Source organism: Panthera pardus, unplaced genomic scaffold, assembly GCF_024362965.1.
Source record: "Panthera pardus isolate Hobbes unplaced genomic scaffold, ASM2436296v1 HiC_scaffold_16, whole genome shotgun sequence".
In the NCBI taxonomy this organism is placed as follows: Eukaryota; Metazoa; Chordata; class Mammalia; order Carnivora; family Felidae; genus Panthera; species Panthera pardus.
The window spans coordinates 18,344,575-18,921,290 of NW_026526721.1; the positions used below are offsets into that span (position 1 = coordinate 18,344,575).

Sequence of the window (576,716 nt, forward strand, 5' to 3'; positions counted from 1 at the left end):
AAAAAGGAATCAGCTTGAAGTTTCAGAAGGGAAGACAAGTTAACAGGCATGTGAAACTCTCAAATACGTCACAGTGCCATCACAGAAGAAACCAACCCTGCCGACAGCTTGATCGTGGCCTATTAGATTCCAGAATCATGAGAGACCAAATTTCTGTTGCTAAGCCACCCACGCTGGGCTACTTTATCATGGCAGCCCTATGAAACGAACACAGCACCCAACTTCCAGCTTCTATGGAGCTTGCTTTCGGTGATATTTGCAGGGTGCAGATAACACCTTAAACGCACAACGGCAACACTATTCACGAAATACATTTGGGAGGTTTGGTAGTGAACGTGACCAGTGTGAATCCACAAAGTCAAAGGCCACGCTAGCCTGCAGACTGAGGCGGCAGTCGACTACTCCACGCTGCAGTGATCACCTCACTCCCGGAGCACTAGGAAAAGACAGGGACAACCAGCACATGCTCAGAGGACAATGGCCAGAGGATGGGAGGCACCAGAACCCATGCAATTTGCACAACTGTTCAGAGAAGCACTTCGGTTACTCTGTGAAGAGAGGACACTGGAGGCAGAACCGGTGTGAAACAGTTGGCAAATACGTGAAGCTCTGTGGTGTGGAAAAGACTAGTTTGGCCCGGATATGGGGGTACAGAAAGGACAGCTAAGTGGAGGTTAAAGGAGATGAATGTGAGAGATGCCTGGGTGGCTCAGTCGGTTAAGCGTCTGACTTCGGCTCAGGTCGTGATCTCTCAGTCGGTGAGTTCGAGCCCCGTGTCGGGCTCTGTGCTGACAGCTCAGAGCCCGGAGCTTGCTTCGGATTCTGGGTGTCCCTCTCTCTCTGCCCCTCCCCCACTCGTGCTCTGTCTCCCTCTCTCTCTCTCTCTGCCCCTCCCCCAACCCCCTCACATTCTGTCTCTGTCTCTCAAAAATGAATAAATGTTAAAAAAATTTTTTAAGGAAAGCAATATGGCCCCTCCCCCACCCCCACTCATACTGTCTATGTCTCTCAAAAGTGAATAAATGTTAAAAAAAATGTTAAGGAAAGGAATGTGGGCTTTATTTTTAACTTTTTTTTTTAAGTTTATTTACTATGAGAGAGAGAGGAGAGAGAACAAGCTGGGGAGGAGGCAGAGAGAGTGAGGCAGAGAGAGAATCTCAAGTAGGCTCCACAATGTCAGCATGGTGCATGGAACTCAATGTGGGGCTCAAACTCACGGAACCGTGAGATCATGACCATAGCCAAGGCCTAGAATCAGATGCTTAAACCACTGAGCCACCCAGGTGCCCCAAGGAATATGTGCTTCAAATGCGGCAAGAACTTTCTAGTAACTAGAACAGCCCAAAGACAGAATGCATGCCTGAAGAGCGAGTGAACCTCTCCCAAGCCGAGGCATTTAAGCCTCAGAATGGTGTTGCAGACCTCCCTGCCAATGGGTGGTCAGTCCCTTCCACAGCTTTCCCGTGTTCTTGTGGCTAGGGATGTTCTTGTATTTCCTGCTCAGGGGATCCAGAAGGCACGTCAGGGCAGGAAATGACATTAAATGCAGAACAGAGAGAGTCGCTGGAAAGTAAAAGCCATCAGGATCTCTGAGTAGTGATAGAACAGGGGAAAATGTAAAGAAAGTCCATCATTCTGACACAGTCAGGACCTCACCCTCTTTCCCTGGGGAACATCTTGTCCAAGGGATGTGTGAGTGGGGTGAATTTCAACAGGGGAAAGAGCAAATACTAAACCTGAGAACTTTTTATTTTTACAGATTATAACCCCACCTCTGTATTTTTGAATCTGTGCTTAATAACATCCCGTATTCTTAAAAAATTGCTTCCTTCTCTCTAGGACTGGCTTCATGGGCACGCGATCTGCATGACCGGGGCCTGGTGATTGGTTTAATGTTCTGCTGTTGCCGCCTTAAAATACTTCGTTTTGGAACAAAGGGTCCCACCTTTTCATTTTGCAGTGCACTCTGCACAATTTCTAACTGGCCCTGTTCCCTCTCCATCTCGGAGTGATGCTCCTTTTTGCATTCAGAGGCTTTCACTTGTTCATACCAACCTAGGGAGAACAGGGAATTGGGGTGGTGGGTAAACGCCTGTTATTTGCTCTCAGGATTTGCTTAGGCAGCTCCCTAACTTATCACTGGGAATAACAGCAAGGGCCTCGCTGGCTTTTGTAGGTAGCATAGAATATAGAGCATGTAAACGAATATTGCACTATAACAAGTATTTGCTACTATTTGCTGGAGACCTTCCAAGAACAGGGGGCAAAGGAATCCAGGGGTCAGACTGGAGGCCTGGAAGGGGGAGCGGACAGCTGAATGCTGACTTCTCAGGAAGGAAGCCAGCATCCTCCAGGCTGAGCCTTGATTCCAGTGGCCAGAGTCTGTGGCTTGCTTCCCTCCCACTCAGCACCACAGTGGACCGTGGCTTAGCGACTTCCGCTCCTTCAGGTCAAGAGCAGGGAATAGGGCTGGGCAGTTCTAGACCATTCTAGCCCAGCTAAACACTAACTGGGGATTGGACAGCTTGTGTCTAATCTAGGAGACCGTGGCTTCCCAGCAGGTTCATTTCTGTCATCTAGGGCAGACACAATGGAGAACAAGGACAGAGTTTGAGGTCAGGAGTTCTCAGTCATGGGGGTCTAATAGGAATCCTCTCTCGAAATCCTTTCCCGCTGACCTTTCACTTCACCCTCGTCTCAGATGGATGTTACATCCCTGCCTGACAACCCCGCCCCCAAAAACAGCAACAACAAACCCTGCTGATTGTTCCCTTCCCCAAACAAAAACCAAAAACACCCAACAAATAAGCAAAACTTTTTTCTTAAACCCTTCCTTCAAGGAGAAGTAAATAGGTCGCCCCCTCGTTCACCAGGTCCAGGGCCTTTCTCCTTTGGTTTGTTCTAAACACAGATATGCCAGGTTGCTCCCGGCTGCTTTTGACGGGAAAAATATATATATATATACATATGTATATTAAGCTTTTACTCTCTCAACAAGCAAAGAAATTCCTGTTTCCTTTCAGCTTGTCCGGTTCCTGGTCTCTTCCAGAAACCCCTCCCCCCCCACCCCCCTTCCCCCCCCTCCCCCGCAAACCAAGACAAAAAAAAAAAAAAAAACCGAAATGCGGATAAAAACACACCCCAGCAGCAGCCCTTTATACGACATCCCTGAGAGGCCTGCGGGGTCGGATGAGTCAAGCTCACGGGGACGAGCGGCGAGCGCTCCCGACTTTTCTGGAGCCCGAACGTCCTACGACTCACCTTTCCCTGATCCTGCACCGGTCCTCTCCCGGCCCCAGACTCTCGCTCCGGCTCGCGGAGGCCCCGGGGGCCGGCGGCCGGCGGCCGGGGCGGGGCGCGCAGGAGCGGAGGCCGCCGCACCTGTGGGCGCCGGGGGCGCGGGCCCCTCCCGGCCCGCGCGCGCGCAGCTCCCCGGCGGCTCCGCTAGGGGTCCCTCTCGGGTGCCGAACGGGGTGGGCTGGATCAGCTGACTCGCCGGGCTCCGAGCCCAGCCGCCGCGCTCCAGCTCCGTCAGTTTCCTCGGCAGCGGCTGGAGAGAGCAGCCGGAGCGGCGCGAGCGCGGGGGCCATCGGAGACGGCGGCGGCGACGGCACCGGCGGAGCCAGGGCGCGGCGGATCCCACTCGCACAGCAGCGCGCTCGGTGCCCCGCGCAGGGTCGCGATGCTGCCTGCTTTGGCACTGGTCCTACTGGCCGCCTGGACGGCTCGGGCGTTGGAGGTGGGTGCCGCGCCTCGGAATTGGGGGTGGGGGCTGCGGTGGGAATCCCACGCCCCTAAATCTTTAATCCGAAGAAGCCGGGGGCAGTCCAGGGAACCCCTCTTCCCTCCACGTCCCACGCCCCCGCTTGCGGGTGCCCTGCGCATCCGCGCCTCCGGCCCAGCCCTGGCCCGGGAACGCGCGCTCCGGCCGGCGGAGAGGGAGCTCGCGAGGCGTCGGGCTCCCGGGGTCCGCGCCGGTTGTGGGAGAGGAGGGGTGGAGGCGATCCTGAGCTCTGACCCTGACTCAGTCCCTGCCTCGCGGGCGGGGGCTGGGGGAGAGGCGAGAGACTTCCAGATGGGGGGTGGGGGGGAAGGGGGACGGAGCACGTGGGGAAAACCGAAAACGCAGCGTCCCTGGATCCCGTCCTCGGCTCTATCGGTGCCCTTCCTTCTTTCCGGCCCTGGGGAGGAGGAGCCGGGACAGCTCGGGAAGCAGCCCCCCTTTCCCTTTGCCTTTTCTGCCCCGTTTCACCTTCTCTTCTTATCCCCAGCACCTCTTCCCTGCCCGACCTCTCGCTCCTTCCCTTTGGCGGCCGCTCGCTGCGGCCGCCTCAGTGCGACCCCAGAGGGTCGCGCACCACCTTCCTTAGGCAAACTTTGTACATTCTGCGTCTCCCTTTTGTGTAAGTTGAGAGAGATGGGAGGGGTCGAAGACCCACGGCCACCTCGCACCTTCCCCAAAGCCTGGACGGCCCTGGCGTTCGCTCCGCACCTTCAGCTCCTTCCGGAGAGGGAGAAGGTTCCCGGGAACAAAAGCCGCGACACCCCGCCCTCGCCAGCCCGGGGCGCGGTGGCTGAGCCAGCCGCCTGGGTCTGTGCGCCACCGAGGCTCCCGCCCGACTCCCTTCCCGGAGCTGCGCGTCTGTCCCAGAGGGGGCTGGGGCGCTGCTGGGGCCGCTTTGGCGGAGCCTCGGGGGGGGCCCTCCGCGGCCACTCCTCGTCACCTCCGGGGCTTGCTAATTCTGTGTTGGGCTGGAAAGTCCTTGGGGAGAAATTCGCGGACAGTGGGGTGTGCGTCTGATTAGGGCAGTGGCGGGCGGAGGGGAGGCGCGAGCTCTTCTCCCCTCCTGTGCATCAAAGGAGGCGTTTGTCTGATTAAGGCGCGGTCTCTTCCCTGGCAGCGCTGGGCAGTCTGGTTTAGTCCCCCTGGGGGCGCGGGCTGCCGGGGAGGGTCCTCAGGGTCTTTTTTTTAGGGTGCAGATAAAAGGATTGAATTGAGTGAAGATTAAGACGGAGAAGATGGCGCCTCTGCAGTGCAGCAAAGAAAAGCTGTGTGGAGGCTGCAGCCTGGTGAAATCCACCCACCACTAGGTGTATAACAAGTCTTCCCCATTCATCCAACTCTCGAACATTCAGCTAACGCCTGTGCAAAATGACTATTTTTCTTTTTACCTAAGGATGCTAAGAAGTTGTTTGTGTGACAGGAGGGGCAGACGAGCTTGCATGTCTCATCGTTTGGGTTCCCTTTTGGTATCTTAGCACTTGCAGTCTCTCCCAATTTTTCCATTTTTTTTTTCCTCCTTTTCCCCTACCTCATGGTAATTTTCCAAAAAAAGCAATTCCCAGACCAGTGTTTTTCTGTAATTACCCTGAGGCTATGCAGATTACCACACCACTATGGTTTTTGAGTCCCTAATTTACAAGGTCATTGAACTTTTCCCCCTTCTTTTTACCTGTAAGTGGCTCAGAAATCATCTTAGGGCTGGTTAAGACTGATTTAAGAAGTGAAGAATTTGGTTTTCCATATTTTTTAAAAAATGCATTTAATGAAGGGGATTCTTTTTTCCTCCAATTACTTACATTTACTCCTACAAGTGTTGCTGTTATTTTCCTGACTGTCTTTCTACATGCTAAAAAACAGAAATTAAGTAATTAAAAGCATATCATAACCTTTACATTTGGAGTTTTTGCCCAAATGTGAATATTTAACTTTTTTGAGCACTGTTGTTTTTTTTTTTTTTTTTTTTTTTTTTTTTTCCTGTATAAAAAGAGGCAGCATTTAGGCAAATATGAGTCAGGTTTATTTTATTTTTTTGGCCTGTTTGCATTTCTTTGCTCTTTCTGCCATTCTTTTGGACATTTTTACTTGTTACTGCCACTTCTTTCAAATAGTGGAGGTGAAATTCACAGTCCATTTTGCAAAGCATTGGTGGAAGGGTAGGCAATTCACTCTAATGAGGTTTGAGGAGGATTAATTCAGCTATATCTATGTCCACTGAAAGATGTAATTATGAGTTGAGTGTTTTTTGTAGGCCTTAGAAAATAGGTCTACTGCAGCTGGCTCTAAAAAAAGAAGTGAATAAGGGCAATGTTAATGGGGCCTCGACTTTTGGGGTTATTACCTGAGTCGATGAATTTGCCTGGTGTATTGACAGAGTATAAAATTAAAAGGCTCTAACATTTATTTGTTTAAATAATAGTGCTTCTTACATTTTAGTTTACCCTATTGAGGGGTTTAACCTAAACAGGGGAGGTGAACCTAAAAACAATTACTTGTTTTGATAATGGTGGTAATTCACAGATTATGGATACCTAGTCATACTGACTAGTCCTGCCTTAGGAGTAGACATCTATACACAGAATCGTGAAGCCCAGATTTGATCGTGATCTTTAAGGAGTCACCGTTTCTTGCTAATCAATGGGAAATCATGATAACTGGCAGGGCACAAAAGCTTCTCTCTTGTCACCCTAACCAGAAGAGGTGCCTGATGGCATTTGGGAAGCTATTAGTACTGCGGAGAAGTATTCCAGATAGAATAATGATCCCTGGTCCTGATGGGGGAAGTGAAAAGGAACATGCAACTGAACAGATCTCAAGGTTAAGTTAGGAATGACTGATGGAAAAAAAATACAAAAGAAATAATGTGGCCCATTGAATAATGGTTTAAAGGAAAACAGATTATGTTTGTGGATGAGGCTTTCTCCTTGTTGCTAGAGGATCCCTATTGTTATGCTACTGTTAATGGCATACTGGAGACTTCTATAGAGATATTTATAAGAAGATGAAGGGTGTCAGTCATTCCAGAAATAAGCATAGCTATTATATGCCTTTCATGTAGCCACTAAACTGTCGCCAAAGAAATGCAATAAAATTCAGTAGAAATGTGCATTTTGTTTCTGCAAATTTGATCTAGGTGGGGACATGTATTACCTTAAGAGACTTACAAAGCATCTTTAATATATATTCCTTCTTTATTCCCAGCTTCATTATGTCAATTACAAATGCAAAGGTAAACCTTATACATGTATTTTAGATGTAAAGCCCTGGGTGGGAAGGTTTAATTTGACTGTATTTGCCTCATTACCACCCACCCGCATTCCCCTGCTCACCCAAAGTTTGCAGACTAAATAAGACAGGCACAGGATTGTTAAAGGAAATAGAAAGTGTTGAATACCAGGAGGAAAGGACAGATTAAGTGGTTTACTGAATAAAAGCCTTACAGTGTAAACATCTATATTTGAGGAATAAAGAACAATGAGATGAGATAATCCTAGAGAATTTCCTGGTAGGAAAATTCCAGCCAGTATTGTACCCCAGGTCTGGGGAAGGGAGTTTAAGTCTTAGCATTTACAGCATTTGTTTACATGCCTCTCCCAACCTTCTCCCTCCCAGAGACAGAGGGACACACACACACACACACACACACACACACACACACACTACACCTGAGGTGAGGGTGGAGCCAATGTGGGGTTTGATTTTCCTAAACACTGCATCTTTTCATTTGGGACAGTTGTACTGATTCTCTTCTTGGGCCAAACACAGTCCACAGCTCTGAAAACGTTGTGAGCAACACAGTCTTTTCCTTCATGAAGCTTCCAGTCTAGTGGGGAGGACAGACCATAAATCACTATAAATGAACGTTCATGAACTGAGACAGATGCCAAGACAGAAAGGAGGGGGCAGGGTACAATCTGGCGAAGAGTAGGGGCTTCGGAATAAGGGGTTGAGGGGCGTGAGGGAAGGGGCTGCAAGTAAGATCTCAGCGCTCAGCTGCAGTACCTTCAGTAGGACCTTCACTAAGGAAGTGAGTACATGACGAAAAAAGTGATTCGCTGGGCCACTGGGAGGAGGGCGGGAAAATACAATGTTAAATGTCTGTTTTGGGTTTTGCTGGTGGTTTCTACTTCTCCGCGTTCTACATCGTTGTGAAATGGTTTCCTTTTCGTAGTGGGATCCCAGATACAAGTGTACGGGGTGGGGGGTGATGCCACATACGACCTCCTGCAAATCTCTGGAAATTCTGTCACCCTGTGTCTCAGAGCCAGTATACAGATACACCCTCATAAGGGGCTGGAAGGAGCGGGAGGGGTGGCAGGCAGAGGAAGTTAAGGAATGAGCATCCCCCCTGATTGAGTAGCAAGTTTAATCAAAATGTCTATTTCTTAATTTGTTGTTGTTAATAAAAAAATACGGTCGGGGCGCCTGGGTGGCTCAGTCGGTTGAGCGTCCGACTTCGGCTCAGGTCATGATCTCATGGTCTGTGAGTTCGAGCCCCGCATTGCGCTCTGTGCTGACAGCTCAGAGCCTGGAGCCTGCTTCGGATTCTGTGTCTCCCTCTCTCTCTTCCCCTCCCCTGCTCATGCTCTGTCTCTCTCTGTCTCAAAAATAAATAAAAACATTAAAAAAGAAAATACGGTCAACAGTACCTAAACCCTGAAACTGAATTTGCAGATGAAAACCATGGTGAAGAGGAAAATGTTACGTAACCATTTCTTCAGTGTCCTAGGGATAGCTTAAGAAATAACCGTGTCTGTGAGGGCACGAGTGTTTTTTCTTTGAAAAAAGTGTTTTGTGAGTTTTCCCTCTTGAGAGTAAATCCTGATTAATAGATAGGCATCCCTCTTTAGAAGTCCACCAGAAACTGGGTTAGAATGGTCAAGAAATAAAGCACAGTACAAATAGCCTACTCTTGTAGCCTTACCAATAGCATAGTTCGTTAGCGCGTAGTTTGTATATGTATTATGTATGGATTCGTAACAAAAGAGGAAGCTAGAGAAAAGAAGATGTCAGTAGGCAAATCCTAAGGAAGAGAAAGGACATTAATAGGACTGTATTGTATTTAATAGAAAAGGTCTGCGTGTAAGTGGACCCTTGTTCAAACCCTTGTTCAAGAATCAACTTATTCGTTACAAAAAAAAAAAACAGTCCAACATGTTCATCAGTTAATAGTTTTATGAAAATGTGATGCTTAATAGATTAGTTTGCCGACTCTTCAAAGTAGGATAGATACAGAGGGCTCCCGTTCATATGTATGAAATTTTAGCTGCAGTAAGGAGCTTAGATTTAGTTGGGCCACATTTCTGAAGAAACCTACAATACAGATTTAGCTTGAACTATGTTAGGATTATAGTATTTTATGAAAGAAGGTAGTGCTGCTTCAAATGGGGAAGACGAGAGGTATTTAAAAGCCTGCCTCTGTGGTAAGGAGTGGAATTGTCCCCACATTTGTAATGGTAATTTCGGTACCCATGTGATGTTAGGCAACACCTGATTATTGAGATTGTCACGTGTTCAGGGAAGGTAACATCTCACACTGATGCAGAGCCCGGACTAGAGCAGGATCGCCTGGGCTTAAATCCTGGCTCTGTCCCTTGTCAGCTATTGACTGTGGGCTAGCTCCGGACCTCATTTTTTCCTTTGTGAAATGGGGACGTATATAGAAAAACATATATGTGTAAAATGCTTGCTTGGAACAGGATATGAGTTAATATATACAGTATGATGTGGCACTTTATAAGAGCTGTGTGTTAGTTACTACTGTATGTGATGATGATATAAAATGGATATATTTAAATCACACAGAGTTGAAAGGTACAAAGGCAAGACAAAACACCTATATGATGTTTTACTTATATATTGAGTAATGCACTTAACTGACCAGCTAAGATTATTGCAGGAAATGGGCAGTTCTCTAAAAAACAAATGAATTTTATTTAAAGGATGACATACCACAGATAACATTTGCAGAATACATGTTTTAAAATTTTATTTACTAAACATGCATATTTTGTATTTCAGTTGGCTTTTTAAGAAAACATTAAAATATATTGTGTTCATTGAAACATTTTAAACAGTACAGAAATGTGTAAAGCAGCATAAGCAGTTTTTGCACAAATGGACAGACCGATTTTAAATGTATGCATATGGGCAGCCTGCCACATTTGTCTAATATTGAGCGAATTTGTATACTGGCTTGATTATTAACTCCGCTATTAGTTGACTATCAGCTGTATGCAAGGAGCTGTGAAAAAGCTTGGTTTAGTTTTTAGCAAAATCTCTTCTAAAAAAAAAAAATGACTAAACAGGTTTTGCCAATCAAGGCCAAAATGGAAGGTTTCAAATGCCAGCAAAAGATTTTTGGTCTTAAAATGAAAGTGTGAAACGAGCTTCACCAGCATGTACATGGAAACCGAAAAGCAGACTGCTTGAGGGTGCAGCATTTCTATAAGAACTAGGTTTTAAAATAAAACGAATTAGTTATGGGGTGCCTCGGTGGCTCAGTCGGTTGAGCGACCGACTTCGGCTCAGGTCATGATCTTGCAGTTTGTGAGTTCGAGCCCTGCGTCGGGCTCTGTGCTGGTGGCTCAGAGCCTGGAGCCTGCTTCGGATTCTGTGTCTCCTCCTCTCTGCCCTGTCTCCGCTCATTATCTGTCTCTCTCTGTCTCTCAAAATTGAATAAACATTGAAAAAAAAAATAACGAATTAGTTATCAGATGATGAGTATAATGGTCTGCTTAATTAAAAGCAGACTCTTTAAGAATCAGCGTATTTTGTTTATTATATAATACGAGGTTTCAGTCTCAATTTCAAAATTAGGCTAAGGATATTTGAGAGTACACAGAACTGGTGTTACTGAAGTTCAGGAGCAATTAACACATTGGAGAATGAATAAGCAAAGTCCCAAGGAATCTGCGGGTTTTTGTTAAACCACTTTTGTATTTATCCTTGTCCTACTCAATCAGAAAAAAAGTGGGTTCAAGTAAGAGAATGTAGCCATGTTTGAAATAAACCTGCTGAGAGTAGATCCAGTGAGCAGCGAATGAGATGGGTCCACAGCCACATGTAAAGGTCAGTGAGGAGGGACAAGGAATACGCAAGACAAGCGTTTCAGAAAAGGGAAAATAACAATCAGCGTATTTTGTACATGAATGGATTCTAGAATTCTTAAGGTCTTATCGGTGATGGACCCCAAATGGTGTTTGTATCTTTCAATTTCCAGATAGTCCTTGTCTTTCTATTTTTTCTTCCCAAGTGCAGATGATTTTTAGCTGAGAAATTTGATTGAGCGAGAAAAGTCCATGTTGTGGCCAAGGAGGGGTTTATTTTGTTGATGTGAAATTGTTTTTGGCCTAATTCTTTCTTTGAGAATCTAACAGTTTGTCCTATGCTCTCAGTTTGCTTCCACACAAACCACATCCTGTCTTCACTGAAGGATGTAAGGAAGTCTCCTAGATGATAGAGACTGATAAATTACTCTTCGGCCTTAAAGGATACTTCGTGAGAATAAGAGATCTGGTATATCAAGAAAAGTCATTTGTATTAAGTGAAGAAATGCGTGATTACTCTTGTGGCTTGGTTAAACTTCAAACCTTTAATGACTAATATATTTTGGCCATAGATGGGGAAATTTTGCAGGAAGAAACACAAGAGATTTAATCCCACCTTTGAGGTATATATGTGTACCTTAGACCCCTTACCCCCACCTACCACAAACTCATTTGTTCAGTTTTCCATGTCTGCATGTGCTTAATTACAATCAAATTAATGAGGCAACATAAGTTTAAGTTTTAATCAAAAATAAAATAGTATTGTCTCTCAAGGCTTGATTAGTCCAAAGAGGAACTTAAAAAAAATTTTTTTTAATGTTTATTTATTTTTGAGGGGGGGTGGGGAGAGGGAGAGAATGAGAGTGAGAAGAGAAGACAAAGAGGAAGACACAGAATCCGAAGCAGTTTCCAGGCTCTAGTACAGAGCCCGACATGGGGCTTCAACTCACAAACCGCGAAATCATGACCCGAGCTGAAGTCGGACCCTTAACCGACTGAGCCACCCAGGCGCCCCAGAAAGGAACTTTTTATATCTGCCCTTACTGTTGGGGGAATTTTCATAAGCATAGTTATTGTTTTTATCAATAACACTACTCACTTATTTTATAATGGAATTAATAGGCACACATGATAAAGATAGACATAATGCTGTCTTCACCATACTTAGTGGAAGTATCCTCATTTTTTTAAAAGTTTATTTATTTTATTTTATTTTGAGAGAGATAGAGACAGTGTGAGTGGGGAAGGGCAGAGAGAAGGAGAGAGAATCCCAAGCAAGCTCTGCGATTTCAGTTTGGAGCCTGATGTGGGGCTTGACCTCGTGAAACAGATCACGACCTGAGCTGAAACCAACAGTTGGACATTCAACCAGCTGAGCCACCCAGGTGCCCCAAAAGTGTCCTCATTTACTTTGAAGGTTGAACCTTTAAAACTGATGCAGATTTTTGAAATCATGGCTTAACTTTCAGACACTCAAATTAGAACATATGCAAATTGATATTGGAGAGCAAATCTTTCCCTTACTGATGCTCTTATAATTGCTTATTATGGTTTGTTTAAAATAAATAACAGTTTTGTCAATGCAGCATATTAGTTTGAAAATGTAAGTGATGAGTCTTAAGAAACTCCCATAGAAACTTGCAAAATATGGGGTGCCTGGGTGGCTCAGTGGGTTGAGTATCTGACTCTTGATTTCAGCTCGAGTCATGATCCCAGGGTCATGGGATCAAGCCCAGCATGTGGCTGATCGAAGAACCTGGTTGAGATTCTCTCGCTCTCTCTGCCCCTCTTGCCCACTCACCTGCATATGCATGGGTGCTCGCTCGCTCTCTCTCAAATATAGATAAATAAATGAATAAATAAATAAATAAATAGAAATTTGCAAACATGCAGACTAATCATCCTAAGAATAATATAGTCACAGACACTTACCTATTAAATCTATTAGCAATTCAAAATTAAAATTAGATTTTTATAAGAAAGTTAATAGCTTTTTTTACATAGAGGAACAGATTTTTAAGGGCACACCATGCAAAAGAAAATTCACTTTTTCATATAACAAATATTTCTGAGTCCCCTGCCCTCAAGGGAGCTTACAATATAGTGAGGGGCAGACAAAATAAACAGGATGTAGTAGACTTGGAAAAATTAAGTTGGGTAAGGGATATAAGGGAATGCTATGTGGAAGTCTCTTGTGGATGTAATCTTTTATGGGGTATTATCGGGAAAGGTCTCTGATCTTGTCACTATCCAAATGGAAAGTTAGCTATCTGGAGGAGAGAATTACATACTCACCATAACATAAGAGAATAACTGGGGACAGGGATCTACTTTGGAGTGGTTAAATAATTAAAAACAACAATGGTGGGGTAGAAAATTAATATGGATTGGGATCACAGTTTACCACACCTGTTTCATCACTTACCACCACCATTGCATTTAGCATTTACTAAATATTTGATAAATATTTTTAATGAGTGCTCTAGAAATTTTATATTGTGACGGTAAAGAATCATGTTTGATTCTTGACAGTTGAATTAACGTACGTTTAAAAAATTGTGAATGACCCTTAACTATAGTGTAGGGAGAATATTAAAGTCTTTTAAAGAAGATTTATTTTTTTAGCCTTTTCTGAAACATTTTATTGTGAAAAGATTTCACATAAATGTTGTCAATAACTTAATGTTCAGTCATTTGCAACTCTTTATTTCAGAAATTCAGTTGACCTAGCAAAAAAGGTCTCATTCTTGAAATGTTTTGTGAATCCTCAGATTGAGTGGGACAGTTTCAGTTGAGGGTGCCTAGAAATGATTTTGAGTCAAATTTGTGTGCAGGAATGAAATCGAAATGGAAATTTCATTATCATTGTCTTTTTTTCAGTTTGTTGCGCTTTTTTTTGCCGTTATACAGCTATTATTTACTTTTTACTTTAGTGTGAGCCAGGATCAAAAGTTTGCCTTTAAGGCAAAAACTGAGGGCTGTTACTTCTATTCTCTAAAAGAATTGTGCTGTTCCAGTTCAAGGGCTTGAAGCCAATGACACTATATGCTATTAACTTGACAGGCATTGAAAATCTAATTGAGGTCACTATGATGAGTCTTGTATCTTGCTAGTGTTTTCTCAGGCTTGTTTTTAATGTTTGATGTCAAGTGTTAAATCCTCTTACAACCCTGAATCCAGAAAATTTAAATCCAATAAAAGTAAACTAAATTTTAAAATCCTACGGTTGTTTTGTGTGGGCAGCGTTCTTGGCTGATAGGATATTTGAATGTGAGGGCAGCTTGCATATTGCTGTTAGTTTGAGGAATGAGAAGGGCCCCACTTTCAAGAGTACAGTTGTGACAAAATTGCAGTTTGGAAGTTACTGCATACTTGTTCAGTGAAGTATGAGAGGAGGGACTGCTCCCAGGGTGGCCATGTGACTGGGTGGCCCAAGCAGTAGGAGCGAGGTGCTGGACTGAGAGGTCCTTAAAACAGTGCGAGTCCTGGGAACTGGGGACTGCGTAATTTATCAGCATGGCCATTGGAGATAGCCAGGACGAAGGTAATGAACATTTGGTGGCAGGGAGGACATACTTCAATGAGCAAGATAGGAAGTACTTTGTTTCCAGGCAATTCCTTTCCTTGTCTGTGTTTGCAATTTGAATATTTCACATCACTTTCGCGAGCTGGACTCAGATTAAATTTTTTATCATTGTGAATTTTATTATGGTGAAATTTGTGTCATGTTGTAAGGGCACGGATGGGAAGTATTCAGTTTGTTGGGAGTATTTCTTAATGTGTGTATGTTTTTAGTTGTATTTATTGATTTTGTAAAGAACCAATAAAGAGATCAGAAAGAAATTTTAGCATAATCGCCACCCCCCCAGGGGGAAAAGAAAAAACATTGGTTAAAATAGAATTCTAAAGGTTTATTGCCATTGTTAAATTATTTATGCTTTTTAAAAATTCTGACATGTAACCTCATTGCTTGCTTGCTCATTCATCTCAGAAGTAGAACACCGAACACAAACCCAAGCCTATTATTGATCGATTCTTCTAGCAGATGAGGGGAAGCTTAAATGCAGCAGATTTAATTGGCTATTTGAATTCTGCCTTCATCTGCTTTTTCTCTATTCCAAATCTTCTCAGAGCATTTGTGATTGACTTCTGTGATATTGACCCTGATTTGGAGTTACATATTTTTTATTATTACTAATTTATTGTCATTACTATTAGTAATTTATTGTCATATTGCATTTTTCTCCCCTTTTTCTTGAAATTTTAAAAACATCATTCATTTGATGGGCGGGTACTGGATGCCTTCTGTGTTTCAGGGGTGACAGGAGCACTAGTATCTTTGTGGGGCTGCAAGGAAACAAAGAACTCACATTGTGTCTTGAAGGATTTTTGCACCCTGATGGGGGAAGAAAAAAGATGTAGAAATAATTAGGCCCGGTATGCCACGGGCTACAGTGGAAGAATATACAGAGTCCTGATAGCAAAGGCAGCCAGTATTTAAACTGGGTTTCCAGGGGCGCCTGGGTGGCTCGGTCGGTTAAGCGTCCGACTTCGGCTCAGGTCATGATCTCACGGTCTGTGAGTTCGAGCCCCGAGTCAGGCTCTGTGCTGACAGCTCAGAGCCCGGAGCCTGTTTCAGATTCTGTGTCTCCCTCTCTCTCTCTCTGCCCCTCCCCTGTTCATGCTCTGTCTCTCTCTGTCTCAAAAATAAATAAACGTTAAAAAAAAAAATTTTTTTTTAATAAATAAATAAATAAATAAATAAATAAATAAATAAACAAACAAACTGGGTTTCCAGACTGAGTGGAGGTTAACTCTGGGGCGTGGCAAGGATTTCCAGACTGAAGGAATAGTGAAGGTGTAGACAGGTTCAAAAGAGGAAGCCAGAGGAATGTGGGTGGGGGAGATGATGTGGGGATGCTAGGAGGTTAACAGTTGGGGATGCCTTGAGGAGTTTGAACTTCATTTTCTCAGCAGTGGGGGTATTTTTAGATGTTCCTAAAATGGAGGTAGCCATTGATAACTATGGTTCAGCTACATTTAGTAGCCTTTGCCAAAGTCCTTGTCAATGTCTGCTTAATCCCATTAGCTAGACCTTAGCCCGCAATTCCAAGAGAGGCTGGTACCTGTAGCGTATTAGCTGGGAATATTACCACCAGGAATACATTCTAGATTCTTATGGGATACGGAGAGGGGAGGATATTGAGTGACAAAGAGCTGGCATTCGGGAATGTGCAGGACATGCGGTACAAAGGGATGTAGAGGAGAGTGGGTAGATTCAGAAACATTCTGATTCAAACCAAAGGAAAGATTCTATCTACGTGAGCAATTAGGGTAGGTTTTTGTGATTTGCTCACTTCTTATCTGTTGGCTAGCCACATAGGAAGCACATCTTTAAGAATGGAGGAGGAGGTGGGGAGTGCTTTTTTGTTTTTATGGCAGGAACACCCAAGAGCTGAGCCTTCACTCTGGCCATTTGTACCCACTATGGTTTAGACTTGTGTTCCTGGGAACCCCTTCCAATCACAGTGATGGAAAAAGGGATAATTCCAGTGGCCCTGTGGAAAGTAATGGCAAGGTCAGTTTACTCTCCCTATACTCTCCCTGTGCCGGCTTTCATTTGATCTAGAGCCTTCCCTAAAGCAACCTTGTGCTCGTGCTTTGCAAGGACTAGCAGGTAAAACAAGCTTTGACATTTTTAGAAAGTATCACAATACTGAGAACCTCTTTTGAGCTAGAATTGCCTACCATGCTCAACTTGTTTTTCATAGCTACACAGACTTTGAGATATGTTTATGTGCACTTGTGTCATTAAAAGTTTCCTCTATGAAAAAGAGGAAAATAAATCTTAATACATTTACATGAGTAACAATGGGACCGCCATTTAAATTCATCTTAATTACTTATCTATTTTCTTTTTATTCATTTCAATTATTCTAGAAGTGGCCGAATGAAGATACTTACCAGGAAGTGTGTGATGATATAAAGATGTGGGAACAACTTAGAATCCTGAGCAGACAGGGTATACTTCTTAACATAAGGGAGTGTTTGAGGTTTTATAGTACATATTTTATTAGCACCTAAAGATGTATTTAACATATGTCCTAATAGTTTGATATATTGTACGTGGTTCCGTCGTAAGGAAATGTCTAAACTATCAAGGTTCCTCCTGGTTTTATTTCTTGCGTTACTTCTTTATGAACCCTTGATTCTCTTTAAGAGGAATCAAAGTGTAATTCAAGACCGATCATCTTAAATCTGGCATTTATTTTCTTTTTGTTTTGATTTTGAAGTATCTATCAAGGAAGTATTTTATCAGTTCTAGAGACTGCGTTCAGAAAAACAGATGATGTGGCACCTGTGTGACTTGGTTAAGTGTCCGACTTCCACTCAGGTCATGATCTCACAGTTTGTGAGTTCGAGCCCCATGTCAGGCTCTGTGCTGAGAGTGCGGAGCCTGGAGCCTGCTTCGGATTCTGTGTCTCCTCCTCTCTCTGCCCCTCCCCTGCTCATGCTCTGTCTCTCTCTGCCTCTCAAAAATAAATAAACATTAAAAAAATTAAAAAAAAAAAAAAAAGAAAAAACAGATGATAATTTGTATGTGTCTAGAATAGTTGTCGATTGATTGATAATGAGAATCAGAGAGAACGGCCATTGTGTATTTGAATATATATTTCTCTCATGTTACCCCTGGCCATGTTTTGAAATTATACTTTTTCTCCTCCCCCCCCCAAAAAAGAGTAGGTGGTCATTATATAAGTTTGAAAAAAATTTTTACATTTTGGTAGATAGAATTTGAAAGTGTAAGAAAATCGTGTTCTTTAATTCCAGTATAACTTTATAATGGTCATATAGTGTGTGTATAATTTGAGAAACTAATTTCACCAAAGGACATATATTTTATGCTGAATTCTGTTCTATTTTTATATATTTGAAAACACTTGACCTGATAACTGGTTGTGACTTAAGGCCGGTCTGAAATGGGTTTGCCTTTAGTTGGCTCTGGATGGTAGAGTTCAGGACTATTGCTGCTGGCTTTGTTGACTTTAAACAGTTGGTGGTTTATTTTGTGGGCAGTTAGATGTATGCCTTTGTTTAAGATCACCTCATTGAAAAAGTTGGCAGTCCAAGAATATGTTCTGAGAAGAATACTTGAGTATTCATTCTCAATTTACCTGAATCGTATAAATATTTTATTAGGTTTGTTCATAATCTATTGTATTTCTAAGTAAACAATCTCTCTAGAAATGATTTCTACTTCTTTGATCATTTAAAATGCATCAGGGGCGCCTGGGTGCCTCAGTCTGTTGGGCAGTTGGGCGTCTGAGTCTTGATTTCGGCTCAGGGCATGATCTCACAGTCATGTGATCATGAGCCCAGCCCCAGGGGCTCTGCACTGGGTATAGAGCCTGCTTAAGATGTTCTCTCTCTCCTTCTCCCTCTGCCCCTCCCCCCTTCCAAAAATAATAAATGAAAATTAAAAAATACATTAAATAAATTGATACAGATCACAAAGATTAGTGGGAAAGTTTCTAGCTAGATACCAGTGAAATGTCTCTGTGCAAGTTCATTTTAGTTGTTCCTGTTAAATTCAAGTGTAAGTTTTAAAAAAAGATTGTGGTCTTGTTTATGAACTAAATGATTATTTTGCATATTTAATTCAAAGGGAACTGAAAAAAACAGGCTATAAGTGCCTATGGAAAGGCACATGCATTTATGATTATGCTTAAAGCTTGCAGTTGAAAATTAAGATTTAGCCTTAGAGTCAATGAATTGATACTAATTTTAGGCCAATTATTTGCTGTTTGTTATTTGCCACTGATTCATTGTTGGTGAGCAAAATGGCTTTAAAACAGCCGTCTATACAGTTTGTATGGAAAACAGTTAAACTCCAAGTCCTAATGGTGAAGAAGCAGGGAATGACTGCTTCCATTCTGATGCTCTCCTGGTGTCATTTCATCTCATAATTCCCCTCGCCTTTACTTAATCCTCAAGGCTAACTCTAAAGCAAAACTCTTCAATGAAAGTATAATGGGATCACAGATGCAATTCAAACTCTTCTAGAAGCCACATAAAAGAGTGAAACAAAACAGGTATTATTAGTTTTAATATGTTGTACCGAACCCAATAAATCAAATTATTATTGCAACATGTACTCAGTATGAAAACTATCAATCAAACCTATTATATTCTTTTCTTTACTTTATATCTTGAGACTTTTATCTGTAGAGCATATTTTAATTTGGACCAGCCACATTTGAAGTACTCAATAGCTACGTGTGGCTAGTGGCTACCATATTGGACAGCATAGCTGTAGAAAAGCCAACTCAACATACTGGTGTCCAGGAAAGAAATCAGGTTTGGGAGCAGGTAGTATCCGTAGCGCTTTCTCAGTTTCCTCATTTTACAGATGAAAAAAACTGGAATCAAGAAAAGTTGGATTGCCCGGTATCAAAGCCCAGACCCTTTCCTCTGACTTCTGGTCTCTTTCGTCATCACCCTGACTCTTCCTTTTCCTGTTCCACATTCTGTGACTGCTTCAGTGTGTCCCAAATGTCAGGTGGTTGCCATCAGTTATTTAAGCGAGGAGCCTTAAGATCTTCCCCACTAAAGAACATATAGTCCGATCTGGACAACTCTGTTTTGGGGCAGAGTAAATAAAATTGCCAGGTATATCTAGAACCTTTTTTTGGTATGCGCACTGTTGGAGTAGGAAATGGGGAGATCCTTTGGGACCCAGGGTGTGTGACCCAACACTAGTTGGACTGTCAGCTGCCCACTGAAAGGAAAGATCTACAGGGCACTACTAACAAACATTTTGTTGTGTATATGCAGTCTGTTTCTGGAAACAATGGGGTTAAGTTTTCCTTTTTCTTCTTTTATTTTCTGGAAGGCTGCGCCTGTGTGTGCCCATAGTTCTTACCCAATTATACATAAAGTGTGATGTTTTTTGACAACTTAAGCCCAGTGCACTCCTGGCATGTTATTTTCAGAATGTAAGCAAATGTGGAAAGCTTTCTGCATGGCATGGTGGGTTGGCAAAGACGGGATCAGCGTGCTCCTGGGATCGTTGCTGTAAAGTATTTGTTTTACAATACGAAAATGCATGTTGGGTGAACTTTGAGAGTTGGAGGTTATTTTTCTAAAATATTCATCAGCCTGGATGTTGTAGATTGTGTAAGAGTGCTTTGAAAAGAATTTTAAGTTTACTCATGTGACTTAGGTTCAGTGATTTTAGGTTTCGTGTTAAATTTAACCATTTTTCTATATGAACCTTAGGACTTCTCATCTGGGCTAGCCTTTACCCACAAAAGCACTCCTGATCATTAATTTAAGCATGAATTATATTTTCTTCATATTCTGTGAATAAAATAATTGTATCCTGCAAATCCTGATATATGGGATAATAACTGAGAAGGTGCACGTCTTCCAGGAATGACTTAAAAGCACAGAGATATCTGTATTTCCTTTAGCAGTTGTCTATTAAAAAATTATCTTTAAACTTAAAAAATTCACCGTTCTTTTTAGCAATTTTGCCAATATTTTGCATAGTAAATATAACCAAGAGGAATAGAAGTTTAGAGATTTTAATGTTTGAGGGAGTCTTTTTTATTATGATTCTGTTTAAGTTAGAATTTTTTAAATGGAAAAGTATTACAAGTACATTGTAGGTAACTTAGAGAAAATATAAAAGCACATATAATCCTACCACCCACAAATATGTGTTTATGTCATGTTTTTAAAAAGTTTGTTTGTTTGTTTGTTTATTTATAAATAATACACACACACATGAATGAATGAGTTGGGGAGGGGCAGAAAGAGAGAGGGAGAGAGAGAGACTCCCAAGCAGGCTCTGCATTTTCAGCGCAGAGCCTGATGTGGGACTCAAAGTGTGAGATCATGACCTGAGCTCAAATCAAGAGTCAGGCACTTAACTGACTGAGCCACCCAGGCTCATTTTTTGAAATGTCATTTTTAAAAAGCAATTTATTTATTTATTTATTTATTTATTTATTTATTTATTTATAATTTACATCTAAGTTAGTTAGCATATAGTGCAATAATGATTTCAGGAGTAGATTCCAGTGATTCATCCCCTATGTGTAATACCCAGTGCTCATCCCAAGAAGTGTCTCCCTTAATGCCCCTTATCCAGTTAGCCCATGCCCCCCTGGGTGGCTCTGTAAGTTGACTCTTTATTTCATCTCAGGTCGTGATCTCACGGTGCATGGGATTGAGCCCCGCATCAGGCTCTGTGTGGAGCCTACTTGGGGTTCTCTCTCTTCCCCCCACCCCGCCCCTTCCCTGCTTGTGCTTGCTCTCTCTCTCTCTCTCTCTCTCTCTCAAAATAAATAAACTTAAAAAAAAATACAGCATTTTTGAGATCATGCTGTAAATTCTATCATATATCCTGCACTTTATTCCTTAACATGAAATCTTAGGCTGTGATAAGCTCTTTGTGAATATAATGTTGAATGGATATATGAATCTGTTTAGGGCAACAGGAGCTATATAATTATGGGTGTGTGCTTTTTAATTTGGCATTTCCAACCCAAACTGAGGTTGGAAGTAGTGATGTCAGAAAGGATCGTGTGCCAAATACCTGTTAATATTTTTTAAGTGTTTATTGAGTGACCTATATTGCTGCCCTCAAGTAGTGTTCAACATGGTGGTCCTTCACCTATAATGTAGTACTTAAAGAAAATGAGATGGACAGAAACCATAGGATTAACCACCACAAAGAAAGAAGGACAACCTGAGGTCCCAATTCAGTCACGCAATCCTCTTATTTAATAATTCCATGATCACTTGTATAGGAAGAAGTTTGACCATAAGAAGTTGTTAAACTTGACAGGCAGACATAGCCAGGGCTCGAGTGTAGACATCAGTGAAACTGTGATTTCAGCCATCCAGTGGAAGCATTAATTTTGTTACATGATTACACGGATGTAAATAAAGCTCTGTCCTTTCCATTTCCCTGCTTTTCAAAAGTCTCTCCTGACAGGTCACCTGGGTGGCTCAGTCGGTTAAGCATCAGACTTCTCAGGTCATGATCTCGAGGTTTGTGAGTTCAAGCCCCGCACGCATCGGGCTCTCCACTGTCAGTGCTGAGCCCGCTTCTGATCCTCTGTTTCCCCCTCTCTCTGCCTCTCCCCTGCTCGTTCTGCCTGTCTCCCTCTCTCTCAAAAATAAATAAACATTTAAAAAAGCAAAGTCTCTCCTGACTTAATGTGGCTAAAAAATGTCAGAAACATTTAGTCTCAGAAGTTCCCAAAGGTAGGAATATTTAGCCACAAAAAAGAACTAGATTTGCCTTTATTTTTTTTAATTTTTTAACATTTATTTATTTTTGAGACAGAGAGAGACAGAGCATGAACGGTGGAGGGGCAGAGAGAGAGGGAGACACAGAATCGGAAGCAGGCTCCAGGCTCTGAGCCATCAGCCCAGAGCCCGACGCGGGGCTCGAACTCACAGACCGCGAGATTGTGACCTGAGCTGAAGTCGGATGCTTAACCGACTGAGCCACCCAGGCGCCCCCTAGATTTGTCTTTAAATTTAACAGTGTGTGATGAGATTCCTCCTCCGTAGAACCTTTCGTAAGGTTGTGGATCTCATTTAGGCAAACCCATATAATCTGTGATTATTAACTGCTGTTTACATGGCCAGTAAACCAGTTTTATAGTCTGTTTCACATTCTAGGTTTTTGGAGCAGGGACTATGTTGTTTACTTATTCTTTACTTATTATAAGTAAATATAGTGCTGTAAATTTATAGTGAATAAATGCCACCCCAGTAGCCTAAACCTTTTTCTTTTTCTTCTCATGTCTCCACAACCTACTGCTCTTTGTTGAAATGGAATGTAACCTTTCACAACTAACCGTATCTTTGAGCTTCCACTTTTTTTGTTTTTTAACTTTCTTTACCCTCTCATTCCCCCCATCCCATATCCAATAAAATTTATAGGCCTTTTCTCCTGTTGATCTGCCTTTTGTCAGTTTAAGTTGCATGGCCTCGGTATGCTGAACCAAGAGGGTAGAGGAAAACCTTTTTCCCTTTCCTTTAAGTATATGCAAAGACTGTGAGGTGGGACCATGCTGGGGCATGCTGTCTGAGGAGGTATGTGAGCCGTTACAAATGTCCCACCAATCGTGTATACGTAATTTATCAATAACAGTTCACGTTGATGAATCGTTTGTAAAAATCGGCAGTAAGTGTCTTCCATACTGGATTTACTCAGTCTTGGAGAAGAATGTATATTTCAATCCAAAGGAATTTATGGAAGACCTTCTGTATTCTAAACACTTAAGATAGCTCTTTCAGTACATAATAATTTCTCTTGGCCTCTGCATTTAATGATTTTTTTAAGATGGGGAAAAGTACTGTCTTACATTTATTTTAGTTTGGTGTGTGTGTGTGTGTGTCCCAACTGAAAGAACTTGGCGTTAGAAACTTGGCAGTTAATCATGTCATACTGTTGTGATTTATTAGTTCTGAGATAAACACCTCTATTTTTAGCATATGTAAAAATAGATGCTTCCTTGGCTTTTGCTAGAATAATAAGAATAAGAAGAAACTTACATACCTCTTTCTATGACCCAGGCACTGTGGGAAGTGCTTTTCATGTAATCCTCAACAGCATCCTGTGAGGTAGCTACTGGTATCTCCATTTCTTTTTTGTTTGTTTTAAGTTTATTTGTTTTTGAGAGAGAGAGAGAGAGAGAGAGGAGGGGGGGTGGCAGAGAGAGAAGGAGAGAGAGAATCCCAAGCAGGCTCTGCACTGTCAGCACAGAGCCTGATGTAGGGCTCGAACTCACAAACTGTGAGATTGTGACCTGAGCTGAAACCAAGAGTCAGATGCTTAACCGACTGAGCCACCCAGGTGCTCCTGGTATCCCCATTTCTTATATCAACTGTCAGCTGGCGGGGGCAGGGGACAGCTTAAAAAGCTGTCTTCTTTTTAATGTTTATTTATTTAGAGAGTTGGGGAGGGGAGGACGGAGGAGGGGCCGAGAGAGAGAATCCCAAGCAGGTTCCACACTATCAGTGCAGAGTCGGACACAGGGCTCGATCTCATGTGAGATCATGACCTGAGCCGAAATCAAGAGTCTGACATTCAACCGACTGAGTCACCCAGGTGCCCCTTCGCTGTCTGTCTGCTTAACCACTTGTGTCCCCTGCCTCCAGCAAAGTGGAATGATGGGTGGAGTTCAGCCAGTCTTTCCTCTTGGACCGGGCAGTTAGCTCCTTGAGGAAGCAAGCTTTGACAGCCACTGTTTGGTAAGAAGAAGGTCTGACCAGTTCCACCCTCAGTTCTGCTGCTCCCCTCCCTCCGGCCTCACTTGTATGAACTTCTGAGCACCCATGTCTCCACAAGAAGTCTTTCCCTTCCTCTGCAGCCACGCCCATTCCTCCCCTTTCTCTCACCCCAGATAGAATGATCCAGACCGTAGGCGTTGGAGTCATTTAGACTTTGCATCTGAGTTCACAGCTTCTTTAGTTACTAACTAGAGCTATGACCGCAGGAAAATGGCTTCACTTCCCTTAACCTAAATGTCCGTGTCTGTGAAATATCTGTAAATAGGCTGGTCAGCAGAGAAATTTGGACTAAGAATAAGGTAGAAAGTCCAGAGCCTGGCCCGTAGTGGGCTCTGAAAGAACAATGGCTCTGATTTTCCACTTCAAGCCTCTTTGTAACATCTCCTCTTGGACCCTTCAGAACTGTCCTTGGTGTTCAAGTCAGCTACACTTTACCCCGTGAAGATGCCACGGCTGGGGGAGAGGTCCCGTTGCCTATGGCACTGCACCCCTTTTTCAGCTCTATCAAACAGCTGCAAGGTGGTAGCATCTCCACATTTCATTGGTAACATTTTTGACATCTGAAAATAGGAATGACATTTAAAATTCTGCCTAGGGACGCCTGGTGGCTCAGTCACTTGAGCGTCCGACTTTTGATTTCGGCTCAGGTCATGATCTCACCGTTCATGGGTTCGAGCCCCGCATCAGGCTCCATGCTGGTAGCACAGAACCTGCTTGAGATTCTCTGTCTGCCCCTCTCCCTCTTGTTCTCTCCCTCCCCCCACTTCAAAAAAAAATAAGCATTTAAAATAAATACATAAAATGCTACGTAAACTTTGTGGTCGAGTTACTAGAGTTTGAAACGTCTGTGAACCCAGTAGAAAAAAACCACTTGGGAAGGAATCTAAAGAATGCTTGTCCAGGATGCAGCTCTGTTGCCTGTCCCCTTTCCTGCCCCTCCTCCTTCTGCCCCTCCTTGGCATTTTCAGCAGTGACCCTGCACAAGTGACAGCTTTGGCTACTTAAGACCAGCTGGAGACAGCCACCAAATTCCTGACTGCTATCTCTCAACGATCTCTGCTAACCCCTTTGAAAACAAAGAGATTGTTTACCGCACATCACAGGGGACTGGAAAGGAGGTAATTGAGAGATCTTTCTGGAGGGACCTGTGGCTTCTGAGCCCCGGCAGAAGATTCCTGAAATGGTAGTAGGCAGGACTTATGGATCTGTTCACGTGTAGCATTGACCGTGTATTAGAAATGTGCATTTCTTTTTTTTTTTTTTTTCAACGGCAGGGAACTTGTGTTTATTTTTTTAAGTTTATTTATTTATTTTGAGAGAGTGAGCATGAGTGGGGGAGGGGCAGAGAGAGAGAGAGAATCCCAAGTAGGTTTTGTATCATCAGTGCAGAGCCCGAACCGTGAGACTGTGACCTGAGCTGAGATCAAGAGTAGGACGCCCGGGGCGCCTGGTGGCTCAGTCCAAGCATCCGACTTCAGCTCAGGTCATGATCTTGCCGTTTGTGAGTTCAGGCCCCATGTCGGGCTCTGTGCTGACAGCTCAGAGCCTGGAGCCTGCTTTGGATTCTGTGTCTCCCCTTCTCTGTGCCCCTCCCATGCTCATGCTCTGTCCCTGTTTCTTGATAATAAATAAACGTTAAAAAAAAGAAAAAAAGAGTAGGACACTTAACCTATTGAGCCACCCAGGTGCCCCTAGAAATGTGCATTTCCCATCACGTTTAATCCCTGTATTTCTGGACTCAGGTCATGAGGACATTAGATTCAGGAGAAAATCACCATGTACCTTTGGTGGTTTCAGGCGACTTTTAAATTCTGTGAATTCACAAAAGGTGATTTCCATGTAGCAGTCTGTGTTTTGTTTTGTGTAGGTTTAATTTTAGGGTGGGGTCTTATTCTGGAGTGGGGGAGGGACTGGAGTTTTCAAGACAAACCCAGGGTACTAGTGGGGTTTTGATGTTTTGATTCTAGAAGGATATACTCCACCCCCTCCCCCCACTTCTTCCTTCTGTCCTGGCATGTGTAAGGCCCTATCAGGTGTTAGTCTGTGTGATCCTATTACACCCACATCCTGTAGCTGCATCCAAGTGCTTTGAGGCCGACTTAATATGGATTAATTTAACAGTTGCTCTGTGAAAGCAGTTGCTCTCGGCTTCTGATCTCTAATGAATTAATCAAGCCATATAAAAGGTGTTTTTCCCCTTTAAGAAGTCACATCTTCCTACAAATCTATAGATCGATAAAGTGAAACTAAAATGCTTCCCTCTAAAATTAGTGTATTATATTTAAAACCTTTTGCCTGAGACTGGTTATGACATGCTCCTTTATTAAATTCCTAGTCAGGTGCTTCTTCATGAAAAGAAAGCTTATATAAATGGTAGTCCTCAAAGGTTACACTATTCTGTTTTGGCAGTTTGACCTTTCACAGTAGCCAAATAAATATTTTTTACACTGAGAAGAGAATTATTTAACATTTGTGCTACAGCAGTATGCCAAGTGAATTCAGAGCCTGAATGCAATAGATGAGACTCTAGGTGGAAAATACACTGGTGGAAGAGAGAAGACCAGTCTATACTGTGTTAAGGAGGTAGCTGTATAGGGAGGGATGTTTGTAATAGACACTCAGGAAAATTGACACAATGAAGTCATATCGGAAAACCATTAGGGTAAGAATAGCCAGAAAAGTCTAAAGAAAACCGTAAAACTGTAGAAATCACAACTGCATAGCGAGTGCAAAGACAAATCAGTGGGGCAAAATGGAAGTGTAGAATTAAGCTTGTGTGAATATTACTTTCATATGTAATTAGTACAGGATATGAAATTAGCACCGGAGAAGGGTGCTGTTCCACATCAGGAAGGGTAAAGGATAGATTATTCAGTAAGTGGTATTGGGATATCTGCCCACAGAGAGAAGCTAGGTGATTATAATATTTACAGTCTGTAACAAAGGGCACATTTCTTGATTCCACAAAGTGCTCTTACAAATCAATTAGAAATACTAAATATGAATATCCTGAGGGAAAATGAGTGAGATGTTTTAAAAACTTTTATGAAAAAAATGAAAACATTTATAAAAGAGAGTAGTATGATGAATCCCCCAATACCTGTCATCCAGCCTCCGAAATTATAAACTTATCACCAACCTTATTATCTCTTATTATCTTTAGCTAAATGCCTCCCTCACTTTTCCTCACTGGGTTCTTTTGAAGTAAATTCATTCATGTCATTTTACCCATCATATTTCATTGTGGTATCCTATCATAATCAATTCCGAAAGAATTAAAAGGAAATACCCAAGGGAAAAATATTTAATAGAGAGTAGTCAGGAAAAATATACATAGCCAATAAACCTATGAAGTTATGCTCAATCTCATTAGTAATTTGGGAAATGCAAATTAAAAGTGGGCTAACAGTATTTAGCCATCTGATTGGCAGAGACTGAAAGTCTTGTCAGAGTTGGCAAGAATGTGAAGAAACACATTTTCTACTGTCAATGGTACAGAAGTCTTTAAGAGCAGTTATTCAAAACTTTACGTGCATACCCCTCGATTTAGCAATTCTAGGAATTAGGAGCAATGTATATTGTATGAGTGCCCACGGAAGAGGACATTATTGGAGCATTGATTGTATCACTTGAACAAATGTATCTTTTCTACTGCACCAAACTTGGAATAGAATTCCATCATACCTCTAAAATAGTGTTGAGTGAAAAAAGGAATTTGCAGAAAGCAAGCATAATGAATGCTGAGGAAAATTATATACATATATATATATATAATATGTCTATATCATATATGTAATACATAAATACATATAATATAATAATATATAATATGTATATACACACATATATATACAAAAAACAAAATTTATGTGCATTGGACATAGCTGGACAAGTGGGAATATTCACCTCTATACTAATGAGGACAGTGGCTGCATAGAATGTCTCTGAAAGAGTCAAGTAAATCTAAGAAAATTTGCCTCTGGATAATGAGACATTGGAATGGAGGAGAGGGTAGGGCATATTACTTTTTATGCTGTCACCTTCTATATGTTTTAGTCTTTGTCACTGTAAGCAGACACTTTATTTTTTTAATGTTTATTTTGAGAGAGAGAGCAAGAGAGAGCATGAGCAGGGGAGGGGCAGAGAGAAAGAGGGGACAGGATCTGAAGCAGGCTGTGTCCTGACAGCAGAGAGCCTGATGCGGGAAGACCTGTATTTTGATGTGATACGTAGAATCTTTCCTATATATCACTAGCTATAGATTTCTTTTTTTTTTAATTTTTTTTTTAACGTTTATTTATTTTTGAGACAGAGAGAGACAGAGCATGAACGGGGAGGGGCAGAGAGAGAGGGAGACACAGAATCTGAAACAGGCTCCAGGCTCTGAGCTGTCAGCACAGAGCCCGATGCGGGGCTCGAACTCACAGACTGTGAGATCATGACCTGAGCCGAAGTCGGATGCTTAACCAACCAAGCCACCCAGGCGCCCCTAGATTTCTTATCAATTGAATGGCAATGTTCTCTCTCCCACTGAATGCCATACTGGAATTTGTTATATTTCCTGAATTTTAATCCAGAAAGTTACTGAAAAGAATGGACCATGAGAAAATACTTGTTTTTGATCTTACTGATAGTTTCCTAATAGATGGAAATTATAACTGCCTTTTTAATTAAAGGTTGAATGTAGACCCTCCTAAGTTAACAAATGTTTTAATGACTCTTTGGGTATGGGAGATTCTAATGAAACATACATCACTTAAGATTAAAATAATCTGTGCAATATCATGCCTAATTAAAACAGTAAATTGAGAGTGTATCAGGCGATAATGTAAACTAAATACGATATATGAAGAACATTCTTTCCTTCATAACAAAGGCAGGGCAAAGACTATCTCAAAATGAAAGATGAACAAAATTAGGTTTAGTGAGTCTGCATAATTTGCCCCCAAATCACAGGAACAACAGGGCTGAGGTTGGAACTCGGGCTCCTGATATTTCATGTCAAAGTGACTTGACCACAGCCCCTCTCTGCAGTATGAAGTAAAAAAGGACAGTAACCCCAAAAGGCTTGATTTTCAAAACTTCATTATTTTTGAAGGCATCTTTGTTACTTACCTTTTAACATGGGGTTTTTTTTTTTTTTTTTTTTTTTTTGGCTTAAATGTGAAATACTTAACATTTAAGCTTTTTTTTTTTCCTGTCTTAAAATTGATTTTCCGTGTTCACTTGATGGATCAAAACTATATCAGAATCTCTTCCCTTTCCACATTGGCTATAAAAGTTGGAGGTTATGGCAAGTAAAGTAATATTGGATTTTTCTAAAGCTGTCTTTGACCTTGAATAAATTAAATTTCTGATCAACTTCAGTGATTTTTTTTTTTTTATATCGACCTCTTTTTATATAAATACAGTATTGATGCTTCCACCATAAGTTTTGCTGATAACTGAAATACAGGTAGGGTGTATTTTTACTCCTTTTCTTAAGTGACACTGAGTGACAGTGTCTTAATTTTGAGTCTGGGAACCTCTAACAGGATTGAAATGGGTCTGCAGAAAAGTGAGTGAAACGGGCTCCAGGCTCTGAGCTGTCAGCACAGAGCCCGACGCGGGGCTCGAACTCACGGACAGTGAGATCGTGACCTGAGCTGAAGTCGGACGCTTGACCGACCAAGCCACCCAGGCGCCCCGGGTACCCTGTTATCTAGACCTGACATCTGTGTATGGCTCTCCTTCCCCGTGCAGTGCTGTCCATGGGTTACATAGCGTGACTGGTAACACACATGTGCTCCTTCACAGTTGGTTATTTATCTACGAGCTGTTCGCCTTCTGTGCAAATCAGAGGCCTTCTTCAGGTCCAGCAAAAACAGCTCATTATCTTTCTGAATTCTGGAACGCTTTATTTGTGAAACTCTTTACGTAGTAACTGTTTATATTATAGTTTCTTTTTGAAAGCTCATCTTACTCTTACGAAGATTAGAAGAGATAATACAGCCGGGAGGACAATAGTGTCAGCACAATAAATATTTATTATTATTACTACTGCCGTCAGCCAGCGTTGGTGATTGGCTCAGAACATTTGCCAGACGGTTTTAGTGGCCCTGTCCCTGGACACACCCATGTTGATGAGTGACAGCATGTAACCTTAGCCCTCTGCCTTGTCCCCAAAGTGAAAGAACTCAGTCATCCACAGCCCTGCCTATACGTATTATCAGTGGAAAATTACAAGCAGTCTGTCGTCTTCCCTTTGGTTTTGTTGCTTGCTTTCCTCTTGTAATGTGGCTGTGCCCAAAATGTAGGCAAAATTAGGAAACTGTAAAATACATACTGTCAGGCTATTCATGAAACGTTAAGTAACATTCAGGTTGATTTGTGGTTTTAGCAAACTTCTGAGGCTTATAGGGGACAAATGGCGTGTAGTTTTCCGAGAGTTTTAATGAGACTCTTTGTGTTGGTATTTGCAACTTCAGATTTACATGTCCTTGTTGGCATTCCTGTTGTTGCTTCTTAAGCAATTTTCATCTCATTCTTACAGTGTTCTCTGGGGTAGGTACAATTTTATTCCCTAATTTACAGACGAGGAGCCCCAATCACGGTCTTTTGTCCATGGTCACAGTTAGGGGGTCGAATTTAAGCCTGTATGCTGTCTGATTCCAAATTTCTTCTCTTTTCTACCCTAGAATGTCTACATAAATGAATTGTTTTCCTAGACTTCTAGTGTCAAAGCTAGAAAGGAACTTGAGAACCTTAACCCAGGCACTCACCATGATGGTTGTAATACGTGTTGCCATTCTTTCAATAGTTAATTGCTTTAATTTGGCAGTTGAAAGTATCTATTGACCCCAGCACCGCTCCCACCCCTGCTGCCTTAGCTACTAGTGTTTATCACCAGATTTTTAAAGGTGTTAATTCAGCCATTTTCTAATAAGTTTCCTATATCGGTTAAACTTAAGTTACTCCCCTTCTGGTTGAGATGCAGTAGACTTTGAATTTGCTGAAATCCAAACTGTCCTCTTGATTCCAGCTGTGTTTTTAGAGGTCTGATTTGGACGAAGCAGTTAGTGACAATGAACTCACTGGTAAACCTCTGACAGAATTTCAGGCCATCCCTGTTTAGCATTCTGCTCCTCCTGCCCTACGCTGCCACTATGCTTTGTGTTGAGAAATTTACAAAAGGAAATTGTTTTACTGTATCCGGGCTGTGGTTGTCCATTGTTGGCTCTACATCACCTCTTAACTTGGCCCCAGTGCCTGTGATCCACGCCTAAATCTCATGGCCTTGCTGTGCTCAGTGGGAATTGGGTTAGTTCTGATGCCCTGGTGATTCACCCTGCCTGGGACAGAAAGGTCTGACGAGTGCAGGTCAGTTGTGGTCACTGTAGCAACAGTTTGTTGATCTTAGGGAGCATTCCACAGCTGCTGATGTAATTGGAAATGATTGGAGCAAGGACCCCCCCAGATTCAAATGGACCTATGAGAGGGCCTGGCACCCAGCTTATTAACTGTTTAAGCGAGTTCTGTGAAGGATGCATTTTTTGTTTTAAGTCTGTGTTGGGGTAAGGTGAAACTCTGTTCTCAGACATTAGTATCTTTCCGTAAGTTGCAACATTATAAAAATTTAGAACTATCAGTAGGGACGACGTTTACAAATTATTCAGTACCTATGTAATTTGTGAGTCCCTGAAATGCAATTCTCTAACCAGGGTGATAAGTCTTTGTAAAACACTCTTGCTCTGCCTGAAAATTCTGTTTAGTGAGATGCTTCTCATAGAGGGTGTATTGGGCTTTTAAAAATTATAGCTCCTTTTTTAAAAAAAAAATCCGGTAATTTGCAGGAATGGATCATGGAATAACCCCTAGTGTGGTCTGGGGGAAGGCCAGTGATTTAAATTTTTTTTTAATGTTTCTACTTATTTTTGAGACAGAGAGAGACAGAGCATGAGCAGGGGAGGGGCAGACACAGAATCTGAAGCAGGCTCCAGGCTCTGAGCTGTCAGCACAGAGCCCAACGCAGGGCTTGAACTCACAGAGTGTGAGATCATGACCTGAGCGAAAGTCGGAGGCTCAACCGACTGAGCCACCCAAGTGCCCCAAGGCCAGTGATTTAATGATCACTCTAGTGGATGCTGATGGAAGCTAACATCACTAAAGTATATTTACCTGTAGAGTTACAAAACGTTGACCAGACTGTGAGCTTTTAGAAGCAACCCTTTGGACCCTTCACAAGGGAAAAGGATAGTTTTATACACAATTATTTGATAATGAGTTACCTTTGATTTTAAAGTTTTTTCTCATGATAAAATGCATTCTTCTCAAGGGCAAGGGGATGGACTGTTAGCTCTTCTGTGTATTAACATACCTTCTTCCCTTTCTTTACTTATTTCAGATCTTTTACTTACATTGGCTCATGGTGTTTCTTGTAGCCCCTGCAGTTCAAGATATTGATCAACGTTTTCTACCATATTAAAACGTACAGACTCGATCTGAAATCATGGTTCAGAGTAATATGACATCTTACAAAAGTACAGTTGACTTAAATTTTTTTTTTTTTAATTTAAATCGCATGTTAGTGAACATAGTATAATAATGGTTTCAGGAGTAGAATTCTGTGATTCATCACTTACATATAACACCCAGTGCTCATTCCAACAAGTGCCCCCCTACAGTTGACTTTTGAACAAAGCAAGGGTAGGGTCACTGACCAGCCAGCCCCCTGCTTGGGTCGTTGAAAATCCACATATGATTTTTGACTCCCCCAAAACTCAACTACCAATAGTCTACTGTTGACTGGAAGTCTTATCAATAACATAAACCAATTAACACGTATTTTAAATATCATAATATATACTGTATTATAAGGTAAGCTAGAGAAACTATTACTAAGAAAATCATAAAGAAGAGAAAATACATTTACAGTTTTGTAACGTATTGATCAAAAAAATTTTGTATAAATGGACCCACGCAGTTCAGACCTGTGTTGTTCACTGGTCACCTGTATGAGAGTGTCATGATGTTTCCCCACAGTCTGCATACGTTTGCGAACACCTCATTGCTCGCCAAGAAGGTAAGCAATAGTGTTGAAGGAAGTCTTCCTTTACCTTTCCTTAGATCAAATAGTAAGTAACCAAACCACAGTTTGCTTTTTGAGTCAGTTAGATTTCCATTTTGTGTTTGCAGTTGATAAATAAAGAGTAAGAGTTACCATGATGTTGTATCCATTGGAAACTCTCTACTGACAAATTATTTATGAAATTGGGGGAATGATGTTTTATAAATTCTTTTAATCCTTTGGTTTAATCCTGCATTTTAATCTTATAACATGCATACCGTTTGTGTGTAGTTTACATAATCTGACAAATTTCCAAAGGGATTCAAAAGACTTTGTAATGTTTATTTTTGACAGAGAGAGAGAGAGAGAGAGAGAGAGAGAGGGTCAGAGCACAAGTAGGGGAAGGGCAGAGAGAGAGGGAGACAGAGTCCAAAGCAGGTTCAGGCTTCAAGCTGTCAGCACAGAGCCCCTCGTGGGGGCTCGAACTCACAAGCTATGAGATCAGGACCGGAGTTTAACCGACTGAGCTACCCAAGCACCCCAAAACATTTTTATTATGAAAAATTTCAAGCATACATCTCATTCACCTTCAACAATTGACTACATTTTGCTGTTCTTGTTTAAGTGCACACACACACATATATTTTTGTTAGTTGTTTGTACTATAAGCTCTAGGCATCATATCATTTTACCTGTAAATACTTTTGGTCGTAGGTTTCTAAACGGATCTGATGCAAGATTTTACATTTAGAGCGGTATCGACTAGAAAAAAAGCCACCAGATATTAGTACATGTTTTGTTATTAACTTAGAGAATCTTGGTGCATCTGGGCAGCTCAGTCCTCTGCCCCTCTCCCACTCATGCTCTGTGTCTCTCTCCCTCTCAAAAATAAACATTAAAAAAAATTCGGAGAATCTTTATAAAATATATTAAAGTGCTTATAAATTTTCTAAATATTCATTAGAGCCACAAAAAATACCAACAATTCCCGTTTAAGAGGCAAATGAGTTCCCTAGGAAGCTCTTTGTTTACAGAACAAATACGTATTTTGTTTCATCAGTAAAATCCTAGGGACGGCCATGACTCATATCCACTAAATGAAGGAACAGAAATAAGATCTCTCCTGTCTTTTTATTTATCCCTGGGATGGAAGACCAGAATACTTTTATATTATTGCTAAGTGATTTTTGAAGAACTCTGACATATTATTTAAATTTTAGGGTTATATATATATACACACACAGATTTAACCGAATTCTACATATACATTTTTGTCTAGTGTTTCCAGATGAGAGATTATAGCTCCTAAAATTTGTCTGGTTTTGGTGTCTTGTTTTCTTCTCTCACGCTCTACAGGGAAGGGGTCTTGTTGGGAGTGTTTCCTCGTTAGGATGACAAAGCCTCCTCCCCCCAGCCCACCTCCCACCTACTTGTTTTGTGACAGGTGAAAATTATAGCAACTTGAAACCTTTTGGAGTGTGATCACTACTACACATTTGGGATACTGTAATTGGCATAGAACATTAGTCTCAGGTGTACAACATGATGCAATATTCGTATGTATTGCAAAGTGATCCCCAGAGTAAGTCTAGTTAACATCCATCATCCTACACAGTTTCAAAATTCTGCTTCTAATTATAATGTTCTAGAGTGTGTAGGGCATGGGTTTTCACTGGGGTTCAAGAGTAAGGCAGCATAACCAGTTTTCCTTTTCAAACATTTTGTTTGATTAGGTAGGACCTCAGTCTATAAAAGTGGTTGTGGAAACCCGTTTGCTTTCATCGAAGCCTTAACAACCCGTACCCTTACTTAGCGTCCTCTCAACTACCGAAGCACCTCTAAGGAACCCCAGGGTTCCAGAGAGTACAGTTTGAAAACCAGTGACCTAAGAGGGCCGGTTTCTGGTTTATCAGGGGGAGGGTCATTGTAGCCTCTTCACAGATCTAGCAGCAGGAGACAGATGTGCCTTGCAGTCAAGGCCAAGACTTCATTCTGCGTTAGAAACAAGCTTTAGTTTTTCAGAAAATAATCAACCTGTGTTCTGGGTTTAGCGTCTACCTTCTAGGTTGCTCATAGCTTAGATACAAGGAAGTAATCACAAATTTTTACAATAGCATTTCTGAAAATGGATTAGGTACACGGAGGTAAATTACCTGCTCATTAAAAATCCATATTCTGACGGGTGCCTGGGTGGCTCAGGTCATGATCCCTTGGTTTGTGAGACTGAGCCCCGCATCAGGCTCGCTGATGTCAGCACAGAGCCCTCTTTGGATCCTCTGTCTCCCCCCTCTCTGCCCCTCCTCTGCTTGCGCTCTCTTTTTCTCAAAAAGAAACATTTAAAAAAATCCACATTTCGAAGTTATTTATGACTCAAATTGCTATAGAAGCCAAAGATGAATTCTAGAGTTCAGACTTGTGTCTAATAAAATTCAAATGTCAGTTTTTCTTAGGGGGGCAAACATTGTAGAAACCTTACTGAGAGCCTGAAAGATTTTGTGCACGTTAAAAAATAACATTCCTTACAGCCTGATGGCACCGAGATGGAGTAGAATCATCAGATTATCTATTTTTTTAAAGCTTTATTGTGATGGGTGATTGCATATCACGTGTGGGGTGGTGGGTGTGAATGGTGGGGGGGGGGGTTGTGTGGGGTGTGGAAGTGGTAAGTTTGGTGCATACGAGTGTGTTGGTTGGGTAAGTCGGGGTGTGTGTGTGTGTGTGCACGAGTCTATTCTCACTCAGAGAGGCAGTGGGGTACAGGACGAGAGGAGCACATATGTGCACGTGACAAAACTACTTCTGAAAGACAGTTCCGAATACTCCTGCCTCTTGTTTTCTCTGTTGCTTCCTCAGTGTATACAAAACACTCCTGGTTTAGTGAAGTTGAGAACATGGAAGCCTAGGACAAGAAAGAGGGAAAGTCAGGTAAGGCTCTTAGACTTCCAGAATCTTCAGGAAAGGCTTGCATTTAACATTTGGCAAAGGCAGATATTTCGGAATGAGTTTGAGAAAATAGTAAGTATGTCGACTTCCCTAAGTAGCTTGCATTTTTCCTGAGATAGGACAGTGGAAATCGAAAATGAAAATTTGGGGTGGTAAACATGAACAAAGGTCTGTATGAAGTGATTGGATTGAATTGACATTGAATTAAGAAACCTTCTGGATTTGGAATGTGTTTTTCGTGGTTCTGTGGTTACAAGCTAGCAAGTGGTAGAAAATTAAATAATTTCCATTGATGTGTACTTGAATGTCCTTCAGTTACGGAAGTCTTTGCATCTCAGGGGGCTGCTTTCAGTCCCTATAAGCTTTCTGACAGATTGGAGAGGTCTTGAATCCGGGGTGAGAAAGTCTGGTGCTGCTGCTATAGAGGTAGTAATATGCACCTGCTTTATCTTCTTGATAAGCTAAGAATTTAAGAAGGTAATTCTAATCCTGGCTTTATCTTTGGCTTGCTGTCTGATTATGCTCAGAGCATAATTATAAGGGATAGTGTCTCTTGCTTCCTATTCACTAGAAACAGGGTAAGTGCATGGCTGTCTTAAAATACTAGGGAGGGCTTCTGGGTGGCTCAGTCGGTTAAGCATCTGACTCTTGATATTGGCTCAGGTTATGATCTCCTGGTTAGTAGATCGAGCCCTGAGTCGGGCTCCGAACTGAGTGGAGCCTGCTTGGGATTCTCTCTCTCCCTCTCTCTATCTCTCTCTCCCCCGCTCCTCCACTCACGTGTGTGTGTGTGTGTGTGTGTGTGTGTGTGCGCAAGTGCTCTCTATCTCAGAATAAATAAACTTAAAAAAATACTAGAGGATGGGCACTGTTGTATATGCAGAGGGATGTGATGAAATGTTAACAATGCTGAATGATTTTGACTGAGAATCTTGTTGCACGTGGAATGATGAAAATTTTATTTTTAGATACTTGGAAATATTTGGGTTATAAGAATTACCAAGTAGGGGTGCCTGGGTGGCTCAGTCGGTTGGGCATCCAACTCCAGCTCAGGTCATGGTCTCACAGCTCATGAGTTCGAGCCCCCCGTCAAGCTCTGTGCTGACAGCTCAGAGCCTGGAGCCTGCTTCAGATTCTATGTCTCCCTCTCTCTCTGCCCCTCCCCCACTCACACTCGGTCTCTCTCTCTCTCTCTCTCTCTCTCTCTCTCTCTCTCTGTCAAAAATAAACAAACATTAAAAAATAAATTAAAAAAAAAAAAAGAATTACCAAGTATCTTCACTTCAAGAAAATGTTCAGTTGTGGTCTTTTGGGAAATCATTCTAAATCATGTATTAAAAACATACAGTCTCATTCTGAAGTTTGACATATTCACAATAGATTCTACAAAGTAATTATGGAAGATTATTATTATCACTGTTCGGGGGCAGAGGGGTGGGAACTGAAGAGAACAAATGGAGGGTTCTGCATTTTCTCCTAGAATCACACTTAGAAAATTGCTGTGCTGTGAGAAGCAAATTGTTTTAAAAGAAAAACATTCACACTTTGTGTTAACTAACAAAGGGTGAATATTCCTATTGGAAGGATTTCAAGAGTGGATATATATTTTTACAAAAAAAAATTTTTTTTTTTAACGTTTATTTATTTTTGAGACAGAGAGAGACAGAGCATGAACGGGGGAGGGGCAGAGAGAGAGGGAGACACAGAATGGGAAGCAGGCTCCAGGCTCTGAGCCATCAGCCCAGAGCCCGACGCGGGGCTCGAACTCACGGACCGTGAGATCATGACCTGAGCTGAAGTCGGACGCTTAACCGACTGAGCCACCCAGGCGCCCCAAGAGTGAATATATATTTTTTTTAATTCTGCTTCACAAAATGGCCTTGATTTTGTTCTCCATTGATTACCTTTTTGAGTTAATTCTCTGCTCTGTTAAGCTGACTTTTTTTTTTAATTTATTTTTTTTAAACGTTTGTTTATTTTTGAGACAGAGAGAGACAGAGCATGAATGGGGGAGGGTCAGAGAGAGAGAGGGAGACACAGAATCTGAAACAGGCTCCGGGCTCTGAGCTGTCAGCACAGAGCCTGACGCGGGGCTCGAACTCACAGACTGTGAGATCATGACCTGAGCCGAAGTCGGACGCTCAACTGACTGAGCCACCCAGGCGCCCCTAAGCTGACTTTTAATTGATTTGTAGTTGAGGTTGTCTTATTTGCACTATTAATAATACTAATGATTTCATATTTATTATTGTTAGTACTTTTATTATTATTATTATTATTATTATTATTATTATTATTTGAGAGAGAGAGAGAGTGCACGAGCGGGAGAAGGGCAGAGGGAGAGAGAGATTGAGAATCTCAAGCAGGCTCCACACCCAGCACTCCATCCCACGACCCCGGGATCTTGACCCAGGCCGAAATCAAGTCAACTGACTGAGCCACCAAGGCACCTCTGTCGGTACTTTTGAAAAGAGTGTATTTTAGGGTATTGCTTCTTAGATATGCAAAATATGGGCTGGGAATGGAAACAAGTCTGTAGATAATCATAGACCAGCAAACATTGCTTTTCCTTTAAATGGTGTATTTTTAAAAAAAAATTTTTTTTAACGTTTATTTATTTTTGAGACAGAGAGAGACAGAGCATGAACGGGGGAGGGGCAGAGAGAGAGAGGGAGACACAGAATCTGAAACAGGCTCCAGGCTCTGAGCTGTCAGCACAGATCCCAACGTGGGGCTCAAACTCACGGACCGTGAGATCATGACCTGAGCTGAAGTCGGACGCTTAACCGACCAAGCCACCCAGGCGCCCCTAAATGGTGTATTTTAACAGCTTGGGAATTCCTGGAAAGGAGTAAGTCAGTATAAAAGGTTGAATGTCATTTTGTATTTGTCTGAGCGCAAGGTCATTAACCAATTTACGTTCTAGGTTAGAGCCAGGCAGAGAGATTTATATCTAGGCAGCTGTAACATCTCCATTTTGATGCAGGAAATTTTTCTTGTATTGGTTCTGATTGGTTTTATATTGAAAAGGGAACATTTTCCTTTATTCTAATTGTTAATCAACTAATAGCCAAAAAGATATGGAACAAGATTGTACACCTAATCCATGGTCTAATGATTCATCTCCTCAGTAATTGTAATGAGTAATTAAGACATTCAGACTTAATCTGGATCTAGTATCACACAAACATTAGGTGAGTCCTAAAGTCAAAATGTTGTGGCAAGTGTGTTAATAAAAATTGCATATGCAGTATTAATAGTTTCCTTCTGATAACTCAGGAGCTATCAGATCTTTTTTTAATCTTTTTGACATTGAGCTTCAGCAATGAAGTATTTGTAATAAACTTCTAGTGTAGAATACATGAATCAGAAATCACACATTCCTTTACTTTCTTGTATCAAATAAAGCCAGTTTTTTTTTATTTTTAGTGTTTATTTATTTTTGAAGGGCGAAGAGCGAGGGAGACACAGAATGTGAAGCAGACTCCAGGCTCTGAGCTGTCAGCACAGAGCCCGATGCACGGCTTGAACCCTTGAACTGGTGAGATCATGACCTGAGCCGAAGTCAGATGCTTAACCGACTGAGCCACCCAGGTGCCCCCAAATAAGGCCCGTTCTTAATGCATTTTTACTTTTGGCATCTTTGCACTTAGATTTTAATAGAGGCCCTCAAGAAGGGTTCTTTTTGGAGTCAATACAGATTATTTTCTAAGGAAAATTTAGAATTATTTTCCTTAGAAAATAATCTGTCTGGCTGGCTCAGCCAGAAAAGCATATGACTCTTGATCTCAGGGTCGTGAGTTCGAGCCCCACTTTGGGTGTAGAGATTACTTATAAATAAACTTTTAAAAAAAAAGAATGGCTTTAAAACTCAAACTACTGTATTTGGTAACATAATTTCCTGGGTTTTTAAAACTAAGTTGAAGTAACCAAATATTTTGTTCTTTGGGCAAACACTATGCCAGTGGATTCAGGACTTACGGAGATAAATATATGCTGTGGATGCTAAACCAATATCCAGGTAATAAGGCAGATATCATATGCTGCGTAACGGAAAATTTAAAGTTCCGTCGTAGGTAAGGAGTAAGAAAGATTTTTATTTTAATGTGGGGGACAACTAAAATTAATTACTTAAAGAGGCGTGACTTTTATATCCTGGAGTCTAGAAGTCTTAATTCAGTGCGCTGGGACCTTGTTCTTTTTGTAGATTTTAGTTTAATGACTTTTAGTTTACTGAAACATGTAATGGGTGCAAGGTGCAGATTTAATTAGAAGGCTGAGCTGAAATCAGAATTAAGGCATATGGCATTTATAATATTAATTTAAAACTTTTTCCCACCGGACTGAGTCCTATCTGGTGAGCTTCAGATGGCATATATGAGGCGTAACTTCTTACTATGGCCAGGCAACTTTTTCTTGAATTTGTTTGTCTTAACTGTCCCTGTTTACAGGATTAATCCTTTATCTAGTGGCAGAGCTCAACTGATCAGTTGTCATTGAGAGCCTAGATGGGCAGTTTGTTTATTTGTAGCTGTTAAATATGGTGAGGAGTTTGTTTTAGAAAACAAGGTCTGGGTGAAAAAACCTAATTAATTCACACTAACCTGTGTAATGTAGAGACTCCTCTGTGATAAATTGAGTGTCAAATTCAAGTTTCACGATTAATTATTCTGAAGGTTTGAGATGCCAGACTATGCTGTCTTTTAACCGTATCTTGTTATATATAACATTTATATTATATCAAGTTTCTCACTGATGAAATCAGTTAGGTTGATCTCTTAGATAGATTGAATTAGGTATTCAAGTTAATTGTCAATAAATTAGGCCTTGCAATTTAGAGGAGCTTGTTATATGATTGGGTGTTTTTCTCAGTTGTTACTGAGTAGCTTGTTTTGGCTATAAGAATTCTCCATCAATACTTAAATTTTACTTAGTACAGTAGACATTTTCTTATTTCCTTAAAAAAATTTTTGTAATGTTTATTTATTTTTGAGAGACAGAGCATGAGCAGGGGAGGGGCAGAGAGAGAGGGAGACACAGAATCAGAAGCAGGCTCCAGGCTCTGAGGTGTCAGCACAGAGCCCAGCGCGGGGCTGTGAGATCATGACCTGAGCCGAAGTTGGCCGCTTAACTGACTGAGCCATCCAGGTGCCCCTTCTTGTTCCCTTTACTATTTAAAAAAAAAATTTTTTTAATGTTTATTTTTAAGAGAGAGACAGACAGATAGACAGACGGAGTATGAGCTGGGGAGGGGCAGAGAGAGAGGGAGACACAGAATGTGAGTCAGGCTCCAGGCTCTGAGCTGTCAGCACAGAGCCCGATGCATGGCTTGAACCCTTGAACTGGTGAGATCATGACCTGAGCCGAAGTCAGACACCCAGCCGACTGAGCCACCCAGGCGCCCCTAGACTCGATGTCTTTAAGGGAAAAAAAAAAAAAAAAGCTTATAGAACCACCGTGAACTATAAAATGGTTAACATTTTGCTAGAAAACTGTGGTGCTCCTTGGGTAAATAATGAAGTGTTTTACTTTATGGGCCTTTTCAGTACTTTATTGATAACATAAATTTATATTACCCAGGAATAGGCATGCTCAAAGGAAAAGAATAGAATTTATTCTTAGTAGTGAACTCCCATCTAAAAGATGGTTTGGGCTGTTTTAAGTAGATTTTTTTTTTTTCCCCTGCTTTTCTGTGGCGGTGAGGGATGGAAAGAAGGGAAGGCTTACCTACTAAAAATATGGATTGTTAAGTAGAAAGTAGAGTCTTTTTGTTTGGGCGTTTAAAGCTCACATATTTGTGCTGTCCAGACCTGACACATTTAGAAACAGGAATTTTGCCTGTAGCATAATCTTAACATAACATAAAACTGTTTAGTCATTCCCGGAGATTTTAGTGTTATAGAATATCCTGTGGAATGTTCTGAATACCTAAAACCGCTTTCCTTGAAGATTTTGAGTGTTGTAAAATATGGAGACATAGGGGGATTCGCAGAGCAGGTACCGAAAATTCAATGACGATTGGTAGCTGGTGTGCTTTTCAGCTCTAAGCCACTATTTTCATGGGCAAGCATGTCTCCTTATGAAGAAAGTCTTTGTTCTTTTCTGCAGAAGCGTCGTCTTGCCTTGAAAAATCCGTGCAGTGCTACTGTGTCCAGAGAAACCACTCTGTCAGTCTTCAAACAGAAACTCAGAGCAAGAGACTTTTCCTTCATGGATGTTTTAAACTTTACCGCTGAATCTATTCTGTGAACAGCCAGAGGACCTAATTTATGGCAATTAAAACACACACACACACACACACACACACACACACACACACACACCCAGATTCTGCTGTGTCTTAAACATAACAGAATAATGCTCTGTGTCTAGTTTGGATTCTGAATGTAGCCTTCATAGAAATTACAGTCTGCTCATTTCTCGCGGGAAGTATGACCAGTCTGGCTTTCACGTGACATTGAACCCTTTATAGCTTCTTTATAGTGAAAATTAACCCACCAGTTCAATATAATATTTAATTAAAGGAAAACATTATTTAAGAAATAGTGAAGTTCTGGGTATTATGTTAAATTGTCCTTTACTTATCTGGTGTTTTTTACTTATCACCATCGTTGAGCTCCCCAGTGTCACAAGACAGGTATAAAGATCTGTAAAGTTTCTTCTAAAGGACTTTCCTTTGTAGAAAGGAAAGTTTAAGAGTTGGGCTGATTTCACTCTCACTTGTGCGAAAATGGGAAAATCAGAAGTAATTTGTATTCTCTATTGTGAAATCAGTAATAGCTCATGCTCATGTAGAAAGAAAAGCATTAATTGTTTCTACGCTTAGCTATGTGCTTTTAGTTCAGAGTTAACTATATCAAGGTCTTCTGCCTTTTCTTAGTTCTTATCCATTTGTTATTTTTACTAGTATCACATTATTGAATTTTACAACTGTGATATTGGAATCCAGGGATGTGATGTAGGTGTTTGCACCTGTCATCAACCATCCCACATTTATTTCACTAAATGAAACTCTCACTTTACTTTTGTAATAAACCACATTGATTCAGTTTACCTGTATAGTTTAAGAGACAAAAGACGTTGAACTTTGCACTGTATTGAAACCTTATGAAGGGGGTGCCTGGGTGGCGCAGTCGGTTAAGCGTCCGACTTCAGCCAGGTCACGATCTCGCGGTCCGTGAGTTCGAGCCCCGCGTCGGGCTCTGGGCTGATGGCTCGGAGCCTGGAGCCTGTTTCCGAGTCTGTGTCTCCCTCTCTCTCTGCCCCTCCCCCGTTCATGCTCTGTCTCTTTCTGTCCCAAAAATAAATAAAAAATGTTGAAAAAAAAAAAATTAAAAAAAAAAAAAAAAGAAACCTTATGAAGTTCTCGATTTTTACTTTTTTTGCGTGTTTCTAAATGCCCATGATTTATTTTTGAAATATTCTGGTGGTGAACACCTATTTATTCTTATCCTCTGTTTTTTTGCTCTGCGTGCTACATGTCGTAAAATTACTTTGTCTAGAGCCAGATCTGACGCCTTATTATCATACATTCTGTGGGCACTTGGTGACATTGACTGCCCTTGTTCCCTTAAAGACTTCTTTTGGTTTTATTTATTCTGATATACTCAAAAAGGTCTGATTAAATTTTGCTTGGCCATTCATTTCAAATATCTTAGCATGTTTTTCGAATTCTGTTCCAAGTATGTTAAATGTGCTATATTAGAAGACTCCCGTGGCCAAATATGTTTGGGAAACTTAGTGTAAAAATAGTTAAGCTGGCTTCATTATTACAGGATTTTCACAAAGCCTCCATCTTGAAGGGTCCATTTCCCGTATGTGTTTGACAAGAGTATCACCCCATCCTCCTTGCCTCAGGAATAACTGTTAACATCTCTTGGAAACTGTTTTTGAGGACACTGATTTAGGAATTACATGAGGGATTTATTAATAATTTGAAAAATCTATCTTACACTTCACTTAGTCCCCTTTGAATATATGTTTCTTAGTGATTAATGACTTGCCACAAAAAGTTTGTGAGCTTGCCACAGAAAGTTTCTTATGTAAGAGAAGCTCTCTGTAAAGAAATGCATTGAATACATTGTGGCTAAACAAACCAAAAATTCTTACCATCTTGAAATTTGTTACAGCCCCTTGACCCAGGTTAGAGTCCTTGCCACTCACCGAGAGTAAACTGTATCGGAGTGGACTTCGTGAACCTTACAATAGACATTTGAAACCTGCACGAATTAAAATATCTTCAGTGCTTCAAAAATACTATGTCAACGTGGTGACTCAGATCTGCCACACTGAGCATGCAGGTTGTGGCTGGGAATGATGACGCTGTGTCGTTACTAGTTTGTTTCTCTTAGAAACAACTTGGCAGGCAGACATCTTGCAGATAAATGAGGAAAGATGGTCTATTTCAAGTGGCATAAGACATTCTTTAAACCAGTGTGTCATATCTGGTTATATAGTCAGCATTTTCTTCGGAGCGGAAAATCCTCTCTCGGGATTCCTAAATAAGGAGCAGACACATCTTTGTGGGGATAGCACTCAGGAGAGTTCAAGTGCTGCATTTCCTTTTGCTCAGTCTCTCTGGGTGTCCCAGAAGGGTCTCATATTGGAATAATTCCTTTGTTCCTGCCAAATCCAAGTAGAGTCAATATGATTAGCTCTTTTAAAAACAAATGACCTGCTCTCCATCTTATGTGTATTATTGGATTTTAACCTCATAGGAACACGTGAGGTAGGGTGTTGTTACATCCATTTTAGAGATGAAAAGAATCAAGAGGTAAAGAGTTTCCCTCCAGGGGCACCTGGGTTCCTCAGTCAGTTAAGCCACTTTGGCTCAGGTCAGGTCTCACGGTTCATGAGTTCAGGCTCCGCATCGGGCTCCACTTCTGATCCTCTGTCCCCCTCTCTCTCTGCCTCTTCCCTGCCTGCACTATCTCTCTCTGTCTCTCTCAAAAGTAAACATTAAAAAAAAAAGGTTTCCCCCCCAAATTTCCCTCCCAACAGGTGGTAAATACCAGACATAATTTGACCAATTTTCTCTTTTGATTCCAAGATTCATATTGGTACCTTCAGGTGTGGGTTCCCTCCACCAGATGCTCCTACCAGGATCCTGAACCATCTGTAAGCTCCCTGAGGTCTCTCGAAGTAGAGACAGTGTTGGATTAGACCAAGTTTATAGGTGTGCAGTTACAGGGCGTGAAGAAGTTTCTGGAAACAGTAGTTTTTAGTCATGTCTGTTTATAGGGCTTTTGATTTATGTAACCTGTTAGCATACACATGTAATTCTTATAGAGTTAATAAGTCGTGCAGAGGGATTCCAATGGTTTAGCCCTCTCTCGCTTTGTCTGAGTCCTTCATTATGAAAAGAGTGGCTAGAATGAGGCCAGAATTACCCATGGACAGAAGGGCTGGTTGGATTCCTTGGTCTTCGAGTCCTTGTAATGAGTGCATGGTCCTGTTTTGTCAGCTTTGCTTAGAAGCAGTTACCTCGCCTTTTGTGTATGTTTGTAGATTGGACAGTTAGCCCTCAAGGCTTCTTAATTGTTGTTAGAGTATTGCTATAGATTGACCCCACAAGGGAGTTAATACAGTAAAGTTATTTTTTTGGTATGGTCTACAAAATAATCCCGGGCCAATCTTGACTGGGATGCTTTATCATGCTTCATGTTAATAACTTTTGATAGTCCAGGTATCTTTTAAAAATTAACATATGTATCTGTTTTTGTATCTGCGGGAGGCAAAGTATATTTTGTAGAACTTACATAATTGTACTTTTTACATTACTTCAGTCGGATTAGTTATTTCAATATGTTCTGGGAGAAATTCTATTCGGTTCAACCAGTATTTGGGTGCCAATATTGTGCTAAGTATTATCCTAGAAATAGACGAGTAAGACGTGACTCTTTCACGCTGTGGAAAAGGCTAGATCAGGGTTTTCTTCAACCTAGGGGCACTACTGACGTTTCGAGCCAGGTGATTCTTAGTTGGAGAAGGCTGGCGGAGGCTGCTTGGCGAGTGTTTAGTAACAAAGGCCACACCAAAGTCGTGACAGTTAACTTTCCCTAGAACCTCGAGCCTCTACCCAGAAACAGTTCATGGAGCTCAAAAAGCAAGATGGCTCATGATCCGTGTGGGCTGAAAAGCCCTCCCTGCTAGAGCCGCACCGCACAGCTGAACAGCATCGGAAGGCGAGTGCCAAGTTAAAGCAGCTGTTTATGAAGGTTGGCTTTGCGTGTGGATATTTGAGAGTTTTGCCTTCCTCAGGCCAGAGTAGCTTCGTGTGAGGTACACACTCCCATCAGTCGTTCCCTCTTTAGGAAGAAAGCCAGGCCCTGTGAAACACCTTCTAGCAAATCTGAAAAAGGTACCTCCATTCCAATTACTTAAAATTCTTATTACTTAGAATGATACACCGTGAGCAACTACGGTAATGTGCGAAGCCTGAATCTATATGCCGTCGAGTGTGTGTGTATGTGTGTGTGGTCACAGTTGTGTACTTCTCTTGCTTTCTTTGGACAAATTTGTTTTCTTGAAAAAAATTTTTTTTAATGTTTATTTTTATTTTTGAGAGAGAGCACGAGCAGGAGAGGGACAGAGAGAGAGAGAGAGAGACAGAATCTGAAGCAGGCTGCAGGCCCTGAGCCATCAGCACAGAGCTCGACGCAGGGCTCGAACCCATGAGCTGTGAGATCGCGACCTGAGCTGAAGTCGGAAGCTTAACTGACTGAGCCACCCAGACGCCCCTGGACAAATTTGTTTTAAAAGTTTAGCTTACATAAACACTCCATGGTTCGATTTCTTGGTAGAACTTAAATCTTTGCAACACTGTATAAAGGGGCAGGGGCAGGGTGTAGCCTTTGGGGCACGTTCTTTCTCTGTTTGAGGGCTGTTCCTCCGTGCACATGCGGGCAAGACTTCCCTGTGGCTCAGGAATTAGTGATGCAAGACTGCGGACCATCCTTTCCCCAGGTTACATAGACACACCACTCCATGAAGTGTGTGCTAGTTTTGAAACTTAAAATAACTTCCCATCACTCAAGGCAACGACCTGCAGATGGGTTGATCAACCATACTGAGTATGAGAACTCCTGCTGGGATGTGGGGCACACGGAGGTGGTGGCCGAATAGGCTGTTTGCTGATGAACCAGGGAAGCGGTGACTAGAGCGTTTCTTTCCTTCCTCCATTCCATTGGGATGAACTCGAGTTCTCCAGCATGATGTATTCTTTTTTTTTTTTTTTTATTTTTGGGACAGAGAGAGACAGAGCATGAACGGGGGAGGGGCAGAGAGAGAGGGAGACACAGAATTGGAAACAGGCTCCAGGCTCCGAGCCATCAGCCCAGAGCCTGACGTGGGGCTCGAACTCACGGACCGCGAGATCGTGACCTGGCTGAAGCCGGACGCTTAACCGACTGCGCCACCCAGGCGCCCCTCCAGCATGATGTATTCTGACACCCGTTGAGGTTGGCTGGGAAGGTACTGCAAACTCACCCCCCACCACCAGCACCCCATGCGTTGCCATCCTTGACGTTCACAAGCCTCAGAGTTCTGTCCACCCCTGCTTCCGTTTTCTGCCTTCGCTGCCTGTTTTCCTCATGCGTGCTGTGCTTCTTGGCTTCTCCCCTGTCCCTCACCCCAGGCCCGGGTTCTCCACTATTGCATGGTAGGCACGGTGCTTTGGGCCCATGAAAATATTTCAATTTTTTTTAGATGTTTATTTATTTTTTGAGAGGGAGAGACAGAGTGTGAGCGGGGGAGAGGCAAGAGAGAGAGGGAGACACAGAATCTGAAGCAGGCTCCAGGCTCTGAGCTGTCAGCACAGAGCCTGACACGGGGCTCGAACTCACCAGCCATGAGATCATGACCTGAGCCTAAGTCAGATGCTTAACTGACTGAGCCACCCAGGCACCCCGACAATATTTCAATTTTAATTTCTTTTAAAATGAGAAGGGAAAGGGGGCACCTGGGTGACTCCATCTGTTAAGCATCTGCCTTGACTTTGGCTCAGGTCATGATCTCGCAGTTCGTGAGTTTGAGCTCTGCATCCAGCTCTGAGCAGACAGCATGGAACCCGCTTGAGACTCTCTCTCTCTCTGTCTCTCTCTCCTCCCTCACTTTGTGCTCTCGCCCTCTCTGTCTCTCTTGCTCTGTTTCTCGGAATAAACTTTAAAATCAGAAGGAAAAAAATGACCATAGTCAGGAATAATATGGTAATGAATCTAGCCTGAATTACAATCACCTTTATGCAAACACAGCCTTAAAACATAAGTTTTAAATTTTTTTAGACACAGATGGGCTGTTGCTCTCTGTGAAATGTGGCGATTGTTCTCCTTTGCTTTGGATATTATTTCAAAGTCAAGGTCATGTATACCTAGCCCTGTCTTACCTTTCACACGTGCTCTCCCTATATTCCTCCCATGTCCATTTTCTGCTCCGGTCTTTGGTCTGCCTACTCCTTGCCAACTCTGTCCATCTCTTCCTTCTCCAAGCCAACCTAGTCACTGCTATGTCACTTTAACACCTTTTTCACTAGTGCACGGGGCCTCCTCGTTTTTGTCTTCTTCGTTCACTTTGTCCACTGAAGTCAGGGATGTTTGGCTCCCCCCAGCCCCCAGGCTTGCGTGTGATCGGTACCTGGGAAATGTTTATCTTCATATAAGGCATCAAGCCAGAACTTTCCTGAAACTTAACCCAGGAATCAAATTCTGAAACCTTCTCTGTTAGAAGTGAGAAGGACAAGTATTTGATAGCAATCAGCAAGTGCTGTTGAGCTTAGCTGTCCAACAAATAGTTTCTGTCTCCTCCTTGTAATATTTTCAGGTGTATTTTTTTACACTAGCCTTCACTTTAGGTGTCAGGTTACGTCGCAATCTCTGAGAATCCGTTTCATGCTGCTGAGGGCCTTCCGCTGCAGGAATGTTTTAAATAGTTGACTGGATGCTTTATGAAAGGAGTCTGGCCGCCCACACCGTTTGTGCAAATCTTGGAGTCTAGTGCGATAATCTGATTTTTTTTTTTTTTAAATGTTGCCTGAATTGTAGAATGATACTCCTCTCAGGAATGGGTTACCGAAGAGTCAGGAAATTAACATTGAAGGTTACTGAGCCATAAGGATCACAAGCCACCCTGCTTTTTGCACCCTGTTGTTTTTTTTCTTAGAGGAACTGGAGGTCCTCAAACAAGTCAGGCTGTGGCTGGTACCTGGGAGTTGGTAAAGACAGGCATGTGGGTGCTGTATTTTCTTTTTTCCGCATTAGGAAATGACTCTCCTGGTGCCACAGTAAAAAGAATCTCATGGGTATCCAAGTTGGAATGTATTTTGTATTGTTCTATGCCTTTGTCAATGATGATGGATTCTACACGCTGGTTATTACTGTTCGTGTTTTTCATGCCAGGCATTCCCTAATGCTTTCCATACTTGTTTATTCAGTGCTTGTATGTGGGGAGAGAGAGAGGCAAGGGGGTCTCAGGTGGACAGTGAGGTACCGATGATTCAACGTGAGACTTTGTAGTTTCAGGATAATGTGAAACAAAAGCAATACGCTTTCAGTATAAACTGTACTTTTGAATTTGGATCTTTTCCCGGGTTGGCAGTCTGTGGTACAATCCTCTCTCGTGATCCTGGGTGGCAGCAGCCAGCCACAGCTCCCAGGGTAAACGGGGCAATCGCGAGAGTAAACAGCCGATACAATGACAACCATTCTGGTTTTCGCTTTCGGTACCGTGTTTAAGAAATTGCATATGAGGTATTCCACACTTTAGTATGAAATAGGCCTGTGTTAGGCACTTTTGCCCAACTGTGGGCCAGTGTAAGTGTCAGCATGTTTAAGGGAGAATAGACTAAGTTATGATGTTTAGTAGGTTAGGTGTATTAAATGCATTTTCAACATGAGATGTTTTGAATTTACAATGGGTTTATGGGGATGTAACCCCACTGTAAGTCAGGGAAGATCTGTAACTCATCTTGTTTGCATTTACATTGAAAAAAAAAAAGACTTGGGAATCCTTGTGCACACGCTCGAAGCATGTACACATTCTCTTCTGCTCTGACAGATAAAACTTAGGTGAATACTTACAGGGGGTACCATCAACTGCATCCTCGTAGTAATAGCACCATTTAGATGTTTTGTCACTGAAATTGACATTGTAAGTAAGTGGAAAAGTAAGGCTCCAAATACATATATATGTATATACATATGTGTATATATACATATATATGTATATCTATCTCTATATATGTAGATAGATATATACACGTATATCTACACACACACACACATATATACATATATGTATACATATATATATACACATACATATACATATACATATACATATACATATACATATACATATACATATACATATTCTTTTGCTCCTGGCCTTCTATTGTTTCTGCAACATGTTTTTTAACATAGCCAAGAAAATAGAAACAGAGTCTTCACTTGGCCTCCCTTCAGAATGATTTTCTCCTGGTATTGTAGTTCATAATGTTCTTTATTCTGATAGGAAAGGCAATTTGAACAATTCTCATTGTGAGTCTTGAGCTCCAGAAAGGGAAAGCTTCTTTGAGAATTGCCTTGGTGCCTTATTTAAGAAGGATAATCTGCCTCTGCTTATCAAGCAAATAGCCTGAAACTTAAACGTTGAGTACTCTTCAGTGTTACAACCCTGGAGGAAAAGAAACAATCTTGGCTTACACTAAAAGTGGTAAGTTAACAGACTACAGTTTGAACAATGAGTAGGAATGCTGTTTGAACGTTATCGTAGCGTCTTCACATCAACTTAATACTCTCTCCGACCTTCTATTACATTTTGCAAAGCGGTTTTCTCCTATACCGAAAGTCCTAGTAATAAAAACACAATAAATAGCACGAGGCTTTTAAGTGGACCGGGAAGGTAGACGATAAGTAAATATTATGCAACTTTGAAAGGAAATAAACCAAAGGGCGTAATGTAAATATCTTCTCTGCATGTTAAAAATAAGGTACTTCATGTTCTCATTCTGAAACAGTTCGATAAATATTCTAAAAATAGCATTAAGTTTAAAGATCATGAATTCCCTGATGCCACTTGACATATAGGTATTCAAATTCTTACCCCGTATAACATGCTTATTTATAATTTTTCTTGGTCCAGCAGACTGTAGGTGGCTTCTTATCTATGGATAAACATGAAAGTATGTGTGAATGTGTATATGTATGAAGAGGTATGAACAGACGTAAATGATAAATATCTGAATTCCTTGGTCTCAGCTTTCACAGAGCAAATTCTTTTATTCCCTCTTCTTTCTCTTCCCGTGTGCCTGATCTCCTCTGAACATGACTTGCTTTAAAGCTGTTTCAAAACACTTTGCATGTAATTTGTTATTTATCATTCTCCCACTTAAGAGCTTCCTTGTTAATTGAAAGCAGTCTACTGATGGTGATGGCCAGTAGGTACCGTTTTCTAGGACACGAGCTCACGGACCCCTGCTAACACATACAAGTCCCTTAAATTTGGCACTTATATGACAGCAGGCCAATGGACTCGAGAGTGTTCTGAACACTCCACCTCAGGCTAGTCGGAAATCAGGTGGAAATGACTTCCTGGAGAGGTTAGCGAGGCTCTGGGGTTGATGTGTGCACCCCTTATCCCCCTGAGCGCTGTTCTGAGAGTGTAATGTAATTTGAAGGACAGTATTATATCTTTTAACTTACCTACGAAGTGAGCATTTTTGTAAGGAGGAGCTGCAACCTTGTAAGTAGTTTTGTACCATTTTAGTGCTAGAAATTATAGAACTATTAAAGGAGGTGGATAGTCTGGAATGTACCAGGACAAGATGCGTGTATACTGGCTCCTTCCCTAAGAACAGCCCAAGACCAAAGATCCCATTCACCACCTCTACCTGTTTTAGCTCCGTTGGTCTCTCTGCCTACATGGGGTTCACAGTCGCCTGAAGCCTGACACGTGATAGAGACTGTGAAGGAAAATAGGGATGTATTTCTGGGCTGACAAAGGCTAAAGGAATATGCCCATTCCCTCCCCACCCCCCCTGCTTCCCCCCCTCCGCGGTCGGTCGAATGGATAACTCTAAGATGCAGCCCTGTGGGCATGGCCCTCCTGTACATGTTCTAATTAATTGATAAACTGGCTCCGTTTATAAATCCACAACCTGTTCTGGAAGCTCGTTTTCCATTTTTTCCCGCCAGCTACAGTTTGTTCAGAAACTTCCTGTTCTTTTCTCCCCATCTAATGATGCCTTGGGACTGTTTCTTCTATGCCAAACACGACGAGTGGGGTCAATAATGCAGTGGGAAAAGGAAAAAGAGAAAATAAAAGAAGTAAACGGTTTTTACATTTGCACTCACTTGTACCTTAAGCAAGTTAGCCTGAGCCCTGTGCCTCAGAATATCCATTGCAGCGCTACAGATACAGTGCTATCAATAAAGTCCACTTTAGAGCTGTATCATTAGACAGTGATGAATAGGGTATTGGATAAAAGATACACATAAGTGCTTCTGCCGGATGATGAGTGAGGTATCACAAATATCACGTCAACATCCAGAGTCCCGTATCAAAGAGAGAAATGACCCCCAGGAATAGTCCTGACTATTTAGCTTGCAGTTATATGGGGATAGTATATTCCCAGGTAACGTGATAAATTATATCTAGAACTCATAAGCATTCTACTTTACTTGTCTATGTGCACTAAACCCAGGCGATACGGAGGCTTTAACTTCAGGACTTGTTTGGTGCCATGTGGGAGAAATCTGGTATGATCTCAGTGTGAGGTATCGAGCGACGTAAGTGCTTGTTTCCATGTTCCCAAACTCCATGGCGTCCTCGTTTTTCTTACACACCTCTACCTTCTTGAGGGGGCTGCTCCAGGCTCTGCGTGGCAAGTATCCACAACTGCTTGTGTTCATACTGCCTGGTGGGGTGTGATCTTCGTGTTTAGTGATGAAATTTGCATGTTCTTTGCTGGGAGAAGTGTAATTAGAACACGATTTTGCATTCACACAGCCACATGTGAAATGTGAGCCAGAAGCCTTGTCTATTCAATAGCCTTAGACTGTTTTCATTAAAATACTTCCCTTTAAAAACCTATTGAGTGAAAACCAAATACATTTAATTAAAAAAAAAAAAAAATCTGTCCTTAAACAAAGTGTCATTTACAGAGATACAAAGAAAAAGAAAGAAAAGATTTAGAAGCCCACAGAATCAGATTTAAAGATAGCAGCAATCGATTGCTATCTTCTTAAAAGCTTCGCTGCGTGTATGTAGAGCATCTTATTTACGCCTTAGTTTTTAGCTCTAGGAGATAAAGCAAAGAGAATATGGCTCGTATGCCACAGCTAAGCCATTGTTTCATCTCATCCCTATCTCATATCAAATATTCATCAGGTTCCTGGATATAAATGTGCTGGTCTGGGCCAACGGAACTAATTGAAGTCCTCGCTTTCCAAGACTTGATAAAAAAGACTGAGAGGAAGCGATAGGAGTGCAGTAAGATTAATTAAAGAAAATGGGTAACATGTTGACATGAATATTTCATTACAGTTTTGTTTTGTTTTTTTTCAATTCTGCATTGGCTTGTGCCTGACATGGTTAGGGTGGCACTGTCCAATAGAAATGTAACTGTGGGGCGCCTGGGTGGCTCGGTTGGTTAAGCGTCGGACTCTTGATTTCGGCTCAGGTCCTGATTTCATGATTGTGAGATCTAGCTCTGTATTGGCCTCTGTGCTGGGCACGGAGCCTGCTTGGGATGCTCTCTGTCCCTTTCTCTCCGCCCCTCCACTGCTTGCACTCTCTTTTTCAAAAATATAACGTGATCACATATGTAATTAATTCTAGGAGCCACATTTTAAGAAAGTAAAGAAACTATTGGAATTAAAAAAAAAATTTTTTTAATGTTTATTTTTTTATTTTTGAGAGAGAGAGAGAGGAGCCAGTGTGAGCAGGGCAGGGGCAGAGAGAGGGAGTCACAGAATCTGAAGCAGACTCCAGGCCCTGAGCTGTCAGCACAGAGCCAGACGCGGGGCTCGAACCCACAAACTGTGAGATCATGACCTGAGCTGAAGTCGGACGCTCAACCGACTGAGCCACCCAGGCGCCCTGGAATTAATTTTAATAATATTCTTTTATTTGACCCAATGATTATCATCTGGCATGTAAAAATTATTAATGAAGCAGTTTACAACATAATCTTTCATACTAAGTCACCACAATCTCCACTGGAACACTAAATTTACCTCGAAAAGTTTTGAGAAGAGTTGATAAAATTTACACTCAAAAAGTGGATTTGCTTATTCAAGTTGTAAACATCCTTAGAAGTTTCTCAATAGTAGGACTCATTGGGCTTGAAAATTTTTTAATTTACATTAATTACAGTGAAATCAAATGAAAAATCGAGTATCTTCCATTCAAACAGCTGGGGTTCACCCTTAACCGGTTCAGGGTACTCAACAGTATAATCATTTTCTTGAGAACTGTGTTAAGTATGTGGTACCAGAAGGGAGCAAAGGTGTTCGAAGGTACAGGGTAGTAAGGCCCATAGGCTAACAACAGGAAAGACAGCAGAAAAGCAAATCTGGGGAGAGACCAGTGTTCCACAAGCTGTGTGAAGCTGAAATCCAGATTTAGAGGGGGAGGTGCCCAGCTACGAGGGGTTCACAAAGAATTTTGTTTGAGCACAAGATCCTACTGCTTTAACCTTCTGAAAACTTCTAACCTCTTCCACCTTCCCACCCCATGGAGCAGCCTCCTCTGAAACTCTGACAGATGGTTTTCCGTCCACCTGAGTGTCTCCTTGATGAGGTGCTCGCCGTCTGCTTGATGTCCCTTCTCAGCCACTCTCCATCGCTGTTGTCATATTGATAGACTTGTCCTTGTGATGTTCCTTCAGATGTTGGCTTCCAGGTTTATTTTTTCTTCTTTTCTCTAAAGTTGCCTGATGGGGGGGCGCCTGGATGGCTCGGTCGGTTGAGCAGCCAGCTTCGTCTCAGGTCATGATCTCACAGGTCATGAGTTCGAGCCCCATGTCGGGCTCTGTGCTGACAGCTCAGAGCTTAGAGCCTGCTTCAGATTCTGTCTCTCTCTCTCTGCCCCTTCCCTGCTCACGTGTTCTCTCTCCCTCTCCCCTCTCTCTCAAATATAAATACACGTTAAAAAAAAATAAATTAAAAAAAAAGTTGTCCGATTGGGGCACCTGGGTGGCTCAGTGGGTTAAGCATCTGACCCTTGGTTTCGGCTCAGGTCATGATCTCGTGGTTTGTGAGTTCAAGCTCCTGTAAGGTTCTGCACTGACAGCTCAGAGGCTGTTTGGGATTCTCTCTCCCTTGCTCTCTGCTCCTCTCCTGCGCTCTCTCTCTCTCTCTCTCTGTCTCTCAGAAAAATATTTTAAAAATATAAAAGAAAATAAAGTTCCCGAATAAAATTTTGTTTCCCGTGTCAACCTTAAAACTAAACCAGCAAAATGGGTTCATTTGGGAATAGCAGAGGCATTGCATCTTGGGACACACCAGCTGTGGCAAACCAAAGGAGATCAAAGGACGGAAACTGTTACTTCATATAGAGAAAAGGGGGCAGTTGGGAGGGGCTGCTTTGAGTAAAGGTCCTTCGAAGGAAAGCAAGAGTTCACAGTGGTGGTTTCTCAGTGGCTGAGCTGGGGAATTTTCTTATTGGCTGCGCTTGTTGCTAGGCAAGGAGAAATTCCTCCTCCTGCTGGGGTAGCAAAGTAAGCTTTTTCCTGTTGGGCATGTGAGGTTCCTCTCTTCCTGTCCATCTCGATTGAAGACTATCCATAGTGTGTTAGTTAGACCTCTCCTTTCTGGCCTTCCGACTCAGTTTTAAATGAGGTGGCCTTTATTCAATTGCACACCCTCTGGAGGAATCTTTTTTAAAAATTTTTTTAATGTTTGTCTAAAAATGTGCATACGTCCTTGTAGATGGGAATTGGCACAGCAAGATTTGCCATGATCATCTGGAGCCTTGTATTTGTAAAACATAAAAAAGAGTGAGTTAGCTTGTTCCCCCGAACCCCCCCCCCCCCCTTTCATTTTCATGTCTTAAAACCTTTGGAAGTTTTTCTTACAGAACTGCTCCCCAGCTGTGCCTTTCCTGTCCTGCACTTACTTCAAAGAATTATTTCAAGCAAAAATACAGGATATTGTATATACTTAAAAAATTCAGTTTGAAAAAGTTTCTACCTTCTGAAATAATTTTGAGCCCTGATTCTATTACTTAGTATTTTAGTATTCCTATCAAATACATGCCTGTATTAGTTTCTGTTGCAACAATAATGGTGCAAAGCCACAACCCACCCCAAAATTCAGTGGCTTAAAATAATAACCGTTTTAATGTAGCTCGGGCCTATGGGTCCACTGATCTTGGCTGAGTTTGGACAGATTTGGTAGAAAATAGTAAAACTTAGGAAATTGAACATGTATAGAATTGTTCTTGTGTCAAAAATGGAGAGGAGTACTCTCTCTCTCTCTCTCAAAAAGAAATGAACATTAAAAAAATTAAAAAACAAAACAAAACCGGGGCACCCAGGTGGCTCAGTCAGTTAAGCATCCGACATTTCGAGGTTCATGAGTTCAAGCCCCGAGTCAAGATCTGTGCTGACAGGTCAGAGCCTGGAGCCTGCTTCTGATTCTGTGTCTCCTCTCTCTCTGCCCCTCCCCCACTCTCTCTGTGTCTCAAAAATAAGTAAAACATTAAAAAAAAAATTTTTTTTAATCCAATGGAGAGGAGTAATAGAATTTAAATGTTCTGTGTTGCATTATGTACTGAACGCTCATGTGCCCTAGCTGTCAGAACTAGTAGAAATTATACTGGAAAACTGTCCATTTGTTATCATCAAATTTCTTCACAATGAATGTCATTCAAACCAGCATCTGTGAGAAGCCCACTTTCAAGGTCTTCCAGCTGGTTAGCAATAGGACTTAAATGCATTAAGTCTAGAATGAAAATTTAACGAAGCACTGTCATGTGAAATTTCCTTTAATTGATCTCCATCAGTAAACCATGTGTGTGTGCATGTGTGTTTACTGCTATCACTGGCTAGCTGCATAGTATGTTTATATACAGCGATATGCATATATCCCTGAAAATATAGATGAAGTAAGGTAAGGATGGATGTGCATACGTTAACAGTTGGAATGTTGGGGATTCTGGGCCCCTGCTTTGTAGATTCAGTTGGCTGCTTCCGACTTAAGGAAAGAACAAATTTAGGAGGAAGTTTTCATTTGCATTTCAAGGGAGATTCCAAACATTACGCTAGGTTCTAGTAATTTAAATTTCAGAAATGCAGATTAAACACTTACACTGTGGATTTGCTCCCCCCTTTTTACTTCCTCGAAGAATAATATTTTAAAAAGCCGGTAACAAAGAACCAGAAAATATTACTGCCATCGTGGGAAAAAGTTGTTTGAAAATAATATTCAAGATTTAAAAATAAAAAAGGCTTTGAGAACTAGTAGAAGGGATGCCAGCTGGCTTAGTATGAAGAAAAGCAAGCATAGGCTGTAGAGTAACAGACTTGATTAGACTCCTAGGCAGGTTTTGAGCTTTTCTGATTATTTAAGCAGATGTGAAAGGGACTATCTCGGTTTTTCTCAGTCAAATGAGATCATGAAAGGAAAGGCCTAAGTAGATGCTTTGATTTTTGCCCCTTCCCCTTTTCCTATCTCCCGGCTCACAAGGTCAAGGCTGATAAGACAGCAATGCTGAGTGAAAATAGTATAAAGATGTGATAACTGTGTGTTTGTTGTCGGGCGACTATATAAAACATACCAGTGAAACTTACAAGGAAAGACTGAATTAAAGGGATAAACGATTTCTACATCAAAATGACCTTAGAAAGAATTTTTGAGGGGCGCCTGGGTGGCTCAGTCAGTTAAGCGTCCGACTTCAGCTCAAGTCATGATGTCACAGTCCGTGGGTTTAAGCCCCGCATCGGGCTCTGTGCTGACAGCTCAGAGCCTGGAGCCTGCTTCCGATTCTGTGTCTCCCTCTCTTCCTGCCCCTCCCCTACTCATGCTCTGTCTCTCTGTGTCTCAAAAATAAATAAAAACATTTAAAAAAAATTAAAAAAAATTTTTTTGACTATTACCAGTGTAAGTACATTAGACAAATATAGGGCATAGTATATATGATATATATAAGCATGTGGTCTAAATATACTACATATCAAATATAAAACATTTACTGTTTAGGACTAAATGGGCATTAATTAGATAGTTATTTTTTAGGCATATAGTTTGATTGCCATCTATGAAGCGCTATTTTTTTTTAATTCCAGTATTACAGCTGTTCTAGACAATGGACATCACTCTTTCTTGGGCCTGCCTAAAATTCATGCTTTAAATGTTGATAATTTAATTTGGTGGGTACTGAATAGCAAAGGTTTCTGTTGAGAGAGCTCCTGATACTGGCCACAAGCAGCAAGAATTATTTACTGGACTTGCTATGAAATGGAAGGGGCTTGGGGCCTGGTTTAGAATATCCGTCTTTTGGGCAGAGAGAAAAGCTTGATATTGTCAAATGACAAAACTAAAACATTTTAGGTTATGAGTTGGATGTCCTTCAAAAGAAAAGAGCCCATGAATTGGGGGAGCACTGTGTTCCCAGGGATTTGGGGAAAGAAAGAGTTTTAAAGAGCTTTAGAAGAGGCAGTCCGGAAACAGGCATAATTGGCCGAAGTGGGAAATTTCCTTATAAAGCTAGCAGGTCCTCTTTTCGAAGGTCAAGTAAACTAGCTAAAGCTTAGTTGGCACCTTGTGAATGGTGTACGTTAAAATTCCCGGACAGGTGTTTTCCCTTAAGTGCCGGCTGATTTAGGTTTAGATTTGTGCTGTGGGCCCCGGCCACTGGGGTGGTCTCCATTGTGTGGGTCCCTATATAAGAATTAACTTTACCATATCAACAGAGACGATGTACTCATCAAAGAGGGATAACTTGTCATTTGAAGCCAGGTCAACAGTGTTCCAAAAAGAATGTCAGATTTTGGGGTGCCTGGGTGGCTCCGTCTTTTAAGCGTCTGACTCTTGATCTCAGCTCAGGTCTTATATCAGGGTCGTGAGTTTAAGCCCTGTGTTGGGCTCTGAGCTGGGCATGAAGCCTACTTAAAAAAAAAAAAAAAAAAAAAAAAGTCAAATTTCAAGGAGTGAAATCTGCAGATTAGTTCTCAGAAAGAATCTTTTCTGTCTTGCGGCAAATCATTGTTGGCCTGAAACTGGAGATCTGAAATAATTGTGCAGCAGACGGTGGGTGTAATGAATTTGTCTACTCTCCACACAGGTAAATCAAAACTGTGTACAGTTTCTCTAATCACATTTCGTTTTTCCGTATGCGTTGACTGGCCTCTCCATTCTTTCCCCCGGCAAGTACGTGCACCCACACACAGGGGGCAAAAGCTAGGAAAATTTCAATTTTCTGTTTTAACTTGAGAGTCATCCTGGTCATGTAAACAAAACCTTGATGGAGTAGGCCCAACCCCCACCCTTTGGTCTTCGTGACACTGTGGCCTCAGATGAATCCTTATCAGAGCCTTTTCCTTCTCTTTAGAATTGGAATGGGTGATTTTACAGATTCTTCAGTTCTAGGAATCTTAATTTCAATGTCCCGTTGCCCTGTTTTAGACACAAAGTGGGCAATTGCGGATGTTATGGTTCTGCTTATGATTTTGGGGGGGGGGGCATTTCAAGGGAATAGTCTTTTCCTTTGGAGAATGCGAATTTGTTTATGTTAAGTGTAAACGTACTGCGTTTCCCCTTGAAAGGGGTTCACTCTCACATCCCCTCGATTGTGATTCTTAGGGAACAGTTATAATTACATTGAACATGGAAAAATCTGAATGTTTTAAAAGTAAACTTAAGGTAATTTTGTGGGGTATAATTGAGTTATGCCCAGGTTAAGGGAAGACTGTGTTTACGTGAGGAAACCTTGCATGTGATTGAAATGGTATCGCTGCGTGCTTTTAAAAAGATACTGTACAAGAATCCGGGGCCCCGGGGGAAATCGTGAACTGATTAAATAGGACGGTATGAGGCTGGCCATTCAGACCAGTGAGAAGTCCGTTTAAATGCACAAACCAGATGGTTTTCATTAGCCACAACCCCTAAAATTACATAAATCCACGGATGCAACTAAGCTATGGATCCCTGCCCTCTTCTTGCCAAGCAGGACTTTTCAGCCAGCAAAACAGAGCGTTCCTTGTTCCCTTTCCCTTTTAGTCAGGACTGCGTGGGAGCATGTCTGCCAAGCCAGCTCTATAAGGAATTTTGATCTCCTTGATGATAATAGAGAAACTTTTTTGGGAAAGGGAACACCCAGTGTGAAAGACTGCAGGGGACCTTGTTGGAGAAGCTGGTTTTGCCCTTGCAAAGTGCATCAGTTCTTGGTGTAGGTTTCCAGGTTCACCTCCAGGGATGGGCTAAACTAGGTAAATATGTTTCTTTCTGTTTAATTTCCCCGTAAGCGCTTTTAAACCCCTTTTCTAGCTAACTTGCTTTGAAAGTCCATTTTCACTTCAGTATCAGTATCCTATATATTAAGGCCCTACAGTATTTTTCTGGTAGCCAAGGATTGTTTTTAAAAGATTTACAGCATTTTTAGGTCATTAGGTCTCTGTAGTTCAGACATTCTGTAACAGGCTGTTGCTTTTGAGGCAGCGTGTGGACGCACCTTTGTTTTAGCCAGTTATTTTGTTCATTGTCACTGAACACTGTTTTCCCATGGGAAAGCGTCTCTGGTCTTATGATGTCAGTGGAAAGTCATTCCATTTACAAGAATTATCTTCATTTTCAGTCTCTCAGAAATGCGTGCACCACGAATGGCCAGTTATGCCAGGGTTCCAGTCTTGTAGGTGTTACCTTGGATTTCCACGAAGTAACCTTAAGTTACCTTAGTGTTCAAATGAAAACAAAATTAAAATATAATCATTATTTAAGTGGCTGTATTTCCCATCTACTAGAATTTTGTATTTCTTTTCTGTTTAAAGGAGTAAAGTTTTTTTTTAAATTAATTAATTATTTACTTTGAGAGAGAGTGTGTGCACATGCAGGGGAGGGGCAGAGAGAGAGGGGGAAGGAGAGAGAACCGCAAGCAGGCTCTGCACATCAGTGCAGAGCCCGACATGGGGCTTGCACCCACAAACCTGGAGATCATGACTTGAGCCAAAACCAAGCGTTGGACACTTCACCGACTAAACCAGCCAGGCACCCCAAAAGGAGGAATATTTATTTTTAGGATGACTTTGACAGAATATGCATTTTCACTGGCAGCAAATGACTTCCTCTGGGACCAGATGATTTCAGTTTTAAGACTGCCCATGTTAACAGGTCCTGAATTGGACCTTGTGAATAATTTAATAAGCCACTTTTTAAGGCTTCATTCAGAAAAAGGGATTTGAGTAAAACTGTCAGGCCCTTAGATGATGGCTCAGTATTCTCTCCTGTGTGACCATCTTGGCTGGCGATGGTTTCCCTCTGGCTGGATGCCAGAGAGGGGACTGCTTTTGGCAGCCGGGCTTTGTTTCTTAAATCCGTTATTTAATGCAGGTGAGGATCCTTATGGGTCGTTCTTCTTTTAATTAGCAGAGCCAGGAAAATGTTACTTAAAACGTGGAATTCTTTGCAGGTGGGCTTCGGTAAGAAGAGAAAAGCTTCTTGTTCTGTTTGCATTTCCCAGCTAATTGCTGTGATCTCATACACAGCTGGTAGGTATTGCTTTGGGAGAGAATTTTTGCCCGAGAAACATGTTTCTGTGAATTAAGTATTAATTTGTGAAGGGCCTCTTGTAATGTCAAATGTAACAGATGTATACATACCGCCAATTTTGTAATTTCTAGTATAATAATTTGCCCTAATTATTGAGGAATCAAAGTTTGGACTATTAAACAATGTCCACCGTCAGCAAATGGAGCATGTTAATGGTCATGACTCACCATAGTTATTTTTTAAAGTTAACATTAGATCTCATCTGGGGGCATGTGGGTGGCTCAGTCAGTTAAGCATCCGACTTTGGCTCAGGTCATGATCTCGTGGTTTGTGAGTTCAAGCCCCGCATTGGGCTCTCTGCTGTCAGTATAGAACCTTCTTCAGATCCTCTGTCTCCCTCTCTCTGCTCCTTCCCTGCTTGCTCTTTCTCTCTCTCAAAATAAACAAATGCATATTAAAAAAGAAAAAAGATTAGATCTCATCTAATGGAAAATCCAAAAGGAAGTGAAACATGTATCTTCTGGCCTTAACTGCCGTTGTTCAATGAAAGAGATCATAAGGCAATTAAAAATGTTTTCCAGTAATATGATAGAGCCATAATCCATTCATTTGAGATGTGAGAAAGATTACCACCATTTGGTAGTGGGCTTGTGCAAACACACACTCTGATGACATCAAAATAACTATAAAGTCAGAAAGAGGGAAGGATGACGAAGTGCAGAATGGAAGAAATAAAAAAGAAGAAGTCAAGGTAGGAACAAAGGAAACACATCTACTCAATGTGTTTGTCCCGTAGGATGACGTTGTCTCAGCCTGCCAGGGACTTTCCCAGTTTCAGCACTTAAAAGTCTTGCATCCTGGAAACCCCACAGTCCCAGGCCAACTGGGGTGGGTGGACACCCTGTTGTCAAGGCAAGGACTTGGCCTGATTTACCGCTTTGTTCCCAGAACTAGTTCAGTGCCTAGCACGTGTTGGGTCCTCATAAAGAAATGTTAATTGCTGCCCTTTACAACTGTTGTGGTTTCATTGGAGTCGCCTCTCTGTAGTGAGGGGTTCGAAGAGATCATGAAGACTTTTGTAAGGAAGGTAGAAGAGAAGCGACCACCCCCCCCCCCCCGCATCTTTAGGAATGTCTTCTGCTATGGAATTGAAGGCTTGTGAGTTAGTAATGGGTTAATCAAAGGGGTAAGGAGACCTCTGTTCATTCCAACAGAGGCCGAGGGAAAAGACTCACAAGGAAGAATTCGTCAATGGCAAAGAAGTTGAAAAGCAACAGGTACTGAAGAAAAAGCCTATTTGGTTTCTGCAGAGGTCCTATGCAAGCTTTGAGAAGGCAATCTGAGTTGATGGGTGGAATGTAAAGCAGACACCAGGGGGTCTACGGGGCAGGCGAGAAGGTGGTGTCAGTGAGTGTTGAAATCACCAGCTCATATAATTTGTTGGAAGAAATGGGAGGAAGATAGTTCTTCTAGAAAAGGGACAGGGAAATGACGGCCCATTGGCCGAATTTGGCGGACTGCCTGCATTGTAAATACAGTTTTGTTGTAAAACAGCCACACCCATTTGCGTGTTGTCCGAGGGTTGAGTAGTCACAGCAGAGACTGGCTCACAAAACGTAAGATATTTACTATCTGGCCCCCAGCAGAAGAAATTTATTCACCCTCTGCTCTGGAGGATAAGAGAATGGAGGAAGTTTTGTGGGGTTTTTTTTTGTTGTTTTTTTCTTTTGTCTGTTGTTTGCTTTTTTCAGTAGAGGAGATCAAAGGCTATTTGTGGATGCCTCATGGGGCTGGGAAAGAAAGAGCTTGTTAGGTATCTGCTGCTGTGTAGCCGGTTACCCCAAATGTAATGATTTAAAAAAAAAACAAACATTCAGTCTCTCAGTTTCTGTGGGTCAGGAATTTGGGAGTGTCTTCTGGGTGGTTCTGGCTCCAGGTTTCAGTCATGCCAGCCAGGACTGCAGTCGTGAAGGCTTGATGTGGCTGTAGGCTGTTGACACGGAGGCCTCGGTTCCGCATCTCATTACGTGGGCCCCTCCGTAGAGCTGCCTGAATGTCAGTACGACATGGCAGCTGACCTTCTCCCAACGCGAGGGATCCCAGAGAGCAAGAAAGACGCCGGGGTGCCTTTTTTGACCTTTCCTTGGAAGTCATATATGATTTTTTGTCATATTCTATTTGTTGCACAGACAGACTTCTACGCATTAGGGGATAGCACTGACAAGAGCTTGAACACCAGGAGGCAGGGATCCTTGGGGGCCTTGTTGGAGGCCGGCTGCCACAGGGAGAGAAAGTGGCACTGAAGTGTTCTTGAGGAGAAGGTACAGAATGAAGGGCACTTTTACTGGCGAGGATGTAGAAGCCTGTAGTGAACAGATTGTGGAGAGTCTGAGGTACAGAGAAATTTTGAGCCAGCAAGGGGGAAATTCAATAAAATAATTACCAACTGTGCTGGGGGAATCAATAGTCTCTCTGTTCAGTTAGAGATAAGTTACCAAGATTCTGCTAAGACTGGAGATCTTGGGGACAAGGAATGAGTTTGAGCAGAGTAAAGTATCATGGGGAATCCAGTGGTGATTTCATTACTAGATTGTACATGCCCTGATGGCGAGACTTATATTTTACGTATGAATAAGTAAATTTTATATATTAAAAATATCTTTATAACCTTCATAGTCTCTAATACAGGGCCTTACCTATAGGTGCCTGATTATTGTCTGCCTTTCTTGCAGTGTCATTATCTTCCTCCTTCCTTCAATAAAATTGGCAAAATTTGTATTCTGATTTTTAGAATCAAGGTTTTGAACTTCCTGCTATGCCCTCAGGAAAGCTGTGAAACTTAAGTTTGTGGAGCATTCTCCTTAGACTGCTTTTTGCATCTGTTGGAGAATGAGCCTCCCAGGTTCCGGCTTGGAAATTGTGGGAGGTGTGCAAGGGGCCCAGCTCTTCTTGTTGATGACCCGATGCCGTGACCTCAGCTGCTGTTTTGTTCCATCTGGCAATGTCGAGGCCAAATTCTGTTTGGTATGCCTTACAGAGTACAATTAGACATGGAGAAAATGTTACCTGAAATACGATTCTAGAGATTCTGCCAGGAGCTCTTGCACTCAGGTCTGTGATGGGTCTCAGCTGGGTTCAGTGCAAGATTGTTTTTTTCTTTTTTAAACAACAGATCTTCTGCTGTGGTTGGACAAAATATATATGAAGATGACTAGAACGGACAGATGTTTGATCTATTTTTACATTTCTGTGGGAAGAAATGTCAAGAAGCTATTTCTTAACTGAAATCTCTCAGTGCAATTTTAGTATTTTGTTTTTTATTCCCTCCTGTGAACAATTTTTAGAAATGATACGCTTTATTATAGAATCCTCCAGTCCTTGGCTGCATGAATGGCTTCTGGTGGCAGTTAACTCTTCTCGACACGGGTCTCACACGCTTCCTTAGCAGCTGGCTTTAACAAAGGAGGAATTACTTTGCTTAATGTGTCTTTTGATTCCCTGGTTTCAAATAACGCTTTTTACTCCTGTGGATTTATTTATTTTTTTTATCCCTCGCTGTTATCTCTCTTCTTGGCGTTTCAGAACGTCCATTTTCCCTTTTTAAAATATTTATATGAAAAAAAATATTTTAATGTTTATGTGAAGGTAATACCCGTGCACAGAAGGCTTTGGAAATACAGAAGGGCAACGTTTTCCTTTATTTTGGTCAAATGGTATATTGCCTCCAGTGGTAATGGCCAAGACCTACTAAGAGCTTACTACACAGCAGATACTCTGACAGTCTCGGAGAGTCTGCGTCCTTCCATAGCAAAGTTGGGGAGATGAGACTCCAGCACCCTTAATCTATTCTTAAGACCTGAGAGAGTGATAACCAGAGAATATTCGGGGGAAAACCATTGGAATGGCCGACATATTCAGTCACATTTGTGCATGGCAAATCCTACAGTAGTTTTTATGTTCAAACGATCATAATGTCCACTTGGCTAGCTAATAAGCACACTAACACCATGGCGTCTGCTCCAGGAGGCACTGTGCAACCTTATTCTTAGACCTGGTCATCAGGCAGGGACTTGGCATTGTTCTTTGTGTGAGTCCGTTGGAGATGATTAGGAGAATACGGTTTCCTTCAGGGTGATTATATTTATTTCAGAAAAACACCTTATTTTATTTTCAGAACCTTTTCAGGAGGCACGGCAGAATCTGCTGTGGGGAATCGCATACACTTTTCAGTGAATACATTCTTCTCCATCTTGTTAATTCCTGTGTTTCAGTGTGAAAAAAGCACTATATTGTAGGTGGCTGGAGATAAAGGTAACACACATTCTACTTAACTCAAAGGAACGTTGAAGGCAAGGCTAATCCCTGCTTGGAGGAACCTCCGAAAGCGAGAATAAACTATTTTTGGTACCTCTCTGTGCCAGGTTCCTCTTTACCACCCTTCCCCAAGCCCATCCGCGGAGCTGTGGATTTGGATAACTAACCTAAACTTCTTTTTCTAGGTGCCCACTGACGGCAATGCTGGCTTGCTTGCGGAACCCCAGGTTGCCATGTTCTGTGGCAAGCTGAACATGCACATGAACGTGCAGAATGGGAAATGGGAGTCCGATCCATCGGGGACCAAAACGTGCATCGGCACCAAGGAAGACATCTTGCAGTATTGCCAAGAAGTAAGTCCCTTCTGAGAGCCAGCCATTCTTGTGGGATCACACGCGTTCGGTGTTTTGGTTTTTTTTTACTTTAACTTCTTAAATATTTATGTTTTGTCTCTTGCAGTAATGATCTTGGTTCCTAATGATCCACTATACTATTTTTTTTAAGTTAATTTATTTTGAGAGAAAGAGACTGAGAGAGCTAGTGGGGGAGGAGCAGAGAGAGAGGGGGAGACAGAGGATCCCAAGCAGGCTCCGTGTTGTCAGCACAAAGCCCAATGCGGGGCTCCAACACATGAACCCTGGGATCATGTCCTGAGCTAAAAACAAGAGTTGGGCGCTTAACCAACTGAGCCACCCAGGCGCCCCTCACTATGCTACTAATATATTTACTTGCTTTGCCATATATAATATGTATAAATTAAAAAAAAAAAATTAGGATGTCAGGGGCGCCTGGGTGGCTCAGTCGGTTGGGTGTCCGACTTCGGCTCAGGTCATGATCTCCCGGTTTTTGAGTTCGAGCCCCACGTCGGGCTCTGTGCTGACAGCTCCGAGCCTGGAGCCTGCTTCTGATTCTGTGTCTCCCTGCCTCTCTGCCCCTCCCCCACTCGCTCCCTCTGTCTCTCTCTCAAAAATAAGTAAACATTAAAAAAAATCTTTTTAATTATGATATATTACAACCATCAATAAACCAACTGAGTAAAGTTTAAGATATCTTGGCACTCCATTTATCTTTAGAATGTATCTCACTATGACTTTACAGATTTACAGATAATGTTGTGGTTTTGTTTTAAATTTATTTATTTATTTTTGAGAATGAAAGAGAGCTTGAGGGAATGGCAGAGAGAGAGAGACACAGAGAATCCCAAGCAGGCTCCACACTGTCACCACAGAGCCCGATGTGGGGCTCCAACTCATGAACCATAAGGTCATGACCTGAGCTGAAATCAAGAGCTGGTCACGTAACCAGCTGAGCCACCCAGGCGCCCCAAGATAATGTATTTAAAAGTTGGTAGAATTAATTTTCCCTATTTATGTTACCAGTTTGGTGTATTTTACTTCTGTTTATCTTCAATTTTAGTTTTTCCCTCCTTATTAATTTTATGTCTTGAAAACGTGAAACATTCACATTGCTAAAGCTTAGAAACTCTTAAAAAGTTGCCCTTGTCCTCTGTTGATAAACATTTTCATTGTTCCTGATTTATCCTTATAACAAAGAAGGATATATGGTTTTCCTTCTTTTTCTTATAAAAACGGTGCTTTCAGGAAGCATTCATAAAGATTTTCATCCTTTTTGTAATTTCTCTAGTTTACTTTCTATAATTGTATAGGGTATTCTTTCCTTATTAATTCAGTTTAAAATAACTGGAGTCTGGGGGTGCCTCGGTGGCTCAGTCGGTTAAACGTCCGACTTCAGCTCAGGTCATGATCCCGCAGTTTGTGGGTTTGAGCCCCACATCGGGTTCTGTGCTGACAGCTCAGAGCCTGGAGCCTGCTTCCGATTCTGTGTCTCCCTCTCTCTCTGCCCCTCCCCCGCTCATGCTCTGTCTCTCTGTCTCTCAAAAATAAATAAACATAAAAAAAAAATTAAAACACTGGAGTCCAAGACATTTTATCCCACGCTTCCAGACAATTACCTATTCTAGGTTATGTGGCTGTTTGTGTTTTAAGAACATTTAAAGGAATTAGTCTTATGCCTCTTGGCAAAACGTCCTTATCCTTCATAGAAACAGCAGATAACCTGGCAACATTTTCTTTGTTGTATTCTTTTATGTACTAGAAAATTTCCTTTAGTCTTTTTGGATCCAAAATGAGTATTTAATGAAGTATGTGTACGTGTGTGTGTGTGTGTGTGTTGTTAATAATATTTATATTAAAATATGTAACTTTTTACATATATACACAATTTTTTTGGTAGCACTCCAAGGAAGGACAGTCTCTAAATATTAACTCTTCTGTTTTGAGAAGCAAAACTGCATCCATATCATCACAATATATTACATATCAAGTCATTTGTATCTTGAAGAAGTATGAACCATGCTGTAAAAGGATAATTCTTCTAATTTAAGTAAAAGTCACTAATATTTAAGTCTATTATATTTCTTATTAGAAGCATTTATTAAGGGACACCTGGGTGGCTCAGTCGGCTCAGGTCTTGATTTCACGGTTCATGAGTTCAAGCCTGGCGTTGGGCTCTGTGCTGACAGCTCAGATTCTGGAGCTTGCTTCAGATTCTGTGTCTCCCTCTGTCTCTGCCCCTCCTCCACTCTCTCTCTCTCTCTCTCTCTCTCAAAAATAAATAAATGTTAAAAAACTTTTTTTTTAATTAAAAAAAAAAGCATTTATTAAATAGGGATTGATAAGAAATTAACTTTGCCCGGATATGGCATTTCTAAAATACACATTTTGGAAAAATAATATTCATATTCTATGAAAGAGTTCCTCTTTGCATTTTAAAAAGTCATCCTCTTGCTTTATCACTCTGACCCTACATCTAGATTCTGGGTTCCTTGCTGGAGCCTCTGTGCTGTTAAGTAAGTATGCTCTAGTACAGTTTTGTAATGAGTTATGAGTTGGATAAGTTGGAACTCTGTGCATGCTTATAGGTTTTTCATATCATTTCACTTCTCTTGATACACATAGAGATTATGCATTCGGAATGTTAGATTAATTTTTTTTTTTAAAGGCTAGAATTCAGACTCAGTTAATGATGTTGACCACATCATCTTTTTCGGTTGCATGGCTAATTGATGCACGTGTCATAGTTTGCGTCTAAAGTTTTCCTCTGTTACTGCCACTTCTGAGTAATCACATGCTTTTGCATTTGTATGATGACCCTATAAAAATTACTTTTCACGACCCTGAGAACAACCCTTATCCGCTCCCACACCACTTAGCGATCCCACTAATGTCTAGCTTCACTTCTTGTCTTAGTCTGTTTTTTGTTCCAGGGCTAAGCCACAGGGTAGTTCTTCTGGGTCCCAGACTTCTGGGTCCCAGATTGTTGTGGCTATGGGACTGGAGAGTAAGTAAGCTTCTTGGTTGTTTCTCATTTGTCTTGCAATTCTGGTATGATTTGCCTGTCTCACCTCACTACCCACAGAGGTCTTCTAAAATGATGTGCACAGGCCAGAGACTTAAGGTGGTTTAAACAAACATTAGTCCATAGAAGTACGAAAGGGCCAGAACCTCGGACTTGTGAGCCTCTTAATGAATTGGTTTTTCTCCATAACAGCAGGAAGTCATTGGAAGTATTTATTTATTTTTAAAGAAGAGGAAGGACTGTAGGTTTGCATTTCAAAAAGTCATGCTTTGTCACTCTGACCCTATATCTAGAATCTCAGTTCCCCACTAGATGCTGTTCACTAAGGTAACCACTAGCCACATGTGGCCGTTGAGCATTCCCAGTGTGGCTAGTCCAAACTAATGTGTTCTGGAAGTGTAAGATAAATACTGTATTTTAAAGATTTACATGAAAAAAGAATATAAAATGCCACATTAATTTCATATCCATTTCATTTTGAAATATTTTGTATATACTGACTTAAACATCATGTGTATGTTTTTAAATTGTAAATGCTATGTTATTAAAATGAATTTCCCTGTTTGTTTTACTTTTTAATGTGGCTACCAGGGAATTTAAAATTACATAGAAGTATATTTCCATTATATTTCCAGTGAACTGTGTGGCCGTCCCCGCTGCCTCATGCTGCTAGTGAGTCTGGGCTTTAAGGGTCTCAAATCCCATCATCTGCAAGTGGGAGAGGGAAGCAGAGGTGAGGAGTCCCCCCCAGACCTTCCACCAGAACCTAACTGGTGATTGGAAATCAGGGAGGAAGGCTTGTTTGGGGGGCATTTTTAATACATCTTTCATTAGAAATATTTTATCGCAAGGGGATTATATGAATACCTTTTGAGGGTCCAATGGTCTCTCGCTCCCTCAAACATGTATCTCTGGGCGCTAAGGAGGTTGTGATACGTGGAACACATGACTTGTTCTTAAAGGGGGATCTAGAGTGGGGCGCCTGGGTGGCTCAGTCGGTTAAGCGTCCGACTTTGGCTCAGGTCAGGATCTCACATTTTGTGAGCTCAAGCCCCATGTCAGGCTTTGTGCTGACAGCTTGGAGCCTACAGCCTGCAGCCTGCTTCGGATTCTGTGTCTTCCTCTCTCTCTGCCCCTTTCCACTTGCGCTCTCTCTCTCTCTCAAAAATAAATAAACATTTAAATATTTTTTTAAAAGGGGGATCTAGGGAGAGAGAAAGGCTTGTGGAATACTTTTAGCAACTTAGAAACCGACAGTGTTGATGATGCTAATACCAGCTAACTTTTACTGAGCATTAACAAGGTGCTAAGCTACCTTGCTAAGTGCTTGCTCTCATTTTGCCCTTATGATGCCTCTGGGGAAGAATCTGGAGAAGAATCTTGCTAAATTGCACCATTTAAGGAGAACAAGTGAAAGAACGCCATCCAGCCAGCCATCCAGCCAGCCATCCGTGGAGGAGGAGCAGTGGCCAGAGACCTAGGAACAGAACTAGGAGCTGGCATGTGCAGGAAGTCAGGCCAGGTTAATTTCTACATGAAGGAAATGATAAGTGCAAGTGTGATGTAGACCAAAAGGCTGAAGTATAAGTTTTGACAGTGCAAAAGCTTGGCTCTTGCAAAATGAACACACATCAAACATTTTATTCAGTTCATTAATGAATGAGGTGACCTGGAAGATGCTAAAACTGGTTCAGATTGACCAGAAGAGATTTAAATTCCTTTCCCAACAGAGTTCATGTGCAGGGCTACGAAGGGGACCCATCTGACTGGCATTGCATGGGACAGGAAACATTTGCACTGCTATCCGATGTCTACATCATCTACCCTTACAGAGCTGTAAAATAGCCCACTCAGTAGCAGCCGCAAGTTACTCAGAAGAATACACCCTGTAGAATCAGAACTTTTCTCCTCCTGCCCCTGGCTCTCAAAAACCACACCTGCATGCCACTGCTGAGACACCCAGTAATCTCTCTTGCCCATCTCTTTTTTTTTTTTTAGTTTTTTTTTTTTTTTAACGTTTATTTATTTTTGAGAGACAGAGACAGAGAGTGAGTGGGGGATGGGGGTGGCAGAGAGAGAGGGAGACACAAAATCCGAAGCAGGCTCCAGGCTCTGAGCTGTCAACCCACGAAACTGTGATATTGTGACCTGAACCGAAGTACGACACTTAACCAACTGAGCCACCCAGGCACCGTTTCTCATGCCCATTTCCAAGTCACAGGTATTGTTTCGCAATAGAACAGTCTTGTAATTGGCATACAGGTCATTGTTGATCTTTATGATAACAATTTCAGTGGAAGAGCCTGGGACAGGTCAATTTGCAAGAAGTTACAGGAAGAATAACATGAATGGATGGTGAGGACATCTGTGAACTCTTTGAGGAAAGACCTAGAGGCAGAGAGCTTGAGGGCAATTCAAGGAAAAGAGAAAAGGCTTTGTTTTTTGTTGTGTCTTTGGTTTTTTCTTGAAGGGAATTAACTTAAAAGCCAAGAGAAGCCTAAGCTAAACTTAGGGGGGAGGGTAGATGTCCACTAAAAGAAAACTAGGCTCAGGTATCTATAGGAATCAAGTAGGGATGAGATCCAGGGGATAAGGCGGAGTCTTAGAAGAAAGAAAAGATGGGAAAATTGTAAGGGTGGGTTAATTAGGCAGTTTCTGTTGCCAGGTGACAGAAACCCACTAAACATTTTACACATGGAGAATATTTTGGTTGGACCAAAAAAGCAGGACCTACCTGTGTATCAGTTACCGTATCTACAAGGACTCACTGCTTGTAGACTGGGACTGGTCCACCTTGGCCTTGAAGGCATGTGGCCTGTTTGACATCCCAACCAGATGGAATGGGGAGAGGGGCTTTTGCCAGAAAAAGGGTGAAGAGTGAGTGGCACGGGGATGAAATAGAAGAATGGCCATAGTCCCAACATAATGGACTTAGAAAGATGCAGTGCATTAGACAAGTTACAGGCTTGGAGAGTAGGCAGCTGAGAGAATTCATAGCGTATCACGACTGTAACTGGCTTTTGAGAAACTGTGGGAGGTTAGAGAGATGGCCACTCAGAACTTTTAAACAGCGTTTGGCGTTTTCTTATGGAGTGGTGCATCCTGAACTATTCGGAATATTCCTTATTGATGTTTTAAGGTCTTCCTGCCACTTCTCGCTTTGTACGTGTTCTGATAGTTTGCTTTTATAATTTGAAGTAAAGAATAGTTTTCTGTTGAAGGATTGAATTTTTTCCGTATTGTGGGAAAATAGTTCTTTTCCTTTATTCCTTTTTTTGACTCCCATGTTTTTGTTTTAGGCAGTATTGAAGGTTTTTTTTTTTTTTTTTGCTTGCTAGGAACGCCAAGGGAAAGAATATTCACAATTTTTCTATCTCCTCAATTTTTCTGTCTCCTCACAGGGTTTATAAGTTACAGTAATTTATTATTTTCAAAGTTGTAATACTACAGTCCGTTTCATTGCCATAATAATCACAGTGGCAGGTTATTTATTTATTTATTTTTTTTTACGTTTATTTATTTTTGAGACAGAGAGAGACAGAGCATGAGTGGGAGAGGGTCAGAGAGAGAGAGGGAGACACAGAATCGGAGGCAGGCTCCAGGCTCTGAGCTGTCAGCACAGAGCCCGACGAGGGGCTCAAACTCACAGACCGTGAGATCATGACCTGAGTCGAAGTCGGACGCTTAACCGACCAAGCCACCCAGGCGCCCCAGCAGGTTCTGACTTTAACTGGGTTTATTGTTGATAACAAATCCTTCCACCAAAGTATGTCTATTGCTATATTATTATTTTTGTTGGATGACCATTATCTTGGTTATTTCTAACTGCTTATTGAACAATGGCTTAGTTTAGAGTTAGGAATGGCATATTTGTTCAGCATCACGAAGATATTTATCCACTGTATTCTGGCATCTATCATTGTCCAAATGCCTTTTTTTAAAAAATAAGCAGAAACGAATACTATTAGTTAACGTTTACAGTGCTACTCATGTCCTGATTATTTTTGTCCTGATAGCGATGAATAATTTTTTTCTTTATGTTCTCAGTCCCTCTTGTGACCAAAACACAGATGTTTTAGAGACAGCTGGCTGAGTCGGAGAGGCAGCTGTTAGCAGTCTGTGGTCCGATGACAAGACGAAACCGACTGAACTCATGACCGTGACCTCATTTTGACCTTTTGCTAACCAATTTAACTCACTTGTCAAATTTATTCTTCCAACAGGTTGCGTGTATAGCTGCACAGTGTATGTGTTGATGCTTTGTTTAATGTGACGTGTCAAATAGTATTATTTCTTTTTTATTAAAAAAAATTTTTTTTTAATGTTTATTTATTTTTGAGAGAGAGAGAGAGACCGAGCATGAGCGGGGGAGGATCAGAGAGGGAGACACAGAATCCGAAACAGGCTCCAGGCTCTGAGCTGTCGACACAGAGCCCGACGCGGGGCTCAAACCCATGATCCGCGAGATCATGACCTGAGCCGAAGCTGGACGCTCAACCGACTGAGCCACCCAGGCGCCCCCAAATAGTATTATTTCGATGGTGAATTATCTAGTCCATGTCCTTCGTATTCTCATGTTCCTCTCAATTTGTGTTCCCTGCTCTTGGTTGTTTTGTTATCAATATTGTCATTTTTGCCTCCTGATTTCTTCAGCAATATCCTTGTTCAAGAGCAAGATTAGGCACATAAAGTAAAAGTTGAGTCTTTTATTTTTGTACCTGGTTAAAACCCCTGAGGAAGTTTGATTGGGAAGATAGTTTGAAACTTGGGGTTTAAATTGAGTATTTGTTTCATCTGTATTTTATCCCAAATCATCCATTCTTGGTACCCATAAATGCCCTGTTTTCTCTAATCCTAATAGTTACACTTAAGATCTTTGCATTTCTTTACTTCCTTTTTGTTTGTTTTATTAACACAGTCTGTACTATTTGAGGATTTTCTTTCATTTCTTCATCAAATATGTATTGAGGACTGTAATGCACTGAATGTTTGTGTCCGTTCCCCCCCTTCAATTTCATATGTTGAAGCCCTGACATCCAAGGTGATGGTATTTGGAGGTAGGGCCTTTGGAAGCTAATTAGGGCTAGATGAGGCCGTGAGGGTGGGGCCTCATGATGGGATCAGCGTCCATAGACGCAGAGACAACAGAGAGTGGTACCATTTACCGCTGTGCACGCAAGGCCTGGTTAATCATTGCGGCCTTCCTTGCAGTAGTCTGGCCGGCAGCACCCTGTGGAGAATTGCCCAGTTAACCCACAGAATAGTGAGAAATTCTAAATGATTTCGTGGTAGCTAGCTAGCCTCCCGGCTGCCTTCCAGCGGAACTTGCACTCACTCCTGTGCGTAGTCTTTTCCTACACTCTGCGGGGCTGACACCCACAACCAGGAGGACATCAGAGAAATGATGGCGTGTGACTTTTGAGGGTAGGTCGCGAAGACCCGTGACTTCCACCTTGCATACTTGGTACAGTAAAGCCAGCTGCCGTATCGTGGGGATGTGACTTGGGCGTGAGTGGTTATCTAGTCGTAAGCGTGGGACGGGGTGAGCTTAGGGTCCCCCGACTCTGCCGCCTTCCCGGCACCCCTCAGGCAGCACCATGGAGATGTACGTGTGGTGAGGAACTCAAAGCCTGCTGCCCACAGCCAGCACTGGCTTGTCAGGCACGAAAATGGACCTCCTGGAGGTGCTTCCCGTAGCCAAGTGGAGCCTTCGTGTGACCATGGCCAACATCTTAACAGCGCCCTCATAAACGTCCATATCACTCCCCGATTCCAGACCCACAGAAACGGTGCGAGCTGAGAAATGCTTATTGTTTGAAGCTCTACCGTGTTTTGGGCTGGTCCGTCCGCAAGGGTTGCTGACCACAACAGATACTCGCTCAATTATTACTTTCCTCTGTGGTCCTGTGGTGGAAAGCAGGACCTTTCCTCTGTTCTCTACTAGACACAGAAAGTGCCGCCATCACGGAAACAACTTGAAACTAACTGTATGAATTATTCATCATTTAACAGCCTAAAGTGGCCACTTGCCTTAATGAGCTGTTACATTACCCCAACCGTTAGATTGTTCTAAGGAACTAGGAGTCTTATAAATAGAGCAGACATAGGATAATACTCCCCTTGAAATATACAGCGAAGCCTACAACAACTATTGCAATTTTTAGATTTTATTGTCCTGTTTTTCTTTTGAATGAAGTAAGATTAAAAGAACAATAACAACAACATTGTTTTACTTAAACCGAAGGCTTCGGGATGGGAGAATAAAAAATTGGAAGTGTAGGGGCACCTGGGTGGCTCAGTCAGTTAAGCATCTCCGACTTCAGCTCAGTTCATGATCTCATGGTTTGTGGGTTCAAGCCCCACGTCGGGCTCTGGGCTGACAGCTCGGAGCCTGGAGCCTGCTTCCGATTCTGTGTCTCCCTCTCTCTCTGCCTCTCCCCCGTTCATGCTCTGTCTCAAAAATAAATAAACATTAAAAAAAAAAGAAAACTTGGCCTGTATCCGAGGGTAGGTTGGATTAGGAAGAGAAGGGGATTCAGATGTTCCACAGGTCAGCGTGAAAAGGTAAGGTAAAGGATCATCCTGGTGTGGAGAAGATCATACAATAAGGGAGCCCTAGGGGTCAAGTGCCAGGAAAGGGGAACATGGGCTTCACCGGACAGACCTTTCAAATCCAGCCTTTGCTCTCTCGACACCTGAACGGTCCAGGAAAAGCTGCCTAACCAGTCTTAGAGCGTGTCCTCGCTGTGTGATAGGAACCTACAGGTGTGGGCTGTTCAAGTTAAATACCATCCGTTAAATGAGAGATTATAGAAGCCCCACCATTATTACTCCTTTTTTAAGGAGAGAAATGAAAACATAGGCCCTGCTGTCCTCTGGATCCCTACCAGTCAGAGCACCTTTCGTAAGGTAGGCCTGAGAGCAGGGGGTTGACTCACCTGGGGAGCAGGTCTCTGGAGGGGGGGTCTGGAACAGGTTCAGCCTCAAGCAGGGGCAGAGATTCCCTGCTGGGAAAGTCAGGTGAATATGGCTGTGCTTGTAATCTCTTCAGTTCAATTATGGGTTATCCTCTCTTTTTCCTAAGTGTTAACCACAGCTAACAACATGTGTTCCCTGTTTTGTTTTGTTTTGTTTTTTAATTTTCTTTCTCTAAATGAGCAGCTGTTTTGTCTGAAAATTAACAGGATCACCAAACAAAACAAAATCTGCCTGTTTGATAAGTTGAACAAAACCATTTCCCTTGCCGGGCTTCCTTCTATAAAACGTGTCACCAAACGTGGGTTTCCCAGGCAAGAATTATTCCTCACCCTTGATTCTGCAATAGCGTGGAATTAAAATTAAGTTAAACACACAAGCATCACGTGTGATTCTTTTAATTTTTTTTTTTAACTTTTTTTTTTTTTTTTTTTTTTTTTTGAGACAGAGAGAGACAGAGCATGAACGGGGGAGGGGCAGAGAGAGAGGGAGACACAGAATCGGAAGCAGGCTCCAGGCCCAGGCTCTGAGTCATCAGCCCAGAGCCCGACACGGGGCTCGAACTCACGGACCGTGAGATCGTGACCCGAGCCGAAGTCAGAGGCTCAACCGACTGAGCCACCCAGGCGCCCCACGTGTGATTCTTTTAATCTGACCAGGTTTGAGGACGTGCTGCATACACAGTGAAGTGCTAAAGCTGTGGCAGGTTCTTGGCCGTTATTATTATTTTGCTTTGTGCTCCATCCACCCCTGTAGACTTAAAATGGATCCACAAATTACAGGCGCAGATGCTTTGTGGTTTCAGTATTTGAAAGATCCAAAAATTCATGTGAGGTCAGACAGTTTTCTAATAGAGGCATCCCGGCCGCTTGTCTATGAGAACGGATAATGTTTTATGCATTAATGGCTTGTATACTTGTAAGGATTGTTTGCACAAACCATAGGGTTTGGAGCTAAATAAAAGAGATGCTACCAAGTTAGGATTTTTTTTTTTTTTAAATGCATTTGTCATTTAATCAAATTAACATTTGATTTAACTTTTGTCCTTGTTCTCACGTAGCACTTTGTTAAATGGGTAATTACACATTTGCAGGCATACTATGTAATTTTGTAGTATAATACTATATTCTGTAAGGTTATAGATAATACTGTGTACTTTTATGTACATGTAATACTGTGGACTTGTGTATTTCATATGTAATTAATTGATATGCTGGAAGACTTTTCCTGTAGCATATTTTTTTTCTCTTTTCAGAGGTATAATCGTCAAATAAAGCTGTATAGTTTGGGTATTTTAAAAAATAGCCGTAAACTGACAAAGAATGAGAATCTAGGTTATATGCATACATATCTGATTATGTTTTCACAATCGTCTATTTTAGTAATTCTCCCTGCCCCATCTGTTCCTGCACTCAGCACTTCTGGAGTAAGACTTGTTCCTTATGCATTGAACAAAGTTCTTTGACAATACTTTCCAACCCTGAATGTGAGTGTATGTATATAACAATATATGTATGTCCACTGTCGAAAGCAGACTTGGGCCAGATTATTGGGAAATAGGCTGGTGCCCTGCCTTTTACGTCCCTGGTTTTTGCATAAGATCGTCGTTGTGAAAACCCAGTGCCACTCACACCTCCCATTGTTGCACTCATGTTTCATCAGCTGCATGCTGCCCCTTAGCACCTTGTTACACCATAAGCAGAGACCGTTTTCGGTTTCCAGTTCTTTCTCAATTAAATTAGATCTTGTGTTCCCAATATCCCTAGCATTATTAAAAGAATTAGAGTGGAGAGCAGTTTTATAGGCTTTTTCTTTGTATTTCGGAAGACTTTAAAAGGAGAAATAAGTACATTTAATCCAGAGACAGAAATGTATTGTCTGGGACATACTTTATTTTGGTTTACATACTGAAGCGTAAAACTTATTTTAAACTTAGAATTAATGCACTCCGAGGGCTCAGAAATGGCACTGACTTCGGTAGTGGATGACTGGCTGCATCAGTTTGATCTGTGAAATGGAGCAGTTGCTGAGGACGGCAGGCTCTCGGCTGCACGTAAAACCTTTGCAATGACTCTGGCACATGGGCAATCATTACTGTGTCTTTCTTAGTCTCCTCTTGGATATGTTCTTTGAAAAGGAACTTGGTATGTAAAAGCTTTCACATGAAAGTGTCTCCTGTTTACCTCCCTACCACTTTGCCATGGAGTTTCCGGTTCTTTGTTTCTTTTTTTTTTCATAGAGTTTATTGTCAAACTGGTTTCCTTGCAACACTCAGCGTTCACCCCAACAAGCGCCCTCCTCCATGCCCATCACCCACTTTCCTCCATCACCCACCCATCCCCCCTCAACCCTCAGTTTGTTCCCAGTCCTTAAGAGTCTCTTATGGTGTGCCTCCCTCTCTGTAACTTTTTTCCCCCTCCCCTCCCCTCCCTCCCCCATGGTCTCCTGTTAAGTTTCTCAAGATCCACATGGGAGTGAAAACATGGTATCTGTCTTTCTCTGCCTGACTTATTTCACTTAGCATAATACCCTCCAGTTCCATCCACGTTGCTGCAAATGGCCAGATTTCAATCTTTCTCATTGCCAAGTAGCATTCCATTGTACATATAAACCACATCTTCTTTATCCATTTGTCAGCTGATGAACATTTAGGCTCTTTCTGTAACTTGGCTACTGTTGAAAGTGCTGCTACAAACATTGGGGTGCGTGTGCCCGTAGGCATCAGCACTCCTGAGAGACTGTCTCCAAGTCTTTGTTTCATGGGTATACATGCCCACTGCATTCGTGCATATGCCGTTTGGATCTTTGTGTTTTCACTTGTAGATTTAGAAATTGGACTCTGTTTCCACTGGACTAGTTTTGTTGTTGTTGTTGTTGTTGTTGTTGTTGTTGTTGTTGTTTTACCTTTAATTCAAAATTTCAAGTGCATATTAAAGCAGACAGAATGGTATACTGGATGCCCCAGGTGCCTGTCACTCAACTGCAGTAATGATAGAATCTAGTCACTCTGGTTTGTGGGGGAGTCTGGAATGCACGTGCTCTATCCTGCCTCCTTCAAGGTCTGCATTATGTTTGGCCAGCCCCTCGTGCAGCTATGTGGCTTGTCCCCTTGGCAGAGCTGTAAATCGATTTAAGACAAACCAAAGCATCCTGTTATTTGTCGACTTCATACTTAATATATTTAAAACATAATTTTATTAAGTAATGTTACATACTTTCTAGCATCTTTTTTTCCAAACAGAAATATCTTTGGGAATTTGGTTATAAACTTATGTCAAAATTTAATAGGCTAGAAGAACAGTAGGCCATTTATGTTCAGAATTTGTAGCAGTTCTTTTTATTATGACCGTTAATTCTGTTTTCAGCTTTTCCCTAGCTGCATTTGATTTTGTGGTCTTGAGTGTCCTTGATCACTTGGAATTTAGCTGTCTTGTCAATAGGCCTTGCGGCATTAATCATTTGTCCCGGGGGCCTGTTTGCAAAAGGGACCTGGAGAGTTCCCCCTTTGCTTTAAATGTTGGAAATAGAAGAAAGTTCTGCAGGGCTTTGGTAACATATGTCAGATATAGAAATATAAAATATATACATAAGATATATATGTAAATGATATATAATAATTTATATGACATATTATAATAAATAATATAAAGATACATGAAGTATTTTTATATATTGTATATGTAATAGCATGTTCTTGGCCTCCTTAAATATCATCAATGTCGGGGCATTCACTTTCCAATGTCCCCTCTCTATAAAGAGAACTTTCCTCTATTCTTACTTTCTAATCTTATACTTTAATAAACTTTAAAAAATATATTATCAGTGTCTTTTCTAGCTTTATGTACTTGACAACTGAAAAGTTATCTTTAGGGGCGCCTGGGTGGCTCAGTCGGTTGAGCACCTGACTTCGGCTCAGGTCATGATCTCACTGTCCGAGAGTTCGAGTTCCGCGTTGGCCTCTGTGCAGACAGCTCAGAGCCTGGAGCTTATTTCAGATTCTGTGTCTCCCTCTCTCTTTGCCCCTCCCCCGCTCATGCTCGTGCGCTCTCTCTCTCTCTCTCTCTCTCTCTCTGTCAAAAATAAATAAACATTAAAAAAATTTCTTTAACTTATCTTTGGATTAATATATTAATCATATCAATATTAATATTATTAATATGTTTCCAGTTTTGATAGAGAAAGAGAGACTTTAGGTTTTTTAAAATGTAGAATGAGAATGTTCTGATGGTGAGGGAGACATAGAATCTGAAGCAGGTTCCAGGCTCTGAGCTGTCAGCACAGAACCCGATGTGGAGCTGGAACCCACAAACCGCAAGATCATGACCTGAGCCGAAGTCAGACGCTTAACCAACTGAGCCACGCAGGTGCCCCCTCAAGTCTCTTTAAAAAAATAATAATAATTGGGGCGCCTGGGTGGCGCAGTCGGTTAAGCGTCCGACTTCAGCCAGGTCACGATCTCGCGGTCCGTGAGTTCGAGCCCCGCGTCAGGCTCTGGGCTGATGGCTCGGAGCCTGGAGCCTGTTTCCGAGTCTGTGTCTCCCTCTCTCTCTGCCCCTCCCCCGTTCATGCTCTGTCTCTCTCTGTCCCCAAAATAAATAAAAAACGTTGAAAAAAAAAATAATAATAATAATAATTTATGTACTGATAACATACGCTTTTCAAAGATAAAACCTATTTCTATGGCCTGGAGAGTAGGCCGCTTTTCAGGTTCCTGGAACCAAAGTGTCTAAGTAAGAGCCTGACTTCTAATTCTTGCTGTGCATCTTCTCTCTCACTTTGTATTTATTAACATTAATGTACTGCCTCTTTTTTTTTTAAGTTTATTTATTTTTTTTAATAATATTTTTTTTTGTTTATTTATTTTTGAGACAGAGAGAGACAGAGCATGAACGGGGGAGGGTCAGAGAGAGGGAGACACAGAATCTGAAACAGGCTCCAGGCTCTGAGCGGTCAGCACAGAGCCCGACACAGGGCTCGAACTCACGGACCACGAGATCATGAGCCGAGCCAAAGTCGGACGCTTAACCGACTGAGCCACCCAGGCGCCCCAAGTTTATTTATTTTTGACAGAGACAGAGTGCGAGCATGAGCTGGAGAGGGGCAGAGAGAGAGGGAGACACAGAATCGGAAGCAGGCTCCAGGCTCCAAGCTGTCAGCACAGAGCCCGACACGGGGCTCGAACTCACGAACCGTGAGATCATGACCTGGGCTGAAGTCGGATGCTTCACCGACTGAGCCACCCAGGCGCCCCACATACTGCCTCTTATCTGAGGCTATTATTTATATAAGTTGTCACATCACACGTGGCGGAACAATATTGGAGGGCACTGAGATGCTTATTTTTCTCAAATGCTCATTGTCCAACTGTAATAGTATACTGTTGAGATTATTTTAAGAGACACATGGCTAATACCTGATGGGAGTTTAAAATATCCTGAATTTCCCTATAATTCATGGATTTTGAACTTAAACAGGGTAATTATATATAATAGGTATAAGTAAATATCCATTAAGTATCTGTCAGGCACTTGCTGTGCTGTCCCAGTGTTGGCCACAGTGAAGGGAACACAAAGAAGAATCCTGTTGTCCCTGACTTCGAGGAATGTGTATTCTAATAGGGCAGAAAGACCCATAAGTGTCACAGAAGGTAGAAAGTGGTAAGCGTTCGGATGAAAATGGTCAGATAAAATGCTCTGGATGCAGAGATTGAAGGGATCAGGGAGGGCTTTGTGGGGTTTTTGTTTGTTTCTTTGTTTCTTGTTTTCTGTTTTTGGTGAACCAGCATTTGAGCTGGGCCCTTTCCTCGGGTGTGTTCAATTGGAAGGAAAATAAAGGCAGCAGAGGAGCTTATGTTTAAAAATGGGGGCTTGTAGGAGGGGCCCCTGGAGTTAGAGGTATGCCGTGCGTTCTTGGAGTTGTGGGTAACTGGCAGCCCCTGTCTGCCCCTCTGTCTTGTCCGTCTGTCTCCGTCTCGTGTGCCTGCCTCGCTCAGCTCTCTCCCTGCGCGCACATCTTCCTGCTTCATCCCGCAGCCCGCTGCTGCTTCCAGATGCCTTATTCTCCTTCACTCGCAGGTCTTGAGATGTGCGCCGTCTCCGACGATGATTCATCTGGCCTGCCTGCCAGCCAGGGGCGGTCCCCTATGTAGCCAGACCTCATAGGTGTCTATTCAGAGCTCTGGAGGAAGAGAATACGATTTACAGTTTGCTTTTTCCTTGGATTCTCATTAGCTACAGGGACAGAGCCACAGAGTTACAACACGGCCACTAATGAGGACTCCTTCAGAAGGCTGCGGGCTGGAGCACCGCAGAGAGCGGGAGGGGGTGGGCAGCCTCCCCAGAGCCTTAAACCAAAGGTAATGAACATGGAGAACCGGAGGGAGGCTACGGGGCGCCATATTGTGTTTCCTGCCCTTCAGGAAAGTGCTTTTGCCCTGGGAAGGCGGTATACATATGTACTTAACACAAAGGAGAGGCACACTGTGATAAATACCATAAAGCATTCCTGAAGTGGGAGAGAGGGATTCACATTGCATTACACTGCGAGTGGGGGAAGTTTGTCGACGTGGGGGAACCCTAACAGACTTGGGCATCTGCAGTATGTTGAAAGGGTCTTATGTAGGAGTGTGTTTAGCGCATACTGTGCGTATTTGTACAGCGATTGTTCTGGGCAGCTGTCATTTAGGAAGATTTGGAGGCACAGAGGACAGCGTCCTTCGCCAGTAACTGACACAGGTCTAGATTTGCTTCTGCTTTAAAAATTGATTAATGTAGCTCTGGTCACCTAAATTTTTTTATTAATCAAGAAAATGGTTGCTCCTATTTGGGAGCAACAGGAAGCATTTTAGAAAAGAAGGGGGCCAGGGCACCTGCTTAGTCGATGGAGCGTCCGACTCTTGATTTCGGTTCAGGTCATGATACCCAGGTCATGGGTCATCGAGCCCCACATCGAGCTCCACACTGACCAGGGAGCCTGCTTAAGGTTCTCTCTCTCTCTGTCTCTCTCTCCCCACTCCCTCGCTCTCTCTCTCACACACACACACACACACACACACACACACTCTCTCTCTCTAAAATAAGAAAAAAAATTTTTTTTAAGAAATGAAGGGAGCTACATAAAAAGTTCATTTGCTAATCCTGCAGAAGCACATTAGTAATCCTTGTTGTGTTAGCACATGCATTGCATGTGTTGGAAACTTGCAGAGGAACTCAGATACCTTTCTTTTATGTTAAGATTTGAGATGCCACAAAGAAAATATAGAACATTGAACTGTGCTTATAATTAATTATGGTGAAAAGTCAGGGACTTAACTAGCCGCGAATACATTTGTGTGTCTAATTACTTTAATTTTTATTCTTGCCTAACCCTGTGAGCTATGCTGTTTTTTTGTTTTTTGTTTTTTGTTTTCTGTTTTTTGTTTTCCAGTATAAAATGGTTATCTCTGGGCACCTGCTGGAGCTGCTTAATAAAAAACTAGGTGTCCAGTACTTGAATTTTTGGTCAGAAACTGTTACATTTTTTTTCATTGTATTGTTTTGTTTTTGTTTTCTGAGTGGGGGCTTGTGTGGCATGTGGTAATTGCTTGGACTTCCTGGGGCTTTCTGTGTGCTTCCAAAGAAATTTTGTTACCTGTCTTGTCGATGTTTCTCCCTCTTTCAAAATAAACCTCCTGATTTTGGGGGGCGGGGGGGGGGCTCTGACTCTTGATATTGCCTCAGGTTGTGATCTTGTGGTTGTGAGTTCAAGCCCTGCATTGGGCTCTGCAATGAGCATGGAGCCTGCTTGGGATTCTCTCTCTCTCTCTCTCTCTCTCTCTCTGTCTCTCTGTCCCTCTCTCTCTGTCTCTACCCCTGTCAATCGTGCTCTCTCTCTCTCTCTCAAAATAAATAAACGTTTACAAACAAAACAATAACAAATAAACAAAAAAATAAAATAAAATTAAGTAAAATAAAACAAATAAAATAAGATAAAACAAAATAAAAACCTCTTGATTTCAGAACAGCAAATTTTTACTATTGGCAGATCCAAATTCGTAACTCCTTGTCTCTGAAAAATAGGTGATTCAGGTTGGAGTTACTTCTGCAGACTGTGTGTGGAATTCATGCAGTTCAAGGTTTCTCCTCTCGTCATCTGCTTGCATATTAACATGTTCATTGTCAGCATTCTGGAGAGAGAAGTTGAAGCACAGGAAGTAACACATATGTCCTATGTTGCATGGTCGGAACTGGAAGTAAATTCTGTGTTTATCACTTTCTGAAGCTCTAGTGATCTTGGGGAGAAGCCTTGTCTTCACTGATTTTATTTTGTCAGTATGCAACTCTGTCTGCTGGACAATTACCAACTGAGTAAGTTACTGCTCTGTTGCCCAGAGATTACTGTTGTAAACTGAAGATGGTGTGCAGCATGATGAGAGAGTCTTCCTTTCCTCCTTATCAATTTGCACCCTGCAAATGTTTTGTCGTTGTTGGTGGTGGTGGTGGTGGTTTGGAATTAAAAAGAAAACAATGTGACTTATCTGTGCCTGCCACAGACGGAAGACTCGGTAGAAAATTCTCAGCAGGGTGGTATTTCTGTGAAGTGGCCAGAAGCCCTTAAGAAAAATGTAGTAACTCACACTTTAAGATGCATAAAATCATGTCCCTCAGGGCAAACTCTCTAGTGTCATAGAGTTTATGACTCATGAGTGCTGTACTTTTGTGACCTAATAAACAAGGAAAAGTGGTGGGAGAATTACATTCCTGTACGAAGAGCCACTTTACCGTTCATTGTATGGAAGAAAGCCATGGGGATATTAAATTTTTAGTGGCATTTTCAGGTTGAGCATTATCTGTGACTGAAATGCATGCGTCGAGGTGTTAAGGTACTTAAGAACAAAATAAAATAAAGGGAAGGTGGCTGTTTCCATTTGGAGCTGAATTACTGGCAGTGTTTTTGAAAAGTAACTTCCTCGGTACCCACCCCCCAGGATTCAGATTCAGATCCCCTTTTCTGTGCGTGTTCTCATAGCACATACCTCTATCATTGTGCCCCACACTACACAGATCAGTGCCTTACTGGGTTTTATTTTTTTTTTTAATGTTTATTTATTTTTGAGAGAGAAACATGAGTGTGAGTGGGAGAGGGGCAGAGAGAGAGGGAGACAATCCAAAGCAGGCTCCAGGCTCCGAGCTGTCAGAGCAGAGCCCGACCTGGGGCTTGAACCCACGAACTGTGAGATCATGACCTGAGCTGACGTCGGACGCTTAACCGACGGAGCCACCCAGGCGCCCCTTTTTAATTGTTTAAAAAATACACTTTATATTTGAGAGTGGTTTCAGGTTCACGGCAAAATTGAGAAGGTGGCCCAGGGATTTCTTATGTGTCCCCTGTCCCCCCTCTTCATCATCCCATCATCCACACCCCCCCACCAGTGGTACATTTCTTCCAGTTGATGAATTTACCCTGACATCGCAATCACCCAGAGCCCAGGGTTTACGTTAGGGTTAGCTCTTAGTCTTGTACATTCTATAGGTTTGGACAAATGTATTATGACACATACTCACTATTACAGTATCATATAGAATAATTTCACAGCCCTAAAAATCCTCTGTGTTCCTTCTCTTCAGCCTTCCCTTTCCCTGACTCCTGGTTACCACTAATCTTTTTTACTGAAATGGCTTTGCCTTTTCCAGAATGTCTATAGTTGGAATCCTACAGTATGGAGCATTTTCAGATTGACTTCTTTCCCTTCGTAATATGCACTAAGGCTCCTCCAGGTCTTTGTGGCTTGGTAGTTCGTTTCTGTTTGATGCTGGATAACTCATTGTTTGGATGTACCACGGTTTTTTCAATCTGTTCTTGTTGCTTTACTTACTTATTTTTTGACTGATTTATCTCGGGGCTGGGACTAGGGTGCGGTGAGCGAGGCACTCAGGAACCAGATAACATTTTAACGCAGTATTTTAAAAGTCAAAATTAATCCCAAAAGCCCACCGTGAACAAAATAACAAGTTCAAACGAAGGTAGGATCATGGCAGGTTCTTTCTGAACGTCACTGACAGTCAAAAGCGAAATTCCCCATACCCATAGCCCACGCTGCGGGTGTTATCTTCTTGCTTGGAAACCTGGTTCTCCCCCACAAGCACTGCTCCCCCTGGTAGAAGTTCTTCCCCCACAGCCCTCCTAGCGCTGTGCCTACAGGGGGGGATGGCCTCTTTCCTCTCCTTCCTCCTCGTTTTCACTTCTGAACCATGTTTCCCCTCTTCCCCGTGAACGCCCCCCTGCCCCACACATAAGGCGCATGCGTGCGACCTAGATTACCTTTCTGTTCTGTCTGTTGGGAGTCCTCTGGATGCCTCAGTGGCATTCCCCGCCCAGTCTTCGAAGGGTTTAGTTCTTGGCTTTCTGTCACCCAAACCACGTCAACCTCGACGGCCCTTCCACGATTCCATTGTCCCCAGTTCCTTGATCTTTCATTCCGCCAGTGATCTTGCCATCAGCCATTCCCTCCCATGGTCGGATTGTACTCTTTGAAATTACTCATAACGTCACTCCTCCAAAGTCATAATTTCAACGCTCTGATGCTACAAGTACCAATTCCAACCACTGCACTTGCTTCAGTACCTTTACGCCAAAATTCTGTAGCCCGCACTGGGACTCACTGATACTACAGCCTTTGAAGCAGGTATCGTAGCAGGATTCTCACACAGAGAGTCGTGACCCGGGGGATTGTCTTTCCAGGAAACAACTTTATTCCTATCGGCATGGTTTAGTTGGGGTCGTACCCGAAGAACTGAGCCCCCCAAACGCCACGTGGTGTAGTTTCTTCTATATTTTTCTACTTCTTCATCTCCCATATATGGTAACACACAAACATGTGGTCTGATTAAGTGGTTTCGCGTTACAAGGTCATGAGGGATGTTGTCACTAAGCCTATAGCCAGGTTGCCTTGAGGTTGTTGTTTTTTCTTTTTTTCTTTTTTTTCTTTTTTTCTTTCCTTAGGGAAGGAATCCTACCACAGTGTCCCACCTTCATATTCCCAGTTTAGATTTCACGGCCCATCATTATAACCATTCGTTTGCTGATCACCTCAGTTGTCTTAGGCTTTTCTCTCTTTATTGTCTTTAGGACATTAGCAACCCTGGAGAAGTGCAAGGTTCATGCAAGGGAAAGCCTACTTGGGAAATACATTCTTATGGGGTTTTTTTTCTTTCAAGTCTCTACTTACTATTATTAATAGAAGTGATCTGGTATTTCACACATACAGTTGACCAAGTTTTCACATTTTATTCCAAGTGTTCAGGAAACACCATGATTACAGAGATCAGTGATCAAACCGAAGGGCTGTAGTTAGTTCTCAAGGGAAGAGATTCCTGAATGCAATTCTTTATCTAAATGACACCCATGAGAACTGTTTGATAAATTATTTTTATATAAAATTACATTGACTAAAGAGAAGGGTTTTTATATGGAAAGCTTGCTATGTGTCAAATCCTGTATGTAAAATGTTTGCTTAATTAACCAAAGAAGGGTGGGTTGAATTTAAGTAATGGTAATATTCCCAGAGGTATCTACTGTAACATTTTTTTTTTAATGTTTATTTTTGAGAGAGAGTGAGCAAGCCCAGAGGAGGGGCAGAGAGAGAAGGGGACAGAGGATTTGAAGCGGGCTGTGCACTGATAGCAGAGAGCCCAATGTGGGACTTGAACTCCAGAACTGTGAGATCATGACCTGAGCCGAAGTCGGCCGCTCAACGGACTGAGCCACCCAGGCGCCCCTCTACTATAACATTTATTTAGGGCATTACAGAATATCATTCTCATACCAGTGTATTTTGCATTAAAATAACCCTGTACTTATTAGAGGGTCCCCTTCTGTTTCTGTTTTATCTTCCCTGGGAAAAAAAAAAGTATCTTAAGCCCGAATGGGTGCAGGAAGATTTTATAAAAGTCACCTCATTTGATATTTTGAATGGAACGATTAGGTTCTTGTCACTTACATCTTTTTCTCTACCCTGAATGTTCGAGGCTTGCGCGAATGCCGGAGATCGCGGTGCCTTCGAACGGCAACCATGGATGGGGTGTGTGCACAGTTTCACGGTTTGTCTGCTTCACAGTTTGTCCTTCTTGTGTGCTCCCCCAGGTCTACCCTGAACTGCAGATCACCAACGTGGTGGAAGCCAACCAACCAGTGACCATCCAGAACTGGTGCAAGAGGGGCCACAAGCAATGCAAGACCCACGCCCGCATTGTGATTCCCTACCGCTGCTTAGGTGAGCTGGCCAGCCGCGTCACTGACGCGGATTGTTTTGGACTTTGGGGGTGAAAAAGAAGGATGTTGTTTGTTTGTTTAATGTCTATTTTAGGGAGAGAGAGTGCATACGTGCGCGTGTGCTCAATTTGGGGAGGGGCAGGGACAGAGAGGGAGGCATAGACTCCAAAGCGGGCTCTGGGTTCTCAGCTGTCAGCACAGAGCTCAATGTGGGTCTCGAACCCACAAACCAGGAGATCATGACCTGAGCCGAAGCCGGACACTTAACCAACTGAGCCACCCAGGCGCCCAAGAAGGATGTTTTAATTAAATCTAATATGCAGTTTCTTTCTGCCACTCGATATTGGACTGTATTTTAGACTATTAAGGTGTCAACGCAGGAGCAATATTTCTGAACTCCCTGCTTCAGAATGAATTTACCTAATATGTTTATTCAAATGACAAATTCTTGGACCGATTCCATAACTGCTGAATGAAAAGACCTGGGGACGGGGCCCAGGAATTTTCATTTTACCAAATCCCATAGGTGATTCTCATGCACGCTAACTGTCTAGACGTGGAGAATTGGGGCCGTGTGTGTTTTGTCTCCTGACTCCATAGAAGAGAAAATGATACGCGAAGCTCCTCTATTCTGCTCATTTCTTAAAAACCTCTTTTCCTGAGACAACTTGATTATTCTTCCTGGCTGTAGTTGGGACAGTAGAGTTGGTGAACTCTTTTTTTCTGCTTCTATCAAACTGGAGGACCCAGTTAGATCACTAAGGTTTAACTGGGTGCTTCTTGCACAAACCTCAAATTTTACTTCCCCCGTCTGTTTTAAAAACTGAGCTGTTTAATGTGATGTCTGACTTTTTTCCTCTGGAAACACTGTCACACTCCATATTTAATCTGACTTGGTTATTAGTCTCTTCCTAGTTGATATTTTTATATAACCAGGCAATGTGGAAATCCGCAGTCTTTGGTCTGGTGGTTAACATGGTGGTTTATGCATGGGTATAAACAAGAACATAGAGGTCTATACAGGGAGACCTTGGACAAATACTGATATACATATATACATTCTAGCGACTTCTTGTAAAGACTAAAAGGGATCTTTTTTTCACAAAGTCCCAACAGCAAACTTAGGATAAGTGCCGAAGATTCTGGAGATCTGTTTAATACCTCATCAAACATGAATGTCATGAGAGCATACGTGCTGATTACTGTTCATGCTTGTGCATAATTTGAGACATTCATAGAAAGCACTGGCCATTGGAATGAAGTTTTCATTTGGTGGATTTACTGCTCACGATAGAATTGATGGACAGAGCGTGGAAAACCAGATTCTTAAACATTTGATGATTCAAGACTTCCCCTGTTCCTCCTTATTCTTTATTCTTAAATACTTTACAAGGGCTCTAACCCTTTTCTGTCTGACTGGTTAAGAACTGAAAATTTAATAAGATGAAAATAAGTAATGTTTAAATATAGAGGTCAGCTGTCTCCGGGAACTGTGTATTTCAAACCAATGTAGTTATTATGTCAAGAGACCGTTTAATTCAGTGTAAGTTAAGAAGTAGATCATGAACCAGTTACTTAGGTGGGCCAGATCTTGTTAATGATTTCTTTCTTTTGGTTCTCACCCATTCTGTGAAATGTTTCAGATATATTTCGATGAGAATATAAGCTCACCGGGAACCAGGTCACAGGTCTTTGGATGAGCATCATTGCTGATGACACCTGCTAGGTCACTTGCAACTGCACCTGTTTCCAAAGTGAACATGTATCATTTTGCTTGCGATCTCCCCACCTATTAACTATTCAGAAGTGTGAGAGCTGACTAAACGGTGGAATTGACCGTAAGATTATAGTTCGCCACCATGGTGCCGCTTAGTTGTGGCAAATTTCCTTTGACCCCAAACTTCCTGTGGCCCCAAACTGATTGTCTTCCCTCTCCTTACCCCCACTCTGTGCCCCTCCCCTTGGCAAGAGGGAATTGAAACTCCCAAGGGAACAAAATACTGTCAAAAGGATGTATGAAACGATGTATGAAATGTCTTCAGATCTAAATGTGAAGTCAAAAAATTTTATGATAATGCTGTGATGAACTGTCAGGATGTTTTTATTGTGAGAAAACATGTTATACCCCATGTAGGAAGGCTCATCCTAAGTGGTCTCACTTCTCAGGCACAAATATTGAGAGTCGCGAGGGGGGGATGTCTCGCTGTACCCCACAGAGGTGTTTGTGGCAGATTTAGGACCAAAGCCCATGACCTTTCAGTTCACACTCCAGTGTTCCTTACAGTATGAACAGAAAATTGTGCTGGAGCTAATAACCACCTGATTTACAAAATCAGATCATTGAGGAAAAGTTGTGAATTGCAGGCAATAAATAACTTTTTTTTAAAGTCACAACACATTGTGTTCATAAAAGAAACGATCCTGACTCTGGTACAGGGTAAATCTTTCCTTGATAACGTTTTCCACTTTGTGGTAGGAATGGGCAACGTTGTTGTAAATTACTTGCTGCTTGAACAAGTAATTAGTGTTTAGCATTAATATAAGTACTCTGCAAACTCTATGGCTATATGCAAACATCCTTTAGACAAGAGATGATTTTACTGAAGGTAATTCTCAGAAAGGCACTACCTAGAAAACAAAGTACAATGGGCTCAAACATTAAGCATATTAAAACCGAAAACAAAGCGTGAGACAGAAATGCCAGTTACATCTAGCATGCACCCTTCCTGACCCTTCTATCGGATGCAGGATCGGTGTCATACTGGGTTGTTTTTCCTCAAATCCTGTGTTTGTCTTGGGCATACTTGCTCGGCACTCTCTTGCACTCTTTGTCTAGTTGGAGAGAGTATATTAGGCTGTGGTTGACACTTTCCTTCCTTGGAGCGAGTGGGTGATGTCCCTTGAGGGTGAGCTGGCTTTCTCATCTTACCCTTTGCTTTTGATTGTGTTTCTAGAATCAGAATGTAAGATCGCTCTTAATCATATGAACATTTTTATTGAACTTTCTGTCAATATTTATTTTAGAGAGAGAGAGAGAGAGAGAGAGAGAGAGAGAACGGGGGAGGGGCAGAGCGAAAGGGAGGCACAGAATCTGAAGCAGGCTCCAGGCTCTGAGCTCTCAGCACAGAGCCCAAAGTGGGGCTCAAACTCACAAACCATGAGATCATGACCCGAGCTGAAGTCGGATGCTTAACCCACTGGGCCACCCAGGCGCCCCTCATATGAACATTTTAATCATGATCTCATGCGGAATTAAGCACATCATTACCATTACTCAAGGAGAGTATTTTCTTTGCAAAGCCTTCAACCCCTTTCTACTTGAACGACTGCTCTTCATGGTGTAATAGAACCGCTGAAACCGGAGCTCCTCTGGACTTGGTCCTGTCCAGTACAGGCAAAGCGGGTTGCGTAAGACAAATTACTGATCTCTGAGGGCAAAGTCCGGTTAATAGCTTAACCCAAAGGAATTTAGAAATTAAGGAATTGCTACCTTAAGTGTCATTCTATTTAATTTTACATTCAAGACTCTCCAAACATACAAGTAGTAATGACCAGGAAACCCTTCAGATAGGGTCAGATGAGAAACTGAAGATACTTGCTTCATTGATTTTGAATTTTCTGCATTAATAAAGTTTGATTTTTTGTGTGTCTTTTTTTAAAAAACACTTATTTATTTTTGAGAGAGATAGAGACAGAGCGTGAGCATGGGAGGGGCAGAGAGAGAGGGAGACACAGAATCGGAAGCAGGCTCCAGGCTCCCAGCTGTCAGCACAGAGCCCGACGTGGGGCTCGAGCTCACAAACCGTGAGATCATGACCTGAGCTGAAGTCGGACGCTCAACCGACTGAGCCACCCAGGTGCCCCAGTAAAGTTTTAAGACAGTCGTACCTTGTCTTTTGGTGGCTACTTTTGTGTGAATTGTCTACAACTATCTTCATCTTCTGTAGTGTGAAAAGTTTGTTGTTGGATATTCTGACACATACTGCACCAGAGTAGTTTTTTGGATTTGACGCTGAACAACAGCTACTCTTGAGTCCCATCATATAGCAGAACAATATCCAGGAATGTTGCACGAGACTTCACCTAATTTTAAGAATGGGGCTGGGCACGGAAGAACATTTTTATTGTAGATTCTAGGCTCTCGCAGATGCCCAGATGCCCGCTGAGGAAGTCCGGGGAGATTGTGTGTGGGGTTATATACGTACACACCGTGGGAGTGGTGCTTGATGAGCCTGGCTTTTACACACAAGAGGGATAGAAATTCTTGAATAGCCTATGGGTTTTTTTTTTTTTAATTTATTTTATTTATTTATATATTTTTAAGTTTATTGATGAATTTTGAGAGAGAGACAGAGAGAGACAGAGAGACAGAGAACAAGCTGGGGAGGGCCAGAGGGAAGGAGAGAAGGAATCCCAAGCAGGCACTGCCCTGTCAGTACAGCGCCCCATGCCTGGCTCGGACTCAAAAAAAACGTAAGATCATGACCTGAGTCGGACGCTTAACCAACTACACCACCCAGGTGGCCCGAATATCCTGCGTTTTTCAGAATTGTCTGCATCATGCTATCACAAAGAATGTCCAGAACCCCTGGACTTTTCTTCATCAGGGAAGGCTGATCACTCACTGTTCCTTGAGTGTTCAGTCTGATATCACTGAGCTATCAGACTTCTTTCTTATGTGGTCTTTCACGTGAGACCTTTGAATATTCCAGGTTAGTCATACTTCAGGACCACTATGTCCAGGCTGATTTGCAACTATGTAAAAGAAAACATGAATGGAAAAGAAATCTTAGCAGTGTTTTTCTACAACCAATGGGATTACGGGTGATTTTGATTTTTTTGAAGTTCTTTTTTTTCCTGTTAATTTCTATAATAAGTGAATTTTATCAGAAAAACATATGAAATCATACATAAAATGTCATATCCATCAACGGGTAGTGAGAGTTGAAAAAGAACTCAAGGGGCACTTGGGTGCCTCACTCGGTTAAGTGTCCAGCTTTGGCTCAGGTCATGACCTGACCTCTTAGAGTTCATGAGTTCGAGCCCTACGTCAGGCTCTGTGCTGACAGCTCGGAGCCTGGAGCCTGCTTCCGATTCTGTGTCTCCCTCTCTCTCTGCCCCTTCCCTGCTCATGCTCTGTCTGTCCCTCTCAAAAATAAATAAACATTAAAAAAAGTTTTTTTAAAAAGGAAAAGAAGTCAAAAAGCTTGAAAGAGCACACAGAATAATCATTATATCTGCTGGTTGTTGTGCTTTTCGAGCTTTATACAGTAGTAATAACTTCTTATGGGAAAATATTTTAGTTTTAAACACAGCATACTGCCAAAGTAAAAGAAAATGTCTCCATTCTTTAGCTACGTACAAGCAGCATTCATCATTACTAATTCTTCAGAAATGTCCTTGATCTTGTTTTGTGCTTGTTTATTTTCTCCCCAAATTTGTATATGGGAGCTACATTTGTTCCAGGGAGGATTGTTAAATGGGAAGAAACTACATTTTCCCTATAGATTCCTTCGTGTTGGAAAGGACATTTCATTAAGTAGGAGAAGCGATGCAAATAATTTCCTTCTGGGTAGGTTATCTCCCTCTGCCGGCTCCCCATTGGCCGTAATTGTATTGGCCCCAGATGGATTTGCTTTCTAAAGTAGAAAAGACTGATACTTTAAAAATAAATCCAGTTTTGGGGCACCTGGGTGGCTCAGTGGGTTAAGCGTCCGACTTCGGCTCAGGTCATGATCTCACAGTCTGTGAGTTCGAGCCCCGCGTCGGGCTCTGTGCTGACAGCTCAGAGCCTGGAGCGTGTTTCAGATTCTGTGTCTCCCTCTCTCTCTGACCCTCCCCCGTTCATGCTCTGTCTCTCTCTGTCTCAAAATAAATAAACGTTAAAAAAAAAATTTAAAAATAAATCCAATTTTGAAAAAAAATTAGTCTTTTTTGGCTCCAATTCTAATTTAGTTTCATCTGCTTGTTTTAATTATTGTATCTGCTATTATGGCTTCTTTCTGGGACTTTTAACAACTTGTGTTTTGTCTGGGATGAGAGCTAGGATACCATGAATGATTTGCTTAGTTAAATCCTTAATTTTGCCTTTTTTTTTTAACTGAAGATAATATTCAGAAGTCATTAACATTAATTACATAAAGAAAAACAACAATCTTTGAAAGTCTCCTGTTATGGCTTGTGGGGGTGCTCTGTTGTGAGTGCTTTATTAAAACACAGAATTTATCGATGCAGGTCCCTAATGACAGGCATAGAAAAGAAACCTCCGTTTATTTATTTAAAATAGCACTGTTCCCATGCTTCTCAGTAATGCATTGAAAAGTACATGGCGTGAGGTTAATGGGCATTGTCCTTCGCAGTACGTGCTAGAATTATAAGTGTGTACTTAAACTTCTCTGATTACAAAAGTAATACCTGGTCATCATACCAAGTTTAAAAAATGCAGCCACTACCAAGGAATAACAGCTTCCTTTCACTCTGTATTTTCTGCTTATATTTTGTTTTCAGTATTTTTAGCAGTTATAGGTATTTTTTTAACTTTATTTACTTATTTTGACAGAGAGAGAGAGAAAGTGTGCGTGCACAGGGGGGAAGGGCAGAGAGAGAGGGAGAGAGAATCCCAAGCAGGCTCTGCTCAGTGCAGACCCCGATGCGGGGCCCAATCTCACAACTGAACTGTGAGATCACGACCTGAGCCACCATCAAGAGTCAGGTGCTTAACCGACCGAGCCAGCCACCCAGGCACCTCTAACAGTTACGTGATTCTTGTTTCCTATTTTGTGACCTTTGTTTCACCTAGCATTTTTATAATACTTCATGCATGAAATGAAATTATCTTGGAAAGCACAGCTTTTAAACTAACATTATGCTGGACACTACAATGTGTTTTATTCCTTACTTTGGGTCATTTAATTGTTTACTTTGTAGTGGTGGCTATTATAAATGGTGCATTGATAAACATCATGGTGAATACTTTGCATTCATTTGTGGGTTTTCTGGGAACCGATTCTTGGCCAAATGTCTTGCAAATCTTGTAGTTGCTTTAATAAAATATATGCTATTTAATTATATGAAAATATGAAGGAAATTTTTATAAATTTTGTTAATGCGTATTTATTTATTTTTTTTTTTTTTTTTAAGTTTATTTATTTTTGTGACAGAGAGAGACAGAGCATGAACGGGGGAGGGTCAGAGAGAGAAGGAGACACAGAATCTGAAAACAGGCTCCAGGCTCTGAGCTGTCAGCACAGAGCCTGATGCGGGGCTCGAACTCACGGACCGCGAGATCGTGACCTGAGCCGAAGTCGGCCGCTCAACCGACTGAGCCACCCAGGCACCCCGATGCGTATTTATTTTTAAGAGATAGAGACAGAGCGTGAGCAGGGGGTGAGCAGAGAGAGAGAGAGAGAGAGAGAGAGAGGGAGACACAGAAACTGAGGCAGGCTCCAGGCTCTGAGCTGTCAGCACAGAGCCCAACTCGGGGCTCAGACTCACATATTGCGAGATCACGACCAGAGCCGAAATCGGACGTTCAATGGACTGAGCTACCCAGGTGCTCTTAAAGGAAATTTTTAATACCGATTTTTGATTCTGAGTTGAAAGATCCTCCTATTTTTTAATTGACAGTAAGTGTAAAATCTGCAATTTTATTATTTGTTAGTAATAAAGGGACTATTTAGCAGGCTCCTTGCTGTCACTGCAGAGCCGGACGTGGGGCCCAGACTCACGAACTGTGAGATCGTGGCCTGAGCCATAACGAAGAGTGGGACGCTTAACCAACTGAGCCACCCAGGCACCTCTAAAATGTTTCAGTTTTAATACTGTGCATTGGGCCTATAGCTTATTTTTGCAGTATCTATAAACAGTACCCATGAAAGTGTAACTGTCTATTTATTGTAAAGGAAAGATTTAATTATATCAAGAATACTGAAGTAAAATTAAGGAAAATGATTTCTCTCCAGTATTTCCATACATTTTTTAAAAATGTGATTTGAGGGGCGCCTGGGTGGCGCAGTCGGCTAAGCGTCAGACTTCAGCCAGGTCACGATCTCGCGGTCCGTGAGTTCGAGCCCCGCGTCAGGCTCTGGGCTGATGGCTCAGAGCCTGGAGCCTGTTTCCGATTCTGTGTCTCCCTCTCTCTCTGCCCCTCCCCCGTTCATGCTCTGTCTCTCTCTGTGCCAAAAATAAATAAAAAACGTTGAAAAAAAAAAAAATTTAAAAATGTGATTTGAGGGGCGCCTGGGTGGCGCAGTCGGTTAAGCGTCCGACTTCAGCCAGGTCACGATCTCGTGGTCCGTGAGTTCGAGCCCCGCGTCAGGCTCTGGGCTGATGGCTCGGAGCCTGGAGCCTGTTTCCAATTCTGTGTCTCCCTCTCTCTCTGCCCCTCCCCCGTTCATGCTCTGTCTCTCTCTGTCCCAAAAATAAATAAAAAACGTTGAAAAAAAAAAATTTAAAAAAAAATGTGATTTGATGTTGGTACATAATGAAAGAGTTGGCCAAAAAGCATTGAAGAAAAAAGTATGCTCTTTTTTAATAGTTACACACAAAAAGCAGCACGAATGTAAGAAATGACATAAAGATGACAGTGAATCTAAAGCTGGAGTTAAGATGTATTTCAATTTCAGTATCAAAGGATTGTGTGAAATATTTCAGTTTTAGCACTTGATGCAGAAAACTCTCAGTATTTGTTTTACTGTAGAATCTAGGGATAAATTCTCTTCAAAGAGAATTTTTTTTAATTTTTGAGCGAGAGAGAGAGAGAGAGAGAGAGCGTGAGTGAGGGAGGGGCAGAGAGAGGAGGAGACATGGAATCAAGCAGGTTCCAGGCTCTGAGCGGTCAGTGCAGAGCCCGATGGGGGGCTCGAACTCACAAACTGAGATCTTGACCTGAGCCGAAGTCGGACGCTTAACCGACTGAGCCACCCAGGTGCCCCTGGGGATAAATTCTCTTAACCTGGATGTCTTCATTAAACTGTCCCTCTTTTCCACATCCCTCAGTGAATTTTAGTTCATATTGGTGATATACATCCCTGGAGTCTTTTTGCTTTCGTTCCTCCCCACCCTGCCTCTCTTTTTTCCTGTCTGTGAGTCTCAGGCTTTAGCTTGAAACCTGATGGCGAAGGGAAGTCCCATGGCAACATCTGTGCAGCAGTTGGAGAGCAGTCAGTCCAGACTGGAGGGGACCAGGAGGGTCCCTAGGGGGAGGTCTCCAGGAAAAAAACAAAAATGGCACAGATGTGCTACCTGCTGGACGTGCCTGTGCTTAGAGTGGTTTTAGAGTTCTTTTGGAGAATTTGGAAGACATCCAGTCCGGAAGGATGCACAGAAGATAAAGCAAATTTTAAAATGGGGCATGTATTAACTTGAGAAGAAGAAAACCCAAAAGGTGAAGAATAACAAAGTTGTAACATGAAAAGAAAGGATCCGTCGTTGCCCAGGTCTGAGAGGTATTGGCACAGCGATAATGCAGATTCCAGGTAGAACTATACCAGGAGGCTGGTGGGCAGAGAAAGGGTGGGCTCAGGCGTGCAATTTCACCCTCACAGTGAGAAGGCCTACAGTGAAAAAATCAAGAAAAACAGCTATGTAAGCACAGAATTCGGCAATGGAGGAGGGAGTCGTGTAGCAGAAGTGACCGCTCAATGAGATAACAATCAATGATTTTTATTACCTCTTTGTGCTACGGAGAAATTTATCACATAGGTCTGACAGGAAGAAGGGGAGTTTAAGGCTTCCAGGCAGTTTTTCTAGTTTAGAAAATACCTTCTAATATTACAAGTTGCAAGTCAAATTACTTTTAAAGGGGTCTCCTTATTTAGCTAACTTTTTTTTTTTAATTTTTTAAATGTTTATTTATTTTTGAGGGAGACAGAGCACAAGCAGGGGAGGTGCAGAGAGAGAGGGAGACACAGAATGGAAGCAGGCTCCAGGCTCTGAGCTGTCAGCACAGAGCCCGACACGGGGCTCGAACCCACGACCTGTGAGATCATGACCCAAGCTGAAGTCGGACGCTAACTGACTGAGCCACCCAGGCGCCCCTAGCTGTCTAACTTTTAACTGGAAAAAACTAACCTCTGATTGGATAGCTGAGCTTGTTGTGGGGTATATATCGACCTCATAAGATGTGTGCTTCTCCTTGGCTCTAATTTATGACTGTACGTAGATAAAATTACCTTTATACCTATTTTATAGAATTTAGGGCATTAACGACGTGAGATGTTACAGAGGTTTGTATTTGTGATAGTCTTTACTCTGGAAACACACTGATCCTCTCTAGTTTAGCAACAGGGGTTTGTTCAGGGACCAGACTCAAAGATGATCAAAACCAGCCTCTTCTTCCCTGGAAGTTTCCCCCCCCCACCCACCCACAAATTTCCAGTCCTAGTAAGCATCCACTTCATGACCGGATTAATGTGAACTTTTTTTTGGTTAAGTATTAGGATGAAGGATTGGTTTAAGAATAGGAGTTAGGGAGACGGTGATGGTGATAGAGTGCCCTGGAGCAAAGCATAGAAGCTTCTTGAGAGTAAAGGGTAGAGGATCGTTTTAGCAGAAAATCATTTTCGAATACCATTTATAATGGTAATGGAGTTTAGAAACTTCTTTTGGATTTTCATGTTGTACCTTAAGAGTTAGGGTCATAGGGGCGCCTGGGTGGCTCAGTCGGTTGAACATCCAACTCTTGATTTCAGCTTGAGTCATGATCTTATGATTTGTGAGTTTGAGCCCCACGTTGGGCTCTCTGCTGACAGTGTGGAGCCTGCTGAAGATTCTCTCTCTCTCCCTCTCTCTCTGCCCCTCCCCTGCTCGTGCTGTCTTTCTCTCTCTCTCCCTCAAAATAAATAAAATTTTATTTTATTTAGAATTCCAAGAAAAGAGAGTAATGTTTATGAATGCTGACCATTAATTCCTGTCGTATTTACATGCTTTTGTTAAATGATGGGATGTATGTGGTGTTTAGTAGGTGCTTGATGTGTAGATGTAAACCTCTCGAGGGGGAGTACTTCTATCTTTCTATGACATTAAAATTTGGGGCCATCCTGTTGGTTTGTTGATTAGGTTCATGCATTTTCAAGAATGTGTCACCTAGCTCAAATTTCCCCTAAACCTTACCCTTCAGTATTAACTACTTTGCTAAGAATGTGGCATGTGACCTTGTTTGTGTTTATAACCTAACGGTGTGGCCATCACTGAAGAAGGCCCCCTTCTTTATTGTGGGGTGTCTTTATCAGTTCAGGATTGCTAGATTCTAATGATTGGGTCATGTGGTTCTCTGTTTTTGCTTTATTGAGAACGTAGAATTATCATATCAGGGGCTATGATATTCTGTGTTCTCTAAAGCATATTTAATACATGAGGCTCATGTTCAATGTGCCAAGAAGTTACTGTCTTTAAAATTTGAGCTTTTTTCTCTTCTTCCACTTTTGTTGTCAATTTAAGTTCTTAGAATTCCCGATTGAGTCTAAATTCATGGGAACCAATGCACATATTTTCTTCAGTAAATGTTAACTATGTTGTCTATGATCTTTGACTTTAAGTACCTTTGGTCACTAGACCCTTCACTGCACTTCATATGTCAGTAACTTTTAACCTCCTGGTATTTCCCGATTCCCCAGAGACCCCCGGGCCATTAGTCACTTGACCCCACGTCTTTAACCTCCACCGATCAGTGAGCGTTCAGTGAGCTCTGCTCACTCACAGCTGTGCTTCCTGACTTGACGTGGTGGTCAGCCATTCCTGTTGTATCTGCCTAACCTCAGGCTCCCTCCGCAGGCAGCTGTTCCAGGCATCCCTCCCTTCAGCTCCCTGGAATGGGCTCTCTGCTGCCTTTCCCATCAGGTCCTTCAGAAGCCTCTCTGTCCTCTTTAACCTCCCAGTGGTCTCTAACTCTGTGGCCCAGTGCCTTCTCCCCGCACCATTATTATGCTGCTGCTTCTGTTTATCTGCTGACTCTCCTTCTCCTTCTCTGGCTCGTTTTTCTGTAGCCCACTTCGAAAAGCCTCAATATCGGTGTTTCATAGGAGTCCTCCCGGGTGGTTCATTTTCTCGCAATACACATAACTTCCTAGGAAGCCCCATCAGTGCAGTGGCTTCCCAAGGGCTGGCTTGATGATTCTCGAGCTATTAATCCATGGTTATGTGAGTTTCCATAACTATAATCAACAAATGGTTAATGTGGCCTTCTCGGATTAAGCAAAGAACACAGGAGCATGGGCTATGCCTATTCCATTTTTCTCTGTTGGTTTATTGTACCATTTGGGATACAAATCTGTTTGAGGCAAAGGGTTGGATTGTTTTCAGCTTCTATTAAAAGCCTCCTGGACCCTTGATTTCATGCAGAAGAATTAATTGGATTTGAATGAGGTTAATGTAGAAACTCTAATATTGATGCGGAAATACACCTCACACTGGGCAATCTGTCATGTTTTGAGTTTTCTGCCCGTCAATGACAACTAGTAGCAAGAATAAAATGAATCAAGTTTAAATCCCTAGGGAGTACTTATATATTCACTTTTCACATATATTTTTAAAGAGATGAGGATACAATTATAGAAATAAAGAAATGGATGACAGGCTGAACCTCAAAAAAAAAAAAAAAGAAATGAAGCTAGACATGGTAAGCAAAATCCTTTCTTATATTTCAAAAAGCATTTTTAGATACTTTAACTTAAATAAGATTTCTTGCTTTATATATATATACATATATAGATGTGATCTCAGTGTTGGAATTAGCATCTTCCACTGTGAGGAAATGTTACATTTGTACTAAAAGTGTAACTTGGAAAGAAGAGAATTAATTTCTTCTGAAGGCAAAACGTTTTTGGAAAACTGCCCTAATGTAAGAATGGCAATTCAACAGCTGCCCAGATGAGTAAAGTTACCTAAGGATTTATTGTTGCAGTTAATGAATGTTCACTTGTACGTGAGAACTGTTACCAGGGATGTCTTTTGTACTCAGTGGGATTGTTGGCTTCTCATGCCATTACCTCTGTTTTTCAAAAAGGGAGCCTCCTATAGATGGTCTTAAATTCACCTCTTATAGGTATAGGATTTAGGTAAATAGCCAGCTATCCAGACGGTTTGAACATCAACCAAAAAAATGAAACATCTAGAATTACCATGTCATGAGTAGCATGAGTGGGAAGGGTGTCAGGCCAAGAGAGGGGACTGACCTTTTGTTTCTTTTGACTGGGAGAGAGACAGTCATGAATAAATACTGCATTAAACCATAAAATGTGTTGCTTTTAACTTAGGTAATGGAGATCCTGTGTCCTGTTAGCCTTAATGCATTTTTAGAAAGTCTACTTCTGGGGCACCTGGGTGGCTCAGTCAGTTAAGTGTCCGACTCTTGATTTCAGTTCAGGCCATGATCTCAAGGTTTGTGAGATCGAGCCCCACATGTTACCACAGACCCCACTTGGGATTCTCTCTCTCCCCTCTGTCTCTGCCTTTCCCCTGCTCTCTCTCTCTCTCTCTCTTAAAATCAATAAACTTAAAAAAAGAAAAAAAGAAAATGTGCTTTTGCCCATAAAATGGCAAATCAACTTACACTTTTCTTAGAAGGTTCGGATAGCCAGTGTTCTTACCCCAAGTCAAAGGTCTGTCCTCAGCTTTTTTCTAAAACCACAACATTTCCGGGTTAAAACAACTGAGACTCTAAGTATAACTTTCGTCTAATCTACATTTCAGTCATGTTTATAATTTTAAGTGAAAGACAGAAACTGTAATATTTGGAATGAGAGGTACCCTAAAATTAATCACCCCGTGTCATTATCAGCCCTAATCATACTCAGATTCCTCATTTATAAATGTGAAGGCTAAATGAGAGCTTTGCCTTCTTCAAACACCTTCTGTGTGCTCCAGGGCCTTCCTTTGAAAAACTACTTAAAGATCTAGTTTGATTTAAAGGCTGAGCTCCCGCATGCCTGAAATGCTTCCCCTTCAAAATATTTGCTCCCTGGAGAGGTCAGCTGAAGATGAAGTTTTCATGTGACTTTAGATTGTTGACCTGGAAGACCATTTGGGTCATGGAAATGGCTTTGGCACAGTTTCACCGCTTTCTGGTTGACAAGGGGCCAGGACGGGAGGGCGGGGCTGGCTGTGCAGAGCCGGGAGGAACTAGGCTGAGAACGTTTGAAGCCTGAATGCACCTACTTCTGGGGCCTTTGCTTTTGCTTGAGAGAATTTTAAACTATGGCATGTGTAAATGTGCCATAGCTTGTATGGGCACACCTTTAAATGATTCTGCAGCTACAAAATGCATTCGCTCTTTGCCTGGCGTGTAAAATTTGAATGATGCTTGTGCTCTGTTGGAAGGGCACAGACGTTTTCATTATAAAATTCATTCAAGCAGAAAAGGAGCAGAGTGAGCAGAAATTTTCATTTACATCCGTGATTGAAGTTGCGACGATAAAAGAAAATTACTAGGTTTAAGAATAGCCATGTTCTCATTCTCTCACACGACCCAAGGAGTTGCGTCAATATGGAAAATAATACGTTATTGGGGAAGGCTCTGATCAGTAGCCTCAAGTTTTGCATATCCTTTAACTGACCTCAGATTTTTCTAGGGTTTTTGAGTTATCTTGAAATAGATTACGATACTCCCTTTTTAAAAATCAGGTCCATTATTTGTTACAATGTGGGCTTTATGTTTCATTACCACAGAGATTCACAGCAGTTTCTTAGCTTTTATTGTATTAGCAGGTGTAGACAGATAACTCAGTTAGGCCAGTCTTAGAAGCCATGAGATACTGGATTAGAGACGTGGAATCAGAATTTTCCGGGGAGAATTTTCTGCTGAACAGTTTGTGATATACATCTTGGAAGCCTTAAGGTGGTAATTTCATGCCCCAAACCCTCTTCGTTAGAAGTCCAGAAATTCAATTCTCTCGGGAATGGCAAGCCTTGGCAGATCGATTTATAATAATGAAACTAAGCCGTGTGTACAAGTCTGAGTGGCAATTTCTAAGTCCACAGTGGAGTGGTAAGACAGGGAGAGATTCTTTTTTTATTTTTAAATATTTATGTATTTATTTTGAGAAAGAGAGCATGCACATTTGAATGGCAGAGGGACAGAGAGAATCCCAAGCAGGCTCCATGCTGTCAGCTAAGAGCCTGATGCAAGGGCTCAGGCTCATGAACCATGAGATCACGAGCTGAGCGGAAATCAAGAGCCAGACGCTTAACTGATTGAGCCACCTGGGCACCCCAGGACAAGGCAAGATTCTGATTTAGCTGAGATCCAATCCCCATTGAAAAAAATCACATGATTTTTGAAACACAACTCAGTGGAACTGGGTAATTTCTAAAACATATTTATATTGAAGAGCTTGATGAATCGTGTATCCTTATTATATTTATTCTATTAGATAGAATAAATCCTTCTTCCCTAGATGGTGTTGCAGGTACAGTGACAGAACTCTAATTCTTTTTTCAATGTTTTTAACAAAGCCTTGAGGACTTAGCAATGTTCTGATACCAGTGGAAGGTTGTGCTGATTCCAAATACTGTACCCTAATTATTTCCTAGCTAGCTCTTTTGTTAAATACTGTCATGTCTTGGGGCGCCTGGGTGGCTCAGTCGGTTGAGCGTCCAACTTCAGCTCAAGTCACGATCTCACAGTTTGTGAGTTCAAGCCCCGCATCAGGCTCTGGGCTGATGGCTCAGAGCCTGGAGCCTGCTTCCGATTCTGTGTCTCCCTCTCTCTCTGCCCCTCCCCCGTTCATGCTCTGTCTCTCTCTGTCTCAAAAATAAATAAACATTAAAAAAAAAAAATTAAAAATAAAAAAAAATACTGTCATGTCTTTTCTTTTTCATTTTTTATTCCCTCTTTACCTCCTTTTGCCCTAAATAGCTATGTATCTGCTATATATATACATATATATATATATATATATATATATATATATATATATATATATATAGTTTTTGAGAGAGAGCCATGAGCGGGGGAGAGGGGCAGAGGGGGACCAAAGACAGAGAGAGAGAGAGAGAGAGAGAGAGAGAGAGAGAGAGAGAGAGAGAGAGAGAGAATCTTAAGAACCTGACACAGGGCTCAATCCCACAACCCTGGGATCATAACCTGAGCCAAAATCAAGAGTTGGACGCTCAACTGCCTGAATCACCCAGGTACCCCTATATTTTGTTTTTCCTAGAAGTTTTGAGTTGAAGACCCCCTGAAATATAAAGCCATATTTATTCCTCTGGTCACTAGGAGACAACTCCATTGTCTCCCAATACTGGACATTTCAAGTCGGGGCTGGACACAAGAGGACCCAGAAGGGACACTTACTGAGCACCCAAGGGGCACAGTGTGGCAGCTGGGTCTCAGGGGTCTCACGCTTACGAGAGAGACAAGCTGGAACAATAGGTGTGAGCATGATGAGTGCGTGGGGAGGTCGCTAGCTGATGGTCAGCACTGGTGATTCATGGATTCGTGTCCCAGGCCAGACTGGCAGGGACTTGGGAAACCTTCTCTGCCAACCTTAGTGAGTGATGAAGAGTTGGGGACGCAGGGGCATAATGAGTAGCTGTAGTGGATGAAGAGGAGTAGGGAGAGCTCAGAGGTAAGTTTCTGCTCACAAAGCGGTTCACTGGATGGAGTTCAACATTTCAGAACATTTCCACGTGTGACACGATAGGTGGTCCAGCTTCTGGAATATGGACAATCTGAGTGTTGCAGAGGTACAGTCCGTGAGGATTGGCACATGAATTGTGACACATATTAATTGAGAAACAGAAGCGTTATTAAGTGAGCAGGGGGACCTGGGTGTTATAACCACGTAGAATTTGTTCAGCAGGCCCTGCCATGTTTGGCTCCCCTAAAATGTTGGATGTTGGCGCTATTCCCTTCTCTTGCTTCCACATAAGATAGATTTTTGACCTGAGGCACCTGGGTGGCTCAGTCGGTTAAGCATCCAACTCTTGATTTCGGCTCAAGTCATGATCTCATGGTTCATGAGTTCGAGCCCTACGTCGAACTCTTTGCTGTCAGCTCTCTGTCTGCTTGGGATTCTCCCTCTCTCTCTCTCTTTCTGTCTTTCTACCCCTCCCCCATTTGCACTCTCTCTCACTCCCTGTATCTCTCAAAATAAATAAATAATCATTAAAAAAAATAAAAAGATAGATTCTGACCCAGTGAAGAAGTGCTTATTATTCTTTGGGTACAGTTCTAAAATTTGGCGGTCCAGTGTCCGTCTGCTAAAGTCAGTACCCTCTCAAGTAGGTGTCCAGCTAGTGACTGGAATGTCAACTGAAAAGTCAACATTGAAAGACTAGAGGAAGTTGTTGAACCCCTAGGCATGGATGACAATACAGTTGACTCTTGAGCAACATGGGGTTTAGGGGTGTTGAGCCCAAAGTCAAAGTCAAAAAAAAATCACATATAACTTCTGACTCCCCAAAACTCAACTACTAATGGTCTACTCTTGACCTTTCTGATACCATAAAGTCACTTAACACAGACTTCATATATTATACGTATTATATACTGTATTCTTACAATAAAGTAAGGCGGAGAAAAGAAAATGTTACTAAGAAAACCCTAAGGGAAAGAGTACTGTACTGTGTTTGTTGAGGACATTTTGTGCGTGAGTGGACCCGCACAGTTCAAACCCGTGTTGTTCAGGGGCCGATTATATCTGAATGAGAAAGTAGGAGCACAAAGTAGAGGGCGGTTGTCTTGTTTTAAAATCAGAATTACTATTTTTTTTAATGAAACACATTTATTTATATTCTGCAACCTAGATAATAAAACAATATAGGAGGCCTGAAGTGAATATAAAATGTCAAAGCTAATAGCATAATCTTATATTCAGCCTCTGATCCAATGATTACTCCTTAGATAAAAATTTATCTACATTAAAAACTGACTTGAGATGATAAAATCAGAATTATTAAAAGATGAATCAGTGAGGGATGCCTGGGTGGCTCAGTCGGTTGAGCATCCGACTTCGGCTCAGGTCGTGATCTCGAGGGTGGTGAGTTCGAGCCCCACATTGGGCTCTCTGCACAGAGCCTGCTTCAGATCCTCTGTCCCGCCTCTTTCTCTGCCCCTCCCCTGCTTGTGTGCATGCGCTCTCTCTCTCTCTCTCTCTCTCTCTCTCTCTCTCTCTCTCTCTCAAAAACGAATAAACAGGAAAAAAATAAAAGATGACCCAGTAAAAGGGAAAGAACAAGTAGCTCAGGACGGCGAATGAAATACAAGTGCTGTCTCCAGAATCGGGAAGCTAGAGAAGAAGAAAAGAGCCAACTACTGTGGTGAAGAAAACGGACAGCAAACTTGAGAGCAGATTAATATGCTTGTTGCTCTAAACCTTAAGAGAAGACTTGAGGGGCGCCTGGCTGGCTCAGTCTGTTAAGCATCCGACTTCAGCTCAGATCATGATCTCACGGTTGGTGAGTTCGAGCCCTGCATTGGGCTCTCTGCTGACAGCTCGGAGCCCGGAGTCTGCTTTGGATCCTGTGTCTCCCTCTCTCTCTCTGCCCCTCCCCTGCTCATGCTCTGTCTCTCTCTGTCTCTCAAAAATAAATAAACGTTAAAAAAAATTTTTTTTAAAAAAAGAGAGAGAAAGAGAGAGAGAAGACTTGAGGAAGATTGTTCCAGCAAGGCCAGATGGTAACGGGCTGGAAAAAGGCAGTCAGGGGTTTGGAAGTGATAGTCCCCAACTCTGTTGAGAGGTTTATCCGTGAAAATGCCTCTTCCTGTCTTGATGACGGCCTACTTCACACGTGGGTTTCTGAGTCTGGTATGTGGAAAAAACGGGCTGTGTATTTTTACCTCTCTGTATAATTTAAGGTTTTGGTAATAAGTGGTGGTTCTCTGGCCTCACGGCACCTCACGCTGATTGGTATTTTGTTAGCAATTATGTGGCTTTTTAAAAGGCCCATATATAACCCTAATTAATTGCTCTTTAAAATCTATCAGCCTATGAATATTTTAATAAGGCAGAAAGAAAGTGTTAGGAGAAAGCAGCCAGTGAGGATACTTGTGTTTCCGAGAGACAGAATAAAGAATTTAGGACACTATCCCTCTACTTTCTGCTTTTCCCCCCTCTCCTCTCGATATTCAACACTGGGCTAGGCTAAAGATGAGTCGGCTTAGGTATAAAGGAAGCCTGATTTAAATTTCCACATCCAAATTGATCACATACTCTATAAATAAAAATTAAAATATGAGAACTGCAAAAGGAGAAGTGAGAGAAAAGGGCTGTTTGCTGGTAAATAGGGTTAATGGTGGTAACAAATTGAATTGTAGTGATCTTCCTCTCGGTGATTAAAATGTACGATATTCCAGGGATGCCCGGGTGGCTCAGGCGGTTAAGCGTCCGACTCTTGCTTTCTGCTCAGGTCATGATCTCCCGCTTTATGGGTTCGAGCCCCACATCGGGCTCTGTGCGGACGGCCCGGAGACCGCATGGGATTCTTTGTCTCTGCCCCTCCCTGCTGTGCTCTTTGTCTCTCTCAAAATAAATAAATAAACTCAAAACAAAATGTCTGGCATTCTGATAGCATATAGAACTATGAATACAGCCTTTTCAGTGTATTCACACTTAGGATTTATTTCTCCGTGTAGGCCTTTATCTTTGGATTTATCTTTGGATTCAGATTTCACCCCATAACCTCAACCTGCCCACATGCAACTGCCTACTCGTTGAAAGATATTCCTGATCTCTGAAATTTGGCCCTAAGCTAGTACTGCCCTGTGGTGGCCCCCAGCCCCGTGTGGCTGTTGAGCATTTGAATTGTGGCCGGTCCAGACTGACACGTGCCATAATGTAAAATACACGGCAGATATTGAAGAGTTAGTCTGGAAAATGGCGGGGGGAGAATGTAGACCGTTTTAGGGATAATTTTTTACATGGATTGCATGTTGAAATGACAACGTTTAGGATCTGCTGGGTGAAATAAAGACTGTTACCAAAACTAAGTTGACCTTTTTTAATGTGACTCCTAGAAATTTAAAACTGCTTACGTGGCCTGTGTTCCAGTGGACAGCACTCCTCTGTGCTCTTTTATGAAGGACTCTGTGTCTCCTTCATGGAGCTGGGTCCACAGTGGGATTCAGCAGTACTGAATGGGAGCAGAGATGATCTCTTAAAATTAAACCAAATTGTTTCAGGTGTTAATTTTTATCCTTGTCCCTCATCTTCTCTGAGCTCCTGTGGCCAGAAGGTATCACTCTCCTCCCCTTTTCATGCATGGAAATCACTAAATCCTCCTGAGTCACTGTGTCACTTTCTCCCTTCCGGCTTCAAATGCAGAATTCTTTCTACCCTATTCCTAAAATTGTGCCAGAATGAGAAATCTATGGGACAAGACCCAGGCTTATGGGAAGAAGGCATGAATAACTTGATTGTATATATATACATATATATATGTATGTATATATATATATTTAACGTTTATTTATTTTTGAGAGACAGAGACAGGGCACAAGCATGGGAGCGGCAGAGAGAGGGGGGAGACACAGAATCCGAAGCAGGCTCCAGGCTCTGAGCTGTCAGCACAGAGCCCGACGCGGGGCTCAAACCCACGGACCGCGAGATCATGACCTGAGCCGAAGTCGGGCACTTAACCGACTGAGCCCCCCAGGCGCCCCGTTATGCTGTGCGTATTTTAACGTAATTAAAAGAAAAGGCAAAAGACAGGCCATTGTAACAAGTGTTTCATAATAACCTGTAACCTGAAAAAACAAAGCAGCCCAAAACGTTAATAAGATTAGTTATAATGGATTACCTTCAGTCGATTCTCGCTGCCTGAAGGAACAGCTGAATCAAATCACTTGGGAACTTGTTACACAGGCAGACTGGGTCCCACCTTCAACCTGTCCAGTCAGAGATTGTGCTTTAACTAGATCCCCAGGCGATGCGTGTGCGCCTCGAAGCCCGAGAAGCCCCCTGCTGTTCGCACAGTTTCTCAGTGTAGTCGGTGAACCACCTGAATCAGAATCCCTCTGGGGAGGTCTGTTTTTCAGGCACATCCCACACGCCCAGATGCAGGTGCTGGGATCAGAGGGAGGGAGGATGGGTCTATATGCTGAGGCCGCACGCCAGGGGTTTCCGAAGCATTTTAGAGTTTGTACACCCCTGATCTGGAAAGACTTAGCCATTATTTTCATAATTCTGTCTTTTAACTGATGTTGGAATTACTACAGATGTAAGTAACAGAGAAGGCCCATTGTTGATAAAACAATGAATATGAGTAATACAACAAAAGAGAGGCAACAGATTTAACTAATCTAGGGTCGGTTAGCCAGGAAGCCGTGACGCAGAATTTGTGGAATGTGGTAACACTTTACTCGGGTGTAGTGAGCATTACAGTTGAGCCAGACCTGGAGCCCAGCCTGGTTCTGTTATTAGCTGTGCGGAAATTATTCTTCAAGCGTGAGATTCCTCACTTGTGAAGGGTAATTGAATTCTATGATGTTGCATGTGCATTTCTAAGTCAAGGTTAAACTTAGAAACCAAAGCGTCTCCTTTCCTATTGATATGTGTGAGGACTCTGAAATTCTTCAGGTTTTTAAAAGAATTTAAATGCTGCACATCACACAAATGATTTGGTGAGAGATTTGCTTAGAATACTGTAAACCAAGCTCTGTCTAGTTATTATAAATGCCATAGAAGAGAAGCCCGTCTTAGCAAGATCTTTTTAACCCCAGTTTCTTCGCAGCTATAGTAATTTCACGGACACCGTTTTGATGGCCAGAATGGTGATGCAAAGGCAAATGGGTATGAAATTTTATATGGAGACTTCCAGAAAAGTTTTTAAGTCAACTTGAAGTATTAGACTTAGAGAAAAATTGAGATGATGGCCCAGAGGATGCCCATATACCCCCTCAACCAAGTTTCCCTTATTATTAACATCTTCCATTGGTCTGGTACATTCCTTACAATCAATGAACCAGTATTGAAACCTTATTATTGATAAAGTTCATACTTTGTTCAGATTTTTTTTTAATTTTCAGGGTCCCCTTTAGGAAACCCATCACATTTGGTTGTCAGATCTCCTTAGCCTCCACTTCGCTGTGACAGCTTCTCAGACTTGCCGTGTTTTAAATGACCACGGCAGTTTTTAGGGGTACCCGTCAGGTATTTTAGGTCGTGCTCCTGTGTTGGAATTGTCTCATGGTTGGACTGGTGTCACGAGTGTTTTGGAAGACCACAGGAGTAAGATGCTCTTCTCATCGTATGTTATTTGCGCATGTTATCAACTTGGTATGTCACCGTTGAGACTGACCGCGATCGCCTGGCTGGGGTGGGGTTTGTCAGCTTTGTCCAGTGTAAAGTTACTCCCTTTTCTACCATTGCCTGCTGTGTTCCGGAAGGAAGTCACCATGGGTAGCCTACAAGGAAAGGAGTAGAGATTTATGCTTCACCTCGTAGAGTGAGGGTAGAGTATCTATGTAGATTATTTGGAACTGCCCTGCACATACTTGTCCCTTTCCACCTATTTATTTATTTATTCAGTCACTTGTACTTAGGAATACTTTGAGTTATAATCCAAGACTACTTGATATATTTTATGGCTCAAATTATTTCCGCGCTGGCCACTGGGAGCTTTTTCAGTGGGCTCTTGTGCTTATTTGAAATATCTTCTTCTTCTTTTTCTTTCTTTCTTCTTCTTCTTTTTTTTTTTTTTTTTTCTGAACAAGATGCTCCAGGCTCCCTGTTGTTTATTTTCTGCACCACCTCCTAGAATCAGCCATTTCTTCAAAAAGCCTGTGTTCCTTTTATTGGAGAATGGTATTAATAATGGTGATGCAAAGGCAAATGGGTATGAAATTTTATATGGAGACTTCCAAAAAAGTTTTTAAGTAAACTTGAAGTTTTAGACTTAGAGAAAAATTGAGATGATGGCCAATTGAGATCTCCAATGGTATTGGAGAACTGAGATGTGGATGCTAAGTGTGGTCATTGCCTCCAGAATTCCTTACCTACTGGGTCCTCTCAGCTGAAAGAGGGAGCAATATATTTCTGTCCACTCACCCTTGTGTTCTACATATCTGTACATACTCTTAAAGCCACGCATCTGTATCTGTATTAAGCCAGATACGAGTTCATCTTGATGTCTCCAACTCTCCTGTATTCCTACCACATGGATCATTTCACCTGCTCTACTTATCGGTAAATTCTCATTCCAACAGTGAAAAGCCTGGCTTCCAGCAGCCATCATCCATTTAGTTAATTATTCAATTTCAGCACACTTGCATAACCCAATCAGACTTGTTAACTCATTCCTACGCGAGGTTTTTTAAAAGCTGCAGAACTGCCAACAAATCTTCATTTTGTTCCTGTCTTTTAAAAATATATCCGTTGCGCTGTTTTCATTGGTTAAGACCAGTGTTATTCAGAGTCTTGGTCAAACGCTATTTCTTTTACCCAACCTGGCATTTATGCGTGTGTATAAGGCTGTGCTCCCCTCACTTGAATAAATCAGACAGACAATTTAAGTGAACCTTCTGGTTTTCACTTTATTTTTGCCTTTACCTTAACATGATCCATTTAGTGTCTGCCCTCTGGCAGAGACTTCTGAGGCTAAGAATGCTCAGTTCTGTTATCTAGTAATAGTTACAATGAAATGTTGGCAGTAACAACAGTCCCTTCTTAAAGCAGTTTGTAATTCACCCTTTTGTCCCCTTGGAGAACCCAGTAACTCCCTCTATGAAGCAAAACTTAACCACAGTTTTATCACAGGAGGAGGTTTGTTGAGAAATATTTTGGCTACTCCGTAAGTATTCTTCCCATCTCTTGAGTACAAGTGCCTCCCAGAAAAATTTCTGTTTGTTAACATATGGAAGTTACAGAATACTGACGCATAATGAACAAATTCAAGAAAAAAATGTCCATGGAGGGAGAATCTAAAATGGTAAAGTAAAAATTTGCCGGAGTCAGTATCTGTCTACGGTCCTCATCATGCTATGCATTATGTAGTTGTGTGGGTTAATAAGCATGTAAATCTAGGACATTCTGCTTGTCTGCATGGCCACGAGGGACAGATGGAAGGTTCTTGTCCAGCCTGGTTTTGGTCATTGTCAGTATAAAGTATCCTCTAGCTACTGGAATAGGAACAAGTGAGATCCTTGACTCTGTTTGTCCTACACCCTTAGTTGATCCTTCAGATTCTTCCTTCAAACTTTATCCAGAATCTTACCATTGCTCACCATTCTCTACTATCATCTTGGTGCAAGACATTGTCATCTCCCACCTGGATTATTTTAACAGTTCCCTACCAGGTCTTTGTACTTCCAATCTGGACCTGTAGGACAGTAAGAATTCATTTAGAAAAACACTCCAGAGTCTTCTTGTGTTACTTAGGGTTCTGGCCAGAGTGTGGGCAATGTTTAGGACCCCGCACAGTCCACTGTCACTCACTCACCCATTGACCTCCTCCCCCTGTCATTCCTTTGTGGCAACACTGGCCGCCTCCCTATTCTGTGAACTCAGCAGGCATGCTCCTGCCTCAGGACCTTTGCACTTGTTCTTTCCTCTGCCCTGAATATTCTTTCCTCTGTTATCTTTCTGATTTGTTCCCTCACTTCCTTAGGCCTTCACTCAAATGCCATATTTTCAGGGAGGATTTCCCTGACTACTCTATTTAAAATTCCACCTCCTCTGCATGACCCCCTCCCACCAATCCCTCTCCCTTTATCTGCTTTATCTCCATAGTGTTTATTACTGTTTGACATTCTGGTTTTGGGGTTTTTTTTCATCATTTCCCACTAGAGTTTCATTTAGTTTCATCTCTTTTGTCCACTGTTGTATTCTCAGCATTAATTAAAAGTAGAAAGTATGCGGTTAAGAGTTAGCACAGGAAGCACTGACTGCCAGAGGGAATCCAGGAAACCCCGCCCCTCACAGCCATACCCTCTGTAGAAAGTGAAAAGATTGGTCACGTGGATTCTGCACTCATAGGGACTCCATCCCGCTGTGTTGACCATGATTATTTATCCATTACATCATAAGCAATGCGCCAGCATAGAACCGTGGGACTATAACTGAACAGTGATGATGTACTGAGAATAAAACCTCACTGCCTTCAGTAGGCACATAGTAGGTGATCAGTAAACAATGAAGAGTAGTTGTTTCTATTCTTATTAACTATAATTAATATTAATAGGAGAAGCAGTAGTGGTTGATGAATGGATGCTGGGGTGGGGGGGAGTAATAATTCCAGCAATAATAATTGTTGCAGGCACGGAGCTGAGTGCTATATGAATATTAACTCATTTCGTTTTCCCAGCTCTCCCATTTACTGTGTGTGACCTGGGCTGATTATATAATTTCTCAGGCTCACCTTCTCCCCTTACACAGTGAGACCATTGTAGTTGCCTCTGAGTGTGGCGTGAAGTGATGTACACAGAGCATTTATGGCCACGCCAGGCACGGAGTCCAGAATCACTGAAACCGTCCACATCTTACCTGGAGGGCCAGGTCTGGGCCATGTCTCCTCTCTCATGGTCAAGTATAGCACAAAGAAGCAAACAGGCTTTGCCACTTTTCAGTAATTATGTTGCCGGAACATTCTTACCCCGACCCCCTTTCTCATCTCCCCTTTCCTGAATCATTTTTAACTCTTGAGAGACCAGGAAGGGGAGGATGCCCTTTGACCAAATCCATAGACCTCTGACATTTTTAGCCCTTTTATTCCCACGATTCTGGCCGACACCACTTTAGTCTTTGCGAGTTCATAGAAATATTTTTTAATTCTGAAATCTCTGTGCCTTGAAGTTCTTAATTATGGTTCTGGAATCTGTAATCAGTCTATTCAATCCCACTGTGACTCTGAAAAATCTCAGCCGTGTGCAATGTTGCTCTTTTCCTCTGACAGCCCCCAGCCCGTTTCTCCCCGTGCCGTGAATTCAAGGTCCAGGTGGTTTTCATTGTAGCACCTCATACTCAATTCTGGCTTCTTCCTGGAATCATCTGTCTTTTGAAAAGGCAGCCGAAGAAAATTGAAAAATACATTCCTAGATTTGAATTCCATGATCCGGGAGACTCCACTACTTGCCTGTTTAATATTTATTCCCACTTCTTCCTTTCTAAAAGAACCCCAGATTTTTTTTGTTCACAATGACAATGTGCTCTGCTGAAAATAGTCTCACAGATTCCCTTGCAGCTGAGTGCGGCCAGATAACATAGGGCTGGCATGTAGGATGTAGATAATGGGGAGGAGGGTGTCCATCCCGTGTAAAACAGCCAAGCTGCAGTAGGGCAGGAAAACAGACAGGAAGCCATCATCCCTTGGCCTGTTCCTCCTGTTTCCTGCATGCAACTTGGACTTGAAATGAAGACTTCAGTTACCGTGGCCATTTTGACCACGGAACATGAAGACAAAAACCACCGTGCTAAGGATGGCAATACAGAAAGATGGGAATAGCCTGGACCATGAGTGCATCATTGAAAATGTCTAGCAGCCCTAGCCTCAGTACCAGACTTCTTGTGTGAGAGAAAGAACCCCGTCGTGTCTTTAAGCCACTGCTCATCATGTGTCCTGTTGTATGCCGTGCAGTGCATCCCCAGCTGTTTTATGTGGCTTGCCAGGTAATTTAAGTCTAGTTTTATCGTCAAATAGACTGCATCGTCGGTTATAACATTTCAGCCCTTTCTAGTCTAAAAGTGAATCTGCTTTTATAAAAGCCGAAGAGAATTTGCCAAATAACCCATTTCAACCAGAGTTTAAACAATGAGTTGAGTTACCACTCCTGGATGAAAAGCTTAGAGACTCAGATTTTTAGGCCAATTCCACCGCCAACTGGCTCTATGGGCAAGCCACTTGACCTCCCATCTGCAGAATGAGGTAATTTGAGCTAGACAATCCTCTCCAAGACCACCAAGGAGCCAGTGGATTTAAGGCCTGCAGAGTCCCGGTTGAACTGGGCATCATTGTGCATCTTGCCAAGACTTTTTGGCCAAACCCAGATCTTGTTCATTAGCTTTGAAAATCCCCTTTCAGTTGGAGTGTGTGTGGTGTGTGTGTGTGATATAAATTGTGAATTTTTTTCAACAAGAAACCAGATTGTATGCTTATTCATAAATGTGCACAGTATATATTGATGAATTTATCCCTCAGATTAAATGGTGCCAAATGCCCCAGAGGTCAGCATTAACAGGAATCTGATTTCTCATTATGGTACTTAATTTATTTTGATCACTTTCACTTGAATTCTTTTAAAAATTGTGTGTATTTTTGGTTTTGGTTTTGGTTACCTGAAAGATCAAACCAAAGAAAACCAGAAGGTTTTTTAAAAAATTAAAAAATATTTATTTAAAAAATATGTTTCATACAGAAACTCCACGTAATACTGTCAGGGTTTTTTGTTTTGTTTTGTTTTAATTAAAAGACTATTTTTTAAAGCAATTTTAGATTCACAGCAGCATTGAACGGAAAGTACAGAGAGTTCCCATGTGTCTCCAGTTGTATCATAGACATTTAAGAATAATTCTTTTAGACATTTAAGAATAATTCTTTTAGAATTAAAAGGGGAAAGAATATAGGCCATATTAAGCTAAACTAGCTTGTGAGAATGGATTTGTTATATTTTTACCACTGCTTTTTAATTCTTTATTAAAAATTGTTAACAGATTTTTGTGGTTTAATTGCTTAAAATTTCTGATGTGGAACATTCTAGTATGTTTCATCAATTTTGAAAGTAATAATTTAAGCAGGGCTGTAAAACCATCAAGTCATTGCCAAATTTTATTTTAATGTTAGAGTACAATGAGTTTCCTATTTTGCCATTAGTCCTGAGGGCTTATTAAATAACCAGTATTTATCCTTGGGGAAAAAAAAGCAATTTCATTTGAGGAGGCATATATTTCTTGGCTATATACATTGTTAGAAACCCAAGAGCATCTTTACAATGCTAAATGGAGGCTCCTTTTGCAAATTAAAAAAATTCTAATATCTTTTTACAAATTAATGCAATACGTGTCCTTTTGATGAACATGACATTTACCAAGGCGAGTATCTTTCAACAACTTTGGCTTTTTGCATTAAAATCTAGTCTTCTGCAGACTGGCCTAAAGGCAAGTAAAACAAGACCTTCTGTTTGGGAGCTGTTAGCCAGTTTATGCTGCAAGAACTCTTTCAGGTCAAGGTTGAGAGTATCCAATATTTGCTCCTTATTGTCTCATGAACTGATTTAATAGCCTTGGGCCAGGCATTTGTCTTTCCAATAATTACTTGTAAAGTTAAAAAAAAAAAAAAAAAAAAAAGAGCACTTAGTGGTTGGACATTTGTGAATATGGCGGTATGGCTTGACTGACCAGAGCCAATAAATGAAGGAGATATCTTCAAGCCTTTGATCACTTGTGGCCTCCTGTGGCCTTGAAAATTGGGATGCTGAGATATCAAGTATTCTTGCTAACAGCTACAGTTGACTGCCTTTCCTGAGAAACCATCAAGAGTCCACCTGGGGAAGGTGTATTGGCTTTGGATGAGATTACTTTTATTTTCCATTCTCCATCTCCTCTGGATTTTAGTTTGGTTATTTTTATTTTGTTTGATCGTATTCTATGTAAAAGAAAAGGGAAAACGTGATGTCACTTGCATTATTGTTATTTCCTTCCCTATACTGTACATCTTAACGTTCATCTCTGGGACTAGGTTATCATCTCCTGAGAGTAGGTGGCCTTCAGCACGTGTCTTGGCAGTCTTTTCTCCCGCGGGAAGTAAGATTGATGCTATAAAAGGTCTGCGCACGGCTGTTGTGACGCTGAGGTGCAGTGACGTATGTGACTAGGTGTGTGGGTCCGAGGTGCCCAGGACTCCTGGGTTCCTTTGCCACGCCCCCTACTTGCAGCCTTTGGCGGCTCATATTTCTTGCATTCTCTGTGACTCACAATACGTTGCTCGGAGCATCATAGATTGTCTTAAAAGATTTAAGGAATGACAGGATGAAAGGCTCTTTATCCTCTATGGTTTGGTTAGGTTTTTATATAAATATTATTAATTAGACTAAGTGCTTAAGTATCAGGAAACATCTTGCATGTTTGAGCCACAAACCGACTAAAGTTTAAGCGCCTTTATAGAAAGTTTTAAAGAACCCTTTTCTATAACGGGAATAAACAAGTTTTTTTCTGCCCCCCTCTGAGGGCCTTTATTGCTCTTCAGGGTGCATTTCAGAATATTTTATGTTAACACCCTGTGAAAGAAGAAAATGTGTTCTTTGCTGGAGTGTGGACAACTTTTATATCTTATTTGGAGTCATTGGTTTAAATATGTTCTTGCATGTCTTGCCCAAAGGATGGCAGCACCCTACTCCGTGGCCTCCCTGCTTTCCTGGTCTACCTACGCTCACTTGGTAAAAGAGTTTCTCAGAAAAACAAACTTGAGCATATCATTCCTGTTTAAAGTATCTTTTGGCTTATGTTGCCTCCAAAGTGGTATCCAGAACCTTAAATTCTCCAGGTAGGAGTCCACCATTTTTCTCCAGCCTCATTTACTTCTGGACTCCCTTATCCACTCACCTTGTATTCCAGCCATATTGAACTTTTGTCTCCTCCACAAATACCCTTGCCCTTTTTTCTCTTTTTTACACAAGAAATTCCCTCCTTCTGAAGGGCCTTTTGCCATTCATCCATCCATCTCTCCAGGATGGTCATGTCTGCCAGAACTGGGCCAGGGATTGGGAGCTGAATGTTATACAAGACAGGTAACTGTCCTTACATCATGGAGCTTCCATACATTTCTACACGGCATCCTCCCACGTATCCATTTGGACTCATCTCTGATGTTGTTTCTACTTTGAGTTTTCCCCCAGTGCCTCCAAGCGGATGTGTTCACTCTTTGGGCCCAGTCTACATGTGTTACATCTCTTCTTTATCTCTGTTACAGCATTTCGTGTCTTCATCAAGATACCGGCTGCCTGTTGTGTACAGAATCTATGCTAAAAGCTGGGGATACTTGGGGGATACTAAGTGTGGCTCAGCCGGTTGAGCGTCCAACTTCGGCTCAAATCACGATCTCGCGGTTTGTGAGTTCAAGCCCCGTCTCGGGCTGTGTGCTGACAGCTCAGAGCCTGGAGCCTGCTTCGGATTCTGTGTCTCCCTCTCTCTCTGCCCCTACCCCGCTCATTCTCTGTCTCCCTCTCTCTGTCAAAAATAAATAAACATTAAAATTTTTTTTTTCAATCTGGGGATACTTTAGTGAACAAAACAAATAAAAAACTAAGCCTGTAGCTTACATATTGGAATTATCCAGCTTTTACCCTCATAAGAATGTAAGCATTCTTGTAGGACTTTATGTAATATCTTTATTATATCTGTGGTACCAAGAATGCTAGAAATAATTTGCATGATCCACATTTTCTTTAAAAATACAGCAAAAGTGTAAGGCACAGTCTTCATAATTTAATTGAATTAATCTCTGTGTGTGTGTCACATATATAAACATATGTACGTCTATAATTTTAGGAAGTAGAAAAATGCTAAATTTTGTAATAGTTTACAAACAGATTAAATGTCCAAGAAGAGGAGGGAGGGATGAATAATTATTTATATTGATTCCACTCAAATGATTGCCCAGACAGTGTCAATCTGCATTTTTTTCCTCCTCGTTGTAATTCACTGGAAGCCTTTTGCATGATTAACTTTGCAGTCAGAGATACATGTTAATTACATAAAGATTTCGCTTAAAACATGTAGGAAGTATTTTCTTTTAATTTTTTTTATGTTTATTTATTTTTGAGAGAGAGAGAGCAGGGGAGGGGCAGAGAAAGAGAGGGAGATACAGAATGTGCCACAGGCTCCAGGCTCTAAGCCGTCAGCACAGAGCCTGACATGGGGCTCGAACTCAAGAACCACGAGATCATGATGTGAGCTGAAGTCAGAAGCTTAATCGACTGAGTCACCGAGGTGCCCCATGTAGGAAGTATTTTAACTGTCGAGGTTGATATAGCAAGAAACTGGGCTCAGGACACAGGACTCTACATTGTAACAGTACTTGTCTTTCAGTACTGGATTGATTACTTGGTCATTCAAAAAGCTGTATAACTTCTGAAGTACTTTTAGCCCTTCTTTGCTTGATATCAGCCCAGTGATAAGACATCTGTGATGCAGATGGAATGACACGAAGTGTTTTCCTTTCTTGCAGTTGGCGAGTTTGTAAGTGATGCCCTCCTTGTTCCCGACAAATGCAAATTCTTACACCAGGAGAGGATGGATGTTTGTGAAACCCACCTTCACTGGCACACCGTCGCCAAAGAGGTACCAGCCATACATTTGTTCTTTTAAAGTGAAGATTTCCTAAGGAGACGTGTCATGACATGTTAGAATATATTTTCAGGCAATAGCTATGTTGATAAACAAATTATATTTTTTAAATTTTATTTTTTAAGGATTTATTTATTATTATTATTTTAATGTTTATTCTTGAGAGACAGAGAGAGAGAGAGAGAGAGCGTGTGTGCACTAGCCAATGGAGGAGGGGCAGAGAGAGAGAGAGAGGGAGACACAGAATCCGAAGCAGGTTCCAGGCTCTGAGCTATCAGCACAGAGCCCGACGCAGGGCTCGAACCCATGGACTGCAAGATCATGACCTGAGCCGAAGTCGGACGCTCAACCGACTGAGCCACCCAGGTGCTCCTTATTTATTTATTTTTTATTATTTATTTTTGAGGGAAAGAGAGAGACAGAGTGTGAGCAGGGGAGGGGCAGAGAGAGAGGGAGACACAGAATCTGAAGCAGACTCCAGGCTCCGAGCTGTCAGCGCAGAGCCTGATGTGGGCTCGAACTCCCGAACCAGGAGATCATGACCTGAGCCAAAGTCGGACACTTAACCGACTGAGCCACCCAGGCACCCCTATATTTATTTATTTTTTTTTAAGAACTGTCGAGGAGTAAACTCTTAGGAGTCCAAAACAGATTTAGTTAGCTAGATCTATTATGTGTCTATGCCATGTTGTATAAATCAGAAGCTAGAATCTTACACTGCATAAACCTTAAAATATACCTTTTTCCCGATGATTTTTTGCCAAATTATTTTTTTTAGCCAATTGTTTTATTTTGTCATATACAAAGCTTTTGTAATTTGACCTTTTTCCCTGTTGTCTCTTGGGGAATACAGTGGTGGAAGAGGAAGTAGCTTGTCCAGTACCAGTGGTCTCTTCAGTTACGCCATCCAATTTTGTGTTTGCCACACCATACTGCCACCTTCATTTTTCCACAGTGGTTGTCAACACTGGATTCACCAGTGCACACCTTTGTCAACCCCTGCTTTTGGCAAAGTGGACAACACCGAAGACAATTAGCATAAAAGGTCCCTTTTTATTATCATCTTCAAAAGTGCTTTGTGCCTTGATATATTATGAAAGTGTTCTCGTAAGTGTATATCGTTTTTGAGGAAGACCAGTCTCCTAGAATTAGGCTCCCTTGTCTAGTCTAGTTCATTGGTTCTCAAATGCAGTCAATTTTATTTCCTCCTCCTTCCCCAGGTACATATGCCAACGTCTGGAGACATTTTTGATTGTCACAGTTGGAAGGGGAGGTGTTAACTGGCATTTGGGGGGTAGAGGTCAGAGATTCTACTAAACATTCTTCAGTGAACAAGACAGCCTCTCCTCCCTCTGTCCCCTGTCCCCAAGAATTATCAGGTCCAAAATGTCAATAGTACTGAGGCTGAGAAACCCTGATCTGGCTCACGTAGCTTTGAAGTTGTTAGGCAGAAAACACCCCTTAAGAGTTAGCATTAATTTTGCCTTTTATAAAAAAAAAAAAAAAACAAACTTCTAATTTACTGTAAAACAAAATTTTCTTTATAAAAAAGAAGAGCTTTTTCGATCTTAAAAAAACAGACCAGATACTTTGAAGCTTAGCTACCCATCTAATAACCTCATTTTCTTTTCTTCTTGAGTTTAAAAAAAAAAATTGTTACTAAGAAAGAAAAATGACTTTAATTCCTATGAGGTCAAAATACAGTCTGTAATATTTTCATTGTTTATCCATATGTGTTGAATTATTAATCTTTCCTCTGTCACCAGTGGATGCCTTCAAAGCTTTATGTTAATCTCGAGTTGTGCAAACCTCGCAAATCCCAGGAAAGCAAAAAAGATGTTGAAAGAGAAATCTCTAATTTAGACTGTAAATTTTGATTCATAGCAGAGGATAATTTCTTTTCTTCCCAGGATTGTTATTCTGGAAGTGAGCCAAGAGAGTTCGAATTTCTAGAGTAAGATACATCCAAGTGAGAGAAACTTCCATCTGTAACGGAGATGGAAGTAAGCTGGGGATGTACATCGAGCCGTCACGTCTTCCTGATACGCTAATGACGCAAGAAAGCACTGGTTCTCTGATATTCACAATACAGTTCTCTTCTAGATCCTTTTTCCCAATTAGTTTCCATTCCGGTTGTTTTTTATTAATTTCCGTAATATCACAACGTAGCCTTCTTAAATAAGTAATACGTAGGTTTTAAAATAAGGGTGCCAAAGTGGTCTGTGCTCAAGACACTTGTAAATCCACTCAAAAACGCAGATGGTCCTTTGCGCTGTCCAACCGGCCCTTGGTACGTTGGGTCTCTGTCAGTTACGAGATTGGGGCTTTTCTTACAAAGAAACCAACGCACTCTCGCTGTCTCCTCCTTACCTTGCTGTAGACCTGCAGTGAGAAGAGTACCAGCTTGCATGACTATGGCATGTTGCTGCCCTGTGGAATCGACAAGTTCCGAGGAGTGGAATTTGTCTGTTGCCCGCTGGCCGAGGAGAGTGACAATATTGATTCGGCAGATGCAGAGGAGGATGACTCGGACGTCTGGTGGGGCGGAGCAGATGCAGACTATGCCGATGGGAGGTAAGGTGGCTTTTGTGTTTGCTCTCTCGTGGACGCCAGAACGTTCAGATGACAGTCTTGTTTCTTCTACAGATGTATCTTCCCGTTTCTCGTTAAAGAGATCTCTGCCCACTCCTGTCCAAGTTTGCTTGTGGGAGGGAAATAAAATCTAAACCACGAAGTCCTATTATGGTAATGGCCACCCGTGTAACCTAATTGATCAACCACCACTGAGTTACTTTTAGCTGTTTTCTGTCGGTGTCCACAGTTGGGATCAAAATACCACTGATACTATAATAGGTAGTTCTGTAGAGAATTGAAATCTGAGTAAGTGACTGGCATTCTGTTTTGGTCTATAGTTTAGAAATATTTTTTAAACAAGATTTTGGAATTGCTTCATCAGTCAGTAGCTAAGTCTGAATTTTTTGTTAGAAAAGTTGGTTTTGTCTTTTGGTTCATTTTTGTCAGGTTTTTTGGCATTTAATCATCTCTTTGTGCACGACGTCAGAGGCATTCATAAATGTTTGCTTAAAGTTCTTTATCTTTGATTTCATGATAGTTAAAAGAATTGTATTTTCACCTCTTTGGGATCTTAAACCCATAACTTCTAGATTCTTATGTTTTATTAAAAGCAAACCTCTATATTCACATCATCAAGTTATAAAACTAGAAGTTGGGGGTTAGAAAGGTTACCTGCTTCAGTCATCAGTTTCACGTTCCATCATCCCCCAGTGGTGATGATTATCTCACTTCTCCTTTTCCTTCAGGAACCCCTCAAATGTTCCCTGGTGTCACAGGTTTTCCAATAGAACATTAAGTATGAATTTGTTAAGACTGATGGTTATTAATATAAAGTTTTCTGACTTACAGAGTCAGGTACAGATCTTTTATAATGTATTTTGTAGAATTTTTAAAAAATAATTTTACAAAAATACAACTAGATTTTTCAAACATATAAGGCATCCTAATTGTCATTTCTTACCAGTTTGATAATACCAGGTTTCCCTTTAGTGGCTATTTTCCAGTTTTACCGTAACTTTTTTTGTTAGTTAAGCTCTTTTGTGTTCCCTCTTTGCTAGATTAAGAAAAATTGTGTTCAGTGTAGCAGGATATGGAGCTAAATAAACAAATCGGGGAATTACAAGAGAGAAAGAAATAAGGGAAAAGCCAACTGTATGCTTCACAATATTTCTCTCTCTGTAAAAGTTGGAAGTTCATTAGAATAAACTCCTTCTCTGAGGCCATTAACCCCAGGGAGAGCAGGACTTGCCAATGGGAAAGCATCTGAGCTCTTTTTCCACAGGATGGATGGATTGTGTTCTGGGCCGTGGCTGGGCCCCCACCGGTATTCCATGAGCCAGGTGTAGAGAAACGTCTGTTGGTTTGGGTTTAATGGCTGCTTTGTCTAAAAGTTGGAATTGCCTAGTTCTTTTTGCTTTTATGGTAGTTTTTTCGTATTTTTCTTCAGTCATATCTAGATTTGAAAGTTTCAGAGTGAGTGCTTGAAAAAATTCTTGTCATTGGGGCTCTTACTACATTATGCCAGTGCAATCAGTATTGAACAGGGAATTTGAAGTTGGACAGCCATTTTCTTTGTTCATAGCCTGTTAGATACTTGATCATTCCACATCACTAAATTGACTCCGTACTTCATCAACAACCCAAATAATGGCGAGTAAACCAAGAGAGCTCCATGATTGCTGTTAAAATTAGACAGCTAGCTGTGCGCTTGTAACCCTGTATCAAGGTTGGTGACCAACCATTCATGACCATTCATATAGAAGGGACTTCTGTAATTAAGACTGGGTATTTTGGGGCACCTGGGTGGCTCAGTCGGTTAAGTGTTTGACTCTTGATGTCAGCTCAGATCATGATCTCACAGTTCACGAGATCAAGACCCATATCAGCCTCTGCACGGACAGTGTGGAGCCTGCATGGGATTCTCTTTCTCTTTCTCTCTGCCCCTTTCCTGCTCATGTGCATGTGCACCTGTTCTTTCTCTTGCTCTCAAAATAAATAAATAAAAAGAATGGATATTCTTGTTGTATCCTGAGAGTGACAGGCTTTTGCCAGGGTCTCTTTTTTCCCTCAGTTAACACTTTTTTTTTTATGTCTTGTAAAACCTACTTTCTATTGGGAATAGATTTTTTTTTCCTTTTGCAATCCCTTCAACTTACTGACCTAATTGAAAGCATTACTAACATGATATCTTATGAAAACCTTCTCAGTGGCCCTTTCTTTTCCTACACCCCTTCTCACCAGTGTTGGAAAGAGATCCATAGGGCTTCCTCATTTATTTATTACTGTTATTCAGTAATTAGATTCTTTGATATCCAATCTCTCTGGTTAAAACCACTGTCTTCTGTGGCAGTCACCAAACTATAGGATGCCAGTGTATTATTCTTTAATGTTGTTTGTTGCTTTTTTAATCTGCTATATTACCTACAACTAGGGCAACTATGCAATATATTATTCAAACCAGATTTGACCCTAGGACCACAGTGTATAAGCACAAACTGAGCTATATGGTCATATTAGCTATCTCTACCTTTAGCCATATCACCATCCAGGTTGGCAGCTAGCTGAAATGCTAGCTGGCTCCTTCCTAGTCCCCTTTATTTAAATTCCATTTCTGCTGGCTGCAACACAGATATCCCTTGGACTCTGTCATCACTTAGAAATACTGTACCCATAGGGTTTGTCAGCTTTGACATTCCTCTCTGACCAGGATCTTCTCATCTTACACCCAAAACACTCATTGAGTCTTCTTGAATTTCACCCTGCTTTCATAATCCCTTCCCCAATTCAGGCTCTTAATCCATTATCCTCTTTTTCTTTTCTTTCTCTTTCTTTCTTTCTTTCTTTCTTTCTTTCTTTCTTTCTTTCTTTCTTTCTTTTTTCTGTTTTGGTTGGGAGGGAGGGCCCTTCCTAATGTGGATGGACCCGATGGGTAACCATTTCTACATATTCATTTGAATATCCTGGAGTTGTCGATACCTGTCACATTTTCTTACCAATTTTTGTCAATCTTTTGTATTTGGGAAAAAGTAGTTTCTCCCTTTTAATGCTTCCGAGTTTTGTAAGGTTGATGTATCATGTCATGCAACCCTACCAGTTAATTTTATTTGTTATTCATGCTGTAACATCAGCTGGGATCTTAGTAGATGTGTCTAATTGTCATTATTTGATGACCTATCACCTTCCACATAGCAGCTGACCCAAGCCACCTTCATTCTCCTTGGTTCCTGGCATCACTCTCCTTCATGCTCCACACATGACCCCTAAATAGTCCCTTATCATGAATTTCTGCATCATGGTACCTGGGAGTTTATAGGTGCTTGTACATGTTTGTTGAGTAAATTCATGAATTTTCTTGATATCGGCTTGAGGTATCTTGAGAGGTACCTCAGCATCTTTCTCTTTCTACCTTCTTCCATTTCTTTGTTTCCCATTTTCCCTGTTATGATTATGTTCTAGCTGAACACGACTTGATTACCTCCACTCCTTTTCTTGGATTTTTTTAACAAAATGTATTCAAGACTTTTTTAATGTAGTTTTAGGGTGACTCAAGTCAGTTGAGCGTCCGACTTCGGCTTTGGTCGTGATCTCACAGTTCGTGAGTTCAAGCTCCACATCAGGCTCTGCACTGACAGCTCAGAGCCTGGAGCCTGTTTCAGATTCTATGTCTCCCTCTCTCTCTCCCCGCCCCCCCCCCCCAGTTGCTTGATCTCTCTCTCTCTCTCTCTCTCTCAAAAAATTAATGTTTAAAAAAATTTTAAATAATAAAGTAGTTCTAGGTGAGCAGAATGTACACAGAGGTCCCAGATATCCCCGCCCCCCCCTCATACACGCATAGCCTCCGCATCATCAACAGCTCCCACCAGAGCAATACGTTCGTTACAAATGACACATTATCATCCCACTTCCCTACTTTCCAGTCAGGGCCCAGCTCGCCCTTGGGGTACATACTGTGGGTTAGGACAGATGCGTAATGACATGTACCCATCCTCACGGTGTCGTACAGAGTATTTTCACTAAAATCCCTTTGTGTTTCCGCCTGTTCATCCCTCCCACCCTTCAGCCCCTGGCAACCACTGATCTTTCTCTTGTCTTCGTAGTTCCACCTTATCCAGAATGTCACATCATTGGAATCATACAGCATGTAGCCTTTTTCAGATGAGGTGCTTTCGCTTAGTTAGTAATATGCATTTAAGATTCCTTCATGTCTTTTCATGGCTGTCTTTCTAGCTTGTTTCTTTTTAGTGCTGAATAATACTTCATTGTCTGGATGAACACAATTTATTTGTCCATTCATCTACTCCAAGACAGCTGGATTGCTTCCAGGTTTGGGCAGTGTGACTAAAGCTGCTGTAAGCATCCATGTGCAGGTTTTTGTGTGAACCTAAGTTTTTTGTTCCTTTGGGTAAATACCCAGGAGCCCGATTGCTGGATCATATGGTAAGAGTATGTTTAGTTACAGGAAAGCGGCAAACTGTCTTCCAAAGCGGGTGTCCTATTTTGCATTCCCACCAGCAGTGAGTGACAGTTTCTGATGGTCCACTTCCCCACGAGCTAGTGGTGTCATCAGTGTTCTAGATTTTGGCCATTCAAATGGGGGTGTAGTGGTATCTCGTTGCTTTAATTTGCATTTCCCTGATGACATACAACATGGAGCATCTCTTCATACGCTTTATGCCATTCACATATCCTTTTTTTTTTTTTTTAATTTTCAGTCTTCCTTATCATTTATTTGCTCCTTCACCTCTACCCACAGAGTGCTGTTTGTGTCCCGAACTGACACTGCCTGAGTTCAGATCGTCATTTACTGGCTACTAGGCTAACTCTCGTGACTGTCCCTTACTGCCTCAGAGGCTCACTTGCCCCGGTTAACCTTGGTGCTTTTTTTTCTTAAAGGACTCACCAACCTTGACTTCTTATTACTTGGCATTCATTCTACCTGACCCACAAACCTCTGTTTATTCTCTTCCCAGATCATTCTCCATGCCTGAGTCATGTTCCCATTTTGCGTTTCTGATCCTGTTGACACTTGGTAGAAAATACTGGATGATTCCTGCAGCCTATAGGAAAGTTCAGATTCCCTTGCAGGCCATCCAGAAGTCATTACCTGGCCCTAGCCTGCATTTCACCATTCTACGTGTGCCTCACCTTACCTACTGCACCTGCACACCTCGACCTTTTCTTTGCCTAGGCTATCGATCCCACCTTTCTAACCCCTTCTGCAATCAAATGCTCTACCCCTGAGCTATACCCCCTCTAACCCCTTCTGAAAATGTGTTTCCTTTTTCAGAAGATGGTGTTAATACGCCACAAAGACATTTGTCAATTCTAAAGTGCTAGACCTGTAAAATCCTATGTATTTTTTAACATTCACCCCAAAAGACCCCTCTTTTACAAGTCTGCTCTGATTATCCTTGAAATACTTTGCTTCACTGTCCTACCCTTGCTTTGTATTATTTTATTTATATTGAGTTTTCTTCCAGTTGATTGTAGTCATTTCTTTCTTTATCTGACACAATCTAACCTGTAGTTTATGTACCAAAAATGTCTTGCACATTGGTCTTCAAGAAATATTAGCCAAATTCAATTATTTATTTAAAAACATTTTTCATAGCTTTTGGTAAGGACTTCGTGGCCCATAAATAGATGTTATAGACACGCTTGTGTTTCAGCTCAGTTGTGTCCCTTAGAAATACAAGGTGAGCCACACAATGCACATTATACTTTCTAATAGCCACTTTTGAAAATAGCAAGAAAAAGCTGGTGAATCCATTTTGATAAGATTTAAGCCAGTATATTCAAATATTATCATTTCAACATGTAAATAATCTGAAAAAGTTGTTAGTGAGGTATTTTGTGGGGTTTTTTGTTTGTCTCTTTCATACAAGGTCTTTAAAATCTAGCACATGCTTTACGCCTATAGCCCGTCTCATTGGGACTTGCCACATTCCAGGCGTTCTGTGGTCACACATGGCTGGTGGCTCCCGTACTGGACATCATAGCCCTTGATACTTCAGATTTCGAATCACTCTTTATTTTCCGTTAAGACAATGGGTTATATAGCCAGTAACACATTCTAAGGTGGAATTCTTACTTTTTTATTACTTTTGTAACTGTCCGTGTTTTTAAAATTTAAAAGAATTGTTTTGAACTTACTATGGTTAGGGTATCCGGTTCCTTGTATCACTTCATTTTTTTCAGTGTTTTTCTGTTAGCCCTGCAGGCGTGTATTCCTTTATCCGCATCTGGCAAAGCAAGTGGGAAAAGGAAGAGCTTTTGCATCACTGACCTGCCCACAAGCTGGGCTCCTGCCAGCTGGCAGCTTCCCAGTTCCAGGAGCTAGCCCTCCTTGTGACACTTGAAATGCAGAATCAGTACAGGAATTTGACACATCTTTCTTAAAACTTCCTCTGGGGACACCATATGACAGTTTTTGAAGAGGAGAAAACGTAGCGTTACTCTGATCCTCCCAGAAACCAAATTTGACCCACAGTTGAATACACTTTGTTGGTTGGTGGGTAATGAGATTTGTTTTGGTAGGAGGTGAGGGCTTTCCTATGGCTAATGCGGCATTTAGAAGAACATTCTTGGTAGGATGAGCTCTGTTAATGACCTTACTGAAAAAGAGGTTAGTCTTTCGAAAGAATGAATGTGGACAAATCAGTTATTTGTAAAGTTCTTTGGTAAATAACTCAGTATTTATCTCTCCAGTGTTAACAGTGATTAAGTTCTCAGACCCCCTCAAAATACCTTTTTATGCGATCAGTAACGTAGCTTGCTTATGTTAATAGGATGCAGATTCCAACTATCATGGGTAAGAATTTTCTATTGGAAAATTCATTAGAAAACTAACATACGCAGTCTGGCCTTGCGAGTGCAGATCTGGGGTGCAAATTTGCTCCCACCTGGATCCATAGAATACAACCGAAAATCCGTATCATCCACGGGGCTTGTTGAATTTGTACAGCAGATAACATAAGGGAAGACCCTAATAACAGCATTTTCCCTCGTGGGAGTGGGTCCTTCCTCTCCAAAGTAGGTCCCCACATTGTTTCCGCCCCAAACAAAATCTCAAATGATATAGCTTCTTGTTTTCAGGGTTGCAAACATAGATGAGTCTGTTTCGAGAGGTAACCTAGTGTATCTTCTTAGATAATGAGAGGATATTTCTTTCTTTTTAATTAAAAAAAAAAAACCACTTAAAATAGATCCAGATGACTGATTGCTTTTGACTGCATCTCACTGTGCCCTTCTTTGAACTGTATTTTGTAGCTCAGGAGAGTTTTCTTTCATTGATTAAGGTTTCCTCAAAAGTGTGTGTGTATGTGTGTGTGTACACGCATGTGTGGGCACCTGGGAACACACAATATCTTAACAGCACTCACTGAGCCCAGGCAACTGAAACACTTCTGTCGGCCTTGCCCTGCTTTGTACCATAAAAGCCAGCCCAGCACCACTGACTTATCAAGGTACTGAGGACCCTTTATATTATTATGATTTCTTATACTTGAAATTATCTTACAAAAGAAAGAATAAAGGGATAGTGAAAAATAGCTTTGTTTAGAAATTTTAATAAGAATTAATATAGTAAAGGGCCACCTTTATAGTAAAGGGGCACCGTATAGTAAAGGGTGGCTCAGTCGATTAAGGGGCCAACTTCGGCTCAGGTCATGATCTCACAGTTCATGAGTTCGAGCCCCGCGTTGGGATCTGATGCCTGGAGCCTGTTTCAGATTCTGTGTCTCCCTCTCTCTCTGCCCCTCCCCTGCTTGAGCTCTGTCTCTCTCTGTCTCTCAAAAAAATAAATGTTAAGAAAAAATTTTTTTAAGAATTAATATAGTAAACATTTTAATTTGAATTAAAATTTGAGTACGGTAAACCCAGATTTTTGTTACATCTTTTCTTGATTTTGAAGGTAGAGATTTCTGAAACGGGCAGTATTTTGTTTTTAATGGAACTAGCTGCTCAACAGTCACCTGCTGCGCATGAACCTGGGCTATATTCATCTTAAAAATACCGACTGCAGATTTAAAATACATCTCTATTAGGTTACATCCTGTTGTACTTGTTGGTTTTTTTCTTGAGTTTTCACTTGATAATTGTAAAAAGAATCAATACTTTAAAACTTGGAGAGCTCACAATTTTGTTGAAGAGACGAGCCACTTTCTGTCCATTATTACAAAATATTTCTAAGTTTGGATATATAAATCCCCATGAGATTCATCAATCCATTTTTTTTCTTTTCAACTTTACATTGGTTCTTTACTTCTAATCACCTTTGTACACCCTCCTGCCTTTGGTAGTTGTCTGTTTACAAACCACGTACAAAAAATTTTGTTGCCTAAACATGATAAAATTTATTATGCAAGCATCCTAAAGGAGGAGAAAATGCTGTCACACATCTTTTTAGCAAAAATAGTGAACGGTGTCCTCCTTCCTGTGGAATGACTCCTTGGATGAGAATCCTGTATTTCCTTCTTTGCTTAGAATTCTAACACTGCTCCCTCTTCAGTTCTCCGGCCTGAGAAAATCCATCTAGGATATCGTCATCTGAAGATATCTGATATCTGATATCGTCTGTGGTCTTGCCTGTGTGATCAGTTTCATTCATAGCCAAATTTGTCTCATATTTGTGAAGTACCTCCTGTCGCTTTTCTTCTGTTTGCTAATGTGGAAAGTGAGCATTTTTGATTTTCAGTTCTGTTCAATTAAAGTCTCCTGACATAGTTTATAACTTCTGGAAAGGGGATGCAGTATTTTGGAAATGCAGGAATAAAACTGATAATCTCCCTGTTGCCTCATCCTTGTAGGTAACTCCTTCAGCCCTTCATTCTTTTTTTAAATTTTTTTTAATGTTTTTATTTATTTTTGAGACAGCGAGAGGCAGAGCATGAACGGGGGAGGGGCAGAGAGAGAGGGAGACACAGAATAGGAAGCAGGCTCCAGGCTCCGAGCTGTCAGCACAGAGCCCGATGCAGGGCTTGAACTCAAGACTGTGAGATCATGACCTGAGCCAAAGTCGGACACTTACCCGACTGAGCCACCCAGGCACCCCAGCTGCTTTTTTTTTTTTTAAAGTAGGTTCCACCCCCAGGATGGGGCTCGAACTCAAAACCCTGAGATCAAGAGTCACATGCGCCACTGACTGAGCCAACCAGGCGCCCCTATTCTTTCATTTTCATATTATTTGGTCTTTTTCGGCATAGTTGGAAATAGTCAATGAGAAATGATGAAATAATTCTTGGAATGTTAAAAAATAGGAAAATGTTGCAAAAAATTTTAGTTACATAAAAAGTTGCAGTGGACTGGTAACAGTAATTACAAGATAAAGCAAGCTTTTATTCAATGTTTTAAAAAATAAAATCTCTCTAAAAAGGGTAAAAGCCAGACATATCAACCCTTATAAGAACTTTTCAAAATGAAACTCAAAAGGTAAAATTATGTCTAGTGGATCCTCTTGGTGTTCCGAGGGTTAATAGCTGATTGTACTTCTCAGGGGTTTATGTTTGTTAGGAGATCTCTGTGACTTGACACATTAAAATATTCAGCCTTGGGGCGCCTGGGTGGCTCAGTCAGTTAAGCATCCAACTCTTGATTTCAACTCGGGTCACGATCTCAAGGTTTGTGGGTTCAAGCCGCACGGTGCGGAGCCTGCTTGGGATTCTCTCTCTCCCTCTCTCTCTGCCCCCCCCCCCCCCAATAAAAAACTTAAAAAATATATATGGCCTAATTTTCTGCAAACTAGGGGCCCAACACATACTAATGGAACTTTAAACAAAAACTACTAAGAAATAACATTCCAGATAGACAATAGTTAAGTGAAATTGCATCAGAAGTCTCTAAATATTTTTAAGCTGGAAATACTGAAAAAAAAATGCTAGGACCTGTGGAGTATTTTTAACAACTGCTTAGCACCATTACTGTAGTTACTGCTTGAATATCTTTTGATGGCTTCGAAAAATGAAATGAAATAGAATGACATTGGAATTCTGAATGAAGGTAAGATTCATCTCTCTCTGAGCTTTGGAAGAAAAAGTCCATTCCTAGAGTAGCTTTCCTATTTGAACCAAGTAACTATCTTTTGTTCTTCGGTGTCAAATTGGACGTCTTGACTACAAATAAAGAACAGCAGGACGTACAAGTTACAGTCATGAGACTTGCTCAGCCCGTTAGCTGTTGGCAAGCACTGTGTGATTGTAAGAAACAAATAAATAAACATCACTTTAGAGCCGTGGTTCTCAACTGGGAGTGATTTTGCTGCCCGAGGGACCATTGGAATTGCCTGCAGACATTTTTAGTTGCCACAGCTAAGGAGGGTGGGTGCTCCTGGCATTTGGTGGGTGTTGGGACTGGAAATACTGCTTAGCACCCCTAACACACAGGGCAGCCCACAGCAAAGAAATGTCAATAGAGCCGAGGTTGAGAAACTGGTGCAGAGGTCTCTTCAGTCCTGGGAAGCTTGGGAAATGATTCTTTAAAAAAAAAAACCAAAAACCAAAAACAAACCTCCATTCCAAGATTGTGTCTCACCCTGATCTCCTGTGGGCAGAAACGCAAACACCGCAGGAATATAGGTCTCTTAAGGGCAGCTCTTGTACAGATGGAAATGCTTGAGATGAAAACAAACTTTGCAAACATCTGCCTCCATAGCTTCAAAGACCATCCTCAAGATGCACTCAAACACAAAAAAGATGATTAAGGCTTCCGATTTGGACCCAGTTACTTCATTAATTCTAATCATTATGTCTTTTTTTTTTTTTTCCTTTTATTAGTATCACTGCTCTCCATTTTGACTACAGTGAATACTAACATTTTCCTGGGGCAAAATGATCCCATTTGGAAATATTTGATGTATTTAGAAATATATATGTATTTCCTATCTTTACCTAAAATGTGTTTTTCATTGCATGTAACTAGAAAAATAATTTAAGTATGATATTTTCTTAGAAGGTTTTGAGTTAGGGAAAATCACCTGTAATTTGGCCTTGTTGTAAATTTTGTGTTCCTATTTGTTTTTGTTCATATGGATATGTTTTCATTTAGTTGTGGCTAAAATATCAAATCTTTGTTTTTAAATAATATTTTAAAATTTAAAAACACATTTATAGTCTTCATATCTATTCCTTTAATTTTGTCTATCCCTTAAAAGTTTGTGCATCTATGTGACTATATTGTCAGACATTTTTTTTTTGCTTTTTCTTTTTTTAATATACTTTTTTAACATTTATTATTTTTAAATGCTTTTATTTATTTTTCGACAAAGAGAGACAGAGCATGAGCAGGGGAGGGGCAGAGAGAGAGGGAGACACAGAATCTGAAGCAGGCTCCAGGCTCTGAGCTGTCAGCACAGAGCCCGACGTGGGGCTCGAACTCACGGAGTGTGAGATCATGACCTGAGCTGAAGTCAGATGCTTAACCGACTGAGCCACCCAGGCGCCCCAAACATTTATGTATTTTTGAGAGAAAGAGAGAGGCAGAGTATGAGTAGGGGAGGGGCAGAGAGGGAGACAGAATCTGAAGCAGGCTCCAGGCTCTGAGTTGTCGAGAACGTGGGGCTCGAATTCATGAGCCATGAGATCATAACCTGAAGTTGGAAGTTTAACCGACTGAGCCACGCAGGCACCCCTGCTTTTTCTTTTTTAATGTTACAGGGGCCATGCTTTTGAATTCCTTAATGACCCTAGATTTTCTTCCCATATTATATAATTGCTTGAAGGTACCTTTCCAAAATTAGGATTACTGAGTTAAAAGATAAGAATAGTTTTGACAGTACCTGAAATGTATCTCAATAATGCTTATGCATCATTGCATACTCCCCAGTACTGGATTTGAGTTGTTGTTATTAATAACATGGCCTCTGCCTCATAACCTCCAAGCTTATAGGGTTTTCTAGGCTGAATTTCCTGAGCGTATGGACTAGGTTTTAGTGCCTTCTTTTTTTTTTTTTTTTTTAATTTTTTTTTTTTAACGTTTATTTTATTTTTGAGACAGAGAGAGACAGAGCATGAACGGGAGGGGCAGAGACAGAGGGAGACACAGAATCGGAAGCAGGCTCCAGGCTCTGAGCCATCAGCCCAGAGCCCTACGCGGGGCTCGAACTCGCGGACCGCGAGATCGTGACCTGAGCTGAAGTCGGACGCTTAACCGACTGAGCCACCCAGGTGCCCCTTTAGTGCCTTCTTATACCTTTGTCTGCACATGACTAGGAACAATCATCGTAGATGTTACAGAGTCTTGCTGTGTGCAAACCACTGTTCTGAACACCTTGCAAATGTTAACCCGTTTTACGTTCACAGCTTTTTTAAGGTCTATAGTTATTTGTTGGATGATTTACTGAGTTTTGTATAGGCTTTTCCAAAGTTAGGAATAAATTTGTGCTGATGTATCTGTAGTTGAAGATTTCGTTTGTTTATTTTTGTTGTTTTTTTTTCTTTTGTCTTGTGCCAAGCAAATAGTATAGGTATATCAAATATAAACTTCAGCTGAGCTCACTTGCAGATTCTCATTCCCTAAGTTCTACATCAATGAAGTCTAATTAATAATCTGCACTTTTCTCATTCAGCTACATTGCTTCTATTTCACCTAAGAGCACATACAAGTCAGAACTTTAATGACTAACTTTTTTAAATTTTATGTGTTTTTGAGAGACGGCGAGAGTGAGCAGGATAGGAGCAGAGAGAGAGAATCCCAAACAGGCTCTGCACTGTGAGCACAGAGCCCGATGTGGGGCTCGAGCTCATACACCGTGAGATCATGACCTGAGCTGAAACCAAGAGTCGAATGCTTAACCGACTGAGCCACCCAGGCACCCCATAAGTCATAACTTTAAAAAGTGATTAATTCGTTTGGCTTTAATTATTACAAAGTTTCAGATCATAAAATTTCAAACCAATAATTAATTTTGACTGAACGATTCATATATATTTCAGGGAAGTTAAAAATCCTTGATTTTGACGCATTACATATACAGTATATGTTGATTCCATAAACAGTTTAATCTGCCCTAGTTAGAAGCTTTAGATTTGTTTAACACAGACGGGAAAGAAACAGGAAGGAAAATGTAGGTTGTGACACATGCCTAGAAAAGACCAGAAACTGCAGAAGGCTTACTTACTCCACTTGAAAAATATCAGTTGGACCTAAACTGAGCAAGCTATTCCTTTCCAAGTTCCTGCCTTTTATTTATTTGTGTGAGAGTGGGGAGACAGAAGGTATATAGATCCTGCTTCTACATCAGTAGAGGTCTGTCCAGTGTAAGTCTCTTCCAGAGAAGAGAAAGCCATCTTACTCATATTTCTGTGCAGAATTCCCACAAAGATGTCTTTTTTTATAGAGACTGGGTTTATGAACATAGAGAAACACACATAAAAATTGCATCGTCATTTGATCAGCAGCTAGGCCATCTAAATGATGCTATTTTGGGCTAAGGTGGTCCTTCTTTGAGTCAAGTAGGATAGAGAGGGAACTAGTTATGTAGCTTGTAAGTCCATCGTGTTAAAACTGTTTGTGGAGGGGGGAAAAATGAAACTATTTACGGAGGGGAGGTGATAATCCAGGAGCCCCAACCCAAGATAACATGTCACAGTATAAAAGATGGGAATGCTAAACTTATCTTATTCTTTTTTTAATTTTTTTTATGTTTTCATTTTTATTTTTGAGAGAGAGAGAGTGCGAGGGGAGAGGGGCAGAGAGAGAGACACACACACACAGAATCTGAAGCAGGCTCCGGGCTCTGAGCTGTCAGCACAGAGCCCGACACAGGACTCGAGCCCACAGACCTTGAGATCATGACCTGAGCCGAAGTTGGAAGCTTAATGGACCGAGCCACCCAGGTGCCCCTAAGCTTATCTTATTCTGAATTGAGGACAGCCAGGTCCATGGCTTCATTTGAAGCTGTTGGTGGCCTTACAGCATAGAGGACAGGAACATGACTTCGCGGTGTCTTCATCTACCTTTCCTCCAAGAACTTGGGGGCACAATAAATACGTCAACATAGCCCATACAGTTGGGAGCATTTTTCATACCCTACACACGAGCACAAGTTAGGAGATACTTTAAATCCATTTATCAAGCCCCCCAGGGACGTGGACTTAGGCATTCGCTCTTCCAGAGAGAATGAAAGGTGGTCATAATGCTGGGTGCTGCCCATATGCACTCATTTCCCAGAAACTCGAGCAGAGGCCCACACCAGCAGATATTGAGCATAAGGGGGGAGATCGTAGTCGTGATCGTTATCGTGGTTCGCATAGAAAGTGTTTGTTAAGGCTCCATTTGTGGTAGCGCAGTGCTGGGTGTAGATGAAACCTGACTGAACTCTGGTCTGCGTGTTCCAAGGGCTCTTCTCAGAAAATAATCACCGGATGGTAGTATGGAGGGAGTGCATGTCACAAATACAGTATTGGTGGTTTATGAAAACTTATCGTTGAGTCATGTGGTATGTTATATACATGTTGGCTTCCAGTTAGCTTGGGATGTGGAAACATTCATGGCCTCAGCTGATCTCAGGCTGTCTTGAAAATACAGGGCTGTTGGCGGGTCCGTAGTTTTCTCTGTCTTTAAGATTGGTTTTGACAAAGAATGGGAGAGGCTTTATCTGACTAAATCTTACTTGGAGCTCTGGAGTTAAAATCCTTTGAATATACAATCTTTCAGCTGCCTTTGTGCCTTGCATTTTGAGAAAATGGTATTAAATGCTCAAAGGGGGAAGAAACTAACCACTTCGGAGGCGAATCACAAAGTGAATCATCGAAATGATAAATTCCAGGCTTAAATCTTTGCCAGTGGATGAGTCAAGTGGAATGGATTTGATGAAACAGTTTGTGGCTTTGAGACGTAACTGCCACCTTGCTGGCTGGCAGCTTCCAGCACTGTTTGAGGCTGCGACTGTATCACTGTGTCTTGTACTGAAATAAGGGAACTAATTTGAAAATGATGAATAGGAGAAAAGCAGAAGCTTGCATTTTCTCCTGAGGCAACTGGCCGCCAGCTCTGGGGTCTTACTAAAAATGCTGAATTTCTGTATTTAATAAGCTTGGACCTTGTGTATAGCAAGAAGAAAAACAAATTATTTTAATAGTCTTAACCAGAGTACAGTTGCGTGGCCAAACCAGTAGGGTTTGGTCTGATTTCCAAGTTTGTAATAGTTACTTAGAGGGCTGGATCTTTCACTGCCAAGGAGTTTACACCGTTGAGGAAAGGAAGACCTCTTTGTCCTCCTGATGTCTTTGAATTAAACTGTTCAGGTTTCCTGGATTACAAAAGAGGAAGAAAAGAGGAAGAAAATCGAGAGCCTCGTGATTTAAACAGTCCTGGCAGTGGTGCCCTCATGCATGAATTCCATGTTGAAACCAACATGGAATCTGGATATTGTTACTCTCACTGTAAAACCCCTAATTTAGATGGGCTTCACCATTATTCTACGTAAAGTTGGCCCTTAGAAATATGTACTATTCATTTTTTTGTTTTCTTTCCCCCTTTGGCCTCAAGATCTACATCAACATGTTAATGCCCAAAGAGGTTTCTTTTACTTGAGCCATGTCGTTCATCAAATCTTTGGTAATAATAAATTGCATGCTGGAACGTTATTTGGTAGTTAATAATAATAAACTAGCTTCCAGAAACCCTAAAATAGGAAATCAAGGTATATTGTACATGATGTCTGTGTCTCCCCATCTAAGTCTAAACTAGTACCAAGAACTTATTCCAAAAAAACGAAGCAAAATTTTAAGAAGCCTGTGTATGGTTTGGAAGGAAGCCATTCATAAGGAAAATAATTTGGGGATACTCAAAACTCATTTCTTTTGATGAGAGGTAGAAAAGAAACAAAATCTTTCCCAAGTAAGGACTAACTATAGCTTCCTTTTTCACCCTCCATATTTACAAAGTCACACTTTTCAGCGTTCCCGTGTACAGTTTCAGAGGGTGGAATTATTCTACTTCACTGACGCTGGTGGTCACGTGGACCGTCTGCCTATGTTCCCCATCTGCATGATCTCTTGATGCTTTATTTGTTTTGAAATGGTCCTAAAGGAATAGTGTTCTTTCCTCCCTTCCGAAATAGGCTCCCTTATCTGCAAATGAAATTGTTTCCTCACTTAACCTGTAGTAAATTTCCTGTAAGGAGACATTAGAACAGTAATCTTAATTAGTTCAAATTCTACAATGCACACCATTTTTAAAGAAATGTGTTCATTACTATCAGATAAATACAGCCGCTCCAAGTAATGATTTTGTATTCCAGTTATTATCCATAGTATTTTTGTCTACCATTTGTATATTTATTTTGTGTGTATATATATATATATTTATAGATTTATTTATAAAAAACATTGTTATTTATTTGTAGCTGAGCAAAACAATATGGTGTTGGTAACAGTATTTACTTAACTTCCCCCTCCCACCCCCGCCCCGACACAGATCATATAAATATAAGCGCATTTTTGTCTTTTGTGAAACTATATCACTGATCATATTTGAGCAGCTTCAAATGAGGGTGATTTTACTTGCATCAGATGTTATGGTTATCTTTAATCGATGAGGTTTCTGTAGGAAGTAATAACATTATACATGTAATGTTTTATCCACCCTGGCCTCTTTCCCTGATGTCTTAACTGTATACATAAACTAGTATCATACTGTTTAAAAGCAAGCGTCTCCATCAACTTTTTGAAGGCAGCTGAAGTGCAAGCTATGAATGTTTCTGTATTTTTAACTAATCCAAGTAATAAGTGGTTCCTTCAGCTCCACATCTTATAATGTCTATTCATGCCTTGTTAATTTCCAAACTAAGTGAAGGACACACTGAGCATCTTTCTGGTCGTGTTGACGCAGTTGAAGACACAGCAGATGGGTGTTCATTCTTGTCATTTATGTCCTGTTTTCTACCAAACACGTTTTGCCCTTATTCTAAATCGTTATAAAGAGAACTGAATATTGAGCATCTGATAGGCTATGAATATTTGTGTACTGACTAAATTGTTTTAGTAAAGCATAACGTGTCGTTCTGGGAGGGTTTACCCAAAGATATCCGAAAGTCCAGTATGCTGTTGGAAGTTACTCGAAAATACATTTGTAGGATAGCAACATTTTATTGAGAACAACGGTAAGTCAGCCTATATAAATGATTTGTTATTGTATGGTCCTTGAGGCATATAATTGAAATCTTCTTTTGCATTTGAGACCATCGTTTGAATTTGGTCCTAAGTTTTCTGCTTAGCGACCTCTTGCCAATCTGATGTGAGGCTATAACTGTACCGTTGAAGGACACAGTAGATATCTGCTCCCCTTCTGTCAGCTGCTCCAATACCGGTAGTTAGGAGATTAATGTTGTCGGGTTCTAAAACCATTAACATAACACTGGCTACCAGACTGCAAAAGAGATTATCATTATGATGGAAAGGACAGTATTACATTTAGAATCGTTTAATGTGTTTGTAAATCAGATCTGCATAAAAAGGCACAGTGAAGAAACAGAACTCCAATGTAATAGATGCACCCAGAGAGTTTGGAAAAGACTTGTTAGTAAATACGATGATTCTGGCTTCAGAAATGCCTTCAAAGGTTTTAAAGGATGCTTTGAGCCTAATAAAGTCTTCTGGAACCTATTCCTTTACATCGAACGTGGAGAAAATTGCTGTCACCTGTTATCGTTGTACTTGCTTTCAGAACGGAGTTAAAGATATGGTAGCATGTTGAACTAAAATGTGCAACAGGCTCGTTCATGGTGCCTTGAGTGGAATTGTAAGGGAGGGCAGGCCAGGGTGGGACTGCTGGTTCCTTAGTCGGTCTACCCTCCCACCTCTTAGCTCGCATAGTCAAATAGAAAAGCTCTCCTTAGGGCATAATGACTGATCTCCCACCTCTGGTTTGATAATCATGGCTGTTATAACATGTTCCTTTTTAATTAGGTCTTTAAAAAGTATTGTGGGCCTTGTAATAATTACAACCAATAGTAATAGATAATGACTTCAGCACTTTCCGTCCTAGATGAGGTTTAGAACATTATTAAAATAGGCTTTAGTAGAAAACAAGTAATGCTATTCCTATTTTATGAATTTAAATACATATGTAGGGAGTCCTTTTTATTTTAGGGAAGCAACACATTAGAAAATGTGATTTTTTTTAGGATTGGAAAATAGCCGTAAAAATTAATATGGAATCAGTTTGGGCTCTTTGGGACATTTGAAATAGAAAGTCAGTAGGTATTCAAATAGCAGTAAGGTCATTCTACCCTCGACTTCTGTGTATTTGCAGATCTTCAATTTTATATTTAAATTATATTTCAGGAATAGTTCTGAGGCGCCTGGGTGGCTCAGTTGGTTAAGTGTTGGACTTCAGCTCAGGTCATGATCTCACGGTTCATGAGTTCGAGCCCCGCATCAGGCTCTGTGCTGACAACTCAGAGCCTGGAGCCTGCTTCAGATTCTGTGTCTCCCTCTCTCTCTCTCTGCCCCTTCCCTGCTTGTGCTCGCTCTCTTGCTCTCTCTTTCTCTCTCTCTCTCAAAAATAAATAAATAAACATTAAAAATTCTTTTTAATAAAAAAGAGAAATAGTTTTAAAAGAGTGATGACATCTTTACTAATAAGTAGGGGCAGCCCCATCACAGTTTTTTAATCTTTTATTTCCTGGAATATGCTGTTCATTTGTTCCCCTTTAAGTGTTTCATACATCCTTTGAGTGGTAATCGGTTAGCCTCAAGTGGTTCTCAGGAGAATTTTGTAGTTACTGTTATCGGAAAATTGGAACCAAAGAGTCGTACACCTGTCGACACAGTAATGAAGCACTTAGGTTTTACAAAACTGTTTACAGGGTAGTCACAGGACAACAACACTGCATTTAAGGTAATTGACCATGGTGGCACCAATCACAGAGGAACAAGATGCCGAGACCACACTTTAGAGCATCTCTGTACCTGGTCCGGCTTCATATAAAACTCCCTGTTGGTGCCGAAACACACCTAGCAGCACTGACGTGCACAGAACATTTCATAATGAGGTAGCTTTGTCACCTCTTCCTATTTGGGGAGGAACATGCACATTGGTAAATTGACTCTGTATGTCACATCTTGTCTTGAATACTATATATAGAACATCTGTGATCTTTGGCCATGAACCCTCAGTAGGACTGAATATGCCCTTCCTCTATCTTTGCTATTAGTTGACAGACAAATAAGGTAGTACTTTTCCTCATAACCTCTTTATCTGCCTAATCAAAGTACCAGTGCAGACAGACCCAGATGCTTCTGGAATTTCCATACAAAGCACCTTAAGGTTAATAATCCCTTAGAACCGATTCTTTTTGCTTTTTCTCGGAAGCCTTTTTTCTTATATAACTTGTTTGTCTTCATTTCCAGTCTTTCTTTCCTAGACATTCTTTGCACAAGGCTTTGGAGGTTTTCTGTTTGCTTCTTTTTAGCTCTCCTGACATCACTGTGTTTTGTTTCGCTTTGGTTTTAAATTTCTGACTCGAGTTATCTCCTTTGGATTATTACAGTATTTCCTTTACTGGACCGTTCATCTTGGTTGCTGTAATCAACAGCCTTGACTTTATATACCAGTTGTATTTATTAGCCCTGGCTAGCTGGGGTGAGTCCCCCAAGTGGGAAGCTCAAATGTCTATGTGGTCAGATTGAAGAACTAAAGCCAGATGGATGGTTTCCTAATGCGTCCGAGAGAGTTCTTAGTTTCTATACCCCACACCCATCTTGGTTCTCTTGAAGCTGTCCTGTCATGATAATGGCCCCACCCCATCTCTTAGGAGTTACAGCTAAGTACCTGGGACTCATGTTACCCTTTCCACAAATCCTGCCTGTTCTGGATTCATGCATGCACTTGTCTCCCATCTTCTCTAGTACAATCCTAGTACCATTATTTCTTGCTGGAGTTACTGTAGTATCCTACTGATTTCTGCTCCCTTTGTGTCCCTGCTGTATACCCACTGTTTCCACACACAAGTCTTAAGCCACTGTATACACCACAGCCAGGACATGGAGTGTGTGTGTGTGTGTGTGTATTTATATTTATATTTGCATTTGTATTTATATTTGTATTTATGTTTATATATAAATAAAGCTGATCTTGGAACTCCCAAGGCGAAGGTGGGCTAGTGGCTTTCCAGCACACTTAACAACCAAATACACAGAGAAAAAGCAGTGAGCCCTTTTGTTGGGATGCCAAGGATGATGTTGACCGAACAGTGACTCAACATGTATTTTGCATTCTTATCCAGGTATGAATGTATTTGGTCCAGCTTCTCTGTGCCTTCCTGGCATCATCACCATGTTCCTGTCTCTCCTCACTGCTGTCTCTGTATCACGCAAAACATGGCAGGCCTTCCCCACCCCACAGTCGACGAATCTCCCTGTAAAATTTCCCCAGTTCTCTAGGTTTCTTTTTATCCTTAGCCTCAGCCTCACTGTCCCGTTCTCAAAATACATTCCCCTGGGGGCGCCTGGGTGGCTCAGTCGGTTGAGCGTCCGACTTCGGCTCGGGTCACGATCTCACGGTCCGTGAGTTTGAGCCCCGCATCGGGCTGTGGGCTGATGGCTCAGAGCCTGGAGCCTGCTTCTGATTCTGTGTCTCCCTCTCTCTCTCTGCCCCTCCCCTGTTCATGCTCTGTCTCTCTCTGTCTCAAAAATAAATAAACGTTAAAAAAAAAAAATACATTCCCCTCATCACTTTGCAAAACACTCTCCTCCCAATATTCCCAGTCTTCGCAGCCTATTTATTTCATCCTGACATGAATTATGCCTTTTAGTATTGTATCTGCTGATCGTTTTTCTCCCCGCTAATAGAATGTAGGCTCCCTGAAGGCAGAGATCTTATCCTTTTCTCTTTCAGAGCCTCAGATCTGGCAGACTGCCTGGTGCATAGTTGATATCCACTAACATTTGTTGAGTGAATGACTTTTCTTCTGCTATTATAGTAGGATGTAGTAGGACGTTCCTGATTAGGCTCTTTAATCAATACAGAAAACATCTCCTTGGGGAATTTTTCACATGGATCACTGAATCGGGAGGCAGCTGGAATTCTGCTTGTGGGGAAAGAGGAGAAGCGGAGAAGAAAAGCATAATTAGACTTCAGGAGGCTAGATTTTGTTTCTAGTTAGATAGGATATCATAACAGGACATACCAACAAGGCAGAAAAAGCATGGCTGTTCTGGTCTATTATCTGCAGCCTTTCAAAATGGTAGCTCTTGAGTTTTTAGAAAACAACAACAAAAACGTGCATTGCTGTTGACCTAATGGAAATAGAAACACAATGGCTCCCAGATCCATATTATATTCTGGGCCCGGATTTCTAGTGCTCTGTTTCTGGCTAGCAGCTGGAGGCCCCCGATACCGTCTTACAGCATCCGAAATCTATCCTGGTCCAAGCCGGCCCTTCTTCCCTCTGTTACCCTCAATAACCTTTCTCCAGTCAGTCGCTCCATCTCAACACATCAGCTTCATGCTGTCACCAGCCCCCTTCATCCAGTCACCAGTGCTGCTGGGTTCTTTTTCCAAGCTCTCACCTCCCTCATCCTCCTTGGCCAGGCTTCTGGAAGAGCCTTCTCCCACGCCCACCTGTCACTCCTCCACCTGTCTGTCCTTCATACTTCCGCCAGCTCATACTTCTTGAAATACAACTAACTTTGCCACTCTTCTGCTTAAAGTTTCTCTCCTAGCCTCTGAATCACGGGTAGAATGAAGACAAACTCCTTAGCCTTTCAAACAAGGCCCTTGGTAATGTGTCTGCATTCCACTCCCTTCCCGGTGCCCATCCTGTCTCCCCAGCCCCGCTCAGCTACCCGCACTTCCTGCCAGACGCTTGCTGTCTTTACAGGTGCCGGGTCCGGTCTCTGCCATGCCCCTTGGCCATCGTCCTCTCTGTAGATCTCTGTTCACTCATCAGTTCCCCGCTCACCTCTAAACCGTCTCGATCCGTCCCTCCCAAGTCCTATTAACAGACCTTTTTAAAAATCCGATACAGTTGATGTTCGTATCTCTTACATCACTGTTCTGTGCTTGTTTATATATCCATCTCTGCAGGACTCTGAGCCTGTGGTCAGCAATTGGGACTTTACTAGGCACTGTACCTGGTAAAGAATAAGACTGGGGCGCCTGGGTGGCTCAGTCAGTTAGCGTCAACTTCGGCTCAGGTCATGATTTTGCAGTCTTTGAGTTCAAGCCCTGCATTGGGCTCTGTGCTGACAGCTCAGAGCCTGGAACCTGTTTTGGATTCTGTGTCTCCTTCTCTTTCTCTCTCTCTCTCTCTGCCCCTTCCCTGCTTACGCTCTTGCCTCTGTCTCTCAAAAAATAAACAAACATTTAAAAAATTTTTAAAACAAGAATAGGTCTTTATAGATTTTTTTTCTGAAATAATAAACCCCAAGGAAAGTACTGTATATGAAGAACTAATGATAACTTTTTATTTGCATCATTTTCAAAACCTAATAACATTAAAAAGGAAAAAAACATAACTGTCATACATAAATTTAAGCCCTAGTCTCATAACAGCAAATAGATATGGTATTTAGTGCTACGCTTTTTCTAAGTGCTTGTCATACGTTAACTGCTCACAGCATCTCAAGAGGTGGGTAATGTTTTCATCCCGTTTTAAAGATGGAGAAACTGAGTCAGGGCAGGGTAAGTCACATGTCCATGGTCACACCATAGCCGGTAGGTGGCTTCCAAGAACGTGCCTTTAATTACCATAGTGTTTTCCTTCTGTATGTCCCAGAGAATGAAGACACTGAATTAACTGGAGTGAACTACAATGTAATTTTCCCTTCAGAAAGAGAATTTTCAAAAACGGCTGTTATCAGTGATTTAACCTAAAAAGTAATGGCTCAGTCGGGTCAGGCTTTGGCTCAGGTCGTGATCTCACAGTTTGTAAGTTTGAGCCCCGCGTCGGGCTCTGTGCTGACAGCTCAGAACCTGGAGCCTGGATTCTGTGTGTCCTTCTCTTTCTGCCCCTCCCCCCCCCCCCCCCCCGCCCTCTCTCTCTTTTTCTCAAAAATAAACATTAAAAAAATTTTTTTTAATATAAAAAAAAGTAACGCACTTCCACATTCATTTTACCCCACATTTGTTGCATCGTTCGTGCAGGATCAACACGTGATATTTTGACTTTACAGCTTTCTCAAATGGCAGCTACAAATACTTTTTAAAAGAAACTTAGGAACAAGGAAGCAGGCTTGCTGGAAGAAGAAGCTGACTCACCTGTGGAAATGAACGAGAAGTTTTACTTCTCCAGTACACACTTTTCCCATAAATCTGCCTGATCCAAGACTCCCATCGTCAAGCAGCCTATGCCTGTCATTAGTTCTTGTCTCCATCTTTTCCACACAATTCGGAATACTTGTTTCAGGGCCACCCGGGTGGCTCAGCGTCCGGTTCTTGATTTCAGCTCAGGTCATGATCCCCGGGGCCGTGGGATCGAGCCCCGCGTTGGTCTCCGTGCTGGGCGTGGAGGCTGCTTAGGACTCTGCCTCCTTCTCCCTCTGCCCCTCCCTCACTCTCTCTCTCTCTCTCTCTCTCTCTCTCTCTCTTCAAATAAAATAAAATACTTGTTTCGAGCTGTAAAAACAAAGGGGCAAAGGCGTCCTCGGGCTTGTTTTAAGGATAAATGGCACTTGGCACCACCTGAGGATGGGGGCAGGTGTACCCATGGGCCCCACTGCAGACTCTGGGGGAGGACAAGGGATAAACTGATGCAGTGTGTGTGGTGGCAAGAGCAGCAGGGTGGTTTTCTCTTGTCACAGGAGAGAAGAGGAAAGCCCACAGAAGCGGCAGGGTGCTTCCCTTCTCTCTAAGGACAAGGTACTTCACAAGGTGTCTTTGAAAGAAAGCTGCCTTGTGGCTTTTCTAGAAGGCTTTGTAGCCGTTGTATACACAGACCATCTGTAGCTTTATAGTAGTCCCTATGTGTATAGACACAGTGGAAGACAATGCGAAGCACATAGTATTTGCTGAAAGGACACCTGTTCAGGGCATTGTTCTCTTAATATTCTCTTTATTTATTTTTGTTTTTTTTTTAACGTTTATTTATTTTTGGAAGAGAGAGAGAGTGAGTTGGGGAGGGGCAGAGAGACAGGGAGACACAGAATCGGAAGCAGGCTCCAGGCTCCGAGCTGTCCGCACAGAGCCCAACACAGGGCTCGAACCCACAAACCGCAAGATCATGACCGGAGCTGAAGTCAGACTCTTAACCTACCGCGCCAGCCAGGCGCCCGCTCACTAGTCTCTTGAAATGTTAATTACATCAAACCTCCCTACTGTCCCCTCCCGCACACCTCATCTGGTTTTCCTGCTTTCGTACCTGCCCATAGCACTTGTCACGCGTAACGTGCAGTGTAACCATCTTCGCTTTGGCTTCTTACACTGTCACCTGTCCCCCGAGTAGACCGGAAGTGCCACGAGGGCAGGGAATTTTAGTCTCTTTCGTTTCCAGCAGTAACTTCCGTGCATGGAATGGACCCTTCAGAGCCTAGTTCACCCTCAGATATGTTAAATGACTGAAGAGCATGTGTTTCCAATTCTTCACCCAAAACGCATGCAGACCACCTGCACTTAGCAACACCCAGCTTCTCTAGGTCTGAGGAAGGTGCTCACAGTTTTCTGGCAAAGCGTCTGATTAACCAAGGTTGGGTTTCACTTATCAAGATTTTTAAAAGACTCTGAAAGTTTTTATCACCTTAGGTGCTTCTCCTTAGTCCTAGTCGGTTCATAAAGCTGTCAGGAAAAGAATGTGCTTTTGATTATATATGGCTTTTCATGCCTCCGAGATGGTCTTTAAGAAAGCAATTTAGCTTTTTACTATAATTACATGCTAAACTTTACATTCCTTAAGTCTTGCCAGAATATCATTTTCCCCCTTTTCCAGCATACCTTTTTTTATGATTTAAACTAAAGTCCTAGCAGCAAATATTATTAACAACTACTTCTACATCTTTAAAAATCTAATCACATTTTTCTGCGGAGCTCAAAGGATACCATCTCACCCACAAAATTAACGGTCATTTTTTAAAAAATATCAGCAGATACTGAGTCCATAGTCGGATTTTCCCTGAGCCCCAGACATGGCCTTCATGGCTCATTTTTCTACACCACATTCCATCCAGCACCAACCCCAGCATTCTACATCCTTCACACTCAGCACTGGGAACAACCCTTTTTGTACCTTTACACCAACAGGCTGAAGAAGCTTCGGCAATACTCTGTGAAGCCTTCTCCGGCTTTTGATTTGTCTCATGTCTTAGGGGTATCACTTAAATTGGTTTCCTCTGTTGCTGCAATGCTTCTTTGCATATGTAGGGAGAGAGTGGTTCCTCTCGTGTTCTAGCCTTGCTAGTTTACATCCAGGCTTGGATTCTTCTCTTCTCTCCGCCTATTTCGGCCTCATACTTTGCAAGTTCACTAAATCAAATAGGCCAGAGTTTACAGGCCTGTGTGAAGAGCAGTTGATTTTATACTGAACCACCCTTTTCGTAACGTTCCTTCAATTTTCTTTCATGCGTGGCCCTTTTTAGTGAAGGCAGCTAGTTTTATTCCCAGTGTTGGCAAAAACCTTAGTAGCCAGTACATTACGTGAATTTAATACTGGGTCGTGTGGTGGTATCCTATTAATGTCGTTGTGCCACGTGGTGCTAGAATTCTGAAAGTATCGTCTGTAACAGGATTTCTTGTTTTCCTTTAAAGATTAACTGATTTGGGGGGCGCCTGGGTGGCTCAGTCGGTTAAGCGTCCGGCTTCGGCTCAGGTCATGATCTCACGGTTCGCGAGTTTGAGCCCCGCGTCGGGCTCCATGCAGACAGCTCAGAGCCTACAACCTGCTTTCGATTCCGTGTCTCCCTCTCTCTCTGCCCCTCCCCTACTCGCGCTCTGTCTCTCTGTCTCTCTTATAAATAAACATTAAAAAAATTAAGGATTACGTAATTGTGTATTCTCTTAAAATCTTTCAAGAGAACGACCTAATATCTGACCCTTTTATGTTTTCTAATAGAGAGGAAAATCAAACTGTGTGTAATTGTCAGAGAATACACCAGTTCTGAGTGTTCTGGAGGAATGTCTCAGCGGTATTTTGTCCTAACATCCATTCATTCAACACATTTTTTTTTTTTTTTTGAGCTATTTTCAGTAGCTACTGTTTGAGCTATTGTCTGTCAGGTACTGTGTGTGTGGCCTTTGACCGCTTACATGCTACTCATGGTGAGTCAGGTGCTGTTCTAAGTGCATCCCAAGTATTAACCCGATTTCTCGTCGTGCCCCTGTGAACGGAAGCACCTCCTGTAAGTTTGCCATTTTACAGATGAAGACATGAGAGGCACAGAGAGGTTAACTAACGTGCTCAAGGCCACAGAGCCAGGATTCAAATCCAGGCGGGCCGGCCCCAGGGTTCACAGCTCCACCACGCGGCAAGATACCCCGTCTCATTGCGCCCTGTGTTCTGCTGGCTCCGAAGGAGGCAAGAAGCAGGGATCGCTGTTGTTTCTGCTCTAGAATTTTACAACTTGGACATCCTAGATGCTTTTTGCTTTGTTTTGTTCTATCTCATTTCAAATCAGGACAAAGCACAGTTGTTTGGATATATCTTTTTTTTTTCTTTTCATAATTCTTTAAAAATGTAAAAACTGCTCTTAACTTATAGGATGTGTAAAAATAAGCTAGGAGCCATATGCTCCATGCCATTGATCATTTGTCCTTCTTTGATTACTCTCTGTGTTTTCAGCCAACTCTGTTTCAGACTCTCAGGATTTCCTCCCACCACCGGACCTTTGCATATGCTCTGCCTGCCCTGGTGCAGAGTGGTCTTTATCCTCCAGACCGCATTCACCTTGCTTCTTCTCTAGGTCACATTTCAGTCATCCCTTCCTTATGTCTCCCTTGCTGTGCACCCCAGGTCTGGTCAGATCTTATTCTTTTGGGTCTCGTGTCATTCATAATTGTTATCACCACAGTAATGTCACATTTAATATGGATGATGATGTCATTGTCCTTTTGGCTTTAGCCTCATGAGCTACCCTTGCTCCCCAGTGTGTTTCTCCCAATGTCCCAGCTGCCATTCTTGTCTTCCTAGAGTCCACTCTCCACCCTAAGTAGCCAGAGCCATCCTTAAAACTTATATCTCATTGAGTCATTTCCATTGCAAATGAGTAAACTTGCCGTTTCTTAACATGACCAACATGGCCTCCCAGCCTTCCCATCTGGCTCCAACCTTAATTTCTCCTGAGAACCTCGTCCTCTGCCCCCTATGCTAGCTGGCTTTCTCTGCATCATGCTAAGCTTGCCCTCACCCCAGGGCCTTTGCATTTGTTCTTCCTTCTGCCCCAACCATCCCCCCATGCTGACTCTTCCAGGCTTCTCTGTCTCAGTGGCCTTCCCCGACCATCCTATTTGAAATGCTGCTCCCATCCCTCCCTCCACAAACACATCTATTGTAGTCACTGATTAGCACATTAGCCCCTTTCCTTTCTTTGTATACTTATGAATTTTTTTTTCTTATTTATTTGCTCCTCTTGTGCCTTACCCACTAAAATGTATGTTCCAGGAAAGCAGAAGCTTTGTCATACTCACAAGTCCACTGCCGGTGTCTCGAATAGCACCTGGCACTTGGCAAAAGCACCGTAGACATTGTTGATCCGATGGCCAGCATGCAGTATAGACAGGGCTCAGTGGATAGGTGAATTAATGCCTTGCCCTTGTTTTTGCTCATTAAAGTTGATGCCCATTTCTTTCAACTCAAATACTTAACTATCCATTGACTAAAGGAAAAATGTCTGGATCCTTGGTCTCTGCAATTTAGCGTTCCTCACTGTTAAAATTCAGTACCACATTGAAGTATTTTATTGTCAACCTTATGTATTTGTTGTTCCTGATTGTGCATTCTGTGGCTATCCCTACCTCATCCTTACACCCACTTTCCATGTCCTTACCAGCTCACACACTTCTAGCTGACAAGAATCACTTCCCCCTTTGAATTTCTGAAGCATTTAATAGGCAGTGTGTCTGTTACTCATATAGTAATTAGTGTAGATTCTCTTGCCCAGAAGAGATAGTCGTTAAATCTGTAACGATGATACATTCTCACTTCAGATGAAGGTTTGTCTATATATCTCACCCTTAATGCCTGAGTCATGAATTTTTGGCATCTCAGTTTTGTTCTTATCTTCCTTAAGCAGGAGTCCATAACCTAGTGTCTGGGGGAAGCATTTAAACCATCTGCAAGGAATGCTTTTAGCTGCGAATAACTGAAAACCCAGATCTTGGTGGTAGGGAGCCCTGCACTGGTGCAGCAAGGCAGAGATGTGACCTTTCTGGATCTTTCCATCCCAGCACCTTTATCACCTTCTGCATCTGAATGTTTATCAACTAACCCTTGACAGATGGCTGTTGCCCTTCCAGGGAGAAAGTAGAAACACAGAAGGGCAAAGGAACAAAAACACTCCGACTACTCAGTATGATGAGTGTTCTCATCTGGAAAGTAAAACCTTCCTAGACACCCCACCTGGAGGTCCAAGCAGATGCCCTCTGGCATCTCATTATCCTGAGACGTGGCAGTCGCATGACCTTCTCTACCTGCAAGGGAGACGGGGTATGGAGTGTTCGGTGTCTTACTATCTCTGATCGATGAAGGGATGGCAGAAAGGAGTTAGGTATGGCTTTGGGGTAGCTTACATTTTCTGCTACGGCACAGTTTTGGGGAGAGAAGGTGGGAGAGATTCTAATAGTACAACATTAAAGGAGAGTAACTTTTGTTTTTCTGTAGTAATCATTAACATATGTGGATTGAATTCTATACGATCCTCAAATTCATTTACAAAATGTCTGTATTAATGAATTAATTACTTTGGAGAATTAATTACTTAACCCATATAGTCTAGTTAGTGAGGCCATGGCTGAAGGAGCCATATACATATACATATATACATATATATATGTATATGTATATACATGTATACATGTATATATATATATACATGTATATATGTATATATGTATATGTATATGGCTCCTTCAGCCATGGCCTCACTAACTAGACACACTATATATATATATATATATATATATATATATATATATATGTGCATGTGTGTGTATACATGTACATATGTGTATGTTTATATATATGTGTTTATACGTATGTACATGTGTATGCGTAAATATGTATAAACATATACATTATTAGTTGCATTTCCTTCAGATCATGATTTTCACTAGTGAAAAAATTCATACATATATTATGTGTAATTATTATATATATATATCATATACCATTATTATTATTGTTAATATTATCATGCTTCTACCTTCATAACTTGTGCCCTAACTGGATTGAGGGTTTGGAGTTGAGAGGTATTTTTTTCAGATTTGGAGACCTTGAAAATACAATTATTATATCAATTAAAGAGCTCTTATTCTAGCCCAATTGTGAGAATATTTAAGAAGAGTGGGACAGTGTAGTAACAGCATCCTCTCCCTTTTTTTTTGTTTTTTTTGTTACAATTTTTTAGGGGCACCTGGGTGACTCAGTTGGTTAAGCCTCCGACTTCGGCTCAGGTCATGATCTCATGGTTCATGGGTTCGAGCTCCGCATCGGGCTCTGTGCTGACAGCTCAGAGCCTGGAACCTGCTTTGGATTCTGTGTCTCCCTCTCTCCCTGCCCCTCCCCCACGCATGCTCTATCTCTGTCTCTCAAAACTAAATAAACATTAAAAAAAATTTTTTTTTAATTTATTTTGAGAGAGAGAAAGGGACCGCATGAGGGAGCTTGGGGGAGGGACCAAGAGAGGGAGAGAGAAAGCAGGCTCGATGCTGTCAGCACAGAGCCCGACACAGGGCTCGAACCCGCAAAACCTGTGAGATGATGACCTGAGCTGAAATCGGGAGTCCAGCACTCAACCACCTGAGCGCCCAGCATCCTCTCCCTTTTATCCCTCTTTCCTGAACTGTAACTTACATAAAGAGAAATGGCACATAACATGGGTACACATGGCTCGTGAATTTCAAAATTGAGCATACGGGATAGCAGACACCCAGATCCCAGCACCGCCTGGCCAGCCCCCGCAGAGGCCTCTCTCCTGTTCCCTGCCAGTCACAAATCTCCCCCTCGCCAAAGTGCAGTGCCTCTGAGCTCTGGCAGCAGCGTGGAGGGTGCCTGTTTTCACACTGTATGTAAGTGGAATCAGGCCCTGCATCCAATTGTACATTTGGCTTCCAACAGTCCCTTTAGATGGGAGAGATTCCGGTTTTTTCTTACTTAGCTCTGCCCCCTCTTGAACCATTTACTGGGAACCATGAAAAATAAGCTTCTATTCTCTTCTATTTTCTCACGTTTTCTGACAACTACTAATTTTCCTAATTTCGCAGCAGCAATTTTCTTTTTTTTAGTGTTTATTATTTAAAGAAAGACAAAGCGTGAGTGAGGGACGGACAGGGAGAGAGGAAGACACAAAATCCAAAGCAGGCTCCAGGCCCTGAGCTGTCAGCACAGAGCCCGACGCAGGGCTCGAACCCACACACCATGAGATCGTGACCTGAGCCGAAGTCGGATGCTTAACTGACTGAGCCATCCAGGTGCCCTGCAGCAGTAATTGTTATAGATACTGCTTTCTGGAACAAACTGACTCTTCAGCCCTTGTACCCTCCAGGTTAAACTCTGAGAGCACGAAGAACTGGGGCAGAGAAAAAAATTTGCTTTATTTTCCTTTCCTATATCCTGACTCTGGGTGACGCTTTCTTCCCCTTTCTAGTACAATAAACATACATGTGTCTGGGCATCTTCCTGTTGAGACTTGCCCCCGCCCTGGCCCGGGGTTGATCTTACATTTGGAGAATTGACAGCTGTTCTGTTTCATATCCCCCACCCTCCCCCCCTACTCCCCCCAACCTCTGCCATCACTGGGTGTTCAGGTCTCATGATTGTCCAGTTCACATAAAGCATGGGAATCACAGCTTTTTTTCATGCTGTTTCCTCTCCTTTGTCCTACAAAGGGGCGGAAGAAAGTCGAGTCTTAGGAGACACTATGAAAGAGTAAACACAGCTCTTTTAGAGAATGCAAATGGTGACTTGTTTTGCATGACTCAAACAAAAAGGAATTAAAACTGCTATGTGAATCAAAATCTTTCACTGTCTGAAGGGAACATCACAGAGGAAACCACAAGTGGAAGGTATTAAGGTCAGCCTTTATTTAGAAATTGAAGGAGAGTCACCTTCGTGATGGAGTGTATCCTTCACTAAAGTAAACTCTTGCATGCTGACACGTAAAATTTCATTCTCGGTGATTTAATTCCTCATAGAAATGTCCCTCTGACCCTTTAACCTTCTTATTAAAGTCAGGTACTCCTTAGATGATCAGCATTTTCAGATAGTTCCCTCGTTCTTTAGAAGCGTTTCTCATTATTGGAATTTAAAAGCTATACAAGCTGTCTACTATACATTGACAGACGCAAAGATGTGTGAATGTGATATGAATATTCTACTGTGTTACCAAGGGACTGTTTCCTTGTCCGTCCTTTGATTATTTGTAAGGAAATTGCTTCATGATGCCCAGCCTCACACTTCCCCAACTGGCCCCTCCTTGGCCCTTTCTTGCACGGTGCTCAGCTCGCCTCAGTCACATCCAGGAGCAGAGCCGTCCAGCAATTGAAGAGTCAGTGGGAGATTAATTTTTCTCCCCTTTCTGGGTTTCCTGCTATTGGTGAAAAGTGTGGCAGGCAGTGGAATGCTGGTGTTTGGCATTCTTTGGGAAGATGCACCATTGTGAAAACATAAGTGCGCGCTGCTGTTTTAATAGTGTCCAAATAGATCATTGAATTTATGGACATCTAAATTTAATTCCAGAAATCAAAGCTATGGTAATAAGAGCTGGACCTGCGTTCTCTTAGGCCAAGTAATTTAATTCCTCAGCGAGTTGAACTATTATGTATTTCTGTTCCTTATTATGCCAGTAAATTGCTCAGGCAGATGCAGTGATGGATGATGGGCATGTATTTCACTCTTTTTTTTTTTTTTTATGGCTAGACACATTCTAGAATGCAGATCACTTTAAACGCAGCTGTTTTCATAACCGTGTTTTCTGTTTGGAGCCTAAGTCAAGTCCTAACAGGGGAGGTTGGGGGAGGTTCTTGGGGGTACCCATAGTCATACTTTTATTGTCCCGCCTAGAAGCACAACGCTGTCTTAACCCTGGGTCACATTCTTGGACGCTGTCATTCCATTCGTGCCTCAACACAGCATTTATACTTCGTGCTTTAAGGAGAATATTGGCTTGGTCTGGTTTGTCTCCTGGTCTCTACCTCACTTTTCTACTTAATTTGGAGACTTAATTTGCCTGGACACAGAAGGGAATAAATCAGCGGGGGGCACACGTCAGATCATTCTTCTGTGCACACGACTACAACAGTGAGATCCTATAGAAAAGTGAGGAAGCAGGATACTGTGTAAAATTCAGGGCATCTGAGCACCTGTTAAGAATTCTTGGGAACTGTTGCCTCAACTAGACTTTTGTGCGGGAATGCAGGCTGTCGAGAAACAATGATTGCACCCTGTTTATCTCTAAGTGGATGAAGGCTTCTATCACCTGATTATCAATGCCAACATTTTCCCTTCTTACTTTTTCTTCATGGCCTCATGGAAGTGTTAAAATTCCTGGTCAGGGTCTTCTCTGTTCCATTTGTTTCATTACCACACTAGTAAGTTATCATTAATATTATTCTGCTTGGTAAGCTTCTCCTTTTTCTCTGGGCACATGCTTCAATTTCTTTGGATGTGTTCATTCATGATCCTTGCATCATTGATCAGCATCAGAAAGGTGGTCCACTTGGCAGGCCATACACATTTTTATAGAACTTCCATAAAAGTTCCTTACATTATGAGTTAATTGATAAAAGGAATTCCTTCTAGTGCTATATCCATCTCTTTACATACCTTTTTTTTGTTGTTTATTTTTGGGAGAGAGAGACAGTGCAAGTGGGGGAGGGGCAGAGAGAAAGGGAGAGGAGGACACAGAATCTGAAGCACAGACCCGTCAGCACAGAGCCTGACGCGGGGCTCGAACCCACGAACCAGGAGACCATGACCCGAGCTGAAGTCGGATGCTCAACCGACTGAGCTACCCAGGCGCCCGTAGCTTTTTCTTTTTCATTCTCGGCAAAATGACTTGGAGCTGTCTTTCAGACTTCATTTGCAGGTGGCTTTTGCCATCTCCCTTCCTGTCCCCCCACACCACAGAATCCTACTGTTCTAGTTCCGTAACATGTTCGAAATCTGATTCCCTATGCAATGCCCAGCTCACTTGGAGCTTTCCCAGGCTCCAGGTGTGGCTCACACAAAGTCTTTAGGTTCCTGTCGCTTCTCCCAACCACAAGCTTCTTATAGGCAAGAATCAGCTGTGGGGCCACGATACCCCGGTCTCTTTTTTTTCCGTGGACAGAAATTGTCAGCATGGCAACCCTCGATCCTATTCTTGTGGTCTTGTCACATAAGACCTGTGGCAGTCGCTCTGGTAGCTTGAAACGCCCAGCACGCGTAGATCTTCCTCCTGTACTGTTTTTGTGATCTGAGCTAGGATGAAATGTGTGTTTCTGCTATCTGGCCAGACGGTATGTGATGTATACTTTCACTTGTTTAACGCTTAGGTTCCTGTCTTCATTTATCACCTTTCAAATGCTCTTGACCATGTCTGCACTGCAGGTACTTGATTTCTACAAGGATGTCTCGCTCGGGCTTTCTGATTCTGTTCGAGACTACCCTTCTGCCCTCCAAATGTGCTGATTTATTATTCAACACTGTGCATCAGGATATGCATACTTAATGCCTTATGTATTATTTCTGATCCCCTTCCCAATTATACTGTGATTTACTGGCTATCTGTTAACCATTATTCTCAGCATTGCATATTTCAGTGGTTCTCAGAATATCGTACCCTGACTACACCAGCATCAGTATTGCCCAGGAAGCTGTTAGAAATACAAATTCTCAGGCCCCGTCCTAAACCCACTGATTCAGAAACCTTGGTGGGTGGTGCCTGGTGGTCTGTGTTTCAAGAAGCCTTCCAAGTAATTCTGATAGTTGCTGACATTTGACAACCCCTGAAATACTTGATATTCTACAGCATGCCACAGGGAGCAAGAGTAGGGAAGACCACTGTATAATTTCAGTTGGTCTCGCTGACCGCTGGGTATTACAAGTTTATTTACGCCGGTTTCTTCTTCCTCATCTATATCCAGTTGAATAGCAGTATTTCAACTGATTTCCGCCTTTACTGAGTGTCTATACCATGCAGATGCTGTGTGGTATTTTCGCATACATTATGAGAAATCATCCTACACAGCAGATTCAGCTTGGATATCCCCCTTCCTCTCTCCTGTTTAAACACACTTTGTTTTTTTTAGAGCACTTTTAGGTTTACAGAAAATTTGAGCAGCGAGTAGAAAGAACGCCCCCCTCCCCTCTTTCCCCCTACCCCCACACTTCCTCTGTTGTTAACGTCTTTATTAGTATAGTACCTCTGGCCCAATATTGATACATTAGTGATAAAGTACATAGTTTATATTAGAGTTCACTTCTTGTGTCGTACAGTTGTGTTGGTTTTGACAAACGCATGTGTCCTGTGTTCACTGCGACCGTATCTTACAGAGCCTGCTCTAAAAAATCCCCTATGCTCTGCCTGCTCATCCCTCCCTTCTTCACCCCGACCGCCACCCCCACCAGGAACCACTCCGTAATTTTGCCTTTTCCAGAAAAGCATTTAGTCGGACTCATGGAATAGCATTCTTGCAACCGTGTGAACTAAGAAGCGCTGTGCCCAAGGGGCAGAACGCTGTAGACCTAGTGAGCTAGGATTCCCACATACACCTGCTGGCTTCCAGCCTTGTGTGTGTGTTGTTTGCCCCGAGGGCCACATTACCTCCAAAATCACTACCGTCCTTTGTTGTCGCTTCCCCCCTCCCCTTTCTGAAATTTGTTTAAATGACTGTCACCGTTGTTTCCATCTCCTGCTGCAGTGAGGACAAAGTAGTAGAAGTAGCCGAGGAAGAAGAGGGGGCTGACGTCGAGGACGAAGAGGCCGAGGATGACGAGGATGACGAAGATGGTGATGAGGTGGAGGAAGAGGCGGAAGAACCCTATGAAGAGGCCACCGAGCGAACCACCAGCATCGCCACGACCACCACCACCACCACGGAGTCTGTGGAAGAGGTGGTGCGAGGTAATGCGCTGTTTGTTGGGATTTCCTCCGTCAGGGAAAAGGAAAGCCTCGTGCCCGCTCCCCAGCCCAGCACCACCGCCGTCCCCAACCAAAAATAAGATGCACAATTACAGGTCTTAACGCTTGTGAAGCTCTCTTTGGCTTAACCAGCAGTCCAACAATTCATTTCAAATGATGTCAAGTCCCGATGATACGCACTGTTCCGCTTGGCACACGCCAGCTTGTTGTGCAAAACTCCAGCCGACCAGGTGCGATCTCACTCGGCTGAGGCTGAGTTAGGTGACCTGGTTGGCACGTCCCTGGCAGTGGGTGTTTAGTACGGTCTTATTACCTGTTGTCTCTTTCACCACTTGAACTATGAGCATCTCGAGGGCAAGGACTGGCTTTTACTTATCATGCAGAGTGCCTGCTTTGTAGAAACTTCTAGATAAATCTTAGGCGAGTGAGTAGTTGGAAGCAAATGCCATTGAACGACAACTTTTGGTGGGGTATCACATTACTTGTGGCTGTGAAATGTAACGGGGATGATTTTTGTGTTGTCTTTACACTGTTTTACTGGGGGAGGTGGCACAGGGCCTTCTTTGAGAGATAGATGTTGTGTTAATATCTTAAGACTTTCTTTTTTGGTACTTAATTAATGCTCCTATTAAGAATGTTGTGACACGAATGAACTAACAGACTTCCTTTTTTGTCTCCCTGAAACGAAAGCAAGGGTTGAGTTTACACTGAACAACCAAATGTCATGATAGCAACTAGTGAATTGTAGGGTTGTGTTTCTTAAAGGGGATGCCTTTGTTTTGCAAATAGTGAAAGATGGTCCTAGAATGAGATCCAGTGACTATGGATGGATGGAGTTTTAATGTATTCAAATACTTTTAAAGTCCGCCACAAATGCTACAATATTGTAAGTTTTCCTCTCACTTTTTATTAAGGTAAAATGAGTTTAGCGCTGTTGTTAAATTGGAGCTTAAAATGGGTTAGTTTCTCTGCCTTAAGTAGATTCCTAATGACCGCTGTAATATCTTCTTTCCTTCACTGCAAATTATCTTTAATTTACATATAATTTACATATAAAATTCACTCATTTTAAGTGTATTAGTGTATAAATCAGTGGCTTTAATAAATTTACCAAATTAAGCAACCACCCTCATAATCCAGTCTTAGAACATTGTCATCATCCCGATAAGATCCCTCACACCCATTCAGTTAATCCTTGCTGTCACCGCCAGCCCCCAGCAACAACCAATGTACTTTACGTCTCTACAGATTTGCTTTTTCTAGACATTTAATGTAAGTGGGATCATACATGCTCTTTTGTGTCTGGCTTCTTTCACTTAAAATAGTGTTTTTGAAGCTCTGGGTTTCTTTACCTTGTAGCTTTTAAGAAAGACTGACATTATTCTGGGGCGCCTGGGCGGCTTAGTCAGTTAAGCGCCAACTTCGGCTCAGGTCATGATCTCAGGGTTCACGAGTTCAAACCCCGCGTCGGGCTGTGCTCTGACAGCTCAGAGCCTGGAGCCTGCTTCGGGATTCTGTGTCTCCCTCTCTGTCTGCCTCTTCCCTCACACTCTGTCTCTCTCAAAAATAAGTAAACATTAAAAAAAATTTTCTTTAAATAAAACACTCAGACTTAACTGAAAATTCATTGAAAGAGTCACATATTCTTTAAAAAATGTAGCAGAAAATAGATTGCTTAACTTTATCATTCTCTGCTTAATGATACCTTCTTATTATATTTAGCACATAAGGGCTTCTGTAAGTAGATCTATATTTAAGTAAATGCAGGTTTTATTTGAGCCGCTGCTTTCTCAAAACTCCAGACATCCTTTCCTGGAATGTTCTTCGTGTACCTCTTAGGATCACCTGTGGCAGAACTGACTAAATGAACTTGTTAGCTTCTCTTTTCCTAGAAAAGAAAAGAGGGATTTTTTCGGAGCTTCTCTTCTTGAAACCTAAGAAGACTACAAATTACTGCAGTTAGTATTCTGCAGTGACTCTGACTTTTTCAGGGTCTCCACCGGGGTAGCTATTTACATAATAATGTCCGTCTACTCAACATTGGTTTTTGGGGGGGTGCCTTTTGGGTACAAGCCATTTTGCTGGGCTTGGTGAATCATAGGATGAGAACACACGGGATAGCCGGCCCTCATGGATGTTAAAATCTCGTAGGAAATTTACATCAAAGAAACACAGAGAGTCATCTGTGTTAAAAAGCAGGAGCCCAGAACCTACTTCAAAGAGTAAGAGATTGATCAGAGAAGGATCTATGGAAGGAGATGGAAGTGGAAAGGCTCATGGCAGCGCTACCAACGGATTTTATTTTGGCGTACCTTAGAGTCCGTGGGGATAGCAAAACAGATTTGCCCCGGGAGGGTACATGGCAAGTCTGGGAGACAAGGGTAGTCTGATTTAAACTAGAGCAGATGTCTTAGATAAGAGAGTTACGGGGAATTCGGTTGGGGCTAAAATGTGGAGACCTTCAGTGCCAGGCCGGCAAGCATGAGCATGAGCTGACGGGGATCACTTCTGCCACGTGCGGAGAAATTTTCTGGTAGAAACAGTGAAGGGATTTTGTTGTGATGTTGCTGCCATGAGGAGATAGGGGAACAGGGAGTAACACAATGCATGCAGTGTAATGAGAAAATACCACGTAAACTTTTGCCGATATTCCAAACCAACAGAATTCCCTTGAGATAATACGGTCTTATTATGTTCTGAATAAGAGAGAGAAGTCTCTTGAGATAATGGGGTCTTGTTATGTTCTGAACAAGTCCAGATCTTTTGCCTGAGGTTTTCTCTCGATGTAGCGTTATTAGCTAAGATCAAACCAGAGGGGGACGTAGGTTGCAATATTTTCTGTAGGAGGACAAAGGCGATTAAATGATTGGTTTTAAATCTCCAAGCAAGAGACTTTTTTTGGTGTATTGGGTCCATGTCAGAGAGTTTGCTGAATTCCCAGCTAACTCCAACAGAGAAGTAGAAGTTTAAACGGTTAATGTTAAAGGGGCCAGCTGCAGAGAGCTCATTCCCTCCTGGTCACTGGTGTAGGTGAGTTATGGTTCTTCCCTGAGGAAGAACAACGGTAATGCCATACGTGATGGCTGACTTTGTACAACTCTGCTTCAAAGTAGCCCAGCTCCTGTGCTGAAAATAAAAACCACAAGTGACTTGCAAGGAAGAGATATTGAAAAGAGGCTCACAATACAGTTGTCACTGGTAATGTTTCAGTGCCTGAGAGAAAATGTGATTCACACCTATACTTAATAAGAAAACTGTTTCTTCATTACCAACATACTGCTACTAATACGATTCCTTAACGTGCTTCGTAACAAAAACTCAATCCCTTTGTAACCTGTTTAAATTTGAAAGAAATAACTAGGGGGAAGGAAAGTCTAAGACGCTTCGACATGGTCATCAAATTTTCAGCTATTTTGTATTAGAATCAATGATGCTGAAGTGGAAGATGTCAGTTCTAACTCTGTTAGCAATTCCAGAGGAAAAAGTGAACACACTACCGTATCCATCTGGCTTTAGGATTTATTGGTTTAGGTGCTTAAGGAAAACTTGGATATTGATCCAGTGGAATAAGCCAATACCAATTTGAGTGAAACCACAGTATATTTAGACTCTTGCTCCTAATTTTCTTTGATTTGAGAAGGAATAACACTTCATGAACCCAAGACGTCAGGGCGATTTCTGACTCACTCATGGATTCTAAACTGGTTGGACATTGGTATTATAGGGGCACCTGCGTGGCTCAGTTGGTTAAGTGTCTGACTAGATTTCAGCTCAGGTCATGATCCCACAAGCCCCACGTCAGGCTCTGCCCTAACAGAGCATGGAGCCTGCTTGGGATTCTCTCCCTCTCTCTCTCTCTCTCTCTCTCGCTCTCTCTCTCGCTCGCTCTCTCTCCCTCTCCCTCTCTCTCTCACTCTCTCTCTCTACCTCTCCCTCTCCCTCTCTCCCTCCTTCTCTCCCTCCCCCTCTGTCTGCCGCTTCCCTCAATACACTCACTCTCTCTCTCTCAAAATAAATAAATAAATAAACTTTAAAAAAGCAATTGTTTCAGGGCACCTGGGTGGCTCAGTCAGTTAAGCGTCCGACTTCGGCTCTGGTCACGATCTCACAGTTTGTGAGTTCAAGCCCTGCATCGGGCTCTGTGCGGACAGCTCAGAGCCTGGAGCCTGCTTCAGATTCTGTGTCTCCCTCTCTCTCTGGCCCTTCCCCTCTCTCTCTCTCTGTCTCTCTCAAAAATAAATAAACATTAAAAAAAATTTTTTTAAAAAGCAATTGTTTCTATCTTTTAATCCTTGTGACAGTGCTGTGTGGTAGAAATCTCATTTCTCCATTTACAACTAAGACAACTAAGGCCTAGAAAAAAAAATTTTTTTAATTGCCCATGGTCACAAAGGTGAGAGGCATGAAGGCAACACTGAGATCCAAGTGGACCAGGGTATTTCTACTACATTAATGTCAAAATTTTCTTTTTCCTTTTCCTCTTGTTTACAAATACTATTTCAGTTTAACCTGTACTCCCTGGTAGATGTGGATCCCTTTTCTGTAGTCTTGTATTCATCCTATAATATTTCACATGGAACACTTCCTAAATTTTAGAATTATTATTTAGATACTAATAATAATAATCGGGGCACCCGGGTGGCTCAGTTGGTTAGGCATTGAACTCATGATCTGGGCTTAGGTCGCGAGCTCGGTGAGATCAGGTCCCGAGTCAGGTTCTGTGCTGACACTTCCCAGCCTGCTTGTGATTCTCTGTCTCTCTCTGCCCCTCCCCCACTTGTTCTCTCTTTCTCTCTCTAAATAAATTAACATAAAAATATTTTAAAAATAACAAAAAACACTGTGATAAGTAATAATAATAATAATAATCAGGGATCAGCAAACTATGACCATGGGGCCATATGGCCAGTTACCTATTTCCTAATACAAAGGTTTTCTTAGGGCACAGCCAATCCCCTTTGTTTATATACTGTCTGTAGCTGCTTTCATGCTACAGGTGAATATTTGCAAGAAAACGCCATATGGCCTTCTAAACTGGAAGTGTTTACTGTCTGGGTCCTTACAGAAAACTGAAGAAACTGGTTATTAGAAAAGTATGAGGGAGTTTTTTTTTATTTCAAATAGTACTTTCATTAAGGTAGTTTTATTAAGTTTAGTGGCAGACTGCTATGGTGTTTAATAGAGAATTTTTAATGATTTCGTGGCCTTGGGCTGGTTAAGTAACATGTGAGTCTATTTTCATGGGTATGGTATAGACACTGATAGGACGTTCCATGTGTGTTGAACAAATTACTTTGGACAATCCATGTTGAGCATTTACTATAATGCCTGGCACATTGTAAGTATTTGGTTTCTTTTAGAAACACAGGCTGCCTTCGGGCACCTGGGGGGGGGCTCAGTCGGTTATGCATCTGTTGGTTTCAGCTCAGGTCACGATCTCACGGTTCATGAGTTCGAGCCCTGCGTCGGGCTCCACGCTGACAGTGGGGAACCTGTTTGGGATTCTCTCTCTCTCCCTCTTTCTCTGCCCCTCGCCTGTTCACGCTTGCGTGCACGCACTCTCTCTGTCTCTGTCTCTCTCTCTCTCTCTCAAAATAAATAAACTTATTAAAAAAAATTAAAACAGCACAGGCTGCCCAGAATCAAATCCCAGTTCTACCACCTAACCATGTAGATTTGTATCAGTCAGGGAATCTGTAAGTCACGCTGCTTCTGTACGTCATTTTAATTGTTTTGGGAAGATTCAATGAAATACAATCTATGAGCAACATTTAGCACAGTTCTGGTAGACAGTAAGGGTTCAATTAACCCAAAGTGCTATAGCTGTCTTGATTATAAGCATTATTCTGATTTTTCAGAGAACTAATGTTTACTACTAATTAGGAATGACCAAGGTAAACCAACAGACTGGTTTTTTAATAATAAAAAACATAAATGTGATACATCCACATCTATCGGTATAATACAGGTGGTATTCATAGACACATGTTAAGAATAATGAGCAACTTAAACTCAGTTTCTTGGTTAAAATTTTAAGATTTTTTTGTTTTGTTTATTTCGAGAGAGTGAGAGAGAGAGCAAGCGTAGAGGAGGGGCAAAGAGAGAGAGAGGGAGAGAGAGGAAAGAGGATCCCAAGCAGCCTCCATGCTGTCAGCACCAAGCCTAATGCGGGGCTTGAACCCACAAACCGTGAGATCATGACCTGAGCCGAGATCGAACGTTGGCCGCTTAACTGACTGAGCCACCCAGCTGCCCTTGTTTAAAATAGTTTTTAGGAATATACATTGTATATTAAAATACCTGCAGTTAAAGTTTATGTCTAGGTGACGATTAAACCCAGATACTATTAAATGCTACTGCATTTCAAGATAGTGTTTCGCTTCTTGCGGGTATTTTGAACCTCTTGGAAGTTCATCTATTAAATGGACCAAGACACAGATACAGGTAGCTCTTTAAGCATCGCAGATTGATGAGGTTAAAAAGTTTGATCTCGTGTTGCTTGCCTTGGGCTAGATGACCGAACGCCACAGAATTATAAAATCTTTCTTCTCCCTCTCCTAGCCATTAACCTGGGAGTAGCGCGATGTGATTTACTGCTGTATGTTGTACCAGCATCAACCCTCACATTTAACTCACTCACATTTAACTTTTCACAGAATTTGGGGGAAAACTGAACCGAACTGGCACACATGAAAATGTGTTCACATACTCTTGTCAGAAGCCTCGTGGCAGCGTGCTGCCCAAAACTGAAAATAAAGCTCCAGTTTGTATTTGGGAACAAGGCAAAGGGATAACGGCTCCTCCCTTTCCTGGAAGCCTTTACCTCAGTGTTAATGACTAAGGGCAAGCAAGATCCACCCCTGTTCCCGGACCAGAACGTAGCATCCTTCCTAACGATGTCAAGAGAACCCGTGTTGGCCCTGGGCCATAGATGTGACAGGTGGCAGCCTGTTAGTTTGTGCCCATGGCATGGCAGCCATTGATTTTGAGGTATTAGGTATATCCTTTGATAGAGGCAGAGGGAAGCATGGCTTTGACACCTTCTTTCCATATTGCTTGATAGTCCTGATTCAGAGAGCCCAGTCAGGTAGTTTGGTTAAAATGTGACAGTGAGGAACACAGTCATATAAAAAATTGTGTGTGTGTGCAGACATAACTTTCTATTTTTTAATAACAAATTTATTGAGATATGATTTGCCTAATCGTAAAGTACAGAATTCAGTGGTCTTAGTATATTCACATAGGAAATGTTTTTGAACTTCATTTTGCTTGGTATTTCACATGACTAGTAGTGCTCATGGCCAGCACTTTCCATCTTGCATTTCTACCCTGTGTGTATAAAGACGCCATGTCAGAGGGGCGCCTGGGCGGCTCGGTCAGTTAAGCATCTGACTCTTGATTTCAGCTCAGGTCATAATCTCACGATTTGTGAGTTCAAGCCCTGCGTCAGACTCTGTACTTATCAGCACGGAGTCTGCCTGAGATTCTCTCTCTACCCCTCCCCCGCTCATGCGTGCCCTCCCTCCCTCCATCTCTTTCTCTCTCTCTCCCTCTCTCTCTCTCTCTCTCTCTCAAAAGTAAACAAATGAGGGGCGCCTGGGTGGCGCAGTCGGTTAAGCGTCCAACTTCAGCTCAGGTCACGATATCACGGTCCGTGAGTTCGAGCCCCGCGTCGGGCTCTGGGCTGATGGCTCAGAGCCTGGAGCCTGCTTCCGATTCTGTGTCTCCCTCTCTCTCTGCCCCTCCCCCGTTCATGCTCTGTCTCTCTCTGTCTCAAAAATAAATAAACGTTAAAAAAATTTTTTTTTTTAAAAAGTAAACAAATGAACTTTAAAAAAAAAAGATTCAATGTTAGAATAATGGACATAATAAGCCAAAGGTATTTTAATGCAATTATGTTTAACTCTATTAAAAATAAATATTTTCATTCTAGTTCAGTTAAAATCCAGAAACCTGATCTTTCTCATGTTTTTCCCCAAATCAGTTGCTGTTCAAAAAATATACAAATGCCTCAGATACAACAATTGCATATATCTCCACAACGTGAAGTTTGCAATTAAAAAAATCAAGGGGCACCTGGGTGGCTCAGTCGGTTAAGCGTCCGATTCTTTGGCTCAGGTCATGATCTCACAGTTGGTGAGTTTGAGTCCCATGTCAGCCTCCACACTCAGCATGAGAGCCTGCTTGGGATTCATTCTGTCCCTCTCCTTCAGTCCCTGCTCGCTCGCTCTCAAAATAAACATTTTTTAAAAAATCAACCCTAATAAAAGAAATCCAGCAAATGAGAGGAAACTTCATTTAAACACCATGTCGTTTCCAGAGGCACTGCCTTTTAGTGGTCCATACGCCTCCCTGAGGAGGGTCTCAGATTCCACTGGCAGATCCCAGAATTGGGGGTTTTCATGGAAATCTGTAGTTCCCTTGTAGACAGATGCTTTCTGGACTTTGTAAGCAGGGTGGGTTACACCTCTTTCTCTCAACCATGAACCATTTTGCCCTTCTGACACTTCATTGCTGATTTCCAGCCACCCTTCCAACGTCTGACCTGTTAGGATTTTGTTAAAAGTGTGAGAAATCAAGGTGAGGTGAGGCTGATATTCAGGAAAACCCTTCAGCCTTCCAGACAGCAAAAAAAAGCCCAAATTTTAAAAAGTAAGACACTCCCGGGGCACCTGGCTGGCTTGCTCTGAAAAGCATGTGACTCTTGATCTCGGGTGGTGATTTCGAGCCCCACATTGGGTGTAAAGATGACTAAAAAAATAAGTCAGTAAATGTTAAAAAAAATATAAAAATATGAAAATTAAGAGAGTCTTGAAATGGAAAAAGGAGTTTTGAACAGAAGACTGGTAAAGCTGCACTGTGTTTAGTTTATAATGGTAAGACTGTTCAGGTATTTAACTGTGAGGACAGGGTTATCTCTCTTTTTCTTGAATTTATTTATGTTCTTGTTAGATATAATTTCTGAGACAGAATATGAAAGTATCACAGACTAGAGACAAATTTTGTGTCTTGCATGCAAGCTCGAATTCCTAATGTTTCATGCTAGAAGCATAGAAAGCCCTTGCTGGGCAGTCTCATGACTAAATCCATTCTGGAATTTTTTTTTTTTTTTAAGTTTTTGGGGTTTTTTAAAATATTTATTTATTTTTGAGAGAGACACAGAGCGTGAACGGGGAAGGGGCAGAGAGAGAGGGAGACACAGACCCGAAGCAGGCTCCAGGCTCCGAGCTGTCAGCACAGGCACCAATGCGGGGCCCGAACCCACAAACTGCAAGATCATGACCTGAGCTGAAGTCGGACGCTTAACCAACCAAGCCACCCAGGTGCCCCTGGAATTGTTTTTTTAATTTATTTATTTATTTTGAGAGAGAGCGCGCGCACAAGCAGGGAAGGGGCAGAGAGAGAGGGAGAGACGGAATCCCAAGCAGGTTCCACACTGTCAGTGCAGAGCCCCACATGGGGCTCGAACTCATGAACCGTGAGATCATGACCTGAGCCAATGTCAAGAGTCAGATGCTTACCCGACTGAGCCACCCAGGTGCCCCTGTCCTGAAATTCAATGCCGGTTGTTAGGCCAGATTTGTGAGGTGTCAGTGACTGTTGCTTATTATCCCCCCCAGTCTCAGGATTGGGCACAATTACTAAAATGCCACGTGAAATCTTCTGGTAGTAGGTTGGACTGAGGCAGGACTTTTCAGCCACAGCATTAACAGTGTTTGGGGCCCGATGGTTCTTTGTTGGTACTCTTCTGCTCATTTTAGGATGTTCAGTAGCACCATCCCTCCCACCTGGTACCAGTAACACCCCCCAGCTGTGACAGCTCCAACTGTCTCTAGGCATTGCTGGATGTGTCGTGGGAGGGGATGGTTGGGGACAGATACTCTCTGGTTGCAGACCACTGGGCTGTGCTCCTGAGATCTACAGTGATGCCCAGCGTTAAATCTATCTGAGCAGAGAAACTCCCCTGCAATATCGTGTCTCGTCTTAATGCCAGCCGTAACCCTTCGCTCGGCACTTTGCACATCCGTAGGTAGTCGGTGCAGAATAAGCAAACAGAACCTATGCTAAAACAAAGAGGGTAAATATTCATTTATAAGGTGAAAACAGATATTTGAGATGTAGTGTAGTTTCATAGCTTAGAGACAAGTCACAAAATATTTTTTAAATACTACGTATGCACATTTGCCATATAGGCAGTGAGAGATGGAGAAAAACTGCCTTCCTCACTTTGTTTTATATTCTTCCAAAAGCAGTTTGCTCTCCCCTGGTGCACTGTTTTAAAATCGCAAATGGGTGGGTAGCAATCAGAGACACGTGTTCTCAGCTGGAGGCTGCCCAGCCTTCCTGCTGGGCTCTGTGACAAGAGACCAGCTAAAATGGCAAGGTGGACACGCTCAGTCTCCTCCAGAAAAGAGCCTGAAACAGCAGGACCATCCTCCAACCTCTGCCTCGCTTATCCTGGAGCATCCTTCTTGAAGGAAGAACAACGCCTACATAATAACCCTTTCTTTAAGGAGAGGTGCTACAAAGAAAGTAAATTTCAAGTCTCCTTCGTTGTGTCTTTATTTGTCTAAATAAAAATAATAGCTGTGATATTTCTGGTGTTCTGGCATGTTCCAAGAACATCACTTCCATTCAGATTTCGGAGAAGTGTAAGTTCTCATAGACTTAAATGTAAGTATGGTAGTTATTATCTCAGTATTGGATTTAAGGCACACGTATTGAAACTCTGTCAAAGAAATATGTATCTCTAACATATTTAAGTTTTTGAGATACAGCATATTTGAATTTTACAGCTCTACTAAAATATGTCCTATTCCTCTTCTCCCAAATAGATGTGGACTTCTTTTTGTAAGCCAAAACCTACGCTGCCTTTTACTGATCCTCCCCCTCTTGGTCATTTTGGAAAGTGATTGGGTCTTACATGCCTGGCTTTGACATTTCAACGGCTCATAAGAGGTGTAGGGTGGATCACGCTGCTTTCTCAAACATTAACGTCCATTTGGGTCACTGAGGCATTTGCTACACGTGGATTCGGAGACAGGGTTCTGGAGTGGATCCCGAGTCCCGGGTATGCTGGCCCAGCGGATCATGGACGGCACTTCGAGGGATAGTTTCTAGTAGCAATTCATGCCCCCCCCCCCCCGTCCTTTGCAGTTGTAGGAGATTGAGACAGGGAATAAGAAACGGAAAGGGAAAACTATCCTTATCTTTCTCTTTCATGCAAAGTGTGAAAGAACCCTGATGTGTCTTCCCGCTGAGCAGCTTTGTAAAAATTCAGCTTTCAAAGACCAAGCAAATTAGAAGAGTCTTACTATCTTCCTCCATGTACCTGTGACAAGTATCACTTGTGCCCTTCTTTCCTCTCATTGGTGTGGTGTGGACAACTGCTAGCCCGTAAAAGATAATTCAAGGGTACAGGAATCTGGTGAGCCACAGCCACTGGTAGCTTGAAATACCCATGGCGGGACTGTTCACACCGTGGACATCATTGAACATTATAAATCACACTCCCCCACCCCCCACTGGAGATAACCAGTTTCCCAGCATACCCTGCCATTCCTGTCAGTGAGAATAATCGCTTTGCCTTGTTTCCAGCAGAGGACACGGCATCTTATCTTATTCGGAGTTTGGAGCTTCTTGTAATACTGTGTTGCACTTCTACACAGCTTAGTGAAAAACAGGTTTATTCCCATAACAAAGTGGAAACAAAGGACTCGGGAAAAGTCCCAGTGGTGCCCTCTTGTGAATGCTTGCCAGCACGTCACCACGAGAAGACTGATGGGTCTAAATACTTACAAATGGATCGCCTTGAGGTGGTGGCATTTTATAAAAATACTCTCTCCTCATGGAGAGATGTGAGAATTGGGTCAGGTGTAAATGGAGTGACAGGTGTATTGGGTAGCCTCAGAGAATCGACACAATTTGGTAAAGGGCCGGTCAACCACAGATACCTTGTAGAGACTTCCGTGACACCCGTCATTTCATACTGAGTCTGTGAGTTCATTACCTCGCACAGCTGTTCCCATCATTTGCTTATCTGGTCCAACCCGTATTTGGGGCTTAAGTGAGATTTCTAATAAGACGTTCATTCAGCCTTGCTTACCTGTATCTATATGTCTCTATTTAATAAAATATGATTACTATATAATAAATACCCAGTCATTTATTGCCCTGATCAGAATTATTTTCTGTTGGGCAGGTTTTCTGATAACTACTTGCTAATTGCAGGCACATTATAAAATCTCCTTTTAATTAAAAGTACATATACCGGGGCGCCTGGGTGGCCCAGTCAGTTAAGCATCCGACTTTAGCTCAAGTCATGATCTCACAGTTTGTGAATTTGAGCCCCACGATGGGCTCTATGCTAACAGCTCAGAGCCTGGAGCCTGCTTTGGATTGTGTGTTTCCCTCTGCCCCTCCCCTGCTTGCGCTCTGTCTCTGTCTCTCTCTCAAAAATAAACGTTAAAAAGAAAAAAAAAGAAAGTACGTGTATCTATTGTTGCAAAAAACACACTCTTAAAAAATAATTGTTTTTCTAGTACGTTGACTTTCTAAAATTTTTCTTAGAAGAGTTCAACACAGATGTGGCCACTTTATTCTTCAACAGAATATGAGATGTGTTGCAATAACTTAGGCTCACAAAGTTGCACCCTAGAGCGATGTTTAGAATTGCAAGGACAAATGAAGCTGAAGAGTAGCTATTCTAAACTTATCATTTGCATTTAGAACATAAGGAGATTCCGTAAAAACAGGTCTCCTGCCCTGCATAGCTGTGATGGGGGGGGGGGGGGGCGGTCTGTGGCAGACAAGTACAAGAAGACACATTTTGGTACTCTTAAGAGGTCTAAAATGGGAGGATAGCTATGAGTTACAGAGCCGTGATGAGTTTTGTTGCCTATGCTCCTGGGGTCATGCCATGGGGGAGAGGCATTCGAGTGCCAGCTTCAACCACAACGGAGGCTCAGAGGACACCGTTGTCTGGGAGTCTTGTTGGAATTAGTACAGCCTGAGGAAGAGGTTAATGATGAATACTGTCATGTCTTAGAAACAAGAAAGAAAGAGCATGTCACATGAACATGTACAGATTGGTGAGGGGAATGCAGAAGAGAGAGCCTGTAGGTATTTCTTACAACTGACAGGGAGAGAAACTAAGGTCCGTGAGTGGAGACAGCTTAATGGCTGTGGTTTGCCAGGGACCCCACATCTGGGGCATGTGGCTTTTAGCTCTGTAGCCCAGAAGCTGCTTTGTCAGTAGCTCAGAGGTGATCAGACTCTCTCCCCTCCCGAAGCTGTTTGACCCTTTATAAGTATGAATACCAGTTCTTTAATTTGTGGGGGATAAATCAGATTGCCAAGGGGGTGGGAAACTTGTGTGAATGGATTGGCAGATTTTCATCAGACAGGAGAGCTCTGTGCAGAAATCAAATTGAAAACACATCATGGCTTCACAAGGATGGACTTTTAAAGCAGCAGTTGAATGGGAAGACCTTAGTGACGGTGCCATGGAGCTTGATGCTCCCAGAGCCAGATATTTCCATCCGAAAACCACCTAAAGAGAGCCAGAAGTACCTTAGATATCTGTTACGCTGGCGTTTCTCCTGCACAGTGTTTGACCTCCACCTTCTGAGCTCAGTGCTGACCGTCCTTCCCTACTCTGTTGACGTCATCATGATGGTGGTAACTTCTGGTTTTGCTATCACCTCTTTGTCTCAATAGGAAAGAGCTTTAAGTGGTGTGTATAAGCAAGTTAAATAGTAGTTCTCTTTTACATAGACCTTGTCGATCTTTATCTTTGAGTGAATGGTCAGTCTGTTAAATATTCCTACTTTGGAAGCTCTGAACTCTGCATGACTTTTATCTTTTAGAAGGATGCTTTTCCTTGGTATGACAGTAAAATTAATAATCAAGACATCTGTGTGTGCTAAGGCATCAGCAGGCTCTCTAGAAGCCTAGCTAGGGCAAGACATAAACTCAGAGGGAGAACTGTTTTCCCTTTAAAAAAATGGAATACACGTGGGAGGTAAGGTTCCTATTCTACTCACGATAACTTTACAAATGGAATCAGATAAGTTATTGTGCTTGTATCAATCAAGGATCATGAAATTGATCTTGGGGAGGGTGGCCAAGCATGCTGACAGGTAAGATATATTTTCATGTAAGAGCATACGTGGTGTGTGTTAACAAATCAGAATTGATTGACTTTGTTTTGTTGTTTGGGGCATTATTGTCCAAGGGACGGATTAATGAAAAATCAAAAATTATATTTTACTAGAGTTAATATAACTGGCTGTCAATCCCATTTACAGATGTTGACATACGTTTTCAAATATGGTCAGTGGACAGGCTGGTTCTCTGGAAACTGGATCACATTCGAAGTATATTTATTTTATACTTTATAATTTTTTAATGAAATTTAATATTTATTTTATACTTTATAATTATTTTATACTTTGAGTCAAGGCTGTTCTTCGTGAAGGAAAACAGTCAGATGTTCGTGAGAAGACAACGTTCTTTGCATCGTAAACAGACACAACCCTTTTACCTTTAAAGCTGACTGGAGGTTCCTTGAGAAATTTGTTTCTTACCGGGAAGAAATGTTTCCGCGTGCAGACCCTTTGGGGCACTTGCTATCAATCTAAAAGCAGCTACCAGATGTGCTCACGTTCTAGCAGGAATCCTTTCATTCCTACTGAGCCACTCATTAAACCAGATGAGAATGCACTGCTTTGTTTCAGAGGGAATTCTAACCTCCTGGCTGGAGATTAAAGTCCTCGGTACATGTTTGGCAGAGGCCGCCCAATAATCCCAGCCCCGGTGACCCCCCCCCGGGGGGTGGGGGTGGGGGATGAGTAAGGTGTAAGAAAAGTAAACATGCACGCGAACAGCGAGCAGGTGCCTTTTCATGCTAAATGTGGTTCCCCACGTCTCCTCTGATTAGAGGTGTGCTCTGAACAAGCCGAGACGGGGCCATGCCGCGCAATGATCTCCCGCTGGTACTTTGATGTGACCGAAGGCAAGTGCGCCCCGTTCTTTTACGGCGGATGTGGCGGGAACCGAAACAACTTTGACACAGAGGAGTACTGCATGGCCGTGTGCGGCAGCGTCAGTAAGTGGACCTTCCCCGAGCCTGGCCACCTCTCGTCTTTTCTCGCCACTGACTCTGCTCTTCGTAACAGATTGGTTTTCCTGGTTCTTGGGAGTGGGTCTGTCGCTGCCACTAACCACGTTTCTGTCCCCTTCTCTAATTGCCCGGCGTCTCCTCCCGTATGTTCGATCCCGAGCACCCATCTCCGTCTTTCTCTAATAAAGCATGGCCGCGGGTGTGTTCCCTTCCCAGCTGTGGTGCCTCCGTCTTGCGGTCTCTAGGGACTTCTCTCGAGTGCCCCTCTTGAAGCCACGCCGGAGTCGCTGTGTTGTCTTCTCGACTGTCTGTGCAAACGGATACTTGTGTGTTTGTCTGTGCACATGCGTGTTCAGGTCTATGCATGTGCAGTACATGTGCAAGTAAGGTTTCCCGCCGGAAGCCTGGCGGGTGCGGCTTCGTTTGCACTGGCAAAAGGCGCACTGCTGTGATGAGCACCTTTAAGCTGTTTTGTAACGTGTGACTTTTATCGCGGCCGCAGAGAATGTGCTTGAATGGAGCATACGCACGTCGAATCCAGAAGACAGAAAGGGCCCCAGGGGCCTCTGAGCTCACACACGGACGCTTGCAGTATCAATGTTTCGTGCCCTCTCTTGGAAATAGAAGAAAACTCTCCACTTAACATTAGAAACCTTGAAGGACAAAAGACTCAGGGAATATAATTTTCACAGCCTTTTCTCTTGAACTTTCAGTTTTTCATAACGCTGGGGGAGAGAGACGCGGAGTGATAATGACTTAAATAGGAGATGAAACTGTCCACAGAGGTGATACTCAGGAGGGAGTGAGCCAGACATAGGGGACTTCTGTTCCTGTGAACAGCCTCCCAAGTTAAAGTCCCAAGTTAAAGTTGGGTATTTTGTAAAGTTGGGTATTATTAAAAGTTAATAATTTTATTTATTTACTATTGTTTGTGAGTAGGACATTTGAAGTACTCAAGGGAGATTTGCTCACCTTGATAAACTAAAGATTAAATTCATTAATTGTGCATTTCTTTAAGAGACTCCTGCCTTTTCTCCCTTGTGCTTAGGCAGGCGATAGCTCCCACTTCCTGCCTGGGATTCCTAGGGATAGTATACATTGTTTTCCACTGCGATCCTAGGCTTAAGCCAAACAACAAAAGGACCTCACCATTAAGACCTTCTATTGTGAAGCCGAGCATCTAAGTGGAACCTAATGGAAAAGTTCCCACTGGTCTCCTGTATGAGGGATGACTCCATTTCTGTCATGTGTGAGAACAGGTGTAGGAATTGGTAACCCCAAGGGCCTCTTTCCTGGCCGCCATTGGATGATTGTGGCTTCTTGCGGCAAGGACTCCTTTCTTCAGTTTCAAACAAAGAAGTTAATTAGGTCAGGTAACCGGGAACACAATGGGGGATTCTGTTGCCTGCAGCTTCTTGAACAAAGAACTTTTGTTACAGAGATTCTAACTGGCTTAGCTGCTGAGGGAGATTTCTTGGCACATTTCCAAACTGTTTTCCTCTATTTCCCTGAGGTGGATTTATTTTTTGGAATATAAATTGTATGTGTGTGCGCGCGCGCATGTAATAAGAAAGGGTTTTTGAAAATTATCGGCAGTGAGGAATTTGCCTCGAGTTGGAAATGATCCCCCCACCAAAACACGACAGCGGCCTATACGCACACAGTCTCCATTTGATCAGTCTGATTTGACTCAGGCTGGGAGTGAACAGTGGGCAACACAGGTCATTTGGAGCCTCTGGAGGTGCCCTGGATGGTACACCTTTTGCTGAAAGATTTGCAAAAGGCAGAGATTCCCAACAAATGTGTAATGGATAAGCCAAGCAGTCCGTATTTAGTTCCAGGGTAAGGAGGTTATAGAATAGTTTATCAAGAAAGCAAATGTGAGAGGCTTAAGGTCAGTCAGAAGGGTGGACAGACCTAAGGGGACAGTGAAGCCTCAACATGTGGCCCGAGATGAGAGCTGGAGGCTGCCCTACGAATGGGTGAAAGGAGTGGATCCTTGGGACCTTGGTGATGGTTGACACTAAGGAGGGAGAATGGGAGCAGGAAATCCTCGGGATGTTACTTACAAGTGGTATTGGAGACAAAATACCCAGCACGCTGAGATATTATCGGGCAAATATATTTATGTTTACTTTGGTCCTGAGCTGGGGCCAAGCCTGAAGGTGTTTGTGCAGTTTTGTTTTAGTTTTTAATCCAATGTTTTTGTTTTTGTTTTTCCCTTTGGTCAGTGGAATCATGTAAGTTTCAGCCACCATTCCCATGTTTCTATTTTTTGTTTTTAGTTATGTTCTCTTATTTTCTCCATAGTGTCCCAAAGCTTACTCAAGACTACCCAGGAACCTCTTCCCCAAGATGCTGTTAAACGTATGTTGTCGTTCGCTGGAGGGGGTTGGGGGGAAGGAGGAGATAGTACAGTGCATGGATGTATAACTCCAGCATCATCACTTTCTTTGCATGGTTCTGTGTTTCTTGAACACCTGTCTTTCCATAAGATGTGTATTTCCATTGCTTTGCTTGTAACTGTGTCCAGTTTTGCCAGACAACTTCAGATGCCAGGCTACAAGGATTGACTCAACTTCTATTTCTGATGAAAAATTTTTTTTCAGCTTCATGTCATTCTGCTACATACCGTACGTATAACATTACTGTGTTTTATTTGGCATCACTATTCTATTTCCTAAAGCTGTCAAGATGCCATAGCTTTACAAGAGGCCATGAATATAAGTGACTCGTTTCCCAGAAAAATACATCATATACATGCGTGGTGCTGACTCCACGGACCAGTGTGTATGCACGGGCTTCACTTATGTGTTGTAAGGCAGATGTTAAGCCTTAGGAAGTGAAAGACTACCTTTAGATTCCCTAACCACCTCTTCCTCCTCTCCCTGAATGCACCTTACTAGGGCAAAAGTGCCCGACCTCAGGTTTTATCATTAGGTTGTGGAAAGATTCTCCCAAAGAAATCATCATCCAACCTTAGAATGTCTGTGTTTTGTGATTGATTTCACTTGGTGTATCTGACTACCTTGGTTTTAAAATGTTAACACACAGGTATTTATTATTATTTTTTTAATGTTTATTTTTGAGAGAGAGACAGAGCGTGAGGAGGGGAGGGACAGAGAGAGGGAGGCACAGAATCTGAAGCAGGCTCCAGGTTCCGAGCTATCAGCACAGAGCCCGACATGGGGCTCGACCTCATGAGCCGTGAGATCATGACCTAAGCTGAAGTCAGACGCTAAACTAACTGAGCCACCCAGGAGCCCCCACAAGTACTTATATTAAAATGTGGATTATATCCATAAATAAATTTATCCTTCTTTAGGTTAAGGATGATACATGTGCACACACACACATTATTGATGCTTATAGTTGCTAGAAAAAGAGACCAGATTTCAGCTCGTGTTCATATATAATGAAAATGAGCATATATTTATATTATCCTTAAAAAGCCTGGTCTCCAAATTGATGAAACCAATTACCTTTAAAAAAAGGGATAAATAACAGTTGGAGAATTATGTAACTTACAATTTCATCATAGACCATTAAGGTTTTTTAATGGCCACCATGAGATTCACATTCATTCACTTTATATATAACTTTTGAAAGATGTGGGAGTTTCACTAGTATAGTCCACATATTTTTGTGATTGTGACAAAGCATTTTTTTCTAACAACATTGAAAGTATTACAAGTGAGTAGACACACAGGACTGGAGAAAACTGGATATTACACTGTAGGATTGATACTATATTGATCTTTGTGGCAGGTTGCAATTTACCCGGTGTTTTCATGGATCATTTATTTTTCTCAGGAACACTTTGTGGGCATTTTCCTCATTTCCTTTATACATACGAGAAAATGAAGCTGTGAGAGCCATCAAACGTGGCAGGACCAGCTTTGAAACCTAAATGGTATCGTGGCCCTGCACTTACACTCCATACGGTCAAGTATTGGGCTCTGTTTTTTACGTTAGAAAAATTAGTATTTGGAGTTCAAAATGCATTTTAAGAATACAGAAAATAACAGAAAGAGGAAGAATATTACAAACATTTTTTCTAAATGCATTAAATAAAACATGTATCAATAAATGAAATATCTTCCCCCCTTTTATAAAAAATATTTCATTTCATAGCATGTTAGCATACAATTGTATTTTTCCATTTTTAGTAATTAACAGAAATGAACATGACTTGATAAATTTATTTTCATGAAGTACCTGTGTCCTCAGATTTTCCAAATAGACTTTGAAGATCTCTCGCAATTTTCTCTTTCCCAGTAATTTTCTCCGACTACTTGCAGTGTATTTGGGATCATGACACCTTTCCTTTCTGGGAGGGGAAGTGATTTTGGCGGCTATATTTTCTCGTCTACCTGCAGAGACTATTTATCACAGGGAGTGAAGTGATCTGCAGTGCTGGTACAAACAGACTAGAGAAAGCATATAATTTCTAGTTATTCATAGCCTGCGCAGCTATGCTTCCTTATTTATAGCAAAGTTACACATCTGATTTAAAGGATTCACGGTCATCTGGAGGTCAAATGCAGATGGCAGGATGTAGTCGGAGGAAAAGAGCCCAAAAAGAAGGTGAGCAAGCCCATAGGATTTAGCAAGATGGGCTTGCACTTGGCTTCTCCACCAGTCTAGGCTTTACTGGAGGATCTCTCTTTTCCCCAGAGTGGTTTGTTTGATGGGTTTCTCAGTTTGAGTTGCTTCTAGCCAAATAAGAAATATGAAAGGAGATAGGAAAAGCTTCTCCGTCAAACTGATGTAACATTGCACACAAGGAGGGGCGCCTGGGTGGCTCAGTCGGTTAAAGCGTCCGACTTCAGCTCAGGTCACGATCTCGCGGTCCGTGAGTTCGAGCCCCGCGTCGGGCTCTGGGCTGATGGCTCAGAGCCTGGAGCCTGCTTCCGATTCTGTGTCTCCCTCTCTCTCTGCCCCTCCCCCGTTCATGCTGTCTCTCTGTCTCAAAAATAAATAAATGTTAAAAAAAAAAATTAAAAAAACAAAAAACATTGCACACAAGGAGAAGATGTGTGATGGTCTACATTACACGTACAATATTTTTCCTCTTCAAAGCGGGTTATGATCAGGTTAAATCTTTGTCATAAAAACCACTTCTGAGCATTGCAATTTTAAGGAATACTGATTTATTATTATTATTATTATTATTATTATTATTTTGTTCATAGAAGATAAGACTAAACCACAGGTAGAGAGAGAGATGAGGTTAAGAGCTTTCATTTTATTCATAAACTTGTGGATTTGAGTCCTTTAAAAAAAAAATCCTTTCCTGTTTGAAAAAAGTATCTGGTGAGACCTGAATTGTTTCTGACATTATTTTGTGTCTGCCCATTTGGGTTTAGAACAACACAGAAGGTTCACATTCATTCTGCCCAGTGCAATGTTTGCTAACAACAGTGAAAGTACTATATAAATATCTATTGATTAGTTTCTGTTTCAAATGAGAGAATCATTTTTTTTCTAGTGTTCTTCCCATCAGATTGCATCTCAAAAGGCAAACAGAATGACTCCTTAATGGCATTTGATGTCACACAGAGCATCGTGCCCGTATTTAGTCAGCTGATTGCACAAAAGGGTCTGGCCAAAGAGAATGACAAATGACCCATCTTTTCCTCTTTTCTTGCAGTGAGTTGTGGCACAGACAATAAATAAACCCAAGTCTCTCAACCTTGACACTGTTGACATTTGGGGCTAGATAATTCATTCTTGCGGATGCTGTCCTGTGCATGGAGGACGTTTAGCAGTATCCCCACCCTCTACCCGCTGGCTGCCAGTAACGGCATCCCAACTGTGTGAACTTAAACTGTCTCCAGACTTTGCCAGATTGTACCCTGAAGCAGGGACGGGCAAAGTCACCCCCAGTTGAGAGCCCCTGATCTAGACTAACGGTGAGCCCACAGCTGACGGAAAGATACAACCAGGCTGGTGCAAACAGTCACACTTTGCATGAACTCTGAGGGCATGTTGCTGCGTTGTCGGTCAGAAGCCTCCGATTCTCGGTTGACGTTTGTGAAAATTGAATCTGTTAGACCCGCATCCCTGCTCTCCGTATGTACAAACAAGTTGGGGTAGAAGTCGCTGTTGCTGCCCTGACTGTAGTCTTAGTTAGAGGTCTCAGTTTTTCTACTCTGACGCGAGTGCTGCTGGGGAGGCAGAGAACAGGCCAGCGAACCCCTGCCCCACCCCCTCCTCCTCTGTGTGTTTCATCTTCGTTTCACAGAATCCCAGCATATGCTAGAGAACAGCCATCTGTCATGATGCCGCACAGCCTTGCCACACAGATGACTTGGCATCTAGGATGCTCTTCGGGATCGTGTTTATGGCCTTAGGGTCTGTGCAAAGGCTGGATCTGGCCTCATGCAGGATCCAGAAAGGAAAAACATTATTTTTGTCCTCACATCAAAATGGCCAAGATACCATAGAATAGACTAATACACTGCCAGAGTGTATAAAAATAACAAGGACAAGGGTGCCTGGGTGGCTCCCTCTGCTAAGCATCTGACTCTTGGTTTTAGCGCAGGTCATGATCTCACGGTTCATGAGTTTGAGCCCCGCTTCGGGCTTTGCACTGACAGCGCAGAGCCCGCTTGGAATTCTGTCTCCCTCCCTCTCTGCCCCTTCCCTGCTCACACACGCATGTTCTCCCTAAATAAATAAATGGGATTCTCTCTCCCTCTCTCTCTCTGCCCCTTCCCTGCTCACACACGCATGTTCTCTCTAAATAAATAAACAAACTTCAAAAAAAAATAATGAGGACGTCAAATCAGGCCAGATCACCACCCCAAGTTCTAAAGCTGCCGCAGTGGCTCACAATTTGCAAACCACAGATAACTCACCGTGCACCCTTTGAATGGAATGTGCCTCCTTTGCCGCCGATTTGTCGTATCCTGTCCTAACACCCAGGCATTCGGTGTTTGGCCAGACTTGAACCATTGTTCTTAATCACACTGTACATGTTCTTCTGATGGCAAAAAGCAAATATTAGTCCTCATTAGTCCTCATTAGCACATTCACATCCACACTAATGGAACTGTGATATTTTTCTAAAACTACCAAGCACTATTAACAACAATTAAAACCATTAAAACATCAGTGGCAGTAAAATCTATTAGATTGACACATGAGAAGCCACATCTTTGGTATTGAGAAATAACCAGAATAAAAAATGGCTTTTTCCTCCAAGCTATCAGAGGGAGAGATCCTGAGATTGACAGGAATTGATTTGCTCAGCAAACTGGCATTTAAAAAAAACAAACAAACAAAAAAAAAAACTCCTCCTACTCAGAACAGTAAAAAATGCCCACCATATATATATATATATATATATATATATATATATGCTCTATTCTCCAGCTATTTCCAAGAAGAGTAAGTAGATAGTTTAATAAAAGTTTTGGCAAAAATTTTTCCACAAAAGACCAGAGAGTCAATATTTGAGGTTTTGCAGGCCATATGGTCTCTGTTATACATACTCAACTTGACAGTTACAGCTGTGAAAACAGCCACAGACAATAGGTAAACAAATAGATAACAACTGTGTTCCAGTAACACATTATTTACAAAAAAAAAAAAAAAAAAAAAAAAAAAGACCAGCATGCCAACCTTTGATTTAATAAAGCCGTTAACTTCTGAGCTCAGGATGTGCTGGTGCTAAGCTGGGTATTTTGAGGGACACCAACAAAGTAAACCAAGTTCTCTGCTTCCAATAACTTGACAGTTTTATTGATGAGATGAGACCTCGGTGTGTGATAGGATTAAATAACAATATAACGTTAAAACATACAAGTGTAGAGAAAGACTGGTGTGGACGGCCTGAGGAAAATGAAATTGGTTTTATCCTTAAGACCTCCGTAGAGGTTAACAGCTCCATCTGCCTTTTACTGCTACAGTTCCTTTGAAAGTAGATAATATTGCAGATTTTGACTCTTTGAACTCATCTGTGGAGTGTTGAGTGACTGTGACAGGTAATCTCTTTATGATCCACCATTAATGAAGTTGAGAATGGCTTCCGACACATGGACAGAAAACAATAACCGGAGGTTAAGGCAGCCTAGATGCCAGTTACTACGGCTGTGGCTGCACATGTGGTTTTCAGATGCAGACTCCAGGTTGCTCTCCAATTTTGTGGTGCACTGTGATATTAATAAAAACAATGCCAGCCTTCATGCCTCCACGCTCCTTTCACAGATCGACGCAATTCCCACATCAGTACGTGTCCATAAGACATAAAAAAGAAATGTAGCTTGACTAGAGTAAACACGGCGTAGATTACATTTTTATTACCTTCTGTCGGCACGATGCAGGGTCGGCCAGCTATGATCGCACTGCCTATAAAACAAGTGTGGAGCCGGGGCGTGCCGGGGAAAGGGCCTTTGTTCCTTTCTTCTTTTTCATTTTTAGAAGAGTCTGAAACGATATTTAAGGGTCGCACAAGCTGTTTTCGCATCACAAGCGGCCCCTCTCACCTGGACCTCGCAGGTGTGATAAATATTTGAGTTTAGGATGTGTTTGGGATTTAAGTAAGTCATTTTGGAATGAGAGAAATGGACTTTTCCTTCTTTTTCTTTTCATTCAAGTCAGGGTGGCAATCTGCATGCTCTGCCTTGTTTTGGGGTTAAATTTTCAGGTTCATGTTTCACCTGTATGTGAAGGACCCTTACTGCCACCTCTCATAGGAAGCACTGCCATTTCTACTCCCACTGTTGCCAGCACTGGATCAAAGAGCATTTTCAGCGATAAAGCAGTGACTGGAATAGGTCTTTATTGACTTTCATCTTCTGTTGTCAGTGCTGTGGAGATAAATTGCCTTTCTCCTGATGAAAGGAGACTAACCAGACTTTCTTGTTAGAATCTAACACTGGTATATTGACCAAATGCCATTCACGGGCCTCTGTTTGGGGAAACATTCTGCCTTCTGGCTTGTAGGTCGTCAGAGTTGTTACTGTTTGAAGGTGGGGTCATTCCTCCTTCTACATCCTGAGCCCTTCTTGACTCTAGAACTATGTATCCCCTACGGGGCACCTGGGTGGTTCAGTCGGTTAAGCGTCCGACTTCGGCTCAGGTCATGATCTCACAGTTTGTGGGTTCGAGCCCCGTGTCGGGCTCTGTGCTGATGGCTCAGAGCCCGGAGCCTGCTTCAGATTCTGTGTCTCCCTCTCTCTCTGCCCTCCTCCTGCTCGCACTCGGTCTGTCTCCCAAAAATAAATAAACGTTAAAAAAAATTTTTTTTTATATTATGTGTCTCCTAGAGATTGAGGAAACAAGTGAATGTCAAAATGATGGAGGCAGTTCTTCATGATGTCTGCAGTGTTTTGACTCTACATTCTTGCCGTCTTGGGTATGAAATGGAGTACATCGTAGTGATTATATAGTCAGAACGAAAATGAACTAAAAATTTAGCATCAACTTTGATTTATTAGCTGAATTTGATCGTGTCCCTGATACAGAGCTTCTTCCTAACGGGCAAGGGGAGGGACTTTTACCACATCCTAAAAATAATACCAGTTTTCCCCTCGTTTGGAAGTGAGTTTCCTAAAAATTGTAACCTTTTCTCAGGGGAAATGCTGCAATGGAAGTGTTTCATTGGCATCGTGTCCCCAGTGATGGTGATGTATTTTGTTACAGGAACATAGGGTGCAGCACCAGGCGTCATTAATAAACTGAAAGCAGATGTGTGCCAGACTCCATCCACCAAAAAAAAAAGGCTCCGACATGTGCCAAGAGAGTTTACAATCAACGTGAAGTGAGAATATTGTGACACCCATTGGTACAAAATTATTAAAACTGAAATGAACGCGCACACACACACACACACACACACATACACATGAAAAGAATTTCTCCCTTAGTATCTGGTTACCTGTGGTTTAGGTGATGAGAAAGCAAATCTGTGATTCGTCTTATGTCTGGGAGGAGGGGTGGAGAGCCTTCCAAGAGAACGCCTCACTGTCTCCTGCTGCTTTTCCAACCCACCCTCATTTTTATCTTTTACCCTTGAGAGACCTCCTTCCTCTTCTTTGCCCCTTGGCAAAGACAGAGTGACCTTTTTTTTTTTTCTTTTTTAATGTTTATTTTTGAGAGAGAGGGAGACATAGAATCCATAGCAGGCTCCGGGCTCTGAGCTGTCGGCACAGAACCCGACGCGGGGCTCGAACCCACAAACCGCGAGATCATGACCTGACTGAAGTCAGCCGCTTAACCGACTGAGCCACCCAGGCACCCTTAGAGTGGCCCTTTTAAAGCATCATATCACATATTTCCCGTTCTCAAAACAACTCCCATTGGCTCCTCGCCATCCTTACGGTGGGTAGCAGGCTTCGCCTGATGTGACCAGCGTTTCCTCTCTGCCTCTTCGCTACTTACTGTCTCCCTTGCTTCTTCAGCTCTGGCCACACTGACCTAGCTTGTCCAGGAATTTTCCAGACACTCTCACCTCTTAGGGCCTTTGTGCTAGTTTCTGCATCTGCCTGCTATGTTCTTGCAGCTGCTGACAGGGAGGTGGGGCTTCAATTCTTTGTCTAAACATCACCTCGATTAGACCCGGCCTGGCCACCTCCTTCCTGCTGTGGTCTCTCACCCACCCCCAGCTCCCTTCCCCTGCACCCCCTGATTCTTGCCAGCCCTGCTATAGTTTTCTTTTTTCTCCATGATAGAAATTGCATTCTAACAACGTGTCTTAATTTTGTCTTTTTTTTTTTCTCCTGAAGCGGTGGTTTCTCTCTCTAGAATATGATTCCCCAAGAACAGAGGTCTCTGTTGTCTTCATTGGTTTGTCCCGTGCGTCTCACATTAGTGTGGGGTGTAATTTTTGTGAAACAGAGGGATAAAGGAATGAACGGGCACACTCGAGGTGGCACAGTCTACATCCGAGCCGCCGTCTCGGCTTTTCAGATACCTCTGACCTCCCAGAGTAGCAAACAAGCCAGGATGAGGTTCATATTGAAAGCATTAGTCATCCAGAATGCGCTGGATTTGGGGAAGCAGAATGTTCACCTTGAGGCGGTAAAGTGCTGTGAAGTAGAACTGCTTTCCTGTAGCGTTTTTTTTTTTTTTTTTTAATTTGGTATTCCATTCAGACACCCATTCTTAGTATGAAAAGGTGTATGTCCTACCATGGTTTATAAGGCTGTTTTGAGACACGAAGAAAATCAAGACGAAGGTCATTTGACAGTTTAGAAGCCCACGCATAGGACGGTGTCATGTGCCGCTAATGATTTGGCGGCTAGAGGTCAAAACCCAGAGCTAAAGGCGTTTGACCCTGAATTTTAAGTCCAGTTTTCCGCGGAAGGGGAATATACCCAGCGAGCTTGCTTGCAGAAGGCATGAATGAGCACGACAGAGCAGGGGCCGAAGGCTAAAAGATCATCCAGCTTCACACGCCTGGCCCCAGTCTCATAACCCTACTTCTGCTCAACGTTGGTTGGAGGTCATTTGCCAGATAACATTCAGGGCAGGAACGGCTGTTTGCTAGAAAACGGGTCTGCAGGTAACTTAGCAGAGCATATTTTTCGCCAATTGTCGTTCAATAACAAAAGCAAATACTTTCCAGTGCCCTGGACGTATCGATGGGATTAACCCTCTTCTGCTCTAACAGTTCACTTTATAAGCCTTTTCATGGTTTACCTAATCTTCAACTCAGACCTGTTTGTGGGTCGGGGATATGAGGAGCTGTGTTAAATGCACAATAAATGCAATGGGGTAATTCTTGATTCTCCCCACGTATTAAATGGGGACACCTGGAAAGCACCTAGCGTGGTAGAAGCAAATGAACGTGGGCTATTATTATTTGGCCAACTTGGAAATCTGAGCCTGTGTCTCAATTTTTAAGGAGCCTCAGAGGTCTCTGGACAGGGCAGACTGCTGTATGTTAGCTTATAAAACCACAACAAAAGTAAATGTCCTAAGTCCAGTTTGCTTCTACTTTCTTCGTTGTTGAAATGACCTATGTTTTGGCGTGCCTGGGTGGCTCAGTCGGTTAAGCATCCAACTCTTGGTTTCAACTCAGGTCGTGATTTCGCAGTTTCATGAGATCAAGCCCCACATCGGGCTCTGTGCTGACAGCATGGAGCCTGCTTGGGATTCTCTCTCTCCCTGTCTCTCTCTGCCCCTTCTCATGCTATTTCTGTCTCCCTCTCAAAAAATAAATAAATAGATGCGCCTGGCTGGCTCAGTCAGTTGAACGTCCAACTTCGGCACAGGTCATCATCTCACAGTTTGTGAGTTCAAGCCCCGCATCCAGCTCTGTGCTGACAGTTCAGAGCCTGGAGCCTGCTTCCAATTCCTGTCTCCCTCTCTCTCTGCCCCTCCCCTGCTCACACTGTGCATCTCTCTCTCTCTCCCTCTCTCTCTCTCTCTCTCTCTCTCAAGAATAAACATTAAAAAAACTTTTAACAATACATAAACTTAAAAGATATTTTTTAATGACCTATGTTTTAAGTGACCCGTGATATACAGCTTCCCGTTCCTTTGTGGCCTGTAACATACCCTGTCGTTCCTCGAACCACTCTTTTCCCAAAGGAAGCACGTTTTTGAAAGGGCACAGGGTTCCTGCCCCTGCCCACACGGTCCTCGTTATCCTGTGTCTGGCCTACCGTGGACTTTATCACAAACCATCAGCTGTTCCTCATGTGACCATGTCTTTAGGACATGGGAATATTAGAGAAATAGAAGCCGAGCTCTCTGTACAAACCCCTCCTTAAAAACATTCTTCCCTTCCTCCCTACCAGCTGCAGGGTAGTGATAATGAAATAGTAAATTCATTTGCACATATCAAGATGTACCATCATTCTTCTGTCCTTGCCTGTACAGTGATCTGGTTTGCTCATTGGTATGAATACAGGAATGTTTCACTCACACTAATTGAAATGGAAGGTTAGTGTGAATGGCTACAATGTTTGATTTAAAGATTAAAAGAGAGACTGCTTCCTTTAAAGTCCTTAACTAAAGGAAATAACAAGAGCCGCTTACAAGGATTTACTCGAAGGGAAATACTGGGTTCAATGGAATAAATCAGTAATACAGTATTTGTATTTATTTCCATGTGCCTAAAAAGAAGGTTTAACACTTGAAATATTCTTAATCCTATTAAATATACCTTGCATGCTCATTTCTTTATGATTCTTTTATTCTTAATATTGCAAAGCTACATTTTAACATAGGCTATAATGCGATTATACTGACTCGGATTTTCGTGTTGATCTCCTTTCCATAAAACAGTAGACAATATTTGCAAATCATAAGACTTGGAGAAAACCATAAAATTTGCCAACCATAAAAATTGGATGGAGAATTTCCCCTACTTATGTAGTAACTTTTATAATTCCAGTTTTCGAAGAGGATGCTGTTATGGTTCTTTTTTTTTTTTTTTCTTTTTTTAATGTTTATTTATTTTTGACAGAGAGAGAGAGAGACAGAGCATGAGTGGAGGAGGGTCAGAGAGAGAGGGAGACACAGAATCCGAAACCTGCTCCGGGCTCTGAGCTGTCAGCACAGAGCCCGACGCGGGGCTTGAACCCACAAACCATAAGATGGTGAGCTGAGCCGGAGTCGGACTTTCAACCGACTGAGCCACCCAGGTGCCCCAGTTATGGTTCTGACACTTAACGGATGGCTATCTCGATCAGTGAAAATAGCCTCAAACATTTATACATTTTCATGTGTTCAAAATGAAAAGTACTGTTTGCCTAATTTTGTCATTCTGCCAGATTGCACTGTGCTGAAAAGAACTTTAACTCGTTCTCGCTTGAGCCATACCAGTTTAAAGATGAAAAAATGATTAACACCATGGGAAGCAAATTTAACATGCTAAACATCACTTCCATTTCAAGTGGGGAAAATGATGAAGTAAAATATACTTGCATATTGATTTGCTTGAATTTATGCAGAAAAATACTTGCCTTTGATTTTCTTTTAAAAAAAGATTTTAAATTGAAAATGATTTTCAGTGTTAAAAATTAAGGACTCATTTTCAATAATCTGTGGGCCTTTTATGTGGGTTATACCGAAGATCTTTTTTTTTTTTTAATTTTTTTTAACGTTTATTTATTTTTGAGACAGAGAGAGACAGAACATGAACGGGGGAGGGTCAGAGAGAGAGGGAGACACAGAATCCGAAACAGGCTCCAGGCTCTGAACCATCAGCCCAGAGCCGGATGCGGGGCTCAAACTCACGGACCGCGAGATCGTGACCTGAGTCGAAGTCGGACGCTTAACGGACTGAGCCACCCAGGCGCCCCCCCGAAGATCTTTTAGAAAAATACCTACTGCTTTTCCTTTGGGTGGTGGTCCTGTGTGTGAAATAAAAGCTCATTTTTTCTATGGTTTGTTTACGCTCCAAGATTTGGATTATGTGTGATGCCAGGGAAGAGACTGAGGGCACTGACGTGAAGGACCCTGGGTGCCACCCTGGGTGCAGGCTGTGTAACACACATGGGGTGGCATCTCATTTTCTCAGTGCACCTAGCATGCTGGCTGACAGATAAAGAAACTGGTACATAGATGACTCACGTTACCTGCCCTGGGTCACAGCCAGTCTAAGAAACCCGAGCATCAAGGTGTGCCTAATTCCAACGCTTTCCCTGTTCGCTGCCGAAACACGTTCTCGCTCACCTACCACACAGAAGATGGGACCAGATGCTTTTTAATATGTACGTCCTGTGCCAGTCCCAGACCTATTGACTCAGAATCCCCTGGTGGCAGCCGAAGAGGGAACACAAAGTGTTTTGAAAAATAATTCCAGGAATATGCCCCACTTCCCTTCCTTCCACTTGAAAGCAGCCATCTATGTAGACACCTAAACTGCTCTTTTTTTTGTTGTTGTTAATAATAATAATTCTTAAACCTTGATTAAAGAAAAAGGGGAAGAAATCTGAACAGATATTTTCTCTTTAAAATTAAAGATATTGTTTGATTATGTAACAAAAAAAGCCTTCTGGTTTTGGTTCAAATCTTGAAGCCTTTGGGTTATGGAGATTCCAGGCGTTTTTTCTCAAAGCATGTATAAAAGACATTTATCTCAGAATTTAGTTGCCAAATGATTTAGCCATAAATACTTCTCATTTAACTCTTTGGGATATTATATCTCAAATGTAGAAGTCAACAACTAGATAAAATCAGTGAAGAGTAGTACCTAGAACATGGGTGATATTTTAATAATCTTTTGAATAAAACACTTGAGTTGATTTGACCCAAAAACATAGTGAAAACACCTAATTTCACTGTTTTGGTTGAACATACTCTATTCTTTAAATCAAAGTCGTTTTTTTTTCCTTTGTTTCTTTTTTAAATTATTTTTTAATGTTTATTTTTGAGAGAGACGGAGCACAAGCAGGGCAGGGGCAGAGAGAGAGGGAGACAGAATCCGAAGCAGGTTCTAGGCTCTGAGCTGTCAGCACAGACCTCGACGCAGGGCTCGAACCCACGGACCGCGAGATCATGACCTGAGCCAAGTCGGACACCCAACCGACTGAGCCACCCAGGCTCCCCTCTTTTTTTTTTTTTTTTTTTAAGTATGCTCATAAGTGCTCTGAATTCCCACTAATCATTGCTAATCTTTTGGAAAATTGCTTGTTTAGGCATTACAATTCACTCAGCTCATGAGTTAAAATAGTTTTGTTTTATCATACTCTTCAATTTTATGGGTATTTATGTTTCCACATAATTTAGCGGTATATGTTGCAACTCAGTAATATTGCTTAGCAGTTTTCGTTGAATTCAAAGTAGAAATCACTTTCTTTCTTTGTGACAACTCTAATGAATTGGTCGGCTCTTGTCAAATTTTGCGAAGGCAGAAAGGTCCCTTTGTGATTTTGAAAATGCATTTATTGACATTTACGGGGTTTGGGGTAGTGTTTCAAACACTCTCACCAAAAGATGGTTTTGAAATCAAGCTATCTGAAAATGCCGTAGAATTTACCTTTTTACTCTATGGTGCCGTTATTCTGCAATAGACTTGGAGGTTTGTTCAGTTTCTGTAGGAATCCTAAGCTGTGATATTGATAACGTACCTTACTGTCAAGACTACAAAAGTTAATTTTGCAAGGCATCGGGATTTGGGACAAAATGTGTCAAACACCAACTGGTTTCACTCTACGCACGCTTGTTTTGCAAAGAAATTTAAATATAACGCTACACTTGCAAAATGGACTGTTTTATAGATTTTCCTTCACCCTGTCCTTGAAAGGTGTCCTGTGCTGGGAAGTGTCTCATGGTGTTCTCTTAAACAGCATTAACTTCTTGTCTGTGCTTCTCTACTAAAGTCTTTGTTTTGGAGTAAACGGGAAAAAAAATGGCTTTCTTTGAAATGATTGGATACCGTTTCCCTTCTCAAACCTCCTTCTTTCTGCCTTCTAGTTCCTACAACAGCAGCCAGCACACCTGATGCCGTGGACAAATATCTTGAGACACCCGGAGATGAGAATGAACATGCCCATTTCCAGAAAGCCAAAGAGAGGCTGGAGGCCAAGCACCGCGAGAGAATGTCCCAGGTAATGTGACTTTTCCGTCCTGTAGTCTACAACAAAGGGGAAGTCTGGACTTGCCTCTGCCTCAGAGTCTCCCCAGGGACCCTATGGCTGATGAATGCCTAGGAATGGGAGGGGTCTTTAATTTTATCCAGCTCTTTAAAGGCGTAAAGTCTTAGTTTTAAATGTTTGCTCGGAGGGTACCCGTTTGGGGTTTTTAGAATCTTCTTTGAGCATGCCACCTAGGAGAGATCCATTGACACTAAGGATAGCAGGATTTTGTAAGCACAAATTCGGTTACGTCTACAACATTCCCTCTGGTTTTATACCCGGGTGTATGCGGACCCATAACTATGGTGTTGTCCATTAAACTCCCTTAGAATGATCTGTAGTAAAGATGAGTATTTTTTTATTAGTTGCCAAATTATTATAACTTTGAACCTAACATGTCTTACAAAGCGAATTCATAGAACCACAGGAACGTAAAAGCAAAGTGAACCATAACGATCATACCATCTTGTTTCATCGATGATAGATAATGCAGTGTGGTTCAAGAGTGTGACTTCGCACTCTAGAAGAACGCAATATAAGTAACGCGAGAGACAGGCATTTGGAACTGGAGTGTTTCTTGCTCCTGATACAGTGCTCTTTTCAGTACACTGTGCGGCAAACACTGGTTTTGTTTGTTTCTTTGTTTGTTCGGGTTTTTTTTTTTTTTTTTTTGGCAGATTCTTTATGAAACAAATTAAAAAATAATTTGTTCAAAAACTGATTTACGTATAATAATATCAATTTATGATGCCTATACCAGGTGCTGGATGTTGTATATATTAGAGATAGAAAATATTAATTTTAGCCCTTTCTCAGATTCTTCGTTCATTCATTCATTCATTCATTCATTCATTTATTCAACAAATATGTATCAGCACTTACTTGCCAATCACTGGCCAACTTGCGTCCACAATTTAGAGTGTGAAAAAAACATACGAAGAGTCAGATTTAAGGAACCATAAGTGAGTAAATGAGGAAAGCTCTCAGGTTAAAGTCAACCATTCCCTTATTTGGTGTTAACATTCTGTGGTAAATATAGGAAGGTATTACTAATTCTTGTACTGTTTAGCAGAAATACTTGTAAGTTTTCATAATAGACATTAAATAGGATTCATGAGTCTGCTGTATGTTTTCTAAGACCACAGTAAGTCTTTAGTAACAGCATTAATCATGGTGTTTTGACATGTGGGGCCTTACTAACTGTAGGGAGACCTCCCCCTCCAAGAGTTAGCCAGTTCTAGAGGTAGCAAATGACTAGCCTTTGGACACACCTTCCATGATGTCAAACCAACCACTTCAAAGCCTATATCCCCCAACTACCTTCTTCAGACTCTTGCACTCTGACCCACTATCTACCTCCTCACCCCAAGTCTAGGTACCAGACATCTAGGGAGAGCCCTGTACCCCAGAACCTACCAAAACTGTTCAAACTAGCCGAATCTAAGCCTGCTTACCCTGATTCACCCATTCCTTCTCAAGGAACCCAGACTCCTGGCTACATTTTCCCTCATGCCCTCTACCTCCTGACCCACCCTGGTGCTTCCCCGCCCTCCTCCCCTCAATGACATGCCATGTCGCCTCCTCTTGGGAAGTGTGTGTGAGTAACAGTCTTTTTTCAATGGCATTTTTCTCCTGATCTGTTGACCTCACCATACTTGAATATTTAAAAAAAAAAAAACAAAAACCTATATTTTTTATTTTATTTTATTTTATTTTTTATGAAATTTATTGTCAAATTGGTTTCCATACAACACCCAGTGCTCATCCCAACCAAAAAAAAAAACCCCTACATTTTAAAACAGAACTGCTAATGGATCTAGAAGACACAACACAATTAGTTGGGGTTTTTTGTTTGTTTTGTTTTGTTTTGTTTTTAAGAGGAATGACCATAATACTTGGATCCATTTTGGAATAATAACAAGTGGGGGGAGAGTTAAAATTCTTTGAATCTGGAATGTAACGTGCAATTGTAGTTGTTGGCCATGATGAAAACATAAAAGCCAGTTGAACTAGAAAGCTAGGTAGAACGGAATACTGAGGTTTCACCCGAAGGCAGTCCCTCTGAAAAACAGGACTTTTCATTAGGAAAAAACGCAGGCTGGTATATAATCACTGTTAAGAAAGTATAGGATGACTTGGAGTTGTATTTATTACCTCTGAAATAACACCTTTTAAGCTTAAATCCTGTCTCACTTTTTGCTTCTGAAGCTTTCAGAGCCTTCTTGCTGGTCTCAAAATCATTTCAGGCACAACGAAGTCCAAAAAAGAATAATAACAAAAATAAACACTGAAAGCTTGGCTTGGCTTTTCCAGTACTGAGTGATTTATTAGTGATTTTTTTGATACATATGTCAGTTTCAGATACTCCAGATGTCTCCTAGAATAGCAACTTAATTTTATTTTAGCAAATCTATTTAACCCATGACTTAGTCCATATAAATCTTTACAGAGTTTCCTCATCTCTTAGTTATTAGTTATATCTGAGATATGAGATGTTATATAAGATATGAGATATATATACATATATATATATATACATATATATATATATATATATAAGATGTTATATAAGATATAAGAGATGTTATGCTAGAGCAGAGAGTGCATTGGTCTGCTAATTCCAGTGGTCGTAGGAAAGTGAGATGCCTGAGATTAACATTTATCTTCATAATCTGTGGTCCTGAATTCTGGGGACTGTTTGACTTTGAACTTGCCTGCCTCTTAAATCTCTATCTATGTACTAGTTGTCATTTTTTCTACATAAAATAACTAAGTCTTTGAAGATCCATAAATCCAATGATAACTGATAACTTTTGTTCATCCAGTGGAAAATTGCTTCATAAGACTATATGGAAGAACCTGAGACTTCTAATTGATTTTTATTGTAATTTTTGTTAACTATTTGTTTTCTTATGAAAACAGACATTTTGGAGGGTTTTTTTTTTTTGGTATTTGGTTGCTGGGGCTCATGATAACTAAACATATAGATTGCTGTTGAATAGGGTCTAGCAAATCTAAGATTCTGAATAGTCTATGAATGCTTTTTATTCTATATATATATATATATATATATATATATATATCATGTAATAATTATATATGTTACTTATTTAGTAGTTTTACTATATCATTAAAATGAAATTTTTCAAAATGAAAGTTGACATTTCTCTAAATTTATTATTTTTAAGATAAGCATCAACATCTTAGGAACAATCCTTTTCCCGTCACCAAATAAAAAGAAACTTAGCTCACCTATTGAATTTGCCTTTGTTTTATGTTATTATATAAATATTATATATTTTATATATATTTATGTATATTTATAAATATACATGTATAACATATATTATTTATGTGGATATATAAACACATAATTTATATAAGTTATATATATATACATATATATATAATGTATATGTAATTTTTGTATTTTTTAATGGCACATTGGGCCATGGAAGATAAAAGCATGGTCTTTAGAGCTACAATGATCTTGGTGTATATCCTTCCTTCTCCATTTTTTTTTCCTCCGTAACCTCGAGCAGGTAGCTTAACCTGGTCCATAAAATGGAGATCGCCATGACTCATCTCATGGACTGCTTAAGTCGTCAGTTAAGCAAGATAGACTTTATGAAGCTCTTAATACAAGGTCTGCCATGTAGCAAATGTACAGTAATGTTTGTCATTGGAGCACTGCAGTGGAAGCCACTGTTCCAGGAGAGAGATTGAGCCTGTGGTGTGTGTTTATCTTGCATTAAATAGGCCTAGGGTGATGGTATGAGTGAATTGTTTTCTTTGGGAGGGTATAGGGTATGGTTAAATTGCTCTGAAAGTCAAAATTCAATTTCATTTTGTAGTAGTATTTATTTTCAATGCATCAGCCAAATCAGTCTCTTTAATTATTCCATGTATTTCCCAAGCTTAAAGTTTACAGGCCAGGTTCGGAATGTACTAGGTGAGATGGCAGAAATGTAAAGGTAATACAGGAAATCAGTCTTCACATTCCAATAAGCCACTTGGCTTCTCTCTCAGACGAATTTTGAGATTCCTTGCCGTAAGAGTTCATGGTAGAGCACCGCCACCGTGAACATTCTCAAAGCAGGAAATTGAAATATTTTTTATTGCAAGCCGTATCTCATCCATAAAGCAGAGGTGGTCTTTGTAGCCCCCTCCCTACAGGTGCCCTTTATTAACTCTTAGAGACACCAAAGCATCTGGGACCACGTGTTCTTTTGTGTTCTGTTCTTATTCATAACAGTAGGACATTGGTTCCAATTTTGTTGTGACCTGTTTAGGTTATTTTTTACATGTTCTTCAAGTATAATAGAAAATTCACTCCATTCTGTTTTCTCCATAATTTCATTAAAACAACACAAGGAAGCTAGTCTTGTATCCTATATAACAAATTAATGCTAGTAGCTAATAAAATTTCTAAATAAGGAGCGCCTGGGTGGCTCAGTGGGTTAGGCGGCCGACTTCAGCTCAGGTCATGATCTCGCAGTCCGTGAGTTCGAGCCCAGGTCACGATCTCAAGGTTTGTGAGTTCAAGCCCCGCGTCAGGCTCTGTGCTGACAGCTCAGAGCCTGGAGCCTGTTTCAGATTCTGTGTCTCCCTCTCTCTGACCCTCCCCTGTTCATGCTCTGTCTCTCCCTGTCTCAAAATAAATAAATAAATAAATAAATAAATAAATAAATAAATAAATAAATAATGTTAAAAAAAAAAATAAAATATCTAAATAAAAACCTACATGGTGATTTGATATGGTATTATCTCATAAAAGTTCTCTGTCAATAGTTTTTTATTCTAAGTCTCTCTCTCTCTCTCTTTTTCTGATCTTGAAGGATGTCAGAAAAAAAATCAGTTCTTTAGGGATAAATACCTATAAATAACAGGCTTTGATAGTACAGATATTAGGTTCTTTTGTGCTTTGTATATCTACAAAGTATGTAAGTACATATCTGTCAACAGACCATTATTTTGCTTACTTGATCTTTCTATTCTTTATTCTACCTAGTTCCGGTATGAGTTGCACTTACAAAAGCTCTGCCTGACAGAGTATAGTACACTGGGAAAGGAAAGGCAGCCATAGGTGGTAAGAATCTAGTTTCATTCCATTTCAACAACATGCACGCAGCTGCAGACTTCTTGGCGTTCAGGCCAGTGAATGAACCTCTCTCAGCGTAACCCTGGGTGGACTTCGAGGATGAGAAGAGCAAGTGTTCTTTTCCTACAGAGCAGATTAGCCTGGTTACTAAATTAGCAGTACTTGCTAAGAATACGTTTTGCTACATTCAGAACATTATAATGTGTACTCTCTTGGAATTTCTGGAGGTATATAGGGTCTTCTTTGCTGTTCATGATGGGGTTTGGTGAGCAAAGGCCCCCCCTTACCCATCAGTGGGGCGGACCTGAGGCTTTCTGACAATAGAAGTCTTCTTTTTCTTCCTCCATTATGTACTTCTTTTGGGGAGTGTGTTCATGGCATGTATACACATCCGTTAAATATTCATGCCTTCCCCACTCCCCCACCCCCGACCCCATTTACTGTTTAAAAATACACAGTTGAGGGGCGCCTGGATGGCTCAGTCGGTTAAGCAGCCGACTTCGGCTCAGGTCATGATCTCGCGGTCCGTGAGTTCGAGCCCCACGTCGGGCTCTGTGCTGACAGCTCAGAGCCCGGAGCCTGTTTCAGATTCTGTGTCCCCCTCTCTCTGACCCTCCCCCGTTCATGCTCTGTCTCTCCCTGTCTCAAAAATAAATAAACGTTAAAAAAAAAAATTTTTTTTAAATACACAGTTGGAAATTTTGTAACTCGCTTTCACAAAAAACTAAAGTATTCAATTTAATGTTGGAAATCCTTGTTCAAGAAATATATATAGGGGCGTCTGGGTGGCTCAGCCGTTTAAGCATCTTAACTCTTAATCTCGGCTCGGGTCATGATTTCACAGTTCGAGAGATAGAGTCCCACGTCAGGCTCTGTGCTGACAGTGCAGAGCCTGCAAGAAAAAAAAAAAAATACATATCTATATGCCCTTTATGGATCGTTGACATTTGTGCACATCAAACAAAATGACTTGCAGCCACTTCTCAGGAAAAGAAAAAAAGACTACCTTTGTTTCAAAGGGCCATATTCCTTCGATGAACGTGAACATTGCTGTGTAATATACTGCTATGAGAAATGATACACTTCTTAGCGGGAGATCAAACAGTTTGGAGATAGGACTGGAATGCGATAATTTTCTTAATGTTTACAGTGTCGAATACAGAAAGAATAGATCTTTGAGAAAAGAACCGATGGTTTTAAATTGAAATGTTTTCTCATCTTGTAGGTCATGCGAGAATGGGAAGAGGCAGAAAGGCAAGCAAAGAACTTGCCTAAAGCGGACAAGAAGGCAGTCATCCAGGTAAAACCCAGGCGGGTTCTCCACCGGGCAGCATGGGCTAGCACCTCTAGAACCCCCAGGGTGATTGTTCACATTCCCACTAATTTGGACTATTGTTCATCATTGTCCAGGAATTCAGTTTCTTCAGCTCTTCCTTGTATTTGCTCTTAATTAGCTCAAGTTTTAATTCATTGCCATTCAGAGCTCAAGGTTTAATTCATTCATCCCCTATTGTTCCTTGCATTCTGCTTTTGGTTGCCAAATTCTTCCTTTACCTCTTCCCCTGGCACAAATCACACACCATGATTAGACTTTCGCGACAGGAACTCCTCTCACAGCTGCCTTAAGCAAATTGTAAGATCCTCGTGGTCACTTTCCTATTAAAATACGTTGAGGAAGAGCGGAGTTGTTTTGGTTGGTTTTTTTGTTTGTTTGCAATGTAATTTCGAGTTTTAAAAGTAACAGAAATTTAGCCTGTGCTACGGCTCGTCCAGTCAGTCTTCGGGGGCCATAGAGAAGAATGATTTACAGTGAGAAATCAGGATTGAGGATGGGGTGCAGGAAAGAGAGGCAACCCATAGAGCATGCCGAATTAGTCAAAATGTTGGAAGGACTGTAAATCTTGGAGTCAAATGGAGTAGGATACCCCCTTGGGAAGCCCCATGCTGCACGTCCAGTCCCGTGTTGATGTGTGCACGTGTTTGCAACGGCAGCATTTCCAGGAGAAAGTGGAGTCCCTGGAGCAGGAAGCAGCCAACGAGAGGCAGCAGCTGGTGGAGACGCACATGGCCCGAGTGGAAGCCATGCTCAATGACCGCCGTCGCCTGGCTCTGGAGAATTACATCACTGCCCTGCAGGCTGTGCCCCCTCGGGTAGGTCTGGCGAGGCCTCCTTTTACAACTCGCTTCGGGGCCCAACACAAACAGGAGGCGTGGGGGCACGGGGGGTGCTGAAGGCCACCGGAAGGAAATCTGGGAACTGTTACGAGCACCGTTATGTACAGGTCTGGCCTCGGTTCCCTTGTCTTGAAGGTTATGGGGTCACAGGGGAGCCGCCTGCACAGGGTCATCTCAGCGCAACAGAGCCGTCAGGCAGGCTTCTCAGGGACTCGACGCGCAAGACCTGACCCCAGTTAATGTGCCTGGGACAGTGACGTGTCAGGAAACGTGTCAGTGACAGCCGAAGTCAGGAAACCGCAAAAGCTGACAGGACTTTCTGTGTAACCATCTAATGACAAATAACCGAGGGTTAAGAAAAGTCGGGGCGTGGTCGGGCTGTAAGGATTTCTGTCGGGATTTTGAGGAACTAGAACTCAAGTTTCCTGCTGAGGGAAGCAGTCATATTCTCTGGTGGGAAACCCTCATCAGTCATGGTGTCCACAGAGAAGAGGCCTTGTTTGAGGTTTTCAGCAATAAATGCCCAGAAAGGCTTCCTGAGCAATGCAAGCGGATCTCCTCAGTGAGGCTTCATGGGAGAGTTTACTTTGGACATAAGGAACATTCTGAGCAGGAGTGTGTGTGTACTATGTCCGTTAGTTTATCCGTTACTGAGTGAGCGACATTAAAATCTCTGCTATTTTCTCATGTGATGCTATCAGCTTCTGCTTTTTGTATTTTTGAGCCTTTGTTTTTAGGCGCAGAAACATCCAGAGCTCTTACGTCCTCCTTCACGCCACCCCCCCCATTATCATTATGACATGACCTCTTTATCCCTGGTACTATGTTTTGCTGTGAAGTTACTGTGTCTGATATTAAAGGTATTTCAGCTTTCTTCTGATCAATGTTATCATAGCATATCCTTTTTCCATCCTCGTGCTTTTATTTAACCTGTCTTTACAGTTGAAGTGCATTTCTTATAGGCAGCATACAGTTGAATCTTGCCTTTTAAAATTGCGAACACCATGTAATGAAGTTATTGATACAGTTATGCCTAAATCTGTCGTCTTGCTGCATCTCCTATTTGTTTCATCTATTCTTTGTTCCCTTTCTCTTCTTTTTTCTGCCAACTTTTGGACTAATAAGATATTTTTTTTATGGTTTTCTTATATGCCCGTTGTAGGGTTTTTAGAACTGTAACTCTTTCGTTATTTTAGCGTTTGCCTCAGAGTTTTAGAAAATGTTTCTAACACTTCCCAATATTATACCAGCACAAGTGATACTATGCCACTTCATGTACATTACAAGAACCTCATAAAATTCTTCCATTTCCCCTTTCCCAATCTTTGGTCTGTTGTTGCCATACTTTTTCCATACTACATTATTGTTAGTTTTCTTTTAAACAATGAATTATCTTTTAAAGAGTTACATAATAAGAAAAATAGTTATCTAGATAGTTACCATTTCTGGTGCTCCTTAATCCTTGTATAGATCCATCTGGAATTATCTTCGTTCTAGTCAGAGGACTTCCTTGAAAGTTTCTTTTAATGCATGTAGATTGGTGAAGAATTCTTTTGCTTGGGTATATCTGGAAAGATCTCTATTTCACTTTTGTTTTTGAAAGACATTTTTGCTGGGTATAGAATTATAGGTAGAAGTTTTCTGCAGCTACTTTAATGATGATGTTCCATTGTCTTATTTGCATGGTTTCCAACAAGAATGCTAATACCCTTTTCTTTATCTCTGTAAATAATATATCTTTTTTTTTTTTTAATCTGGCCACTCTGAGGATTTTCTCTTTATCACCAGTTTTGAGCAATTTGATTATATGATGTGCCATGTGTATTTCAGTCAGCTATTTATCCCATATGGCTGTTTTTTGTCTCCTACATTGTAGCTTTCACATCTAGAAGTTTAGTCTGGCTTTTGTTTGTTATTTTCATATCTCTCATTTCTTCACCTAAGTTTTTAAACTTTTGGAATGCATTTATAGTTACTTTTAATATCTTTGGTTGCTACCTCTAATATCAGCTTTGGGTCAATTTTGATTGATTTTGTTGATTGTTTTCATTATATGTAGTATTTTCCTTCATCATTTCATACCTAGTAGTTTTTTATTGGCTGTCAGACATCGTGAACTTGACTTTGTTGAGTGCTGGGTACTTTTGTACACCTCTATTTTTTTTTTATATTTTTTTTTAATGTTTATTCATTTTTGGAGAAAGAGACAGAGACAGAGTGCAAGCCGGGGAGTGGTAGAGAGAGGGGGAGACACAGGATCTGAAGCAGGCCCCGGGCTCTGAGCTGTCAAGCACAGAGCCCGACATGGTGCTCAGACTCACAAACCACGAGATCGTGACCTGAGATGAAGTCAGACACTTAACCGACTAAGCCACCCAGGTGCCCCTGTATACCTCTGTTCTTGAGCTTTGTTCTGTAATGTTAAAGTACTCAGAAACAGTTTGATCCTTTTGGGTTTTGCTTTTAAGACTTGTTAGGTGGGTTCAGGGCAAGTTATCAGCTTATGGCTCATTCAGCAATACAGAGGTAAGATTCTTCTGAGTAATCTACTGTGAACACTGAGTTTTCCCATCTGGATGGTGGGAACAGGTGCTATCCCTGACCCTGTGTGAACACCAGGCGCTGTTGCCGCTAATCTTTTTTGGGTGTTTTTTTTCCCCCATGGTCTCAGCTGGATTCTTTCACTTGTATGCTTTGATCATGAGTCAGCTACTTTTTGCATAGGGACATTATATGCAAATCTGGGTTCTCTGAGCAACTCAGTCCTCCCCAGCACTCCTGCAGTTCTAGAGCTCACCTCCTTCATGTCCCCTTTCTCAGCGTTCACTGTCCTTCACCTGACGTCAGATGTCTTTTAGAAGCATAGTTCTGTATATTTTGTCCATATTTTGGTTGTTACAGGCGGTCGGGTAAATCTGGTTCTCATTACTCCCATCTTGGCTGAAAGCAGCAGTTGGCATGTATGATGTGACTAAACCAAAAAGTCTCCCACTTACACTGATTCTCCTCATTTTGATTTTTCCTTTGATGCTAAAGTTACAGCCCAGAAAGCTCTGAGGAACCATAGAAGAGCTTCCAGTACTCTTGTATAGATAGTGAGATTGAATTGACCTTGTTCTACCAGTGACATCACTGAGATTGAGTGTCTGGTCCGGGGTGACACCACCACACTGGTTCATGGACAGGGTGGAGCTGTCACAGCCGACCACTGAAGTGCCTTCTTACTAGACCACACTTCCTCTCTGAACAAAAGGCTTTTGAAAAAGAATATCACATTAGCATTTTCATGTTCTATTCAGAAAAACAGTCTCTGTTCTAGCCCTGTTCGGTAAAATCCTGTTTACATGCATTTGGAGAAGAAGTTCCTTGGTTACTCTCTTTTTCTAGAGTACTCGATTTTGGAGTCAGGGCCGTTAGGATCGTTCGCCAGAGCAGGGCTGGGTGTGGGTGTTGAGACCAGAATCTCAATCACTGACAGTTTACTGGAATGTTCCAGCTGAAAGTCTAGTCTCTGAAGTAGTAGGGTCTTTGCAGTGTGGTCATTGATGGAGCTAAAAATAAGATGGGGACTGAATGGAGTCCTGAACCAAAGCACGTTTCAGAATTTTCAGTTCTGTCCCATCTGCCATCACAGGAAAGATGGTGATGAGAAGAGTATTTGCCAAAGCTTCCTGTATTACCAAAGGGGATACTTTCAGACTGGTCACAATCGTATTCATTCTGGGCCTGTTGATCTCTTCATGCAGAATTAAACATCATGTTAATTTGAAATAAAAATTAAAGACTGGATTAGGGGCTATTTTACTGTCAAAAAAATCAGATTGTTGTTGATTGATCCAAGAAGTCTATCGAATTCTTCCCTAGAAATGCATAAAACTCTCCCATGTAATAAAAACTGGGGCTGGATAGTCATGGGGCTGCAATCTTGCTATCACCTGCCATTTAAAAAAAATTCTTTTTTAGGGGCGCCTGGGTGGCTCAGTAGGTTGGTGTCTGACTTCAGCTCAGGTCATGAGCTCATGGCTCGTGAGTTTGATCCCCACATCAGGCTCTGTGCTGACAGCTCAGAGCCTGGAGCCTGCTTCGGATTCTGTGTCTCCCTCTCTCTCTCTGTCCCTCCCCACCTTCTCTCTCTCTCTCTCTCTCTCTCTCTCCCCTCTGTCAGTAATAAATAAACACTAAAGAAAATTTTAATTAAAAATTAAATTTAAATTAAAATTTAAAATTTAAATTAAAAATAAAAATAAAAAATTTTTTAACATTTATTTATTTTTGAGAGACAACATGAGTCAGGGAGGGGCAGAGAGAGAGGGAGACACATAATACAAAGCAAGCACCGGGCTCTGAGCTGTCAGCACAGATCCCAATGCAGGGCTGAAACCTACTAACTGTGAGAACATGACCTGAGCCAAAGTCAGACACTGAACAGACTGAGCCACCCAGGCACCCCCATCACCTGCCATGTTTAAGTTAATGAGCATCTTATTTAAATTTTATTTCACGTGTTTATTTGAACATATAGCTGGACCTGGCTCTGCACTTTGGAAAAATGCAAGAAAATTCTAAGTCCCCTTTTAAGGACTTTTCTGAATTCCTGTTAAAAGACAAATCAGGAGCATGCCGGTTACTGTCCAAGGAAGGTGGCATCTTATATTGGAGCCATAAATACATTTTTTGAGATCTCCCTCATGCTTAACACAGTGCCTGGAAAAGATGAAGTATTCAGTAAATGTTAGTTGAATAGAGGAAATGAATTAGTCAGTGTTTTTTCTGTGGATTCTATAGCTGATAGCACCTTCAAAATAATTATCCCCTTAACCCTGACCATACTGTGCCGGTCCCGGCCTTTGCCACATGGGAATCTGAAACAACGTGGATTGTTTTCAACTTTGAGGCTCATATTTAATCTGTATTTTTATCTATAATTTTGAACCCAAGCTTGGAAGTGTTATGTGATGATGTTTTGATGATGTTTTCATGCAGCTAGAATTCCTTGCCGTACTATGAATTTCATTTGTGAGTCCCCATGGCTGTGTGTGCTTTATGTTCTAAAATTTCCTTTTTAATTAATTATGTGCCTGCTGGCCAATACCGTAAATGGCTAATCTAAAAGTGCATTGGGATTATACTTAGAATTTTGCCATGTCCAAATACTTCCAACATCACAGGAGATAAAACAGTTGTATTTCCTCAGGAATAGTTTGGTCTTTGCACTCAGGATAAACTCTTAATCTGTAGAGGGCGAGTGACTCTTCTAAGGACCAGCCCCTTTCATTTTAACTCTTTTCTTAAAGTTTCCTTGGAAAATCAAGGAGTTGCACCCTTTCTCTTTCCCCTAGAATTGTTAAATTCCTCTCCAGAGTTGCATCACACATGGTCAGCCTTCCGCCACTCTTCGATCACTACCAAACTTAAGTACAACTTAAAACTAAATTATCATTTGACCACCAGATCTCTCTACCTATGCTTCTCACTTCTTACTTTATCAGAGCTCATATTCAGTCACCTTACGGCCTCATGAATGATGAGCTGAATGTGATCTGAGCCTTCCTTTTTGTAACTGTCAGGATTCACAGACGGAGAGAAGACGAAGCTCTTGCCTTACTGTCCATCATTCTCTTCAATATGCAGACCAGTTAGCCTTTAGCAGGCTCCCGTACAGTTAAACTAAAGGCTAGATCAGAATTTCTGTTTAAAATAAACATGGTAGGCTGACATCTGAAAAAACTTAGGAGTTCCTAATTAGTAAGAATCGAAATGTGTTAAACATGGGAGCCAAATAACAAAAGCTTTCTTTATAATTCAGAGATTCTCGGTGTCTTTACAGATATTTATTCCAAATCTTCCATTAGACAGCGTTCTAATTATCATCTTGACCACAGAGGACTTTGAAGCATTTTCTACATGGAAGTGAGAATGAGGAAATGTTTTCGTGTAGATCTTGTCTTGTCTGTGTGCCCCTGGTGTTGTGTGTTTGTGGTGGTGGTGGTGGTGTTTTCCAGTGTCTCCCAATTGCAGTCATCTTCTGTGAGCTAAAATTAATTTCATGCTTATATCGGATGCCTCACATTCACATTCAGACTTCCAACATTCAGCTGAGGGGGAAGAAGTTCCTTTGGCACCAACACTCTTTCCTTTCTCATTTCTGATTAGTTCAGCCAAATGTTAAATTTCCTGAGATTCCGGAAAACTGCCTCATAGAATTCCTTGGTAGGACATTAATGACTTGTGAGATTTATCATCAAGGAACATGGTCTTGTCCCTAGGTGGAGATTTTGCTCAGTGCTGTTTAGTGAATTCTAACAGCAGGGAAATAAATATCCAATAAGAAGCAGCAAAATCATTGGAGAAAATCAAGGACAGAAATTCATGAGTGCGAAACAGAGGCGTTTAACTTGGCCATTTTAAAAAGTTTTCCTGTAACCTTGCAAACTGCCCTTCTCCCTACAACTCTTCATTTTCTGCTAATCGCTTCGGGTCCAAAAAGAGATACGAGCATTTATAGAATACATGCAGACAGCATGCATCCACATGCCAAGGTAAATCTGGTACATCTGCACCTCAATATAAGGGACAGGAAATAAGTTAAAAACCATTTGCCTAGTTCTTCATATGTGAAGGACCTGAGACAGAAGAGTCCCAAGGTGTTTGAGGCATTCTATCCTCAAGCTTTCAATATAATACAAACTTTGTAAAGCTGATATGAATGTACTTAAAAGTTAAAAGACTGCTAGGTTGAAAATCACCTTTGAGATATAGAAGTAATTATCTTAAACCTTACATATTTACTATTCATCCATTCATCATTCATTTATTTTTAGTTGCAATTTGTAAAATTGGTGGACACAAGGAGGCTCGTTAACTTGAGAGCTTTTTTTTTTAATTTTTTTTTTTAATTTTATTTATTTATCCTGAGAGAGACAGAGATAATGCAAGTGGAGGAGGGAAGGAGGGAGGGAGGGAGAGAGAGAGAGAGAGAGAGAGAGAGAGAGAGAGAGAATCCCAAGCAGGCTCCACACTGCCAGCACAGAGCCCAAGGTGGGGCTCAGACTCACGAAAGCATGAGATCATGTCCTGAGCCGAAACCAAGAGTCAGATGCTTAACCGACTGAGCCACCCAGGTGCCCCTAACTTAAGAGCTTTTAAGGACAGACCCAGTAACAAACAGATGGAAAGGAAAACAGGAGAATTAGCATTCATTGGACAAAATCCTACAGACTCTGCTGACTGATTTGCACACTATTTCCGTAAAACCTCTTAATATGACCCCCTTACCTTGCTTTGAATATGTACCCATCTTGATAGACGGATCTAAAGACCAGCAGGCGATACGGAACCAGAGACGCTAGTGCTTTCTGTTTTTAATTGAATTAAGTTAAACAGAAAATTACGAAATATGTAGTAAAGGCGTTAGCTTGAAAGCTGTCCTGTGCCCCTGAATCCACATTCATCCCCCGGATTCCCTCCACCGCAGAGCCCTGCTTCGGGACTGCCTTCAAAGTCGGAAGGGCTCTTCATCGGATACTGTCAAAACCTACAGCACTGGGATGTCCTGTTTCTTTCCGGGATAGGTTGCATGTACGCATTTATATGATGATATCTGTTTTCATTTCATCCTTGAAAATCAAAACCCATCACGAACATGTAAATGTTTTGTTTTTCAGACAAATGCATAATAGCACATTATTTAACGACGCAGGGGTTACTTACCTTTCTGGCCTCACAGACGTCTACCCTGTGGGGGCAGATAGTAGCCCGGGTCTTCCCCTTAGAAACATGCACGCACAAAAAAAAAAAAAGAAACATGCACGCACATGATGTTCATCCACTGATCAATTTAATTGCATTTGGGTTTTTATAAGCGTTGTTTTGGGTTTCCTCGCATTAATGTTGCCAGTAGGTCAAGGCGCTGTGGTTAGCTGGAGTATGAGGAGAGGGGGAAATTAAAAGAGATATGAAGGTACGTGTCTTTGAGCATGGTGCAGCCAGTTGGAGGATGTGGGAAGCAAAAATGCCAAAATGCAAGTATGGAGATGCAAAATGGAAACATACTATTTCACCTCTCTTCTAAAAAGTCAAGATTATGTCGCAGTTGGCATTTATGGGGTGATCAGACCACTTGGCAAATCTTTGCAAAGTTCTGTGGTATCCTTTCGAACGTGCTTCGTTTATGGTTTCTTCCGTTAACTCCGTAGGCTTTGCCTTTGGGGTTGTATTAATAATCCAACTCGTCATGAAGAGCTTCAGCGTGTTTCACTGCTTGCCTAAATAAGAATTGAGTACCTGCAACTCCAGAGAATTTCTGGCCCTTCTTGGCTCTCAGCTTGGTTGATCTAAGCTCCGCATCCAGTGGATGCTACAGTTGATCCAAAAGCATTGATCCTGGGTTTGGATCAGGTGCTGAATTTCAGTTCTGTATGCTGCCTTCGCTGATTTATAGCTGTGGTCTGTGTGACTCTACTCTCAATATTCTGACACCAAATGTGAGGATTTTTTTTTTCCCCCTCACGTTTGATAATTATGACACTCCCCATCATTAGCATAAGCCCTGCAGATTGAGGGCTCCGTCCTACCAGACTGCCCCCCCCCCCATTTCAGCCACCCATCCCAAGCCTCAGATTTTCAGTCACATTTTTTTCCTTCTGACGAACCAGCCATGCATCAGAGGTTCCCACGACCCCCTTCTTGGGTTTGATAATTTACTGGAACAACGCACAGAATTCAAATCAGTGCTTTACTTACTGTTAGCAACATATTCTAAGGGATATAACCCAGGAATAGCCAGATGGCAGTGACACATGGGGCAAGGCGTAGAGGAAGGGATGGGCACTGGGATGTCCGCTCTGTCTGTGCTCTCCTGGCACCCCACTGTGTTCCTCAACCAGGAACCTGTCTGAACCCCACTGTGAGCATTTTTTTTATGGAGGTTCCATTCGGTAGGCACAACGGATTAAATCCCCGGCCTTTGGTGACTGAACTCAATCTCCAGTCCCTCTCCCCTCTCAGGAGGGTGGAACTAAAAATTCCAAACCTCTAATCACTGGGTTTGAACCATCCTCCAAGAGTCACTGGGAGAGTGTACCAAAGACAACACTTTATCGCTTCAGGGGTCCTAGAAGCTCCTGTGGCGGGAACCAGAGGCTCAGACTGAATATTCTGAAAAAAGATGCTCCTGTCACCCCTGTCACTCAGGAAATTACTAGAGTTTTAGGAGCTCTGTGTCAAAGACTAGGGAAAGAGACCAAATAATAGATTTCCTTATGATGTCACTGTACCCAGAATAAATTATTTCTGACAACTAGATTAAAACCACTCTTATTTTCTAAATTTTATAGATGTCAACACCTGTCTTTAATTCCCAGGTTTGCCATCCATAAAACCTGTAACTTGGAACAGATGACTTAATGGAAAGGATTCTTCCTCCTTCATTTGCAAAATGGGGTTAATTGTTATCTTTTACAATTAGCCTCGTTCTAGCTTTCTTAGCCATATTAGAAAAACAAAAGGATTAATCAGAGGTTGGGCTGAGATTGTGAAGTAGGGAGAAGAGAAAGGCTAGAATATACTCCTCTCCTCCCCGAGAAGAGAAAGGCTAGAATATACTGTAAAAACACCAGAAAGGGAGGCTTTGTTGCCAAGTCCCTGTTAGGAAGTCCACTTCCCTGTGGAGAAGGGAAGGGGTAGAAGATGACTTTCTGTTCTCCTGGGGGCCACCGTCTTCCGTTAACAGCACAAGGCCAAGAGCCGTTACTGGATAGGCCGGGAGGGGAGGATATCTAATGCCTCCCCGTTCTCCAACCTTGAGAAATACTGAATGGAGGCAGGCCCAAGAATGTGGTGCCATTTCCCCGGCCGCTTCCTCAAGACTTCCTTCAGTGTTCAACTTGGCATAGAATTGTCATTTGCCTTCGTAAACTCATTTTAAACTACAGAAATCGTGTATGTGCTCTTCTGAAGAAAGGAATGTGGATGAATTTTGCAGTGAACCTTAAAATTTTAGTTCAACTCCTAGCTTTAAAGACAAACACAGCTGTGATCCAAAGGTTCCCGTGGACACTTCCCTGTCTCTTTTATCCCCCAGATTTTTCTTGCAACAGTGAAGGTACTTGTGAAATGCTGAAATTCTGAGGGCCAAAGTATCGAAAAATTAACTGAGACCATCTCAAGCAGAGAAAGGTTTAACTCTAAGGGTGTTTTTTTAAAACCTGCACAGAAATTGTATACATTTTACACTTAGATGCTTAAGATTTCTTGAAATCCAAGATGAAAATAATGGCCTTAGCCTGTTTGTGAAAACAGGAGAGACTTGTGTTTTCTTGATAGGCAATTAAGTTTCCTGGTTACATGGTTAGAAACCAGTGGGATGCAATTTAATGCTCCAGGAGGCGGCTTTCTGAATAAGTCCCTAGCCACCTGGAAAGTTTCGGGTGCTCCTCATAAAGTGACCCATTTATTTCCTCCTCCCTGGTGAGATTACACCCAGTGCCTTTAAAGACTCTTGACATATCATTCCCTCTCCTCGAGAAAATGGCTTAAGACACAAGTGTATTGTGATAAGATACCAGATTTCCAAATCAAGCATAAAGCATGGAGTAAAATGGGATCAGTTGGCCATGTTTTAATATGCCTCCCACATGAACTACACATCCAGACATGATTGCATGGAATCAGTTAGACGTGTGTGATTGACCCCAAGTCCAGCAACACGAAATGTATGAAATTGCATAAAAACCCAGTGAAAAGGCAATACAGTTGAGAAGAGGGGAAATCTTTTTTTTTTAATGTTAAATTTTATAGAGGAGGTCCATGAACTTTCTTTCAAAATTATTTACATCAACCTGGCATCAAAACCCAAACCATAAGACGAGCTATGTCATCTTTTGAAATTAATGAGATGAATTCTTGTTGATATTAGTTTGAACGTGCCATGGAGTGCATGAAATATTTTCTGGGAAGTGTTCCTCGTTAAAACAACGTTCTAAAGGACTCCAGCATACTGGATAGATAGGTCAAGTGGGGTTGAAAAATCAGTATGTCTCATGAAAATCGGGAGTGCGTCTTAGTGGAGAGATGCTTATTATCAACTCAGATACCATGAAGGATAGATTTTGTTACTGGAACCACGCGTGAAATTACAATTAGGTCTAGGTTATTCAATAATTTAATTAACAAACATTTTTAGCAACCAAATTGTGCCAGGATCTGTGCCGGCAGCCAGAGTTATGCTCTTGTTCCAAGAAAAGAAAATGGTTAACGTTCAAAAGATAAATCTTCTGTTTTAGGTTAAATCTAATCCATTTTAGTAATGCCCAGTCTCAATCCGTTAAGAAATTCTTTTTGAAATGATTTTTGAAAATGCATTGTGATAGTGAAGTGAATTTAGTGCAAACTGAAAAGTGTCACATCAGATGCAAATAGGCATTTTGTTGTTATGGGCTAAACACCCAGAAACAATAGTGACGCTAAAAACGGATTGGATGTAATTAGTCCCCCCGGGGCAGATCTTTTCCTTTTATTTTCTCTGCTCTTTGCTATAAATTTTAATAATAAGATCAGCCATCCTATGCCAATGTAATCAGATTGTAGTATTTATATGTACAATATGTAAATTGTGAAATAAGGGAAATTTGTCAGGAAAAAAAACGTGATTTACTAGTTACGGAAGATGTAAAGACTTGAGAATGATGGGAAGTAAATGCATAGAGATTAAACACAGGTTCCTTACACTCTGTTTCCTGTGAATATGTTTGAACCACTGAATTCTTATGCTCGTATTTCTAATCATACGAACAATCTTGTCATAAATGTAACTATTGTGACAATAGTAGAATCATTTACTTTAAGAGAATACATTTCTGTAGAGATTTTTTTTCTCTTATTTTTGTATATTACTGTGTTTTTAATTACAATTTTAAGAAACTTATCTTTGTCTTAGCATAATGAAATAAACCCCCAAGAGATTCCCTTTTATCCTGAAATGTATGGATGAAATGCATGGATGGTACATCTCTAGAAATAACTAGTTTTAATCCTTGGTAATTCTGTATTCTGGCTAAAAGTGGTAAAAGCAATTACTTCTTTGATTAAAATATGCAATGAATCATATACCAAAGGCAACACCCTTTTTGGCTTTTTTTTTTTTTAACTTAAAGCAAATGAAAGATATAAAAGCATAGAGAAATGTTAATGTTTTTCTTTGTTACCTAAGAATGATATTTGTTTCTCAGGTGCAGACATAACCACCATTTTATTTGGTGTGATATATCTGCCTGTTCCAACATAAGAGCTAATCTGATTTTTTTTTTTTTTCATTTCTAAGCACGATTCTTAGAAATGTGTTTGCATGGATGCATCAACCGAGCAGAACCATGTAATTCATTTATTGAGGGGCATGGTAATGTCTTCCTGAATTATCTCATGTCCCGAGGCGTAGGCATTAGGAAGAAAAAGGCTTATGTTTATATTAGACACACACACACACACACAATGTGTGTCTGAGCTCATATAAACAATGATGAGGTCATAGCTTACAATGGGCTCTTAGGGCTCATTATTCTTGCTGGAGCTTTGTTTCCTGGTAAAGTGAGGGCAAGCCATGCTGAGGCCTTGGGGAATCATGAGATCCTGGTGTGCTTCTGGTTCATTGTCAAGCTCTAGGGATTTGTTGGGGGAAGTTAGAAATATATTTCTGAAATGAAGAAATGTTGGTGTTAAATAAGATAAGCAATTTTAAACATGTGAACACAATGACCATTTAATTTTCCATCTTAATAGGCGATAAGGAAGGATGGATTGAGAACTAGAATCTGTGCGTGTCATAAAAGGCTTTTAACTAATACCTTTAATCGTTTTCTAGTAATCCTAAACAAATTGACAAAGGACATTCCTGTCTTGCCATTTCACCTCCCTACATCTGACACGGTAGCTGAAAATGGAGTGCCAGAAAGCAGGAACAGCAGTTGAGAGACTGAATAAGCTAAATCTGGATGGTCTTCTGCACAATGATAAGAGCGGGTGTGATCATGTCCCCAAAGAATATCATCTGAGCTTATAAGCACTAGAGATTTAGGCGAGGACTCCTAGAACAGACTCATTTCTAACCACTCAATTATTTCTCTCTGTATTCAACTATGCAAGTTGCTTTTGGAATTATTTTTAGCTTGACCCATGTTAGAGTTTCCTTGAAAGGCATGATCACATAGCAGATCGGGAGAACAGGGTTAAGAGCCAGAGCCAGACTCTCTGTTCTCACTATACCACGGACTAGCTCTGTAACTAGCTGTGTAACCAGCCATATAAACCTGTACCTTCTTTGTGCTGTGTTTTATCTATGATAAAACCCCAGCCATAGGGTTGAGAGGAAGAGTTGGTGAGTTACTATGCATAAAGCACATGGTCTCACTCATTCATATAAATAGCCAATAAGTGTTGAGCTGTTACTGCTTAGAGGAAAGAAAAGGGGCTGGGCATTGGAGGCAAGGACTGAGTGGAAGAAATAGATGTGTACTGTACACCTGCTCTGAACTAAGCATTACCCTCGACAGCTAACACAGAACGTGGTTAATACTCAGTGTACTCTGTATGAAAGATACTCTTATCTGAATTGCACAAAAGAAAAATTTGAGGCCTGGATAATATGGGGGACTCTCAAATTCATTTTAAAATTCATGTTAACAGTAATAATTTGCAAGTGGGAATGTGTGCTGTTTTGGGCGATAGTGGAAGAAAAAGGGGAGACCCAAGTGTTAGTTGTCAGAAGTTACCCCTCCATTGTCCAATTTGAGATTCGGCTTTAATGCAGTAATGACAAGGCCAGTGTGGCGCCTTTATATTCTGGTGCACACGCTCTTTGGTGACCGGCGTTTCAAGACAAAATGCCTTATAGAAACATTCATAGGTGACTGGCTGCAAAATAAATAAGAAGGAAAGAAGGTTATAAGAAAGCAATCCTTATGTTTAATTGAAGTATTTTTTCTTATGCGAACTCTTTAAAAGAAAAAAAATTTCCATTTTCCTCAAAACAATGAAGCCTTTTCAAGAGAAAATAATGAAATAGAGCTAAGAAAGCACATGCAGTCAGTCAGCTTGCACACATCAGGGGCAGGGACATTGTGAATAGATGCAATTAGATGCTTTCTGTCTCCAGCCTTGGAGGGATCATCGTGATAGAAATAGAGGGAATTATTTATTTTTTTTATATTAAATATAATTTACTGTCAAATTGGTTTCCATACAACACCCAGTGCTCATCCCAACAGTTGCCCTCCTGAATGCCCATCACCCACTTTCCCCTCTCCCCCACCTCCCATCAACCCTCAGTTTGTTCTTAGTATTTAAGAGTTTCTTATGGTTTGCATCCCTCCTAGAGGGAGTTTTTTAAAGGCCTTGGTGTTAAATAACAAGCAAGGGGATCAAGGGTTTGTAATATCCTGACTGCACAATCCTGCATATAAAGTATCCATTACATTCAATAATATCCTGCCGTTAAATGAATCGTCTTTTAAATATATACATACACACACACACACACACACACACACACACACACATACACACATACATATATATAATCAATGTAGCTGGTCAGTTGTTATCTCTTTTATTACTTTTCTTCTCTGGGGTTTAAAAGATCATTCTCTGATTTGTAGATTCAACTAGACTTCAGAGTACAAATGAGAATTATAATGATGCATTGCCAAAAGCTATGTTGCTAGCTGTGATGTCTGCCTTTTTTTGGAATTATGGAGAAATACGTTTCTTGTAGGATGAAAGAAATAAGGCAGATGAGCACAGGCTTATTTTGTTTTTATTGTATTTGTTTCCTTTCTTAAGTGTAGGAAGGTGGCCTGCAGACAGCTAAAGCAAGCAAGTACAGGGTACCCTCTCTGTATCAGGCACTGGGTACTGTGTGATCCCTGATAAAGAAACACCAAATCTGGCCCTTAAAGATGTCAACAGTTCAAGAAAGCAGTCAGAAACATAAGTAATTGAGGCTGCCCAGGTGGCTCAGTCAGTTAAGCATCCGGTTTTTGATCTTGGCTCAGGTCATGATCTCATGGTTTGTTGGATCCAACCCCACGTCAGGCCCTGTGCTGAGAGCAGAGCGCGGAACCTTCTTGGGTTTCTCTCTCTCTGTCTCTCAAAATAAGTAAACTTTAAAAAGAAAATACAAGAGAAATAATTTAATAGACTGTGGTTAAGTGCAATAATGGAGATATATGTAGCATTTCATGGGGTATAAAAAAAGGATACCACTTCTCCCCGGGATATCGGGGAGGTGACCGCTAACTCAGCCAAAGGAGAAGAGCAGGAACATCCCATAAAATACTACAGCCTTCACCCTACTCCCAATATACCATCTCTGGAAATAAATTCTGTACCTTCCAGCTAGTTTTCAAGATGCCCATGACCTGGTTAGTAATAACTGGGTTTGCCCAAATGGCGAAAATTCTATTCCTGACATGAACTTTCACAGGGTTCGTTTGCTTGTTTGTTTGTTTGTTATAACGAAGAAGAAATGTGTATCTTTGGAAATCACTTCACAAAATCACATAGTAGGATGCTTTAGTAGAATACACATAGCAGTGGAATCATTGAAGGCAAAGGAGCCTTTGTCCTTTTTTTAATTAGGATGAATGTTTTCAAGTAACTCTAGAGTAAAAATGAAATATAACCAATCAGGAAAAAAAAAAAAAGCACCTAAGAAACTTAATTGTTGCTGAAAGAATTAGAATCTGATGGCATAGAAAGAATTTAATTACATTTCAAAGTAAAATAACTACAGTTTCACATTGGCCTTTCTCCTGGGAAACTAACGTGCCTGAAAGCTTGTGAGTGATTCCTTGGCCTACAAATTAGTAGTGGTTAAGTTGTCTATTATTTTTCTCATCTTGATTATTGTATTTTATATGCTACTGGTGATGGGGTTATTTGTGCAGTGTTACTATGGAGATAACCACTAAGACTACACATGTAGAAATGTAGTCTTACATATGCCCCTATATATTTGGTTGGGGAGAGGGGAGGGACCTAACGTAAATATTACAGCTCCAAAACCATCTCTTTGGGGCACCTGGCTGGCTCAGTTGGTTGAGCATCCGACTCTTGATTTTGGCTCAGGTCATGATCCCAGAGTTGTGGATTGAGCCCCGCATCAGGCTGTGCGCTGAGCGTGTAGCCTGCTTAAGATTCTCTTTCTCTCTCCCTCTGCCCCTCTCCCCCCCTTGCACATACTCTCTCTCTCTCTCTTAAAAATAAAAATCATCTCTTTCTGTAGCAGTATACTGCCATTTAAAAAGAAAATGTTGATTAAGGACAGTCATCCTGTATGCCGAATGCTAAATGCTCTTGTCAAAATGAAAAATGGCCAATCAACTAAGTAATTACCCATTAAGAAAGTAGTGGGAAAATTGCAAAAAGATGACTCATAATCCTTTCACATGATGGGATGAGTTCATGGGACCTCTGACCCAGAGCCCCTGGAAGAAGCAGTATTTTGCACAGACCTGAAAGGTGTGGGTTTTTTTTTTTTTTCCACAACAGCCTCGTCATGTGTTCAACATGCTAAAGAAGTATGTCCGCGCTGAACAGAAGGACAGGCAACACACCCTGAAGCATTTTGAACACGTACGCATGGTGGACCCAAAGAAAGCTGCTCAGATCCGGTCCCAGGTGAGCACTGAGTGTGGTCATCATGTGCAACCTTGATAGCACAGTGGCCTTGCAAGGTATTCCCTGAGTACTTGTGGGCGCTTGACCTCTGTAGCAAGAGTTCTTTAATACCTCGTAAATTCTACAGGCTTGTCTTACACCAACATGTGCTTTGACGTTTCCTGATTTATGAAAATAATAAGGAACATAAAAATCCTGAGTGTCCATGGTGCCGATTCTTAAGGATCCATTTAAAACTCTGATAACTAAAGTGAAGAAAACCAAAGTTGTATTAACCGAAACCTCTAAAATTTGTTCAATTGGATTGTGACGGGCAATCATAAATTCCACTGCTACCTTACAGTGCTTGGATATAACGGGAGCCTAGGTGAAGCCCTTGTAATAATGTGTTTTATTCACATTCCCAATGGTTGACAGATGAAATCTACTTCTGGCAATCTGAAATTTTACATTTCCTGAAATAGAAGAATTTTAAACAGGTAGGTAGGTGGGTAGGTTGATCAATCGATCGATCGATAGAAAAAGAGGGAGGAAGGAAGGGGGGAAGAGAAAGATCCAGTCAAATTGAAATGTGTTCCTATCTTTTGGAAAATTTGTGCAGAAATATAATTAGAGCATTAGGGGTTATTTAGGGAGTCTAAATATTAGGAATCAGTGTTGGGCAGAAATGCTCTTTTCAGTTGGCCTTGTAATTTATGGCTCCAAGCATACAATACAATAGGAACTTGAAAACAGCTCTGAAGTTAGAGAAGAAAAAAATGGAAGAACAAGAAAAATAAGAATGCCCTTTTAAGACACAAGTTCCAGCATTTTGTCAGTTTTATTTTGGAAATTTGTATCTATCTGTGGTGCTCGGTGAGGAAGAAACTTTTCCCTTTATCGCAGGTTATGACACATCTGCGTGTGATTTACGAGCGCATGAACCAGTCTCTGTCCCTGCTCTACAATGTGCCTGCCGTGGCCGAGGAGATTCAGGATGAAGTTGGTAAGTCAGCTGTTCTTTTCATGCCGAACCTTTAAACATAGTTCTCTCCTGTAGGAGAAGATCAGGTAACTGAGTTCGTCTGCAGCAGGCATCCCCAGTGCTCTGATCTATGGAAGGAAAAAGAGCAGACTTCCCTTTCACAGTGAAAGATCTCACGGGGCAGGGCGGGGGGGGGGGGAGGGGGGAAAGAACTAATCATAACCTTATACGTGGGCATGATATTTCCATTTTATGGGTGAAAGAGCTCAAACCTAGAATTTAAGAAACTTACTTGCCTGTGTCACATGTCCTCCGTAGTAGAGCAAGAGCACAAAACCGTGTCTTCTGACATGGAAGTTCAGTAACCGTTCTTTCTGATGCCCCGCCCCCAATGGCCATGTGTGTTCTCTGAACCGTGTTGTTGTTTAAACTTCAGTAAATATGTGCCTCTCATCTTTAATTAAGCCTTTATTTGGACATAATCACACACTCATGGAACACTAATACAGAGAGGTCCAGTATACACATCACCCCCCTTCCTCAACAGTAACATCTTACAGAACTATGATATATCATCAAAACCAGGAAATTGGCGTTGTGTGTCCACCGTCTTTTATGTCCCTAGTTTTCCTAACGTCATATTTAATATTTCAAATCAGTGCGTTTTCACATTTTTGTTTTTCTTAGAAAGGGAGTGAAGTATCACGTAATATCATTCTCCACAACCCGCCCCCTGCCCCCGCCGAATGCCCATATTTGTTTGGCTTTACCAGGCAAAAGCCCATAGATGGCAGTTATGTTAATGAATCTTTCAATCTAAAGGAAATGTATGTGTCCTGGAGATTGGTCCATAAACTGTCAGGAAATAAGCAATATATCCCTGTCCATAACAAACCTGCCCTTTGTTAATTGGGTTGGAAATAGAGGTAGGTTGTCTGAAATCAGAACACCCAGGACATTGTAGATGGGTACACCCATTACAGGAATTCCTCCTGTAAAAGTGCCTGAAACACCACTTGGCTTGCTTTGTTACATTTCATGCCGATCCTATTGTACTCTTTCTTTTCTAGCTCAGTCCTGCCTTGTAAATATTGTGAGTATTGCTCTAAAGTATTTGGCATATATCAGGTGATGGCGGTCTGCTCATGGTTGTTAACATGGCGGTTAACAGATGGCGGTTAACAGATGGATTCAAGTATCCTTCAGGCTACATGGTTAAAAAAGAGACTTCATGATAGTGTTCTCTAAACTTCTACTCAAGTCAATGTTGACCAAGATCTTAAGAGGACAGTCCGGAGAGTTTTTAATGTAGACCATGGATTGAAGACAGGCTTTCCAATTAATCTTTCGTGCTATTATATTTCTAAAAGAAATGAGTATTCTTGTTAGATGTATTTGGGGATAGAAAATTGGAAGGAACCTTTAAATATTGTGTGTTAAAGAAGTATAAGAAAGTCCTCCAGGGTCGCGTGGTTGGCTCAGTTGTTTAAGCATCTCAGGTCATGATCTCTCAGTTCGTAGGTTCAGGCCCTACATCAGGCTCTGTACTGACAGCTCAGGGCCTGGAGCCCGCTTTGGATTCTGTGTTTCCCTCTCTCTCTGTCCCTTCCCCACTCGTGCTCTGTCTCTTTCTCTCAAAATTAAACATGTTTAGAAAGAAAGAAAGAAAGAAAGAAAAAGAGAGAGAAAAGAAAGTCCTCCAGGGATGCCTGGAAGGAAAGAAAGAGAGAGAGAGAGAGAGAGAGAGAGAGAGAGAAAAGAAAGTCCTCCAGGGATGCCTGGGTGGCTCAGCGTCTGACTGGATCTCACGGTTCATGGGTTCGAGCACCTCATCAGGCTCTGTGCTGACAGCTTGGAGCCTGGAGCCTGCTTTGGTTTCTGTGTCTCCCTCTTTCTGCCCCTCCCCAGCTCACTAGCTCCCTCTCTCTCTCTCTCTCTCTCTCTCAAAAATAAACATTAAAAAAATAAACATAAAAAAGAAAGTCCTCCAATAAGTTGTAGAAGGGACAAAATCAAAGAAATCATCACTCTTAATGAAGTGGAGTTCAGATCTTCTGGATGAATGCATTTTTGCCTTATACCTGTCTTAATAAGCTTATTTTCTTATGTGTCTTCAACTGAGATGCTGTTAGTAATACCAAACTATAGGGGAATAAGCTATTGCAAAGGATTAGAAAGTTAATGACCTCACCCAGTAATTATGGTGGACTCTTTCTCACTAAATTATCAGAGCTTTTTATTCAGCAAAATGCTACTGAAAACAGTGGCTACTCATGAGTTCCACTTCCACAGAACAGATGGTGATTCAGCTATCTTGAGTGTTGCAAAATGCCCAAGAATAGGACAATACAGTGAACTTCAGATCTCAGTTGACAGGGAGGATATTCACATAATTCAGAATCGTGGGACTTTTTTTTTTTCTTACAAAAAAACAAGCCTCAACTCTGAAGTTGGATTATGAGCATGTTGTTTAAAAAAAAAAAAATTGTCCTTCTAAATGTACTAGATATCAAATCCTAAAATAATCTTTTAAAAAAAAATCCTTCTTGCTTCCATTTTTAAATGGCTGTTTTCTGTAGAACAAGGCATTTGCCTTAATGAATGTCCATGAACTAGACCTATTTACCTCTGATTAGAACTCCTAGTATCAAAGCTATGGAAGAGAGCACCCTGGGGAGAATGCCTTTTCTGGATTGAGCTTAGTTATCTTCTTCATTTGAAAGAAAATTTAAAAATAACTCACTTCGGGGCGCCTGGGTGGCTCAGTTGGTTGGGCAACCGACTTCAGCTCAGGTCATGATCTCACAGTTCATGGGTTCAAGCCCCGCGTCAGGCTCTGTACTGACAGCTCAGAGCCTGGAGCCTGCTTCGGATTCTGTGTCTCCCCCTCTTTCTGCCCCTCCCCTGCTCACTCTCTGTGTCTCTCTGTCTCTCAATAATAAATAAACGTTAAAAAATTAACAAAAAATAATAACTCACTTTTAAAGGACGAATCTACATGAAAGAAGGTCGGCAACAGTGCTAATCTGTTTAAGCAGAGTGGGAGCCCTTCGTAGTATTCTCTTTCCTTTTGTAAAAGTTTTAAATTTTCCACGGTAGAAGTTGCTGGGGTTGGTTTTTGTTTGGTTTTTAGCCTACTTTCTAAATAGGATCTTCATAGATTTCTTCCGGCTTACTTCTTGTACTCTTTCTAGTAATTTCAGATAGTCTTTGTCATTAGTCTGACTTGCATTTTTAATATTATCAAACTTTAAATGTTTATTTATTTTTTGAGAGAGAGAGAGAGAGAGAGAGAGAGAGCAAGCAGGGGAGGGGCAGAGAGAGAGAGAGGATTCCAAGCAAGCTCCACACTGTCAGCACAGAGCCTGACTCAGGGTTCAGGCCCATGAACCATGAGATTGTGACCTGAGCCAAATCCAAGAGTTGGATGCTTAACCGACCAAGCCACCCAGGAGCCCCTATATAGTCAAATTTTAGATTTAGAGCCAGTTCTGTGCAAATAAGGATACTAAAATTTAGATCCACTGGCAAAGCAAGATTGGAAGTACCTATGAATGCATGCCTGCTGTATAAAAGTTTGTGCTTATGAATGTGGGCAATTAGGACATGTTTAATGCAGTAAAATATCTAGAGAAAAAATACAGTAGTTTTATTAAATAAGGAAAACAGGTACTCTTGAAGGGTTTTTGCCAGTCTCAGGAACTGCTGGAAGCTTTAGTGACACAGCTGTATCTGTTTCACTAAATTTATGTTCCCATTAGAGTAGAATTCTCTGATGGGAACAAAAATGAGGAAGAAACTAGCCATAGTAGAAAGAAGGGAAGGGCATGGATTGGCATGAAATTTGTACGAACGGTAAAGTGACTGACTGGACCGTAGCATTCATCATGCCAGTGAATTCGGCTCTGGCCTTGTTTGCCATTTTGCTTTCCTGAGGAATCCGCTCTGTCTGTGCTATTTCACTGTTAACCCCAGGAAATTCCAAATCCCTAGGTCTAGCAACAGCCTGTCCACTAAATCCCAGTAACATATCCCAGACTATCAGAATATCCCACACATTGCTCACACTTCAGCCAGTGTGTATAAGGAAGAAATCACTGCATTTCTCTTGAAATTGATTCATACTACAGTCTCCATTATGGGTTCTCCCAGTTGACCTGTATTTATCCATGACACCTTCCTCTCCTGCAGCCATGATTTCTTACCATTCTCAAGACCTGTAAATGGTTCTTCCTTGTTTCAAAAATGGCATCCTTCAATACTCAACTGAAATGTCCATGCTCCTATAAAACCTTGACTAGTGTATAGGCAGCAAGAGAGAAAGGCTGGTAGTTGAGTGACAGCCATGTAGCAAACTAATGTCTATGTGTTAGGATGATGTTGACAGTCCAAGTTGTTCGTGAACATTCACCCTTGAGGTCCAGGGCCGCCACATACAGATGCGGCAGGTGGTTTAAGTGAAGAGTACAGCTGACATTCTGCATCCCACTCACAGAGCCAAGCCCTCTGATGTTGGGCCATGTCCACTTGAAGAAGCAGAGCTTTCTTGTAATTCACCCAAATGCAGCATGGGAGCTAGCGACAACACTGATGAATTCAATGATAGCATCCGCCGTCTGCGGTTGGAAAAACCAACCGAACCTTAGAGGTTGCTAACTCGTCCTTACAGATTGTAGTGGTGATGGTGACGTTGGACCCAAGGTCTACCCAAGTCCAACATTCATGCTTTCTCTGCTACCCGTTCTCCTCTCTCACGTAGAATTTTCTTCTACTTAACCACAGCGTCTAAAGCACCATGTATCCACCTCTAACACTCTACTTGGTATTTAATTCTTTGTTTACATGTCTACCCACCCCACATCCTCTTCCCAGACACGTCTTGGTCTTCTTTGCATCCTTAGGATCTAGCAGAGGACCTGGTGTTTATAGGTATTAGTAATTGTAGACAAGGTTGAAGCAAATCCCCAGGCTGCAAGATAGATGCTCCTTCACTTAGGTTGATCAGATGGGCTCCTTCATAACCCCAAAGACCCACCCTGAGCTCCTTCCTTAGCGTCTAACAATGTTGCACCAAACAAATCTCTTTCCTTGGCTACAGCATCCTCTGTGGCTGTAAATGATCAAGCCAACAAACTGGGTGCAGTTGGCAAAGGTATCAAAGCAATTTGATATAATTTCCATGACCTTCTGCTCTTTGGTTATCTGTCCAACTCACATACTTTGACACTCGACTTAACTAAGTATGTTGTCTGGTTTGACTCTCCTGTCGATCAGAGTCTGAGGCTACTTATTTGATTTGCTTCCCCAGTAAGTAGGATTATCAAAATGGCCCTCTTAGTTTTATAAAAGCTTCTTTTCTTACTATTTTATAACAATTTTTCAGTTTGGTTTGAATTATTATGTGCAAGTTCCCAGGCACAGCCATATATTACTTAATGTTTTCCCTTTAAAAAAAGTCATTTGCATGCAAATTATGAAGTTTTATTGCAAAAAAAAAAAAAAGGCTTAAGACATTGTAGACGGGAAAAAAATCCCCTCATTCATTTAAAATAGCTGTTTAGGACTTTGCTTTTCATTCGGCAAATGATAGAATCCATATTTTAATGAAAATATGCACCCTCTTGAGTGTCCACATTCTGTTTTAATTGTCTTTTAACCCTTCCAAAAGGCAGAGTCCCTTCACCTCTGCTGTTCAGCTCAACCTTCACGTTGGCAAACTGCTATCTCAGAATGGTTGGGTTTTTTTGCCCTTTGTAATCTTCCTTAAGTCTGTGCTAAAAGGATTCTTTTCTACATTTTCTATCAGCTCTGAGGTTATTTATCAAACGTGCTTCCTTTTGCAGCTACCTCAAGGCTAAAACTATTGGAGCTCACAACTGAGAGATGGCTGTATCACAGAACGCGGTGATAACCAATTTATGAGAAAGGCAGTAGGAAGGAAAGGGGAAAGGAAGGCATAATTGTTTCATACCCTGGGATTGTTTTTTTTCCTTTTAGCATTCCAAATTAATAAAAACACGTATTATTATAAAACAGATGTTGGAAGGATCTCTGGCTGAATAAATCCACAGTGAATGGGGTAGGATTGAAATATGTGGCAGGAGACCAAGAAACTAGTGCTAATGAAAGAATGCTTCTAATTTATTATTACAATTTTACTGTGCCCTCTTGATAAAATGTTCTACTCTTTGGGAAAAATTCAGCATGTTTATTTCAAAGACAGTGTTTCCATTCTCTGCCCCTAACAAACCTATTGATTTTGGGATTTAATGAATCCAAAGTAGTCTAAGTTTAAAATAGAATATTTATAGCACTTGCCAAACCAACAGAATGGGACATTCATTTGTACCGAGAATTTTAAGTATCCTTATATGTATAACTGTTAGTCAAGGAAAGGAATCAAGGAGAAAATAAATCATAAGAGAAAGTGAGAGAGAGAGAGAGAGCTATCAACTTATTCGACTCATACTCTTCATTTTTCATAACGAAGGACTTCTCGATTAGGTAGATTTTATATTTATTTTATTTTATTTATTTTAGAGAGAGTGTACACGAGGAGGGGGAGGGGCAGAGAGAATCCCAAGCAGGCTGTACGCTCAGCGTGGAGCCCAACTCAGGACTCCACAACCCTGGAATCATGACCTGAGCCGAAACCGAAAGTCAAATGCTCAACCGACTGAGCCACACAGGCACCCCTGGGTTTGTTTCTTGACTCTCAATTCCATTCCTTTGCTCTGTATGTCTGTCTTCTTACAATATGACACGGTTTTGATTACCATATGTAGTAAGTTTTGAAAATAAGAGGTATGAGTCTGCCACCTTTGTTCTTTTTTTAAGATTGTTTTGACCGTGTGGGGCCCCTTGCTTTTCATATGGATTTTAGGGTCCTTTTTGTTCCCCCATCTGTGCGAAAAAGAGAGTGGCAATTTTAAAAGGGATGGCATTGGATCTGTAGATCAATCTGGGTGGTACTGCTGTTGTTTTTAAAGCACCATCGCTCCTTGAAGAGGTATCCATTATGAGATGATTCCACTCTGACCCATTTATGAAGGTAACTAACTGTCTAGAAGTAGGAGGAAAATTAATTTAGCAAACTGTCACCTTTTACTCCAAATTTTGCTTTTTCTTTAATTACGATGAGCAGTACACACCAGTAGTTTTTGTCTGTTCTCGTGCCGTATCTCGTGTGTGTGTGTGTGTGTGTGTGTGTGTGTGTGTGTGTGTTGTGTGCGCGCGCGCACCCTGACCACGTGGGTGAAGCTGAGGCAGTGCCTTCCACACTAAGCTCTACCAATTCCTCTGATGGTCCAGCGCAGCTCTGGAGTTTTCTATTAACTCATCAGCTCTTACGTATGGCCCTATAATTTGAATCAAATTCCAAAAAGAAATCCTTAGCAACTAAAAATGATTGAGGAGTAAAGTTTGACCACAGTGGTGGCTGCTAGGCTACTTCTTGGCATAGAACCTTACAGCAGATGTGTCCTGAATTTTTTTTTTTTTTTTTTTATCGAGTCTTGGGAACAACCAGTGATTTTTAGACTGGAAGAAAGCTGGTGATTTGGTTTTTTGCAAGCAGCTGCCGTCAAGGTCCATATTTTTTAAAAAGGAGAAAAAAATGGCAGTATTTCTGCCACCCTGGATATAGAGATGCATTGAAATTGAGATTAATTTTGAAATATATTTCCACAAAGACTCACCAGGAATGAGATGAATGTGTTTGCATGTGAGGCAAGGTATGGAAGGAATGTTAATTTGCCTCTTGCTGTTTAACTCAGAAACACATTTGACAGTGTATTCCCCTAGTTAGCCCCATTACTTTTGGTTAACTGTTCTCCTGTCATATATACTGTGGGCTGCTTGAGAAAGTCAGTCATGGACAGTGGGGAACCATTTCTGATCGAGAATAAGAGAAAAACCCATTAACCTGTTTCAAATTATGAGGCACTTGTGCAAAGGAGTGTTGACTGGGTATGAATCAAAATACTATTCAGAAAGAATCTTTTGGACTGAGAGTCAGAAACCAAGTGGTCAGAGGCCCAGGACAGGGGTACTACTTAATTTCAACTATTATTCACAGATTTATTGACCTAAAACAGTGGGTTTAAAATAGCCTATTTAGTATGTTTAATTTTTTCTAAATATTATTTATTTACCTATGTTCGTGGAAACATGAGTTAAGGGCACCTGGTTGGCTCAGTTGGTTAAGTGTCCAACTCTTGATTTCGGCTCAGGTCATGATCCCAGGGTCATGGGATTGAGCCCCGGGTCAGGCTCTGTACTGTGCATGGAGCCTGCTTGGGATTCTCTCTCCCTGTGCTCCTCCCCCACTCATTCTCTCTCTCTCTCTCTCTCTCTCTCTCTCTCAAAAAATAAAAACATGAGTTATATCTTACTGCATCTTGGACACAGTAAATGGTAATGGTGACTCCCTATATCGTGTACGGCTCTGTCTTTGCTTTTGGTTTAGGTGGCACTTAGAGGAGTCTGCCCATCTCCTCAGAGCAGATGGAAGAACCATGTGTTCAGCTTCCTCTTTAACAATGAACTTGGTAAAGCTGGTCCAAAGACCCATGGAGACCAGAGATATTATCATCTCCAGGAAGGAAAAAGGGGCAGCTACCAGATTCATGCTTCTCGGAAGCAATAGCCTGAGCCAGTTTGGCCTTGGCAAACTAGTCGTGTCTTCTCTTCCAGAGGCTGTAACAGTGAGGTGTGGCCGCGAGGCCATAGCCAGCTGCTTCTGAAGCTTTGCCAAGTTATGGAGGAACTTCCTGGGACATGAGCAGTGAAGGGCTGAGAGTGCAAGAGGGAGCATATCATGTTAATATGGCTGTACTTACTAGCACTTTGTACTGTTTTCATTTAGGAAACTCTAGAAGCAAACCGAATTTCACATTCTGGGTTTAGGGCGGGGGGTTTTGGGGGAGGTTGAAAGATTGCTGTTCACAATTTTAAATTAGTCACTCTTCTGTGAAAAAAACGTACCTTCATTTTGTTGAGTACTAAGACTCAAAAGAATTAAAATGGGTTTTCTCTCAAATGGTAGTCGGTTTATGTGATAAAAAGGAAAGGTGCCAATATGCTCTTTTTGATATGACATACACCATAAGAAAAGTAGTGTGTATGTAGCTGGATATGAAGGCATTAGTCATTCATTAATCATTCATAACGTGACCTTTCTTTATTACATTAAAACTGTTTTCTTTACCCAGGCACCTGGTGGCTCAGTCGGTTAAATGTCTGGCTCTTGATTTCGGCTCAGGTCGTGATCTCACAGTTCGTGAGTTCAAGCCCCACTTTGGGCTCTGTGCTGAAAGGCACAGAGCCTGCTTGGGATTCTCTCTCTGCCCCTCCCTGCTCTCAGTCTCTCTCTCTCTCTCTCTCTCTCTCTCTCTCTCTCCTCTCTCTCAAAAATAAACATTAAAAAAGGAGAACTTTTCTTTACTTAATGACTATGACCAAACAACATACACTTCTTGCTGTTTATAAGTCTCCAATGATACCAGTAAGTCATTTTCTAAAATTTTCACTTATGAAACTTTGTTCGTAGTTACAGCTAATGGTTACAGTTTTTAAATTGTTACAGTTTTCTATTATCAAACAGATTTTATTAAATAAAAAGAAAACTGTTACCTTTGCCACTGACCTATCACTAACAAACGCTGTAGTTCTCAGTAACCACTCACAGAATTTGTAAGCAGTACTAGAAGGTTTCAGAAGTATCTCCGTGGGGCTTACTTCAGTAGCACACCTGCTAAAATTGGAACACTAAAGAAAAGATTAACACGGCTCCAACGCGAGTATGAGATGCAAATTTCTGGAGTGTCCCATATTTTTTTTTTTTATCTCACTTATATCTAGAGTATAACTAGAGGTATCTGGAGTAATAAATTCAGAGACTGAAAGTTGAATAGTCATTGTCAGGTCCTGGGGGAAGGAGGAAATGGAGAGTTAGGGTTTAATGGTGCAGAGTTTCAGTTTAGGAAGATAAAAAAGTTCTGGAGAAAGATGGTGGCGATGATTTCACGACACTGGCTGTATTTAATGCCAATGAACTGTACACGTGCAAATGGTTAAAATAGTAAGGTTCGTGCTATGTACGTTTTGCCATAATAAAAGTACATACACATTTATTTATATCATTTGCTGTGGTAAGCAGCAAGGGAATCCAAGAATCAAGGATGTTGGGTCTTCCATAAGTATTTATTAAATGCCTACCATATTCCAGATTCCATGCTCATTGGTAGATATATTGCAGGTGTAGAGCACAATCTTTCCTACTTAGACTCTGCCTGGGGAGACTTTGGGTAAAGATAGTCGGGAAGGAGACTTCGCTCATTAAGCTGAGGGATGTCGATTGCCATGTCTCTTGGTATTAGGTAGTAACATCTGACAGCCATTCCTTCCTTACTCGCTGAAGATTATTAGAGGAGGGAACCTTAGTTTTCAGCTGGCTCAACTACATCGTTTCATAAGCTCAGAGAAACGGTGATGTGCCCAGCATCATACATCTGCTTAGTAAGACCTGAAGACCCACTCCGTTCTGATGTCTTTGTATCCCCTGGTATTTGTTCTACCTCACTAGTGACACCTAGCTAAACAAAACTGGGTTTGGAGAGCTACTTATTCAGCCTCAACAACTTTTCTTTGAAAGTGTCCCCTCTTTCAGCAGATATGACTCAGGAGAGATGGCTTCCGAAGTTCAAAGACTCAACACCCTTGAATACTTAAGTCAATGCTAAGGTGTTTAGAAAGGACATAAAAATCGGCTACGTTGTACCTTTTGCAGGATTTTTTGTCACATTTGTATTCTGTATTTGCTTAAAAGTCATTTATCAACACACGGAAATTGACAACTACCATGCCTTCTCGTACATAATTGCCACTAGATTTTTCTATGCAGGACAAGCACAGATTTCTCTGAAAGCGTAAGGTAATAATCACTAGCCAGGGCTTAATCGCTTGTAAGGGATCCGACATAAAGGTTTTAGCTCTGTGAATGTCAGTGGCTGAAGACCTTCAAATCATACACAGCGTTAGGCAGTCTCCCAAGCCAGGACAGGGAACCATTTTCACGACTGTGCGGGCATAGTTCATTTGGTGCCACTCAAATGTATTTAGAAAAAGGAATAGAGGAAGAAAGAAAAAGAATTTAATGGAAGATTTTATGGATATTTTTTGTAAGTTTATCTTACATACTTGGTTACCTTCTTTTTGATGACTGATTTTCTTTTTTGCTTTCTTTTCATAAAGACTCACTTGGTCCTCAAAATAACCATGGACAGGCAGGGCAGATACTTATTCCTTTTGTTCTGCATGAACCTGACTTTCCAGGAGAGCTGATAATATCCCTACAGTCCTGGCCTGGATACATTTATTGATGCTGTTCTGTTTGTCTGCAGCACCCATGCCCAATCAGCTTTCAAAACCCCACCTCTCATGTTATCTCCCTTTTTAAACCTTTGATTAACACAAAACATCTGTCCTCTGATCATATATTTTATATATTACACGTGTCCACTATTGTTTTGATGTGTGCATAGTCAACTAATTGCCGCATCCTAAGTAAAAGCTCTTGGAGGGTATGAATCAAATCTCATGCATTTGTCTCTCCTGAAGCAGATTTTCAATATAAGTAATTACAGATGCCTGTCTCCAAGGAATTCTTCAGTTAGAACCGTTCTAAGACTGGCACTATCAGCATCCCCTGCAAACTTGTTAGAAATGCACATTCCCCGGGGCGCCTGGCTGGCTCAATCAGTAGAGTAAGCAACTCTTGATCTGGGGGTCGTGAGTTCAAGCCCCATGTTGGGTGGAAAGATTACTTAAATAAACTTTAAAAAAAAAATGCACATTCTCTGGTCCCACCCCTGACCTTCTGAACCAGCAACACTGGGGTGAGGATCAGCGATCTTTTAGCAAGCTGTCCAGCTGACCCTGATGCATGCTAAACTTTGTGAACGACTGATCTAGAATGTATTTAACTTGCGAAAAGTGAATACACAGTAAGGATCTGTCCTAGCACCCCAGGGAGCCCGTTTCATCACGTAAATCCACATGACAAAAACTGCATGCCACAACAAAAATGCTTAAGAAGAAAACCTGAGTGAATTATTGTATCTGCTTAATTCATAGACTACAGCAGCTCTAGTTCCCAGGAAAAGATAAATAATTACTGAGCAGTCATAGACGATGCACAACTCTCATGATTAAATAGTACAAATCAAAACATAATTTTTTCAAATTAGTCATTTTAAAAATCTTGTCCTACTGCTGTCACGACAAGGGTAACTGGAAAGTCACTTACCTAAGCTACGGCCCAGTATAAGGGTGTAACCTGCAGGACCATTTGACTCTCCCTAACAAATATAAAACGTGCCGTCTTTTCTAATTTTGCACCAGATGCCTGCGGATACACTGGGACACTTGTGGAGACACTGCTGCTTATAATTTTCGTGCCCCTCAGTACTGCGTATACTTTTTTGATAAGCATTACCACCTTTAAAGTGACTATTAGAAAAGGATGAATGATAGACAAGACTCACTTTCCCCTTCTCAGACACCTCTTTAGTTTATCTTTCTCTCATTTTGGGGTTCAGTGCCTCTAAAATTATAGGGGAACTGCAGTATGTGATGTTGGCTTGAAATGCAATGTTCCAAGAAACAAAATAGTCTAAGCCACCAATTTAAATAACCAGTGAAAGCATTAGAGCATCTCTGTTTTCTTCTCCCAGGATTTTATTTAAATTCCATGGTCACCCACAAAGCTCTCAGTTTTTCTGTAATTCTGGTGAAAAGGAATGAAATACTTCCTACCACACGATTGCTATCCTTTCTATTTATTAGGGTAGTTGATGTCAGTCAAAGTGAGTTCTAGAAGTTCTTAGCAATTTTCTTTTGTCTTTTTTTAAATAATTTTTTAAGTTTATTTATTTAGAGAGAGAGACAGCATGAGCCAGGGAGGGGCAGAGAGAGAGGAGAGCGAGAATCCCAAGCAGTCTCCATGCTGTCATCACAGAGCCCAGTGCAGGGCTCGAATTCACGAAACCGTGAGATTATGACCTGAGCCTGAACCGAGAGTCAGATGCTTAGCCGACTGAGCCACCCAAGCGCCCCAGCAACTTTTTTTTTTCAATACTAAGAGCAAACAGTTGGAGCAAACTAACCAAATTAAAGTGTTTTGAGGATAGTAACAGCAATAGGAACAGCCCCTCAATTTTCTGCTAAGAATCAAATTGAATAGTTTCCAAACTGCTGTTAGCAAATGCCCATTATCATGAGGAAGAGAAAAAAGAAACTGCTTCAAGAAAAGGAGGGATAGATGAGAATATTGGGAAGCATCTCTTTAATCCAGCATTTAGGCCATGCCGGAACGTGTTTAGAATTTATAGGATGAGTCCCTCCATCAGTTGTCTTTCCTCCTTTTCCTCTTTAAGGAGGAAGTCTTCCTGTACCTGAAGTATTTCCTTTAGGTATAAGAGAAATTAAGGTGACACTATCTATGAGTTTACTAAAACACAGTTATCAAAAAGGGGGGTGGTCCTAGAGAGCCTATCGATTATCATGCAGTCGATGTAAGTCAGATGTAGTATGAAAATATGAAAGAGACCTTGCTTTCTAGAACTCCTTGATGTAAAATGAAGAGGTAGGTCCCTTCCTACATTCAGTATGGACCTGTATCCACTCTGCTGCCCGTACCTCTTCGAAGGAGCAGAAAAGTGGAATCAGACCTTTCATTGTTCAGATTAAGGATTCTGGCTGATTTAGAGGCTTGATCAAAATCAGAGACTTGTGAATGTGCTATAAAAACAGCCAAAGGCCAAGGGGTTCCATATGTCTTGCCATAGCCCTTCAGAAATCAAAGCAGGTCTTCACGTACTTGGGTGTGGACAAATACGATGTGTTTTCGAAAAAATATTCACATTGGAACAGAATGTTCGCCTGTGTGGGCGATTGGGTCTGAGTGTTCTGGTTTTACATACAGCCTTGTTCGTCTGGGCTTCAAGCCCTTGGAACAACCCACTAATCGAGCAGGCTAGTATAATGAGCTGATTGATCCATAGCACATAACTTGAGCTTTCCTCACTGTTTCGTGTGGTTGCTACACCTTTGTGCCATCAGCCGGTGGACACAGACTATCTGGCATTCACTGATGTCTTCAGTCTGGTTGCTCTAAGCCCTTGGACCTGAAAGGCATCTCAGAGTTCATCTAACACACACCCTGTGGAAATTGTTATTCTGGTAGCCATTGTTTCTTAATGTGTTCTTGGGGCCAGTCAAAGCACAATAACATGGAGGAACCCTTGTTACAAATACACGTTCCTAGGACGCCTGGGTGGCTCAGTCGGTTAAGTGTCTGACTTCAGCTCAGGTCATGATCTCACAGTCTGTGAGTTAAAGCCCCGTGTCCGGCTCTGTGCTGACAGCTCGGAGCCTGGAGCCTGCTTCGGATTCTGTGTCTCCTTCTCTCTCTCTGCCCCTCCCCTGCTCATGCTCTGTCTCTGTCTCAAAAAAAAAAATAAATAAAAACATTAAAAAAAAAAAAAAAAAACACGTTCCTGGGCCCCACCTCTGAGCTACAGAAAACTGCATTTCTCTTACCCCCTCAGTTAATTCTTAAATACTCAGAAGTCTTGGGACACCTGAGTGGCTTACTCAGTTAAGCGTCTGACTTTGGCTCAGGTCATGATCTCATGATTCATGAGTGAGTTTGAGCCCCACATCTGGCTCCCTGCTGTCAGCACAGAGCCCACTTCAGTTCCTCTGTCCCTATCTCTCTACCCCCCTCCCACTCGCTCACGTGAGCTCTCTCTCTCTCTCTCTCAAAAATAAACATTTTTTAAAAATATTCAGAAGTCTTATATGAAATAGCAAAAAGTTAAGAATTCTTACAGCCTTAGATTACAGTTAGATTAGTCTTGAAATAGAATAGCCATTGTTGTCATTGAGAATTCATATATCCTGGTAATTAGGCCATGTGGATTTCTAGTGGTCGCTTGTTTCCAATGCTGTGACTTGTATGAAATATGAAAGTGAAGCATTATTAACCTTGAGGTTCAGATTCGTTGGGAATTGGTTTTAGGTGCGACAGAGTTGATGGTTTTATTTATCCAAGTTAAGACTTCTTATTAACTATGAAAAAGGATTAGCATAAAGTGCTTATCAGTGTTGATTAACTGTATCTAAAAGGACTAAATAGTACAAGCAGAGAGCAGTCTTCGGTCGGAAAATGCCATCTTTCATAACGTTTTCCCCATTTACTTTTTCATGTGCTCTTCCAGAAACTGTGAATCTACTACTCTGTCTTCTCTTCCCTCTTTAGATTCTTCATTTTTTATTATAGATACTGACATTTTACTTGCAGAAATTACCCATTTCGGCTCTCTTCAAATTCAGAGTGATCTTCTTTTAATAAGAAGTGAGAGGGGAAATTGACAAAATACACTTGGAGTTGTCAGCGTTGTACATGGCAAACAGTAAAAGCTTATTCTTAGAGGATTGTCAGAGAGCTTAGTGCTACCTCAGGTTGTCAGAGAATTTAACGTGTGTTCTCAGGGAATTGACAAAAAAATTACCAAGAAAAGGCGTGCTCTGAACCACCTCCAGGTGCCCAACCTGAGAAACAACTCACTCTGTTAAGCAACGGCATACGTATTTTGCAGGTTATACGGGAAAGCAAACTATATTCCTTTGCTTCTTAAACTATCTTGTGTGGTGACTTGGTATGGAAAACACGTACCATCTCCTCGTTTCCCCCAAAGCAAATAGACAACATAACTAGAAATGTCCCAGACACGTAGGGAAGTTGTCATTTGGACTTTTCCCTGCCACCTGTAGTGAAGGAAGAAGGCAGCAGAGGGGAGCACTTGAGAACTTCTTGGCGAATGGCCATGAAAAATAAAGAAAACTGAAAAACCCCAAAGGTCAGGTGCACTCCCAAACCCCGAACTGAGTGACACCGGAAATAAATCACTTCCTTGTCATTTCCATGAAAGGTGCAGTACAAGAGATTCCCTGGTGACCTCTTGATCACGTATACTACTTTTCTCATCTTTAGCTGTTGTCTTCAAACACACACACACACAGAAGAAAGAAACAAAATGCTGCAGAGAAAGCTGCTCTGACCTTTGCTTCTTCTTTGACCTGGGTATGACAAAGTGAGTGTCTTAGTGACTTCAAGCTGCCATAACAAAACTCCACACACCAGGTGGCTGAAGCATCAGAAATGGGCTCCCCCCACCCCCCAAATTCTGGAAGCTGGAAATCTAAGATCAAGGTCTCAACTAGTTTGGTTGACTCCTGAAGTCTCTCTCCGTGGCTTGTGGGTGGCTGCCTTCGTGCTTTGTGCCTTCGTGCCTTGACACGGCCTTTTCTCTCACAGAGTGACAGAGATGCTTGCTGTCTCTTCCTTTTATGAAGGACACCAATCCTATCGGAAGAGGGCCCCTCCCTGATGACCTCATTTAACCTGAATTACCTCCTTAAAGGCCCTGTCTCCAAATGTAGTCACATTGAAGGTTAAGGCTTCAACATACCATTTTGGGGGGAAAACATGAAAACATGGTTGAGTCTGTAAAATTTGACTAAACGTGCATTTGTATATATCCAGTGTACCATACCCCTCTCTCTTCAACAGTCCTTAACTTTCATCTTTGTAGTGCACACGGGTTCATGTTAAGAAAGTCAGGGGAGGGCGCCTGGGTGGTTCAGTCAGTTAAGCGTCCGACTCTTGATTTCTGCTCAAGTCACGATCTCACGGTTCGTGAGTTCAAGCCCTGTGTCAGGCTCTCCAATGACAGTGCAGAGCCTGCTTGGGATTCCCTCTCTCTCTCTCTCTCTCTCTCTCTCTCTCTTTCTCTTTCTCTTTCTCTCTCTCCCCCTCCCCGACTCATGCGATTGCCTGCTCTCTCTCAAATAAATATACTTGAAAAAAACAAGAAAGTGGTGACCATGGAAGATATTCTCCCTAAATCATTGGAACTGGGTTTCCCTTTGGCAGCCTACACTCTGCCTTTATGAACTTAATATAAGACCTTGTTGATAAAAAAGGTCTTATATATATAAGCATACATTTGACGTGGAGAGAGATTTGGTGGGTTTTTATAATTTGTTTCTCACTAATTTATCCACACACTCTTATGGGGTTTTTTGTTTGTTTGTTTGTTTTTTAAATATTTATTTATTTTTGAGAGAGAGAGAGAGTGCGAGCTAGGGAGGGGCAGAGAGAGAGGGAGACACAGAATCCGAAGCGGGCTCCAGGCTCTGAGCTGTTAGCACAGAGCCCGATGCGGGGCTGGAACTCACGAGCTGTGAGATCATGACCTGAGCCGAAGCCGGACGCCCAACTGACTGAGCCACCCAGGTGCCCCTTGTTTGGTTTTTTTGGTTTTTTTTGAGTAACTAAAGCCAAGCATTCCCAGTAGGAATGTGGAAGGACAGACCAGACAGTGTAACGAAATATGTAACACGATATGGCCTGTAACCTGGCATTGGTAGCCATATTTTCCTCCTCTCTTGAGCCAAAGGGTCACAAATAACCCAGAAGTTGCTATTAAACACTCTACTTGATAAAAGTATTCTATTCCAATCATCTGTGTGCCATACAAGAATAAAGAAAAACTTGGGGCACCTGGGTGGCTCAGTCGGTCAAGCATCTGACTTTGGCTCAGGTCATGATCTTGCGGCTCATGGGTTCAAGCCCCACGTCGGGCTCTCTGCTGACAGCTCAGAGCCTGGAGCCTGCTTCAGATTCTGCGTCTCCCTCTCCCTCTCTCCCTCCACTCACACTCACTCTCTCTCTCTCAAATATAAATATTTCAAAAAAAATTTTTTAAAGAAAGTATAAAGAAAAACTTGTAGGCTACAGAGTATTTTTTTTCAAGATCTGACTTGTCGAATGTGAATTTTAAATTGCCACTGATGAGCTCAATGCTATAGATTGACTCCAGGCTGTTCCAACTTCCCTCAGTGTAGTTGCTGAACGCAGGTATGGTAGCAAACTCGGTTCTGGCATTAGTGATGGTGGTGTTTTCATCACCCTGGAGTTAGTAAAGCCTGAAACCTGCCAGGCATTTGCCACACGGTGTGCTGCCAGGGAGGGCTCAGCTTCTGGCTTCTTAGAGAGGATATGGCAGGACCTTTGTGCTTACAAGGTATTTGAAACCGAAGCCTATTCACTTCCTTGCTGAGCTTAAGAGTTGACACTGGTGTCCCAAATTCCTTTGGCCTTATCGGGATAAGGCATGCAGTCATTGATGGCCAAGAAAGGGAAGTGGATGGTATTCTCTCTAGATGGGAGAGAGTTGCTGAAATGAAGGGACCATTTAGTCTCCCCAAAACACTTGCTGGTGTTCAGGGGAAAACATTTCTGCACTAACGGCAGAGCTCTTTACTCTTCTCCCCAGTCTACCTATTCCAACCTGGAGTAAAGGGCTCAGGAAGAAACCACATTCTATTCCCAGGTGATTATTATAGCCAGAAATGGTTGTCTTATTTGCAGATGGTTCATATTCACCTGTATGGGTGGTATTTTAGTTTCTTAGGGTTGCTAGAACTAACTACAACAAATCGGGTGCCCTGAAACAACAGAAATCTCTTTTCTCATCATTCTGGAGACCAGGAGTCCAAAATCAAGATGTCCTCAGGGTCATGCTCCCTCTGAAGGCTCTAGGGGAGAATCTCTTCCATTTCTTTCTCTTGTTTCTGGTGCTGGTGACAATCCCGGACATACTTTGGCTTGTAGATACTCCAGTCTCTGCCTTCACATAGTGTTCTCCCCTCTTCTCCAGAATGATCAAGAGCCCACCTTAACTCCAGTGGGGTCTACCCTACTCCATATTGGATGAGGGCCTGTCTTATTCCAGTATGATCTCATCTTCACCTGATTACATCTACAAAGACCCTCTTTCCATATAAGGTCATTTTCATAGGTAGTGGGCATGAGGACTTGAACATATCTTTTAGGGAGACATAACTTGACCCATATCATGCAGCTATATTTTTTCCTTTCCCTTGACTTTCACGAATCTGAAAAATTGTCCACGTTTCCTTCTAAAACACTGTCAAATTTAAGTCAAAGGGCTGCATGTCTTGAATTTATGACCTCTTCTTTTAAAGAAAAATAAGTTCTGTGTAAAATTGGTTCAAATTATGAAAGGCTTTAAATGCTTTGCATTTGCTTGAGGCTGATTAATGGGTAAATTTGTAAACCATGGTTGTTTTAATTAGCCAGGGTTAATTAATGTTTACTGCGCTTGGAAGATGAAAAGACATGTATAAATGCACCATAATGTGAATCATTTTTTAATTTGTTGTTGAAGCTTGAAATATATTCAAATAAAGATTTGCTTACATCACATCAAAAATTTCAAAAAGCTGTTGGAGCACTATGAGAATTAGTATAGAGGACTCTGAATTTTAAAGCGAATTAATTATGGGGGCACCTGGGTAGCTCAGTAGGTTAAGCATCCAACTTCAGCTCGGGTCTTAATCTCACAGTTCGTGAGTTCAAGCTGCTCATCAGGTTCTGCTCTGACAGCTCAGAGCCTGGAGCCTGCTTTGGATTCTGTGTCTCCCTGTCTCTCTGCCTGTGTCCCATGCACACTCTTGTCTCTCTCTCAAACATAAATAAATGTTAGAAATAATTTTAAAGTAAATTACGTATTATCGAAGATGATCATGTTTTAGTATTATGTATTCAGAGAATGGTAGTTACATTTTTTTTTTTAATTTTTTTTTTCAACATTTATTTTTGAGACAGAACATGAATGGGGGAGGGTCAGAGAGAGGGAGACACAGAATCTGAAACAGGCTCCAGGCTCTGAGCTGTCAGCACAGAGCCCGACGCGGGGCTCAAACTCACGGACCGCGAGATCATGACCTGAGCCGAAGTCGGCCGCTTAACCGACTGAGCCACCCAGGTGCCCCGGTAGTTACATTTTTAAGGCTGATTACGTAAAAAGGAAATAGTAGAAATCTCAGACCCAACTGATAACTTTTCATAAAATGTGTCATAATTTGAGGTGAAGTCTGCTTTTTGTTTTTGTTTTTTTTATTTCTAAGTCGAGACTTTTTCAGAGCAGGGTAGAGGACAGACCAGATTGAACTGTGCTGAGATGAGAATAACACAAGCAATTTTTTTGAAGAAACTACTAGAATTCCGTGTAAATTTTCAACAGGAAAAGCATCGGGGACTTGGCTGAGGTCTAGTGCAGAGACCCGGAAATGTGGAGATTAGAAGCCCTTTAAAAAGGAAATAGCGGGGCAAGGTCTCCCACATGGGGCTAGAAGCTGTACGTCATGGAAGGCGGTTGTCTCTGGCAGTGAAAAGGGCTATCCGTTCTCACTAAGAAAGTGGCCCCCTAGGGTAATTTCCCAACATGCTCAGAATATACCTTCTGGCACCAAGATTCATGGTTCACTTGGTAACTTTAAAGCACAGCCAGACTCAGTGGTAACCAGTCCCATTTGACTTGATCATTGTCTAAGAGGAGAGCGTCTCCAAAGTTAAAATAGCAGAAAGGTTGGGTCTACTTTATTTTTCACCTCCCACACAATTTTCTCTTTGTGCTTTGCAGAGTAAAAAAAATAAGGTTGATTTTTTTTTTCTTTTTAACATCTCATGGATATTGACAATGAGGTGATTGGAGAAAAAACAAAAGACCCATAACCCTCTATTGGGATAAGAAATCGCTTGCTCCTTGTAGTTCTTAACCATAACTACTAATTTGACATTATTGGCAAGCACTGCAGGTTGACACTCGAAAGAGTCTTCAGCTGGAACGAGACACTTCGTTCTGGGTGGCGCCGTGTCGTATTATCTAACAGAATTCAATTCCTGATAAACCCCTCTTCGGGAATCGAGTATGGGCTTCTCCCCCCAGAACACTTGTAGGATTGTGCTAAAATCTGGGAAACTTTCCATTTTCGCATCTGTGCTTCCCCTTGGGCTGTTTCAACATGGCCATGAGCTCTCCGGGCCCGTATTTCCAGGGGCTGCAGGACATCGCCATCACGATGTGCTGGAGTATCACAAACATGTCGGAGGAGAAGTTGTCTTTCTCCCCCATCTTTGCTCTTCCGATAGACACAACTCCAGTCAAGACTGAAAAATATTAACGGCTCCCCTGTCCCGGTCACAACCTCCCCCACCCCCACCACCATCAAAATAGCACCGTTCTTCCTCCTATCACTTCCTTAAACGTGTTTCTGGTTTGATCAGTGTAGTATACACCTTGCCCACTCCCTTCCCCGGTTTTTTAATGTTGACATGTCTCTCAAGTATCCCCTGCCTTTCTGTACAGTTGGCCTATTCATGAGCTGCGGGTACCAACAGAACCCATAGAATTTGTGAATGGCATACACCTAGTGTAGGTCAGCGTGTTCCTCTCCCCTCTGGGTTCCACGCTCTAGAGCTCCTGGCTTCTGAGCTGCTTCCTTTTTACTTCCCTCGTGCCAGAAAAGTCCCAGCCTTTGGGCAGCCCACTCTCTATACCTTGGCAGTCTTTCTTCCGTAACAGCATCATCCACTGTCTCCAGCTGGAACATCCAAGCTCATTTCTTTCTCGCTCGGTCCATACCCCTTCCCATAGCACTTGCATGGAACTACTTCTATGCTCATCTGTCCTCTGGGCCGTGAGCACTGAGTAAAAAGAAATTACCTTAGTTAGTTCCTGCACTGGCCTGGAAGATGATAGGATTGCTGAACAGGTAGATAAATGAACAAATAAATGAATGAGCTCATTAATTGATGATAAGATGTTTTTATTTTTCTTGGCTTCAGATTATTTTCCTTACAGCGAGTTCTTTCAGTCTCTCCACTCCCCTGCACTGTTCATGCTTAAGACAGACACTTCCCTTCTGTCTCCAAGCATTTTCCATCTCCAGGCTAGGTGTCCCTATGCGTTGTTGAGGGATCGTATGAGTCAGCTGATTCGAAGAGGAAGGGCCATTGCTGTTCCAGAAATGTTTAGTACGGAGCGAGTTTTGTGTTAAACACAGCTATGTTCATGGTCAGAAGACCATACAGAATTGATATGGGCTTTTTTGTTTATCTGCATAAACATACATTTCAAATGAGCTATCGTGTATATAAATATGATGTGCTGTCAACAGGAACAGATCTCTTCCTCCCCTGTGATGAGATATATATCTATCTATATCTGCATAGATAAATACATAGAGATGGATGGATAGATAGATAGATAGATAGATAGATAGATAGATAGATTTGTGCTGATCTTATCCATACTTGCCTGTTACCCTTATAATTATCAGCATAAATCCTTAGGCTCTTTGAGTGAAATTAACTATTTATGAATGTTGAAATCTTACTTTCTCCCATGACCTGACCTGCCTTGCTTAACCAGTACTTTCCATCATTCTAAATATAGAATTCCACCAATGAAGCACTTATCAGATAGGAGTCCATTAGAATGCACTTTTTTTCAGAGAATAGCAGAGAAAGATTGCTCACTGTTGAGGGGGCACACTGTGTGCCATTCCTTTGGCCCACCTTCCAGGTATTTCTTACTCCGGTAAGAAGGGCTAATCTCACAAGTCTGGGAAGGGGTGCTGATCGGGCAGGATCACCACTTACCTTGTGCAGGTTGGACAGGACACAGGGGTGTCGCTCAGACTCCCTCTTCTGTCATGTGCAGCTGAGGGTTCAGGTTGGAGCTGAAATTTGTCTACACTGCACATGGCTTGACAAGCCATGTGCCCTACATGTGACTCACTCCCCAAAGAAAGCATTGTGTGGGTTAGTAAGGGCCTGGCTTTTATCACAGGTAAAGATGATGTTTTCATCTCTACCTGTTCCCTCTTAATTGGCTCAGAGCTCAGGGGGCAAGGCGGGGATATTATGGATGGATGCCCAGAGCACCCCAACACGAGCAGTGACGGCTCCAGGGGAATATGAGCCCAGATTGTATGCAGTTGCCAGAATGACTTGGCCTTTATAAAACTGCAAGAGCAGTAAAATTGTCTTTTCAGTATTTTGTGTTTAAATAACCTTTCCCATTTTACTTACTTGGACTCACTAAAGACATTAGCAGTTTTTAAAAAATGAAATGTGATACTAACCTCGATAGAGCAAGCCTCGGGTTTATTTTAGTTTTCCAATTTGCTTCATATCTGATAACTTATTTGGAAGTAAAAACAAACAAAAAACTGCACCAACTATGCAGAACAGCCTACCAGAAAAATCGAGAAATACATACTCAAGAATGAAACTGGAGGAAAATTCCCTTCATGATTTCATGTCTGTGTCCTCAGACCTAATTGTTCTGATTCCAAGGGCCTCCCCGCCTGCTTCAGGAACCTCATAGAATCCATTCTCATTGACCACAGTAATAAAAATTAGATAATAAAATGGTTGAAGATAATAAATGATATTTAAAAAATATCTCGGTTATCTTGCTGGTGGGATTGCAAGTGAATTATTGTTATTTTTTTGTTCTGTTTTCTGTGTTTTTTGCACCAAATTTATGTTATCCTTATAATTACTACCAATGCCACATTTTTTTTAATGTTTATTTATTTTTGAGAGACAGAGAGACAGAGTATGAGCAGGGGAGTGGCAGAGATAGAGGGAGACACAGGATCTGAAGCAGGCTCCAGGCTCTGAGCCATCAGCACAGAGCCGGATGCAGGGCTCGAACTCACAAACCATGATATTATGACCTGAGCCAAAGTCAGACACTTAACAGACTGAGCTACCCAAGGCACCCCTCAAATCCCACGTTTTTATATAAAAGCGGAATCACAGTGAAGTCCTAGCTTGTGCTGCTGGGGTTAGGCTCTTTTTAAAGATAGATTTGAAGAGAAATTCCTCAATCATAATTACTTTGAAACCCCTTCAGTGAAACAGGAAAAGTACACATCTCTCAACTAGCCCAAGACGGACAGCTTTTCCTCCAGCACGTGAAGAAACCAGTGTTTCCTGGCTTGAAAATCACATGAAATAATTGACTTATGTTTAAGGGGGATGACTCATCAAAATGTTCATCCATTTTTATTTTACTTTGCAGAGGACGTGTCATTTGTATCTGTTTATGCCAATGGTCATGTATGCGTTACCCCTATATATTGACCGGAGGAAAACATCCGGATAGATACAGGTTAAAGCCGGTACTACAGTTCAGTGCCACGGTCCTGAACTTTTCATTTTAATATAATTCCAGACTTAGAGAATTCCAAGCAGGCTCCACACTGCCAGTGCAGAGGCCAACGCGGGACTCCATCTCACGAACCGTGAGATCATGACCTGAGCTGAAAAACCGAGTCAGAGGCTTAAGCGACTGAGCCACCCAAGCGTCCCATAAAATTTCTTGAGAGGGACTTGAAGACATAGTGGCTCTTTACCCCTAAGTTCTTCACCGTGTGTTTCCTCAAAACAAAGACACTTATTTGTATATGCAAATTATAACCTCAGTACAGCCTGCTTTCAGAGAGTCTCTCTATAATCTGTAAACTTGGTTTGTTGTCTAAACTTGAGAAGGTTTTTCCTCTCCGGATTGCTTAGACTTCCAACCACGCAGGCAGGACCAAGATTCCTAAGGTAGTTGGAAATAGGATCACAACTTTGGCACAGATCCTACAAAGAAGCACGGAGAGGAAACTCTTTAATCTGTTTTTTGATGCCAGGGAGATGGACTGACTTTTCTCTTGATTTCTGACTGATGCCATTGGTTAGATCTAAGTTGTTTGATCTCTGTTGTTTGAAAGTCAAAAAAGGAAATCTGTCTTAAATAGAAAGGGACTTCTTTCGTACCCTCAGCCTTAAGCTGGACAAGTGATACTTTTAAGCAATGTCACTTGGCAGTAGGAAATATTCTCACAAGTAACGTGTAGCTGTGTTTGTGTCCCCTCCGGGGACAGATTGTTGCCACAAGTGGACGAAGCATGCTTCGTTTAAAATCTATGTCCAAGAAAGTACTAAAGCAAAATAAACCCAGATTCAGAGAGATTCTCGATTGCTAGTGTGGCTAAAAATAAGAGGACTGACCCAATTTTATGGAGGTCGAAATACAAACTAGATTTGTGGAACAGCATTACGTTGTGATAATATGTCTATAATCTTTTGCCCAAGGTGGAAATGCAGCATCCTACAGGGCTGTTTCGCTCTTTTTAAGTTCTTTTTAAATGTTTATTTATTTTTGAAGGAGAGAGAGACAGAGCATGAGTGGGAGAGGGGCAGAGAGAGAAGGAGACGCAGAATCCGAAGCAGGCTCCAGGCTCTGAGCTGTCAGCATACAGCCCGACGCAGGGCTCAAACTCATGAACCGTGAGATCATGACCTGAGCCGAAGTCAGACTTAACTGACTGAGCCACCCAGGTGCTTCCTAGGCTGTTTGGCTCTTGACCACTGAAGTGTTCAAGTCCCTGCACCATTGTAGAGAAGGGATATTTGGGATAAGTATGCAGAGTTCAACCATTTACTTGGCTCAAAACCCAAAGGTGTCTACATTATCTTAAATTTGACTCCAAATTGATGATACCTGATAACAGTTCACATAGCTACCCTACTATGCCAGTCTTCCAGAGAAAGGGAAATCTAAAGAAGTGGGAGATACGTGTCCACAGGGGATGGGCTGTCAAAATGGCTCCCTTAATTAGAGGAGGGAACAGTGGATGGCTGTGCAGCTGGGAACCACCTGGCTTTTCAGCTCTGCTCCTTCATCATGGAAAAGTTCTATGACCTTGGCCCATGGCAAAAATCTCTTATCTTGGTTCCTTTGTGTGAAAAAAAAAGAAAGATACCACTGAATTCTTCACTTTCCAAATCTGTCAGAAATTATGAGAGGGGCATCCGGGTGGCTCAGTCATTCAAGTGTCCGACTTCAGCTCAGGTCATGATCTCGAGGTTTTTGAGTTCAAGCCCCGCGTCGGTGTCTGTGCTGACAGTGCAGAGCCTGCTTAGGATTCTGTCTTTGTGTCTCTCCCTCTGTCCCACTCATTCTCTCTGTCTCTCAAAATAAATAAACCAACTTTAAAAAAGATTACGAGAAACAGGATGCATGTGATGATAGCTGTGTATGTATTTCTATAATATTAGTCAGTAATCAAATAGCCTTGTCAACCGTAAAATAGAATGTTTCATCGAGTAGTGAAAACATTTGGACTCAGAATCAGGATACTTGGGCTCGGATCTCAATTCTGCCACCTGATAACTGTGCTTTCTCAAGAGGGATGTCACAGTTTGGTCAGCCATCAGTGGGGATAGCATCCCACAATGCAGACCATTGTGGATATGAAAGGAGCTAATGGATATGAAAAGGCAACTGAAGTGGGAGGTGTCTCTGTAGGGTTGATCTCCTGCTTTCGAGATGCCCTAGCATAACACAGTCCCGCCACAGTATGGCTGTCCCACAAGTCACATGCGGATCAAGACGTCCCGACCATGTACAGTAATCCCTTGAAGACCACATAGGTTCTCCCCCAGATTACCATTTTATTTATTTTTCTTAATGTTTATTTATTGGGCGGGGTGGGGGTGGGCTAATTGAGAGAAAGGGACAGAGGATCCAAAGCAGGCTCAGTGCTTTCAGCACAGAGCCCGACGTGGGGCTCAAACCCACGAACCGTGTGAGAGATCATGACCCGAGCCAAAGTCAGACGCTTAACTGACTGAGCCATCCAGGCATCCCACCAATTAGCATTGTAAACAGCTTCTGCTCCATTGAACTATGCTTAGAAGTAAAAGAGTCACCAGCTAGGGCTGGTCTTCAGTAGAGGGAAGCAGAGCAATGAAGTGTGTCCTCTAGTACTCTTTTTTTTTTTTTTTAACGTTTATTTATTTTTGAGACAGCGAGAGACAAAGCATGAACGGGGGAGGGTCAGAGAGAGGGAGACACAGAATCTGAAACAGGCCCCAGGCTCTGAGCTGTCAGCACAGAGCCCGACGCGGGGCTCGAACTCACGGACCGTGAGATCATGACCTGAGCCGAAGTCGGCCACTTAACCGACTGAGCCACCCAGGCGCCCCCCCTCTAGTACTCTTAATACTTAAGTATTAAGTTCATATTCTTTTTCTCAGAGTCTGAACAATGCTGACCTGTCTCCCGAGCACTTCTCTGCTCTGGCTCCTGTGTAATTTCCTGCCTGACAAATGTTCTGGCAAAAAAGGAAATTCCTAACTAGCCTTTCCTTTCCCCGTGGCTTTCTGACTCAGAAACGTTGTCGTGAATGATAGTTTCAAGGCAACAGAGTGGGTTGGGTTCTGAGAACATGACTTGGAGGTGTTCAGACGTAAGGTTTCTTCTGGCAGTGTTCTTTGTTGACCGTGCTCGTCTTTCACACCTTGTTTCCAAGACTTGTTTTGTCTTTTATGAAGTGATAACTGAGATAGTTGTGTAGTGATGCCTCTTTACAACTTGTGGCAGTGGTTGGACTGTAATGTGACTAAGAATCATGTGGGTGGGGGGAGCCTGGGTGGCTCAGTTAAGTGTCCGATTTCAGCTCAGGTCACGATCTCACGGTTTGTGGGTTCGAGCCCCACGTCAGGCTCTGTGCTGACAGCTCAAAGCCTGGAGCCTGCTTCGGATTCTGTGTCTCCCTCTCTCTCTCTCTCTCTGTCCCTTCCCCCCTCTCAAAAATAAATAGAACATTAAAAAAAAAAAAAGAATCACCTGGGGACCACAGTGGGGTGCAGATTCCGGTTCCCTAGCTCTGGCAGGGGCAGGGGCACACCTACCTAGCAAGAGTATAGGTAATAGAATTCAAAGTGAAGGAACTGCTAAGACCATCCATCCAACCTCCTCTAATTTGATGGGTGAGGAATTGCAAGCCTTAGGGGGTTTCATGCACAGAACTGTGATTGGAAAATTAAATCTGATCTCCTAGTCCTGGTGTGGGCAAAATGCCTAGAATGGATGACAGCAGATTTATAGTAGAGCTTCTTGATAGGAGAAAAATGACATCCCTTTCATAAATACTTCCCATGCAGCTGTGGTGGCACGGGGGAGGGGGGTGCATTGTTCAGAGGTGGAATCCTCAATCCTTTGAGATGTGTAAGTATTTATGAAACAGGTAAGAATTGTGAAAACATAAATGGACGGATCACCACAGAGAAACACATAAATTATGCTTTCTTATTTATTTAAAAAAAAGAGGTAAGCATTGGTCATATAAGAGTCCCCTGTTAGAGTTGAAGGGAAATTTCCATTTTGGAGAGAGGCTATGGATAAATACATATTTTCCGCGAGGAACCAGAAGAATCAGAAAATAGAAAAAAATAATAATAATGAAAGCAATGCCGTTTCAATCCTATAAGTAGAAAAACCAGCAAGCCTAGGGGACCTCAGTTGGTGCCAGTCTCCAAATCAGACCTTTATTTTTTTTTTTTTTAACGTTTTATTTATTTTTGAGACAGAGAGAGACAGAGCATGAACGGGGAAGGGGCAGAGAGAGAGGGAGACACAGAATCGGAAGCAGGCTCCAGGCTCTGAGCCATCAGCCCAGAGCCTGACGCGGGGCTTGAACTCACGGACCGCGAGATCGTGACCTGAGCTGAAGTCGGACGCTTGACCGACTGAGCCACCCAGGTGCCCCTCCAAATCAGACCTTTAATAGGTGTGTATTACAGAGGAAAAGGCTGAGGCTGAACTTCCTTTACATGAAGGAGATTGTCCTCCCCCCACCCCAAGCGTGTTTAAAAGGTAGAAGAGATAGTTAATCGATTATAACTGAAGCTTGTGAAAGAGAACTGCTTCAATGTTTATAAACTGTATTTCCTTGAAACCGAAAATATGGCAGTTAAATCTTTAGGAGGTTGGCGAGGAGATTAATCATTTGAAGAGGCATGTGAAACAAATGATCTAGAATTCCTCTGTTTTCCCATTCAGCAATCCTTTCATGAGGCCATTTCTCTCAAACTATGGTGGAAGTCTATTCCACACCACAAAAACAAAGTATTTTAGTCATTTGAAGATGGCATCACTGTTGGGTGACTCTCTTGATGTTGCTTTCTTCAAAATATTTTTTTAGGTTTCTATTTAAATTCCAGTTCCTTAACAGACAGTATAATATTAGCTTCAGGAGTCCAGTATAGTGATTTCCATGCTTTCGTACAGCACCTGGTACTCATCACAAGTGCGCCCCTTAATCCCCATCACCTCAAAATATTTTAAATATTTCCTCCGATAACTACGTGCTGAGGCGTTTTTTGTTTCCTTTTCTCTTTACTATTAAGTATGCCTAGTGTAGGTTCTCAGCACACTTTTCAAAAGGGCAAGGTTTGCCATATGTTTCATATTTGAAATTGAGTATCTCTGTTTGGTTTAAACTGTAGGTTAAAATTACCATCACTGAACCCAGTTGAGTGAGTATTCCCGCTTCTAACTACAGCGCTCGTGCGTGCTGAGTATTCTAGAAGAGACTAAATCTGACTCCGGAGATAATTGCCGCAACTCTGGGCAATAACAAATAGCTTTTACAAAGGGGGGAGGGGGGGAGAGGAGAGTCTCGGGGGAGAAATGAACCTAGTGTCTTAGTTTAATATAGCAGCTGGCAAATGTAGATGTTTAAAAGCTTTGGAAATCGCCAATATATGGCATCGGGCGCATTGTAACAAAATATTAAATTAAGTCCGATAAACAGGTAATCCATCAGGGCCAGCAGCATACCAGATGTGTGGTTTCTGTGTGATGAGTCTTACCACAGAATTCGAAGATGAAGCCCCACTTAGAAGGAGCAATGAAATAATTATATACGTGGCTCTGTGTGTGTGTGTGTGTGTGTGTGTGTGTGTGTGTGTGTGTGTGTGTGTTTTAATCACAGGCAGAATAGCCTGGTGCCGATTATCTTAGCCATTGGTAAAATCCTGAGCCCTTAATAATACCAAGAGGTAGCTGGCTGCCTTCGACATTTTATGATCACAAAATGGAATAATCCTTCACCAACTAACGATAATCCATCATTTCCACCTGCTTTTTGTCCCTTAAAAACCCCACAGACAGACCTCATTGTTCCAAATGAGATAACCAGAGGTGGTTGTTTCTAAATCTCCCGTGTTAAACTGAGGTAAGAGCACTTACTTCTGCTCTCTTGTACTCCCCCAAAAAAGCCTAAGTGCTTTTCACTCTGCCAGAAATGTAACATTTCTTGAATGTATGTGTCATTCTCTAATTTTCTGCACATGAATAAACCAGGCAAATTAACCACCATGGGGCTCAACATTTTAGTGGCCATTTGGAGGAAATTTTCTGCCAACAATAAAAGAAATAAAAGAGAAAAAGAGGCACCGCAATTTGCTGCAAGCCAAAGTGTCCTGGATATTTTATGAAGCACAGATGTAAGGTTTTCCTCTGTGACTGTTTCCTGCTTCACCCTTTTTACTGCCGTGGGCCGAAATGGGGACAGGACTTCCTTCAGCTCCTGGGCCTGGAAACTGCCTATTTGAAGGCGCAAAAGCAATATAGCCATTCCATGGGGCTGGTGGTATTTGAGTCCGGTTGCAGCCCTGTAAATGTGCAGAACATTCTGGAACAGTCAGACGTACAATCACTCTGCAAATGAGGAGCGCAGTACTGAGACCAGGAGTGAGCCCTCCTTTGGTACCGTGGAGGCTAGATGGGTGGGGGTCGCCGGGAGGAAGGCTGGTTTTCTGCAGCCCAGATCTTGCACTTCAGCCCAGATGCTTACTGACCATGGCATCTTAAAGAGATTCAGCCACCCCTCCTCGCCTCAGTTTCCTGGCCCATAAAAGTCATAATGCTTGTAACCCTCATAAAGTTGTTGAGAGCAGAGTTAGAAGAGGGCGTTTGAGCTGGGCTTTCAAGAGTTCATATAATTTAGGGGCGCTTGGGTGGCTCAGTTGGTTAAGCGTCCAACCTCAGCTCAGGTCATGATCTCACAGTTTGTGAGTTCGAGCCCCGCGTCGGGCTCTGTGGTGACAGCTCACAGTCTGCAGCCTGCTTTGGATTCTGTGTCCCCCTGTCTCTCTGCCCCTCCTCCACTTGCACTCAGTCTCTTCTCTCTCAAATAAACGTTTAAAAAAACGAGTTCATATAATTTAGATAAGCAGAAATGGTCTTCCTGTGTAGCAGGAACAGAGAGCAAAGGTGCCCTGATGGGAATGCATGGTCCCATCTGGGGATAATCCAAGCTACTCAGTTTGAGAGAGCTGTGGGTCCAATTGCAATGTGTGGGTTTTTCCCCACACCACCAAGCAGTTTTCCTACATCAACTGGAGAATTCAATCATTCAACCCAATTCTGCCACCATCTACCCGGAGGTAGTGCAGATCCCACAAGAGTTATGGGCTCAGTCCTCGGACTCCCCTCCCCCACCCCAACAGCCAGTCGAAAGTCCAGATTGTCACCTGTGCTGCTGATGACCAATTGTACATCAGAAGTTCCTTCCCCTTGGGTTCTATTAATTTGCTAGAACGGCTCATAGAACAGAGGGAAACATTTCACTCACTAGATTACTAGTTTAGTATAAACAGATACAACCCAGGAAAAGTTAAAAGTAGGGTAAGGTTTGTGGAAAAGGGCTCACAGCTTCCAGCACGTTTGCCCCCCACCCACACACACCTGCACGTGTTCATCAACTTGAGGCTCCCAGAACCCTGTCCTTTCAGGTTTTTACAGAAGCTTCATTACATAGACTTGACTGATTTATTTATTGGCCATTGGTGATTGAGCTCAATCTCCAGCCCCTCTCCCTTCGCAGAGTGTGGGACTGAAACTTCTTTTTTTTTTTTTTTAATTTTTTTTAACGTGTATTTATTTTTGAGACAGAGAGAGACAGAGCATGAACGGGGGAGGGTCATAGAGAGGGAGACACAGAGTCTGAAACAGGCTCCAGGCTCCGAGCTGTCAGCACAGAGCCCGATGCGGGGCTCGAACTCATGGACCATGAGATCATGACCTGAGCTGAAGTCGGCCGCTCAACCGACTGAGCCACCCAGGCGCCCCTGGGACTGAAACTTCTAACCCTCTGATCACATGGTCACTTCCTCTGGGCACCAGCCCCCCATCCTTAGGTGACCTACAGGCTTTTCAAAAGTCACTTCATGACATAACGAAAAATACCTTTATTCCTCCCATCACCTATGAAATTTCAAGGGTTTTAGGAGCTCTCTGCCTACAGAGACCAAATATATGTTTCTTACTATAAATCACAGTAGCATAGGTATATACAGCAGAAAGTTTAAAAGCCTCATCGTTAGAAAGATGAGGTGAGCCCAGATCACAGAGGGCCTTTACCATCTGGCAAAGTAGTCTGGGATTCATTCAGTAGGAAATGAGTTACCGAGACGAGGCAGAGCCTTTCGGAGAGGGATGAAAGGTAGAGCAGAGACCACAAGAGACCATCACAGTGATCAAGGCAGAAAGTAACGATGGTTCAAGGGAGGTAGGCAGTAGAAAGGGAGAGTGAGAAATGAATAAGAGAGAATCCGGAAATGGAATTTTAAAGGGAGGTGTCAGTAATAGGAGTATGGGACACAAAGAAATACAGAGAGCCACAGACAGTTATGAAGGTTTCAGCCCGTAGCTCTGAAAGTTCATGAGAGATATAAGCTAACAGACCCAGCGGACTTAGAAATGCAAAGAGCCTGGGTAGGAGGCGTGGGAGAGACAAGGGAAAGCTAGGAAAATACATTTCAGATTCATCCGTAGAGTTTCAGGAGTGGGAGGGATTTCCAGATGAAAACTTGCAGAAAGAGATGGATGGAGATCCGAAAAGATAATAGATGGACAAAGAGATTTTAAAAAAAGGAACAAGAGGAGTTATTCAGAGAAGTCACAGGGAACCAGCTTGGTACTGAGTATGCAAGACAAAGACAAAACGTTTCCAGATGGAAGGGGAGGTGGTTAAGTGACTGTAAATGCCACAAAGGTACCAACATGGCCCCAGGTGGGGCCGAGAGTGGATCATGCTGGTGAAGGTTATTCCCTTCCAAGATGAACTTGTGAGCACCAATAATTATTCCAAAAGATCATCTCTTCAGTATTGTAAGTGCTTAACAGTCACAAGCATGAGATTTATATAAAAGAAATGCCCATTAAATTCATTAAAGCAGACATTGGCTAAGTTATTAGCCATTACCTATGACTCTGTAAGACATGAAAAAGTTGAAGTAGATCTAATGGGGACCTTTCATCTGCATGGGAAAGTCATTACAAGCATCAAATATTGAATTTAGAATGGTGCTGCAGAAAATAGCTATATATTATAACTCAAATTAGATTTCAGGAGGACTGATTGGCTTGAGATTTCATCATTTAAAATAATATCTTGCAATAAACCTGACTCCATAGGAGGATATTAATCTCATGCTTTAATGCTATCCTATCAAATTGTTTTAATAGATCTATTTGAACAGAATTTTAATTTTTCAAGTAAAAAAAAATTTCCATTTAAAAGAGAATGTGAGGGATGACAGTAAAATGTTACAAGTCAAATTTAAATCCTGATTTTATTTTCTTCATTTTTTGCAGCAGTAATAGTAACCAACACTTGGTTTGAAAGATCTAGTACAGTAAATTCTTGACAGAGGCATGATTGGGAAATGAGATACTCTGGTGACTATCATTTCTAATGGCGCCCATGCTATTCATGGGTGTCTCATTTTTAAAAATACGTCACACAGAAAAATCTGGTGAACTGTGGCCGCATAATAGGGGATTCACTAATCTTGTGATAACCCTGTATTTAAAGCAACGATTACAGTTGGTGCCGGGTTATATTCCCAGCTCTCTTTTCTAGTAAAAATGCACTGCCATCATGAAACGTATAATTTAGGAATTTTCACCAGCCCACAAGGACTTCAGATAAGTCAGTTCTGGTCCTCAAAGTTGATGTAGTTTAGTTCCGTTGTTTAGAAAAGGGGGTAACTGATAGCATCTTTTTTTTTAACGTTTTATTTATTTTTGAGACAGGGAGAGACAGCATGAACAGGGGAGGGTCAGAGGGAGAAGGAGACACAGAATCTGAAACAGGCTCCAGGCTCTGAGCTGTCAGCACAGAGCCCGAAACGGGGCTCGAACCCACAGACCGTGAGATCATGACCTGAGCCGAAGTCGGCCACTTAACCGACTGAGCCACCCAGGCGCCCCCGATAGCGTCTTTTGCAAAGAGAGGCAGCAGAGGGGAGAGGCGGGAAATCTGGTCTGAGGTGGCGTGAGATGTGCTGGGAGTCAGGGAGGTTTCACCCAAGGAAGAGGCTGGAGCAGAACTTTGTGCCCATAAGGCCACGGCCGGGAAGGCAAGGTGACTGCTTCCCTGTCGCTTCAGAACACAGATCATGTGGCCCCGAGGGGGCCTTTGAGGAAGGCAGATCTATTCAAAGCAAAACAAGGAGAACTGTTCGAGAATAGAGGAGGCTGCCGTCATTTAGGCTCCCGCATGTTCAAGGGAAGACTAGGGAGGGATTCACTAGATTATATCCTCCAGCGTGAAAGTAACTGTACCTCGTATGATGCCACCGCTTCCCGTCAGACACCTCACCACAGCACACTATTGATTCCTCTGCAATCACAGGATCCTAGAATCCGTGTCAGAGGAGGAAGTGGAGGTACAGCTCTCAAGGTCATTCATCCCTGGGAGGAACGGTGGGGTCATTTGGAGCATCAGCCTGGGTGTTAGCTATTCTCCCTGGGCTCCAGTCCTGCCTTGAGCTTGCTATGATTTTGCCCACGTGGCTCAACTCCCACGGGCCTCAGTTTTCACATCTGTAAGATGGAAACGATGCCGGTGCCCACCTCATGGCTCCACATGAGCTCACGGGTGTAGAACAGTTACAGTCGTGTCTGGCAGACAGAAAATGGGAGCCACTGCTGCACTGTCACTGGGACCCACCAAAGGCATGGCTTTGTTTTGTTTAGATGAGCTGCTTCAGAAAGAGCAAAACTACTCGGATGACGTCTTGGCCAACATGATCAGCGAACCAAGAATCAGTTACGGAAACGATGCCCTCATGCCGTCTTTGACCGAGACGAAAACCACCGTGGAGCTTCTTCCCGTGAACGGGGAGTTCAGCCTGGACGATCTGCAGCCCTGGCATCCTTTCGGGGTCGACTCGGTGCCGGCCAATACAGAAAACGAAGGTAAGAGGCCCCGGAGAGAACAAGAACATTCTAGTATGGGTACATCTTTCTGATATTCTCGAGTGGTGACTTCTTATATGAAGTTGAAAAATGTACTTTCTCACTGAGAGGTATTCTGTTGCCTCCGGGGAAAAAAATTTTAAAAAAGAACAATATTCAGTGTATGTTTATGAGGCAGTGGCCATTCAGAGCCAACAGGATGAAATGATGTGAATCACAGTTCACCCCATGAGGAAGCGTTTTCGCGGGCCCTGCTTAAATGGAGGCTTGAAAAGCACCCAGGTAGTTTTTTGTTGATTATTTATTCTAATGCATCAAATTTCAGATTGCATTGAGTGTTAAAGACAAAGGTGAAAAATCACCTGCAAATAAAATGTAATTTTACTCAAGACTTAAATAACTTTGTGTTTAGAAAGTTAAATTTAAGACCGCTGTCAAAATTAGGATGCGTATTAATTAGTACGGGTTTTTTCCTGTGACAGCTCAGAGATTTTCTCTGTCAACAGATTTGCACATTGGATGATGTACTTTCTGATGCACTGTCTTTCACAGGGATTTCTTAGCAGAAACTTCTAAATATCTCTTCAGGAGAGGGTATCTTTTAGTTCTCTTCCGTGATCATTTTTACAGGTTGGGAAGTATAAAATTTCAAACACAGGAACACCTTGATTTCTAAATACTAATAGCATATTTTTTAAGAACACAAGATTTTCCCTGTGAGTTTCTTTGTTAAAGTAGCAAATTTGGATAGTGGTAATATTTGTAATACGAATATTTATAGTATGGATATCTCGAAACGCAATCAGTATACACATCAGACTAAATATGAATTCCATAGTAGACCTTCAGTGTACTACAAAAGTTTGGTTTTTTTAAGAACCATTACAGAAAATATTGGACCATTTCCATATGAGAAATCACTCCAAATTTGTTTCAATTTGAAAAAGGGCACCTTATACTCATAATATCAGATCCAAACAGCGATGTTCTATATAACATAAAAGTAAGACTTTACCAGTTATAAAAATAATTTTTACATAGAGGAAAAAAATTAAGACTTCTGCAAAAATTTAAAAACTTTAGTTATGAGGCTAACTTCCTTATTAAATTAAAATAGAGTGCTTGTTATACCATTTTTTTTTTTAATAGGTGGATGCATTTTGGCCATTTAAAATCCTCATCATTCAGTCACTAATGAGAATTCTTTGTAGAAAATGTCCAGTCTCATTTGTAAATTGAATGCACACTAGGTTTCCTCTTTTCCTTTAGAACATTGAGTTGTTTAATTCAGGGAGAAATAGGTACCACATCTGAAGTCTGATGAACTTCCTTGAGTAGGAAATTACAATCTTAATTCCCTTTATACCAAATAATGTTAAATGTTTGTCATTTATGTTCACCTCCTAGCTTTTTATGAAAAAATTTAAATCTATAAATTAGACTTTTTTTTTCTTAAAAAATTCCCTCTGCTTTGGAGAATTTTTTCATCTGCAGTGATTCTAAAATTATAATTTGTAAAGAATTTCGAATTGGTTTCTCATAATCTAAGACCATTTCACATCTTTCAAATATATAGTTTCTATAAGTAAAATGTTCCCATTTAATACTTTCCATTACTTATTGATTTTGGAAAAGTAGGATAAAGCCTATTTCAGAGCCTACCCGAATTTTTATGGCCACACACACACACACACACACACAAATAATAGAAACTAGAAATTATAATTTATTTACAGTAAACTTTATAGAAAGAGGTTTAGAAAGCCAAAGGAAGCTATATCAGAGTAAAAATTAATTTACAGAAATTATTGTGTACGTTTGATGTAATACTTGGTATTTCTCTTAAATGTTGTAAATCCTTTACAAATGTAGACTGTACAAAGTTTAACAACAGAGAAAAAGACACTCAAGCCCTGTTTATGTTAACCTTCAAGTTTAGCGAATACAGTGAAATGCAATGATCTTGGTCCCACATAGCACAATCTAGAAGAGCCAAATAGTGTATATTTTTCTCGAAGGTGTTGCATTTCCTGAATTTCAGATTTTTCTTTTTACTTTATCAGATACTGAGAGCTTAACTGCTTACTATGAATATCATATTTTCTCGGTATCTTTAATGAGGTAAATTTAACTTTACATTTATCATATTAGTAGTATAAATAATACCAACAGGTAAATAAATCTGCCTTTATACGCTCTAAGCATTTCATCTTGACTTTGTATGTATTCATGTGCATATATGTGGCCTCCATTAAAAATTATATGCATTCTGTTAAACACTCTGCTTATATTAAAGTTTTTAAACAGTAGCCAAACTGACCCATTCTGTTTAGGGGGGAAAAATGCAAGGATATCAGTTGTTCTTTTTGCATAGAAATAGAGAGAGGAACTATTTTACCGAAGCAACTTCCTACAATCCAAACCTCGATGCCATTGTCAGCATATCCACTGTTTGCCTGGTCTTCTGCCCCTTGACAATCCTCCCAAATCAAATAAGAAAGAAGCCTTGGTCCAAGCTAGAAACCAAGTAGTGATTCTCCCTGCAACTCTTGCTAAATAATCCAGAGAAAGAAGATTAGATTCACTACTGGGTTTCCCCAAAGTGATCAGTTTTTGGAAGACTAGGAACAACAGATTTTGGGTTTAAACACATCTGCTCAGAAGTAGACTCTGAGAGTGGCCTGTGGCCATTGGTGCTAGGAGACAGTCTCTGCTTTTGCACATATACACACACCCTGGTCCCTTGGGTGTTGCCAAGATGCCCCCTTGGGCTCAGTCCTTGAATGCCTCTGGATCCTTGACAGGCAGGACACAGCTGTTACATTGCCCAAGCCTCATCAGAAGAGCTGATACTCTTGTTAAATAAAGATCTGTTACTGATAAATAGTGAAATCTTACATGAAAGTGTTACAAGGCAATAATATTTAGGATCTCAGAGCTTGAGTTCTGGTTCTCACTGTTATCAGACCCAACACTGCTTTTATCGCATTTTGAAAAGCCTTCTTAACAATGAATCGTAAAATGGGCTGACCAAATAAATAATTAATTAATTAATTAAAAAAACCGATCTGACAATGTTTGGGGGGAGAGGAGAAATCAATATAATAGGTGTAATTTATAAGTATTTCAACATGTAAGTATTGAGGCTTGACTACTAACGGAAATAATGGCATGATCAGGTGTTTGTCCTGAATGGATGTGACAAATACAAATGCAGACTGATACAAGGGCTGATTCCATGATTAAGGCTTTGTGAGCAACAGTGGATGATTTTCCAACACCGTAAATAACTCCTGAGAAGGCGCTAAATAAAGCAGTCTTTCCTCGTCTTACCCAATGGTGAGCTCTTAAGGGTATCAAGATTACAGTAAGAACTGTGCAAAAAATGCTTTGTGTTTCAACTGAGTTAGGTTCTGGACTCACATAATCATAGATAAAGGAATGTCCAGCAGGAATTTAGGAGATCGTATAGGATGCTGTTTTGTGTGTGTGTGGGATTGCCCTGTGCACGGCGTCTAGCATCCTTGGTCCCCGTCTGCTAGAAGCCAGTAGTGTCCTCCCTTCCCCTGTGGCCGTGGTGACCACCAAAACCAGCCCCACATCCCCACCATCCCACAGGATAGTAGCTACCCCACATTCCTGAATGGTGTGGATCAGAGTTTAAATTCCAGTGCTGCTGTGTGTTGTGGGCAAGTTAGAGAGCTTCTCTGGCTAGTTCCTGGTCTGTCAAACAAAGGTGACAATAATTCCTAATTCAGAGATAGGGTATGAGCATTAAAAGAGATGGCAGAGAAAGCTCTTAGCTAAGATTCTGCAACACGGTAAATGTTTAGTGTAGCTTGCTCTTTCTTGCTTGCTTGCTTCCTTTCCTGTCTTTCTTTCTGTCTCTTCCCTCCCTCCCTCCCTCCCTCCCTCCCTTCCTTCCATCCCTCCCTCCCTTCTTTTCCTCTCCCTCCCTTCCTTCCTTCTTTCCTTCCTTCCTTCCTCCCTTCCTCCCTTCCTTCCTCCCTTCCTCCCTTCCTTCCTTCCTTCCTTCCTTCCTTCCTTCCTTCCCTCCCTTCTATTCCCCTCCCTCCCTTCCTCCCTCCCTTCCTTCCTTCCTTCCTTCCTCCCTCCCTTCCTTCCTTCTTCCTTCCTTCCTTCTTTCCTTCCTTCCTTCCTATAGAATCAGGACCTTATCAGAGAGGTTATACCAGCTGGTCTTAGGGAGAATCACCCTATGGCTCAAACAGTATATCCTTAAAAATGCATGACTGTAACAAGCCATATCATGACACGTCCTAAAATCTTGCCCTTTCTCTCTCCCCATCTCCCTTTACTCTCTCTCCCCAGGGTCTTATTCCTTGTAACCATCTCAGACAGGTGCTTACACACAGAGCCATGACAAACATCGAAAATTCTCAAAGGATTTCCTTTCGTTGTTCATGCAGTCCTTACCATCACAGCTTCAAACGCCTACAGTTTATTGCTTTTTCTTAAGAACAGTCCAGAGAGAGGGTCAGGCAGCCAGGCATTCTTTTAATTTATATTGAAAAACTAAGCATATCACAGTTTCCCAATATTTGAGGCTCTTTGACCAGCTGTAGTTTTCGTTGAGGGGTTTTCTGTGGTTTTTTTCAGATCCATAAACCCTAACTGGATACACTGAAGTGAGGCTGTTGTTGATCAAACCCTCGGTCTTACGGACCGTGAAGTCATCTGGCTAAAGGCATTTGTGTTTCTCCTGTTTTTCCACAACTGCCTGAGCAGGCCCGCCAAGAAGTGGCCACCGGTCAGCCTCTTCGTATAGAATGCATGCATGAAATACTATAATATTCCCAGAGAGGCACAGCAGGTTTTGGTAAGACCGTATGCATGTAATAGAGGGGCAATGACCAAATCACTTTAAATGGTGAATTTGAAATTAAGTAATGTCCTTTTCACACCTGTGTTCTATACGTGTAACACTGTTTTCCTGCCGATTCCTCCATTACCTTTGGCCTGGTGACATGTTCAAGCAGCATCCAACTCAGGATTGGTCTGTTACAAGAGGTACGAGAAGAAACTCAGAAGCCCTAGAATGTTGATCAGTTTCTCCCCTGCCCTAGGGAGAGTTTTGACTCAGAGCTACTGAAGGCAGGGGAATAACGCATTTCCGCTTAAGGTTTATCTAAACTCTCTAAGATGACCTCCTTCTTATTTTTAATTTATGAAACAGCTAGTGTAAAATGTCGTGAACACTGTACCGAAATTACTTTCAGGTTCAACCTGTAATAGTTCATTTGGAAAATTAGAAAGTGTCTATGTTGGGCTGGGAAATAACGCACCACTTTGTCCTGTTGATATGTATTCATTTGGGGCAACAGTGTCATAACTGTCTTCTAAAAAAATTGATGTCTGCTCACTGAACGCAAGAGTTACTTATTTTTTGAATATTAATTCATACTGAATCAGTCTCAAGCCATGAAAGCAGACGAGGGCTTAAGTCTGTAAAACTACTCATTGTTTTATCTTCCAAAAAATAGACAAGGTTTTATTACCGTTTTCAAATAATACACACACATTGGGAAGAAAAGACAGAGAAGTTTGTAAAAAAAAGTCTTTTCACCCAGAAATAACTAATGATAGCTTTTGGTGGTAATAATATCTTTCGGACCTTTTTCTCTACATACATTTGATGCTTTTTCTGTATTTCTTTAAGTAATTGGGGAATGGGGCTTTATCATTTGTGAGGTTCTTATGCGTATGTGTGCACATTTGAGCCCTGGAGATACCCTATTTACTTAGAACAGAACTGAGAATAGGAGAGAATGTGGCTTCCCAAGATCACAGAGTAAACAAATGGTGCCATGAAACTGGACCCTGGGACCAACCACCAGCTCTTCAGCCTGCGTTTAAACCACAGATGAATTGCTGCTTCTCTCATGAGTCAAATACAGTCTCCGACGATTTAGCCATTGATGAATGGGATCACCACTTAAAGATACTTTTTCGCTCTGTGAGTGTGCTTTGGCACACTGTTACTTTCACCTGAAGAACCGTCGGAGCTCTTGTTAGGGCTTCTTGAGGAAATTCTCAAAAAAGAAATAATCCCTCTGTTAACTCTATTTTACAAGGAATAATAAAGTCCCTTGCTGAATACTGTTGCAGATGGGGGAAAAGTGAAATACAGAGCAACTCTATCATTCAAATGGATAAGGATCATTCAAATGCAGAAGGAAGCATGTCGTTTAATCTATCATACCAGTAAAGTACTAGAAGTCAGTCATCCTTCTCCATAATAAACAGGACATTCAATAAATGCAGTCGTGTAATATTTGAGCGTTTCTGAACCAGCTTTTTCATTTTTGGAATATTTCACTACAGTTAGAAGATGCTAGCTTACATATGAAGAAACGGCCTCAGAAGGGGTCATTCGCCCACAGTTGCTTCCATCGTGAACGTTGGGTTTAGACACCTCCATCTCCCCCTTCACCATGTTGCCGGTCTGCATGATGAAGGACCAGCCCACGCTGCTCTTTTTGTTTCATCCAAATGTCTCAGAATTCTCAGCAACCTGATTTTTTTTCATATTTTGAAGGCTTGACTTGCTGCCACTTTCTTCTCCCTCGCTGTTCTGCCAACATGTGACGTTCAGAATCAATTTGGGTTTGTAATCCCACCTTGGAATGGCTGGGCTGTGTGCACCAGTAAGCTGTGTGGTCTCATTAAAATTGCTGATCCCAAAGCCATCCTGTCAAGCACACGTTATCTTCCCGTGGACGTCGCCCACCTTTCTTTCCCTTCTTACCCTGTATTTCCCAGGTTTTACCCAAGGGGCTTTTCCCCTCCCTCGGCTTCATTTGCCCCTTGTTCAATTATTAATCCTTAAACCTTGGTTTCTCTCCCTTGCCTGTTTCTTCAAAGACCAGTCTAAGTTCAAGTTAATATTTTCTGAGAATCAAGGGGCACCTGAGTGGCTCCATCAGTTAAGCGGCCGACTTCGGCTCAGGTCACGATCTCACTGTTCCTGAGTTCGAGCCCCGCGTCAGGCTCTGTGCTGACAGCTAGGAGCCTGGAGCCTGCTTCGGATTCCGTGTCTCCCTCTCTCTCTGCTCCTCCCCCACTCACGCTCTCTGTCTCTCAAAAATAAATAAACATTTTAAAAAAAAATTTTTTTTTAATTTTTTTCTGAGAATCAGAAGCACTTTGGAAATACCAGCTAATTATAAGCAGTGGTGGGGCACCGTTGTCCCACCTGCACTGTTTTTTTGGGTCTGGCCCAGAATACTCACAAAGGAAAAACAGTGAAAGTTGAGAAATACGAAAGGAAGTACTCACATCGCACACATTTCAGCTGTATGTCATCTATGAAAAGAGAAACCAGCCTTTAAAATTAGAGAGAGACTGACTTTCCGGCTTACTTCTTTTACCCCCAAACTGGGAGCAAATTTGATTCACTAAAATGGCAGATTATGTGGTGAAACTTTTCTCTCCCGATAAATTCACGTTGGCATTTCCCCTGGGGATTTAATGGAGCCCTTTTGTAGTTAATTAACCGTAAAATAAGGTAAGATCGGACAGTTGTAAAAGGAGGTATCTTTAAGTTTTTCCGCCAGGCTGGGTATAATGTATTTTATTTCTAATCAAAAGCCAAGAAACCATCTCTAAACCTGATGAGAGGTAAATCCACACTCCCCAGCCCCTCCTCTTTGATGTGTCCTGGTGGGTGCTTTTATGAGAAAACTAAGTAGCAGGGTTGGCCCATCAGTAGCGAGAAGCCTTTTGAGGTGGTACCCCTCCCCTGTTCCTTGATACTCAGGATTAACTCACTGTGGTTCTTTTCCAGCTGCTGCTTTTTTTATAACTTGTGTATTTCACATGCTTTGCCCTGCCCTGTGTTCAGGAGCCACCACTTACCATCTTGATTTGTCTTGTTTGCTTTCCGTGTTTCTTGCTTCCTGTGCCCAGTTGAGCCTGTCGACGCCCGCCCTGCTGCCGACCGAGGACTGACCACCCGACCAGGTATAACCCGGTTACTTCTATGTCTCCGCATCGTGCGCTTGAGCAGACGCTGTCCCCTTCCTTCATCAATAGCCTCTCTAACCTGCAAATAGTGAGAGAGAGGATGTGAAATGACCTTGGAAGCCAGACTTGCTTTCCCTTCCACTTTACCTTCCGAGTTCCTATTTAAGTAATCTGTTTTTTTCTTTCTGAGCTTCCCTTTTCAAACAGTAAAACAGCCCTTCCAACTTAGGGTTTGTTTTTTTGTTTTTTGTTGGTTTTTTTTTTCTCCTTCATAAGTAGAGAAGATTAAATAGACCTCTCTGTCCTCAAAAATGGAAACCTACAGAGATGCAGGTTCTGTCTGGTGGTGACTTGGTGTCTCCTATGAATATCTCCTCCTTCCTTTCTTGTCTGGTATGGAAATGGGTCCTTTTCTGCCTGAATTGGGCTCAGACTTTAGTCGGTTTCTCAAGTCGATGTGACTTCCTAAAAATACCAGGATGGGACTACCTCTAGAGCCCTGAAATACTTGCATTTTCTCTTCTGTGGGTTGTATGGACTTATTCCCCATGAGTAACTAAAATGACAGAAAGGATGTGTGTGCACAGTTTTATGTAGAAGCCTTTTATTTTTCATACCACTTAACATGCCCATTAACACTAAAATAGACACTTTTTTCTCTTTTTTTTTTAATTTTTTATGGTTTCCCAAGCGTTAAGAAATGCACCTTCACCTTTTTTTCTGTATTTAGGCTGTGTCTCAAACTGTTTTAAAAATAATGTCGCACCACAACAGAAGCACACACGAGCCTGGTTTTTGACTTTGTGCACAACTCTGCCCGACTCACAGGAGCCATCGTTTTCAGTGGATCAAAGACAGTAGTTACTAAATTGACCAATCTGTATACTCTAGAAAGATTTAACTCCACAAACAGTGCATACCTTCTTGTATTTATTTCCTTCCTCATCCTCATCATGTCCCCGTGGGATCATGAAGGAACAGGGAATTCACCTTGTTCGGAGATGCTAACACTTGGAGGTCCCTGTTTCCGGTACAGTTGGTCACAGGCCAAGAACAGAACCTGCCCGTCTCATGGCCGGTGCAGGCTCAGGCCACCACTGTCCCCAACCACAGTCATTGATGAGAACTCCAAGTCTGCCCTGTGGCATTGTCATGCCCTCTGTGTAGTTATTAACAGGGCAGCGGGGACAGTGGAGTGACACATCTTGACGGCTGATGTCATTGATTTTATGAATCTCTGCCTTCAGGGCTTTTCAGAAGAACTTAAATTATAGTAAGTCAGACACCATTTTGGCTCTCCTAATGTCTCCCGTATTGCCATTGTCACACCAGTGAATTTTAAGGAGCCAGCAGTCGACATCCAGTTGACATCCCCATTCTGCTCAGCCCGTGGTGGAGCTCAGGGCTGAGGGCCAGCTCCATTTTAACTGTGACCAAGACCAGCTGAGGACTGTCATTTGCCTTGGGCCTTTTCTTATGGCACTTTCTATTTTGTTTTTAAGAAAGAGATGCTTTTCATCTACAAGAATAAAAAGTGTATTACAAGCACTCTTTCAACCAATTTTATAAACTTCCTGCATTGGGCCTTCTAGGCTAATATGTTCTTATTGAAATTTGGGCGGAGGTGGGGAGAATGACACCAAAAAAATTGATTTTTTTCCCCCATCTTTTAAAAAAATCTAACATGAAAATAACTTTTCCGTACATTCCCCAAAACAATCTGCTGTAAGGAAAGAGCTAGAAAATAGAGGTGTTCTATAGAGGGAAGAAGCCATCTGAAGTCTTTATTATAACAATATTTCAGTAACAGCAGTGTCTCATTTTTATATCTCACAAAGATCAGTGCATTAAATGCTAAGGTGGGTGGAAAGAAATGAAATGAGAAGGTGCCTGTTCTCAGGGGCTTGATGTATAATAGAAGGAACACACTTAGCGTATTTAAAAGAGGAGATGGAATTTAAAAGAGGAGATGGAGAGGAATCCAAAGCACCGTAAAAGTATAAACCAGGGTGTCTGTGATGTAAGCAGATGGGGCACTCACCAAGGGTTGTGTTAACCTGGGCACGTGCTGGAAGACGACTTGGAGAAAGGTTTTGAAAGATTTGAGTCTCATCCATTGGCAAAGAAGGGGGGAAGGAGTCAAAGATGAGAGAATGGCCTCAGTTCTGCTCTCTTCTACTGTGTAAGGCTAGGGTTTCCCAAATAAAAGAAGGCCATAGGCAAGAAAGACCGATCAGATACGAAGTGAGGAAGATTCTAGTTTATGAATAGCTCTATTTGCTGGATCTGTATGAAGACATATATACATATGCTCTCTATTTCTGTGCTTACAGTGAGTCTCCCAAGCATCTGGACCAATTCCCCACTACGTTCGTAGCATTAGTTCTGGTTCTTCCAACATCACACTTCAGGAGACCGCATGCTTGAGTCTGATGTGCCAAAGTATATCTTTAGACTTTCCAGACTTAGAGACTCTTCCCAGGATTGTCCTATCATGTCATTCCGTTGATGGCATCACTGTTGAATGATTGCTGTTGTCGCTCTGAAACGAGTAAAGAAAGGGTTTTTGTATAATCATGACCGAGGAACATGACTTCTCTTTGTCTTTCATACCTGAAAAACCAGGGCACTGGAACTTTCAGAAAGTAGGGTCATGTCAAATAGGGGAAACAGTGGTAGCAGTGGAGATTTCTGGGCAGAGTGGCCATTCCAGCTACTCCCCTGGCTTATTTCCAGGGAACAATGGACTCTGAAGGTCAAGTTACACCTTTTGACCAGAATAAAGAGGAAAAATACTTAGCAGGCTCTCCACAGGGGAGGGAAAGCTACTCTTTCCACTATAATTTATTACCACCCTTCTCCGATCCCCATGAAAGAGACCAAGTCCTTGACCCCAAGCCATGTGACAGGTTTCATGAGGGACATGCCTCCTTCCCCCTTCAAGTGAACTACAGATTCTGCCCACTTACTATGAGGTAGACAACTGGAGCCACACCAGGGCTTAGAATGGAATCCACACAACTGAGAAAACACTGTCTGACGAGCCTGTAAGCAAAGGTCCTTGTGGTGTATTCAAATCTACGCTTAATATTTAATCACGTATGTAGTATGAGCTTGTTACCCATGATGTTTGCCTGTACGCAAACGTATTAATTTTTCTTACCTTGTGGTGAGATTTGCTTAGTGTATAGACAGTCTTTCCACTAAGCGATTGTACATGCGATACAAAAAATGACCTAGAAAGATCTCTTTCTGCCAAGAATCTCACAAACTGTTGAACTATATTATCTGTTCTGACTTGTTAACACGAATTTGAAATTTTTTCGGGCTCTCAAAAGTATTTTCAGTATTCTTTTAGAAATAATGTGGGCTTTTGCAATTTTGAGTGGAGAGCTCATATTTTTTTAAGTAATTGTTTGGTCCGCTAAATTTTTAAAAAGACTATTCAAGATACTTTTTTTAAAATCTCAGAAATATAGGGGGCGTCTGAGTGGCTCAGTCGGTTAAGCACCCGACTCTTGATTTCAGCTCCGGTCATGATCTCACAGTTGTGAGATCGAGCCCCAGGTCGGTCTCCATGTTGAGTGTGGAGCCTGCTTGGGATTCTGTCTCTCTCCTCTCTCTCTGTCCCTTCCCCACTTGCATGCCCACACTCTTTCTCGAAAATAAATACATAAACAATAAAGAAATCCCAGAAATACAATTGTAACTGTTGCGTTGCTAGATCTTGATGACAGAAAAAGGGTAGGCTATAAAGAAATCACTGTGGTTACACCAGCATCTCAGATTTAAAAGGGGCTATAGAAAGATAAAAATATACAGCTGTTGTATTATATAGGCAAAAATATTCTCTGTTAGGAGAAACAACAGAGCATTAGCATCACAGCCCGATAAAAATAGTGTCAGGAAGATTATAGGTCAGAATGAGTTGAAAATCATGAGAAAATGGAAATAATTTTAAAGCAATTTAAATAGAGAACAGAGAGCCCTGCAGCTCTCAGGACAGGGCCAGGTGTTAAGGGATGGTTAACAAAAGACGCCAGCAAAAGATGAGAGAGAAAGGGAAACTGTCCCACTTTGTGCTTCTGCCTTTATGTCTATAACAAAGATAGTAGGAAATTAAAGCCCAAGGTAGATCAAGACAAAAAAAGGAAGCACTTGTTCCTTGTAGTAGTTATCTGCTAATGTAACAAATAAATAATTCCATAACTTAGCAACTTAAAACAACAAGCATTTTGTTTCTTACAGTTACTGTAATGCTCAGGATTTCAGGCATGGGTTAGCTGGGTGCCTCTGGCTCAGAGTTTCTCATGAGGTTGCAATCAGAACATGGTCCAAAGCTGCAACCATCTGAAGACTTGAATCTTGACCCTGGTGGGTCTGTTTCCAGGATGGTGCACTCACATGGCTGTTGGCAAGAGACCGCCACACCTCGTTATGGGAACCTTTTTATAGAGCTGCTTGAGTGTCCTCCTGACATGGCTGCTGGCTTTCCCAGACCAAGTGATCCAAGAAAGAGAACAAGAAGGAAGCTGCATTGCCCTTTTTTTTTTTTGTTTTGACCTAGACTCAGAACTCATCCAGGATCACTTTCTCTATTTTCTATTCATTAGAAGCAAGGAACTCCATCTAGTCCACACTGAAGGGAAAGGAATTAAGTCCCACCTCGGGAAAGGGGGAGTATTAACAGATCTGTGGGTCTGTTTTAAATGTTTTTATTTATTTTTGAGAGAGACAGAGACAGAGCACAAGTGAGGGAGGTCCAGAGGGGGACACAGAATCCAAAGCAGGCTCCAGGCTCCGAGCTGTCAGCACAGCCTGATGCAGAGCCTGAACTCCGGAACCGTGAGATCATGACCTGAGCTGAAGTTGGACGCTTAACCTACTGAGCCACCCAGGCGCCCCCTGTGGGTCTATTTTAAATCTACAACACCTCTGTACCCACATCCAAGTCCTTGTGACCCAGACAAATTGTAGGCTAGGAGAACTTAGGGGTGAAAGCCTGGAACTGCTCTCCATAATCGTTGTGTATGTCTGGGAAGATAGAAGAAACTAATTCTGATCAAGAGGAGAGAAGATAGGGGGCGCCTGGGTGGCTCGGTCGGTTAAGCGTCCGACTTCGGCTCAGGTCATGATCTCGCGGTCTGTGAGTTCAAGCCCTGCGTCGGGCTTTGTGCTGACAGCTCAGAGCCTGGAGCCTGTTTCAGATTCTGTGTCTCCCTCTCTCTCTCTCTCTCTCTCTCTGACCCTCCCCCCGTTCATGCTCTGTCTCTCTCTGTCTCAAAAATAAATAAACGTTAAAAAAAAATTTTTAATAAAAAAAAAAAGAGGACAGAAGATAGGGTGACAGCCTACAGGCCAGGGGTAGATTGACATTGGTCTTGGATCTGTTTTCGGATGAGTTATTAAATGGAAGCTTTGTGAACAGTTTGACAAGGAATCAGGGATCTCTCGCAACCAGCATGGGTGCCCATGGTCTTGTCCAGTTATCCTCCCTTTCTTTTTATATGAGCCGTGCCGTTAGACTGGCACACGGTATTTTGTGGACATTGTGCATTTCATTTCCAACAAGGTGTGTGACAAGTCTCACAGCCCCTGGTGGACAAGACTGTAAGAGTGACTAGACAAAAAGCAAGAAATTAGGTCCCATGGGAGCTGAAGGACCTGGTAACATGTAGCCTGAGCAAGAACCATCAGGAACATGATGCCTCTCCTGGAGTGTCTGATCTGTTCAAGGCCGTAACACGGGGGAGGTTTTGGCTTGCTCTGCTGCACAGGCTCGAAGAGTCGCTGCTGTAGGGGACCTGATTTAGGCTTAATGGAAGAAAGGACATCATTCTTGTAGGCAGGGCTGTCTGAAATGGAGGTAAATGTATAGATTTTTTTTTCCACTCAGGAGCGGGGGGTTTGCCGCCCACCCCCACCCCTGCCCCCCACCCCCGTAGGAAAACTGTAGAGGATGTGATTTTGTTAAGTCTTTCTCATCCTGAAGTTCTGACACTTGATCTTTAAATGCTACAGTATGGGAACTGATGTTTATATTTTGTGCTTTCAGGTTTTGTGTTAAAACTGGCTTTATATTTTGTTTTTTAGCCTCAAATTATTATTTGAAAAATGAAATTTATTATAACCATTAGTGTAAGGAATCAGATAGCAATTTGTAGAGAAGGAGTTAGTAAGTTACAAATTCTGTTAGCCCCACAGAAACATTTTCAAAAATGATGTACTGCAGCTCTTTATTCAGCAGATGAACCGATTACATTCTGTATCTATAACTGAGTCACTTAATTAAATAAATGATAGGATTTTTACAATGCTTCGCTGCATAGGTACATGAACATAATTTATTTGTAGTTGGAACAAAGCCCTAAAGTAGCAGATTGATTCTACCACGTAATTAATGCTCATTTTTTAACGACTTTTATTATTTTTTCTGGAGGAATGAGAACACATGAGAAAAGACACAGAATAGACTAGACTATTAATAAGCCCCCCAAAACAAGCCAGTATATTCTGGGAACACATCCTTGCTAACCTCCCAGCTGGCATTTAACTTCTGGTTTTCCCCATGAAAAATATATATATAAATTATATATATATATATATATATATAATATAAATATGCCTATATTTAAAGGCAATTGATATATTATATATATATATATATATGTATGTATTAAAGGTGTGTGTTTAAAGGCAGTAGAAGCTTTAACTTTGGATTTCTTTAATCTTTAATTTCTTTTTGTTTAAAATAGGTAAGGGTTAAGGGTTTAAATACAGGGTGTCAGTTTCCTTGAAGAAAGTCATTAATCTATTTCCTCTCACTCCAGGCCTAGAAAGAAGGTTTTGGTAGCCTTTGTGTTGCAGTCTCATTGTTTACAGATAAAATGAATTGACCGCCCTGTGTAATTTAATTACGGTGCGATGCTTATGGATTAATGCAGGTTCGGGCTTGACAAACATCAAGACGGAGGAGATCTCTGAGGTAAAGATGGATGCCGAGTTCCGACATGAGTCAGGATACGAAGTTCATCATCAAAAACTGGTACGTCAACTAATTTACCTCTTCCTGCCAAATGACCTGTTAACGCTTGTTCGTTCTGGGCCAGAAATCCACAAAAATACAGCGCTTGCCTATATAGGATCATCATGGAAACATAAAGAAAAGGAGGGTCTTTATATAGTAGTTCTTTACACCTAGAAGGTTAGCTGAGCCCAGGGAGGGCTTCAAGTGGAATTAATTTATATAATCATATCCGCTCTAGGGGGCGCCTGGGTGGCTCAGTCAGTTAAGTGTCCGACATCAGCTCAGGTCATGATCTCATGCTCTGTGAGTTCAAGCCCCACATCGGGCTCTGTGCCGACAGCTCAGAGCCTAGAGCCTGCTTTGGATTCTGTGTCTCCCTCTCCCTCTCTCTGCCCCTCCCCATCTCATGTTTTCTCTCTCTCTCTCTCTCTCTCTCTCTCAAAAATAAAAACATTAAAAAATAATAAAAATATCCACTCTAATTAACTTCCACTCTGTTTTCTAGGAAGACAGGTGATAAGAGGTGGATTTGAAATAACAAAATCTCAAATGAACCCGTGTGCGAACATTACTTGGTTTCCCAGAACACGTTTTATGGCTCTTCTCTTCAGTTGGCGTTTATAATTGTCTTGCTTGTGCCACTTCATCTCTCCTTCTTGTCCCTCCCTGTCCCTTCCCCAACGCCCACATTTTAGGTTCTGCAGGGCCAGGATCTTTGGGTTTCTACCGAGGTGGGTGGAGGCAGGAGGTAAGCAGGACATGACTTTCCCAACAGGGTTGCTCATTGAAAGGTTGGAGCAAAGAAGATGGCAGCTTCCTTTTCAGACAAAATCTCCTCCTTCTCCTCTTTTTCCCCCGAATATTAGAATCATAGTAAATCAAAGAGCACCTGTCCCTTTGGAGGCAGCTCCAGTAGTTACATAAACTCTTTTCCCAAAAGCTTCAGATAAATGAGTCCTGCATTATGTTATGGTTTCTTTCATCGTTTTTTATAATTTTTCTTTTAACATTTATTTATTTTTGAGGGAGAGAGAGACAGAACACAAGCAAAGGGGTGGGCAGAGAAAGAGGGAGACACAGAATCCGAAGCAGGCTCCAGGCTCCGAGCTGTCAGCACAGAGCCCGACACGGGCCTCGAACTCACGGACCGCGAGAGCATGACCTGAGCCTAAGTCTGACACTCAACCGACTGAGCCCCCCAGGAGCCCCAAGGGTTTCTTTCATCTTATCAGTAAGCATGGTAAGGAGGTTAAATAAACAAAGAAGACGATTGTATTGCATAGTCAGTACTCAGCAAAAAATGGTAATAAGGTTCTCCTAGCAATAATAATGCTTGAGAAGAACTCACTCTCAGGCACGGAAGTGTACGCGTGTGTGTTTGGGCACGTGCGTGCTCTTTCAGGGGGGAATATCTTTCCAATATTCACCAATAAAATGTATAAATCTCAGTAGTCAATTCCAAAAGAAATGCCTGTGAAGTATTGTGTAGGCCTCTTGTCACTTAACAATCGGCGCAAATCCCAAACTGACTTGTGGTTCAGATTTGCATTGTGACTCCCATAAGCGTTTTTGTACAAGAACATTTCACTTTTTTTGAAGCACGATTTTCATTGGCGGGTTAATCCAGTCTCGGTTATTATAGAATCAGGGGCACTCTTGATCTGGCTACTGCTGAAGAGGTTAAAAAACCCTGTGGGGGGGGCGCCTGGGTGGCTCAGTCGGTTGAGCAGCCGACTTCGGCTCGGGTCATGATCTTGTGGTCCGTGAGTTCGAGCCCCGCGTCGGGCTCTGTGCTGACAGCTCAGAGCCTGGAGCCTGTTTCAGATTCTGTGTCTCCCTCTCTCTGACCCTCCCCCATTCATGCTCTGTCCCTCTCTGTCTCAAAAATAAATAAACGTTAAAAAAAAAAAAAAAAACCCTGTGGGGGGGTTCCCTGGGTGGCTCAGTCGGTTAAGCGTCCGACTTCGGCTCAGGTCATCATCTCACAGTTCCTGAGTTCAAGCCCCGGGTTGGACTCTGTGCTGACAGCTCGGAGCCTGGAGCCTGCTTCCGATTCTGTGTCTCCTTCTCTCTGTGCCCCTCCCCCACTCACTGTCACTCTCTCTCTCTCTTTCAAAAGTAAATAAACGTTAAAAAGAACAATACAAAACAAAACGCTGGGGGAACTACTGAAGAGTTGGGGGCTTGTGGGGCACAGAGCCAAAGATTAATGTGTAGACTTGCATTTTCTGGAGCCTGTGTCATAAAAACCCATCTCCACGGTTACACTAACTCCTGTAATGTGACAGTGACTAATGGCAGTGCAGCAATTAGGAGAATCCGCTCCCTCAACTGAGCTACTTGATAAGATAATGTACTATAATTAGTGCGATGAATATTACAAAATTACAGTATTTTCTTAAAGGCATAGGAAGATGTCCAGGCTTGCAGTTATTCCTGATTACCTCACTCTTGTATCATTAGCTAATTAACGATTTGCTTTTTTATAAGTCTGTTGAACTAGCATATTTGTTGAGAAAGTGGAATAATTATGAACAGTTTCTCATTTTGTTGCAGCTACACCCTGAGTAAGACTCCTTTAGAAATTGGCTTCATTGGCTGTATTTTATGTTGCCTTTCCAGATTGCTAGGATGTTCCTTTTCCCTGTGAAAATCAGTCATTTTACTATGCTGCGGTTGTACTGAAAGAAATTGTTTAGGGAGCTGTTTTTATTAATTTAGGTGCTAAATATGGTGCGTGTTTAGTAGTCGTGAGGCCCAGTGATCTGGCCCATCTCCTTACATAACAGGATTCTAGAAGGTGCAGTGTGGTCTTCTAATTCCCTTTAGCTTAGATGAGGTTGAAAATAGTGACTTGCTTTATAAACAGTAGGAAGGAATGCTGCGCAGCAAAGTGAATGCATATCTTCGGCCGTGTTTTCCAAATTTTTTGTATGTTAAATCCAAATGGACAGCAAGAATAAAACGACAGCTTTACTTGGGTTTCTCGAGAAAACAGCCAGCAGGAGTTCTGCGTCGCTATTAAAATTCTCACCTCGTCGCCTCCTACGTCTTCCCTTTGAAAGAAAACTGTCTTTGAAGCATCACGCTTCTCAAGGTTAAGTATCGTCCTCTTGAATTATTGAAGTATTGGCTAAAAGGAGGTAACAAGATGTCCTTTTTCTTCTGATGAACTCCTTTGTTTCAGATGCTTGATTCCTACGTATTAATGTCCATCTGAGGAAGTTGGGACATCTGGGGGTTTGAAAAGGACCTAAGGCATCGTGGTCATGCATTAGGTCTCCCAGCTGATCTGCTTTCAAAATCACGCTCGGTGCCGCTGATAGGTCCCCGCCCCACCTCTCACCGGTGTTCCACCTGTCGAGGGTTTCAGGGTTCCTCTTGGCTTCTGTTTTGCCTTTCTAGAGACATGCAGGGGATGGCATGGGAGGGAGTAGACTTCCCAGAACTGGGGAAGCCACATGCTGTACTTTGTTGTGTAGACCACAGATGTCATTCTTGGTAAATAGAATGTGTGGGTTTTGGGGGGTTTTTTTGTTTTTTTTTTCCCCCAAGTACACAGCAGGTAACAAAGTAGCCTCTAACTCACACTTCCATACTGAAACTTTTCACATACCTTCTCCGGTTGTCGCCTGCGATTACAGTCCTTTTTCTTGATTTGTTTTCAAGGTGTTCTTTGCAGAAGATGTGGGTTCAAACAAAGGTGCCATCATTGGACTCATGGTGGGCGGCGTTGTCATAGCAACGGTGATTGTCATCACCTTGGTGATGCTGAAGAAGAAACAGTACACGTCCATCCATCATGGTGTCGTGGAGGTAGGTGACCTTGGCCGCATGCTTGCAAGTGGGAGTTGAAGGCTACGAGGGAGATTGTCCGTGGCATTAAGCTCAGAATCCTGCAGGTGTCTCTTCTTTGAAAAGGAAAGTCCACATTCCCGCATGGTGCTCACTCAGGGTGGCAGCTGTGTTCTTATTCTGTCTTCATGCACTCCGACTTAGAAATACTGTGATCAAGGCCTTGGGTTGGATGCCGCTCCCTCAGCTTCTTATAATACGTATGGAAATGTCAAAATTCTACTGAGTATAATGCCTGACTTCAAGAGATTGCGATCACCCTCCAGCATGTAAAAGAAAAGAAAAAAAGACAACAGAAGTCAGAAGTGAAAAGGAATGAGGAAGTCTGCTTCGAAAAAAACCTAAACCCTAGGTTTATTCCCTAACCTTTTTAAAAGTTTATTTATTTATTTTTGAGAGAGAGAGACAGAGAGCAGGGGAGTGGCAGAGAGAGGGGGAGAGAGGGAATCCCGAACAGGCTCCCCACTGTCAGCCCAGAGCCTGACGCGGGGCTTGAACTCACGAACCATGAGATCATGACCTGAGCCGAAATCAAGAGTCAGACGCTTAACCGAGCGAGCCACCCAGGCGCCCCTATTCCCTTATATTTTTTTTTTTGTCTTAAAGACTGACTCGTAACTAAAACCAGGGAATAGTAACTAATGCTAATTTTCAGGTGAGTTTCACAGGAAATGACATTATACCAAATAGCCAAGCAGAGCCTACAAGGTCATTCCAGATGTTCAGCCTGTTATCCTGCACGTCTGGCTGAAATACCTGTTTTTCAGAGTTTAGTGCAGTCACACTGGGGGTAGAGAGAAGGTTCACCCAGTGACAGTCACGATTACTGCACAGTTACGCTTCAAGATTTTGTCCCCATGGGCCAATATGTGACTGACGTGTGTATAGCACAGAAGTCATGAGTTGCACCAAGAAAAGACAGTAGCTGCAAGGTTCAAATACGACTTTTGGGGGCCCCTGCGTGGCTCATGCCATTAAGCTGTCCAACTGGATTTTTGGCTCAGGTCATGATCTCATGATTTGTGAGTCTGAGCCCCGCATCGGGCTCTGTGCTAACAGCACAAAGCCTGCTTGGGATTCTCCTTCTCTCCCTCTCTCTCTGCCCCTCCCCAACTTGCATGCTTTCTCATGCACACTCACTCTCTCTCTCTCTCTCTCTCTCTCTCTCTCTCAAAATAAACAGTTAAAAAAAAATAATAAAATAAAAAATAAAAAATAAGACTTCTTAATCCCACAATACAAAATATTGAAAAATAAAGTTTAGGGGCGCCTGGGTGGCGCAGTCGGTTAAGCGTCCGACTTCAGCCAGGTCACGATCTCGCGGTCCGTGAGTTCGAGCCCCTCGTCAGGCTCTGGGCTGATGGCTCGGAGCCTGGAGCCTGTTTCCGATTCTGTGTCTCCCTCTCTCTCTGCCCCTCCCCCGTTCATGCTCTGTCTCTCTCTGTCCCAAAAATAAATAAAAAACGTTGAAAAAAAAAATTTAAAAAAAAAAAGAAAAATAAAGTTTACAAGTAAGTTCTTCTTATGCATTTTTTTTTTAAGATTTTATTGTTGGGGCACCTGGGTGGCTTAGTCCGTTAAGCGTCTTGATTTTGGCTCAGGTCATGATCTCACGGTTCGTGAATTCAAGCCCTGTGTCAGGGTCGGCACTGGCAGTGAGGAGCCTACTTGGGGTTCTCTCTCTGACCCACCCCTACTTGTGTGCGCTCTCTCTCTCTCTCTGTCTCTCTCTGTCAAAATAAATAAAACATTTTTTTAAAAAATATTTTACCGGTAAGTCATCTCTACCCCCAGCGTGGGCTTGAACTCACAACCCCAAGATCAACTCACAACCCTCCACCAACTGAACCAGCCAGGTGCCCCCTATGCATTTAAAATGCGGTTCTGGTGTTGTGGCAGAGAGATCCTCGTAGTATATGCAATTTTTTAGGAAACTGTTGGAGAAAGTGAATGAATACATCTTGAGAAGTATTCGAATTTTTCGAACTAAGGAGATCTCAGTGACCAATCAGATTTATCTTTTCATTTTGTAGATGAGAAAACAACCACACAGAAGTCTCACCCAGCGTCAAATATAGGGCCAAGGTCCAAATACAGATTGTCTCATGTCCTAGTCATTGTTTCTTCTATCAGAGAAAAGTCCAGATACTTCCAGTGAGTCAAACTTCTCATCAGCCCCACATGGGCTCCAAATCATTCTTGATCAGAGAAGGGCAGGAAAAGTTTAAAGAAGTTAAATGTATGGCAAAGCCAAAAACCTCGTTTTGTTCAGCACTTACATTCTCAAGGCTACTTACTTATGGGATCTGCTGGTGGAAATTGGGTTTGAGTCTTCTTTTCCCTCTCCGTTCTGGTGTGGACATGGTAGAGATCTGACCCAGGGAAGCACTAACAGGTTTTCAGTGTTGTTGGCCTGTGTGTTTGAGAAGCCTGAAGTCATTAAGATAAAACCTAGCATCAAAAATCGGAAGGCAAGTAGCTTGTGCAGAAGGACTAGAAAACATTGGCTGGTTTGGCTAAAGCATAATTAGGGCAGGATGCATAGGCTAGATTTTCTGCTTTTCGAAAGTTGGAATTGTAATAAAAGTTTTTTGATATGCGAGTTCAGTTTTCAGTAGCAAAGAGTACAGGCTCTTATTAAAATTGAGACTTGTTGGGGCGCCTGGGCGGCTCAGTTGGTTGAGCGTCTGACTTCGGCTCAGGTCATGATCTCCCCGTCCATGAGTTTGAGTCCCACATCGGGCTCTGTGCTGACAGCTCAGAGCCTGGAGCCTGCTTCCGATTCTGTGTCTCCCTCTCTCTCTGCCCCTCCCCCACTCATACTGTGTCTCTGTCTCAAAAATAAACATTAAAAAAAATTTTTCTTTAATTGAGACTTGTTTGGGAAAAAAAGAGAGATGGGGCACCTGGGTGCTCAGGGCTCAGTCGGTTAAGTGTCCCAACCCTAGATTTCGGCTCAGGTCATGATCTCCTGGTGCGTGAGTTCGAGCCCTGCATCGGGCTCTGTGCTGACAGCGGGGAGCCTGCTTGGGATTTTCTCTCTCTCCTCTTTGCTCTCTGCCCTTCCCTCTGTCTCTCTCTCTCTCTCTCTCTCTCTGTCTCTCTCTCTCTCAAAATAAAGAAACATTTTTTTAAAAAAGAGAAAAAGCTGTGAAAGCACAGAATGATTGACAGATTAGACGGTAAGCACATCAAATGAGCGACGACGGCACCATCGACTCTGGGGTGTTGCTCTTCTAATAGTATTTCGGAGCTTGTGTCTTTTGAAACCGTGTGAGATGTATCATTGTAAGCATCAGCTGACTTCCTTTCTACTCAAAACATGACTCTTTTCATTTCAGGTTTGGGCCAAAAAAAAAAAAAAACAAAAAAACAAAGTGTTTTCATACTTGGGTAATTAAACCGCCCCTTTTTAATTCTTTATTGTGCCGTATGGGAATTTCGTTGTTTTTAATTGAAGATGAAGACTCACTGTGTTTTGGTAGTTGCCAGTGTGCAACCAAGTGACCTGCCGATTCGGTGCCTTACACGGTGCTCAGCACAGTAGGTGCAGCTGCTGTCTGTCACCTGTAATTGCACGTTTTGACACATACAATTGGACTGACGGACCTCCCCCAGAGGCCTCTTCCTTCTGATCAGTTCCAAGTGCCCGTTCCAAACAGCCGATATAAACAACAAAAATTTATCTCCTCACAATTCTGGAAGCTAGAAGTCTCAGTTATCTTTTCCTGTTTGTTTGTTTGTTTAATGTTTTTTATTTATTTCTGAGAGAGACGGAGAGCGAGCAGGGGAGGGGCAGAGAGAAAGGGAGACACAGACTCCGAAGCAGGCTCCAGGCTCCGAGCTGTCGGCACAGAGCCCGACGCGGGGCTCGAACTCACGAACCGTGAGATCATGACCTGAGCCGAAGTCCGTCGCTCAACCAACTGAGCCACCCAGACACCCTGCTTTGTTATCTTTTTATAGAGTTATGGCACATGACGTTTCCTGATGAATGTGCCATCATACTGATGTGATTAAAAAAAATATGTCCAGGGAGCGCCTGGGTAGCTCAGTCTGTTAAGTATCTGACTTCAGCTCAGGTCATGGGTTTGAGCCCCATGTCAGGCTCTCTGCTGTCAGCGCAAAGCCTACTTCAGATCTTGTCTCCCTCTCTCTCTCTGCCTCTCCCCCACTCGTGCTCTGTCTCTCTCAAAAATAAATAAACATTTTTTTAAGTTACTTACTTTGAAAAAAAAAAAAAAAAAAAAAATATATATATATATATATATATATATATATATATATGTCCTTAAGTGTCCTTTCTTCCTGGCAAGAAGTTGGCCCACCAGGATGGAGGTACAAACACTAATGTGGGTGTTGCAGAACAGCTGGACAGAATGGTCAAGTTAAATGGCAAGAAGAGGCGCAGAAAAGTGTGGCTGGACCCAAAATCTCTTGTGGCTGGAAGCAGACAGCCGGGAGAGGTATTGGGAGGTCAAAAGAAAGCGTCAGTGATCAATGACGATGAAGGCCTAGCAAAGAGTCCATCGCCTGCCTGAAAGATCCCTTAAACGTGGGCAGTAAACCTAAGTGAACCAATTCTAGAAAGATGGAATTACAGTTAAGAAAATGAACGTGGGGGCGCCTGGGTGGCTCGATCGGCTGAGCGCCTGACTTGGGCTCAGGTCATGATCTTGCAGTTCGTGGGTTCAAGCCCCGCGTTGGGCTCTGTGGAGCCCGCTTTGGATTCTGTGTCTCCTTCTTCCTCTCTTCCTCCCCCACTCACGCTCTGTCTCTCGCTCCTTCAAAAATAAATAAACATTTTTTAAATTTAAAAAAAAAAAAGAAAATGAACACGGACACAACTGAACAGAAAACCAACAGTGCAGAATCAGAGGAGGAAGAATGACCAACTTGAAAACGTGGTTGTTGTTTGCTCTGTTTTCCTTCCCGTAGTACGAGCTCCTTTGATCTTCTTGCCCTCTATGCAGTTGTGGATTAAGTCGCTGTGATTTATCTTATTCTCCTTTAGAATAACAACTTCATTGTTGTGTCATTCCATCCAGAACAGGCAGCTCTGTCTCCAATTTCCCCCGACTGCTTTAGGAGAAATAATAGTGAGGTGTTCGTGCTGAGGCCCTGCCTGCCCGGGGCCGCAGTGGGCTGGCCCGTACCTGGTGGCCCCCACCAGTGCAGTAGCTTAGCCATGAGGGACCTGTCGCCAATCCCCACTGGGGAGGAAGGCTCCCCGTTACCTGCCGTTCTTCCTCTAGCTGTAGGTTTATCCCTGAATGTGAGTACCCAGTATTTCACTTCAAGCTCTCATGGGGCCGGGGACAAAGAGACACAACCCAGGCTCCTTGGGTGCCATTTTGCAAAAATAATCCCCCTGCTCTAGCTCCTGAGCCAGCCGTCTGAGGGTGGAGGGCTAAGCCTCCGCACCACTTGAGCTGCCCTCCCAGCAACAAAAGATAATAATGAGGATCAGCAGGGAGAAAGGAGGCCAAGAAGACAGGAAAGTTAGATGTGTGGGTTGAGCACCGGCCTCAGCCTCGAATTTCTGACAGGGCTGTTTTAAGCGTTTGGCTTTGGTCTTTGAAGAAGAGAGAAACTATTAAGTTGCCGGGTGTTCCCCTGACCTTGATGAATGCAGATGACAGGTGACAGCCAGTGTGAGGGTTGATGTGCTTCCTGGAGGACATAGAGCTCTGATATTCTAACAGTGGAGCAGCGTTTTTTTCTACACTCAGAAATACAGCAGCTTTGTGCTGGCTCTTCCCTCAGCGAGACGTTTTGTTGTTGCATTTTGTTTTCTTTTTAAATCCTGACGCTCTTTGAAATATCAGTTAAAAGGTGGCACAGAAACCAGAAGGTGGCCCAAGTTCGAATGGCCTCATGCTACATACAGGCCGTTCCCTGGCAAGCAGATCTGGAGAGTGGTCGGAATCTCTTACTATCGGTGCTAATCTTTGATGATGACATTTTAGCTTACGAGTCCGGGGCTAATTACCCAATTGCCGATTAACGCACGGTGACCTCATTTGTTGACAACATAGCGGGTCAAAGGAAGAGGAAGGGATGGGAAAAACATCCATAATTATTCCCATAAGGACGAGGGTGCTGAACATCCACTTGTGCAGTGTCGTCGGAGTACCGACTTGGCGAGAGCTTGTTTGGTGGCTTTGTTCTAAGGGGAAGTGCCCAGACTTGTCACTAGAACAGGAGAACTTGCCCAGAATGCAGCAGCTCTGACGAGGCCACGTTAGGGGAATGTTCTGGGGATGGGGACTCGAGAAGCATGCACGTGACGGGCAGTCTGAGGGAGCTGCCCTGGGATTCGCTAAAGCAGTAATTCCAGTTCATTCTGGTGAGGTGGAGTCCTGCGCAGGGTCCCTGGCAAAGCCAGAGTGTTCCGGTCGTATTGAAACGGAACCGACCTATAACGCCATATTAGCGTTAAGCGCTCAACATGATGATTCGATATGTGTGTGTATTGTGAAATGATTACCACGGTATGAACTGAGCTAACACCCATCACCAGACAGTTACAGTTTGTTTCCTTGTGATGAGAACTTTTAAGATCTACTCTTTTAGCAACTTTGAAATCTACAGCACAGTGTTACCAACTTACAGCCGCCATGCTATACACGTAGCCCCAGAACTTACTTATCTTATAATTGGAAGTTTGTATCTTTGGGCCACTGTCACCCGTTTTTCCCACCCCTGGCAACCGCTAATTCTCTGTATCTTTGAGTTTGTTTTTTTTTTTTCAGATTCCACATATAAGTAAGATCACACAGTATTTGTCTTTCTTTGTCTGGCCTGTCTCACTTAGCAGAATGCCCTCACGGCCCATCCACGTCAACAAATGACAGTGGTTCCCTCTTCGTGGCTGTGTAATATTCCACTGAATAATAATCCATTCCTCCGTTGGTGGACACTAAGGTTGTTTCCATGGTGTGACTGTTGTAAATAATGCTGCCTTGAACATGAGGAAGCAGATATCCTTTTGACGTAGCAATTTCATTTCCTTCAGATAAATGCCCAGGAGTGGAATTGCCAGATTGTTTTAGTGTATTCAGAAACTCCACACTGCTTTCCATAGTGATCGTACGAAAATTTCAGTCTAAATTTGCCATTAGCCAGTGTGGTTTAGTCATATCAGGCTGCATCCCTAGACCTGGTGTCTTAGCCTCCAGCACTCCTGCTCTCTGGTATTTTTACTTCTTTGGGCTCAGGGATGGTACTTCAAAAAGACAGGTGTGTGGGTTCAGAACCATGCCACCAGATGGGCTGTCGGTAGGGAAAGATGTATGAAGAGCTGAATGTCACCTTGCAAACAACACTCAGCTGTGGGGAATGGGCAGGCCGTATTCTCCTAAAATGATGGGGACCCCAGTTCCATCACGGGCAGAATAGACCGCATCCTTTTGAAGGAAAGACCGTCTTCTGCACAGCACATTCTAACTTTTCGGTGGCAAACATGGTTCTCCATTCTGGTTAAATTTGTGTCCATTCTCTTTATCTTCCAATGGTCATACAGAAGAGGAATTTTTAAAACAACAAAACTAAGCTTTCACTCACTCAGCAAAGAGTTAAGTACTTTGGCCCGTCTGTTCGGTGTGAGTGGTACAGCAGATAAGAACAGCCACTCCCCACCTTACGGACGAAGTCCAGCTTGCCGGGTGTGCAGACAGTCAATACCCCTGCACAGCTCTGTCCTAACCGTGATGCGGGGGTGGGCGTGGGCAGGTTTACAGCCGGCCCGATCTTAGAGGGAAAGCACCACATCACCACAGAGGATCTGTTTGCAAATCTTTAGCTGGACATACTTCCATAGTCTTAGGGCTCAGTTTTTTAAAAATGCATGGATAGGGGCGCCTGGGTGTCTCGGTCGGTTGAGCGTTGAACTTCAGCTCAGGTCATGATCTCACGGTCTGTGAGTCCGAGCCCTGCATTGGGCTCCGTGCCGACCGCTCAGAGCCTGGAGCCTGCTTGGGATTCTGTGTCTCCCTCCCTCTCTGCCCCTCCCCCACTTGTGCTCTGTCTCTGTCAAAAATAAATAAACATTTAAAAAAATTTTTTTAAATACATATATACATGTACAATCTGCAACAGCATATTCTTTCAATGTTTCCTTTTCTCCTGCACCAAGTAGCGCCTTTGATATATGTAGATCATTTTAATTAAAAGATTCTCAGACCTCTCGTCATCATGTTAAATTTAGTGAAAACAGGGACAAATTAAAATGAGCATGGCAAGATAATCAGTCTACATTTATTTGCCTCCTGGTCTACTTTGCTGACGCTCCGTGATGCTCTTGGATTTTTTTTTTTTTCCGGCTTACCACCACACTTTCAAGTAAAACAGTTTTTACACTGTGACCTTTTTATCCCTTGTTGGGCCAACAGGGAAGAAACAAAATATTTATTGTGCCGCATACATCCAGTTACTGTTAAGTTGGGGAAGCAACCGCCGCGGAGCACTTTGCAAGCCGAGCCAGCTGGGCAAGGTTTGAAGCGCCACCTGGTGGCCGGACGGAGCATCTGTGTAACTGGTGGGCGCAGGCGTTGTGCTCTGAGATGGGAGAGGAGGGAGAAAAGAATACCCCGCTCTTTCTCCTTTACTGTTCAACATGAGCGCTCTTGAAAGATTGATTTTCTTTTTTTTTATTCATTTTTCCTCGCCCTTGCTTTTCAGGTCGATGCTGCTGTGACCCCAGAGGAGCGCCACCTCTCCAAGATGCAGCAGAACGGATACGAAAATCCAACTTACAAGTTCTTTGAGCAGATGCAGAACTAGACCACCGCCACAGCAGCCTCTCGAGTTGGACAGCAGAAACCATTGCTTCACGACCCATCGGTGTTCATTTATAGAATAATGTGGAAAAGAAACAAACCCTCCCGTTTTCTTCTTTACTCATCATCGCCTTTTGACAGCCGTGCTGTAACACAAGTAGATGCCTGAACTTGAATTAATCCACAAATCAGTAATGTATTCTCTCTCTTTACATTTTGGTCTCTACATTATTAATGGGTTTTGTGTACTGTAAAGAATGTAGCTGTATCAGACCTAGTGCATGAATAGATTCTCTCCTGATTATTTATCACGTAGCCGCTTAGCCAGTTGAATATTATTCTTGTGGTTTGTGACCCAATTAAGTCCTACTTGAAATATGCTTTAAGAATCGATGGGGGATGCTTCATGTGAACGTGGGACTATAGCTGCTTCTCTTGCCTAAGTATTCTTTTCCTGATCACTATGCATTTTAAAGTTCGGCATTTTTAAGTATTCCAAATGATTTCGAGAATTTTTTTTTTCCATGATTGCATTTTACTGTACAGATTGCTGCTTCTGCTATATTTGTGATATAGGAATTACGAGGATACACATTTATTTCTTTGTGCCTGTTTTATATGCACACATTAGGCATTGAGAATTGAAACTTTTTTGTCCATGTATCTTTGGATCTTTGATAAAGAAAAGAATCCCTGTTCATTGTAAGCACTTTTATGGGGGGGGGGGTGGGGGGCGGGAGTGTTCTGCTGGCCTCATATTACCAAGAATTCTCCCAAAAAATTTTCCGCAGGACGATTGTACAGAATCATTGCTTATGACCATGATAGCTTTCTACACTGTATTACATAAATAAATTAAATAAAATCACCCTGGGCAAGAGTTTTCTTTGAAGGATAACTATGGATGTTAAATATTCACAGTAATTGGGGAAGGGGGGAGCGGAAAGAAGCAGATTCAGTTTCTTTTAACCAGTCTAAAACATTTTATTTATGATAGCAAAAGAAAGTGAGAGGGGAAGGGGCAAAATCAGGGAATGGGGAAGTCCTGCCTGGACAAACCCTTTTAAGATTTGTCTTCAATTTGTATAAACTGGTGTTTTCATGTAAATAAATACATTCTTGGAGGAGCGCCATTGTACTGGTGTGAATGATTCCATGGTAACCACCGTTTGACCATGTAGTCCTTAAAGCCTGGTGAGGAACCTTCTGACGTAATCTGCTCTTGGACATCCAACAGATTTGTATCTTAAGTGCAAGGTATCTGAGTAGGAAACATGCATCTTCCAGTGCTAGTAAAATACCTCATTGATCTAATTCAGTTTTTAGCTTGGTCCAAAGTATGTTTGCTGCTGTATCTTGGTCCTCAAGTTGGTCTCTGTCGTAGTCTGTTCGGACCGCCATAATAAAATACCGCAGACTAAACAACACAAATTTACTTTTCGCAGTTCTGCAGATTGGAAGTCCCGGGCAAGATGCCAGCACGGCCGTGTGAGGACCTTCCGGGTTGCAGATTTCTCATTGTACAAGGTCACTGGTCCCATTTTAAGGATCCTCATGACCTTAGTCCCCTCCCAAAGGCCCCACCTCCTGGTAGGAGCACATTGGGCATTATAATTTCAACACAAGAATTGGGGGAGAGGGGACAGACATTCAGACAGACCATAACAGTCCCAAATAAGAGCTGAAGAGAGAAGCTCCAGGGAAGTAAAGACTAAGACAAGCTGATGGCTAGCTCTAAAGCAGATCTTCTGAGTGCTGACACAACTGACATTTTGGAAGGAATCCTCCCTTGCTGGGAGTCTGTCCTGAGCACTGATGGATTTCCGGTCTGTACTCACGAGACGCCAGGAGCACTCCCCACGTGATAATCAAAAATGTCTCCAGACATTGCCACGCGTCCCTTGGGGGGAACTAAATCGCCCCCATTTACGAACCACAGCTCTGTAGCTCTTTTTTTCTTTCTTTCTTTTTTTTTTTTTTTTTGAGATAGCATTAGTAGGTGAGAGGCAGAGAGAGAGAGAGAGAGTCCCCAAGCAAACTCCACACTCAGCCCGGAGCCTGACACAGGGCTCAATCCCACCACCTGAGTCAAAATCGAGATTTGAGTGCTCAACCGAGCCACCCAGGCACCCCTGTAGCTATTTTAAAACAATGTCCTGGGCACATGATTTTTAGTTGGAGAGCCTGTCCCATCTGCTATCCCAAAGGTCTAAGAACACATTGATTGACCTGGTGTTTTTGCTGTGTTGTGCTTGGAACCAGGTGAGCACGTGCATCAACCTTCCCATTTGAGCTCTGGATTTGACCTTTTAAACCAAAACATGAAACACAGAATTTTAAATTCGTTTCCTCACGTCACTGTGCTCTAAGAACAGACTCCATTAAAACTCACCCGAGTGAGGGCGCCTGGGTGGTTCAGTGAGATAGATAAGCGTCTGACTCTTGATTTCAGCTCAGGTCGTGATCTCACGGTTCTTGAGTTCGAGCCCTGCGTCAGGATCTGTGCTGACAGCACAGAGCCTGCTTGGGATTCTCTCTACTTCTCTCTCTCTCTCTCTCTCTCTCAGAATAAGTAAATAAACATAAAAAAAAAAAAAAAAAAAAACTCGTCTGTGTCCTGTTCTCTTGTGAACAAAACAACTCTCTCCCTTATCCTGTTAAGGGCAAGTAGATGTGAAGGCTATATGAAGGTGTGTTAAGGTATGACCATTTGGGTATAAGCTGCGATTCCATTTTGCCTGGCTAGAAGGTGGCCAACGGGGGGAAAGTTAGTCCTAGTATGACGGTACATTTGTCATGACACTAATGAATTAAAACCGAACTTTCTCATAGGTATGGAATGTTACTCCCAGGCAGGCTTCAGTCCCAATAACTGCAAGCTTTAGTTTTGATCATTTCAGAGCTAATGAGGAAATTTTTAAAGCATAGAGAGTGAGCTTAGAGAGCTTATATAGGTAGAATTTATGAAAAGAAATGATACTGCCTTATAGTCTTGGTTCTCAGATTGAGGTATAATGAAAGGATTCTCCAGATGGCCTGGGGATTAATCAATAGGTAATTTATCCAGCCCAAAGATCAATGAGATCTTGGGGGGTGGCGGGGAGGGTTGCATGACCGACCTGATGGGTGAGGGATGGCCTCTCAACACGCTTTTCATTTGCATTTAGTTTATTATGAATAAAACTTGATATGCTCAAGGGCCATTTTGTATTTCTGAATTTTCTCTTTACATCTTTTTGTTTGGGGCTTGAAATCTATTTTGCCATCAGGATTGCAGTCCCTGCTGTCTTACTGTTTGCATTTGCCTGATAAATTTTTGTCCACCCTCTTTATTTTTAGCCTTGTCAATTGCTGCATTTTCAGGGCATGCCATGTACACAGCACAGAGCTGGGTTTTTGTTATATGAGCCAATTTGGAAGTCTTTTTGGTTTAATAGGCAAGTTAGACCCACTCGGTTTTATGATATGACTATGTTTGCTCTGAGTTCTGTCAATTGTTGTAGTTACTAAGTATTATATTTAATGTGTCTCTATGGAAGGAGGATTCTTACCCGCGTGTGTGTATGGGTGTGTGTGTGTGTGTGTGTGTGTGTGTGTGTGGTTTATAGGAAGCGTATTTTTATTCTAGTGGTTACTTTTTTACAAATGATTTTTGCAGTGCTCTTAAATCCCTTTTTTTCTTAACCTTTACTAGCTGTCTTTTCCAAATGATGTTCTTTGATCCCTTCCCACTGTCAACAGTGAATGGTCTTACCCTACCCTCTCCCTTTTCTTTCCCTTCTCCCATTTTGTCAGTTGTTATTTGTTCTATTTATTCAGACATAAATGTTGATATATTTTTCTTCAACCCTGATCCCACCCGATTTTAGTCTCTACAGTGGAATATGTGAAATGCTCTCCACCAGTCTTTTATCCCCAGACATCTTTTGGTTGGATGAAGCTCACCCTTCTAATTAGAAACTGTTAGAATTCCTTAGCAAGAGTGGCTAAAATGAACAAATCAGGAGACTACAGATGCTGGTGAGGATGTGGAGAAACGGGAACCCTCTTGCACTGTTGGTGGGAATGCAAACTGGTGCAGCCGCTCTGAAAAACACTGCAAAGGTTCCTCAAAAAATTAAAAATAGATCTACCCTATGACCCAGCGATAGCACTGCTAGGAATTTACCCAAGGGATGCAGGAGTGCTGATGCATAGGGGCACTTGTACCCCAATGTTCATAGCAGCCCTTTCAACAATAGCCAAATTATGGAAAGAGCCTAAATGTCCATCAACTGATGAATGGATAAAGAAGATGTGGTTTATATATACAATGGAATACTACTTGGCAATGAGAAAGATTGAAATCTGGCCATTTGCAGCAACATGGATGCAACTGGAGGGTATTATGCTACGTGAAATAAGTCAGGCAAAGAAAGACAGATACCATATGTTTTCACTCATATGTGGATCCTGAGAAACTTAACAGAAGACCAGAGCGGGGGGGAAAGGGGGGGGGGGAAGTTACGGAGAGGGAGGGAGGCAAACCATAAGAGACTCTTAAATACTGAGAACAAACTGAGGGTTGATGGGGGGTGGGATGATCACTGGGTGTTGTCTGGAAGCCAATTTGACAATAAAATTATATTTAATAATAATAAAAAAAGAATTCCTCAGCAAGAGCATGTGTGAGGGGCACCTGGCTGGCTCAACCAGTAGAGCATGTGACTCTTGATCTCAGGGTTATGAGTTCAAGCCCCTCTACACATTGGGTGTAGAGGTTACTAAGAAATTAATTAATTAATTAATTAATTAATTAAAATAAAAACACATGGACCGTATCTCTGGAGTCCTAACACATTCAAAACTGATCTTTACGACCTTGAAACTTGAAAGGCAGCTTCTTTATCCTTCGGTGTCTAGAAAAATGCTGCTCTACTGTTTCTTTGCCTCGTATGTTATTTTTGAGAAATCCGAGGCCGTCTACTTCCCTTTCCTTTGTTAAGTGTTTTCATTTTTTGCCTAGAGGCTCTGACAATTTTGTTCCTTTAAAGTCTAATAATTCAAAGTTGATTATACGGGGTCAGTTTTCCAGGTAACCCCCGGGACTCTTTCACTGTGTGGATTCAGTTCCTTGTTTCTGGGAACTTTTTTTTGGATTACAGTTTTAAATATTCTGTTCCATAATTTTATTTTCTTCTTCAGATATATCATTAGCACACACTTTGGGGCTCCTTTGCCTCATTTCCATTTCAACCTCTTTCTGATCCTTTTTATGTATTTGTTGTCTCGTGTTCATTTCTCTCGGTGGTTTCCCTTCTTTTATTCGGTTCCCTCCATTAAATTTCTATTTGAACCCATTCTCCCGCGGGCACCTCGTGACCTGTTCTTTATCACTGATACAGTTCTGTGATTTTCCTCCTCCGTCTTTCCTAAATTCGATCAGCTCTTGTTTCATTTCTTCCTGATTCTTTCTTGATCTCTCTACTTAGTTTTTCTATTTCTGATCCGGGGCATTTTCCATCTTCCCAGATGCATGGTGCATGGTGCAGACTGTTTAATTGAATCTTGTGTTGCATGTTTTCTGTTCGTATTCGTGTCTGGGCAGGTGCCTGGTTTAGAGCACATTCTTCTGTCTGTCCTTTCATGGATGGCGTTGGGAGGGCAGGACGCGATGTGTCTTGTTCCTGCTTTCTGTAGGATCCTCCATTTCGCTCATTTCCTCCTTTCCCTTCATTGCCTGTCTCCCAGGAGCAACCCCTCTTCTCCATATTTCATTCTCCTGCAGATCCATGGCTTCTGCAAGTCACCCGCTCTGGTCCTGCACACTTTGAGACCCCTCTCTATAGCCAGGGAGATAACGCTACCAATCCCCCTCTCTGTTCGTTATTTTTGTGTATGTTCTTTCACTTTCTCTTTTGAGGGTGGTTTTGTCTTTTTTCCCCCTCAAACTCCCCTGCTTCCCTCCAGTCTTTCCCCAGGATTTCCAGACCTCTCTCTGCCCCTGTCTGCACCCACCCATTGGTTCGGGGTGGCTGCAGCAAGCCAGCAGAGGACATGCTGTTGACATTGATTTTGATTTGTTTGTTTCCTCTGCTTACACACAATTGGAAGGTTGCAGTTTCTCTTCCTCTCAATAATGCTGAAGAGGGAGAGTCAACCAACATTATGGGGAAATCTCCACAATGGTAGGTTTTAAAAGCTCCCCCAGGTGGGGGCACCTGGGTGGCCCTGTCGCTTAATCATCTTGGTTTCCGCTCAGGTCATGATTGGCGCGGAGCCCGTTTGGGATTTTCACTCCTTCTCTCTCTGCTCCTCCCCCGCTCGTGCTGTCTCTGGCTTTCTCAAAAATAAATAAACTTTTAAAAAAGTTAAGAAAAAATTTCCCCCAAGTGATTCCACTACGCAGTAGGGTGGAGAACCACTTATTATATCACAACGTGCTTTTAATTTGTTTTACACGTATTGCTTCAAAAATCCTTCGGCTTCGTGGCCGTGACTCTCTGGCTTTCTTTCCACCTGCACCCTCCATGGAGTGCTGGTCTTCAGATCTGTGTTTCTCAAAGGCTCTTTCAGTCTCTCATAGCAGAATTACCTGGAGGCCTTGCCAAAAGAATACAATTTCCTGGATCTCATCTTGGATCTACTTAGATAATCTCTGGACCCAGGACTCCTCATTTTGTATGATTTTTTTCATGTTTATTATTTTTCAGAGTCAGAGAGAGAGAGAGAGCAGGAGAGGGGCAGAGAGAGAGGGAGGGAGAGAATCCCAAGCAAGCACCGGGCTGACAGCACAGAGCGATGCGGGGCTCCAACTCACAAGCCGTGAGATCGTGACCTGAGCCAAAGTCTGATGCTTAACCGCCTGAGCCACCCAGGCGCCCAAGGACTCCTGATTTTGAATAAGCAATTCTCCCCATGATTATTCAAGCCACGGAAGGTCGTAAGAATTGCAGCTTTAGATGTTGGGGGACCCCAAGGCTCTGGCCTCAGTTTTCCCTTCTATACACTGTCTCTAAGTTACCACGGCCACACGGAAAGTATTAGTTATAACTCATATACAAAGCTTAAACCTCGATCTTTTCCCTGGGTCTCAGGCCCAGATGCCTATTTCTGCTTTAACAATATATGTCGTGATTATAAATGCTGTCTGTGCTAATTGTACGTAAGACAAAATGTAGGAAGAAAAAGGATTCACCCATAATCCCACCATCCAGACAGAAGTACTGTTAATACTTTTGCATATACACTATCAGTATTTTCAAATCACATGCATTTATCTCACTTTCCATTCTCTCATATCTCGTAGCCTACGTGCTGTTTTTCCATTTGCTTTATTTTAATATATGCATATTCTCATATCACCTAAAAATTTCTTAACTATTTTTTAAAATTTTTTACTATATTTATTTATTTTGAGAGAGAGAGAGAAAGAAAGAACAAGATGGGAAGGGACAGAAAGGGAGGGGACAGAGGATCCAAAGCAGGCTCTGTGCTGACAGCAGAGAGCCTGATGTGGGGCTCAAACTCACAAACTGTAAGATCGTGACCTGAGCCGAAGCCCAATGCTTATCCGGCTGAGCCACCCAGGCGCCCCTCTTCACTATTTTTAATGACCACATAAGGCTATCTAATCCACCTTCTTTGGGAAATTTTTCTGCTAAGATTTTAAGCCAATCTCATCGACCACAAATCAATGTGTTCTTTAGTTTTTGCTTTTTAATAAAAGATAGTTTAACATCTGCTTCAAGACCGCACACCTGAGTCAGGCTCTGCCTCAGTCTCCCGCTTTGTAAAAATAAAATAATAATAGCTCTTCATTCGGTGGTGACGAGGATTAAATTTGTTAAAATATATGAAGTTTTCAGAAGTAAATGGTAGAGAAGCGTTAGCTACTCAGGAGAGTGTCAGAGAAGTAGAAGGGCATTTGTACTTCTTATCCCTTTTCGAAAAAGGAAGTCCCACCCTCATCAGTAATATTCGTGAGTGCCCTCTCAAAGTACCACAGGACTCAGGGGGACTTGGGTAATGTCACATATTGCCAAGTTGAAATGAAAAAAGAGAGACTAATTTTGGCTTCACTGTACACACCATTTTCCTATGAGGCCGGTCATCTAGGAATAATTCTCTTGTAGAAGATTCCTGAAAGGTCCCTGTGGCCATTCTCTTCTATTCCTCCTTTCCTACACGCAGATCTAAGGGCCCTACAGTAGTGTGACTTTCTATATATAGGAAAAATCAGAGCACAAATCACCATGTAATTCCCTTGCTTTGATTATATTTACATTTGCAGAACACATCAGAATATCCACTGGGGCTACTAAAGCAACAAAAGTTACGCCTCTTCAGGCAACAGGCTCTGAGGCTACCCAACAGGCAATGTCGCTCTCTCGCTCTCTCTCTTTTAATGTCTTATTTATTTTTGAGAGGTGGGGGCCAGAGAGAGGAAGACAGAGGATCCGAAGCAGGCTCTGCACAGACAGCAGAGAGCCCAACGCGGGGCTTGAACTCACGAACGGTGAGATTATGACCTGAGCCCAAGTCAGACACTTAACCAACCGAGCTACCCAGGCACCCTGGCAATGTCTCATTTCTGACATCGCGGTCTTTGAAAAGGTTTTAGAGTGATTTCCAGGGTTGATCATTTTAATTGTAAGTTGTCTGGGATAACAAAGTATTCTTGGATAACCTGCTTTAACCTGAGAGCATACTATAATTTTTAACCACCCTAAATTTAGTTTTTTCTTTTTTTTTAAGTTTATTTATTAATTTTGAGAGAGAGAGAAAGAGAGAGTGGGGGGGGAGGGGTCAGAGAGAGGGAGAGAAAGAATCCCAAGTGCGCAAGGAGCTTGATCCCACAACCACACGTTCATGACCTGAGCCCATATCAAGAGACGCTTCACCGACTGAGCCACCCAGGTGCCCCTAAACTTAGTTTTTCTTAGGCTGAACTCTGTTTCTCCAAACTAGGACTCTTTCTCAAACAGTCCTCCTCCGGTGTGTAAGGTGGCCACAGCGGCTTCATCTCGAGTCATTCGTTCACGTAACACTCTTATTGAATGTCTACTGTATACACTCAGACACTGCCAGTGATGGGGGATACAGTGGTTAAAAAAAACAAGCATGTGGTTCCACTCTCAAGACCTTACAAATCTCCAAGTAACCGTGACTAAACGGTGCTTGTACACTAACAATTTTTATTTTGCCACAAATCTGCAATTTGAACAGGGCTTGATGGAGAAGGGTCGTGTCCCCATAGTATCAACTGGGGCAGCCAGACCAAAGCCTAGAGGATCTGTTTCCAAGATGGCACATTCACACGGCTGGCCGGTTGGTACAAGCCATCAGCCTGGGAGTTTGGCTAGAAACCTCAATGCCTCTAAACGTGTGCCTCTTCACGTGGCCGGGGCATTCTGATAGCATGGTGGCAGAGTTCCAACGGTGAATGTCCCAAAAAGAGGGCAGAAGCTATATTGCCTTTTATGTCTTAGTCTTGGAATTTCCATGACATCACTTCTGTCATACCCAATTCATGGAGGTAGTCATGAGGACGTTCCCCAGGTGAAGGAGAGGGCACAGAGACCCTTATCTCTTGATGAAAACCATGTCAGAAAACAAAACCACTACATTAAGAAAAATATATATATTCCATTCAGATAAGTAGAGGTGACAACCATTCCTCTTTCTTGATCTGCCTAGCATAATTGACTGGTGATGAAAGACAGTTTGGGGCACACAATGATGAACGATGTAGCTCAATTCCCTTGGGTAGGACAATTTCTTTTCACATTTCCCTTTTTGGCCTGTCCCCTGAACTTCAGATTCCCTGTTGCCTGCTGATACCTGCTTCTTTTTTTTCTTTTTTCTTTTCTTTTCTTTTTTTTTATTCTCAAGTTAGTTAACATACAGTGTAGTCTTGGCTTCAGGAGTAGAACCCAGTGGTTCATCACTTACATATGACACCCGTGCTCATCCCAACAAGTGTCCTCCTTGATGCCCATCACCCATTTAACCCATCCCCCCCATCCCCCCCCCCCCCAGCAACCCTCAGTTTGTGCTCCGGCTCTAATGGTTTGCCTCCCTCTCTGTTTTTATCTTATTTTTCCTTCCCTTCTCCTACGTTTATCTGTTTTGTTTCTCAAATCCCACATATGAGTGGAATCATGTGATATCTGTCTCTCTCTAACTTATTTTGCTTAGCATAATACATTCTAGTTCTATCCACATTGTTGCAAATGGCAAGATTTCATCCTTTTTCATTGCCAAGTAGTATTCCACTGTATAGACATACCACATCTTCTTTATCTATTCTTCAGTCAATGGACATTTGGGTTTTCCATAATTTGACTATTGTTGATAGCGCTGCTATAAACATTGGGGTGCCTGTGCCCCTTCGAAACTGATATCTCCATCTGAATATTTCACAGACATCTCGTCCTTAACATGGTCAGCATCCAGCTCCAGATGTCTTCCTCCCCCTTTTGCCTTTCCGTTCTTTTTTAAAAAATTTTTTAATGTTTATTTATTTTTGACAGAGAGAGAGAGACAGAGCCAGAGCACGGGTGGGGGAGGGGCAGAGAGAGAGGGAGACACAGAATCCGAAGCAGGCTCCAGGCTCCAAGCTGTCAGCACAGAGCCCGACACAGGGCTCGAACTCACAAACCACGAGATCATGACCTGAGCCGAAGTCAGACGCTCAACCAACTGAGCCACCCAGGCACCCCTGCCTTTCCCTTCTTACTAAACAACTCTGCTCTCCCAGTTGCTGGGACCAAAAATCACCACCCACTGGTTATCCATTCACCTTATTCCTTTATCTTCTGTAGGTCTTTGACCCAATGTCATCATTTTGATGCTATTGTTCCTGACCATACTGGTTAAAACCAAACTCCCTCCCTGCCCCCGACCATTTCCTACACCCCTGCCCCCCGTCGTTTGTCCCCTTGGCCCCATTTTACTTCCATTTGCTCACGGTTCTCCTCTCATTACAATACAAACTCCACAAAGGCAAGACTTTGTTTCTATTTTGTTCGCTAATGAATCCTTAGTGCCGAGAACAGCGGCTCACCCATGATTGCTCAGTGAGCATTTGTTTGAATAAATGCATCAAACTGAGTTGTCATACTTGGACAATGAGCACAGAGAAAAGACTGAGAAGGGGGCAAACTGGGAGGAAAGGGAATGGCTTACTCAAATACGTTAGAAAAACTGGAGAGAACCAACACAGCTCCATATCTTGTTTTGCGTTCTCAAGATCCAGTCACAGACTGAAGAGTCTTAAATACTCTTCACAGTGTGTAGGCTTTGCTAGTTTCAGTTTCCTGTGGTGGTTTCCTCCATGTGGACGTGGAGCGATGGCCTGGCAGGGGAAATAGGCTTCTGCTACGTTTCCGTGGCAAAGAAAAACCAGCTCTCAGTTGCCCCCATCGTTGCTATTCATCCTTCCAAACCAGAGGGTTTTTATCTACGGCCAGCAGCCCTTTTACATCAAGGGACAGAGCTCCAGCCATAAGAAAAGGCAAGCGGTCGTTTAATGAAAATTACACCTATTACTGAAGAATTGTACTTCAGCCTAAAAACTACGATCCAAGCTTTGGGGAATTGCACCATGAAATACAGATAGTTAATAGAACAGAGAAAAATGGCGAACTCAGAGAAGGAAGCACCTCAGGAGTAGTCAACCAAAGGCGAGCGCAGTGTAGAATCTTTAATAAGCTTTAGGGATTGAAGAAGCAAAATTGAGAGGAAATGAGCCTAAGAGAGATGAGTTTCTGGAAGTTCGATTTCAGTGTATATTTATAATCACATGTGTGCTCTCTCCTGGCTCATTTTAACCCTAAGGTACCCCTAAAAGCTCTGCATATATGGAAGAAGATTCTTTTCAAACCTAAAGGTGATCCCTAAAACTCTGGAGTCCCAGCAGACACCTCAGCACTGTCCTCTAGAGCGTTCCCTGACAGAGGCCCACGTGCCTGCAGGGCCCGGCCCCTGGACTCTTCTGAGACTCTCTAAAGATATTTCTGGCTCAAGATTTTGTGTCTTTATCTCCAAGAGAGTAGAAAAGCGTTACATCTGACTTTATGACTGTTTCTAAAAAAGAAAGAAAGAAGTAGTTCTCAGGTCCCCATGCTACCCGTCTCATTCCAGTCACCCAAATTTTGTCCAAATGTTTAAGATCAGAGAAATACCAAAGGTGAAGGGGCATTAGAGATTATTTGGATAGGTCCCTTATTTTACTGAGCAGGAAACTAAGGCCCAGTGATGTGAGGTGACTTACCCGCAGCTCTGGAAGATACAAGCAAGAATCTGGTCCATTCCTTTTACCTCCAGCTCTCCCTGAAGACTCCATACTACAGCCTGTAAAACACTCCCTTAAAACGAAGTCCTGGCTCCCCCAGACCTCTACCTTGTCTCCCCAACAGCCTCGTCAGCTGCGGCTTCCCCACTGTCATCCAGTGGTAGAGTGCAAAGTGCCCCTCAGTGAATTCAGGGAATTTACCTGACGACAGCATTTAGGGTAATCTCACCAGAAGAAATAACCCATATGGGGGAGGAGGCCAAAAAGTATCATTTGGTCTTTCTCCCAGGTATACCATATGGAATCAGGTATGTGCCACTTTTCACGATGGTAAGTGTTGGACTGCCAAGACCAAATTCATCTTACATGTCACAGCCAAATTGTATAAATACATTATGTTTTGTTTCCAAACTATGTCAGGAAAAGATGAACCGCAAGGTGCTAATAAGGTAAAATAGAAAGTCATGTCGCTAGTAGGCCACACAAATAAGGGATGTGATAATTATCCCACAAGATCCTCATCCTCTGAAAGTCCCCCACCCTGTCATGAATAGCGTTAACCACGTAAATATGATTTTGTTGCCTCAGCAGAATGAGTTACGTCTCCAGTTTTCACTGTGGTGAATAACTGCACCTAAGATTGTTGCAGGGGCCAAGGAGGCCAGGTTAGGACTGAAAATTGACTAGAAAAAAGTTAAGAAGTCCTCTGGTTCTAATGATTTTATTCTCTAATGGGCAAAAACTCAGGGGCAAAGAGATAAGAAAAACGCATGCCATGGTGGTATTCTCCCCCGCTTCTTTCCAGAAGAAGGTTAAAGGAAGCATCTCCATGTCTTGGTTACAACGGGGCTGCAGGTGCACCGTGGGTTTCAGCTGCTGTCTGCTGAGAAGTGCTTACCCTCTTCCTTTTGCCTTTCGAATGTCAAGACCAGCAGAGAGAGTGCTACCGGCAGTTACCTAGAAGGATGGAAGCAAAACCACAGCACAAGCTGCCCATCACTTCTGCCCATCATCTTGGAGGCAGGAACCGCTTCTGCAAAGGAGAAACAGAATTTTCTCAAAGGACAGCTGGAGGGAAATGTTTCTTTTTCCTGTCCTAGCCGGTAGGCAGAAATTCTAACATAAGAAAACTTTGAGGAAAAGAGAAAACACACACACACACACACACACACACACTCAAAAACCTTAACGGAACACAGATGTTTTATTTAGAAAAAGGAAAGGCACAAGAGCCATATATAAAGGAACCTAGAATTAATGTCCAAAAACGGTTTAGCCTATTATGATGTACATCGCTCTGACACCAAGCATTTTCTCTGTATCTGCATTTTACTAAACTAATTGCAAAGCCAGCCCTGTGTTGTCTGACCATTGGTCTTTTTATTGTTTATGCTAATGGGTTTTGTGGATCGTGGATTAGTTGCATTTTAATGCCCAGAGGCAAAAAGATGAAAATATTCCAATGACAGTAATGGATGAAAAAGCACCCTACTGTTTGCCGTTTCAGACACAGAACTATGTGATTTTTTGTTTTCATGTTATGTTGCCTGTGCCAGATTAACCATTTTGACAACCACAGAGGCTTTTCGCAAACAATCCAAGGTGTCCTGCATATGATTTTTCTCTAGACCATCCTCTACATTGCTCCTTAAAATTTCCTAAAATTATAGGTGAGTCTGGCAAATGTATATGGCTCACTGTACATGAATCTAATTCTCACATGTAAAAGTGGATTCATGTAAGGGAAGGAAAATTACATGACTCTAATATATATATATATATATATATACACACACACACACACATATATATGACGTATATGACATATATATATGTTAAAGTTGGCAAAATTTTGAGAGGAATGGAGAGAAGGTTTGGGGCTTATAGACCAGCCAAGGCTTGGAGAATATTTACTCTGCTGAGCGGTGAGTCTATCTAGCATGATAACATGATCTTACCCACAACCAGTATAATGTTTCCTGTCCTGAAGCTTGGCAGACACAAATGGCCTTGTGAGATCTTGTCTTTTCTTTCGGAAAGCAATGCAAGTACCACAAACATTCCACAACTTAATGCAGTAATTATCCGTTCTCGACTACCAGTGTGGAGCCTTCTTAGATTAAATTCAGATGGGCCAGAAGCACATGCTCATCTCACTGGCAGTGAGGCTCCAATGGGCATTTAAACAACCCAGACAACAGACTGCCCAGGGTTCCTCTCCCTTTTCTTTGGAGTGAGGAGGGAGTAGTACGGGAAGTAGAGAGAGCTTAGAGATGCTGCAAATGACTCTTGCAAATAAATCTTTTCCAATCTGAATAGCAAATTGATCCTTGAACTTTTCGTGTATGGCTCCTTTGTTCATCTCGTCAATCCAGCACATATAAAAATTGTTGAATCACTATGTTCTACACCTGAAACTACTATAACCTATGTCACGTACATTTTTAAAAAAAGAAAAAGAGCAGAAAACCAAGATGTTAACAATAGGGGAGAGTGGGGGAAGGGTATATGGAGTGCTCTGTACTATTTTTGAGCCTTTCTGTAAGTCTAAAAGTATTTCAGAGTAAAAGATTAAAAATAGTATTATATGGTCCAAGACTATTAAAAGAGAGATATAATAAAAGTCCAGAGTCTATGTGACTGCCTCTTTTTTGGATGATTATCACGTTAATCCTTGTGGCCACTGCCATTATGTATGAAAAGTTAAATACTTTCATGGGGACTCAATAGTATTGACAATGAAAACCTCAAGGTGCCCCAATTTGAATCAGAATTTAGATTGAAATGACACGAAATATACGCTAAGGAAGAACCAGTTAATCAAGAACCATGAAATTTCCAGATAACCCAGAAGTCTTTATGAGCAGTCTTGTAAGGGGAAATAAATTTGGTCCCAATGGGAGGAAAGAATACATTTGGGTCCCTATACTTTTTACATGGTCTGCTGCCTGGTTCACTTATTTCTAACAATCCCTCCAATTTCCACTTCAATACACTGATTTTGAACTTTCTATACAAAATGGCAATACTGGTAAGCAATTCGCATGGAGTACTTTCAATTTACTGTAAAATTTTCTGTACTATTACTCTTTTATCATCTAGGCTATTATATCTTTTACCCTTTTATTTTTTAAAATAAAAAATCAAGAATTGCATTTGTTAGGAAAACAAATACATTTTTTTTATTTTTTTAGTTTTGAGAGAGAGAGAGAGAAAGGGTAAGCATGAGTGGGGGAGGGGCAGAGAGAGGGAGACACAGGATCCAAAGCAGGCTCCAGGCTCTGAGCTGTCAGCACAGAGCCCAATGCAGGGCTCGAACCCACAAACCATGAAACCATGACCTGAACCCAAGTCGAATGCTCAGCTGATTGAGCCACCCGGGTGCCCCAAAAAACAAATAACATTTTATTTTAGAATATTCTTGTATACACATGCCATGTCCCTTGACATCCTCAATCTTCTAATTATTAAAAGTACATGTTCTGTGGCCCGAAATTGTGGCACTGAAAGTCACTTGGGGACAGGAAAAGAGGTGAGGGCACAAGTTAGAGAAAAAAAAAAAGTCCTTGAACCCTTGAACAGCAAAGGGATCAATACACTCCTGTGGAAACATGGGTAGGCAATTAGTGACTATGTGGTTAAATGAATATTTCAAATAGTTTGCCCCAAGGAAGCACTCCAAAGGCATGGGAATGAGGAAGGGCTGACTATAAGGCTTGGTCCTGCCCCGACTTGGAAACAGTTGAAACAAATGTGTAATTTACAAGATAAAGCAAAAACCACAGATCTTCTTGGACAACATGAACCAATGGATGAAATTAAAAGTGGAGAGACTGCCAGTCAGCCAAATATTTGAAAAATTAAGGTTTTTAGCTGCCTGAATATTCTGTTTAATTAACCTTAAACAGATTTGGATTGCCAATTAAAAAAAAAAAAGGAAATCAACATTTGACTTTTATTGAATAATATTTGGTCTTTGTTTAGCTTTTTTTTTTTTTTTTTTTAATGTTTATTTACTTTTGAGAAAGAGAGAGAGACAGAGTGTGAGTTGGGGAAGGGCAGAGACAGAAGGAGACACCGAATCGGAAGCAGGCTGCAGGCTCTGAGCTGTCAGCATAGAGCCCAACTTGGGGCCCAAACTCATGAACCACGAGATCATGACCTGAGCCAAAGTCAGATGCTCAACCGACTGAGCCACCCAGGCGCCCTGTTCAGCTATTTAATAGAACCGCTGAGAACTTGCAATGCTTTTGTGTGATTCATTTCTTCATTTAACAAAATATTTATTAAGTATTCCCGGTGTTCCAGGTGCTGGGGATAGAGCAGTTAACAAAATAGACAAAATGAGTGCCCTTGTGGACTTTACATTCTAGTGTTAGTCTGGAAAATGTCAGTTATCACAGATGTTCAGAGAGGTGGTAATTTCTGTTAGTTCATGGACCACTGAGAATGTGTTGAAAACTGTGAGTCTTCTGTCTATAATTAATTCATTGATAGAAAAATTTAGGAACATATTCATATAATTTGGTATAAATAACAGCTGTGACTATTGTTGCCACATCATCTGAGATTTCAGAGCTTCTACTCTGGTTTTTGAGCCCTGAACCTGTAATGCATAGATTTATTCAAACAGAAAGCAGATATAAATTGGTCTACGTTGGCTAATTTCAGATTATTTTAAAGAACCACTAAGCTGTCTTCTGGAATGAGAAAGTTTACATATGATATATAATGACAGAAGCCCCCTGGCCTTTGTTTTCTTTGAGTCATATCATTGGATCATTGGGTATATCCTATTGATTGCCCATGCCTTGGGTTAAATTATTAAATTATTAAAATGGATTAAATTCTATTCTAATACACAGAGTCACTCTTTTTAACAGAAAGCAATTATGAATTGCATGAAGAAACACTGACTTCAGCCAAAAGGAGAAAATGCATCAAGTTATTTAACTGTTACAGGAACCATGTTTAGAAGGCATATCTTTAGGTTACTAAATATATTCTTTTTTAGCATAAAAAATTAGAGCAGGCAGCATTCAGATGAAAGGATAATTAAGAAACACCCTTGGTTGCTGAGTTGTTTTGTCATGAAATGAGGCACTCAAATTTTCATAACCCAGGAAAAAGAAATTTATTTACCACTAAATCAAATTTATTCACCACTAAAAATTCATTTGCATTTTAAAGTGATATAAAAAAAAAAACCAAAAAACAACCTGGTAATCTTTCCATAGACTATGTAACTTAATCCTGAGTCGGGATCCCCTGAAGAGACTCTAAGTCAATCCTAGGTGCCAAGGGGAGAGGTATAGTAAAAAGGTGGAGTGGGTGAAGCTCACTAAAGACTGAGTTATTGAATTTTAAACCAGTCTCCAAATCCCCTTTTACTGCAAGCAAATATTTTGTCATGCTGAACACAAAATGGCACCGCAAAATAGTCAAGCACCACAGTCTCTTTCTCTGTGGGGTCAGTAATACGGAAGCCGCTGCTGCTGGGGTCAGGTTGGAACGGAGTAGGCTAGGCAATGTTGACTGCTCTTAGTATGTCTTTGACACCAAGTACTGTCTGAACTGTGGGGGTCACAAAAAAGAAAGAAAAGAAGAAAAATGAGAAGAAAAGAAGGTAAATAAGGAGGAAAGGAAGGAGGGAGGATGCTTCCTGATCTCTATATTAGATTATAACTTCTTCCCTCCTGAATAAGGAAAGCAAGTGACGGGCCCAACTAAGCTGGGAATTCCATTAATTTTATAAAGATTGTCACTTTAATTGATGATCCCTATAACCAAAACCACGTCCTTTCATATCATTTTTTAGAAACTTCCTGGCAGTTGATCTATTACATTCCTCATTAGACATCCTGGCTCTTAGTTTTGTAGCCCAGTTTCTTGGACTTGAATCGATCTTTCGACCCTTAGGAGATTCCTAATAGATGCAACGCCAAGCCCTTTTGTTTGATCAAATTGTGATAAGTTAATGACTTCACCAAAGTGTATTCTTCATCCAAGCTTCCTCGAGCACGCAGACTTTTTAAAGGAACAGTATTTTCATACTTGGAGAAAAATACAACAGAGCTTTAAAAATATTCAACTTCCTTTCTTGGCGTCCTGGCTGAAAGCTGTCTTAATCCTCCATAGAGGTTTTAAAGGAAATAAGTATAAATCACCTGCTTGACTAAAGTTAACCTTCAAACACTTAGGTGGACTATAGGTGATGGTCTTTTCTGATTTATATTATACAACTCTCCCAAAGGGGCTAGTGAATAATGAGCCAGTTCAGGAGAGGCAGAAAGCCCAGGGTACAAGCCCTGCTGAGCAACCTTGATTAAGCCTTGCCTTTTGGTTCCAGATTCTATGTCTCTGAAGTAGGCTCCCAGGACTTTTCTGAGAAAGAGGCAGAGAGGAGAATGGGCAGAAGCACGAATATCTGCTGAGGTCATTAGAGGCAGGAAATTGAAGATCCAAAGGGGTTGCCTGTCAGCAAGCTGCAGTCAGGCAGAACTGCTTAGGCTTCGAACACTAGCTCTTTTCCAGCATCGGATGTGATAAGTGAAAGGCTGTTGCAACAATAAACTCCTATAGTCAATGTAAATGTAGTTTCCAGTTACGACTTATCATTGTTAGTGTGAAATGTAATTTATGAACTCGGCAAGTAGAACATTGTCTTTCAAAATAAAGTTATCCATCTTGATTAAAAATAGGAAAAAAAAACCCGGAGTCATTATGGCTGTATTGGTTAAAAGCAGGGTGGGGTGTCCGGGTGGCTCAGTCGGTTGAGCTTCAGACTTCGGCTCAGGTCATGATCTCTCGGTTCATGGGTTCGAGCCCTGTGTCAGGCTCTGTGCTGACAGCTCACAGCCTGGAGCCTGCTTCGAATTCTGTCTGTCTCTCTCTCTTTCTCTCTCTGCCCTTCCCCAGCTCATGCTCTGTCTCTATCTCTCTCTCAAAAATAGGTAAGCATTTAAAAAACAATAATAATAATTAAAAATTTTTAAAAGTAGGGTTTCTCAAACAGCACTAGTGATGTTTTGGGCCAGGTAAGTCTCTGTTGGGGGTACTGAGTACTTGGCCCGCCGAGCACAAGGAGCCATTGCAGCATATTTAAGCAGCATCCCTGGCCTCTCCCCGAGTGTTAATGGAACCACCCCCACCCCAGTCATGACAATAAAACATGTCTCCATACATTGGAAAATGTCCCCTGGAAGGCAAGATCACCCCTGGCTGAACCCACTGATTTCGATTTTGGTGGAAAGATAGGGAGCCACTTATGATATTTTAAAAGCACGTTTCGTTTTTGCGCGAAACCCTCAGGTCCAAATTTTTGAAGCTTTGGCTGAGTTCGTGAAGGACACCCACAGCTTCTCATTTGAGAGCTCTCACTTTAAGAGACTGGGACTATGGTGATTATCTGAGGCTTGAATGTTTGCAGAGGCAAACAAGGCTGCTCCCTGGGGACAGAAATCGTGGATTTCCCACCTAGGCTACAGACCAGCTCCTGGCTTAGTGCCAACACATAGTAAGCCCTCAGTAAGTAATAGAAGGATGAACGGATGGATAGATGGAAAAGGCCAGTAAGAATGAAATCAAGCTAGGGAGATTTGGATTTATTTTCTTCGCTTGTCTCTAGGTGTACATCAGGTCTCCTTTACCTACACGAGTGTACTGAAAAGAGCATCTTAGTGATGAAAGGACAGTCAATGCGTCTGACTCTAAGAGAAATCCCACTGAGTTTCTGAAGGGAAGGACCAGATGCCCCCTGTGATACTTTGGGCCTTTCATCCGTTCTGCAATAAATCATGCGGGTAAGTTGCGAATTACATCAGCCATGGTCCTGGTCTGGGGAAGCAAATAGGCACATAAATACACCAAGGTGTAAGACCCTCTTCTATGACCTGCATTACTCTGCTCGTTCCTTCTACCCTTTTGGAGAAAAAGAGCTGAAAGTAGGTCAGCAGTCTGTATAGAAGATGCAAGCTTCTCAGGGAAAGCTCTCAGCTCCAACGACACTTGGTGTTCCAGGCCGCCTGAGGTCTGTGAATGCAAATTCCTTTTCCACAGCAGTAATTTAATATGCCATCCTCTATTGCGGTTGGCCAAGTTTGCTAAATTACTTACCCCTTCTGTGACGCCGAAACTTGACCTGGTACATTTGTTTTTGGAAAATTCTTTTTGTAGTCTGAAATCAGTTGGTTTCCAGTTTGAAGATACCGCCTTTATGTTATATAAATAAACAAACTTTTAACAAAACAACCCCAGGCTCAGTGGGCTCTGACTTTTCTAAAAGAACAAAGTTGGGGCCTGTGGGAGGCTGGGGATGGACAGTTCCTGATGTTTCCGTTTTGTGGAAGGTGTTTTTATTGCTATAGAAGTAAGTGGAATATACCCCACTGGTCCCAATTACCATGGCCCCTTCATTAATGGATCCTGCCAGGACCCCGTCTCTTCAGTGGGGAAAATGGCTTGTTCACAAAGCCATTCACAGCAGGACTATTTGGTCCCCCACCCACAAATGTACCATAGGGATTTTCTGCTTCCTGGAAATTATTCTCTTTCTAACTCAGGGAAGAGACTGCTCTTGACTGTTTTAAATGGCACCCTGTGCTCAGCAGGCTAAACAAGGAAGAGAAGCTAATCAACCCTTTTAAGGATTAAAATTGAGCACCGAGGCAGAGATGGCAAAAGACAAAGAAGAAAAGAAGAAGAAGGAGGAGGAGGAGGAGGAGGAGGAGGAAGAGAAGGAGAAGGAGAAGAAGAAGAAAGCTTCAGAACATTGGAAATACAAAGAAAAAGAATTTAAGTATTTAATAGTGTTGCCTTCCACCTCTGTGTGGAAGCCCAGTGCTTTGTGACCCACTGTGCCTCCAATCTCTCTGTGCACAGGGCCCCAAAGCTCAAAGACGAGTAAGACCAGAAGGAGACCAGTCCCTGATCCTCAAAGATTGAAAACCCAGATGTGTAGTCGGGGGAGAAATAATAAATACTTACAAATAACAACAAAAGACAGAATATGATGGCATGAATGTCCAAATGGCTCTAAGGTCTGGTAGAATGACAAAACATTCTGGGGGATGGAGGGGTGAACAATGACTTCATGGCTTGTGAAATGGATCTTGAAGAACGGATTGAATTTGTATGGAAAGACATGAGTGTGTGCAGGAGAGGGAAGGCTATATTTCCTGTGACACCAAGAACGAGCCAAGAACAACTGTGGGAAAGCGCTCAGGAGTGGGAAGGAGAACAGGAAGAAGTCCATTTTGTACTTAGAGGTCACATCATTCAGGGTCTACACAGGAGCAAGAAATCACATCAGCTACGAGAAGTTAATATAAAGAATAGTTAACTAATATAAAATTCTGAACTACGTAAATGAAAAGGCAGTGCTGTGCTGAGCCATATTGAAGCCTGAGGCAAAAGGAAAAGTTGTGCATGACTGTATCCTATTGTATGTATTCTTTAAATACCAAATTCTTCCAGAACATTAAACTAGTTGAAAATATAATGAAAAATCCAAAAGTAGGTGTATTAAAATTCACAGTGTTATTTTAAATTTAAATATTTAATTTATGCCAAAACCTAATTTTTATCATTTTACATTAGCTTAAGCTAATTCAGAATCATTCAAGATCATCCCTTGGACAGGAGAAATGATCAAACATGGCAATTCTCGCAACTGAAAATGAAGTAAGCAAAGAAGTAAATTTTGAAAATACTATTGATGAGCTTGTTTCTATTAAAGCCAGTGGAGCATTTTTCCTTTTGCCTCAGGCTATGATGTGCCTCACCTTGGCACTGGTCTGCAAAATGTTGATATTTTGTTCATCATGGTTTTTTGCATTTCATTTTGATTTTTTGTTTTAGTGTATTTATTTATTTTTTTTGAGAGAGAGAGACAGAGAGAGAGCACAAATGTGGGGAGGGGGGGCACCTGGGTGGCTCAGTCAGTTAAGCGTCCAACTTCGGCTCAAGTCACAATCTTGCAGTCTGTGAGTTCGAGACCCACATCAGGCTCTGTGCTGACAGCTCAGAGCCTGGAACCTGCCTCCGATTCTGTGTCGCCCTCTCTCTCTGCCCCTTCCCCACTCACGCTCTGTCTCTCTCTGTCTCTCAATAATAAATAAATAAATGCTAAAAAAAAAAAATTAAAAATGTGGGGAGAGGCAGAAAGAGAGGAGAGAGAGAGAATTCCAAGCAGACTCCACACTGATCTCACGTCTTGTGAGATCATGACCTGAGCCTAAATCTAGAGTCAGATGCTAACCGACTGAGCCACCTGGTGCCCCTAATTTTTATTTTAAAAATATTGCATTAGGACGTAACATATCGGAGTTCCTGAGTATTCTGGCGAACCCTTCAATTTTGTGTCTGAGGAAAACGCCTCACGGACCTCACTCCAGTCCCTGCCCTGTGAAAAGGTAAAATGAGAATCCACAGCCAAAGTGAAGAGGTGTTGCCAGCTCATAGGAGCAGCCAGAGGGAAGGACCCAGAAAACAGAGAAGGATCAGACCCTTCTTCCTCCTCCAGCACTGCAATCTCCCTCTATCACCCCCTATAGGTAAAGTCTAACAAGGAGCCTGCCAGCAAAGTAGAAATGCAGGCTGTTGAGTCCTGGCCCCAACATCACAAAACCAACCACAGAGGGGTGAGTTTGGAGCTAAGAGGTAACAGACTAATAACTGGCAAATAGGTGATTTCTCCTGAGTTAGATACTGAAGGGCAAGCAGGGTAATATTTTTTCAAGCATCACACTAAGCTCTTTACAACGCCACACAGTTAATACGCGAAAGTGTCCTGCAATCCACACCTAGTTCGATCTCACTCCAAAGCACATGCTCTCAACCACTATGCTGTAATGAAGGAGAGGACGTTCCAGGAAAACAATACGGTAAGATGAAGAGTTGAAAATCAGGGGTGCCTGGGTGGCGCAGTCGGTTAAGCGTCCGACTTCAGCCAGGTCACGATCTCGCGGTCCGTGAGTTCGAGCCCCGTGTCAGGCTCTGGACTGATGGCTCGGAGCCTGGAGCCTGTTTCCGATTCTGTGTCTCCCTCTCTCTCTGCCCCTCCCCCGTTCATGCTCTGTCTCTCTCTGTCCCAAAAATAAATAAAAAACGTTGAAAAAAAAAATTAAAAAAAAAAAATTAACATGGCATCTGATGGAAACAAATAGTGTGGTGTTACTCTAACATTAATAGACCATCTATTATGTGTCAGATGCTTTACTGAGTGGTTTATAATAATTATTTGATTTTTTATTTTAGGTGCTTTTTAAAAATTCTTTAATGTTTACTTACTTTTGAGAGAGAGAGAGAGAGCACAAGCAGGGGAGGAGCAGAGAGAGAGGGAGACACAGAATCTGAAGCAGGCTCCAGGTTCCGAGCTGTCAACACCAAGCCCAATGCTGGGTTCGAACCCACAAATCGCAAGATCATGACCTCGGCTGAAGTCAGACGCTCAACCAACTGAGCCACTCAGGTGCCCCTAGGTGCTTTTTAAAAATTTTTTATTCCTACTTTACATATGGGGAAACTGAGTTATAGAAGATAATTAAATTTGCCCAGGGTCACTCAGCTCACAGAGGAAGCAAACAGAATACAAATACAGACACTTAGACTCCAGAGCACTTGCTCTTAGTCACTTAGCCATCCTGCCTCCCCCAGAATGGAAGATAAACATGAGTCCAGAGATATGTAAGAACCAGGTCATGAAAGCCATCCTAAGGTGCATGGGCTTTATTTTCTGAAGGAAGAAGGACTGCTAAAGCATTTAATTTTTTTAAATGTTTAATGTTTATTTATTTTTGAGATGTTTAATATTTATTTTTGAGATGTTTAATGTTTATTTATTTTTGAGAGAGAGAGCACGAGTGGGGGAAGGGCAGAGAGAGAAGGGGGACAGAGGATGTGAAGCAGGCTCTGTGCTGACAATGCGATGAGGGACTCAAACTCGTGAGATCACACCTGAGCCAAAGTCAGATGCGTAACTGACTGAGCCACCCAGGTGTCCCTGCTAAAGCAGTTTAAATAGCAGCAGTTTTATATTTGGAATGGATCACGCTGGCCTGAGCCCAGTTTGGAGGATGGATTTAAAATACAGACCTAGGAATTAGACACAGTAATTAAGAAGCTCTTGCAATGATTCTTTGGGCAAAGCATGGAGTTCTGATAGTAAAAGTTGAGATTAGGGGACATGAGAGGCTAGAGATATTTATGACACTAACGATTCGATATGGATGATGAAGAACAGGGAAGAATATTGGACAAGCAGGCTTTTTTTGGATGGCTAATACATGAGCATGCCATCCACTGATCGAAATACTAGAAAAGGAACAATCTTAGTGCAGTAGATTAGTAACTTTCAACATTTGAGTTCTCTGGCGCTTTGAGCATATGTGGAAGCGTAAGTTAAGCCAAATCCATATTTTCTTGGCGATTCAATGCCAGCTAAGGAATTTTAACTCAATTTTATTGGAAACGAGGACCTCAAAAAATTATTTCTTAATAAAATGCTATGACCGCACTGAAAGAACCCCAGATTTGCTCCTCCCTTGGTAGAAACACATGTGGTAACTCAGGTCTCTAGAACATACCCAATTTTAAATATGTTTCAACACATATATCTACTGAGCTAGTGAGTATCAAGCTACTAAGAACCTGATCAGTACTGTAAAGTATCTGATATTTTACCTGACTTTCCAGCCAACACATTATCTTACCACAATTTCAGAGGTGCCGCAGGAGACAAGAGACTCCTGGTCAGAGACAAAGGACTTTATTACCTGTAGCGATAGCTATAGGCAGAGAATCAGCATTTGTACCAGTTTCCTGAGACTCAATTCCCACAGGACAAGGTGCAGAGAGAGAGAGAGAGAGAGAGAGAGAGAGAGAGAGAATACCTATATAAACAAGGGAATGTGTTACAGGAGAAGCCCAAACAAAAGAAACCCTTATCTTTTGCAATGAGCATTGCACTACTTTGCTCCAGAGGGAGATACTCATTTTATCTTCCCAGGCTGAGCAAACTTTCCTTTGGTTCTGGAGAGAGACACCATCTCTAGCTTCCACGACACAATTCTTGAGAAGATAGCCTGGAAAAAAGGCAGCTCTGATCATAAGACATGTATAAATGTGGGATCTATGAAGATTAAGCTTTCAACAGTTAAATATTTTTACAATTTTCAAGTAACTATATAGAACACTTGGCTTGGCTTGGCGCGTGTATGCCACAAAAGTTTTAAACGCATAAAACATAAGGAGAAAGAATTAAGGTGGCTCAACAAATAGAATGTGTAGTAACAGCTAACACAAATAAATTAGCTAGATCAAACTCACTGGGAAATGGAGAGGCATCCACAGATACTGATTCCAGCAATGCTTTGGGAAGTGAGGAACAGGGGGCCAAGAACAGACTACAAAACAGATGCTACTTATCTCCAGAAGAAAGAACAAAAGAACTGGGGGGTGGTTCCCTTGCTTGCTGGGGCTGACATCTGCAGTTGTCTCTGCAGCAGAAGAATATACCAGAAATTGGAGACCAGTGATTCATATCCTGGCTGCAAAGATACTACAGTAAGGAGTCAGGGATTAGAATGGGTTTTAATGAGAAGTAATAATCCCATCTTGTACTCACACTTGACTGTCTGAAACAGTTTTTACAGATGTCGTCTTACATGCTTTCAATCAGCCAGAGATCAACATAATAAGAAAATACAAGAGGCTCACAGGAAGCTGGGAGTGAAAGGAAAGGAAGTGCTTCCCACCCCCCCTCCCCACCGCCCCACTTTTTTAGAAAGCCACAAACTTGTACTGGGAATGATGTTGCTAGGCAACCACCAACTTCTATAGGCTTTGGGACTAGATGTTCCTGCTCACTGGTAGAAAGAAATATCAGATTGAAGGCACGGGGCAGAGAAGAATGATTTGCTTGTTGATGGCGGTGAACTTGCCTATACCATGAGGGGCATTGATCCCTGGGTTAACTCCAAGGGAAGTCATGGATCCAAGGCAGGCCTCACGCAAATTGAATTTTGGAGATTTTTTGAAAGCTTCTCTGGATAGCTATAAAATTTATTTGGCCTTTCAGAGATTAGCAACCAATCAAACATAATTACACACAGCCTCTGGAGAAGCTCGTGTGGCAGTCTTGAAGTGCTACAGGACGAAAGAGTTCAGCTCCCTTTCATGCTGCCCAAGTTTTTTTTATTTACAGAAGAGAAGAACAGGGAAACGGAGAAAATGAAAGGCCAAGGCTCCCTGGACCATGCATTATTTAAGAAAATAAGAAGAATGAATATTAAAACCACTCAAAACTCCATCCACAAATAGGCCCAGCTACATGATTTTTTTCCCCAGTAATATTCATCGGCATCTATGCAGTCAAGGAAAACAGGGATGGTGTTCTAGGGCTGTTGATTTACTAAATTAGCTATAGTGGAGGGAGAGAGGGATAAGTCGCTTGGTGTAGATTCAAAGAAAGGATATAATGATGAATTCAAACATCTAAATTGGGTAAAGAGGAAAGTGAAACCACAAAGTATTAAAGAGAGAAGACAGTGAGTTGAAGATCCTTATAGAATACAGCAAAATTGGGCTCAACACTTTCCTTCTATCAATAGATGGAACTTATTTTCTCACTCCTTAGGTTTGAGCTAGTGTTATGTCTTGTTTTGATCCATAGAGTATGGCAGAAGTGATATGCAAATGAGCCCCAAGCCTTGACTTTAAAAGCCCTAAACACTTCTTTTGTTGCTCTTAGAATTCTTCAAATTACACATGAATAAGCCCAAGCTGGCCTGTTGCTGGAGGAGAGACCACATGGAGGGAGACTTCAGCCATCCCAGTAGTCCCAGCCATCCCAGTTGAGGCCATCATCACCCAGCCAGCTCTAGCCGCCCCAACTGCTGATCACAGATGGATAAGAAAGCATAGCCAAGAGATCAGCTGAGCCTGGCCAAGAATTGAAGAACTTCTCAGCTGAGTACCTCCCAGGTCGTCAATATAGAGAATCGTGAGCTGAAAAAAATGGATTCTTGCTCTAATCCACTAAGTTTTGGGGTAGTTGATCATGTAGCAAAAGCTAAATTTTACATACTAATGAGAGAAAAGAATAATTTTTATGAGGTATTTTACGCAAGTGAGCTACAAAGATAAGGAGTCGTTGTTGGCGAATACGATGTTCAAACTCGTAATGTTCACAGTAATGTTTCTGTTGAAGACAAGGCCCAGATGGTGGCCATTCTTAACCATGTGGCTGAGAAAGAGTAGATGAAAACATCTTTGGGAGTGGGGAGGTAGAAAAACTTAGCAGTTAGAGTAACTGATGGCACATGGGCACTACCAAGGATGATAACAGGAGTAGGACTAGAAAAGAAGTTACGATGTCAAGGTCAAAAAATAATGAACAACCCAAGTGAGGGCAAAGTGAAGTTGGGTGATGGGAAAGCCAGATGCCACAGGCTGTCAAGGGACTGGTGTCCTAGAAGTGGGCAGAGGAGTAGTGGTCTGAGATGGGCATCGGAGAACGAGAAGACGCGGACGTGGCACTCCCGCCTTAGGTATCGGTGGGAATATGTGAAGATCTTGTCCTCGAGAGCAGCGTGGACTGAGTACCATCCTCAGAAGGCACAGTCGACGCTGGGGAGAGGAAATGAAGGGTATGGAGTAGATGAGAATGAGGTGCAAGAGATGAGAAGGAAAAAGAGATAGAGGTGGGAAGACTTTGAGAATATGCAGAGGGTGACACCCGCTGAGATGGCGTTCCCCAGAACCTCATAAACAGGTCGAGGGAGTTGTATCCAGTGGTGAGGGGGTGGCATGAACAAAGCAGAATAAGGTGAGATTGGGGGAGATCATGGACAGTTAGCCAGGCAGAGTATAACAAGGATGTGGGATTTGGTGGAGCTAGTCCCTGGAGTCTCAAGCAGAGTGGTGAGAACTTGGTCATGGTGGTGAGGTCCTAAAGGTGCAAGGCAATGGCTCGGTGCTGAAGGAGTTAAGCTGGTGTATCGTGGGGGGATGCGGGAGCTATCCTGGCAGGCGTCAGCTTGAAGGGGGCCTGTGTGGCGTACTTTTGGTAAACCTTCCATGTTTGAGAAGCAGATACTTACCGGTCCTGCTCAGCTGCAGGGGAAACTAGCCCCACAGGAGGGGGTGGCAGGGGCTCTCCTGCTATTTGAGGAGGTGACAAGTAGATGTCCAGGCAGGGCTATGTCACATGGCCTCATGGCTGGACCGGGGATCCCAGAGCGGTGTGGGTATGGTCTATGGCAAAGCCATGGACACCACACTTCATGGTGAAGATGTGAGTTCTGGGGCGCCTGGGTGGCTCGGTCAGTTGAGCATCCAGCGCTTGATTTCAGCTCAGCTCGTGATCTCCCAGTGCGGAGCCCTGCCATCGGGCTCTGTGCTGACAGCATGGAGCCTGCTTGGGATTCTCTGTCTCCCTCCCCCCTCTCCCCTACCCCCCTCTCTCTCTTTCTCTCAAGATAAATAACGAAGCCTTTAAAAAAAAAAAATGTGAGGCCTATAGCCCAGTAGAATATAGATGGGGCCAGAGGATCAAGAGGTCAGTCTCTTGCATTTCAGAGATAGGACCCATGCCAACTGAAAACAGAATACAGAAGCTGACTTCAAGACCAGCACTTGCCACTCCTATAGAAGCTTCATGTGAAAAACACAGGTCTTGTTTGGCACACAGATGAGGTTCTTATCCGGAGAGAGACTGAGAAGTGGACCCTGAAGTCTCTCCCCGAGATCTCAATCCACACTCTAACACATAATTGGGAAAATGGGAACTTTAGCAGACAGGAGCAGAGATAAAGGTCAGGGCCCTTATTAGCATCCATCTTAGAGGACACTCCATGTGAGGGGCAAAGAACGCTCTGAGAAGCCGCGGTGGGTGTGCTGAGGGATGAGACAAGGTCGAGAAACTGCCTTCTAAGTGTTAGCCTGACTGTGTGCTTAGCAACGTGGATCACACAAGTCTGGAGAAATAACGAAGAAACTCAGCATAGCCCCCTATATCCCCAACTCCTCTTCTTTCTCCGAACGGCACTTAGCCTCTTCTTCTTACCCACGTGGGAACTTTTTGAAAGCATTTTTGCTCGGAAGGATGCCAGATTTACTAGTCTGCCTCAGTAGCCACTTCTCCATCTGGCTCTGACTTGTGGTAACTTGTTTTCCTAACCAAATGGCATTTTGAAGTCCCTTAAGGACTACACCAAACTCTCTGTAGTTTACCTCTTTCCAGGCCCGATCTGGTCTGAAACAGAGCTCATCAGGGCACTGCATTCATGGAAGATTTAAAATGTCTCTTTGAGGAAACGCACATAACATCACAGAGGCAGAGGCTGCTGATAACTTTTTACATTATGTCCGCCTCGCCCAAGAACAGATTCTGACAGTGAACAGTCCATTGTTTTCTAACACTGAGTAGCTCAGGGAGCAAGTAGCTAATCCCTGGGGTATTAGCTAATTAATTAGCTAATAAATCCCTGGGGTAATTAGCTAATAGGGGTATTCAGCTGGTCGATCTACACGACAGTGGTGTCATGACGAATCATATCAGAGGGATGCTAGGCTCCACTGAAGAAAGGAGATATAAATACTGCCCTGAAAAAGAATTCTCTAGAACGGAGACTGATGAATCAATTAGTTTAAGGCAGGTTTCACTGCCTGTCATCCTCTAAGTTTAAATAAAGATGTTTATGCTCCAGAGCAAGAATTTTGAGATGAGGGTATTACGAACACACGTCTTAATAGCATATGATAACCAGGTTACACAAATAGATAAATGCAAACAAAGACCTGCCAATAATACCAAGTTGACCACAACCATTCCCAGCCACGGAGAACCAAGAGTTCCAGCTACCTGTCTATAGCATCTATGCGGCAGGTGACAAAACCAATGTTGAGAAATGAAACAGATGGGGCGATTCAACTGTAATGTACCCTCTAGGACGGGCATTTGTATCTATACACATAGATCGGTAAATCTTCTATTGGTGGTGGTTTTTTCCCCCATTGTTAACTTACTATAACTCAGTGCTATATGCACTAGATTCTGGGGATGAAGAAATAAAAGATGGTCCTTGCCCTTAAGGTAGACAGAGAACAACGGAGGAGAGAGTTATGTAAACAAACAATTGCAGTATGAAAGGTTCATTGCTATGATAGAGGTATTAGGTGCAGGGGAGACCCAAAGGAACTAAGGCAGTTCCCCAGAGAAGTAGACACCAGACAATGGTTTAGATGGATGTGCTGAAACTATAAAACCCGAACGAGGACAAAATCTCCAAGCAAGTCCTCTGTCAAGACGTGAAGTGGGGTCCTCAAATTACAATTCTTTTTTTTTTTTCACTTTGTCTGCAAATTCCTGCTAGTTAACACAAAATGTAATATTAATTTCCGTTGTGCAATTGAGTGATTCAATCCATACCTCCAATAGCTGCTGTTCGTCACAACAAGTGCCCTTCTTAAACCCCATCACCTATTTAACCCATCCCCTCTGCCCTCCAATTGCAATTCTTGATAAATGTGGTGTATGTGCCATAGTCATAGATTGCAGAAAAAAATTATCATCTCTGCCCTCAGAGGATTGAGACGGAGTGATTCGTTGAGCCAAACCAGACGTTGATATCAGGAAAAGCCAGCAAAATTAAAACCTGACCATCATCTCAGAGATTTACTTCTGTTTAGCCCACCATCCAATGAATACATCTGTTTGTGACCTGTTCCCTCCGTCAGAATGCAAGGTCTTTGAGGGCAGAGATCACTGTGGTGTCCCCTCAAAGTGCCTGGCATTTAAGAAGAGTTCAATAAATATTTGTTGAATGAGTGAGTATACATATGAATGAATAAGATGTTATGTGAGTTTTTGAGTCTCTTTATCTGTAAGATATCTCAGAAACAAGTTTCATGAAGACATTGAGGTGGCTTACATAAAACCGGTTCTGCCTAACACTGTGACAACCACACAAAAATCACTCAATATTAGCTATCATTTTTCTGAGTACTGTCTTCATCAATACTGCCATTTGCAACAAGGCAGTCACTGAGTTAAATACGTTAAAGACATTATAGCTTGTTCTCTCCCCAGTCCTTTCAAGAACGCAAGAAAAGTAGATAGGTAGGCTTATTTTCACTTTGTAGATCAGAAAGTGAGATTTAGAGAGGCTTACTAATTTGCCCAAGGTCACAGAGAGAGTTGAGTAACCAGGATTGTGATCTTATCTCCAATGCCCACTGTCTCCTTCACCATGATCCAGCGAGAGCTAGTTGTGTGTTAAGCACCTAACATTTGCCCCACTCAGCTGTGAGCTCCCCAAGGGAGGGGGCTGGGTCTGTCCATCTTTGTAGCAACTTGCAGAAGCGGGTTTCCAGCTAAATTCTGCAAGCCCAAGAGGTTGTCTTGGTGTTCCTTGGGGACTCCCACAAGGCAAAAAAGCAGCGGAATTCTCTGAGCCTTGTTTCCCACCTCAGTTATTTGCTTTTCCAAATAGGTTTCGATACCGTTTCCATTGAAGAGGGGACTCTGGGTAGGGAAAAAAAAGTCAAGCTCTAGAATCCATCAGTGCCTGAGCAGTTAATGCTGTTAAATAAAGCCTAGGTAGAAGCAGAGGACAGACTCTAGGTGTGCGGAGTATGGAAGGAATTAGTGTTCTTCAAACTTTAGTCATTTCTGTGTTACTTATGTGAATAAATCTAAACCTTGAGTGGTATCGTCCCACATCACAAGCAGCTTAATACATATAATATGGATGCAAGAGAGAAATTCAATCTTCTACCTCAACCGCTTCTGGTATGAGGCCACCTGTTACACTGGACAGCAAAAAGGGAACATGAAACTAATTTTTTTTTTTAAGGCCAAAAAAGGCATACTTAAACTTGCTTATATAACTGAGAGACAACAGACTTGAAAGGGGGTGTAAATTTAGTGTCATTCTCAGAGTTGAGCCTAGGAACATGCCCACATATAACAGAGCCAGGAGAAGACACGCTTTCTCCATAGCAACGACCTGGAAATACAGCGCCACTCTCATTACCAGAGAACATTTGACAGAGAAATCTTGAGAGGCAGTTTCCCGCGCCACCAACCCCCCCACCCCCCCACCCCGCCCCAAGAGATGTATCAGGCTGCAGAAAGGGACATGTGGAGGAGAAATTGAAAAAGAACGAGTGCCAGGAGACGGAGTTACCAAGGTGTGGGAGGTGCTAAATGGGGGAGAAGCAGAGAGGAATCCACAGAAATTATTTCAAAAATTCAAAAACATTGGTGCCACATAGAACGGTGGATTAACCGAGTGCTGAACCACTCCCCCACAAACCCTAATCCTTCTGCACCAAAGCAGGGAGGCTGAAGAGCAAATTACTCACTCTTGACAAGGAGGCCATGCCGGTCCCTCAAAAAGTGGCCGTGATGTCAGTCTCATTTGTCCCCTCGATAGGCCAACTACTGACTCTACAGATGGGCCCTTGCCAAGGAGGGTCCGACCCACGAAGCTACCTGAGGAGGCACTGTGCTGAGACGCGTCAACATTCCGAAAGCTTCTCCAGCACGTGAAAGGACACCAGAACGCCCAGGTGGCCACTTTCTGTGCCAGTCTGAGAAACTCCATCGAATTTGGGGTTAAAATTCATTCATTCAATCCATTTCGGAAGCATTTATGGAGCAGTTAGACACTGAGGTAGAAGTTATAGATGCGAAAATGAATTACATGGTCTAGGTGCTCAAGGGCCCCATTTAGAAAGGCATTTGCTTGGTGCCATACTGGAGGGTTGAGGACAGGGTGGTCTTTGGGTCCCTGCCGTCAGAAAGACCTGGGTTTGAGTTCTAGGTTGGCAGTTTCCCAACTGTACACATTGCTTTAATCCCCCCCTGCCTCAGAGTGGAAAGGAATCATTCCTCCCTTGCAGGACTGTTTTCAGGACTTTTGTGCTGGCGTAGAGAAGGTTCCCAGCACTGACCTGAAAGCATTATAATTTTTTTAAAAAATTTAAAAAAATAAATAAATAAATAAAAAGAGGGAGAGATTTTATTCCTTACTATTTACTGTTACGTACCGTGCATCGAGAACACAGAAAATGGCCGTGCGACTTGTTTCTCTCTCGACTCTTGAAGATTCTGTTCTTAGCCTATAGTTGGCAGCTGCCAAGACACCGATACCAAAAAGGGGATTAAACTACCCTTCTGGATCGAAACAGCAAACACACACACACTAGCGACAGCGCCACGGCGTGAAACAACATGGCACCCAGGGTCACACCGCAATAATCGGCCAACACTCACCACGTGCGTCCTTCCTAACAAGTCTCCCACGTCTGTCAGCGCGCACGTTGCCACAGCGTCCAAGGGCATCCATCCTAACTCCGGGGCTTAAGGAGCGTCCACCTGGATACCGCCCAGATTAAGGCTGTTCACGTCCTTTGTCACCTCAAAGCGTGAAGGACACTTCCCAGAGGGAAAGTTTCAAAAATACCCTCGTTGCAAATCACTCCAGCGGAAAGCAAGAGAGGGTCTCAATAAGCAACTGTAATGAACAGCGGCCTCTGAACGTACTGTCAAAAATGTCATCTTGCCGCGATATGCGCCCCTGCTCAGAGTCCGGTTCGTTATTTCTCAGCCCCCAAGGGTGACAGAATCGAATTTCAAGGGATCTGGGAACGAGGAATGTGGGCAGGGAATAGGTAATGAGATCCCAAGGCACTGGCTCTCTCAGGAGGTGCTAACCCTTCTCAGGAGAGGGTGAAGAAGCCCCTGGCCTGAGTCAGAACAGCAGGCCTTGTTTGAGGCCGCCATGCTGTGTGCCTCGGGCAGGTCCCCACCGTGCTTTCTGCCTTGCTTGTGCCACGTACAAAATGGAACCCCTTCCATTGCCTTCTCTCCTCCTCACGTGGGGATATGGTGTCCGCTGCTTGCTTCGTTCCGGCGAGCCAACTTGAACGACCGTGAGCAAGTTGTTGGTAACATTCACGCATAGAAGAGCTGGGCTTCACAAAATAAAATACAGACCTGGAAAGTGAGGAACTCAGATGGTTTTCCTCCGTCTCTGCCTTGCTTACCCTGCCTCCCTCTGAAGACCCGCTTTCGTTGCTCCAGCATCCATGGGCCCAGGTAGACTTGTCATCAAGTTCATGAAGCGTAAGCCTCGGGATCTCTCCCTTGCAGAGTCTCTTCCAAATATGTATTCTATGTCACGCTCTATTTTGTCCGTGTGTGTGTGTGTGTGTGTGTGTGTGTAGGACCCTTACATTGTACATGCTTCCATAATCTGAATCAGTCCTTGCCCGTGAAGCGTATGTTACCAGAGCTTACACATTTCATGCTTCACATACCTACCATCTAATGTTACTTAGCCCCGAATTTAAGTGGCCTCCATACCTGGAGTTTTAAAGAAGTTGGCTAGATGATTTTTTTTTTTTTTTAATGAATGGATTTTATTTTCTTAGAACAGTTTTAGGTTTACAGAGATACTGAGCAGTCAGGACAGTGTGCTTCCCACACCCAGCTTCCGCTATTATTAACATTTTACATTGGTGTGGTACGTTTGTTACAATTGATGCACCAATATTAATATGTTCTTATTAACTAATGTCCCTAGTTTACATGGGGTTCACTCTTTGTGTTGGACAGACAGAGTTTTTGAGTCTCGATTCCAAGGTCCTAGATGAGAATATCTAAGGGGCTTCATTAAACAGGTATTCACCACAGCCAGGGGGTGAAACTACAAGGTCTGTTGCCCACTCAGCGGGGCTAAGAACAGGTCCGGTGAGGTGGGAGGGTGGCCGTGGCTGTGCCAGTGATAAATGGGGTGTGTGTTGGGCAAGCATCTCTATAGACGAAAAGAGGTATTACGTATATAAAGGAGTATTATGTATACAGAGGATGTGATTCCTGCTATGTATGTGAAAAAGCTTCTCTTCCATTGTCCATTTCTGTCTGAATGGGTCCAAACTGGTTCTAAGAATGAGTCAGATTTTTGCTTGATGCCCTCCTCAAAATCATTGGATTTGCTATTTACAATCAAACGTTGGCGCACCTGGATGACCCAGTCAGTTGAGTGACAGACTCTTGATTTCTGCTCAGGTCATAGTCCCAGGGTCGTGGAATCAAGCCCTGCTTCAGGCTCTGTGCTCAGCTTGGAGCCTGCTTGAGATTCTTTCTCTCTCTCTCCTCCTCCTCTGTCCCTCTCCCCTGCTCACTCACTCTCTCTTAAAAAAAATAAAATAAAATAAAGTCAAATAAAATCTAACATTGACGGTTAAAGGAAGAGGGTACTACAATTCCATGATCTGATTTGGGCAGTGCGGATGGTGGATAATAAAGCAAAAACTGGGTGTGGTTTGAGACTTGAGATTTCAATTATCTGTCACTCCACCCAGTACCAGAATGGCTAAATATATTTATATTTTTATGAAACATATTTACCAAGAAGAACAGTTCTGGAAAGCCTCCCACCATTTTTAGCCAAAGAAGACATCTGACTAACCCTTGGTGTCTATTTACCCCCTGCTCTGAGCTGAAGAATGGGCCCCCGGAAATGTCCATGTCTTAATCCCCAGAACCCGTGGATATGTCAGGGTAGGTGGCAAGGGAAATTAAGTTGCAAGTCAGCTGGATTAAAACAAAATTATCCTGGGTTTCCTGGGTGGGCCCAAAGTAATCACAAGAACCATTAAAAGTCGAAGAAAGAGACAGAAGTCAGTGTCAGGAATGAGACATGAGTGAGACGTGACCAGCGATTGCAGGCTTTGCAGATGGAGGGGGGTGGGGGGGGCCTATGAGCAGGAATGCAGGCAGAAGCTAGAAAAAGCACGAAAACAGACCCTCCTCTGGAGCCTCCAGAAGGAATCGGCCATGCCAACGCTCTGATGTAATCCCGGAGAGACCCACACCAGACTTCTCACCTCCCGAACTGTAACATGATACATGCGTGGTGTTCTAATTCACCAGATTTGAGGTACTTTGTTACAGGAACAAAAGGAAACTAACACACTCAACATTCTGCCGTTCTTGCAATTGGTTCATTCTTGGGAATTGAGGCAATAAGATGGCTGAGGGCAGAGATACTTCCGAGCCTAGATTCTCTGTGAGTTCCAGTCTTTTTTTTTTTTATTTTTTTTTAATGTTTATTTTATTTCTGAGACAGAGAGAGACAGAGCATGAGTGGGAGAGGGGCAGAGAGAGAGGGAGACACAGAATCTGAAGCAGGCTCCAGGCCCCAAGATGTCAGCACAGAGCCCGATGTGGGGCTCGAACTCACGGACCATGAGATCACGACCTGAGCCAAAGTCGGACACTTAACCGACTGAGCCACCCAGGCGCCCCGAGTTCCAGTCTTTAATGCATTGCTCTGCACACAGCAAGCCTTCGGGAAATAGAGACCGAGTTCATGCTTCCATCTCAATGCAGATCAACACGAAACAGGAATGTGGAAAGGACCGTCCAATTCCATTATTTACCAGTTCTATCTGCTTCTCAAAACGTTTTAATTAGAATTTCTGAACACTGATATGAGGGAGGAAAGATTGATATCGAAAATTCTCCTTTCAAGGGACTGCTCACCCATTCTGTCAATGTATTGGAATTTAGCAGACTGAATTATTTGTGACAGCTGGTGTAATGAAAATTATTAGCTCTATCCAGCTCCAAAACACGCAGGTCCCTAGTGACGTAAAGTCAGTTCAGGAAGAGTTCTGTCTGCTATGACATCTTTGAGCCCAAGGAAAGTAACAGCACAGATACACAATAATATAAGAATTTAAAAAATTACAAAACAAAATGAAGCCAAAGGAAACCGAGAGCAAAATCATTCTAATTGTAAGGAAATAAATACTTGGCTTATTTTGAAAGACCTTAATACTCAGAGTACAATTCATCATGGAAGTCACTCAAATACAAAGGCCAAGTCAGCCAAATGCCCTAAAATAAGCTATACCAATTTTGATAAGTTCCAGGTACCCTGGGAGATCATCAGGAGAATGCCTTTCTAGCCTCAATGCACATAAAAGTCTGAGAGTTGAATGTCCTGATTAAGGAGATGGTACTCTCCCAAGGTACAGCATATCGAAAACGACTACAACTTTGACTAATTTTAAGTGGTTTGTGGAATTTTAAGAGTGTACGCACTCAGTTTTGCAGTTTCCACGTCAGACTTGCTCAATTTGAAAGGAGCGAATGTTCTCTTGAGGCTAGACTCGGGGGGTTAATCTGTTTTCCACTACCAAAAATTCCATGATATAAAAAATCTGCGGGATTTTTCATTTTCCCAGAGAGATCTCAGCTTTGACCAAAGCTTGAATACAAAAGGCATCATTTGTTACTCAGCACACCATGCTCATTCCCTGCATGCTAAGTATTGACTCTTCTGTTGGGCTTATCTAACTCCCTACTTCTCAGTAGCCTTCTGTTGTTGGTTGAACTGAGTCCCCGCAAAAGATATGTGGAAGTCCTAACCTTTGGTACGAGTGGATGAAAATCTACTTGGAAAATGGATTTTTGCAGATGTAATCCAGTTAAGATGAGGCCATACCAGATGAAGGGGAGCCCTACTTCCAATGACTTATAAGAAGGTCATATGAAGACACAGGGACACACAGACCCACAGGGAGAACACCATGAGGTGATGCAAGCAGAGAGAGAGGAGGGATCCAGTTGCAAACCAAGGAATGCCAACGATGGCTGGGAACCATCAGAGACCAGGAGAGAGGCACGGAACGGACTCTCCTTCGGAGCCTTCTGAAGAACCAGTCTTGCTGACACCTTCATTTTGGACCGTCTGGCCTCCACAATGGTAGGAGAAGACATTTCTGTTGTTTTAAGCCACCCAGTTCTCCGTGATTTGTTACGGCAGCCCTGGGTGACGAATACATCTACCAAGGCTCGTTTCAAAATCAGATCCGGTTTTTGCTTTACACTTGGTTTTCGTTCCCAGCAAGGTCCTCAGAAGGAATTATTATTGTTATTAGTTTCAGGAAACGTAGAACTCTCTTACGTAATTGCTGACGAACGAGTAAGATCATGGATCATATTCTGTGCTCTTATGCCAACACACACAGGGTGCGGTTGCTGGAGCCTGAAGAAAAAAGCGGGGGCCAACCACTCAGGCTGATTTTTCCCACACTCACAAGCCCACCGGCCTCAAATCGCCAGTGCACAATGCACAGTACAGAGACATTTCTCATGCCCGTGGATTTGTGCAATTATTATACACTCATGGTGTACTGTGTATCAATGTGTATCATCGATATTCACAAAAAATGGTTAAGATGGTTACCAAGGCTCAAATTGGATAAGAGTGTTCAATATTTAAAAACCAAACTGGGGCGGGATCCCTGGGTGGCTCAGTTGGTTAAGTGTCTGACTTCAGTTAAGGTGATGATCTCACAATCTGTGAGACAGAGCCTCATGTTGGGCTCTGTGCCGACAGCTCAGAGCCCGGAACCTGTTTTGGATTCTGTGTCTCCCTATCTCTCTGCCCCTCCCTGCCTCATGCTCCGTCTCTCTCTGCCTCTAAAAAATGAATAAACCTTAAAAAAAAAAAATTGAAAACAAAAAACAAAAAACAGAAAACAAAACCGGGGCACCTGGGTGGCTCAGTCAGTTGAGCATCCGACTTTGGCTCAGGTCATGATCACACAGTTTGTCGGTTCGAGCCCCACGTCAGGCTCTGTGCCGACCGCTCAGAGCCTGGAGTCAGCTTCAGATTGTGTCTCCTTCTCTCTCTGCCCCTCCCAGCTCACACTCTGTCTCTCTTTCAAAAATAAATAAGCATTAAAAAAAATTCTTTTTTAAACAAAACAAAGTTCACTGCTTTAAATTTTGTTTACCTCCACTCTGATAATTATTAGAACTTGATTTGTATAGTTATGCTGGGGGACTCTAGATTTTATATCAATCTGTCTGTGTCATAATATGTGAATGTGTGGTCTGAAGCTTGTAGGGAAGACATTTTTTAAAAAAGGCAATATATGAGTCTTTGCAAGTTTGTTAGGTGCCAGACGTGAGGAACCGGAGAGGGGTCAAGTTCCAGTAGGTGACAAGGAGACCTGCCTTAGGAGAACACATATTTCAAAAGCACACTTTCTCAAAAGGCTTTCCTCTCAACACTGGTGCCAAAGCCTCGGCAAAGATGCCTCTGTGGACCCAGACCTGCTCAATATAGAGTTTAGAAATGGTCCCAATGTACAGAGCGGAGACCTACTGAGTGCCACCTTCAGAGACGGTCGCTCATTTCCAGTGCTGTGTGGCATGTCCAAATATCTCTCATCTTAAAAACAAAAACCAAAAATCAAAAACCAATTTCCTTTTGGCCCAATGTCTACTGAGGAGACCTCCCTCCTCGGTTCAAAAAAATTCTTCTTAAGAGAAACCAGGGCGCCTGTGTGGCTCAGTCAGTCAAGCGCCCGACTTTGGCTCAGGTCATGATCTCACAGGTCATGAGTTCGAGCCCCGCGTCGGGCTCTGTGCTGACAGCTTGGAGCCTGGAGCCTGCTTCGGATTCTGTGTCTCCCTCTCTCCCTGCTCCTCCCCTGCTCACACTCTGTTTCTGTCAAAAATAAACAAACATTAAAAATTAAAACAAAAAAAAGATTTTCTCTTTCTGTCCCTCTGCCCCTCTCCCCTGCTTGCACTCTGTCTCTCTTAAAAAAAATGTATATATATATATATATATATGTACATATATATGTACATATATATTTTTTGTGTATGTATATTGTGTATGTATATAACATATATACAAATATATATACAATATATTGTATATATATTAATATATACTATATACTCAATATAATAACTGATAATATAATGATAATTAATATATACAATATACTCAATATAATAATTGTATAGTATATATTATATATAATATACATACAAAGCTATATATATATGTATATATATTTATATATATACACACACAAATATATATATATACACACAAATATAAATATATTTATGTATATATACACACAAATATATATATATTTATATATATATATACACACAAATATATATACACACAAATATATATTTATACATATACACACAAATATATATATTTATATATATACACACAAATATATATATACACAAATATATATATTTTTATATATACACACAAATATATATATTTATATATACACACAAATATATATATTTATATATATATTTATATATACACACAAATATATATATTTATATATATACACACAAATATATATATATTTATATATATACACACAAATATATATACACACAAATATATATATTTATATATACACACAAATATATAATACACAAATATATATTTTTTATATATATACACAAATATATATATTTATATATATATACACAAATATCTATATTTATATATATACACACAAATATATATATATTTATATATATATAAACACACAAATATATATATGTGAAACCTATATTCCCCCAGGTCTTGTTTACTCCTCAAACCATGGCAATCTGGCTTTCCAAAAACTCTTATTCAGTCATTTCAAAAAAGCTCTCACTAGCACTGACAAAACCTCTTTAGATAAGAAACCAAAAGGTTTGTGGGAATCTCTCTTGACCTTGCTGAGGCATTTCATCACTTTCCCTGGACAATATCTCCTCCCTTACCTCTTCCCTCTGTTCTGATGTTCATTTGTAACTTCCTTGCAAAGCCTGTCCTAGATCTCTCTTTGATATTTGTGTTCTGTGCAGTTCCTTCTGGGACCCTCCTCTCCTTCTACTGGTCGTCAAAGCCATGGCTTGAACCAAGTCTGATTCAATGAACTACACCCCTCCCTTTAGCTCCAGACTCCTATGTCCCCAGCTGTCAGCTGGGCGTGTCCACAGGAATATCCAAACAGGCAGTTCAAAAATCATCAGACTCAAAACTGGTACCATTTCCCTCTCCTTCCCACCTGACCCTTTCCCTACGATTCCAATCTCAGGAGCTGTTCCAGGTACGGGAATAAGGCAACACACAAAATAGCCAAAGCTCCTACTCCTATGGAGTTTTATTCTAGTTGGAAGAGATGAATAATAAATAAACTACTAAGCATGTAAAACATCAGGTGGGAGGAAGTGCTGGGGAAAAAAATGGAGCGGGGCCAGTGTTTAGAGAGGGAGACAGAGATGAGCTTTGTATGGGTGCTGAGGGAAATCTCACTGATGAGACGGTATCTGAGCGGAAAGCAAAGGTGCTGAAGCATGGAGCCAGCTGAGTACTTAGGAGAAGGCAATTCCAGGCAGAGGAAGAAGCCAGTGCAGGCTTCCTGAAGGCAGAGCATGTCTGGTAGGTTGGGCTTGGAGGACGAAGGCATTCTGGGTGGCTGGGACAGAGTGAGCTAGAGGTGGCTGCTCGGAAGACCAGAGAAGTAGCACACGGCACATGATGCAGGACCTTGTCGGCTAGAGCAGGAACTTTGGATCGTATTTTTATTGGCACCAGAAGCCACTGTAGATAAGCCCTGACATGTTTTAAAACTATTCTCCTGCCTGCCACGTGGAGAAGAGACGGCAGGGAGGTTATACATCAAGGTCCAGGCAGGAAATAGAAATCACCCCAGGTATTTCAGGATGATCCTGAGCAGAGCAAAAAAGAAAAAAGAGAGCCTTTTCTGCTTCCTCCTACTTTCCAGTATCTTTCTACTGCCCTCCTTCATGGGGACTAGCAGGAAGCCAAGAGGCAAAGGAGACGGGGAATTTGTGCAAAGCAGAATCCAGACAGCAGTTTGTATCACTAGGGATGAAAAAACATGCAAGTCAGAAAGAAATTCACTAACAGTGGCTTAAATAAATAAGGAAATATTTAATAGAAAGAAATGTGAACGTACGTGGCTACAAGTTCAGTTATTGAAGGCGTCAGACACGCATCTTGGAAATTCTCTGGGTGGCTACAGTTCCAGGCATCACACTCAGAGCGCCTGGAATGAGGAAGGGTAGCTTCAGCTCGCAGAGGCCCTCGATCACAATTCTTCTGACCTTTCATCGACCAGAACACTGTCCAATGACCTCTCCCCACTGCAAAGAAGCCTTGAAGTGAGTGCTGGGTTTCTAGCTTCGCTAGTGGATATTGGCAAGGGAGAAGGGCATCCGTGTTGAGAGAGACAATAGTGACGACCGCTGCCCTTGATCCAAGGGGTCAAGCTTTTGAATCCATTTGAGCAAGAGTAGAGAATACTATGAATGACTCAATGAACAAGGTTACTAACGAATGTTCCTCAAGGAAAAGAAATTCCTACCTGGCTCTGTCCGAGGCAGTAGACTCGAACAGCCACATGTGGCTATAACTGAAATGTAGCTAGTCTGAATTCAGGTGCCCCGTATGTGTGAAGATCCCAAATTTGTAATGCGAAAAAAAAAAAAAAAAAGTATTTAAACTATCTCATCAGTAGTGTGTTATATTGATTACACGCTACAGTGATATATTGGATATATATCGAAAATTGATCTTACCTGTTTCTTTTTACTCTGTTTAATGTGGCTGCCAGATAATTTTTAATTACATATGTGTTCATATAATATTTCTATCTGATAACGTTGTTCTTGATTTTTGAATGACCCTTTCTTTCTCGAAGGCAAGTCCCTAGTTTCTAGCCTCTAAGCCAACATTTCCCTCTCTGGAGGATGCAGGTTGTCATGGTTTTCTAAATCTGGGAAGATCTTACCAGAAATGCATGCTCCATGATCTTTATTGGTCTGACAGCTCAAAAAGGTATTTTCTGGTGACGGGTTAAACAACAATAACAACAACAAATTCTTTTCATAAGGAACAAACTGTGACCGTTGTAGATAGTTCAAGCTGAACTAGATAAGATACATTATAAAGATGATTAATTCAAGGAAAAGATTCAGGGGAGGAATCAAAGTACTCAACATCAGTAACACCCCCAGGCTATCAAATGAGCTGATTTGAAAAACTGCTGGGAGCACGATCGCAGTTTTACTTGGTGCTTTACTTAATCTTTAACTTTTTTTCATCAGATGCAAGGAATCATGAAATTCTAATCTGCTACATGCTACAAGCTTTTCCATGACTTCCCATTAAAAAATTTCTTCAGGGGCACCTGGGTGGCTCAGTTGGTTGAGCATCTGACTTCGGCTCATGTCATGACCTCATGGTTAGTGAGTGCGAGGCCCATGTCCCAGGCTCTGTGCTGACAGCTCAGAGCCTGGAGCCTGCTTCAGATTCTGTGTCTCCCTCTCTCTCTGCCCCTCCCCCACTGGTGCTCTCTCTCTCTCTCTCTCTCTCTCTCAAAAATAAATAAACATTAAAAAAAATTTTAAAAGACATTAAAAAAATTTTTTCAGTGACTCTGGTGAGAAAATGGATGTTGGAACATGAAATCTATAACCAACCTGCAACAGGCAGAGTTATGTCCCCAAAGATGTCCATGGAATTGGCATCTTTCCCCATTGGAATCAGAGGGAGATGTGACTACAAAAAAAAAAAAAAAAAAAAGGCAGGGGTGGGACCAAATCATGCAACATTGATTGCTCTGGAGAGTTGGGAAAGGAGGACTGAGCCAAAAACTGTGTGTGGCATCTTGAATCTGGAAAAACAGAAGGAAATAGATTCTCCCTGACAACCTCTAGAAAGGAACACAGCCCTGCTCACACCTTAGCCCAGTGTGATCTGTGTCACCTTCTAACCTCCACATGGTAGAATAATATGTTCATGTCATTGGGTGCCTGGGTGGCTCAGGTAGCTAAGTGTCTGACTTCTGATTTTGGCTCAGGTCACAATCTCACACTTCGTGAGATCAAACCCCATGTTGGGTTCTGCACTGACAGTGTGGAGCCTGCTTGGGATTCTCTCTCCGCCCCTCCCCTGCTCTCCTGTGCGAGTTCTTTCTCTCTCTCGCAAAATAAATAAACGTTTTTTTAAATTGAAAAAAATAAATTTGTGTCATTTTAAGATACTGTTTGTCTTAGTAATTTGTTCCGGCAGCAATGAGAAACTAGGAGGCAACTCAGAAAAACAAACATTAAAATAAAAAAGAAAACAATGATTTTTTAAAAATATTGCTATCCGCAAAAATTTTACCCTCATAAAATTCTCACCAGCCTCCATGCCAGCTATCAGAAGCTAGAAGTCATAGAACAACTGGCTTATGAGAAGTTATTCTGCTGTGATGTTCCTGATTTCTAGTTCCATTATTCCTCCCCCGCACCCCTCACCCCCCTCACCCCTGCCCCTGAACTCAACAACACACACAAGAAAAACCTCATTACCATTTCTTAGAGGATTAAAAACAAACTTCCCTCTCTTGCCTCTCACTGTTTTTAAATAATAGAAAATACCACTAAGTTTGGAGGAAGAAGGATTTTTTCTTTTTTCATGTTTATACCTTATCTTAACTAGCTTACACGTTGATTTCTTTTACCTTACAATTTTTCTTAGTTTCTTTCTTACAAGACAGCAGTCATTCTAATCCATTCCCCTCAACTACATTGTACTTAAACTACCATGACTTGCTCACTATCTTCTGTCTGTGTAAGGAAATATGTTCATGCAAGAGAATTTTGCTGTCAACAATAGGGGGGATGAAAACCTCTATCCATTTTGTATTTAGACTAGTTGAAGTTGAACACAGCCATAAATGATGAAACACTATCTGCTTCCTAAGCAAGAGTTTATTTGAAAATTCAGCATCAGGGGTGCCAGTTAAGCGTCCGACTTCAGCTCAGGTCATGATCTCATGGTCTGTGAGTTTGAGCCCCGCATCAGCCTCTGTGCTGACAACTCAGAGCCTGGAGCCTGCTTTGGATTCTGTCTCCCTCTCTCTCTCTGCCCCTCCCCTGCTCATGCTCTGTCTCTCTCTCTCAAAAATAAGTAAACATTAAAAAAAAAAAGAAAGAAAGAATATTCAACACCAGGCTGACAATAAGAATGACAGAAAACTAGGAAAACATAATAATGAAAAAAAGAAATGGTGAGGAGATAGCCATATGTTTTCCAAGTCAAGGTTCCTCTTTCAGATCTGCAGGGAGACTTGAGAATGGTTAGTGAACCTCTTACTATGTAACTGAAAGTTCCTAGGTCTTCCAGTTATGAAATAGGTTTAGATGGGATAACTCAAAGCCTGTGCATATAAGTCTAGGGATTCTGGCACACTTACCCCTGATTCTGAGGAGTCTCAGACCAAAGTCCTGCTCCTATGTATTCTTCCATCATGTCTGACAGTTTAAATCTGCCTCCTGATACTGCTTTATGTCTCTCTGGTCTGCCTGCCTTGATCCTGAGCCCCAAAACGTGATTCATTAACAAAGTCTATATAGTGTATGAAGATTTGGATTGCTGAAAACAAGACAGCAGGCCCCAAATGGAGTCATTTATGTAAAGCCCCACAACATCAAATCAAGACTTGACTTAATTTCAGTTTCAGCTCTCTCAGAAATGGAATCTTAAACCAGCCAACCAGGAATCTGCCTGGTAGATTCCTTTCATCCTCTAAAGGAAAGTAACCTTGAAATAACCAATATGTTTTTGTGCTTAGTATAACTTCCTTTTTCCTCCTCCCTTCTGCCCATGAAAGCCTCTCATTTTGTACAGCTTCTTGGAGCTCTTTTCTATATGCTAGATTGGATGCTATCCAATTTGAATCGTTTCTGCTAAAAAAAAAAAAAAAAAAAAACTCAATTCTTAAAATGTTTAATATGCCTCAGCATACCTTTTATCAATTCAAAAGAGAATAATTTGCAACAGGCAGAATCAGACAGCACTGCTTCTAAAGTTGATCCACCATTCCCTGCCCCAGGGCATCTTTTGCTCACTCTCCCCTCTAACCATCTCCATGATGTCACTTCAGCCCCTTCCCTCCTGTCTTCTCCAAGTTCTAGAGATCTGAAACCAACTCTTTCTGGAGTGTGGTCAATGGAAACCCACAAGCAGTTGCCATGTTAGATCATTCTCTCCACCCCCAGGGAGGTCATCATTTTAGCTGGCCATGAAGAGCAGTTGAACACCCCTTGCTACCTCCTCTCTGATCCAGACTGGTTTTATGACCAAAGGGCCCACTAAGCAGTTTTTCTAAACAAAAGCATAACATTTTCCATGAATCTGCTATCCCTACAGAATAAAAATGTGGCTAGTCAATTGAGGGTTTTTTTTAATAATAATATTTTCCTTCCCACTGCAATATAAGATATATTTTTTCATCTGTTTTTGTTGTGTAAGCCCACAAATAGCTGCATTAACATGGGATGTTGGTTTTAACAAAATGCTATCACAGCACATTGGAAAGTGTCCCTGCCTATCCAGTGAGGGGTATGAAAGTGCTTTTAAGAGGAAGAAAGCATTGGGTTAGATACTAATCGTATCTTATGCCCCGAAATAATGCCCAAAAGGACACCTCAAAATGAAATTTTCTTCTACTCTAGCATCATATAAATTGAAATGGCAACTTCTGAGTGTATCCAGAATTTCTCCTAATTTCCTGTTATAGTTTAGGTCTTTTTTCTCAACATGTATATAGTCTAGAGACCACTGGATTGGAATAACCTGTGCCTATTAAAAGAATAGATTCCTTACAGACAACAAACTGAAGGTGGACAGGGGAGAGGGGAGGGAAAATGGGTGATGGGCAGGCATTGAGGAGGGCACTTGTTGGGATGAGCACCAGGTGTTGTATGTAAGCCAATTTGATAATAAATTATATTTTTTTAAAAAATATAGATTCCTAAAAAAAAAAAAAAAAAAAAATATATAGATTCCTGCCAGGGCCTCCCTATCCAAATGAATCAGAATCTTCAAGGGTTGGAACCCTGGAAAGAGCTTTATTTTTAATTTTTTTATGTATGTATTTATTTTGTTTTTAGAGAGAGAGAGGGGAGAGAGGCAGGTGAGAGAGAGAGAGAGAGAGAGAGAGAGGGAGAGAGAGAGGGAGAGAGAGAGAGAGAAATACAGAGAGAATCTTAAGCAGGTTCCATGCTCAGCATGGAGCCCAACACAGGGCTTGATCCCACAACACTGGGATCATGACCTGAGGTGAAATTATGGCTGGCCAGCCTTCTTATCCATGGTAAAGTAGATTCAATACATAGGTTAAACAATTAAGCATTCCAACAAGCATATGGTATCCTCTGCATTCATATCTCCCCAGAATAAAAAATGCAAATCAAAATAAAGAGTAACTTTACAGTGGAGAAACCTGACAAATACTTCCTCAGCCAAGTGATTGATGTTGACATCAACAGTGATAAATTATATTGATGTTATGCACCTGGATATGATATGATATGATATGATATGATATGATATGATAAAAATGGCACTTCACCCCTGGGTCTTTACCTCTGAACCCATAATTCCAATCTAACCATGACAAATGCAGCAGACAGATCTCAACGGAGAGACATTGTACAAAATCCTGGCCAGAATTTCTCAAATCTGTCAAGGTCGTCGAAAAGCAGGAAAGTTTGAGAACTGTCAAAGCCAAGAGAAGCGTTGGGAGACATGATGACTGAATGTGATTCCCTGGGTGGGATCTTGGGACAGAAAAGACATTAGGGAGAAACTAAAGAAATCTAAAGAAAGTATGGGCTTTAGTTAATAATAATATATTGACATTGGTTCACTAATTGGGACAAGTAAACAGTGAAAGATGGATGTGGGTTATATGGAAACTTTCTGTACCTACCTTCACAACTTTTCTGTAAATCTAAACCTGTTCTAAAGTTAAAAGTTCATTTAGAACATTTTTCTTTTAATGGGAGTAAGACAAAGAAAACTTAAATTGATCTATGCTCATTTACTTCACATTCCCTCTAAAAACCAACTACACAGTACATTGGTCAAGCCTTCATCTCACACAGGTTAACATCATCAAGATGAGAAAATTGATCAGATGAGTGACATCAAGGTATATTTAACTAATAGGCTTAATTCTTCTCTAGTGTTTACTCACAGGGCTCCCGTGTTATACAATTCTATGGCGTTCTATTCCCACAAAGTGTGAGTGAGGAAAATCATGGCTACAGAACTATAGGAGAGGAAAGACTTGCCTTCTACACTCTTAAATCTAATAGTTGGGTCTGAAATAAACTGAAAATAGGTCAACAGGAAATAAGGTTTACAAATCTATTAACTGTTAGGATTAAGTGTATGAAGGCACCACAGGGGAAAAAAAGTGAATGCTCAAAAGAAAGGTGATATTTGAGAGCGTAAGAGTGCACTGTCTTACGAGGAGGGGGGTAGGCCACATAAAGGAAAAAAAGTGAGTTTTAGGAGAGATGAAGTGGCCCTTAGAAGAATAAATGGGAGACAGAATAGCTTGTGACAAAGTTTGCCTGGGTGTGGTGTCCACTTCTAGTCTCTTCCTGTGATGAAAGCCAATCTTCCCCAGTTAATGAAACTCCTGGAGAGAAGACTCATGACAACTGAGTTCCTTCTGGAGGACCTGTCTTTAGGTAGATGCAGGGCGTTCGGAGAAAGCCTCCCCCTGCATTTGCTGTTTTTCAAGTACTCCCAGCTCAAAAATAATCAATATACCAAAACAGTATATTTTGGGGTGGCACGTCCTGAACTGCAGAACACAATATATCTCTAGGATTATTAACTGCTAGCTTCCTTACACATTCCAAGTAGAAATTATCAATTCAATTAATTTTGAATTAAATTTGAATTATTCAATTCAATTTTACCTGTAGATGGTAAAAAAAAAAATGGGGAAAGGGGTGATAGATGCATTTAAATAGATATGATACATTTAAATAAATTGGTGTGCCATATTTATTTCTCAAGTGACTCTACCAAGAATAAAATAAAAGCCATCTCTATATCTGCTCCCCACACCGCTAATCTTCACTTAATGAATACTCTATTCATCGTCTCCACTGACAAGACACTGCTTCTCTCCATCAGTAGTTACCTGCCGTTCTCTTTCCTTCTCACTGCTTTTTAGATAACTCAGTCTCCTCCAACTGAGATCCCACTTCTTTCCACTCAGATCAAAATGAGAAGAAAAGAGTTTAAAGGGACACATGGCCTTGAAGTTCTTTTTCTCCCCAACCCCTACTCCATCTGGGGTTCATTAGAGCAAGTGTTTAATGACTTGCTTGCAAGAATCTGTTGTTAAATTTACAGGAATCTTGTAAATTGGTTGTTTAACCAATTCCATCGCGGTTTAAGTATTTATATAATTCAGGACTGCTTTTCCCCAGCACTCCCCACCACATCTTTTTTTTTTTTTTTTTTTTTTTTTTTTTCATAAATGCTCTACAGACCTCAGAGCTCTGCTCTTCTCCTCAGTTCCTGTAAAGGCTTGTGGGGTTTTCCTCTGAAAAGCAGAAGATAGGTCTCTTTGATCCTTAAAGACCTAGCTTCATGATCTTGGTCAAATCGTTTTGTTCTCAAGAAACTAAGCTCCTGTCATGGTAGCTGGAAAAAAAAAAAAAAGGTTTGGGATAGGAACGGAAAAGACACAGAAGAATCTCAGACAAACAAGGCAGAAAGGACACAGTCTGATGTTAAGGTACACTGGAAACCCAACAGATTTCCACCAGTGAGAATGACCAGATTGGCTGGTCTATGATACACTCAGCCGCAGGCTGGGGAATCTCTTGATAAGTTTGTCAGCGCCTTCCCTTCGGGGGCCAAAGTTCACACAGGCTAACCCAGTGAAACATGGCCAGTATATCTTCCTATAAGATTCATTGCTTGTTGTCTTTCCTTACAGCGTCGGGGTGAAAATAGATGCCCTATTTTTATTTAACTGTTTGCAATGAAATTGACAATATGTGCCAAAAAATCTGAGTTCTTACACCAGTGACAGAAGAAGTAGGAGAGAAACTATCAAATTATACAATTCTCCTTGCAACCGATCAGGAATGGTTAGAAACTGGAGGGATTTCATGTCAACAAATATAAACCCCTAATATGTGAAGGACAATGTGGTTAGACAGTCATGGTAAGGGCTTTATCAAGGATCAATCTTTTAGGAACTCCTTGCTTAATAAGAAGCTCATGATCTAACTTAAAATAAGTGTAATAACAGTAGAGTTTGTAGTATGCTATAGAGTAAGCCCTGGGAGCCTCAAAAAAGCCGATTAATTTCAGAGGTTTTCCTGCAGATGGTTCTTGCTTTGAAGGCTCTTTGTTTCCACCTAATGCCTCAATCTCATTCTTTGGTCCAGAGGAAGCCACTTCCTGCTTAGGAGGAGAATGGAAGCATCATTACTTTCAAAGACAGCAAGTGGAGGGTGGAAAGAAGTGTGGTCCCTAATTTCACTTTTTTAAAAATGTTTATTCATTTTTCGAGAGAGAGGGAGACAGAGCACTAGTGGGGGAGGGGCAGAGAGAGAAGGAGACACAGAATCCGAAGCAAGCTCTAGGCTCTGAGCTGTCAGCACAGAGCCCGACGTGGGGCTTGAACTCACAAACCATGAGATCATGATCTGAGCCCAAGTCAGATGCTCAACTGACTGAGCCACCCAGGCGCCCCCTGAATTTCACTTTTAAGAAAGATGCATTTCTGGCTCCCTAAATGGAGAGCCTGTAAATATCTTTGCTTAAGATCATTACAAATGGTGGCTGGATTTTTTAGTACCATTCATATTGAATTATCCTTCATCAATAGTGAGACTAATAGGATTCCTTGGGCTGATTGTAGAACCTACTGCCTAATATTGCTACTCTAGGAAAAATACACTTCAGGTAACACCACCAGATTGTATGTGCTTAGCTTTTGGAACCTACTGTATGCTTCCCAGCCAGCAGAACTAGGACTGTTGATCAGGGCACAGGCTCCACTCTACCAGCCTCCCCTTTCTCACCTTGCAAGTATGCTTGCAAATTAGGAGAAACAGAAAGGGAACACTGAGAGCGGAATCATGAGTTATTGTGGCAAATTAATTGAATTCTTGACTGGAGACTTCCCAGATGCGGAGGGCTTCCTATTCACATATAGATATATTTCTGGAATTATTTTTATTCTTCAGTTGTAAGAGTAAAGGAGATTTGGAAGTGCATGACTGGGAAAATTATGGATTCACAGTCTCTCTTTTCAAGTCTAACACTCCAAAAATAATGTTCTAAGCACTTTTCATAGATGAAAACAGCTAATGTGGAAATAAACTTCCATCGTCTGAACTGTGGTTGTTACAAGACATCACTGTCTCCCTCTAGGACGTGCTGAGCTCTTTTTGTGTTTGGGTTATGAACATAAGCAGCCAGCTGCTCCTAATTCCTAAATTACAGAGTCTGGGGAAAACAAGAAATAAACAAGGCAAGAAGGCAAGTTGAGAGCCTTGCCAGTCACCCCATGTATTCATTCAATTGCTATTAAGTCACTCCCAAACATTTATTGAGCACCACTATCTGCCAGGCACTGTAGTTTGGCACTGGGGATATACTGGTGCACAAAAAAGATATGTTCCCTGGGATGCCTGAGGGCTCAGTTGGTTAAGTGGTTACCTCTTGATTTCAGCTCAGGGCGTGATCTCACGGTTTGTGAGATCGAGCCCCAAGCCGGGCTCTGGGCTGACAGCACAGAGCCTGCTTGGTATTCTTTCTCTCCCTCTCTTTCTCCCCCTCCCTTGCTTGTACTCTCTCTCTCTCTCTCTCTCTCTCTCTCTCTCTCAAAATAAATAAATAAACTTTTTTTTTAAAAAGATATGTCTCCTGTTAAGAGCCCTAATGAAGAAGTCCTAGCTAATGTTTATACAGTGTTTACCAGTTTCAGGCTTGTTCTCAGCATTTTCTTATATTGAATTTATTTAATTAAATCTATCAAGTAGGTACTGTTACTATCTCTGTTTTAAAGATGACAAAACTTAAACAGAGTTTAAAATGGTAATCACATAATCTCATGAGTATATATAATTTCAAACTAATCTAAGGTCCCTGAAGGAAGGTCCCTGAAGGTTGTTTCAATAACAGAAAGAGAAATCAAGGAATCAATCCCATTTACAATTGCACCAAAAACAATAAAATACCTAGGAATAAATCTAACCAAAGAGGTGAAAAGTCTATACACTGAAAACTATAGGAAGCTTATGAAAGAAATTGAAGAAGACACAAAAAAAATGGAAAAAGATTCCACGCTCCTGGATAGGAAGAACAAATATTGCTAAAATGTCGATACTACCCAAAGCAATCTACATATTCAATGCAATCCCTATCAAAATAACACCAGCATTCTTCACAGAGCTAGAAAAAATAATCCTAAAAATTTTATGGAACCAGAAAAGATCCCGAATAGCCAAAGAAATCTTGAAAAAGAAAACCAAAGCAGGAGGCATCGCAATCCCAGACTTCAAGCTGTACTACAAAGCTGTAATCATCAAGGCAGTATGGTACTGGCACAAGAACAGGCAATCAGATCAGTGGAACAGAATAGAGAACCCAGAAATGGACCCACAAACGTCTGGCCAACTAATCTTTGACAAAGCAGGAAAGAATATCCAATGGAATAAAGACAGTCTCTTCAGCAAGTGGTGCTGGGAAAACTGGACAGCGATATGCAGAAGAATGAACCTGGACCACTTTCTTACACCAGACACAAAAAGAAACTCAAAATGGATGAAAGACCTCAATGTAAGACAGGAAGCCATCAAAATCCTCGAGGAGAAAGCAGGCAAAAACTTCTTTGATCTTGCCCGCAGCAACATCTTACTCAACACGTCTCCGATGGCAAGGGAAACAAAAGCAAAAATGAACTATTGGGACCTCATCAAAATAAAAAGCTTCTGCACAGTGAAGGAAATAATCAGCAAAACTAAAAGGCAACCTACAGAATGGGAGAAGATATTTGCAAATGACATATCAGATAAAGGGTTAGTATCCAAAATCTATAAAAAACTTATCAAACTCAACACCCAAAAAACAAATAATCCAGTGAAAAAATGGGCAAAAGACATGAATACGTGAATAGACACTTCTCCAAAGAAGACATCCAGATGGCCAACCGACACATGAAAAAATGCTCAACGTCACTCATCATCAGGGAAATACAAATCAAAACCACAATGAGATACCACCTGACACCTGTCAGAATGGCTCACATTAACAACTCAGGCAACAACAGATGTTGGCGAGGATGCAGAGAAAGGATCTCTTTTGCATTTTTGGTGGGAATGCAAGCTGGTGCAGCCACTCTGGAAAACAGTATGGAGGTTCCTCAAAAAATTAAAAATAGAACTACCCTATGACCCAGCAATTGCACCACTAGGAATTAATCCAAAGGATACAGGAGTGCTGATTCATAGGGGCACATGTACCCCAATGTTTATAGCAGCACTATCAGCAATAGCCAAATTATGGAAAGAGCCCAAATGTCCACTGATGGATGAATAGATAAAGAAGTTGTGATATATATATGTGTGTATACACACACACACACACACACACACACACACACACACAATGGAGTATTACACAGCAATCAAAAAGAATGAAATCTTACCATTTGCAACTACATGGATGGAACTGGAGGGTATTATGCTAAGTGAAATTAGTCGGTCAGAAAAAGACAAATATCATACGGCTTCACTCATATGAGGACTTTAAGAGACAAAACAGATGAACATAAGGGAAGGGAAACAAAAATCATATAAAAACAGGGAGGCGGACAAAACATAAGAGACTCTTAAATATGGAGAACAAACAGAGGGTTACTGGATGGGTTGTGGGGGCGGGGGGGATGGCCTAAATGGGTAAGAGGTCTTAAGGAGTCTACTCCTGAAATCATTGTTATACTATATGCTAACTAATTTGGATGTAAATTTAAAAAAAAAAATAAATTAAAAAAAAAAGATTTGCTTCAAGCAGTGGGCCCTGGAATTGTAAAGGATTCTTTGAACATCTGTGTGAAAGGGCAGATCCGAAAGATGTGTTATTATGCACGTGGCTTTAATCTTCAAAAAAGAGCAGTCAGTTAACAACAGGGGAACTGTCTCCCATTCTATATCTCTTTCTACCATCACCCTTCGATGAAATGTTGTCATAAGTCTTGGTCTTCCTGTTTTAGGGCAAAACATCTCCTACAAGACTGATGTCTGAATGAAGTTTGAACCATTTTCAGATATTACTGTAAAAAAATGTCCTATTGGCATGCCAACCAATACATTTGAATTTTGTGCTGTAGCAACGATGGATGGGTACACCTCCCCCTGGTGACCCAGTGACGTGCATTGGTAACGTGTGAAGTGAATCAAGAGTTCTAATCTTGCCAGGGGGACAGTTTCCTCCTCCTTACAGGTAACTGACACCTTTGTCTCATCAGCTCTGTGCTCTTATCAACCAAGCTTACTAGACCCGCTCAAGCGCTAATTGCAATGGCAGAATCTACCTCTCCAAAGAAATGTGCAACGTTAGGTGACAACTAACATCATTTTGCTGTGTTTTTGTAATTTCAAAAGATGGAAGCAAAGGAAATGTTCAGAATAGGGAAATGGCTAATTAAATTAGGACCCAATCATTTGAAATTCACGCATGCATTGAAAAGAATAATAGAAGACTACATAGAAACAGTACCGTGAAAATGATAGTACAAAGGCTATAGAGAAACATAATTTGTGATTTGAATTGATGGGGGAAAATAGGATTTAAAACTACATGAACTATATTTATAGCTAAATGATATACGGAAACACCAAAGACTAGAAAGTCACAGAAATGAAAAAGAGGTCAAGATTGCATCAGAGTGAAGAAATTATGACACTTCCTGTATCTTTCTAGCTTTTTGTAATGGGTTTTGTCTTTTTAAATTGAAAAGAAAAATGTAACGTTTACTTGCCATTTTAAAATGTCAAAGGCCTTGGTTTAATGCTAACTGCTCTTGTCAAGGTTCAGAAATGAGAGCCATATCTCAACGAGAGCTTATGAATCCACAGAGTTAGCATGGCCTCCATCATCAAAATAGAAATCCTAAAAAAGAAAAAAAAGTCATCTGCATATCTCCAGCGCACAGAAAATCACGTAGTAATTTTGCTTAATAAGACATACACAGTCTTTTTTTTTTTATTTTTCTTTAGCCAGGTTCTCGAATACTGCATATTTGTCTCCAGTCTTAAAGTCACGTGATGCTCTGGGCTCAAAGAAATTAAGATTTTGTCAGGGTGTCTCTGTTCACCCAGGCAGCTTCCAGTGGTCAAGGCTGGCCATTCATGCCTGGGAAGGGTCGGAAGGAACCAGTAAATTCTGAGACTTTGTCACACGGACATTTATACGCTTGATAGAGTTAATGCTATTCTGGTGATTCCCAAATTGTGGTTCCTTGAATAGTAGCCGCAGCACTTAGAATCTCATCAGAAATGCACATTTTTTTCAGCTTCTCCCACCACCCCCAACCCCCCGCCCCTCCGATCTACCTAATCAGAACCTCTGGATGAAAGCTTAAACAAGACCTCTGGGTGATTCTGATGCACACTATAGAACCGTGCTGTTCTACAAAACGAATCATAATACGTTTCTATTCAGATACAAACACAGCAGCAAGAGTATATACCACTTTTTATTTTTATTTTTTTTAATTTTTTAATGTTTATTTATTTTTGAGACAGAGAGACAGAGCATGGTGGGGAAGGGGCAGAGAGGGAGACACAGAATCCGAAGCAGGCTCCAGGCTCCGAGCTGCCAGCACAGAGCCCCCCACTGGGGGCTCCAACCCAGGAACCCTGAGATCATGACCTGAGCCAAAGTCCAGCGCTTAACTGACTGAGCCACGCAGGAGCCCCTAACGCTTTTAATATCTAATTTGCTATTGTAACCACAGATTTTCTTAACATTTCATTTTTGAAACAATGATGGAATTATAGAAGAATTGCAAACAATGGTACAGAGACTGTCCATATACCCTCCACCTTGCTTCCCTAATGTTTTTTTTTTTTAATATTTATTTATTTTTGGGAGAGAGAGAGAGAGAGATCGTGTGAGTCAGTGGGGGAGGGGCAGAGAGCGAGAGGGAGACAGAGAATCCCAAGCCGGCTCTGAGCCTTCAGTGCAGAGCCCAACAAGAGTCTCCATCTCAAGTGAGATCACTACCTGAGCCTCCCCTCACATAATAATGGTGTTAAGTAGAAACTAGACTGGAGCAGTGGAAGGAAAGCCCGAGGCACAGTCCCAAGTCCTTGAAAGACAATGATACAGGCAGAGCTGGTGGCTAGGAAAGTGATGAATAGGTTGCATATTGGAAGCTTGGGGCACAATGAATGTCCTGAACCGTACTTCGAAGACCTTGGGCTTGACAGATCTAGAGCCACAGGTGCAGAGCTGGTACTCTCCTCTTCCGCTTCAGCCCCAGGATAACCCCTAGACCCATTAAATGCATTTGCCTTGTGGTGATAGCCCTCCGCCCCGTGGAGAACTGCAGCCTTGACCTTTCCGGTTCAACCCTTATAAGGTCAAAAACTCCCCCTCCCAACCTGTGGGAGGAGTTTCCCGAAGGATTGGAAGCAGCCTCCTTTAGAGACCACCCCCACTGGCTCCTCCCAGCCCAGAGAGACTGAAAATACCCAAACCCAAAACTACCTGGGGCTAGTTCCGCTTAGGATCCCGCCCTCTCTCCCACCTTGGGAGTGTACTTTTGCTTTAATACACTGCTTTGTGCTTGCTACTTCGCTTCTGGCAGTTTTTATTTGAGCACAGATCCTCACGTAACACTTTTCCTGGGAAATAGGGAAATCCAAGGTGCGAGACCTCCATTCTCACAGCTCAGACTCTCCCGCCAGTAACAATGGGACATGAGTCAAAACCAGGAAATTAATTCTGGCACCAGACTATTAATTAAACTACAGTCCCCATTTGGATTTCGCCAATCATCCCACCAATGTTCCTTCACTGTCGCAGGATCCATTCCTGGAATCCGCTTTGCATTTAATCCTCACGTCTCCTTGGTCTCCAATCTGTGACAATTCCTTGGTCTTCCCTTGCTTTTCATGATCCTGACATTTTTGAAGAGTACTAGTCAGTTGCTTGTAGAATATCACTCCATTTGAGTTGCTCTGATATTTTCTCATGATGAAATTGAGGTCATGTATTTTGGGGAAACACCACAGTTGGTGACGCACATTTCTCATTGCATCATGTTAGGTGACACGGTATGTTGATGCATCTTAGTGCTGGTGATGTTACCTTGATCACTTAGTTGAGATGGTATCTGCCAGGTCTCTTTACTATAAAGTTACTATTTTTCTCATTATAATTAATAAATACATATTTGGAGGAAGACACTTTGGGACTATGCAAATACCCAGTTTCTCTTTAAACTTCCATTCCACTGGGGTGCCTGGGTGGCTCGGTTGGCTGAGCGTCCGACTCTTGATTTCAGCTCAGGTCATGATCTCAGGGTTTCTGAGATCCCGCCGTGGTAGGGCTCTGCCCCAACAGTGCGCACGCAGCCTTCTTGGGATTCTCTCTCTACCCCTCCCTGCCCCCTCTTGCAAACTAAATAAATAAAATAAAATACACCGTTAAGCTTTCGTCCACTAACTTTAGTGCTCTTTGGATAATCACATCTTTTTAAAGACACTTCCCTAAATCCACATCACCAGAGTTTAGTGGCTCTGGCTGAGACACACTGAGTGGTATACACAGGTCTTGTCTGTGACAATGACATTTGGGGCATTTGCTCAGATAAGAAACAGAAGACCCGGGCAAGCAGGACAAGAGGATCACAGTTCTCCACACCAGTGCCAGGAATACCCGGGACCCCTGTAGAATACAACCGAAGGGAATGATCTCCAGCAGAGATTTGAAGAGATGTGTGTCATAAGCTGTACTGCAGTGAAGCTCAGGTGACAAAATGGAGCCCTGAGCTGGGCAGACAGGCGTACTCATTTTCTCATGGAACACAGAGAAAGTGCAGTAACTGCAAAGAAAACACAAGAAACTTTCTGGCAGGAAAGTCATGTCTTCCTCAGGGCGTGAGTGAGGTAAATTCCATCTAGGAACTGGGCAGCCACCTTCAGTGAGGATGTCAGAACCAAAAACAAGAAAAAAGAGTGGTCCTGGGGCGCCTGGGTGGCTCAGTCACTTAAGCGGCTGACTCTTGATTTCGGCTCAGGTCATGATCTCACGGTTTGTGAGTTCGAGCCCTGCATCAGGCTCTGTGCTCACACCTCGGAGCCTGCTTCAGATCCTCGTCTGCCTCTTTCTGCCCCTTCCCCATTTGCACTCTCTCTTTCTCTCAAAAATAACTAAACATTAAAAAAAAAAAGTTCTGTTAGAGCTGGGGGAAATTCTATGAGGAGGTAGCGAGAAGGGTAGAGGTAGGAATGTGAGGCAGTGAGTTGCCAGATGAGTGAATAAGCCAGGAAACAAGAATGATTAGTATCGCGTCACTGCATCTGCACCCAAAAACTGTGGTGGAGGCAGAGAGGAAGCGTCTGGGCACACGACAATGCTGTCGTACATTCCATTCATCAAATTTGTCACATGACCTGATCAATGCTATTTTGGCTGTATTATTGTGGGTCTGCCTTACCATCTCACTTGGAGGAGATTACTGAAACATAATCTTCAGGTTTGTGTGGATTCCATCTTATTATTGGCCTTCGGATGTAGCATGGGTTCTGTGCCCATCCCCACCACATCACAATGGAGTTCTCAAACTAGCTTTTCTTGGTTTTTACCCCCTTTTCTTATCACTGGCAACCATTATGTTGGTCCCACTTTCCAGTCCCTCACCTTAGACCAGTTCTGGAGGATCCTCTAAAGTTTGTTGCTTCTGAATATTTTCGAACTCTGGTCACTACAAATACACTAGAATGATCTTAGATGTTGAGACCGCATGAGCCCCCAAGGCCCTGGGGGAATATCTAGTATCCAGTTAGACGTCGTTTCGGTATCTAGTAAGTGTTGTGAGCTTACAAGATAAGGAAATATGAAGAGGATGCTGAATGCTCTCAATTCAAAGTGTTTAGACCTATCCGTGGAAATATTGAAATATATGAAGCTTGTGCACACACACACACACACACACACACACATCAAGTGAACTAGTATCCTAAGTTTTAGGTTGCAATTTTGTATTAGCAGAGGAAAGAAAGAGGTCATGGTATCAGGCCAACTCAGTTTTGATGATTGACTTTATGCATCAACCTCACTGAAGTAGAGGTGCCTGGATATTTGGTTAAGCGTTATTTCTGGGTGTATCTGTGAGGTTTTTCCAGATGAGATTCGCACTTGAATCTGTGGACTCAGGAAAGCAGATGGCATTCTCCAGCGTGGGTGGGCATCATGCAATCCACTGAGGGCCCGAATAGACAAAAAGCAGAAGAGAGTGATGGGGTTTTGGAGTGGTTGGGGTCCAGAGCTGATGGTCGAAAAAGAATTCTTGACATGTCTTTGGTGCAAAAAGATGATTTTATGAAAGCACAGGGATGGGACCTGTGGGCAGAAAGAGCCGCATTATAAGTGTGAGAGGTGACTGATTATATACTTAGGAGTTGGGGGAGGTAAGGAAAAGGGAGAGTTCCAAAAGGACTTTCATTTGCTATAGAAGACTCATGAGACACTGGAGGCCTAGCTATTGTCAAGCTAAGGTTGTTTTTTCTCTAGTAAGGCATTAACATTAAGACAGTAGGGAGTTCTTGGGGCGCCCGGGTGGCTCAGTTGGTTGGGCGACCGACTTCAGCTTGGGTCATGATCTCGCAGTTTGTGAGCTCGAGCCCCGCGTCGTGCTCTGTGCTGACAGCTCGGAGCCTGGAGCCTACTTTGGATTCTGTGTCTCCCCCTCTCTCTACCCCTCCCCTGCTCACGCTCTGTGTCTCTCTGTCTCTCAATAATAAATAAACGTTAAAAAATAAAAATTAAAAAAAAAAAAAAGGACAGTAGGGAGTTCCTTGGAGGAATGTTCTACTAGGCTTGTCTCAAGTGTTTATCAGTGGGCTGCAGGTTGTAAGGAAATTTAATTTCACCTGCTATTTCCTTCTTGCTTGTTCCCCACATCACTATGGAGGGGAGGATGATGTTAGGGCTCCAGGAAACTGGGTCTTTGGGTTTCTGGAGGTTAGGTTATTGATAAGATTGCCTTTTTCCTGTAATTTACTAAGACATTTGTAACCTGAGGAGACTCCTGTCTTGCATGACTGTGATCTCTATCAGTTAACCATTCGTCTTCTCCCTTTCTCAGCTTTAGGGCAGCCAGGAATGCCTGAGGAATGTCACACGTATCCCACCTGAGGTGGAGGGTTTTGTGGGGTCTCAGCTTGCCTTATGCTCCCTCATCAGGAGAATTCACCCCTTTTTTGTCTTACTGTTTGAGCTGAGACATGGATCTTCTCTGCTTTTGGGCCGAGACTTACACCATCAGTTCCCTTAGCATTCAGGCCTTCAGGCTCAAACACAACTATAGCATTGACTTTCCTCAGTCTCTAGCTTGCAGATGGCTAATCAGGAGACTTCTCAGCCTCCGTAAGCATGTGAGCCAATTCCACACTATGTATACATATACCTACCTACATACACACACATACATATACATACATATGTATCTGTACATATATATACATACATGTATACTCTGAAGAACCTTGACTAATACTCAAGGAAAATGACAACCACCTTCTCTAAATGCGGAAATCATGATACAGGGACTGAAAGTCTTGGCTTATCCGTTGGGGATTGAAAAAAACCAATCCAGGGGCGCCTGGGTGGCTCGGTCGGTTAAGCGTCCGACTTCGGCTCAGGTCAAGATCTTGCGGTCCGTGAGTTCGAGCCCTGTGTTGGGCTCTGTGCTGACAGCTCAGAGCCTGGAGCCTGTTTCAGATTCTGTGTCTCCCTCTCTCTCTGCCCCTCCCCCGTTCATGCTCTGTCTCTCTCTGTCTCAAAAATAAATAAACGTTAAAAAAAAAAATTAAAAAAAAAAAAAAGAAAAAAACCAATCCAGTCAGTATCCTGGCCAAAATTTCTGCTTGTCATGCCACCTCAACCAATCGTGTTCTGGGAATTTTTAGAATTGTCCAGAAATGTTTAGGAGAATCAAGCCCATGGTATAAATATTTTTTTGGTATCATGCTGAAGAAAAATACCCATAGTATTTGGTACTTACATCAAACTTGTCACACTTAAAAGAATGTGGCTTAGACACATTTCAGTCTTGCGATTCCAACTTAAAACGTGTAAATGTTAATTGACCTGAACTTATTATTTTAGCGGAAAAGAATGAGAAAAATTCTTACTGAGCTGATGACATTGAAGTTACAAGAAGATTTAGGATTAATATAGATATACTATATTAATACATTTTATGTATTAGAGTTAAGCAAATTTAGGTTCCCTGGAAGGTTTATTTGTCAGATAACTGAAGTTTTAAAAGGTTTTAATTATTTTTTTAAGTTTATTTATTTATTTTGAGAGGGGGCAGCAGAGAGAGGGAGAGAGAGAGTCCAAAGCAGGCTCCTTGTTGTCAGGGCAGAGCCCAGCATGGGGCTCAATCCCATGAACTGTGAGATCATGACTCGAGCCAAAATCCAGAGTCAGATGCTTAACCGACTGAGGCAACCAGGTACCCCAAAGGCAATTAACAACTTAAACTAAAGTTTTCATTGTTTAAAAAAGTTTATTTATAAATGAAACCAAGGATCAATCCTCCCCCACTCATACCGATGTCTATAGCTGCTGTAAAAATCGCCACCAACTAGGTGGCTTAAAATAACAGAAATGTACTGTCTCCTAGTTCTGGAGGCCGGGAGCCTGAGATAGGTGTCAGCAGGGCCATGTTCCCTCTGAAGTTTCTAGGAGAGAATCCTTCTTGTGTCTTCTTGCTTCTGGGGGCTCCCGGCTTTCTTTGGTTCATGGCTACATAACTATAACCTCTGTCCCCATCTTCACAGGACCTTCTCTGTGTATCCTTTTTGTCCCTAGATGGACACCCTCACTGTATTTAAGGCCCTCCTAAATCCACTGTGATCTCATCTCTATCACCACCTAAATCTCATCTGCAAAGCTCTTATTTCCAAATAAGGTCACATTCTGAGGTTCCCGGTAGATATGAATCTGGGGAGAACACAGTTCTACCCACTACGTCCCCTTAAGCGTGGTCATTATAGGTTGCTAGATTTACAAGTAGAAAAATAAGACTTTTCATTTTTAAGACTACTAAGAACAAGGCCTTTGGAAGTGTTTCTTTAACAAACTGATTATTAATTTGAAAACCAAGGTAACCTCTGAGTAATCTAATTCTGCACCCAACTCACTCTCAAGGTCACCAAACAACGCATATTAACACCAAAGAATTCTTTGATTAAAAAACTCTGGCAAGATAGCTTTTCTCATTCTTATGCTACTCTACCATTTCTCTCTGAAGAGACCAGAGTCTCTGCTGAGATTCACCTAAACTAAGAAGTCCTGGGAAAAATGAATCCCCGTCAGGATAAAGCAGCTTAAGGATCGGATTCCCTATCGAAGGCCAAAAGAATACTGAAAAAATGGATATGAAACAGCACTAAAGAACACAGCTACGAAGATTTAGTCTCATGTTGAGCCAAAACACTCTTTAGCCAATTAAAGTAAAGTAGTCCACAACAAAATCATAATTCATTAGTTTTTGCTATTTTGAAAGCCTTCAGAAGGCAGAATTCTAAGACAGAAATGATTTTCAGATAAAAACATTTTGGGCAACTCCAGTCTATCTTCCAAAAGTCAAATGATCCTGAGTAGAGAGGAACTCCTTCCAGAATTCTTGGATAATGTATTTGACTCCACTGAGGTCAAGGCCGGGTTCAAGGCAGGGGGGCTGCAGGGGCTGAGTTCTGCCTATGAGAACATTCTAGATCTTCATTACATCCTAGAGACAGCCTACAGCAAGACTCTGGAGGAAACGGTGTGCAACATGGCCGTCCCCAGGCTCCGGTTCTGCAACAGGGCCAGAGAAGTAATAAGGAAGCTTCTGTTTGAAAGAGAGAGATTAGAAGCAGCACAAGATGCGACACTCAACTCAGCGTTACAAAGTTCAAGAGAAGCAAAGTCACCGATGGCAACAATTCCTGGAGGCTGATTTACCTGAAGGAAGCCTACATAAAACTGTATGCAATTGTAAGAAATAGGCTTTGTTTTTAACAGCCACTATATGTAGCTTTTCAAAAAATAGACTTCAGATTGGGGATGGGGTGGGTGCGGGGGAGAGAAGAAATACAGAAATAGAAACTCTAACTGACATAATCGTTGGGAAGGGGGTGCCTGGGTGGCTCAGTCCGTTGAGCATCTGACTTTGGCTCAGGTCACGATCTGGAGGTCTGTGAGTTCGAGCCCCGCCCCGAGGGACTCCGTGCTGACAGCTGGGAGCCTGGAGCCTGCTTCTGATTCTGTGTCTCCCTCTCTCTCTGCCTCACCCCCGCTCATGCTCTGTCTCTCTCTCTCTCTCTCTCTCTCTGTCAAAAATAAATAAACATCCAAAAAAAAATTTTTTTTTAAATCATTGGGAAGACTTTTCTAGGTGTAAAAGAAAAATGTATACAAGATGCTACAAACAAATTAAATACAAATAATAGGCTAAAAAGACGTTTTCAAATAATAAAACTATAATGGAAACAGTTAACAGCCTTAGTTTATAAAGAGCTCTACTATCAATGAGAAAATAATAATAGGCCATTACAATCTGGCAAAGGACTTGAACAAACATTTCCCAAAAGAAAAATAAATGACCCAAAACATGAATATTTCACATTATTAATCAACAAAGACATTTACCACAGAAGCCGTTTTCAGCTAATGACAGGCTCAGATTTAATGCGTATGTAGCACTTACTGAACACTGTTATATAGCACTATTCTAAGTATTTTACATCTGCCAGCCACTTAATCCTTGCAACAACTCAACATTAGTAGGGACCATTATTATCCCCATTTTACAGACAAGGAAACTGGAACCCAGCAATGTGAGTAATTTGACGAAGTTCATGTAGCTTTAAACCCAACAGTCTGGCTCCCTACCCGTGCTCTTAACCACTATGCTTCACTTCCTTCCCCGAGCGCTTGCAATGGACTGAATGTTTGTGTCCACTGCAAATTCATATGTTGAAATCTTTGCCCCCAGTGTGATGGTATTAGAAGCTGGGGCTTTTGAGAGGTAAGCAGACCATGACCGAGTTCTCACAAAGCGGATTAGTATCCTCATAAAGGAGACCCACAGAGAGCTCTCTCATTCGGTGAGAAGTCAGTAGGCTGAAACCTGGGAGAGGGCTCTCACAAGAGCAGGGCTATGCTGCTCTTGACCTTCCTGCCTCTAGAACTGTGAGAAATAAATGTCTAATCTTGAACTTCCAGCCTCTGGAATGGGGAAAATAAATTTCTGTTGTTTATTAAGCCACCATCTCTATGGTTATTCTTTTTTTTTTTAACATTTATTTATTTTCATACATATATATGTATACATATATGTATATATATGTACATATGTATATGTGTATATATATATATATTTTTTAATGTTTTATTTATTTTTGACAGAGAAAGAGAGAGTGCATGAGTTGGGGAGGGGCAGAAAAAGAGGAAGATAGAGGGTCTGAAGCTGGCTCTGTGCTGAGAGCAGAGAGTCCAACGTGGGGCTTGAACTCACAAACTGTGAGATCATGTCCTGAGCCAAAGTCCATGCTTAACTGACTGAGCCACACAGGCGCCCCAATTTTTTTTTGAGAGAGAAAGAGGGAGTAAGTGAACAAGGGGGAGAGAGAGAGAGAGAGAATCAGGGCCCACCTGAAGTGGGGCTCCTGTTTTTACCCGAAGTGGAGCTTGAGCTCATGAACCATGAGATGTTTAACTGACTGAGCCACCAGGCGTCCCAATGTCTACAGCCTGAACTAACACGGGAGGGTTGGGTGCAGTGAAACTCCGTTTCACATACTGTTGACGGGACAGGCCAACTGGTACAGTTGTTGTATGGGTACAAATGGCAAGGGGAGCAGGGGCTTGTGTGAAAGTTCTGAAATACCTTTGGATGCGATAAGATACATTCTTTCAAAGGGATGAAAGCGTTGATGACAACGAATAGCCTCTGTGTGGAATGGACCCCCCTGGAAGCTTCGGCACCGGGTGTGAACACAGAGAAAGGGTCTCACTTCAGGGCTGGGTTGAGGGCAAAGCTGCAGCCAGAGAAACACAAAGAAGTAAAGGGTTAAACACGTGTGACTGAGGAAGTCGCATTCGATGGCCTCATCTTTCCAATAACTTTCGAGGCCCGGTCACTAGCAGAAAGCTAAGTCATGGAAAGGGAGAGAGAGAGGATGTCAGGCGTAATCACCCATGGATCGTGGTGGGGAATCAGAAGAGATGAATTCCACGTTTTTCTGAGATGCAGAAAGAGGACATTTGAGCCAGGCAAGGGGAATTTTCGACCGACTTGGATTTGGTGGTGAGCTGTGTTAGTCTAGACTCAGGGGTTCAAGACAGGGGCAGGGATCCAAGGATGGGGGCTGACAGGAAGTCAAGGGAAAAAGACATTAAGATCATGGACCATTACAACAGGATTCCGGGTAAATGTCAGTCAACAGTGCCCAGGAATACCAGGCACAAACCCCTTAGTTTCACATTTGTGAATCAAGTCAGCGGGAGTTCTTAGTATCACCTAGCTGAAAATGTCAGAGGACAAATCAACATTCTTACAGAAAACCAAGCATCTAGAAGAAAAAGGATGAAAATTTCTTACTGTCGCTCACGGCCTTTATCAGAATCTTGGAAATCGACTTTCAATGAGTGAAAGAGTGTTGCTTTCTTCCTCCAGTACTGATCGCAGAAATGGCCGCCGACACAATGAAGATATAGAACATTTCCGTCACCCTAACCAGCTTCCTCATACCCCTCTGCACTCAATTTCCTGCCCCTCCTCTTCTAGCCTGATCTGCTGCCACCATTAGATTCGTTTTGCCTGGTCTATAAATTCATATCAATGGTTCATAATACGTACTCTTTGGTTCTGTCTTCTTTCGCTCGGCATTAAACATTCATCCTCATTGAGTATCAATAGTTTGCTCCTTTATATTGCTAAAAAGTATTCCAATGTATGAATATCACAATTCATTGATCCATTTACTGGTGGACGGATACCCAGGCCTTTTCCACTTCTGGGCTATTAATTAAGCTGCTGTGAACATTCATGTACGTATCATTTTGAGGACATATTTTCATTTTTTTATGGGTAAAACCGTAGCAGTGGAATCTCTGGGTCTAAGGTAAAGCATGTTTAACTTTATAGGAAAGTGCCAAATCGTTTTCCAAAGTGGTTATACCATACTGTTTTTTCATTTTTGTCTTTATTTTCAATTGTGGTAAAATACACCTACCACATACCATATTAATAACCTTTTTTTAAAATGTTTATTTATTTATTTTGAGAGGGGTGGGGGAGAGAGAGAGAGAGGGAGAGAGAGAATCCCAAGTAGGTTCCACCCTGTCAGCACAGAGCTTGACCCAGGGCTCAGTCTCACCCCTGTGAGATCATGACCTGAGCCTAAATCAAGAGCCGGCTGTTCAACCCACTGAGCCACCCAGATGCCCCTACTAACAATCATTTTTGAGTGTATAGCTCAGTAATGTTAGTACATTCACATTGTTGTACAACTGATCTTCAGAACTCTTTTCACTTTGCAAAACTGACACTCTTCACCCATTAAACAACTCCCCATGGCCCTCCTCCCTTCCCACCTGCCCCTGATAGCCACCATTCAATTTCTGTCTCTATGAATGTGACTACTCTAGGTACCTCATATAAATTGAATCATATAGTATTTGTCTTTTTGTGACTGGCTTATTTCACTTAGCATAAAGTCCTCAAATTTCACCCATGTGTTCTTTGTTTTTAACGCTGAGTAATACTCTATCATACATATATACCATATTTCGTTTATCTGTTGATCTGTTGATGAACACTTGGGTCGCTTCTCCTTTTTGGCCATTATAAATAATACGTGGATTATTTATTTTACATGGAACATGGATATACAAATATGTCTTCACCATCTTGATAGCAATTCTCTTGGCTATATGCCCAGGAATGGAATTGCTTGATCATATGGTAAAAAAATATTTTTGTTTATTTCTGAGAGAGGGGCGAGGGGCAGAGAGAGAGAGGGAAACAGAGGATCTAAAGTGGGGCTCCGCTCTGGACCTGATACGGGGCTCAGAACCATGAACTGTGAGATCATGACCTGAGCCAAAGTCAAATGTTTAACTGACTGAGCCACCCAGGAGATCCAGTAAAAATATTTTTAATGTTTTGAGAAAACTCCATACTGTTTTCCATAATGGCTACACCATCGTAGATTCCCACCTACAGTGCACAAGAGTCCCAGTTTCTCCACATCTTCATCAACACTTATATTGTTTTTTGTTTTGTTTTGTTTAATATTTATTTATTTTTGAGAGAGAGAGAGACAGGTGGGGAAGAGGCAGAGAGAGAGGGAGATATAGAATTCAAACCAGGTTCCAGGCTCTGAGCTGTCAGCACAGAGCCTGACATGGGACTCGAACTCACAAACTGTGAGATCATGACGTGAGCCGAAGTTGGACACTTAACCGGCTGAGCCACCCAGGCGCCCCAACACTTGTTCTATTGTTTGGTTTTTTTTTTTTTTGATAGCCATTCTACTGGGTAAAGATCTCATTGTAGTTTTGGTGTGCGTTTTTCCTAATGATTAATGATGTTGAGTATCTTTCTATGTGCCTTTTGGCCATTTGTATATCTTCTTTGGACAAATGTCTATTCAAGACTCCTTTGCCCATTTTTTTAATTAGGTTATTTTTGTTGTTGCTGAGTTGAAGGAGTTCTTTATATATTCTGGATATTAACCTCTTATCAGACATATGATTTGTAAATATTTTCTTCCATTCTGGAGGTTGCTTTTCCACTCATTTTAATGAGACCTCCCGATGATTTATATGCAAATTTCGGTTTGAGAAGTGGTAGCCCAGATCTTGTTTCTGGGTTGACTGGAACTCACAGCCAATCTTTTATTATAACTGGCAACAAATCCAGATGCCACATGGGTAGATATATTAGAATGCATCTGTAAAAGACAAGAACTCTTTAAAAAACATATCCACACTACTTTATCACATTGAAAACAACTGACAATGACTCCATAATATCATGAAATATAGAACAGTCTTGTTGATGGTTGAAGTCGCCAGTTATTGTGACAGGAATTGATGTGAATATCAAGGTTGACAGTCAGGAACCGATATACACTCCCTCGCTCCCATGAGCGGAAGTGACAGGGTTGTCACCAGATGATGAAGATAAAGAGAGGGGAAGTTTTCAAGTCCCGTAGTTTAAACCCCAAGGGTGTGGGTGAAATCCCAACACCGCTCACCCCCATCTCCAAGAAAGGTGGAGATGTGGTTTGGAAATGGCAATGAGAAACAAAGAGGGAAACTTTGAGCTGGGTGCAAGGTGTATAACAGCAAAAATGGCCACTACTTGAGAGATTTGAAGGAAGAGAGTAGTCACAGGGAAAGCCAGGTTTCAGGTGAATTCAGGAGGTGAAAGAAACATTCATCAAAGAGACTGAATGTATGAGGGTCACTTGATTGCAGACCTGGAAGGCACAGTGAAAAATATGGATACGGGTGAGGATGAGGCAGGTAGAGAATTATGTGAGATTTATGGGGGAGATGTTCTGGACAGTGTGGGTCATGATTAGGATGACAATACATCCCCAGTTTTCCCAAGACCATCCTAGTTTATATCTGTCATCCTGACATGCAATTTAGCATATGTCTGGGTTCAGACAATAAATTATGTGATCTCCCCAGACATAAAGTCTGATTGAAAAAGTTCGTTCTCCAGGCAGTGGCTGGGCGAAGAAGGATGTGCAGTGTGGCAGGTGGGTCCTGAGAGCCAACCTGTTCTAGTTCCACGTAACCTTGGAGTGACTAACCCACTTCCGTGCTGGGAGCCAGTGTCTAGGATGGTCTTTTCTCCATCCGTAAGCCCATTTGGGGTGAATAATGTTACACTTATGATGCAGAAATTCTGCAGCTGAGAGTCTCTCCCTAAGAAGGCAGTCAATACTGCAAAGATTATTTATGAAAAGATGCTGTTCCAGTATTATTTATAACAAGCTGGATTTCCCAAGATAAATTAGAGAATAATTAACTATCTTTAAAAGAAATAGCTTTACTTCTCTCCTGGGGAAGAAATTATGCAGAATTATCCATGCTTGACATATCTGAGTCTCTTATTTGACCTACAATCACAGTGCCCGCCATTGTGACCTTTGATTTTTGAGACTCATATTGGACACCATTTAAATAGCTATCTGTGGAGGTTTTGACAATATCAGTGAATTTAAAATACTTATTATTTGTTGAGTTTTCTGTTTTTCGAGCTAATTTTAATGCATGTTTCCTAGATACTTAAAAATGTTGCAAAATTTTTCAAAACGTATTGGTATAAAGTTGTTCAGAGTGGTCACTCATGATTTCTTAATTCCTTATATTTTTATTTGTTCTCTGTCTTGTAATTTGATCCAGTTCTAGTTTTCTTGACTTTATGATTTCTTGTTTTATATCTCATTCATTGCTAGTCCTGCCTTTCTGTCCTTATACTTATTTATTGATCAAGCTCTTGAGGTAACTTCTTAATTCATTTCTTTTCATATTTCTTGCTTTCAAATGAAAAAGAAGGCATTTAAGGTTGTAACTTTACTTCTAAATATGGATATTTGAATTCCACAAGTTTTGATACACCATACTTTAGTTTTAAGTATTTTATAATTCTCTTCCATGAATTCTTTTAGAGTAATTTTTTAGGATTTAAGCCATATGGTATTTTTTAAAGTAATTTTAGTCTTGATTTCTCATTTAATTGGATTATGGTGAGACCACATGGTCTGTATCATGTTGACTCTTTAACAATTGCTGAAATATCTTAGTGATCCAGAGTGTGGTTCATTTTTGAAATGGCCTGTGTACTTTTTGTGAATGTACTCTAACAACGTATAATATCTATTTGTTACAGGCAGAGTTCTAGATATCTATTAGATAAAGCTAGTTTATCTTGTAAATCTTCTGATCCTTACTAATTTGGGGTCTAATTTATTGGATTCTGATAGAGACATATTAAATTATGCCACTATTTTGTGGTTTTGTTCACCTCTTGTGGTAATCCTATCACTTTCTTTCATATAATTCTGGGCTTTGTTTATTATAGATATAGTCAAGCTCATAAATATTACATGTTCTCCGTGAGTTTTCCCTTCAATTATTAGGGACTGATCCTTTTTATCACTATTTTTTTTTTGTATTATATTTGATTTTGTATGGTAATAATATTACTACACCCCTTTCTTTCTTTTTTTTTAAAGTAATCTCTATGCCCAATGTGGGGTTCGGACTTACGACCCTAAGATCAAGAATCACACATTCTACCAACTGAGTCAGCCAGCGACCCCTTACCCCTTTCTTTTGGTTATTTGAATGGCATATCTTTTCCCCATCCCTCTTTTTAAATATAATTCTTTATTTTGAAATAATTATATACTCCAGAAATTTGCAGCACAAAAAAATGTACAAGGAGATTCGTGCACACTGCAGCTTTCCTCAGTGTTCACGTCTTGCAGAACTACACTTCTCTTCATTTTAAATGTTTATTTATTTTTGAGAGAGAGAGAGAGTACAAGCGAGGGAAGGCAGAGAGAGAGGGAGACACAGAATCTGAAGCAGGCTCCAGGCTCTGAGCTGTCAGCACAGAGCATGACTCAGGACTCGAACTCACGAACTGTGCGATTGTGATCTGAGCCAAAGTCAGTCAGATAGATAGATAGATAGATAGATAGATAGATAGATAGATGATAGATACACATACTCACACACCACATCTTCTTTATCCATTCATCTATCATTGAACACTTGGGCTGATTTCATAATTTGGCTATTGTAAATAATACTGCAATGAACATAGGGGTGCTTATATCCTTTCAAATTAGTGTTTTCATATTCTTTGGGTAAATACCAGTAGGGTGATTACTGCAGTTCTATTTTTAATTTTTTGAGGAAACTCCATACTGTTTTCCAGCAGCTACACCAGTCTGCATTCCCACCAGCAGTGCACAAGGGTTCCTTTTCCTCCACATCCCTGACAACAGTTGTCATTTCTTGTGTTTTTTATTTTAGCCATTCTGGCAGGTGTGAGGTGATTTCTTATTGTGGTTTTGATTTGTATTTCCTTGATGAGTGATGTTGAGCATCTTTTCATGTGTCTGTGGCTATCTGTATGTCTTTTTTTTGGAGACATGTCTTCTGCCCATTTTTAATTGGATTGTTTATTTGTTTGTTTGTTTGGTGTTGACTCGTATCAGTTCTTTTAAAAACTAACCTTTTATTGGATATGTCATTTGCAAACATCTTCTCCCATTCTATAGGTTGCCTTTTAGTTTTGTTGATTGCTTCCTTCACTGTGCAGAAGCTTTTTATTTTGATGTAGTCCCAATAGTTTATTTTTGGTTTTGTTTCCCTTGCCTCTAGAGACATTTCCAATAAGAAGATGCTATGGCCAATATCCAAGAGGTTACTGCCTGTGCTCTTTTCTAGAATTTTTATGGTTTCAGGTCTCACATTTAGGTCTTTAAGCCGTTTTGAGCTTTATTGTTGTGTATGTTGTAAGAAAGTGGTCCCCTTTTACTCTTTTGCATGCAGCTGTCCAGTTTGCCCAACACCATTTGTTGAAGGGACTGTCTTTTTTCCGTTGCTTATTCTTGTCTCCTTTGTCAAAGATTAATTGACCGTATAATTCATGGGTTTATTTGTGGGCTTTCTGTTCTGTTCCATTGATCTAAGTGTCTATTTTTTGTGCCAGTGCCATACTGTTTTGATTACTACAGCTTTGTAGTATAACAACTTCCAGTATAAAATCTGGAATTGAGACACCCCCAATTTTGTTTTTCTTTTTTAAGATTGCTTTGGCTGTTTGGGGTCTTCTGTGGTTCCGTACAAATTTTGAGATTATTTGGTCTATTTCCGTGAAAAATGCTGGTGCTATTTTGATAGGGATTTCATTAAATGTGTAGATTGCTTTGAGTCGTATGGGCACTTTAATAATGTTTCTTCTTCCAGTCCATGAGCATGAAATAGCTTTCAATTTATTTGTGTCTTCTTCAATATCTTTCATCACTATTTTATAGTTCTCAGAATACAGATCTTTCATCTGCTTGGTTAAGTTTATTCCTAGACATTTTATTATTTTTGGTGTAATTATAATTTCCGTCATTTAAAAATTTTATTTTTTATTTTGTTTATCTTATTTTTTTAAAGATGTTTTTAGTATTTATTTGTTTTTGAGAGAATAAGAACACACAGGAGCAGGAGGAAGGGCTGAGCGAGGGAGACAGAAGATCCAAAGCAGGCTCCGCTCCGACAGCAGAGAGCCCCATGTGGGGCACAGCTCTTGACCTGAGCCAAAGTCAGATGCTTAACCTACTGAGCCACCCAGGTGCCCCCAATTTCAGTCATTTTAAAAGGTGACTTTAATCTGTTGCCGTTAGAGTTGTTACTGATATCGCTGGGATAGTTTCTACTTTCTTTTTCTTTTTCTTTATTTATTTTGGGGGGGGTGGGGGCAGAGAGAGAAGAAGAGAGAGAATGCCAGGCAGGCTCCATACAGTCAGCACAGAGCCCAGTGCGGGGCTCAAACTCACGAACCGTGAGATCACGACCTGAGCCAAAACTAAGAGTCCAATGCTTAACTGCTGAGCCACCCAGGCACCCCACCTCCCATTTTTTTTTTTTTTTAATTGTCAAGATGTGTGTAGTAAATTCTGGTCTTAGTATATCTGTCATTCTCTGAGTATAAAAGTCTAGGTGGATAATTATTTGCCTTTAGGACATTTGAGCTATATCTCTATGCATCTATCTCTGCTGATGATACTTTTACAGTCATTAAAATGGGGAAATCTGTCTTTTTGCTTGATAACTTTTCTTAGAGAGTTTTATTATAATATATCTTGTTTAGATTTATTTTTATTCATCTTCCTTGGTACTTTGAATAACTACCCTTTTCATTTAAAAACTCTTGTTTGGGGGCACCTGGGTGGCTCATTCGATTGAGTGTCAAACTCTTGATTTTGGCTCAGGTCATGATCTCAAGGTTCACAGGATTGAGTCCCTCGTCAGGCTCTGCGCTGACAGGTGGACCCTGCTTGGAATTCTCTCTCTTTCCCTTTGTCTCTCTCTCTCTCTCTCTGCCCACCACTCCCCCATGCATGTTCATGTGCTCTCTCTCTCCCAAAATAAATAAACTTAATAAATAAACTTAATAAATAAATAAATAAATAAATAAATAAATAAATAAATACTTATGTTTGGATTCAATTCTGGAAAAGCCTTTACTAATCTCTTTAAATATAATTTTTCCACCCTCCTCTCATTTTCTTTCTCTGTACCTTCCAACATTGCTTTTCAATGTAATCACTATTTCTGGGTGACTATTTCCATTAACTAATTTTTTCCCTTCCATTAGGTGCAATAGTTTATTCCCTTTCTTAAGGTATATTTATGCCTACATTTTTTCATTTCTAATATTTATAACTCATTATAGTTCATATCCACCCATTCTTGGTTCATCTATGCCAATTTTGTTCCATAATATTTTCTTTCCCATTTACTTTTCTTTTTGAGGAAGATGTTTCCATTTATTTTCTCTTTAAGCATCTTAAAATATTTATGTTACAACCTTTTCAGAAATTCCTATCATTTTTAATTCATCTGAACTGCGTTTACTTCATGATTTTGCCAGTTGTCCCTCTTGACATTATAATTCTATCTGCATTATGAATATTCGCTTTGCAGGCTCTTTGGATGCTGTTTCCGTTTTTGTTTTCGCCCTCCCGGTGTGCACCCCACATCGTCACGTGGTTGTAACTGCGCCCACGCAGGTGCCCCTGGAGCTGTTGCAGTTCAGTCACTGAGCCGCTAGGCGGCCTATTTCGTGCATCTCTCGCCCTCTTAACACCGCATTTGTCCCAGAGACCCTAGTGGCAAGAAGTGTGCACAGCAGGAATTCTGAATTCGATTTCAGATGCAGAGGATCCACACCAGCCTTTGCTTCAGTAGTGGGCTGGCTCTGGCTTCTGTCTTTTGTGGAGCGATTGACCCTCCAGAGCCCAGTGCCCGTTTCTCTCTGCCGGGTTCCAGAAGCACAGTTCTGGTCTTCCTTCGACCCACTCACTTCTCGCTGGTTGCTGGTCTACGTTGATCTTTATTTTGTTTTTGAATATAATCATGTCTTTGTATTTTTCCCTTTTATGCTCTACCACTGCTGGGTGTTTGGAAGGGAAGGAATGTCCCAAAGTGTGAAGTTAATGCCCACTAGAGATTCTGTATTAATTCAGACTCAAAGGACTTAAAAGGAAAAATTGTCTCTTCAGCAAATGGTGCTGGGAAAACTGGACAGCGACATGCAGAAGAATGAACCTGGACCACTTTCTTACACCAGACACAAAAAGAAACTCAAAATGGATGAAAGACCTAAGGTTAAGACAGAAAACTGTCAAAATCCTCAAAGAGAAAGCAGGTAAAAAGTTCTTTGACCTTGGACACAGCAACTTCTTACTCAGCACATCTCCAGAGGCAATGGAAACAAAAGCAAAAATGAACTACTGGGACCTCATCAAAATAAAAAGCTTCTGCACAGCAAAGGAAACAATCAGCAAAACTAAAAGGCAACTGACAGAATGGGAGAGGATATTTGCAAATGACATATCAGATAAAGGGTTAGTATCCAAAATCTATAAAGAACTTATCAAACTCCACACCCAAAAAAAACAAATAATCCAGTGAAAAAAATGGGCAAAACACATGAATAGACACTTCTCCAAAGAAGACATCCAGATGGCCAACTGACTTATGAAAAAAATGCTCAACATCACTCATCATCAGGGAAACACAAATCAAAACCACAATGAGATACCACTTCACACCTGTCACAATGGTTAACATTAACAACTCAGGCAACGACAGATGTTGGTGAGGATGCGGAGAAAGGATCTCTTTTGCAGTGTTGGTGGGAATGCAAGCTGGTGCAGCCACTCTGAAAAAAAGTATGGAGGTTCTTCAAAAAATTAAAAATAGAACTATCCTACGACCCGGCAATTGCACTACTAGGTATTTATCCACGGGATACAGGTGTGCTGTTTCGAAGGGACACGTGCACCCCCTTGCTTATAGCAGCACTATCAACAATGGCCAAAGTATGGAAAGAGCCCAAATGTCCACTGATGGATGAATGGATAAAGAAGATGTGGTATATATATACAATGGAGTATTACTCGGCAATCAAAAAGAATGAAATCTTGCCATTTGCAACTATGTGGATGGAACTGGAGGGTATTATGCTAAGTAAAATTAGTCAGTCAGAGAAAGACAAAAATCATATGACTTCACTCTTATGGGGACTTTAAGAGACAAAACAGATGAATATAAGGGAAGGGAAGCAAAAATCATATAAAAACAGGGAGAGGGACAAAACATAAGATACTCTTAAATATAGAGAACAAACAGAGGGTCACTGAAGGGTCTGTGGGAGGGGGGATGGGCTACATGGGTAAGTGGCATTAAGGAATCTACTCCTGAAATCATTGTTGCACTAGATGCTAACTAATTTGGATGCAAATTAAAAATAAATAAATAATTTCAAAAAAGAAAAAGAAAATAAAAAGACTTGGATTATTAAAAAAAGGAAAAATATGGTTTTAATGGTTGGAATATTGTATTGTAGTTTCTCAAAAGTGTTGCAAGGCATAGTAACTATGTGCTCTGATAAATAAGGGCTGGTAACAACCCTGTGTTCAGTGGCTAAGAGGTGGGATTTGTAAAGCCTTTATATAGCAACTGCCCACTAAGCATTTCATTGTGTCTTGTGATTTCTTTTCTCTTTGAAAACTGGGACTTTTCCCAAATGTATGTCCAGACTCCTAGTCTTTTCACTTTCGTGAGAATTGCAACAATCAATAAGGAAAATTAAAACCTCAGAGGACAAAATGTTGCCAAACTAGTAACGGCAGGTACTGAAAGCAGCAGAAAAATAGAATATCAGAACACAAAGCGTGACTTTATCTTTCCTAGTTCTGTTCCCTGATGGAAAGATGATCTTATTCCTCAGGGGTTGCTAGGAGAACGGAAGAGAACGTAATTTCTGAATCGCAATTGGTTATGGGGGAGGAAAAAAAAGCTATGCCTTGGAGAATAATTTTTTTCCTAAAAACATATTTTTAGTTTTAGCTTCATGCTGTTTTAATTCTCTCCGGGTATGATGCCCCTGACATTTTCTTCAACAAAATTCATGCCAAAATGGAAGCTCTTCTTGAAATATGCATTTCTTACATTCAATGTAATGGAATGTTGAGTCTAAATTTAAAAAAAAAAAAACGTTTTTTAGTGTTTATTTATTTTTGAGACAATGCGAGAGACAGAGTGCCAGCAGTGGAGGGGCAGACAGAGGGAGACACGGAATCCGAAGCAGGCTCCAGGCTCTGAGCTGTCAGCCCAGAGTCCGACGTGGGGCTCAAATTCACGAACCACGAGATCATGACCTGAGCCGAAGTCAGTCACTTAACCAACTGAGCCGCCCAGGCGCCCCTGAGTCTAAATTTTAAAGCGTGAATATAATAGAAATGGCTTGTGCATAGCTTAAAGCCTTATATTTGAAGACTATTCAGGATAGAGTTCATCATATTGATTCCTAGCTTGTTAGCATATCGGTGATGGTGTGTGTTTAGTCTAACTATATTGAACAAGTTACTATACAAATAACAACACGGAATGGTGAATATTGCATGGTTATTGGTCCCAATTATCAAAAGGCATCATCTCTTTTATTTTCCCATAGTGGGTTTAAGAGTTTTTATTTCTGGGTCACCTGTGCCTCCGTTTCTCAGTTGGTTAAGCGTCCAACTCTTGATTTTGGCTCAGGTCATGATCTCATGGTTTGTGGGATCGAGCCCCACATCTGGCTCTGTGCAGACAGCATGGAGCCTGCTTGGGATTCTCTCTCTCAAAATAAATAAATAAATAAATTGTTTAAGAGTTTTTATTTCCTTTATAAGCAATAAGCTCTATTTTTCTATATGTTGCCCATTAGAAAGAATTTTGGTACTTTTTTCAAAAAGAGTTTTGTGGATGCCATGCGCGTGAATGTGAGTCTAAATATGCACACAGACATTTACATACACAATACATATATTGGCTGAAAGAGACCTGTCAATGAACATCCTAACTCCATTCTCTTAGGACAAGTTTTATAGATTTAACATCCTAGTTTTAGGCATAGAATTGCTAATTGTGTAAAGAAGGCTGTGAAGTTGCTTGCTCAACAGTAAGAGGAACGGTCAAATCCATAAGCCTCTCATACCGAAAGCCAAACTATAGCAGCACTTTGGGAAGGAAGGACGTTGCGAGAGAGAAACCACTGACGGTGGAGCCAGGTGGATCTGGACTGGACCCTCCTGTGCCGCCAATTTACTGTGTAACCTTGGGGACTTGGGAGCCTCTTTCTACGCATCTCCCTACCTGTACAGAGAAGATGACCTCTGCCTTGAACACTCCTGTGACGTCAACGACCGTTGTCACGACGTGATATCAAGAAGACGTCATCCTCTTTGACCGATGGTGCATCCAGAAACTAGGACAGGGACGCTCTTGGAAGAAGAAAATAGGAGGATTACGAACATAAAAGTATGTTTCAAAGCAAGTGGCATGCAATGTAAACTAGATATGTAAAGACGCATGGGCGGCTATTTGCTGAGAAAAGCAGTCTTATCTGAGGTAGCCTAGCTTTATACGGTACATACTGGTCACGAGAGTCTGTGTCCTGAACTCTTTCATTGTTTCTCACTCCTTAAGGCTCCCTAGCTATAACCTACTAAAACTCGTACAGACTATTAGGTGTCTATTCAAATGTTTTCTGACGGCATCAGGGATGGGTCACGTATCCCAACATTTGTTAGAAGATTAAGAAACATAGCAGGTCAACAAATTTTAGAGTGTCAGGAGCCATTTCGTAACTACAACAAGGCACCCTTGTAGGAGCTTTAAAAATGAACTTCACGTTGAAAGTGGCACCTGGAGGGGTGCCTGGGTAGCTCAGTCACTCAAGCCTCTCTGCCCCTTGATTTCGGCTCAGGTCGTGATCTCATGGTTTGTGAGTTTGAGGCCCACATCGGGCTCTGTGCTGACAGCATGGAGTCTGCTTGAGATTCTCTCTCACCCCCTCTCTCTCTGCCCCTCCCCACTCACACTCTCTCTTTCTCTCTTTCAAAAATAAATAAATAGACATTTAAAAAAGGTGGGGGGGGGCACGTGGAGAGGATCTCCTACTGCAGTCACTGCTAAACCGTGTTGGACATCTCTGCAAACACTAACAACGATAAAAACTCACAGGGCACTGAAAACCAAACTGACATACAATGGCTGCCTGAATGCCAGAGATGTACCCCCCAATTATAAGAAAGATGAAGACGAAATAGGAAAATTAGTCATGGTCTGCCCTCTGCCCTAACCCCGGAAGCACTTGCGGCGCCTTCCAGAATCCACCCCCCCCCCCCCAACGCAACTGTCTTGCTCTCACCCCTTAGTATCCCAGGACACAACACAGGGGTATAAACACAGCACCCCTCCACACCCGCCCGATGAAACCTACATTTGTCCCTCATATTTATGCCCAACACATTCCTCACTCAAAGTCTGAGTAGTAGTTAAAATGGTGAGGACAATAATCACCACCACAGCCCATCATGAGCCAGATACTGTTGGCATCAATTTTATAGATGAGGAAACCAAGCCCTGGTTCATCTGCCTCCAAATCTGATATGAAAATAAAATGCACTTTTTATTGCTTAAGCCTCTGTGAATTGGAGTGTTCCAGTTCCTAGAAACCCAAACTAGGAGATACAGCAATATAATACCCCATCTTTGTTTGTTTGTTTGTTTTTTTAATGTTTTTTATCTTTGAGAGAGAGAGAGAGAGAGAGAGTGCAAATGGGAGAGGGGCAGAGAGAGAAGGAGACACAGAATCTGAAGCAGGATCCAGGCTCTGAGCTGTCAGCACAGAGCCTGATGTGGGGCTGGAACTCACAAACCTCGGGATCGTGACATGAGCCGAAGTCAGATGCCCAACTGACTGAGTCACCCAGGTGCCCCAATACTCCATCTTTTCTAAAGCTGATTTTGTGTGATCCATGATCCTTTCTCCTTTCTTTCAAAACGGCTTAAAAACAAAAAAAAGGGAGGGGCGCCTGGGTGGCTCAGTGGGTTGAGCGGCCGACTTCAGCTCAGGTCAAGATCTCGCGCTCCGTGAGTTCGAGCCCCGCGTGGGGCTCTGGGCTGATGGCTCAGAGCCTGGAGCCTGCTTCCGATTCTGTGTCTCCCTCTCTCTCTGCTCCTCCCCCGTTCATGCTCTGTCTCTCTCTGTCTCAAAAATAAATAAAAAACGTTAAAAAAAAAAAAATTAAAAAAAAAAAAAAAAGGGAAAGGAGAAAAGCAAGCTCTTGTCAACCTAAGCAGTTTGTGCAAGTCTCCAGTCATGCTGAACTTTCACTTTTTAAATGCTATTTCCAGAGATAACCTTTCTGTCTTTTCTCTATGTCCTTGCTTTTCTATCCCTTTTACACATGATCTTTTAAAATCCATAAACTTATTTATATCCTGCCCCATTAGGAAATGGATGGCAGGTTAGTGCTTAGAGATCTTAGATCATTTCATATTCAAGGAACCCAAAATATGACTTGCCTGAGCCTTGGCTCTGTCTGACCTGAGCCACCCCGAATATATGGGTATTATTGTTATTCTCACAGTTTTTTTAAAAAGGTGTGTCTGCCAACTTGCTTAGTAATGAGGTCACCTTCTCAAGCCAGGTAATTAATTTTAAAAAAAACAAACTTTATTTGATGTATTTTTTTAATGTTTATTTTTGAGAGAGGCAGAGACAGAATGCGAGTGGGTTAGGGGCAGAGAGAGAGGGAGACACAGAATCCGAAGCAGGCTCCAGGCTCCGAGCTGTCAGCACAGAGCCCGACGTGGGGCTCAAACTCACGGACCGTGGGATCATGACCTGAGCCGAAGTTGCACACTCAACCGACTGAGCCACCCAGGCGCCCCAATAAATTTTATTTTTATAATCATTTTGGATTTACAAAGAAAATGAAAAAAATAATATAGGGAATTCCGAGAGGTACACACGCTCTGTGCCCAGAGTCCCCTTATTAACATTAGTCTCAGGTAGTTTGTCACAGCTCTTGAACCAGCAGTGACACAACATTACTTTACTAAGGTCCAGCTTGTCATTCATTCCATTTGAACGGTTTCACTCATTTTCCGTACTGATTTCTTGTTTTCAATTTCAATGATTACTGCTCTGTTTATTTTATTGTTTCCTGCTTACTTTCGTCTTAAATTGCCCTTCTTTCTCTAGTTTCCTACAGTGGGAGCTTACATTATTGACGTTAGACCTTTCTTATCTTGTAACACGTGCACTTAATGCTATGAATTTCCCTTGAAGCTCTGCTTTCACTGCATCCCAAGAATTTTGATAAATTGTGTTTTCATTTTCATTTAGTGCAAAACATTTATCATATCTCTTAAGACTTCATCTTTGACCCATGGGTTGTTTAGGAAAGTGTTGCTTAATTTCCAAACATTAGCGTTTTTCTAACTACCTTTCTGTTGTCTATTCCTAGTTTAATTCCATCATGATCTGAGAACATTCTTCGTCTGATTTCTTTTTAAAAAAAATTTTTTTTACTCATGTGTGTTCCATGGTCTCTTGATATATTTTTCATGTAAGCTTGAGAAGAATGTGTGTTTTGCTGTTTTGGATGAAGAATTCTATGACTGTCTATTAGAGCCAGTTGATTAATGATACTGTTCAAATAAACTCTGTCCTTACTGATTTTCTGCCTGCTTGAACTATCCATTACTCAAAAAGAGGAGCGTTGAAGTCTCCAACTATAATATCGGATTTATCTATTTCTCCTTGAAGTTCCATCCATTTTTGTATCTTGACACTGTGGCAAGGTGCATAAATGTTAAAGATTATTTTATCTTCTTGGAAAATTAACCCCATTAGTTTTATGTAACGCCCTGAAATATTTCCTTACTCTGAAGAGTTTATTTCATCTGAAATTTATATAGCTATTCCATCTTTTTAAAAATTAATGCTAGCATGATATACCTTTCTCTATCCCTTTACTTTTAATGAGTCTTTATATTTAGAGTGGGTTTCTTGTAGACAACATATAATTGAGTTTTGATTTTTAATCCATTTTGACAATCTTTGTCTTTTAATTCATATATGTAGACCATTCTCCTTTAATGCAACTCTTGATATATTTGACTTAATACCTATTTTTTATTTGTTGTCTTTATTCTTTATTTTCCTCTTTTTCTGCCTCCTTTGCTTTTAATTGGGTATTTAATATGGTTCCATTTTACCTCCTTTCTTTGTATATCAACTATGCTTCTAATTTTTAGTGGTTGCTCTAGAGTTTGCATTACACATTTTTTTTTGCAATATACATTTTTGACTAATCTAAGTCAACCTTCAGATAACATAATGCCACACATCATGCAGACACTCTATAACAGAGTATCCCGATTCCTCCTTTTCATAAAAGATTGTATTCTATTTTCACGTATCCCTTTTCCAGCATCTTCTTTCTTCACGTAGATCTGAGTTTCTACATCCGTGTCAGCTTTCTTTTCCTTGAAGAACATCTTTAAACATTTCTTGTAGGACATGTCTGTTGGCAGTGGACCCCCTCAATTTTTGCTTGCCTGAAAAAAGTCTTTATTTCCCTTTCATTTTTAAAGGATAATTTTGTGGGATTTAGAATTCTAGGTTGGTGGGGTTTTTCCTCTCTATGCTCTAAATATTTCACTTCACTCTTCTTACTTGTGGGTTTTTTGATGAGATGTCGGCTATAATTCTTATCCTTGTTTTTCGAGATGTAAGGATTTTTTTTTTCATTCAAACTTAAGATTTTTCTTTGTCTTTGGCTTTCTGCAGTTTGAATGTGAATGTGATATGCCTATGTACAGACTTTTTTTGGTATTTATCTAGCTGGTGTTCTCTGAGCTTCCTAGACCTGTTGTTTTATATCTTATTAATTTTGGAAAATTCTTAGCTACAAGTTCTTCAAACATTTCTCCTCCTTCAGTCTCTTTATTCTTTTTCTGGTATTCTAGTTAGGGACAAGTTACACTTTCTGAAATTAATCCACATGCGTTGGATGATCTGTTCCATTTTATTCATTCTTTTTTTTTTCTTTTTGAATTTCAGTTTGGGAAGTTTCTATTGACAAATCAAACTCACAGATTCTTTTCTCTGTTATTTTCCTTTAATGCTTTTTTTTTTTAAATTTATTTTTGAAAGAGAGTGAGCGAGTGGAGGAGAGGCAGAGAGAGACACGGAATCTGAAGCACGCTCCAGGCTCCTCTGAGCTGTCAGCACAGAGCCTGATGTGGGGCTCGAACCCACAGACCGCGAGATCATGACCCGAGCTGAAGTCAGATGCTTAACCGACTGAGTCACCCAGGCGCCCCTCTTTTCTCTGTTACATCCAGTCTACTAATAAACACACCATGAGCATTCTGCATTTGTTTCAGGACTTTGAATTCTAGCAGTTAATTTTGATTCTTAGAGCTCCCATCTTTCTGCTCACATTTTCCATCTGCTATTGCATGTTACCTACTTTTTCCATTCCAGCTCAGGCCACAGCAATCATACTTATTTTAAATTCCCTGCTTGATCCAAACCTTGTGTCATATCCGAGTCTTGTTCTGATGCTCATACTGTCTCTGGGTTTTGCTTTTTTTTTTTTTTCTTTTTTTTTTTTTTGCCTTTCAGCATGTCTGGAAAATTTTCTGAAGGCCAGACGTTATGTATCAGGTAATAAGACCTAAGTTATAAGGCTTTACAATGCGTTTTTTTTATGTTAATTTAAGAAATCGGGCTGCGTTTACTGTAACTGTAGGTGCTAATGGCTTCAGACTCCTCTAGTGTCCGTGTTTTTGTCTCCCCTGTTGATTTTGCGACCCCTTAAGAACTACTCCGTACCCTGCAGCCTGCAGGTTTTTATTTTCTAAGAAAAGAATCAAAAGGAAATGCGAGGAATCAAAGACATTGTAACAGCAGTCCACTATTATGATACCTGAGCAGTGTGGGTGTGGTGATAAGGTGTGGGGGGCAGAGACGCATTCTTTAATCTCTGGATTAAATCCCAGCATTTCTGTCGGTCTCTGGGCTGTGACCTTCACAAACGTTTCTTATCTTCCCTCCTTAAGGGAGAAGTCTGGTGGTGGGTAGAGTGGCAGAGATGCCCTTCCCCAGTGGAGATAATGCTCTGGGGAAGTCTATTCGACAGAGTTCTCCTTTGTTATGGAGAATGCTCTGGGCCGTTTACAAAGGCTATTCTTTCTCTCCACTAGAGTCAGAGGGGATCTTTCCTGGCTCTTCATCAGGAGAAGGTGATGGGACTCCTGAGGTAAAATGTAGGGAGGTTCTAGGGGGCACCTGGGTGGCTCAGTGGGTTAAGCATCCAACTTTGGCTCAGGTCATGATCTCTCAGTCCGTGAGTTCAAGCCCCACATTGGGCTCTGTGCTGACAGCTCAGAGCCTGGAGCCTGCTTCCGATTCTGTGTCTCCCTCTCTCTCTCTCTGCCCCTCCCCTGCTTGCGTTCTGTCTCTCTCTCAAAAATAAATAAACATTATTATTATTATTTTTAATGTAGGAAAGTCTTCGGTAAAATGTTGGAAAGGCCCCTTTTAGACTGGGCCTCAGGGGTTTCCAACCCTCAAGCTAATTCATCTGCAGCCTTCAGGAGTTGATCAAACTTGTGAGTTAAGTCTTCCTACTAGTTTATAGTTCCACCAAGTTTTGTTCCTTTTAAGCAGGTATTGGCGGTGACTCTGAATACAACTTGCCTCTCCACACTCTGCGTGGCCCTTCATCCACCCTGTAACTTCAACTCTCTGATGGATCCAAGAAAAGCTGTGGCTTTTCAGTTTGTTCAGCCTTTTCTTATTGTGAACCCAGGAATGTCAACTTTCAAGCTCTTTACACGTTGGAACCGAAACCAGAAGGTCTCCAGATATTTAATTTTCATTTTTCCATGCTAAATTCAAGAAGAAGATGCTGTGAATGTGACATAATATTCCCACAGTCGAGATTTATTCCCAAGTATAGGTAGAGATATTTTCAATTCGCTCTCGTGCCGTATCCAAAAAGAAGCATAAATATATCGTATCATATCAGAATGCACCGTTTTAGGCCAAGAATTTCATGCTCCCAGTGATTTGTTGATGTGACCGTCACATTTAGACTGCCACCACCATGCCAAAGGCTGTAGTGTTTTCTTTCCTCTCTTCTTTCCTCTCTGTGTTGAGTATCATTTGCTGAGGAAGTTTTTATGCATATGCTGACAGCTCTTAGCGTCATGAAATACTTTTGTGTGTTTTGTTAAGCTTTTTCCTACTGTGATGTAAAACCTTATTGTTACATCTCTTGTTTCATTTTCCGTGAACTTGGAAACTTAAAACTCCTTGTCTCATTGGAAAACAGACCCCGGAATTTTAAGACTTGAAAGAATTGGAACTGGTAATAAGGTACAACATTTACAGAAGCACCAACGACATCCGGTGATTGAAGTAAACAATATTTTGATGCAATGTTTTTTTTTGTTTTTGTTTTTTTATTTATTTTTGAGACAGAGAGAGACAGAGCATGAACGGGGAGGGTCAGAGAGAGGGAGACACAGAATCCGAAACAGGCTCCAGGCTCTGAGCTGTCAGCACAGAGCCTGACGCGGGGCTCGAACTCACGAACTGCGAGATCATGACCTGAGCCGAAGTCGGCCGCCCAACCGACTGAGCCACCCAGGCGCCCCGATGCAATGTTTTTTTAATGAATACAAAAAAATCCACGATGAACAAAATATAAAAAGTTTTAAATCACATCAAGACATCCGTGTCTTGTCTAACCATGGCAAAGCCTTCGCACGTGGGGCAAGTGCAGAACCAGCTCTTTGTTTTCTCATTGCACAGTTGAGACAGGTTGCAGTCTTTAGTAAGACTTTACTCAAGGTTCAGGGTTATAGAAAGTCATTTCAATGCAATGGACAACAGTTTTCTTTTAGCTCTCAATGGATACTGCGGCTGCCAGAGCCCCTCGGACAAGAGTCACCCTTGTTGGATGCCTTGACCCAACGTGCATGGAGACAGGGAGTCTCATTCTCTGCTAGAGTACCCTTGAGCTGGTCTCCTGACGTTAGCATCCCATCCTACCAGCAGAAAACCCACACAACGGAGCCAGACTCCATCCACTTCCCCGCTGAGTCTTCCTCTAGATGGGTTTACATCCCAAGCCAATCTAACCCTGAATTATCAGTTTCCATTCCCTCCTGTAGAACGCACTTCTTCCTGGGATAATTAACGTGAGAATATCCCTTGCCTACAGGGCTTTAGATTTGTCATAGGGCCTCTGTAGGGAATTAACGTCAGAACACATGAGTACAACATCAGAACGTGTCTCCAAATATGGATGATTCTGTTTCAACAGCTCTGCAAACAGCAGTTCAGCAGCATAGTCTGGGCTGAATTCCATCTGGGCTGTTACTTCCCTCTTTGTGCGAGATGAAGACGGGGCTTCCCAGGGTTTTCACCAACATCACGTCTCAGCTCCTGATCACTGGCGAACAATTTCTCAAATGACAGAAGCAACAACACACACACACGTCCATAAAAACGAGTAGCAAATCATAGGCGTGTGCAGTTAAATTCAAGCAGAGAAATGTGATACACTGTCTACAAGTGCCCCCCTGTCTTAATTCCTCCCCCCACCAACCCCTCTCTTTCAATTATATTACACAGACCCTTCTACATCTTTAGGCGTTCCTTTTTGGTTTACGGTATCTGCTTAATCTACCCCTAGCCAAATAATCCCTTCTGGCGGTTTCCCCAGAATGGAGGCCTCGGTATATATTTAGATCTTCAGTTCCTGCAATGTGTCTGCCAGTGTGATTAAGGTTTTGAAATACCACAGTTTAGTTAGAGCACCACGTTACAATTACTTTGTTCTCAGGGATCCTGGGTGTCTCAGCTGGTTGAGCCTCCAACTCTTGATTTTGGTCAGGTCACGATCCCAGGGTCATGGGATTGAGCCCCGCATCAAGCCCCATGTTGTGAGCATGGAGCCTGCTTAAGATTCTCTCTCTCTCTCTCTCTCTCTCTCTCTCTCTCTCTCTCTCTCTTTCTCCCTCTCTCCCTCTCTCCCTCTCTAAAAAACCCAAAAAACAAAAACCAAAAATAAACCCACAATTACTTTGTTCTCTCTTCTGGCAGATCAGCATCAGTCACTAATAAAGATGTCAAGGTTTTGCTGGTCCTAAAAACAAAGACATATCTATAAATGTTTGCTTTTAAAGTTGATTGTATTTAAAGAATACTCCTTTATTCCTTGATTATTCTTTGAAAAAAATTTTTTTAATGTTTATTTATTTTTAAAAGAGAGAGAGAGAGAGACAGAGCATGGCAATGGGCGGGGTGAGGGGAGGTAGAGAGAAGGGGAGACACAGAATCCAAAGCAGGCTCCAGGCTCTGAGCCGTCAGCATGGAGCCCAGTGTGGGGCTTGAACTCACAGACCATGAGATCATGACCTGAGCTGAAGTTGGATGCTTAACTGACTGAGCCACACAGGGGCCCCTATTCCTTGACTGTTCTTTAATAATGAATCTTTTATTAATCAAGAAATTATTTAACACTTAATCATTTATTACTGATTTATTATTTATTCTTTTTTCCCACTAATAAATTATTTCCTTTATTAAATTACGATAATAGTGAAGGGGAGCAGAATATACCATCCCAAAATATGCCACTTTGGCGTGATGGTTATTACAAATTAAAGTTACTCGAGAAATTGTCAGTGCAAGGACACTCTGACAATCCTTTGTCCCCCTGAGAGCAGGAAGTAGATCTCCCCTCTGAAAGGTACCCACCCGCCCTCCCTGTACCAGGAGGGTAGAAGTCATTCTTATCATCAGAGGTAGACTTTAGGACTGAGAAGTCTGTGTAAGCAAACTTTGTTACTTCCTCACTAATTTACTACTCCAAGCCCAAATCCCTTTGTGTTGTCAATTCTTCATGCATTTATTGGGGTTTTGTGTGTGTGTGTGTGTGTGTGTGTGTGTGTGTGTGTGTGTATCTAAAAGAACATCAACTTCCTGGGGCGCCTGGGTGGCGCAGTCGGTTGAGCCTCCGACTTCAGCCAGGTCACGATCTCGCGGTCCGTGAGTTCGAGCCCCGCGTCAGGCTCTGGGCTGAGTTCGAGCCCCGCGTCAGGCTCTGGGCTGATGGCTCGGAGCCTGGAGCCTGTTTCCGATTCTGTGTCTCCCTCTCTCTCTGCCCCTCCCCCGTTCATGCTCTGTCTCTCTCTATCCCAAAAATAAATAAAAAACGTTGAAAAAAAAAATTTTAAAAAAGAACATCAACTTCCTGCTGTGGTCACTTTTTTAGTCCCATATTTTTCTGGGGCTCTCACATGTATGAAAATTACATCTGGCTTTTTTCCTGTTAAGCTGTCTTACTTCAGTTTAATGATTAGGCCATCCAAAGAACCTAGAAAGGAAGAAAGGAAAAATTTTCCTTCCCTACAATATCATGTGTTGGTATTTTTAAACTCCTGACTTGGCCAAATGAAATGTCTGAAGCCGTGTGTCATCCACCTGGGATTACCGGTTTGTGGGTTTGTTCACCTTGTTTGCTGTGGGCTCGGCTGTGTCTCCCCACCCATTCATATGCTGACCACTAGTCCTTCAAAATAAGGAGCATAGAATTTAGTCCTTCAAAATTTTAGTCTTTCAAAATAATACCTTTAAGGAGGTAGTTAAGTTAAACTGAGGTTATTAAAGTGAAACCTGACCCAATATGACTGGTGTCCTCATGAGAGATTAGGACACAGACATGCAGACGTATAAAGGGAAGACTGTGCGAAGACAACAGACAAGATGGCCATCCATCCGCCAAGAAGAGAGAGTCCTCAGAAGAATCCAACTCTGCTGACACACTGATCTTGGACTTCCAGCCTCCAGAACTGTAAATTAAATGTTTATGATACGAGAAGATAGGACTCATTAGGCAGAGAAGGAAGGGTTAGGACCTGAGGTCCCTGGGTGGGAAAAAAACACACACTTGGGAACAAGGCTGGGAGGGTCTGACCACAGCAAACCCCCTCCCGTGTATTAACGCAGCCCTAGCAAAATGAGATATTATTGTTTGTATTGTTTTTGTAATTTTATCCTACCATGAAATCTCAATCCTAGAGTCCTTTCAATGTATTAGGGGGCAGTTTGGTAAGGGTATCACAAATGCTTCTTTTATACTGCTAGCACAAACAGACATTTAATCAAAATTTGTTGAAACCTAGAGATACAGAGGAAATTCCCAGAAAGATCACTGGGAAATTCTGGATTAAGAAAATAGTTCACCTGACTTCGGCTCAGGTCATGATCTCACAGCTCGTGGGTTCGAGCCCGCGTGAGGCTCTGTGCTGACAGCTCAGAGCCAAGAGCCTGCTTCGGATTTTGTGTCTCCCTCTCTCTCTGCCCCTCCCCTGCTCACGATCCGTGTGTCTCTGTCTCTCAAAAATAAATCAACATTAAAAAAAAAAAAATACTTAAACACAGTTCCAACAGACAAATTGGCAACGGTCTGGCTACGAATACTAAACCCAAACTTGAAAAACGAGATTCATTTGGACAAAATTTGCTTTACAAGGACGACTTTCTTTCTAGATTTTATTCTGTGAACAGGAATCATCATTTCCTCTCATCTCTTTCCCATTCTCCACTTCACCTTTGTCATTATGACTGTCCCTCTTCCTTGGATTTTTCTCTCCTCCTCCATGTGATTAAGTTACTTCAGAGATCTTTTCTAGGAACAAACTGTGTGTTCCTAGTATAATAGGAAAAGATAGGATTCAGTAGGCACAGAGGGAAAGATGTGGACCCGAGTTCCCTGGGTGGGAAAAAGCACACATTTGGGAACAATGCTGGGAGGGCCTGACAACAGCAAACCCCCTCTGGTGTAAGTTGCCTCTTAAGAATGTAACAGACCCCACAAACTCCCCCTCAGGTTTCCCTCAGGAATGTGACGAAAGACCTAACTAAAAATAAGTAGTTGACCATAAAACATATGACCCACAAGGAACCATATGGCCACCCTTCGTGCAATGAAAATGAGCCAATCAGGAATGGACAACTCAGCACTTAGAGTTATCCAGTCGATAAGGGTAAAACCTGAGAAGGAACAAGAGGGAAGGGAAGGTGGGGGGAGGGGGCAACCAGAACCTTATAAAACAAAGGCCTTTGCCTATAGTCCAGGGGCATTCACTTTCGAATGTCCCCGCTCAGCAAAGAGAGCTTTCATACTATTCTTACTTTCTAATCTTACTCAATGACACTTTTTCCTGCTGCTTATTTTACTCTGTGTCCAGCTCTTTATTCTCGGAAACAGCAAGACAACGAATCCCGGGTATTGAGGTAAAAAAAAATCTGACAATACTAGGAATCCCATTCAAGGTCCACATGTTAGAGTAGGCAGTTTAGGTTCTACGAGGATACCTGGAGGCCAGCAAAGGGGAAGTCACAGCCAGCTATGGGGAAAGTCACAGGCCTGTCCTGGTGGCACTCCACAGGAAGCCAATCACACCAGAGGGGCCTAAGATAGCGCCTGCCATGACAGGAAATCCCTGACCAAATAAGGAAGAACAGGCAGGAGACTCTGTTTCCAAGAAATCTCCACCTTGTGTGATGAATATTTCACCTCCTAGCTAACTGTTAGAAGATAGAAACCCAAACCCCAGGGCGCACAGCTCGAGGGCTCTCTCAAACTCACCCACTCTCTTATCTCTCTTATCTCCAGAGTGTACTTTTGCTTTAAGCTTTCCTGTTTGTGTTGCTTATTTGCTGTGCTGTCTGTCCTGAATTCTTTCCCTTTTTTTTAAAAAAATTTTTTAACATGTATTTATTTTTGAGAGAGAGACACACACAGAGTGCAAGCGGGGGAGAAGCAGAGAGAGAGAGGGAGACACAGAACCCAAAGCAGGCTCCAGGCTCTGAGCTGTCAGCACAGAGCCTGACAAGGGGCTCAAACGCATGAACTATGACATCATGACCTGAGCCAAAGTCGGACGTTTAACCGACTGAGCCATCCAGGCGCGCCTGTCCTGAATTGTTTCTTATGACACCAAGAACCTTCTGCAACATTTTTTGGGCTGAGCAGAGTCAAGACCCTGGGGCCTAGAGTCTCCCTAGTTCACCAGCAATACGCTTGTAATCAAGTCCTAGTCAAGGGCATGAAAACCCTAGTCACCTCTGTGGCTTTCAAGCCATCTCATTGTTTCAGTGCCTGTTTTGTTTTTTGTTTTTTTAATAATTTATTATTTATTTATTATTTTTATTTATTTTATTTTTATTTAATGATTTACTTTTATTATTTAATCTTACCCACGGACCGCTAGATCATGAGCTGAAGTCAGATGCTTAACCAACTAAGCCACCCAGGCGCCCCTCAGTGCCTGTTTTTAGAATACCTATGAGGGATTTAAGACACTGATTTTCTCCCATCTCTGCATCTGAGGACGGAGTGCCTTCCACATAAATCCCTGCCCCAGGCCTTCCCCTGAGGGCTATGACTTTACCAACAGAGGACTTCAGCAGGCAAAGCTGTGGATGACAAGGAAGGGCCACACCATCCCGACTTTTTCCAGCAGAATTCCACATACAGGCTGCGCTCCATGATCGTCATTATTACCGATTCATAAGATTTAAAACAGGAAAAGCAATTCTTAGTTGATGTGTTCAGTTCTGGCTTTAGTACCAATGACATCTCGCAGTCTTACCTTGAATTTCCTTCAGCTTTGCAAAAACCACTGTCTTCACTGGGGTGGAGTGAACTGAATCTTTTTTTTTTTCTTTTCCAAATTGAATCTTAAACAGGTTCAGTTTCCTACTTTTGGACAGAAAGAAAACAATAACCCCAAACTTTTAAAAACCACACACACACACAAGAATAGCTATTCTTGTAAACAAGGCAAGATGCAACTTATTGTTGTCTTAATTGGAAAAACCACCTTTCACCTCAAGCATGACAACAGGAAATGGTCTAAAATGAGAATCTCCTTGAAAATCAAGGTCCCGTAAAGGCAGGTTTCGTCACGGAAAACATTCGTGTGACCTCGGCTCCCGCACTTTCCACTTGCGAACATCACAATATGCTCTGTGGGGAGTGTTAATGGATACATCTGTTTGCCTCCCTGCACAGCTGAATCGTGTCTGAAAACAGGCATGTTTTTCCCATTTCAGGAAAATACCCAGTGAATGCTCGCTGATGAACGGTGGTGAGTTATGTAAGTTCCTTTACCTTGTCACTTAACACTGACACTGAGAGATGCAGGTGCCCCCAAACAGCTGCTGGAACTTAAGGACCTATTACTTACTTTGGAGCCATAAAGCGCCCAGGCAGTCATTTTTATCCCGAACTTCTGTTGATTTTCAGACACTCGGAATCATTACCACTCCTTTTAATAAACAAGGCTGTGCTGGCTTCCGACTTCCTTGGTTATCTGTCCTGTGGTCCTGCGGGGGACGGAGACACTATCCCAGACCATTGCCAGAAATACAGCCTTAAGGGGTCCATTTCCTTCTTTCTAAAGAGCATGGAAGCCGCAGTAAAGGGTGTAACCTGCTACCTCAATGCTCCTCTGCTTCGGTGGCAAAGATTTACCTGCTCGGTCATCACAAAGAGAAGCCGGTTCAGCAGCTTCCGAACTCATTACAGCTTTGTTCCCTATTTGCTGACTCAGATAAGATCAGACCAATGCGTCCCAAGAACTGAATTCTGATGTTTTGCCCCCCTCCCCATCCTCATTTTAGCAAATTTACCAAAATATACGCCTCCTCTTGGTTCAGTCACATTATTAGGTTTGTATTCTCTCCTCTCTACTGCTTTTACGCCAGATGTTTCAGATACCTTTGCCACAGTGACATCAACTGGAAATAGTTGGAACTGGACCCTCTAAGCATCACAGAAACCCCCAAATTCATATTTTTTCCTATCTTACTTAGAAATACTACTCACAAAAAAGTACTTCTCAAATAATCTCCGTATAAGTACCACAAAAAGAATCTCCGCTGTTTTTCAAAAAAGGACTTTTCAAATTCCAATGTAAATAATAAAAATTATTTTTTATTACTATAAAAACGACCATGAGAACTAACTAGTCCATATTTTTGGCTTGCACCTTGAAGAAACATACTAGCAATAATGAGTGATTTTATTTTATTTTTTAAATGTTTATTTTTTTTTTTATTTTAAGACAGAGAGAGCATAAGCAGGGGAGGGGTAGAGAGAAAGGAAGAGAGAATCCCAAGCAGGTTCTGGGCTGTCAGCGCAGAGCCTGACATGGGGCTTAAATTCACAAAACCGGGAGATCATGACCTGAGCAGAGATCAAGAGTTGGACGCTTAACTGACTGACTCACCCAAGATGACTGATTTTTTTTTTAATATAATTTGTTGTCAAATTGGCTTCCATACAACACCCAGTGCTCATCCCAACAGGTGCCCTCCTCAGTGCCCCCAAGATGAGTGATTCTTAAGCTGACCCTCACATTTTAAAAAAAGTAGAATTATACAAATTAGATGGCAATTAATACTTTTGGATAACTCTATGTAATAGTCATTTATTATTAGGCAAACGTAATTTTGAAATCAGATTATAATAAAGTATCACCAATGCAAGAGAGCTACAAATATACATACATCTTGGGTCTTCTTGGTCTCCCAGGAATCTGCAACACAACTAGATAAAATCATTTACAGTGCAACTGGATAAAACCCACAAAATATAGGCTCTGTTAAGTGCCATAAAAGAATGCTAAAGTAATTTCTTTTTTTTTAGTGCTTGTTCATTTTTGAGAGTGAGAGCCTGAGGGGCAGAGAGCGGGGAACAGAGGATCCAAAGTGGGCTCTGAGCTGACAGCAGTGAGCTGATGTGGGGCTGGAACTCACCAACCCTGAGATCATGACCTGAGCCAGAGTCAGACCCTCAACCGACTAAGCCAACCAGGAGCCCCAGAATGCTAAAAATAATTTAAAAGAAGAAAATCAATGGGAATGCAAACTGGTGAAGCCACTGTGGAAAACAGTATGGAGGTTCCTCAAAAAATTAAAAATAGAACTACCCTATGACCCAGCAATTGCACTACTAGGCATTTATCCAAGGGATACAGGTGTGCTGTTTCAAAGGGGTACATGCACCCCCATGTTTATAGCAGCGCTATCAACAGTAGCCAAAGTATGGAAAGAGCCCAAATGTCCATTGACGGATGAATGGATAAAGAAGATGTGGTATATATATACACAATGGAGTATTACTCAGCAATCAAAAAGAATGAAATCTTGCCATTTGCAACTATGTGGATGGAACTAGAAGGTATTTTGCTAAGCAAAATTAGTCAGTCAGGAAAAGACAAATATGGGACTGGGACAAAACAGAAGAGACTCTTAAATATGGAGAACTAACAGAGGGTTACTGGAGGGGCTGTGGGAGGGGGGATGGGGCTAAATGGGTAAGGGGCTTTAAGGAATCTACTCCTGAAATCATTGTTGCACTATATGCTAACTAACTTAGATGTAAATTAAAAAAAAATAAATTAAATAAAAATTTAAAAAATAATAAAAGAAGAAAATCAATTAGCATTTTTACTTGGAATTTGAGGGCTAAGGTTTTTGGTTTTTTGTTTTTGTTTTTAATAATGTAATGAAGCAATGCTTTATTATGTTTCATTCCTGCTGGTATCTTTTTAATTTTTTTTAATGTTTATTTATTTGAGACAGAGAGCCCAGGCGGGGAAGGGGCTGAAAGAGAGGAGGACAGAGGATCTGAAAGCAGGCTGCATGCTGATACCGGCCAGCCCGGTGCAGGGCTCGAACTCACAACCGCGAGATCATGACCTGAGCTGAAGTCTGACGCTCAACCGACTGAGCCACCTGGCTGCCCCCTTACTGGTAATCTTGAACTTCATCCTGGAACGAGGCTTGCTTTTTAAGCTTTGTTATCTGGGACCAGGGCAAACGTAAGTAGCTAGCCTGAGAACTCCACTCCTGGATGAATTGAATTCCACCTCTATCTGGTGGAAGCACGTATGGCTGTATGTGAGCTCCTGTCGGAGGGCTCTCTCCTGGCCGTGGGGAGTCCCACATATGGGAGACCTGCCATTGTGCTCTGCACACTCTGGCTGCCTCGGCTTCCCGCTCTTCTCTCTCTGGGCTCCGTGTCCCCCCACTGCGAGCTGCACGCTGGACTCAGTCCGTGCAGTAAACCGGGCCATCGTAGGGCTCATCTCATTTGAGCCCTCATCTCATTTCCTTCCCTGAGGATCCTGGTTCTGTGCTGCCTGGTTTTCCATGTCTGAAAAAGGTTTTACATTCCCCCACCCCCTGGTTTTGCGTATGTTTATGGAGGGAAGATAGATCCAGTCCCGTGTCTTAGTCCATTCGGGCCGCCATAACAAAGGACCCCAGCCTGGGTGGCTTCTAAACAACAAAAATTCATTCCTGAAGTTCTGGAGGCTGTAATTCCAAGATCAGGTGCCAGCAGGGCAGGGGGAGGGCCCTCTTCCAGGCTGTCTTCACGTGCTGGAGGGTCCAGCGAGCTCTCTCTCAGGCCTCAGGTAGGTTATTAATCTCATTCATGGGGGCTCCTCCCTCATGACCTTCACCTCCTAATCTCATCACCTTGGGTCCTAGGATTTCAACACGTGAATTTCTGGAGGACGCAGACATTCAGACCATAGTACCTCTTACTCCATTTTGACCGTGATTGAAAGTGCGAGTACAGTGATATAGTTTTAATGTAGAAAATGTGGAATATACAAATTTTTAAAAGTCATAATTCTCTCACCTAGAGATAACAAATGTTTGTATTTTAGTGAATTACTTAAACGTCATACACAGATATACTCAAATGTAGACACACACAAACACAATGTCAGCGGGGAGGCTTTCCACTCTTGAAGATTCAGTTATGTTTCTTGGCGGATTTGGTGCCTCCAAATCTACCTATTCAGTCCATTTGTACTGGAGACAGAATTGTGCAGGTGCAAGCAGGAGATAGTGAAAGGTATATAGCAAGGCCAACATCTTAGAATTCCACATTTGGAATCCATCTTGCTAAGAGATTCTGCAACTCAACCTTCACAGACACCACACTCAGCTTTCCTCTTCTCCCTTATTTTCTGGGTCAACGGGAACAAAATTTTATCTTTTTTTCTTTTCTTTTTTTTTTTTTTTTCCATTTTTTTTAGAGAGAGGGAGCTCGAGTGGGGGAAAGGAGCAGAGGGAGAAAGAGAGAGAATCTTAAGCAGGCTGCACGCTCAGCACAGAGCCCGAAGAGGGTCTCGATCTTACAACCCTGAGATCATGACCTGAGCCGAAATTAAGAGTCGGAGGCTCAACCGACTGAGCCACCTAGGCTCCCCCCCAAATTTTATCCTCTTATGTGGAACAGTTCAGCTATCCTCAAACCCTACTTGTAGGCTCAGTTCTAGGTTTTCTTTCACATGGCCAAAGTCATGAAGATTCTGAAGAGAGTAAAAAGGTCTGGTGAGGAACAATATCCACATTTCTTAAAAGTTAGCTGTAGTGTAAATATCACATATACGTAAATGTACATGATTTACATATATAGCTGACCCTTGAATAATGTGGGTTTGGGGCGCCTGGGTGGCTCAGTCAGTTAAGCATCCAACTTCAGCTCAGGTCATGATCTCACAGTTTGTGAGTTCAAGCCCCACGTTGGGCTCTGTGCTGACAGCTCAGAGCCTAGAGCCTGCTTCGGATTCTGTGTCTCCCTCTCTCTCTGCCCCTCCCCTGCTTGTATGCTCTCTTTCTCTCTCTCTCAGAAATAATAAATAAACAAAGTTTATAAAAAAAAAAAAAAAACCAACAATGTGGGTTCGAACTGCATGGGTCCACTTATGCATGGGTTTTTTTCAGTAAATACAGTACAGTATTTTAAATGTAATTTCTCTTCCTTATGACTTTCTTAGTAACATCTTTAGTTTAGCTTCCTTTATTGTGAGAATACAGTATATGATACATATACAAATTATGTATTAATTGACTGCTTATGTTATCATGAAATGCCCAGAGTCTAAGAGACCCCCAAAAATGAACCACCAGAGTCCAGAGTCAAAGCTAAGCAGCAAGGGTCATTTATTGCAGGTTCGAACCTGGACCTCTGCGCCCTCGTTGCCAGTGACGCCGAGAGGTCCTGAGAGAGGTTTTTACACCCCTTTTATAGACAGGTACAAACAAGTCATGGGGAAATCAGGAATTTTCCACAGTTACAGAGCTGCGATTGGTTGGTGTTTAAAGTTGGACACTTAACAGTATTCGATTGGTTCCTGCCTTTAGGTCAGACCACAACCGGGGGTACGGGTATCACAATGATTGATCAGGAATACACGGATGTGCCAGGCAACAATGATTGATCAGGAATACATGGGCGCACCAAGCAATTGTACAGAAGCGGAACAAGCTGGTTAAGCTTGGTTAGGTTTCAGTTTCCCGTAACTTAAGCTTTTAAGTTTTAATTTTCTAAGGCCTCTCAATCAGTAAGACTCTTGGTCAACAGCAGGCTGTAGTAAATATTTGAGGACTCAAAAGTTACACCAAGCCCTGCCTTTTTCAAGGGCCAACTGTACAGATGTACATATACCTCAAAGTGAAATATTTGAGTAGTAGGTCCTAACCTGTTTTCCCCCTTAATAAAATGTGCTTCATTTGTCCTATAATACGTAACGTCAGGTGTTTGTTTGTTTGTTTTGTTTTGTTTTGTTTTGTTTTTGAGAGAGAGAGGGAGGAAGAGGGGCAGAGGAAGAGGGAAAGAGAGAATCTTAAGCAGGCGGGCTCCATGCTTAAGCCCAGGACCCCAGGATCATAACCCTGGGATGGTCCTGGTCACTCAGGACCCCGGGATCATAACCAGAGCCAAAGTCAAGAGTTGGGCCCTCAACTTGACTGACCTACCCAGGTGCTCCATGCAGTATCATTAAGTTTTTTTTAATTTTTAAATTATTATTTATTTATTTATTTGAGAGAGAGAGAGAGCGTACCAGCAGGGGAGGGGTAGAGAAAGAGGGAGAGAGAGAATCCCAAGCAGACTCTGGGCTGTCAGCACAGAGCCCAATCCGGAGCTCGAACTGACAAACCTGTGAAATCATGATCTGAGCCAAAAGAAATCAAGAGTAGAACACTCAACCTACTGAGTCACCCAGACGCCCCTATGTAGCATCATTGTAAAAAAATTTTAATGGAGTGTATGTAACATTATGTTAATTTCAGGTGTAGAACATGATTCAATATTTGTACGTATTGCAAAGTGATCACCACAATGTCTCATTAACATTTGTCACCACACACAGTTACAAATTTTTTTCTCTCTTGTGATGAGAACTTTTGTGATACATTTCGTTAACAACTTTAAGATGTGCAACACAATATTAACTATAGTGGCCATGCTACCCATTGCTTCACAATGACTTACTTGTTTTGTAACTCAAAACTTGTATCTTTTGATCCCCATCACCAGTTTGACCACCCCTCACCCCCTGCCTCTGGCAACCACTAATCTGTATCTATGAGCTCGTTTCTTAGGGTTTTTGCTTTTGTTTTGTTTTTACATTTTTTAATTTTTTAATTTTTTTTTCAGATTCCACACGTACATGAGATCATACGGTATTTGTCTTCATCATTTTTCGCAGATTGAATTTTTATGGGTTTCCATAATAAATGTAAACAATACCCTTCTGAGAAATGTGGGTTATTTATAAATTTTTATAATTATAAAAAGACTGTAATAAATATTCGAAATTAAACAACATATTTTAAAACTGCCAAGGGTGCAAAGAGGAAATCATAAGAGAAGTTAGAATATATTTGAACTGAATTATAATGAAATTATAATGTTCTAAAATTTGTGTGATGCAGATAAAGCTGTGTTTAGGAGAAATGTTCAGCTTTATTTTTATTTTTTATTTTTTAGAGAGAGAGAGCATGAGCAGAGGGGTTGCTAAGAGATTCTGCAACTCAGAGGGAGAGAGAGAGAGAGAGAGAGAGAGAGAGAGAGAGAGAGTGAGAGAGAGACAGAGAGAATCTTAAGAGGGTTCCATGCTCAGTGCATAGAGCCCAACTTGGGGCTTGATCCCACAACCCTGGGATCATGACCTGAGCCAAAACCAAGAGTTGGATGCTCAAACGACTGAGCCACACAGGCACCCCAAGCTTTAAATATTTATGGTAAAAAAGTAATTAGTGTGTAAAATCAATAGACATAAGTTTCCATTCTAATAAACCAAAAGAGTATGATTATATTAAATCCAGACAAGAAGGAAAGCAATAAAGGTAAGAGTAATACATCAGTAAAGTAGAAAATAAATAGTAGAGAAAATTAATCAAGCCACAAAAATGATTCTTTGACAAGATTAATAATATTGACAAATCTCTAGTAACACCAGCCAAGAGAAAAGAGACAAACCCAGATTACCAATAACAAGAATGCAAGCAAGGTTATCACTATAGATTCTATAGACATTCAAAGAAAAATAGTATCTTTATGCCAACAATTTGACAACGTAGATGAAATTGACAAATTTCCTGAAGAAAAGATCAGCTTATCCTAAGTGACTCAAAATGAAATAAAAAATCTTAATTTTGCTAAGTGAAATAAGTCAGTCAGAGAAAGACAAATATTGTATGATTCCACTCATATGTGGAAGTTAAGAAACAAAACAAATGAACACAGGAAAAAGAGAGAGAGAGAGAGAGAGAGACCAAGAAACCAACTCTTAACTATAGAGAGAAAACTGATTGTTACCAGCAGAGGGGAAGTGGGAGGGGGGGTTGGGTGGGATAGGTGTTGGGGATTAAGAGTACACTTACCATGATGGACACTGAGGAAAGATGTATAGTATTATTGAATCACTACATGGTACATCTCATGTTAACTGTACTGGAATTAAAATCATAAACTTAATGTCTTCTCACAAAGACAACTCCAGGGCTAGATGATTTCAGTGGTGAATTCTATCAAATATTTAAGGAAGAAGTAATATCAATATTATCCAGAATTTAGAGAAGAAGGAAACCCTTTCAACTTATTTTATGGGGTCAGGATAAAATGGATAACCCAAGTCTGACAAGAAAATAATATTACAGGTGCATATCGTTATAATTATAGAACCCCCCCCTGCAAAAAAAAAAAAAAAAAAAAAAAAAAAAAACCTCAACAAAATACTAGTAAATTCAATACAGCAATGTATCAAAATGATGATATATATCAGGACCAAGTGGGATTAATTCCAGGAAAGCCAGATTGGTTTAACATTAAAAAATTACTCAATATAACTTACCATATTAGAAGAGGCTCTTCCTGAAATCCACATTGAGTGTTAGGGGCTTGGACAATGGGGTTAGTAGTAGTGGGGGTGCAAGAGAGGGGATGGACGATATTAGTGATCAAATATTTACTGACTGATTGGATGTAAGAATGAGAAAAACAGAGGAATCAGGAAAATTTTGAGTCCTTCCTTTTGAGCAGTTGAGTGGATTGGGGTGCTATGTACTGAGAAGGGAAAAACTGACAAGAGCAGAAGTGAGTTGGAGAATTAAAACTCTCTCTTTTTTTTGACCCACAGTAAGGCCTTGGATTGTGAGGTACTTGTTCTGCAAGTGCTCCACAAGACAAGCAAACATTTCTAATGCCTTTTAACTTGATAAACAAGTGATGTCCTGCAATATGAATATTGTGTGATGCTGAATGTCACATGATCACAACTGAACTAACGGTTCTTCTCTCTCTCTCTCTCACGCACGCGTTGCGGGATTGTGGGTGATTGTCTCCCATGCTTGGATGCTCGGTCTCAGGCCGTGGGGTTTGGCAGAAATCAGTGATTTTTCAGAACGTTGGAAGGTGCCCGCAACTGGCACTGGTGAATTTCCAAGCCCCTATGGACAGTCCTTCGCTTTTCCATACAAGAGTAAGCTTAGGAATGCTTTGCTTCACTCTAGGTCAGGCTGCCTGCAGATAGAGACACTTTCCTCTGCTGCCTCATTGCCAGTTACATGAAATACAATATATGACAAGAGCTTATTAACACTGTACATGTAGTCAATGTCCATGCGAGCATATACAATGGTCCCCATGCAGAAAAAGGTTGAAAAGAAAGGTGGTAAGAAGAAGGAGATGAGTAGAGTGGACGTTAAGAAGGAGATCACCAAGAAGCACGAACGAGGCATGTGAGTGGCTGAAATTGCAAGATTTTATAAGAAGTCTGCGTCTGTCTCTCATCTGCAGAGGAGGAGGAAAAGAAGGAGGAGGAATCCCTCATTTCAAATGAGATAATGGAGATGTGTAAAATGTGGAAAATAGTGCAAAATTTTGCAGAAAATCACCGCCCGAATAAGGCTGTAGCATTGTGAGAGATGAATCTGTTTAACCACAATGCGATGTCACATTTCCGCGAAATCCTCAGAAGGAGGCAAACAAGTGCCATTGGATAGGTTCCTTGTTAAAGTTGTACAGAAAGAAGAAGATTCCATTGAGCCAATAGCAGGGATTCCCTTAGTGATAGTGAAAGTCATTCCACACAATAACCCTCCTCTCTCTTGTCTCCCTCACACCAGCCACAAAGATTTTCAAAGGTGAATACAGGTGAATTTATTTTTCTTTACATTTTGTATTTTCTTCATTATTTTGTATTATATTACAGGATTGTAATCATTTTTATATGACTGTTTTTGGGTTCTGGAATGAATCATCTGAGTTTCCATTATTTCTTATGGGGAAATTTGCTTTGATATACAAGTGTTTTGGAATACAAGCATGTTTCTGGAACGAATTATGCTCACAGACCAAGGTTTTACTGTATTTAGATTAAAATGTTCTATTATATGTCCTTGTCAGCAGGTGAAGATACTATTCTTGGATTCTGCGAGAGGTCAAGTGTAGATAATTGACATTTGCTATCGCATAGATGGCTTAGATGGAAACGAAAGTATGTTTGAGAAGGAGAGAATGACCAATTCAGGACAATAAAGAACAATAAGATTTTTGACAGGCAGAGAACTGGGAAGAAAAGAAGGACAAAAAGAAAAAGCATGTCAATTAGAGAGAACAGGGTGAAGAAATACTGTCCCTATCCACACTCCACCTCAAAAGAGACACTAAATTGATCTAGTTATCAGCTTTTGGGGAATGGAGAAAATATAGGAAGATTTACTCCAGGAAACCAGTATCCTGACTCTGGAGTAAAGATGTCTAAAGCACAACATTCACTCCTGATTTCTGGGATGCTTTTTAGTAGGCTGAGATAATCATTGACACTCAGAAGGAGTGAACACGGCTTCTGGCTTCCACGGTGTATCTCATTTACTCTGAATGGGTCCCACAAGGTGATACAAGTTCAACTACTTCTCATCTGAGAGAGAACACTCAGGATCATTCTGTTTCAAAGATTTTGCCAATGACTTGAAAACCAAATAGCCAAAGGACATTCCGATATCGTCGCAGACAAAGTGAAAATGTAGAAAATAACCTTACTTTTATTTTTCTTTGGGAAGATACGTGGCATTATTTATTTCTCAACAGGGATGAGAGGAGATCATTTTTACTCAGGAAATAAATAGGAGAGAATGTTTTCCCCAGCAGTATGAAAGTTTATCCAGTACATATCAGGGAATATGTCAGCCCTAAATCCACCCAGCTGAAAGATTTCACCTCTGAAAGCCTTTTGACTTCCTGTTTGCTAAATTCTCCTGAAACTTAACTGCTCTCAGACTTCACTGCTTTGCTTCGTTTGGTTCTCAGAATTTGACAAGAACTTGTCATAAGAATTTTGCTTGACAGCTGCTTTTTTTCAGCTTGTGGAACAAGAAAGGTGAGGATGAATTTTGAGTCCCTGAATAATGTCTTAGCAGGATGGGAATCCTGCCATTTCTGGAACTCGACACCAAAAATTTTGACTTAAAAAATACAATACCGCAGATTTGTCTAATCATCCCCTCTTTGCTTTTTTTAAAATTCCATTTCTTTTTTTTTTTTTTAATGTTTTTATTTATTTTTGAGACAGAGAGAGACAGAGCATGAGCAGGGGAGGGGCAGAGAGAGAGGGAGACACAGAATCCGAAGCAGGCTCCAGGCTCTGAGCTGTCAGCACAGAGCCTGATGCAGGGCTCGAACTCACAAACCACAAGATCATGACCTGATCCGAAGTTGGACGCTTAACCGACTTGAGACATCCAGGCGCCCCCCGGAAAAAAAAAATTTTTTTTTAAGTGGATATGTACTTTAATCTTTTTCATTTTGTTTTTCTAGCATTCAGTTTTTAACTTCGTTGAGGTGTAATTTAGGTATCCTGATGCCTGCCATTTTAAATGTACATTTAAATGAGTTTTTGGAGGGGCACCTGGGTGGCTCAGTCGGTTAAGCGTCCGACTTCGGCTCAGGTCACGATCTCGCAGTCCGTGAGTTCGAGCCCCGTGTTAGGCTCTGGGCTGATGGCTCAGAGCCTGGAGACTGCTTCCGATTCTGTGCCTCCCTCTCTCTGCCTCTCCCCCGTTCATGCTCTGTCTCTCTCTGTCTCAGAAATAATAAAATAAACATTAAAAAAAAAAATGAGTTTTTGGCAAATTTTTCCAGCCATGGAATCATTGACAAAACATAATGTAGGGATATATTCATTACCCCTCAAAATTTCATTGTGCCCAATACAGAAAGTTACCCTCATCCCCAGCCCTAGGTGGCCACTGATCTGCCTTCTGTCCTTAGAGATGAGATACGCCTTTCCTAGAGGGGCTCAGTTCTTTTTATTGCTGTCTGGGTATTCCACAATTTATTCAGTTCCCTGTCGACAGGCATTTGGATTGTTCACAGTTTGGGGCCATTATGAATAAAGTGCTGTAAACACGGGTATACAGTCCTTCAATAGGTATTCTGTTTAGATAACCGTTTCTGTTAGGTAAACACCTAGGATTGGAATTGCTGGCTTGGGACAAAAATGTGTCTACCTTTCCCAAAGAAGTGTGCTAGTTTACATTTTCACCAGCAATGTGCATACTTTCCACGGGGCCCATGCCACCGCCAGCACTTGGTGTCGTGAGACTTTTTAAATTTTCGACAATTTTAGCTTTCATATGCTTTGCTGGATGTCTGTATATCATTTTTTTTGGTGAAGTATTTGTTGAAACCTGTTGGCCATGAACTCTTAGGAGTTCTATAGTTTTGTGAAATAAGAACTTTGTAAGATTATGTTTTGCAATTATTTTTCCCAGTCTGTGTTTTGCCTTTTAAAATGATCTATCAAAAAACTGAGGTTTCAACAAACGGTGATGCAGTTGATTTTGCTGACCTAAAAAAAAAAAATTATTTATTTTGAGAGAAACAGAGACAGGGAGAGAGGGAGCGAGAACCCCAAGCAGGCTCTGCAGCGTCGACACAGAGCCTGTTATATGGCTTGAAATCAGGAACCGTGAGTTCATGACCTGAGCGGAAGCGGGACGCTTCAACTCCTGAGCCACCCAGGTGCCCGATTTTACTGACTTTTTAATGCTTTTGCTTTTTCTATCTTATCTAAGAAATCTTTACCCCAAGATCATGAAAATTTCGTTTTATGTTTGTGTCTTGGTCTTTATATTTAGGTTGACGATCTGTTTCTTTATCCATCTGATGTTTACGTGTGATACGAGGTAGGGAGTGACGCTCATTCTTCTCCATAAACATATCCAGTGTTCCAACATTCGTTGAAAAGACCATCCTTCCCCTATTGAATTACCTTGGCACCTTTGCCAAAAAATCAATTAACTATCTACGTGTGAGTCTTTTTCTGGACTCTATTCTGTTCATTGGTCGTGTCTATTCCTATTTCAACACCACATCTTAATTACTGTAGCTTTTTTTTTAAGTTTAGCAACTTAAAACATTTTTTTTTAATTTTTTTTTTTTTTTTTTAGAGAAAGGGAGTGAGAGCGGGAGAAAGAGACAGACAGACACAGAGAGACAGTGAGAGACAGAATCTTCAGTAGGCCCCACGCTCAGTGAAGAGCTTGACTTGGGACTCGATCCCACAACCCTGGGATCACAACCTGAGCAAAATCAAGAGTAGGATGCTCAACTGACTGAGCCACCCAGGCACCCCGTAGTGTGGTGTTAAATAGCAAATGTTTACATAATGCCACTACTCTAATTTCTTCTCAAAATTATTTTGGCTATTCTGGGTCATTTGCACTTACAAATAAATTTCACCATCAGCTCGTTTACAAAAAAAGACTCCTAGAATTTTGAGTTGAATTGCACTATTTATACACCAACTTAGGGACAGTTAACATTTACAAAATTAAGACTTCCAATTCACAATTACGGTATACCGCTCCATTCAGATTTTCATTAGTTTCTTAGCAGTTTCTGTGGTTTTTGTTGGATGAGTCTTGCACAAATTTTGTTACATTTGTCCCTAATTATTTCATGTTTTCAAAATACTATTGTAAATGAGAACTTTTAAATTTCAATTTCCAATTATTTGTTGGTAGCATGTAGAAATAACATTGAGTTTTGTACATTGACCTGGTACCATACCTTACTAAATTCATTGATTAATTCTAGTTGTTTTCATTAATTCTAATTGTTGTGGTGGTGGTTTTAAAGTTCATTTTGAGAGAGGGAGAGAGAATCCCAAGCAGGCTCCGCACTATCAGGGTTCAATCCCAAGAACGGTGAGGTCATGACCTGAGCTGAAGTCGGATGCTAAACTGTCACCAAGGAGCCTCTAACTGTAGTTGTTTTGTTTTGTTTTGTTTTAATCGGTATGCTTTCTCTTATTTTACAGGCTCTATCTCTTTGCCTTTTCACAAATCTTAGAAGGAAGACAAACTATTACGTATGAAGTTAGCTACAGGTTTTTCAGAGATATTGTATCAGGTTAAGGAAGTTCTCTTAATTCTAGTTTGTTCAGTTTTTATCAGGAGCAGATGTGAAATTTTACTGGATACTCTTCCTGCCTCTATTGAGATGATCAGGTTTGTCCCCCTGTATTGTGTAATATGGTGAGTTACATGGAATTATTAAATTCTTCTTGTGATTCGTTTTTCAAAAAAACATTTATATTGTGGTAAAGTAGACAATTTACCGTCTTGCCCACATGTCTGTGTACAGTTTGGTAATGTTAAGTATATTCATTCTTGTGTAACCAATATCCAGAAATTTTTCGTCTTACAAAGCTAAAAATTTATACCCTTTAAACAATTTCCCATGTCCTCCACCCCTCTACTCATGCATCTGAGAGTTTTATGTAAGAGTTTCGGTCTCTGACACACTGGAAATAAAAAAGTGGTCCTTCACCAGAGGTTTTAAAATCAGTCTAAGTTAGTATTTTCAATCAGTTTGCTAGTAGTAAAAAACCTTTTAAACAAGTGGTTGGCTTGCAAATGAAGCTTTCGAGTCGTACACACACACAAAAAGCCAGTGTTTTGAGAGAACAAATGCACCTAATTTTCCGATTATTTTCATGACTTCAAGCTTAGTAAAATTAGATTGTGTTTTAAAGCAGTTCATTTCACCAAGCCGTAATTTTTGAAGCATGTCAGAGTTTGGCTTGACCATAAATAACATACAGCACGTTTTTCCCTGAATCCTTTGATTCCGTATACTCTGGTCCTGGCTGAAGTGTCTTGTTGTCACACAGGCAACATAAACAGGTAATTCTTTTTAGTTTAAAAAAAAAAAAAAATGGCTTACCAAGAACCTCTACCTGAAGAATCGTTGGCTTGCCTTTTGACAATTACTAACAGTGTCACCATTTCTTCTGTTGCTGTTCTAAACCCGTTTGGCTCTGTGGATGCGATTTCATCTATTTTCTCATAAAGACTAAACTCTAGGGGCATCTGAGTGGCTCTGTCGATTGAGCAGCCGACTCAGGCTCAGGTCACGATCTCCTGGTTCGTGAGTTTGAGCCCGGCATCTGGCTGTGCGCTGACAGCTGATGGTGTGGAGCCTGCTTGGGATTCTCTCTGCCCCTCCTCCTCCCCCACTCCTGCTCTTTCTCTCTCTCAAAATAACTAAATGAATAAACTTAAAAAATAAAGACTAAACTGTAACATCTAATTTTAGTTGTGGAGTCAGTTCTTCCCAAATCGATAGTTAAGTACATGGGACTCATGCACAATACAGCAGATGTAGACGGTCATATTTTCCTCCAACCCAATATTCCAGGAATTTGACAACCATTTTTTTTTTTATGCAGGGAAAAAAACTTCCAAAAACACAGAAATATACTGTATAATAGTTTTATTTTTCTCATATTACTATTTTTACATTTTATGCACAAATATTTTATCTGAGTAAAAATAGAAAATAACTGTTTTATGTAAAATTACAAAAAAAATAAAACCCACAAAGAAATACATAATTGTTATTATGACCGTATAAGTGTCTTTATTTAAAGAGTAAAAATGTAGGCAAAAATCCTCCTTCCTTTTACAAAAGACTGAGAATATTTTTTTTTTTCTGGCAGCAAGTGAAATATCACTGAAATATCAATATTTTTACACCTTCTAGATGTGAAGACATCAAGTTAGTCACAGGTTGTTTGGTAATTATGAATCTTAAAACATTTTTGTGCTATTTCAAAGATACACTAGTTCTTTTTAAAAGGCGGTAGCATAAAACGATGAGTATGGAAAACAGCTGACCTCACCCAAAGTGATGGGAGGTACAGCCCTTGAAAGGAGTATCATACTCGAGTGTCCCCATTAATCGGGAGAGAAAAACAAGTACTTAACGGACATGGATGCACACACGCGAACATGTCGAGCCGGTCGTTCCACGTGAAGGTCAACCACATGGCATTTCTGTTTAATGTGTCTGACTTTCTAGTATCAACACGCATTTTCCAACTTCGGGCTAGGTATGCATGAAAGTTGGCTCAGGGAGAACCTCATGCGGAAAACAAGTTTTAAAACAAAAACGGGCATTTCCTTATTTTTGTACTTAGAGGGTAGAAAAGATGGCCAATGATTCTTTCTTCCTTTAAGTATACTGTAAATTCTCCTATGGAAAATTTATTCATAAGAACAGCAAGGAGTGAATAACATGAATTCTATTTTCTCTTACGACACAAGTTATCTTTCAATAAAAGAAGAGACTACCTGGCTTTCTGATGATTTGTAACCTCAACACGGACGATGGGAACAATTTAGTATGTAAGTTGAGAAAAAGTCACTCGAGTTTCTTGACTCCACTGGGGAAATGAGTCTCATGACTTCACCTATGTTACAGTATACGAATGATGATGACAGGTGAAGAAGAAAGAAATAGCACCTGATCCTGTAGGAGAATGATCCTTGTTCAAGTGATAATGGGGAATAAAAACCGCCAAAGGAAGAAAAATGGGTAGGATGTATTTAAAAAAAAAAAAAGGAACCTGAGGACTTAGAGAAAAGAAGCAATAGTTTGACTTTAGGATCTAAAAGAACGTGGGTGTTCCTTGCCTTAAAATACACATATACAGATAACTGCAACATAGAGGAAGTCTGTCATCTTTGCTAAAACTTTAAAATAATGTCTCCGCAAAAGCATTTTAAATGTTAAAGTCAAAACTTTTAAGTTGCTGATAATATACCAGAAGAGTAAACTTTTTCATGGTTTTACAACTACAAGCAACGTGTCAACTCTCCAGACCAGAAGATGGGGCAAAACCTTTTTAGTGATCTATTTCTTACGTGAACCTGGAGCTTCTACACAGGACTTCCTGTGTCATTCTACTCAGATACTCTTACAGTCGCCGTGCCCAAATTAAACTAATAGTTTGTCAGTCTCTTCTGTATGTGTTTATAAAAAGGTAAAAATAGAAGCTACAAGTTTTATTTTTTTCCGGCATCTACCGGGGGGCCTTAAATGACTTGATAATATAAAGGGACCGACATTACGCAGTCCTCCAGCCACAGCACTTCAAGTCACGATCTGAGGTGACCGGAAAAGAAGATCCTTCCTCTCCTGCTTGCTCCTAAATTCGCCTCCTGCTACGGCTCAACACAAACGACCATCTGGTTCTGGTGGCAGCGACTGCTAGCGATGCCTCCTCGACTCACTACCACCGCCTTTCCTCCGGGTTAGACAAAAGCATCAGCTGAGCTTTTATAAAGCTGTTCAGGGAGATGGCCATAAAGGAAATGATGAGGGAGAAGGTGCATAAAGAAATATCTGAGAATCAATCTCCTGCTCTAAGAGGATTAAAAAGCTCTCTGCCAGTATCTCCTTTCATGATTCATGTATCGCAGCCTTAAAACAAAAAACAAAAAGAAAAAAAGAAAGGAAACCAAGCAAAAAAGAAAGACATTTCTAGTGATTTCTGTTTAGTGTTGGATTGTGATGACGTTTTCATAGATATGGGGATCATTTAATTAAAAATTTTTTTAAAATGAGGTATTGTCTTTTAAGATACATTTCCTTTTGAATATCATCATGTATTCATATATGTGTACAGTTATACATACAACAAAATGGTCAATTGGACATGTATACAGATATATGGGTACTCACACATATATAATATTCAAAAGGAAAAAGTTAAATAGATGGGAAATTTGGTTTTGAGAGAAGACTTGCCTATACTGGAGGTCAGAATTTCCTTTTAAATGTACTGGCAACTAGTTTGTTGTTGTCTCGAAAGGTAAGGTTAACTGCAGACTGATTTCAAGGCTTCCTTTGATCAGAAACACAATGCTCTATAAGCTGCTTTTGCATAATACACCTGCAGGCAGAATAGGCAATGAAAACAAAGAAACAAAGCAAGCCATACCAAACCAAACTAAACCACACTTTTATTTTCTGGCTGAGGTATACCTTTCTGGTTTTTTCAATCTCTGACAGGAAAAACAGAGATCATTTCAGGATTTTTGTAATAGTTGGTTTATTAGAATTAAATGCCTCTCTTAAAATAATTTAAATCCTGGCCTGACATTATGAATAATCTATACAGAAAATCCTTAAAATTAGCTGGAGTTAAGCCAGATTTCAACCTGGATCTCCTTCTTCGGCAGTGCTCTTCTGCCAGTCGACTTCTTATTGTCCTTTGCTTGCAAATATATAAACTATTTTAATAACTTGATGCTCTCAGTTTAGTAACTTATTAATATTATAGTTTTATTTGATACGAATATTTTAGCTCTGCTTGATTAGATGAAACAGGCACACATGCTGTAGCTGTGAAAAATTCCACTTTCTGGTTCTATGTAAAGCAACATCTAAAGCAGCAGAGAGGGGAAACAGTTATATTTTCAAAAATAGTTAAGCCAGACTGTTTCCTGGAGATACTTCATTCATTCTTCATCCTCAGATGCTACTGGCTATTTTTGGTAGGGCTAGACATTAATACTGACCAGTTTAGCTTTCCTGACTGTTACCAAACTATCCCACAATGAGCCTGACTTCACGCTGAAGACATTGTGGTGATCCTTAACATACACGTATTCTAAAATATATGCTTCAAAGTAAAAAGATCCAAATTCACAAGAGTATGAAACATTTATAAAAAAATCATGCATCAGATTGTACAGTCTAGAAATAAAAGAAGATTCAAATTCAGTAATAAAGGTAAGAGCAACACTTGCTCTAACGTTTAAGAAAGACCTTGGGCTCCCAGAAGGTCCGGGCTCAATTATCCTTTTCCGTTTGCAGAGAAGCAGTGGCCAGGGCGACCGCCGTGACCGGCTGGGCAATCCCGTGAAGCTGCATCTTCGCCAGTTTCTTCTGTTCACACTCCGTGACCAAGCGGTTCAACTCTGCCGCACTGTATCCGATAAGAGTCTTCAAGTCACAGACAAACTTGTACACAAATCTCTTGCCTTGGACTTTACAAATCATGTCCCCATCATAATAATACCTTTAAAAAGAGAAGGACACATTGGGACCATGTAAAAAATACAGAATTGGGACTTCTTACTTACGATATTTCACAGATTCTTCCATAAACAGGAGCCTGGTAGAGTATCGCGTCTACCCCAACAGCAATTAACATTGAAGTTATGGTCCAAGCAAACTTCAAAACATGACTTACTAAAATTTCAATGCTCAACACATTTCCACAATTATGATAAAATACTACTTTAAAAATAGACAATGTTAAACAAAACAAAAAACTGTGGGAGTGGTCACAGAACCTAAGAACAAGGGCCTGGAGTCAGAATGTCAAGATTCAAAACCCAGCATCTCTACTTAACTACCTTTGTGATTTTGTGACCACAGGAAAGCCAAATTTTCTCTAAGTTGTTTTTGTTTTTTAAAGTAGGCTCTGCACCCAATGGGGGGCTTGAACTCATGACCCTGAGATCCTAGAGTTGGATGTTGTACTGACTGAGCCAGCCAGGTGCCCCGCAAAGTTTTTATTCCCCATCTATACAATGAGGTTAAAAATAGTACTTACCCTCACAGAATTGTTGAGAATTAAAAGGATTATCTTTGCAAAGTGCTTACTTGGCACACAATGACTGGCACATAGCCCTCTATAAAGTATAAGCTATGTCAATAATTAAGAACCCATATAATAAGAAGAAAATTTTAATATACATATTCAATGAATTGTGGGAATGTCCCCTTCTTTTCTGCATTGTACAAAATCCTTTGTGATGCAGCCACACCTTCACCATCACCATTTTAATATGTAAAGGCTCAACTTGGAGAGAAGTTCTCCGAATCTAAAAGGGAGCCTCAAAAGTAGAAGTAAAAGGCCAGAAGAAAGACGGGATACAGAAAACCAGGAAAGAGGACATCATAAAGAAACAAGAGTTGCCTCTGTGGGAAACCCTCTAGAAGTCTAGCTTACTGCTGGTTTGTATGGAGATGGAAATAGAGCTAGATTTATACTCTGAAAAACAGACCTGATTTCCTGTCATGCGCTGCCAATTCCAATAACAGGGAAAAGGTAAGTCAAGACTTATCTGGGCAGGTGGAATGTGAAGGCTTTGTTGTAAAACTGCACTGCCCATCTGTACCAATCTGACAATGAGCAGTTATGAAAGGCATGACTATTTGCCCAAATACCAGTGGTGTAAACTACCACAGCTGGCAGGATTTTATTACAGAAGTCATTCAATTTAATCAGGAGTCCACTAGTGAAAAGGCGGATCTATATGCAGGAAATTAAGTCACTTTTCTTTAATTCCAGAAGAGCAAAAGTGTCACAGTCAGTCACGTTGACTCTCTCAGTAAGAAAGACCACACACTGGGTGGGCACAGTTCTTGTGTTTCCTTTTGTGTCAATCACGTTAATACAGAATTTAGATCTCAGCCCAAAAACCACCAACTTCCTGTCACCCAGTTTAAAATGAGATTCGTATTTCAGCTTCTCAAGAAAATTTCTACATAATACGTAAGGCTGTAACAGACACTTGAGAAAAAAGTAAAATAAAAGAAGAAAGTGGTTTTACATGTCAAGGAGAAAAACGGAGTTGGTATAATCTTCTGTCTCTTGGTAAGAACGGATAAAGAATACAAACACTAAATTTAATTTTACTTAACGTGTCTTTCAATCTACTAGACGCATCATACAACCACACCTAATAGCAAGCATCACATCTGTACCCTCTCTACAATGAAGTCGAAAGGTACACAATACCTGTATTTTCATGGATAGGATTTTTCTTAAACTTGTCTTTTTTTAACCTTTTAAATTGTGAACTATATTACATAAACAGAAAGCACACCCAAGTGAACAGCTCAGTGATTTATTTCAGTGAACACTCGCCTGTTAACTACAACCTAGGTCAGGAGACAGAACACTGCCAGCCCCCAGAATCCCTCCAAGGCCCTTCCCAGAAATCACCACCCCTCCTTTACTCTAAAAGGTAAACACAATCCAATCCTCTTGCATGATGATAATTCATGGCTTGTATTTACATTCTCATCACCCAAAAGTGCATCCCTAAACTCTGCAATTTAGTTTTCGTTTCTTGAACTTTACACTATAAATGTAATCATATATAGTCTTTTGGGTCTGATTCTTTGACTTTGCATTTGTATCAGCGCTTGTAGCTTTGTTCATTTTCTTGGATACACAGTCCACTCTCGTTTACCATAATTCATTTATTTACTCTCCTGCAGATGGATACTTGGTTTCTGGATATTATAAATAATGCTGCTATGAGCACGTGTGCGGACATATGCAGACGCTTCTGTTGGGTAAATATTTAGGAGAGAAACCGCTGGGTTCCAGGTTCCGTCCCTACCAAAAGTGCAGAAGCACCCCCATGCTCACAACACCTGGTACCAGTGATCTTTTGAATTTCAGCCATTCGAAGCTATGTGTTGTGCCATTTTATGGTGGTTTCCAACCAAGTTTCCCTGATTACGAATGAGGTTGTGCACCACGGCATATGGTCACTGGCCATTTGTATCATCTAAATTCTGAAGTGTCTATTTAAGTCTCTTGCCTATTTTTTCTAGTTTTCCTATCGACTTGCTACATGGAACCGATTTCTAGTATAGTATAAGGAAGGGCTCAAGTTTCCCTTTGTCCATATGGATGGTCAACTGTCCTGGCTCTGCTGATTGAGAAGCAAGTCTTTCCCCCACTGCCATCTTTAAATCAAATCCTCTTATATACCTGGCTCTATGTGGGCTCTCCATTGTAGTAGCCTCCAGTCTGTTCGTCTCTCCGAGGCAAGCCATGCGCTGTCTTACTGTCGAAGCTTTCCAGCACTTCCCGCACTGCTCTCCTCCCTCACATGCCCTGCTTACTGCGCACTTTATGTTCCCATATATGTTTTACAATCAGCATGTCAAGTTCTACAAAGAAACTTATCCAGATGGTCTCTGCATTGAAACTTAATATCAATCTGGGGAGAACTGACATCTTAATGATTAATTCTAATACTTTATCTGTAATTTTGAAGGGACTTGTATATATACATTCATAGCAACCATCAAAAATGAAAGTTTTAATTCTAAGTATATGGAAAGGATCTTTAGATAGCTGGCAAAGTGTGTGAGACTAAATAAGTGATAAGCACATTGAAAAGAAAGCATTTTAGTTACTTAGGAATGCTATTTTGGAAAAGTAAATAATCCTGTAACAGTACTCACATGATCATGATCCTGTAACTGTGAATACTGATCTAACCACAATTTCCATGTAATTATGTAATGACAAGAGAGTGGAGAAAGTGTGTGTGTGTGTGTGTGTGTGCGTGCGCGTGTAGTGATGGGAGGTAAATCATAATCTCTCAGTGTGAAATTCACAATGTTCAAGTGAATCATGAAGTAGCAGTAAAAGCATATTATTTAGAAATACAGAGGTAAATTGCAAAGCTATTTTACACTATATTCACTCTTCCAAAAAAAAGACAGTAATTCCATGATATTTCTATATATCCCACTTCTCAGTTACTTAAATGAACATACTGAATTTCCCACTGTAGTAAGCATAATTTCTGAAAGTAATTCTGTCAAAAAAATTCATACAAGTTATGGGATATTATAAATAATTTTATTCTATTCCAATTCCGTGTGAAGGTTGGATATTCAGAGTTAGGCAGGTTGAAGGGGAAGAAAAAATAGAGGAATGGGTCGACCTTTTGCACCTAATTATAAAAAAGGGAAAATATCTGCATCTTTGCTAAACTTTACACTCAATTCACCTATGCAAATGGCAGCATCTTTATCTGTTAGGTAAATGACAGAAAACTCAGAGATTAAACAGTTAAACACATATATTCTTTTCAACCAGATAAAAACAAATAAGGTTGGAATCATCTTTTAAAGAAACTGTTCCTCAAAATTATCACTAAAGATCTTTGCAAAAAGTCATTTTTAACATAAATGTAAAACCTTTAGCTTTCTGGGGTCATTTTTTAGAAAGGTTTAATGTTAAAAAGAAAAAAAAAATCATCGCCTACCTTAATGCACGACTTAGTTTCTCATAGTTCATTGTAGGCTTATTTTTACGTTGTCCCCATTTTTGTGCAACCAGTTCAGGCTGATTTAGCTTAAACTCGCCTTCGTCACCAACCCAAGAAATGCAGTCTCGAGCATCCTTGTCAGTAAGAAGTTCTAGCAAAAACTGCCATAGTTGAATTTGGCCATTGTTTCCTACATGGACAAGAAGGACAAGTGCTGACCACAGTGCTATGAATTTAACAGCAGGCCAAAGACAACAAACAGATTCTCTGGGTCATTCCTTCCCAGCCATGCTAAAAATACATCTGTTTACAAATGCTGTTTAAATACTGTCAGGGAAATAGCATATTCACATTTTCATACAATGAAATGAAATACACATTAATTTGACAAATTTTAAAAATACCATTAGGTAATGCAAAAATACCTGTTCTGTTCCCAGGAGAACTTCTATCTTCTCCTGAAATCCTAGGAGCTCTCTGTACTTTAGCTGCCTTTGCACTACTATTTATGACTTTAATGGTCGTTGGTGTAGCAGACTGCACGGATGCTGGGATAATTTGCACAGCTGCAAAGAAAAACAAGGAGAAATTTTCTTCTCTTCCACAACAAGCAGTGAAAAAAATTACTGAAAGACACAGAATGCAGTTAGTTTTACTAATGCCCCTCTAATTAGCTCAACAAAAGGCCTCGTTTCAAAAAAGCCTTAATCCACAACAGTTTTGAACAAAATTACCAAAAAAGTTCAGGGGATAAGGTATGATGTTTGCTGTATGGTTTGAAATCTTAACTTGAGGAGTAAGTGTTGATCTTATTTGGAATTAACTTAGTGGTGTGTATATGTTAGGCAAAGAATTATGAAAACATTTGTTTTCAAAATATTTCTTCATTAACAACAGTGTGTCAAATGTTGGAGAAAATACGGACAAAGGAGAACTCCCATGCACTGCTGGTGAGAGCAAACCCCTGCCCCCACTTTGAGAAAAGCTACAGTAATCCCTCATCAGGTGGGAAGCATAGAACTCCTGGGATAGAGAATCTCACACTCATTCTTACAAACACTCATTCAGTGCCAGTCACAGAGTTTTAAGAACAATATTTAACAGCAGTGAAAATGAATGAAATTACACCGCCAAGTATCGATATGGGTCTCATAACTGTCAAACAAAAAAGCAAGTTACAGAAGGATATGTACAGTTTATGATCATTTTACCGAAAAAGTTTAAATATGTGTAAAACTATAAAGTGTGGTTACCTACTTGATAAAAATATAAAATATGCACAGAATAAGAAACACCAAATTCAGGACAGTCATTTAACGCGATATATAAAAGTTCTAATTCTTATGGTGTACATAAATGGTTATACTTCATTTCTTGGTATGTCTAAAATATTTCATCAAAAGTTTAAAAATTAATTTTTCTTTTTATTACCTTGCAGTGAATTAAAAAAAAAAAATTGTGACAAATGGGCCACATGTTATGTGCATGAATACTCACGCTGATCAATTGTAACTATCTCATTCATCTGTTGTTCTTGGCTTGCCAACACATCTGAAGAACATACATAAAAATTTCTGTTTATATTTAAATCCAGAAAATCAAACTCAAGTTAGTAAAACCCACCCCAACCAACCAACCAAACAAAAAAGCAAAGCATTCAACAAAACTCATTGGCACAATAACCTAAGAAATACTTGATAGTCACTTTGCAAGGAAAAGATATTTTTAAGACAAGTAGCAGATGGAAAGCTCTAATTCTTTGAATGGTAAGAAAAGTTATTCAGAGAATCACGGTTTTCTAAACATAAATATCTGTATCTATATCTCCTTCTGTATAAAACCAGGGGACTCTTCAAGATCAGATCAAAGATGAGACTATATACACCACACTGAAATGGCTTAGATCTACATTCTTTAGATGTACATCCTCAGTCAAGATGACAGATCTTCATAATTTATTAATCTAACAGACTGGATAAAAGTTTTGAATAAGATTGCTTTAATTTTATAAAGGCTCCTTCTTAAAGATAGCTAAATTTTCAATAAAATTGTAGTGGTCCTAAAAGTCACAAGTGAATCAAATAATGTAATAATGGTTACGAATATAGCTCTCATATGAGAGTTACATTGTAAAAAGTCCTAATATAACCCTTTAGAGAACCATTCATCACTCATCTGTTGCTGTTCCCTACTCAAATGCTACCCTTTCTTTTTTTTAAAGATTTATTTATTTTTGAGAGAGAGAACGTACAAGCGGGGAAGCGGAAGAGAAAGAGGGGGACAGAGGATCTGAGGGGGGCTCTGCGCTGACAGCAGTGAGCCCAATGTGGGGCTTGAGCTCACGAACGGCAAAATCATGACCTGAACTGAAATCGGACGCTCAACTGCCTGAGCCACCCAGGTGCCCCCTATTCTTTATTTCTTAAACAAGAGTTCCTATTTCCCAGTCTCTAACACTTCAACCTATTTAGTGTCCATCATGGATTGGATTCTTTTCTCTTGAAATTGTTCCTACCAGCAATCGCCTGTGTACTGAGTGAGTCCTAGAGCCTGGGCGCCCAACGCAGCTCTACTTAGGGCACCATGCCAGGGCCCGGTTCCAGGCACACAGAACTGGGAAGCGCTGAGAAACTAAAAAGAAGTCTAAACCCTACCTGTCAGAAGGGAGCTTTCTTTGGGGGTCCTGAGTTTGGGGGATTATACAATTACATGGGACTGGCCTCGATAGATCTTCGTTCTGATCTTAGCCCTCACTTACTGGCTGTGTGACTTTGGTAAATTATTCAACCAACTTAAACATTAATTTCTTCATGTTTAAATGAGATATCCCCACCCATCACCTCACAAGGTTGTTATGAGGATTAAAGAAAACTGCTTTCAAATAGCACAATGCCGAGGGTGCCTGGGTGGCTCAGTTGGTTAAGTGTCTGACTTCGGCTCAGGTCATGACCTCGCAGTTTGTGGGTTCAAGCCCTGTGTCAGGCTCTGTGTAGACAGTGCAGAGCCTGCCTGGGACTTTCTCTTCCTCTCAGAGCTCCTCTCTGACTTGTGCTTTCTCTCTCTCAAAATAAATTAATAAACTTAAACAAACAAACAAAAAGCATAATGCATGAAACAAAGCTTAACTTTCCAGAAACTGAAGATGTTACTATTTCATCCAGATTCCTAGTTCTGAGCATTCTCCTCAAGAACTGTTGTCTCTCTTGAAGAAAAATCCGTGCCCTACATTTGTAGATTTCCCCCCAAATCTTATAAAGGCACCTTGAAGAAGCAAAGTGCTACTGAAACAGAAATTGTTCCATTTGTGGCTTAAATGAACACAGATGCCCTAGCCTAAAAAGAGGCAAAAGAAGGGCACCTGGGTGGCTCAGTCAGTTGAGTGTCTGACTCTTGATTTCAGCTCAGGTCATGATCTCACAAGTTCATGAAACTGAGCCCCACACTGGGCTCTGTGCTGACAGTGTGGAGCCACCTTGGGATTCCCCACCCACCTCCTACTCCCATGCTCTCTCTCTCTCTCTCTCTCTCAAAGATAAATAAATAAATATTTAAAAAATATATTTAAAAAAAAAAAAGAGGCAAAACGGAGTCACCATCGCAAAACCCATGTGTTACCAACCTGTAAGATCAGCTTCTAAGCTCTGAGTCTCAGAATGGAGTTTGGTCTGTCTCCTGGGAACTCTCAAGATTAAGACACAACACAGAGGAGGTTTTGAAAACTGGGTTCAAGACCACACAGACTACCTATCATATTCCTCTACTGTAGCCCTCAAATCCTGGCCACGTACAAAAGAATCATCCTAAGAGGCAGCGCTCTGGGTGAAATGAATCCGTTTTATGAAGAAACTTTAGACACTAAAGATACAAGGCAATTCTTTTTCCTAAAGGAGGTCCTCTGCAAACTGAGAGCTTTGGCTTTGGTGACAGCATTTCAAGAGGCTCTTCAAAAAGCTGTCAGTAATGGAATATTCCTAATTATCCTCGCGAGTACAGCAGGACTTGGTGAAGTTTCCATATGAACTGCAGGAAGGTGGGGGTGACCCAGGTGGAGAATCTAACATAAATGAAGAAGAAGCTCGATCTGTGCAACACTGCTTCTTCTTGAAAGATCACGGAGGACGACTAGATGATAGATGCTGGGTTCGTAAGACATATGCTATAGACTTCACGCTACAAGACGGGCCAGAGTACCTGACTGTGCTCAGAAAAGCCTGTTCTGGGAAATGAGGCTTGTGAATTACAGAAAATCTGCCAGAAATAGCCTTTACACATCAGCCTACCAATCCCCCAATTCAGAACTGGGCATTAGGATCCCAAACCAGATGGGACCTTCCTTGCCAGGACAAAGCAAAGAACCATGGCCAGATAAGCAAGGAATTTGCAAGATACTTATCTAAGCTGTGGGGATTTGTTACTTTTGAAAATAAAATTCCAGGGCAGAGTTTTTCTGAGGAAGACCCGTTCCACTTCAAGGAAATGAATGAACAGATACACGAGATTCCTCTACTCCCCATACCAGGAAAAGTCGCTGAATGAGCTTTAAAGATTTTGGGAAGCACTAGGAGAACCAGACAGCCACAACAAAGTGCTGCCCTCGGGGAGAGAGAAAACCTGCCAATCTGAGAAAAATCAAACTGCAGTCTAAGCACCGTCTTTGTCCTGTCCTAATCTTTAGAGTTCCTATATGAAAACATTTCAGTAAACATGACTCATATGCCAAAAATCTGAAACAATTCAAGAGTTTTCATTATTTATCTGAAAGGCACGAAGGAGAAAAAAAACCGTGAAATCAAGGACAAAACTTCAACTAGAACATTTAATTTCTTTACCTATTAAGAAAAACTGGAAATAAACCCTGTAAATGTAATGAATGTAGTGAGTCAGTGTCATAGATACGTTTTCCCTCTAATATTTAAGAGATTCCATAAAAGAGACAAACTATAATCAGTGAAGGAAAAACCCTGTCTCCAGAGCTCATTTCTTACTCAGCAGTAGAGAATGCACCCCAGGCGGTCAATTACTATGTAAAATCCCTCCAACCTGAGCTGTTCTTTTACTGGGCACATAACAGAATAAACCCTACCAGGTACCTTTATACACCATTACAAAACCAAAGTCAGAGTTTGTCCTGTTCACCCATTCTGAAAAGTATGTGTGTCTGGCTAGCATCTCTGGCCTCTAAACTGGGTGTCAGGGAACAGGTTCCTGCTAAAATATTTTAACAGATAGTCACTGTTGGATTAAAGGGGATTAAGATGGATTAAAATTCAAACAAAATTATTTGCATTTACTTGAGCTTTTTGTTGGTCACCCAGGTAGTTTCTAATTTCTGTATATAGTCACTTAATCATAATAATAATGTCTGTGGAGCCAACATGGAAACACTTACAACCAGCTGCTTTCGATTCAAGATGGAGGGATGCACACTTACACTTCTTTCTCTTTTTTTTTTTTTTTTAAGGTTTTTTATGTATTTATTTATTTTTGAGACAGAGAGAGACAGAGCATGAACAGGGGAGGGGCAGAGAGAGAGGGAGACACAGAATCAGAAGCAGGCTCCAGGCTCTGAGCCGTCAGCCCAGAGCCTGACGCGGGGCTCGAACTCACGGACCGCGAGATCATGACCTGAGCTGAAGTCGGACGCTTAACCGACTGAGCCACCCAGGCGCCCCTACACTTCTTTCTCTTAAGATCCCATTCAATTAAAAGAAATTGTAGAAGATTTAATTCCACTAATGATGAAAAGAAACAGGGATGACATCTGTGGACAATCTTAAGTTTCTAGAAGATAAACAGTAAACGAAAGAACTGACGGATGAAATAAAAGTCAATGACTAAAATTTATGAAGAGAGCTAAGTATGCGGCACAGCATCTTAAGAACTGAGATTCTAGTGTTCACCAGCCTGGTTTTGGATCCTGGCCCTGCCACTCCCTAGCCTTGTACTGTCTAAGAGACGGTACAAGAGAGCTAAGAGAGCTGTCTAAGCCTCACTTTCCTATCTAAAAAATAGGGAAAGTAAGGATCTGTGGCATTAGAAGGATTAAATGAGATAATGCATATAAAGCTCCCAGCACAGCCTTATACAATTAAGTGTTAATTATTATTGCTATTATCTATGATCACAATGCACAATGAAGACAAAATTATAACGAAATAAAATTAAACTGAAGTTACAATGCAAATAGGTAATAACTTAAATTGTATACATTTTCGAAGAAGCTCCAGATGACTCCACAGAATTTCTCCCCGAGGGACTCGCTGAAAAAAATCTTCTTGGTTGAGACTGCATAATTCTCTTCCGGAAATGTTGAGTGTAGTAAGGTCTATATCAGTCATGCTGAATTCCTTCATTACCCAAACCACCCAGTGCAGGACTTGGTCTGTGGACCACTGTATAGGATCTAAAGAGAAAAATATTACCATTAGCCTAGCTCTATCTCGACACTACATGAATTCACGGTTAATTTGTCAATACGTATAAATATATATATACACACACATATATATGGAGATAAAATCCAGACAGGTTTTTTTTCCCCAAGTAAAGTATATAAACTCAAATAAAATTAAAAAAAAATTTGTTTAAAGTTTATTTACTTTGAGAGAGAGAGAGGGGTGGGGGCACCGAGAAGGGGCAGAGGGAGGAGGCAGAGAACCCCAAGCAGGCTCCGTGTTGTCAGTGCAGGGCCCGATGCGGGGTTCAATCTCATGAACTGTGAGATCGTGACCTGCCCAAGCTGTGATCCAGAGTCGGATGCTTAACCGACTGAGCCACCTTAGGTGCCCCCAAATAAGTTTTAATGATGTATTTTCTCCTCAGCTCCTTTTGAATTTTTCAACCTAAATTTGTAATGACTTCATCTGGTTTTACATCTGTTAGTCTGGAGTTTTACTAAGAAAAACGGTATAAAATTGCTCTCTAATGGGTCAACTAGAAGAATAAAATATGTGATTACTTTAGAGAGAATGGAGTTAAGTTATTCAAGTTTCAAACATTATTTTGTAGCTGGGTACAATTTGGTGCACTGAAAAAAACCCAAAAAAATCCATAAGGGGCTTTTGAGGAGCTAAACTTATTCTCCAAAATGTGCACAACATAACCTTCCCTCCCTTTTGCTTCTTGTAAAAAGCTAGTGCTCCTGTATCTCTACCCTTTGGTGGCACTTACAACATGAAAATTGCATGTTTACTCAGCTGTCTTTCCCTGTAACACGTTAAGGTCTTGAATATAAGGGCTGTGTCTTGTAAACCACTGTATCTTCAGCGTTTACCACAATGCCTTATGCATAATTTGTTAAATCTATAAAAAGTAAATACAAATAAATTCATTTTCCCAAACATTTGTTACTATCTAATTGAATTCACAAATGAAAAGGATGGCCAACATGTACGAATATTTAATTGTTGTATCCCCGGCATCTAACAGAGTATTTTACCCATATAAATTTAATAAATACTGACTGAATTAATTTTGATACAGATACTTCTGCATGGAGAAGATGACCTATCCAAATAGCGTTGGTTACATGCCCTAAGCTGCAGGCTATTCAATAGGAGTAAGTGGGGAAAAAAACATTTAGGTACTTATCAAGAGCCAATTTATAGTAAAAAATGAATCAAACATAATAGAGGATTGATAGTCACAGAACTGATTTTTTATTTGAAATTTTCACAAAGAGGTGAAGGGAGGAGGATGGCAGTGAAGTTTTTTAATGTCTCTAAATGCACATGTTAAAAAAACACCACTAAAAGCGACTAGAGAGCAAAACCAAAAATCCAGGTATATTTACAAAAAAACGAGGTGACAAGCTATCCCCAGGAAAGCCCAAATACACACAGGTGAAGACAAAGCTGTAACAGTCACAGACCTTCATGGTGTCAGTTATCTGTGCAGGAGACAGCAAAGCGGGGAGGAAGCAAAGGGACATGTGACCCATTCTTCATTCTGAGCACGAGAGAATTCGAACACAGCCAGGGAGTTCTTACTGAAAGCACGACAGGCCAAGCCAAAGCAGCAGCTCAACCAGTCCTGCCCAATCCAGTAACAGGAGAGCCCAAAGGTCTGAGGTAAAGGCGAAGGGGCTGGAGCAGTGTAGCATCTGTGAGCTCTAAAAACTGAGCCTGCGCATCACATCCAGGAGAGTGGACCGCAATGAGGAGAAACCGGGGGGAATGGGATCGAAATTGAGTAGCATAGGAACACCAAGGAAAAAGAGAGAGGAGGTCCAGATAAAAGTGGAGTAAGGGAACAGGCAGGAACTGAGCAAGCAAGTGGCTCTTTTTTAAAGTTTTATTTATTTAAGTAATCTCTACAACCAACGTGGGGGCTTGAACACACGACCCCAAGATCAAGAGTCACATGCTCTTCTGACTGAGCCAGCCAGGGGCCCCTACTGGCTCCATTTTTTAATATTAATTGAAAATAACAGATGAAGGAGTTCTGGGAAGTTAGAGAAGCTATCCTGAAACACAACTGCCTTTAAAAATTCAAGTAACCTCATTTTACAAAAACATGAAGAAAGTGTCAAGATCAAAAAAGTTGGGGGAAAATAGAAGTAGTCTGATTTGTTTTCTTAAATAACATTAGGACTTCTGTCCTACGTTAGGACTTCTTAACGTAACTAATTGTCCATGCATATTCGCCTGCTTATTTTCTCTAAGACCCTAGTAAAATTATAGTTAAGGATTTTTTAAAAGAAGTAAACTCACAGGACCATGAGTGGAAATGACAAATGGATGGCAGATTTTCAACTTATTTTTGAAGATCATAAGCAGAGTGAAAATCCAGTGAAGCAGGAGAAGCTATGACCTAATATATCTTTCAAGGAGGATATAGCAAGAAAAGTTTCTTGCCTGCAGAACCCCCTTATTGGCTCAGGTCATGGTGGCACCAGGTAGCAGAAGAGGTGTGCATGGTAAATGAGGGGACTGATTTCTTTCTTTCTTTATTTTTAATATGAAATTTATTGTCAAACTCGTTTCCATCCAACACCCAGTGCTCATCCCAACAGGTGCCCTCCTCAATGCCCATCACCCACCCTCCCGCCCTCCATCAACCCTCAGTTTATTCTCAGTTTTTAAGAGTCTCTTATGGTTTGGCTCCCTCCCTCTCTAACTTTTTATTTTTCCTTCCCCTCCCCCATGGTCTTCTATTAAGTTTCTCAGGATCCACATGAGAGTGAAAACATGGTGTCTGTCTTTGTCCGTATGACTTATCTCACTTAGCATAACGCTCTCCAGTTCCATCCACATTGCTATAAAAGGCCATATTTCATTCTTTCTCATTGCCAAGTAGTATTCCATTGTGTACATAAACCACAATTTCTTTATCCATTCATCAGTTGATGGACATCTGGGCTCTTTCCCTAACTTGGCTATTGGTGAAAGTGCTGCTATAAACATTGGGGTACAAGTGCCCCTAGGCATCAGCACTCCTGTATCCCTTGGGTAAATTCCAAGCAGTGCTATTGCTGGGGAATTAAAAGCAAAAATGAACTATTGGGACCTCATGAAGATAAAAATCTTCTGCACTGCAAAGGGCACAATCATCAAAACTAAAAGACAACTGACGGAATGGGAAAAGATATTTGCAAATGCCATATTGGACAAAGGGCTAGTATCCAAAATCTATAAAGAACTCACCAAACTCCACATCCGAAAAACAAATAATCCAGTGAAGAAATGGGCAGAAGACATGAATAGGCACTTCTCTAAAGAAGACATCCAGGGGCACCTGGGTGGCTCAGTCGGTTAAGCGTCTGATTTTGGCTCAGGTCATGATCTCACGGTTCGTGAGTTTGAGCCCCACATTGGGCTCTGTGCTGACAGCTCAGAGCCTGGGTCCTGCTTCAGACTCAGTGTCTCCCTCTCCCTCTGCCCTTCGCCCACTCATGCTCTGCCTCTCTCTGTCTCTCAAAAATAAACATTAAAAAAAAATTTTTTTTTAATAAAAAAAAAAAAAAAAAAAAAAGAAGACATCCAGATGGCCAACAGGCACATGAAAAGATGCTCAACGTCGCTCCTCATCAGGGAAATACAAATCAGGGGACTGATTTTAAGTGTATGGTGGTGTCAGAACCTTCAGGGCCTCTCCTTCATTCTCAGGAGCCAACTGAACAGAAGCATCCCTCAACACACATGTCCATAACCCTTCCCCCACTCCCAGGAACACTTTAAGATCAGTGACAGACATTAAACAGATCTTGGGAGGACAGATCCCAGTAATAAAAGTCTACAAACTGAAGAGTGAGACCCTCTGCCCTTCCCTTTCCACTTCCACAATGCAGCATTCACATACAAGTCAACCATAAATCCTCACTGCAATGTTCTACCCCTGTTAGGTATTTGGCCAATTCTCCAGAAAAGTTAAAGAAACCCAGGAAAAAGAGCTATACATACTGGCACTTTCAAATCTTTTAATGAAATGACCAATACCCCATTTTACCTGTGTATGGTCAAGAAACCCTTTCCAGAGCTTCAAACTAATTAGCTTTAAAGTTATTCACTCTGGGGCGCCTGGGTGGCTCAGTCGGTTGAGCATCTGACTTCAGCTCAGGTCATGATCTCAGAGTTCATGAGTTCAAGCCCCACATCTGGCTCACTGTTGTCCGTGCAGAGCATGCTTTGGATACTCTGTCTCCCACTCTCTCTGCCCCTCCCCCGCTGACGCTATCTCAAAAATAAGTAAACATTAAAAAAAAGTTAGGGGTGCCTGGGTGGCTCAGTTGGTTGAGCATCCAACTTCTGCTCAGGTCATGATCTTGTGGTTCATGGGTTCAAGCCCCGCATCGGGCTCTGTGCTGACAGCTCAGAGCCTGGAGCCTGCTTCGGATTCTGTCTCCCTCTTTGTCTCTTTGCCCCTCTCCCATTCACCTCTGTCTCTCTCTCTCTCTTTCTCTCTCTCTCTCTCTCAAAATTAAACATTAAAAAAAAGTTATTCACTCAATGAACAGATGAGCAGGAATAATCAGATATTTCAGTCTAAAAAAAAAAACAAAAATAAACAGAAAAATAGAACCCAGAAAAGACAGAAATAATGCCATAACAAAATGGAAAACAAATTTTTACAAACCCCAACACAATGATGAAAATATTCAGAGAGGTAAGAGAAAACATGATATCCATAATACTGAGCTCGAAATACTAAAATCAACAAACAAATATCAAGAGTCCTTGTAAAGTGAAAGTAACTCTCAGGACAGGTTGTTATATAAAGACAAGAAATTTGGCAAAGTTGTACAGACAGATACAGAAATGACAAGTGGAAGAGTAAAGACACAGAGGATCAGCCCATGAGACTGAACGGGAATTTCAGAGAAAAGAAAAGAAAAACACAGAAGGTAATTATCAAAAGACTAATACAGGAAAATTTCCCAGAACTGAAGGCTACAATTGTCTAGATCAGCAGCTGTCCAATAGAAATATAATGCAGGGTACTATGTAATTTAAAATTTTCTAACAGCTACATTAAAAAATAAAGAAATTAGGTGAAATTTATTTTAACAATAATTTCATTTAATGAATCCAAATGTTATTTCAGCATGTAATCAACATAAACAATTTTACATTCTTCTCTTTTTGTACCAGGTATTTTACACTTGTAGTACTAAAAAAAAATTTTTTTAATGTTTATTTTTGAGGGAGAGAGAGAGAGAGAGACATGAGCAGGGGGACAGAGAGAGAGGAAGACACAGAATCTGAAGCAGGCTCCAAGCTGTCAGCACAGAGCCTGACATGGGGCTCGAACCTATGAACCATGAGATCATGACCTGAGCTGAAGTCGGATGCTCGACTGACTGAGCCACCCAGGTGCCCCAACACTTGTAATATTTTAAAATGTTAATATTTGACAATTTTGGGAGCCAAAAACGTGACTATCTTTCTTAATTATTCAAACAACTGAAAGAAAAAATAAAAATAAATAAATATAGTCATCTTTTTAATATTCTTGTTAAAAAAGGACAAGAATAAATACTTTTAGTCAGTTTGAACATCCCATTTGACCAGACTTCTAACTACTATAAATTCATTAATTTGAATTTCATCGACAGCTTTTAAATGTGAAATAGTAAACAAAACAAAAACAAAACAGCAGGAAAATAGAGTCCTGGAAAAATCTAAAAGTGAAGGGATTGTACATATATGAACAGGTGGTTCTAAGCTCCTGTCCAGATATAAAACTGATACGTATAAAACGAACTTTAAGGAACTGTCCAATGTGGACCAATATTTCAAAGAGATTTAAAGTAGCTACGACCAGTCAGCCATATTTCAATTTTGCACAGAATTAACAAGCAATTGCAAAATGACTACCCTTATGTGCAGAAAGAAACCCGAAACGACAGTTTCCTAAGAAAACAGTAATTACATTCCTAAAACTTTCCAGTTGCTAATGATTTTAGGAACAAAAAAAAACACAATGATTTAAAAAAAATCTTCCTATACCTAAATAAATGTCAAGTGTTTGAAAAGAGCTTTATTCTAAGTAAGTAATACCCTTGGTTGGAACTTTGAGTCAAAGTTTATAATCTTGCTCTCTACAATTCATTTTTAAATATTACTCTCCATAAAAGATTCTACTCCTTGGGGGAGGAGGCAAAATGGGTGATGGGCATTGAGGAGAGTACTTCTTGGGATGAGCACAGGGTGTTGTATGTAAGCAATGAATCACGGGAATCTACCCCCAAAACCAAAAGCACACTGTATACACTGTGTGTTAGCTACCCTGACGATAAATTAAAAAAAAAAAAAAAAAAAAAAAAAGGATTCTACTCCCCAAAAGGTTCTTGTTGCAAGTCTAGCAAACCATAAAATATTATTTCAAATGTTTTTATGCTCCTTCTTTCCTTCTCAGCATTTCCCCTCTCAGTGGTGACTCAGTAACAAGAAAGTCAAGTACAACATCTATGCTGGCTTCTACACGTCAAAAATAGGTAAGAATACTGTCAACTCAGCTGTCTCTGAGGAACAGCTTGATCTCCTCCAAACTGGACTTACCTTCTTATGTTGCAATTAAAAGTCCCTCTCGTGGCTTTCTTCATCTACCCTTTTCCAGCTAGTGCCATATCATTTTATCTGCCAATACTCAGCTTATCAACAACTCTTGAACCTTCAATAACATTTACTTATTCTCTCAACACTCTTCCCATTTGCCCTCCCCATCAAAGGTTAATATTCAGTTTTTTCCATTTCCATGTCTATTTATTTCCTGTAACTCATCTTTAACTCTACAGTTACTTTTTTTCTAAATCTACCAATAAACCTCTGATCACCAAATTTAACAGATACTACTCAGTTGGCATTTTTTTACTTTGCTGGCAGTGTGGAGATTCTTGCCCATCTAAAACTCTTTCTCAATTCCACAGTCACTATATACATTTCTTGTTTTCCTTCTATCTCTTCAGCCATTCTGTGTCTCCCTTCTTTTCTCCTCAAGCTGAAATTCTGACAAGCTCCAGGAACCAGTCTTTAACACTGTGCTCCTTTCCATTTTCTCTCTCTCCATCAGAGACTGCATACACTCTACGGCTTCAATATAAATTCAACACAGTGGAGTCCCAGAAAACATCTTTATCTCCAGTCCAAATCTTGTATACCTGAAAATACTTTCTGGTTACCTTTAGTTAAGTCGGTACTATTCAAAAGTAGAACCACTTTCCCTTGAAAAAAATCTTCCCAATACCAGACTTCCCCAGCTCTCCCACTTAAGCTCCGGAGGGCATGGACTATCTTTCTTATGCACCATCAAAAGCCCAGCATTTAACATGATGCCTGGCAAATGTAGTTCACTACACATGTAATGAAGATGTCACCAATTCTCATCAATATCATGATTACCCTATATGCACCCAAGCTTGAGAAGTTGCATCAGTACTTGAATCTCTCCTCTCTGCCCTCACACAATCCATGAGTCAGCTGCTCAGCCCCATCACTATTTTCATTCATTTCTTTCCCCAGAAATTATCAAGTTTAAGCTGACCTAGACATTATCACCTAGCCACAACTCAACTATAACATGCCTCTGTTTTCCCTTCATTCGGTCTCCATGTGCACCAACATATGCCATGCACTCCCACCACGTGGTCACGTCCATCAATCAAAACAGTTCTACACTGTTAAGAGTTAACTCCACCAAACCTCACTACTCCTGAATACTCACTCCCATGTCTAACTTTTGCACATGTGTTTCCTGTCTGGTCTGCCCTTCTCTGTCCATCAGTTTCTTTGTCTGTAATAAACCTTTTCCCAGTTTCCACACAGGCCACTGTGATCCCTTGAGACTGTGACAGCATATTCCCTTTATATATGTAAGTTACAGCTTAAAACCATGCTACCTTTTACGGCAACTATTTCCTTTCACTTAGCTTCTCTGTCTTCAACTACATTATGAACACCTTGAAGGCAGATTTTATTTCTTTGTATTCCCAACATCTGCAAAAATATTTGTCCAAAGGGGATAAAAAAAATACGGAAAACGATATTCTTCCTAAATATTCTACATTTAAAATAGATTATAACTTACTCACCCTAGTATCTTCTATGTCAAGCTTAATTCCTATTATACTACTAGCACATAATTAAGTATTTTATTACCATAAGGTATCCCGAGGCGTTCTTGCTCTTTCCTGTAACCTTCCAGTGCGGCAGCCCATCTTGTCACTTGTTCTGAGGTTTCATCTGAAATAGTTGTGATGTGTTTTGTGCCATCAAGAGTTATTACTTGAGCTTCTTCAACAAGATGTGCTTCTGCTTCAGCATGGTGGGCATCTGGATCAATAACTACTTCAACTGTTTCCGCCGGTTTAACAATTTCAAGGATGTTTAGCTTAGGCTCAATTCCTTAAGAATGAATAAAAAAAAAGTAAATTCAAATGGATACATAAAAGTCACTAAAAAGTCATTAGCTTAGTTTATGCGCTCTCAAATGGTAGAGCAAATACTCTCTTGTAGACATAAATACAATTATTCAATGGAACTTTAGTAGATAACAGTATTGTGTCAAGACTAATTTCCTGATTTTGATAATTGTAATGTCATGCAAAAGAATTCCTTGTTTTCAGAAAACACATACACTGATGTATTTAGGGACAGAAAAAGATCATGTATGCAACACGTATTCTTTTTTTTATGTTCGTTTATTTTTTTTTAAATGTTTGTTTATTTTTGAGAGAGGGAAACAGAGCGTGAGCGAGGGAGGGACAGAGAGAGAGGGAGACACAGGATCCGAGGCATGCTCCAGGCTCTGAGCTGTCAGCACAGAATCTGACGTGGGGCTCGAACTGATGAACAGTGAGATCATGACCTGAGCTGAAGTCAGACACCAAATGACTAAGCCACCCAGGCACCCCACGTTTATATATTTTTGAGAGACAGACACAGAGCGTGAGCAGGCGAGGGGCACAGAGAGAGGGCAACACAGAATCCGAAGCAGCCTCCACGCTCTGAGATGTCAGCACAGAGCCTGACATGGGGCTTAAACCCATGAGCTGTGAGATCACACTTAAGCTGAAGTTGGATGCTTAACTGACTGAGCCACCCAGGCACCCCCTGCAACTTATTCTTAAACAGGGCAAAAAAGATAACAAGGGGACAGGTGGACAGAGAACAAAGCAAATGAAATAAAAGTTAACATTTGGGGAATCTAGGTAAAGGACATCCAGGAATTCTTTTACTCCTCTTGTAACATTTTTGTTTTTTGTTTTTTTTTTTAATGTTTATTTTCAAGAGAGAGAGAGAGAGAGAGAGAGGGGGCAGGGAGGGAGGAGCGGGGGAGGGGCAAGAGAGAGGGACACACAGAATCCGAAAGCAGGCTCCAGGCTCTGAGCTGACAGCACAGAGCCCTACGTGGGGCTCGATCTCAGCTGAAATCTAGCGCTTACCTGACTGAGCCACCCAGGCACCCCTGCAACTTTCCTACTAAGTCTAAGATAATTTAACACCATCACCACCACCACTACTACCACCACACGCACAGCTACTTATGAACATTTATTAGAAAGAAAAAGTACCAATATGGATTAGAAAATAAAAACTAGACTAGGGAGAATATAAAGGAGTAGCTACTCACCTGCAGAATTTGTAGAAGTCCTTCTAAGCAAATTAAGATTATTTACTGACTGATTTTCTTTTAAATTTTTTTTTATGTTTATTTTTGAGAGAGAGAGAGAGACAGAGCACAAGCATGGGAGGAGCAGAGAGGGAGACACAGAATCCAAAGCAGGCTCCAGACTCTGAGCCGTCAGCAAAGAGCCCGATGCGGGGCTCGAACTCACAAACCGTGAGATCATGACCTGAGCTGAAGTCGGACGCTTAACTGACTGAGCCACCCAGGCGCCCCTGACTGCTCTTCTTTTCAAGGGTCAAAGTACATGTGTTAAAAATGAATTGGCACTGAGTTTGCTAAATACACATTATTAACTTCTGATTTCCATTTTCAATTGAATGAAAAAAAAATACCCCAAATTCTTAAGATATTCAAAACAGAATAAACTAGGCCTTTATAAAATCATCTCAGATACTTCTGTTATGATGACAGCTCTAAGAAACTATCATATTACTTAACAGCTACTGTTTGGTCATTGCGTCTGTTACAATCTATATCAAATTTAATCAAAGTATATTTGAAAGAAAAAACAAAAGTCAACTTTAAAGTTGAAAACCTTGAAACCTCTTTGAAAACCAACTCTATAATAAACTGTATTGCTTATCATTCATTTTCTGATACAAAGATAAGTCAGTTTTCAAATATACATGAGAAAAAGAACTAGAATTTTTGAAAAAAAATTTCCTAAAATTAATCTCTAATCCTCCATTCAAATTTCATCAAGTCAACTCTCCCTACGCTTGCAAGAAGTCACTAGGCTTTTAAAGAAAACAAAGAATTTTTGGGAATGCAAGCTGGTGCAGCCACTCTGGAAAACAGTATGGAGGTTCTTCAGAAAAATAAAAATACAACTACCCTACGACCCAGCAATTGCACTACTAGGCATTTATCCAAGGGATACAGGTGTGCTGTTTCGAAGGGACACATGCACCCCCTTGTTTATAGCAGCACTATCAACAATAGCCAAAATATGGAAAGAGCCCAAATGTCCATCGATGGATGAATGGATAAAGAAGATGTGATACACACACACACACACACACACACACACACACACACACACACACACACAATGGAGTATTACTTGGCAATCAAAAAGAATGAATTCTTACCATTTGCAACTACGTGGATGGAACCAGAGGGTATTATACTAAGTGAAATTAGTCAGTCAGAGAAAGACAAAAATCATATGACTTCACTTATATGAAGACTTTAAGAAACAAAACAGATGAACATAAGGGAAGGGAAACAAAAATCATATAAAAACAGGGAGGGGGACAAAACAGAAGAGACTCATAAATATGGAGAACAAACTGAGCATTGCTGGAGGGGTTGTGGGAGGGGGGATGGGTTAAATGGGTAGGGGGCATTAAGGAATTTACTCTTGAAATCATTGCTTCACTATATGCTAACTAATTTGGATGTAAATTTTAAAAAATAAAAAATAAAACAAGTTAAAAATAAAAAAAAGAAGAAAACAAAGAATTTCTTTCTTATTGCCAATGATGGTCATTCTGGGGGAAATTGTAGATCAGGAGATAGCTACCATTTTCATAGTTTGAGAATACTTTGATTTGTGAAATGTGATTATAAGCAATACATTATGTTCAAACATGTAAATTAGTCTAAAACTGTGGTCAGAACTCCCAACAAGCCACATTTTTAAAAACCAAAATTCAACCTACCCAAAATGGTTTCCTACTTTTCTAATTTTTGTACTTAAACAAGATTAGTAAAATACTGGGTTGGATATAGGTGACTGAGTCACTCTATATCTTTTGCAAATTCCTCTCTCTGTGCTAAACTGTAGAGACTAGATTTCCTTGGAGCTACGGTTCCAGTTGGGATTCAGGTTGTAGAATCACTGGCATAAGCCTGCTGTTAGGAAATGAGTAAAGAAGGGACAAGCAGGCACGTGACATCCATGTTTTTGGCTAATGTGGATCACTGTGGGGGCAGCATGGTTCTAAGTTGACAGCTATAGTGGTGGCTTTTAGATCTGGCATTTTCCAGATCATGGCAGGGCAACAGCTTCCTCGGCAATCCAGTTCTGCAGTGTGGCTAAACTGTTCTGAGAAAATCAACCAGAACGTGTATTTCCACCTTTCTCTACTTTAAAATACATTCTTCTCTGAGTAAACTAGTAGAATATGTTATACTATCTACTTCACCCTGACAGATATAATAATTAAACCAAAGACAGGAATATGTGACTATAACATCACATAAAGTAATTCAGACAACCACGTAAAACACCTCAAACTTGTAAAACTGAGTTCTCTCATATTTAAAAAAAACACAAACTAGACTTTAAAGTAACAACATTAAAAGCAGCTTACCTTGGTAAGAAATTACCTGTACACTAAGTTGTACAGTTCCATCTGTCTTTACTCCTTGGTCAAACAAACTTCGTTCTGGGTCCAGCTAAACATGGGAAAATGATAAAGGCAAATTTTAGTTCAGTCATCTGGTTTAATATAAATGGATGCACCAAACAGGACTTAATTACTGAGGCATACTAATGGGATTATAAGAACACATCTAATTAGCCAAGTTGTCATATCACTTAATTCTTTGTCGAAATTAAAAATATTTTAACCACCATGGTAGTAATTAAAGACAACATAAATTAACCAAATGTATTTGAGGTGGTGGTTTTCTCTAGCTCTGGAGTTTAGGATTTTAAATAATGTCAAAAGGCATTATTACTGTTTATTCTGCATATATATTTAAAGTAGAAGATAATGCAATTTTCCTGTCATAAATAAAGAAGGGTGTTTAATTAGTGGGGAGATTTATATAAATCTATTAACATAATTTTTGCCAAGTCCCCTGAATTACCAATGCCACACATTTAAGATCAAGGTTAACTCTAAATCTCTGGCAATACAGTTAATAAAGTTAAAGGACTTATGAGCTCACACCTGACCTAGCTTTGGTATCTTCCACAATAAGTCTATATCCTTTCAGTATTAGTGCTTTTATCCTTCACCTCGCCTAACAGCCAATGCATTTCACACAATGGGAAATTGATGACAAAATGTAAGGTTCTGTCTTCCAGACATTCTGTCACCATTTTAAAAGCACACTAGCACTATAATTATCTTGAATAATGTATACATCTGTGTGTCTGCATTCCATGCAGCTGGAGGCACAAAGCTCCTCCCATTCCCCTTCCCAAGAATTCAGTCAATGCTGTAGTCATGGTACAAACACATTTTCTAATATTAAAAAAGCAGTCATACAAATAAAACCTAAAATCTTAAATGACTTTAGGTCTAAATGCGAACACAGACAAAACACTCTGTATAACCCTGCAGAAAGACAGGTCAAACATGGTAGTTTCACTCCTTAAAAGAAGTCTCTGCTTAACGCTCTGTTAAAAACTCTCCCGATACCCAGATTCCTCCTCTCTGCGGTAGGCACGGGTATGATCCAGCAGAAGCTACAGCATGTGGAACTCTGACAGTGAACTCTCACACAGTACTGTATATCCTAGCTAGTTCACATACTCCTCAAAGGAGCACAACTCTGCCACTCCCCATCAGCCTTCAAGTCGACATTCATCTGAAAATACAAAAGCATCACCACAAGCAGCAAGCATTCTGACTCCAGATGCATGTGGTTAATTGTTATGAAGATGAGAAGCTGCTATCCTCACATTCTTTTTAAGAGAGAAAGGGAGACAGGGAGGACTGCAAAAGGCTTTAGATACTACGGTAGCTCTGAATTCTGTGATACTACGAATGATGCATATTTCCAATATTGTTCAACTAATATTTACTGAGAACTTCTGATACTTTGGGTACTTTGCAGGTAATACTTTCATTTTGGTTAGGTCAGGTATGATTAAAAAAAAAAACAATAAATGTTAGAGCTGAAAGACAAGAGATCAAGTCCAGATTCCCCTTTATTTTAGAGGTAAAGCCCAGTGACACTAAGTTAATACAAACTTTTTTAAAAGTCTGCCTTAAACAAGTAGAGTTTGGAGTCACATAGGCCTGTGTTCAAATTCCAATGTACCTCTTTGTAGCTATGCATTGGGCAAATTTTTAACTTCTTTAAATTTCAGTTTCTACATCTGTAGAATGTAATTAAGAATATGCTGATTTGGGGGCTACTAGATGGCTAGCTGGTTGAACATCTGATGCTTGATTTCGACTCAGGTCATGATCCTAGGGTCATGGGATCGACACCTGTGATGGGTTCCGTGTTTAGTATGGAGCTTGCTTAAGGTTCTCTCTCTCCCCAACTCTGTCCCTCTCCTTACTCCTGCTCTCTCTAAAATTAAAAAAAAAAAAAAAAAAAATGCTGATTTCAAAAACTGATGTGAATGTTAAATGATGTAATGTAGCAGTGTCCTGCAATTATTATTTTTTAAAGTTTATTTATTTTGAGAGAGACATTTTTGACATTTAAGCCTTCTCTTGGAGAGAGAATAAATTAGTACAGTCTTTTTGGAAAGTAATCTGGTATTTAGTGTCTACTAATATTGAATGTGAAATACCTAGTAGCTCACCTCAGTAAATTGTTATAAATTGACACAGAGACACCAAGAATAGGGGAGAGGCAGAGAGAGAAGAAAAAGAGAATCCCAAGCAGGCTCCATGCTGTCGGCACAGAGCCTGAAGTGAGGTTCAATCCCATGATCTTCCACAACTGCGAGATCACGACCTGAGCCAAAATCAAGAGTTGGGTGACTAACCGACTGAGCCACCCAGACACCCCTGCAATTATGTTTTCATTCAAGGTAAACTGCCCATACAGTTCCATTTCACCAATTTTTAACGGCTGTCTTAAATGCCAATCTACAGAAGTTATTTATCTAAGTCCGTTTTTGGAACATTTGAGTTATTTTCAGTTTCTGCACAACAATGCAATGAATATCTCAGATGTATAACTGTTCACCTAAGTGAGGATTTCTGTAAGAACAATTTATTGAGGTGAGCTACTAGGTATTTCACATTCAATATTAGTAGACACTAAATGCCAGACTACCTTCCAAAAAGACTGTGCTAATTTATTCTCTCCAAGAGAAGAAAAGACTTAAATGTCAAAAATTCTAATATTATTAGACTCACATACATTCTCTAATTCTAGAAGAGCAAGATCCTTGTCCCTTTCAACATTCACTAGATTTACTGAAAGGAAAAGATAAAAGTATGGTTGAGTGGCAAGTGAAATGCACAAATTTCATCTAAACATTTCAACTTATTCTACATCAAAATATTATTTAAAAATAATAGACAGGGGTGCCTGGGTGGCTCAGATGGTGGAGCATCAGATTCTTGGTTTCGGTTCAGGTCATGATCCTACGGTTCATGAGTTTGAGCCCCACATCGGGCTCTGCACTGACAATGCAGAGCCTGTTTGGCATTCTCTCTCTCTCTTCCCCTCCCGCGCACTCTCTCTCAAAATAATAAACTTAAAAAAAAAAAATAGACATACGATGATTTGAATTTCTAAAAAACTAAGGTAAAAGTCCTACAACACATGGAGTACCTACGTCATAAGGCAAACAAAGGGGAGAAGAGATTAAACAAACCAAATAATCCCAAAAAGGACACCATTTGTATTCATATAAATTAGCATACAAAAACAGTATAAAACTCTAATACTTACTCTTATATTCAAGGAAGATCTAGAGAAACTATTTGAGCAATTCTATCTAAACCACTACCTTTTACACATGAAAATACTACCTTTCTTGAAAGAATACCATAAAATACGACTATGAATATGCTGAAAACATAATATACTGTTAAAATACTACCACAGGTAAAATCCTATTGCAATAAACTCTAAGAAATATATACACTGGTACTTAAGTTCTTATCTGAAATTCACTGCTGGAGCAAATAAATATGGAAGGGAATATAAAAATCATTTAGGCAATTTTTTTCTTTTTGAAGATAAGGAAACTAATGCACAAAGAAGCTAAAAGCTAGTTAGAAACAGGATGTGAGGAGGGCACACTGCAGGTTCCAACGTCAATGTGCTTCTCACTACTTTATGTTTAGGCTTTGATTCATATGTATTTGAACTTATTTTATATTTGTGAAAGTAAAAAGCAACTGTTTCGTTTAGTACTCAATCTTTTAAATGTAATTTTGAATGGAGAGAATTTTGCTGGAATAACTTTTACTCCTAAATGCTTAAATTTTGTAAAACAGGTCAAATTTAGTTATAATGACTATAGCTGTACAGATAAAAGGCTAACAAGAAAACATTTCTGGGACGCCTGGCTGGCTCAAGTTGGTAGATCATGCAACTATTGATCTGGGGGTTCTAAGTTTGAGCCCCACCTTGGGTGTAACGATTACTTAAAAAAAAAAAAATTCTAATGCAGACTTAAATGCTGAAACATAAATCTAAAAAAAAAAAAAAAAAAACCAAAACTTTTTTTTTACCTGGATATCTTGCAGGCAAATTTCATGAGCATCCAAAGAACACTGTAGTCTTGGTTCTAGCAGTTTCTTTAAATTGCCTATTGGCTCATTGATGTCTATAGCCTGGCTTACACATTCAGCCGGAGTGTAGGTTTGTTCTACAATGCTAAATGTTAAAGGACATAATTGTTAACATTTTTACCCTGGATATTAAAGTAACAATACGCTCAAACCAAAACTCAATATCAAAACACATTTCTGGTCTTTGAAACTCATTTCTGCATAGACACCATTCAGTGGTAGGCCTGTCACCAACTAGTGTTGCCAAATTGAATACTGAATTGCAGAGAAATGTGAGCTTGAAATGTGAAGATACAGTCTTGCAGACGTATCTCTCTAGGTATATAAATGTCCATATGTGTGTATACATATAGAAATACTACATATACAATATTTACAGGGAAATGTTTGCATTATGTTACATTTTCAAGTCATTTTGAAAAAATTTAGGCCCAGAATGGAAGGTAAAAGTCTCCTTAAAATTTGTATGCCATCTCTACTAGTCAATTTCCTTTCCCAACATAAATGTAAATAATAAGGCTCGAAAATGTTAAGTTACATAAAATACTTCTGATTTAACTTAACTGAGAACTACTGGTTATAATCAGCATAATTCCACATTAAAAAAATTACATTCCTGCTTTAAAGCTTTCTGAGGCTCCTCCGTATTGTTATTTCATACTTTGAATTTTATGAAATCATAAGTTCCATGAGAGTAAAATCTTGGCAAACAATTCTACATACTTTTTGAAATCCTTATATGGTGTCGAATAGAAGACACACATCAAATAATATCTGCTAAATTAGTGAATCTGGAGTTCAACGAAGTTTCACAGCATGTTTAATATGATTTGAATCTTATTTGCATCATGTATTTAAAAATTTGTCCAGTTCCATTTTCACATAAATTCCAAGTATAATGTGATATATGCACGATATTCCTAAATATCACTTACTAGTGTACATAACCCGAATTTCTTCTAAAACTTTAACAAAAGTTCATAGTAGAACACTCATGATTAAAAACAAAGATTATTTTTAAATACTAGTAAACTATTACTATTATTTTTATTAAGGTAAAACAATTGGGTCTTTTGGCCAAGTATTTCTAACAAATTCCTTAGCTATAGCACAATAGGCTATCTTTTCCTTTTTCTGTAACAATCATTCTTTAAAAGAAATGTCACTTTAAGACAGATTTTAAAGACCCACTTTATGTGAGCTCAACATTTAAAAAAATTTTAAATATTTTGTTGATACTACTTAAACTTTGGAAAGTTTCATGCAAAACTGAGTTTCTCTTGAAAAACTGAGAATGTTCTCATATCCCTGGACCTAAATTCCTGCACAACAACAATGTACAGACGACAGCTTCATAGCAATAACTGCTCCTTTACAGCTACTCCCCTGGTCAATGTAGTAGCTATCAATTTCTTACAAGAGACATCTGCAGAGATTTTCTATAAAGGGCCAAACAGTAAACACTTTAGGTTATGTGGGCCATTTGTGTGTGTTACATAAACATAAATATACGCAAGTCAGGCTCCAAGAGCCCAAATGATCCTCACTCACCTCCTAATAATCTACCTTTTAGTAGTTACCTTCCACACTGTTTGGAGGTTGGACTGTGTGACCAAAAGACTAAGACAGAAGTGATATATCACCTCTAAGGTAATTTAGAAAGAGACTACAATGTCTATCTTGGAAAGCACTATGTCAGACCATTTGTGGTTTTTTTAATTTACATCCAAGTAGTTAGCATATAGTGCAACAATGATTTCAGGAGTAGATTCCTTAATGCCCCTTACTCATTTAGCCCATCCCCCCTCCCACAACCCTCCAGTAACCCTCTGTTTGCTCTCTGTATTTAAGAGTCTCTTATGGTTTTGGCAGACCATTTATTTTAGGGGGAGCCAGCTTCCACGTCATGAGTAGCCACAGAGAAAGCCCACGTGGGTCAGGAAGTGAGTGGTCCTGCCACATGCCACATGAGTGATCTTGGAAGCAAATATGCTCGCCCCAGTCAACTTTTCAGATGACAGTGGCCCAGAGTGACAGACAGCTTAACTATAAGGTCATGAAATACCCTGAGCCAGAACCATCCAGCTAAATTGCTTCCAGGTTCTTGACTCTGAGAACCTGCAATAATAAATGCTGCACGTTTCAAGTAGCTAAGTCTTGGGGTAATTTGTGACATAAACAAATGTACATATACACACACACGTATCTGATAATTAAAGGAAGAGAAAATAGCATAATCAAACATGCTGGAAAGCTCTATTAAAAATTTAAGTTTTAAATTTCAGCTCTACTCTCAATGCTCAGCATCCTTGTCAACCTTAGTAATTCTGTCCATTCAATACAGAATTGTTCTAAACCTTTTTATTCCACAGAAGTCCTCTACTCTTCAATTCCTTTTACTTTCAATGTATTATGTCATCTGATTTACAGAGAAAAGTAGGGACCCATTATCAGCTATATTTATTACTAACTTTAGTTTAAAACTGTCTCTCCCTCCCAGCTACAAAGCCATTAAGTCAAAGGTAAAAAAGCAATACATTATCTCCCCAAAATGCTAAGGTCATTTGGAAAAAAAAAGCCTCTCCCCACCAAAAACTATGGCTTGATTTTTAAGTAGGTATGCTGAGAATTATAAAAAGTAGTAAATTCAGAAAATACCAACCTTTCTTCTGTGCACTCTGGTTTCTCTGTCCCATCAATCTCAATTTCTATCAGCTCCTCTGCTTCTCTTTTAGTCATGGTTAGAGTATTTCAATAGGTCAGTCCTGCAAGAGTTAAGGCAGAAATGCTACACAAAAAGCAGAAATCCAATTTAAATAAAAGCAGAGGGTAAGCAGAAGAGGAGGAAGTAATCTTCGCACATAAAAGAAAATCCACAACGATTATTTATATTAACCTGACATGACTTCATCATTCCACTGTATTTATTGGGATGTTTTCTGGCCCAAACTCTTGGTCAATAAACTCATCCAAGTTACTTCAATATCAAGTGAAAGGTTTGTCAATTCTATTATAGCAACTCAGTCTTAATAACAGATTCAAACCTGTACCCTAAAAATTAACATGGAGATGAACCATAGTTGTTCAGCTAAAAGCTATACATTAGTAGCAGAACTTACAGCAAAGCATTATAATGACAGAGTGTAGATTAAAGTTCATTACAGCTAGCATTTGTGTTACAAATTACAGGTCTTATAAAGGTCAGTACAGCATTCTAAAATAGCAAAATAAAATAGCAAATCATTATAGATAGGCACATTATTGTCCTGATTATATGTTATAATCTTGAGATTTTTTTAGATGTGCTTTTATGTATTTTAAACAAAGCACTAATTTCAATTTTTATTTCTCTCATGTAAAATTATTACCTGCTGCTTTAAACTATCATTGATACAAAACCATTATAATTTTAAAAATGCTAAGTAATGCATAAGAGAGCTATATATATTGATACTTCTTTGTGGCCATTTCTGAGGTATTAATGCTGTTAAGTTCCAGGTTCTGTTACTATCTCACCGGAGATCAATGAATTTGTCTTTGGACTCCATATACAGTCCAGAGCAGTTTTCTAAGTTTACTATCATATCTAAAAGGCACTTCTAAGTGTCTTTGACTTACAAGGAAATGGTCCATTAAATTTGGTATTCTAATATCTGCAAGAGTCTCCCACTTAGAAGACTTGACAAAATGAAGAATTTAAATATTCATTCCAAATAATAACCACAATTTATGGAGTGCAGGGCACAAGCATTCAAATGCTTTAGAATCTTCACAACAGGACAATGTTATTTTGAGTATATGAGTACACACACACACACACACACACGCGCGCGCACGTCCTCACATGACAACTATTCAGAGGTCAGTGATGCTTAGCTGCTTGTGGCTCCACGAGACACTTTAGGTGTAACAACCTAAGTCCATATTCTTCCAGGTGGGACTGAACCGTGGTTTGTTCAAAGACAGGCTCTATATCGTAAATGCACACGAGTACGAGAACCACCACCATCTCTAAGCTGGAATACTGCCACAACCCCTGCTAACACGTTTCCCCCTTCCTGTGCCCTTGCTCTCACTACCGTCCGTTCTCAGTCAGTACAACAGCCAGCGTGATCGTCTTTAAACTGTACACTCCTGGGGCGCCTGGGTGGCTCAGTCGGTTGAGCGTCCGACTTCGGCTCAGGTCATGAGCTCGTGTTTCAGGAGCTCGAGCCCCACATCAGGCTCTGTGCTGACAGCTCAGAGCCTGGAGCCTGCTTTGGATTCTGTGTCTCCCTCTCTCTGGTCACGCTCTATCTCTCTCTCAAAAATAAATAAACATTAAAAAAAAATTTTTTTTTTAAACTGTAGCACTCCTTTGATCAATACCAGTCACAGTAGAACCTAAACACTTCACAGTGGCCAGCAAGGCCCTACCAGATCTACCCCCAGCCCCACCCCATTACTGCTCCAATCTTGCTGCTACAGCCTTTGCTCCTGCTATTCTGTCTGGCTGGCACCTATTTCCCCCACATGTCCTCCGGGCTAAATCCCTCACCTCTTTGATGTCTCTGCTCAAATCTCCTTTTCCCAATGAGGTATACCCTGACTACCCCCATTTAATTCTGTAATCGGCCTTCTCCATACCCCTTTCTTCTGTCTTGTTGTCTGCAGCACCTAACATACTTTATTATGAATTTATGTATTCACTGTCTTTCTTCCTCCATTCTATTATCATCAAAGCACAAAGACCATATTGTCCAAGTGACTCCAGGAACGTAAATTGGTTTGTCTAGACCAGGGACTTTGTCTAGCTTCTTGAGGTGGAAAGAGTTTTGCCAGGTTTCAACTTCTCAAGGGACCAAAGTCTCTGTGAGAGACACAATAACCCCAAACCTGTGACTATATGAAGTTACATGGCAAAGGGGAATTAGGGTTACTAATCAGCTGATCTTAAAATAGAGATTATCCTGGCTTATCTAGTTGGGCCCAACAAAATCTCAAGAGTCCTTAAAAATGGAAGAGGGAATCTGAAGAGATCCAGAATGATTCAAAGGGAGAAAGACTCAGGGGTCAGTTATGACTGACTGGCTTTGATGATGGAGGCAAGGCGCCACAAGCCAAGAACACAGGCAGCCTCTAGAAGATGAAAAAAGAAACACATTGTCTCCTGAAATCTCTAGAAGAAACACAGTTCTGCCCACATCTGATTTTAGGCCAGAAAGACCCATTTCAGACTTGATTTCCAGAACAGCATATAAGTAATTGATGGTATATTTAAGCCACTACCTGTGTAGTAATTTGTCACACAGTAGAAGAAAACGGTCTTTTTTCCCACTTTAGAAGGAGTATAACTCTCCTTCAGGCCCACCATCTCTAACAGCTGGGGCTGGTTTTCTGACAAGTTAGTCTCTAGCTAGTACCTAAATCTAGACTGACTGGTGTAAGATAATCTGATTTTCCCCACATTATCAAGGTTGCTCTCACATCTGCCCTATAAGGAAGAATAAGGGGATGAGTTCTCCACTTGAATAGGTACACAACATGTACACCCAGCAGACTGACTTGGCCCCAGGTGACTTTTGTTTGGGATGGTTTAAAGATTAAGGCCTTTTCTTGTTGACTTCGGACTAATTAAGTTTTCCGTTCTCCCCACAAAGCCTGCCCCGTAACTGATGCTATGTATAAAATTGTGGAATTCAAACTGAGCACTATAGCAAAATAGGTGATGAGCCAGTAGGCACCTACCTGATAGGATAACTGAAGCTCCCAGGGCAAGAGTATTTGTTTACACACGTATACAAAGTACAGTACTGGGACCGGTGCCTCACCCTTAGCAGGCATTCCATTAGTATGTGTTGAAAAAGCAAATGCTATAAGGACTATTACACATCATATAAAATTGACTCCAGATTCTAAAAGGCTTAAACACGAAAGGTAAAAGTATAAAGCTAATAGAAGAAAATGGTGGGGAATGTTTTGCAGTCTAAGGATAGAAAGGATTTCTTAAATAAAATCCCAAACACATTAACCATAAGGTGAAAAACTGATGGATTTGATTGCATAAAAATTAAGATTTATGTTCAACAGTCAGGCTACAGAGTAGGAAAATATACTTCCAGTGTTCAAAAGTGGCAAGGGACTGGGGCGCCTGGGTGGCTCCGTCGGTTGGGCGTCCAACTTCGGCTCAGGCATGATCTCAGTTTGTGAGTTCGAGCCCCGCATTGGGCTCTGTGCTGACAGCTTGGAGCCTGGAGCCTGCTGTGGATTCTGTGATTCCCTCTCTCTCTGCCCCTCCCCCACTCGCACTCTGTCTCTCTCAAAAATAAATAAAAACGTTAAAAAAAAATTTTTTTTTAAAGTGACAAGGGACTAATAATTGGAATATTAGAAAATGAATTCCTTGAATTGATACAAAAAAATCAGGAAAAATCAGAAGACCAAAGCATGTTAAGAAAAGGAAATTCACATGAAAAGAAAACAAACTGGTGAAGGATATGAAGAAATGCTCAAATTCAAATCATCCAAAATGCAATTTAAAATAAAGAATTATCACTTTATACCATGTGCTGGTGTATGTATGGCAAAACTTAGAATGTTGACTACAGAAAATAGTAGGGACATGAGGACACGAAAATCCTCTACCTCTGTATGGACAGGTGTAGCGTTCTGGAGAAAAATCTAGCAGCACTTGCTCAACTGAAGTATGCTTATATTTACAACCCAGTAATACTGCCCTTAGATAAGCACTACAGATATTCTCACACGGATTGATAATAGGATGTCCAGGGCAGCTTTGTTGCTGATAGCCAGAAGCTGAAGCCAATAGGAGTATTCATTGTAAAAAAGCAGCACATGCTAGGAAACTTTATTAGCACAGAGAAACAACAAAATAATGTTTACACACACAATCACAAAGCTGTTCCATATAGGAAAAAGCAAGAATAAGGTTTATAGCAGAACGACACTTAAAAAGATCACTTACGTTTTGTTTTCAGGGCTTACATTTATTGCTCACTTTCACCTCCATTACTTACTTACTTATTTATTATTAGTTTTTTAATCAGGAGGCTCCACACCTAACGTGGGGGTTAAACTCAGGACCTAGAGATCAAGAGTCGCATGCTCTACCAACTGAGCCAGCCATGAGCCTCTCCATTAGCCAACTTGGCAAAAGAATTAGAAAACAAGTGAAATTTCTGGGAACTATGGAAAAATAGAAATGAAGAAGTAACCAGAGGCTGAGAAATGGCCCTACAGGCTTCACAGCAGGGATACCTGTGGTTGGACTTAAAACAAGCACTAAAACAGGGAGGTGTTTAAAAGTCATTTATCCTGTGAGCTTCCAAAAAAGTTATAGATCAGTGCCCACAAGGTGCCAAATAAAGCAAAAAATGAGCACACTTTATGTGCTTTCGGAAAAAATCACATTACTCATGAATTGATCTCAGAATTGATCTCTTTCTCTCTCACTCCAGGCTAGAGAAACAGTGGCGAGGTTTGGGAAATGATCCAAATCTTTGATATCACTGCTTGAGCTTACCTCTTTTTCTGGAACCAATTCTCCACAATTTTATGTCAATACTTAAGAAAATGAGGAAGAGAGCATTACTTGGTGCCTCTCCCCATGAGGGCTTCCCCCCAAAACCCTGTTTCTCCTAGATTAAATCTAACCTGGAGTTCAGAACACTTCACAAAATGGATACAAACTAACTTCAAAAATTCCTAGAAAGGCTAGTTTTCTTTAAAATACAGTTACGAATGGGACACCTAGGTGGCTCAATCGGTTAAGGGTCCGACTTCAGCTAGGGTCACGGTCTCTCAGTTTGTGGGTTCCGGCCATTCGTTGGGCTCTGTGCTGACAGCTCGGACCCTGGAGCCTGCTTCAGATTCTGTGTCTTCCTCTCTCTGCCCCTGCCCTGCTCGTGCTCAGTATCTCTCTCTCTCAAAAATAAACATTAAAAAAAAATTTTTTTTTTAAATACAGTTATGTTTAATATTCTCTTTTGGGGTCACAGATAAATTTGAGGATTGTATTTCTTCATTGGAATGCATTGCTGCTTTACAGAATTTAAGAAAATTTTGCCCAATAAAGGAAAATAAATAAAGGATAAAATAAATAGAAGTATGGTGTGGCAGGACCTGCAAGGATGACAGCACATTTCCCCAAGCTAACAAACACTTTTAAGTATCAGAGGAAATTAAAAGACATTTTGAAAAATAAAGTCAACGGTTAAGAAAAAACAAAACACATGCATCTGTGTGTGTAGAGAGTAAGAAAGCAAGTATGGAGAAAGGCTAACACTTGGTGACCACCCACCCCCACCCCCGCCTGGGGAGGTTTTCACTGCATAATTTCCAGGAATGCAGATTTGAAGTTTTACAAACAGAAGTTGGAGAGGGAGTAAACTCAACAGTTTTAATTTAGTAGTCAGCCTCCCCATAACTCAGCTCTCATAACTCATCTCAATTTAACATCTAGCTCCTTGTTACTTCGAGACTATGTATCTCTCATGACATGCATACAATTTCAGGTAAAATTGCCTTAAGTCCACCTAGTGCCAGACTATGTCTAAAAAAACAAACAAAAACAAAAAAAACTTCGAAAGCCTGGGTCAAATCCTGATACACACAAGTTGTTCCCCTAAAGTTGCTGTTTACGAGTTGATCAGTTTCTCCTTAAGCTTAAAATCACACAGGACCTAGGAATGTTATCACTGCTCAGCTCTTTGCTCCCGGGAACGTTTCTAAATCTCCTCCCACGAGTCAGACCTAGAATTCCTGCTAGTGAAACTCACTAGTGGAAACTATGAAGTGGGCAATATTTCTAAATCACTACTCATCATCTTGCAAGGCAGTATCAGGCACTGTTTGGCTGTTAACCAAAGCAAGTCAGGATTCCCTAATACACTGCAAACACGTACGGCTTATCTTCTAGCACACGAAATACTAAAAATGTTGGCAAACTACATTAACCCATTGTTTCCCCCTTTTCTCACTTCCCCATTTCTAAAATAGATCCCTACGGACATCATATACAGTAATAAACGGCTTTGAGGCTATTGTAGGGCAGTTCTAGAAAGATAACTGGAGTTGAAGTGTTGGCGCAACGCTGGGTCGGCGAGGAGACTGGTTGAGAACATTCCTCTGAAATCCCGGGGGCGTCAGGGTCTCGTCCCGACCTCGGCGACTGCGGACCGCCACGGACGGCGGACTGGCGAGGACGGGACAGCAGGGGAAGAGAGCAGCGAAAGGTGACACGGGTAGCCCGGGGCCCGGGGGCGCGCGGCTTCCCTGGGCCCCGCGCCGCGCGCCCCTCCCCTCCGCTCCCCGCACTGCCTCACCCGCCCCTCCCCACCCGGCTCCCTCAAGTCTCCACGAACGGAAATGGGAGTCACAGCGCCGGGGACCAGCGGAAACAAAACACAGAGGCGGCCGCGGGGGGGCCGCTGTGGGTGAGAAGGCCCCGGAACGAGGCCGGCCCGCGCGGGCCCGCGCTCCCTTCCTCCCCCGCGGCCGCACTCACCCGCTCCGGAATCGGCCCCGTCGCCCCCACCCGCGCTCCAGAGCCGGCTGAGAACAGCAGGGGCGCGGGCTCCACGTGCAGCGCTTCTCCCAGTAAGACCCGCCGCTCCTGCGACTCGAAGTGTAAGGCCCCTGGGCCTTTCCCGCGGAATCGGCGCTGAGAAACTCCAACCCCCCTCCCGCCTCCCAGGCACCCCCGGGTCCAGGACTACAACTCCCAGCAGGTTGCGCGAAACGAACGCCCGAGGCAACGGATGCTCACGAGGCACAAGAATGCCCAACGCCCCAATCCGCTTTGTTTTACATTCTCACTTTCCGGGCAAAACCATACACCTCAACAACCACAAAGAACAGGATGCTGACTTGGGTCCGGGAGGACTGAACTAGGGGACAGGCCAACCAAAGTGCGCATGCGTACACTACAAGGATTCCAGGAGGGAAAAAGACAGCAGGTCAAGTTAGGCGAAGGAAAGATGGCGGAGGCTTCGCCAAGGGACCCGGAAGCACTTACCCTCCACTTCCTCCTCCTGTTTGGCTTCTGTCTCACCTAGAGCTGTCCGGTCGCAGACCGCCTCCGAGACGTTTCCTGTCCGGTGAGTGTCGACCGACTGAAACGGCGGCCCATAATGCATTGCGATGGCGGGTAGGCGGGTGGGGGTGGAGCCAGTGCCGGAAGTAGAACGGTGGCGGCAGCGGAGGCCCCGGCAGCTCGGGACTGAGTGCAAGGTGACTGGGAGGGTTGCTAGACTAGCTTGGCCTCTTGGGACTCAGATTCTGGGTTTCTTCTTGGGGCCTGGGCCGCCTATTACCTCTGTCCTTCAGGAGTATAGAGCAGCCTGCTGTCACAGGCACCTTTACCGTCTGGCCCAGGGTCACTGTTGACCTCGGCGCCCTTCGGTTTTGAAGTTTGCGGTAGATTCCGGCGTGGTCATCCCTGCTCTGAGGGTAAACCGGGGTAGTACGCGAGGCAAGGAGGCCAGGGGTTCCCGGACCCGCGGCTCAGCTGGGGCAGCTCAAGGTCATTCCCACGGGACAGGTCTGCGGCCAGGCCTGCCCTACCGGGGCGCGCAGGAGGTCGTGCCCAACTATTGAAAGCAGAATGCGCACCATAGGAGGGAAAGGGGTGACGGTAATCTTAAAAGTTTGCATCCCACCTGAAAATATTGATAGTGCTGAAACGTGGCTAGGCAGCTTTGTTTTACACTCTCATTTTCCTGCACAATCCTACACCCCACCCCCAAGAAACAATACGCTGACTGGGGTAGAAGGGGGTTCTTGAGTTAGGGGTGAGGCCAAAGTTCGCAGGCGAACAAAACAAGGTTTCCAGGAGGGCGAAAGAGAACGGGTCAGGTTAGGCGGGTTGTGGATTGACTTCAGGAATATGCACGGAATGGGCCGCGAAAGTACTAACCTAGGCTGGTCAGTCATCGCTGTAAACTGGAGAACCCTGCACCGTCTCACCACAAGGCCTCTTCTCATGTGTACCTTTTCTTGCTGTTGCCTTCCCCAGTCTTTCTATGTCAAATCCCAGTCACAGGTTCGGGGGGGGGGGGGGGGGGGGAGGGGGCGATCGTACTTGAATAGAGAACTTACCACACTTGGTATTTTACACCTATTTGTGTAATAACATGTGTCTTCTGCGTGACGGTGGACTGACAGTGGACACTCATATATTACTCAGTGAAAAAATAAAAGGGAGTAAAAGAGAAAGAACAAGTTTTGATAGTGAGATTATGTGTTCAGTTTTTAGACAGGTTGAATTTGATGGTCCCGTAGGACTTAGGAAAGGAAAAGACCTGTTGAATGGGTAGGTTTAGGGTTCAGAAAAAACGACTAAAATTAGAGGTGTGATTTGGGAGTCGTTAATACTTAGATGATAGAGGGGTCCCTGGCTGGCTCAGTTGGTGCAGCGTGCAACTCTTCATCTCCAGGTCTGAGTTCAAGCCCCACATTGGGCGTAGAGCTTACTTAAATAAAATACTTAGATGATAGAAATTGAAAAAATGAAAACAGACTTTACCTAATAGGAATAACACGATTTTTGCCATCGGAGTTAGAGCAAATTGACTGTGGAGATATGGGCAGTGTAATAACTTTTCTTTGACGTAGTTTTATTTTCTGTAAAGGAGGGATAAGGACACTTTCCCCTAATTGTTAATAGTGTTTTCCTAAGGGTTGAAGAGGAGAATATATATGGAAATACTTTGCAAAGTATTTTGGGATGAACCAATGTTAGGTGACCTTATTGCTGAATATTAAGCATGTCCTTAAATTGCTATAAGGGAAAATAGCACCTTGAATTGCATGATTTTCTAAAAAAAAAAAAAAAAAAAAAAAAAAATGTTTATTTTTTGAGAGAACACAGGCTCCTTGAACCGGGGAGGGGCAGGGAGAGGCAGAGAGAGAAAGAGAGAGTGAGAGAGAGAGGGAGAGAGAATGAATCCCAAGTAGGCTCAGTGCTGATACTACGAACTGGGAGATCATGACCTGAGCTGAAGTCAAGAGTCAGACGTTCAACCGACTGAGCCACCCAGGCACCCTGAGTTGCACAATTTTTAAAATAGATCTGTGTCCACTTAGATTCTACCGTGTAACCTTGGGCCAGATACTTAATCTCTAAGCCTCAGTTTATGTGTATGTAAAATGGGAATGGTAATATGTAGCACTTTGAGGTTATGTGTTGTTTGCTTTGAGTCTTCTTAAGTATTTTTCTCTGATGGGGTATAAGGGGTGATGGATGGTGAATTTCTCCAAATAGTTTGCTTTCGGGGCAGGTGAAGGATATTTTGTTGATTATGGGAGTTCTTTTGGTAGTTTTTATGTGCGATTCCAGGGCTTCTCAGCCTTTGCATTATTGACATTTTGGACCAGATAATTCTTTGTTGTGGGATGGCTGTTATTTTGTTTTGGTTTTTATAGGATGTTTAGCAACATCCCTGGCCTTTACCCACCGGAGGCCAGTAATACCCCGGTCGGGACAACCAAAAATGTCTTCAGACGTTGCCAGTAATCCCTTGAGGTATACTGCTGTCCCTACTCAAGAACTACTGTGTTACTCTACGGTCTTCTAGCTGAGTGCTTCTCAAACTGTCAGTAGTAGAGGACCATTTTGCCCCTAACCCTCTGGCTACCTTTGAAAACTACAGTAAAAGTTACTGTAAAAGTTAGATGAAAGAATATACAGTGAAGACACCCAAAATACAAACTGATTTTTTATTATTCAACAGATATATGTGACTCTGTCAAATTGTTATAAAAGTTTCTAAATCGTTATTAACGATTTTTGTTACGATAGACCAGTAACACAATTTGTATACTATTGCTGGCCCACAGACCACACTTTGAGCACTTTAATAGAAGTTCATCATCAAGATGACAGTGATCATGGTTATTAATAGGTAATTTTGGAGGCTCATGGGACTCAGGTTAGCATGGCAGGTTTCATTTTATCTGTAAGATTCAGAAATTTTAACCAGGCTGTATTGAGGTGTGAATCTTGGATCCCCATTCCAACGTAGGGTTTAGTAAACTCTGTTTAATAGACATCTTCTTTCTCAATCTGAGGGAAATTTCTTCTAATTATTTGTGGCTTTCTTATCTATTTCTTTTGGAATTCTTGTTTGCATTTATTTCTTGTAATTTGGAATTTTTTTTGGCATTTGATCTTTCAAGGTACTAAATTAGGTCTCAACTGAAATCATCTTCTGTTTTACCTGCTGAAATGCTTAAAAAAATTTTTTTAATGTTTACTTTTGAGAGAGAGAGAGAGTTGAGTTGAGCGGGGGAGGGGCAGAGAGACAGAGACACAGAATCTGAAGCAGGCTCCAGGCTCTGAGCTGTCAACACAGCACGATGCGGGGCTCAAACCCACGAACCCGCAAGATCATGACCTGAGGCGAAGTCAGACACAACCGACAGAGCCACCCAGATGCCCTTATTTGTTGAAATGTTTTAGTTAGAAAATCATATATTTTAGTTTTAGGAGCTCTAAAGACTTGGAAATCTTTAAGTCCTTATTTTTCTTTCTTTTTATTTTTTAAAAAATGCTTATTTATTTTTGAGAGCCTGATGTGGGGCTCAAACCCACGAACTGTGAGATCATGACCTGAGCCAAAATCAAGAGCCAGACTCTCAAACGACTGAGCCACCCAGGCACCCCTTTCATTCTATTTTATTGATTAGGTTGTACTGTTTGATTTTCTCTCTCTTACTGGTGGGCTCCCTTGGGATGGTTCTTTTAAACTTAGATTTGGCTGTTACAGTATTCTTGAATGCCTGGAATCCTACAGTTGGAATAGGCAGAACACTTTCCCCTGCTATGGGGCCCGTGTCTCCGTGCTCAGCTCCCTTTTGGTCTTCTGAGGGGGCTCGGGGTAACCTGGCACATTAATCTGGAGGCCAGTGTTCTTTTCTGCCTGAGATGGGCAGTTATCTAACATGCTACCTTGACTATGCTTATTCTTGACCTGTGGTCCAAGACCAAGTTTATGGAGAAGAAATACCTCATCCTAGATTTTGTGCTTTCTTTCTGCATCTAACCCAGCACACAGGCCTGAGTTGTTTCTAACTGCCCCTAGGTCCCGGGGCCTTTTGGTTAAGAAGCAGAAAAACTTGCGGTGGGGAGTGGAGAGGGGGAAGGGAGCTCTGGTCAGGTGACTGTTCTTAGCATTCAGCAAGTTCTGGTGTGATTTATGATTGACTTCTGTAACAATTAGTAGAATTAGATTCCCACTATATAATATACTTAGACGTGTTTTACAATTATGTACATTTTAAAGTATGTTAATACTCTCATGCTTGTTTTCAGTAATAGAATCACCATGATTCTCCAGAGGCTCTTCAGGTTCTCCTCTCTCATGCGGTCCATGGTCTCAGTGCATCTGAGGAGGAACATCGGTGTTACAGCAGTGGCATTTAATAAAGAACTTGATCCTGTACAGAAACTCTTCGTGGATAAGATTAGAGAATACAAAACTAAGCGACAGTAAGTGGGTAGATAACCACCTGTGGTGTAAATATAAATATTCAAGATATATGTAAGTTGTGAGATGGGGAAAAGAAATTACTAGGTGTTTGAAAATGTTGAGACCTTCACTGAGCTGATTGCTGACATAGAGGTTCATTAGGTGCTCCAAAAGAAGATAAAGATCTTGATTCTTTTTTTTAAAGTCACAAATTTTATCTTATATGAGTTCCAAGGGAGAATTCCATTATATCTATTGTCATTTTAATGTTTATTTTTGAGAGAGAGAGAGAGAGACAGAGCATGAGTGGTAGAGGGGCAGAGAGAGAGAGAGAGAGAGAGGGAGGGAGGGAGGGAGGGAGGGAGGGAGACATAGAATTAGAAGCTGGCTCCAGGCTCCGAGCTGTCAGCACAGAGCCCGACGCGGGGCCCAAACTCACAAACTGCAAGATCATGACCTGAGCTGAAGTCAGACACCCAACCGACTGAGCCACCCAGGCACCCCTCTATTGTCATTTTAGATGTATTGTCATTATAATGTCATTTATTATAAACTAGAGCCAATTCTTAGAAGTCTATAGGATCTTGGAAATCATTTAGGAACTATATTTGAAAAAATTGAGTCCCTTAGACATTAATTAGCCTAAGGTCATAAAACTAATTGTAGGAAAAACATTATCAGAATATTCTAACTATCAATTTAGTGCCCTTTCTTTGACATCATGATTTGGGGGGGAAATGTATGAACACAGCATTTTTTTCTTTAATGCTATTTCCATAGTTCTGTATTTCTGGGAATGTCAAAGGTCAAGAGGGAAGTGGCATAAAGCAAAGTCCAGGATAAACACAGTTACGGAACCACACAGCTTTGGAGGTGAATGATGACGTTAGCCATCATCAGATTCAACCCCCGATCTTATGAAAAGCAATACAGAGCAGTTTGGTGTTCATTTTATTTAGTTGTCTACCATGTGCAAAGCACTGGGCTATTAACTGTGGTAGGCCGCAGAAGGAAGCCATACTGCATTTCCATAATATTCTTGAAATCTGATGGGGTGGAAAGCTTGTAGGAATGTACAAGGTAATCTATGAGGAAAAATGGGTTAGATACTAACATAGTGACACATTCAGTGTTTGGGGACTTCATAGAAAGGAATGTTCCTTTCTTGCTGGAGGCAGTATTTGAGATCCTTAAAAAAAAGTGTTTTTTTTTTTAACATTGTTCATTTTTTGAGAGACAGAGACAGTACAAGTGGGGGAAGGACAGAGAGAGAGGGAGACACAGAATCGGAAGCAGGGTTCAGGCTCTGAGCTGTCAGCACAGAGCCCGACGCGGGGCTCGAACCCACATACCGTGAGATCATGACCTGAGCCGAACAACCGACTGAACCGCCCAGGTGCCCCTGAGATCTTTTATCCCTTTTAAGAATGTGGACAGCTATGGATCAGCCCTTCAGTTTAAAACTGTGAAGAACTTACTCACATGATTTTGTTTATAGCTTCAAAGGGTTCTCAAAACCAAGAAAGGCTATCAGTACATATCTCTACCTCTGGTTGTGAACAATTGGTGTGAAGGTTGCACAGATAAATGGGAGGGGGAGAAGGATATATTTTAGGAAGAAAGAGTGGTGTGAGCTAAAGCATGAAAACTGAAACGACCAGGTCGGTTTGAGAAATTGTGTAATGCTGCTCCCCAGGGCCGTAGAGTGTATGAGGAGAGTGGGGAGCAGTAAGGATGCGAATGGGGTCGGAATGAGGGGATTATGAGAGGCCTCGATTATAGATGGGCAGGTAAAGTATTAGATGATAGGCATTTATGAGGAGTTTAAGGTTTTTGAACAGGATGGTGGGATGAAACAAGGTTACTCTGTATTAGGAAGATAATTTTAATCAGAGTATTAGGAAGGTTGGAATGAGTAGAGAAGACGGACAGACATGGTAGGAAACTTGTAACAGTCCAAGCATTGGATTGACAAGGTTGATGAGAACCTTGTCTTTACAGCAGTGGGAACATAAAAGTGACAGTCGAGACACTGAGGGACTGAGAACTGGGTCTTGGTTATCTGGTGGAGAGAGAGAGGAGAAGGAACAGTTAAAGAGCCCTGAGACTTTGAGACTGGGCAACTAACAAAAAAGGTTTTGTTCTTACCACAGCTAAGGATGGAGAGAGCTAAAGGATTAAAATGAAGACATTGTTAAGAAATTCTCACAACAGTCTTACAGATCTTATCCCCTTATTACATGTTAGAAAAGCAAGGCTAAAAGAGAAGAATTTGTCTAAAATCACACTATTCAGTAAGCAGGTGTGCAGGATCCGTTGACACTCATTTGAGTGTCTTCTGTCCAGAGGTAGTGTGACATCTTACTCTTGATGCTGTTTGCACTCCAATTGTCCTTAAAAAGCCTGTGCAATAAGAAGTCAATCCTGAGGCGTACTCTTTTTTTTTAAGTAAGCTCTGCGCCCAAAGGAGGCTTGAATTCAGGACCCTCAAGAGTTACATGCTCTACCCTCTGAGCCAGCTAGGTGCCCCTGGGATGTACTCTGAATCTAAGGGGACTCTAGTTCATTCATTTGTGCAAATTGTGTGGGAAAATGTTCTGCACACGGACTCTGACCTGGAATGCAGCTCTGAAACTTATTAGCACTTGGGCCTTGGGCAGGTTATTCAAATGCTATACCTTATTTGTACGTAACATGGGGGTGATAATAACAGCACGTATTTCAGAGGATGTTATAAAAATGAAGTGATTCGGTAAGTTAGCATGCCTAGTATTTTTTACATGAAATAAACAAGTATCCTTTGAGTGTCTGCTTTGTCCGGGTCGCCATGCTAGATCCTGGGGATATAATAATAAGATGGGCTGGGAGACATACTCAGTTGAGGAGGTAGATGAGATCTGGCCTCTTTCTATCATAGGAATCCACATGAAAGTTCTCTAGCAGCCATCATCTGTCAGTAACCAGAATATTGGTGAGACTGGCTGGATGTACTCAAAGCACTGTCTGAAACTTGTAGCTCCCAGAGTTAGAAGACAGTCATTAAAGTGTCGGGTTGAAGACTCCACTGTCTATTTCATTAGCCATTGTCCACATGTGCCTATTGAAATCTAATTAATTGCAGTTAAGTATAAATACAAATTCAGGTCCTTAGTTACATTTCTAGTGCTCACTAGCCACATATGGCTAGTGGCCACCTTAATTAGCGCAGATACAATTCATTACGGAAGGTTCTTTTGCATGTGCTGATGTAGAAGAAAACTGGGTCCATGAGAACAAGCATCATTAACAAGTTCTTAAATTAGAGCTGTCTCTGGAAAAACACAAAACAAAAAAACCAGAGTTGTCTGTGTATTTTTTGTGGGAATTCTGTAACATAAGGCCCTCTACTTTGATCATAGGCATATGTAAAAATGTTATTACCCTTAATGGAGTTCTCACTTACGAAGTTTTTGTTTATTATGTTGTTCATGATAGGCGGGCAGTAACATGACAAACACAGAATTTCTGCAAAGAATTAATTACATCTAATTGGCCCCACTGCTGGTCTTGATGCTATATTTATCTTCCCAAAGCACAACTGTAATTTTGTCATTTTATTGCTTAACACATAAAATACACACCCCCCCCGCCTTAACATTCCAGGCCTCCCATGACCTGAGTCCTGCTGGCTTTTCCATCTAGATGGCTGATTCTCCCCATACAGCCAGTTTTTTATTACCTCCACTCTTTGCTTTTTCAGTCTTAGAATGTCTGAAATTAAAATCTGACCCAAACGCATCATTTGTCACAAATGCCACCTTTGTAAAATGAAACTTTTTTCCAATTCGCTCCGCAAAAATGCTCTCTCCTCAACTTGAGTAGCTGTTTGATAAGCCATGTCTTTGAAGCTTATCAATAACTCTCTTATAGCACGGATGTTTCTAAACATTTTTTTTCCCCTAAATGGCAAAATCTCTGAGGGTAAGAAATATTTGCAGCTTTGTTAGGCCCATATTATAGAGACTTAAAGTTACTAAGACCTTTTAAAAGACGTTTAGTGGTGGCTGAATTAAATTGGATAATAATAATAATAGCACTTACTGGCCGCTATGTCACCTCACTGTGGGCCAGGCGCTGTTAAGTGGTACATGTACGTTATCTCTGTAATTCTCATCACACCATCCTTAGGTAGGGCCCTCAGTTTTAGATGCGGAAACTAAAGTTTAGAGTGTTTCATGCCTTGCTTCAGTTTATGTAGTTTCAATAAACTGTAGAGCTGACATTGAAACCGAAGTAGTCATTGACTCAGGGAACCCATGGACTTGGCCATTATATCTTATCACGACTTAGACCTCAAGAGATTATGGCTTGATAAACATCCTTGATACTCAAACCTTGAATGTTAGAAGTTTGTTTGAAGTTGCCTCATTTATGTGATGCCTCATCGTTATAGAAGTTTGAATTGAAATTCAAGCGGAAATGCTTTGTTTCAGAAGCTACGTTTTTCCCTATATGATGACTTTTAAAAGGTCTATTGAAACTTGATGGTAAAAAGTAATTTTGGTTTTGTAAACTAGTGCATAAGAAGAGTTTTTACTTGTTCATTTGCCCACAACAGGGCATCCGGAGGACCTGTTGATACTGGCCCAGAGTATCAGCAAGAGCTGGAGAGAGAGCTTTTTAAGCTTAAGCAGATGTATGGTAAAGCAGACATGAATACTTTCCCTAACTTCAATTTTGAAGGTAAGTGTCTTCAATCATGGATTCATTCTTGGGGGAGATTTGTTTTAAGTCGAGACTATTTATGCCTTATACTTGGGTTGTTTAGAGGATTAAATGACGATCACATGTAAATTTATTAGGACAGTGACATTTGCATGAGAAGCTCTCGCACAAATGCTTGCCATCGGTCTAGGAGATTATGTAACAGGTCAAATGGTGGGGATTTGAAATCAAACTCCCTAATCTTGAATCGTGACACTATCACCTATGAAGTGTGTGATCTTGGATAGTTAACTGGTGACTGTTTCCCATCTGACATTCAGGGAGAATTCTAATACCTCTCTCGTGGTTGTTGTAATTAAATGACATAAAATATGTGAAGTCAGTTAATAGCCTGGTTTATAGTAAGTGCTTAATAAATCATTATCAATTGTAATAGTTCTATGTAGGTGTTAAAAAACCATAGAGACTAAAAAAAATCAAAAAATTGATCAGTTAAATATTGAAGCCTTCTAGATAATGCATTTTATTGCAATATAGCTAAGCGTGGACCTTTTTGTTCCTTTTCTTAGATCCCAAATTTGAAGTCATCGACAAACCCCAGTCCTGAAGAAATAGTGTAAAATGTATTTGGTAATTTGTCCTAGATTAGTTGTACAACTGGTCGGAAGTATCGGGACAAACGTACGTTTCTCAACTGTCAAATGTGTTCTTTTAATTCTGATTCCAAATAAATTATTTGGTGATGTTGAGTGTACATTTGAGTGTATTGAATTCTGTGTTTCAGCATTGTTTTTAAATCTGCCCAGTTGGCTCTAATGAAACAGGTGGAGATCTTGGGTCAGTTGGCCACAACTTGCCCACAACCTGCCAGACTCCTCTCGGTGTGCAGGGCTCGCCTTTTTTTTTTTTTTTTTTTTTAACGTTTATTTATTTTTGAGACAGAGAGAGACAGAGCATGAACGGGGGAGGGTCACAGAGAGAGGGAGACACAGAATCTGAAACAGGCTCCAGGCTCTGAGCTGTCAGCACAGAGCCCGACGCGGGGCCCGAACCCACCGACCGTGAGATCGTGACCTGAGCCGAAGTCGGACGCTTAACCGACCAAGCCACCCAGGTGCCCCGCAGGGCTCGCCTTTTACTAGTGGAGACTTCCCGCCTCAGGGGGCCGCCCTGACCTAAGAAATGTTTGCCACAGAAGGATGTTACATCCGTTCCCAGAATATAAAGGCTTGTAAACCTTTTATCATAACTTTTCCAGGAAATTCAAGTTAAGCTTGAATACGCACGGGAACATTCATTGTGTTTTAACTACCATCTCCTCAAACGTTAAATGCTTTTATCCCAACAGCCAGGTCCCTCCTCTTCCCTTGCAGTTTATGATCGTAGATCTATTACTGTGCTACACAGATGGAGGAAGGAAAGCTGGGAGCAGGCGGGGGATCTACAAAGGAACCTCCTTGGAAAGAGTAAGCTGTATGGTGTTGTTTTGCCCAAGCGATGGGAGACCCAGCAAGTAGGCGGCATAACAGGCACATCAAGATTTCAGTTAGCGTAGCTGGCTCTTGAGGAAATGATTTTTTTTTTTCAAAAGGAAATCAGCTGTGCCTTTTTATATCTGACAATCTGACTTGTGTCAGTAACTACGGATCTTAATAAACCTTTAAAGGCTTTTTTTGTTTGTTTTTTGGTACCGATTTTAAATATAATTTTATTTAAGACATTGTATTTTCCACTTAAAAAATACAGTGCTTACAAAGTGCAATGTTTATTTCCTTTCCCTGGGCACATAGTCCATATTCAAGTATCAAGAATGACCGGTTTATTTACTATGGCAACTCGACTTTGTAATAGCCATGGAATTTGCTACAAATTTGGGTCCTTCAAATGTTGTGTGTGGAACATGCCTTGTCTGGGCCCAGAGGAGGCAGCACCAGATGGGGGAGCTGCACCACCAGGGAAGCCTCCAGGCATTCCTCCCACGTGCCCCTTGCGCTTTGGTACAGCTTCGTAACCATGGGGTTGCAGACTTTCTCCAGGTCTTTCTGCTGATAAAGGTTTTTGTTTTTGTTTTTTAAATATGAAGTCAAAAGTCAGCCTTCCTTATGAGGTTAGCTCACTCAAAAAGAGGAATAGATTTTTACTGTGGGTGCCATTCTAGCTGGAGTCAAACCTGCTCAGGACTACCTTTTCCAAAAGACCTGCAAACATTTCCTAGTGATACAGGTGTGATTAAACTAGTAACATGTGTGGAATCGGAATTGGGGAGGGTAAAGTATTAGGAAGAAGAGCCCCAGTTTCTTCAAATGCTAAGCAGTGACAGTTCAGTTGACCTCCTTTTATTTAAATAACTGCAGACACTGAAACAATTCAATGTTTTTTTAATGGCGCTATTTAAAGGTAACGGAGGAAGCAGAGTTGCTCAGGTTCTTCTCTAACCTCCCCCGAAGCACCTCCACCCACCTGCGACAGGCAAGCTGCCTGACTCCGAGGTGCAGAGGCCCGTCTAGAGGGGCCTGATCCTTTTCAGCACCTGCTTCGTCTCCCTTTCCTCACTCTGCCACTCAGGTTAGTTGTATTTTACCTTTTATAATTTCACACCTACTTTCTCATACACGTTTGAGAGAGCAGAGCACGAGCAGGGAAGGGGCAGAGAGAATCCCAAGCTGGCTCTGCACTGTCAGCACAGAGCCCGATGTGGGGTTCGATCTCACAAACTGGGCGATGATCATGACCTGAGCCTAAATCAGGAGTTGTTTGCTCAACCAACTGAGCCACCCAGATACCCCTCATATTTTTAAAAATCTGTCCTGCAACTATTTGGAGTTTGCTTCAACATCCCAATCTCTTCATTCATTATGTAAACATAAGGATTCGGGGCTGTAAGAATACTGCATTAAGTACCCTACTCCCAGGCCCTACATCATAGGGCGTTTATTGCTAACTTTTGGCCAGGGAAGTACGCGCTTTTTCCCGGCTGAATGCTACAGTGGTGCTTTGAGTCAGATGTTAAAGGCCTCATCTTCCTCAGAGCCCCTTCCTCTTTCTGGTGAGGCTGCCCCAACCCTGCAAACTCCAGCCTTTATCTGTCACTTCAGTCTGCCAGTACACTCCTTATCCTGTACTTACTACCTGAGATGTTTATCACAAATGACCTCAGCCTTCTAGGTTTTCGTGTTGAAAGTAACTTTTCTTCTCCCATGCCTGGTGTCACAGGTTGAAGTGTGTTCCCCTAAAATTCATTTATGGAAGTCCTAAGCCCCAGCACCTCCGGATGTGATTGTATTTGGAGATAGGACTTTTAGATGGGATTAAGTTAAAGTTAGGCCCTTTGGGTGGGCCTGAATCCACTCCTGACTACCATCCTTTTCAAAAGAGGGAATTTGAGTTGAAGAAAGGTACAAAGAACTGGAAAGGGACACATGTCTTATCTAGTGTTACCTCTTTTTTTTTTAAGTTTATTTATTTTGAGAGAGAATGTGAGCAGGGGAGGGGCAGTGACTGGGAGAGGGAATCCCAAGCAGGCCCCATGCTCTCAGCATGGAGCCTGATGCAGAGCTCGAACCCATGAACCGTGAGATCATGACTTTAGCTGAAACCAAGAGTCAGATGCTTAAACAACTGAGCCATCCAGGTGCCCCTCTAGTGTTACCTTTAATGATAACCAAAGAAGACTTCTGTTCTAGGCAATTTTTGCTTATTTAAATCCATTTAGTGTGGGATTTTCTTTGTCTTTGTTACTAGTTCTCTGCTGCTGCCCTTGCTTTAGCAGAGCCTATAAATGCTGGCTCTCTCTGGTTAGGGGCTGCATGTGTAAATTCTTGGGGGGCTCTTTGGGCCAGGAGGTCTTCCTGTTGTACAGATTACCTAAGTGGGAGGTCTGTTTCAACTCCACCTCTTCCAAACTCCCCTCTGTTCCCCATCCCAGTGGGACAGTCTTATTTCAGATGTTTGACCTCAGTAAGACACTGGCAAGAAGGCACAAGGCCAATTACTTTAGATGATGCCTCTGCTTGAGTACGGGAAACTTATCATTCTTGTCCTAAGAACCTGGGGAAACAGGTCCTTCACCATCTCCTGCTGTCTCCTTTGATACCTTTTGCCAACTCTTTCATCCTGCTCAAAAAAGCGATTTCCTTTTTGGCAGGCACTTACAATTTGCAATTTGCAAAATTTGGGGATAGGCAAGACAGAAAAAGGTTATGAGCTGTGAGACTGGGGAGGGGTGAACTAGCCAGAGATTACTAAGGGTGAAGAGAGGGTGTGGCATGAGAGAAGTAAGAATCTAAAAGAAAGTATGTTGGGGGCAAGAGAAGAAACATCTTGTATGAAACATCCTGGATCAGATGGACCTGTGTTTCTTAGACCATGAGCCCTTACTTCCCTTTGTGAACTTGGCAGACTGACTCTTGAGTTTGTTTCCTGGTCTGCAAATGACCACATGATCCGCTTTATAATACCATTGAGATGAATGAGATTGTATACACCTGCACCTCCATCCACCCCCACTTCACATGTATAAAATGTTTAATAGTTCTGACTTTTTATTTGCAAGGTATTTTCTTTTTCCCCCAGCATTTGGGAAGTTGGCAGGCACCCAGAAGAAAGATGAGATTCTAATCTTAAGCAGCTGAAGAGCTAAACTTGTAGCTACAGATGGTAAGAGGGCATAGTTTCCCAGGTTTTATTGAACGGTATGTGGATGACTTTTCCCCTGCACCGGTTAAATGGGCCTAAAAAGTTGAACAAGCTCAGCTATTTTTGTTAACATAGACTTTAATCAAACAAAACCACTCATGAGGTGAAGGAAATTCTTCGCAAAGTTATACTAAAAAACAATCGTTCCAGATTTAGTTAGGTTAAACCCCTAACTAAAAATAAATTAAATCTAGTTACAATAACAACAACGATAATTAAAACCAAGCAAAACTTGCTATTAGAGATTTTAGAGCCCTCATCCTTATAGAACACAATTTCACTGCAGGAAAAGAAAATCAAAACTCTCTATGAATTATAATGAGGTTTTACCTCAATATTATAATATTGTTAATATTCAAGTTCCTCAAAAGCAAATGGAAACACAAGTCCAGATATAGGTGGATATACTTTTAATAAATGGAAAACGAGTGCTCAACATTATGTCCTTTGTGTGGGAGCAAGCATCCTGTACACAATGACTTACTTAGCTACGTACAATATATTAAGATAATGTATAATATATATTTGACTCAGAGAGTGTTATATGTTAACACTTTATAAGATGAATCTTCTAGCCAAATGGCTCAGCAGCTTTCATGCGTTAGTAAGGCACTGCATGTTTTCCCCCACAATCTGTGTCATTTAAATTGAAGTTGATCTTGTGTGCTGGTAGGTATGCCTGAAGAGCCGCCTTTGAGACTCACATACACTCTTGGACCCCTGGCCATGCAACAAGAAAGCATTCCTCATACCAAACCAAATCAAAGCATGGGCGACATTTAGCTTAATTTATTTTTTATTTTTATTTTTTTTGGCAAAAGCTTATAGATAGGTGTTTTTCTCATGCTTCAGCACCAGGCGTTGGGAAAGTATGCGTGTGGGCCCAGTCCTGTCTATGCCTGCTGTTTTTGTAAATTAAGTTTTGTGGGAACACAAACGTGCCATTTATTATTGTCTACGGCTGCTTTTGTGCTACCAAGGTGGAGTCGAGTAGTTGTAACAGGCACCATAAAACCAGTATGGCTTAAAATATCTACTCTCTGGCCCTTTATAGGAGATATTGCAAGGAGTCTGGTGAGAAGCATCCAATGCCACAGAAGAGTGGGGGGCAAGGCACAGTCTGACAACAGACATCTTCCCAGTGACCTGGTGTGGTATCCAGGTACCATTTGTTGGCCCAGTGAATCCTGGAATTTGCTTTGTCTATTGGGGGAAAAATGGATTCCTTTAAAAGTAGCTTAACCATGTTCAAAGTTGTCAAAGTTTGTAAGCTTTTCATCCAGGTTTGCCCAGAACTGGAAATGCCCTACCCATATTTTATTTTCAAGATAAATTGAATAATCACAGTAAGTTATAGAAGATTATGCTTTTTAACACAGCCTAGTTACTCTTACATGGATCATTGGAATTTTCACTTTGTAACACTAGCTTGGACACCGTGGAGAAACCAGATGATTGGACCCATTTTTCATTTCATTTGTTAGACAACTCTTTCTCCTCTCTGTATCTCTGGCTCTTCAATAAGCAGGACTGGATCTGATTATTAATTCTGGACTTGACCCAGCCCAGAATTTCACTGCATGATTATCAGAGACAAATATGAAGTCCCCATCATGCAGAGAAGGGTGCCTGCCTGCAAGGTTATGTGTGTGGGGTCCAGTGGCGAGGTCTGATGTCAAGTTCACTGATGATCTTCAAAGCGGTCTTAGGAGAAGGAAACAGCAACAAGCAACTCAAGGGAAAGAAGACATTTGGGTTTGGGTTCGACTCTCAAAGTTACATTTAATGAAGAAATCAATGACATCAGGTGAGTGAGCTCTGGTCATTAGGTATTTCTTCGTGTTGTTTTTGGTTCTCAGAAATAAAAATAAACACCAAGTGCAAATCCTTGGGAATAAGACCCACTCCTGCTACCTCCCTTCTGTGAATAGATTAGTGATAAATGAGCAGTGGAATAAAGATTGTATTAGGGGAGAAAAGAGGATTCTGGTAGAAATAAGACCAGAGGTTCTTTTTGCATCTGTCAAAGTGTTTTAGAGCATCTGTCTTAGAGTGTTTTCTGAACCCTCTAAATCAGACTCTTGTACAGAAAGTGGATACAGTTTATATTTTCATGCTCTGTGGGTTCATTTCACAATCGAACTTCCTCCAGAAGTTAGGGCATTTAACATCTCATAAACCCCAGAATACTATAAAGTATTGTGATTCTTTTAAGTTTGTCCAGACACAAGAAGCCAGACCGTATTTTATTTAGGTGCTGACAGAACTATTTGTTTAAAATAACAATTTCAAGTAACTTAGCGATCATAAAAATTAGAATGAAATACCAATTTAATCTCCTCATGTACCTCCTTGCAAATGTAAGACAAAGCAGAGATTTAAATCTTTTAATAGCTTGGTGTAACAACTGTGGTTTTGGTATATCTCAAAGGTGGCATTATTTTAAATTATAAAAGATTTTGTATGCTTGAAATCCTAGGAAAAGGAAAAAAAAACAAGTTTAAGTATAATGTATTCATATTTAAAGAAATAAGTACATTTTATGAGTATAAAGCTACATGCACTATGAGAATCTTACAGGTACAACCCAGCATATATTTAACTAACTCTATTTTGCGGGGAATTAAATAAATACTAGGAGACAAGATCTTTGAAACTTTGCCTAAAGAGTAAGGAAGTAAATGTGGGAGTTAGAGCAGGAGAAATCTTATTTGCTATGGGCATACTACTGGTAGTGACAGGGTGGAGGTTGGGTGCTGCTAAGCATTCTATAATGCACGGTACAGCCCCCCCAGCAAAGACTTCTACAAAATTGTAAGATTTCATTATAGCAGAATTCATAGAAGAAATTACAAATATAATGGGGCACGTGGGTGGCTCAGTCAGCTAAGTGTCCAACTCTTGATTTTGGCTCAGGTCATGATCCCACAGTTCATGAATTCGAGCCCTGTGTTGGGCTCTATGGTGACAGTGCGGAGCCTGCTTGGGATTCTCTCTCTGTCGCTCTCTCAAAATAAATAAACAAAGCTTAAAAAAAAATTACAACATAAGAATTATAAGAAATTGTCAGTAATGCCAAGACCAAGAAATTCTGCTCTGGGGCAAATTGGAGGCTCGACAATTGGAGGCTTGACTTCTCAGTGGATGAGGGCAACTGAGAGGAAGACAGTGAAAAAAATAAAATGTTTTTGCTCTTCTGACTACACCACAAAGTATCTTTTAAAAAAACCTTTTTTTAATGTTTATTTTATTTTTGAGAGAGACAGAGCATGAGCGGGGGAGGGGCGGAGAGAGAGGGAGACACAGAATCCGAAGCAGGCTCCAGGCTCCCAGCTGTCAGCACAGAGCCTGACATGGGGCTCGAATCCATGAACCGTGAGATCATGACCTGAGCCAAAATCGGACGCCCAATTGACTGAGCCACCCAGGTGCCCCACAAAGTGTCTCTTACTGTTTGGTAGGATGCAATTATTTCATTCCACATTTAAGGAGTATTTTCTAGAAATTATAGGAGTTACATATTGCTTTCTATAAATATGGAGTTATAGACTGCTTATCTACTAATGAAAATATGATTTTGGCGTAGTAAACTACAAATAAAGTGACTTCTATGATGGAGTTTGGAGTAGACGATTTTAGGAAATCAAATTTTGACAGAAAACAAGAATCCATGCAGCAGGACGTGGGTCATAAAGTTGAGTGTATCTCAACTTTCTCCTCAGGGATTTCCTCAGGGATTTCTAGAATGTGCCTTTCAGTATTAGCAGAGGATCTTCCATATCCATAAATTTTCCAACTTCTCTGTATAACCAAAGGAGAGTCCTGGAATCACAGATCTGTTGGAAGCCATATGCTGAGGCAAGCTGACAAGAGTCAAGGTCCCTGAATCCAATGCTACCACTGTAATCCTATGAGAACTTGTGTCTTAATGTTCTTATCTATGAAATGGAGCTGATAATACCCGACTTAATGATGCTAAGAAGGCTGACTAATAATAGCAAACATCATGAAAGAAAATTGTGGTATGGCAAAGCCCCGACTGGTCTACAAACGCTGGGCAACTTTATCATACCGTCCTAGACAGAGGATGGAAACTAACATTTACTCAGCTCCCTCTAAAGACCAGTAATAATAAAAAATAAATAAATAAATAAATACCAGTAATAGACACTAGCACAAAGTATATTAAAAGTCAAAATTCATCATTTCTGTACAATCACTTCACTTCCCTGCCCCATTTCCCAAACACATCTGGTCTATAAATATGCTTTAAACATACTCACATTTTCACTCATTGTGGTGGCTTTAGATGCAGAATTACTTCTCCTGTTTATAGAATATAAAAGACAGTATTAAAAAAAAAAAAAAAGGCCAGCAATCCCAACTGAATTTCTTCCGTTTGTAGACAAATTTCACAGAGAAAGCCGTGCAGCAAGGGATTGGCCCGGGAAACCCTAGGTATCTCATTGTAGCCCTAGGACTAAAGATTTCTGTGGATTATGCCAACAGAAACTTACTCACTTTTAACTTACCAATTTTTTAACATTTAGCATTTTGAAAGCTTGATCAATTATCATCAAAGTTCACTTTTTCCCATGGGAAGAAAGCTTTACACAGTAACTAGGGTTCTAGTCATCTGTTGTAGGCTGAACTGTATTCCCCTCAAAAATTCATGCTAAAGTCCCAGCTACCAGTACCTCAAAATGTGACTGTATTTGGAGATAGAGACTTTAAAATAGTAATTAAATTCAAATAAGGTCATTAGGGTGGGCCCTAATCCAATGTGGCTGGCGGCCTTATAGGAAGAGTAAATTTAGACACAAACACAGGCAGACAGAAGACAATGTGAAGACAGAGAGAAGACTATCTATAAGCCAAGGAGAGAGGTCTGAAAGAGATCCTTCCCTTGTCGTCCTCAGAGGGAACCAACCTTGCTGTCACCTTGATCTGGACCCCTAGCCTCCAGAAGTGTAAGAAAACAATTTTCTGTTTAAGCCACTCAGTCTGTGGCACTTCGTTACGGCAGCCCTAGCAAATTAATATAACATCCAATTCATTATCCCCAAAATTTTAAGGGTGATGGATTTGACAAACGGCAAAAACATATCTAGGAGAAAAGATATTGCCTCCCAGATTCCTACCTGCGTTAACAAAGACATCGTGATTGAAGAAAAGAATTACCTTCTCGCCATAGCAATGCCAGCCTTTCCCCTTGTATAAGATGATGCTGTCCAAAACCTCCAATTACTTTCTACCTTATTCAATAAAAGTGGAAGTCCCTACAATTGCCTAGGGTGGAATGCAGAGTGGCTATATCATCAGGCAACCTGTTTTCTGAACTTTTCCCCTTTGCTACTGCTATCCCTGATAACTTGGAGGTCATCTTGGACTTGTAGTGGGATATTATTAGACAGAGAGACCAGGGTTGAGTAGGAAGTCTGGGAACAGGAAATCAAAGGCAGCTAAGTCTTCAAAATGACTTAGAAGATGAGCAAGTATCTGAGGTCACGCAGCTGAGAGTAGAGGGGAATGACCATAGATCTGGGTTGGGTCTGCCATTTCCACGTACACAGAACGGACCGTCACAAATCAAGTGCACGTAAACTTGGTGATCTCTGATTCCTAGATTTCTAATCCTAGTTAACATATGTCCCCCAAACTCCAGGTTTATACATTCTGTTACTTACTAATACCTCTTTTTGGAAGCTTAGTAGGCATCTCAAATATGAAAATTCCAAAACATTCAGACCTTCCCATCTAAGCCCCCCAAACCTGCTCCCCCTGAAGTCTTGCACATTTCAGTAAATGGTAACTCTATTCTTCTCAGATCCTTGGAGCTATCTTTGATTTTTCTTTTTCTCCCATATCCACATCCAGCAAATCAGTAAATTGTTTAAAATCTATCCAGAATCCTATCATTTCTCAACATCTCCAACACCATCGCTTTGGAACCAGCCACCATTTTCTCTCGGCTAGATTACTGGGTAGTTTCCTAACTGGTCTCCCTGCTTCCTCCACTCTACGTCACCTTATAGTTTATTCCTCACAGAACAGCTAATGTGAGCTTCTAAGAATTAAGTAACAGGATACTACTCCCTCATTCAAAACCTTCCAGCGACTTCCCATCTTACTCAGAATCAAAGTCAAACTCCTCACAACTGCCCGGAAGGGGCTCCATGTAATCTGGCCTCCATTACTTTTGTGCATCCCCTCTCTCCATTGTCCTCAATCTGTTTCAGCCACACCAATCCCCTCGATATGCCTCAGATACTCCAGGCAAGCCGGGCCTCAAGACCTTTCCATCCGTTCTTTCTCCTCTGCTTGAATGCTCTTCTCATGGGTATCAGACAGATTTCTGCTCCTTCGGGTCTTTCTCAAATATCACTTCATCAGTGAGGCCCTTCCTAACCACCCTAAAGGACAGTCTCCACTCCCACCCTGTGCATTCTCTTACCCGCTTTAGTTTTCGCCATAATACTATGACAATCTGACAAACTGCAGAGTTTACATTTGTGTGTATTGTCCATCTTTTTCAATGTAAGCTCCGTGAGGCAGAGAGTTATTTGGTCTGTTTTGTTCACTGCCGTATTGCCATTCCCTAGGACAGGGTTGGGCACAAAATAAGTATTCAATTAAATGTGAAAATGCTGTTAAGTAAAAACTTATTTGAAAATTTTCAATTTAGCAAAATACAGCAAATATATTTTCCAAAGTAGTACTATGGAAATGCCTACGGGGCAAATTAGTGACTACATTTCTTCTCTAGGTAATTGAGCAACATTGACAGATAGGCATGAGGCATGAGGTGGGATGTATTTCTTGATAAGTATGAGTCACTTCCGTAGGATACTTCACAACCAACTTTTCATGTTTGACTTGAAACAGATGATTAACAGAAAATTAGTTGAGGTGGGGGAAAGGCATGCATTTAAGAAAGTATACTTACTGGAACGAGGTCTCTTCTACAAAAGAATAAGTGTATATCATTAATGCAAGAGTTAATATGGTATGATGCAGATTAATATATTAATATATTAACATAATATATGTTAATATATTAATATAAAAGTGAGTTTAGGCTTAATTTCTTTTTCTCAATCTTGATTCTCTCTTGTTATATCCGTACTTTCTAACCAAGGTTGGCAAACATTTTCTGTAAAGGGCCACTAGGCAAATATTTAAGCTTTGTAGGCCAATAGGTAAAACTGAGGATATTATGTAGGTACTTGTATAATAAGAGAGAACAAGTTTCCAAAAATTTTTATTAATAAAACTCAACATATAAAGATAATCAAAGTCTTAAGTATAGGTCTATTAATCGGAAGACTAGAATTCTTCTTTGGGGAGGGAATAACATTTCTCTTAATTAAGATTCAAAGTTAGTGTTCCTTGTTACCAAACAGATTGCAAATGTTCATTTGTAAAAACCATTTTTAGCTTGTGGGCCACAGAAAAACAGGTGGCAGGCAGGATATGGTCCACAGGTCATAGTTTGCCAATTCTTATCGGAAATGCAAGCAAGTTTAAGAAAATGATCCTCTTGCATAGGTTGTGGAGTAATGTTCTTCACTAATGAATTCGTAATACCCAAGGAGAATCTTTAATTATTTTAAGAAAAATGTATTCACCAAGTCTCCAATAAAAACATTCAGACAGATACTTTTTACAAGTGGAGATAAAGATGGCAAGAATTCTGGAGTAATCTTATCTGTCTGTACTTTCACTGGTGGCCAGCAGGGGGACTCAGCTGGATTTCATGCAGAAAGTTACATTTACACTAGTCTAAGACTGGAGCACTAAGGAAAAGAGCTATTAATTCACAGAGCAGTTATTCTTAATTATAGGGAACATTCTTGAAACAATGCTCATGGAAACATTTTATGACATAGTATCTATTTATAGGTTAAGTTTTGTGTTGCATAAAATGTTTTTTAAACCTAAATTCTAAAATTAATGTTCACTGTGAAACAATGGGTCTAAAACTTGCTTATGCTATAAATGTACTCTTCTGTTAAAAAAACCTCTGCTTTCTACACTATTGCCAATGGACGCGATGAAGTTCTACAGCTTTTGAGCTCTCAGATAATTTTAAAGACCGGGAGTAGAGAAATATGTTAAGAGAATAAAACATTATTTTTTTCATAATTCATATTATAATCACTCATATCAAACATATTTTATCATCAAATGGGGGTGTGGAGTTATAAAAAGTCTAAACTTGAAGAAGTAAAAACTATGTGGGGCACTTAGGTGGCTCAGTAAGTGGTTAAACGCCCAACTCCTGATTTTCACTCAGGTCATGACTTCATGGTTCCTGAGATCAATCCTGGCATCAGGCTCTGCACTGACACCGGGGGGCCTGCTAGAGAGTCTCTCTCTTTGCCCCTCCCCCACTTGTTTTTATTGAATAATTCTCTTGTATATACAGTGGTGCTAAATTTGATATTCCACATTCCGCTGTTCGACGCTGATAGAATATTTCACTGAAACTTCTTATGATAAAAGTGGAAATCAATTTACATCTTGAGATATGTAATTCCTAACGTAAAGAGATCTTAAATACATGTAAATATACTGGAACTATCCATGGATGTTGACTATCTCCCAGTAAGTGCTGCGGCATTACGCCACTCCAGGGCGCCTCTCACATACTCTGTGGTGTTTCCTGAATGTTCCGATGAGGCAGCTCTGCCTTTTGTCCCTATGTTTGCCAAAGTGCTTCATAACTCACCTACATGTCATGTTGAACATTTTCTTCTGCAGAAAAACCAATGAAAAATAGTATCTAGGGTTTGTTAGAACTAATTGGGAGAAACAATGTCTCATAAGAAAACTATATCCACCGGAAGTTGTCTAGCAAAGAAGGGTGAAATCCACTTACTTGAAAAGTAGCCTTTCCTCTGAGCATAGCACACACCAAGGCCACAAACAGAAATCACAAAGGCCACACCTACTACAGCTGCTATGATGCCACGTATGTTGAGATTGTCTGGAATGCAAAATAAACCCTGCATGAATTTGGGTCAAACAGACAGACAGATGTAGTTATTGAATTGAAAAAAAAAATCACAAAAGCTCCCCTTGGCTTCTATACCATAAACATGGATAGTTTCATGCTGTTAAAGCCTGTTCAATTGACTCACTTCCAGGACAATGTTCAAAATTGCTTGAAAATATTAACAGAGGGCGCCTGGGTGGCTCAGTCGGTTGGGCGTCCGACTTCGGCTCAGGTCACGATCTCGCGGTATGTGAGTTCGAGCCCCGCATTGGGCTCTGTGCTGACTGCTCAGAGCCTGGAGCCCGTTTCAGATTCTGTGTCTCCCTCTCTCTCTGACCCTCCCCCGTTCATGCTCTGTCTCTCTCTGTCTCAAAAATAAATAAATGTTAAAAAAAAAAAATTTAAAAAAAGAAAATATTAACAGAATTAAGTTTTGAGGGGCACCTGGGTGACTCAGTCGGTTAAGCAGCTAACTCTTCGTTTCAGCTTAGGTCATGATCTCACTGTTCGTGGGATTGAGCCCCACCTCAGGGTCTGTGAAGGGCCCGCTTGGGATTCTCTCTCTCCCTCTCTCTGCCCCTCCCTCTCTTGCGCACACAATCTCTTTCTCAAAATAAATACACTTAAAAAAAAAAAAGAATTGGGGTGCCTGGGTGACTCAGTCGGTTGGGCATCCGACTTCAGCTCAGGTCATGATCTCACAGTTTGTGAGTTCGAGCCCTGCATTGGGCTCTGTGCTGGCAGCTTGGAGCCTGGAGCCTGCTTCAGATTCTGTGTGTGTCTCTCTCTCTCTCTGCCCCTCCTCCGCCCACACCCTGTCTCTCTCTCTCCCTCTCTCTCAAATAAACATTAAACAAATTTTTTAAATAAAAAAAAGTTTTGCAAGAATCTTACATTTAAAGAAATTCTAGCTTCAGAAATAATACGTATGGTATATTCTCTTGCAGTCATTTGTAGAGGTAAAACTTCAAAAGATTAAATATCACACTGGAAGTGACCTTCAAAGTTCAGTGAATTCAAGTATTACACCACCACATACCCCCCAAATTCTACTTAAAATTCTTCTACATCATCATCTGTGTCAATTTCACCAATGCTGGAAAACTCAATCAGCTCCAAAGAAAGCTGTGCCACTGTTGTTCTATAAAACTAAGAATCGGCAACATCTTTCTTGAATTTAATGAGGCTTGTGTGTGTGTCCATATACACATATACACATATACACACCCACCTACATATATGCCATTAAGCTGTCATCCCATTAGGTTTAAAATGAACTAAACTCCCCAAGACTTTTTCCTGTTGTTATTAAGTCATCTTCTCTCTAACCTAAACAACTGGATTTTTTGGAACTCACTTTGAAATCACTACCATTGTTACCAACCTACGAGGCTTTTTCAGATTCTGTTGTCCAAGAATTAGATTATTAACCTTTCAAGATTAATATTTATGTAATTGGGAACTGCCTCAAAAATACCCTCATTCAAGTAATTAATAAAATGATGATTATGATTTTGTTAGGGAAAGAACTATGGAAGAAGCTATTACACAACCCCCTTCATATAATAGGATCTATTACACCCTCTGGGTATGGGATCCAACTATGTGTGAATCCGTCTAAATATTTAATTTGGATCACATTTCTCCAGCTCGTCCATAAGGATTTCATGAGCCTCACTCCTCTGTCATTTGGGTACTGCCTGTGTATTGATTAATATGTAGATTACCTATACATTTTAAAGGAACAATTCCTCAAAGGGTTCTTGTTTTTAAAAGCAAGTATTAATTAGCATGTGATTAAATAACTTGGAGAAAATTTTAGGTAGCATTTTCTCAACAGTAATTTTAGATATTTAAAAGCACCACACATTTTGGGAAAGATTTTTTTAAAAGAAACATTATTTAAGTGAGTATGCTTATCATAAAACTCTCTGGTCTCAAATTTTTTTTTAAATTTTTATTTATTTTTGAGAGAGAGAGAGAGAGAGAGAAAACATAAGCAGGGGAGGGACAAAGAGAGAGGGAGACACAGAATCTGAAGCAGGCTCCAGGCTCTGAGCTGTTTGCACAGAGCCTGACGCGGGGCTCAAACTCACTAACCGTGAGATTGTGACCTGAGCCGAAGTCGGACACTTAACCAACTGAGCCACCCAGGCACCCCACAAAATTTTTTTCTAATGCCAAGTGTTATTAATTTTCTCGTATATCTCTGAAATGTTAACTGATTGTTTTAAGAAAGAAAACTGGATACACCTTTTGAAAGGCTGAGTAATTTGACCAGAGTAGAAAGCATTAATTATTGCTTGGTATAAACTCAATTCATTTTTAGGGTCAGCTGGCTGGCTCAATTGGTAGAGCATGTGACTCTTGATCTCAGGGTTGTAAGTTCGAGCCCCATGTTGGGTGTAGAGATTACTTAAAAGTAAAATCTTAAACCAACAAACAAAACAACAACTCAGGAGCACCTTGGTGGCTCAGTTGGTTAAGCATCTGACTTTGGCTTAGGTCATGATCTCACGGTTCATGAGTTCAAGCCCCACTTTGGGCTCTGTGCTGGCAGCTCAGAGCCTAGAGCCTGCTTCGAATTCTGTGTTTCCCTCCCTTTCTCTGCCCTCCCCCTCTAAGAAAATTTTAAAAAATAAACTCAGTTCAATTTTGCTTAAGTATTCAGAGGTCAATGAGACCCAGCTATTTATTTACTTAAAACAATAGAGGAGGGGCGCCTGGGTGGCTCAGTCAGTTAAGCATCCGACTCTCGATATTGGCTCAGGTCATGATCTCATGGTTCGTGGGTTTGAGCCCAAAGTCGGGCTTTGTGCTAACAGCAAGGAGCCTGGTTGGGATTTTCTCTCTCCTCTCTCGCTGCCCCTTCCTTTCAAAAATAAATGAATAAACTTTAAAAACAAAATAATCTTTATAAAAATAGCAGAGAGGCAATATCCACAGTATTCATAGTCTTTTTTTCTTTTTTTTTAAAGTTTATTTATTTATTTATTTAGAGAGAAATAAATTTATTTAGTGAGACAGAGGGAGAGAGAGAATCCCAAGCAGAGCTTGACGTGGGCCTCAAACTCACAAACTGTGAGATCATGACCTGAGCTGAAGTCAGACGCTTAACTGACAGGCACCCTACAATATTCATAATCGAAGGCAAAATGAAATTAATAGGGGAAAAAATCCACAATAATCATAATCTAAGGCAAATTGGTAACTAAATGAAACTCCTTAGAACCAAACTGTATCTACTATTTTCTTTGCAGTAGTCAAAGAATGTGGTATCTGTGGAGTTTTCAACCTCAAGGTTATTATCTGACAAAAATCTGTCTTACAGTTTGACAGTGAATTTGACATCTCACAACGACAAAAAAAAATGTCTTCTCCTGTAAGACACAGTATAAATTTTATTTTATTTTTTTTTAGTGAAATGGAAGGAGTCTTGTAAGTTAGAGGTAAGATGTTCTCATGCCATTTGCCATGTACTGCGAGACTGAGAACAAGTTCTAAAGCCGCCTTATGTCTTACTATCGAGAAAATGTAACACACACAAATCTATTGTGTTCTTTCTTTGAGAAAAAAAAAAAAAGTCCAGTATGAAAGGAAGGTATCATTATTCTCACTGAAAGGAAAGGAGCCAAAGTGTTAAAATACTAAGTGGGAGTGGGGTCTTGTGGAGTTTTACAGGGGCAGCTTGGGAATGATCACCAGACCCATGATTTACCTTCTTTCTGAACTTCAAAAAGAGCTTCTTCAAAGCAGTTAACAGATTCTGTTTGGGGTTACAAGTTACTACCGATGGTTTACCAAAAAATCCTTTGATATGTGATTTCATGAATTCTTACGGATTTCAAAAGATACACATTCCAAACCAAGGGCATGAAACACCTAGGATCAATGGATGAGCATTAAACAAACTAAATTTTAACTTGTAAGCTAACTTATACCAGAAAGAGGAGATAATGGGAAAATCCTAGTGAAATTATAGTGATGATACTAAAAAAACACCAACTACTGAATTTCATCTAGTATGTATTTATTTACTCCAGGCCAGGGAAAAACATTCACTAGTCCATTAAAACCATGCCTTCGCAGATAGGATTTCTTAAGGTGAGACTACATTAGGCACTGAAATTAAATGGGACCATGTAAAGAAAAAAAACTAAAACAGTAATACTGCAGGGGGAATAAGGCTACCGTAAAAAACATGAGGATAGTATGTGAATGAATGAAGTTGGGGAAACACTGTACTAATGCATTAATTTTAAACATGTTCTGATAAATTTTTCTAATGATAACTCCAAAGCAGCACTAAGAGGGATACTTTCTTTTTTTTTTTCTTTTTTTTTAATGTTTATTTTTATTTTTAAGAGAGAGAGAGACAGAGCATGAGCAGGGCCAGGGCAGAGAGAGACAGACAGACAGAATCCAAAGCAGGCTCCAGGCTCTGAGCTGTCAGCACAGAGCTCTACGCAGGGCTTGAACTCACAAACCGCGAGACTATGACCCGGGCTGAAGTGGGACGCTTAACTGACTAAGCCACCCAGGCGCCCCAAGAGGGATGCTTTCTGATATTTTAAGCAAACACTTATGTTTGACTGTTACCATCAACACTTGGAGTGAATTTGGTAGATAATAAGTATCTCTGAATTTCAAAAAGACACTTGTGGAAATTAGAATACCCTATTGAGTTTCTTATACGTTAGGGTATCCTGACCTCTAACAAGATCAATCATATTTTCTTTAAAAGACAATGCCAAGAATTTAACCGCACATAAACAACACAAATTAGTGTGCATGTATCTGCATATCTCCGAGCACAGCGAGAAAGCAAATTTCTGACCTCACAAAGATGAAGACAACCTCCTGAACCCAGGGGAGCCATGGGTATTCAGCTTCAGGGTGCAGCCCTCCTGAGTGACCTTTCACCCCGCAGGTGCGACCTCCGGCTACCCTCCTCCATTACATAACCATTTGCAAAACACAGGACTTTCACAAAGGGAGGACTGAACCAAATTATTAAAAATAAAAGGAAAGTAAATATCTGCTCTGGAACTCATATAATCTGAAAAGATTCCCGAGTACTAATTTTTTGAATTCTAAGAAGCTTACGTTGTGAAATATGGCAGGTATGTTTTATAGCAAATAGGGATTCATGACTACATTTAACATGTCTCATTTTTTTTAATTTAAATCAAAGTTAGTTAACATACAGCATGATAATGGTTTCGGGAGTAGAATGTAGTGATTCATCACGTACATATAACACCCGTGTACATCCCAAAAGTGCCCTCCTTAATGCCCATCGCCCATACAGCCCATCCCCCCCACACACACACACTCCAGCAACTCTCAGTTTGTTCTTTGTAAGATCTCTTATGGTTTGCCTTGAGAGCCTACTCTGGTAAGTAAAGCACTGTATTTTAGGAGATTGAAAAAAATTACCAATAATAATCTGATAACAACAACTAAAATAGCCAACAATCTGCCAGTGCTATTTCAATAACCCTTTGAGTTTTTTTTGTTTAAAAAAAATTTTTTTTAACGTTTATTTTATTTATTTTTGAGACAGAGAGAGACAGAGCATGAACGGGGGGAGGGTCAGGGAGAGGGAGACACAGAATCCGAAGCAGGCTCCAGGCTCTGAGCTGTCAGCACAGAGCCCGACGCGGGGCTCGAACTCACAGACCGCGAGATCATGACCTGAGCCGAAGTCAGACGCTTAACTGACTGAGCCACCCAGGCGCCCCTGTTTTGTTTTTTTTTAAAGTAAGCTCTACTCCCAACATGGGACTTGAACTCACGACCCCAAGATCAAGAGTCTCATGCTGTACTGACTGAGCCAGCCAGGCACCCCCTCAAATACTGATTATTTGAATCTTCATAATAACCCTATGAAGACAGCGTGTTACTACTTCCATCTTGGGGAAGCTGAGGCTAAATAATTTGCCCAAGAATATGTAGCTAGGAAGTGATGGAGCTAGAAATCCAACACCATACCAAATCCTTGACCCTGCGCAATTTATAACAGTCACAGTGTTTGTTTGAAAAAGGCCGCCTGGACAAGCATATTTTTAAAACAATTATCTGAAAAATTAAGAAACTTCAACAGTATAATGCTAAACATTCTTGGCTCGTTTGGGAGACGAACTAAGAACAGAATGTGTGCTTTTTGCAACACATCATGTCCAAGCGAATTTTAAACACTCCGTCTGGCTTATCTTTCCAATCACTCGGCCCGATCCTACCCCTTGCTCCTTCTCCCCAAGCACTCGTGCGTTCTGGCTGCCAACCACTGCTCCTCCCGGTATCTCATGCTTACCTACTTGCATTCGCTTCGCGTGACACCTGCGACGTCCCACGGAATTATGGGCTTCACAGAAATATTCTCCACTGTCTAGTTTTGAAACAGTGTTAAATTGCTATTTGCGGAAGGAAAACAAACATATACGTTAAGCAATAAATCTCTAAGTAGACTCCTAAAGCAACCGCATCCCTTGAATTTTAGCCATCAGTAGGCCTTTCCTTTTTCACCACCTAGGCCTTTATACCTTTACCGCGAATTCAAAAATCTGCCATGACTTCCAGGCGTAATTAGCCAGGCTTCCTGTTTATTTTGCCAGAGAAGGACTTAAATATATACGGGGAAGTGTCTTTGTTTTGTGATACTGAGGAGGCGGTATGGTTAAGAAGGCAGTGGGCATTTTTCACAGTTTACAGCACATGGTACTATGACGTTTTGTCAGTATTTCTAAGTCCTGGGACGTACCACTCGGAAAGGCAGGCCTCCTTGGCCTGAAGGGGCTAATGCAGTTTTCTCAGCCATGAGTGAGTTCGCTGCAGCAGCAAACAATCAACACTTCCTCTAAAGGGCCAGAACTCCTACCAGGAAGTAGCTTAGCGCCTAGGAAAATCCTAACGGGTGTAGCTTACAGGGTTACAAATCCTCTCCGTGGTAGAATTCTTGAAAATTCTGAAAGTTATATAAAGGGCTAACCTTTGCTCCTTCTACTCTCTGCCACAATAACTGAAAGGTAAGACTTTGGTATTATAGGCTTCGTAGTTTTTATTAGTGGATTTATTCCCTTTGTGAATTTCTGGAAGGAAGGAAGGAAGGAAGGAAGGAAGGAAGGCAGGCAAGGAGGGAGAGAGGGAAGGAAGGGAAGGAGGGAGGGAATGCAGTGGGTCCTGAACACCTTAAAGGATCCTGCCAGTGCAGAGGATGAGAGGGGTACTCAGAATCATTCTTTTGGTGCCCTCCTGGTCACATCCTCAATACTGCAGTGGTCACTGTGGACTGCATCCATGACAGCCATGAATCTCTAAGGAGCACCTCCTCATTGTCTTAGATCCTCATGCAATACATGTTCCTAAAAACCAGGCTTTTGATCCACGAACTCCCTTTTCTCTCTCCCTTTCCATCACCCACCACCTACACATCGCCCTTTTTTTCTGTATACTTCAACATGATAGGACAGAAAGCTTCTCCTCGTCTATTTCACTTTATGAAATCATCTCTCACTGTCCCCAAAGCCAGACTATAAAAATATTCACCAGGAATGTAAGGCCAAGGGTAAGTATTAACAACAAGTTAGACTAAAACCATAAATGATTTACTGGTGCATAAGTAGTAATTGAAAGGAAGTCATTATCATCCATCCACTGGAGTCTTTGTTGCTTATTTCTCAGGAAATAACCCATCCTTGTCCTGCCCTGGTGCCTCCCTTTGACATCATAAGATATTTCAAGGGTTGAGGCTAAGTGGGGAAGGTGAATCTATATCATTTCAAACTCACCTTGAGGCTTTTATCACCTGCTCTGAGAAAAAATAAATTTGAAAAGTAAATATAGCGAAGTGTGACGGCAGGTCTTCTGCCCAAGTTCTCAGTGTAAAATTCATCGGACCTGCTGACTGAGCCCGCTGACGCTGCAAGGGCTGGAGTGCGGCCCTCCTCAAGGAGCCACAGCCAACAATATGCTTTATTATTTCCCAGAGGATCTGGTATTTAAATGTTACGGTGCGCGTGTAGATTGAAGGAACGAACCTTTTGACAGTTGTTAAAATTATTATTGTTAGTTCTTTGTATTGCCTTCCCATCTCCTTTTCCATCACTTCCGTGGGCATGTGCCATCTGTCCGGCACCCCCCTCCCTCTCTCCACTTAAACAATGGTTATCAGCCCTCTATTCTCCATCATTTTAGTTCTAATAATTTTTCTTCTCCAAACACAAGACTGCTATTAGGCCAATGCTTATCATGACCTTACCAGAGTCCCAGATTTTGTATTCATTGTATATGAGCTGTTGCTGCCTTGGGGGCCACGTCTCGGATTCTCTAACAAATTGACGCCATCTTTAAACCACGTGTACTCAGGAGCTGGATTCCCTTCTTTGTCGTGACATCGCAGCTCTACCACAGTTCCACTCAGAGCAGAGCTGGGGACGTTACACAACGGTACTGCTGGAGCCACTGAAGGATGGAAGTCAAACGGCATTGGTTATTTATAACCTAAACAAGAATTTTAACAGCCAGGTAAAGATGGGTTTATTGGACCCCTGGGATAGAGACTGGCTACTTGTTCAAGAGATCCCTTTCCTTTCTTCATGGGGACACAGCTAGACCACGTTTGCCAGGCCCCTTGCAGCCAGATGGAGTCACATGCATGAGTTCTGGCCAATGGCGCGTGGGAAAAGTGATATATGCCATTTCTGGACCTGATTCTAGACCATAAACACTAATCTAGGTACTACTTCAAAGAGATTTTGGAGCTGTAACTAAGGTCCCAGATCTACTGTCTTTTAAAATAGGGAGATAACATAGATGGGTCTGACCTAATTGCATGACCCCTTGAAAAGTCATTTTCTCTGGTCGGTCACAGAAGGGAAAGTCAGAGATTCAAAGCACAGGAAGGATTCAACATGCTTTTGTCGGACTCTAGGTGGAGAGGGCCACGTGGCAAGAGACGTGGCGCCTCCAGGAGCCGAGTGTGGCCCTCAGCTCACAGCCAGCATGGAATGGAGACTTCAGTAGTGCAGCCACAGGAACTGAAATCTGCCAACAATAGTGAGCTTGGCAGTGGGCATCTCTGCGGAGCCTCCAGGCAAGAACTCAGCCCAGCTGACTCCCTGATTTCATCCTTGTGATACCCTAGGCAGAGAGCACGGCCTTACCTCCTGGACTTCTCTGAGCTACAGAACTGTGAGCTCATAAGTGGCTGGTGTTTTAAGCTGCTAGGCTTGTGATCATTTGTTCTGTAGCAATGGAAGACTCATGTACCAGCTGAATCTCCTGCAAGGTTTTCTGAATTAAATTTCTACTATACTGGTGCATCGCTAGCATTTTAGGAAGACCCTGGGTTGTATAGAAAAAGGAAGAGGAGTTATTTGACTCTCTATGATCAACAGTTTATATTAATATCTATGGAGAAGAAAAGACCATGTTCCTCCACTAACTGTCGGCATGAGCTATTAGGATCTATCGATGAGTCTCAGAGTAACTAAATATATTGGCTTTGGAGTTAATTCCACCAGGGTCCGAATCCTGGTCCAGACACTTATTGGCTGTGTAGACTTGGGAAATCATTTAGCTTCTGTTTTCTCATCTATAAAACTGAAGTTGTCAGTGAAGATTAAGTAAAATTACATATGTGAAAGAGCCTAACACATACTAGTTGCACGGTAAATTTCCCCTCTTTACCAAATAACCTCTAACTCTTTCTCTGGCCTACTTTTTCATTTTATTGCTTTTCCATCATCTCATGTGATAGGATTTTATGTGGTAAGAGATATACCACATATACTGAAAGGTACTGAAAAATAAACTCTTAGGGGAACTGCTCCTATGTACAGGATAGGGCCATTAAGATTCACCTTAATCTTAAATGATAAGAGATCTTGTCAGAAAAAATTAGTCAGAGTAAAATTTCAGCAGCAAATGAGGTGAAGAGGAGATACAGCCAAGATTTTGCAGGAAAGGTGCTGATTTCTAGAACTTTCCTGACTGGGGCCCCAGGTTGCCTCATTGCCCAGGGCTGGGGGATGAGGGAGGGAGGGTGGACAACAGTAATCCCACAGATACAAGCGCATCATACCTAGTACTTCCAGAGTAACCGTATCTTCTTCCAGGTTTTGGCCTTTCTTAGATGGGGCACTAATTTCACAACGATATTTTCCAGCATCATTTCTTGTAACATTTTTGATCCGTATACTGAAATCTATCATCTCAGCTCGATATTTAAAATCACCTTTTAGAAAAAGAAGACAATGACGTTAATAAGAATGCAACTAACTTTCCCTATACTACCTTCCTCAAGTCACCTCGCTTTTATTCTATTTGTGCCTCTAAGCACTGAATTATTTTGAGGCAAATTATTTTATTTTATTTTATTTTATTTTTTGAGGCAAATTATTTTAGCATGTCATCTATTATTATCAATGCTTTAAAAGCTCATTACATATTCAACAGGAAAAACAGGAAGTGGAAAGAAGTGTATAATAAATTAAAAATTAAAAATAAAGCCCCACTAGGGGCGCCTGGGTGGCTCAGTCAGTTAAGCGTCTGACTTCAGCTCAGGTCATGATCTCACGGTTTGTGGGTTTGAGCCCCGCATCAGGCTCTGTGCTCACAGCTCAGAGTCTGGAGCATGCTTCGGATTCTGTGTCTCCCTCTCTCTTTCTCTGGCCCTCTACCGCTCACACTCTGTCTCTCTGTCTCTCAAAAATAAATAAACACTAAAAAACAAATAAAAAAAAATAAAGCGCCAGTTAAAGGTAGTTGTATTTACCCTCTACCCGCTCCCCTCCCCATAAGCCTAAGTCTTAACTCCTTAGGCTTGTTAGTGATGGCCTAGCTTTCTAGACGGTGATATGGACATAGGGTAACATGACAACGACTGAGCAATAACCCTCCACCTCACTTCCACACCATCCCTTCCTCCTTTCTCTCAAGAGTCTAATCTACTGAGCCAGCAAGAACAATTGCATTTTACATCCTTTACAAATGAGCTGAGACATGAAGCGTCCAGGGTCTCCACGGACTTCGCCTTCTTCTGTTCTCTGTCCTGTTTTGGGGGTGTTGTGTTCTAGGTCTCAGTCATTGTTGGTTTCATCTCATACTTACAAAACATATTCTCTTTCACCATACACAAAAATAAACTCAAAATGGATTAAACCTAAATGTGAGACCTGAAACCATAAAAATCCTCGAAGAGAGCATAGGCAGTAATCTTTCTGACAGCAGTCATAACAACATTTTTCTAGACAGATCTCCTGAGGCAAGAGAAATAACAGCAAAAATAAACTATTGGGACTACATCAAAATAAAAAGTTTCTTCAATGAAGGAAACAATTAACAAAATTAAAAGGCAGCCTATGGAATGGAAGAACATATCTGCAAATTATATATTTGCTAAAGGGTTAGGATCCAAAATATATAAAGCACTGATATGACTCAATACCCCAAAACAAATAATCCAATTAAAAAATGGGCGGAAGACATGAACAGACATTTCTCCCAAGAAGACATACAGATGCCCAAAAGACACATGGAAAGATGCTCAACATCACGCCTCATCAAGGCAAATCAAAACTACAATGAGATATCACTTCATACCGGTCAAATGGCTAACATCAAAAACACAACAAACAACAAGTGTTGGTGAAGTTATAGAGAAAAAGGAACCCTTGTACACTGCTTGTGGGGATGCAAACTGGTGCAGCTATTGTGGAAAACTGTATGGAAGTTCCTCAAAAATTAAAAATAGAACTACCGTATGGACCAGGAATCGTACCCCTGGGTATTTACACAAAAGATACAAAAATTCTAATTCAAAGCGGTAACACACACCCCTATGTTTATTGCAGCGCAATTTACAATAGTCAAATTATGGAAGCAGCCTAAGTGTCCATCAGTAGATGTATGGATAAAGAAGATGAGGTATATATACATAATGGAATATTACTCAGCCATAAAAAGAATGAAATCTTGCCATTTGCAATAACATGGATAGAGCTAGAGGCTATTACCCTAAAAGAAATAAATCAGTCAGAGGAAGACAAATGCTGTATGATTTTCACTCATATGTGGAACTTAAGAAACAAATGAGCAAAGGAAAAAAAAAAACAACAGAGAGAGAGAGAGAGAGACAAACCAAGAAAAAGACTCTTAATTGTAGAGAACAAACTTATGGTTACCAGAGGGGAGATGGGTAGGGGAATGGGGGAAATATGGGATAGGGATTAAAGAGTATCGTTATCATGATGAAAATAAAATAAAAATAAAATAAAATAAAATAAAATGAAATAAAATGAAATAAAGTAAAATGAAATAAAATGAAATAAAATAAAATGATAAAAACCCCCACATTGTCCATAATTAGCCCTGTCCTGTTTTTATTTGTAAATTAAAGAATCTGGGCTACATTTGGTGTTCTCTTGCTCTCACCTCCTCAAGTCTACAGCATCTTACCTTGAAGAGACTGTTGGTAGTAGACAAAGGAGACACTCCGGCCCAGTTTCTTCCACTCTAACCTGGAGGACATGGTCTTCTTTGCATATTTGCAGGCTAATATAACCTCTAGGAACAACAACAAAAATACTTGTTTTCTAATTGTTCCTATGAATTTATATTTTACTTAAGTAAATTGTTAAACAGCCTTCAGCTATTCCCATTCATTCATTCATTCACTCATAAATCACTTCAACAGACTCCATGATGAACCTGAGAGCATTACAGCTCTTCTCCATAATAATTGCACGACACTATGTTACTCACCCTACTTCTTGAGCCTCGGTTACCATCTGTAAAATGAGACCGTATTTCCTAGAGTTGAAGTGAGTCCTCAAATACAATAATATATGCAAAACACACATGCCTGGACATAGTAAGTAATGTGAAAATGGCAGTCATGGTCAACGATTTATCTCACTATTCCCAGTCTCAGTCATCAAGGTTACAGTTTGGTAGAAGAGGCAAACAAGATCATGTAATTTTGATCCATTGTGATAAGTGCCATGAGTGCCATGGAGGTTAACAGAGAGGGTGCTTCACACCTAGTGCCTAAGAAAGGCTCCCAGTCCAGCCTGTGGAATCCACAAACATTCCATCAACAAGCTACAATCTCATTCAGGTTCCTTTTTTGATAACCCTCTCTATGGATGTATTAATACAAACCCAGTATGGACTTCTACTAAATCATGGATTCCTATTCTTTATCCAGATAAATTATGAAAAGATTCAGTCTTGGCATCAAGTTTAACTGCCTCCCTGTAGTTCATTTCAGTTACTTTATTACAGGAAATTTACTGCAGTCACATCTTTAAAGAATTCCTGGAACCTTGAAGGAACCCCCGCTTAACTGTCCAAACAAGATCACCAAGGTGGGGAGAAATCCTGTGTCTGCTTTGAGTTACCAAAGGAAACTCTGCTTGTAAATATTTTTAAGGCACATTTCAATCAGGCAATCTAGAGTGTCACCTTCATATTTCTGAGATTTTTTTCCCCCACGATGCATCTAGTTTGACCCCAAAACACCAATCTTTGACTAGAAGAGACATTATATTAAAATCCTTTCCATATCTCTGATTTTGATGTAGGAGATTGAATGCCATTTTAAAAAAGAATTCAGGATATTACATGATATGGTAGATTAGAAAGCAATTCTTGTACTATCCCAGGTTTATTAATATGCACACAAATATGGACAAAAAGCCTGTAGGAATATGTATGAAAATATTAACCCAGCGGTGATTTTTGTGAGATAGGATTATGACTTTTCTTTTTGTTATATGTAGCTTCTAATTTTTCTTTTAGTTTTACACATGTTGTTAGGATAAAAGGTAATGGAAAAAAGAAAACAGAACAGAGAAAAGAAAGGCAAGGGGGGGGGAGGGAAGCCCACAAAATTTGCTATCAAGAATGCCTGAAGTTTTTAGAGCAGGTTTACATTACGAAGAGACATCGTTTTACAGGCATGTTTACAACTATGCCACAAAGACAAATGTGTGCTGAGGGACTTGTCTGAGGAAACACGGTTCTGTTCTGTTGATTAAGGAGAATGGGTGGTGACTTTCCGGAGTCTTGAGTTTTAGATAGGTTTCCTTCCCGTATTTTGTTGAGTTTCCAACAATTAAACACACACCCACACTCTTTTTTAGCCCACACGCCTACATCTTAGGAATAAATTTGTATTCAGTCACACTGCTCATATATTTCATATACTTAACTAGACACACACGCACACATACACACACACGGCTCTTTTTACCAAGAAGATCTGACTTCTCTCCTCGCTGCTCCATGGAAAACCTCTGCAGAAATTATATTCAAAAATGAAACCAATGGGTTGCCTAAATACAGTGACACCACTCCAGCTTCACTCCAATGACCATGTAAGATGTGGAGGAATGTTCTCTCCAACTGGTCCAACTATTGAGTACTTACTGGGTGTCCACCTTTGTTCCTGAGCTATATCAGTGAGCAAAACAAAGATCCCTGTTCTTTTGGGTCTTGCAATTTGCAGGGGGAGTCAGGTACGTAAGAAATATCATAAAGTGAATTAAATACCACATTAGGAGGCAAGGAGCGCTATGGAAATAAAGTAGAGTAAATCAGAATAGAGAATGAGTGCTATGGAAATAAAAATAGATCAGGAATGTTGGGGTGCAGTAAAAAGAAAAAGAGAAATGGAGTAGTCAGAGTTCAACTCAATTAGAGAGTGACATTTGCCAAAGACTTAAAGAAAGAAATTAGAATTCTTTAGAATTTAAATACAAATTTCCTAGAATCCGAAATTGGAATTCATCATGTGTTTCTTCGGGAGTATTCCAAGCAGGGCAATGGCCGGTGCCTAGATCTAAAGGTGCCAACACCATGACCTCCAGAACTGTGAGAAACAGTAAATCAAATGGAACCATGGCGTCAACATCTGAGGATAAAGAACCAAATGAATGGAGAAGCTAACTACCACAGACTCTCCTCTCTCTTTGCAGCTAAAATACAGCACTTACGATCAGAGTAATTCTGTAGGTAGCCCTCAGGGTTATTAAACCCTAATGTAGTAGTTTAAGGCACGGACTTTGGAGTTGGAGCTCTCCCATATACAATGTGTGCGATGTTGGGCAAATTACTTAACTCTTTTTGAACGTTATATTCGCATTCGTATAAAGGAAAAAAAATGATGGTATTCCTCTTACGAAGTTATTGTGAAGATTACATGAGGTAATATACTTATACACTTGGGTATGTACTTATATATACTAATATGCTTGAGGTAATATACTTATATAGTTGGTACACAGCAGGTGCCCCCTCAATGGTTATAACTGCTTTCACTCACGAGAAACGTCTTGTCATTGTAGTTGAAGTACGCCTTGACGTGATAGAAACCCACGCTTTCTACAACCCAAATTTACCTAAAAAAATCACTCGAATTTGAACTAAAATGTTATCTCAGTTGTAGACAGCAAAAAATAGGATACAGACATAAATCATATTTTCCCAAAGCAAGGCATACTGAAGCATACAAATGTACCATGTTTTTTATTGTTTTTTATTTTATTTTTTTTAATATATGAAATTTATTGTCAAATTGGTTTCCATACAACACCCAGTGCTCATCCCAAAAGGTGCCCTCCTCAATACCCATCACCCACCCTCCCCTCCCTCCCACCCCCCATCAACCCTCAGTTTGTTCTCAGTTTTTAACAGTCTGTACCATGTTTTTTAAATAAGATGATCATTTCATTTCCAAAAACATGTCTCTCTTGATTCGAGGAAAGAGATTTCTTTGTTTAGAAGAACTATTAGCAATAACTATTTTCATGTAGCAAAACAGCCACTTTTAGGAATCACATCGATAGAAAGCACTGTGGGTTTTAGTTTTTCTAGGATTCTGTACTGCCACTTATCTTCTGACTTTATTCTCTGTGCTCAAGTTAAAAAATCATCAGAATCTGATGTAACGCAAAAACAGAATCGATGCTACCAAAGCAGTTCTGAAGACTTATGAAGAAATTACTTCTGTGAGAAAAAGGCGTTCTATTAAACTGATTTATAGCTCTCAGGATTGGACACTCTGCATAAAGGCTGCTTATATAATTTATAAGCCTAGCAAAGCTGCCCTCACTTCAGTCTTGCTCTGTTCTTGGCACCGCTATGGGAAGTGACACAAAACAGCAGTACCGAAAAGAAGGAATTAATTCATGATTTGTTGACATCGGAGAGACAAGAAACAAAAAATGAATGAGGTGGAAAGTACCTACACAGAGACATAAATTACAAAATATTTTAGACTTGAACTGAAATTAAGTTACTGCGTAAGATATCCTGCAACTAAAATGTGGATGAAGATAGAAATTTATTTTTGCCTTTAAGGAGAGCTAGGTTGGAATGACTGGAGCACATATGAAATTGAATCAAAGTACAATTCTTAAGTAAAAGGAGCAAAGGGGAAACAAAACAATAGAAAATGCTTACTTGGGGGTAAGACTAACATTTGATTGCAATACATCATAGAAGGATTTTTTATATTGAAAATAAAACACGCATTAAAAAGTAATGTAAATAGTACAAGATTTTATTTGGAGCGATGGAAATTTTTGCAACTAGACAGAAGTGGTTGTTACACAACATTGTGCATGTACTAAATGCTACTGAATCACTCATTCGAATGTGAATTTCACCTCAATACATTTTAAGTTTATTTATGAGAGAGAGAGAAAGAGAGACAGGAAGGGAGCAGGCAAGGGGCAGAGAGAAAGAGAGAGAGAGAATCCCAAGCAGGCTCCACACTGTCAGTGCAGAGCCCAACACAGGGCTTGAACTCTCGAACTGTGAGATATGACCTGAGCCGAGATCAAAAGTTGGATGCCTAACTGATTGAGCCACCCAGGCCCCCCTCATCTCAGTACATTTGTTGAAAAGTAATCTAAGACTGAAGAATATAATTTTGGCGACCTCACTGAGATATCATGCCATAGGGCCTGGGCAGAAGCGGGGGCAGGGACATATATTCATGGTACCCAGCTGGTTCCAACAGTAAGAACCTCCAGGAAAGTACAAAGTAGGACGGTTCACTTCCTTTGTCCCTCACAGAGTCCTGGCCCATCTTCTCTTCCCTTTTGGCCTTTCTTGTCAACTTTTTGACATCTTGTCCAGCCCTGTTAATCCTCCAAAGCCCTAAATTACCCCCAATCATTAATTTGCTCTTCCCACTTCTTTCCACTTAAAACTAATTCATGATAAAGAAGAAGTGTTTTGTTAGCTTAATCATATAAAATATTAGGACTTTTGAAAGAACTCAGTTGACTGAAATAGTTATTTAAGTGGTTTGTTATCAACTGATGTGTTACTTTTGAATGGCAGGCTGGTGGTTACGATAACACATTTTTACTGCACAAGCTTAGGTAACACTATGTGCCAGGCACTGTGCAAATACTAGTTAAATACTAATCTACTTAGTTCCTCCCCACCCAGTTCTCTTCTTCAATCTCTGTCTCTTTCCTTCAAACCTGTCTCTCTACACTCCAGGAACCTAAGACGTGCCTGAAGAAGAGGGATCAGACACATTTGAAACTTGTTTCTTAAATGTTTACAATCTCGGGCCTAAACAAGCAGCACACTCAGGAAATAGTAATTCTTCTGTCTGCCTAGTATTATTGTGTTCTAGGCAAAAGAGCCTTCAGAAAAGTAGCAGGTAGTCAATATTTGAAGTAAACTTATAAAGCCCTTAAAAAGTTTTTCTTGGTTATTAGAGCTTTGAAATTTTTTTTTTTAATTGTGGTTAAATACACATAACCTCTGCCATCTTAATAACCTTTAACTTTTTGCCACCTTAATGATTTTTAATTTTTCAGTAGTGTTAAGTACATTCACATTGTTAAGCAACCAATCTCTAGAACTTTTTATCTTGCAAAAGTGAAACTTTATACCCATTAAACACCAACTCCCTGTTATAAATGTGCTTGACAGGACAAAATCATAACAAAATGGTACCCCCAAATAGGCTATATTAATGTCATCTTAAATACGTTAAGTAGAGTGGGGTTTGCAGTGTTAATTTCCATTTGCCATATCCAGCTGCCTGGAAACTTTGCAAGACCTCCAGATCTTTGCAAGATCTACCAGTTTCACAAATTAGATTTGCTTTGTTGCAGAAAATTTACCCAACAAGAGGCCTTCTTTGTACATCAGGTCTTTCATCAAATGTCCAAAATTTCCATTGAGGAGGTGGAGAAAGAATTCTCAAGGGGAAATAGCACAGAGTGGCATGTTGGAAGGAAGGGTTAGTATGAGGCAAGGCAAAGGGTCCCAACAAATAGAAAGATAACATCATACGCATCATACTTTTGAGGTAAACAACCCAGCCCGTGAAAATCAGTAAGTTACTCTACCTTGATACTCTATTGCTGTGACTACTTGATGGCCTTTTGGGGCAGACGATCCATAGGCCTTATGATCTGAAAGATTAAAACACATAAGACAATTAAAACAGCACCAAAGGCCACTTGCAACTATCTGAATGGAATGGAACAATAAGGAAAAATGGCCTAAAGTTTGATGACTGCTTCACACATTCATAACACATCGGTGTTCAAGTATCAAAATAAGAAAAACGAAGCCAAACCGTGTATGTCTCCTCCATTTTTCTGTACTGTGCTTTTCTGCTTTTCTTTCACAAAGCCAAACCCATGAATCTATTAGGGCTCCATGACAGACAACACGATCTCTTAACAACGCCTGATTGTTAAACAGGTGTTTTTGCCCTTAATTTAGCTTAGCATGCAATATACTTACTGCCTAAGATAGTGTCCCTTTAAGATAAAAGCTAATTGTTTAAGGGTTTAAGTTGCTTTACAAACTTGTCCCTTGATTATACCTATATTATATAGAAATAGGTCATTTAACGTATTTTGTACTATGAAACATATATATAATATATACTGCATATAAATTTTATATACACAATTTTGATGAAAAATGCAAGCAGAATATCTTTATTTTTTCCCCAAACATTTCAATGTTTTTCCACGATTGGTCTATAGGATTGAAATGACTGACTAGTTATGGTGGCTCATGTGATCTAATAATAATAATAATAATAATAATAATATGATGATGATGATGATGATGGTGTATCATCACTTTCATAAACCTACACAGAAATTTTCATTTTAAAAAGAGCTTTTACTTTTTTTTTTATTTGATACAATTCAACATTCAAAACGACTTGGTGTGGTAGGCATGATTAAGACTTCAACAACAAAGTAGTAGAACCAGGAATTAAAATTTTTTTTTAATGTTTATTTTCGAGAGAGAGAGAGAGAGCGCGCGCGCACGGGTGGGGGAAGGGCAGAGAGCAAGGGAGACAGAATCTGAAGCAGGCTCCAGGCTCTGAGTGGTCAGCACAAAACATGACGCGGGGCTCGAACCCACGAACCACGAGATCATGACCTGGGCTGCAGTCGTCTAACTGACTGAGCCACCCAGGCACCCCAAAACTTTTTTTTATATTTATTTTTGAGACAGAGAGAGAGAGATAGGGAGAAAGAGAGAGAGAGAGAGAGAGAGCGAGCATGAGTGGGGGAGGGGCAGAGAGAGAGGGAGGCACAGAATCCGAACCAGGCTCCAGGCTCCGAGCTGTCAGCAGAGAGCCCGATGCAGGGCTGGAACCCACAAACCGTGAGATCATGACCTGAGCTGAAGTTGGACGCTTAACCGACTGAGCCATCCAGGCGCCCCTAGAATTTCTTAACTATGAAATAATTTACTACATTTCTGGGAAGGAAGAAAAAATGTTTCCTAAAACATGCCATCTTTGATTTATCCATCTATATGTACATTGGCATGTAAATTAATCTTCCCTGTGTTCGGTTTCATCACTCCTAAGGAATACATGCTATTTTGGATAACTTTCTTTCTTTTTCTCTCTCTTAGAAGCCTGGACAGCAAATATAACTGTGAAATTAAAACTCTCAGAAACCTACAGGCCTCAAATGTCTAGCTCTCCTGTCTAACACTGTATAACTATTCAGGTTCTATATCTCTAAATTGCAAACATCTTTGTTAGGCAAGTCAGCAAAGGTGATGTCTATGAGAAGAATGTAGAATTGAGCTGGTCCTTTTTATTGGCATTTGTAAATATATATATATATACATATACATATATACACACACACACATATATATACACAAATATATATATATGTATACATATATATATATTTTTTTAAAGATATTTATTTTTAAGTAAACTCTACACCCAACATAGGGCTTGAACTCACAACCCCAAGATCAAAAGTCACACACTCCATTGACTAAGCCAGCCAGGTGCCCCCACAGTTGTAAATATATTTATATACAGCAGATTTATGTGGCTCAGTCTTAGAGAGGCTTCAGGTCACCAAAGAATGATCTCATAATATCACTTTTGCTTGTATAGTAATAAAAAAAAAAAAAAATGAAGGGGTCCAAGCAATCTTTTTAAGTATCTCCCTTTTCCCTTTTCCATATATGTCTGTCACATACCCAGAATATGTGCCATAGTCCTCTGAACCCCACTGTCACCCCTATTTGCCTTCCTTTTCCAGTTTCTCCTCTCCTTCCCCAACTTTGTTTTGTAGATTCCAAAGGGAGGATCCAGATCTCCAGAGATCATCGGGAGGGAAGACCCTAAGCTGGCCAAGCTCAAAGAGTCAGGATCTCATACGTTCCTGCTGCATGATCGCGGACTGTTTTTCCAGTGATTCTGATTCCAAACCATTTTTCTGTGACACTTTCAAAGCTCACTCTGAAAAAGCCTCTTTTCTCCATTAGCAGTGGGTAAATTAGTGCCCTCAGAGAAGTTCTGATTGTGACAGGCATTTCTTGTGATTTTTGAACTATTTTAGTACCTTTTTTAGACAAAACAATGAAGATTTCTATTCCCTAGAAGCCAGTTGAGGGAGAAATCTGGGCAAAAGAGAAAAAGAAAATCTTTGTTCCCTCCACATCATCACATCTTTGAACTTTTCAAACACTGCACTGCCTACTGAGAAAGTTTATTTTCTTCAGCAGGCTTAGATCTGCTTTCATTTGAGGCGAATGTTAGTCTCATCTGAGATCGGAAGATTTAGCCCTGGGCTCAATTGTTTTCCCCTCTTCTCAATCCCAGTTTCCTATTTGCTAAAACATCCTTTGAGAAAGATTTCTTAAATTTTCAAAAATCGCTTGAAAAGTCCTATGGAAAAGTAGCAGCGGTGAACTTCAGAAACGTGATCAATTTCTTCAGAACTTGTATATGTATACATACGAATAGGAAAAAAAAGTGTCCCAGATACTAAGAAAGAGAGGATTGACTGAATGGGAAAAACTATGAAGGCCAAACAAATTATCAAGGGGATTAGTTTTAGTAAATTAATAAATAGATGCTACTTCTTGATACCTGAATCTTTATTTCTGCGATTTTAAGTGATGTCTTCTAGGTACCTTGCTTCCTCTGGTTCTATTTACTTCTAGGCTTGCTTTTATTTAAGTAAAAATATCAAAAATGTGTGGTCATCTATGATGAACTTATTTAAACAGAAAGCTGTGAATCTTAAAAGAAATCATTTATTATAAGATTTCTGTCTTGTTTCAAGCCTTTCTGGTCTTGGAATTCAGTTGTGTTTTGTTTGTTGGTGGTGGTGGTGGTGTTTAACTTGAACCCGGTAACTTTATGAAAACAAACATTGGGTTTTATGTCAACATTTTACTAACAGATTTTAGGAAGAGTCTCTGTTGGCTGTTTTCTCGAACTGATTTTTATTTTTTCTTCACTTTTCCAGAATGAGTTTAAAAAGAAAACAAACAAAAAATTGTCCTGTAGGTCTGCTGGCTGAGGTCAACAATTGTTTTAAAGTTAGCTACAAAACATCTCTAATAGTTTTTGGATGTGTTCCAAAATCACTGGCAGAAGTTCATAAAATGAGGTTAAGAGAGAATTATTTCCATAATTGTTAACAACTCCAAGTAATCCCTAACCAAATGAAACCTTTTATGTTTCTTTTCTCCCAACTCTAAAAATAAAATTTCTTACACTATCGCTCATCTAAAATACTCTTGTGTGACTAAGAATAATCTAGTATGATTAAGAATAAATATTTATATTTATGCCACAATTTAAAAATTTACTATAGAAGTATTTTTAAAGTAACACTTTGGGGGCGCCTGTGAGGCTCAGTTGGTTAAGCATCCAACTCTCCTCCATGGCTCAGGTCATGATCTCACAGTTCATGAGTTTGAACTTCAGGTGGGCTCCAAGCACAGAGCGTGCTTGGGATTCTCTCTCCCTCCCCTCATTCTCTCTCTCTCTCTCTCTCTCTCTCTCTCTCTCTCTCTCACGCACACATAAATAAACTTAAGAAAAAAGAAAGTAACACTTTTAATTGGACATGGTTACGAAAAATTGATGTGTCACAGAGGTTTTTTTTGCTTTAAGAGTACACTACAGAGAGTACCAAGCAAGTTCTTTAAAAACTGTGGATATTAGTTATTTCATAAGTTTTCAAAAATGAAAATAAAATGTGGCTTTAACAGTCACTAATATACAATCATTGTGCTAATGAATATTGAAAAGATGCATGGGGCTAGTGGTAATAGATAAAATAATACCATCCAGTATTTATTATGGATTAGTGTATTTATAAGGTAGAAATAACCCAATGAAGTAGGAATTAGGAGTTAGATAATATACTTATCTATCTCACTATCATGCAAGGGGGGAGAGGATGAGAGGATCAGGGAGAGGGGGAGAAGGAAGGGGAGGGAGAGAGAGACGCACACAAACAGACGTGTCGTAGTCTCTCCAACTGGACATTCTGGCCCTTCCCTTTAACGAGACCTTGACATCCTATATGCAGAGAAAGGGAAATCACGCCAAAGTATAAGGAAAAATAAAAGATGTGACTTTGGACCTACCCGTGGCTGATGTCCTGATGAGTTAATGATGATCTAAAGAATTAAAGGGTGATTTTGACTGTGAATAAATTTTCCCCTTAAGAACCTAGCATCTAAATAAGATGCGACTCCACTGTGTTAATATCCTCATTTGACAGATGTGACGATTGAGAGAGGCCCTTGCTCAAGGTCACAATGTTAGAAAGCAGAGAAGCAAAGATGTGCAGTTTCTTCTAGTTAGTGTGGCTGCACAGACCCTTCCCCCTCCTCTCATTCTCAAATCAGCACAAGGCATTGTGAGAAAGTCATGTAAAACTGGATTCTGTGAGAAGCTCTGCAGATGGCTTCACATCCATTTTCTTCCCTTTTTTTTTTTAAAGTTTATTTATTTTGAGAGAGAGTGTGAGCAGGGGAGGGGCAGAGAGAGGGAGGGAGAGAGAATCTCAAGCAGGCTCCATGCTGTCAGCACAGAGCCCGTTCCATCTCACAAACCGTGAGATCATGATCTGAGCCGAAATTAAGAGTCAGACGCTTAAAGGACGGAGCCAGCCAGCACCCCCACACTCATTTTCAATCTTTAGGGTTGTAAAGATATTGTTCTGAAATACAACAAATTGTCATTTTAACAGAGCAAGTGTTAACAGGCAAATATTCATGATGAATGAATAATTTGAATAAACCTTGTATATTTACTATATACTCCACTAAAGTTTTATGCCCTCTCCTCGTTTCTGTTTTTTTAATCACTTGAGTATAAAAAGAATGATTGGTGCTTCAGAATTGAGTATATAGTTGTTTTCATGTAAGTTATATGCTTTAGCATATTTAGGGAAACTTTCAGGGCATTCTGTTACCAAAACCATTGAATGATTAAATTTGGAGGGGGGGGGGTGATATTAGATAGAGATGAAGTAAATTAACTTCTTACAGTAAAATAAATTCTTAAAAAATGTTTAAAATGTTCTTCAAGCCCATCTTGCAATGTTTAATGGTGCCTGTGATATTGGAAAGCCATCAACTGGCTGAATTTCTCACTAGGTACTCCCCATTAGGACATGAAAGAAACCATTTTAGGATTCTGAGATCTTTCTTTAATATTCCCCAAGTGACAATCCCAGTCAAACACAGTATGTTCACCAATGGCATTAACCATAGATTTAAAAATTTTTTTAATGTTTTTTTTGAGAGGGAGAGAGGCAGAGGAGAGGAGGGGTGGGGGCAGAGAGAGAAGGAGACACAGAATCGAAGGAGGCTCCAGGCTCTGAGCTGTCAGCACAGAGCTCGACGCAGGGCTTGAACTCACAGACGGCAAGATCATGACCTGGGCTGAAGTCAGGTGCTCAACCGACTGAGCCACCCAGGCGCCCGTAACCATAGATTTTAGATAGACGACAACAGTCAACTGAACTCCAGTAGGCTCTCAAGGTAAGATGAAGAAATGCCAGGGTGCCTGGGTGGCTCAGTCAGTGAAGTGTCCGACTCCTGATTTCGGCTCAGGTCATGATCTCATGGTTTGTGGGATGGAGCCCCGCATGGGGCTCTACAGTGACATCACTGAGCCTGCTTGGGATTCCCTCTCTCTGCATCTCTCCCTCTCTCAAAATAAATAAATAAACATTAAAAAAAAAGATGGAGATGTTAATATGAGTCACATACTCAATGGAAGGTATGGATGTCGACCATTCTATGTTCTGATCGGTTCTCCCTAAGATTAAGGTGCCAGGAAGCCTAAATCTTTGTAAAAGTAAGATAAATTGTTACTAAAGATGTCAGCTATCAAAATAGACACATGGTGTAAAGGCAAAGAACATTAAAATGGGAGAGATCAAGAAAATAAACCTGAGTGTCTCTCCTAATTGACTCATGTGGTCAGGATTGTGTCTCAGGCACATCCTTTTATTAGAGATGGTGCATCAAGCTTTGAGAGCTTGATGACATTTTAACTTAACATTATTCATTGCCCTTTGATCTGAAATTGTAGTCACTAACTCCTAACTTGCAATATGGTTTTTCACGATTCAAAGTACAGAACTACCACCAATATCTGATAGTTATATTCCTAAGCAGAAATGGACATACTAGTATAATTGTCAAATAAATAATTTTTGAGAGCAGGTATTGTAAATCATTTCTCCAGAGTTCGGATCAGCTCTGGGCAAAGAGAGCTAAAACCATGTTTCTGAATCTGGGTTCTGCACTCTGGTTCTGAATCACCGAAGTGTGTGAGCCTGGGAATCCCTGCCCCAAATGTCCTAACAGCTGATACACACAGATCACTCAGTGGCTGACTGGGTCAGGGGATAGTGAAATGGTTATTCGGCGGTCATTTGATATGTATAAAGCCACTTAAGCAACATATGCGAGCAGAACTCTACCATCTACTAAGCTCTTTCCACCCTGACCCTACATAGATGCTTGTTTTAAACTTGCTGGACCTCCAGAGTCTTACTTCTCTGCTTTACTGAATGAATTTGGGGAATCACTTTGATGCATCCAATGTTTTCATGTTTTGAAAGCACAATCATGCAGTAGTGAGTACAAATTAAGTTTTACAGGGATTAGCACAGAATGTCGAAAATATTCTCTAATATTTCTAATCTGTCAAGTTTATAGCCTGCAAATAAAGTTATCTTTGCATTTATTTTTTTATTTTTTTAATTTAATTTTTTATTTTTTAAAATTTACATCCAAATTAGTTAGCATATAGTGCAACAATGATTTCAGGAGTAGATTCCTTAGTGCCCCTTACCCATTTAGCCCATCCCCCCTCCCACAACCCATCCAGTAACCCTCAGTTCTCCATATTTATGAGTCTCTTCTGTTTTGTCTCCCTCCCTCTTTTTATATTATTTTTGCTTCCGCTCCCTTATGTTCATCTGTTTTGTCTCTTAAAGTCCTCATAAGAGTGAAGTCATATGATTTTTGTCTTTCTCTAATTTCACTTAGCAGAATACCTTCAAGTTCCATCCACGTAGTTGCAAATGGCAAGACTTCATTCTTTTTGATTGCCGAGTAATACTCCATTGTATATATAAACCACATCTTCTTTATCCATTCATCCATCGATGGACATTTGGGCTCTCTCCATACTTTGGCTATTGTTGATAGTGCTGCGATAAACATGGGGTGTGTGTGTCCCTTCGAAATAGGACACCTGTATCCCGTGGATAAATGCGTAGTAGTACAATTGCTGGGTCGTAGGGTAGTCCTATTTTTAGTTTTTTGAGCAACCTCCACACTGTTTTCCAGAGTGGCTGCACCAGCTTGCATTCCCATACATTTCTTAAATGAAGACAGAGCACTGCTAATGTTTAAATCTTTCTCTGAGTTAGGAGATTTACAAATAATGAATAAATGCATCAAGGGAGGCCAGACGTGAATTGAACAAGGCTTAAGCTTTGGGGCCTTCCCTCGCAATAGCACCTCCGATGCCCTGGGTGGGAAGGCCTAGCAATGGGTGTACATTCTGTAAAACTTGCAAGGACAAGATTTTTTTTTTTCTTGGTACAATTTTTCTCAGCGAGGGCTCTAATAATCCATCTTTGCACAGAATTATGGGCTTCTCCATATTGAGTTTACTTAGCTTTCTAGACTTGACTACCTATAATAAAGAAAGCGATCTCCAGAAATCATTGTCTGATAGTTCAACCTTTAAAGCACTAAGGATTTTATATGGTCAACAACTTAGTGCACCCCTGCCCTCTCCCTCTGTCTCAACTTTCATTTCTTAAAATATGGGGGTTGCATGAATCTTATTTTTCATCTCTTCTGCTGGATGATGATTCTTAAAAGCTTTAGCCCTTACAGGGCATACATATGTTATTAATTAAATTCTATTACCATAAACACTTGCAGAAGAGATTTGAAAACTAAGGGAAACCCTCCCAATTTTTATTGTTGCTTCATGTTTCCTTTCATTAGTCTTCAGGAAGCCAGAGGAACAAGAACCATTTATTCTGAAATGCAGAACATGGAAACAATGGTTTGGCATTGCTTAACTGTCATATTTTACCACTGTTAGGTAAGACTCCTCAGAATTAAGTACCCTGATTTCTCAGGTGCTTTACATCCAGGGACTATAATCCCCCCCCCCCCCCACTTTTTTTAGGTAAAGACAGTTCTCTCACTCATTATTTTCATTTTGAAACTGGTTCTACACAACCAGCAGTGAGCTAACACCAAAACATACCTTTTAAAGTCAGTCAACTAGACCAGTCAACTAGGAAATGGTTTAATGAAAGTTTGTGTCATGGATAGAATGTTTGTGTCCATCCCCCCCTCACTCCCAAAATTCGCGCGTTGAAATCCTAACGCCCAATATGGTGGGATCAGGAAGCAGGGCTTTGGGGATGAGTAGGTCATGAGGACGAAGACTTCCCAACTGGGAATAGTGCCCTTATGAGAGAGACCCCAGAGATGCCCATCTCAGCCACGTGAGGACCCAACAGGAAGGTGGCAGTGTCTAACCAGGAAGCAGGCTCTCACCAGACACCGGATCTGCCACCACCTTGGTCATGGAATTTCTAACCTCCAGAACCACGAGAAATAGAGGTTTGTTTCTGAGCCACCCGGTCTACGGTGTCTTCCCTCTTGCAGCCTGAACTAAGACAATCTGTCGACATTCAAATCAGAGCTGCGTCCTGAGCTGCTCAGGACATGAGCAGGTACCATTCAAGATCCTATTTTTGAAACTTATTCAGATGAAGCAGTTAAAAATGGACAAAGGTATCTGTGCACAAATAGGGTGTAGAAGTCTAATTGCCACAACACTATTCAGGTGAAACGGTTGTTTGATATCTTGTGTAGCGTGGGGATGACTGGATTTGTGACAGAATCAACCAGATAGTTTCAATGTAGAGGCAATCTTAGCACTTCATTTTTTGATGAGGTGCTATCAGAACTGACTTCTCATCCAATGGGATAAAGAGCGAAATACACCAGCGCCATTTTCAACAGCTTGGCTTTTTGACTAAACTGTTGATTATCTGAAATCAAACAAAGAGCAACATTCAAGCCCAGATGGCTGAGGAAAGGGTTGTCTGTTTAAAGGTGGCAGCCCAAGGCTTGATTACAGATGAGGACAGAATAAATCTTTGTCTTCAGGAAATCACAACTAACAGAGATAAAATGAGACCTAACTGGCTTTGAAACCCAGTGCTGTGAATTACTGGTCACACCGCCTTGGGCAAGCTACAGCCTTAACCTTGTAAACCTGTTTCCATTTTCGTAAAATGAAGCTAGTGGTGCCTTCCCTCATTGGTTATAAGATTAAATAAAGTATGTAATTGCTTAGCCCACCTCCTGGCACACAGTGGATGCTCTACACATGTTTGCTTCTTAGCTCGCTCCTCTCACTTGACTGCTTTTTATCCAATGTGGCAATGCGAGTTCAGTGCATTACAAATGATTCCGCGGATTGCATGGATGGATTGCAAAAACAGTGAATGAATTGGTAGGGTTATATTTTTTCTTCCTTTTTAAATGATTAGCATGATGTCCTCATTGCAGTGGCCCCTCAGAGTGGTGGGAAGTCCTGTGTTTAAATTCTACCTCCTCTTTATGTTTGCTGTGACATATTTGGGACAGCTATAGCCTCTTTGGGCTGCAAAACATGACGCATGACTTATGATGATGAAGCCTTCCCTAACTACTTTCACTGACACAAGCCACCACACCCTTCACCTTGGTAACACCTTCTACTCTCAGCATCCAGGACAACACGCTTCCCTGCTTTTCCTTCTCACAAGTCTTATTCTTGGTCCTCTCCTCTTCTCTATGCTTCTCCATTAATACTGTGATCCAGACTCATGGCATCAAAACACCCCCAGATCCTAACAATTCCCAAGTATATGTGTCCAGTCTGGATCTCTGCTGAACTCTGGACTTGGATTCAAATGCCTATTTATCTTTGCCACTGGAAGGCTTAACAGCCATTTCAAACACTATGTCCAAACCTCATCTTTCTCTCTAAACCTACCTCACTTACCTCACCTCAGATGATGGCAACTCTATTATTCCAATTGCTCTGGCCAAAAAGTTTGCACTTGTCCTTAATGAGTCCCGTTGCTATAGCCCATGTCCAATTCACCAGCAAATCCTATTAGCTCTACCTTCAACATGCATCCAGAACTATTTCTTACTACCGCCGCTCCTACCACCTGCTCTGAGCACCATACTCTCTGCCTGGACCACTGCAATAGACTCCTGACTGGTCTTCTACTCTATCCTGGCCCTCTCAGATCTAATGTCAGCACATCCACTAGAGTGATCTGTTAAAATGCTAAGTCGGATCACGGCACTCTTGCTCAAAACCTTGGACCAGTTCTCCATTTTCCCCAGACTAACGGTAGAAGCCCTTACACTGGCCTGGAAACCCTACACAGTCTGGTCTCACTTCCTTTCAACCTCCTCTCCTCAATTCTTCCCTCCCTCTGGCCTCCCGGTTCATCCTCAAAACAGGCCAGGTTTAGGCTGCTCCCTCTGCCCCAAAGGCTCTTCCTTCAGATGTCGACTGTGTTCAAAGGACACCTCCTTATTGAAGGCTACTCTGGGCATCCTATTCAATATTGCAACCCCACCTTTATCTGGCCTTTTTCCTTCCAAACTTCCTGATTTCCTTTATCCTGCTTTGATGTTTCTTTTTCCCATCGTACCTATCACCTTCTAACATACTATATAATGTACTGAGGCACTGAAGGCAGGGACCTTTATTTTCCTACCTGTATCCCAAGGGTCAAGAAGTGTTTGATATGTAGTAAACACTAAGTAAATATTTGCCAAATGAATGGAAACAAAGTTCATTTATGGGGGGAATGAAAATGGAATATAAAGAGCTATGCTTAATTTTTTTAATTAAGAGATGTGCTGCACAAGATTGATCTGTGAAAGATTTTGAAGCAGCTAATTGTGAAATTAAAAACACTTTATCACAATGGAATCATTTTCACATTATGCTGCAGCAAAAAATAATGCTGTAATGGTAGTAGTATATAATAGGTAGTATGTAGGAATAGTTACCTAAAATGTGATTTTAAAAGGCACAAATCACCGTTCTTGTTTTTAGAAATATGTTTTAAAAATGTATAATTTAGTAAAAAAAAAATTCTAATTTTAATAACACAAGATGAGAAGTTTTAGTTTTTTAATTTTTAAAAAAATGTTTATTTATTTTTGGGAGAGCAAGAGACCACGTGAGCAGGGGAGGGGCAGAGAGAGAGACACACACACACACACACACACACACACACACACACACACACACAGAATCCACTGGTTCCAGGCTCTGATCTGTCAGCACAGAGCCTGATGTGGGGCTCAAACTCATGAACTACAAGATCATGACCTGAGCTGAAGTCGGACACTTAACAGACCTGGGTGCCCTGAGAAGTTTTATTTTTTAAAGTAAAATTATTTGCTTTAAAACTTTTGATATATAATTTAAAATAACACTGTGATGGTTAATTTTGTGTTAATTTGGACGGGCCAGAATGTCCAGATATGTGGTCAGAGATTATTCTAGATGTTTCTGTGAAGGATGAAATTAACACTTCAATGGACAGCTTTCGAGTCAAGCAGCTTGCCCTTCATAATGTGGGTGGGCTTCATCCAGTGAGTTGGACTGACCTCCCCCGAGCAAGAGGACAGCCGGCAGACAGCCACTGGACTTGGCTCTTCCAACGTTGGCTCTTCCTAAGTCTCCAGCCTGCTGGCCACTCTGCAGATTTTAGACTTGTTGGCCTCCTTAATCGCACAAGTCAAGTCCTCAAAATAAATCTTTTTATTTATATACACATCCTCTTGGTTCTGTTTCTCTGAAGAACTCTAATACCAGAATCATAATGAATTACAGTGATATATTAATTTGGGGGTGTCTACTTTAATACAAGTGTGCTTTGTGTCTTAGCAGTTCTTTTCGGAGGTTCAGCAATGTACCGTAATATTTTAGAATGTTCCATAGTCATTTATGTTCCAAGAAGAGTGACCTAGAACAAACACCCTGCTCTGAGCCATGTCTATATCCTCAAGGACAATGAGTAGTCTTCCTTATCTTTTCACACAGCCTTCACTTGGAGAGGAGGTGGGCACAGGAGTGGAAGCTCAGCCTCCTCTCCATTAAAATTCTCTCCAATCTTCAAGGCCTCTCCTAAGTCTCACCACCTCTAGCAAGTTCTCCTGTCAGAGCTGTAGGTAACATCTTGACTACCCATGGAACTTTCCTTCCCCATCCACTAAGAGAAAGTTAAACAGCATTTATAATTTGTCATAGTGGATGGCTTTTGTGATACCGTTCTCTCCTGGTTCTCTTTTCTGACGCCCCTTTCCTGTCTCCTCTCCCTCAGACTGGCCACTGACTTTTAGCATTTTAGAGAAGGATGAAGGTTCCATGGTCATGAAAGTTTGAGAAAATTCCATTAATGAGTTAAACAGGGGGGTACTTGGCTGGTTCAGTCAGTACAACATGCGATTCTTGATCTTGATCTTGATCTTGGTGAGTTCGAGCCCCATGTTGGGTGTAGAGATTACTTAAAAATAAAATCTTTTATTAGATTTTTTTTTTTAAGTAGGTTCCACACTTGGTGGAGCCCCAACATGGGGCTTGAAATCACAATCCTGAGATCAAGACCTGAGCTAAGATCAAGAGTTGGATATTCAACCCACCGAGCCACCCAGGCACCCCAAAAATAAAATCTTAAAAAAATTAAAATTCTTCATTGTGGGAGATATTAGAGTCTTTACGCTAGGAAACATTGTGATTCTCCAAGAGGAAGCGTAATTTAGAGCATGAACACTGGAGTAGAATAAGAGAGAAAAAAGCCCAAGAAAAACTCCTATAAAAGAGAAGAGAATCAGAGAAACAAGAAAAACTAGGGCAGAATGATGTCATGGAAGTCAGGGATGGGCAGACTTTCAAGGAGGGAGAGTCAACAATGTTGGATGTTCCAGAGGGTCAAGTAAGGTTTTGACTGAAAGTAAGCTGTGAATTTAGAGACTAGTAAATCGTTGGCAATACAGTGATAGCAAGTTCAATGGCATGAGAAAGGAAGTCTGCAGTGGGCTGAACAGTCAGTAAAAAAACAGAGACCAATAGAGATCACCGATTCCGGAACTTTATTACAGAATCATGGTGAGTATTTTTCCCCACTGAAATTGTAGAGACTTGAACATGTGTGTAACCCATGATGAGAGAGCTGGCAATGAAAATAAGGTGAAGGTATATGAGGGAGGATGGAACAAAGGACACAAGGAGACTCTCATGAGCAAAAGAAACTAGCTTTCAACAGGAGGGAGGGCTCTTTGGTTCAGGAGGGAAATTACGAAGGATGAGTAATGAATGTGCACAAGTTTGTAATTCATCTGCCTCACTCCTGCATGAGGTAGTTTCTTCTTTTTTTTGTTACAAAGAATTTTTAAATTTTATTTATTTTTGAGAGAGAGAGGGAGAGCACGGGTGTGCGCAAGCAAATGGGGGAGGGGCAGAGAGAGAGAGGGAGACACAGAATCCAAAGCAGGCTCCAGGCTCTGAGCTGTCAGCACAGAGCCCAATACAGGGCTCGAACTCATGAACCTCAGGAACAGTGAGATCATGGCCTGAACCGAAGTGAGACGCTTAACCAACTGAGCCACCCAGGCGCCCCATGAGGTAGCTTCTTAAAATACAATCTGATCCTACGTAGCTTCCTTCAGCGGCTTCCCCTTGACTTCAGGATCAATGCCAAATTCCCTTAAATAGCCTTTCAGAACTGGCTTGTCTTTCCAGCCTCCCCCTCAATCGCTGACCCCCCCCCCCCGAACAAACCCCATGTTCAAGTCCCCCCATCTCCCATAGGGCTCCCACACTCCTTGAACACCACATTTGCAATGTCCATCCTCTCTTCCTGGAGTCCCCTCGCTCCAATACTCCTCTGACAAATGGTGAACTTCTGTGGATAACTCAATGTCCCACTCAAATGTCATGAAAGGTAAAGCCTTCCCCAGCCCCTTCGATCCTTCAGTGCATAGTCAGCCCTCCCTCTAACTGACACAGCACTTTTTATAAGCCTTTATTACTTTTTTGTTACAAACTCTCTTTTACGTATCAGTTTCTTCCATTGAATAGTGTTAGGAACATGATGATGTTAGGAACTGTTGACATGTTTGTATCTACATCATACAATAAGAGATAATTAAATGTCTGTTGTAAACAAAACTGAACGTGTCTTGTCTTCAAATGAGATGTACACACTTTTTTTTTACTGTATTTTACATATAGTATAACTATATTTATAAATAGCATAAAATATATTTTAAATATAGTATAGGGGCACCTGGCTGGCTCAGTTGGTGGAGCGTGTGACTCTTGATCTTGGGGTTTTGGGTTTGAGCCCCACCCTGGGTGTGTAGATTACTTAAAAATAAAATCTTAAAAAAAAAAAAAATATATATATATATATATATATATATATATATATATACAGTATAAACAACATATCTTTGTAATTTAGCATACCACCTGGCATACTAGACCCATAAATATTAGTTGATTTAAAATATAGTATTAGGCTTTAGTTATATTTTAACAATTCTTTGATAATATTAAAGGTTTATAGCCTCTTTGCACAAAAATCTACAAGGAATTTTCACACTGCAGAAATCTAAACTACCCTCACCATGACTACATATAAAAGGAAAAAATGACAAACATTTTAGTGAAATGTGTGTGCTTGTACACATAGGTATTCTTCAGTGCATTCTGCAGAGTCATTTTAACATTTTTCTCCCATTTAATTTTTTTTCTCACATCAGCTAAGAATGAACCTTAGAAAGGGAAAAGCTAAAAATAGAATATATAATAAATTTCCTGTCTTCAACTGCCACAAACTGAAGAATTTACTGTAGTAATGAAATACATGTAATTTGCATCCATTTATTTTAATTGGTTGGTTTTCAGCACTACCAGAAGCTCTTTTTCTAATAAATTTTTGATGCCCTTCACTATCCTGAAACAATTTATGGGTAATATAACATTTCATATGTTCATATATATATGTTATGTGTGTATATATATATATAGTTATATATATATAGTTATATATATATAGTTATATATATATAGTTATACACACACACACATATATGCATACATCAAATTTGGAAAACTAAATATAATGTTCTTTTAATGTCAAAGAGAAATAAAAAGAAAATTTATAGTAAAATAATACATATTTCAACTGATAAATGTTTGTACACAAATACACTAGAACGACACAATGATGAAGAATTCAGATATCAGCCTGTACTTATAATGTTACATTGGATTTAGGAGAAAAAAAACCAGAAGCCATTCCAAATGGTACAGGAAAATGAAGAAAAGGCTTACTGTGGACACTGGAATAGAAGCGTGTATATTTAGTTATGTAAGAAGGTTGTGCAAAAAACAATTTTGTTTACAGCTAAATTAGTGTTAGTTATAGGCTCAGATGGTCATAAAGTCCTCACTTATAGGGACATTCAGTGAGACCTGGGAGAGAGTCCCTGCAGGGGGAGGCACACAAGGAAATTCTTTATTTTACCACATTGTCTGGCACACGGAGATTTATCAGCTCTGGTCCCTGCCCAGCAGATGTATAGCACCCAGCCACTCTTGTGACAAATAGGTCCCCCGGAACCCCCACAACACTCCCTGGGGCCGTGAGGCCCCTCCTGTTGGTAGCTCCCCCATTGAATTCCTTGGACACACTTTCAGCTAACAGAAACTTGGAAGCTTTGCATTACAAACTGAGTGTTCTCCACTGAGCTGAGGGAACGTGGCTTATAAAGTTAATTTTTTAAGGGCCTGCGATTTCCCGTGTTCCACTGGTGGTACTTGTTCACACAGGAAAATTACGAAGGAGGTTTTGGAGAGGACACGGGATTTACTGAGGCCTTTTGGGTACAGTTTGGTGGCTTTTCAATGCTGTTATTTTCTATCCCACCTCTTGAGTTTCAATCACTCACTGCCAAATCTAAGCCCAATATAATTCTTCCTACTCACAATATGCTGGTTTCAAAGGATAGCATTTTTAGCTAAGACACATTTAACCAATTTTGATGATTTAACTGAGATAATTGATGTCTCTTAAGTCTTCTTATCTGTCAAGAATAGTAAGCCTAAAGATATTTCTTTCCTTTTTTTTTAGGCATGCACTCCCACGCCCTTAAATGATTTTTAGAGCTCTCTGCCCCAAATCTTTAATAAAAATCTTTGACAAGCAAACACATCGTGCGATCATAACCCACTTTTCTTTACCTTCGAAGATGTAACACAGAGACTCATGTTAATTAAGCTGCAAGTGCCTGAAGCCTAATTAGGAATCCTGGACTCAACATTCTGAAAGAGTCCCACATATTTTCTGACTGATCCTGCTCCCATGGAAACTAAAGTTGGGAAGTAGTAAAAGCCAGAAGAAATTACAAAATGGTACCACAGAAATTAGCTAAAGGAGTTATTCTTCATTTCAAAATAAAGGGAAAAAAAATCCTTGTTTCCTATCATCAGGTAGCACATGGTAATTTAAAAGGCAATACATATAAGAAATTTAGGAAGGGCGTGATATATGAAAATATTTATTTTTGCTTATGACAACATTAATGTTTTTCTTTTAATATCAGCTTTTAGAAAGCAAGCCAGAAAATTATGGGGACTTTTTCTATTTCCCTCGTAAATGATCTGTGTTGCCGTAGTGTGACTAAATTTGATAATAAATCCCTCAACGATATTGAATGATCTCATGTTTGAGTATTTTTTCCCATTTAAGTAAACAATATTTTTCAGATCATGAAATATGTATTACAGGCTTATGGCTTACCCTTCAGGTGAATATCGCTTTGAATTCAATTTGAGTTGTGAATGCAGAAGGCATTTGTATATGTTAAGAGACAACTAGGCTACAAATATACTAAATGTGAAAAAGCATTTTAATAACATATTATGATATTGAAGCCGTTAACCATGGTCTAAATGGAGGACTCAAATTCTTTTCTTTTCTTTCTTTAATTTTTTTTTAATGTTTTTCTTTATTTTTGAGAGAGACAGAAACAGAATGCGAGTGGGTTAGGGGCAGAGAGAGAGGGAGGCACAGAATCCGAAGCAGGCTCCAGGCTCTGAGCTGTCAGCACAGAGCCCCACGCGGGGCTCGAACTCACGATCTGTGAGATCATGACCTGAGCAGAAGTTAGATGCTCAACCGACTGAGACACCCAGGCACCCCTCGAATTATTTTCTTATTATGACAAAAAACATCAGCCATTTTTGCAGTGCCCCTGCAGGATACTGTATGCTGAGTCTAAATCTGTACATGGGAGAGGGCCCCCCTCTTTTGTCCTTGGGACTTTATAGTGCCAAAGTGAACACCAGAAAAGAGCGCCTTCAATGGCGCCTTCAAAGAGCGCCTTCAAAATCTCCTCAATCCTTTACCTTTCCTTAGACTTTCCAGTATCCTCATCCCCTACATGGAAAAACAAGGGATCTGGAGTCAGCAGTTCCAATTTCTTCAAGTTCTGCCTCTGTGTGTTCCTAAAAATATTCTGAGCCTCTGCTTCTCATTTATGAAGACTTGATAAAAAATAGTTCTAGGATAGCTCGCAAGAACAATAACAGGAAAATCAAGTAATGTAATTCCTGTGAAGTGTTTTGTCAATCGTAATTCCATTCAAATGCTAATTTTTTCTTTTTTAATCCTTCAGGTTAGCCAAGACTTCACTCTGATCTCCCTTCGTTCTTTCTGGCCTCCAGATAATAACCGACTTGGCAAAATTCCTCCCCGCTTCCATGACTTCCATGATGCTGGTGCTGTTGGCTGTCTATTATTATTTCCCGGGGGCACTTTTTCTTCATTGTCTCTGCTCTTTTATATTCTTTAACGGAGCGTGTTCTCAGGAGTTCAGTCCTTTGGCCCTACTCATCAGCCTCCACGTATTCTCCCAGAGAATGTCTTCTCCCTGAGTGAATTGAACTTTCTGTTTTTGTTTGCCACTTAAGTACAGGGGATAGGTACAGATGATTTACACTTTCATCCTCTTTCCAATGCTCTATAGAGGCATTTTTAGTTGCATATTTTGTTGCCTCTTGATATATACAAAATAATCATTCCTTCTTGGTTTAAATACTATGGTTTTGCTGGTTCTTCAAATTTACAAATTGAAATTACTGTTTTGATTCCTTTGATGTCTCCCTCTATTTAATCAGCCACTAAATCTTACCAACTTCTAATTTCCAAGCCTTCTGGATTTAACTCTTCCTAAACAGCGTTGACAGGTGCTACCTTAATCCTGTACCCCATCACCTCATGCTTGGGCTATGGTCACCTCTTTCCTTCTAAGTCTATCCTATATATAAGGCTCAAAATTATTGTTTACCTTAAATACCATTATTTTTTTGTATATTGCTTTAACCTTCAAAACTTCCAGCAACTTCCTAATAACTACTGCATCAAACAGAGACTTTAGGCATAATATATAATCGACTTCACATATACAAAGCCATTTCTTGCTTCTTTTCAGAACAAGCTCTGTGTTCTATCCAATAAGAACTGTGAAAAAGGCAGTTTAGACGAAAACATATTCTCAATGCCATACAAAATAATTTTATCATCTAAGTATGGTCCGGTTTTTTTGCATTTGAAAACAAAATATTAAATTATAAAGAACTCTAATCATCATTAAATCAAACCTCCTCATTTCACAAATAAGGAAAACAAGATGCAAATAAAATAGTTTTCTAAAGCCTTATCATAACCAAGACCAGAACTGACACCACCTTAGTTCTTTGCACCCCCAAGCTCCATTTTATTTAGACCATACTTTTTGCTTCCTTGTAAACATGTGACATTTCTGGTTTAAAGTATAAGGAGGTCCTTTGACCCTCCAGTAGAGACTTTTCACCTGGACATTTAACTGACGAATCCAACAAGGTACCAAAGTCAAACATACTCAGAATTCTAATTTATAAAATTGAACAATTTAAAAAGTGAAGGTGATTCTGCCCACCATCCCAGTCAGGGGAAATGTGACTCATATTCTTTCAGGTAAAAGATGAGAATCCGTTGTGCTCTGAGAAAACAATGTATATTCAACACACTCACTGGTGAGATAACTCGGTTGTCCAAAAGCAGTGTTTCTGTATCCCATTTCCAAAATTATTTGTCCTTTTATTTTCTAATAGTAAGAAATAAATTTTCTCAAACATTCTAGCCCATGAAATGAAAAAGTCTTACTTTTTTTTTTTTTTAATGTTTGAGAGAGAGAAAGAGAGAGCACATGCACGCGGAGGAGGGGCAGAGAGAGAAGGAGAGCGAGAATCCCAAGCAGGCTCTGCAACGTCAGCACAGAGCCTGATGTGGGGCTCAAACTCACCCATTGTGAGATCGTGACATGAGCTAAAATCAAGAGTCTGATGCGTAATGGATGGAGCCACTCCCAGTCAAGGCTTGTCTTAACTGATCTCATCATTACTCGGCAGATTTCGGTATCTCACCACCAAAGACAGCAGTTGAATGTACGGGAAGGCACAAGCAAGGGAGACGTGACCTGTTTGTTCACATAAGGAGGGCTCTAAATAAATATAAATTCTGTTAGAGGACTGAACGCGGGCTTCCTTCCACTCTAAACCTAAGAGGTTTGTAGGGGATGGGAGGTGAAGTGAAAGTCCCGCCTCTATTTTCTCTTGCTCATGAATTCGTGGTGTATCTGGAGTAAGTGTTATCCTGCATAGAAACAGCTTCTGACATAAAGGGCTACAATGAGAGTGTGCATACGCTGCCGACACAGGCTCTGGGCTGCCCGTAATGCCTCTACTTCTTTCATTCTTCCCCCATAACCAGAGTCTTCTCTAGAGAAATCGTTAGAGCTTTGGAGTCCTCAAGGTTCCAGGAACCATGGGAAATTAAGTCCTACCAGGAACTCATTGGGAACTTGATATTAAGTTATTAATGACACGGATTTGAACATGAAATGAATATTTTAGAAAGCGCGAGCAATTCTGAAGTGTGCTTGAGTTGGTACATTAAATGCTGGATATGCCCTTACCCCATAAAAAAGACTGTTGTTCAGAAGAGCCAGAGGGTTCACAAAGGAGGCTTGATTGGACTGCCCTCCATTAAATAAATGCAAGGGAAAATTTTTAAGTTTTTAGGAATTTAATCAACTCTTTTTTACATTCACCTTTCTTGCCATCAGTCTATGGCTGTGACATGCATTCATCTATTGGGTACTTTTACATTTTAGGGAATAAAATATTAAAGTCCCTTTCAAAGGAAATGCACTGAAAGGTTCATGCTACATTATGAAGAAAAATGTAGCTGTTATGCAGATTTACTAATGGATTTTGCCGTATAACCCAGGATCTTGGAGTTCAGTTAATGACAGGGTGTTTTGTTTGTGTTAAGGCATTTTATTTTTCTGTTTGTGTGAACTAGACTAACTAAAGAGGGGGCTATTCAGACAGAATTTGGGTTTCTTATACTGACTAGCTAAGGTATAGAGCTTAAGAGAGCACATATTTCAGATATTTCAAGTAGACTCTGGTCTATTTATTCTTTCATTAAACCAGTAGACTTTAAGGTGGATTGTCCAACAAAACCCAGGTGAAGAAAATAAATATTGGATTTTTTATATATTTATCACACTCTTTTTTCTGTTTTTATGGGTTTAGTTTTTTTAGTATGAAAATTTTCTTTTTTTTTTAAGTTTATTTTTTTTCAGAGAGAGCACACGTGAGGGTGTGAGTACAGAGAACACACGTGAGGGGCAGAGAACGAGGGAGAGAGAGAATCCCAAGCAGGCTTTGCACTGTCAGTACAGAGCTCAACCCGGGGCTTGAACTCACGAACTGTTGAGATCATGACCCGAGCTGAAATCAAGAGTCAGATGCTTAACCAACCGAGCCACTCAGGCACCCTTAAAGATTTATTTGTTTAAGTAATCTATACACCTAACATGGGGCTCGATCTCACAACCCTGAGATCAAGAATCTCACGCTTTACCAACTGAGCCACCCAGGCACCCCTACAACAAATTTGCAAATAGACACAAAAGTAGAGCGAACAGAACGATAAACTCCATATATTCCTAATTTTGATTCAACAGTTGTAAAGACTGCCACATTTACTTCATCTATCCTTTTTGTCGTTGAGAGTTTTAAAGCAAATCACACATATCAATCTCTTTTCTTTATTATTTTAGTAGTATCGATACAAATTAAAGACATATAGCTATGATAACATTAAATAACAAATTATAATTCATTCCTTAATATAATCTAATACCTCACCCTAGTCCAATTCCCCTAATATCTTGCTTGAATTGGGATCCGCATTTCAGTATTACACTTGCCTCCTGGGCTCTTTGTCTCATCTTGTTTTTAATCTAGAGTTAACCTGCCCTCTTCTCCCTTCTGCCTTTATTTTTTCCTTCCATGACATTGACTTGTCATGGAAAGCTGGTCAGTTATTCTATAGAACCACCCACTTTCTAAGTTTATCCGTATCTTTAATTTGTGTATCTACCTTCCTGTAAAGAGATGTTAGCTTGGTTAGAGGCTCGATCCAAATAAAGGTCAATTATTCTTTTTTTTTTTTGAGGGGATGAGCATAAACACTACATGGGGAACGCTATGTGCCTCCTGTTGTATCATACAATGTTTGAATGTCCTACTTTTAATGATGTTAAGATTAGTCAGTAGTTTCAGGTGATAACAGACTGGTCCTTCCATAGCCTCCCAGTAGTGGGGTTGATGAGTCAGAGTAGACATGTAATTTTTGTACGTATTGCTGAATTCCTCTCCATAGCAGATTAATCACTACACAGCCCATCAGCAGCGAGAGTGCCTGTTTGCACACAGCTTCAATAGTAGAGTATGCAGATGAGTTCTGTGTTTTTGCTAATCTGGCAGCGAAGAGACGTTATCTCTGTGACAGTTTAATTTGCATTTAAGTGATGTTGAGGGCAGCGTTGTATTTGAAGAACTATTACAATTTTTCTTCTGGGAACTCTCTGGGGTTTGTGTTGTATGTGCACCATTTTTCTATTTTGTTCTTTATATTTTTATTTTCTTTCCATATTTAGGGCTTGTTCGTACATCAGTGACAATACTGTTTGGTTGAGATTTAAATTGCAGACATCTTTTTTAATTTTTTTTTTTAACGTTTATTTACTTTTGAGACAGAGAGACAGAGCATGAACAGGGGAGGATCGGAGAGAGAGGGAGACACAGAATCTGAAACAGGCTTCAGGCTCTGAGCGGTCAGCACAGAGCCCGACGCGGGGCTCGAACTCACGGACCGTGAGATCATGACCTGAGCCGAAGTCGGACACCCAACCGACTGAGCCACCCAGGCACCCCATGCAGACATCTTTTTTTAATCAGTCATTTGTCTTTTGACTTGTGTATGTTATTTTTTTTTTCATGCAGATGCTCTTTTGATATATATTTTACAGAAAAATGTACCCATGGTTTTGGGTTTTTTTTGGGGGGGGTGGTGAGTTTATAACTCACTTAACATTTAGATCTTTGATCCATTTGGACTTTATCTTCATGCACAGTGTCAGGATCAGATCCATTTTCCCACGAATGGCTACCCAATCATAATGATATTTGTTAAGCATTCTCTATGGTTTGAGATGCTAGTATTTTATATACATAAATAGAAAGATAGGTCTCACATCTATACTAAATTTCCAATGAACTTGGGCCAACTTATATTCTGTTCTATTAGTCTGTGAGTCTATTCAGTACCAGTCTCACAGAGTTTTAATGATAGAGGTTTTATCATATCAAGCAAGGGCTGTAATATGGGGCCATTACCACCTCATTTCTGCCCCAAGACGTTACTACTTATTTTTCATTATCTCATTTGTTTTTTTTACTTTACATATGTTTTATAATTAGTATAATATATTGATACAGAAATACATGTATATAATCCATTACTAAAAATGTATGTTGGGGCACATGCTCTTTTTAAGAGAAGTAGGGCATGGAATAAAAAAAAAAAAAGTCTAGGGCCAGTGTTCCAGGCAGTGTTTTTCAAACATTTCAACATGCTCATTAGATTTTATGGGGGCGAGTAGCGCAAAGAGCTGAATTTCTTAGGATGCATCGAATCCTAGCATTTGCAGTGAGACGATACCCTTGGACCTTCTTGATGAATCATCTGGATCCAGAAAAAAAATTTTTTCCCTGCTAATGAGCAGGTGTCAAAATCCCACAAGAAGATATAATTACTGGAGAAGAATGCCTAGGAAAGTCATCTTTGGTTTGGAAATAAAGATAACGTTATAAGGCTCCCTTTCTTTTATCAAACTTTTACCTACTGTGGGACATGGGTTGCTATGATATCAATTGTGGCAGAGGGATTGGACCGTGAGGGGAAAAAACTGGACCCTTATCCCAGAGAGTACTTTTACCACTCTCTAATATCCTGTATTGTGTTTTATCTCAGGCAACTTGTGAGGAGGTATTCTTTTATTCATCTGAGCTTTTAGTCAAGCTTACCAATCCAAGAGGAGCTTATACGGGTTTTTTTTTTTCTTCTTACAATACAAGGAGGCATCAGGCAGTCAGTAAAATGTCTTAAAACTCCCTAAGGCAGACCAGTTTGTATATTACCTTGTAACTCTAAACTCGAGGGAAACCATATTAACAGGGGAGGAGGGAGTTCTAAGAGCAGTAAAATTATGCATTCATTAGGAAATACTCATTTTACATATGTCTTGCAACTTTCGTTATTAAAATGTTATTCTAGGGGCACCTTGGTGGCTCAGTCTGTTAAGCGTCAAACTCTTGGTTTCAGCTCAGATCATGATCTCATGGTCATGAGACTGAGTCCTGTGTCAGGCTCCAGGCAGAGTGTGGAGCTTGCTTAAGATTCTCTCTCTCTCTCTCTCTCTCTCTCTCTTTCTCTCTCTGCCTGTCTCTCCTGCTTGCACTCGCTCTGTCTCTCAAAAAAATTTTAAAAAAATTGTTAAATGTAATTTTAGGAAGGTAAGAAACAAATAAACATTACACTTGAGGTTACTTACTTACATTCAACTAATTACTAGAGAACCATTAGGTGTCAGGCACGATTCTAGGTGCTAGAGACACAAAGATGTGTTCTCTCTGGCCTTAAGAAACTCACATCCAGAGAGAAGCACATGTAAACATGGTAAGGGTCCAGCCCAGTAAGTACCATAAGAGAACCAGGAACACACTAACATCACCGGGAATGGGGAATTGAGGAGGGTTAAGAGAACAAGGAAGGGGCTTAGACCTTCAGGGAGGAGTTGCATTTGGCACACGGAGAAAATTTCAACAATGACAACAGAAGAGCAGAGAAGATGGCTGGGAAGGAGAAACACTGTATCTAAAATGGCATAGTTCACTCCCTTACACACACAGGACACAAAAGCACCTGACTTGTTCTGGGACCAAAAGTATTGCACAGAGCCAAAGGGCAACAATCCATGGCTCCAATCAGCTTATGTAGAATTTTTATCCTATCTTTTAAGACATAGCCAACTGCGTGTTTAGATTATTGGACAGACACTCAAGTTACTATTCACGCTACTGTGGGAGTTCTGACTTCTGATTAGAATCCATTCCTATTTGAAAGTGCCTCTCGAGCCTTTTTTAAAACATGAGCACAATACTGCCTTTTCAAATTTAGCACTTTCCCAGTAGTTCAACGTGTTCCCTTTTTATTTGCGGTCATTACTTCTTCTTTGGTCTCCTTTAAAAATAGCACCAGTTTGCACTTGTCTGTAAGTCTTAGCTGGTGCTGGTGTTGGTTTTCTCTGGGCGTTGGCCTTTACACTTTTCTTTGGACTTTTTCATTGCATCTGAGTTGGAATTTCTCCCTTCCTAGGTTTCGTCACTGGTCTGGGAATTTATCTCCCTCTGTTTTGTTCTATTCACTTTGTTTCACTATTTACTTTTGTTGGTTTGCTGTATTTTACCTTAAGGATTTTTTTTTTTTTTTTTTTTTTATACCTTAAGGATTTTAAAGGCCTCTGCGAGATGCTGTCACGAGTCCTGTTTGTGACAAGTTGCTTTGGGTTGTGGCTTCATTACTAGTAAAAATAAAGCTTTGCAGGAAGTCACAGAATATCATACATAATATGATCTGGTTTGTTGGAAGGACAGAACAAGAAGCACAGTAAATTTTTATTTATCTTTATTTTTTTATTAAATTTTTTTAACATTTATTTATTTTTGAGAGACAGAACACAGCATGGGTGGGGGAGGCACAGAGAGAGAGGGAGACACAGGATCCGAAGCAGGCTCCAGGCTCCGAGCTGTCAGCACAGAGCCCGACGTGGAGCGCGAACCCACAAACTGTGAGGCCATGACCTGTGTCAAAGTCACAGGCTTAACTGACTGAGCCACCCAGGTACCCCTAAATTTTGAGTCTTTATTTTTAAAGAAACTATACAGGTATGCTCATATATGCTAGAACTATATTTTTCCCCCAAGTTTTCTGAAACTATATGCCAAAAACTTAAGAGTGGGTTATCTGTGAGGAGTGGAATAGAAGGCCAGGGGTGGGGGGCTGGAGAGTTATTTTTCACCTTATAACCTTTCTGTACTGTTTGAACTTACCATATACATACACTGTTTTTAATGAAACATGTAAGTAAATTCATCCAACAGTGATCTATTTTTGTCTTTGATTATGGCCATAATAATGTATTTAACAAGTTTTTAGAGTGTGGGCAAAGCTAAAACTAAAAACCAAAAACAAGGGACTGTTTTGACAAAATGAGAGTGAGTGAACTAGAAACACCCAGAATAATGGAGTAAGCCCAGGTCAGGCTTTTTCACTCTTTGCCATTATAAAAACAACTCAGTCCCAAACCGTCCCTGTAAAAAATGTTGAAAACTGAAACAGAACAGAAAATCTAATGAAACAAATAAAACCTTGATGCCGTTGACATAAGAAAGAAAGAGAGAAAAGCAAAAGTTTTCAGTTAAGCACTAAAACTCCTATCTGTTAAGATCACAAGGCTTCCTGCTCAGGGCTGTTTGACCCAAGACCATGCAGAGCTAAGAGGGTAGCTCTTGAAACACCTTCATGGGACCAGGTGCAGGAGCTCTTTGCTTCTCTGTTCAGAAAATGTAGGAAGAATTCAAACTACAGAACATTTCCAATCCACTCACTGGCCTAAAGGTCCCAAGAGTAGGATTTTGTGGTCCTGTTACCAGGCATTCATGTGAGCACACACATTCTCTCCCTCTCTCTCTCCCCACCCCTACCTCTCTCTTTCTGTGTCTCCGACACATACGTGCACACCCTCACATACTTACTAACACAGAAGGCTACTCCTCTCCCTATCAAATGCAATCCAGTCACCTGTCTAAGGATGGCAACATAGGAAATACGTAAGACGATACTGAAGGAAGACAAACCCAGGGGTGGGAAAGAGAATAATACTGAAAAATGATAAATAGTAGCCCCCAAAGCTACTGTTTCATGCTCAGATGTTAGGGGCTGAACAGAAACTTAGAAACATTTGCAGCACACACAATTTTTAAAAATTCCTTAAAAACCAATGAACAATTTTTTCTCAAATCCCTGATTAAATTCAATTAACTACATCTCAGATATAAAACAATTTTCTGTGGGTGTGTGGGTTCGGCTTTTGGCTTTGTCCAGCAAAGCCGAGGGCAGCAGAAAGAATTACTCAAGACTCCATGCAAGTCAAGAGAGGTGAGAGGGAGGCTAAGAGAAGTCTCCCCAAGCTGCTCTCAAGCTCCCATATTTATTAGGCATACATCAAAGGGAAGACATTGCGTAATATGTCAGTGGCTACGTGCCCGAAAGAACGTATGGGAAGCGCGTGCTTCCCAAGACTACAAAAGAGCAGATGCCGAAAGCAGGGTGGAGAACAAGATAAGATATTCCATAGATAACACAGTCTAAGGAATTCATGAGTACAGGTAAGACCTGACTTCTATATATCATTGACTAGATACTGGTCAGCTGTTTTCAGCAGGGCCAGAAAGCAGTGTAATGTGTTCCCTATAATTTCCTTAACCAGGACCTAGCTATTTGATTTCCCACGTGGGTGAATGTAAATGTCTAATTATATATGTGCACATATAGGGGCGCCTGGGTGGCTCGGTCGGTTGAACATCCGACTTCAGCTCAGGTCATGATCTCATGGTTCATGAGTTCGAGCCCCACATCGGGCTCTTTGCTGATGGCTCAGAGCCTGGAGCGTGTTTCGGATTCTGTGTCTCCCTCTCTCTCTGCTCCTCCCCCACTTGTCTCTGTCACTCAAAAATAAATAAATTATATATATATATATATATATATATATATATATATATATATATATGCATGTATAGATTTCAATAAGCCATATCAAGGAAATACTTAGGATGTGATAGCCTGGACCACTCTACTAACATCTCACTGGGTTCCTCACCTCAACTTCCCATCCATCCACCCTGCCCATTCTCATTACTCCATCCAGTATGTTCTCTTTGAAATGCAAATCTAATTGATATTCAGTGATTAAAAACCTTCAATGGGCTTCTCCTAGTTTTGAGGATAAATTCGAACATCGTAAATCTGTCCCACAAGGCCCTCCGCCACCTGGGTGCTGCGTTTTGCCCTCTCCTCTCCTCCACGTTCTGGCCATAAGGGACTTCTTCCATTCCTGCTTGCTCTTGCCCAAGTACCTCTGGGCAACATCGTTCCCTCCGTATCTGAAGTGGTCTCCACCCCCACTTTGACTTGCCTAGCATGTTCTTTTCATGGAGATAGGTATACAGATATACAGTCCTATTAGACAGGACTCTCATATATACAGGAAATCCATTATAAACAATAACATGAATATTTAACTCCACTGCCTCCAAATGTTGTCAATACTAACAGGACCATTTTTCTAACGTGTGCTATACGTGTGTACACATTTCATTCTCCCTATGCCTCTAGGACGTGAGTCTATTACTGGGATTATCGCCAGTACAGATGGGTAAAGTGACACACACAGAAATCAAATAACTTGTACAAGGTCATACAGTTAGTTAGTAACTGAACATAGAGCTCAGCCTCGGAGTGCATGGTCACTACTGCTACAATACGTGATCTGAAATATGACTCAAAAAACACAATTCTATATCACGATGAATTATAATTTAAAGGTAACTGTTACAGGGGCTCCTGGGTGGCTCAGTGGGTTAAGCGTCTGACTTTGGCTCTGGTCATGATCTCGCGGTCTGTGAGTTCGAGCCCCGCGTCGGGCTCTGTGCTGACAGCTCAGAGCCTGGAGCCTGCTTCGGATTTTTTGTCTCCCTCTCTCTCTACCCCTCCCCCACTTGCACTCTCTCTGTCTCTCAAAAATAAATAAACATTAAAACCATTTAAAAAAACAATAAAGGTAAGAGTTACAGTTGTCCCATGGGATCTAGAGCATTCTTGGCTACAGCGCTGATTGCACTGCTTCTGTGCACTTCGTAATTTTGGTTGGTGCGATGGCCTCCCAGATATGTCTACATCCTAATCCCAGGAACCTATACACGTGTTATTTCACATGGCAAATAGGATTTAAGATTGTAGATGGAATTAAAGTTGCTAACCAGCTAACTTTGGGATGGATAGATTATCCTGGATTACCTAGGTGGGCCCAATGTAATTATGAGGGTCCTTTTAAGTGGAAGAGGGAGGCTGAGAGACAGAACCAGATTGGTGGCAGCCTGGCACCGCTGGCTTTGAGGCTGAAGGAATGGGACGATGAGGCAGTGGCCTCTAGAAGCTGGAAAAACACCTTGGAAGCTGATTCTCGCCTAGAACCTCCAGAAGATAGCTGCCCTTTGCGTACTTTGATTTTACTTTTTTTTTTCTTTTTTTAGTGTTTGTTTATTTTTGAGAGAGAGAGAGAGAAATGGAGTGTGACTAGGCGGTGGGGGGAGAGAGGGAGACACAGAATCCAAAGCAGGCTCCAGGCTCCGAGCTGTCAGCACAGAGCCCGACACGGGGCTCGAACTCATGACCCGTGCGGTCATAACCTGAGCTGCAGTTGGACTGATGCTTAACCGACTGAGCCACCCAGGCGCCCCAAGCATAATGTGATTTTCGCCAAGTGACACCTATTTCAGACTTCTGGTGTCCAGAACTTTAAGGTAATAAGTCTGTGTTGCATTAAATCTGTGGTAATTTGTTTCTGCAGCAATAGGAAACTAACACAGTTGGGTTGTTTTTCTGAGTCCCAGTCATGTTAAGAGTAACCCCTCCCAAGAAAACAGTACCCGGTTTTAAGTTTTCTTTCTCTGCTTTTGCCAAAGTAAGCACTTGACCTACATCCTGGCCCCCTTTTCCCCTCCTCGACTTTATCTTCCTCAAAGCATCAATCTGGCAACACAGGAGTACTGAGTCAGCAGTGCTATGGGATGAAAAGGTTATTTTAAATAATGGCCTTTACAGAGATCTTCTGGTCCAACTTCGACAAACAGAGCAGCGCTAGCTTGCATAGTTTAAAACATCTTCTCTACCAGCAAGGCCAGCAGGAGGAAACCAAAGTGATAGAAAATGGGTAGAGCAAACATACGTAAATTCACACAGACTCCTCTCATTAAACTGCTCCGGGGGAAAGATAAAGGAGTGTTCTCAGCCAAGGGGAACTCACGGTTCTCTTTATGCTAACTTTTTGTTTTAGACTTATTTTTGAATGCCATTTGTGTCTGAGTCTTAAACCGGTCATCAGGTCTACCAGCAAGCCCAGTTTGACCTTTACGTTCATCAAATAATTAAGACCATGCCTGGATGGAGCCAGTTCTCCCCCCACAAATGGATTGTGCTTTGTTCTTAACAATGTTTATAGAGGGCAGGATTTTCCTGGCACTGGATCCCTGGCGTGCTGTTTTGGGTAAGTCCCACCCCTGGGGCAGAACCTTGTGATTTTGCAGAAGATCCAGATTTCTCCCTGCTCCACAGTCCTCATCAGTTGATGAGAGATTACAGACTCACAGGCCAAGTGGCCTGGCTTTGGTTCCAGTCCAGATTTGAGGACCGACTGCTACCAGCCATGTAGTGTTAAGAACAGCACATTGCTCTCATTCACATTTGACTCCTTGGCTTAGATGTCGCCTCAGAGAAATCTGAGACGTCACCTACTTAGAATTAGGGCTTCATGATGTGTATCAGAATCATTAATTCCACCCATACATTTCTTTCATTTATTCCACCTCATTCTCTTCAGAGCTGGTCAAGAGATATCTATTTACACTTACTATTAGCCAGGCACTGTGCTCAGCATTGCACATACACAGTGGTGTGCAAACATGAAGAAATTCTTCCCCTCGTGGAGTTCCCATTTTAATGGTAAAGAAAAATACAGTTCCACTAAACACACAAATAAATGCCCATATATCAACAGGTACACCGAAATCATAGTCTAAATAACAGCAGCAACCACAAAAATCTTCTAGACTACTAAGATGAAAATACGGGCAAATAGAAATGAAAGAATGGAATAAGTGTGATATTATATATATAATAGGATCAAGGATAAAAGGGTGGTACAGTTATATTTGGGGTGGATATTAAGAAGATGAGTATATAATTAGAGCATAAGAAATCCACAGTCTTGGGGCGCCTGGGTGGTTAAGCGTCCGACTTCGGCTCAGGTCATGATCTCACGGTCTGTGAGTTCGAGTCCCACGTTGGGCTCTGTGCTCATAACTCAGAGCCCGGAGCCTGTTTCAGATTCTGTGTCTCCCTCTCTCTGACCCTCCCCCCTTCATGTTCTGTCTCTCTCTGTCTCACAAACAAATAAACATTAAAAAAATTTAAAAAAAAAAAAAAAAAAAAAAGAAATCCACAGTCTTTTCCTGAACGAAGACAGCGGAAAGGGTTCAGTGCTTGGATTCAAAAAGAAAGACAGAAGTCCAATAATCTATGGAACAAATCCTCAGACCCTCAAATCCCAGCTTCACTTCTTTTCAGCCTCCGTAAGTGAGCTTTCCTGAGCCTTGGGGGTCATTATCTGTAAGTTGAAGATATGTTCAGTCTTGTGCATTTTTGAGAACTTAAAAAAAGAATATTCAAGAAAGTCCCTAGAACAGTGGCTGATATATACATAGCCTGTAATACCCAGTTTTGGGATCTGGACATGAAACCTGAATGGATAAACCACAAACAGGATTGTGGAGTGAAACCTGGCCCTGAAGAAGACTCTTGTTTTTCAACAACACTGACAGCACGTTGGTTTCTAACCGTTCTCCACTACAAGGAACCAGGGCTCCTGAGAGAAACGGCTCATCCTAGGACTAGAGCAGGAAATACACACGATCAGCATGAGGCATTTTGTGTTGCCAGAAAGTGAGGAAGCACTAAAAACAAACAAAAAGGCACATATACATTTATACAACGAGAGGGTTATGTCCAAGGATACAGAAACCACTGGAAGAACTCCCAATGGCCAAAGCTGGAAGAATGTTAGCACTAAAATAAATACAATCATATTAGACTGTAATCCAAAGTATAAAATAAATATTCACAAGCCCATACTGGTATAGAAATCATGAGAAAACATCAGAAAAATACCCACTAAGGGCCATTCTACAAAGTACTTCACCAGTACTCCTCCAACTTGACAAGGTAAAAAAAAGGTAAGTCTGAGGAATTATCACAGCCAAGAGCCTAAGGAGACATGACTACTAAGTGTAATATGGTATCCTGCATGAGATCCTGCAATAAAAAAGGACATTAGATAAGAATGAAAGAAATCTGAATAAAGTGTGGACTTTAGTTAATAATAATGTGTCAAAATTGTTTCATTAATTATGACAAACGTAACGGACTAATGTAAAATATTAATAAAAGGAGAAAGTGGGTGTGGTATGTATGGGAAATCTCCATACTATCTTCACAATATTTGTTTAAATCAACTGTTATAAAATAACAAAGTTAATTAAAAAAAAAAAAAGACAAAGAAATGAAAACATTCTTGCAATGCCAGGCTTTTAGGCATCCTAGGAACCATACAGAAAAGATCCCCCCACACACCCAAATTATTCCTCCACTGGAGTCAGGGTGAGAAGAGCCAATGGTTAGATTTAATCAAAGCCTGAAGAAGAGGTTATTCCTCCCATTTGATCACTGAATAAGAAGGAGCAGAGTAAAACCATTTGGTCTGTTTTCAATTAGTGACAATTCTTAAAGTCAGTCTTGTTTTAATTTGAAATTTAGGACCATCAACAAAATATGTATCTTTCCCAGCAGTTTTGTTACAGTTGCCCCACTGTGTGTCTTTGCTGCCTTTCTTCATCACTGCATTTCTTTTGTGTGTTCAACCTGATACCAATTGATATTTCAAAATTGCATAATGGTTTTATTGTGAAGCCTTGCCTCCCCGGTTTGATTTTCTATAATATAGGTCAGCGCACCCCGTTCCCTGAGACAACTTGTGCCTTCCTCCCCCAGGAACAAAGCTCACGTCACGTCGAGTTCAGGAATACTCACTTTGGCAGTAAGAGCGTGAGAAAAAAGTCACTGTATTATGGTATTAGACACTTATCCGGCGGGTTATTTTAAATACTATATTACCAGAACTTGAATAGCAACAATAACCCATTCTGTTAAAAAAAAAAAAAAAAGAGGAAAAAAAATAAAACAAAGTAAAAGGAGGATTGCTTAAGTGCTTCAGATCTATTGCAATTTCGTCCATTTTCCTAAAAAGTTAAGGCGAAGAAAACAAAATAATAGGAAACGTTCCCAGGATTTTAAATCTCATGAGCTCAGAATCCGTGCAAATCCTGTTTAGAACCACCCCGTGAAATTGGCTTTGGGACGTCCCCCCGCTACTCGTTCATTCAGCTTCTGAATCTTTCTAACAATCATTCCGCTGGAAGTCCCCTGAGGACACAGCAGCTGGCTGGAATCTCCAGACCAGACCTCCCTAACCGAATGCAGAAGTGCAGGTGGGAGGATAAAAGGAATTCTGGCTCAGCAGTCACGAACTCCCCTCATCCGCTGCCCCGCAAGGGCACTGCGTCGCACCCGTGCGGTCGGGAGCCTCGGAAACCCGAGAAAGACTCTGACCCTACCCCCTTCTCTGGTCCTGAGGAGTGTAGCCAGCGCCTGCCTCCCTGTGATGCCATCTTGAGATCTCAGCATCTTAGAAGTAGCGCTTGAGTTTTGCGTTCTGTTCGCGTCCCTGGGTCTCTGAAAAGTTACCCCAACTTTGCAAGAAGCCTGCTGGTGTGGACTTTTAATGTTCTTGAACCAGAACTGACAAAATCGGAGGCTATCGACCGCGGATGCCCGCCCTCCCCCCCCCCCCCGCCGCCCCCGCGCCGGCCCGCACCCCGATTCCCGCTCGCCGGGGTGCCAAGCCAGACGGCCCCCCGCGGCACACGCGCGCAGCCCGGGGCGCCAGAGACAGCCGTCGGCGCGCGCCGCGTCCCGGGGCTGGAGGTCCGGGTGGGGGGAACGGTCCCAGCACGCGCGGGCGGAAGGGTGGAGGTACCCCAGCAACTTACAGCCCAGGGCGACCACCAGGTAGCGCAGCAGCAGCAGGAGGAGGCGGTGGCGGCTCCTCCTCGCCATCTTCTCGGGGTCCGAGCTGGCTGCGCCTCGGAAGCCGAGGGTCCCGGCGGCCGGAGCGCGGGAGGGCCCGGGCTGGGGGGTGGGGGGTGGGGGCCGGGTGGGGGCTGAACTTCTGGGGCAGGAGAGGAGAGGCCGGCTCCGGGGAGACCCGGGGAGCGGTGGGCGGACCCCAATGGATGTCAGTTTCCCCCTGCCGGGGGCGCCTTCTCAGCCGGCCGCCTAGGGGCAGGTCTGGCTTGGCCGGGGACTGGGGGGGGGGGGGGGGGGGGGGGTCTGGGCTGTTCCTTTTGTGGGGTGGAGGGTGGGAGCGGGAGGGCAGTGGATGCCGGGCGAGGTGTGGGCTGGGTCCTAATGAGGGGGCAGAAGGAGGCGAGGAGCGGAAGGGAAGACCCGGCGGGCGTCCCCCCGCCCCCGCGCCGCCGGGATTGATCGGCTTTGTGTCTGGTCCGGCGCGGGGGCTGCCAGCTGTCCCCGGGGTGAGGAGCCGGGGGGGGGGGGGGGGGGGGGGGGTGTTGGCGGGAGGCGCGGGCGGCGGGCGCTCGGGCGGGGGTGGGGGGAGGCGGCGGTGGAGGGCAACTCCGCCCGCCTCGCTCCAACTCCTTTCTTCCCTCTCCTTGGCACAAAACTTTTCGGGTTTTCAGCCTAGGGGTGGAGATTTTTGGAAAATTTCTGTCCAACGGGCGAAGCTGCGGGGGGGGCGGGGGCGCTGCCGGGAGATGGGATCCGCCGGCTCCGCCTTGGACGCGAGAGGGGAAAAAAAAGAAAAAAAAAAAAAAAAAAGCAATGAGGACTCACGCTGGAAGGCAGGGCTCCGATTTTAGCAAGAGCCTTGGCCCCTTCTCAGCGTAAGCTTTGTGCTCTTTGGAGAGTTAAGGTGTGTTTTGTGTTCTTTGCTTTTCACGTGTCAGAGTTGGAAGTTCATCTAACGGTGTGAAATATTTATTATGTTTCTTTTCTTTCCAGTTACATAACTGCTGCCTGTGGAGTTTTCCACATGTTAAAACTCTACAGCTGCCCTTTGTCAGGTTTATTTTTGGTCTACTGTGCTTTTAAAAGGGAAACCCATTATGAATGCTCTGTTGCCTGCTTTAAAATTGACCTGCACTTATACTGCACACACTCCAAGGGCTAAACAGACAATTTTTCTATTTGCTCCCAGGGACCAAAAATGTCTGGTGCATTCAAGAATAGTGACAGGTCTGGAAAAAGGCCATTCCCAAGAGAAGAAATTGTGATACATCAGTTTTTCAAAGGTAGAATAATGGATAAAGTTCTGAATAGAAGACAGTTGATTTAGTGGTGTGCACATGAAGAATTTAGCTCACTGGACAAAGGCGACCAGAGTTTAGATATGCGGAGCTGTGAGGAATGAGACCTCCCTGCTGTTTCCTTGGTGACAGGGATGGAAGCTTCATACTCAAGGCAGGAGACGGGCAGAGGACCCAGAAAGTCAAAATGGCAAAAACGTAAGAGCTACACTCCAGTCAAGCAAGGAGACAGGACACAGATTTAACAACACACTTTTATGCCAGTTTTCTGGGCAGTGACCAGAAAAATACAATGCTTTACAAGAGTTGTTGGCATTCTCTTTTCTTGTTCTTGCCACTATGGATCTCTTTTGCTCCTCCCTAAAGATACACACAAAAAGGCATACTTTTTTTTTCTGCGACATCCTAGGTGAATAAGTGATTCCCTCAGTTGTCATCAGTTAAAGCATTTGTCAAATAGCTACAGTGTGTTGGATGCTGGGGTACAATGATGAACAAGACTGAGTCTTTGCTACTACCGAGCTCACGGTCTCGAGCTCACGGTCTTGAGAGAGAAAGTCCCATCTGGAAAGATTTCTAATATCACATAAGTGTGGGAGAACAGAAAATAATAACAGCACTTTTTACTGAGTGCTTTCTCAGTGGGGGAGTCTGGCTAGTGCCACACTGAATCCCCCAACAACTCCGTAAGGGAGAAAATGTTATCATTCCCACTTTGCAGATGAAAACTGGACTGCTAGATGCCAATGGCTTGTTCAAGGTCAAGAATAAGGGGGATGTTCCTCTACTGAAGGGTGTGTGCAGGGCTTTATAAGGCATGAAAAATTGTAGCTGTTGAAAGGAAGAAAATAAGCAAATGGCATTCTAGGTAGAGAAAAGAGCAAGATGAAAAGCTGGAAAATTCTGGCTTGTTTAGGTAAAGCAATGTTCTACAGTGCCAGCGGAAGTGGCGAGAACCGAAAAGGCGGTTGGATTATGAGAGTCATTCAGTGCCATACTACAGACTCTGGACCTTATCCTGCAGTTAAAGAGCTTTTTGAAAGCACTAGAGTAGGATATGAAAAGAAGAAAAAAAAATCATGTTTTAAAACTGTGCTATCCCATATGGCAGCCTCCAGATCCATGTAGCTGTGTCGATTTGGATTCAGTCAAATTTAAAATTCAAGTCTCCGGTCACGCTAGCCATGTTTGATGTTCTCAATAGGAACATAGGGGGTAATGGCTAATCTATTGGCCAGTGCAGATATGGAACATTTCCATCAGTGCAGGAAGTTTTACAAGACATCGCTGCCTTAGAATGATGACTGGTATGGAAATGTAAAGTGATTTAGAGATCAGAGAATCAGGAGGTTAGATAATTCTGAAAACTATTGCAATATTCTGAGAAAGAGCTGAGGCGTGAGGTAAATGATCACAGTGGGGGAAGTAAAGAAGCAAGTAGATTCAAATGATATTTCACAAACCTGGTTAGCAGGATTGTCATGGATTAGGTATGGGGGTGAGAAGGGGGAGAGGGTAACTGAGATTTTTAGCCTGGGTTGGTGTATGCGTTTGTTATAAATAGCACATTAACTGAATAAGAAACATAGGGAGTATACATAGTTGCAGCAGATTTGGAATGAGTTGACTGATTTGCTAGAATTGCTCACAGAATTCAAGGAAACTTACTGACTTACTGTCCCCTGTTTATTAAGAAGGATGCAACCAAACAGCCAGATGAAGAGATACATAGGGTGAGGTGTGGAAGGGTCCTGAGTACAGGAGCTTTTACCTCATGGAGTTGGGGGACACCGTCCTCCTGGTATATGGATACATTCGCTAACCTGGAAGATCTCTGATCCCTGTAGTAAAGGGGTTTTTATGGAGGTTTTGTTAGGTAGGTATGACTAAAGAAATCATTGGCCATTGATGATTAACTCAATCTCCAGCCCCTCACCCCTCTGGAGGTGTGAGGCGGGGCTGAAAGTTCTATCTAACCCTCTAATCATGCCCAGGTCCTTCTGGTGACCAGCCCCCAATCTGAAGCTATCTGGGAGCCCCCAGCCACTAGACATCTCATTAGCATTCAAAAGACACTCACCGTTCCAGAGATCCCAAGGGTCTTAGAAGCTTTTGTGTTAGGAAACTGGGACTAAGATCAAATATCATAACAAAAGATGCTGCTATCAGCCCATCACTCGGGAAATTACAAGGATTTTAGGAGCTCTGTACAGGAATCAGGGATGGAGACCAAATATATATGTCTTATTATATCACAATATCACGCTATACAGTCTAGTAATTATGCTTCTTGGAATTTATCCAAAGGAGCTGAAAAACTTATGTCCACACAAAAACCTGCTCATGGATGGTTGGAACAGCTTTATCCATAATTGTCAAAACTGGGAACCAATCAAGATGTTCTTCAGTAGGTGAATGGATAAATAACCTATAGTACATGCAGACAGTGGAATACTATTCAGAGCTAAAAAAGAAATGAATCCATGAAAAGAACTGGAGGAACCTTAAATGCAAATCACAAAGTGAAAGAAGCCAATATCCCCAATGGCTACATCTGGTATGATTCTGACTATATGACATTCTGGAAAAGTCAAAAGTATGGAGGCAGTAAAAATCAGTGGTTTTCAGGGATTAGGGGAGACAGAGGGATGGATAGGTGGAATACAGAAGATTTTTTAGGGTAGTGAAGCTACCTACCCTACAGCGGTGAATACGTATCAACATATATTTGTCCAAACCCACCCATAGAGTATACAACACCAAGAGTGAACCGTAATGCAAACTGTGGACTCTGGGTGATCGTGATGTGTCAGTGTAGGTTTATGAATTTAACCAATGTATCATTCTGGTGGGGGATGCTGATATTGGGGGAGGGTATGTGGGAAATCTCTGTGACCTTCTGCTTAATTTTGCTGGGAACCTAAAATTGCTCTAAAAAAAAAAACCCCAAAATCTAGCAAAATTAAAACAAACCAAAAGAAGACCTAGAGAAAGATCACAGAAAAGAGCAGTCAAAAAAGAGTGAGAGGAAATGGGAGAGAATTAGGAGCAAAGGTGTTTACAGCGTCACATGCCAAAAGAAGAGGACTGAGAATTTCTCCTGCAGTTAGCAATTATGAGGGCATTGACCCCTTGGACAACAGAGAAAGCAAGCCTCCACCCAACTTTTAGAAAAAATGTAGACACTTGTGTTCCATACTTAACAAGGTATAAAACTAGGGCATGGGATAGAAACAAATACTGACGTGATTACAAACATCAGCGGCCGGATGCTGGAAGGAATAGCAGTGGTTAATACTGCACAGTTAGTGCTTGGGAGCTGGTTTCATTATCTCCCTGATGGCAAGAATCCCTGCCCTGAGGCAGCATGGGGTGTTTGTCAGGAGGCCTGGAGGGGAAACACAGGAGTCCCTCAACCTCCCTTCTATTCTCCGTGCTCCTACTGGGCTCCCCCTCTCCCCACGTGTCATAATCCCTCTTACTATGACACTATAAACAGTTTTGCCAGGCCAGCATCCATGGGGACTTGGTGCTTTGGGACATCTTACCATTGTTTGTTCTTTCCACCCACCCTCATTCTGAATTCAAGGGAAAGTTGAGGAGGTGTGGAGGCAGTGGAGAGAAGGCTGGGTTTAAATTGAGTGACTTCTCACAACATCTCAGATTTGGTATTTCTGTGTTGGATGGGTTATTTTTCTTCATGGGTGTGGAGAAGATGCTGGAAAGTGTGCCCACACTCTGCAATTTAGAGAAAAGAAGGGGGAAAAAAAGTCTTTTGCTTCCTGAACCACATAGATTCCCAAGTGTCTCTCCTATAAATTTTAAACTGTGGGTAGAATTTAAGGTCTTTAACTAATGGGATTCTTAGGACTTGTCCCTCAATTATTATCTCCTCAGATCACTTTCTGGAATAAGCCTCATTCGACATTCCATTCTGATATGTATATAAGCACACTCATGGCTTGTGTTCAAACCACATCCCTTTCCAGCCAGATAAACCTATTCAGAGAAACCCACAGTGTTTCCCCAGCATGCAGCCTTCATTACTGTCCCAAAGTGACGTCTTTCTTCAGGTACATTATAACAAAACTTTCTTCCAAGAAAAACAAACAAAAACCTCTCACTAGCCTCACCTGGTTCTAATTACTACAAGCAGGAATATCTTTCACATTCTTTACTCTCATATAATTTAACATCACTAAGGTGGTTCTACATATCAATTAAATGAAGTTCATCGGCAATCAGTAAATTATTAATGCTTTCATTTTTAAAAGCACATTATCAACTCAATGGTTGGCTTCTTTATTGAATGACAATTAGCAATTTTATAAAGAATTAGATAATATAAAAATGGTATTTTTTTTGTACATGAAATTTCCTTGGGGGAGGAGCTAGCATCTAACAAACATTTGCTAGGATCAGTGAAGGGACAGGCACCAATTAGTCTAGAAGCATGGAATCATAACACCTACAACTTGGGGAGAACTTAGAGATAATTCGCAGCTCTGTTCCGCCCTCCGTTCTCCCCTTTCTCATGTCACAGTTAAAGATGATAGATAATGAGACCCAAACGGTGAAATGACTTACTCAAGGTCACATGGCTAGATAAGAAACGAGCCAGGCCTGGAAGGGACCCTAGTGATATTTTGGGGTGGAGTCCCCAAAATGGATCCTCTGCATTGGCTGGGAATAGGTTTGCCTTTCTGTATACACCTTGACCCAAACTATTACCTGATTTTTCCCCATGGATCCCTTGCCTGGGATGACGACACTTAACGTGTCCTAATTAAAGAGAGAGTGGGGAAGGTAAGAACTCTCCATTGTGTTGCAGGGAACTCTGCCATCTCACTCAACATCTCGGATCTGGGGCAATACAGCCCAGAAGAGAGGATACTGAAAGAATTTGGGCAAGATTCAATGATTCCTCCATTTGGTCACTGCTTTCCAGAACACTCCTAACGATAATGATACTGTATTAATTGTTCACATTTATTAAGCACTACTTATGCCTGGCACTGTGCAAAGCCCATCATAGGTGTCCCCTAATAAACAACTTTGGGAAGAGGGGCTATTATTATCTTATAGATTGGAAGAAAGACTTAAGAAAACTAAGTCCCCGATTCAGGACTAGGCCGCTACGAAATAATTGAGCCAGGTTTACACCCAAGTTATTTGGACTTCCGAGACCCATGTTCTTAACTGCTAAGGTATCTGAAAAGATGGACTCCAGTGGAATGTGTTTCTCTCTTTTCCTAGGATGGAAAAAAAAAAAAAAGATATTATCATGGCTATTATCACGTAATCTCTATCATGATAATGGCATCTTCATGTGTTTGATTTCTGTTTGAGATTTTGCATGTTCTCCACAACAACCCAGTGACGGAGCTGGGGAGAGGTAAAATTATGCATATCTCTAACTGACAGATATCAGTCTGAACTTGAGAAACTCCAGATGCCAAGTCAATGGAAATATCTCATTTTTCTGTATGGTTAACATTCAGGGTAACCTGGGTGACCAGCTGGGTAGGTGTAAGCAGCCTGGCTACATGGGAAGCACGTTGTTGAAAGCGTGACTGGCTATGATAGGGTCCTACCTATGTCTTGTTCTTAAAGGAGGCCTAGAGACTTAGCAACCTGCCCACACAGGTACTGACCCCAAAAGATCTGTCTCCAAAGGCCCTGCTATTCCCCATTCCCTTGCTTCAGCCATTTTGCGTAATGTTTTTATTCATTTTTGAGAGAGTGAGAGTGAGAGCGAGAGGAAAAGAGAGAGAGAGGAGAGGACAGAGAGAGAGAATCCCAAGCAGGCTCCACACTGTCAGTGCAAAGCCCAACGCGGGTTCAAACCCACAAAACGTGGGATCATGACCTGAGCCGAAACTAAGAGTCAGACCCTAGGTGCCCCACTATTGTTCATGTTCTAATGACCCTAAACATGTCTCCAGCTTAGATCTCTCAAAGTCCAGATCAGTTTTCTCTCTTTTTAGAACATCTGTACATAGATGGGCCACACAAAATCAATTTAAGTTGATTTTAAAAATGTGAAATTAAAATCGAGTCCAATACTGAGCCGATTTCATTGATTCTTCACCCCATCTCATTTTTCTTTTTAAAAAAAATTTTTTTTTAATGTTTATTTATTCTTGAGACAGAGACAGAGCGTGAACAGGGGAGGGGCAGAGAGAGAGGGAGACACAGAATCTGAAACAGGCTCCAGGCTCTGACTCAGCACAGAGTCTGATGCGGGGCTCGAACCTACAAACTGTGAGATCATGACCTGAGCCGAAGTCGGATGCTTAACCGACTGAGCCACCCAGGCGTTCCCCCCCCACACTTTTTTTTTTTTTTTGTTACCTTCCTCCTTCTCTTCCAACCTTTGTGTCTTCCCATTACCTACTATGAAATCAACATCTACTAGAGGCCAACCACTGTGCTAATGGTAGGGGACACAATGAGGCACAGTAACTGACAGTGCCTCGTCTCTGGAGATGTAGGTGGGGGAGACAGACCTCAATCAGGCAAAGCGAGCTTGCACTCTAGGGGAGCTATTAACTAGGGTTTGGCTGGTTGGGGTCAAGCTTCTCTGAAGAAGTGGCACTTAGCCTGAAATCTGAAGCAAGTAGGAGAAGACAAGTGGAAAGAACAGTCTATGACGAGGAACCAGCATGTGCAAAGGTGGGCAGGTGGGGCTGTATGTAGCACTACGCTTGAGAGGGAAAATGATGGAGACCCTGGAGTTCCCGCTGCTTAAATCCTTCAATGGCTTCCAGCAGCTTTCAGAATAAAAGGAGAATTTCCAACAGGGAAGGAAGCCCTGTGTTTGTCATCATGCTGCCCCAGGGACTTTGCATACCCTATTCCCTCTTTGCACTTGGGTCTTCATTCTTTGTCCTCCCCGCCCCCCCCCCCCCCCCCCCCCCCCCCCCGCCAACTTTGGTATTCTCTAGCATTTATTAAATATATTCCGAATATTGGGCACCATGCTAAGCTCTTTTCATTTTGTCTATTTTGACTCTCGTAACAATCATATTAAATAAGGAGATCTGTTATGTCCATTTTACAGGTGAGGTCACTGCTATGGAGAAATTGAGTGGCAGGCCCCGAATCATGACTGGGATTCTGTGGGTGGTAAGGTGAGCTTTGGGACAGCGCCCGGCTCACTCCAGCCTCAATTTGCTTAACCATTATGTGCATGCTTCCCATATGCTTCCCTCTCACGCGGTCAAAGCCCACTTATTTTTCTGTCTCTGCTAAAATGCAGTTTCCTTAGGAAACTTCCCTGCCCTTCCTGATTGGATCAAATCCTACCATTGCAAGCTCTCATTACCCCCTTCCTCTCCGGCATCCCAGTTGGGATATTAAACTCAATTAGTCATAACCAGTCACCAGTAGTAGACTGTGGACCCCATGAAGGCAGAAGTTTGTCTAATTTTTAGTTCACTATTATAGTCTCTTTTACCAAAAAAGGGCTTGTCAGCTATTAAATGCTCAATAAATATTTGGCTACTAGAGGAACATACAGATCGATAAATGTTTGACGAGAATGTGATTGTACTGTAAGTTTTTTTTTAACCTAATAACTTAGTTTCTTTAGGCTGCTATAATGAAGTACCAGATACCAGGTGGCTTACAAACAACAGAAATCTATTTCTCACATTCTGGGGGCCAGAAGTCTAGGATCGGGGTGTTGGCATGATCAGCTTTTAGCAAGGGTCCTCCTCTGGGTTGCAGACAGCCAACTTTTCATGGTACCCTCACGTGGCAGAATGAGAGCTGGTTGCTTCTCTGGCCTCTTTTTATATATATGTACGTAGATGGGCCACACAAAATCAATTTCAGTTGATTTTAAAAATGTGAAATTAAAATCGAGTTTAAAATTGAGCTGATTTCATTGATTCTTCACCCCATCTCATTTTTCTCCTTTTTTAAAAAAATTATTTTTAATGTTTATTTATTCTTGAGACAGTAACAGAGCATGAACAGGGGAGGGGCAGAGAGAGAGGGAGACACAGAATCCGAAACAGGTTCCAGGATCTGACTCAGCACAGAGTCCGACGCGGGGCTCGAACCTACAAACTGTGAGATCATGACCTGAGCCGAAGTCGGACGCTTAACCGACTGAGCCACCCAGGCGCACCCCCCCACTTTTTTTTTATGCCTTCCTCCTTCTCTTCCAACCTTTCTGTCTTCCCATTACCTATTAATGGTATTAATCCCCTTCATGAGGGTTCCGCCCTTATGACGTAATCCCCTTCCAAAGGCTCCACCTCCAAAATGCCATCACATTCGGATTAGGGCTTCAACATATAAATTTGTGGGAACACAAACATTCAGTCCATAGCACCTAACAGTATCTTTTTCAAGTCACTGGTACTTTTAAGCTTCAGTATCTCCATATGCCCATCTCATTGCCCAGTGCTCTTTTCATTATCTCCTTCGATTGCACACTGGAGGAAGTGAGGGTAGGAGTGAGGTCCAAAACATTGACACAGGCCACCCAGTTGGCCAGTGGCAGAACAAAAGATGGTTCCATGTCTGCCTGCGTCTAAAGCCATTACAACACTGCCATGTGACCTCCGCTCTTGTGACCATCTTTGCGAGTAACCAGTCTACTGCAGCAGCATTACTTATGGCGCCTTTGCATTTATTGTAGGGATTTCATAATTATTTGATGGATTCATATTTCGTTTACTTTGAGGTGGGTCTGATTTTTTTAACAGCACAAAGTATGATACACATTCTTTTTTTTATTAAAAAAATTTTTTTTAATGTTTATTTTTGAGAGCGAGAGAGACTGAGCGTGAGCGGGGGAGGGGCAGAGAGCGAGGGAGACACAGAATCCGAAGCAGGCTCCGGGCTCCGAGCTGCCAGCCCAGAGCCTGACACGGGGCTTGAACTCATGAACCGTGAGATCATGATCTGAGCCGAAGTTGGACGCTCAACCACCCAGGTGCCCCTATGATACACATTTTTATGTACCTGTCTCCAAAGGTCCCGCTATTATTATTGTCTGTTACCTCAAGGTAGTTGTGTGTAAAAAATTTGGAAGTTTTTGGCTCATGGCCAAACTGACAATGGCAATATTTGAGTTTTTAGTAGTAGAGTCTCTTACCTGCTTATTTGCCAAGAGAGTATTTCTGCCATTGAACCAAAAAAGAAAAACGTGACTTAAAAGTATTCTTTGGGGGCACCTGGGTGGCTCAGTCGGTTGAGTGTCCACCTCTTGATTTTGGCTCGGGTCATAATCCCAGGGTCATGGGATCAAACCCTGTGTTGGGCTCCACACTGAGCATGGAGCCTGCTTGAGATTTGCTCGCTCTCTCTCTCTCTCTGTGCTCCTCTACCCTGCTTATGTGCAAGCTCTCTCTCTCTCTCTCTCTCAAATAAATTTAAAAAATTAAAGCATTCTTTGCATTTCGGTTAATTTTTCTTGAATTACAGATAGAAAAAGATAGAAGCCACTGCAGCCCTTTGTCTTTAGCCCTAGTCCTCAAGCCCTCTTTTGAATTTTTTTTAATGTTTATTTACTTTTGAGGGAGAGAGAGAGACAGAGAGAGAGGGAGAGCACGCTCGCGCACACAAGTTGGGGAGGGACAGAGAGAGAAGGAGACGCGGAATCCGAAGCAGGCTCCAGGCTCCGACCTGTCAGCGCAGAGCCCGCCGTGGGGGCTAGAACTCTCAGAGAGCAAGATCATGACCTGGGCCGAAGTTGGACGCTCAACCGACTGAGCCACCCAGGCGCCCCTCAAGGCCCTCCTCTGAAGTACGGAGTTCAGTATGTCCTCCAACATAAGGCAGATAAATAGAAGTGCGTGTAGCAAACGGACTGTTTATTATTTATTTGGTGTTTATATCCCGAACATATTTTAATGTTTTGCATAATCAAGTTCTTCATGCTATACTTAGCATTCGATACTCAAAACAACTTTTCCTACCAGCATCTCAACTGTGTTCTTTCATCTTTAAGATCTTTGGGAGAGGGTTGGAGAACACAAATGAACTTGATGTACCTTGCTCTGGCAAAAACTGGATGAGGTGGACAAGGAACAGAATGATGCCTTTTTGCTCCCAAAGATTTAAGAATCCACTGTGTTCTTGGATCCATCCTCTTTAAACCAGGTGGATAGTGTTAGTCTTTCCAGAATGCTTTTTTTTTTTTTTTTGGCCCTGATGAAAAGTAGCTCAAATTAACCTTTAGTTTTGCCACTAAAAACACTGTAAGTGACAACATTCTGTCCACCATGTAAGCCAAGGTTTATGTTTCTTTGGAAAAGCCAAGAGAGGGCATATTTTCTCATATGATAGGCTTTAAAACTCTGTCATCTCACCGAATTTTTAAGGCTTGCCTTGTGCCTTATAGATGTAAATACTCCTGCGAATTAGAACACTCTGCGAAAATATTTTTTTTTCCTGGAAGTGTAATACTATAAAGAAAGCCAGGCTGTTGGTTCCCTGAAGGGCTAGGAATCATCTCAGGTGCAGAAGTTCAAATGCTTGTCTGCTGGCTTGGAGCCAGTGAACACAATGGCTGGCAACAGTGGAGACTTTGAAAATGCCCCGTGGGGAGGGATGCTGTTTAGCAAGCAGCATGCCGGATTAGAGTCCTGGTGGTAGGAGTGGCCATCCTCATCAGTCCTTCCTAGGATAGGGACTAAACATCCTGGAGTACTGAAAATCAGAAGTGAGGATATACTGGTCATTCCAGAAGTAACATCTCTGTTTCCTAGAGACACTCTTAGATGAGCCACCTAATGCCTCTGGAACCTCAGTTCCTAATATATAGAAAATGGGTCTGAGGTAGGATTTTATTATTTTTTTTTTATTAAAATTTTTTTTAACATTTATTCATTTTTGAGAGACAGAGAGAGACAGAGCATGAGCAGGGAAGGGGCAGAGAGAGGGAGATACAGAATCCAAAGCAGGCTCCAGGCCCTGAGCTGTCAGCACAGAGCTGAGGTAGGTGATTTTAAAGGCACTTTCCCGGCACCTGGGTGGCTCATCGTTCCTGAGTTCAAGCCCCGCCTCAGGCTCTCTGCTGTCATCCCAGAGCCTGCTTGGATCCTCTGACCTCCTCTCTCTGCCCCTCCCCTTCTTGCCGCCAGCCACTAAACACACGCACACACACGCACACACCACACCTCTCATGAACTGTCTAAAATATATTTAATTTTATCCTGGTAAGTCAAGATGTAGAAAGGGATAATGGGAGATAGAAGAAAGAGATGCCTTTTGAGCGGCATTTGAGTTGGGGTTTTGAGATGAGTGGCATTTGAGTTGAGTTGAAGTTGTTTCTTCTCTCTTCTGATCTTCCTCTTACCTCTTTTCTATACTCTCTTCTCTTCCTTCTGCATTTAAAAGCTCCAACTTGTTAGCTGAGTTTCTTGATTAAGAAAAAGTGGCTGGCATTTAGCCTAATCTTCCACAGCATTTTTCAACGAGGAGCACTTTGGCTTTTGGCCTAACTTGACCGCGGTCTTTGTCAATAGTGGAGAATTTTAAAGAGAACTTGGCTTTCTGCTGTCAAGGCTCCTCTGGAAACATCAAAAAATAAAGACTCAGCTGGTACTTGGACCAAGTCTGACAGGTCCAGGGTTTTTTTCTCATTCCCTGTAGTCGGAGAAAACGCGATGGAAATAACAATGGAAGATTCGTGGTAGTGGAACTCTCTCTAGTGTTAACCTCAAAAGTCTTAGTTAAGTAAAACTCATGAATAAATATTAAAATGTTTCAGAAAAATATGCAAGCAGCTAAACGTGGCAGATTGTTCACCTGGGTAGTAGGTATATGGTTATTTGCTAGCCTATGTCTTCTGTATGACTGAGCTGTTTCACATTTATTTCACACGCGTTTCAAAATTTCATTCTTAGACCCCCCAAAATTAATGAAAAACTTAACTCTATCTTTATAAATAAGGAGCCAAAGTGAATTAACTCGGTATCTTCTCATCCTCATGCTAACTTGCAGGCTCTTTGAAACAGTCAAGTAGATAAAAATCTCTTTGCTTTATTACTGGCTCCTTCTGTCACCTGATCCAAGTGAAATTATTATTATCAAAACAGGCTTCATTTTATGGACAGCGAGGTGAGGCTTCATAGGGATTTTTCACTTGCTTAGAAGGACATAAAATTAACCTTTCTCAAACAAACAAAACACACCCATTTCTGTGTTTAAGAAAATAATATCGGGGCGCCTGGGTGGCACAGTCGGTTGAGCGTCCGACTTCAGCTGGGTCACGATCTCGTGGTCCGTGAGTTCGAGCCCCGCGTCGGGCTCTGGGCTGATGGCTCGGAGCCTGGAGCCTGTTTCCGATTCTGGGTCTCCCTCTCTCTCTGCCCCTCCCCCGTTCATGCTCTGTCTCTCTCTGTCCCGAAAATAAATTAAAAAAAAAAAAAAAAAGAAAATAATATCGATGGGGGGGCCTGGGTGGCTCAGTTGTTAAGCATCTGACTTTGGCTCAGGTCATGATCTCATGGTACGTGAGTTCAAGTCCCATATCTGGTGAACTCGAGCCCCGCCTCGGGTGAGCCACGCTTCTCTCTCTCTCTCTCTCTCTCTCTCTGCCCTTCCTGGGATTCTCTCTCTTTGTCTGCCCCTCACTCACTTGCACACCTCTCTCTCTCTAAAAAAGAAAAAAAGAATACTGATGACCAAAAAAATTTGGTGTATTAGTCAGAACTTGCGAGGAAGGGGTGGGTTACCTAAAACCTGGTTTCAGGGCCCAGGCATATTCTTTCCATTCACACATTAACTTAATGTTTCCTAACTGAGTAGAGGACTGTAGTCTAAACCAGTGCTTCTCAGACTAATGGACATCTGAATTAACAGAAGATCATGTTCAAATGAGATTCTGATGGAGGAGGTCTGAGGTGGGGCTGAAAGTCTGCCTTTCTAACAAGCTACTGGGTAATGGTGATGCTGTTGATCCATGGACCACACTGAATTAGCATGGCAATATTCGAGTGTTTTTCGAATGTATTTCTTTTTCAATTAATTAAAAATGTTTATTTATTTTGAGGGGGGGATGAGGGAGGGGAGGGGCAGAGAGAGAGAGGATCTCAAGCAGGCTCTGCACTGTCAGCGTGGGGCCAGATGTGGGGCTCGATCTCACAATTGTGAGACCTAAGGTGACATCAAGGGTTGGATGCTTAATTGACTGAGCCACCCAGGTGCCCCTCAAGTGTATTTTTGCTACTGAAATAACAAATGGCAGGAGGAGGAAGTTTACCATGTAAACTTTGAATACTAGAATTAGGCCATGAATTCTCAATGGGTGCAATATTGCCCCCAAGGGGGGACAATTCTTTTGTTGGTGGTAAAAAAGCTTCAACAGATATATAGTCTAGCTGACCTGGAACAGCAGGGCTTTGAACTGCATGAGTCCACTTATACATGGATTTTTTCCCCCAGTAAATACAGTACTGTAAGTGTATTTTCTCTTCCTTATGGTTTCTCAATAACATTTTCTTTGCTCTAGCTTACTGCTTTGTAAGAATACAGTATATAATACACACAGCATACAAAATATGTGTTAATATACTGTTTGTGTTATCCGTAGGCTTCTGGTCAAAAGCATGAGGCACCTGGATGGCTCAGCCGGTTAAGTGGCCGACTTCCGCTCAGGTCGTGATCTCGAGGTCCGTGAGTTCGAGCCCCGCGTCGGGCTCTGTGCTGGTAGCTAGGAACCTGGAGCCTGCTTCTGTTTCTGTGTCTCCCTCTCTCTCTGCCTCTCTCTATTCGCACCCTGTTTCTCTCTGCCTTTCAAAAATTAATAAATGTTAAAAAGGGGCGTCTGGGTGGCTCAGTCGGTTAAGCGTCCGACTTCAGCTCAGGTCACGATCTCGCGGTCTGTGAGTTCGAGCCCCGCATGGGGCTCTGGGCTGATGGCTCACAGCCTGGAGCCTGCTTCCGATTCTGTATCCCCCTCGCTCTTTGCCCCTCCCCCATTCATGCTCTGTCTCTCTCTGTCTCAAAAATAAATAAACGTTAAAAAAATTTTAAAAAGAAAACAAAAATGAATAAATGTTAAAAAAAATTTAAAAAAGGCTATTAGGAGTTAAGTTTTGGGTGGGGGGATTAAAAGTTATAAGTGGATTTTCAAGTATGTGAGAGGTTGGTGCTCTAATCCCCTTGTTGTTCAAGGGTCAACTCTGTATCAGTGATACTAAAACGTCATGGAGGGGGTCACCTGGCTGGCTCAGTTTGTAGAGCATGCAACTCTTGATCTCAGGGTTGTGAATTTGAGCCCCACATTGGGTGTGGAAATTACTTAAAAATAAAATGTCATGGGGGTGGGTACTAGGAAAAAGTCTTAAAAAGCTACTCAGGGAAGATATAGAACCACTGCTCTAAACTATTATAAAAGCTCATGAAAGTGTCACAAGTAAAAAACAAAAAAAGTCAGCCAGCCTGTCTGTTTATAAATACTCAGTTACCAACATTTGAGATATCTGTTATATATTACTACCTGGATTCTCAAATTCTCATTGACAAACATGATGGAAATTTCTTACTGAAGAGAACACTGAATTGAATTTTCCAGCTTGTCAAAGCATCTAAATACTGTAGATTGCAAAGGAAAGGGATGAGAATAAATACACGATGATTATCAGAGATGACTTATACCAACAGGAAAATTAACCTAAGTTGAATAAAAAAACACAATCAGGTTACAAGTAAGTCAAAAGTTTAAAACTAGAATTGCAAATACACTCCCTTCTTTCAACGTTTTAAATGTGCACTACATTCTATTCTTTAAAAAAAATGTTTATTTTTGAGAGAAAGAGAGAGAGAGAGAGAGAGAGAGAGAGAGGATGTGCACATGTGAGCAAGCAGGGGAGGGGCAGAGAGACTGGGAGACAGAGGATCCGAAGCAGGCTCTGAGCTCAGCGCAGAGCCTGATGCTGGGCTCAAACCCATGAACTTTGAGATCATGACCTGGACTGAAGTCGGTCGCTTAACTGACTGAGCCACCCAGGCGCCCTTTCAATGTTCACTATCTTCTAAGTGCATTTCTTTATACTCCAAATCTATTTTATGTGTAATTATTTTTATAAGAATGAGATAATATGTGTCCCTTTAGTTGTTACACACTTGATGCAGAAAATGTTCTAATTAAAAACACGTAATTCCCCTTAACTATGGATTTGCACTAAACTACCTCCCATGCCCAAATGGCTGTGCTGCCCACCCACAGCATAGCAAAGAGGGCTGGTGCCTTCTGCTATGTAACAGAGCCCAGTGAAGGCAACTGATGTTATCTCCATGTGAAGTAAAGTGAGAAGTCATCCAAATGTGGCCGGAACTAGACCCACAAGGGTCAGAGTATGAACAGGCAACTCCCAGTAACAAAAACTGATCTCACTGAGTATACCCATTAGTGTGCTAAATGCCTATGTATTAACTGCTTTAATTGTCCCCAGATGCTACAAGGTGTTATAATGGCTCCAATTTTTTATGATTAATTAGAAGGATGAGGTGCAAATAAACTAATAAAAGTCAAGGGCTAAAAAGTGGAGAGGAGGGATTTGAACAAAGGCAGCTTATCTCTGGAGCTGTGCTACCTCACCGGCATTTCACATTGGTTCTATCCAACTAATTTGGGGTGGCTTTACGTGGTCAGGACCCAGCTTGCCTTCTCTCTGGGGCATGTCAAGTTTGCTGGGAAGAGGCAGGCAAGTGTCATGACCAAGGGAGTAGGAATAAGGTATCCTTTCAAAAGGCCAGCCAGACTGGTCAGAATTTTTTTTAAAAACAGCTTTGTTAAGGTATAAGTCCCATGCTATACAATCTACCCATTTAAAGTGTAAATTCAGTGTTGTTCAGTATATTTATAGGGATGTGAAACCATCGCCATATCTAATTTTAGAACATCTTATTTTGACTGTCACAACTGTTACCCACAGATACATCTATATAAAACAGAAAACAAATTCTCAATAAACAATACTTGTCTTCAAAAAAAATTTTAAAAAAGAACATTTTAGTTTTTTCCTAAAAGAAACCTAGTACCCATTGCATTCACCCTCAGTCTCAACCCCTTTTCTCCAGTCCTAATCAACCACTAACCTACTTTCTGTCTCTATAGAGTTTCCTGTTCTGAACACTCAATATAAATTGAACCCTACACTATGTCATCTTTTCTGATGGGCTTCTTTTACTTCGCATGTTTTCTAGACTCATCCATGTTGTAGCATGTATCAGTACTTTATTCCTTTTCACTGATGAATAATATTCTGTCATATGGATTCACTACATTTTGGTTTTCATCCATTAGTTGTTGGACTTTTGGGTTGTTTCCACTTTTTGGCTGTTATGGCTAATGCTGCTATGAATATTCAGGTACAGCTTTTTGTTTGGATGTATGTTTTCATTTCTCTTGGTATATGCCTACGAGTTGAATTGCTAGGTTACACGATAACTGTACATTCAACATTTCAAGGAACTGCCAGACTGTTTTTCAAAGCAGCTGTACCACTTTCCATTCACACCAGCAGTGCCTGAAGGTTCCAGTATCTCCATATCCTCATCAGCACTTGTTAACAACTGCCTTTTTAATTATAGCCAACCTAATGGGTGTGAAGTAATAACTCACTTGGTTTAGATGTGCTTTCCCTGATGGTTAGTGATGTCGCTTTCACGCCTGCTGGCTATTTGCATATCTTCTTTGATAAATGTCTATTCAAACGTTTTGCCCACTTTTAATTTAGATTGGTTGCCCCTTTTTTGGTATTGAGTTGTGTTTTTTATATGTTCTGGATACAAGTTTCTTGTCGGATATATGATTTGCAATTTTTTTTCCCATTCTGTGGAAATCTGATCACTTTCTTGATGCTTTGTGCAGAAAGTTTGATGTAGTGCAATTTATTTTTTTCTATTTTTACTTATGCTTTTTTTTTTTTTTTAATCTAAGAAACCACTGCCTAACTCAAGGTCAAAATGGTTTACTCTTAAATTTTTTTCTAAGAGTTTTGTAGTTTTCGCACTTTCATTTAGGTTTATAATCCATTGAATTAATTTTGTGTATATGTTGTGAAGAAGTCATATAACTTTTGTGTATGTTGTCTGATATGGGAAATAAATCTCAGAAATAAACTCTGTTCTTTTCATGTGGATATCTGGTTGTCCCAGAAATATATATTGAAGATATTGTTCTCTCCCTATTATGTCTTGGTACATTTGTCAAAAATCAATTGACCATAAACGTAAGGGTTCATTTGTGGACTCTCAATTTTTCCATCATTCTATGTTTATCTGTAAGCCAGTGACACATCATCTTAAATACTGTAGCTTTATAGTTAAATTTTGAAAGCAGGAAGCATGCTTCTTCAAACTTTATTCTTCATTTTTTTAAGATTTTTTTTGTTTTTCTGGGTTCTTTGCAATTTTATATGAATTTTACGATCAGCTTGTCCATTTTTTCAAAAGCCAACTGGGATTTTGATAGGAATTATATTGCATCTTTTAATCAGTTTGGGGAGTATTACCATCTTGACAATATTAAGTTTCTGATCCATGAATATAGAATATCTTTCCATTTTTTTAGGTCTTTATTTTCAATGATGTTTTGTAGTTTTCAGCGTACAAGTCTTGCGCTTCCTTTGCTAAATTTATACCTAAATAATTTACTCTTTTTGATGCTGTTGTAAATGGTATTGTTTTCTTAATTTTATTTTCAGAACTTTCAATGCCAGTCTATAGAAATACCATAGATTTTTGTATATTGATCTTGTATCCTGCAACCTTCTTGTACTCTTATTAGTTCTAATACATTTTTAATGGATTCCTTAGGATTTTCTATGTACAAAATCATGTCATCTTCAAATAGAGATAGTTTTGCTTCTTTTTTTTTTTTCAATCCAGATACTCATTTGCTCTTTTTTTAATGGAATGCTTCATGAATTTGTGTCTAATCCTGGTTCAGGGGCCATGCTAATCTTCATTGTATTGTTCCAATTTTAGTATATGTGCTGCTGAAGTGAGCACTTTTATTTCCTTTTCATGCCTAATTGTCCGGATATGACATTCAGTACAATGTTAAATAGAAGTGAAAGAGTGGGCATCCTTTTCTTTCTTGTTCCTACTTAAGGGCAAGTATTCAGTCTTTTAGCATCATGTATGATGTTATCTGTGGATGGTTGAGCAAGTTCCCTTCCATTCCTGATTTGTTGAGCATATTGATGAAGAAAGCATGTTAGATTTCATCAAATGCTTTTTCTGCATCTGTTGAGATTATCATGTGGTTTTTTTTGTCATTTATTCTATATATAGTGTATTACATTGATTAATATTCATATATTACACCACCCTTGAATTTCTGGGATAAATTTGGTCCTGGCATACAATCTTTTTATATTGCTGGATTCAGTTTGCTAGTATTTTGTTGAAGATTTTTTACATCTATATTCATAAGGGATTTTGGTCTACAGTTTGTTTTTTTCCTTGTGATGTATTTTTCTGGTTTTGGTATCAGATTATTCTGGCCTCATAACATGAATTAAAAGTGTTCCTGCCTCTCCAATATTTTGGAAGAGTTTGTAAAGAAAATTTTAAATTACTAATTTTATCTCTTTACTTATTATTGGCCTATTCAGATTTTTAATTTTTTTCTTGAGTTAGTTTGGGCAGTTTGTGTCTTTCTAGGAACTTGTACATTTCATCCAAGTTATCTGATTTGTTGGCATACAGTTGTTCATAGCTTTCCTTAAAATCTAACTTATTACTAGAAGGTTGGGAGTAACGTGCCCTCTTTTATTCCTGATTTTAGTAATTTGTGTTTTCTCTCTTTTTTCTTGGGCAGCTTAGCTAAAGGTTTTGTTTGATTTTGTTTATCTTTTCAAATAACTGACTTTTGGATTCATTTTCTCTGTTGTTTTTTCTGTTCACTATTTCATTGATCTCTGTTCTAATTTCCTCATTTCCCTCCTTTTGCTGCCTTTGGGTTTCGTTTGCTCTTTCTTATTCTAGTTCCTTAAGGCATAATGGTAGCTATTGCTTTGAAATCTTTTTAAATGTAGGCATTTACAGATATACATTTAGGAAGGAATGTGCACTTTTATTTGGTATAAAGAAAGTCTAATAGTTGACCCAAAACCTACCAGTGGGATTGAGTTACAATTGTACTTGGGTGCCTTTGCTTAGATTCTGATTCTGTGGCACAGAAGCAACCAAAATACACAAGTTTAAATATATCGACTCCAGTAGGCTTGTGTTTCAGTGGTGACAATTATTCAGAGTTCGTATACTTTTTTTTTAATTTTGAAGGGCCATTTATTTGATGACAATTGTGAAACGTTCCCAAACCTGTCACATGTAGTAAGTCTGCGGTCTGAGAAAGCGTTACTGGCATTTGCAAGCATTGCAGAAATTTAATAAACTGTCGCCAAACCATTTGCTTGTTCGAATGCCAAGGTTTCCTTCCCCACATCACATGCAGTGTCCTGCTGCCAACACTTATCAAAATACTCCCACAGTTGTCACAGAGAACTGTTTAGGGAGTTTCTATTTCTTTCTCTAGTTGTCCCTGTATGTCACTGCCTTTGCCACTTCTACTTGGGGATTCATTTGAACAACCTGAATACTATCAGTACGCGGAGCAGTTGAGTATCAAATCGTGGACTGAAAACCTAAGCATGGCTGAGATGTAGCTACAGATATTGACATATAGGGTGCAGCGAGACTGGGAAGGACAACTCATGCTTTGCTCTCTATGGGTTTGAATTTTTATAGAGACGTTATGTTGTTTGTGTAATGTAAAAGAGCAATAAAAGCATTAAGAACATTTGAGAGGGAATCTGGAGGAAAACACTAAGGGAAGTCTGGATAGAACAACTCATTCTAATTGCAGATATACAATTAGGTAGTACAAGCATCTATATAATAGGATTGAGAGATATAATCCAGCGCTTTGAAACAGAGATTGGCAAATTACTGGCTCTGAGTTTGCATTTCCTCTGAGTACTCCAACAGATAAGCGCCAGACTCAAACAGGTAAATGCCAGGCCACATTTAAAAAGCTCTTGCGTACGAAGCGGGAAAGGAGGAAGATGAGAGGGTGTGACTTTGGACCCCATTCACCCATTCAAAGATGCATGAAAGCGTAGCCTTTTACCACTATGATAATATCTGCAACTTTCATCTGGAACAAACACATCTCTGCTTTGTCTTGTTGGTTAATGGCTTTGATGGACATTTTGGCAGAGTACCTATCAAAATTTCAAACACATATACCCTGGACCAAACAATTCCACTGCTAGGAACCTGTGCTGAAGAAATATACCAGTGCACAGATTTTAGATAGCAGATGCTCACTGCAGCAAAATAGTTCAAATATCCTGAGTGTACTTCAGAGAGAGTATGTTTAAGTAAATTATGGTCCAACTGTCCCAAGGTCATAGGGCTAAGAAGTAGAGATCTGGGATCTAATACATGCTTTTACTTCCTCACGTAAATACATTTCATGAGTTAGTCAGTGGGTGTGGGTGGTTTTGGGGCATTCAGGACTCAGCTTGTGTGTTCTTCCCAGGGCAGGTCAAGATTGGATGGTGGGGAGAGGAGGAGGGACAGGCGAGTGTCATAGCCAAGGAATAAGGAATAAGACAGGGGAAAGTCCAAAGTTTAAAACAACAATAAAAAGTGGGAAAAAAAGGAGTTATGCATAATTAGGGAGAGGAACTCTGGAGGAAAGTATTTCACTTCACCAAAGAGCATCACTTTAGCTAATTTTCACCCTCAGGAGCCATCCTGAAAGACGCTAAGTGAACTGGAAGGTACTCACTCTGAAACCGGATGGAGGAAGGAAGGAGGAGCTTAATTCTGGAGAATATATCTGTCCCTTTTCATCAAAGAAAATCCATATTAACATGTGTTTGAGGGATTAGTACATCTTTGAAGTCCTAAGCAAATGGGAAGAGAATTCTTGCAGTGTTCCCAGAACTGTGAAATGAAGGGTTTGGTGTGGCTGTTGCAGGGTGGGATGATTCAGAGCATTTTAAGGAGCACATGCCAATTTTCAGAAGTCCTGGCATTTTCCACATGCCCTGGTGTTTCCAGTTTTCCCAGATGCTACCCTCGCATTCTGCATGACCTTGAGCCAAATACCAATCTTTCTGTGAATCATCTTCTCCATCTAGTAAATGAGGCGGGTGGAATAAATGATCCACACACTGCCTTCAACTTGTGATTCAATGTCTCATCCTCAAGACTTACTGAATCATTAACATTTTAAATCAGCATCACTTGGTATTTATTAATGAAGGTTAGAAGCAAAAAATGTACTTTCCTAACACAATTCTTACACGCATGCACACACGCACACACACACACACACACACACACACACACACATATTTGTCAAATGAAATAGAAAATATTACCTAAAAAAAACCCTTTCACGTTGGTGATTTGTATCTCTGGTCCTCTCTTGTTTACTAGTAACAAAGAACGGATTTTCTTGTGGTGTGAGGAAGAAAGGAATGGCTTAAAGGAGGAATGCTAGCAGAAGGAGTGGGCGATACGTATATTTTTATGTTCAACTGCATTTCATTTCTCCAGAAGCCCATAGATTCTCTCTCTCTCTCTCTCTCTCTCTCTCTCTCTCTCTCCACTGCTGCCTCAAAGTGAAGGTACCAATTTGCCCCATGGTATCACACTAACAGAAAGAAAAGCCTTGAGTTGCGCCTGATTTTTCCTGTGTTCTTATAATCTCAGGAGTTGTGTGTTTGTCTGTACCTTTCAGGCCACGTGGATGTGGAGGGTGTTGAGCCCTGCTATGAGATCATTGACAGAAATGTTTGTGTGTGATTATTATGTAGTAAGTGTAAAATGCATGGCAAGTGCTTCTTTAATTATTTGATTTCTTAAATACAGCTCGTTTTGAGTGCTTCATAGATGTCTAATTACAGGGGGGTGTCATGACCGAGAGCCCCAGACACTGAACTCTGAAATCCACCACGTTTGCTCTGAGGGCACACCTCCCACCGGCTGCTCCCAGCCGGGAGGCTGAGTGTGGCCGGCCTGCCCCTGGGAGACTGGGAGCCTTCTAGTGGTAGGCTTGGGCTTAAGGAGTCCCCCTTCCTTTCTTGGTCTTGACCAGGCTTCCTTATCCTGCTTGGGGGGGGGGGGGGGGGGGGTCAGGAATGCCTCCATTGTCTCTTCCTTTCCCTTGGATTTCACGTGGAGCCAGTCTTCCCCTCTTCTCTCACTGGTATGGAGCCCAAATGAAATCTTTGCATATTTAACTCTGTCTTGGTGCCCATCCTCAAGAGAACCGTACGAACAGATTGACGTTGATTCAAAGCACAGCTTTGCAAGGCAAAGAACTATGTGTTTGCTATGCTACATTTTAGGTTATAAAGGGGGAGGAAATAAGTTTATACATTTGGGTTAGCTGATAGAGGCACCCAGAACTCTCAAGGATACACAAAAAAATTAATAACAGTGATATCCTGTGTGAGGGTTTTGGGGATGAATGGGGATAAGAACTGGGACAGAAACTTTTCAAGGTATACCTTATATATTTTCTTGAGTTTTCAGGCAAATAAATGTATAACAATTTGAAAACGTAAAATCAAATGTTTTCATTAAAAAAACACATGAATTTGAGAGAAAAACAAAGCATGACTTTTGGAGATGGATCTGAGCTGGAGTCCCTTATCAGCTAGTGATCTTGGGAAAATAACCAGTCTTGGGTGGGTAACCGAGCAATTGGATTCTAGATGTCAGTGAGTTATTTTTCTCCTTGAATTCGATAACCTCATTCGCCAGATCCCAAGAAGGCATACACTGCCCACTGGATTGCCACCGGGCTTGGCCATTGAAATTGCTGGGGCTAGGGGACCATGAGGCCGAGAGCTAGTGAGCCTGAGAAGATTTCAAGAACCAGTGCACTGAGCAGACCAAACTCTCCCTTCCCTCCGCCAGGTAACCACAAGTCCCAGGCTGGTGGGGGGTGGACGGGGGGCCGTTTGGATTCCGGAATGAAATTGCTGAACCTGTAGCATTGCAATGTGAGCAAACTTCTGTGGTTGAAAACTGTGCTTTATTCCCCCAACTTTTCATTTTGAAAAATTTCAGAATACACTTGAAAGAGTAATATAATCAGCACCTCACTTAGCCTCACCAGTTGCTGACATTTTGCCACATTTGCTGAATTTCTCTTGCTTCCTCTCCAGATATAAAGCCCTCCATTTTTATTGAGCCATTAGAGAATTAGTTATAGGCAGGAGGATACTTACTCCTAAATATTCCCCCATCCTACGAACATGGATTTCCTCCTTCATGACCATAATTCTGTTATCAAATCCAAGAAATACAACATTGATCCAATAATATTTACTATACAGTTCATATTCAAATTTGTCATACTAATGTCCTCGGAATTTTTTTTCTTTCAAATCCCAAACCCGAATAAGGATCATACATGGCCATTCATTGCCTATCTCTTTAGGCTCCCTTAATTTAGAACAGCTCCCGAATTTTTTTGGTTCATCTGTCGTGGAACCGATATTTTTGAAGAGCTTAGGCCAGTTGCTTTGTAGAATGTGTCATTTTCTGGATATATCTGATTTCTTTTCCTCGCGGTTCTTTAGAATCAGGTTAGACATTTATACTACATGGGTGATGTTTATATCACAACCAGGAGGCACAAATAGTGTCAGATGGTCCCATTTTGGGTGATGATAATTTTGACCACTTTGGTAAGGTGGTGTGCAGTAGATTTCTCCATTGAAATTTCCTTTATCCCTTTGGGGATAACCTCTGGGGTGATAGACACCAGGAGAATATCTTGATCTTGGAAAAATGTTCCCCAATGCTGTTAGCATCCACAGGTGACTCATTTCTGAAACAATTGTTACACTGGTAGATGCAGAGTGGGATTTTTCCCCATTCTGTGGTTCTACCCTCTGGATTTTGTAAAGAAAACTTCCTCTCTGCTCCCATTTATTTTTTAGTATCGCTATGAACTGGATTTTTAACATATACAATAATGTTAGACTCCTTTATCAGTATTCTTTTTGTTATTTAAACAGTCCTAAATTTGTACAATGAAAACCCTTGTCAAGCTGGATCCTGTGCCCTTTGAGCATGTTTCTGCCTGTCTTTGAGTATTTTCTTGCTTTCTGACACAACAAGATGTTCTATCTAGGCCGACCTTTGATAGTTACTGCCACAGACCTGATGACTCTTTTTGTTTGGGAGAGAGACCGAGAGAGTGAGGCTAAGATTTGGGGAGAAAGTTCGTAAAGAAGGAGGTCAGAAAGGAGATTTAGTGTAAGGAAATATTTTGGGGGAGTTCTTGATCTACTGTGGGTAGGTCTCCCAGGTTCTCCAAACCTGCATTTCCTCTTCTGGAAAATAAAGATTATTATGTGCCTATTGAAGGAGTAGGTTGCAAGAATTAATAAACCTGATTGATTGGCATATGTTCAACACCTGTTGGACATTACCATTACTAACATCCTTCCAAGTTAATTTCTGTGATAATTGTGGCTTCCAATTATCCTCCCAATGTGACATATATAGGATTAAACTTGCTTAAATTTATGTTCTGAGGTTTTGTTTAAATATTGCTCTAAAATGTTCTGAAGGCAACTAGATGGGGTTCAAGTCTAAAGGGACTGATAAAACAAAGATCTTTCAAGAGAGTAATTGTATGCAAGTTTAAGGAGAAAGCAAAAGACACACACATCATACATACATGTGTATCTGTATTTCATAGTTTGAAATTGTATCTTAAATGAGAAGTGGCCTAGTAAAATTTGGCTGGCATTATCAAAGCTCTACTGCTTATTTACATTTCTTCCCCTCTCCACGCCTCCCATTTTTTATTTTAATTTTTTTTTAATGTTTATTTTTGAGAGAGAGAGAGAGAGAGAGACAGAGTGAGCAGGGGAGGGGCAAAGAGAGGGCCACGAAGAATGGGAAGCAGGCTCCAGGCTCTGGGCTGTCAGCACAGAACCCAGTGGGGGGCTCGAACCCACAAACCGTGAGATCATGACTTGAGCTGAAGTTGGATGCTCAACCTACTGAGCCACCCAGGTGCCCCTGCATTTCTTATTTTAAAACCAAAGATAATTACACTCCCTGAGCTGTTGGGAATATAAAATTCAGCCCACGGAGACACATCTATGGAGGCAGGGAGTCTCTGTTGTTGTCTTCCAGTTTTATAAGTGACATACAACACTTTCAGTTTAAGGCGTACAGCACAAAGACTTAAAATACATGCATACAGCACGAGGATTAGCACAATAAGTTAACACGAGTCGCTTCACTGTGTTTGTGATGAGAACTTTCAAGATTTACTTTTTTTAAGCAACTTTCAAATACACCATACAGTACTGTTAATTATAGTCGTCATGCTGTACATTAGCTCCCAAGTGCTGATTTGTCTTATAACTGGGAGCTTGTGATTCGTGACCACATTCACCCAGTTTCCCAAGGGAAGGCACGGAGCCCTGCCTGGTATTTGTTCCTTAGCAAGTACCGCCCCCTGGTGGTGATATGTTCCCATGGCAAGTCAGAACCCAGCGGGGAGGGGGAGCGGGGGGGGGGGGGCGGGGGGGGCGGGGGGGGAAGGACATGGGTTGAATTTGTGAACTTAACAAGCCTTAAGTAAAGCCACAGCATTCGACCACTTTGAATAAAAAGCATTATCATACTTACCATCTACGGAATGCTTCCTTCAATGGCAATAACATCCTGGGGTATAATAACGGTATTAGACGCTGCTCTGGAACTGCCCGCAAAGACAGTCAATCATTCAACACGTACCTACTGAGCTCGTACTGTGTGCCATGCATCGTTCCGGGCCCTTGGGATGAGACAAAAATTCCACCCCAGTGAGATAGGGAAACTGAAGGGCTCCATAGAACTCTTTTTCTTCCTTTTCCTACTTCTATTTCCCCCTCTGCTATTCTTGCTAGGACCTGCACCCCCATTTTACACATGCCGTATAATGCAAATAGTGTATGTCGTCCTTGTAAGGGACTTCTTTAGAATAGATAACTTTTTTTTTATCCTATTCTATCCTAGTCTGGTGAGAATGACCAGAGGAAGCTATCATACAGTATTCCAGACCACCTGCGCTAGACATCTGGACACCAAGATACCCTGGCTTGAAGGAGTAAGACCTGGACCCTCATCTTTGTTCTCACTGGTTCCTGGATGCCTAAGAGGACACCTACACCCGACCACCGACTGTCCTCAGTGAAAAACCCCAGACCCCAAGCAAAGACGAGGCTCTCTCTTTTCCTTTGAATCCCCCCGACGCTGTCTGTGATCGTACTCTCTCTGTACCTTCAACAAACTCTGTTTTCGCCTCCTGCACGCATCCTGCACGCATCCAGGGACCCTCTTAAGTACCCCCTTAAGACTCTGGGTCCGCAGAACGGCCTGCCAGCATCACCGGGATGCCTTTTTACATGCTCTTTATATTCTCTGTATACTACACAAACGAATCTAACTTGTAAAGAGCTATACGAATTATAGAGTTCCCTTCAATGGCTCAATAAATGGAGAACCCTGGCGCAGCTCACCCTCACAAAACCGAGAGTTAAGATGCCATTAGCTTGACCGGCCGGGCAGACCACGAAAGCAAATCCACAGAAGCTGTCTTTGCCCAGTTCTTCTCCCCAGAAATATTCTTTGCGGGGAGCAAGGGTTTCTCCCAGCCTTTCGGGCTCGAACTCGCGGAGGGAGGAGGGTGATGGCGCAGGTCGGACTCTGCGACCCCAAAGAGGACGCCCGTCTCCCTGCACAGCCCCCGGGGGTGGCGGACCCGTCGCCCTGCGGTCCAGCACCTCTTGGTCACCCTCTGCGCCCCTGGAACGTACCCCAGCTCCAGACCTCCTGACCTGCCGCCACTAATCCTCAGCGAGACGCAAACGCGCCCCCTGGTGGAGGCGTGCAGCGCGGCCGATGGGACCGGAACAAAAGTGTTCTACGGAACGCGGTGCGGGCTCAGAGTTTCCGGGGAGGAGGGCAGAGGAGGACCTGTACCAGGCGGTTCCTTCGGCAGCGGAGGAGGCAATGGCTTTGGGGGTCCGGGGGCTGCGCCTCTGGCGGGCCGCCCCTGCTGGCGGGGCTGGCTGGAGTGAGTTTCAGCGGCCGTGAGGACGGAGAGAGAGGATTAAAGGATTGTCGGCTCGGATTGGGCCTGAGGGGGGTCCTGGGAGGTCTCACGGGGCTGCGGGCGCAGGAGGGTCTTTACGTCCTGGCTGTGGCGGCCACCCCTTCCCGGCCCGGGGACACAGATCTCGGGGCGCTGGGTGGGTACGGGGCCGTGGGAGGAGCTTGGGGCGTCTCTGAGAAGGATCCCGCGTCGTGGTGCAAACGTGTCCTTATTTTCCCATTGGAATACTCGTACTGGCTTTGTCAAATCCTCTGATTGAGGGTTTGGAAAATAAGCTCAGCATTTCTCGCTCCAGATATCGATAGTTTTGGCGAGGGATCCCCAGTCTCCTGGAGCTTTCTTGTCCCCAAAACGTTTCAAGGCGACAACTTTGCTCACCTTCCCAATGATTAGTGTGACTTTGACTACTTCCTGGTTACCTTTTGCCTCTTATTGTAAAGCACAGATTGGAATACGACAGAGGAAATTGATGGGCAATGGGGATCTGATGGTGAGAGACCCAAGTTGAAGGAAAGGTGTGGATCTGGGCTAGCTGCGGGTTTCTTCCCTTGGCATTTTAGCTATTAATATTAGAAAGTGGTTTAAGTTAATCTCTGAGCGCATTTTGGCGAACGGCGTTTTAAACTCGTGTTGCCTCGCAATTCTTGTAGGACGGTGGTGCGGGGTGGGGTATCATCGGTGTGTTACTGATTCACTTTATATTTATCGTAACTTCTACACAGGATTGATAGCAACATCGCCAGCTTCGCACCTGTCACCGACAGAACTGATAGAAATGCAGAATGACCTCTTTAATAAAGAGAAAAACAGGCAGTTATCATTAACTCCTCGAACTGAGAAGATTGAAGTTAAACACGTTGGGAAAACGGACCCTGGCACTATCTTCGTGATGAATAAAAACGTTTCAACTCCTTATAGTTGTGCTATGCGTAAGTAGTGAATCAGGATACAGTTTTGACTTTCCCATGAGCTGTGCAGAAGGACTGGTTCAGAAGAGACAAGACTGGGTAATTGCTCCCTGACCTTACAGAAGTTCTTTATCCAGCATCTTCCTCTCTGTTCACTGTCACTTTAGCTCTGGAGGGTCCTGTGGGTCTTGAAAGGTTGGTACTGTGATGCACAGGTTTCCTGGCGCTCAAACTTGAATCTGGCTAGGTTTGGGGTGCCGTAATTGTTTCTGGCAGAAGAAGACGGAGGTGAAAGCCTTGTTACTATACTAGTGTGCTTGCTTTTTTTAGACAGCACCCATGGGGGGCTCATTAAAGGAATTTGGGATAGAGGGACCGCCCAGGCCTCCGAGGACCAGCTTTATAGGCCTTCTTTTCCTTTCTAGCTCTTTATGACCTAACTTAAACCTTAGGTGCTTCCCGCTTGTCTGATTGTGTGTTATGTGTTTCTTTATACGTCCGTGTACATGTAGTGAATGTGTAAGTGGAAGTGTGCATGGGGTGAATGCGGTTAGGGTAAAAGTGTGTGTTGGGATTCATATCTTAAAGGAGAGGACTGTGCCCTGTGTGTGATTTGGTGTGTAAATGAAGGGAACAGAGCCTCTGTATGGATTATTTTTGATCAAAATGCTTTCAAAGCAGCTTTGATAGAACTGGTAATATTTAAATTTAGAAAGCTCCCCAAATAGGTATATACACCAGGATGCTCATTTAAACCACATTGTTTAAATTTTTGGAAAACGGAGTAGTGATTCCATTCAAGTAATTAACAATTTTAGTTAAAAGCTTAAGATAGTCTACATTCTCAGTCTTTTTTTCACTCTGGCACTTGGATGAGTCCTTATGACTGTTGTTTGGTTGTTCTGTGAACATTTATTTGAACCTTTGCTGTGTGATAGGCATTAGGATTACAGAGGAGGGTTAGGACGAAGCACAGGCCCTTGAGGGGTTTTGTGGGTTTTGAGGGGTGGAGATGAAGCCTTTGTGCCCCCCCTCAGCATGACACCTGCACTGACAAGTGCTTCTCATTCATACTTTCGACCGTTCAGTACACTTTTGAGTATTTACTGTATTACAGGCCTGGGGCTAGGTTCTGGATATACTGATGAGTGAACAAAAACGGACGTGATCCTCTGTGGGACTTATTTAGACTCTAGCCCTGTAGTTTGAGCACTTCTGTGACTAGCTGTGTACTTGAAGAACATCTAATCAGGCTTAGAGTTAGAGTTGCATTCCGGTCAAAGAACAGACCAGGGCTGATGGGCTTATATGTGAATTCATACCCATAATTAAAAACTGTTAAGGTATTTCACTTGGACAGTCCATTTAGGGAAGGACGAGGTGGTGTAGGAGCAAGACACCCAACCCGTTTTGACCAGATTTACTATGGATGTATATTTATGTATACAAGTGTAACTCTTGGCAGATTGTTTTACTACTTAATAATAGATTAACTTCAAATTAGACTTAGCCTCAATGGTTTTTGTAAACGGTTTGGGCAGTTTTGTTAATAATAACACATTGGGTGTGTTGGGTATTATTTTTTTATTGGTACAGAGGTACTATGTAATGCTTTTTTTTCTCCCAGAGGAAGTCAGCTTGCAGAATCTTGCCTTTCTGTTGGTTTTATTTCTTAATGTAGCACTTAAACACGTAACTCTTCAATTTGAGTTTTGTTAGATTCAGACCTTCAATCTATTTTAAATTCCTAGATTTAAGTGAGTGGCACTGCGGGAAGTCCATTCTGGCTCTTGTGGACGGACAGCCTTGGGACATGTATAAACCTTTGACCAAATCCTGTGAAATTGAATTTCTTACTTTCAAAGATCGTGATCCTGGAGAAGTGAATAAGGTATTTCTACTTCTGTGTTCTTTTTTTTTCCTCCTAGTGTTCTTCTTCTTCTTTAACATCTGTTTTGCTTTGGAGTATGAGATGTGCAAACGTGGCCAAGGTCAAATGTTGTAATGCCCGTGATAATCAGCGTTTTGATTTTTTTGCATTTTCACAAGCTCACAAAGTACCAGTGGCATCCTTTCTTTGTATTTTGGTTTGAGAAAACTGTGTGACTTGTATTTTACTTTCATGACTTTGTTCCACAGACATTTGTTGATTATCCTCTATATTTCATTCTTTCTGCTGCTTGAATTCAGCCGTTGACCATCGTTGGATTATTTCAGTAGCTTTTTAACTCTCTGTCCCCACCTCCCTTTTTAATACTAAAGTCTTCCTTAGTAGGCCTGTAAGACTTTTTTTTTTTTTTTTTAATTTTTTTTTAACGTTTATTTTTGAGACAGAGAGAGACAGAGCATGAACGGGGGAGGGGCAGAGAGAGAGGGAGACACAGAATCGGAAGCAGGCTCCAGGCTCTGAGCCATCAGCCCAGAGCCCGACGCGGGGCTCGAACTCACGGACCGCGAGATCGTGACCTGAGCTGAAGTCGGACACTTAACCGACTGAGCCACCCAGGCGCCCCAGGCCTGTAAGACTTTTATTAAGCGACATGACTGAGTGTTGTGTCATTTCTTCCTCATGACTTTTCAGGCCCTGTGGGATCTGACCCCAGCGTGGCTTTCAAGCTTCACCTTCGCTGCATCTTTCCACTTCCTCTCTGCTGTGGCCACATTTGAGGACGTGGTCACTAGTGGTTTTTGCTGTGTGAGCCTCCTGGCTTTTATGGGTGTCCTTCTTCAACTCTGGGTATTTTCTTTCCTCCCTGTTAAAATCCTGTTTATCTTTTATAGTTCTATTAAAATGCTGTCTGCTCTGTGGAATCTTCCCAGTTTCTTCTTGTCAGGATGAATCCCTCTGTTCTTTAGGGCCTCACACTTGGCTAACTTCTTCAGATACAGTATTTTAATCATGCCTTGTGATGTGAACTGTTGAATGCATTGGATTCTCGGCTCTGTGAAGACAGGGATCACATCCTCTGTTGGACCCAGTCCTTGACTTATAGACAATGGGTATTTAATAAATACATGTTGAAATGAAACACTTAAGCAAGAAAACGATAGATATGATAATAGTAGCTTGTATCAAGTATTAATTATGTATCAGGCACTGTCTTAGGTGATTTACAGGTATTAACTCATTTAATCTTCATAAAAACCACATAAAAATAGATGCTATCGTTCCCATTTCCCAGAAAAATAAACTGAGGCAAAGAGAGGTTCGGTAGCTTGACCAAGGTTACCAGTTTAGGAAATACTAGAGCCTGGATTTTAGTCCAGGCATTCTGATTCTGGAGTTCAACAGACATTAAACACATTTAAGTAGGATAGACGAGGAAGTGCGTTTTGCTACTTGCCTTCAAGACCTGAGTTTGTACTCCTTTTTAGTGTATGTTGTGTGGTTCTGTAGGATACGTTCTGGAGCAGTCTCTGCTGCACACAGCGAAGTGGGCCCACTCTTGTCCGCAGATGTGAAGAGCTTGTGAAAGTCAAGTGCCCAGTTGTAGTAGTGCCAGTATGGGGCACGAGATAGGCGGGTATGATAGGACTTGAGTTTCTCTTTACGACTCTGATAAGGTCATTGCATGGATACCCACATTAGGCATGTCCATGGGTCAAAACGTGCGAGTAAAACGAAAGCCCAGTTAATAGTGAGTTTGCTCTGCCGTAAATATGAGTAACTTGGGTGATGTGCTCTGTGGTGATAGGCACAGGAGAGGAGTCACAAGTTCTGAAGAGTTCAGTGTTCCCTCTCTATTATATATGGCGTTAAACAGGTGTATATTAATATGTATATATTTTTTTACTTTAGTACAGGTTTGTTAACAAGTTATCTTTATCCTGGGTTAGAGAGAAAAGTTGCTACCGGATAGTAAAACTACCTTGTGTTTGATAAACATCGTAGTGTGTGATATCTTGTACAGAAACACTGCTAACAACAGAAGTTGGCACTTCATTCTTCAGTGCTTTTTGCTCGGTAGAGGTAGTGTCGTGGCCTGATGTTAACTATTGCTACGTGCCAAGGATGGATAGAAAAATAGTTCCTAAGGCAAAAGTTAACCAAAAAAATTTTTTTATTTACTTATTTATTTTTCAATTTACATCCAAGTTAGTTAGCGTATAGTGCTACTATCATGATTTCAGGAGTAGATTCCAGTCATTCATTCCCAATGTGTAACACCCGGTACTCATCCCGACAGGTGTCCTCCCTAATGCCTCTTACCCATTTAGCCCATTCCCCCTTCCCCCACAGCCCCTCCAGCAACCCTCAGTTTGTTCTCTGTGTTTAAGAGTCTCTTTTGTTTTGTCTCCCTCTTTGTTTTAATACTATTTTTGCTTCCCTTCCCTTATGTACATCTGTTTTGTATCTTAAATTCTTCATATGAGTGAAGTCCTATGATATTTGTCTTTCTTTGACTGGTTCATTTTGCTTAGCGTAATACCCTCCAGTTCCATCCATGTAGTTGAAAGTTAACCTAAATTTTAATATTGAAGAAACAGTGAACCTTAGTGTGTATTATGCTTGTGTATGTTTTATTTTTCTAGGCTTATTGGCGTTCCTGTGCCATGATGATGGGCTGTGTGATAGAGAGGGCATTCAAAGATGAATATGTGGTCAGTTTGGTCAGAGCTCCAGAAGTTCCTGGTAATGTACATATGCGTGCACGCACATTTTGTAATCATTGAATATTTTGGTACCTATTTTTGATATTTTATAGAGCTTCTATTTTTTCTTTTTTAATTTTTTTTAATGTTTTTATTTATTATTGAAGGAGAGAGAGAGACAGAACATGGGCAGGGGAGGAGCAGAGAGAGAGAGGGAGACACAGAATCCAAAGCAGGCTCCAGGCTCTGAGCTGTCAACACAGAGCCCGATAAGGGGCTCGAACTCACGAACCGTGAGATCATGTCCTGAGCCGAAGTCGGACACTTAACTGACTGAGCCACCCAGGCGCCCCGAGCTTCTTTTTTTTCTTTTTTTAGCTCATTTCTAATTTTATGTGATAGAAATTACTGTCGTACATACAATCCATTTATAACCGGTAACAAAATCCATCTTATTTAATTACTGGAGGTCAATAATTAACATAATACAATTCGAGGATAATGTTTCTCTTGAATATGAATTCTGTGTAATTACCCTGTTTCAGTGTTTGTTTCCTACCACTTTAGGCACTTATTTCTAAATCGAATGTGTGGAGGAGGAGGAAATAGGAGTATAAATAGAATTCTGGAAAAAGCTATGTTTAGGAGGTACCATTTCAGCAGAAATGACATGGCTCTGGGGCGGGGGGGGGGGGAACACTTTTGAGAAGATGGAAGAGCTCACAGTCTTTGCAATTTTGCCAAGATTCCGCATCAGTATGTGCAATAGGATCGCATTTGTAAATTTTCGAAAAAAGATAGGAGTATACGCGCCAAAAAACTTAAAAAAGCTCAATAAGTGATTCTAAGAACAAAACAACAAAAACAAAGCTTAGAAGACATTAAAAAATTCAACATTTCACGCCCACGTAGTCATTTGTCTACACATTAAATATCTGATTCTTTTGAAGTTTTATGTCTAGTAACTGTGCAGTCTCTATAGTGATAATATTCTGGACGAAAATGTGAATGTTTAAAAAGTACTAGGGATTTTGGTTCAACAAAAAGAGAGTGAGTGAGGGAAAGCTGCTAGAGAGAGCTCTGGCAAGAGCTGGGATAATGGTAACTTTTATAATTTGTCGAGTTGGCAGAGATTGCTGGCCTTCCCTTTTATGGTCTAAATATTCAGTTGTTGTAAATTAGTAACTCTAGTAGATTTGACTTTGCCTCTCATTTTGGTTGGATTTACAGTAATCTCTGGAGCCTTCTGCTATGATGTAGTTCTGGATAAGAGACTTGATGAGTGGATGCCAACAAAAGTAAGTATAGTGTTTAGAATATGAATTTTAGAGTATGTACCTTCTTTGGTTAGAACGATTCTTGTGTCAGTGTTGTTGAGTGATACTGCATGTTGAGGATATTTGAAAGACCTTACCTGCCTACCTGTGTTGCATTTTCAGTGTATTCAAGACAGAGCATAGGACTGGGGGTTTTCCTCATGTGGTCAACTTTATGTCCTGCTTGACCTTTTCTGGAAGTGCTTTCTTCCTTGTACTGTTCATTCCTTTTCTTAAGACAGTGGTTTTCAAGATGCCCAAGCTATCAAATTTACAAGTTTAATTGTCTTGGTTGATGTGGTGGTGAGGGCCCTGGAGCCTTACTAACTTCCTGGGTCCTCAGAGCACAATGTAAAACTCATTGCCCTAACCGTTTTAACCTGTTGCATACTGCGACATCTCCCTGTATACCAGGGTTATGTTGAGAGGAGGGGTGGAGGGGGTAGACGGTTAGTGAATTAAGAATCAGACTTTGACAAAGCTAAGCTAACTCAAATAGCAACAGACTAGACTCTTGGTGAATGGTCTGATTGCACGATGAGCTTTCCTCCTGTTTGATCTGGGAGTTGGGTAGCACCAGGGACCTGGCTGACAAAGACAATCTGGATCAGATTCTCTGTGGGCAGGATGTGCCGGTGGCTTTCAGATGTCCAGCCCAGAGATTTTAGTTATGATTGACAAGGCAGATGCCTGATTCTTTTTTTTTTTTTAGTTTTCTTTTAACGTTTATTTATTTTTGAGACAGAGGGAGACAGAGCATGAATGGGGGAGGGTCAGAGAGAGGGAGACACAGAATCTGAAACAGGCTCCAGGCTCTGAGCTGTCAGCACAGAGCCCGATGCAGGGCTCGAACTCACGGACCGTAAGATCATGACCTGAGCCCAAGTCGGCCGCTTAACCGACTGAGCCACCCAGGTGCCCCATGCCTGATTCTTAATTAAACAAAACCGTATGTTCTACAGATTGAAAGTCTGGAGGTCAGAAAAGGAAAGGCAGTGTAGCATAGCATTTTATCAATTCCACAGTGTACGTTTTTTTTCACATTTTAGTATCTCTGGAAACTAGAGATACTTTAAAAAATTTTATTTTAGGGGCGCCTGGGTGGGGCAGTCGGTTAAGCGTCCGACTTCAGCCAGGTCACGATCTCGCAGTCTGTGAGTTCGAGCCCCGCGTCAGGCTCTGGGCTGATGGCTTGGAGCCTGGAGCGTGTTTCAGATTCTGTGTCTCCCTCTCTCTCTGCCCCTCCCCCGTTCATGCTCTGTCTCTCTCTGTCCCAAAAAAAAAAAAAGTTGAAAAAAAAAAATTTTATTTTAATGTTTATTTCTGAGAGAGACAGAGAGCAGAGAGTGAGCAGGGGAGGGACAGAGAGACGGAGGTACAGAATCTGAAGCAGGCTCCAGGCTCTGAGCTCTCAGCACAGAGCCTGATGAAGGGCTTGAACTCATGAACCATGAGATCATGACCTGAGCTGAAGTCTGATGCTTAACCGACTGAGCCTCCCAGGCGCCCCCAAAATGTGTCTTATAATAGATGGCATCTTATGATTATAATTGCTAGTGTTTTTTTCCTTAGTGGTACATTTTAGTGAAATATTATAGTTCCTAAAAGCAAAATTTTGGAGTCAAAGCAGATTCAGGCTTAAATTCTGACTTTGGAAGTTATTTCTTATATAATCCTGCTCATATTGCTTAGTGTCAAGAGGGAAAGAGGAGGGAAACAGGAAAGAACAAAGATAGGGAGGGAAGAGAGGTAGAAAGAGAGATAGGGAAGGGGGCAGGGAAAGGATTGAAACTTTTTCTTCGTGATCTCTGAACTGTGTCAATATAATTTATTTTTCAGATATGCCCTCAAGTTGAAGAAGTGATTCTTACTTTATATATTTGCGTTATTTATGTCATAAAAATGAACGCAATCAAGATTCACTTCTGAGCTGTAAAACTTGCTGCTTCTTTTTCCTGTTTTAAATATAAAACTTAAAAGGGCACCTGGGTGGCTCACTTGGTTGAGCCTCTGACTCTTGATTTCAGCTCAGGTCATTATCTCACGGTTCTTTAAGTTCGAGACCCACATAGGGCTCTGTGCTGACAGTGCAGAGCCTGCTTGGGATTCTCTCTCCCTACCTCTTTGCCCTTCCGCCACTGTCTCTTTCAAGATAGGTAAATAAACTGACAAAAACAAGTTTTAAATATAAAACTTAAAAGGCACTGGCTAATTGCAGGCATCATGGTATTGGGTGGACTGCTTAGAAGAAGTGGTAGAGAGTTACGCAAGGAACAGCTGTATAAACTGTGAATGTGGATTTGTTATACAGTCAAGTATCCCTTTAAGAATGGAGAAGAGTCATTCGTGCAAAAAAAGTCTCATAGTTTATGGAAATAATTTTATTACAAAAGTTGTGTAACAGTGCCTGGTTTTTCTGTATCAGTAATGAAGGATCTATAGTATGAAAACTCAATTATGGTTTTAATAAAAATCTCAGATATTGTTAATGTGTATTAGTGATTTTAATTGTATAAAACCTCTTCATTAAACAGGTTTTTAATATTAGCTATATGCCATATTTGGGGCAGGGCCAATGATGACATTACGTTTCCTGGTGAAACTTTCTGAATCACATAAACAGTGTTTTCCCTGTGCATTTATAAAAGCTTAGTTTTGCTTACAATGTAAAGATTTTTATGTCTTTTATTTCTTAGCGTTTCTAACTGCATCGTTGTTTTAATGAACATTTGTTTAATTATGTAATTCGAATAAAAACTTAAAATTTCTTTGTAGGATTATCTTTAATAATTATTAATATAGACTGATATCTTAATTACAAGTAAATTACAAGTTTATAGTTCATAGAGTTGAGATAAATTGTTGACCTTACATTTTACGGTCTAAAAATGGTCTAAATAATTGTCGCAAATTAGTAACTTTCTTTCCGAATAAGTTTGCTTTTGCTTTTTCTTTTAGTTGGATTTATAATATTTAGCATACGATTTTATCTTACCTTCCTTATGGAGAAATGCTTTTAAGTAAATTGTTACAAGAGGTTAATACTTTCCTTTCGAAGGAGAACCTGCGTTCCTTCACAAAAGATGCCCGTGCTTTAATTTATAAAGATCTTCCATTTGAAACTCTGGAAGTGGAAGCAAAAGTGGCATTGGAAATATTTCAGCACAACAAGTAAGTGTTGGCTTCCTTGAAAGCAAGGCTAAACCCCCCAAAGTTACATGTAAGGAAGGAAATTCAGCTCTTAAGAATCTTTATATCTGATGTGGGTAGGACACTGTTCTATTTTTAGCTCTAAGATCTCTTTTTCTGTACCAACCTATTTACTTTCATTCATCCCACTTCCCAGCCTCTTTACTTATTTACTTACTCATCCCATTATTTATTTCCCTGAGAAAAAAACTTCGCTCACCTTTGGTAATTTTCTCACTTGGTCTCACTTCTCTGTTTCTCTGGCTGGTCCGTCCTTCATATCAGCTTGGTGGTGTGTTTCCCTCTTTTCCTTCCATCGTGAGGTGATAGCATACACGAAGCTGTATCATTTTGCACGTTCGGCAGCCTTTCCTTCCCATCCTCTACTCTGTAAACGAGAAGGGTGAGATAGAGAATGCCCGTGGTCTGGAGGGAGCTAAGGGGAGAAGTGAAACGTTTACACAGCCGGGTGGGTCTTCATCTTCTGCACCAAATTATCCATTAGGGGGCTTTTCTTTGCCAGCATTTTAAATCCTCCCTGCGTTCTTAATTCCCTTTCTCACTCAGAAAACTTCCAGTTTACCTTTTACTAATTGTAACAACATAAACTATATTTTAGTATTAATCTAATTGAAGCTAGAACTAGTTAGGGAAATCTACATTGCAAAGAAAATAACATAGACGCTAGATTCTGAAGACAGAATATGCTCTTGCAAATTGTTCAAGGTTCTGGATTGGAAAATCTTTAGGTATTTGTGAATTGAGACCTACGTTCTCGTAATGGTAGTTTATAATATTTTGCATAGCCTGGAACCAGTGAATTAGAAAGCAATAGGAATGTACTATTTTAACTGAACTAGAGTGCAGATAGTTCTGTAGAACCAGACCAACGTTGATTCTATGAGAAAATTCCTTGGATTGCTAGAACATATCAAGACACTTCCAGTGCCCCAATTCTAGGGTCATGCTGTCCAATAGAGATATAATGTGAGACATCTAGAGAAGTAAGTTTTCTGGTAGCTACAGTAAAAAAGTCAAAAGAAAAGGTGAAGTAAATTTTAATAATACATTTTATTTAAAGTGCATGTAAATGTTATTTCAACATGTGATCAGTATTTAGAAATTAATGATATTTTGTATTCTCTTTTTCATACTAAGTCCTCAGAATCTGGTGCGTTTTACTCTTGAGGCACATTTCAGTTAGGACTAATTACATTTAAGTGCTCCATAGCTTCCATAGTTTATTTACTCTAGCTGTTCATTCCATGTGATTTCCCATCCCCTCCACTGGACTTTCAAAGTCCAGGAGAGGCTTATAGGACTTTGGTAAGTTAGTTGAATGTGTGGAAGGACGTAGGGATGGCTTGGGGCAAGTCTGAAGGTACAGAGTTTTGGGTGGTTGAAGGTAGATCTGTGATTGGGCTTTTCTGCTGCAGGGGGAGTTTTAAGTGGCTTCGGCTCCCCGGGGACAGGTGCATGTCTTCGAGTCGGGTCAAGAGAGACAGGTAGTCAAGGAACGGACTTCCTTAGTAATGCATGGGGGCTTTGGCAGAAGGGGTGTGGGCAGTAGGTAGACGTTTGCACGTGAACCGATGCTTCCCGACTTTGCCATATACAAACGTAATACTTTTTAGCACTCTGGCGTGAAGAGAGAAGGCTCTTAGTAGTGAGTGGTCAAGTTATGGTTTGTACCTGGGCTGTGCAGTTCCGTCTGTGCTATTGGCTGTAGTGACAGAACTGGGTAGGTTTGAGAGACATTTCGGCAGTAGCATTGACGTGATTTGGCAATGCGTTGGATGGAGGGGGTGTGGTAGGTGAAGCAGGAATCGAGGAGATCCCTGCAGTTTTTCTCTCAGACACGTGGGTGGTTGGTGGTGCCATTTGCTAAGCGAGGAAATTCAGCAATGAGGGTAAGTGTGGTGGGAAAAGAAGGAGTAAGTTTTCACTCTGTTTGAGAATTCAGGAGTGTAAGATGCTTGTGGAACAGCCTAGTGCGTGTCCGGGAGGGTCTTAGATACGTAGTTTGGGGCTCAGAAGAAGGATGTGGATTAGACGCTGAGATGTGGAAGATAAGGACACAAAAGTGGTAATTAGAGCTGTGCGCATCAAGGAGCCAGCCCAGGGAGGATGCTTGCTTGAAAGGAGGCTTTAGGACAGGTCCCCTGCAGGGGAGAGGGGAGGAAGAGTGGCCAGAGAGTTGAAATAACAAGCTGTAGGGACTGCCACAGACACCAGTGGAAATGAGCGCTTTGACAGATGGAGGTGAACAGTGGAAATAAGGACAGAAAGGTGTCCGTTAGGGTGAGGCCAGGGAGGTACCTATGGCTTTGGCGGAGCCGTGAGCTTGTGGCCAGACTGAAGGAGGTGAGGTGTGAAGAGGAGACTCCAAGTGTAAACCCATCTGAACAACTCTGGCCAACGAGGAAGAGAGGGGAGATGTCCGTAAATCCCTTTTTGTGCGTTTAGGAGTAAGTCGCTTTTTCTTTGTTCCTCTTTAGGTACAAAACGGATTTCATAGAAGAGAAGGCATCTCAGAACCCTGAGAGGATAGTCAAGCTGCACAGGTAAGTAAAAATAAAGTTGCTGTCCTGCTAATTTATAGGAAGACTTAGGCAGTGGAATTGACGTGACTGAACGTACAGTTATGACTGAAAAAGATGAATCTGTGCCATAATTTGTTATTCTTGTTACCTTATTTTCTGTTGCTTTGTGCATTGTTTTGGTACGGTGGTAATTGGAAGGTTTAAATTCTCTTCAGGAGCCATTGTGGTTTCTGTTCCTCATTTTATTGTTTCTTATTTCTATTTCCGCATTTCAAGAGTTGAAAACCATTGTTTAAAAATGTGATTTTTAAAACTTAACTTTGAAATTGGGCAAAATATTTATTGTTGTGAATTGAGCATAATTCACGTGTATGTGCAAATATGGATACTGACTGGTAACTACTTATGTTACGTGTAAGTGAAATAGGAATGTGCTGATACTGGGATGAGGGAGGTAAGACCGTGCATAATGGATTTGCAGAAATGACTTCATGGCCTGTATCTGTGTTCTCAGCTTCATGTTTTCATGACTCAGTTAATTTTTTCTTTTAGAAAGCTGCTCTTTGGACAATCTGTCCTGTATAGTGAGTTTTAAACTCTATTACAGTGAGTTGTTATGAGGTCGTAGATGATCAGTTTTAGACATTGGATTCACTTGAGAGCATGATGTGTTCAATGATCTTAAAAATCTCTAAAGTTATATCAATGCTAGTAAGGAACAAGGTTCACTTGACTTTAATTTTCATAGTTTTAGCCGCTTCACTTGAGATTATTACGTCAGGGGTAATTAGAGATTGAATTGAGCCATATAGAATGTTCTTGATTGTGGACATTGCCTCAAAGAGATTGAATAGATTCTTTTTTCCCCCCAAACTACTCTAAACGATTTGATTTTGAGGTTTTATTTGTTTATTTTTAAAATCAATCAGATTTGGTGACTTCATTGATGTGAGTGAGGGTCCTCTTATTCCAAGAACAAGTATTTGTTTCCAGTATGAAGTATCAGCAGTTCACAATCTTCAAGCCACGCAGTTGAGTCTTGTACGAAGATTCCAGGGTCTGTCTTTACCGGTACACTTAAGAGTAAGTAAAGCTGAAAGTTTCAGGTCGTCCAATTTGGGAGTGGATGTCATTCTCGTTCTTGATTTTATACTAATTTGAAGGATGTACATTTTAATTTTCATTAAATTTTGTGACACTAATATTTTGTAAATTCATGTTTATGCTAAGAACAATTTTGCTCAGAATGTAAACGGATAATTCACGAAAGAGATATTAGTTGAAAAAGTTGAATCAAACTGAGATAGTTATTTTACTTTTTCAAATTAATATAGGGGAGGGTGCATTGAGATTATTGGAGTGCATGTTGGTAAGACCCTCTAGAATGCCTTTTGGTCTTGGGTTTGGCATGATCTATTCATGACTCAGAGTCTTTTATTTTCCATATTGCTCCCACCCGTCACTAATTTTTTTTTTTTTTTTTTACTTTAAACCCAAGTCAGTTAACACATAGTATAATAATGCTTTCAGGGGTAGAATTTAGTGATTCTTCACTTACATATAACACCCAGTGCTCATCCCGACACTAGCCATCCTCCTTAATGCCCCTTGCCTGTTTAGCCCATCCCCCCACCCAACACCCATCCAGCACCCCTCAGTTTGTTCTCTGTATTTAAGGGCCTCTTAGGGTTTGTCTCCCCCTCTGTTTGTATCTTATTTTTGCTTCCCTTTCCCTATGTTAATCTGTTTTGTTTCTTAAAATTCCACATATGAGTGAAATGATATATTTGTCTTTCTCTGACTGACTTACTTCACTTAGCATAATACACTCTAGTTCCATCCACGTTGTTGCAAATGACAAGATTTCATTCTTTTTCTTCGCTGAGTAGTATTCCATGGTGTGTGTGTGTGTGTGTGTGTGTGTGTGTGTGTGTGTGTGTGTACATGTGTACACACATATATATTCACACCACATCTTTATCCATTCATCAGCGGATGGACATTTGAGCTCTTTCCATACTTCGGCTATTGTCGATAGTGCTGCTTTAAACATTGGGGTGCATGTGCCCCTTCGAATCAGCATTTTTTAATCTTTTGGATAAATACCTGGTAGTGTAATTGCTGGCTTGTAGGGTAGTTCTATTAATCAACTTTGGATTCTGAGATAGTTCAAAATCTTTGTAGGTTCACATGCAGTTATAAGAAGTAATATAGAGATCCTTGATCCCTTTACCTAGTTTCCCCAATGCTGACACCTTGCAAACTTTCGCAACCGATGTATGGACTGTGACACAGTGAAGATGTAGTACAGTGTCTTCACACGGCTCTCTCCTATTGGCCATCGATAGCCACGCCCACTCTCCTCTGCCCCACCCCCACCTCCTTGCCCCTGGCAAATACTCATCTGTTCTCTGTTCCTATGCATTTTCATTTCAAGAGTATCATATGAATAGGATCATGCATTGTGCAGTCTTTTGGGATTGGGTTTTTTTCACTCAGTAGTAATTCTCTGAGGATTCATCCAAGTTGTATGTATCGGTAGCTTGCTTTCTTTCTCTTTCTTTCTTTCTTTCTTTCTTTCTTTCTTTCTTTCTTTCTTTTTTTTAAATTGCTGAGTAGTATTCTGTGGTATGGATCTACTGTGGTTGGTTGAACCATTCACCCATTAAAGGACATTTGGGTTGTTTCTAGTTCTTTGGCTATTACGAATAAGGCTGCTATGAACATTGGTGTACCGGTTTTTGTGAATATATGTTTTCATCTTTCTGGGATAAATGTCCAGGAGTAAAGTTGCTGGGTCAGAAGGCACATATTTAGTTTTTAGGAAACTATCACACTGAGTTCCACAGTGACTGCCATTTTGCCGTTCCCGGTATTTGACATTGTCACTATTTTTTATCTGAGCCATTATGATAAGTTTGTATGATTTCTCATTGTGGTTTTAATTTGTGTTTTGCTATTGGCTAATTGTGTTGACATCTTTTCCTGTGTTTATATGCCATCTGTATATCTTTTCTGGTGGGAAATTTATGTTTTTTGCTTATGTTCTAACTGGATTGTTTGCTTTTTACTGTGGAATTTTGAGAGTTTTTTTCCTAGTATATTCTAGATATCGGTCCTTTGTTAGATACATAGTTTGCAAATATTTTCTCTCTGTGGTTTGTCTTTTTATCTTCTTAACAAAAGATCAGAAGTTTTGCAGATCAGAAGTTTTAAATTAAAAAAAAAATTTTTTTTAATGTTTATTTTTGAGAGAGAGAGCATGAGCAGGAGAGTCAAGAGAGAGAAGGAGACACAGAATCCAAAGCAGGCTCTGAGCTGTCAACACAGAGCCCAGCGTGGGGCTTGAGCCCATGAACTGTGAGATCATGACCTGAGGCGAAGTTGGACGCTTAACCGACTGAGCCCCCCAGGCTCCCCAGAAGTTTTTAATCTTGATGAAGTCCAGTTTATTAGTTTTTGTTTATGGATCATGCTTTTGGTGTTAATTCCAAGAATTCTTGGCCTGGATCTAGATCCCAAAGATTTGTCTTCCTCTTTTTCTCCCTAAAAGTTTTATAGTTTTATATAGGTTTGTGGTCCACTTTGTGTTAAGTTTTGTACACGGCGTGAGAAGGAGGTGGAGGTGCACTTTTCCTGCCTGTACATGTCAAGGTTCTCCAGCACCATTTGTTGGAAAGGCTGTCCTTCCTCCAGTAAATTGCTTTCACCCTTATTAAAAATCAGTTGGGCATATTTAATGGGTCTATTTCTGGGTTCCCTGTTCTGTTCCATTGATGTGTGTCTCTGTCCTGCCAGTATCACAGTCTTGATTACTGTAGCTGTAAATAGTTCTTCAAATCAGGTGGAATAATTCATCCCATGTTGTTATTATTTACAAAAATTGTTTTAACTATTTTAGGTTCTTTGCCTTTTCATTTAATTTTAGGATAATCTTTCTGATTTGACAAATCTTGCTGAGATTTTGATAGGAATTGAGTTAAACCCGTATAATTTAGGGAGAATTGACATCATTACTAAATTGAGTCTTCTAGTCTATGAACACAGTATATCTTTTGTTTGAATCCTCATCTCTTTCATCAACATTTTGTAATTTTTAGCATATGTTCTGTTTTTCGCCACATACCTGCTTCCTTTCCTAGCTTTCTGCATTTCAGTAAATGGCATCATCATCTGCTTAGCTGTGAAGTGATCCTTGGCTTTTCTCTCTCCCTCCCAGCCATGCTCCGTCCCATCCATCAGCAAGACCTTTCAGCTCAACTCTGAAACATGCCCTGAATCCTTCCATCACGTAGCGTCTCATCTGTGCTCACCACTCTTCCAAGCCCCTTACTCATCACCGAGGATGCTCCCCCTCCAAAGCACATTCCCTGCTTAGTAGCCAGAATGGCCTTTTTCATACTTGGATCATGTAATCCCTTTGCCCCAAACACTCCAGTGGCTTCTTGTAAACAGATCCCAACCCTGTAGCCTGTCTCACGAAGGCCTGCATTACGTGGCCCCTGCCTGCCCCTCTGATCTCTCATAGCACTTTCTCTGTCATCTGCTGTCTTCCAGCCACACACTCCGGGGTCTGCACCAGCAGTCCATTCGGCTGTCTTCCCTTTAAACATGCGGTGCTGCCCTTTTCTCCAGAAGGGCTTACGTGTACATATAGTAATTTTACCTCTTATCATGGATTCTGCCAGGTCATTCATGTGACTTAGTAAAATTGATGTGGTCCTTACGCATTTGGCACAGTTTTCATCTGCATTCTGATGATCCCTTGCTGTATAAAATTGTTAAGGATTAAGTAAATTGGTTTTATAATTTTATTATTGTCTGCGTTAGTTTTTACTTGTTCTTAGGGTAATTAGGTAAAACCTCTGGGGCTCCCATTTCAGTGTGAAGATATCAGTCGGTTTCTGATGAACCTCTCCTTGTGACTGCTGATGGTGTGGAGAATGACCTCTAGCTGGTTGTAAATGGCTATTTAAGGAAAGAACTACAACCTGTGGGAAGATGGGGCACAGTTTTGCTTCCTGTTAGAAGAAACACTGTCTATGATGCTGATGATTAAGGACAAAAGAGGAAGAATGGCATGTTCTTTAAAAAGTCTTAAAAAAAGACTTAGTCTTTTTTGCTTAAATGCCAAACAAAGTGGCTGTCCCATTAAATACCTTTTCAGGGGTAATCCACTTCTGTAACCACTTAACCTCATTAGTACTGCCTTCTTTTTTATGTGTTTGCTTGCTTAAAACCTATATAAGACTCGGCTACTTTTATTTTAACTTCATTGCTATATTTAATTCATCGTGACTCTTTTCTTTTCAAGGCACATTTTACTATATGGAATAAGCTATTGGAGAGATCTCGGAAAATGGTAAGTATTTTTGACAGCTAATGAGTACTGTTCCATGAAGAAAGTTGTTTTGAAATTAAGCAACAGCAAAACAGTAAATAAAGAAATAAAAGAACACAGAAGAAAAAAATTAATTGGTTGTCTCTGTAGCTAAAGCGGTGTTGTAGCTGTTGACCCCGGTAGCATCTTGGCAAGAGAAGAGCTGTGATTTGGCATTTCTCTTGTTTTTATTTGTGAATATTGTGGAAATGATGTTGTGGAACCTGAAGAAGAATAAGGGGACCGCTGTATAGTAGCGAGAGTTCTTAAGGGGGTCCAGTGGTGTTAATTGGGTCTTCAAGAGATGGTAGTTTTTGTAAGCTTAATGAACATTTAAAGAGTGAGATTTGTCACGTGTATTTTGAAGCTGCCTTGACTGTTGGTTGACAGATGTGCAAATTTCCTGGGTACTTGCGTTTGTAGCTCATTCTGTGTCATTAGTATTTACATTTCACAAGTAGGAATGATTATATTTCTTGACCAGTTCTATCCCTGTTTACTCTTTCATAGACTAAGTACTTAGCCTTTAGTTACATTATCTGAGAGCTATTCTGTGTAGTCTGGCCTCCTTGAACTCATCCTGGTTATTGTAATTTTCCACTCTAGTCAAGCTTGCAAATACACTCAAACTTTTTTTTTTTTTTTTTTTAGTTTACATTCTTATATCACTTTATTTCTTCCCAGCTTTACTGAGATGTATGACACCTAACATTGTTTAAGTGTAAGACGTACCCTGCAATCATTTGATGTGTGTATGGATTGCAGACCATTACACAACAAGGTTAGCTAGCATATCCATCACCTCACAGAGTGACATATTCTGTGTGTGTGTGTGTGTGTGTGTGATGAGAACTTTTAAAATCTACTTTCAGCAACCTTCAAATATACAACACTAGTATTCTTAACTCAGACTTGTTTTCTGGTTTGTTTATTCATGGCAGTTTTTCTGTCTGGACTCTGTTTCCCTTTCTCCTCCTGTATATAAATGAAACATCCGACTCATTCTTTAGTACTTCGTCCAAGTCTTACTGTTTCCATGAAACCTTCTCAGAGCCATCACCGAACAAATATCTATTCCTACAGTTCCTGCTGGATTATATGCCTCCTCGTATAGTTTTCTAATTGTTTCTGCTAGTGCCTTTACATTCAGTCTGTGAACCCAGTCAGTGCTTGTTATGTATGTGTCATGCCAAATTTTGAGCTCACCCTTTGGTATGTGGGGTTGCTTGGGGCTGGGTTGGGGGGGCTGGCTTGGGAGTTATCTCAGAGGAAACTGCTTGCCTAAAAGCACGGAGAAATGGAGAGCACGGTGACTAGAACATAAACCTGGGTGTGCGGTCGTATGTAGTGTGGGCGATGAGTCCAACAAAGTGAGCTTCTTGGAAATAGCATCTGAGGGGCTTGTCTTCCATGGTAGGGAATTTGCATTCCCCTCCTGAAGGTGATTGGAGGCAACTGGGAATTTGAGAAAGGAAGTGACCTATTGGTCAGCTATTCCTGTTCCAGAGCTCACTCTGGGGCAGCACGGAAGAAAGCTGTGACGTAAGCCTGCGGTCTGTTAGAGGGATGGAAGAGATGAGAGCCTCAAGTTCAGGTGTTGCGGTGAGAGCCCCGGGTAGAGTTCGTTGAATTCTTGTTGATTGAAATGTGCACAGAAGAGAACCTATATTCTGCAGTGGCAGGCTCGGGTAGCTGGGCAGAGCCCCTCAGCGAGATAGGTAAGGCACGACGTGGGGCAGGTTTTAGGGTGATGAGTATAGTTTAGCTGTTTGATGGATGTGTTTGAGTGACACAGACTAGAAATAGGGACATACAGGTCCCTATTTCTACTAAACCTGTAATATTCTATGTTTAAAATAGAATTATGTCTCTCAAGAAACTCTGTTGATTTAAAATACTGTGTTACAGCATTACTGGGCTTTTTCTCACACTAAGGATTTCATTTTGTAATTGAAAAATAAAACGACAAACTTGGGAAGCCTAGATGGATGCCTCATTATATTTTGAGTGGAATTGTTGTACTTTACTTGATAATTTCTGTTGTGACCCTGGCCTTGTAAGGTTTCTTCTTTTTCTACTTACCTTTCTTTAATAATTACTAACGAAGGAGAAAGACCAGGGGTCATTATAGGAGAAGGACTGTGGAATGATCTAAAATGGTGGGGGGAGGGTGGAACTAAAAGTTGTTTTTATTAGAAAAGTAAAGCTATTCATGTTTTTACAGGTAACTGAAGATCAAACTAAACCTACAGAGGAAAGTGCATCGACCCAGTAATTTCCTAAAAATTAAATATATATAGTAAATTAAAATAAAAGTTTTCTACAAAATGTTTGTGTGGGCTTATAAAGATTAACTGTCTTTTTCTCCCTAAGATTTATACTAATTTATACTTTTTCCTTCCTTTAAAGGATAAGACAGCTTATGCTGTTCACAATAAGAATTTTACGCAGAAACAACCCTGCGCCCTCCAGCTCCCCAGATATAACACCTTGACATGTTTTCTCCATTCAGTTCTTTTTTCTACATGTATAAGCATATGTACAAATACAAGTGGAATCTTTTGAAAACAAAGGATCACACTAGTTTCCGTTTTTGCTATCTTATTTTATTTTTTTATTTTTGAGAGAGAGAGAGTGAGTGGGAGAGGTGCAGAGAGAGAGGGGGATAGAGGGTCACTCTGACTGCAGTGAGCCCGATGTGGGGCTCGAACTCGTGAACCACAAGATCACAACCCGAGCTGCGGTCAGACACTGAACTGACTGGGCTACCTGGGCGCCCCCATTTTTGCTATTTTAAACAATGGCACGGTAAACATTTTTGTACAAAATGTTTTAAGTGTTTTGTGGTTAGATTAGTTGAGTATTGACCAAGTTAACAGTATTTCCTATGTTCTGGCCATGGTGCTAAGCCTTTCACATGGAATCTCTTATTTAATCCTCAAAATGTGTTGAGAAGGTGTTTCTATTTTGTAAGGGAGGAAACCTACAGACCATAGAACTGGCCAGTAGCAAAGCTGGAATGTGGACCCACGTAACTTCACCCGCATGCTCTACACTGCCTCACATATAAGTGACGTCAGAGGAATAGACTCTGGTAGTAGAATTATTGACAGATGCTACCAGAGCTCAGCCTCCACAAGGTTTTGCCAAATGGCATTCCCAACAACAGTCTGGGAGTGCCTGCTTCCCGTGTCTGGGGCAAATCTTGATTATCAGCCCTTTTAAAACTGTTTGGCCAAAAGATTTCTTTCTGTTCCAGGGTGAACATTTTGTTTCTGGGCTTAGTGCACAGGTTTCTTCTGAAGATTTGATTTCTTCCCTGGGTGGGATCTACTTCCTAGAGACCATATCTTCCTGTTCCTTTATGAACTTTCTCATTGTGTTGGAATCTCTAGTGAGTTCCATCTTAAGAAAAAGCGTCTAAGAGGTGAGCCCTTGCATGTCTAAAGGAGCTTTGCTTTGCAACTTACATGTGGTCAACTGGCTAGAGTTGTAGACTGAAATGTAATTTACTTTTTACGCTTATTTATTATTGAGAGAGAGAGAGAGAGAGACAGAGCATAAGTGCAGGAGGGGCAGAGAGAGAGGGAGACAGAATCTGAAGTAGGCTCCAGGCTCTGAGCTGTCAGCACAGAGCCCAATGTGGGCTCAGACTCACAGACCGCAAGATCGTGACCTGACACTTAACCGACTGGGCTACCCTGGCGCCCCTGAAAGGTAATTTTCTGTCAAGATTTTGAAAGCAACTCAGGTTAACTTCTGGCATCTGATGTTGCTAATGAAAAGTCTGATACGCTGTCTGATTTTGTTCCTTTTTATATAAACTGTTCTCTTAAACCTGCCTTCCTCCATATCACCTGCCCTACCACACCCCCACATGCATACACACTTGGGGTACTTTTAGGACCCTGATGTTCTAGATGACCTAGATGTTTCATATCTATCTAGGTTTTTAATTATTCTGGTGCTTTCAATTTTGATAACTCTTTTGAGCTCTAGGGAATTTTTCTTTTTAAATATTCCTTTTTCTGTCTCTCTAATACCATTTAGTTAGGTTTTAGATCTGTATTTTTCCCTCTCTCTTTTTTCTTTCTTTCTTTCTTTCTTTCTTTCTTTCTTTCTTTCTTTCTTTCTTTCTATGTATATCTTTATCTTTTTAATTGAAATTCATGTATAACAGACAGTGTATCTTTCTGAACCTTTTGTTTATTTATTTTTTTAAGTGGGCTCCATGCCGAATGTGGGACTTGAACTCATGACCCTGAGATCAAGAGTTGCGTCCTCTACCAGAGAGCCAGCCCTCTGTGTGACTCTAAAGAACAGATAGAATTATATGCATTTATTTCCTGGTCCCTGAATTCTATCTTTCCTCAAGTGATAGATTTTTTTGCTTATCTCAATTTTTCATGTTTCAGGGTTTTCCCCCCAGCCTCCAAAATCTAGTGATTGTTGGTTACTAGTTTTAGTTGGAGAGGTGGTTATGGGCAGATTGGATGACAGCTCTGTGGTCCAGGCAACGTTCAGCTTCTGTGAGGATGAGTACTGATGCTGGCTGTTACGATGGGGATTTTCGAAATGCTCAAATGATGGGGTCTTCGGTTCCGGTGACAGATGCCTATATTGACTGCTCTTGTTCCTCCCAGACAGTTCTTTCCCTTATGAGATCCCTCCAACATTTTGCCTGGGGGGAGATAACCTGGACTCGGGCCTTTCTGTATTTGGAGATCGGGGATAAGGGGTTGAGGTCAACTGGTTTGTATATAGACCTCTAATCCCCCTTTTAGCTCCTCTTCTGTCTTTTACCACCTCTGGGCTTCTCCAGGCCCATCGGCTCTCTCTTCTGATGGGCTCCCTCCACATCCAGTCTAGGTGGTGACATCCTCTACTGTTGTATTAGTCACATCTTTTGGAGATGGCTGGAAATTTCTTGTCTGCTCCTGCTTTCCTCTCCCATCCCCTTTGTGGATTTATACTTTGATTTTTTTTTTTTTGAATTATGAGCTATTTTAAACAAAATAGTTGTGTATTTTTATACAGAGACATGCAGAACTTCACCCTTATGTGAGTGGACATCTGTCATGCTTTTCGGAGACCTAGCACTGTGTGAACATCCACTCTGGTGACTTCCCCTTTTATGGATCTTATCTCAGCAAGTGCAAGAGTGGAACTTACTTTCCGAAATTGCCTGGCAGCTGGGGCTCAGCCAGGCTTCATGCCCAACATGGGACTTGAACTCACGATTCTGAGATCAGGAGTCGCGTGCTTTACCAACTGAGCCAGCCTAGCTCAGCAAGAGTCAGCAGCAGACACACTTGTGTGACATTTGGGAGTGACACCAGGAAGACAGAGTGGCACACGGGATGCACTTTGTCGAGGGGAGCAGTGACTTGTGGCTTCCAAGGCAGCAGTGCTCCAAGGGTGCCAGCAGGTCCCCCTCTGCAGCCACTCTGGCGTAAGGGCATTTCTTCGAGCTGTGTAACCCGATTTCCAAGCCTGGGGCTGTCCGCGAGCCATTTGTTTCCTGCGTAAACTAGCTAGAGCGGATCCCCGTCATTCGCAACCGGGCTTGTTGACGTGTGGCCACTACCCAAGTGTAACCATTGTTAACCTTTTCCCTTAGTTACTTCAGATCCTTCTGTTTTTAAATAAAAAGCGACCTCTTCATTGAAAATCTTCCTCTTCTCATTTCCTTCCAAGAACTGCTCTCCTTTTTGTGCAGAGCTGGACCCTTCATGATTTGCAGTGTGTCGTATCCTCCGTGTTTTCAACTAAACGCAGTTGGTTTCGTGACACATGTCCCTTTGAAACGTCTCACTCAGCATTATGTTTTCACGTTGAACCTGTTGATACGTGCATAGCTGGTCGATACGTGTAGTATTCGTTCTGTGATTAATCCCATGATTAATTCATTTCTCCTATCGGTGGCCATTGAGGGTGGGCTTTTTAGTGTTACAAAAAGAAGATCCTTGTGTAGGTTTCTTTGTGTACACATTTGAAGGGGAACATGCATCTTCAACTCCACTAGATGTTACCAATCACGCCAATAGTTGTACCAGCTTACTCCCTATCAGCGGTGACAGTCCTGTCTCCCCTCCCCCTCACACACACTTGCCATCGTCAGACATTTGGGTTGATTGGCTCTGCCTGACCCTGTCTTTTGATTTAGTTTGTTTAATACCGAGCAGAACAGAGACCATGAGCATCTTTTCATTTGTTTTTTATCCAGCACGGTTTCCTCCTCTCTGTGTTACCAGTTTATAGCCTTTGCCTCTCATTTTGCCTCCCCAACTGGATCTTTTGTCCTTTTGACAGGAGTTCTTTACATATTCAGAAAGTTAAGCCTTTGCCACTGTACATATCTTCTCTAGGCTGGCTTACCTTTTAACTTTGTCGTGCTGGCTTTAATTTTACTGGGGTCAAAATTACCCATTTTTTCCTTTATGATTTATATGTGTTTAAGAAATTTAAGAAAGCCCTTTCTGACTTGAAGTAGCTCGGGGTGTTGTGTGGAAATGACGAATCACTCAATTGTACACCTGAAACTAATATTAACACTGTGTGTTAACCCACTGGGATTTAAATAAAAACTTGGAGAAAAATAAAAGGCATCGTTCTGTGCTTTGTAATATTTTCAAGTCTCGTTTTTCACATTTTTTAGTTGTGTACTTGACGTATACTTTTGCATATAGAGGGAGGGAAGGGATTGATTTGATTTTGAATTCCTGCCTACCCCACGCGGATAGTCACTTATTCTCTACCATGTTCTTTCTCTCCACCCCGTGCTCCTGCCTTGCTGTCCTGTGTCCGATTCCTTCACATTCCCCGGGGGTTTTCACCAGCCCATGTGTCTGCCCTGTGCTACTGCCTTGCAGTTTTCATTAGTACAGCTGTCTAGCATGTTCCGAGTTCTTGCTTATTCTCCTTTTTCAAAATTGTGGTTATTGTAGGACCAACTTGTCAGCTTCTGAGCAACTTGTCTTAAAATCTGTTCTTCTGATTCTGAAATTTCTCCACCAGGTTTCTTTAGGTGATGGCAAATACTCTTTTACTCCTTTTGGCCTTTCGTGTCGCAATGTGTTAGGTTTTCTCTTTAAAAAAAGCATGGGGGTGGCACCTGGGTGGCTCAGTTGGCTGAGCGTCCGACTCCGGCTCAGGTCATGATCTCACGGTTCGTGGGATCGAGGGCTGCGTTAGGCTCTGTGCTGACAAAGCCTGTGTCTCCCTCTCTCTCTGCCCCTCCCCTTCGTGTGCTCTGTCTCTCTCTCTCTCAAAAATAAACGTTAAAAAATAATTTAAAAAAAAAGCATAGAGGAATCGTTTTTCCCCTTAAATCCATGTTTCTGCAAAGATTGTAGATCTGACAATTTCTGCTGTAATTAAATTAGTATTTGCTCAATATTTTGAGACTATTTTGTTAGCACCATGTATTCTGGTTTGCGGTTTTTATAACTTGCTGGCAAATTGTTTCTTTTTTGTCATTAAGTAAGGGTCTTCTGTATCCCTTATAATGATTTTATCCCCTTTAATTTGGTTTCTTTAATCTATTTATTTTGTTTAATCTGGTTCTATTATTACCTTGTTTTTTTTTTGTTGTTGTTGTTTTTCTTTTTCTTTTTTTTTCTTTTTTTTTTTTTTTTTTTGAGAGAGAGAGTGAGAGTATGAGCAGGGGAAACAGGCAGGGGGAGAGAGAGAGGGAAAGAGAGAGGGAGAATCTTAAGCAGGCTCCACACTCAGCACAGAGCCCGGCCAGGGGCTTGATCCCGCGACCCTGAGATCATGACCTGAGCTGAAATCAAGAGTCGGATGCTCAATGACTGAGCCACCCAGGCTCCCCTTACTTTGGGTTTTTAACATTTTCTTGGTATATGTTTTTTCTGTCCCTTTACTATTAACTTTTCAACTCTTTTTTTCTTTTTTTTTTTTGGTCATGAAGTTTCAAGTCTTTTGCAAACAGCATAAAACTGTTGTTTTCTTTTAAAATCCAGTCTTGGAATTACTGTCCTTTACTAGATAAGTTTTAGTGCATATACATTTTACTGTGATTATCTATTTCTTACATTTTTTTTTTTGTTTCTTGCCAAGTATTAGATTGATCTGATTTTCCTTATTTTCTCTTCCTTTTTTCTCTTCTATTTCAGAATTTACACATTTTGTTCCTATTCTTTCAGTAGCTAGTATTGCATTTATAGGTGTACCATTATTTAATCAGTCCCTGTTGATGGTTGATTTTTAATTTTTGGTATTCAAGTAATGCTTCAAGTAACCCAGTACATAGGATTCTACACATGTGCTTGTAGGTCTAGAATATAAATTCTTATAGGTGATCCTGTGGATCAAAGAGTATGTGTATTTTAAGTTTCGATAATGTAGACAAAGATAAATTTATTCAAGTGAGTAGATTTTAGGTTTCCTACATGATTAAATATGTTGAAAGAAAGGGGAAATATTTAGGGGAAATTTTTAGGAGAGGCTACTACTGCAATGTTATTTTGTTATTTTTTTGCATTTATTAAAACAAATTTTAATGTTTATTTTTGAGTGAGAGAGAGAGAATGAGCGGGGGAGGGGCAGAGAGCGAGGGAGACACAGAATCTGAAGCAGGCTCCAGGCTCTGAGCTGTCAGCACAGATCCTGACGCAGGATCTTATGAACTGCGAGATCATAACCTGAGCCGAAGTTGGATGCTTAACCAACTGAGCCACCCAGGTGCCCGGAAAATTTATTTACTTTTAAGTAGGTTCCATGCTCAGCATTGAGCCCAATGCAGGGCTTGAACTCACGACCCTGAGATGAAGACCTGAACTGAGATCAAGAGTTGGATGCTAAACTGACTGAGCCACCCACCCCTGTAATTTATTTCCAAGGGATCTCGAAGTTGGGTGTTATTGTGAAGCCTGCCTGTAGAGATTAAAAGGACAAGTTTTCATATATATTTTTTCAATAATGGAATATCTTAAAATGAATCTGGAGACGGCCTCCTTTATGTGCAGAATTCAGGAAAAGCCAAACTGATGCTTGAGCTGTCTGCGATAAGTCCATACAGGTCAACTTGAAAAACAGTTCTTCTAGTCGGGATATATACATATGCCAGGTACAGATAGTCTCCAACATCGGAACAAGCTGTATTTCCAAAGTCGGTGGAGACTTGGATACAGTTTCCCATTCTACTTAAGCAACTGTGAGCAAGGTCCTGAGCTGAGTGGGATACAGAAAAGTATAAAACGGTTTTATACTGTAGGAAGTGTTTCTTTCTACAGGAGCTCATGATCTAGAAGAGAGGACAGCCTGTAAGCAAGTAACAAATGTGGGGGCACCGTGAGAAGCACTTGTTTATAGGGGAGCTACAAGCTGTACTTTGGGAGAACAGAGGAAAAAGATCATGCTGGATGGAACCCTTTGCAGAGTTCTTTTCCTATGTGCCGGGCATGGGCTAAAGGATCAGAAATTGTTGAATGTCAGCATTTGGGAAAGGGTTGTATTTTCCTAAGGGGAGACCGGATATCTCGATTGGTGAAGCTTTGACAGCACGAGGTGAGCCAGGATGGCGGTGACGTTTTGTGATTGTTCCATCAGGTCAGCCCGCTCTTTCCGAGGCAGGAACAGGCACCCAGTCCCTTCTCCCTGACCTTCCCTAACAGCTGCCCTAAGCAGCAGCCGATAGCTTGGGCATGGATAGTTCAAGGTCATTGATTAGTTGCAGCTGGGGACAGAACACAGGGCACCTGATTTCAGTGGGCAACTTTCAAGTCAGGTGGATTTTATGGAGATGGTTAGGACGTTTTTGGTGGGGAGGGCTAATGGGACCTGAAGTTGCTCCTCATCCCGCAAAGAGACCAACGACAGGGCACCTCCCCACGCCACCCGTGTCACAGAGCCTCTCATTGCACAGAATAAATGCCGTATAAACAGTAAACAGAAGCGCATCTGTATGTTGCAGGATTTCTGCTGAGCATTCCCAACTGTCACATGGACAGTAGTGCTGGGTATAAGCCACTGTCTCTCAGTTGGTTTATGAACCACTTGCCTCTAGGTCACTTGGTGAGCCTGGTAAAAAGGCAGTTTCCTCAGCTCCACTGCAGGATTGAGAGCCCTGGGGTGGGATCCTGGAGACAGATTCTCAAAGTGAGAATCACTGCCCCAGCTCTTCAGTTATAGGTAGCATTTTTCAGTCATTTGTTTGCTGCGAGGAGCTTCTTTTTCCCAAAAATCGCCTCCTTGAGCCTATGGGTATAAAGTGAAATGTTTCATGGTATTTAAATCTACTTATTTTTACAATTGGACTTGGAATAATCAAAGATATAAATCTGCAAGATGGTGGAGACTGTCGCTTCTCACAGTGCGGTCATTTACACACCACAACCAGTTATGATGCATTGTGTTCAGTGCTAGTGACCTGGGAAATCCCTGAGTTCTGCAAAGAAGTGAGGAAGAGTTACATTTGAGCAATCTACCTAAAAAAAAAAAAAATCCATTACCTGAGTGGTTAGGAATATAATATATGTGTTAACCAGCTGGAGATGAATACTGGAAGACTTAGATCTGTTATAATAGCAACAGAAAAAAACCCAACCCCTTTATGTGTATGTTAGTTCCTTATCCTTATTGAAGTCCAAAGTGGAAAGCTGAACTCTCATGTGTAAGTTTAATCTGTTGGTTTCACTGTTTCCTACTAGAAAACCACCTAATGGGCCAACTTTTCTTGAGTGCTTCCCATTTATAGACTTCTTATTTTCTTCAAGCTCTTTTTCCTCTCTGACCAAAGTCCTGGGGTCGTCTTTTTATTTTTGGAAAAATTCTAATACTCCATGTTTTCTATATATTCTTCAATCTCCTGACTTCGTCCCTCCCCTCCCCCCCGTCCTTGTTCTATTTTTTAGCTACTGGGTCTTACTGCTGACACTGAATAGGAAAAGCCTGGTCTCTAATTCAGCAAATTTCTGGGGAAGTGGGTCAGATCCTAGGCAACCCTCTTGACATTCTTTTTTTTTTTTTTTTTTTTTTTAAAGAAACCATGTCCTGCATAACGTAGTGTTTCCTTCGATTCATTATTCTGGGTTCCTTTTACCTTCTCCATGTAACACAGAACACACTATTACTTCAAGCACCCTTAGTTTGTTGCTTCAACACACACACACACACACTCCAACCTAAACACACACCCAGTCTTATGCATGTTCCAAGAGTTTTTGGCATGACTGAACATATCGGTCAAGAGGACTCCATCTAAGACCAAGAGAACAGGAACCAGCAGCCTAACGAGATGAGAGCCGGGCATCAGAGAAAATCCAGCCACCCTGGCACATCTAGGTTCTCTGGGTTGTCACCACGGGATTATGGTTAGGTTGGAGCTAATGCATCACCAGGGAGGTGTGCTACAGTAGATCATTTATTTGATTTAATGACTGAAATTTAGAACTTTTAAAGCTAGTGTTCATTTAACACGTATTGCGTAATAGACACCGTGCACTTTACGCTGTCTCACTTAAGCCCACCGTCCTTCTGAAACAGTCGTCATTTTACTGGTGAGAAAATTGAGGCCTACAGAGATTAAGGAACCCACCCAAGTTTCATGTAGTCTAGTGCTCTTCAAATAAAGCATTTCACAGCACAGTTTTTCTCAAGCTGCCTTTTTGGTGTTCATAGCTTTTCATTAGAACAGCAGGAAAAGGATACCTGATCAGGCCAAAACATGCCTAACATTCTGGCTGTAGGCAGCAAGCAGGGTTTTGGAGAATTGGGACTCAAAACAAGGACTCCTTTTATGAGATTAGCAGTGTAGATAAAATGCACAGTCTGAAGAAACACCCTTGAATGTGACGTGCCTACTTCGGAGCTCCATGGAACCAGAGGTTTGTTCCAAGCGCTAAGAGGAGAAATTGATCTTGGCAGGACAAGAGCTTGACCACAAATGTGGGTTAGGCTGAGGGGATGCCCTCAGAGGAGAATACCATGTCCTAGGGGTCATGGCTGTTCCTTTGGTATTCTCATAATTTTTTCCCATTGTCTTTTTTTTTTTTTTTTTTTTTTGGTGTGAATGACTTCTGAAGTTACAGTTTGTACTTTGCAAAAGAAAAAAGGCCATAAATGAAACATGATTTTAAATCAACTAAGGGCTAAAAGAGATTTATTTGGTTACAGTGCATAACTGTTTGACAAAATGTTGAGAAGTCGCTAATACCAATATACATTAAATATGCTCACAATTACAATTAACTATTTATTTGTAAATGATATGGTCAATTATGGGGAAAAAAAAAAACTGCATGGAAAGCCAAACCTGAAAAAATCTGTAAATTAAATCATTAGCTTTTCTCTAACAAAGTCGGGAAGGTGGGGGACTAGTTCTTGGATTAATTTTACTGTAACATTAATGTAATGCTTTGTCTTTTTCAAAATAGTTCTCTATTCCGTGTAAGACTCACACCAACCTTGTGAAGTGTCAGCTGCATTCTGTGGGTGAAAAAACAGCCTTAGAGAGGAAAAGTGGATTCTCTGACCCCACGACATTATTATGTGGCCAAGCTATTATGCTTGAACCTGGATTTGGGACTTAATTTCAAATATGAAATTTTTAAAATTAAGTCTTTGTATCTCGTAGGGAAAAGACAGGGGTTGTCTCTCAGACATCATTTACCATGCTAAATGGGAAAATATTTCATTTTTTAAAAATATTGCATTTTTAAAAAACAAATTCATGGTCACAGCCTTTCCATTCCCTCTTAAGTTTCAAATAAAAATCCTAACTTTATTTAAAAAATTTTTTTGAAGTGCTAACTTTAGAGTTGTGAATAGAAAATTGTCGGGGCACCTGGGTGGCTTAGTAGGTTAAGCGTCTGACTTCGGCTCAGGTCACGATCTCATGGTTCGTGAGTTCGAGCCCCGAGTTGGGCTCTGTGCTGACAGCTCAGAGCCTAGAGACTGCTTCACATTCTGTGTCTCCGTCTCTCTCTGCTCCTCCCCAACTCCCTCTCTCTCTCTCTCTCTCACAAATAAATATGAAAAAAAATTAAAAAAAGAAAATTGTTAAACAAGGGGGAAAATAATACCAACTTTTCTGTTTAAAAATGCTGCCAGACCATCCATGATGTAACTGGAGAGGAGCAGTCCTTCTACGTTTTAACTACAAAGATATTCTAGAAATTTCTTGCAGAATGAGTTTAGTCCATATTTCTTCCAGGGCAGTTATGAAAAGTACTTATGGACAGTTACGATGAATAAACCATAACTCTGAATTAAAAAATGACACGAATACGTTTTCCACTAAAAGATACAAAAATGGGGACTTGAGGATGAAAGTATAAATGCTTGCGTTCAGAATGCTGCTGATCAATCTTTTAAATGACATTACTCTCTTAAAACTTAATTTAAGGTGGAAGGAACGTCCTGGTGACCAGATCATGATTAACAGAAAATAAGACAGCTTGAAGTCTTAAGTTTATCCAGCGGGGTGACTCATGCTTCTTTGTCGTCCTCCCACGGCAGCAATTTGTTCCATGCGAATGCTAGTAACAGGCATCATACCCTGTTAATGCTAACATGTAGGAGTCAGTCGGAGGTAAAAACCCCTATCACGATTAGCATTAACAGCATACAGCCTACAGCAAGCCTCGAGCATTCAGGGGATGAGGCATAAAGAATTTAAACCACAGATTTCCCCTTCCTGGTCTGCGCCACCTGCAAGAGAGAGAGAAATGGTTGTGTGTGCACATGCGGTTCTAAAGCTGGAGCGAGGGAATATAAGTCTGAGAGCAAAAATGGCCTTTCTTTTCTTTTTAAGGGAGAGAGTTAGCTCATGAAATCCTCGCAAGTAATTTGTTGGAAAGGCTAGAGAAATTGGCAATCACAAGACATTTTTACCTTTAGGTCTACTTGAAGACTATTTGTAGATTTATGGTTTGGGGTGCCTGGGTAGCTTAGTTGGTTGAGCATCTGACTCTTGATTTTGGCTCAGGTCATGAATCCAGGGCGGTGGGTTCCACACTGAGTATGGAGCCTGCTTAGGATTCTCTCTCTCTCTGTGTCTCTCTCTCTCTCCCTTTGCCCGCCCCCTGCTTTCTCTCTCTCTCTCTCTCTCTCTCTCTCTGTCTAAAAAAATATGTTTTAAATTCTATTCTGTAATGTGAATTGTTTATGCACAGGTATCATCTTCTTTTGAAACAAAACAAAACAACTCTTCAAAAGTTGCCAAATGCTAAAATGCAAACAGGGGATTCTGAATTCTGATAGTACTATCTTTTTTGATTTATGTTTTACCTGGGAACTAGATGATTTAAGTAAAGGGCCAAAATATTCAACATAGTACTTTCTGATTTGTAAGAATTAAAACCGAATTAGCCTAATTTGTAAAGGTTGAGTTCAGGCTAGAATTTTACTCGTGGTAAACACTTGAGGCTTTACCTTTATTTTTTCCAAGAGATATGGTGCACGCAGTGGGGATCTCTCCTATAAATGAATCCATCATAAAATGGCCCCATCTGCTATTTAGAGATTCCTGTGGCCAAAGCGCTACCCGGTGGCTTTGGTTTTTGATCTACGTAAAGGAAGTATGACTTAAAAGTGCTGTTTCTCAAACCTCTTGTCTTCAGCAAGGAGTGGATTGAAAAAAGACAAAGATGAATTTGCTACTTCCTGTTGGAGTCTGATTTTACTCTCTCAGATAAAGTGACATTTCTCCCACAAGCTTCTGGTTTCGGTGTTACTATAGCAGAACCTAGAAGTTAGAGTACCATTCAAGCATGTGGTCTCTTCTGTGCAAGAGGGGAATCACCTTCTCCTTTATTTCATCATGAAACCAGCTAGATGTAAAACTGTGATTAAGTTCAAAAGAAATGTATAAAGTTAAAAATTCCCCAATGAATGTATTTTGACAGAGCAGAATACCGTGGTTTGGAAATTTCCAAACCAAGGAAATATATCATTCTTACTGATAGTAATTTTTTTTCTTAACTTTGCTGTTTTTTGAGATGAATTAACTTAAGGATGAAGAGCTCTAAACAATGATGCCAATTCAGGACTTTAACTCATTTTTACAGATTTTCGGTCAATAAAGATTATAAAAATAACCTTTTCCCCCTATCCACAGTGCCTTAGATACAGTAAATACTCAACACATGTTACTATCCCAATGTTGGTTCCTCTCCAACCAATATAATTCAACCCTTTCTTAAAGAGTTATGTCTAATTCAAATTTAAGGTAAATTGTTTGCATCTTGTTCTACCCATAAATTTTTCTCCTATTCTCTAAAGGTGACATCTGATCACAGGTATTAAAATACATGTAGTATAATAATTGGATTTTTTTCTCTTTCATCTTTTTTTTTTTAACAGATTGCCTGATTACAGTGCTCAGAAAAGTGACCAGTTGTTCACAATGTGCTACACTATAGTCAACATTCTAACATCTTTTTTTTTTTTATTGGTTCAAACTTGAAAAGTATGCCGAAGTGAAAAGGGTCACATAGGTCTTTTGTTCTCAGTGCTCAAACACAAACTGTGCTATTGTGTATCTAGACAGACTTCTCAGGCACAGTTTGTCTAACTACACTACACAGTCTGAAATCTCACTTAAAACATAAGGAGAGGTGAAAAACATTAACCCCAGTACACAGAATAAAGGAGAAAATATCTTAGAATGGCCTAAGAAGTATATTCAATAGACTTTTAGATGTTCGATTGGCCAGAAGGCCCATTAGTGTGGAAGTGATGCTCACTTCCAGTGTTTTTGACTAGGCTTCCTAACCAAATTAACCAACAACTGAAGTTTTCTGCCTTCCACCGTTTTCCAGAATTGCTCCGTGTCTGAGTGGAAACTAGTGACCACAGACAACAAAGGTTAGTCTAATAGCCAAGACACTGGGCAGAAGATGCTGTCATGAGGCAATGAGGAGTGAAGTGGCCCTTTCTGGCACCAGTACAGTCACCCCACTGGCAGGAGAAGAATTAGACACAGTGACAGACCCAGCCATCGGCAGCCCCCAGCCGCTAAGCATTTGATAAGAATGCGACAAGCATGATTTCCAATGTATAGCAATACAAGGACAATTTATATGGCTCACTCAAAATAGAGGCTTCACTAGGGTAATTCTGAAAACCTACCTCAAACTCCCTCACTCCACAATACTTTCAGGCCCACATCCATTGTCAGGATAAGGTTTACCACTGAACATCTTTTGAATAATGATATAGGTTCCAGGCTAAATCTAGTACTTTGGAGAATTTGTTACTCAGTCATTGTCAAAACCATCCCTTCTCACCTTGGATAAAAAATCCACCAAGATGAAGTCCTGGATATGTACTAGATAAATAATAATACTGGATACCTTTTATCATATGGCAGGCCTATTTTTCCTCTCTGGTAAGGCATTACCAGAGGTATCTCTGAAGGGTGCATTCTGGGAAACTTTTCCTCAAATTATGCTTTTCCTGACAATGACTTTTTTCTTTTTTTTTTCTGGAGGAGGGCCATGTCATTTCAGTATATACTTTTTTTTTTTTTTTTTTAAAGTAAACTCTGCACCCAAGTTGGGGCTCAAACTCACGACTCTGAGATCAAGAGTCGCATGCTCTACCAACTGAACCAGCCAGGCACGCCTTGATCCTTTCATTCTTACCTTACTCATTTGCCAGGAAAGACGTTATCAGCTATGTATTCAGAGCAGAATATATCCTAAGTTTGTCACTAAGGATCTCTTCTCATAATGAATCATGACATATCCTTCCATAATTTTATATATCTCTATATTTCCCCATTTTTCTTATTCCCAGCACCAACTACTTAATTTTTGCATACCAGAAGAACTGCATGCCATAAAGTTTTCTTTTAAAAGAGTCACGTGGTTGAATTTCATAACTAAGCCATCATGAGTTGATTCATCCTGAAATGTGCAAATATTTGGAAACTATTAATTTGTTGTCAAAAAGTGAATATACACGAATTTCTACTGAAAGGCAGGATCCTGTATTGATGTAGCAGTAAGGGCAAATTCTAGTCCAAAGCCATCTTAATGGATGAAAAGTAATTAGGCTTTTGAAAATTAAAATGATTAAATTTAGATACGTTAAGTATTTCCCATTTTCTTATACACCAGGGAAAAACATAATCATTAACATGGCATTCAATGTTGATCCATATTTGGATCCGATCACTAGAAGTGACTAGTATACAACTGGGTAAGAGAGCGTTGTCTGGCTTTCCCACCAGAACTCACGCTGATTCTCTATATTCTGAAATTGCTGTTTTGGCTCAGGTCATGAAAGTAAGCAGTGAAGATTAATGCAGGTATGTAAGGATCAAGGACCCGAGAAAATTTGGACCTGTCGTAGTTAATCTTTACAGTGACAATTTCTTCATTACCTTTTTGACCTAAGGTCAGAAGATGAAGGTGGTTGAAAACACAGTCCTCAAAGACCTTCCCCTCTAAAAATGCCACATCTGTCATAGTGCCTCGCGTTCCTTCCACTCCGTCTGCATTTCTTACCATTCGAACCATGTCCTTTGGGCGGGAGAAGCAAGGTGCCAGGTAGGGTTTCAGGTAAGCTGTTCTTGAAATGGAAAGGAGGTATCTGGAGAGGGAGAAGCCCCTCTCATTGGCACTGGAACTTAGACTTATTTAGTGGGTTGGTTAGCTAGTCATCTTTGAAAGCAGAGATCAAGGACTGAGAAGAGAGGACTCAGGGTGGGTAAGTTTTAATGGGGATGAAGAATGATTTAGAGGAAAGATGATGATGTACTCCCACCAGTTCAAGAGCTCGTCCTTTTCCTGTCCGGCATGAAACAGTCACCAATTGAGTACCTGAAGCAGTATTGCCTGAGTTTTAGTTCAGTCCTCTGTGTCTGAATTTCCTACATGGTCTAAAATTTCCTAGAAAAGTGTACCATCTCAGTAATTCCTCATACAGACCTTTAATATTGTGAAAAAAGAAATATTCACAGGAATGGTTTTCTAAACTGTTTTTTTTTAACGTGTGTGCAATTTTTTAATCGTATGTGTTCCGTAGCATATGATCATTCTGTGTTACATCTCAGCAAATGAGAAGCGAAGGCAACTTCTGTGCTGTCAGGAAATGGGGCAAAGAATATTATGATTCCTCTCGAATTCACATGAGTTCCCTCAGTAAAAAGGGGTTGACCGTGTGGCTTGCTACTGATTGAGATGGTCAGTGATGGGGGTCATGTCTTCAAAAGCACACAAATGCATCTTCTAAAAGTAAAATGCGTGGTCTGTAAGTGTCATCCATGTCCTGACCTCCGGGTGAATGGTTAAGTTACTCTTCATATTATTAACTTTTTTCTTACATTTAAGAAAAACTCCCTATAGAAGTCATTGCTGGGGAAAAAATGATCATCAACTCTCTATGTCATGATATTTTCTTTCACCTATTTTCACAAAAATCTAGCATCCCTTGATAGTTCTAATTATGAATCCTTTAAGGCAAATACCTGCTATTTGCCAAATAAGGGCTCCTTCTTGAAAAGGCAGGTTTGCATGTGGAACAGCTGTAATACAACATACCTTTCTGTATTTTGAAATCCAGAAAATGAATGTTTTTAAAGATATATGCCAGTAATGATATTAACACATAAAACTAAGCATGACATACTTTTGCACTGTCTCAGAAGACAGCCAGTGTGGAATTCACAGGATCACTATGGAAACATCATATTGAGTGGCCGTTTTAACTGTGAATGTACAAATGAGAAAGAATCTGGACCTTAGAGGATTACTCTGCTTTTCCCAATTTTAAAACCAGAAAATTTCACTGAAACCACTTGTGGATCTTATGTACAAGCTAAGCAGCCTTCCCAATAGATTTTTATTATAGACAGTGATTAATACCTTCACTTTTTCAGATAAGGATGTGGGGAAAAAAACAGGTTAGAAGTATCTGCCCCCAGAGCCATTCTGTAGCATAAGCAGAAGTGGGTCCAGAGCCAGCATGAGTCCCCTCCCCTCCTGTCCTGAACCAGCGTCTCAACACCGGACCTCACACTGGCTCAGCTGCCAGCCCCAAACTTGCGGAATATGTTACTAAGCAAACATGGATGAAAACAAGGAGCAGGAAGGAGAGAGCTTGGGATGGGGGGAGACGCATTCTTTCTCTTTAAATCACGGCCATTCATTCTTACTTCATAAGTACTCAAAGGTTTTTCCACGTGCCTAACCACTTAAACTTTTTAATATCATACTTCCATAAGAGAATTTTGATAATCATTTTCTTTGTTTGCAATTTATTTTCAATATCCTTGCTCCCCTCTCTATCCCCATCTCCCCCCAGAGAAAGGAAACGTGATGGCAGTTGTCAACTCTGGCGTGCTCTGTCATCCTTGGAAGAGTCTCCTCCTCCAGAGACCTTCTCTGTGCACTTGAATTCACTGTGTTTATTCCCAACGTGGAACGTCAATAAAACGCCTCCTTTGGAACTTACTATGTGCAACCTGTTTGTCACTTACGTGGACTTCCTCGCAGGAAAAGTCCTCTTTTCTATTTCTACACACAGCGATGGCCCCACACAAGGAAGAATTTGTGTCCTGGGAAGGATGTGAGACAAACTGATGGAGTCTGTGGGGAACAAGAGGCTTGGTTTTTGCCTGCTTAAAAATCAGTTTTCTCATGATGTATGGCAAGACCCTGTTACACAGCAAACACCATCCCATCCCCTACTTACAGCCCCGCGGTGTTTTACGCAATGTCTTCACGTACCAAATGAGGGTCGTATTTGGTGCTCCCCAAGATGTCCTCTGCAGACGTCATGTCGCATGTACACTTAGGCACTAGGACACCTACTTCCAATTGCTCCTAGGATACGGACTGGCCCTCCTTGCCTTCTTCTTCTTAGTTCTTCTCTCACAGAGCAAATTCTTGGAGGCTGGGCCCTCTTCAGTGCCCGGCGCGACCCTTCCCTCACTGCCTCCCCCAAGACGGTTAGTCCTGGTTCTGACTTCCATCAAAGCTGTTTTCACACTACGCTGGGATGATTTCTTCTTGTCTCTTCTGAGGTATACTTGAGGGCAGAGACTGGGTCCTACCTCAGTGCTTGATACATGACTGACAGTAAATGCTGTTGGGTAAACCCCTGAGATGCTCCAGGGGTATTTCTGCCTGCACACTCGCTTTGGCTTTGGCCCTGGGGCATGACCGAACTAACACGCAGATTCTTGGAGAACTGGCGTAGTGGCAGTTTATGAATGCGGAAATGTATTAATGAGGTCTGTTGCTTTTCCGCATTAGTAACTCACATTTAGCGGATTTGAGGCTTGGAACTGAGTCCACAAAGTATAATCATTAAAGGATAAAGCTGGAGAATGCTACCAGAAATAATCTGAAGTTGTGGGTAGAAACTAGGTTCCATTCCTGTGTTTTAAAACCACACTTGGATGTCATAATACATGTTTTCATTGTTGGTAGGGGTGTGCCCTTATTAGGAGATAAGTGCCCAGGCATCTAGAGGTGAGATGCCAGGTCTTCGTAGAGACAGAGAGAGATAGGCAGACGGACAGGCACAGAGAGAAAGAAGGCAAATGTGGCAAATGTTAACAATTAATGTCTCAAAGTGAAAGGTCGAGGCGTGTTATTGGTCTGTTGTTTTCAACCTGCCTGCGTTCCGTTCCTGACCACAGCAATGGTCCTAGCTGTGCGGTGTTCGGCAATTTAACTAAACTCTGTGTTAGCTGCTTCTTTAAAAATGGAGATAATGATAGAACCTGCTCAGAAGGTCGTCGTGAAGATGAAGTGACACAATGACCATAAAGCATTGAGGGTGGGCGCCAGGCCCACACTCAGGGCTCAATGGATGTTAGCTGCGGTACTAACGACATCGGTCACGAATACCTGCTGAGTCCCTGAAATTACCTGGCTATGTGCCGCCTGCTGCCTTGGCCGTTTGAAAAGTACAAGATACATTTACAACTGCATGGTTGAGTCATCCCCTAAATTAGAGGCTAGCAACAAACACATACAAGTCGGAGGAAAATCATCCTTTGGTATTCTAATCTTTGAATCATAAAGGTACGCCAAAATGTTTCCGTGGAAGCAATTTTCCAAAGTGTTTTATGAGTTTCTTGGGGCTACGGAGGGAAAAAAACGTATTATGAAACTGTTAAAAACCCATCAAAACCGAACAACCTTGTCAAGAACTTCTAGAGGCCATTTTGTACCTACATACCTCACTCTTTCGGACTGGTTTTGTATCTCACTTTCCAAATTGGTTTCTTGAAATACGCAAGATCATACACGTATGCACGCTAACTGCAAACACTTCCATGGGTCTCTGGGCCATGCACTCGTTTGACTTCTTCTTCCTCATAGCAACCTTAGGAATGACTTTTATCATCCTCTCCATTTATCCCTGGTGGCACTGGGGCTCAGGCAAGTGAAGTCATTTGCCCAAGGCTAAAGGGTGGGTAAGCAGGGGGTGCCGCTAGAATACAAACTCGAGCAATCCGCCACTGGTGTCCGTGCTCTGAACCACTATGCTGGCCCCATGGTGGCTGCACAACATAAAGGAGCACAGCACTTCGTTAGGACAGCCAGGAACTTACACCGTGTATACAGCATTCTCATCATGGAGAATTGCGTAAATGCCGCTGAATGTCATTCACTTCTCCAAACATCAGCTTCACAACTTGATCCCACGAGCTGTGTGATATTCTTCACTAACCTTTCTGCCTTTGCCTTAACCCCATCTGCCCGCATGTGGGTATTGTTTTCCAGAACTGATTCCGAGTTGGCACAACCCGTCAAGCCATGCCACTTGACCCATGTGAAGTCTCTTTTTCTGGCTAGTATGTCACCGGCGTCTACGGGTGGGAATTGTGCCTTTTGGTTCGCTTTTCTTCCACGCTGCCGAGAGAGAGCCTTGGAGCCATGAATGAAGATGCTGAACTGCTCAGATGTGTGATGTGTTCATTTGAGGATAAGTGTGCTTTTGGCCCTGACTCTTGTAAGCCCCAAGACAAGACTGACGGACACGGCTTCAGTGTTTTATGGCAGGTGAGTCTTATGCAGCAATGAACAAATAAACATTGTTGTTTTCTTTAAGAGTCTGAGATAAAGGGAATATATACATATAAGAAAGATGTAGTCAGAGAAAAGGTGGGATAAAGAGCGGCCTTTCAAACTTTAGCATTTTTCCTTGAGACAGAGTGTGTCATGATTTTCTTATTCTGTCCAACTCAGCAAACGTGTGACAGCTTGGAAGCCAGTAAGATGGATGAAAGACAAACATACATTCTCCAGTCACTTGTACTGGTGCTTACTGACTCTGACTCTTTGGACAGAGGGGATATGGATTCACTGGGTCGGGCTCTGTCTTAGAAGATGTATGAAAGTGAAGTGAAGTGGTAAGTAATCATATGCTGGAATCACAGAATTTCTTCATCACTTTGAGGGACTCTAGAGATGACTCAGTCCCCACCACCCATTTTAGAGATGAGAAGAATGAGGCACAGGAATTTGCACAGAGGTGGGACTAGAGTCCTACCATGGTTCTCAGGCTGGTACCTCTTCCAAAATACCAGGCTTTTGCTCTGTGGGCGGCAGGCCCACCACCAAAGCAGGAAAGCTATTAAAATCAATAGCTTGAGCTATGATTCACAGCTAGTGACTCACAAAAATGTAGAGACACCAACGAGTCAAGGACCAAGACGTCCTGTCTAGGTGCAAGGTGGAGTCCACACGTCACTCTCTATCTTTCAAGCTATTCAAGTTCTACCAAGTTAGAATAGGGATGGATGAGCAAAGTCCACCCCAGGAGGGTTGTGCCTGAGCTTCAAGGAAGGCTGGAGCCCACTGACACGAATACAAAATTGTGTGTGAGGATGCATATTTTCGCTTCTTACCATTTCTGAGAAAAGCGCACATGGCTTCCATTAGATTTAAGGTAGGAAAAAAGGGGCTTAAGAACTAATGCTCTAAAATGAAAAACCTCCTTTAGACTGAATGGTAGATCTTAGTCATGACATAAAATAGCTGATGAAAAAACTCTTCAGAAGTTGAAACCTAGGGGGCTTTTTAGGGGTGGATTTTTTGATTCACCGAAGACTGATCTGATGAGCTATGAAGAAAGATGAAGGTTATTAATTTTCCATGTATGCCACTGGAACGTAGAGAATGACCAAATTCACAGCACATCCTAAGTAGTTTAACTACTTATGTTACATGCCGTTGACACAGCAATGTGCTGTTAGCCTTTCCTCCAACTTTTAAGATTCCTGAGGGTAGGGCTGTGCTGTTTGTTCACTGCTGACTGCTCTCCAGCGTCCAGCACAGTGTCTGGCCCAGACAGAACGTGATGATGGCCTTCCCATTTAGGGAACGTGGCATTTACGGATTTTTTTTTTTCTTTTAAAAACCAGTAAGTTATACTTTTTACATATGACTAGTTAGGTAAAAACAGAGTAGAAGTTTGTGCAAATGCCACTGTTCGGTCTTGAAACAGTGTAGGTCTCAGCCAGCACTCATGTTACTCTTTCTTAATACGTGTGGTGATGAAACTCTGTCCTGTGGCCAAGGTGAGCTGCCCCCGCCATGTGAGAGAACCCAGTTATTACAGGCCATTACGGAGTAGCCTGTGCAGCAGAAGTAATGACTAAAAGCGCTGCGGTTCTAAGGAAGGAATCAGGGAGGCAGCAAAGTATGATGGGAATGAGCCTGAGCTGAGAGGTTTCATGTCCCAAGTCCCCCACCCACCACCGGCCAACCCCCAACATCCCACATCTCACATCTGCCCCTAACAGTAGGCTTTACACTAAGAACCTAATGACCTTACCAGAGAAAACACAAATTCTCTGAGCCACAAGTCCCCACGGACAAAATGGGGATAACACCACCTAACCCTGCAGTTTCTTATCATTATGACTATTAGAGTAGACAATATGCAGGAAATTGCTTTGTCACCTTCATAGCTTATATCACTGTTCGCATAGATAAGCAATTAAATATACATGCCCATTTTAAAAGATCAGTCCTGTGATTATTAAGTTTGGCTGCCCTAGTTCATTTAGATTCTACATTATGTTAAAGCCATATAAAAGAGGCACTACTTCTTCAGGGAGATGAACGGAGATAATGAGCGACTTTGACTTGGAAACATCTACATAACATTAGGGGAAAAGTCTATCTCCATTGAACCTCAACTATTTGGCGCAAAATATAAATTAAATTACAAGCATCGTTAGGTACTGTCGGCCTCTTGAAATCATAGGGGAATCCTAGATTTGCTGTGTGGCACCAGAGAAGTAACTTCACCTCTCTCGGCCTCAGCCCCCTCATTTTTAAAGACTGGCTTCTCATTTGTATCTCTGTCAGCCCGCAGCTTCAGTAATTCTAGCTTAAAGTTTATTCATAACCGTCCCAATATGCCTGCTTAGGACGATATAAAATTCGAAAGACCGGGCCCTGGGGTTTTACGAGAATAAAGAAAGATATCCAACGTGCTCCGCAAAAACAAAACAAAACAAAACAAACACAGAAACTAAACAACCCCCCCGCACCCCCCCCCCCCCCCCGCACCCTGGCACCACGGGGGCAAATCAATCCCGAAGTTCAATGGCCTTACGTCCATTATACAGACATTGGGATCTGATAAGTTAGGACTCGGACTTTTGTAAAATTAAGCTATATGATTATGAGTTGCTTTTCCAAAGAAAATAGAAAGGACACGTGTTTTGAAGGCGGTCCCTTCAGATCGACCGTGTCCCTCCAAGTGTGTTTTGCACACACTTGGCCACCCCGCTGGCTAAGCTCGTCCAAGGCCAGGTCACGGGGACCTACCTCCTCCGCCAGCCAAGGGAACCTGGCGCAGAAGCTGCGTGCGGGTCCTTCCACCCTCCCTTCCCCGCGCTCCCCCCCCCCCCGCCCTCCGGACTCCCCCCCCTCCCCCAGCGGCCTCCCGTCCCGGGCGCGGCCCCGCGCACTGCGCCCCTCCGACGGGCGCTCGGCGGCCACGTGCGCGCGGGGCGGGGGCCGCGGCTCCGGGGGGCTCGGAAGGGCGGGCGGGGGCGCGGGGTCGGCGTACCTGGCGGCCCGGGCGGCCTGCGCTGCGCCCGCGCTCGCGTCGGCTCCGGTCCCGAGGCTGCAGGCGGCCCGACGTGGCCGGCCGCGCACAGGAAGCCCGCGCCAGCGAACGTGCGACCCTTTTATAACCCACTTGTGACTCATAACCGAACGGCCGCCTTTTCTGTAAAACCCCCCGCCTCGGCCCCCTCCTGCCTGTTCTTGGAACCTACAGCTTGAAAACTTTTTTTTCTTTTTAAAGGAAAAGTCGAAAAAGCCCAGCGCCCCGAGGATTGGTGTTTTCCCCTCTCCCTTTCTCGTGGGTCAGTGTGTGTGTGTGGGGGGGGTGTGTGTGTGCGTGTGTGTGTGTGTGTGTGTGTGTGTTCTCTCTCGACACACGCCGCGAACTTTCCTGCCCCCGCGCAGCCGAGCTCGGACTCCAACCTTTGTTCTTAATGAAAAGGAAACGCATTCAAATGAGCGCTCAGTCGGCCGGAGGGGAAGTTGCTACTTTTTGCAACTGGGTGGCAGGGGTGTCTTTACAAAATCCTCGCGCAGGAGAGCGAAGAGGGAGCCGCAGGGAAGCAGATGGGAGACTTTTCCTCCCCCACGGAGTCCGCGGGGGCAAGAGGGTCCCTCACAGAGGAAGCAGTGGTCAAGCGGCCCCTCCATGGGACTCCTCCCGTCTCTACCCTTCGAGAGTCAGCGTTTGGTTGGGGAAGTATCCGTGGGGTTTGATACAGCCCGTATCACCCACATTTGTAAGTGGGGATGCGAGGATACAGGGCTCGAATCTTCTTTCATTTTGACCTCAGCAACATTCTTTCCCTGATCCCTTCCCACTTCCAGAGCATATTCCTGGAGCATGTGAGACTTCAGTCTTTCAGAGTGAGGACTTCATTGCCTCCCTCTGGACTTCCCCCAACCTACCAAAGGATTGGGGGGGGGGCATTTTCCTGGAGCAGGTCATTTGACACCCTGGATTGAAATGAATAAAATAGATCTAAGACATGGCACGTGCATACCGCAAGACTGCTTGGGTAACTCGTTCTTGAGCCTTGGTGTAATAAACTTTCAGACCTTGAGGAAGAAGAGAGGCGTGTGAGGGAGAGAGACGAGGTGGTCTGGTGTGGGTTTAGCCTCACCGACACGTGATTTGTGCCTCTTTGTAGATAAGACAGACTCACCGCTGGATCCCAGAGCGACTCTTTCACACTTGAATCTGCAGCCCAAGTGCAGAAGACATCTTAGAAGAGTTTGGGTTAAGCTGATGTCAAAAATTCGTTTCTGGGGCCTCTGAACGCAGAGAGCACATAGTCCTTAACTTACAGATAGCCCCAGTTGGTTAAGGAACTTGGGAGCATTCAAAAATTCTTCATTCTCAAGGCTTATATGGCTTATATGGCTTTAATGGTAACAAGTAATATTTCTAAAGCATCTATAAATTTACCGTGTGCCGGGCCATATTCCGAAACTCCTTGCACAAGGGACCCCGAGGCACAGAGACATCAAACATTTAGGTTCTAGTAAGGTCACAGAGTTGAGATTCAGACCCAGTGTGCATGGCTGGGCAGTACAGCCTCCCAGCCCCCTGGATCCACCATGCCTCCGGGATCCGGAGCAGAGTAGGGCGGTTGGCAGTGGGGAAAGGAATCATGGTCCTCACCCGGGTGCGTCGTACCTCTCTGCCGGTTAGAGACACCTGCAAAGCGCTTCTAAATTTCCCTTTTTTCATATTAAGTCATATGGTGCGGGACACCCAGTAATGGTGGACAAATAAATGGCTTTTGGGAGTCCAACTTGCAGCTCATTCTAGTTCTAGCGGTGGGACTGCGCTTAAGTTTCTTGTGCCTCGTTTCCTCATGTGTAAAATGAGGATGATAGTCTCTTCCACTGGGGATTGCGATGCAGTGAAGGGTGTGTCCCTGCCTCCCCGCCTCCCCCCTGCCCTTCATATGTGGAAGCCCTAACCTGTAATGTGAGTGTATCAGGAAACGGGGCCTATGAGAGGGAGACTAGGGTTAAATGAGGTCATAAGAGTGGGGCTCTAACCTTTATAAGAAGAGGAAGAGACCTAAGCACCCTCTCCGTATTTGCATAGAGAGATCATGTGACTACACAGTGGGATTTGCTGGGGCACGCGTGTTGTTCCCTGGATGTTGTTATGGGTTGCATTGTATCTCCCCCCAAATTAAATATTAAGTCAGTCCTAATCCCCCGTATCTTAGGTGGGGACCTTAGTTGGGAATAGGGTCATTGTGGATATAGCTCGTTAAGGTGAAGTCTTGGGGTGGGCTCCTAATCGATTGGACTGGTGTCCTTATTGAGAAAAGTGCTGTGTGCAGACAAAGAGACACACGTGAGGGGAGATGATGTGAGGAGACACAGAGAGAAGTTGGCCACCTACAAGGCCTGGACCCGAACCTTCCCTCACAAAGCGTGGGAGGAACCATCCTGCGGAAAAGACGCTTTTTCCCCCCGATACATTTCTGTTAAGACACCCAGTTGGCGTTACTTTGTTGCGACAGCCCTAGCAAATGGATCCAGACGTTGCCGCTGACTTGGCTGGTGTCCTTAGCCCTGCTCAGGGGCCCCAGAGGCTGACCAGGTCAACCCAGTGACCTCCCAGGTAAGGGCCGCACGTGTTGCTCTTACTTTTCGCAGAGAATGATGAGTAGATTGTGGCAGCTGGCATCATTACCTACTATTGAAGAAATCTTGCTAAAAGCACCATAAGTTGATGAAATTCTGCAGAAAACTCAGTAATCACAGGGAATGGTTAGGAACCAGCCTACAGTCTCACTCCTTAAAAAATTAATCACGGAGAAAAAATAAATTCCTGGGGGCTTTGTTCTAAACTCATCTTGAAGAATATGAGAGACGTTTCTGAGAGCGGATAATACTTTTTAGATGGTGGGTGAAGAAATAGACATTTCAGGCTTGGCCAGCGTATTTAATGTAGCACAAGGTTTCAGCTCATTCTTTACTCTGTCGGACAATAAAATGGAGATAATGCATGACTCTGTGAACTTGTGGATGCTCTCTCCCTGGGGATGAAGCGGGTTGAATCTGCTTCCTCTAGACCCCATTAGTGGCGCAACCATAATTAATGCCCGAGGTTAAAAATGTTTCCTCCATAAGATGTTCAGATTTAATAAATAGTGTTTGTTTTTATTTTTCAGACACAAAGCATCAGAAGTCTTTTTTTTTTCTGTCATAATTTAATTTTTATGCCTGTCACTGTTTATAACATCTTGGAAGCTCAAATCTGAACTCTTAGGTTTTTCTCAGCCACATTTCCTCTGTAAATGTGTTACTGGTTGAGAGTGTTATGTGACACTCTCGCATGCTGGGGTGCCTTTCCCTTCAGAGGATAAAGCAGTGGTCTCTCTCTCTCTCTCTCTCTCTCTCTCTTTAAAATCTCTTTTGGTGGGGAGCCTGGGTGGCTCAGTTGGTTAAGCATCTGACTTCGGTCGGCTCAGGTCATGATCTCAGGGCATGATCGCCAAGTTCCAGCCCACAGAGGTCTGTCTGTTCTCAGTGCAGAGCCCATTTCGAATCCTCTGTCTCCCTCTCTCTCTCTCTGCCCTGCCTCCCCTCTCTCTCTCAAAAATAAATAAACATTAAAAAATCATTAAAAAAATCTCTGTCAAAGAGATGGGGTTTACAAATTACAGGGAATTAACCTTTCAACTTTATCTTTCCCATTCACCCCCTCCCAAAGCACAGTGAAATGAAGACAGATCTCTGAATAGGACAGTAGCAGTTACTGCAATGAATTACAGGCTCTGATTAGCTGGGCCCTAATTGTGTAATCATTTGTATGTACCAATTGTCTGATGAGAGTCCTTTGTTTGCATATGTGCTGCCTTCTATAGATAACTTCTTTCATAATCTGAATGTTTAAACTTCTTAGTAGTGAAGATCGTTTGCTCCAGGCTCATTTCTTCTCCTCCCCCACCTCCTTTTTCTCTTCCTCCTCCTCTTCCTCCTCCTCCTCCTCCTCCTTTTTCTTCTTCTTCTTCTCCTTCTCCTTCTCTTTCTCCTCCTTCTCCTTCTTCTTTTCTTCTTCTTCTTCTTCTTCTTCTTCTTCTTCTTCTTCTTCTTCTTATGTTTTGGGAAGCCAGGTTGTCATTGTCTGTTGGAAATATTTTATATGGGAAGTGTTAGGGTCTTGGGACTGAACTGAGACTCTGAAAGTATTTTGGTTCATGAATAACATTGGCAGAGACCATTCTGCTTCCCTGTCTCCCATCATCATATAGAGAGAAAGTTCCTCTGCTCACCCCCATCACTCACTTCATCCATGTCTGACCTCAGCCTCATTCTTACGTCCCCCGGCCCGGCTCAGTGTTCTCAACTTCAGTTGGTGAATTGATGAGTCACTCTTAGTAAATCACTCTCCACTGTCTTTTTTTTTTCCCCCTTCCTCCCTGAAATGACCAAGGAGACTTCTCTGAGTGCCAGCACTGTCTGTTCTTCTGTTCTGTTTCTTCTGGAAGATCAATGCGTATAAATGGGCACTTGGAACCAGCTGTAAACTCAGTACTACTCTGATGTTGTTCACTGTTTTGGCTCTGGCTGCCAGAATAAAATACCACAGAGTGGGAGCCTTAAACATAGACATTTATTCCTCATAGTTCTGGAAGCTTGGAAGTACAGATCAAGATGCCAGCCAATTTAATTCCTGGTGATGACTCTCTTCCTGGCTTACAGATGACCACCTTCTTGCCACATGCTCACCTCGCCTTTTCTCGGAACATGCATATGGAACGTTCTCTCTCTCTCCTTTTCTTATAAGGTCATTCATCCTTGGATTCGGATCCTGCTCTTCTGACCCTCATTTAACCTTAATTTCCTCTGAAAAGCCTCATCTCCAAATAGAATCACACTGGGGGCTAGTTAGGGCTTCAATAAATGTGTTTGGTTTTCTCTTCGTATTCTTTTATGTGAATAGAATAATCCTAGTTGTCCTTTTACAGAAATTTGTTTTTAATATTATAGTTATATTTTAATTATTTTTTAAATATTATTTAACTGTTCCCAGTGGCTCTTTTATCCTCTTATGCATCTCCATGCCTGGTTTAAGAACAGTATTCTAATGTTTATTCTGTTGACTATAATTTAATAAGGACTCCAATGTTGGGCTTAGGAAATGGGAAAAAGTGGACTCAAGGGAGTAGCATTCACAAATTATCCTAACTGTGAAATGATATAAAAGAATTCAAGAAGGTTTACTCCCATTGGGTCAGTCGGTAGAGAACAGAAGATCCAATATCATATGGAGAAAAGGTATAGACAGATTACTAATCTACAAATAATTTTGGCCTCCCGGGAGGAATAAATTGTGTGTAAATACTAATATAATCTTTCAGGGAGTTAAATATCTTGGGACCACGCACTCACCGGGCAAGTGTTCAAGGATGAATAAAAGAATCTAGACAAGTTGCATATTTTTTTTTAAGAATTTTATTTACTTATTCTTTAAGTTTACTTATTCATTTTGAGAGATAGAGAGCCTGAGCAGGGCTGAGAGAGGGAGAGAAAGAGAATCCCAAGCAGGCTCTGTGCTGACAGCTCAGAGCCCAGTGCCAGGTTCGTCCTGGCAACAGTGAGATCATGACCGGAGCTGAAATCAAGATTTGGATGCTTAACCAGCTGAGCCACCCAGGTGCCCCAGTGAGTTCATCTTTTGTCTCCTCCCTCTCAGGGAAGCTGCAAGTGACCCTTCTTGCTAAAGCTGGTTGCCCATTCCATTTTACTGCTCCCGTCTCTCCAGTTTGTGTGAATATGAGTTCTGAATGTGTTGTGGGTTTTTCTGTTGTTATTCTTCTCTTCTCCATTACAGCATTACTATCTTCTATAATAAAATTTTGCTTGAGTTTACTGAGTGTGAAGTGCTTTCACTTGCTCTTATGAAAACGATCTATCGGAACTAGGCCCAACACTGTGGTTGACCACGATCGATAGCTTTAAGCAAGAGGATACAGTTGGTTTCCATGGATCAAAGAGCTTAAGAGCACTCAGCCTGCTGGAATGGTGTCCGCTGGGGAAAAATCATGGGCATAAGGGCAGTAGCAGACGTGAAATTTCCTTGTTTCCATTTATTCCCACTCTGAAGCAAGTTGCAGCAACGGGATGGGGCAAGATGCTAGCTTCTGGGAGACTGACCTTGATCCCTAGGCTGTAAGGCTTTAAGCATGACGATTAAGGAAGTGCTTGCCATTTTGATGTGATCAGGGCCAGGGTCCCAACTTTATGAAGCTGTACAATATAACAAGCTAGTGAC

General features: G+C 41.5%; 5 protein-coding genes, 3 long non-coding RNA genes and 2 other non-coding genes across 22 annotated transcripts; 5 read left to right on the forward strand and 5 right to left on the reverse strand.

Annotated features, from left to right (window-relative positions):
- The first annotated feature begins 3,632 nt into the window (after nt 1-3,632).
- Nucleotides 3,633-278,144, forward strand: APP (amyloid beta precursor protein). 7 transcript variants are annotated; one of them, XM_019467786.2, is made up of 18 exons: nt 3,633-3,739; nt 66,336-66,503; nt 88,624-88,753; nt 119,845-119,957; nt 122,344-122,537; nt 157,521-157,723; nt 172,683-172,850; nt 175,176-175,232; nt 189,243-189,376; nt 195,730-195,804; nt 196,497-196,655; nt 213,222-213,350; nt 214,236-214,335; nt 249,147-249,368; nt 257,298-257,351; nt 264,299-264,399; nt 268,051-268,197; nt 276,919-278,144. In XM_019467786.2, exons 1-18 carry the CDS (start codon nt 3,683-3,685, stop codon nt 277,018-277,020), a joined length of 2,313 nt encoding a protein of 770 aa, XP_019323331.1. In that variant the 5' UTR covers nt 3,633-3,682; the 3' UTR covers nt 277,021-278,144. The 7 variants fall into 7 exon arrangements, with proteins under 7 accessions (XP_019323331.1, XP_019323332.1, XP_019323333.1 ...); XM_019467787.2 differs by lacking the exon at nt 257,298-257,351; XM_019467788.2 differs by lacking the exon at nt 175,176-175,232.
- Nucleotides 224,045-224,151, forward strand: LOC128777475 (U6 spliceosomal RNA). Its single transcript, XR_008422732.1, has one exon. It is a non-coding gene; the product is annotated as a U6 spliceosomal RNA (small nuclear RNA).
- Nucleotides 259,600-268,099, reverse strand: LOC109277863 (uncharacterized). The gene is made up of 2 exons (XR_002085365.2): nt 267,998-268,099; nt 259,600-259,896 (listed from the first exon to the last, which is right to left on the reverse strand). It is a non-coding gene; the product is annotated as an uncharacterized LOC109277863 (long non-coding RNA).
- Nucleotides 278,145-357,095: 78,951 nt separating the features above from the next.
- Nucleotides 357,096-514,148, forward strand: LOC128777238 (uncharacterized). Its single transcript, XR_008422430.1, has 3 exons — nt 357,096-357,156; nt 511,263-511,335; nt 513,935-514,148. It is a non-coding gene; the product is annotated as an uncharacterized LOC128777238 (long non-coding RNA).
- On the reverse strand, nt 383,597-423,919 carry GABPA (GA binding protein transcription factor subunit alpha). 2 transcript variants are annotated; one of them, XM_053903174.1, is made up of 10 exons: nt 423,808-423,919; nt 416,455-416,557; nt 413,733-413,877; nt 409,662-409,746; nt 405,813-406,058; nt 397,427-397,621; nt 392,716-392,769; nt 391,644-391,784; nt 391,216-391,408; nt 383,597-387,206 (listed from the first exon to the last, which is right to left on the reverse strand). In XM_053903174.1, the coding sequence occupies exons 2-10, from the start codon at nt 416,529-416,531 to the stop codon at nt 386,978-386,980; spliced, it is 1,365 nt and encodes a 454-aa protein (XP_053759149.1). In that variant the 5' UTR covers nt 416,532-416,557; nt 423,808-423,919; the 3' UTR covers nt 383,597-386,977. The 2 variants fall into 2 exon arrangements, with proteins under 2 accessions (XP_053759149.1, XP_053759148.1); XM_053903173.1 differs by lacking the exon at nt 423,808-423,919 and adding an exon at nt 423,298-423,464.
- Nucleotides 423,871-433,718, forward strand: ATP5PF (ATP synthase peripheral stalk subunit F6). 2 transcript variants are annotated; one of them, XM_019467785.2, is made up of 4 exons: nt 423,871-423,889; nt 428,104-428,280; nt 432,858-432,982; nt 433,534-433,718. In XM_019467785.2, exons 2-4 carry the CDS (start codon nt 428,117-428,119, stop codon nt 433,569-433,571), a joined length of 327 nt encoding a protein of 108 aa, XP_019323330.1. In that variant the 5' UTR covers nt 423,871-423,889; nt 428,104-428,116; the 3' UTR covers nt 433,572-433,718. The 2 variants fall into 2 exon arrangements, with proteins under 2 accessions (XP_019323330.1, XP_019323329.1); XM_019467784.2 differs by lacking the exon at nt 423,871-423,889 and adding an exon at nt 423,911-424,022.
- On the reverse strand, nt 438,053-499,605 carry JAM2 (junctional adhesion molecule 2). 3 transcript variants are annotated; one of them, XR_008422429.1, is made up of 11 exons: nt 499,045-499,605; nt 465,041-465,106; nt 459,117-459,224; nt 456,742-456,894; nt 454,918-455,120; nt 452,974-453,073; nt 446,541-446,648; nt 444,606-444,621; nt 444,114-444,257; nt 441,943-441,985; nt 438,053-440,134 (listed from the first exon to the last, which is right to left on the reverse strand). XR_008422429.1 is itself a non-coding variant. In XM_053903175.1 (10 exons), exons 1-9 carry the CDS (start codon nt 499,109-499,111, stop codon nt 441,951-441,953), a joined length of 984 nt encoding a protein of 327 aa, XP_053759150.1. In that variant the 5' UTR covers nt 499,112-499,605; the 3' UTR covers nt 438,053-440,134; nt 441,943-441,950. The 3 variants fall into 3 exon arrangements, 2 of the variants coding, with proteins under 2 accessions (XP_053759150.1, XP_053759152.1); XM_053903175.1 differs by lacking the exon at nt 444,606-444,621; XM_053903177.1 differs by lacking the exon at nt 444,114-444,257 and having other exon boundaries at nt 499,045-499,604.
- Nucleotides 511,707-527,315, reverse strand: LOC109277856 (uncharacterized). The gene is made up of 3 exons (XR_002085362.2): nt 527,208-527,315; nt 526,039-526,186; nt 511,707-511,986 (listed from the first exon to the last, which is right to left on the reverse strand). It is a non-coding gene; the product is annotated as an uncharacterized LOC109277856 (long non-coding RNA).
- LOC128777449 (U6 spliceosomal RNA) lies at nt 518,255-518,361 on the reverse strand. The gene has a single exon (XR_008422709.1). It is a non-coding gene; the product is annotated as a U6 spliceosomal RNA (small nuclear RNA).
- Nucleotides 527,278-552,065, forward strand: MRPL39 (mitochondrial ribosomal protein L39). Of its 3 annotated transcripts, none has more exons than XM_019467777.2 (11): nt 527,278-527,467; nt 528,229-528,435; nt 530,166-530,305; nt 532,948-533,047; nt 534,238-534,305; nt 537,382-537,494; nt 540,011-540,076; nt 540,985-541,138; nt 545,370-545,417; nt 547,660-547,734; nt 550,473-552,065. In XM_019467777.2, exons 1-10 carry the CDS (start codon nt 527,293-527,295, stop codon nt 547,708-547,710), a joined length of 1,122 nt encoding a protein of 373 aa, XP_019323322.2. In that variant the 5' UTR covers nt 527,278-527,292; the 3' UTR covers nt 547,711-547,734; nt 550,473-552,065. The 3 variants fall into 3 exon arrangements, with proteins under 3 accessions (XP_019323322.2, XP_019323321.2, XP_019323320.2); XM_019467776.2 differs by lacking the exon at nt 550,473-552,065 and adding an exon at nt 547,845-548,007; XM_019467775.2 differs by lacking the exon at nt 550,473-552,065 and having other exon boundaries at nt 547,660-547,763.
- Nucleotides 552,066-576,716: the final 24,651 nt, after the last annotated feature.

What these genes read in the sequence shown, in the direction of transcription:
- ATP5PF (XM_019467785.2), top strand. Translation starts at nt 428,117, where the DNA reads ATGATTCTCCAGAGGCTCTTCAGGTTCTCCTCTCTCATGCGGTCCATG. An exon ending in GAATACAAAACTAAGCGACA is followed by an intron (nt 428,281 to 432,857) that starts GTAAGTGGGTAG and finishes TGCCCACAACAG; the next exon opens with GGCATCCGGAGGACCTGTTG. An exon ending in CCCTAACTTCAATTTTGAAG is followed by an intron (nt 432,983 to 433,533) that starts GTAAGTGTCTTC and finishes TCCTTTTCTTAG; the next exon opens with ATCCCAAATTTGAAGTCATC.
- JAM2 (XM_053903175.1), bottom strand. Translation starts at nt 499,111, where the DNA reads ATGGCGAGGAGGAGCCGCCACCGCCTCCTCCTGCTGCTGCTGCGCTAC. An exon ending in CCTGGTGGTCGCCCTGGGCT is followed by an intron (nt 465,107 to 499,044) that starts GTAAGTTGCTGG and finishes TTAATCTTTCAG; the next exon opens with ATCATAAGGCCTATGGATCG. An exon ending in GAGGAAAGGCTACTTTTCAA is followed by an intron (nt 444,258 to 446,540) that starts GTAAGTGGATTT and finishes ACCCTGTCCTAG; the next exon opens with GGAATGGCAATACGGCAGTG.
- APP (XM_019467786.2), top strand. Translation starts at nt 3,683, where the DNA reads ATGCTGCCTGCTTTGGCACTGGTCCTACTGGCCGCCTGGACGGCTCGG. An exon ending in TGTGGAAGAGGTGGTGCGAG is followed by an intron (nt 157,724 to 172,682) that starts GTAATGCGCTGT and finishes TCCTCTGATTAG; the next exon opens with AGGTGTGCTCTGAACAAGCC. An exon ending in ACCGCGAGAGAATGTCCCAG is followed by an intron (nt 189,377 to 195,729) that starts GTAATGTGACTT and finishes CTCATCTTGTAG; the next exon opens with GTCATGCGAGAATGGGAAGA.
- MRPL39 (XM_019467777.2), top strand. Translation starts at nt 527,293, where the DNA reads ATGGGACCGGAACAAAAGTGTTCTACGGAACGCGGTGCGGGCTCAGAG. An exon ending in TGCTGGCGGGGCTGGCTGGA is followed by an intron (nt 527,468 to 528,228) that starts GTGAGTTTCAGC and finishes ACTTCTACACAG; the next exon opens with GATTGATAGCAACATCGCCA. An exon ending in CTTTACCGGTACACTTAAGA is followed by an intron (nt 541,139 to 545,369) that starts GTAAGTAAAGCT and finishes TTTCTTTTCAAG; the next exon opens with GCACATTTTACTATATGGAA.
- GABPA (XM_053903174.1), bottom strand. Translation starts at nt 416,531, where the DNA reads ATGACTAAAAGAGAAGCAGAGGAGCTGATAGAAATTGAGATTGATGGG. An exon ending in TCTGGAGCTTCTTCGAAAAT is followed by an intron (nt 392,770 to 397,426) that starts GTATACAATTTA and finishes TATGTTCTTCAG; the next exon opens with ATGTGTTGGCAAGCCAAGAA. An exon ending in TTCTCCTGGGAACAGAACAG is followed by an intron (nt 391,409 to 391,643) that starts GTATTTTTGCAT and finishes TTGTCCATGTAG; the next exon opens with GAAACAATGGCCAAATTCAA.